The sequence below is a fragment of the Homo sapiens genome, chromosome 8 (genome assembly GCF_000001405.40).
Source record: "Homo sapiens chromosome 8, GRCh38.p14 Primary Assembly".
NCBI classification, from domain to species: Eukaryota; Metazoa; Chordata; class Mammalia; order Primates; family Hominidae; genus Homo; species Homo sapiens.
In genome coordinates this window covers 134,472,272-135,048,987 of record NC_000008.11, presented here as the reverse complement: position 1 = coordinate 135,048,987, position 576,716 = coordinate 134,472,272, and the positions used below count along the sequence as shown (strand labels likewise).

Below are 576,716 nucleotides of genomic sequence, written 5' to 3'. Positions count from 1 at the left end.
CATGGCAAAATGACTGTCAAGGATGGTTACTTGCCAGAATTGTTGTCTCCTGTGGGGGAAAGGTAGAGAAAGAACGGATATAATAATGATTATTGTAATATTTGCAAGCCTCTTTGGGTGTCAGGCAATATGCTGCAAGTTCCAACTTAGTATCACCCACCTGGTGATGGGCAGTGTGCCCCAGGGGAGATAGGAAAGATAATCTGTGCCATGAAGGGTGGCTGAGCTGTGTCAGAAGAAGAAGGAGGCACAGAAGGCATATCATGACAGGCCATGACCCCATGAGGGGTCAGTTCCACTGTGGTGGGAGGAAGCATGAGAAAAGGAAAAGGGTAGCCACTTGAGTAGCTGGGATTAGTAGAATCAGTAGGTAAGTAGAAAAGGGTAACTTGCCCTGAGTCTTGAAAGATAGGTAGGGGTTAGTCTGGCAAAACAGAGTAAGAAATTGAGAGGCCACTCCTGGCAGAGGGCACTGCCTAAGAAAAGGCTTGGAGGTAGGAATAACTTGATGTCTTGAACCACCAGAAGCTCGAGATGGGGTGAGGGTGGGAGTAGGAGACAGAGAGGGAGGCCAGGTGAGCCCTGCCATCAAGTATGTGCTTTCTCCCCTGGACTGGGAGAGCCACCAGATGGCATTAAGGTTAGATGTGAAAGGACTCCATGTATGTCTTAGAAAGATTGTGCAGGCAGAGCATGGAGGGCAGAATGAGGGTGTGGAAGTGGAGTGTGAGGAAGGCATTTGAAATCACGAAAACTTCAGAAAAGAAATTGGCACTGCGTGGCCTCCAGGCTTCATGTCATCTGGTTGCTTCTCTATAGATGTTCCTGGGTGGATTATAAATGCTTGAGGAGCAGGAAGTGGGCCTGCTTATTCATGGTTATATGCCTAACACTTATTAAGTGCTCCATAAATATTTTGTGTATTAATGAAGAGACAACCATCCCAGAAGATGTCTCATTCACTCATCAAACTTTTATTGAGTTCCTACTGCATGTTAGTCCCTATGCCTGGTGCCAGAGCACAGAGTTGGCCCTGAGCAAAGATTCTTAATCTTTTTGTTCCATCAACCTCTTTGGCAATCTATGGAATTCTACAGACCCTTTCTCAGAACAATATTTTTAAAAAATAAATTTAAGATTATAAAGGAAATCAATTACGTTAAAATGTAGCTATCAAAATATTAAAAATGGAAGTGGTAGTATAGTAATATATGTGCATCTTTATTTAACTCATTAAATAATAAATTGAGCAAGCTGTCTCATAACAACTATAATTTCAACATAATGAATGTAAATGATATTTTGAGCTATCTGTAACAACTATAATGTGATAAGAAAATATATACAATTTCTGCCCAGATGTAGTGGCTCATGCCTATAATCCCAGCACTTTGAAAGGCCCAGGTGAGCCAATCACTTGAGGCCAGGAGTTCGAGACCAGCCTGGGCAACATGGCGAAACCCTGTCTCTACTAAAAATATAAAAATTAACCAGGTGTGGTGGCATGCACCTGTAATCCCAGCTACTCAAGTGGCTGAGGCACAAGAATGGCTTGAACCAGGGAAGCAGAGGTTGCAACGTGCCAAGATCATGCCACTGCACTCCAGCCTGGGAGACAGAGCAAGACCCTGTCTCAAAAAAAAGAAAAGAAAAGAAAAGAAAATATATACAATTTTTGGTTGTGGTAAAGCCACAGGTACTACTAATAATATTGCAGTGTGGGCTGGGCACGGTGGCTCATGCCTGTAATCCCAACGCTTTGGGAGGCCGAGGGAGGTGGATCATTTGAGGTCAGGAGTTCAAGACCAGCCTGGCTGATGTGGCAAAACCCCATCACTACTAGAAATACAAAAATTAGCCAGGTGGTAGTGGCATGTGCCTGTAATCCCAGCAACTCGGGAGGCTGAGGCAGGAGAGTCCCTTGAGCCTGGGAAGTGGAGGTTGCAGTGAGCCGAGATTGTGCCACTGCACTCCAGCCTGGGCAACAGAGTGAGACGCTGTCTCAAAAAAAAGGAAAATATTGCAGTGTATTGATCCATTTATAATAGTAGTGTATAAAATTTGGGGCAGAGTCCTCAGACTGTGATCCCAACATCAGTATCATCTAGAAACCATTCCAAATCCATGTTCTCGAACCCCACCTCAGACTGAATCAGAGACTCTGGGATTAGAAGTAGGGTGACAAACTCATCCTGATTAGCCTGGGATGCTCCAAATTTTAGCACTGAAAATCCCACATCCTAGGAACACCTTAGACCCAGGCAAACCAGGATGGTTATTCACCCCAGTGGAGACCCACCAGTGTGTGTTTGAGGAAGCCTTTGACGTAATTCTGAGCATTTGAGAACCACTGACAGAGAAGTGGTTATGAAAATAAAGATGTAAGTTTCCCATCCAAGTTAATAAAAGCCCTGAATTCAAAAGATCCAGGATAAGAACCCCAATTTAGACAATATCTCCAGTCCTCAAGGAGCACACTTTTCAAAAGAGGAGGAAACAACTAGGCAGACAGCTGAAATTCAGTGTGAAAAGAGCCTAGAAACATTAAGCCCAGGGAGTCCTGGGAGCTTGGAATAAGTGTACCTTTCCAATAAGATGCCTCTGTCTAGGGAGTAGAGAGGTATGGGATAGGATGATGAAATGATGATGATCAGAAAGAGGAAGAGAGGGAGGAGGATGAGGAGGAGAAGAAAATAAGCTAATATATATTCTGTGTTTAACCCTATTCCAGGTTCTATTCTTAGTGCTTTATGCCTTTAATTAATTCTCACAACTCTAGAAGTCAAGAACTATATTATCCCCATTTAACAGATAACCAAACTGAGGCACAGAGCAGTTAAGAAACTTGCCCAAGGTCACACAGCTATTGAGAGGAGTAACAAGCATTTGAAGGCAGGAACGCTGACTCTAGATTTCATACTTTTAACTGTCATGTGATTGCAATGGTTATTTAAGTATTTGATCATTATAAGGTTATGAAATCCTTTTCCTCCTCTTCTCTGAAAATAAGCTTTAACTTGGTTGAGATTCAAAGGATGCAGCTGATTCGAAGGATGCAGAGGTCAAGAAGTCATTGCATAATTTCAGTTTGGGCATCTAGGGCCACTTGGGATCCATGGATGCAGCTGCAGTGCCAGCTTCCCAGGGCTGCTTTGTGTCTTTGTTTGCTGCTTGGGGTCAAGGTTGAGAAAAAGCAAGACAGGAAAGGAAACCTAAAAATGAGCACAGGGGTCTGATTGGTTGATTTAGAGACAGAATCTTGCTGTGTCACCCAGGCTGGAGTGCAGTGACATGATCTCAGCTCACTGCAATTTCTGCCTCCTGGGTTCAAGCAATTCTTGTGCCTCAGCCTCCCAAGTAGCTGGGATTGCAGGTGTGTGCCACCATGCCCAGCTAATTTTTATATTTTTAGTAGAGATGATGTTTCACCATGTTGGCCAGGCTGGTCTCGAAATCCTGGTCTTAAGTGATCCACCCGCCTGAGCCTCCCAAAGTGCTAGGATTACAGGCGTGAGCCACCGTGCCTGGCCCTGATTTATTTTTAAGACAGGATAGAAAAATGTCAAGTCTTGACTTAATTTGACCCTTCCAGAGAAGGGAGGAAGGTATATTGAGAAGGGGATTATCAGACCAGCTTGAACACAAATCTTGTCTTGGCAACTGGAAAATCACCAGATTTTCCAAAATCTGGTGAAAATCTAGTGATTTTCCAGTTTGTCTTTGGCCACTTTATTCAACATTTCACTTTGGCCCTCAATGTTCTTATCTGTTCAATGGGACTAACAATATTCACATCATCATTATTCTCATAGTAACAAAAGACCTTGGCCATGGTAGGTCATCAATAAATACATGCACCCCTTCCCTTTCCGGCCAGTTAATTGTAAATGACATCCCCACTCCAAGGCAGACACTGAGCCAGGATTACGGACCCAAAGGTGGCTCAAGGCAGGGTTCTTCAACTTTGTTTTTTCATTAGCCTCTTGGCAGTTTAGGGAAGCCAGTGGATCTCTTCTCAGTGCTATTATTCTTCCTGGCTCCAGCCTCAGAAGCGCATCACACATGTTAAGAAAGAAACTCCCCCTGGGAATTTTCTCATATGCCCAGGGCCTCACTCAAATATCCACACCCAAACATTGTTAGGACCCATCATGGCTGCTTGACAAAAGTTGTCCTATTATCCCCATAAAATGTCATCCACCTGTCGGGAGACAGACCTTCCTTTCCTCCACCAATCCCTACCTGCCTTTGAAGGAGCCAGGGACCAGCTGGCAGAATCTACAGACTCTCTCTTTGGGTGAGATGATTTTTTTGTGTGTGTGTACTAAGAACTTAGAAGCAGTTGGATATTCCCACAGAGCAGAAAAATTAGATTGAGAGTGAAGGCAAAATTGTAGGGGAGGATAAGGGACTATAGGCAAAGGGAACAGGGGAAAGGACCTCAAGGTGAATGAATGATAAATAAATTTTACATTATTAAGGCAATGTCTGTGCAGGCCCTGTGTTAGTCACCTAAAATTCACATATCTTTAACAGAGCTGGAATTCATAGTAATAACCCCTTCAGTAGTGTCCTATGGTGTTCAGGATGCAGTGGCCCAAAAAAAGCCATGTGTGAGAGCAACTGCCAGCCTCTACAGCAGTGTCCCCAAGCAGATCCACTTGTATCCTCTCACTGTAGAGTCCAAGCTCATGTAACTCTTTGCAAGTCCCCGTCAGTGCCACCCTGTCTCTTGGCTTCCCTGGAGTACCCTCTGCCCTCTGTCTGGATAGCCTTTATTCCTTCCACCCTTTGCTATCACCTTATACCTACACACATGCTCTTCACTTGGCCAGAATCTTCCCAATTTCCAGGTCTCAACTTAAACACCACTTCCTCCAGGAAGTCTTCCATAACACCCCAAGATAGGTCCAGGCACCTCTCCTTTACTTGCCCAAAGTCCTTTTTGCTTTGCCCATCACTGGCTGTGTATCACTGTGTTGGATTTACCACTACACTCATCTGACCCCACCACCATGCCATGAGCTCCTCAAAGGGCAATGTCTGGGTGTTGCCTGGGGCCATCTTAACATGGCTGAGACAAAAAGAGTCTAAGGCAAAGACACAAATGCAGGTAGTTTGCTTAGGAGGTGATTCTGGAAAGGAGGAGTGTGGGATCAGCTACAAATGAAAAGCCAACATCAGGATGCATTTCAAGGCTGTGGTTGTGGCAAACAGGAGCTCAGTTCGATGTGTCAGATGCTTTCCAGAGCTGTCCTCTGTAGGAGAGGGGTGGGGTGGGAGTTTTAACCCACCAGTATTTTTTGTACCTTGGTGGCAGAACCCTCACCCCTGGGGTGTTAATGTCCTGCACTTGCAGGCTGTCAAAACAAGGTAAGTCTGAAAGCCCAGAACTGTCCACCACCACTGAAGCTAAAGCAAGAGGTAGACAAGGAGCTGTGTGCAGGACACCCAGTTTGTCTGGATAGGACGGCAGCCCAAGCTCCCAGCACAGGGCCATGCAGTCAGCATTGAATCCGGCCCTCACAGCCACTCTGCAGAGTGGGGGTTATTAGCAACCCCACTGCAGAAAAGAAAAAACTGAAGGTTAAAGAAGTCAAGGGACTGACCAAAGTTATATAGTAAGTGAAAGGGCTGTAGCTCAGCCCAGATCTGGTAAACTCGCTGCTCATGTTTATTTCTCTATGTCCCAGCTATTCCATGACCAACTCACTTGTGCCAGAATGAAAATCTTTCCAAAGGGAAAAGGTTTAATAAACAGGGGCTGCCCAGGAGTGGTGCTCATGAAGGACCTGACCAGACAGCCCTCAGGAAGGTTCCCAAATATAAAAGTCACTGAAGCCTCTGCACAAGAAACTAGAGTTTTTTCATCTATTAAATGAGCTCAACGGCTTCCCTGCTGCCCTGGAGGTCCTCAGAGTACAGTGGATGACACCCTCTGGAAGACAGGGCCTGGAAAAAGAAAAGCTGCCTGACTTCTTCATGGATGCTCACAAAAGAAGCTCCCACTTGCTTGGAGTCAGAGGAAGTCATCTTTTTAGCATGTTTGGGTCCAGAGCCAAGTGAGTTGGGTGACTCTAGCCACAGGCTCAGATGCCTGCAGAGGATCAGATCCCTGGTTGGCAAGTACCCTTGAAAAGGGGAAAGTTTGGGGTATTGAAAAACATTTTTTCCACTTACCTTTTATCACTTCAGTTCTATCTCTATCTGCCCATAGCCACATCTATCTATTCATGCATCTCAATAACGGTTTCTCAAGAAACGGGGTTTGTGATGTAGGCTACATAACAGGAATCATCACTTGAGACAGGAGACAGAAGAAGCAGGATTAGGCAGAAGGAGGAGCCAAGCTGCGATGCCAGCTGGTCAAAGTCTTGCCAATCATGGGGGCAGTTCTAGAGTATGGCTCACCAGAAACACCCTGCATCTAGCCAAACTGGCCAGACCATTATATCCCTGCCTCACGCAGCCACAGATGCGGGCTCCCAAGGAAGGGCAAGACCTTGGGTGAGGCAGCTCTCTGCAGTTGAGACAGATCCTGGAGGGACTGATGGCTGGAGGCTGCCTGCTGGCCTCACTGCCCCAGCTGGGCATCGAATCCTCTCTTGAAGGAGTATCTGGGGTCATCTCCATGTCTGCCCCAGGCCCCTCCTTGCACCTCTCAGGTCCACTTCTCCATGTGGAGCATTCTTCTCAGGCACTACAGCCACTTTATTCATATCCCCATCCTCCCAGGCTGGGGTGACAATGACAGATACAGGCCACTGTCAAATGGGGGGATCATTGCGTCTCCTTGTTGTTTGATGATGTGTGCTCTCTGATGGGCATTAGACTGTAAGACAAAGATCTTCAACGATTGAGCCCACTCCCTCTACCCACCCGCCTGCCTGCCTCCCCCTGAGACTCTGTTGCTCTGGTTTTCTAATTGCTCTCCTTCCAGACCACCACCCAGGCCATTTGCCATTGCCCATAAATCTCTATACATCTAATCTGATATGGTTTGGCTCTGTCCCCACCCAAATCTTATCTGGAATTGTAGCTCCAGTAATTCCCATGTGTTGTGGGAGGGACCAGGTGGGAGATAATTGAATCATGGGGGCAGATGCCCCCATACTGTTCTCATGGTAGTGAATAAGTCTCATGAGATCTGACGGTTTTATAAGGGGTTTCCCCTTTTGCTTGGCTCTCATTCTTGTCTGCCACCGTGTAAGATGTGACTTTCACCTTCCGCCATGATTGTGAGGCCTCCCTAGCCATGTGGAACTGTGAGTTCATTAAACCTCTTTTTATAAATCACCAGTCCTGGGTATATTTTTATCAGCAGCATGAAAACGGACTAATACATAGCCTCAGGCCTCTTCTCCTCCCATGCAATGTAGATGACCAGAGGCTGTACCTGAACTTCAGCCCTTTGGGATAATTTTCTCTCACCACTGTCTTTCAAGGCCACCCCTGAGTGAGGCTATCAATTCCAGTTTGCAGTCACATCTAAGGAGGTGATCTAAGGAGTCACAACTGATACCAAAACCAATCTCAGGCTTTTTCCTCTTCCTTCAACTGGTTATAGGGCACTGTCCCAAACAGCCAGAGACATGGGCTGAGTGGGGGGTGCTGATGGCACAATGACAGGGCTGTGGGTTTCTGCATGACCCACTCATGTTCCTTACCTGTCCTTCTGCCTCTACTCAGGCTCGGTCCCAGATGGACCAATTCTAACTCACTGCAGAGTAAAACTGGGTGTGCCCAATGCTATAACTCAGTGAGTCGCCTAGGACCTGGCTCGTGATACCCAGTTCTGGTTATTTGGCAGCTTGATGTCTCATGGGGAGATGATTTATCTCTCACAGGGCCCAGAAGCATGACAGGCATTGTTTTCATAAAGTGAAGCATTCCCTGCTGGGGATGGCCTGGCCTTTCTCCCCATTTCCAGGCTGTGCTGATTCTCCCTTTGGAGCTTGCCATAAATGCTACATGGTGTCTCTGTTCCCATCACTGATACCCCCACCATCTGTAATTAAGGTTAGGACCTTGAGATGCAAAGACCGTCCTGGGTTATCCCAGTAACCAATTGAATCACATGAGTCCTTACATGTGGAAAAGGAAGGCAAGAGAGTCAGAGGCATGCAGAGGTGAAAGAAGAGGCTGGAGAGATTTTCTTGTGTGAGAAGGACTCCAACTGCTGCTGCTGGCTTTGAAGATGGGAGAAGAGGGTTACGGGCAAAATAAAAATTTGGGGGCTTCTATAAGCCAAGAACAGCCCTCAGTTTACAACCTATAGGAAAAGGGGAACCTTTGTCCGACAACTGCAAGGAACCGAATTTTGCCAACAACCTGTATGGAAAGGAAACAGATTCTCCCTAAAATCTCTAGAAAGGAAGGTAACCTGCTGATGCCTTGGTTTAGCCCAAGGTCCAGAGACCCACACTGCACTTCTGACCTACAGAAACAGTGAGATAGCAAGGCTGTGTTGTTTCAAGCTGCAGTTTGTGACAACAGTGATGGGAAGTGGATATACTGTCTGCGCTCTGCCACTGCCAGCAATGGGGTTGACACGGTCAGCTGGGAAGTGAATGACCCAGCTCCAAAACCCCATCTTAGCTTCTGTCACAGATTCAGTATTGCAGAAGCAAATGCTGAGATAGAGATTGGGGTGTGAGATATTTAGTGGGAATGTGCACTGTGAAAGGAAAGGGAGGAAGCAAGACTAGGCAAAAGGAGAAGGTGAACTGCAAGACAAGCTTGACAAAGCCTCAGCCAAGCCAGCACGGAACTCTGGAACAAGCTGCCCATTAGAGTTGTCCAGTGTCAGGCCCAAGTGACCAGGACTTAATATCATGCCTCAATTACTCACAAGATGTGGCTGCCCCTGCTGGAGGATGTGACTTAGAATGAAGCTGATCCTGAACGAGCTGACAGCTGGAGGCTGTCTTCTTACTGTAATCTGGCCAACTTCTGATCACGCTCCGGTCCTGAGCAGCTAGTCTTGCCTTGAAGGAGGATCTGCATGGCACGCCTCCATGTCTCTCATAGTCCCTTCATGCTAGAGGTCATAAAGATGAATCTGAGAGATTAAACTATTTGCTCAGTGTCACACAGAAAATGATGGGCAGAGTTGGGACTACAGCCCAAGTTTCCTGAAGCTTTTCCTAATATCACAGTTTTGACTAATAACACAGTTCTGCCTTTGGAGAACATTATGGGGCTTCTAGATAATGTGCCAGAAGCGAACATAATCAGTGAACTCCAATCAAGAGGGACTTTAAGGGGCCTTCAGTATAACCCCTGGCCTAAGACAGAGGTACCCTGTAAAGCATCCCTCATGCTGCCGGCCTGGGTCCCAAACTTGCCTACCTTCCATTGAAAAATGTTCTGATCCTTTCTGACTATAATTCCTGGTAACTTACTAATCAGTAAGGCCATATATGTGAAACACATTGAAATTTGCAAAGCATAGTACCTCAGTCTCTAGAGTGTTCAGTGCCATTCCTATTTAGGACAATGCCTCTATCTGCATCTGGGCAAGACTGGGCTTTGATTTTCATTTCAGGCCTGTGGCTCTGTACCACCCATTCCTTTACTGTTCGCCTAGTTCTTTCCTCCTCTCACTTTTGGTGGCACCGCCTGGGCCTCTTGTTCATCCTGCTCATTTCCTCCAGCATGTCTGCATTTCTCAGCAGCACCACACTGCTAGAAGTGGGACATGAATGTACATAATGGAATATAATTTCTGGGCGTATTGTTTTCATAACAAGAGGGGTAATGCCACACAGATGAGGTCACATCTGGATATTAGGTCCAGAAAGGTGTGAAGATGTAGGATCATATGACCAGAGGGTGCTCTGATATGATACTGATAAAATACATGAATACTATATGCAATGATATGATACTAATAAAATACATGATAAAATACTATATTCCATGCCATGAGAAACTATAACATGTGCATAGACCAACATAATTTACCAAATACTTATATAACAATCTCCTCACTTGGTTCTTCCTATAACCCTGTGGGATGTAAGAGACCTATTTTATTCTCCTGGAACTTCCATTTCCTCACCCAGAGCTCCAAGCTACCTTTGTGATAAGAAATGACTGAAGGGAACAAAGAAGCTAAGCGTGGATGGAACTATGTTTCCACATTTAAAGACCTATTGTCTGGAAGATATATTAGAACTCGGAGGACACTGAATCTTCGGCCCTAGTTTTCACCATCAGCATGACACACACAGCCTCATCTTGCATGGCCTCATTGTGGCAAAACTGTACTCCCCGCCTCTTGACTTTGGGCTTCACCATATAACTTGATTTGGTCAGTTGCAAACGTGACAAAACCACAGTCTTGAGCCTAAGCCCTAAGAGGCCTCACATGTTGCTGCTTGCCTTCTTGTAGTTTTACCATTTGCCATGAGAGGGGCATGCACCAGCTAGCCTGCTGGTCCTGGGGCAAGATGGGAGACCCATGAGGCAGAGCTTTCCGGCCACCGCAGGCTGAAGCAGAGCTGCCCTATGCAACATGGAGAGCTTCTGCTGTTCATAGTACCATGGATGCAAAGAGAAATTGTCTTAACCCTTGCGGGAGCTGAGTCCAGTAGAGAGGTATAGCATCATCAGCCACTGAGTTCACAAAGCTTGTGGTCCATATAGAGTCTTCCCTGTCTCTCCTGCACCTCCTAGTAGATTGTTTCTTTGTTCCAAATATTTGCTGCACCTCTCTGAGATAAAATTACACTTCCTGTCACATTAATGCCAGGCTTGGCCGTGTGACTTTTTTTTGGCCAATGGTGTATGAGTGGAGGTGACATGTGCCACTTCTAAACAGAAGCCATTCAAGGGCCATTACATAATACTATTATTTCTCTCTGCCACAAGCCTAAGACAGGGCTTCACCTTCAGCTCCAGTGACAGAAGGAAGACCACGTGGATCAGAGATGCAGTTGATGCATACAAGCAGCCAAAAAGCATATGGAAAACATGCTCATTACCACTGATCATTAGAGAAATGCAAATCAAAACCACAATGAGATACTATCTCATACCAGTCAGACTGGCTATTATTAAAGTCAAAAAGCAGCATGTTGGCAGGGCTGTGAAGAAAAGAGAACACTTATTACACTATTGATGGGAATGAAAATTAGTTCAGCCACTGTGGAGAGCAGTTTGGGGATTTCTTAAAGAACTAAGAATGGAATTACCATTTGACCCAGTAATTTCATTACTAGGTATCTACCAAAAGGAAAATAAATCATTCTTCCAAAAACACACATACACTCATATGTTCATCACAGCACTATTCACGATAGCAAAGACATGGAACAAACCTAGGTGCCCATCAACAGTGGATTGTATAAAGAAAATGTGGTACATATACACTGTGGAGTAGTATGCAACCATAAAAAGAATGAAATCACGTTCTTTGCAGCAACATGGATGCAGCTGGAGGCCATTATCCTAAGGAAACTAATGTAGAAAAAGAAAACCAAAATACCCCATATTTTAAGTGGGAACTTAACAATAAGTACATATGGGCATAAAGGTGGGAACTACAGACAATGCAGACTCCAAAAGCAGAAAGGGAGAGAAAGGGCAAGGGCTGAAAATCTACCTATTGAGTACTATGCTCACTTTCTGGATGACAGGTTCAACTGCACCCCAAACTTCAGCATCACACAATATACCCATGCAACAAACCTGCATATGTACCTCCGAATCCATAATAGAAGTTGAAAAAAATTATCACAAGCCTAATGATGTCATCCCTAGCTTAAAATGCAAGGCTGGGCACGGTGGCTTATGCCTGTAATCCTAGCACTTTGGGAGGCCGAGCGGACAGATCACTTGAGCCTGAGAATTCAAGGCCAGCCTGGGCAACATAGTGAAACCCTGTCTCTAAAAAAAAAAATTTTTTTTTAAATTTTAAAAATGGCCATGAGGGTATGTGCCTGTAGTCCCAGCTACTGAGGAGGCTAAGGTGGGAGGATGGCTTAAATCTGAGAGGTGTAGGTTGCAGTGAGCCAAGATGGTGCCACTGCACTCCAGCCTGGGCAACAGAGCAAGACTCCATCTCAAAAATGAAAAATAAAATGCATCTGAAACTCATAACTTTCAGAAAGCCTTCAACTCTGGCTGAACACAGAAGGCTGTTCCTGATGCAGTCTCCAGCCCCCACTTACCCCTTCCTCTGACCACGCCTCACGCCAGAGTCTGCCCTTGGTCACTCAGAGCTGCTGGCCTTTCCTCTGGCAGGTCCTGCACTCCTCTGACCCTTCCTCCAAGAAAGCCCTTCACATAGATAGCCTCATCTTCCTCCTCCTCTCTGCCAAAGACCAGCCAAAGCTCTGCCTTTTGTAAGAATCATTCCCACATCCCTCAGCCCAATATTGTCCTCTCAATCTTTGCTGCAAAAGAAAATCTTGTGGGGAGCTTAAAAAAAAAAAAAGCACTGACACTCAGGTCCCACCACCAGAGATACTGAATTAATTGTCTGGGACGGGACCTGGACAACAGTATCTTTTTAAATCTCCCCGGGTGATTTTAATATGCAGCCCGGGCTGAGGACTATTTGCATTCTTCTATTTTAATTGCACTTCCCCTGAGCACCCGCACTCCCTGTGTTCCCCTACTTATTACTCTGTATTGTAATGTTCTGTTCATTTTTCTGACTCCCTAACTCATCTAAGGGCTCTTCAAGGGCTACGCTCGCATCCTTTCCATCTCCTATCCTCCAGGGCTTAGCTCACAACACATGTGCGTTGACAGCTGCAGTTCCCCAAGTCAGGTAACTTCTCCCTGCACCCCACCCTGCCTGTGCCCCCTGAAGCCTCACTTTCCAGCCACCTCAAACTGCAGTGCTTGACTCAGTGGCTCTGAAATGACTGAATTGCTCAGCTGCATCTTTCTCCAGCAGTTTTTCTTCTGTCTCTGCTCTCTCGGGCTTTGACACTTGGGTTCTCCAATGCTTACAGTATCAGTGTGAACAGCTGCTGCTTTGCCTAAAAGCACTTCAGTGAAGTGCTAGAAAATCCCTGGAAATTGCTCTCCCCCATCCCCTGCCAAGCCAAGCTCACTGCGTTGAAGAGAAAAGGACTCCAGGGGAGGAGGTGCTGCTGTCTCTCCTCTGAGCAGAGACCCTGCAGACCTCAAGGCCAAGGGCCCCCACCCTCCTTCCAAACACATCCAAATCTCTGCATCCATCTCACTCCACCATTCTAAGGCATAGCTCACTTCTGCTTCCACATTTGATTTAATCTTAAGGGAGAGGGGGTTATCATTCTCACTTTACTGGTGAATAAAAGTCAGTCAGAGACCCTCCCATTGCAGCTTGGCCTCTTCATTGCCCTGTGACCTTAGGTTACTTAACCTCCCAGGTTAGAAGACAAAAGGAGGAGGGCAGAGCTCCCAGGAGTCAGGCTGGTCTACGGGGCCTGCCCATCTCTCTCCCATCTTCTGAGTCACTATTTTGCTGAAGCAACCCTGCTGTTAAAGTCACTGATAGTGGGGCAGTTTGAGCTAGCCACAAGGCCCTCTTTCCTCCCCCTGAATGGTGGGGCACCAGCTTTGGAGCCAGACAGACCAGAGTTCAAATCTGGGCTGTGTTTCTCAATACCTGTGTCACCTTGGGTGTGCTTTCCATCCTTCCTAAGGTCCCCTTTTCTCTTCTACCAAAATGGAATGGTACAATTTGACCTCCCAGAGGAATGGTAAATAAACAGGGAGCTGGACCTATGTGAGGGCCCCTCAAACCTCAAATGCTGGCTCCTCCCCCGTCCCAGCCCTGGAGATGGAAAAAGTCTCCAAGGCAATTGCTGCAGGATGGACCCTGCCCCCACCCACTGAGTTCTCCCCTGACAATTCTGTATTTGCTTCCCTGTGGCTTCTTTTCTCCATTTGCTCCAAGAGTTTAGGGACTAGTCTCTGGCTCAACACTTTGGAATCATTTTTTGTTCTGATGTCCTGTGTCAAAACTAAGTTATCTTTTGAGCCTGGGGGAAGGGGTGGCTTTTCCCTGGGTGCTCACTGCTCCTCTGCCTCCTCACTGTGTGTACAACAGAGCATGGGAGTCATTCCTGTCTTCAAGACTCAGCTTTACCACTTCCTTGCTGTGTCTCTTTGGGAAAGTTACTTAACCTTTCTGGGCTTTTGTCCTCCTCCATTATGTGAAGATTTGGATTGTTAGACTGTTCTTGCAAGGTTGTGTGAAGATCAAGTGAACTGCTGCAGATGAATGTCCAGCCCGGCGGGTGGCATCAGAGGTGCCCGCTAAGAGGGTGTAACTGTGGCCAAGAGAGCCAGCCGCAGCAGGGCACATGTAGAAGGCAGCTTTGTTCTTCCCACCTCTGCCTTTCGTCCCTGTGGGGTTGACTCACTCCTTGGTTTTGGGGGAGGAAAGGACTCTGACTCTCAGACAGTCCTTAGGTACTAACAAATCATTTCATGTTGTAGCTTTTAAAATGTCCAGTCCAGTCCAACATCAAAACCTGAAAGCCTCATCCTATTTAAAACATCTCTTCCCAAATATCCACCTGTCCTCGGCTGAGACACCAGTTCTGCAGAAAGAGCAGTGCCAGCTCTGTCACTATCTCTCCTCTCTTCCTCCTCTACCCTGGAGGCTGCTGGATCCTCCAGACCTGGATGGGAAGATGGAGGGAGACTACTGGGAGGAGAGATAAGGGGCGTAAAATGTCCTCTTTGACTCTAGTTGCCATCCAGCATGGACGTGCTATGGGTGGGACAGGTGTCTAAATGCTCACCCCTTCCCAAATGGAGCTCTTTTGTGAGCTGCCTGGAGATGTATACACTGGGGACCCATGACTGCAGTCCCATAGCTTGGGTGATGCTACTTCTCACTCATGGTTTCTGATGTCCTCATCCCCTGGCTTCCAGGGGACCATCCCAGGACATGCCTGGGCCCATAGCTGGCTCCCTGGCCCTGCATCCTCCACATGTCCCTTATTCTATTCCCAGGCACCACGCCTACCTCCAAGTACCAGAGGCAGGGCTCTCCACAGGGTGCTCAGGGAGCCCTTCCTCCCTTACCAGGCATAACGTGGGGGAAAGCCTGCGTGCCTGCCCCATGAGGAGGACACAGGAATTCCCAGCATGTGACATTCTCCCTAAAGAGAGCCCTCACCTTCCTACCGATCAACTTCCCAGTGACTCTGTCCTACCCTTCAGGGAAGTGACGAGTTAGGGTTTTTGAACTGATTTGGGGGCCACACCTTAGTAAGTTCATAAATTATCCATCATCATTTTTTAGGATCTGCAACCACTTAATACCACTTGTTCTCAACCCTGGAGGTTTGGCCAAATTTAGGTAACAAAAAGCCACCATTTACCTTATCATTAGGTTAGTTGTAACTGTCATTATTCCCAAGCAGAATGAGTCCCCGGCTCGAGCTCCCAGGGCCCTCACCATCCTGTCCCTTCCATGACCCCATCCCAGTGCATCCTATTTTGTGCTTCATGTTTATCTTCCCACCAGACTATGAGCTGCTGGAGGGCAAGCCTGTGCCTCCTTCCCCTCTGGGTCCTCAGAACCCAGGATATCACAGTCATCAACCAGTGCACTTTTCTTCTATTAATGGATGAGCATCTTAAATGACACTGGTATCATTTAACAGCCAGATACCAGGTCTCGCTTACATGGAAGGAGCAGCCTACGGGTGCTGCGAAGTGTAACAATAAATGGATGTGACGCTAATCAGAAAGCTCCATAGCAACAGCAGGAATAATTACTCCAGTAACTAATGCTTGCTGAGTCAGATGAGCTGCTACAGCTGGCACACCTATAGTCTGTCCTCACAGGTGGCAAGGGCATTATTAGTTTCCCATCTTACAGATGAGGAAACTAAGGTATGTAGGGCTTAAGTATGAGCTAAGAATTCTAGGATTATAAAGCCAAAAGCTGAGCGGATTTCAGAGAAGAGTTCAGAGCTGTGAGGGATCTCCCCTCTTGAAAATGTTCAGAAAAGTCTTCCTGGAGGAGAGGACAGTGTGGCAGTTCCTCCAAGAGCTAAAAACAGGACTACCATTCAATCTGGCAATCCCATTACTGGGTAAAAACCAAGAGGAATATAAATTCTATTATAAAGACACATGCACACATGTGTTCATGGCAGCACTATCCGCAATAGCAAAGACATGGAATCAACCTAAATGCCACTGGATAAAGGAAATGTGATACGTATACATCATGGAATACTATGCAGCCATAAAAAAGAATGAGATCATGTCTTCTGTGGGAACATGGATGGAGCTAGAGGCTATTACCCTTAGCAAACTGACACAGGAACAGAAAACCAAATACCACATGTTCTCACTCATAAATGGGAGCGAAATGATGAGAAGTAAGAACACATAGACACATAGAGGGGAACAACACATACGGGGGCCTATCAGAGGGTAGAGGGTGGGAAGGGGGAAGAGGATCAGGAAAAATAACTCATGGGTACGAGGCTTAATACCTGGGTGATAAAATAATCTGTACACCAAACCCCCATGACATGAGTTTACCTATATAATAATCCTGCTCATGTAGCCCTGAACCTAAAATTAAAGTTTAAAAAATGTGGGTCCGAGTTGCATGAGGGGACAGGGAAAGAAGCCTGCCAGGTGGATAAACTGTGGCCTGGAGAGGCAAAAGCTCATTGACCAACAAGAACCCATGGCATGGGGCATGCTCTGGGGCCAACCAAGAATTCCATGTTGTCCAGGATATGATGGATTTGAGATCCAAAGGGGTGCAGGAGTTTGTATTTTTTCACAGGCAATGGGAAACCACTGAGGATTTTGAGTGAATCAGAGCTCTTTTCTAGAAGATTAATCTGACAGCTCGTTTCCTGAAGTGAGAGACAGAGACAGACTGGAGAAGGCAACTAATTAGGAGATACTTTAATTATGCAGCAGACATTCACTGAATAGAAAGGGCCAGAAGAAAACTTAGAAATCATTGTTTGTAACTTTGCTTTGCACACTAGACTGAGTTCTCTCAGGGCAAATGAGTGTTATGTTCAACTACGTTTTTCAAAACTGAACACAATGCTCAGTAATAAGGCGGTAAGTATACTCATCCTGAATGAATGAAGGAATAGGTGAATGAACAAATGAATCAGTGGCACCTTCCTTGAGCGAGTCACACCTGAGGATCAGCACTGATTAAGGGGAGTGGGTGGGAGGAAGGGATGATTTGACAGAACTGAAGGGTGCTCAGTTGTATCCAGAAAGGAGAAGGAAGAAGGCACTCGACAGTGAGCTTTCGCCTCCCAGGGGCCTAGTTTCTCCACTTGTCCATCAATGAGTGGCAGAGAAGGGTGGGCAAGATGATACCCAAGTCCTCCTAGATCCTCTATTCTGGGATTTGATGAGAACCCAACCTCCTTGCTCTCCACCCCTGCTGCTTCCCTTCAATGCTAAAAAGACCCAGGAGGAATGGAGTCTCTGCTGGCAGAAAGAGCTGGGGGCACAGCCTTGCATGTCCAAAGCCGACTTCTTTACCTGCCTCCAAAGGCAGCTTTGCCTGGGTTATTCTGGGCCAGTGTCATGGCACCAAGCTCCCTTTCTTCTCTCCATACCAGGCTTTTATGAAAGTCCCTAACGAGCCTTGTACTATTATACATTTTAGAAATCTCATCTAATAGGGCTCATGAAGTATAAATTAACCCCAAGGAGCAGAACTGCATTAATCCCTGTGGTGATTATGCATTAGCCAAAGAATTTCTTTGCCTATTTTAAGCAGCTGAACCCAGACCGTCTGGGGTGCTTTTCTACTTTGTCTCTCTTGCCAGCCATTCATTTAGATCATCCCATGGTCCATATCCTCTCCACTCCCTCCCCCACCCATCCACGCATGCCAGCTGCAGAGGCTGTGTGATGCAATGGAAAGGGCACAGGCCTTGTGTCCAGCAGAACCTGGCTCTCAGGCCAGTCTCTCACTGTCCACATGATCTTAGTCAAGTCACCTAGCTGCCCTGAGTTCTGGCTACCCGATTTGAATCAGTGGTATTAAAAGCAACTTTCTGGGGTGTCTGAGAGTCTAAATAACATTAATAGAGCACCACATGCATAGTAGGCCCTCAACCCCAGCGAGTTCTTTTTCCTCCTATTGTCATTGCCTTACTGTGTTAATAGCACCCAAGCTGAGGATGGCTGATAAAAAAAAGTCGCTTGGGGTGGGAAACAGCCAGAAAAGTTTTAGCTTCAGGTTCATGCTCCACAGCTGAAAATAGAATTAATTAATATTCTGAATGCATTAATGATGTCTTCGAAATCAGGTAAAGAAAAAACTACTGTACATTCATCAAAGGTGTGTTGTACCTAGCTGAGGACTTTCTGGGAAAGAAACGAAGGTGTGCCAACCCACATCACCCGCCACTTTAAGCTTGCATTATTCTACTTTCTGAATCAAAAACTATAATTATAGACTTGTCTTGCAAGCAGCCAGAGATTTTCTCCTGAGAAGTTCGAAAACACTGCTATTCCAGGGACATCAGCTCATGAGGAACAGTATCACCCGGGTCCCCAGCCACTCAGTGAATGGACCCCCATCTACCATTGCAAACACAAAAAACAAGGCACAAAAGACACTGGGTGTGGCCTGACCCCCTCATCCAGCACCTGACATGAAGACAGCTTATTCCTCACCGTGCTTTACCCTACACAAAACCATCTTGTAGATTTTATCTCCTGTGAAAATCCCAGCAATTCTGAGGGCAAGGCTGAGGGAAGAAAGGAACATCATGCCCCCTTGACAATTAAGAAATCACAAAGCCAAAGACAGAACCAGAACCCAGTCCTGTGGTTTCTGCACCACCTTGGACAGCCGTGGGCAAATGTGGCCTTTTATCATCCTCAAATGTTGTCAGCTCTGAATAGTGAGTGCAGCTCCCTGATTAGCCTGGATGCTCCTTGAAGACCAGGATCTTCGGCTCCATGTTGAACAAAGAAGAGTCTTGAGTAGAGAACCCATGCTTAATCCTTGTTATTGCTAATTGCGTATCAATAAATAAGTTATTGTAAAATGATCTCATTCTGTACTTCCTCCTTGCAATGAACCTGTGAGGTAAGCACATTTTTATCCCCATTTTATAAAGGAGAAAACTGAGACTCAGAAGGGTAAGTGGCTTGAACCCAGGACTCGGGTATTAAGCAGCAAACCTGAGAGTCAATGCTAGGTGTGACTCCAGCTCTTTCAATTCAATGTGGTTTATTTATGCATTCGCTCTATAAACACTTGGGTGCCAAGCCCAAAGCACACCACAGTGTGTGGGTGCCACACCACAGTGGGCAGACATGCTGTTGTGGAACTGCTGTGCCCCATCTGGCCGTCACTCATCTAATCCAAACATCTTTGTGCAGATGCAGCCACATGAAACAAAACAAATGCATCTTACTAGTTGAGCAAGTACATTGATGCCCAAAAGGCCATATTGACTTGGTTTCGGTCTTTGTGAGTATTCCTTTTATTTGTCTTTGGTTCCTCTTTAGTGGAAAGGGTGTCCCAGCACCTTCCCAGGCAGCTTCTCTGGAGATCGGTCCCCACTCACTAAGGAGGATCCACATGGGACAAGGGGAAAAGCAGCAAGCTGGAATTCACGTAAGCAGGGTCCTGTTCTCATTATGGTCCCACCTAGCATGTATGTCCTTAGGCCAGTCATGTGGCTTCTTCATTTTTACACCCTAATTTTTAAAATGAAAAGTTGAATTAACAAGTCTATTTTATAAGACCAAATGCACAAATCCTTTTGAAAAAACAACTCAGTTTTTCAATTTAATTTTTATTGTAGTAATGTGTATATAACATAAATTTTAACTATTTTAACCATTTCTAAGTGTACAATTCGGTGGCATCAAGAACTTTTACAATGTTAAGCAACTATCATCACCACACATTTCCATAACAGTTTCATCTTCTCAAACTGAAGTTCTGTTCCCTTTAAGCACTCACTTCCCATTTTCCCTACCCCCAGCACCTGGTAACACAATTCTATTTTCTGTCGCTATGAATTTGACTATTGTATTCAGCTGTTCTTTCATTGCTATAAAGGAATACCTGAGACTCCGTAATTTATAAAGAAAAGAAGTTTCATTGGCTTACGGTTCTGCAGACTTTACAGGAAGCACGGTGCTGGCATTTGCTTGGCTTCTAGTGAAGCCTCAGGGAGATTTCAATCATGGCAAAAGGCAAAGGGGGAACAAGCATGTCATGTGGCAAAAGCAAGACCTAGAGAGGGTGGGGAGGGGGAGCTGCCAAACACTTTTAAATAATCAGATCTCGCAAGAACTCACTATCACAAAGACAGCACCGAGCCATGAGGGATCAGTCCCCATGGCCCAAACACCTCCCACCAGGCTCTACCTCCAGCATTAAAGATTACAATTCAACAGGAGATTTGGGTGGGAACAAATATCCAAACTAGATCAACTACTCTAGGAGCCTTATATAAGTGGAATCGTATGTATCCAATGTGTATTCTTTTACATCCTTTTTTTTTTTTTTTTTTTTTGAGACGGAGTATTGCTCTGTGGCCCAGGCTGGAGTGCAGTGGCATGATCTGGGCTCACTGTAACCTCTGCCTCTCGGGTTCAAACAATTCTCCTGCCTGAGCCTCTTGAGTAGCTGGGACTACATGTGTGTACCACCATGCCCGGCTAATTTGTGTATTTTTAGTAGAGACAGAGTTTCACCATGTTGGCCAGGCTGGTCTCGAACTCCTAGCCTCAAGTGATCTGCCTGCCTCAGCCTCCCAAAGTGCTGAGATTACAGGTGTGAGCCACTGTACCTGGCCTCAATGTGTATTCATTTATGTCTGGCTTATTTTACTCAGCATAACCAGGAATCACTATTGAATACGAAGATCAACCCATCATACCAACCCCACACCTGGGAATAGAGCTGTAGGGATTATAAGAGTTTCACATGCCTTATCTCCTGTATGCCTCACCACAACTTTGACATGATCTCCACTTAACCAATAAGGAAAATGACATGAAGTTCGAGTAATTTGGTCAAAGAGTGACAGACACAAATCTGTCCACAGATCTTCCAACCAAGTTCAGGGATCTTTCTAAATTTACTCCTGAGACTTCAAACAGTGAGAAAACCTGAGTGTGTTAAGCTGTTCTTGTGTTGCTATAAAGAAATACACGAGACTGGGTAATTTAGAAAGAAAAGAGGTTTAATTGGCTCAAGGTTCCACAGGCTGTACAAGAAGAATGAAGTGGGCATCAGCTCAGCTTCTGAGGAGGAGTCAGGAAATATACAATCATGGTGGAAGGTGAAGGGGGAGCTAGCACTTCACATGGCTGGAGCAGGAGGAAGAGAGAGAGAGGTGGGGAGACCTGCTACACATTTTTAAACAACCAGATCTCATGATAACTCACTCACTCACTATTACAAGAACAGCAGCAAGGAGACGGTGCTAAGTCTTTTTTGTAGGGGCAGTCCTGGGCATCCTAGGATGTTTACCAGCATCCCTGACCTCTACCCACTAGATGCCGGCGTCACCACCCAAGTTCTGGCACCAAAGATGTCTCCAGATACAGCTTAGTGTCTCCAGACACAGCTTAGTGTCTCCTGGGTGCACAATCGCCCCTAGTTGAAAACCACTGGTTTAACCCATGCCAGGTACTGGAAAACAGAGATGAATGGAACAAGGCTTTTCCTCTAGGAGATCCCAGTCTAGAGGCTCTGACATGAGGACCAGTACTTACCTTAGGCAAGCATGAGAGCAGGAAAACAGTTGGCATGTGGGAATCTGATGTTAGCGTGCTTTGACTGCAGTAAGATGTGTGGGCTGGAGGGGGCAGTGGGTGGGGAATGCAGTTAGGAGGCAACCATGATGAGGTGGAGAACAAACAGGAACAGGGGTGACAGGCTGGGGGGTCTGGACAGACCCAGGAGATTAGCCCAGTAGGATAGCAACACATGCATAGAGTGGAGGGTAAGGTTGTGGCTCTAATTAATGCAATGTGAATAGGTCTGAATAGGGCCAGATTTTCTCCTCTGTGAATCGGGGGCCATGTGATCTCCCAGGTCCCTTGCTGTTCTGACACTCTGCAACTTGAACATTCCAGAGACAGAAGCCCAGGGACTGACAGACAGCTCCTCTTCCTCCCACTCTCTCACTCCTTCCTCTCCCTTCCCTTGTTCCACACATCTCTACAAAGCAGAAAAGAGAAAGCCAATGTTCCTCCTGGATCCCAGGAGTCTTAGGCCTAGGGCTTTCCTGTTCCCAGTCCTCCCGCTGGGAAGGCTCACAGAGCCTCCTCCAGCTCCAGCGTGTGGGGGCCACTGAGCAGGACATGGGTGACTCACACTGAGCAGATAATGAGCTCTGGTGACAATGGACCCAGCATCAAAGGGAGAAATGGTACCTCTCCCAGGGCTAGGGCTTGGGCCCATGGGGCTCTGTGGGATGGAGGCTGAGTGAGTTTGACGGTTTCCCAAGCATCATCCTGTCCTTCCTCCCCCAGTCCTACCACCCCCACCAGGAACTGCCAGGAAGTCTTGCTCTTTTAAATGGTGCATTTTGCAGTTAAAACCGGAGGCCCCTTGAGGTTAGAAACCGGAGGCTCCATCCTTGACTTGAGCTGTCTAGCTTTTCCTTTCAGTACAAGCTTTAGCCCTGCCTCAATGCTTAAAATATCAAAATGTGTGTTTTCTATGCCCATCTGGTCACTGATCCTCTCAGCTCAGTCAACCCACTCATTCCACAGACCTTGGCTGACCATTAGAAGTCAGCCGTGAATAACTGCACATGTTCCAGCCATTATTGCAAGGTGACTAGCATATTCTCTACACGTGGTGGCCTTGTAGCTATGTCAAGTACCGTGTTGTTAAGACTGCAATGTTGTAGTCTACAGTGTTGTTAAGATCACAATGAAAGAATAATAGATTGATAAGAAAGCAAGACCCTGAGACAAAGAGAATGTAGGCAAAGGATGGCATATTTTTTAACCTGCCACAAAATAACCCTGACTATATCAGGAAGGCATCGGTCATGCCGAGAAACAATGGCACATGCACGCTGGATGTGTGACAGTGTGATCATGAAACTGTGTGTAGGAAGGAAACCAACAGGAAATAGTGCAGAAACCATGGGCTAGCAAAAGCAGGGAGCAGTTATCACCCCCACACCCAAAGAAGCAAAGGGGTGAAGGGAGAAGTTACCAGAATCCACAGATAGTAGCTGCATGGAGAATGCCTCCCAACAGGAGCTGGGGTCTTTGGTAAAGAAGTGCTGCTGACAGAGAGGGTGCCAGGAGAGAAAATTCCCTAACCCCGCTCCTGTCCTTCCCTTGTGTTTCCTCCCTGAACTCCCTACTGGTCAAAGGCAACTTTAAGTCAAAGCACAGATGAATCTGTTGATGCAGTTCCTACAGCCAGCATCCCCCAACTTCCCTTAAAGTTTATGGTCTGGGCCTCATTGGCAGTCCTTTACTTCAGACAGATGGGGAAGGAAAAAAAGGGATGGGCAATGGAGACAAAATGCAGTGAGTCCTCCCCTCCATACCCCAGCCAAGTACTTAGAGACGAGGAAATACTTTTAGTATCTTTAGTAGAGACTTCCTGTTGGTCTCTTCAGCATCTCTTCAGTAGTTTCCCCCTACTCTTTCATGACAGCTCCTATAAAGCTGACCCCAGCTCCAGGTATGGAAGACGCAGATTTCACTAAGCCAATCAGAACATTCCATTCCCCTGAATGATAAAATGAGCATTTGATATAATCCAGTCCAATTTGACTATACAACTTTTCCTTGGAATTCTGGAAAATGACAATCCAGGTTTTCTGCTGGATGTAAATAAGGAAGAATGGGAGAGCCCTAGGAGGTGGGGGCAGAGAGCTTGGGGCCATAAAAAAAAGTCAACATCAAGTTGAGGTAGAGACCATCAGAGGCAGAGTAGAGAGATAGATTGAGAGCAGGGACTTGGTGGCATCACTAGCTATTGAACAAGCCTCTCAGACAGAAGCCCTGCCTTCCTGCTTTTCAGCTAAATGTCAATAAATTCCCAGTGTGAGCTGGATCTTCTTGTACTTAAAAGCAAAAATGCTTCAGCTGAGACATCCTCCAAGAATTAAGAAAATAACCAAATACGTAATTGAAAGAGACAATGTATCTATCAGGCCCATGAGGAAACATGGATTGAAGGGAGTTTGGTCAGCAATGTTTAAGCATCTTACTTCCGCATGGAAAATGGGAAAGAAGGCTATCTTCAGCTGAGTATGACTAACACTGTCCAGACAGAGATACCATCTACAGGGGACAAGACCATTTTTGTCACCAGAGAGGCCTGAACTATATGAGCTTGGGCAAGTGAGCTTTAAAGCAATGGAATTCTAAGAATTAACAAGTACCAAGGACTCTTCATTCTCAGTTCCATTGCATCTGTGTACGGCTGATGGGGCCCATCTAGGGAAGAAACTGCAAGTGGTTTTAGATGATGAGAGCACTTCCCAGAATGTAAAAAGCCACAAGCTTATGGGACATTCATATTTCTCACTGAAAAGAAATGACCCTCTTTGTAAATGAGTGTTTGGGTATTTGGTTTGATATATAAAGTGGTGTGTGTGTGTGCATCTGTGTTTGGCTCATGTCAGTCCATCATTGCAAGTTTCTTATACTGTGCTCAGAAATTCCTGTTCAAGAACCTGTAGAAGCTCTTGGAGTCAAATCCATGACAGCAATGCCACTCATGAGGCTTTCTGACAAGTGACCACTCAGCCTCCTCCTGGCACTTTCACCCTACTGCCTTGCTGCCTTCTTCCCCCGGACTGAGCAACATGAGGAACCAACCTAACTAGGGGCAGGGGAATGGGTGAAAAGATACAGGCTTAGGTTTGAAAATCCATGATTATCAACCCATGTAGTCTGAAACTTTGAGAAGGGAGGCTCCATAAATCAACTGGGTGCCCCTGGCTTGATGTCATGGAGGTGTTACCTCCAGACATCAACACTTACTGTCCTTAGGGCAGGCTGCAACAGCTCAATGTCATGATAGCTAGTGGCTCTCTCAGCCCATCTCAGCACTTGAACTGCTGGGCCAGGCAGAAAGAAGTAAAATGGGATATCAGGGGGGCCTGAACCTTGGGCAGAAGCAGAAAGGACTATAAGGATTCTGAGCCTTTTCATTTATTTATTTAACAAACATTTATTTTTGTGCATCTTTTATATGCAAGAATTGTACCAGGTAAGGAATTAGTCATTGCTTCATTCAATAAACATTTATGGAGCATACACTTGCCAGGTACTATGTGAGATAAACATGAACGAGTCAGGATCTAGGCCATTCCATTGTGCCCATAGTAGAGTGTTCCTAATTCTGTGGGATTTGTCCTAACTGGACACAAGTGATTTCAGATTTTAAATGCTACATGAAGAATCTTTCTTTATGCACAGATAGGGCATTAAATATCTGAATTGCATAGTATGAAAGTCATTCATTTTTCCATGTTTTTCCAAACACTTTGATTACTTTGAGAATAAAGGCTCAGTCTCATGCCATGTAGCAGTACTCATCTTATTAAAACTTGCCAATTTTCCTTTCTGAGAGAGAGAGAGAGAGAAAATTTGTCTTAGGTACAGAGCTTTTAAAAACAAAATCCAAAAAAATGTATTTTTTTCCATACACACTTATGTTTTGTTAGAATTGGTTAGCTTTTACGTGACACTTGACTTTTTGTCATTTTTTTAATTGACATGAAATATTTGTTAGGTGAAATAAGCCAGGCACAGAAAGACAAATATCTCCTGTTCCCACTCATATGTGGAAGCTTAAAAAGTGGATTTCAGGGAGGTAGAGAGTAGAATGTTAGTTAACAGAGGCTGGGAAGGGCGTGAGGGTGATGGGGAGATGAAGACAGGTTGGCTAGTGGGCACAAAGGTAAAGTTAGGTAGAAGAAATCAGTTGTAATGTTCAATAGAGGAGTAGGGTGAGTATAGTTAAAGACAGTGTATTGTATATTTCAAAAGAGCCAAAAGAGAAGACTTGAAATGTTCCCAACAAATAGAAATAATAAATGCTCAGGGTGATGGGTACCCTAAACACCCTAACATGATCATTACACATTCTATGCATGTAACAAAATATCACATGTACTCCAGGGAGGATCTAATACTATTGTTTTGTTATTCCCAGTTTTAATTTTTATGGTGACTTCTTTAAGTAATAATACTTGTTTTTAAAGAAAAATTACAAATAATAAGTCAGCTGGCACATAAGTATGGTAAAAATTGTAAATGATTGAATTTTAGGAAAATAACAACATTGTATTGTGCTATTCTTTACCAAATTTTTAGTAAATTCTTCACACTATGGGAGAATTATACAGCTCTACCCTGATTAACTCAGGAGTGGTCTTGTGACTTATTGGCCAGCGAAATGTGGGTAGAAGTAGCATATGTCATTTTCAGGAAGAAACTTTAAGAGCCATTATGTAGTTTGCTGTGCCCCCTTTCTTTCTTCCATGAGACAAGCCATGTTATGAGAGAGCCTGCCCCATCAGTCTGGATGCTGCATTGAAGATGAAATTGAATGGAGACAATCAAGCCGTGATGAACATGAAGCATGAGTGTGAAATAAACTTGGTTGTTGTAAGCCACTGAGACTTAGTCCATCCTGACTGATACAAAGAGCCACAGCAAGATCTGATAAAAAGATGCAACAGCCCAGAACAGTCCAGCCCCACTCCTGGAAAAAAAACTTTAGTCACCTTTAGTTACCGGTTTCTAACTGTACTTCCCGCCAAACTACTCACCTGGTAACTCTGGCTTATACCCCTGCTCTCTTTAAAACAGTCAATCGGAATTAGCTTAGACTGTGTGGTCCAACCCTAGGCAATAGGGGAAAAACACAGCAATAGGGGCTACCTGCATCAGGAAAAAAACTCTTCCCCACCCTTGTTCAGGTGTGCTCTCACCATTACTCCATTCACGAGTCACACCCTTCTATAAAAGTAAAAATTGCCTTGCTGAGAAAATTAAATTTATGTTTGAGTGCTATTTCTTTGCGGCACCGAAAATTTATTTGTAACAGAAGCAAAGTGCCATGCACTTTGTACCTTTTCTCTCACTGGATCTTCTGAGGACTGATTTATCTCCCATTTTATAGATGAAAACACTAAGACTCATCCCACAAAGTCAGCCAGCCAGTAACTGATGAAGCCAGGACTCAAATCCAAAGCTCTTGAGCTAAATCTAGTAACTTCCTGTTGTGGTTTCTGTATAAGACACTGGAAACACAAGGCTGGAAAAATGCCACCAGCTACATGCATTTTCATCATACCTGCCTTGATATTTATTGGAAATGTGGAATATAAAGGCTTCAGCTAATGAAATTAGATTCACCCCCACATTCATCATCTTTTCTGCATTTGCAACATCCAAATTGAATCTGGGGTGGAGATGGAAGAATTCATCAGGACTGAGATAATTCAGTGAATGCTGCAGTGGGGTTTCTCAACAGCCCATGCAGGCTGAGTGTCACAGTGATTGGAGAATATACAATCATCTTTCTAAAGCCAGGGATTAGAATCTTTTTAACCATGACTAGATGGCCTAACACTTGGCTAAACCCAGTGACATAATACTCAAACAGTTGTTAATCATAAGCTATGATCCCAAAACCTCTCCTTCCTTTTCTTCTCTTTCTCCTTCCTTTCTTGCTTCCCTGTTTCACAGCCTCCATTCTTAACCTGGGAGTAAGTGTAGTAGTCAATCCATTCTCTGTTGAGTGGCTGAAATAAGCAAAGAGGAAGGATGAAGAAAAGATGGATGGAGAGGAAGAAATATGAAGAAAATGTGGAGAAGGAAATGGAGGTAAATTGACCACCTGCTATATGTTATGCACTCTTACAGACATGAGTTTATGTACATTCTGTGGTATCACTCTCAGGGCACTCTGGAGAGATGGCCCCAACACCATCACCAAATAGTGGTGCTTTTTCTGCAGCTGCTAGGGTAAGGAAGAGATAAAAGCACTTTAAGGGAGTTAACAGATTCAATCTCTTGGTCACATAGACAAAAATGGCCAAGAAAAAAAGTTGTGTTCGTGGCACAAACTGTCAAACAGAATATCTTTGAAGGCAAAGTAGGCTTTCCCAGTCCTACTCTGTAACCTTACTAACCACTGCACATGCTGTTTTAAAAGTGTAGTTCTCCTACCCATGCTTAAATGCCCTTAATATTCTTCAGGTTTAGTTGATTCATTTACTCAATATTATTTCAAGAAGTAGTTACTGAGTGCCTGCTATATGCCAGGCACTATTGCAGACGTTAGGAATACAGCAGTGTACAAAAAAAAAAAAAAAAAAAGACAAAAAAATCTTGTCCTGCTGGACCTAGCATTCTGGTAAATGGAGACAGACATTAAACAAAATATCAAGTAAAATATATAATATTTTAGAAAGTGTTAAGTGTATGGATAAAAGTTAAGTAATTCAGAGAAGTCAGGAGTGTTGGAGGGAAGTGGGATGTAATTTTAAATAGAACACTGAGGAAAGGACTCACTGGAAATACATTTGAACAATGACTTAAAGAAAGTGAAGCAGCCAGTTATGCAGATGCCTGAAGGTGCAGCACTTCAGGTAGAGGGAACAGGATGTGCAAAAGACCTGAGGCATGAGGATGTCAGTGTGTTCAAGAACAACATGGAGATTCAGTGGAACAAAGAGCAGTCAGCGGGAGAGGGGCAGCGATGGGAGATTGCATCAAAAGGAAAACAAGAGGATGCATCATGTTGGCCTCAAAGGACTCTCTCAGCTTCTACTCCAAAGACTGTCAGCAGTGGATGAGTTTTGTACACAAGAATGACATAATATGACTTGCATTTTAACCAAATATTTCTTACTGTTGTGTTAAAGATAAGACAGGTGGAAGCAAGGGCATAGGTCAGGGGCTATTCTATTAATCCAGGCAAGTTGCTCAAGAGATTAGGAAACTGGCTACGCTACTTCCACAAAGTTCCGGAAATTTGTTTCTTCTTTCTACTCTCCACTGTCTCCATCATAGTTCAAGTTCTTATTGGCACTAGTGTTTCTATTACATTGGCTTCTTAACTGGTCTCTCTGTCTCTAGTCTTGTCCCCTGAGATAGTCAGGATAGGAGAGGCTGTGTTGCAGCAACGGATAAATCCTGGAATCTCAGAGACTTGATACAAGAAAGGAGTATTCTTATTTATACCAGCATGTGATGTGAGTCAGGCTAGCTTCTTCCACCTTTTGTCTGTACGCTTTGAAGCATGTGGCCTCCAAGCTCTTCACAGAAGAAGAAGAAAGAAATGAAAGATCTTAGTAAGAAAGTCCTTAGAAATAGCTTACAATTCTCTGCCCACCCTCTGTTTGGCCAGAACTCCATAATATGGTTCCAACCTGCTTTCCTAGAAAGCTGGGAATGTAGAGTGGCTCCTAAATGTTGGATGTGCATTAGCATTCTCCACCACACATCCTTCCAGTCGTTGTGCTCTTTCTAAAGCAGAAATATCTCCATGTCCCTGTCATACTCCTAACTTGGTGATGTAGCTCTACCCCACCACAGTTTAACATATTATCAGTGGGTCTTTCCTTAGCTTTTCCTCCTCTTCCTGATGTCTTCCACTTTATAAATAGATACTCTTGCCTAACGCTTCCTGACTATCCTTTCTCCTGTTTTTAAGATGGAGTCTCACTCTGTCACCCAAGCTGGAGTACAGTGGCCCCAGGCTGGAGTACGGTGGCATGATCTCAGCTCACTGCAACCTCCGCTTCCCAGGTTCGAGTGATTCTCCTGCCTCAGCCTCCTGAGTAGCTGGGATTATAAGCACCCACCACCATGCCCAGCTAATTTTTGTATTTTTAGTAGACACAGGGTTTCACCATGTTGGCCAGGCTGGTCTCGAACTCCTGACCTCAGGTGATCCGCCTGACTCAGCCTCCCAAAGTGCTAGGATTACAGGCATGAGCCACCACACCCAGCCGTCTCCTTTAACTAATAAAACCATGACCACAACAAGATGTAGTTCTTAAGCTTCAATGTACTCTGAGGAACACTATTGTTTTTATAATTAGTTCTAGGATATTGCCCAGGAATCTGGATTTTTAAAACAAATAGGTAGTGGTTCATTGGCCACATGTTTAAAGAACTGATAAAAGACAACCAACAGTGCCTTCAGAGTCCAGAATGAAGGCTCAGAAAACTAAGATGGCAGGTGGGGACCAAAGTCAGGGTTCAAATTCAGACTTGTTCGTCTCAAAAACCAGTGCTTATTTAAATAAATTCAGGAATAATGTTATAACCCAGTACGAGAATGGGGATTTAAGAATAACAATGGTCTTTATGACTGCCTTCGAGTTCTTCCATTCTCCTTTTCATGGCTTTTCAGCCTGTGGAGGATTCTGTCAGGTTCAAAATCCCAGACCTCACTGATATCTCAGTGACAGAATGAGAGCAGCTACATATAGCAAAGAGTGAGGCTGAACAACTGTCCACTCACTTCTAGTTTCACTAAGAGAAAGAGTCTTACAAAGATTCAGGTGTAACACTTCTGTCAAGAGTCCCTTTTAATCATCCATTTATGCCTCTGTCTTCCCTGGTAGACACTCCTTTATGGCAAGAGTTAGGTCTTATGCATCTCTGCATTTATGGGATAACTGCATTTGGAATAAGCGTGCACCTGCCTTATAAAGGGCCTACAGCAGAAAGAATGGAAAGGAACTGCTGTTCCAAGGATTGCTAAGACTTGTCCAAGATTCTAACCCTGAGAGCTGGCCCTATAGCCTATGGCTTCATCCAACACTCTGAATGTCTACACTGTGCAAAGCACCATGCTAGGCTAGAAGATGTCATGAGAAATGAACTACTTTTCTTCTCTCAAAGGGCTCATGGTTGGGCCCAGCAGCGGTGTGAATGGTCAGTAGGATGCCAACAACTCCATATTCCTTCCCTCCATGCCTTCATACCCAGGGCTTTACATACATATCTGTATCACAAAGGCTATGTCCAAAGAAACTCGAATATAACCACTGTAAGTACTAGCCTTTGCAGGGAACCTAGGGTTCTCCACTCCAGTGTAACTTTCCACAGCCTACTGCTATAACTTTAGTTTCTCCATATGTTAAAAAATAGTGTTGGGCCAAAGAAAAATCTGAGGCTTCTTTGAGCTCCAAAATTCTATTCAGACCTCTAGAATTGGATGTCATGCAGAGGCCACCTTGTTAATTCAAACCTAGAGAAGAAATTCTCCTAAGTATAGAATCATTTACCACTTGCAGGAAGAACTGAACAGAACTCAAGCTGTTCAAGTTTCTTTCTCCTTGGCCAAGCACGATTTCATTGCAAAACTCTTTGGTGGGATTTTTTTAAGTTTCCAAAGAGGATCTAAAGACTTTTTGGACATTCATCTGTACTTGTATACCATATGGTTTGAATTTAGTAGGAAGAAGTCAAGAACAGACAGAACAAGCCTCTCGTGCCAAGCACCCAGTAATTTAGAAAGTTTCAAGAAAATGGATAGTTCAAAAATGTCATACAAAAAAAATTGGGGGCAGAATGGACATATACAATTAAACAGAGGAGAATGAATGTTCTGGAAGTCTGAGGTATCAGACTGTCTGCAAAATAAACGACCCCAAATCTTCATGGCTTAAGTCAACAACTACTTACTTAGCTGACTCTTCTGTAGGTCAGTGGTTTGGGTCGGGGACCTGGATAGTTTTTCTGGTCTTGGCTGGACCATCATGTCCAGGGGTTTGGCTGCAATAGCTCATCCTAGCTTCATGGGGCCTATTGTAAGCGCATGATTGTTCACATGTGTGTAGTAAGAGTGCTAAGAGAGTAGATGTTTCTCAAGTCTCAGGGTTGCTGCTGTCCCATTGGCCAAACAAATCCCACGGCTGCTCCAGATTCTAAGGGTAAAGAAAATTCCCAGTTCTTAAGGGGAAGAGCTTAAAAAGTTATGTAAATTTGAAGATACAGAGAGTGGAAGAGTTTGTGCTCAGTTTTACAATCTACCACACTTAGACACATGGGAATTGGATTAAATTTGCTGAGATTTTACCTTGAAAAGTGAAGACTCAAGGTGAGGGGATGTTGGAAGAAATAGGTTAGCAAAATGTAAGCATTATTTTCAAATTTCTAAAGAGATATCATGGGTAAGAAGAATGGCATATGTTCTGAAGACAGAAGTATTATAGTTTAATGGGTGCAAGCCACATGAGGCAAAAGGGAGAGCGCTTGAATCATCAGAGCTGCCCATAATACATAAGGAGAAGGGTGCAGACATTTATTGAGCACCTACCATGAATCAGATAATATGACATTTTCTCATTTAATGCACTCAATAATACATTATCTCCCATATTTTAGAGATGAGTCTCAAAGGGGTGAAGTGACTTTGATCAAGCTCACAGAACTAAGAAGTGACAGCTCTGGGATTTGAACCCAAATCTCTTCAATACCAAAATCCATGCTCTTTTGACCATATCATGCTGCTTTAGACCTCCTGAAAGGAAAAGAGGCACCCAGGTTCAATGTGGAAATAGATGTTTGTAGTGAGGGTATATGGGGCAGTGCAGCCGTGTGGGGAAATGTCTCAGCAGCTCCTCACATCCCTGTACCCATCTCCTGCCTCTATTTCCAGCCCCCTGTCTGGCTCCCTTTGCCCTTCCACCCCCAGAAATCAGAGACATCAATCTCCACTAAGAGATACTGCTTTACAGCTTGTAAATTGCATTCAAGTTCAGCTACAAGGCTGGGCCTTTCTCTGAATGGTTTGTAATTTAAAGAATCCACATTATGAATTTCCAAGATGTCATAATGAGCGCTACCATTTTCTTAGCACTTTGTATACCATCCCTTATCCTCACCAAAATCCACTAGGTCACTATAATTATCATTTTACAGACTTTTTTTTTTTTTTTTTTGCGACAGAGTCTCACTCTGTAACCTGGGTTGGAGCACAATAGCACGATCTTGGCTCACTGCAACATCCACCTTCCCAGTTCAGGCAATTCTCTTGCCTCAGCCTCCCAAGTAGCTGGGATTACAGGCACCCACAACCATGCCTGGCTAATTTATTTTTTGAATTTTTAGTAAAGACAGGATTTTGCCATGTTGGCCAGGCTGGTCTCAAACTCCTGACCTCAGGTGATCCGCCCGCCTCAGCCTCCCAAAGTGCTGGGATTACAGGCATAAGCCACCACACCTGGCCCATTTTACAGATTTTAAAAATTAAAAACAAAACAAAACAAAAAAACAACAAAAGAAACTAAAGCTCAGGATTCAAGTTTATCTAAAAATAAGAAATAAAAAAAAGAAAAATCAATACTTTTCCGACCATACTATACCCCTTCTTGAAAGACTACATGTTGGGAGCCTCCCAGGCTATATGAAAGTGGATGGTAGAGATAGTTTTTTATTGAGTAGATGTTCCTTGAATTATACCACATACTACCATAGCTGATGCATCAGAAATTCTGGTGCATAAATGAATTACATCCGATCATTCTTGTCATTAACTTTAAAAGGTTTTAGCAGATTCTTAAAACTTTCTTTATTATAGAAAATTTCAAACACATATAAAAGTAAAGAAAATAGCATGATTAACCCCCTTGTACCCATCACCTGGCTTCAGTCATGTTTAACATATGGTCAATTTAATTTTTTGGCAGATTTTTAAGAGATAATTCCCAAACCTATGATTGATAATGTGCTGCTTCTGCTTCTCCAAATTAATAGTCAAGGAGTGTTGGAGCAGGAAGGCCCTTCCCAGCATCATCTTGGATGAACTTTTCCTTTTCAAAGAAGAAGGCTGGGGCCCAGAGACAGAACTGGCTTTCCACATGAAGGTAGTGGAAAAGGAAGGCTTAGCACCAGGGCTTCTGGCTCCCTGGACCAGCCACCTCTGAGGAATCAGGGTGCCTGCTCGGTACCCACACCCTAAGCAACCACAGCCACCTCCAGAGGAGAAACCGGAGGTCAGAGTGGATTGGAATTGGCCTCCATCCAGCAGGCTCAATGGACTTTGTCAGCCAGGCCATCCTCTGACCTCCCTACTGTTTCAAGGGTAATTAACCAGACAAATGGGTTCCCTCTGCTGAGACTCAGTGCCCAAATAATTACACACCCCCCCAACTACTGGTGACCAGATCACCTCTGAGAGGTCCCACTCGGCCCTCCAATGTCACATTCTTCATTAACTCAGCTTTCCTGATTTGAAAATGTGATGCTTCTCAAAACTGGCAGCTCCTGAAAAGACTTTGCCAGTTGGTGCTGGTGGCATATTACCAGGTACAAAATGATCTTCTCCCCTGGGTGAATGGGAGACAATAACTCAGGGTTTAGATAGTGCTGAGACATGGCATGCAATGGTCCTTCTCAAATTGGAAACCTAAAGAGATACCTGGTCTTGCAGGGGGATCCTGGAAGCCATGAGATACACATCTTCTGGACAAGAAATCTATGTAAAGAATTACCTGCATTGATTTGTTTAATCTTAACAATAACCCAATGAGGTAGGTACTATGGTTATCCCCATGGTAAGGAAACTGAGGCACAGAGAGATTAAGTAACTTCTTGAAAGCCACAGAGCTGCTAAGTACAGGTAGTATTAATTAGAATAATAGGGCTTAAAATGCTACATACATTTTAGGAGAGAGTTATCACATGTGCAAGGTTATTATTAAAGCCAAAACTATGAAAGTTAAACAAAGATGGGTATGAGCCAGTGTGTATTTGAGTCCTTGACTCTGTGATCCAGATGTGTATTAGTCTGTTTTCACACTGCTGATAAAGACATACCCGAGACTGGGAAGAAAAAGAGGTTTAATGGACTTACAGTTCCACGTGGCTGGGGAGGCCTCACAGTCATGGCAGAAGGCAAGGAGGAGCATGTCACATCTTACATGGATGGCAGCAGGCAAAGAGAGCTTGTCCAGGGGAACTCCTCTTTATAAAAACATCAGATCTCATGAGACTTATTCACTATCATGAGAACAGCATGGAAAAGACCCGTCCTCATAATTCAATTACCTCCCACCAGGTTCCTCCCACGACATATGGGAATTGCTGGAGTTACCATTTAAGATGAGATTTGGGTGGGGACACAGCCAAACCATATCATTCTGCCCCTGGTCCCTCCCAAATCTCATGTCTTCAAATTTCAAAACCAATCATGCCTTCCCAACAGTCCCCAAAAGTCTTAACTCATTTCAGCATTAACTCAAAAGTCCACAGTACAAAGTCTCATCTAAGACAAGGCAAGTCCCTTCCACCTACGAGCCTGTAAAATCAAAAGCATGTTAGTTACTTTTTAGATACAGTGGGGGTACAGGTATTGAGTAAATACAGCCTTTCCAAATGGGAGAAATTGACTAAAGCAAAGGGCCTAGAGGGCCCATTCAAGTCTGAAATCTAGCCAGGCAGTCAAATCTTAAAGCTCCAAAATGAACTCCTTTGACTCCATGTCTCATTTCCAGGTCACACTGATGCAAGAGGTGGGTTCCCATGGTCTTGGGCAGTTCTGGCCCTGTGGCTTTGCAGGGTACAGCCTCCCTCCTGGCTGCTTTCACAGGATGGCATTGTGTGTCTATGGCTTTTCCAGGCACACAGTGCAAGCTGCTGGTGGATCTACTATTTGGGGGTTTGGAATATGGTGGCCCTCTTCTCATAGCTTCACTAGGCAGTGTCCCAGTAGGAATTATGTGCTGGGGCTCTGACCCCACATTTCCCTTGTGCACTGCCCTAGCAGAGGTTCTCCATGAGGGCCTCACCCTTACAACAAACTTCTGCCTGGTCATCCAGACGTTTCCATACATCCTCTGAAATCTAGGCAGAGGTTTCCAAACCTCAACTCTTGACTTCGTGGGCTCGCAGGCTTAACACCATATGGAAGCTGCCAGGGCTTGGGGCTTGCACCCTTTGAAGCCACAGCTTGAGCTCTACATTGGCCCTTTTCAGCCATGGCTGGAGTGGCTGGGACACAGGACGCCAAATCCCTTGACTGGACATAGCAGAGGGACCCTGGACCTGGCCCACAAGACCATTTTTTCCTCCTAAGCCTCCAGACCTCTGATGGAAGGGGTTGCAACAAAGGTCTCTGACATGCCTTAGAGACATTTTCCCTATTTTCTTGGTGATTAACAGTCAGCTCCTCCTCACTTATGCAAATTTCTGCAGCTGGCTTGAATTTCTTCTCAGAAAATGGGGTTTTCTTTTCTATTGCATTGGCAGGCTGCACATTTTCTGAACTTGTATGCTCCGTTTCCCTTATAAAACTGAATGCCTTTAACAGCACCCAAGTCACCTCTTGAATGCTTTGCTGCTTAGAAATTCCTTCCATCAGATAGCCTAAATCATCTCTCTCAAGTTCAAAGTTCCACAAATTGCTAGGGCAGGGGCAAAATGTTACCAGTCTCTTTGCTAAAACATAACAGGAGTCACCTTTGCTCCAATTCCCAACAAGTTTCTCATCTGCATCTGAGACTACCTCAGCCTGGATTTCATTGTCCATATCATTATCAGCATTTTGGTCAAAGCCATTCAACAAGTGTCTAGAAAGTTCCAAACTTTCCCACATTTCCCTGTCTTCTTCTGAGCCCTCCAAACTGTTCCAACCTCTGCCTGTTACCCACTTCCTAAGTAGCTTCCACATTTTTGTGTATCTTTCCATTAGCACCCCACTCCTGGTACCAATTTACTATATTAGTCCATTTTCACACTACTGATAAAGAAATACTCGAGACTGGGAAGAAAAAGAGGTTTGACGGAATTACAGTTCCACATGGCTGGGGAGGCCTCACAATCATGACAGAAGGCAAGAAGGAGCAAGTCACATCTTACATGGATGGTGACAGGCAAAGAGAGCTTGTGCAGGGGAACTCCTCTTTATAAAACCATCAGATCTCATGAGACTTATTCACTAGCATGAGAATAGCATGAGAAAGACCTGCCCCTATGATTTAATTACCTCCTATTGGGTCCTTCCCGTGGCATGTGGGAATTGTGAGAGTTATAATTCAAGACGAAACTTGGGTAGGGACATGGCCAACCATATCATTATGGAAAATGCCAAAGGAATTTAGAAAAGTAAAAAGAGCAATAAAACTTGTGGAAGAGGACTTCAGGATGGGACACAATATTTGGAGAGAAACTACATTTATGCAATCTTTTCTCAGCTCCTGTCACTTAATCTTGAGAATATATTTTGATGTGGGGATAAATATATATACCATTTTATAGATAAAGAAAGCAAGACTCACTGGTGATAAGTGACTTGCCAAGTACCTAAGTAGGCATTAGGTCTGACTCCATATCCAGAGTACTTTCCAACCCATCCCAGCAGAGCTGATTTTAAATCTGAGGTATGCCCTTGTTTCTCAAGAGGGTATCACAGTTATAGCCCCAGGGAAGCCCACAGTGAATAGGGTGATCCTAATTCCTGCCTTGTCCAGGACAGTCCTAGTTTATGCTTGTTGTCCTAACATAATTGGTATCAATACTCTTTTTCACTTTTAAAGGTATTCCTGTTTGAAGGAAAGATTATAAAGCCACCTGAAGCCTGAGCACTGCTTTCTCAGATACAGATTTTTGCAGTTACAGATAACTGCAAAGTGGAACAATGAGTCCCTGCAACCTTCTTCCCTCTCAGGAACATTGTTGGAGAGCCATTAATGAGGAATAAGAGCTACAGATGAGACTAAATTTAGAACAACATGTGTAGAGAAACTTTCTAGTTTATTCCACCCACTCTCACCTCCAGCCCCAACTAACTGTGGTAGAAGTGATTGTTTTCTGGTGGAAGGTTCAGGAAGAAGCAATCTAAGAAACAAGGGTAAGAGAGAAACAGAACTGGCTGTTTGCCCTTCCCTGGCTAGATAGTTGAATTCATTAAACATTTGAGAATTACAAGAACTTTGCAGCAAATCACCTAGCCCCTTCTCTATTACTAAGGTGACCCAGATTCCTTCAACTGTTAGATCATTTTACAAGTCATTGCCAACATCATTCTGCAAACCAATAGCAACTTTTCTGAAATGCCTTTCCCACCACCCATACACTTCTCAGGAAGACAGTGTTATGAAAGCAAACCAAGATAACTTTGATGCCCCAGGGCAGCCATTTCTCAGGGTGCAAGCTAACAAAAGTCCAGTGCAATAGAGTTAGAAGACCAAAGGCTTAGAGCCAGGCAGACCTAGGGGTAAATCCCAGCTCTGTGCCAAGCCAGCTGTGGGCTCCAATATTATTTTTTCTGACAAAGGGAAGAAAACCAAATTGCCCCCGATGAGATTGGAAACTGTGGCTCTAAGAAGTCTCACGTTGGAGTCTAGCATTTTATCTTATCAGAAGCTCAGATGGTCACTTAGTTCACCTTATTACTTCATTAAGAATGAGCAGTGATTAATAAAATAACATCTTCCTATACACTACTTGTAGAAATGTTAATTTCTACAAGTGTTAATTATTAATCTGTAGAAAGCATTACAGATTCAAAGTTCTCAGGTCCTATGAACAGAATTCAGATAACTGCTCCTTACCTGTTTATAGGAGAGAGACAGGAATATGTACTTTTCTCCCTTCTTTCTTTGAGATACACTGGGTGAGGCCCAAAGCCCAGCCAAGCTATGTTTAGAGAGGCATAACGATGCAAAACTTTGGAACAAGGCCAATTAATGTTCCAGCAGGTGGCTGTGGACCTTCAGCTAATTATTTTAAGCTCTCTTTGCCTCAGTATCCTTAGCTATAAAATGGAAACAATGCCATTATATACCTGCATTGTAAAACTTAGGTAATATGATTGTAACATGACTTAGGCAATAAAAGATGTGGGGAGAGCACACACAGGTGCCACCCATCAAAATGCTTCTCAGTCATCCATTCTTTGTCCCCTGCCATCTTCTTCCCTGAGTTCTCAGGGCAACATTGAAATCCTCCAGCTTCAGCTTCTGACTATCTACATGCTGTAGGGAGTTCTACCAATCAAATGTCACGTGAGAAAAACATAAGTGTTCACTGTGTTAAACCACTGAGATTTGGAAGTTTATTCATGATAGTATATATCAGTTAGCTATTTCTATGAAACAAACAACTTCTAGACTTAGTGGCCTCTACAAACTTCATACAAATTTATGTCCCTCCCTTCAATTTATATGTTAAAACCCTAATCCCCAACATGGTGCTATTTGGAAGTGAGGCCTTTGGGAGATAATTAGGTTATTAGAGTAGAGTCCTCATTATGAGATTAATGCCCTTATAGGAAGGGACACCAGAGAGTTTGCTCTCTGTTTCTGCTCTCCACCACCTGAGGATACAGCAAGAAGGAAGCAAACCAGGAAGAGAGCTGTCACCAGAACCTAACCCTGCTGACATCCTGATCTTGGACTTCTAAAACTTCTAGTTTCTGAAACTATAAGAAAATAATAATAATCCCTATTGTTTAAGCCACCCAGTCTATAGTTTCATGTTAAAGAAGCCTGGAATGACTAGGACAGTGGCTTAAAACCACCACCATTAATTATAGCTCACAAATCAATGGGTCATGAGGGCAGTTTTGCTTGTCTTGGCTTGGCATTATTTGACCTCAGCTGGGCTCAGTCATTCATCTGAAGTCAATTGCCAGGTTGACAGTGGGATAGCTGGTCTAGAATGGCTTGGCTGAGGGTTATTTCACTTCACTCCATGTGGTCTCTCATACTCCAGCAGGTTAACCCAGGTTGGTTCTCATGGCAGTGGCAAGAGCACACATGGCCTCTTGATGGCTAGGCTTGGAATTCACCAGTGTCACTCCTGCCACATTTTATTCACCAGACCAAGTCACAAGGCCAACCGAATTCATGGAGTGAGGAAATAGTAGTCCATTCTCTTCACTGGAGAAGCAGCCAGGTCACATTGAGAGAGGCTGGGAATTGGAATCATCTTTGCAATCAACCTGCGACATAGCAGCTAGTGTCACCTTAACTACTATTGTCACACACAGCTGGTGATGACAGAGACAGGATTCAGTTCCAGGCCTGACTCATGTCGAAATTGGAGCCCTTTTTTGGATTACTATTTTAGTACCTCAAGGAAAACAAAACAGATTTGATAAAATCAATAAAAACATTTTTATGCAAATGTCCTGAAGCTGCACATGGATGGAAAATTTTCCCTCTCTCCTCTCATTCTCCAGGGTATCTTCAAGGCTGCTGAAGAGGTGGAAGCAGCTTTATTTTGCTACTTTCCAGGTTTAGTTCTTCAAACATGCAGTCACCTCCCTAACTAGTTTTAATTAGATGCATGGTTCATATTAGGTCACAACAAACACAAAAGTTGAGTAATTTTAATAGGATCCACGAGTCACTTCCAATAAAGCTGGCTTTGTGGTTACCTGGGTGATGGCTGTTCCATCTCTACCTGAGTTGTCAGGTAGCTGACTGAATTCCAAATGTGGGATGATCTGAACAGAAAGGTAGAAAATCTCCTGCATTCTGTGGACCTTAGGCCTCTTCGTGGCAGGGGTTATAACTTCCTCCACTTTCTGGGAATAGGTGGCCCAGGTTGGCTTTAAAAGAACCAAGTTTTTCCACTTCTCTAACCAGAAAAGCCTTTTCTGAAGCTTCAGGCATCCCTTGGAGCTCCCAGCTTTGCCTATCTCAAAGATCCACCATCAGAGAACAGCTAACTTAGAAGCACCTGATAAATCATTGTCAAGTTCCACTATTTCATAGAAGGGATGATTGAAGTCCCAAGAAGAAAGGCTACTTACCCAACTCCAGCAGTGCTCAGACCAGTCTGGATGAAGGTACCATGGTATAACAGAGAAGGCATGGTCCTTAGATTCAGCCGGATCTATAAATTCCAGCCAAAGCTCTCCCAGTCACCACTGTGTGACCTGAGGCAAGTACCCAACCTCTCTGTGCCTTAGTTTGCCCTTTAAAAAGGCCAAGAAGGTTTACCTTTCTTGCAGGATCATTGTGGTATTTTAAGCGAGATAGTATGTAGAAAGTCCCTACTAGATTTCCTGAGACACAGTAGGTGATCAACAGGAGATAATTAATATTATTCCCACAGCCAGAGTGGGAATGGAGGTTGTGGTGCAAAGAAAACAAGAGCTATGGATATTTCCTAAGTAGCAATGGACAAGAATGTCTTTTCCTGAAATCCATAAGTGCCTTCAATATAATCCAGGTTTCTTAAAGAGCAGGAATTTGGTCTGTTTTATTTGTTGCTATATTCTCAGAAGCTGAATAAATAGGACAATAACCATCTGTAGTATGAACAGAGAGATTACTCTTAGGTCACTGGTAAAATGTATTATGCACAAGTGGTTCTTTTCTCTCTAGAGGGTAGGTTAGAAACTCAAAAGAGATGCTATCCATAAAACTCACTTTCCCACCTTCATCAAATTAACACATAAAGGAGGCAGACAGTGCAGCTGAAATGCTAAGTATAAGGTCCACAGACCAGAGAATCCTGGACGAGAAGTCCAACTCAGTGAAACCTTAATGTGTTATTTAAGCTCTTTGAGCCTCCATTTTCTACTTACATAATGAGAGTGATAAAATTGTCTCTTTCAAAGGGTTGGTGTAAGAAAGGTGAGCAAGGATGCTTGTTCAGCTTAGTGCCTGACACAGAGTGAGGGCTCTGTCAATGGGAACTGCAACATGTAAAAACAAATACAGCCCCACATCCTAATCTTCCTCTTTGTGGGAGGTGAGGCCAGCTTCTCTGTTGGGCATCCTCGTTGGCTCAGCTAAGAAAAGAGGCCAAAAACAGACCACGGGGACCCTCCCAAGGCCCCCTGCCTCATTGTGTGTCCTCTCTAGCTGTAAGCCACAAAAACCTAGTCTATTACAAATGAGCCAGTGGTCACAAGATATTTATCCGCCAGGTAGGGGAAAGGGAATAAAACGTATCAGCGGACACCAGTTCTGTACAGGGACCTTCTTGTGTGTTATGTGCCCCTCAGAATTAAGGATGAAAGGACCCAAGTCATGGATGATGCTTCCTCATTCACACTGAAAAACAGGCAGAGAACAACCCATGTCATGACCCAAATCTCACGACTCTTTGGAATCCCTAGGCTTGCGTGTTTATATCGTTTTTTCATTCAACCTTATCTCTCTACTTTATGTTTTCTCTGTTTTATTATATAAATTTTAATAGAATACCTCAAATACTTGGTGAAGATAAATATTAATCAATCAATAATCCCACTTATCCTTTCAACAACCCTAGGAAAAAGGCATCATTATCTCCTTTTTATATGTGTAGGAAATAGTCCCACGGAGGTGAAGTGACCTGCCCACTATCTCACAGTTATCATCAAGGGCAGAGTGAAAGTCAAAACCATGTCAGTCCGGCCCCTGGGCCCATTTTGTTTCTGCTGCACCAGGACCCTCTCACCCAGATCGCTGGGCCCTCTGCACTCCTCGACGCTGTGGGCCTCCTCCTCCTCTCTCTGCAGGAAACCACTTCTGTACTTAGAATTAGCTCTTTGGGGTGAATTATCAGAAAAAGAATTCTGGAGTCGAAGGCTATGAACATATTTATAGCTCTTGCCCAAATGCTGTATGAAGGTAGGGCTTCATGTTCCTGAGGCCCAAGGAAGGAACATGATTGCAAGACCACAGAGCCCATTAGAGCTGGAACCAGCTCTAACATTAGAGCAACCAGCTCCCCACACTCAGAACCTCTCACTTTTTCTAAAACCTAGTGCCGCCTCCCACACGTGGAATGTTTGAAGGACACTGCAGTAGCTCCCCACCCTTTCCCAAAAGTCTCCCTGCTATATTAGAGCATTCAAAACCCTCACAGCTGACCTGCAGAGTCCCAGCACGAGGTTTCCCAGGAAAGACAAGGAATGATCACCAGCACATCAGTGGGGGAAGGCTGATCATTTAATGTCTGTACCACTGACAGGTCAGGGATGTAGCACTCTATGAAACTGAGATCCAGGATGGGGTGAGGAGGCAGAACCACCATTTCTCTTCCAGGGATTCTGCTTAAGCATAATAGTCCCCTCTAATAAGGCAAGGTATGCAGACAACGTGCACTAGATGTTTGCACAGAAAACCATCTGTCTCAAACCGTGCTGTTCTCCCCTTTGTTCCACTTTAGCTTGGCTTGGCCCCAGTTTCTGTATCTGCCGAATTTAATAAAGTATGGACTCAGGGCTGTTGCAAAGATGAAATAACACAAGTAAAGTGCTGTCACCATGCCAAACAAATAACCAATTTTAATCAATGGGAATTTGCATGTGTTAACTCAATCTGTAGTGTTTTACAGTTTACGATGATCTTCACATTTATGTCAGTTACAATGGTTTCAGTAAGAGACAGGTCTTAAATGCCTGGCACTAATCCCAGATGGGGTATAAGAAGGAGGAATAAGATCACAAAGACTGACTCCAGCTTTTACTTGACTCCCTCTACCTAGGTTCTAGGGTGACCAGATGTCCCTGTTTGCCAGGGGCAGTTCTGGTTTACTCCTGTTACACTGGGGTAATAATAGCTTCCCCCTTTATTCCCAAGAGTGTACTGGTTTGGATGACAAGCTCTGTGATCACCCTACTGATCATCCTATGATCAGCAGTTCTATATTTAGAGTGTTGGTGATGAGAAAACGGTTAGAAGCTTGGATTCTGTATCCTGAGTTCTTCACTTTGTTGCTGGGTGAACCTGGGCACATTGTTTAACCTCTATGAATCTCAGGCTCCTCATCTATACAGTGAGGAGAAATCAGGGCCCACTTTTGTAGAGTTGTTGTGAAGGTGAAAGGAGAGATGCACATCAAAATGTGTGCCCGACACAGAGTGAATACAGAATAGTTATTAATCAATGATATTAGCTCTTCTGGAAAAAATAATTACTTGCTCAAAATGCTTCTGGAGTCATGTTTTGGCAGGTTTGACCCATCAGAAAGTTAAAAAGGTAAAGGACCCAGTAGTCTCATAAATAATAGTCTCATTCAAACATACAGTCAGCAGGGCTCCAGGCATTTCTGAGTCATTAAAGATGCTGGCTGAGAATGTTGACACCAGTGAAATTTTGCCCTCAGCTTTCTTCACAGAGTCACTGCTGATGATTGCTGGTGATTGGCAGCTGTTTCTTCCACCGCAGGATGTGTTAAATAGTTGCAGTTGGTCAGCGTTGTATGGAAGTCTTGGATGGCTATATTTAACTTGGACTGTAACAATGCTGGAAGGAGTGAAGTTGTCCATGACCTTGGCTATTCATTACCCTCTGTGACTCCCTCCTAGTGAGCCTGCCTCTCCTTTGGCCTGCTTTAATCCCTGTACATGCAGAACAAGGGACACAGGCAGGGGCTAAGGAAGGATGACTTTTCATCTGCATAAAGCCCTAGGGCTCCAGCACAGAAGAGCTGCAAAGGGCTCTGCCTGGACACAACTCTCATTTCACACATGGGAAATTGGGGCACAGAGAAGTTCAGAAATGTGCACAAGGTTACAAAGCAAGTTAATAGAAGAGTAGGACCCAGGATTTCTAGCTTGCAGCCATTCCTCCTGCTACACCAAGCTTTACTTTCTGTTCAAAGGAGTCCTTAAAGGCTTACCAGATCCTCTTCATGCCCCTTCCCCAATTGGCTCAGCCATGCTTTGCCTCGAGGAAGATCACCTGCCACCAGTCATATTCTTGGAGATCAAAAGAGAAGATTTCCATAGAGAGAGGCTGTGTGCTCCTTACTAGCCTTACAGAAGCAATCCTGTTGTCAACCCCTCCCCTGGCTTAACCAGCCAGACCTTCTGCCACCATGGCCCCCCATGTCATGTGGCTTGACCCAGTAGTGCCCTGCCTCATGCCTCGTACCACCAGCCTCTTGCCTCATATGCAGAGCTTTGTCAACACTAAGGTGCAAAACATTTGACAGCCCCTTTCATACTCTCCAGCTCACCCAGCTATGTCCATTAGGCTGCAGGCTGGCTGGGAATGTTTGGCTCACACCCAATCACCATTACCACTGCTATGGTGGGCCTTGCTTTCCAGAGAATCGGTTAACGAAACTCAGCAGTGCTGGAGAATTAACTCCTACTGGGTGACCTGTGACCATTTAGAGATGGGAGACAGGAAAAAGCAAGAATTTTATCCCCTTTCTTCTCTGAATGGACTCTTTCAAGATGCAATGTTTCTGTGTGGCCCTCTCAAAGATGTCCTACATGACCCAGCAAATGGCTGGATTTCTTGTGAAGCTGTGGGCAGCTCAGTGCCTCACCTTATATGTGTTTTCCCTCTATCCCTGCCTCAGTTTCCCTTTTACCTCCAGTCTTTCTTCTCTGAGATCTTATTCGCCAATAAAGCCTTAGCATATGTGTTTTGCCTCAGGCTCTGTTTTCTAAGAAACCCATATTAAGACAAAGGTAAATTCTGGTGAAAGTCACATTGAGAACTGAGGTCACAGCAGGACTGGGAAAGCCCAAATAATGATAGTGTGAGCACATAAGGCCAGGGGTGGCTGTCTACTTCATTCTCAGATGTACTCCAAGCTTCTAGGACAGTGCCTGGAGACAGCAGCACTCAGTAAATATTTGTAGAATGGACAATTAATACTGTGAATTTTTATAGGGCTTTCTAGTTAAAAAGTGCTTTCACATACATAATTATCACATGATTCCCAGGACACTCCTATGAGGGATTGATAAGAAGCTTGGACCCATTTCTGCATATGAGGAAACTGAGCCTTGGAGAGCTAGTCCAAGCTTCCACAACTGGCTAGTTGGAACTTGGAAACTTGAACAAAACTCTCTGGGCTGCCCTTTTGGAAGTGTTTTCATTCTACTAAGGAAATCAGTCCAACAAGGCAAATATTAAGGGTTGAGAAACTACTAGAGTCTGTGGTTGGCAGAAGGTCTGAAATTTCATTAGATGGAGAAGTTGAATCCAAGCATCAGAGGGAATAAGTGATGACGTCATTCTGCTTCTGTGGCCAGGTCTCCCTCTGTCTCCAGCATTAAGGAAGGAGGGGCTGATTCCACTGATGTAAGGAGGGGTCTTTGAGAGTGAGGCAAGACAGACAGTGAGGTTTACAAAGTTTACCAAGCGCTCGCACACATTATCTCACTTAATGCACACAATCATCTGAAGTGAGTGAATGTATTCGTTTGTTTTTGCTGCATAACAAACCATTCCAAAGCTTAATGGCTTAAAACCCTGATTTATTTAGCTCATGGTTCTGCAGGTTAGCAGTTTAGACTGGACTTAGCTGAGAGGCTTTCTGTTCTTATTGGATTCACTCATTAATATGTGGTCTGCAAAGTCAGCTGGGGGCTAGCTGGCCAAAGGCAGCTCCACTGGGGATAACTCGCCTCTGCTCCATGTGGGCTCTCATTCTCCAGCATGGAGGCATGGGCTTAATCTCATGCAGGAAGCAAGGGTCCAAGATGGCTAGAAGAAGCATGCAAGGCTTCTTGAGTTTCAGACTCCAAACTGGCACACTGTCATTTCCACTGCATTCCACTAACAAAAGCAAGTCAAAAAGCCTGATCCAACTATAGCGGTAGGGACACACACACCAACATTGAAGGAAAAAATTGCAAAGTCACATTTCAAAGAATACAAATGTAGAGAAGTAAGAAAAATAGTAACTACTTTTCATTTTACTACAGTGATGTTATCCTAGTTTTACAGCTGAGGAAATAAGAGTTCCCAGAGGTGAGTGATTTGCCCACAGCCACACAGCTCAAATGCGGAAGGGTTGGAACAGAAACCCAGGACTCTTCCTTCTAAACCCAGAGTAGGTAATAGGGCAGAACATCCTGTTCAGCCCCGAGGAGGATCCCCAAGACCAGCAAGGTGGGTCCCTACCTCAAGACACTTAAGGATGAGTAGAGGAGAAAAGTCAGGCAGAAAACTAAGGTCCAATGTGCTAAAGGCCAGGAGAGAGATGCCAAAACTCACTGGCGGATGCAAAGATGAAAGATTTTCTGCAATAAAACAAAGATTGATAACAGACAATGGAGTATTACTCACTTAAAAAAATCACATTCTCACAGAAGGCGGCTCTGTGCTTGGGTGTGGAAGTCTGAATTGAAGGACAGACTGTAAGTAGGAGGGAAGGAATTGTGGGAGAAGGAAGTCCCATCCCTAAAGCCATGTGTGTGTCCATCCAAAGGTGCCCGTGGGAACTGGACTGGAATTGCTGTCCAGTCATTATTGCAGTTATGTCTGTTGCTGCTTGGTTAGGTTTGGTTTTTCTTCTGGATTTTGTTTTGAAGCTATCAAAATGGCCACTTAAAATTTTTGAAGAGATTTCTGCCTTCTAGGTTGGGGAGCTGTCTATAGGACAAACTGCTCCCCTTGTTCTGAAAGGATCGTCATAGATTTGCAAGTTTAGGTAGGTGCCCACCCATTGTTCTTTTGAAAACAACCTTCAGGCCTCTCAGAGGCCCAGGAGTCACTGGGCTGGCCCAGAGACTCAGAGATCCCTGGAGGTCCTGAGAAGGGGTTGGTTGGAGGATTAGGGGATGCTTTCCGCCATCTTACAGGGCAAGCCAGAGCCAAGTGGGGACACAGCAACTGCATAAGAGACCATGAGATGGGGTTTAGGCCCCTAGACTCCAAGGACAGTTGCCTGCAACTGCAATGGAAATGTGTGTGCCACATTTGGAGGAGGTATACGAGGGAATAGAGATGTGGCCTCCTTTATCAAGGCCAAGATGGGACTCGGTACTGATTAGCTTCAGAGGAGCACTGTGCCCCAAAAACAGGCAATGTCCTGTGGATACTTGGCTTAGACATCAGCCAGATGAGGAAGGATGAGCTCATGCAGTAATTTGGTTATAAACAGAAAGTACTGTAATATTTTGTAGTCAGAGATTAGTGAGACCTGCAGCAGATTAGATATACATGGCTCTTACAGGGCACTCAAAATATAATTGGTGCTCCAGAGAAGATTATTTAATTAATTAATTAGGTGAAAGTAATACCTAAAAAAAATTAAAAAAAACAGGTCTTAAAGAGCAGAGGAGAGGAATTCCTTTACTTAAAGGGAGATGATGATCTCAGTGATTCAACCAGACTAGCTATCATCTCTTTCTTCCAGCTCCTACCAGCCTCCTCCTCAGCAGACCCTCCCTGGTGGTAAGATGAGCAAGAGCAGCCTCAATGCCCTCTTCCAACCTCCCAGCAACATCTCATGCACCTCTTGGCTCTAATGCATTCACATGTTTGTCCCTGAACCATTCACTGTGGCCACTGTTCTAGGTCATAGGATCTAGAACACACAAAAGCAGTACTGGCATTTCGTTCCACAAACAACAGCAAAGAGGGAAAGGAGACTGGATCTCCAAGCAAAAATCAGAGGTTCTTGCAAGAAGAAGAGTATATGAATGCTGGGCCGAGCATCCACGTCCATCATCCAAAACACACGACGCTGTGTTGCTTTATAACCCCATCTAAACTCGGTTTGCTTATGGACAGAAAGATGATGATAAATGAAACCTTGCAGAGTTTTTTGTGCAATTTAAAATAAATAATATAAAAGCCAAGAACAGTTTCCAGCAGAAAGCAGGAATCAAGAGCGTCACATGAAATATAATTTTCTTCAGTTTCATCAGACTTAGTTTTATTATTATTATACAGATATTTATTCCCCTTTCTTTAAATAAACTTGTCAGTAATCTCTTTATTAGGACACAAATGTGATTTCTTCTGAATAAAACAAATGTATTATCCCCTGTCAAGTTCAGAGACATCCAAGGTTAGCAACATTCTTTAGCATGAACCATGAAGGAGGGCCAACAGTAGAGGCTCAGGGAATTTTCCACAGGCCTTGAAGAGCAGTCCAAGTTATAAAAAGAATGTTCATGTTTAAAAATTAAATGTTTGGTTTAAATATTTAAATGTTCCATTTATCCCCCTGCCTGGTTGTTAATTCAGTATTAAAACAGAAGAGGAGTTGATTTACAACCCCTGACATTGGCCTCCAGGGCTTTCTGAGAAGGAGCTCTGAATTCTTTCTTCAGAGTAATAATCAGTTTCCTAGTTCACCACTTCCTGGGCATCGCCTCTATTCCAGCCATCAGAATAGATGCTTTGCATCTGTCAATTCATTTCCTCTTTACCTTAGATCTGCAAAGAAACCATCATCCCCATTGCACAGGTGAGGGGACTAAGGCTCAGAGAGGTTAAGTTAGTTTGTCTAAGATGACCCAGCTAGCCCCTGACAGAGACGGGATATGGAACACTGATCCAGGCCTGCCTGATATTAAAGTTGATATATTAAAGTCGAAATCACAGGTCAGAAAATCAGATGTCAAACCTGTCTGGATGTAAGGTGGCACCATCCCTGGGATACCTCTTTGGCCTCATTGCCAGTTGCTCTAGGGAATGTATAGAAATCTGATTAGGGTCCAAGAAAGTGCTTACAAAAAATGAAAGATTGCAAGATTAAAATGAGTCTGTGTTATAAATCAAGCACAGCAAAGACGGGCATTTTGAAGTAGCACTTAAAGACACATCATCAGCAAAGTAATGAGATATTTATTGTCTTCAAGATTTACCGGCATTCTAATAAATGCCAGAATTGACATCCATCGGCGTGGGCATACGATTCTGCCAGAATGAGAAGCTTGAGCATTCCTCTTAATACTTAGGAGGAAAACACTAGTGCAGGCTGTGGCTCACAGGATGTGTCCTTTCTGGTCATTCTGTGGGTCTTTGTAGGAGAGAAACTTGTGCCAACTTCAGAGTTTTCAATATCAGAACAGGAAGGGACCTGAGAACTCTTCTCAGCCATCCAGGGTAAAGTTAGGACCAGAGAGGGGAAGTAAGTTGCCCGAGGCCACTCAGCAAATTGATGGTGAACAGTGAGCTCTAACCCAAGATGCCTGACTCCTATGCAGGCCTCCGCCATCAGCTTCTGCAATGTGCACTTATAGGTGCCTATGCCTTCAACATCTCCTATGTTTGGTTGAAATTTTCCAATTTGTGGCTTTTTTCCTAAGCCTTTCAAAAACAGAAGAAAGTATTTTCTAGTAACCCCTGATTGACAAGAGACTGCAAGCTGGTGCTATGACACAGGCCAGAGGAGGTAAGAGTGAGGTCTCTTAACCAAGTAAGAAAGAAGAGTGGTAGACAGAGCTAGTCATTCGCCTTGGGAAAGAGCAGTCCACAGGCCACACCTGTATAATTATAGCAGTCACAGGGGGTGTCGACAGCTCTAGGAACTCAGAAAAGAGACAGATGACTATATACCTAGTGCTTCTAATGGCCACATAGGAATGAAAGAGAAGTAGAGACCAAAAGTCTTTCCAGACAGGGCCTAAAGAGAGCAGAAGGTTTCACAGTGACATAAATTCCCCCAAGACTGTCCTAGAGTCATAGATGGCATGACCAGCATCACACACACACACACACACACACACACACACACACACACACACTCATATGCCAAACTTAAAGGATGTCCTGTGCATTGTAGGATATGTAGTAGCATCCCTGATCTCTACCCTGCAGATACTTGTACCCCACCATGCCTGCCTAATTATAAATAACCAAAAAATATCTCAGGCACTGTCCAATACCACTTTACCTCATGTATCAATGACCTAAGATGATCATTGATAATATTTCATGAGTTCAGCTTAGCATTTATTTAAAAGTTGTTTTGATAGCATTCTCGATTTGAATGGAATAATGATACTCAAAGTACCTTAGTTCTCTTAATGAGGAACTCTATCTATGTTTTCAATTACATACATTTAAGGCAAAAGCAAACCACCTCCATGGTTAACAATGCTTCTGAGAAGTTCAGAAGTTTGAACCATCTGGTCATCACTGTATCACATCCTTCCACCTGGTACTAACGCACATTTTGTTTGAGAGCAAAGCAAATAAACAACAATTCAAAGGTGTTCAAGGGCTGCTTTGAGAAATTGCATTCTGTCTACACAGTGATTGAAATATTAGGCTGATTTTCAGAATCTCCAATAAAAACTCTGTAAAGGTACAATTTTGTAGGCCCTTTCTGGGCTTTCCAAGGGGTGCGGCCCTGTAATCTGTATTTAACAAAAGAAATCTCCCCAGGAGCCTGGGCACAGTGGCTCACACCTGTAATCCTAGCACTTTGGGAGGCCGAGGCAGGCGAATCATGAGGTCAGGAGATCGAGACCATCCTGGCTAACATGGTGAAACCCCATCTCTACTAAAAAAAATACAAAAAATTAGCTGGGTGTGGTGGTGGGCACCTGTAGTCCCAGCTACTCGGGAGGCTGAGGCAGGAGAATGGCATGAACCTGGGAGGCGGGGGTTGCAGTGAAAAAAAAAAAAAGGAAGAAATCTCCTCAGGAGAGACATGTCTAGATGGGTGAAGGAAATATTGCTACAGGATTGACATTCTTTGTTGTTACTAAAGATCAAAAGGACCCCGTTCCTACCATTGCATCATTGCAGCAGTGGGTGATTTGGTGATACATAAACACAGCATTTTGCAATAATTAATAGTATCCAGATCTATTCACCAAAGAGCCACTTTATAAACACAAGTTGAGAGCCAAGTTTTGTAAGTCCCTTTTTAAACAAATGAAACTGATCAATAACTCCTCCTAACACAGTGAATTAAGTCCTAAACAGTGGGGAGGGTGTCCAGCCCTGACCCCTTACTCAGGGAGTACTTGAGGCTCTCCCAGACACATCTATCGAGGGCAGGACCAAACAGGAAGTCAGGAGGTCTGCGTTCAAGACTTTGCCCCACCACTCACTAGCCATGTGACCCTGGGATGTTATTTTACCTCTCCAGCTCTCAATTTCCCTATCTGTAAAATCAAACTAAATAATATGGCCAATGAAACAAATTCAAGCCTAAAGTGCATTACATAATTGCCCAACAAGGCACAGCTAGATAGAAGCAGAAGTGGGACCGGAACTCCGACTACCTACCTTGTGCTCTTCTCCCCACATGGCCTGCAGGATGAGACTCTCTGCTTGTACTGAGCAACTTGACAGGATCATGAGCCTCTTTCGATTATTTCTTTAAAAGAATGAAGAGATCTTGAGGACTGATAGCCTAACTTCTATCTGCCCCTCAATCAAGATGAGCCCTTGAAAATTTCCTCATCCTTGGGCATTGCTCTCCTTCCCTAGTAACTGAGTGGGTTTGACTAAATGAATGAGGAAGACATAACGAGGCCTCATTCCCGCAGCAGGTGCTGCAGATGCTATTCATTGCCACCCAGAAACCGCTCTCCTGACTTTGTTCCTTGCCCATGGGCCTGCCCTTTGTCCCGGATGCCATATGTCAGGCCCAGGGGATGGCTCAGGAGGATTCCCAGGCCCTTTTCCAGCCACTTCCCGAGAATCCCTTGCAGCTAGGGGTGACCCCGGAATCCAGCTTTGCCTAAAGAAACCTACAGCAAAGTCTGAGGAGGAGTTTCTGGGAAAGCTTTTGATTTCCTGGTGAAAGCAACAGACAGAAGACGAGAGATTCCTGGCTCTGCTCCTTCACCCTGACAACGCACTCAGTCTTCCTGGAGCAGCTGCAGACATCATGGAAATACCAGGAGGCAACAGGCATGAGAGAAAGTGAAGATGGCAGCAGGGAAAGATAGAAGCTGCCAAAATCCTCAAAGATGTGGTGGAGCTTCCTAACCAACCCCGAAAATGCCTCCCTGGGGACCTCTAGTTACATAAACATTAAATGTCCTTTTGGTTGAAGCAACTGTTAGCTAAAGGCCCTGTAAAGCTGTACAAATGCAAACATCTGTTTGCTTTGCTTGGGGCTGGAATTATATTCATTGATGTGGCCATGGTGATTATCTCCTGCTGATCAGAAGCTCTTATCAGCAGCTACATGTGTCTTTGAGTAATAACGAACGGGTCAAATGTACTGCTTTATAATAAATGCAGTTTGTTTGGTAGACAGAAATATTTTCAAATATGGAGCCCCTGAGGGGAGAAGAGAAATATAAACAAAGCTGTGGTGGTGACAAGAGAAAAAGAAGGCTGCTGTCCCCATGCCAGCCACTCCATTTCTTGGTCATGAACCTTAATCTTTGAGCACTTACTTTGTGCCAGGTTGTGTACAAGGTTATGGGGGCCAATATGAACAAGACAGGCAAGGGCTCACCTTCTTACAGGTCAAAGAAGAGTGTTGTCACAGATTATACAAGAAGGGGTTATAGGTGAGATGAAGATTACAAAGGAGGCTTTAACAGCAGAGGGAACTAACTCACTGAAGGCCAGAAAGATGTTTCTCAGGAAGGGACTTTTTGTCTGATACCTAAAAAGTGAAGAAGAGCCTAGAGTGGTGAAGGAAATTGTTCCAGAACAAGGGAATAATTATTCAATTCTCAGAACAATCCTACGCTATATATATGATGAGATTATCATTTCCACTTGTATCAGTCAGGATAGGTTAGGTTATGCTGTGGTAACAAACAACCTAGAAATCTTTAAAGGTTTAAAGCGAAATAGTTTATTTCTCACTCATACTTACATGACCACCACAGGTCAGCAGGGAGTTCTGCACATCATAATTCCTCAGGGACCCAGGCTGATGGAGACTCTGCCTAGATCCATTCTTCCACAGTCACAGAGACTAGGAAAGAGAAACATGGCAAGCCGTGCACTGACTCTTTAAAGCTTTCCCCCAGAAGTATCACATGTCACTTTTGGACACGTTTCATTGGTCAAAGCAAATCATGGGTTCACAAGGGTAATCCCCCAGCAGAAATGGGGCATACAATATAGGTGATCAGCGATATATTCTACTACCCCATTGTAGAGATTAAAAAGCAGAGGTGTGCATGGAATACTATGCAAACATGAAAAAGGATGTCCTTTGCAGGGACATGGATGAAGCTGGAAACCATCATTCTCAGCAAACTAACACAAGAACAGAAAACAAAACACCACATGTTCTCATTCATAAGTGGGAGCTGAACAATGAGAACACATGGACACAAGGAGGGGAACATCACATACCAGGGCCTGTTGGGGCATGGGGGTCCAGGGGAGGGATAGCATAAGGAGAAATTTCTAATGTAGATGGTGGGTTGATAGATGCAGCAAACCACCATGGCACGTGTATACCTATGCAACAAAACTGCATGCTCTGCACATGTACCCCAGAACTTAAAGTATAATTTTTTAAAAAGCAGAGGTGTGAAGAGGTTATGTGATTTATCCGAGGTCACTCAGCTAGAAGGTGGCAGAACAGAAGTTCAAAATCAGGATTTTGAACTCTTAAGTCTAGAGCACATTCCCCAAATGACCCCAAATGAATCTAAGTGATTGTCCATCTCGGAAATGCTATTGCAGACGCTCAAGAAGAACCACACTTCCTGTGGATACTAATCTCTGTGTGCTGGCCAGACTAAGCAAATTACTGACCATAATACCCATTCAGAGAAGTTTCCTTCTCACCAGCTTGGTTACCAGAACAGACAGTCTGGGTTCCCCAGTCCTGCCCTTATGGTTCTGAGCCATACTCCCCTTCTTAAATCTGCTGCTGTGAAAATTAAAGACATCTGTGGGTCTGTGCTGCCAAGACCGCACCCCCGCCCCTTCCACAGGCATCTTCTCCTTGGAACAATGGGTTCCTGGTTTACCCAGCGCAGAAAGCTGCTGTCACCACCATGGCTTGTTCCCAATTGGTTTCTGGCTCCTCACCTCCTCCGAGATGAGCTGCTGCTTCCGATTCATAGATCCCCGGCAGAATTTTCTTGGTCTCTGTCCCTGACCCAAGCCCAGAATCAGGTAATAGTCACATACACTGTAGACATCTGTGAGGACTGCAAGCCAAGACCTTAGCTAGTCCCCACATTTGTGGTGGCAAATTGTTTCTCCAAATGCAGTAACATATCATCAAAATATTTAAGAGACCCGGTTAGACCTCCAGTGACCCTTTTGGGAAACCATGCAGGACATTTTAAAATCTATTTAAATAAATTCTGTCACTGAAATAAATTCAACATTGCACTCCACATCCAATCAGACAGGGAATTCTGCTGGCTTTGCCTTCAAAGTACATCCACTTGCCCAGGCCACCGTCAGCTCTCGCATGGATGCCTGCAAGAGCCTCCAACTTGGACTCCTCATTTCTTCCTGTCTTTCTCCCGCTTTCATCAATTTTCCACATGCCACAGTAATTATTTCCAAACACAGGTCACAGCAAGGCATTGTCTGCTGCAAACTTTCCAGTGACCTCCCACACCCTCCAAGTGGAGGCTGAGGTGAGTAGAATTAATTGGCCTACTGGCGCTCACGTGCTCTCCTTGTGGCCCTCTGAGTCTTTGCATATGTGTCACCCTCTCTATGGGGATCCCTGCATGTCCCCCTTATTTAAAACTGAGCCACCAACCCCAACCACCCCTGCCCTCCACTGTACCCCTTCCGTGCTATATTTTCCTCCCTAGCACCAGTCACCATCCAACACAGAATATGTCTATTGTTTACGTAGCTTATTGCCCACTCCACCCACTTGAATGAAAGCTCTGTGAGAATAGAGTTGTTTGTCCTTTTTTGTTCAGTGCTATAATAATACTGTCCATAGAACAGTGCCTGGCACGTGGTAGGTGCCCACTCAATATTGATTCAATATAGGAATTCTGACATCCTAATGGCAGTCACCTCAACCATGAACCTTCCTAAGCCTGAAAAGAAACAATGGTGAAGGCTCTGCCACTTAATGGCTGTGACACTATGGGAAAATTACCTAGCTCCTGCGAGCTTCCGTTTCTCTGCAAAAATGAGACACTTACCATTCTGCCAGGTGTTTGTGAGGAGTAAGTGAGACAATGCATGTGGAGCATAACACCGTGTCTGGCCCAGAATTCATGCTTGAGAATGGTAGCAGCTCTTCTTAATTATTACATGATAGCACATAGATGCCACACGGCTGCGGCGAGTGGCAATAGGGCCACTTGAGGCTCACTCACCAGCTGGGTGCTTGCTTTTAGTTGATCTTACAGCCCTTGAAATTCAAACTTACCCTCAATAAAGTTACAAATTATCATATCACATGAATGCTCAGGGACTCTGCCAAATAGTCGAAATTACAAGGTTAAGCTTCAAAAACCAAGGTTTCCTGAAATATTAGTTAACATTGGAAAAAGAAGCAACACCAAGGGAAATGAGAAAAACTTGGAGATAATTTGTAGAATTGTAGAATTGCAGAATTTCAAGTAGCAGAAACCTTACAGAATGCCCATTCTTAACCCTGCTGTACAGATGACTCTTATGGTTCTTTCCCAGATCATAGGGGACATCTGAATTTGCAGCAGCTGCTTTATTTCCAATTGGCTACATTTGCAAAACCTATCCTGGACAAGGGCAGATGGGGAGCAGAAATCCTCAGCCCGAACTGCAGTCCCATGCAGAAGCCAACACCACAGGCCTTGTCTCTTTCTCTCATCCCCTTGAGCAGCAGCCACACATTTAAATTGCAACATCCCTCTTGTCCTTCCAGGTGGCTCAGCACTGGTACGGCAAAGCTGTGTCTCTTCTGTCACTGCCACATTGAAAGGAGGGCAGTCTTCAGAGGCCATCAGATCAGCATTGGGTTCAGGTATGAGATCCACACGAAGGTGCATGGGCTTTGGGGCCAGATGTCTCTGAATTAATCACTGGCTCTACCTTCATTAGCTGTGTTTTTAGACAAATCTACCAGCCTTTCCCTCCTCAGAAAGAAACGGGGGTGTCAAACACAATGTTCAGGGCTACTATGAAGAACAAAAACAGCATATGCAACAGTCTGGCTCAGAGTAGGCCACTGATAAGTTGTAGCATTTTTATTAGATTATAAATTATCTCTTGCTTCTATCCACCCTTCTGCATCTCATGCCTGGACCACTGCAGAATCACCTGCCAAGTCTACCTGCCCATAGTCTTGGCCTTCCCATTCATCCTGCAATGCAGCCAAAGAAATGTTGTCCAAAGCCCAGACACAGTCATGCCACTTTTTTGCTTAAATCCCCATAATAGTTCCAAAGGGCCATAGGATTCACTGTGCAAGAGAATATGAAGAGATGGGCACCACCAGAGCTGAGAAAACCTAGTCTTTTAAATACTTTGCAAGGACATGCCCTATGGGCTACGCCAAACTTGCCACAATCATATCTTCTTACATAGATTCTTTGATTCAACAAACATCCATTGAGCACTTATTCCAGGGACATACTGCATTGAGTGCTGAGCATGCCGACATAGAAAAGGTAAATTCTTGCCCTCAAAGGTGGCAGTCTACTCAGAGAGGCCCAAGGGCTTTTGGGTGTTACATCTGCACGGTGCAGAATAGGACCTCAGAGAAGGTGTTTATCACCAGGAAGCAGTCAGGAAAGATTCTTAGAACAGGTTATATTTGTGATTATAGGATAAGATAAGTCCCTTCCTTGAGAGAACACAAGATTCATCAGAAATGTGAGTCTTCCTCTAAGAAGAGAATCAGCTTTCAATTAATGGGAATCTATGAGGCAAATCACCTGGATTAAAAGTGCTCTGTTATTCAGATGTGCTATAAAATATTTTAGGTTATGCTGATAAGAAAACAACCAAAGTTTCTGCTCTAAACACTGATTAATTGAGCTGAAATGAAGGTCTCAAGCAGGATTTAACCATGTTCTGATGTTGATCCTAAGCAGAAAATGTCCTCTATGGTTTTCCCTTTTTTTGTATTATAAAGAGATATCACTGTCAGAGCTCTTAGTTGCAAGCAACAGAAGCCAACTCTGACTGATAAAGCAGTAAATAAGTTGCTGAAAGAAGTTTGGATGCATAATAATTACAAAAGGAGAAATGGTAACTTTACAGTAGAGAAAGAGACCTGGCTGACACCACCTTAATCAAGTGATCAAAGAAACACCAGGAGTAATGAGGCTGATCAACATTGTGTGCCTCCCAATATGATACACTAAGAAGAAGATATCACTTCTGTGGTACTCTTGACAAAAATGTATGATATGACTTAAATCATGAGGAAATAACAGACAAACCCAAACTGAGGAAACTTTACAAAATAAAATGCCTGTTTGCACTCTGAACCAGTGTAAATATCGTTATAGAAAAATAAATACTGAGGAACTATTTGGATTGAAGGAGACTAAAGATTTATGACAATAGCCAGGCGCGGTGGCTCACGCTTGTAATCCCAGCACTCTGGGAGGCCGAGGCGGGCGGATCACAAGGTCAGGAGATCGAGACCACGGTGAAACCCCGTCTCTACTAAAAATACAAAAAATTAGCCGGGCGTGGTGGTGGGCGCCTGTAGTTCCAGCTGCTCGGGAGGCTGAGGCAGGAGAATGGCGTGAACCCGGAAGGCGGAGCTTGCAGTGAGCCGAGATCACGCCATTGCACTCCAGCCTGGGGGACAGAGCGAGACTCTGTCTCAAAAAAAAAAAAAAAGATTTATGACAATAAAATATCATATGTAATCCTAGATTGGATCCTGAAACAGAAAATAATGGTTGTTTGTTTTTTGGTTTTTATTTTTGTCTTTTGGGTTTTGGTTTTTTGTTTGTTTGGTTGTTTTTTTTTTTTTTTGTTTTGTTTTTTGTTTTTTTTTTGCTTTATAGGACAATTTTGATATTAATCAGAATTTGATAAATGTCTACAGATTTGGGTGATAGAATTATATCCATATGAATTTCCTGATTTTGATCATTGTACTAAAGGTGATACTAGAGAAAGTGGGGTGGAAGGAGGGGTAACTCAGAGACTTGCAAGGGGAGCTGGTGAGTCAACTTTGAGCTTAAGCTTTCAGGAACATCCTGAATGGCTGCTAGGGAAACCATGGTTCCAGCTCTCACTGCCTTTTAGCTGTAGCTCAGCTTCAACACTAGGAACCAAAGGCCCTCAGCAAAAGGAACTTCTGAACCAGGAACCTGATGGGCACCCAGGACCCTCCCAAAGCTGGTGCTTCTGCCATGACCTTTTGCAGCAAAATGGGCCAGTAGAGAGTCAGATTTTTATTTCTCACTTTCAAATCCCATCTTGTGCAGGGGCTAACGATCAGTGGAACTCGTTAAACGTGTAAATGGTCTGGGTTTGAGCTGCAAGGGAGGCTGCAAAATCAAATTTGCTCATTCTGTGTTGATGATGTGAAACTCATAAAACAATAATTTCCCCCCAAACATCGAGAGGTTGCCAATCAGACAACATGACTAATGTCCACTAAAAGGCAAGCATTCTTTTACAGTCAAATTATTTTATTACAGAGTCAGCCTTTACTCACCTAAGTTGTAAATCTTTATGTTTGTGTGGTTGTCAAAGTTTGTAAGATATGCTTTAGCTTACTTTGGAAAGTCATAAAATATGGCTAAGGAAAGATATAATGATAGCTCATAAATTCTACTTACTATTATTCATTTCAGGCACAACTGAAGTCAAAATTGCCCAGTTTAAAATAAACTTTTTTTTCTTTTCTCTCTAGATATTTGTTCTCCAACCATTATAAAATCTGTTCGTTTTCGAGGTGGACATTACAATTCATTGTCTTCTTTCTGCAGAAGTTTACAACAAGCTTGAATCAAATAAAAATGCTTTTGACCATTTCTAAGCCTAAAGCAACAGGGAGCCCTGTTTATTTCTACACGCTGAAGGAGTAAAGAGAAAGATGAATAGGTGTTCCCACACAGAAAGAACAGGGCAGCCAGCAGTTCTCACACCCTGGTATTACTACTAAGAATCACCCATCATATTTGCCAAGATCCAGATCCTTGAGATCCAGCCTCCAGAAAGTGATTCACCAGGAATGTGCTAAGGTCTGGGTTCTGCACTTTCAGCAAAATTCCTAAGTTTTTCTAAGGTAAATGGTACACAGTTGACACTTTGAGACACTCCAGAGGAAGGGGTAGGGAAGAGCCTCCCAGGCAGGTAGTGTAGCATGAATAAAATCAAGCAGGTATGGATCTCTCTGGCACCTTCAAAGGATTGCGAGCAGTTCAGAATGGGGTGGCCAGGGAGATGAATCAGGAGACCACAGCTGGGAGGAACTGGGCAAGTCCACGTGACTGACAAAAACGATCTTCCACAGAAAAACAACAGAAAAGACATTTCTAAACTCAACCTGACCAGTGCTGCTTAGTCAGCCCATGAAAATCACACCTGCTGGCTTCCTACAGGTCTCTTTTTAAAAATTTATGTATTTATCCATGTATTTTTGCCACCTTTGGTGCTGATTAGCCACCCCCCAATGTTCATCCCCCAGCAACAAAGACTAAGATTCTCGCTTCGACAGCCTCTCCTCTCATGGTGTGCCTTTTGTCCTGAGAAGAAAACAATGTGCTTTTATCTGGTGCTCCACCTCTGCGCCCGGTAGAGTAGGGTTGCCTTCCACCCCAGGCATGCTGAGCCTCTCCTCCCACAGAGTTCAGATCCCAGGTCCAGAGCTGTTTCTTTCTCAGTCCTCAACACCCACATTGTGACAGAAATGAATTTGCCTTATTCTGAATCAAAAGCCTCTTTCTCCACCCTCCACAACTCTCTTTCCCTAGATCGATGGGATTAGAAATGGCTGATTTAATTAGTCCAGTCGCAGCCTTGCTTTATTACTTTCTCATTTACAATGAAATAATGGGGAGCAAATGAAAGGGATTTGTCATTATCTAAGGACCCAATGAGGCTGGGGAGGATGCCAGTCTTTGGAATCAGCTGCAGTCCTTCCTGGAGGCAGACAAGGGAAATCGCTGCCTTTCGAAGAAAATCAGGATTTGTGACACTTTGTGGAGTCCAGCAGGCAGCTTCACTGCCCACAAAGGCAGCTGAGGCCAATAGCCCCTGGACCTCAGGATTCCTAATAATCACCCCCAGGGACCTGAGTGGGACATTCATTCCTGCCACTTTCTCTATGACCACGGACAGTGCGCTGAACTTTGCTAACCTTCAGGCTTGAGTCTGCATTAGAATCACCTCTGGAGAATTTCTACATAGTGATACTCAGTTGCCACCCCAGTGATTGTGAGTCCTCAGGCCCAAGTGGATCCAGAAGTCCTCTATTTTAGATGATGTCCAGATGATTCTGATGCATGCTGACCATGAGAACCCCTGAACTGGACATACACAGCCCTTGGTCCTCGTGGACCACACTGGCCTCATTCCTGATGCACACACTTGTATATGTCATGAGAGAACATTTCCCAGCTCCGTATTATACATGTGCTGTTTTCTCTGCCTAGGACTTCCTTTTTCTCCTTCACCCTCACTTTGTCTTCAACTAGCAAACTCTTCCACATTATAAAAGGTTCCAAACAAATATTACCACCTCTGTACTGTTTGCCCTGATTCTCACAGGCAGAAGTTGTCACTCTCTCTTCTTTGTGCACAGAGCACTTCCTACAACCCTTCCTCAGAGTGCACATTTCATTATGTTTCACATATCTTCCCCTCCACTAGATAATGAGATCCATGGACTCGTATTCCACTCATCTCCATATCCTCAGAACCCAAAAAAGCATCTGGCACATGAGCGGATGTATTAGTCCATTCTCACACTCCTATAAAGATCTACTCAAGACTGCATAATTTATAAAGAAAAGACGTTTAATTGACTCACAATTCCATATAGCTGGGGAGCCCTCAAGGAACTTACAATCCTGGCCGAAAGGGAAGCAGGCACATCTTCACAAGACAACAGGAAAGAGTGTGAGCGTGCAGGAAAAAATTACCATTTATAAAACAGATCTCATGAGAATTCACTCACTATCACAAGAACTGCATGGGGGGGAACGAACCACATAATCCAATCGCTTCCCTCCTTCGACACACGGGGATTACTATTTGAGATGAGATTTGGATAGGGATACAGAGCCAAACCATATAAGTGGGTATTCAAAATGTGCATGTTGGGTAAAATAATGAATAAAAAATAAATTTTCAGCCAATTCTATTGTCTATTAAGCCCCAGCTTAATATAGTACAAGATAAAATGTACTATTGTTTGAGTGATGTGATTTCAGAGAGATCAATAACTCTCTCTACACCCCAAAATAGCTTCCCTCAAATCCCATTATGGTGCATGAAATTCTCACCATTAGTTTATTCATTTAATTAAAAAATATTGATTGTGACAAGAACTCTATAAGATAAGCTTGAAATTGTGGTTGGATCCAGTCTAGCATTCCCATCTGAGCACAGCAGTGGGAGGAGCTCCTTTTAATATGGAAGGAAACACTATACCATGGAAGGTTTTAAGGAAGAGTTTCTGGCACTTGGAGAATTGGTGGCCTCATTCTCTGAGAAAAGGAAGAAACCCAGGAGGAGGAGCAGATGGAGTGGATGGAAAGAGATAATGAGTTCATTTGGGGGCATAATGAGTGTGCCTCAAGGGAGGTGGCCAGTAAGTGATGGATACAAGGATCTGGGGCTCAGAGGAGAAGTGCCCTGGGAGATTATAATTAGGAAGTTACCCAAGTGTGAGCAGATCCAGACCATGCAGTGGAGTAGATGACATCACACGTGGAAAGTTTGCAGCATAAGCCAAAGATAAATATAGGAGAAATCTTTTAGTAAAGAGAAGTTAAGGCACCTGACATTTAGCTAAGCACTTCAATGTAATCCTCCCCATATGCCTACCACTGTGCCTGTCATATCATCTTGCTCAAGTAACATTGTTGAATGACTGAATAAATGGACTTTGGGTTGTAAGTACTATTACTATGTTCATTTTCTTGGTAAGGCAACTACAGCACAGAAAGCAAAATGACTTAACCAGGATTATAATTAGTAAGAGGTAGAGCTGTACTTCAAACTTAATTTTGTCTGATTTAGGGGTCAAACTTTGCTATCCTTCTTATGACATCATTTGAGGTGACAGCTGCTGGCAGCCATGCTAGTTCCTGACAACTACATAAAGAGGCTGACAGTGACATGCTGGAGCTGGCTCAGACCAGCTCATGAAAGCTGATTGTGCACACCTCATCCCAATGCTGTAGTCAAGTGACTTCATGTTGGTAGCTTAAAATTGGCTACCATTGTTGGAAGTATTTACACCATGGAAATTTGCAAATGCTACAAATCAGGGGTTTTTGTTGTTGTTGTTTTGTTCTTGCTGTTGTAACTTATTTGTTTGCTTTTAGAAAGACAGTTTTTAAATCTTTGCCTGGACACCACTGAAGGGAAGCCAGAGCCTATTATTCCCATTTTGCAGAGGAAAGAGACCCAGATGTTTAAACTGTTGAAATCCTCAGGTGGTTACAATTCTCTTTTGTATTGCACGTGATAAAACTGAAGCCTCTAAAATTAAATGAGTCAGATGAAGTAACATAGCTAGTGAGTGCATATTGTTGTATACAGCTGGTATTCATTTATTTTGTTTGCTGTAAAGTGTTAAGGTGGGAGGTGGAGAGGAGGTAAGATCAGTCCTCCCCAGTTGCAGGGAATAAGGGGTGTATTACCTGTAGAGAATTTAAAATCTTCAGTAAAGTTGACAAAATGTGTGTCTGCTCTTTATTAACACCATATTCTAGCAATTCTAAACAATGTCAGTAAGAAAGTCTCCTCCCCCTGGGAGGAGACTTGCTCTCATCCTCCTTTTAGTACACCACCAGCTGATTTTTTTAAATACATGTATCTGTTTCATATAGGTTTTCACATACATTGGCATAAGTTGTTCATAATGTCCTTTTTATCTTTTTAATGTAAGCTACAAATTTTATCACTGAATATATTTTTAATATGTATTTTAAATGTTTTTTACTATCTCGATCACCCATTCCGCAGGTTTGTCCATTTTGTTAATATTTTCAAAGAACCAGCTTTTGGATTTGTTGATGTTTGCTATTTTTTATTTTCAATGTCATTAATTTCTGTTTATATCATTATTATTTTGCGCTTTTCCTTCTCCAGTTTACCCTGTTGTTCTTTTTCTAACTTCTTAAGTTGGAATCTTAGCTAATTGTTTAGCCCTTTACTCTTGTTCTTTTTCTAACTTCTTCAGTTGGAGTCTTAGCTAATGGTTTGGCCTTTATCTTTTCCTAATACAAACATTTCAGTCTATAGTTCACTTCCAAGTAACCATTTTGATGCATACCATGTTTTCAAAATGAATATTTTTATATCATTTTCTCCTAAATATTTCTTCTTGGACGCATGAGTTGCACAGAATCAAAGATTTGTTTTCCAAACATATGAGGGTTTTAGTTATATTTTTGTTAACAATTTCTTGGCTATTCTCATTGAAGTCAGAAAACATAGTTTTTATGATACCAAATATCTGAATGTTTTGCTTGGTTTTGTGGCCTAATGTATGTTAGTTTTCATATGCTCCTTGAACGAGTGAAAAACAGCTGTTTTCTGCAATTGTTGGGTAAAACACCCTAGATGTATCTTTTAGCTCAAGCTTCATAATTGTATTGTCCGAATCTTACTTATCCTTACTGATGATTTGGGTATTTACACTATCAATTATTGAGAGTAAAGTGTTAAAAATCTCCTGTGGTGCGGGAATTATCTATTTATTTTTCTAGTTCTGTCAATCTTTGCCTCATATAGATTGTGGCTATGTAATTTGATAGATACAAGCGTAATTAGTTATATCTTCCTAGGAATGGAAATTTATTTCATTATATAGTGAATCTCTTTATCTCTAGCAAAAGTATTTTCTTAAACTAATTTTTACCTAATATTGCAACAGTTTTGCCAAATTCTTCTGTGTAGTATTTGCCAAGAATATAATTATGGGCATTTTTGTCTTTTTCATGTCCTATGTTTGAGGTCATTATGAATATCACATTGATAGATTTTCATAAACAAGTATGATAATATTTGTCTTCACAGAACTTGTGGATATACTTGGGTTTATCTCTATCATTAAGTTCTGTGCTATGTGTATCTTACATGTTTCCTTTGCTCCTTTTCCTTATATTATTTTACTTTTTAATTGATATTTTTCTCATTCCATGTATTTCTATCTACTGGATGAGAAGTTATGGCCTATATTTCTAGCTTATCCTAGAAATTCTAAAATGTTTATTTAGCACACTTAGCATTTCAGAATCTAAGATCTTGGAACATTTTTATTCCCTTCACTCCCTTCTGATCTTATGTTCTATTATGCTTGTGTATTTTACTTATATTCTTTAAAACTCCACAACATATCATTTTTACTGTTCTATATTATTAAAGTTTGTTTTGATTTACCCATATATTTACTGCTTTCCTTACCATCATTTCTTCTTGCATCTCAAACCTTCCATCTGGAATTATTTTTGTTCTGCCTAAAATACAGTCTTCATGATTACTTCACTGAGTGTTAGTTGGTGGTCAATTTTCTCAGTTTTTGCCTATCTAAAAAAGTCCTTTCTTTTCTCCTCATTCTTGAGAGACATTTAAATTATCAGTTATTTTTTCATAGCACTTTGAATATATTATTCTACTGTTTTCTATGTTCCATTGTAGCTATTAAGAAATCAGCTGTTGGTGTATTTGCTGTTTCTTTGTAAATTACCTGTATGTTTTTTCTCTGTGCTCTTACGATCTTCTCTCTTTGGCATTCTGCAATTCTATCAGGCTGTGCCTAGGTGTGTTTTTTATTTTATTTTATCCTGCCTGAGATTCACCAGAACTTCCACATTTGCAGATGTGTGTCTTTCATCAACGTAGGTTAATTCACAACCATTATTTTTTCAAATATTACCTCTACCCTGTTCTCTCCCCTCTCCATCTGAAATTGTAAACTGATGTTCACAGCTTCTCATTTAAATCCCACACAAGTTAATCTTGCTTCCTTTTTTTTTTGCATCTCTTTATCTCTAATTGGTACACCCTGAGTAATTTCTGTAAGTCTATCTTCTAGTAAATTCTTTCTTCAGTTGTGTATAATATGCTGTTAAATTCTATCTATTGAGTTTTTAATTTCAATTATTTTTCATTCATAGAAATTGTTTTGGTTTTTTATTCAAATCTAATTATTTACATTTGTTGTTCTTATGCTTTCCTCATTTTCAATTTATTTATTTATTTCAATATAGAAACATCTTAACTGGGTAACCTGGCCCAGATAACTTCAATATCTGATCTCACAGTCTGTTATTTATTCTTACTGGTTCTCACTCAAGATGCCTTGTTGTGTGTGTGTGTGTGTGTGTTGGGGGATGACTTTGTGACTGTTAACATCAGCTCATATTTCTTGGAACTTTATCAGTGGGAATTCTTTGAGGCCGGAGTTAAAGGTGAGTTCTTTCAGAAATAATTTGTATTTCCCTATAATAGTCTTCTGAAAGTTCTATCAACTTAGAGCCATTTAAAATTAATTTATTGGCTTAAAATTTTGTTGAACGACCCAGAGAGGGTGAATTTGGGCTGCAAACCCCAGTGAGGACTGGTTTCTCAAATTTTCCTCTGTTGTTGATTTCTAATGTAATTCGTCTATGGTCAGAAAACATACTTTGTATTATTTCAATTTATTTAAATTTACTGAGACTTGTTTTATGGCCTAGCACATAAAGAATATTTAATATATACTTGAATGTGTATTTTGGGGCTGGGCAGACTGGCTTATGCCTATAATCCCAGCCCTTTGGGAGGCCTAGGCAGGAGGATCTTTTGAAAGTGAGGAGTCCAAGACCAGCAACACAACACAGCAAGACCATACTCCACAAAAAAAAAAAAAAAAAAATTAAAAATTAGCCAGGCATCATGACATATAGCTGTAGTCCTAGCTACTCAGGGAGACTGAAGCTGGAGGATCACTTGAGCCCAGGCATTCAAGGTTACAGTGATTTATCATTATGCCATTGCACTCTAACCTGGGTGACAGAGCAAAACCCTGTCTCTTAAAAAAACAAAAAAAGTGTACATTCTACTATTGTTGAGTGGAGTGTTCTACAGAAGTCATTTAAGTCATGTTAGTTGAGTTAGTTGGTAGTGTCATTTTAATTCTTCCATGTCCTTCCTGATTTTTTGCTTATTATATTTTCTATTAATTATTGCGAGTAAGTAGTGAAATCTTCAATTATTATTGTCAAATTTTCTATTGCACCTTTTAATCCTTTTGGTTTTAGAGCTCTGTTGTTAGTTGCATATATGTTTATCATTTTTATAGCTTCCTGATAAATTGAACCTTTATCTCTATTAAATATCTTTGTCTCTAGTAACATCCATTTTATTTTAAAGTCTATTTTGTCTAATGCTACTATAGCCACTCCAGCTTGTTAGTAGAGACACTCCAGCTTGGATACTGTTTGATAATATATCTTTTTACTTTTTTTTACTTTCAACCTACTTGTGTTTTGAGTCTAAAGTGGTTCTTTTGTAGACACCATATGGTCAGATCCTGGGATGTTTTCATCTAGTCTTACAATCTCTGCCTTCTAACTGGAGTATTTAATATAACAATCGATGTGATTGGATTTATGTTTGCCCTGTTGTTGTTTATTTTCTATATGTTTCTGTCATGTTTGTTGCTCTGCTTCTCCTTTACTGCCTTCTTTTGTGTTAAATAGATGTATACTAACCTATTATTCTCTATAACTCAGCTCAGAGTTACCTCTACCTGGAATCCTTTCCTGACACAGTCCCCAATCTAGCCCATGTCCTGGACTAGATTGGAAGTTTTTCTCTGGGTTCCCATTGCCAAAGCAGAAGCAACACTAGTCTCTAAGCTTCTCAAAGGAAAAAAAAATTATTTTTCCATCACTACATTCTCACATAGAGGCTGGCACATATAGGAGTTCAATAAATGCTTGTTTAGGGATAAAGAAAATAAATAAACAATTGCAATTTTTTGTGCTGAGATGAAAAAAAGCACAAAATGCTCAAAGACCCCAAGGAAGGAAGGATCTAACTTAAACTTAAGGTCAGGGCATCTTTCCTAGGACCCATGAGATGAATAGCAGTTAGTCTATCAGGAGAGAATGATATACCAGGAAGACAGAACTAATGTAGTGTTCTGCAATATAGAGATTGTGTGCCATCATGGAAGATAATTTTAGGTGGTATACAGAAACCTTTATATATATATATATAAGATAATATATTATACATATATAATATATATAAATAATATATTATATATATATAATATATATATATATTTTTTAAGATGGAGTCTCCCTCTGTCACCCAGCCTGGAGTGCAGTGACACAATCTCGGCTCACTACAACCTCTGCCTCCTGGGTTCAAGTGATTCTCCTGCTTCAGTCTCTTGAGTAGCTGGGACTACAGGGGCACACTACCATGCCTGGCTAATTTTTTGTATTTTAGTAGAGACGGGGTTTCACCTTGTTGCCCAGGCTGGTCTTGAACTCCTGAGCTCAGGCAATCTGCCTGCCTCAGCCTCCCAAAGTGCTGGGATTACAGGTGTGAGCCACCATGCCCAGCCAAAACCTTTATACTTTTATTTCTTTGGTTATACATTTATTTTCATATGAATTAGGAAAAAACTATGCACACAGCATATGCTCACATACACACATCTACTACGTCAAACCCATGCTCTCACACCTATTGTTGCTCAAAGTCTACTTTGTAAGTAACAATTAATCTTAAAATAAATATTAACTGAATAGTGGTTCCATTGGTATACGAAAGTGGCAGCATTGTGAAAGTGATATTTAAATGCCTGGAGTTTGGGAAGCACTGAGCTAAAACACAGAGATGTGAACAAGCATGGTGAGGTAGATGCTGCAGACAGTTAAAACCGGCAGAACTATCAATTATATGTGGGGACAGTGTGAGGAAGAGGCTGAGTGGCTGGAAAGGAGCCATATCATACCCTGCTTTAAACAGTTGCCAAATAATTTGGGGTTTCCTCCAAGGGCAGTGCGTGGGGGAGAGGACAGAATCAGCAAGATCATTAGGATTTGGGTTGAGCAAATGAAACATTCAGTCCAATACTTTAAAAGTCTTGAGCTAGAAGAGAATAATTTGAATGTCCTTACCCTAAAGATAAATATTTAAGGTGATGGATATCCCAGTTACCCTGATTTAATGTTTACACATTACACCAGTGTGTCAAATTATCACACATAACCCCAAAGTATGTATATCTATTACATATCAATAACAAATAAAAAGATTTAAAACAATAAAAGCCTTGAGAAATACTTACCAGCTGAAATAATCAGACATGTAAATCAAGATAAATGTAGAGCATATTCATGGTAACATCATCTATGTTGGTGAAAAACTATAAACTAAATAGGGAACAAAAGATCGAAGCCAGGCACAGTGGCTCACACCTGTAATCCCAGCACTTTGGGAGGCCAAGGCGGGCATATCACTTGAGGCCAAGAGTTCAAGATCAGCCTGGCTAACATAGTGAAAGTCTGTCTCTACTAAAAATACAAAAAATTAGCTGGGTGTGGCAGCACATGCCTTTGATCCCAGCTACTCAGGATGCTGAGGCACAAGAATCGCTTGAACCCAGGAAGCAGAGGTTGCAGTGAGCTGAGATCACTCCAATGCACTCCAGCCTGAGTGATAGAGAAGACCCTGTCTCAAAGAAAAAAATAAAAAGGAGTACACCGCAGTAGATCCATGCCTGAAGGATACAGTCATCAAAGTCATTTTTTAAAAATATGCTGACATGGGAGAAATGTTCACAACTAAAGTTAAGTTTAATACCTGAATATAAATCTGTATATTCAGCAAGGCATATGTTCATTACAGGAAAAATAAATGGTAGGAAAAAGTATCTATAAGTATATTTATATCATGGTTCTATCTGGGAATATGCTCACCATTTAAAAAAAAAAACTTTTTTAAAGTTTACTATTTTCTACAATTTCTACCACAAATAATACTATTTTTTTATTTACTTTTATAGATGGAGAAAAGTTATTTTAAAAAAGAAAAGGATATTTTCACAAAGATAGAACCAAACACAAAGAAGGAAGCTTTGACCTCTCCTAAAACCAAAGCCAAACAGAGGCTTTAAAGGCCAAGAAGGCAGTGCTAAAAAACATTCATGCCAAAAAACAAATGAAAATTGCATATCATCCACATTTCAGTGGAATAAGATACTGTGGCTCTCAAGGCAGCCCAAATTCTCTAAGAGCACCACCAGGGGAAACAAGCCTGACCACTACTCCATCATCAAATTTCCCCTGACAATGGAGTTGGCCATGGAGAAGATCAAAGGCAACAGCACACTTATGTTCACTGTAGACATCAAGGCCAATAAGCACCAGATCAAACAAGCTGTGATGAAGCTCTATGACCTTGACTGGCCAAGGTCGACACCCTGATCTGGTCTGATTGAGTGAAGAGGAGTGCATTTGATCTGCCCTAAGATGCTTTGGATATTACCAGCAAAATTGCGATCATGTAACAGAGTCCAGCTGACTAATCCTAAATATAACAATTTTTTTCGCCACCAAAATAAAGGAGAAAAAAAAAAAAAAGGAAAAGGAAATCACTGAGGACTATTCATTGCTACGCCTGTAATAATCTCCCCCGAAAAAAAGAAAAGGAACAGATCTTGAGACTAATTTTAAAAATCAGAGGGTGTGTTCAAATTTCCTTTTGTAGTCACTGCCCTTTTGTCCCCTGCTGTGGGAGTGCTAATACAAGGATCTGGGCTTTTGTTCCTGGAACCCTGGGCTAATCTTTGTCAATAATGGCTTCTTGGAACTATTTTCTGAACCAAAATGGAGGGCATGGAACAGAAGGAGAGATTTCTGACCAGTCCCCAATGTCTGTCCTGTACAAACGAACTTTTAAAGGGAGACGGAAAAGAGAAAATGAAAATTAAATGTAAGAAAAAAAATAACTCTTTCTTATATTCATGCTAATTATTTTAATTATCTGATCCTTTTTTAAGGAATGGAGTAAAATACAATTTAGATTGCCGGACGCGGTGGCTCATGCCTGTAATCCCAGCATTTTGGGAGGCCGAGATGGGCCGACCATGAGGTCAGGAGGTTGAGACCATACAGGCTAACACGGTGAAACCCCATCTCTACTGAAAATACAAAAAAAATTAGCGGGGCGTGGTAGCAGGCAACTGTAGTCCCAGCTACTCGGGAGGCTGAGGCTGGAGAATGGCGTGAACCCTGGAGGCAGAGCTTGCAGTGAGCCAAGATTGCGCCACTGCACTCCAGCCTGGCGACAGAGCGAGACTCTGTCTCACAAAATAAATAAATAAAATAAAATAAAATAAAATTTAGATTTATATTTTTTATAATTTAAGGATAAGCATTCTTTAATGTATCCTTTTCCTCTTTATTCATTAGTGAAATCACAGACTCTCAGGCTTGGGAAGGGCCTTCAAGTTCATCTGGTGCAATCCTTTCCTTTTGCAGAAGGAAAACTGAAACTCAATTCCGAGTTGATTCAGAATTTCATAAAGGAAACAACATAAGGATGAGAATGAGGAGGAACAACTGGGGTGTTATAAAAAATTACATGATTTGAAATTATGCAGAATGTTAATATTTCTTAGCCACATAACCTTAAATAAAATGTCTTATTGGCACTGAGACTCAACTCTATAATTGTAAATTGGGATAATATTAATCACTGAGTGAATGTCTGGAAAACAGTAAGCAAGTCCTGTGTATACAGTTAGGTCTTGAAATCAGCCAGATACTGTGCTATGCAGGTGACACAAGCTTCATACAACACTGCACATTGAGCGTTCATACCAACCACATAAGGTCAGGAGTTCATACTGCCATCCCTGTGTTACAAACCAAGAATCCAAGTTACAGAGCTAGAAAGCAGCAGAGTCAAAATTTACACACAATTCACCAATTCAAGAATCGGAGCTATTAAATGTCAAAAGTACTATAAAAATTGCTAAGTGCTCAACATGTAAAGATTTGGTATTTTTCTAACTATCCAAAGTGATTGGGGTTTTTCTCAGGTTCAAACTCGATCTGAACTGGCAGCTTTGCCTCCAGAATGCTTTGCTAAGTGATAACTCAGGCTCATTCCAAGTGGTCTGTAAAGATCATTTCATCTTAGATGTGCACATCTTGATCTTCTCTTGGTGTAGACAGACACAGGACCAAGGCAGTCCCAGGAAGGAAACTGAAGTACAACTCTTAGAGATGACCACTGACTGGGAGCCAAGAGTCCACAGTCCTATTACTGGCTCCACCACTGATAACCCTCATGACCGTGGATGTGGTCATTGTCCTTGCCAAACCTCAATTTCTGCATCCAAAAATGGGAACTGAGATAGCAGAGTTGTGCAGCGGAAGCATGCTGGGCCCATAAAATGGGAACTGATGTCAAATAAGGACCCATGTGTCTTAGCCAGATATTGACAAGTTTAGAAGGGAACTTCAAGATCCCTAAGCTCCAGGGGTCATAAACTGAATGCCTCTAGGGGCTAGGCAGGCCACATAAATGAGGGAAACAACTTCAGTGTAGTACAGTAGGGAGCAGTGGGGATTGTGGTAAACCAAGGAGATTCATGAAAAGAACTGTCAAGTTCCAGCTCTGTTGCAGAAATGTGGACCTACGACTTCTAGATCTCTCCGTTACCAAAAGAAGGCAGCAATTTGGTGTTTTATGAAACCTATTCTAAATTTTTAGTGTTGACAAGTAACTCAGTTTTTTTTGTGTGCGTACTCTCTACGCTAAACACACAAGTCTGAGGGTAGTTAAGGCCCTTAGGCCGATGGTTTGCACCCTCTGACTCAAACCCACATCCTCCTCATCCCAGGCTAAGACACTGAGGTTCAGTGTGGTGAATAGAGTGGCCTCTCATGTCCAGTGCTGTAACCCAAACGTCCTATCACCCAGTTCTAGCTTTTTTCATAGCACCTTGCCACTTCTCCTTTGAGTCCTTGGAGAAGACTAGAAAATGGAAGATTATAAATTAACCTAGCGAGCAGCAAACTTCAGCCTCCCCTCTCAGCCTGCCAGTGTCATGTGGCTAGAGTGCAAGGCACAAAAGAGATGATTCAATATCTCATTTTCTGACATGCCAGGAGTAACTGGTGGGAGGAAAGAGATGCTGGGCTCACGTCACAGTTGCAGGGAAATTTATTTCTGTTTCAGACATTGATGTAACTGCATATTCATAAAAGTCTCAATTATTAATCCAGCAATACCCACAATTTACTGTCTATTTTCTCAGGTGTTACCTCTTTCTTATCTGCTGAGTAAAGAATACCCCCAAATGGCTGTGTTCCTTTCTCCCACAGAAAGATACGCTGTTGCCAAGAGAACCAGATTCAGAAGTCAGAACCATGGAGAATAAAAGGCATCAGGTTATGCAGGAACAATTATGCCCAAGACCCTAATTGTATTATCAGCAGCCCAAAATTCAGCTTTAAGCAATTATCTATTCCATGCCCACTGGAAAAAAAAATGCACAAGTACAAGTCATTTCTTAGCTGTCCTTCCTGGCAAGGGGGAGAAAAAGGTTCTTCTTGCAATGTGTGGGAGATTTCTATTAATGAGGCAGAAAACAAATTCTTGGAGGAAAAAAAAAATTACATACATCCACACAACGTGTTACTGCATTTTCTTCCATTATAAAAAGATTTTTTAAAAGTCTAAGAAAGCGAATAATTTAAATCTCTATTCATAGCCCAGTACTGTACTGAGGCCTGCAAAAGATCAGATAATTCTTTTCAAATTTCATAAATTATTTCTGCGAATCATCAGACTTCAATTAAAGACAGCATGAATTACAGGCCTTCCATGTGCCAGCCCCTATGCTGGGTACAGAGCTGAGTGGGATTAATTGGTGAGCCCTCCCAAGAGCTTGGAGTCTCTGAGCTCAGAGCCTTGGGGTTAGAGAAACCAGCACTACCCAGACCATTATAGAACCACGAAACTTGTGTGAGTCTGGACATGTATATCAAGGGCTTTGTAAACAGCAGACAGAACAAGGAACAATGCCTGGGAAAGTCAAGGAAGGCCGCCTGGAGGAGATGACACAAATATTGAAGGATGAGTAAGAGTTTGCAGGACTGGCAAGGTAGTGGATTGTCATTATGATCAGAGAAGACAAGTAATACATGGTCACAAGGTTGAAAATTCTTGTTGGTTCAGGGGCCCCTGGGTAACTGACAACAGGGTCCCATGGTGCACAGGATGTCATGCAGCTCCTGTAATTTTGTGCAAAGTGTTTTTGTCATCATTATCTCATTTAACCTGGAATAGTCCAAAGCCCATGAGGCCAGTACTTGAACTGAGAACTTCCCATATGCCAGCCACATGGGTAAGTGTTTTTATATATAAAATTTCACTTCCTTTTCTGATCAGGCCTTTGCAGGAGATTTCCTTCCTAACCCTGTCTTGCAGACTGGGGAAGGCAGTGGGCCATTGGTAACCTTCCCCAGGTCATGAAGCAGTAGAGGGGGAGAGCTGGGATTCATACCTGGGCAGCTGGCTCCAAGACCACTCTCTGTCCCATGCATGTGCCACCATGTGACACCAAGCAAAGCCCATTAGTGAGTTGTTGCTAGGATGAGGACTGAAGCCCCAGGAGGTCAATGGAGAACACGAGGCCCACATTATAAGACAAACTGCCTCAATTGTTCACTCTCATGATGGCTTGTTAATGCATCCTCTGTGCCATCCTGGGAATGGTGGGGCAGATGGAAGCCAGGGTTACTTGAGGCTGGAGTTATTGAAATTGGCTCAAAGAATTAATGACTAGCTACAAAAAGGCACAGAGGATACAGGCAGGGTCTGAATTTGGGGCTCTATCCACATCTCCAATGCTCTGGCTCTTTCTACTTGACTGTGTGGTCCAAAGTGAGCAGCTTCCAAAATGCCCCATGCAGCCTAAAGTCTCTAGGGATAGCAGGAGCTTAGGAAAATAGGGATCAGATAGCACCAGCCCCTGTGACATTTCTAATCAGTGGCTGCCCTCCTCCTGGCACACAGGCCTTGGGATTGCCTCTTCCTCAACGCAGTAGCTCTACTGCTACAAGGAATTCTCCTTGTTGGCTTATCAGAGTGACCCTCAGAAGAGGGGCTGACACAAAAGTCTCCCCAGGACATTTCTGTTTAATTATGTATTCCTAACTTTGGCCTCTTCCTCCCTCTTCACAAACACCAACAACACCTCATCCCAAAACCTTTTAAAGAGTAGGAAGTAGGCCAACTCTGAGGCAGGGAGTAAATTTGAGTCTTGACTCCACATTTTATTAACTTCTTGGGAATGGAGGCCCCTCAGCTATAAAATGGGATTTATTCATTCAACACATATTTCTTGAGCACCTACAATGTACCAGAGACATAGAATTCATAGTTAGCAAAACAAACTGAGTCCCTGCCTCATAAAACCTACAGTCTAGCAGGAAAGAAAAGCAATGAAATCAGCCACTACAATCAATTTGATAAGTGTTTGGGCAGAGGAAGCCTAAGTCTTAAGCTAGGAGGGTGATATTTCCAACCTTTATCCATGCAGTTTGAAAGCAGATCTTCCACATCCAATGCCTGGAAGCATTTTGAAAGAAATGTGGTTAGGACCAAGAGGCTGTGGGACAAGGATAAACTTTAGATTCAGACAAGACCAGGTACCACCATTTACTAGACATGCTATTCCCTATCTGCAAAATGGGTATACTAGCAAGACCTACTTTCCAGGTTTATTTATTTATTTATTTATTTATTTTTTTGAGAGTGAAATGAGATCATGTCTGTTATTCTTTTCTTTTTTATTTTGTTTAAGACAGTGTCTCACACTCTGTCACCTAGGCTGTTTAGTGCAGTGCCACAGTCACATCTCACTGCAGCTTCAAATTCCTACAATTCTCCCACCTCAGCTTCCCAAGTAGCTGGGAAGACAGGCACATGCCACCATGCCAGGCTAATATTTTTATGTTTATTTTTATTTTGTAGATATGAAATCTTGCTTTGTTGCCCAGGCTGGTCTTGAACTCCTGGCCTTGAGCAATCCTCCTGCCTTGGCCTCCCAAAGTGTTGGGATTAGAGGCATGAGCCACTGCACCTGGCCCATGTCAGTTCTGAATCTGGCACATTGCAGGCATTCTGTCCACACTCATCCCTGTCCTCCGTGTCCATCAGTGCAGGTTGCAGCACATGGCAAGGCCTGAGCTTGGAGTAGTAACAGGAGACACACAGTCACTGAGACAAATCCTCTTCTTTTAATCAGTCCCTTGTAAATATAGTAAATCCTATAATGTGCAGGAAGCAGAATAAGCCCCCAAAAAAGCATATATTGAAATATAAAAAAAAAAATCTAGTTTTAATCACAACTGGGGGACCAATTTCCTGTGTTAATTAATCTTGTGAAGATCAGAATTTGATGAAATAAGTAAATTACAAGCGATGGAAAAACACTGAAGTGGAAGTGGTTCATGCTCTTATAAATGACGTTACTGTAATCCCGCCCTTATCCTCAGGGGATACGTAACAAGACAACCAGCAGACGCCTGCAACTGAGTATTGAACTGAACCCTTATATGTACTGGGTTTTTTTTCCTATGCATGTGTATCTATGATAAAGTTTAATTTGAAAATTAAGCACCATAAGAGATGAACAATAATAACTAATAATAAAATAGAACAATGATAACAATATGCCAACGTCACTACTCTTGCTCTTTGAGGTCATTATCAAGTAAAAGAAGGATTACTTGAACACAGGCACTGTGATACCATGACGGTCGATTTAATAACTGAGATGGCTGCTAGATGACTAATGGGCAGCTAGCGCGTACAGCATAGAAACACTGGACAAGGGGATGATTCATGTCGTGGGCCGGATGGAGCAAGATAGTGTGAGACTTCACCATGCTACTTAGAATAGCATGCAATTCAAAACTTATGAATTGCTTATTCCTGGAATTTTCCATTTAATATTTTTGGGCCATGATAACTGAAACCACAGAAAGCAAAACTGTAGATAAAGGGTAACTGCTGTATATTTGTTGTAGTTTCAAAGCTGGGCCATGTTGGGTTTTTTGTATTTTTTATCAATATATCATAGTTATGTATATTTTAGGGGGTACATGTGATATTTTGATACCTATGTATAATATATAATGATCAAATCAGGGTAATTGTAATGTCCATCACCTCAAACATTTTTTTTCTTATTTGGGAACATTACAATTCTTTTCTTCTAGCTTGGGTCATGTCGTTATTGGAGTTTATGATAAATTATGGTGATGATGTGCTGATGAAAAAAGTCACTCTTAGTTCCATTTATGTGGGCATCGTAGAAAGACAAGGACTGTTGCAGACAGAAAGATTAAGATAAAAATCTCATCTCAGGGGCCATGCGTGGTGGTTCACACCTGTAATCCCAGCACTGGGAGGCCGAGGCAGGTGGATCATGAGGTCAGGAGATAGAGACCATCCTGGCCAACATGGTGAAACCCTGTCTCTACCACAAATACAAAAAGTATCTGGGTGTGGTGGCACATGCCTGTAATCCCAGCTACTCAGGAGGATGAGGCAGGAGAATCGCTTGAACAGGGGAGGCGGAGATTGCAGTGAGCCAACATCACGCCACTGCACTCCAGCCTGGTGACAGAGTGAGACTCCATCTCAAAAAAAAAAAATCTCTTCTCAGTCACTTTCAGCCGTGTGATCTTGGTGAAGTTAATTTACGTCTCTAAGTTGCCATGTTCTCATCTGCAAAACAATACATTTTCTGTAGTATGGTGTTCTAAGGATTGAAAATGACAGCCCATGTCAAGTTCCTGAAATATCACAGGAGCTCAAAAATATGTGAATCCTGGTTAGTGACATTAGCTTCCCTGCCACACATCTGGATGCCTGAGTCCCAGCCTCTTAGCCATTTCACATGGCCAAGCATTTTCTGACCCAGGAATCATGCTCATCTCTGCAGAACTTGCTGTATTAGGCTGTTCTTGCATTGCTGTAAAGCAAAACTTGAGGCTTGGCAATTTACAAAGAGAAGAGATTCAATTGGCTCACAATTCTGCAGGCTATACAAGAAGCATGGTGCTTACATCTGCTTCTGGTGAGGCCTCAGGGAGCTTTTACTCATGGCGGAAGGCAAGGAGGGAGCAGATGTGCCAATTGACGAGAGCCAGAGCAAGGGTGGTGGGAGGTGTCACATACTTTTAAACAACCAGATCCCACAGAACTCACTCACTATCGCAACAACAGCACCAATCCATGAGGAATCCCACCACCATGACCCAAACACCTCCCACCAGGCCCCACCTCTAGCATTGGGGATTACATTTCAACACAAGATTTGGGCAGGACAGATATCCAGCACCCCTAAAACTGCCCTTCTACCCATGAACAGCAGCACCCTCAGCTCCTTCCTCTTCCCCTCAACATTCTCCTGTGTCTTCAGTCTTCCTTTCAGGTAAGGGTATCTCTTCTCCTATCTAAGACCAGCCCCTCAAGACTATACTTTCAGGGAACATTTCTATGGTTCATTACTAAGACAAGTCCCTCAACCCATGCCCGCAGGCCTGACCAGTCTAAATCCACCCTATGTTCACCCTCCTCACGTTCTAACAGGGCAGCAGGCACCCTCTACAGACCTCCCCCCACTGCTTAACATGCTTCTGTCAGGCCTCTGAGCCCAAGCCTGCACGAATACATCCAGATGGCCTGAAGCAAGTGAAGAATCTCAAAAGAAGTGAAAATGGCCGGTTCCTGCCTTAACTGATGACATTACCTTGTGAAATTCCTTCTCCTGGCTCATCCTGGCTCAAAAGCTCCCCCACTGAGCACCTTGTGACCCCCACCCCTGCCAGCCAGAGAACAACCCCCTTTGACTGTAATTTTCCACTACCTACCCAAATCCTATAAAATGGCCCCACCCCTATTTCCCTTCACTGACTCTGTTTTCGGACTCAGCCCACTGGCACCCAGGTGATTAAAAAGCTTTATTGCTCACACAAAGCCTGTTTGGTGGTCTCTTCACACTAACCAATGCACATGAAAGCCTCAGAGGGCCTCTCCTACTCCCCCCTCCTTTCCATGCTCCTCTATCACTCCTCACGAAAAACAGAACCCATTTCTTGCCTCTCAGCCTAAGTCCATTGAGCTTGCACCTCCAGGCTGTCCCTTAATGTCTCAATCCTTCATCCAGGCCATAATGCCCAAGTTCCTTTGGCTCTGAGAAGCAACAGGCCTGCCCTGGCCACTGCCCAGCACACTCATCCAATAGAGCCATGTCCCCAGCCCTTGGCAGGAAGGACCTGACAGAGCACCCACGCTTTATCTGCGACTATACTCCATCACCAGCTTTCTGTCACTTGCAACATGAGAGTGCTGATTATTGTACTCATAATTTTTTAACATCTAGCAGGTCAGGCTGGTCACAGTAGCTCATGCCTGTAATCCCAGAGCTTTTGGAGGCAAAGGCGGGAGGATCACTTAAGCCCAGGAGTTCAAGACCAGCCTAGGCAACATAGGGATACCTTGTCTCTATTAAAAATTTAAAAAATTAGCCCAGCATGGTAGCACACACCTATAATCCCAGCTGCTATGGAGGCTGAGGCAGGAGGATCACTTGAGTCTGTAAAGTTGGGGCTGCAGTGAGCTGTGTTCGCACCACAGAACTCCAGCCTGGGCAAGATCTTGTCTCATAAATAAATAATAAAATAAAATCTAGCAGGTGAACTAATAAGTCCCCTAAGCCTCCCTTTTGGAGGTGATCAGTGATGTCCATCTGAAACCTGAAACTAGGAGTCCTCCTGGCCTTGGAAGATTCCGAGGCAGGAGGATAGGGCCCGGAGGCAGGGAACATAATGCCGATCCACGCTGACTTCCTGGAACTAAATCAAATGACAGCACTTCAGCAATGACAGGAATGTGAATGGCTTTGTAACTTCATCCTCTCCATTCACGCCATTTACACTTTGTAACTTCACACTCATCCTCTCCATTTACATAGACCACGCGCACTAAGTAACATCCTCTCCATTTACAATAGGGCACATTCTGAGTAAATGACTCTGTTACTTCACTTCATCCTCTTCATTTGCACAGAAATACACCAAGTAACCAATGGGAAACATCTAGAGAATTGAAACCCAAAAAAATTCTGTAACTGAGGCTCTTGAGCCCCTATGTTCAGGCTACTCCTACACTGCGGAATGTACCTTCATTCTCAATAAATCTCTGCTTTTGCTTTCCTTGCTTTCTGTGTTTTGTCCAATTCTTTGTTTGAGATGCCAAGGACCTGGACACCTTCTGCCAATAACAATTCCATGGGGCTGGGAGACAAGCAGAGGAGCAGGGCCTCTTGTCCACAGCTGCAGGTTGCACTGAATCAAGAGTAAATTTAGAGTCAAGAAGGAGTGAGGTCCGGAGGTCTGTAAGCCCAAGAAAGGTTTGGACAGCTTGCCAAGCTGAGAGGAAGGCCTGGGAAAGGATTCAGAGCCAGCATGTGAGGCCAGGGAGTCCTGGAGCCCAGGAGCCAATTGCAGAAAGTGAGAAGCCAGGAAGCCAAGTATCAGGTGGACCTCAAATGGGCTGATGCTCATGGGCCTGCGGAGAAAGAAGGCTTTACTTAAGAAGCCAGAGATAAGCATGGACCACCTCCTCACTGCCAAACTCAGTGATTGCTTCCCTGAACTCTTCCTCCACAAATGCCTACTGTTTGATCTTCTTCACCACACTTCCTGCCTGAAACTCCCCTCTTTGGCATCCTCCTCACTCTTGGCTTCTTCTCTGGACCCAATTTTCCCTTGATTCTTTGCTCTTCATCCTCTCAGATTTTCCATGGCCAATACAGTCACCAGACTAGTAGGTGAAAGAATAGGACCTGGGTCTTCTGACTCCTGATGACTCTGCTAATGCCATTGCTATTGGACAGCAAGCAGCTAATAAAACAAAGACCATTCCATCAAAAATATTCATCAAACACCTTGTATGGGACTGGACTACACCAGGTGTGATAGAGAATTCCTATGAGTGGCCTCCAAGGAGCATTAGATTAGAAGGTGGCTGGAGGGTGGATATTTTCATACACAGAGACAAAGCTCCCCATCCCACAACAGATCCAGAGTCTGTTTTGGACCACAGGGAAGGAAGGCCCTTCTCCAGGATTCTGATGAGCATTTGGTACCCAACAATTGTTCCCACGTGCACTTGGATTGGAATTGGCTTTTCTGTGGCTGCTGCATGCTGTATCTGCAAAACTATCAGCTTCACCTCAATCCCCAAGCTTGTATGGTCTCTGAATTATTTAATGCCACATTCCAAGAGGCTGTGAATAATGGAATGGTGTGTAAATAATCTTATCTCTGTCTCTACATGCAGAGATTGTGAAAGGGGCATCTAGAGAGGCTCTATGCTGCCAGAATCTTACAACACCTGTGCATGATTAAAAACCAAGCCAAATGCCCCCTAGATAACTGCTGTTCCCCAGTGGGTGAAAGAATCAAGCAAGCGTCTCATCATATTTCTCATGTGGAGAGAAGCAATTATATATCAGGTTTCAGGTTCAAATGCCTCTAGGATAATTATAGCACTACTTTAGAGCTGTATAGAGCCTGACAGATTTACCCAGTTCTTTCCCCTGCCTGTGAGAGGGGCAGGCTGGTTTTCCTAATTGACAAACAAGGACTGAACCCCAGAGAGATTACCTGGCTTACGGAATGGGCAGACAACAAACCTGGGGCTCAGGCCTCCTGACAACTCCTCCAGCATGCTTTCTTCCCGTGACATGGCTATCTGGGCATCGTGCAATTGTGCATTTGCCTTCCAGTCATTGTGCAGTAGCACTGTGACCCGCCCACATATCAGGTGCCTCTTAGTTTTGGCCAGATTTTTGTGTGGGCATGGGAAAGGGAATTCTGTTTTCTTGAAGTCCCATACCACGTATCAGACACTTGACCTACTTAGGTAAAGCGAGCCATTGAGGTAAATGAAAGAGAATGAGAATACACAGGGAATATAGTGCTTTTTCAATGCACTATAGTGTGGCGGAAACAACCTTTGGCCCAAAAATCAAGAATTATAAGAAAAAGTTCTGATTCTGCCATTACCAGCTGTATCCTCTTAGAGAAGTCTCTTATCATTCTGAGCATCCATTTTTTATTCAATAAAATAGGATAAATAATAATTTACCCACAGTGTTGCCATGCAGCTAAAATGGGAACCATGTACATCAGTGGAAGTGTTATCTCCAATTATTAACTCATGTCTTCAGGATTGCCAGGGTGATGCAAAGATTACTCAACAGGCTGTAGTAATTGGGGAGAATTTTCAATCCTTTTAGAGGCAAGGGGCCCCAAAGAGGCAGAAACAGTGCCTCAACTATGAGGCACTGAAACAGTCCAGGTTAATCAAAAATCTCCCATTTTAACCCTTCCAAGTCCTCTCCCAATTTCAAAATCTCCCATCATAAAAACCCACTTCCCTTGGTGAGGATGAAGGAAAATATGGTCAGAAATGATGGAAGGAATAAAGTTCCCCCACTGTGATCTTCACCTTCATTTCTGAAGTATTTATCCTCAAAGGTCTTCCTTCTTTTCTTGGAGCTCTGGATCTCTTGTGATAACTCATCTACCTAAGACCTTAAAGGAGTCCAGTTGGAACTGTGTCTCAGTAGACATCATGGGTTCTCTCTCATGCCCACCTCCACAGGACATCTGATTACCAAAATCACTTAGATATCAACTAGGTGGTGGGTGAACAGCATTTTAAGTTAATTAAGGAAAGTGGGTTATTGTAGGGAGGCTCTATTCAAAAAAGAAGGAAATCCGGTATGACAGAGAGATGAAACATTGCCTAATTGGGAGAACAATTGGGAAGAACTATTAACCAGAATAGACTCAATTCCAGACACCCCACCGCTTAAGTGTCAAGACCAGAATAGCTCCTCAGGTCTGATCAATGATTCCACTTCCTCCTCAACACCTAAGGAGTTTTAAGGTACGATAATAAAGAATTATACAAAATGGGAGGCTCACTCCACCTGTTCTCACACTTTCTCCCCCTCTTCTCTACCCAGTTTTATTGCAGCATTGAATTGTGATTATATCTGATAGTTCTGTGAGCATTCCAAAGGGAGAAATTGTATTTCTTTTTCTTTTATTTACAAAAATGTGCTGAACATCTCCACATCACACAATTGGTCCACAGATAACTTTAAAACAGCATATAAAAATAAGTTTCTTACCTACCGCTTAGACTTGTTCTTCCTCCTAATACCCTATCTCAACTGGTGACACCACAGGCACCGTAATCACCAGGCAAGAAGGTGAGGAGTGACCCATGACCCATCTCACCCCTTCATGTCCTACATCTATCAACCCTAAATCTTAGTTTTCTCTTAGTCTTCACTTAACTCCTTGATATGTGTTGAGTTTCTTGTATGTGCCTGCCATGCATTCTGCAAGCTCTAGGAAAATCATGGTGGCCAAAATGGACATAATGCCCTCCCTCATGGTTCAAATTCAGCTCCACCCCTTACTAGCTTGGGCAGATTATGTATTATCTGTGCAACTCAGGGTTCTCATCTGAAAAATGGAGATAAAAATAGCACCTACCTCAGAGGATTGCTATGAAGATTCAATAGATGGTGTATCAGTCTGTTCTCATGCTGCTATAAAGATCTATCTGAGACTGAGTAATTTATAAATGAAAGAGGTTTAATTGACTCACAGTTCAGCATGGCTGGGGAGGCCTCAGGAAACTTACAATCATGGTGGAAGGGGAAGCAAACATGTCCTTCCTCACATGGCAGCAGCAAGGAGAAGTGCTGAGCAAAAGGGGCAAAAGCCCCATATAAAACCATCAGTTCTCATGAGAACTCACTCACTATCACGAGAACAGCATGAGGGTGACTGCCCCCATGATTCAATTACCTCCCACCAGGTCCCTCCCATGACAGATGGGGATTATGGGAACTACAATTCAAGATGAGATTTGGGTGGGAACACAGCCAAACCATATTAAATGGGTTAGTATGTGTAAAGCACATGGAACATAGTTAAGTGCTGTGTGTTTCCTATCATATTAATTCCAATTGCAGTAAGTGATACTAAAGAATTTAGGTTCCTCCAGGGTGTCCTGTTGACCTCACATGTATCTACTTAAAGCAGGTAGACAAAGCCCCAACTTAGTCTGAGTCTTGGCGGAACATTTATGGATCCTTCCAGAACAGGGGAGGATGGATAGCTTATAAGGGGCTACTCAAGTTCCTGTGACTCACCTCCCCATCTGCCCGAGAGGCTGTCTGGAGGCACTTTCTCATGACCTCTCGAGTTCTGATGAGTTATAAGGCCTCTTACCCCACCCCTCTAGGGTATGGCTGAGAATAGATAGAACCACGTTGCTGCACTCAGCCATGGGTATCCCACCACTTGTGTTGCATTGTCCTCTGGCCCCTATGGCTTAGGACTTCTTGGTATGTGGAACAAAGACCACAGGGAGAGGCATCTTTGGCTGCTTTTCCTTTCACTATATAAGTAATTAACTGCTCAAACCTAAGCATGGCCTGTTTTTCCTTTACTGGACAAATCCATCGGGACTTTGGCCTCATATTGGCCTTGTCCTTAAAAAAGAGAAGGAAATTGTTTTGTGCTATTAGAAGAACAACAGAGAAACCAGGGCGGCTCTTCACTGACCGGCCCCCACCTTTAGCCCATCAGTGAACACTGTCATTTCTGTATTTAATGTACCTCATCTGATCTCTCTGCCTCCACTCTTGCTCCTTCCTGCCAAGTTTCCTCAGAGGAATCAGAGCAACACAGAGAATAATATTTGTCCCCTGCTTCTTCAAGTATCTTTAAAGACTTCTGATTTTATCAAATAAATGCAATTTTTAATCAATGGCCTACAAGAGCCAACATGACCTCGTTCTGCCAATGTCTCCAGCATCAGCTGAGACTCAACTCACCCTGTCACCAACTGAGCTCTCGTCATGCAGGCCTTCTCCTGCCCGGTCATCAAACATGAGGAGATCTGCACCTCAGAGCCTCTGCATAGGCTGCCCTTCCCTACTTCTGAGATAAGGGGAAGAGAAGATGGCAGAGGACTGCAAAGAGTAGGGGAGGAAACACAACAAAAGAGCAATGACAGACAGTGAGCAACTGGAAATGTTGAACAGTAACCCAGAGAGAGTGGTACCAGGAACTCGGTGAGGGGAATGTGCTGGAAGGAAAGATTGCTGTACTCAACAGCACGAGAGCTCCTGTAAGGAGAGGGCTCCCAAGTATTCAACAATTCAGCACCATGTCTGGTCATGGGTGGGCTGATGAAGACCAGTCCTGGCACATTGCAGAGGGTGGGGTATGTGGGCAGTCAAAGCCAGCCCAGAGTGGGTTGAAAGGAATCAATGAAAACTGAGAGGGAGAGGTAGGCTGCAGATGCAGGAGAAAAAGGGAAAACCACCAGAGTGAAACTATGAGAAGGCGGGAGAGGATAGATTTCAGAGGACAAGTGGAGGGGGTGGCCTTGATGAGAGGAAGAGGCTCTAGAAACAAGAGGGAGAAAGAGAAAAGAGGGTGTCTTAGATGCTTTATCTGCCATTTGTCTCCAGTTTGACTCCAGACTTCTCAAAATTCACCAAATACATCATATTAGTATTCCTTTCTGCAGGCTTTTGCTCTGGCTCTTCTCTTCCGTGAATGTCCTTTGTTTTTGTTTTTGTTTTTTTCTTTTTATTTTTTTTAAGATAGGGTCTCACTCTATTGCCCAGGCTGAGTGCAGTGGCAGGATCATGACTCACTGCAGCCTCAACCTCCCAGGTTCAAGCAGTCCTCCCACCTTAGCCTCTCAAGGAGCTGTGACTACAGGAGTGCACCACCATGTCTGGCTAATTGTTTACTTTTTGTAGAGACAGGGTCTTGCTATGTTGCCTCGGCTGGTCTCGAACTCCTGGACTCAAGCAGTCTTCCTGCCTCAGCCTCCCAAACTGCTGGGAATACAGGAGGGAGCCACCACACCCAGCCTATGAATGCCCTTTCTGCTCTCCTTTGCCTACTAACTCTCAGTGACTTTATGTGCATACTTTAAGGACACCCCTTCCCCTCCTAGGTGCTATATTTCTCATCTTACTTCTCAAAACCTATTGTGCCTCACTCCATCACTACACTTGCCAATTTGTCTTATATTTACAATCTTAGCTATTTATTTTCATCTTGAGGGGGCATTAACTGTATGTGGGTAAGACAGTAATCCTATTTATATCTGCATCCCCAGTGATGCCTAACACAGAACTGGCACACTGTAAGCATTTGATGAATGACTGGAGTCAGAAGCCCTGGATTGAGTCACAGCTTTGTGTTTCTTTTCTCTGTGTACATTTAAGCAAATCATTTCATCTGTCTGTGCTTCTGTTACTTAAACTACAGATGAGGGGCTAAACCCAGTTGGACACTGAAGGAAATCTGTGGGATATTGAATATCACAGTGCTTTGAAAAATAACACAATTTAAATGTTATATATTATCACCCATTGCCATCATGTCTTATGGGGAGCTGGCCCTTTCAACCTAATTAGCTCCAACAGGGGTATCTATGATACTATACTTTGATTTGGATTTTTGAGAAATTGAAGAGGTGAAGGTGTAGTAAAGTAAGACCTGGAATTGAGACCAAGTCCCTAAATAGACTTGGGACTTGAAGCAAATCACTTAGTTGGTCAATTTCATCAATCACAAATACTTACTGAACAGTGACCATCATCAGCCACTGGAGATGCCAAAGTGAAAAGAAGGCTCAGTCCCCACCTAGAGGGTGAGAGACTTGCAAATCAACAGTAAGAGCTCAGTATCTCCTGGTAACTGCCACAGTGGGAATGGGACAGGGAAGGGCACCAGCACCACAAACGTAGCAAGAGGCATTTGGGAGGCTTCTAAAGCTGAAGCTGCAATTTGGAGAATGGGTGGGGCTGGCCACAGAGAGCCCAGGTGTATTAGTCAGTGTTCTCTAAAGGGACAGAACTAATAGGATATATGTATATAGGAAGGGGAGTTTATTAGGAGAATTGTCTCACACCATCGCAAGGTGAAGTCCCACAATAGGCTGTCTGCAAGCTGAGGAGCAAGGAAACCAGTTCAAGTCCCAAAACCTCAAATGTAGGGAAGCTGACAGTACAGCCTTCAGTCTGTGGCCAAAGGCCCAAGAGCCCCTGGCAAATCACTGGTATAAGTCCAAGAGTCCAAAAGTTGATGAACTTGGAGTCTGATGTTCGAGGGCAGGAAGCATCCAACACAGGAGAAAGATGAAGGCCAGAAGACTCAACAAGTCTCTCATTCCACTTTCTTCTGCCTGCTTTATTCTAGCCATGCTGACAGCTGATTAGATGGTGCCAATCCAGATAGAGGGTGGGTCTGCCTCTCCCAGTCCACCAACTCAAATGTTAATATCCTTTGGCAACACCCTCACAGATGCACCCAGGAACAATAATTTGCATCCTTCAATCCAATCAACTTGACACTCAATGTTAACCATCACACCTGGGAAGGTTCTTTTTTATTTTTTATTTTTATTTTTTTTTTATGAGATAGGGTCTCACTCTGTTGCCCAGGCTGCAGGCTGCAGTGGTGCAATCACAGCTCACAGCAGCCTCCACCTCCCCCACTTAAGTGATCTTCCCACTTTACCCTCCCAAGTAGCTTGGACTACAGATGCACACCACTGGCTAATTTTTTACTTTTAATAGAGATGGGGTCTCACTATGTTGCCCTGGCTGGTCCTGAATTCCTGCATAGAAAAAGGGGTAGAAGTGTGAGACAGGCAGACATTAAGGGGTCCCCTTAACTGCAGCCTGGTGAAATTCTGAAGCAGAGAAGCCAGCTAAGGTATGCTCAGACTCCGGTCTTGCAGAAACTGAGATAATAAATATGTGTAATTTAAACCTACTAAGTTTGTGTCAATTTGCTACACAGCAAAAGAAACCTATATAAAGTGTGGGGAAACAATGGAACATTGTTAATCTCAGAAGGGACATGACCATTTCCTAAACTTTGGTTTTCCCAGGTGTAAAGTTGGAACTGTAACAACATCAGACAGCCCTACTTCACAGAACCATTGCAAGCCCCACTGAGATGTTAGCCTCAGAAGGGTTTGTAAATTGCCACACACCATAAGGTTGCTGGTCGGTAGCATTCCATTTCCTTACACACACTTAACCACAAAGTTCCCAGAGTGGACCTCATACCTACTTAGAAAGAGTAACACATTGAGAACTAGCCAAGATCTTTTCATACTCCCAAAGCAATGCTCTTTCTTGCCTCTGAGCCTTTGGCTGGGCTGTTTCTTCTGCTGGAGCACTCTTTCCTCCCCACCTCCTATTCACCACTCCTGCACCGGGCTAGCTCCTACTTCCTATACACTTTTCAGTTTCTAGCTCTCCCAGCCTCCCTTCCAAGGCAAGGTGACCATCCACCATCTCACCCTCCCTCCATGCCCCCCGGCACCCTCCACAAACTTGTGTCATCCTTGACTACAGTCTCCTATTTGCCTGTTTGTCTCCCATCCCACATCCTTATGAGCCGTGACCTTCTTAAAATCAAGAATTATATCTGAAGTCACCTTCATGCCTTTAATATCTGGCACAATGCCCAGTGTGCAGTAGGTGGGATTATACTAGCATATACAATATTTTATTAATATATATATATATCAATATACATAGTGTGGGCCGGCTTCCTGGTCTAGCAGCACTGATATGCGCAGGGGAGCAAACTCCACCAACAGTCTTCCCCCAGGGAAAAAGATACATTTATAATGTATTCCCTGTAAGAAGAGGGTGTGTGGGGGCTTGTTTAAACTTTTTTCTTAAAAACAAAAACAACTGGAGAGTATTTGGCTTTCTTACAGGTACAGGCAGCCCTCCTGCTCTGGGCTCCCTCAGGCAGCTGCCAGAGAAAGTTTGCGGCTGCCTGAGTCGCTTTCTCTTCTGAGTTGTCAACAGCTTTGGAGCAGCCTTCCTGAGAGGTGGGAGAAAGGGGAGGTGGCTTTGCTAATATTTAGATTGAGAAAAGGAAGCCTTCATTACACAGAGACTGGGACCGTTCCCACTATCTCGAGAAGATATAAGAGAGATCCAGGTAGAGGGGTGAGGAAGGAGGGTGCGTGCCAACCCCACAGCAGAGGCACCAGCACTGCAGGCCCAAGGGTCCTGGTGGAGCTGAAGACAGGGAGGCAGTGTGATCCCACTTCTGCTTTATGCCTCCCCTGGGAGCCCTGGGACTCTTCTTGGATGAAGCCACAAAACAGAGCCAACACCATTCCCCTCTCACTCCCACTTGTAGGTGGGACTTTGCTGCCATTCCAGCCTGGATTTGAATCCAGACCCCACTATTGCCAGCTGCATGACCCAAAGCCAGTCAACCAATCCTGCAGAAACCCTGTTTCCCATCTAAGAATGGAAGTGGTAATCCCAGCCTCACAGTGTTGTTGAGACAATTCAAAGAGGTTAAATATGCATGAAGCCCAGAACATGAGATGATTTCTAAATGTCAGTTCCTGATCTCCCAGCTACTTCCCCCTGGCATGGCAGCCACCTGAGCCCAAAGGAAAATGTATTCTTGAAAGAAAACGAGATGCTACATGGGATGGTCCTCTGAGATGAGTAAAACTCCAGTGTGCAAAGTGTAGTCACCATGATTACTATTGAAGAAAACAAAATGAAAAACAAGTATCGTACAAAGGAAAAGTGCAGTGCCCGCAGAGCCTGCTGTGTTCGCTGCTTGCATGTGTATATAGCACTGCAGAGCACCCAAGCTGCTACACACATTTTGTTTCACCTGACCCTTGGACAATATCCATATTTCAATATTTTCTGCATCTTACAATAGTGAAACTGAGGCTCCACTATTGTAGGACTCAGGGGGACTGGAAATCAACTTCACGTTCCTAGAATTATATGTATTTCTTCCCCACCCACACTCTATCCATGAACACTTCTGATCGTCTCAGACAGGGAGGAATCCACCAGAGACTGTCGGATCCCTTGCCCTGTGTGTCTCCCACCGTGGAGCCAATACACACATTCCCCTGGTCTCTCCAGTCATCGCTAAATTAGAGCAATTTCAGTTGCACATGAAACAAACCCAACTCAAACAAGTTGAACACAAAGAATTGATTGACTCCCATGCCTGAGATATGCAGGGGTAGTCAGGCTTAAGTCACAACTGGGTTCAGGTGACCCATGGATAACGACAGTCGGGTTGAAAACACAAGGTGTCACAGACATCTGCTGTCACACTCCTTCTTTCCCAGTCTCAAGCCTTCTGCAGCAAAGCCAGCACCTTCCCATATCCTCCACTCCAAACAAAACAGTCTACACAGCACCCCCCAAACACACACGGAGCATTCACACTTCTGAGAATCACCTTAAAGAGGTTGTGCCTCTGAAAATCTCTGTCTCACCTCGTTTTCTTTCTTTCTAAAGTCTTTCTGTTACTGAAGACACATAGTGATTATCCCTCCTCTGTGAGGCCTTCTCTGATCTCTCTTTGCTGTGAGCTACAGTTTTCTAAGGTCTTAGAGGATTGATGTTGCATGGGGTCTGATGGGGCAGAGTTAGAGTCCTGGGGTCTGTTTTTAAGTGAGAGAAGCTGTTACTATTCGCAAGTTGCCTACTACTTTTTTCTATATTTATAAAGAACACAACAAAACTTTAGATAAACCACTTTTAGTGGCCCTTTTAATTATTTACTTGTAAAGCTAGTAGGAAGAGTGCAGTGTGGGAGGGGTACACTGGAGCTTTTTTTTGAGATGGAGTCTTGCTCTGTCGCCCAGGCTGGAGTGCAGTGGCGCAATCTTGGCTCACTGCAGCCTCTGCCTCCCGGGTTCCAGTGATTCTCCTGCCTCAGTCTCCTGGGTAGCTGGGATTACAGGCACATGCCACCACACCCAGCTAATTTTTGTATTTTTCGTAGAGACAGGGTTTCACCATGTTGGCCAGGCTTCTCGAACTCCTGACCTCGGGTGATCCGCCCGCCTCAGCCTCCTAAAGTGCTGGGATTACAGGCTTGAGCCACCACACCTGGCCCACTGGGGCTTTTTTAACTTGACTAAAGTGGTCTTTCTCCTCTAAGAAGGACACAGGAATATTGGCCTAAGGACCCAAGAGCCTCTTGAGAATAAAATTATTTAGACCCAAATCCTGAATCTTTTGATGTTCAATGTTGATGGAACTTGTCTGGATACCTAGGGGGCTGCAATGGGGGTAGCCAGCAAACGGAGCTGATGAATCTGGTCCACAGGCCAGACCGCCTCTTCTGCCACCTGGGCCCAGAGTGGGCTGGCCCTCTTGAGCTCTCTCCTATAGCCCTTGAGTGGGTGGGTAAGTCAGAGTGCACCGGCTCTGCAGGCCTGCTGTTCTTCATTTCTGGGAGGAGGGGAAGAAAGATCCATTTTCGTCTCAATTAGAAGCCATAGTCTCCAACTCAGTTTTACAGAGGCCCCATATTTTAGAAATCCTAATGTATTTGCCCAAAGTCATAAAGGTGTACTTTCTCATTTCACCTCTGTTTTTTGCATATATGCTTCCTCAGTTTGAACCCTAAACATGAGAGGACTGAAGATGTATGTTTTATGGTGCCTTTAGAACTTATCCCAGGTCTCTGTTTTGCTTTGTTTCTTTTTTCCTACTGGGTTGGGGGCAGCAAGGACAAAACCCAGAACTTCCCCAGGAGCCTCCCTGGCCTGTGGCTAGGAGAGGATCCCAGCACTGAGGACTCTGTAGCGTTGTGGGTCTGTGTCCTCCCTAAGCCTAATACACCTCCCACTTGGAGGTGCACACTCCCATTCATTCCTCAGCAACACTTTATTTATGGTGCCCAATGTCTGGGATAAAGAAAGTGGATTGAGAGGGACTAAGCAACCAGCCTGAGGCTGCACCCTATGTGAGTGGCAGCCCCAAGCTTCTGGCCAGATCTCCATGTCTAGGTCTAGTGCCCAGGGTGGCTTTTTATTCAGGAGATTAAGGTGACATGTGACACCTGCTTCTAACTTGTCAAGCATTGGTTCCATGTGCTTTATACAATAAAAGAACAAGATATATCTTTAAAAAATAATTGGCATACAACATTCAAGAAATTAAATAGACAAATCAACTTTTGTTTTGTTAGGAAGCTGATCTTGTCAATATTCTCCTTGGGTCTTCTAGACCCCTCTCTCCAAAATCAACTGAAAGGGGTTCTGAGGAGCAGTGAGTTGGCCCTGGGCTGAGCTTGCCTTCCTGAGGACACTCCTCCTTGCAGGATCTTCCCAACTCACCCCTGATGCCTGCTCGCCCTCACCCCACTGCCCCACACCCTCAGCTTTGCTGTCACTCTGTGTTCATTTCTTCCCTCTTTCTCTGTCTCAATGTCCCCACCTCCCTTCTGTTTGCCCTGTCTCTCTGCATCTCTTTCACAGCCATACACATAAATTCACTTTATGTTTTATGCATTGAAGCTAGTTGCCTTCAATGGGGTGGAGGGACAGCTGTCCTGAAAAAATAAAATTTGGCCAATATCATCAGGTGGTGGTAGTTTTCCTTAAGCCCTTAAATTCCCTTTTCTCTCTCTGTGTCAAGACAATCTTCTCTGAAGAACAAAAGCATATGGATCTTAATAACTGGGGAGGTTGCTGCACTGAGGCCCTGATTCTTCCTCCTGCGTCTTTACTAATCTGCCTCCACAGTGCCTCAGGCCAGTGCCCTGAGTGTCCTTGCTAGATATTAGCACAGCCTCTCCCAGTCCTTCCCTGGACTTCAAAACCACTCAGGCTCAGCTCCTTGGCCCAGGGCAGCAAAGGCTCTCCCTGTTGGACAGCCTCAGCTGCATCTGCCTATGGAAGAGCCTCCGTTGGGGAATGCTCACCTGGGGTAGAGATGGGGAGGCCAGGTGAGGGAGAGAGACTGTCCTGCACTGATTGAAGGGCTGTTGCTGCAAAGGTCAGCTCAGCTGTGCAGGGCTCTCCATCTGTTACAGCTGATGATGCCACAGCTGGCCAACAATGGCATGACCCTCCAGGGAATTCCTGTCTCAGCATCCATCAGACTTCTAAGGAAAGCTGCACTTACAGACGTGTCATATGCAGGTCTTGAGTGACAGGCCACCTGTCACACTCACTGCCTCCCATCGAGGTCTTCTCTGTCTTCCTCAGCATGGTGATTTTTTTTTTCCTTGCTTTGATTGGACCCATGGATGTGTTGACTGTAGCAGAAATGGGAACCGCAGCTAATCAGCCCACTGATGGCCATCCAGGCGCCGCCCCCACACCAGTTCCATGATGCCGCATGGAAAAGGCACAGGCCTAAAGTGAGACCTGGGCTCCAATCCCAGCTCCACTGCTCCAGCCATCTGACCGGGTCAATCACTTGGTTTCTGTTTCCTAGCAGGAAATAGGTGTCTCACTCAAGCTGAGTATGGTGAGGAGAGTTTAACCAAGGACTATTTACAAGGAAGAGCCGGACTTGAGGAAAGCTAAAGGATGAATGACAGGCAGGGATGCTTATCGACTCAAGGCTACAAGGGCCGAGAGGAGGGGCTACTGTTTGGGGACAGCTGGCTGACAAGAGCTGTGGCCTTCAGTAGAGGGACACAGCCAACCCACAGCATAAATCCATGGCATACTGTCCTCCCACTGACAAACCCGGCCAGAAGCCAGAGGACCAGGGGGCCCATGGAAGCAGTCCATAGGGGTCAGCTCTGCGAGCACATGGCTAAGGATTTGGAGAAAGGACAGGAGATATCCAGCTTACTCTATCTAAGCTGCAGTTTCCCCACCTGTAAAACAGAAAAATAACTATAGGATTATCAGACAAGTCAACAAAATAACACAAGCAAATGTCTTATTGTGGCATCCGGAACACAGGAGCTGGACAATACTTTCTTTCACCATGACCCAGAACCCTGCGCCTGTCTGGTTCTGCCTTAACCCAAATCAGGATACATCCCTTCACCCAGAATCTCCCCTGGGAATGGCCTGGTTTGCAGCAAAAGTCAATTCTCACTAGCCATTCAGGATGTAGCTTTGTTTAGAAAACACTGACAACTTTTTATTTTATTTTTTTGGGATGGAGTTTTGCTCTTGTTGCCCAGGCTGGAGTGCAATGGCACCATCTGATCTCAGCTCACTGCAACCTCCACCTCCCAGGTTCAAGCAATTCTCCTGCCTCAGCCTCCCAAGTATCTGGGATTACAGGCATGTGCCACCCTGCCCATGTTAGTAGAGACAGGGTTTCACCATATTGGTCAGGCTGGTCTCGAACTCCTGATCTCAGGTGATCCACCCACCTAGGCACCCCAAAATGCTGGGATTACAGGTGTGGGCCACCACGCCCAGCCGATAATTTATTGTATATTTCAAAATAGCTAGAAGAGAATTGTAATGCTCCCAATACAAAGAAAAGATAAATGTTTAAGGTGATAGATATCCCAGTTTCCCTCATTTGACCATTATACATTGTATACAGTTATCAAAATATCAGATGCACCTCCAAAATATATGCAACTATTATATATCAATAAAAAACAAAACATTGATACCTAATGTTTAAACAATGGGTTACACAGCACTTAGTCTGATTTAACACTCACAGCCACCCTGGGAAGTAAATGTGTGATCGACTCCATTTTACAGATGAGGAACTGAGGCTCAGATTAATTGCTTTGCCCAAGATATTTGCATCATGAATAAGAGAGCCAAGAATCAAACACTAATCTTCACCTTCCAGGTCTGTGTCTCTTTGCATTTATTCTACATTTCTCACCTATAAGGGGAGTGTGGTATATTCCCTTCTTAGTTTTCTGACCCACCTGAAGGAGATGGGCCCCCTCCTCTGTGGCAGACACTGGCGTATTCCACCCAAATCCCCTCGGAACTCTTTCCTGAGCATCCTTCCCCAGGCTTCAGTGTGCTTTGTGTTTGCAACCCTTAACCTGAAACTTTTCAAGAGAGGAGTCTCCTCAAGGTACTGGCACCACTTTGTCCTGTGCTCAAGGAAAGTGGGATGCGCCTGAGAGTTTGTATCTCCCTCATGGCAACCCTTAGCTGTTGACTGTGACCACAGCCATGAGTGCTGGAGACTGATCACCCTCTTCCCTTGCCTCAAGGCATGGCCACTTTGAGGCTGAGGGTATCCATAGCTTCTTTATGGGATCAGGCTGAAGGTGCCTATCTCAGGACTTTGCTGAAATCACACCCTTGCTTGGCCTCTTCCCTCCCTGACTCCTTCATTAGCTTCTCCTGAGAGCACTTTCTTAAGAAATCACCTGCATGCAAGTTCTCATATCGAGATCTGCAACTGCGGACCCCAACCCAAGACATCCCTTATTCTAAAGCCTCTTCATTGGAACTAGAAATATCCTCATAACAGAGTGATAGTCGAATGGGACCACCTCTCCCCAAGTCAGAGGCAGCTTCTTTTCTGCTCTAGATCTTCAGGCTTTCTGTGAAATCACACACTATTCTAAAATTGCAAAAGTCATTCTCCAGCAGAGCCCACAAGAATCCAGGAGAATCTCCATGATTCCTGGCCACAGGTTCACCCAGATAAGCATAGCACACAATTTCTTACATGACTTTTCTCAAGGACACACAAATAGTCCTAATTCCCCTCAAATTCTATCTCTCCTTTGCAGGCTCAGGCCTGAAATTTCACTATCAGGGTTTTGATTGCTGCTCCAACAAAACATCCTCACTGGAGTCACACTTGAAGCTGTTATCTCAAAGCTGTTACACTTTAATTTGAATGAAATATCAGTTTCTTCGTCTACAAAACAAAGATAACACGACAATCTTGGGAGCTTGGAGCAAAGATATAAGGGCTATGGAAAACTATCAAAATTTAAGTAAGTGTCCTTATCCCCATGACCATTTCACCAGGGGCCTTTTTAGGCTGAAAGGCATTGTTGCTTTCACCCCTTCCAGCCTGTGGAGATTGAGGCTGGGTAAACCAAGCAAATCAATGACAATGCTTTCTACTGTGAGGAGCAGAGTACCTGACTCAGAATGCTTAGGCAATAAGGAAGTTCACATAACCCAAATCTCAACAGGTTTTCTAGCACAGGTTAAGTCACAGCTCAATGACCTTAACAAGGACCCATGGTCTCCATGTTGTATTTTCAGCATACCATTGTCAGTCAGATGGCTTGTTCCTCAGGCTAGACACTCTCATGGTCAAAAGAAGGCTCAACATCAATTTCCAATTTGCATTAGCAACTTTTCAACTAGTATTAGAAAAATGCAAATTGACACCACAAGGAGATACTCTAACACACCTATTCAAATAGAGAAGATTTAAAAATTTGACCTTACCCAGAGTTGGTGAGGATGTGAAGGAACTGGAATCGGAAGGAAGGAATTGGAAATTTTACACATGCTGATGAGAATGTAAAATAGTACAACCACCTTGTAAAAGAGTTGGCAATGTCTCTAAAACTTAAATACAGGCTGGGTGCGGCAGCTCACGCCTGTAATCCCAGCACTTTGGGAGGCCGAGGCAGGCTGATCACTTGAGGCCAGGAATTTGAGACAAGGCTGGCCAACAAGGCAAAACCCTATCTCTACTAAAAATACAAAAAAAAAAAAGAAGTCACACGTGGTAGCACATGCCTGTAATCCCAACTATTAGGGAGACTGAATGAGGCACAATTGTTTGAACCCAGTGAGTGGAGGTTGCAGTGAGCCAAGATCACGCCACAGCACTCCAGCATGGGGGACAGAGCGAGACTCCATCTCAAAAAAAAAAGTTAAATACATACTCACTATATGATCCAATCATTCCACTACCCAAGAGAAATGAAAGCATGTGTTCATACAAAGGCCTGTATATGAATTTTCATAGCAGCGTCACCTGTAATAGCCAAAAACTGGAAACAGCCCAAAGTTCATGAAGTGAATAAACAAATTGTGGTACATCCTCACAATTGAATACCACTCAGCAATGAACAGGAATGATACACTTGCCAACACAGATGAATCTCAAAGGAATTACACTGTGTGAAAAGAGCCAGACAAGAAAGAGAACATATCACACATTTGTATAAAAATCTAGGAAGTGCACACTAACGTACAGTGACAGAGAGCAAGTCAGTGGTTGCCAGGGGACAGGATGGCAGAAGGAACAGGAGAGAAAAATCAAAGGGGCCTGGAGAAACACTTTTGGGGCCGATTCATGTGTTTGCTATCTTGATTGTGATGACAGTTTCACAGTATACATATCTCTTAGTTTGTGCTGCTATAACAACATACCTGAGACTAAGTACTTTACAAAGAACAGAAATGGATTTCTCACTGATCTAGAGGCTGGAAGTCCAAGATCAAGGCACCTGGAGGTTCTGCTGTCTGGTGTGGGCTGTTCTCTGTTTCCAAGATGGTACCCTGATGCTGCGCCTTCCAGAGGGAAGAAACACTGGGTCCTCACATCACAGAAAAGACAGAAGAGGAAAAGGGACCAAACTCCCTCAGTCAGCCCGTTTTACACTGGCATTAACTTATGATGAAGGTGGACCTCTTGTGACCTAAACACTTCCCAAAAGCCCCACCTCTCAACACTTGCATTGGGGATTAAGTTTCCACCACATGAATTTGGGGGGACACATTCAGACCATGTCACTACATATGCTAAAATGTGTTAAATTGTATGCTTTAAATATATGCAGTTTACTGTGTATCAATTATGCCTCACTAATGATCTTTTTTTTTAAAAAGTACTTCAGCAGCATGGAGCATGGAAAATAGCAACAACATAGAATGGTTTGGCAGAGGTCAAAAATAGTTCCCCTCCCCTTGGGAAAACCCAATGAAATATTTAGTCACAGACCAGAAAACATCCTTTAGCGAACAGAAGGATTGTGTTCATTTGTGCCCACCGATATATTTCTTTTTTTTTTTTTTTTTTTTTTTTTTGAGATGGAGTCTTGCTCTCTCTAGCCCAGGCTGGAGTGCAGTGGCGCAATCTCAGCTCACTGCAACTTCCGCCTCCCGGGTTCAAGCACCTCTTCCTTGGCCTCCCGAGTAGCTGGGATTACAGGTACCCGCCGCCACGCCCGGCTAATTTTTGTATTTTTAGTAGAGATGGGTTTCACCATCTTGGCCAGGCTGGTCTTGAACTCCTGACCTCGTGATCCACCTGCCTTGGACTCCCAAAGTGCTGGGATTACAGGCATGAGTCACCACGCCCAGCCTGTTCACAGACATATTTCTTGAATGTCTATTATGTGCCATTCACGTGCTAGATGTTGGGGACTCAACAATGAAGACCTCCCTCTCAATAGTCCAAACTCCAGCAGAGAAGGCTGGCAAAGAGCAGCAACAACAAAGCAGCATCTGCACTCATGCCCCAAAGCATCGCATCTCCTGGCCCTACACACTGATCAATTTTGCTGGACCGCACTCTTTCTTGTGCTGACCACCCAACCCCTTTGGGGAACACATCCTTTGTTTTAATTATCTTCTATCATTGGTTAAGCTACCATTGGTTAAGCTATAATCAAGTGACTGTCAGTGAAGATTATACAATTCTCTGTCTGTTCATGTCATACACTGACTTTGAAGACACTCAACCATCATACCCTGAACTCATCAACCACATCTACTATTCCCTCTTTGAATCCACCTTCCCTCCCATTAATAGAATGGGAACAAGCATGTTACAGCAATAGGAGCATAAATAGGTTATCAGACATAGCCAGATCCTAACCCATCTCACCACTACATTATCTATATAATTTTGGGAAGGTAATAAACCTCACTGGGCCTTCATTTTTCTATATATGCAATGGGGATAATATATAATTTCCAGGGTTAGTGGGAAGACAAAAGATAATGCATGTGAGAACCAAGCACAAGGCCTAGCACATAGTAGGTGCTCAGCAAACTGAAACTATCACCATGATCATAATGATTCCCATTCAATCTCCATGATTTATTAGCATCGTGTCCTTGGGTGATTATGTTACTGCTGTCATGCCATTTCTTCATTTGAAATGTGAAGGTTACGATGCTTATTTCACAGGCTGTATGTCAGGTTCATTATGAAAGTAGCATTAGAAAGTTACTATATTAGCATCGACTGAGTACTTGCTAATTGCCAAGCAATGTGCTTTGTGTTGATGCAAAAGAGATGAAAAAAGGCATAGTCCCTGGCCTCTAGGAGCTCAGAAAGTGTAGGCAGCAAGTTAAGCTATAGTGAGAGAGAAGGAAGTTCTTGGAGGATATGGAACATAGAGAGGTACTTCTCCCAGACTAGAATAGAAGAGAGATCAGAAAGGGCTTCCTGGAGGGTGTACTATCTGTAGAGTTTCTCCAAGGAGTAGGGGAGATGAAATGTCTTCCAAACAGATGGTCAATAAGAGCCGGTCATATCAGAGAACTGCACATGGTTTGGCCCAGCTGATGCTGAGAGGTGAAGTGCTGCACCCACCATCCTGACCACAGAAGGCACCCAGAAAAGGCTGGTCTCCCCTTACCTTCTCTTCCCCAGGCATTGCCTGCCCTGTCAGCAGCTGGCACGGAGGTGCACTTGCAGCAGAAGCCCGCCTGTCACTATTGCAGGATTGACCCGTGGGCAGGTGTCCCCCGCAGATATGACATCCCTCCTCCTGGCAGGCCCTCTGAAGTGACTCCCTGCCGTGGGCACTGACACAGCCTGGTGACAATTACAGAGTGAGAGAGACTCCTCGCCATGGGGCTTTCAGATCGGTGCCATTATCCTCATGTAACATTTATATTCCCCTTTGTTCTCCGTGGCCCTTATGAATTCTGCTCATGATTACTCACAGAGCATTATTTCTGCGGAAGAATTCAGGAAAGAAAAAAGTTCTAGATGCCTTTAATCTGCTCCCTCTTCAGGCCCCTTTATTAAGCTGTCCTCTGTTTCCCACCCCACACCCCTGGGATGGCTGATTACCCGTGACAGATTGGGAACCGGGGAGAGAAGCAGCCAGCATCATGGAACGCATGCTGGGCACCATATGACACCTCACACGTACCCATGGTCATATGGTGAAATAGATATCATTATCTGCATTTCCACTTTACAGATGGGGCCTTAGAGGGAGAAGCGATTTATCCAAATCACAGAGATCACGGATAACATAGCTAGGATTTTAACCTGAGTGTGTTTGGCTCCAAAGTGTTTGCTCTTTCTCCATACCAAAATAGCTTCTGAACCCCAAACATGAGGTAGAGATGGAAGGAATGTGCTTAGCTCTTGTGGAAGTTCTTCTAAAACCATTCAGTGGCTTGTGTGCCGCTCCTTCCAGGACTGACAAAGTGAGTGGTGGTGATGCTGTAAAGAGCAGCAAAGCAGGAGTCTTAAGAAGTTCTAAAGTAGGTGAGTGATGCTCAGATTTACATTTTTAAAAGAGCATTCAATCTTCTGCGTAGAGGACAGATTATAGAAAGCAACACAGGCAGCACAGAGACCAATTAGGAGGCTGCTGTCAAAGTCAGAGGGAGCACTGGCGGAGCTTGGCGCACTTGGAGCAGCAGGGAAGATGAAGAGAAGGAGGTAGATTCCGAATCTCTCTGAAGGATAGCACCCACAGGTCTCACTCACTTGTGGGCTGAATGTGGGGGTGAAGTGGTGACATGAATTACAAAGGATTCCTGGGACTTGGGCTTGAGTGATTTGGGGGATGGTGATGACATTTCAAGATGGTAAACACGAAGGGTAGAACATCCGTGGAGGTAAGGTGGGAAAATTAAGACTTTTTGATATATTAAGTTGAGGTGCCCATTAGTCATCTAAGTGGAGACGTCAAGTAGCAGGAGATGTGAGTCTGCAGCAGGGGTGTCAGTGCTGAAGAGAAATTTGGAAGTTATTATCATGAAGATGGTATTTAAAGCCGTGGAAATGGATGGAGTCACCTAAGGAGAGCGTGTATAGGTAAAGAAGAAAAAAGGACCCAGAAGTGAGCCCTGGCATGGTCGTCAGACTGGGGCTCAGACCCAGAGCAGAGGAGGGAGACCCAGCAAAGACAACAAGGGAACACAACCAGGGAGGGCAGAGCAGGGCCTGGACAGGGCTGTGAGTGAAGCCAACCTCATTATCCACGTGGAATATTGCAGGGAAATAAGGGAGATGACTGACAAGACCCTTAGAGTTGCTGGTCTAGAGGCTGACCATGACCCGACAAAGCACAAATGGAGGGTCCCATTCAGCCCAACTGGAGGAGGTGGAAGAGGAAATGAGAGATTGGAAGTAAAAATGCATGAAAGAAGTGATTCTCTGATGGAGAGAAAAGTAACAGAAGCAAGTGGGGAATATGAAAAGGCAGGAGATATTAGCACATGGTATTATTCTGAAAGAATAATTCTAAATAGAGGAGTAAAGTCCTATAATCCAGTCCACAGTGAAAGTTTGCCCTTTGATAGAAGCTGGGGCCATTCATCTGCTGAAAAGGGAGGAAAGGAAGGTGGGCCTGGTGGTGGGAAGAGGATTCCCAATGGGACTGCTTCTCGTGAATTACGTAAGCAATTCAACCAGCTGAGAATGAAGATGGGGAAAACCTAGTGGGGTATTGAGGAGAAAGTCCTTTTCTGAGCATGAGAAATAATATCTAAGTGTAGCAGGGTTGTCAACCACACTTGAGTGTCCATCTGCAGTTACACGCCATACTCTTCCTGCAGGACCAGTCTCAGTGCTGTCTCCATTCATTCGGCTGCATAGGAACAGATAGGAGGGACAATGCACATCTGAGCTTAATCAGGGCTGAGCTTTGGCTGGGTCAGTTAAGCAGAGGAGAGATGCATGGACATTAGAAGTATTTGCAAAGAGTGATTTTAATGATGGTCCTTAGAAGATAAAGTGTGCCTGAGAGGAAAAGAGGTCATGAGGGGGTGACTGATCATGAAAATAGGGTAGATGGATGAATGGCAATGAAATGGAGCCATTGGGAGCTGGGGCACTGAGTCTGTCACCTTCAGGGGTCAGGGGTGTGCCCAGAAAGCACTGTATTCTAAAGGGAGGTTTCAAAGATGCTGCAAACACCAAGGTGTAGCACTGGAGTGAGTGGCTGGGGGAAGAGGTGGAGGAACACAGAGGCCAGTGAGTTCCAGGGCACTGTTCTGTTCCAGGTGCTAGACTCTGCCTGGAGGCCTCTGCCCAGAATCCTCATCACCAGCTTTGAATTGCCTGCTTCTTACCCTCAGGTCTCAACCCAAGTGCCTCCTTCTCAGAGGAACCCCCTCCGCTACCACACCATGACCATCCTTTGATGCATCAGCCCCCTCCAGCCCTCCATTATTTTCCATCACAATGCACAGTTTCCTTCTTCCATTGCACCAGACGGCACTTGCAATTATTTTGTGTATGTGTTTACTCATCTATTTGTTTCCTTACCCTTCCCTCCCACAGACACACAAATGCTCTAACATCAGGACCTGCATCTTGTTTTGCCCTGAACCCCCAACACATTATATGCATCAGTAAACCTTTGTTAAATAAATGAGAGTAAGTCTGAAGTTCCTAACCTGTGCCTGGCACAAAAGAGATGCCCTCCCCTGCAGAGGATCAATCCCCCTCATTCTTCCTCACTTGTAATCTCTGAGGTCGACAGGGCAGGTGGGTGCTTGAGCATTAATCAAAGTATGAAACAGGCAGATGTGGGATGTGGAAAGTGAAAAACACAAAGGCAGAAACGTGCCTGTGCAATCGGGAGGTCTGTGCGCATGGCCCAGGTCTGAACTGGATTCTCTATGTGACCTTGTAGTACCTCCCCTCTCTCTACCTCCCACTCCCCAGGCTGTGTCTACTCACCTGTCAAAGGTGAGGACTGGACTAAATCTGCAGTTTTCAAATCTTTCTTTTTGAATTAGCAGAACTTCTTGGATAAACCCTTTAGCGCTGATTTAGATATAAAATAGATCAATGGGGCTAGTAATATTAAGAGGTCGGTAGAATCCAGCACCCCACAGATCAACCCCCCTACCCAGGGACCTCCACACCAGTTTCTCAGGCCTCTCCCAGGGCCCTGTGGCTCCATGGGACACAGTTTGGAAGCTGCTGGTCTAGACTCCTTGGATCTCCATGGTGGGCATGCCCTGCATGTGCAGCCCTTTATGGGTCCCTCATCCTCCTAAAGAGACCGTCTCCTGGTGACAGAGCTCAGCCCTAAGGCCCCTCTGGCTGGGACACTGCTTTCTCCGTGATCCTGATGGGTGCTAACAGCAATTAGCAGGGAGAGAAATTTCCCTGTAGAAAGATGGGAACATTTATCAGGCACTTCACGCCAGGAGCCAGAACACGGCACAGAATTCATTAGTGTTTAGGGCAAGTAAGCTGTCCCATTCTCACCCAAGTGTTAAAGGGAAATCCAAACTCTATAAATAAGGGCTATTAGGGCGTTTTAAATCTTGGTTTGCACCAAAGTGGAGTTTCTATCTCTTTAATTTGCCATCCTATTCCCTGGGCATATCAGGGCTGATGTGAGTTTAGGGTTTTTTATTAAATCAAGCACCTGTCAGGTGGAAGTTTGTTTCACTGGCAATGTGTGGCCAAACCAGACACCAGTGGATGTCCAGCAGGTCCCTCAGCTGCAGAGCTTCTGAACAGCCTGCCTCTGCTAGTATCCTAACGGCTCGACTGTAACAAATCACGTTAAGGGTTCTTAGCATATCCAAATACTGGCACCTTGCATCTGTCTTTCGTCGCTCCTTTCCCACTCACAGGGGTGGTTGTGAGTCATTTCATGAATGTGTGTTGAGCACCTTCTATGTAGCAGACACTGTGCCATACCCTGGAGATGCAGAGCTATTTTATTCATATCTAAAGTCTCTGCTTTCAAGGAAATCTGAGTATTGGAGGTGAGTCAAGAAGGAAACTGGCCCCTGCAGGAGAGTGTGATGGTTGGGGATGTGTCTGTTATGCAGAGTCAGAGGAGTGACACCCAATCCAGGCTCAGGATGTTCAAGAGAGCTTCTCAAAGCAAGAATACCCAAGGAAGAAGCAACCCACGGGGAAAAGCATTCCCAGGAGCAGGAACTGCATGTGCAAAGTCACAGAGGAGGATAGAGCAGGTTGGACTTGGGGTGCTGAAAGTGTGGAGAGGCTGGAGATTTGCAGACAAGTTGGTGCAGAGAAACGAGGCCAAAGAATGAGGCAGGGCAGGGCCTTGAAGGCTTGGAGGCTTCATGAAGGAATCTGAACTTTAGCCTGAAGAAACAAGGGATCAAAAGAAGTTCTAATGCTGTAATAGCAAGCAGCCTTATGTGGAAATATTCACTGCAATAGTTAATGCTCTAGGCCGGGCTCAGTGGCTCACGCCTGTAATCCCAGCACTTTGGGAGGCTGAGGAGAGCAGATCACGAGGTCAGGAGATCGAGAATACGGTGAAACCCCGTCTCTACTAAAAATACAAAAAAAAAAAATTAGCCGGGCATGGTGGCGGGCGCCTGTAGTCCCAGCTACTCGGGAGGCTGAGGCAGGAGAATGGCGTGAACCCGGGAGGCGGAGCTTGCAGTGAGCCTAGATTGTGCCACTGTACTCCAGCCTGGGTGACAGAGTGAGACTCCGTCTCAAAAAAACAAAAAACAAAAAAAAAGCAAAAAAAAAAAAAACAAAACAAAAAAAAAAAAGTTAATGCTCTTCTAGTCGCAAGTTACAAAAATTCAACTCTAACTGGCCTAAACAGGAAACTCTAGAGATTCAGTTGCATTCAAGCATAAATGGATCCAGGTGCTCCAGTGATACCACCAGGACCAGTCTTGCCGTGGCTGGGATCTGTGCTAGCTTCAATGCCAGAAAGACCCTTTTCCTTGTACCTGCAGGTGGTTCCAGGCCAACCTAACAGCTGGTATTAGCTAACATGCATGATTGCCTACCCCATCCTGACAATATTCTAAATATTTTCTAAACATTCAGTCATTTAGAACTCAGAATAACTCTGTAAGGTGGGTGCTTTTTAAATGCTTTTTCATAGATGACAAATTGAGGCATTGAGAGGTTAAGTAACTTACCCAAAATCATGCAGTTAATGCTGCAGTATAAATGTGTCCCCCAAAAAATCATGTATTGAAACATAATTATTGATGTGATTAAGAGATGGGGTGTTTAGGAGGTGATTAAGTCATAAAGGTGGAGCCCTCAGGAATGAGATTAATGACTTTATAAAAGAAATTTGAGAAAGCTGCTGTCCCCTTTTGCCCTTCCATCTCTTCTGCAACGAGGACACAGAGTTCCCGAAGAGGAATGGGCCTTTACTGGATGCCAAACCTGCCAGCACCTTGATCTTAGACTTCTCAACTTCCAGAACTGTGAAAAATTAATTTTTATTGTTTATATATTACCCAAACTAAGGTATCTTGTTCTGGCAGCAGGAATGAACAAAGGGCTAGTAAATGGCAGAGCTGAAATAAGAACCCGAGTTTGATTCTAGAGCCCATACAACTTACAGGCACCTTTAACCACCACTGTGGGATATTTCCAGCTTGTAATTGCAGCAGAAAGACTCTCTTCCTGATTGTTCCGGCATAGACTCAGTCGTCAGACTGATTTGGGATTCACGCCCATCCCCCTAAACCAATCACTAAATCCAGAGAAATCGAATTTGACAAATGGCCGGGCCTGGGTGCCTCCTGAATCCAGGAGAGTAGGGTAGCCTAACCCAAATCTCATGAATTCAGAAACCAGAGGAGGGGTCCCCCCAAAGAAAAATCAATGTGGTGTTACTGGAAAGAAAAGGGATAGCCAGAGAGAAGAAAACAAAAAATCAACAGCAACAACAATAACAATAATAATAACAATAACCTGATATGTGCACCTCTCATTCCATTTTACAAAGCCCTTTCTCATTCATTAGGCACTTTGATCTCCAGTACAACTCTTTAAGAAAATAACAAAGGATTATTAGATCCACCTTTCAAATAAGGAACCACATTTGGAGCAGTAAAACAAGTCTCCCAAGATCACAGTGAGGAATTGAGGGCCAGAACTTTCTCAGATGCCATTAGTCATGCATTCTCAGCCTTCCATGGCTCACTGTCACCTCCCCTTCCATCCTTGCTGCACTTGGAGCAAATGGGGGTGTTAGTGACAAAAACTGGGCTTGAGCTCTGGCTTTGTCAGGTTCTCTGAATTCTCCCACCAACCCCAGGCAACAGGTGCAATTGATCCATCTTCAGATCTGAGGCTCAGAGGTGGGCAAGGGTGCAGGCCACACCATTGGTGGAGGTGAAGTATCTCCCCGCAACTCCCATCCAGACCATGCCTTATAAGCAGGAGACATCCTCCCCAACCAAACTCCCTTGTTGCTTTCCCCACACGTTTCCCTGGATCCTTGGGCCTGGCTCCCACTGCTCCACATGGCACTGTAGTATAGTGTGGAAAACAGGGTCTGGGCAGAGGACACCCCACACTGAGCAGCAGGGGAGCATCTGTGGACAAAAGGTGGTCAGAGGCTGAGTGAGGAGGAGGCTGAGTGACACCAAGGTCAGGTCTCAGATATCAGAAGCAGCATTTGTAAAGTAAAATAAAAACAAATGTCCTCTAAGTCTCTATCACATGCTGAGCCCTGTGCAAAGCACTTAAAGCCCCTTGTATGCCCCATACCATGTCATCTCCATCACCACTGCACAAGGGAGAAATCAGTGTCTCAACTCAGCTGAAGTTACAGCTAACCCCCTAGGCGGGCTCAGCGCTAAGCCCCTTACATGTGTCTGCTCATTTAATCCTAGTAGCAGCACAAGGAGGCCAGGGCTACCCTCATCCCCTTTTGCAGATGAGCCTTAGTGTTGTGAAGTCACTTCCCTAAGGTTGCTCAACAAGTAAATGCAGAGGCAGTCCTGGAGCCATATCTAGAGACCCCAGAACCCATGACCTGGCCCCACATCCAATCTGTCCCTGAGTCAGAAGGGCGAGGTGAAGCTAGAAAAGAGAGAGGGGCCCTCGCCAGAAGCCGGGAGAATCAAGGCAGGACAGAGGGTATTCAAGGGCAGTGCGGGCAAGTGGTGCTGAATCAAAGCCACAACCAGAGACAGGAGGCTGCAGGACTCTGAGGTGTGGGCTCAGGGCCAGCACAGGGCAGGGTGGTGGCTTAAAAGGTCTATCCTGGACACCATGCTCTTCTTGCCTCTCTGTGGACACCCAGGATGTCCCCCTGTCACCTCTGGAAACCATGTCCTTCACTGCCTGGCCCAGCCCTCACCTCCATGGAAGGCTTCTGGCTTCTCCAGCTGGTTCAGAGTCCCATAATTGTCCGAAGCCCTCTATCACCCTTGGTCTGCTCCATTACAGGGCAGCACTCCATTTACTCTGTTATTCAGTGGTCATTGTTTCAGACGCCACAGAACTGGGAAAGCAGGAGCTGGAGGGAGAGTTCACTCATTCATCCAATACAAATGCATGGCACCTCCTGCATGGTGACACAGAGGTGGATGAAACAAAAATGTTCCCTGTCACAGATGCAGATGCTGTTGTTTTCCTGCCATGACCCTCTCAGCCCACCTGGAGTGAGCTCCTGATGACGATTCCCATACATGCCAACAGCTCACTGCATCTCTCTATCTGAGAATGCTCTCATCTCAGAGCCTGAGGCAGGCTGGACATGCCAGGAATCAATGTTTCAGGAGCAGTCATAGACCAATGAGGTTGGAAGTTGGTGGATAAAGACCCCAGCATCGTCATCCTGAAGTGGAAAAGTTGTCAGATGTGTCTAAAACAGTCTCCCAGAGGTCCCCAGTGAGACAAAGTCCCAGTCACCTGCTGACAGCAGTGACCACTCATCAATAAGACTTTCCTCCCTTCCTCACATTCCTTCCCTCACTTATTCCAGGGCTTCCTAATAAACTAACTGCCCCCAATACTTATCTCAAGGTCTGCCTTGTAGGGGAACTCTACCCTTGTATAGTCCAGTAAGAAGACAACATCTAGAAAATCCTAACTCCTTATTTTACACTTGAAGGAGCTGAACCCCGAAGAGAATAAGCTTCCTTGGTATGTCCATTTTAACTCCATGTCTGTAGTAGGATCTTCTCCAAAGCTGAGACAACTCCTGTCGTATATTTCTTTGGTGTTACTCAGTGCTGGGAACATGGTTGGAGCCCTATAAATACACATTGAGTTGAATTGAATAGTAAATGCTATAGACTTCCCCCAGTCCTGAGGGGAACAAAAGGGCTGGTTTCCAGAGGGCTGCAAATTAGCTCCATCCAGGTGCATGCACCTGGGCTTAGCTGATTCTATCTTGAACACCCGGAAATGAATACATGCAGCTGATTCTTTTCAGTGCAATTGTACAGACCTGTGTTTACATTATGGTCCCCGGCACTGGGCAAATTACTTCATGCATTCATTCCACAAGTATTTTCTGAGCAACTGCAAGGTGCCAGGCACTGTGTGAGCCACTGGGGACATATATAAAGATCATTAAGGTCATCACTGCATGGAGCTTATACTCCAATGGGGGAGATAAAAACAAGCCAGTAAATAAAAACCGTCATTTCAGATTCCTCATCTGTAAAATGGGAAGAGGGGACGTTCCTCTTGGCACTCCAGAGAGGCGTGAATGAGCCGAGCCAGGAGAAGCACCTGCACAGGGTTTAGGGTGCGTAAATTTAGGTTCTTTTCTTCCCCCACCCCAGGTTTGAAGCCAAGGTTTTCTAAGGGAGGAGGCAGAGGCCGGAACAGGGACTAGAAATAGTAACTCAGAGCTATATTTCAGGCACCTCTTTGCTCCTACCTTTCTCCATCTCTCCAAGGAGGGAAAAAAGCCATTCTGGTTGACAGATTCCAGGACAACAAGCCAATGTTGCCAGTAATGAAGATTTCAGAGAGTAGAGTTAAAAGGTCAGTAAGTGAATTAGCTCTTGTTTCTCCTCCTTCTGCAAATCCAAAGTGCTAAGAGCTAGGGTAAGTGATAAGAGCTAGGGTTAGGCCAGCTGTCCTGAGCTCGGGTCTCATTATCTCTCCCTCCCTCCCTCCCAAGGTTTCCGCCTTCTCCTATAGGCAACCTAAGCCGGCTCAGGGTTAGATATGAAAGAGGACAGCCCTCTCTCCTCTCTCCTCTCTATCTCCCCACCACCTTCCCCCCACCTGCCCCCTGCCCTGTGTTCCTTTCCCACTAGGTATCAGAGCTGCTCTCTATTCATTCTAAGGTTTGCCCACTGAGATAATAAAGAGGTTAGGAGGACAAACTCCACAGACGAACTGCCACCTTTAGTCACTTGTGACCTTAAGAAAATGACTTAGTCTCTTCACAGCCCAATTTTTTCATCTGTCAAATGGGTGCAATAGCAATGATTTTCATCTCAAAGGATAACGGAGAGGTAGCTCATGGATTGCTAGGTGTAACTCTAACTTCCAGCTGTTTTGAATAGAACAGGGGCAGGAAGCTTCTTAGGCTATTATCAAGCCAAAGCATCCCCTACAAATCGCTGGGCCCCGTAAGGCCCAGCTGGCAATCCTAGGCTGTTTGCCTTCCCGTTTCTATTAGTGCATATGTTCCTCCCTCCACTGCTGTTTACTTGGGCTCCATTTGGTTATTCATGGGATAATATCACCGAGAAACACCCCAGCCTCACCCCGATGTCTAACATAACCCCTTCCCTCTCTCTATGATCGCAAAGATTTGGTTGTGATTTTCCCTTCTGGTGGGAAGGCTCAATACATCAAGAAATGCCTCCCCTCTCCTACCTTTGCTCTGACAAGCATCAAGACAGAAAAATAACCACTTACCCTTTCCAGACAAGGCCCCCAAATCTGCTAGGAATTGCCTACCCCTCCGACTCCCCTGCTCCCACTCACACACGCTTTTCCCCAGTCTCAGGGGCCAGGCAGAGGTGGGGCTGGGGAACTCCAACTCCTAACCACCCCTGAGCTGTGGCACTGACTGAATTAATTCAAGAGGTGGATGGCAGCCATTCAGCCTGAAGGCCACCTGTGCTCCAAATTTGAAAATCCATTCACTGGGGAAAAGCTGAGAGTCCCAAAGAGAGTCAATGGATTTTCGTTCACCGAACATTGCTTTGGGCAAATAAGCAATTTTATTTCCCCTTCCCCACCTCCTTGAAAACATCAATGAAGTGTTTTGTGGTGTTGCTGACAGCACATGTCACTTCGGAACTGAAAATAAAATCTTCTTTGAGCTATTTATAACTGACTGGCAAATAGAAGATAGTGGGATGGGAGCTAAGAAGAAATCCGAGATTAGTGGAGTGAGCTGAGAGCCAGCCCCTTCAGCTCCCAGCTGTGCAGCTCTGCAGGAGCCACTTAGAGTCTCTGGCCCCAGGTCCTGATCTATAAAGGAGGACAGATGACCCCCGCCCACCTCCCTAAAGAGGGAGCAAGGATGGGGCATGGAGAGGATGAGGGAGGGAAATAAGAGAGAGACATGTACATGCTTTGCAAGGAAAGGTGGGGGGGTCTTTTATGAGCTGTTAAGTGCCCATGCAAGTGACATTTCAGAGACCTTGAGGGATCCTTCTTAAAGCAGGGGTTTTTAACTTGAGGTTGAAGATCTAAACAGCTTTAAGGGGCCCGGGAACCACCTGTAATTATATGCATTGTTTGTAGTGCAGGGTGCATCTCTCAAAAGAGAAGGTCTTTAAATTACATCAAAGTCTCAAAAGAAATGGGGACATGTTGTTCAAAGGGTACAAACTTTCAGTTATCAGGTGAATAAGTTCAGGGGAATCTAATGTATAGCATGGGTTATATATGTATATAATGTATAGCACGGACTACAGTTAATAATACCTTATTGTTTACTTGAACTTTGCTAAGGGAGCAGATCTTAAGTGTCCTTTCCACACACATAGACACAATGGTAACTAAGTGTAGTGAAGGGTGTGTCAATTAATTTGCTTGTGGTAACCATTACCCAATGTATACGTATATAAAATCAACATGTGTATATCTTGAATATATACCATTTTGATATTTCAATTATACCTAAATAAAGCTGGGGGAAAAAAATTATCAAAAAGCATTCAGAGGCTGGGCGCAATGGCTCACACCTGCAATCCCAGCACTTTGGGAGGCTGAGGCGGGCAGATCACAAGGTCAGGAGATCAAGACCATCCTGGCTAACATGGTGAAACCCCGTCTCTACTGAAAAATACAAAAAATTAGCCAGGCATGGTGGTAGGCGCCTGTAGTCCCAGCTACTCGGGAGGCTGAGGCAGGAGAATGGCATGAACCCGGGGGGTGGAGCTTGTAGTGAGCTGAGATTACGCAGCTGCACTCCAGCCTGGGTGACACAGCGAGACTCCGTCTCAAAAAAAAAAAGAATTCAGAGAGTTTAAATCCAACATCCTAGATGGGGAAGAAGGCTGCAAACTCAGATGCCCACCGAATCCAGGTAGGTGGTCTTGGGTGGAAGCTGGGCAAGGAACCAAACGAATGGACCCGTGTGGACAGCGGCAACCTGGCAGCTCCAGCCCCAACAAAGGCAGTAACCACTACTCAGAGATTATTGTCAATCAGGAATGTGGGCCCAAGGGCTCCTGATTCTTTATTTGTTTTTTCGGTTGTTTCTTTGTTTTTGAGGCAGGGTCTCATTCCATTGTCCAGGCTGGAGTGCAGTGGCACAATCGTAGCTCACCACAGCCTTAACCTCCTGGACTTAAGCGATCCTCCCACCTCAGCCTCCAAATCAGCCAGGACCACAGATGTGTGCCACCATGCCCAGCTAATTTTTGTATTTTTTGTATAGACGGGGTTTTGCCATTCTGCCCAGTCTGTCTTTATTTGATTTTAAGACAAAAATAGAAAATCCAGATTTTTATTTATAATCATCTACCTATTTTCTTTCCTTTAGCTAATTCACAGCTTTAAAATTGTTTGGGTTTGGCCAGGCGTGGTGGCTCATACCTGTAATCCTAGCACTTTGGGAGGTCAAGGCAGGTGGATCACCTGAGGTCAGGAGTTCAAGACTAGCCTGGCCAACATGGTGGAACCCCATCTCTACTCAAAATACAAAAAAAAAAAAAAAAAATTTAGCTCAGTGTGATGGCACACTCCTGTAATCCCAGCTACTTGGGAGGCTGAGGCAGGAGAATCACTTGAAACCGGGAGGTGGAGGTTGCAGTGAGCCAAGATCGCACCACTGCACTCCAGCCTGGGTGACACAGTGAGACTCCATCTCAAAAAAAAAAAAAAAAATTGTTGGGTTCAATACAACACATCAGCAGGCTGCATTCACCCTGAACACCCCACTGTGTAAATTCTATTCTAGAGTCACTTGGGGAGACGTCTCATAGCTGCTCAAGAGGAACCCAAGACCAGCATCGTGATTCCAAAATGATGCCATCATAAGCTCTCTTGAGGCCCCTGATGTCACCATCTTTCCACATGTTCACCTCTTCTGGGAACTGTACTCTCCATCAGCTCCTCCCTCTGACTCCCATTGGATCCATTTCCAAATACCTATCCACTGACCCTCAGAGCCTCCTCTGATTCAAGCTTCTGCTCATCTCCTGGACCTGCCTGGTGTGTACCTACCTATCACTCCATCATCAGCATGGCAGCCAGCTGGTTCCCGGCCACAAGCCTTTCCCTTCTTTGTGCATACAGGCAATCATGAGATGTGGCTGTCCGGCCTCTGCTACACACAACAATAAAGAAGTTACTTCACCTCCTTGAACCTCAGTTCCCAAACAGGTTCCAATTCATGTTGATGGTCCTATCACTCACCAGGAACTCAAGGCCCCACTCCATTCTTTCCCTTGAATTCATTAATTGGATCCCAATTGTTTTTTTATCTCTGGGGAGGAATCAGTGGGTTGTAGGTATGGAGAAAGATGCCAGAAGTGCTCCTCCAAAACCTTTCCCTCTTGAGAAGTAGGATTTCCATTCTCCCTGCAGAAACACTAAGAGTTGGAGATAAGAGTTCCCTAGCAATGCAGCCATTCACTATTTGCAACAAGACTGAAAACGAATTGCTTATCCTTTGGAGACAAGGTCCAAAATCTGTTTAAACAACACCCTTGCTGTTGTCTGCATGGTTTTGGCCAGGCATAAAGAAGGGAATGTAGTTGTTTGTTTAATGCCCTCATCTTCCTTGCTGGATCCTAAGTTTCACAAGGGCAGGGTCTGTATTTGTCCTGTGCACTTCTGAGACCTCAGTTCCTGGCAGAGGTCCTGGCATGTGGCTAGAGCTCAAGAGATGGTTGTTGAAATGAATTAAATCTGCTGACAGCGACACCTGGCAAGCTACCACTCCCGAGTTTTCTCATCCCCAGGCTAAATGTGCCTCAGAGTCTTGAGCCTCTCCTGACCCCACAATCACCCCAAGGAACGACTCCCCACTTTATAGTGACCCCACCCAAACATAATACTCCACAAAAGGTTGAGCGGCCCAAGGCCCTCAGCGCAAGACTTTCCTCTCCTCTGCAGACCACCTTCGTCTCTGCACGTGCCTGGGACAAGACTTATATTTCTGACAGCACCATCACTTCACTGCCTGTGGTCCAGGATAGAGCTGCAAGGAAGAGGCTCCGGAGCAGCCTGCTAAAGCTAACAAAATGGTTCCTGTGTATGGAGGAAGCTGCTGCCCCACAGACATGTGACAGAAAAATTAATCTTTTTACAGATGAGTAGACAAAGGCCTGCAGAGAGATGTGTCATCTCAAGAATGGGGTGTGGAATTGATTGTAGAGAGAAGGGGTCCCCCAGAGGGATAAATAGTGAGCTGTCGTTGTTCATGCTCTGTAGTTTGAAAACAGCTAAACCTCCAGAAACAGAAAGACAAGATTAGAGAAAAATGTGTCACTGGAGGTTTTCTTTTTTTCTTCTATTTTAGACAACTTTATTGGGGTATGATTGACATACAAAAGCTGTACATAATTAATGTATACAACCTGATAAGTTGTATTTTTGTTTTGTTTTTTTGAGACAGGGCCTTGCTATGTTGCCTAGGCTGGTCTTGAACTCCTGGATTCAAGCAATCCTCTTGCCCTGGCCTCCCAAAGTGCTGGGATTACAGTTGTGAGCCACCCTGATGACTTTAGATTAAGTATACACTCGCGAAATCATCACCACAGTCAATTCCATAAACATACGCATCATCTCCAAGAGTGTCCTCCTGCTCCCTTTATTTTTTTTACTTGTGTCTTTCTTTTGTAGTAACTGGTAATCCCATTTCTAGATCTATATACCCAGCAATTGAAATAAGGGTCTCAAAGAACTATCAGCACTCTCATGTTTATTGCAGCGTTATTCTCAATAGCCAATACATAGAAATAACCAAAGTGTCCACAGGAAGACGAATGAATAAAGAAAATGTGCTATATACATTCAGTGGAATGTTATTCAGTCATTAAAAATAAGAAAATCTTGCCAGTGGTGAGAACAGGGATGGAGCTGGAGGACATTATGCTAAGTGAAATAAGCCAGACATAGAAGGATAAATACTACTGGAGGTTTTCATGAGATCTGGTTTGGTGACAGGGCAGGGTAATGAATGGAGAAGTAGTTTTGACTCAAAAGACTTACCTTTAGGTCCTATAAAATCCACGGAAATAACCTTAATTTCTTCAAGCTGAAATTTCTTTCTCCATAGTGGCAGACTGAATTGGATCCAGTTCTTCAGACCCCAGTACAAGTACTCTGCATTCACCCTCCCTAGCCATGCCTTTGCTTTGACTCGGCCATGTGCCCTGCCTTAGGGAACGGAATGTTAGCTGTCATGACAGGAGGGGAGAATTGAGATGAGATTGGGCTGCCATTGAGCCTACTTCTGTGCTCTGGTGATCTGCCTTGACCTGAGCTTCCCTGAGGTGCAGTATCTATTCCTTCAGCCCAGGACCCAGAACTGAGTTCAACCTGCAGGCTGGAGCAAGGCTCAGCCAGTCCCACAGAGCCACCCTACGGAGCCTAGCCAAGATCAGCCTATCCACAGTCAATCAGAAAACCCATGAACAAAGGGAATAAATACTCATTGTTTTATACTAGTGGGAGTCTATGGCTGATTTCTACACAGCGAAAAAGACTGAATACTGGTGAAATGAGGGCAGCATCAATTCTGATGAACTCTTTGCATCATGCTCTGAATCAGAAGTCATGGTAGTAGACAGAGTCTCTTGCACATTATAACACATGACAAATGTAAGGTGTTTATTTATTGTTATTGGGTAAATAAACCAAATGTGTCTCAAATGGAGTGAAAAGAAGAATGTGATTAAATGTAAACAAAAAAGTAAAGTATATTATTTAATTTGTCACTTCAGTCTTTTTACAAAGATCTGCTCATACCCCTTCTCTACTTAAAACTCTCTGTTACTTACAAGCTGTCATAGACACCTTGTCAGGCACTGGTGGCTTTTAATGTGGCTTCATCATGCCTCTCCCACCTTCTATTTGGCCTCTCACTCACCCCACATATGGCTCACTGTATATTCCGAGAGCCAAAATTGGACTAAAACATGACCCCCTAAATACCTCAAAACCTTTTACCCTCTGTGAGTTTGGACAAGGCATTGCTATTTCCCAAGTGCCGCCTCCTCTATGAAGCTGCTTCTGCCTTCCTTAGGCAGAGTCAGCCACTCTCTCCTCTAGCTCTCACAGTTCATAATCCTTTGAGCATGTATCCCGTGCTGTGGTAGGCTGCTGCCTAGTAACCCTTCAAGGAACTATTTCTTCCAGAATCCATGCCCTCATAGAGTCCCTTCCCACTAATAGATTATAACAAAATTGTCATTGTAACCTTTCTAGGGCTAGCCCGTAATTTAGCCTGGCAACTTCTGCTTCCTCCCTCTCAGAAGTTTCTTCTAGAAACCCAGCCACCATGTCATGAGGCAGCCCAAGCAGCCACGTCAAGAAGGCTACATGAATGAGAACTGTGGCCCCTGCCTGACAACTCCAGCTAGGCTCTGGTCAAGCCTCTCAACGATTCCAGCCTTCTAGACACCCCCAAAGTTCCAGCCCCAACTGAGCTCCCAGTTGAGTTTCCACATGAGGGAAGCCTTCTCAGCACCCCAGCAAGGCAACGTGAAGAAGAAAAGTTGCCCAATAAACCCAGAAAATCATGAATAGTAATATGCCACTAATTGTTTTAAGCCACTAAATGTGAGGGTGGTTTGTGATGCAACCAAAGATGACTGAAACACCTCTATCTGTCAGGGCTCTCAGTTGCGAACAACAGAATTGATTCAGTCTTTTATTAAAGGAAACTTAGACAATGAAAGAATTTCTGAGAGGGCCCTAAAATCATGCCTGAAGGCTATATATCCAGTAACAAAATCTTATTTACTGCACTGATGGCTCTGATGGAGTCCCAGTGTTGCTGGCCTAACATGGTCACCTTGACTAACACCATGTTTACTACAGTCAAGAGGTCCACCCCTTAACCTGAATGTCTCTTCATCATCATCACTAGAATGGATTTCAAGTTTTGTCTGCTTCTTTATGTCCCACTTTTAAATCCAAGTTTGATGTCATTCCTTCTGAGGAATAGAAACTGGGCCATGTACTATATCCTACCTTTAAAGGAACCATGAAAAGTGAGTATATTAGTTTGCTATTGCTACCCTAATAATACACTTGGTGGCTTACATGGCAAAAATCTATTTTCTTTCAGTCTCAACGTCAGAAGTGTCAATGGGCTAAAAATCAAGATATTGAGCAGTCTGTGTTCCTTCTGGAAGCCCTAAGGGAGAACCCATTACTTGCCTTTTCCAGCTTCTAGAGGCTGCCTGCATTCCTTGGCTCATGGTCCCCTTCACATCATTCTGACCTCTGCTTCCATCCTTATGTCGTCTCCTCTGAATATGCTTCTCTTGCTTCCCTCTGCTTATAAGGACCCTTGTGATTGCTTTGGGCCCTCCAAGATAATCCAAGATAATCCTCCATCTTGATATCACTAACTTAATCAAATCTTTAAAGTCTTCTCTGCCATGCAAGTTGACATTTGATAGGTTCTGGGGATTAGGACCTGCACATCTTTGGGTGGCCATTATTTTACCCAACATAGTGAGTTTCTGAATTTAATCTTAGAAAGATAGAATTCAAAAAGTAGAAAATTCTTCAAAAATGGAAAACAAAATCAGCGACTTTACTAGTGCTGCTTACACATATGTTATGTTTCTGTTTCTTTCTGGTTACATAGGATATTGCACATTCTTGTCCCTATTGAAAAGAGTCATGCCCATGCAACTTGCTTTGGCCATTGAAAAACAAGCAGAAATGGATGACAGTCTTACTTTTAGCAGTGCAAAGCTCATCATGCTCTTTGTCTTTCCTGTCATAGTCACTGGCGAACAGCAGCCTCTCTACCAACCTGAGTCCCAGAGTAAGGCAGAACCCCTAGATGACCTATGATGGACATGCAACATTGATGAGAAATAAATTTTGTTGTGTTAAGCTACTAAGATTTGGGGGCCTAAATTAGCTCATCCCAGTGTTCAAAATATTCAGGACAGCCTAAAGCAGGTTTACTACACACTATTTTGTAATTGTATGCTTCCAAGTATGTCTCTAAGAATGTTTATCCACTGGTCACAATGGAGCTATCTTGGTCAAGATCCAGCAACAATTAATGAATTCAAAGGTCAAACTAAAATCCTCTCAATGCAACTTGGTATATCCTCCCATAACTCCTGAATGCATTCATGCATGCCCACACATATATATACACACACACACAGAGAACAAGGCTATCTGTCATCACAGAGAAGCTGCTCCTTCATTGCCTTCTTCTAGGTTCCCAGCTGTTACACGACCCCAGGCCAGGAAAGCCAGTGGACTGCAGGAGAGAAATGACAACACTGATTCTAACTTGCAAGGTTGCTCGGAAGCCTAAATGGGGATGAAGAGCTAAGTCAACTGACAGGAAAGAGAGATGCCCAGCTGAATAAATAGACTTAACAAGTTGGTTATAACTGTGTCTGCCACAACTCCGCAGCTCCAGGAAATATAAGAACACAGAAATCCAGACAGCCTGAGTCCTGGTGAGGCAAGCTAGTTAAGGGGCCAGGAAAATCCTCCCCCACATATGTACTCACTAGAAAGGTCTTTACTGAGGATGGGTGTTTGCCAGAGAGCCAGGCCTGGAAGACAGCTTGAAGGAAAAAGGAGAAAACTGTTGTGTGCGGGGGTGTGATGTGGGGGCCTGTGTATGTCAGCATGGGGGTCAGGATGGGTAGGGAATATAGAACACAATTTGTCCTAGAAATCAGTCCAGAACCTTTCCCTCCAATGGGGAAGTTAGCACAGGGGCAATTCTCAGTGAGCGTGGTAGAGACGGGCTTCTGTAATTTGGGGGTAGCTCGGTGGTTAACACGATTTTACGATCACATAGCCAGGCTTAAATCCTAACCACTGAAAATGTTCAGGGAGCTAAAAAGACCAAATTTAAGCTTCATGTATGTCACATATCTTACTGATTTTTGTTTATCTTGCGTTTAGTACTGTGCTGAAACATAAATGCCATTCCTCTATTCAGTCATGCATTCATTCATTCATTCCTTTTTTCTTTCTTTTGAGAAACATGAATGGAGCAGCTACCCTGAAATCTTGGAAGAAATAAATAAGGCACAATATTTTCCCTTAAAGAACATGCAGATGATACAATAATATAAAAGTTAACCATAGAGCAAGGGTCTCCAAAGTGGAAGAAGGGGCACATTTACCAGGATACTATAATATAAAAAGTTAACCATAGAGCAGGGGTCTCCAAAGTGGAAGAAGGGGCACATTTACCAGGATACTATAATATAAAAAGTTAACCATAGAGCAGGGGTCTCCAAAGTGGAAGAAGGGGCACATTTACCAGGATACTATAATATAAAAAGTTAACCATAGAGCAGGGGTCTCCAAAGTGGAAGAAGGTGCACATTTACCAGGATACTATAATATAAAAAGTTAACCATAGAGCAGGGGTCTCCAAAGTGGAAGAAGGGGCACATTTACCAGGATACTATAATATAAAAAGTTAACCATAGAGCAGGGGTCTCCAAAGTGGAAGAAGGGGCACATTTACCAGGATACTATAATACATAAAGTTAACCATAGAGCAGGGGTCTACAAAGTGGAAGAAAGAGCACATTTACCAGCTGTACCCAAGACAACCACTTGGATAGAAAAAGAAAATATTCAAACTTCTATTTCTATTTATTGTTCTCTAATATTTTCTAAGTTTGTATTTTATGTATGCCTTATAATTTGTACAATAAAACAACACAGTGGCACTTGTAAATAATAAATAAATGAAGGAATATGCAAGAAAATATATTTTGAAGATGTGTGCTCAAAATTTGATAGAATGCACAATCAAAATCCTGGAGATTTTAGATTTCCTGGTTAAGAGGACAGCAAGATAAGAGCATCGGATTCATCCTCATCTACCTTCCAATTGAAATACTTATGAAAATAGACCCAAGAGAGCTAAAGGTACAATAACTGTGAAAGCCAGAAATAATGTTCAGTTATCTACCACAGCCCAAGAGAAATTTCTACTAAGTGAACAATGAGTGAGGCTATGAAGCAGAACAATAACACCAGCAAGAAGACAGATTCCCAAACATCTCCATGGCATCCACCTACCTCAGAAACCATAGCTTCTTTATCACAAGGAAGGACAGCCGGGGGGCTGTACTAACTATCCAATGCTGTGTCACAGATAATCTAACATTTAGTGGCTTTAAAAAACAATCAATTCTTACCTCTCTTAGTTCAGCACATCAGGAACATAGAAGCAGCTCAGTTGGGCACTTCTGGCTCATGGTCTCTCCGGTGACTGCTGTCAGATATCAGCTGGCATGCCAGTCATCTATAATGATGGACTGAGGCCAGAAGCCCCACATCCTTCCAAGGATGCTCACCCACGTGGCCAGCAAGTTGGAAATGGCCAGTTGGTTTCTTTTCAGGCAGGCTCTCCACAGAGCTTCTTGAGTGTCCTTTCAACATGGCAGCTGGCTTCTTTCAGAGAGAATGATCTAAGAGGCCATGCTGGAAGCTGCAATGCATTTTATGACCTAACCTTGGGAATCACACACTATTACCTCCACCATATTCTGTTGGTCACACAGGCCAGCCCTGTTTCCATGTGGAAAAGAACTACACAGGGCATAAATATTAGAAGTAGGGATCACCAAGGCCACAGTAAAGGCTGACAGTAAAGGCTGACTGCCACAGAAGCAAATTCACTGAAGGTAAGTTTTGATGGGGCCAGGGCCCTTTTTCTGTCTCTATCACTTTCTCTCTCTCTCTCTCTCTCTCTCTCTCTCTCTCTCTCTCTCTCTGTCACATGTATCTCCTCCATTAGTTTTTATCTGTCCACATTTTCCCAAGGATTACAACATCCATTTGTAAAAGAGGGAAAATTTTTATGGAGTTCCCAACTAGCACCAACGAAGGATTTATATGTAGAATATCTATAGACATATCCCTAATAGGTTACTTGGGAAAAAAGAAAAACCCCTGTGAGTATGAGTTCAGCGAGAACCAAGGCAACAAAGGAGATGCCCAGACCACTGCTCGAGACTAGGGAGATAACTTTATTTTTGAAAAGATTTCTCTTACATTTCCCTTAATTCTGCAGCCTCCACTGGCAGAGGTCAGTGTTCCAAGGACCAACAAAGGATTAACTTGCAGGGGACACTGGCATGGATTTGCCAACACAGAAGACAAGACTTCCTTTCCCAGCCAGCAGTGGGTGGGTTCTTGCCTCCTGATGCCCGACTACCTCAATGAAGCCATTTCCATATAGAGTATAAGGTTCTGTAACTTTCAGAACCCACTTCAAGTGAATTCCTACACCAGGGAGGTGTACTCCCCGTATCAGGGAGGGTTCTTAGATGCAAACAACATAATTCATTCTGCCTAATATAAGCATGAAACAAACGTATTAAAGGCCGGTGGATAGCATGAAACAAACATATTAAAGGCTGGCGGATAGCACAAAACATCTCTGAGAAGGGCAAAGAACTGACCCTGAAGCTACAAAGTCCAAACACACTTAAGAGGATTATCTAACCAAATCATCACCACCATTGCTACAGTGTAGCTAGATGATCAGGACTGAATGACAACAATCCTATCACTGCTGCCCCGGAAGAACCCAATAGCCCCCCACTTTCAGAACAAGAATCTTCCCTTTCCAGACTAAAGTTTCATATTGCTCATTTTGGATTCCACATCTCAACCAGGTTGATCTGACTATAAGGACTGAGGTCTCCTGCCTTTATGCAGCTGGAAGCAGGCCTCAGGATAAAATATTCTGGATTCTACTTTGAGAAAGCAGGAGAAATAATTAAGATATAGTGATGTTATTTAAAAGATACTGGGCAGCTACAAATGACATATGTCAATTGCAGAGACAAAATGAACATAATTAATATAAATTAGTGAGAAGGAAAAGGGAAGGTGTTTTTCCCCACCTACCCCATCCAGATCAGAAGTAGGTATTGCTAACATTGCTGTTTATTGGACCTCATGAAATCCCAGTGAAGTAAACTGCTCAGGATTATGAGGCTCAGGGAGAGATCAGAGTAGACAAGACAGCCATCACAGGAGACCCTGCTAAACATCTAGACATAAAGAAAAGATGTCTCCCTCGGCACTTGTATCTGCATCTCTACAGGGGATTCCACGGGCATTTATCTTGGACCCAGAGATAGAAAACCTGAGCCTTGTAGGCTAAAAATGTGCCCATCTTCATCCACAAGCATCCTGTTATAATTTCTTTCACGTAGACTGTAGGAACGCACATTTGTTTTATTTGTTTGGTTTTTTTTTTTTGTTTTGTTTGTTTTTTTTGTTTTGAGATGGAGTCTTGCTCTGTCACCCAGGCTGGAGTGCAGTGGCACCATCTCAGCTCACTGCAAGTTCCTCCTCCCAGGTTCACACCATTCTCCTGCCTCAGTCTCCGAGTAGCTGGGACTAGAGGTGCCCGCCACCACACCCGGTTAATTTTTTGTATTTTTAGTAGAGACGGGGTTTCACTCTGTTAGCTAGGATGGTATCGATCTCCTGACCTCGTGATCCACCGGCCTCGGCCTCCCAAAGTGCTGGGATTACAGGCATGAGCCACTGCGCCTGGCCAGGAATGCACATGTTTTATATATCAAAATGCATGTGTAAATTTATTTTCCCATTCCTTTTCACCAAAGCCACTCCCAAGCAGAGCTCCAGATAAGCAGAACAGAAACAGAGGTACTAGGTGCAGTGGTTCTTTGTCATGTTTTGGCTACCCAAAATGTAAATTTCCTTCCTCTTTGGCAGTAATCCCCAAACTGTATTACAGTCTTGGTGATAAGCACAGTGTATAGAAACCTCAGGAGCCCTAGTAACCCCTCTCCTCGCTACGCAGCAGCTGGGCAGCCACACAACCTAGGCTTATCCAACGGGATTCTCCTATCTTGAACGCTGAAGCTCCCGTGTTCTCAGCTACCTTCCCTCCCGTGGTGTCTGTCATTTTTGTGAGCCTGGTTTCCAGCCTTTTCATCACTCCTGTATCTCACCAGCACACTTCCCAAAGGTCATCTTCTTGCTTAAGTTATGCAGACTCAGTTATGCAGTCAAAAAACCCATGAGCAGTACAGCCTTAATGTAATTCTAATCATTAAAGAATTCAAAGTTTTGTTAGCCTACCCAGCTTCATCAGGGTCAACGAACAGGTTTTGTTAGACTTTCCGAAAGGCCTTCATGTTTCAACAAACGTCATTGTTTGCACCCTCTGAGCCAAGCACTGTCCTAGATAATGGAGACTCAAAGATGAATCGGCAGCCATTCTCTCTCTCCAGGAGTTTGCAGTTGGAAGGAGTTCAAAGCTGTTTTAATGCCCCCCATGATCATCACTATCTTTCAGACACCTAGGAATCAGGTTAGAAACCACTGATCTAATCAAATCTCATTTTATATAAGAAAAAACTAAGAACCAGAGAGGTAAAGAGATTTCTCCAAAGTTAGGACCGGAACTCAACTTCCAAAATCCTACGCCAAAGCTCTTTCCACTTCATCATCCCACCTGCATGAGATTGAAGCAGCAGACATCACCTGCCCATTTGCTGATTTTTGCCAACTGGCCGACACTGAGATGCTGGCAAGCAGACTTGTGAATGCCCAGTTAAGCCCAGCTGGGGTCATCTGCAAAATGGAACACTACCTGCGGAGGAAAACAGTCTCACGGAGGCCCTGCAGAGACGCTATGGAGGACAGGCTTAGAGCAAGCGAGTCCAAAAGAGGAACGGGAACGGAAGCAGACATGGAAGCTGATCTGCCTGCCTTCCCAGCACACACCCAGGAACATATGGCCTGTAATTAGCCACCCGGGAGATGGTTATGGAGCCACAAATGGAGAATTACGGCTTCAGGGGCTTCAGGTGAGAAACCTCGGCAGGAAGCCCAGCCTTCAGAAGACAGAAAAGCCTGTTTTCATGCAAATGCCTTCAGTAATCATAAACAAAGGGAGACAGGCAGGGGCTTAGGGATGACAGAGCACGAGGAGCTGTGGCTCTACCAGATGTGTAACTGGAAGGTCTTCGAGGCCCCGCAGCCCTTCTGGCGTTCCTCACGGGCCCTGGGCACCCCACCTGATTTATCACAGGACTGCAATCTGGCAACCCTCAGGGACATGACTGAGCCTGTGGTTCCAATGACCCTGATTTTCGTGGTTGGGAAGATCCACTTTACACATAAGAATTAGCCACCATTCCTCTGAACCGAGTTCATTTTGCCTCTTTGCCTCCAGCCCCTTCTACCCCATGCTAAGTGGAGGAGGAGCAGAAGTAGCAGACACTCCCCAGGCCTGAATCCTGTGACCACCACTTCCTGGCTAAAGGCCGTCACTTCACTTCTATTTTCTCGTTTCCTATCTGTAAAATGGGGACCATGTTGTACGGAAAACAGGAGCTACTACTTTGAAAGCTGTTAGGCATGTGTCTTGCTTATCATACAGACTCAATAAGGGTGAGAGGTCTCTGTCGATATCCCCACCTCACAGATGCCTTTAGCTCACTCGTATCCAATTCGGTTGCACTGTCTTACTGCTCTAGTCCTTCTCGGCTTTCCTCTCACCTCACATACCCTCCCACAATTCAAACTCCCCTCCACCTGTGTGCCTTTGATAATCACACTTGGAGTTCCTTTCCCCCTCATTTCTGCACCTCTATAACCTACCCCACCACCTAGACTCAGAACCAATGGTAGTTCTTCAGAAAGCATCCCGCATAGCAAAGACAGAAATAACCAATCCCTTCTCAGCTGTCGTGATGAATCAGCTCCCTTATGGCTCTGGGCACTCTCTTCCCTGTATTGGAATCATTTATGCCTGTTACCTCTCCCAATCCCCAACTACCTACTGCGTGGAGCAGCAGGGGCTTGGTAAATATTCATAGAATGGGTGTACAAAAGAAGAAAGGGATAATGTTTGCTCTGTGTAGCTTCCAGTTTCCTCTGACCTGTCCCCGTCATCCTCCACTCTGCTCAAATCTTCTTGCTCAGCCAAGAAGCACCATTCACTCACTCTCCTGAAAGCAGCTGCAGATGTACGCTTTCAAACCCACCATATGCCAAGTCCTGAAAGGAAAGTCAAAGCTCCAGCTGGCCTTGCCTGAATGAGAAAGAAGGAGTAGGGCAGAAGTGAAGGGTGCCAATATGTACACTGATGGGTCAGGGAGCTGTCGACACAGGCACAGACTGCAGAAGTTGGAGTAATGGAAAATAAGCCAGAATTGGCTGGCTGAGCCCGGCGCGGTGGCTCATGCCTGTAATCCCAGCACTTTGGGAGGCTGAGGCAGGTGGATCAGTTGAAGTCAGGAGTTAGAGACAAGCCTAGGTAACATGGTGTAACCCTGTCTCTACTGAAAATACAAAAAATTAGCCGGGCATGGTGGTGTGCACCTGTGGTCCCAGCTACTCCGGAGGCTGAGGCTGGAGAATCTCTTGAACCCAGGAGGCAGAGGTTGCAGTGAGCTGAGATGGCACCACTGCACTCCAGCCTGGGTGACAGAGCAAGACTCTGTCTCAACAAAAAAAAAAAAAAAAAGGAGAAGAAGAAGAATTGGCTGACTGAGGTCAGACCATGAAGCTCTTGCTAAAGAAATTAGGTTATGTTCTATAAACAGTGGGGAGTCCATGAGGATTCATTGGAGATGATTTCTAATAAAGTTCTGAGCATGATGACTGACACAGAGTGAGTGTTCAATAAATGTTAACTATTATCATCATTATTAATTTAATGGACATCTTAGGTCTAGGGAGGTAGCCATTGGATGCTTTGAAATGAAAATATCCAGGTAATTATACTCAAGTTCTACTTCTTCCCCCAACTCACTGTATGACCTCATGCAAGTCTCTCGACCTGTCTGAACCTCTCTGGGCTCCAGTTTCCTTATCCGTAAAATGAAGGGGCTGTACTTGGTCATCTCTGTCTTTGTGAACACCAAAAATCTGAGACAGGTCTCAGTCAATTTAGGAAGTTTATTTTGCCAAAGTTAAGGATGCGCACTCATGACAGCCTCAGGAGGTCCTGAGGATATGTGCCTAAGGTGGTCAGGGCACAGCTTGGTTTCATACATTTTAGGGAGACATGAGACATCAATCAACATACATAAGATGAACATTGATTTGGTCCAGAAAAGTAGGACAACTCAAAGCAAAGGCAAGGCAACTGGCAGGGAGGGGGCTCCCGGGTCATAGGTAGATAAGAGACAAATGTTTGCCTTCTTTTGAGTTTCTGATTACCCTCTACAAAGAAGGCAATAAGATATGCATTTATCTCAGTGAGGGGTGACTTTGAATAGAATAGGAGGCAGGTTTGCCCTAAGCAGTTCCCAGTTTGACTTTTCCCATTAGCTTAGTGATCTGGGGGCCCCAAGATTTATTTTCCTTTCACATCTTCCTCCTTTAACGATCCCTTATCCTGAGACTCAGCTTCTCCTGCAGATCTCGATGACCTGTCCTTTCTGTGAACACCCCTTCCTGGGCTGTGCCACACACATCTATGTTCTCTTGCATCATTCATCATTGTTCCAGTTTCCAGAGTTTCTGATCCACCCAGAAACCACATCTCTATTCAGATCTTCCCATCAAGACCTACAAAACAACTGAGCACCCAGAACATTCCCAATAGCTATTGATTTAGGACGAGTCACAACATTAGGAAAACGAGGAGTCAAAATTCAGCTTTGTCTTAGCAATAATAATGATAAAAAGGAGGGGGACCAGGAGGAGGAGCTAATACTGAGTGTCCAGCCTGGGCCTGGCTATTCAAAGCATTTCACACCTGTAGCAGACATGGCTGTCAGTCCAAAGAGTCAGATGTGTAAGGTCCTTGGAGCAGGCTGCGCTATGGTCAAGCCATTATAACCCCTGTGACACACACATACACATCCAGAAGGTCTCCTGGAGTCAGAAAGTCTGGGACAACGGGAAAACCACAAAAGAAGAAAAACAGCCAGTTCCTGTCTTAGCTGATTAGCCAACCTTGCCACATTCTACCATTGTAACATGCTCTACCCTAACTGATCAATCAACCTCGTGACACTGTGCTCTGTGACCCCTCCCACCTTGTGATAATGTACCTTGGGACATTCTTCCCCTGCCCACAATAAAGGGCCCCTAACTGTAACTTTCCACTGCTTACCCCTAACCTGTAAAACTAGCTCCAATCCCACCACCCTCCACTGACTCCCTTTTTGGACTCAGCCCACTCACACCCAAGTGAATAAACAGCCTTGTTGCTCACACTTAGCCTGTTCAGGTTGTCTCTTCAATTAGACGCACGCGTAACAAGATGGTTAAGAAATATGTATCTTCTTTAAACTCAACATAATTTCAGCGTTGTACCCCTATCCCATGTGGGCTGACAGAAAATCCCTTTTTGATCATTTTTTAGGCCCCTTCACTTTTTAAGGTGGACCCAGTCCCAGGAATCCCATGTGGTTCCCACAGGGCAGGGAGCAGCTTCTCCTCCACACTCATTCCTAGTTGCCAATGCCACTCTCATCCTCCAAACACACGGTGGCCCCTCAGAGTCAGGTGACTGCAGCTGCACAGCTTGGGCACGGGGAAACCTTTGATGACATCAGCACCCCAAGACCCAGGGCCCCGTTTTTCAACATCCTTTCTTGTCATTCTGCTCCTCCTCCTCTCCAGGCTCTACTTGCACTGTGAGCACCCTGGCTGTGGTCCTTCCTTCCTCTCTTTGATATGCTGGAGTCATGGGCCACACCTGTTTTCCCTCACCCTCTAGGAGCCTAGACCCTTAGCCCTCCTCCTACCCAACCCAACCCTGCTCAGGGAAATCTCTGAGTCTGGCAGGCAGAGTCCTCACCTCTTCCTGCTCCCAGAAGTTTCTCCTCCCTCAAGTCCTGGCCTCCTTCTTACTTTTGCATTTTGATTACTCACTACTCCTAGAGCCTAAACATTTTGCAAAAAAATAAAAATATATCTTTCCTAGAAGAAAGCCTTCTTCAGATTTCCTAGAGGGTGAGGGGAAAATGGGTGTGGTCCATCATTCCAGTACATCAAAGAGAGGAAGGAAGTGCCCCAGACAGGGTGCTCTTGAGGGCCGTCCGAGAGCAGAGCCTGAAGCACAGCATCATGGACGATAAAGAAACAAATAGACATGGGTGTGTGCCAATAAAACTTTTTTATGGACACTGAAATTTTTCACATGCCACAAAATATTATTCTTCTTTTGACTTTTTAAAAGCCATTTAAAATGTAAAAACAAATCTTAAAAATGTTATTAAAAACAAACAAAAAAAGTGCTCACAGGCCTTACAAGAAGAGGCAGCTCAACAGACTTGGCCCAGGAGCCATAGTTTGCCAATCCCTGGTGTGGAGGAACGAGCACTGGATATGGAATCCGGCAGCTGTGTTCCATTCCTGCCTCTACCTCATCCTGGCCCTTGAGCAAGTCATTTCAGGTTTCTCGGTTTCTTTTATCCTCAAAAGGCTTGGGATATAATAGCGTACTTGTCATAGGACTGTTGTGAGCTTTAACTGATATACAGTGGAAAGGGCTATTAGGCACAAATACCCCAAGATTATAAAGGCTAAGTTAGGGCAGCAGTGACCCTTTCTTATTATGGAAGAAAAACCTGGCATCTGGAAAGTATGAAATAGTAGGGGAGAAATAGGTTCTGGAATCAGAAAAGTCCCAGGTTCCAGCCCTGACCCAGCCACACGGAAACATATAACCTTGACAGAGTTACTCGGACTCTCTGAACTTCAGTTTCTTCATCTATAAAATATTGTTAATATGCCCACCTTACAAGCTTTTTGGAAGATTATTTCAATGGCATAAAAAGTACTTGTCATATAGAGACAGAAAAAAATGGCAGCTATTATTTATTCCAATGCTGTCTTGATCTTTTTTTAATTTCAAATTTCTGTTTTTCAGAGATGAAGCCAAAGTTCTTTATCAAAAGCATGCCTGCTTGCTGTCTCCAAAACATCTCTTTTAATGGTTCCCCTGGGCTTCAACACAACATGCCCCCTTCCTCCCCAAGGTAAACCTTGTTGCTGGAAAGTGGGGCAGCCCTTTGAACTGGCATTCTTTTTCCATGCTGAGAAATAACACTGGGCAGCATGCTGGGGGTTTTTTGTTTCCTATCTCTCCTCCCTAGAGTTGCCCTTTCTGGGTCTGAGGCTGACAAGGGACTGGCAGGGGGAGAGGCTGCCCACTGGCATGGCCTGGGGAGGGGGAATTATCTGCTCAGGCCTCATTGCAGCTGCAGGGGCCTCAGGGCCCTGCCGGCTTTGGGGTCAGGCTGATTATGTGTTCCAGCCAGCTGTGTCTTTGATCTGACACAAACAGGCCTGGGATGGACCAGGCTTCTCTTCTTGCTGAGAAAGTTTCTGGATGTGTCATTTTGGTGGAGGCCTGTTTGGGGCTAGAAGCTTGATGTGACTAAAGGATCCATGATGCTTTAGTAGAGGACAGGCTGATGGAAGAAACTCCTGGTTGTCTGATTGTCTTGGTCTTCACAGGGAGATGGATGGGCCCAGGGCTGGGGTTTGCAGCCAAGAAACTGGAGTCAGGATAGAGGCCAGGATCAAGAATAGCCAGAGTGACGTGAGCCCCAAGAAAGCTGTGGCCAGAGAAAAACAGAAAGCTGGGCTTAGGCACTGACTCCAATGAATGAGGATAGAGCCCAAGGTCAAGGCAAAGTCCAAGAGTTGGGTGCCTTCAGTCCATGTGGGTCAAGCACCTTCCCTTCCCTAGAGGCTGGGACAGGTCCTGGGACTGTGTGACAAATATGACTCCAGTCACCTGAAGAACTTGCTTTCCAGGCAAAGAGGTGTTCACATGTAGGCACCGAGATGTGTTCCCTAGCCCATCTCACTGTATTCATGGGCACACAGCTAATCCTTATTCCCTAGCTTATTTGCAATGTGAGCCATGTGACCAAGCTCCAGCCAGCGGATGTGGGTGATGGGGATGTGGTCAGGCCTGGCCCACAAAATGCTCCCACAGCCTCTTCCTCCTTTGGTGGCCAAATGCAGGGTCTAACAGAGGGCCCCCAGGCCCAGGACGAGAGCAGAGCCACAACATGGGAGGAACCTGGGTCACTGAATGACCCCATAGAAGACCACCTGTGGCTAGGAGCATCTGCAACAGACTTGGTGAGAATAAGAAATAAACCTTTAACAGGTAAATCACTGGGATTCAGGAGTTGGCTTGTTACAGCGGTTAACCTGTCCTGACTAATAATCATGTTCTAAAAATATATAATAAGAGCCATGGTCACGGTGCTATAGAACAAGATGACTGAAGAGAATAAAATCCAACCTCCTTCCAGCTGCAAAGTTTTAAGATTTCAGCATTCTCCAGGCCCTAATCTGGGATGTTCTTGGTCAAACCTGAGCTGCTGCTGGAATTAGTCTCTGGGTCCTCCACAGATTCAGCCTGCTGTCCACTCCTGATTCATTCAGCCCCCCGCAGGTGCTGGCTACTCCTACAGCTCCTAGAGGTCCTCAGCCTGTTTCTCCAGGGTCTCTGACAGCTGCCCATGATGATCTTCCCTAGGCAGAGTTGTGCCTTCCTCACCAGGCTGTGGTCTCCTTAAGGACAAGGACTGTCTGCTTCTCCAGTATCCAACTGAGAACAGAGAAGAAAGCAAGGCTTGTCTCTCTGCTTGATTAACAAACAGATGGCATGCTTCCGTGTCCTCCAGAGCTCACCAGGTGGATGACTATCGTCTTGCACTGTTCTCCACATCTTACTGCCTGCCCTGGCCTATCTATCTGTGCTGTGGTAGCTTGCAAGTGGCCATGCATTCCCTCCACTTGGGCACATGCTCCTTTGCGATGGGTCTCAGCCACTCTTTCTATCAAATAGTGGGATTTATTGCTCCCACCTTGAATCTAGGCATGGCCATGTGACTTGCCTTAGCCTAGAGGACAACAGCAAACATAATACGAGCTGACACTTGAAAAGCATATGTACATTGGGATCTGCTCTTCTTTGCTCCTCAGGAATCTTCTGCCATCATGTGAACAAGCTTGGGCTAGCCTCTTGGAGAATGAGGCACCAGGTGGAGAGTCCCAGCTGTTGCATTAGAGACCCTGATAAGAGAGCAAAGCCATTCTAGAGCACTCAAACATAGCCACACCAGCTCAGAATAGAAGACCACCCAGCCAATCCACAGAATGATAGAAAAAAAAAGAAGAAGAAATGCTTGCTATCTTCCCCGACTACATTTGGCATGGTTTGTTATGCAGCAAAAGTTAACTGACACATGTGTGCAGTCACCCATGACAGACCTTTCTGAGAATTAGGAAACCGAAGCTGTCATGGATGAACTCCAGCCAGCCATCCCCTAAAGCCCTTCCTTCCTGTGAGGCTGGGAAAATGGGAAAGTAGATCATTTCCTCTTTTTTTCTACCTGCATGGAGTGCTGTAGGTGAGAACTGCCTTGAGAACTACGTGCCAGTAACCCTCGCACGGTCAGCTCTCACCAAAACCTTGAGCACTGGAAAAGAAGAAAAGGTAGCCAGTGGGCTTCCATTTGCCCTGCACACACCCATGCACACAGATGCACATATACACATACGCACATGCCCGTGTTGCATGCACACACACAGACACATGCACACAGTTTTTGCATCACTGGCAGCAGAGCGGAACAACTCCAATTCATTCACGAGCTGGGAGAACCTAAGATGGGAATCAGAGGTGTCAAATAAAAGCAGAAACAGATGAGTTAGTATTCAAAATTCACTTTCTGAAATCCTAATGCACTGTTCAAACTGGAAAAGCAAACTTTGGAAATGAACACTTTCTCCAAGTTTGTCTTTCCTAGGCAAGAGTCTCTGTGCACCAGCAAATGCATGCCTGGCACTTACATTACATTATACTATATTATGTCATATTATACTATATACATTAACGAATTTAAGTATAAAATATATTTAGCCTAATTACTTCATGTTTCAGGGCTGTGCTGGGGCCTGTACATAAACAAATAAAATAGAAATAGTCCCTACCTAAAAGAGGTGATTATCTGGTGGTTCTGTAAAGTAGTTCTTCAATGTCCCATTATTCCTATATGTGACCATTATTTATTTAACATATATTATGTGCTACTCCTTGTGATACAGAGAGAATAAGACACAATGCCTGCTCTCATTAAGTTTATATCTGGTGAATATCCTCCGGACCCATATGCCAGTGAGGAAACCTGAGCTCAGAGAAGTGTGATAACTTGTTGTAGGTCACACAGAACAGCTGAAATTCAAGCCCATGTCTCCTGCTTCCATCTGGGAGTGATCATTCCACACATCTCACTGTAGTGAATCCAGAGGGAAGGAGGTCATCCCTGTCTTTACTTTGGAGCAGGTGGCAGAGCCTCTCGCTCTTTTGCTTTAGCTATTGGTTGGTGGAATACAGCACTAATGGCAGTTAATTGCATTATAAGAGTGACAGTGTATTAGCATTTTAAATAGCAATGGTGCCAGTTAGACTTTGTTGGTTGCAAGCAACAGAAAGTCCATCTGGCTAACTTTAGGGAAAAAAAATAAACTCAGGGAAGGATATGGAGTAGCTCTAAGCATCTGCAGCAAAGCGGAACAGCCTGCTTCAGAAAGGTCAGCAAGGAGAGCAGCTTCCAGGTCCTGGTCACCACCAGGAGAAATAGCTCTAGCCATTTATTGTTTCTCAGTTTCTGCTTCCTGTAACTCCACTCAAGACTCAGATTCCTGGAGGAGAGAACCTGACTGGCTAAGCTTGAGGTTCATGCCCACATTTGACAGTCCCACTGAAACTTCACATCCTGGGGGAGCAACTCCCAAATGGGAATCAGGGTGCAGCTGCCAGAAGGAAGTAGAATGGCTGGTGAGCAGGCAACTACAACCCTTGTCCAAGAAAATAATCACTAGAGACCTTGTGGGTACAGGAGCCAAGAGTCATGCAAATGGTAGGATGTAGATTGTGCTTTCCAAAGATGGTTGCACCAATATAAATATCATCACATATACTTTTCTTAGAGTGTGACACCCCTTCATCAAGGAGGATCTCTGTTGTCTTCCCTTGAACCCAGGCAAACTTTTGTAACTCCCTCAACCAATAAAATGTGGCAGAAGTGATGCTGCATGGTAGGCGTCCCCCTGGCTCACCCACTCTGTGTCAGCATGCAAGCCTTTGGGAGCTGTGAGCCACCATGTTGAATAGGACATTCAGAAGGGTTGAGATCCTAGCTATATGACAGGCACTATGATATATGTTCTCATTCTCAAGTTTTAATGCTCATAACAACACTGAAGATAGGTGGCATTATTCTCTCCCTGCAGGAAAAATAAAAATTAAATTAAAAACCATGAGACTCAGACAAGAAGAGATTTGCTAGGATTGATACCCAGGTCACTCCTGACTCCAGAGATCCTAAGTCTTTTTTTTTTTTTTTAACCAGTAACTCGACCTGATTCTCTGATGATGTTTCTGTTTTCTAAAAGCACCCCAGTTATGCTGCCTAGTGAAACCAGCTGGAGGTAAGCTTGGAAGGCCAGGGATCAGGACCCAGATCTGCCTTGAAATCACTGTGTGACCTTGACCCCACTCTGAGACCATTTAATCATAAAGAGGGACAGCAAGCCTGGCTCTGAGACCTTGCAGGGGTGGAGTGGGGATCAGATGTGTTTCCAGATATAAAAATGCTTTAAAGAGGAAAACGGCCCAACCAATATAATACAGTACTTCTCCTGCGTGCATCAGATCTTGCTGAGAGCAGAATTCTAAAACCGTCTGAACTCTCTAAGTATTCAGAACTTGTGGAGAGGAAGAACAAGGTGTATAATTTTTTGTTGTCATTGCTTTAGAAGCTCAAAGTAGGATTGGAAAATCGTGACTTCTAAGGCTCACAGCTTTGAGTTTCTGCGGACAGCTGGGCCTGGAGATGATGTCATCTGGCATGAGTGAGAAAGCCTCCCTTTAGCAAAAAGTGATTTGCAGGAAGGGAATTTCTGCACTCTGCGTGTGAGCAAGAGATGACCAAATGTTCCCTGACATTCGTGCTTGATTACCTGTAAAATGAGGCCCCATCCTTAACCGTCCATGGGGAGAACAGAATATCAAACCACAGGAGACCATGTCCACTCTAACCCCAAAACTGAGATCCTGCATGTGAACATACTTTGGAAACAGAATATCGAGAAAGAATTTGAAATATATATGAAGATTTACAGGCATGCTTATCAGGTCACTGTTTACAATATAAAAAGTAGACAGAGCCTGACACTTCACATGAGTGAATTGATCAAATCAATTTTATGATATATCCATGTATTAGAATATTGAGATGCTACTAAAAGGATGTTTGCAAAGACTTTTTAATGGGTTGAGGAAATGTTAATAATGTTGAAGGTAATGCCAGGGGACAAAGCAGCCTGAGCATAATGGCTGAGCTCCAGACGTACACGAGTAACTGATTGGGATGAGAAAGAACACAGCCAGCAGACAGGGTTAGGGAGGAAACTGACTTTTCATCATCCATCTTTTAGTAACTTTTGAATCTTCAGATGGAGAAGAGCCATCGATTCCTAGTGCAGTAAAGTAAATAAGACCCACACTAAGACAAAGTATTCTAAGATCCTGCGAACTTCCACATCAAGAAACAAAGTCATGTACAAAGAAACTGGAATCAGAATACCATCAGACTATTTTCAATGGAAGGATTAAAATAAAGACATTTGCAAATATTTGCAGTCAAGAAGTTATCTTTTCTCTTTGTTTGTTTTTAGGAGACAGGGTATTGCTTTGTTACCCAAGAGTGCAGTGGCAGGATCATAGCTCACTGCAGCCTCAAACTCCTGGGCTCAAGCAATCCTTCCACCTCAGCCTCCCTAGTAGCTAGGACTATAGGCGTGAACTACCACAGCCAGCTAATTTTTTTCATTTTTTTATTTTTGTAGAGACGGGGTCTCACCATGTTGCCCAAACTGGTCTCAAACTCCTGTTCCCAAGCAATCCTTCCACCTTAGCCTCCCAAAGTGCTGGGATTACAGGTGAGCCTCCACACCCAGCCTAAGAAGTTACCTTGTTATCCTGTATGCAACTTTTCTTGGAAAGCTACTGGAGGTTACACTGGAGCAATACAAGAAAGTAAGTCAAGAGGAATATAGGAAATGTAATGCAGGCAAAGGGAGGATCTAAACAGCACAATATCCAGGCCTGGAGGAGCCCCACTCTACACTGGGGAAGGGGCCAAAACATACCTGGAGGAAGGTCTTCAGGCAAATAAAATGGGTTGAGGGCATTTGTGACATTAGTTCATGTAAAAATGGTAAATAGTAGATCCTTAGAAAACTAAATGAAATACATGACACAATTTTTAACTACAGGAAAGTATAGTACACTCCTTAACTCAGAGTTGGAAAACATCTACAAAGTATCATGAAGCATGTGTTAGCTGCGGTTCTCTGAGAAGTGTACACTACAAGAGGTATAAGAGATGTGTTGGAGAAAACACCAGTAAAGGAGAAAGGGGAGGAAATGTTAAGACCTGGCAGTTCTGATATTTTGGAAAAAAAGAAAGTTAACAAGAACATTTTGGATAGGCCAATGCGGAGTCTTCCAGCCAAAGTTCCTCATTAAGAATCTCACACCTAGAAGAAAGGTGCCAGAATTACTACCCACGCATTGGGTACTACTTGACTGGGGACAGCTGAAGGAAGCCTGATGCGGGGCAGTTCCAATAGGACAGCAGCTTGGAACCACAGCAAGAGACTGGAGTGGTGAATCTTCAGGACCACTGTCATGTAAATACTGAGTATTGATACAAACAACTAACACTGAAGGAAAGGAGAGGGGAAATTGGAGGCGGTGTTGCAGAGAGAGGGAGCAATCACAAGACTCCTCCAGGTGACTCCCTACATTTCTCAGCTTCACGAGAAGTAAGGGTAAGGCCATTGACAGGACCACAGGCGATGAGCAGAAGTGGAATGTGTCCTTTCAAGTGAAGGAGATAAGAACCTGAGGGCTTCATCCATCATGCTTTTTCCCTGGGCAGTGAATTTTGCAGCCACATGTTGCGATGGTGATGGCACATGATGGAGTTAAGCTTAGGTCATTCAGTCACTAGAGGGAGGGCAGCACCCACACCCAGATGCACATTCATCCCACCTACCTGCCTCCCCAGGACACAACTTGGCCACTTAAAGAAGACCCTGGCACTGCCCTCCTTGCCTCATCTCCTAATACCAGCAACTGTTCTCAGCATCCCCCATGACACCCTCTGCAGTGGGAGCCAAAGCACCTCGGACGTTCAGATTCAACCAGAACAAGCCCAGGTCTGGCCCCCCAGCCACTTCAAGATGCAGGATGAAGGATTGTGCTCTGAGTCATGGAGTCTGGTTTCTCCATCAGCCCCCAGAGCACCTGCATATCACATCCGGAAAGTGCAGAAGAGTTAACCCTCCTGGAGCAAATTTTGACCAATGAGAGGCAGGAGATGAGAAAGAGCTGGCAGCTATATTCTGTCCCTTCTTCCCCGTGACGGATTGTTCTGAGTTGTGGTTCACTAAGGACACCCTACATGACCAAGTAACCAAATGTGTATTGCTTTTTTTTTTTTTTTTTTTTTTTCTGAGATGGCTTTTGCTTTTGTCACCCAGGCTGGAGTGCAATGGTATGATCTCGGCTCACTGCAACCTCCTCTTCTTGGGTTCAAGCAATTTTCCTGCCTCAGCCTCCTGAGTAGCTGGGATTACAGGTGCCCACCACCATGCCCAGCTAATTTTTGCATTTTTAGTAGAGACGGGGTTTCACCCTGTTGGACAGGCTGGTCTCAAACTCCCGACCTCAGGTGATCCACCCACCTTGGCCTCCCAAAGTGCTGGGATTACAGGTGTAAGCCACTACGTCCAGCCCCCAAACGTGTTTTCTTGTGGAGTTCCAGTAGCTCCACGATGCATCCTTGCCTTCATTTTCTCCCCGTCTACTTTTCTTCTGTTCACGCTCTCTTGCTGTCCTGGGCTTGCACCTCACAACAAAGCCCTGGCATGTAAGCTTTGCCTTGAGCTCTGTGTTCTGTGGCTAAGACGCCTTTGGAGGATACTTCTTGGGTCTTTGGGAAACAGGGAAGATCAAGGGGAAGAAGTGACTGAAGATAGGAAGAGGCCAAGCCCTGTGTGTAGGAGTCAGAAAGCAGAGCCTAGAATGGACAGCATTTCTGAATAGCTCAGAAAGGGAATAAAGAACCACAAACCAAGAAAACAGCTGAGATAACAGCTGGGATGGGAGAGTGATGGGAGAACACTGAGCTGTAGGACACCTCATGAAAGCGTCTGAAGCAGGACAGCAGCTGAGGCCCTGGGCCTGCAGAACACCACACACCCCAGTGATGATGACAAGAGCTGCAGTGTCTATGAAGGGCTTCATTAACACTCTGGTGCCAGAAATGGCATATTTTCATGTATTTTTAAATAAAAATAAATTTATGTCAGCCTCATCAGCCAAGATTGGCAATGAACCCATTCTCAGATAATGAGTGGAGGGATCTGGGAGACCTCCCACCTCCCTGGAGACTCTAAAATGATGCAAATAGTTAGCACATTATTGAGCGCTTACTGTATACCACCTGCTGTTCTGCCCACTTCATGTGTATTAACTCATTTAATCCCCATGACAACATTTTGGGTTAGGCACTATTAGCATTTCCATGCAATTGATAAGGAAACTGATTAACTTGCCCAAGGTCAAGGTACTGACAGAGAAAGATCTCATCTCAAGTACTGTGCCTCTAAATCTCATGTTATTAACGGACACACCATAACACATGTGATGTGAGGTTTTTACAGTCAAAAACATGAGGAAGAGCCTCTGGTCTATCAAGGCTGCCGTGGCAGCTCCCAGTTCTCCTTGTCAAGTACTTTAGGGTCCATTTGAAGGGAAAGGCTTCGTTGGGGACCACACTTCCCCTGAACCTGGAGATCTTTACCAGGAGAAGTCAACCAGAGCCCACACCACAGCACAAGTAGGCTCAGTCCACCCAGAACCTTCCCACTGTATCCCATCTCAAGGTCTTACTGCCTCGGCATCTCCCTCATCCCACCCTCCCATATTCATCGTTGTGGCTCAGGAAGTTCAACGCTCCTTTTCCAGTGTTGAGCCTGTGTCCTTCTCTCCTCTGGAAAATCAGCTTCCACTCCCACCCCAACCAGGAAAGAGCTGAGCCTCCACCCATGGGTCAGTTCCACCCTGGGAAAAGGGAGAGCAATCCCCCAAAGACATGAAGTCTTCCTCTTACTTTCAGGAAAAGGAAAATGGTGCTTTGTGATTCGGGGTGGTGGAGAACTATTGTAGAGGTTTCACCCTGTATAACCCTAGAAAATGCTGTTCATATTCACAGTCATCATAGATGTAACTATTAAGAGCATCTCCAGAAGACAAAAACAGAGTATCTTGAGGGAGGGAAGGACTTTGCAAATTCATAGCAAGGTATCTTTAGGGCTAGAGGTGGGGTTGGGAGGAGTCTATTACAAAGCAAAAGGGGGAAATTCACTACACCATTAATTTCTCAATAAGACATCCAGTTATTGAGTGAACATTTACTGGGCACCTCCTATATCCAGGTACATGTCTAAGGACTTTCTATTCAGTATGTCAATCTTCAAAACAATCCTGTGAAGCAGGCAACATCATCACCACCATTTTACTGATCAGAAAATCAAGAGAGTTATTTGTTCAAAGCTATACAGCTAATAAGCAGAGAAGCTGGGATTTGACCCCGTGTCTGCCCACTTTGCCAGCCCTCACTCTTCTGTGGATGACAAAGGTGCACCAGGACTCAGCCTTGTGCAAGAAGCAATCAAAGGAGGCCTGCAACAACAGAGACACATAATTTTTGCATGAAGCCACAGTCTTACCAATGGCCCTTTTCATGGGGTTTCTTGATGGTGGGATCATTCATGTGGAGGCTACATGCACAGAAACCTAATCAGAGACCAGTACTGCCAATGACATGCATGACTTTGGTCACACTGGTTAACATATCAGAGCCTCAAGTTTCCTTTCCTGCAAAACTGGGGCTGATGCTGGTTGTCTTGCAATATGAGGGGGATTAGAAAATGTATCCTATATAAAGTGCCTGAAACGTTAACAAATGTAACTTTCTTTACCATTACCAACTCTCCTCATTCTTAAATTCCCTATCATTGAGTCTCTAAGGAATCTGCCTTTTCAGTTAAATTCCTTGAGTGAGCTTTTTAAAGAGAGACTTGAGCTGGGTTTTATTATCCGATGCTGGTAACACTTTTGATGTGTATCAATCATTTTCATTTGTAAGGTGGGTGGATTTTATATATCCATATCTATCTGCTGGGAGAAAAATCTTTAAAGCTTCAAGATGGGATTTTAAAAACATCTTTATAAAAGAAAAAAAGCAAAAGTTTAACCTTCAAGGAAAATAAAAGAGAACATGAAGTCTATACTTGAACACACACAACATCCAAAAAAAAAAAAAAAAAAACCTGAGCCTGAGATTGCAAATGTACAACCTCGACACCAATTGTTTGGACAGTATAAAAAGGATGGTTTTCATCTGCATTGGTAAAGGAGGCAGCTTAACACATTGCATGAGGCCATAAAATCTGTCCCTATCAGCAGCACTGACGTGGGGCCGGAAACCCCGTTATTAGAGATGTTCCATTCATTCATTTATTCTTTCTGTCATCTATTCTCCTCACTCATTCTTTCATCTAAAAATCTCTTCTCAAGTGATTACCATGTGCCAGGCACTGTGTTAGCTGCTGAGAGTATGGAAATGACTGACAGTCCCATTACAGATATCCACTTTACAGATAGAGAAACAGGCATGTTCAGATAATGACAATATAAAGTAAGTTTTATCTATGACAGGCTAAAAGAGCAATAAAAACGGAAAAAATAAGACTCAATTCAAAGACAAACACATGACAAATATAATTTTTGTGTTGTGAGGTGTAATGAACAAGCACAGAATTAAGAAGACTTCACATTGGCTGAGGGTATTAGAAAAAGCTGGGCACTGGGGTCAGAGGGGGTGGGGTGGTCTCAGGGCTACAATAGTAACTCTCTAGCAGACCAGGAAAAGAAAGTGTCCTGGCATTTTTGTCCCCTGGTAAAAGATGAATTATGCTGCAGGAGTAATCCAGGTCATCCTGATTGCCCATTTGTGTACTTGCTTCTGTATTCTTTAGTCTACCTGATTATTTTCCAGGTTAAGGCTGTAAAGATGTAGAACACAGGACAGGTTGAAGTGTAGCATGGAAAAGACCTGAAGTGGTGCTATGGTCTGAATATTTGTGTCCCTCCAAATTTCATGTGTTAAAACTTAATCACTAATATGATATCATTAAGAGGTGTTGCTCACATAAACAGTTATGAATACATGATCATCTCAATATACACAGGGAAAGCATTTGATAATATTCAGCATCCCTAGGTTAAAACCCTCAACAAAATTGTCATAGAAGGGACATAAGTCAAAGTAATAAAAACCATCTATGACAAACCCACAGCCAACATCATAGTGAATGGGGAAAAATTGAAAGCATTCCCCCTAAGAATTGGAACAAGACAAGGATGCCCACTTTTACCACTTCTAGTCAACACAGTACTGGAAGCCCTAGCCAGAGCAATCAGACAAGAGAAAAAAAATTAAGGGAATCCAAATTGGAAAAGAGGAAGTCAAACTGTTACTGTTCACCAATGATATGATTGTATACCTAGAGAAACCTAAAGACTCACCCAGAAAGCTCCTGAATCTGATAAATAAATTCAGTAAAGTCTCAGGATACAAAATCAGTGTACAAAATCAGTATCACTGCTATACACTAATAGCAACCAAGCTGAGAACCAAATCAAGAACTCAATCTCTTTACAACCACTGCAAAAAATAAAACCAAAATACTTAGGAATATACCTAACCAAAGAAGTAAAAGATCTCTACAGGGAAAACCACCAAACACTGCTGAAAGTAATCATAGATGACACAAACAAATGGAAACCCATGCCATGTTCATAGATGGTTAGAATCAATATTGTGAAAATGAACATACCACCAAAAGCATCTACAGATTCAATGTAATTCTCATCAAAATACCATCATCATTCTACACAGAACTAGAAAAAACAATGCTAAAAGTTATATGGAACCGAAAAAAAGAGCCTGCCAGCCAAAGCAATACGAAGCAAAAAGAACAAATCTGGAGGCATCACATTACCAGACTTCAAATTATATTACAAGGCTATAGTCACCAAAACAGCATGGTACTGGTATAAAAATAGGCATGTAGGCCCACAGAACAGATTAGAGAACCCAGAATAAAGCCAAATACAGCCAACTGATCTTTGCCAAAGCATACCAAAACATAAAGTGGGACAGGACACCCTATTGAATAAATGGTGCTGGGATAACTAGCAAGCCACAGTAGAAGAATGAAACTGGATCCTCTTCTCTCACCTTATACAAAAATCAACTCAAGATGGATCAAAGACTTAAATCTAAGACCTGAAACCATAAATATTCTAGAAGATAACACCAGAAAAACTTCCAGACATTGGCTTAAGCAAAGAATTTGTGACTAAGAATCCAAAAGCAAATGTGACACAAATAAAAATACATTGGACCTAATTAGACTAAAAAGCTTCTGCACAGCAAAATAAATAATAAGCAGAGTAAACATACAACCCAGAGAGTGGGAGAAAATATTCTCAAACTATGCATCTGACAAAGAACTAATACCCAGAATCTACAAGGAACTCAAACAAATCAGAAAGAAAAAAGCAAATAATCCCGTCAAAAAGTGGGCAAAGGACATGAATAGACAATAAAAAAGAATACAACCAGCCAACAAACATGAAAAAATGCTCAACATTACTGATTATCAGGGAAATGCAAATTAAAACCACAATGAGATACCACCTTACTCCTGCAAGAATGACCATAATTTTAAAAATTAAAAATAATAGATGTTGGCATGGATGTGGTGAAAAGGGGACACTTTTACAGTGCTGGTGGGAAGTATGGAGATTCCTTAAAGAACTAAAAGCAAAACTACCATTCAGTCCAGCAATCCCAGTAATGGGTATCTACCCAAAGGAAAATAAGTCATTATATGAAAAAGACAAATGCACATGTGTGTTTATAGCAGCACAATTCACAATTGCAAAAATATGGAACCAACATAAGTATCCACCAACCAATGACTGGATAAAGAAAATGTGGTTTATATGCCCCATGGAATACTACTCAGCCATAAACCAAAATGAAATAATGGCTTTTGCAGCAACTTGGGCAGAGTTGGAGGTCATTATTCTAAGTGAAGTAACTCAGGAATGGAAAACCAAATACCGTATGTTCTAACTTATAAATGGGAGCCAAGCTATCAGGAGGCAAAGGCATAAGAATGATATAATGGACTTTGTGGGCTCAAGAGGAAGGGTGGGAAGAGGGTGACAGGTAAAAGACTATACTTTGGGTACAGTGTGTACACTGCTTGGGTGACAAGTGCACCGAAATCTCAGAAATCATCACTAAATAATTTATTCATGTAACTGAAAGCCACCTATACAAAAACTATTGAAATATAAAAATAAAAATAAATTTAAAAATTTTTAAAAATGAGATGTTACCTTTAGGTGCTGATTAAGTCATGAGGGCAGAGTCCTCGTGAACAGGATTAGTGACCTTATAAAGAGGTGCAAGGCCATGGAATACTATGCAGCCATAAAAAGGAATGAGATCATGTCCTTTGCAGGGACATGGATGAAGCTGGAAGCCATTATCCTCAGCAAATTAACACAGGAACAGAAAACCAAACACCACATGTTCTCATTCATAAGTGGGAGCCGAACAATGAGAACACATGGACACAGGGAGGGGAACATCACACACCAAGGCCTGTTGCCGGGGGTCGGGGGTTGAATGGGGGGCGGTGGGAAGGGGAGGGAAAGCATCAGAACAAATAGCTAATGCATGTGTGCATGTGGAGCTTAATGCCTAGGTAACAGGTTAATAGGTGCAGCAAATCACCATAGCACACGTTTACCTTTGTAGCAAGCCGGCACATATCCCAGAACTTAAAGTAAAATAAAATTTAAAGAATAAAAATAAATAAATAAAAAATAAAGAAGTGAAAGGGAACTATTGGCCCCTGCCACCCTGAAAGGACTCAGCAAGAGGCCTCACCTGTAAAGTAGAAAAGAGCCCTCATTAGACACTAGATTTGCTGGTGCCTTAATCTTGGAGTTCCTCACTTCCAGAATTGTGAGAAAGAAGGTTCTATTATGTATAAATTACCCAGCCTAAGATATTTTGTTCTAGCAGCCCAATGGACTAAGATAAGCATCATCTGCTGTAACCTTGTCTTTTACAAATCAGTGATTTTAGGCCCAGAAAGGTTAAGAGATTTGCTGAACGCCACAAGGCAAATCAAGACCTAGAACATAGGTTTCCCAGTTCCTCGAAGGGCCTCCCACTTGAAAAGCATATCACAGTATAGGAAGAGCCTCACATACCCTGACAGAGTGGCTATTAGTGTCCCTATACTACAGGGGAGAATACAGAGGCCTGAGATGGGAAGTGAGTTGCCTAAAATCACACAGTGCAAGTTCCAGGCAGAACCAGCACTAGCTAGAACCGAAAGCTCCGGAGCGCTTTCCGTTATGTGACACTGCCGCCTAGGGGCAGTCTAGAGCAAGGGACCCAAGGAAGGCGGGCTTTGGGCAGGTGGCAGGGCCACAGTGGGGAAAGAGGGATGCTGGGAGCAGCCTCAGAGTCGACTTTCATCTACTTCCACCCTAGCCAGGGGTGGCCACAGTTCTGCCTCCCGCTGCTGCCCACAGACTTAAAACGTCCTGCACGCCCCTCCAGGGACACTCTTGTAAGTTATACACTCTAATGTTGCCAAACTAAAATTGAGACTGAAAGTAGGTGCAGCTTTCGCTAAAGGGATCATTTTTCATCCACCTAATGATGAAGCACATGGAGCGAGGAAGACATATTCCTTTGAAATAGTTGGCAGCAGCCTGTGGGTTTTCACAATGAATCTGTGACTCACGGCATAGGCAAGTGGTGGCGTTCAGTCCTGCAGGTACCATCACGCAAGAACAGGTACAAGGGAGGTGGAATGCAGCTAATCATCTGCCCTGTGCACAGATGCAAAATGCATTGATCATTTTTGTGTAACATTATACACAATAAATCTAACTGTTGGTAGCACCACCCTTTTGAATAATGGATCATCACAGAGCAGATAGAGGCAACAGAGGGACCCTACTGCAGATCAATAGCACAGCCTAGTGGCGATCTAAGAGATGGCAACTTCATCTCGCCATCATCACAGGCTCATAGGAAGCACAGGATATCCTCATTTTTGGTGGGATATCAAATTCTAAAAAAGGCTAAGCTACTCAAGCTTAACAGTTCTACCAACATTTTTGTCTTTTTAATTTTTTTATTTTTAATTACTGTGGTTACATAATAGTTGCACATATTTATGGGGTACATATATTTTGATACAAACATACAATGTGTAATGATCAAATCAGTGTAACTGGGGTATCCATCACACCAAGCATTTATCATTTCTTTGTATTAGGAACATTTGAATTCTACTCTTTTAGTTACTTTGAAATATACAATAGATTATGGTTAGCTACAGTCTCCCTATTGCACTACTGAAGCTAAATCTTATTTCTATTTAACTGTATTTGTATACCCATTAACCATCTCCTTTATATCCTCCACCTCTACTACCCTTCCCAGCCTCTGGTAATCATCATTCTACTCAATCTTCATGAGTTCCATTTTTTTTAGCTCCCGTAAATTGGTAAGAACATATGATATCTGTTTTTCCATGTCTGGCTTACTTCACTCAACATAATGTCCTCCAGTTCCATCTATGTTGTTGCAAATGACAGGATTTAATTTTGTATGGCTGAATAATATTCCATTGTGTATATATACCACATTTTCTTTATCCATTCATTCATTGATGGACACTTAGGTTGATTCTATGTCTTGGCTATTGTGAATAGTGCCACAATAAACATGGGAGTGCAGATATCTCTCCAGCATTTTAATTGTCCTGCTCTGTGCCAGACACTGACCCAGACTTCAGAGAATCAATAATGAACAGAACATAGTAAGAGATGAGACTCGAATTATTTGAGAAGGATCTGAGAGAAACTAGAAGAGCGAGGTCACAGCGCCTGACCCACTCAGCAGTTCATAATCAGGTCAACAAATCTTTAGCAATTCTGCCCTTTTTTTGGGGGGTCACACATGCAAAATTATTTCCTCTATGTAACAATTCTGAAGAGTAAATTATGTACGTAAGTGTAATCCTTGATGTAATTTTAATTACCTGAAGGAGTTGTCCTTAGCTCTTCTGAAGTCACATACCCACTGAAAGTCTGATGAAATCTATGGATTCAGTCCACCAGAAAATGCACCCACATAATATATAGAAAAATGCTGCATACAATTCAGAAGTTTTTCAGAAACTATGATGCTTCTCCAAGCACTCAAGTAACAGTTCCTATTTGAAAGGATTTTTCTGTCTTGATCACTTGGAAAGCTATGCTTTTTGCTTTTTTTTTTTTTTTTTTTTGAGGCAAGGTCTCACTCTGTTGCCCAAGCTGGAGTGCAGTGGTGCGACTGCGGTTCACTGCAGCCTCCACCTCCTGGGTTCAAGCAACTCTCCTGCTTCAGCCACCCAAGTAGCTGGGATTACAGGTGTGTGCCACCATGCCCGGCTAATTTTTGTATTTTTAGTGGAGACAAGGTTTTGCCATATTGCCCAGGCTGGTGTCATACTCCTGAGCTCAAGTGATCTGCCTACCTCTGCCTCCCAGAGTTCTGGGACTACAGGCATGAGCCACTGCACCTGGCCTGAAATCTATGCTTAGAGAAAAATGACAACATTTTCTACTTTAAAGCATTTTGACATTAACTTGAAGATAAGTGTAATTCATTAATTAAATAAGAGAAATTATCAAGCACCTGCAACATACTCAAAGCTACTTGTAGAGTTGGCAAGGGATGCAGAAGTACAACCTCTACGCCCTCCTATAGAGAGCCTGGATAAGACAGATGTTCAGGGCCCAGGCTGTGGGTTCACATTCTTGCTTCATCACCAGGACAACCACTCAACCTCTCTGAGCCTTGGTTTTCTCATCTGCCAATGAAAGTGATGATTACAAGTCCCTCACCAGGCTCTTGTGGGAATTGATGTAAATCACAGTGTCTGGAAGATATTAAAAGCTCAATGAATGGTTTTTTATTGTGAACATTACAATTAGGATGAATTAATGATTTAATCCACCCAATAACAATTTACCCATTGTCCACTGTTTACCAGGTGACTAATACTAAGTGTTGGGGATACAGATTTGGCCAGGTGTCTGATTGCGTAGCCAGACCCTAGTTTCTGAAGCTTAGTCCAAGGACAGGCACCAAGGTTGTCACCCAGAAGCTTGTTAAACATGTGGGATATCTCAGGCCCCTCCCCAGAACTACTGAATTTTAGCAAGATACCCAGGCAATTCATAAGTGCTTTAAACTTTGAGAAATCCTGCAGTAGATCTTGAAAAAAGAGACTCCCTCTGAAAAAGTGGCCTTGCTTCCTGGTCTAGATGGATTCAGAAAGAGCTTGAAGCTAATCCTCTTTGTTCTACAAATGGTGACTTTTGTGGCGCCTCTTTGTAATATACATGTGTCCCTGGAAGAAAAAATATAACAGGACTATTTGGTGACATCACAAAGGTTGTCTCTCCAAGTACCCCTCCTCTGTAGAGACAAGGCTTGGGAGAGATGCTCATTCGCCAAGAGACAAGGAGACCAGAAATTCCCACACATTCCTTTTGAAGAGTCAATGCTATTGGAACCTCTCTTGTAAACTAAGGTGGTCACAAAAGGTCCCCTGGCAGGAAAGAGAACCACAAGGGAGCCCAACACAAAGGAAGAACTGGGACAACCTGCTCAACTCCAAGGCCCAGGGGAGGTTCTGGATTGAAGAAGCAGGTGCTGGGATCATGTCTGAAGAGGCCAGAGGTCTACCCTCAGGCTAAGACAAGAACAATGAGAGAACATGCAAAGTCAGACGAAAGAGAGCATGGAACAGCATGCTTGGTGGAGCTGTAGCGGGTAGGTCATCTACCTTGTGACACCCTGTGCCCCCACAGAGACCTGGATTCACAAAGAGGTCATTGCAGAAGTGGGCAAGAATATGCCAGACTTGGGACCCACTGGCAGAGGTAGCAGGAGCAAGGTAGCCAAATGCCATGGCCCCGCCATAGGTTCATCAGTCTCCAGTTCCCTTTCTAGCTGGCATATGTGAGCAGGACAAGTTCTGTGGGAATAAATAAGCACCAGGAGTTTAATCAAATCCAGACTCTGCCTCAAGATCCCATGGTCTAGTGGTGCTGGGGGCATGTAAATACAAAAATGAATCCTTACAACAGGAGCCACTACCCCCATATCCCAACAAGGATTTGCAGCCTGGAAGAGGTTAAAGCCCTTGAAGAAGGCCACAGACAGTGTAGGTGGAAAAGCCAAGAGTGACATCCAAATCAATCCCAAACTCTGCTTTTTACAAACTATCCACCTGCTATACAGGGTCCCTCTGCTGAGGAGAAAGCCACAACATTTTTGTAAGCATAAATTCAGTAACCAACAAAAAGACCATCAACATTCTCCAGGAACACAAAAGAGGGACCAAGTTGGTGTTGGGACATCAGGAAAACAGCCCACTCTTTGCACCATGCCTTGAAGAATTGGGGCAGCCAGGGAAGGAACAGAGAACAGGACTTAGACCCGGGTTACATCGAGCTGAAGCTTGAGGATGAAGTGAGCATGAGGCTACAAAAGCAGGTGAAGGCCAGATCTCTGAGGAGCTGGAGGAGTGTCTTATGAACTTGAGCTTAGTTGGGCCACAGAAGGAAGCAACTGGGGCTTTGGGGAAGGAGCCCTACTTGGGCCTTTGTTTAAGAATGATCTCCCTGGGAGGCTGGGTGTTGTGGCTTACGCCTGTAATCCCAGCACTTTGGGAGGCCGAGGCAGGTGGATCACGAGGTCAGGAGATCAAGACCATCCTGGCTAACATGGTGAAAACCCATCTCTACTAAAAAAAAATACAAAAAATTAACCGGGCGTGGTGGTGGGCACCTGTAGTCCCAGCTACTCGGGAGGCTGAGGCAGGAGAATGGTGTGAACCCAGGAGGCGGAGCTTGCAGTGAGCCGAGATCACGCCACTGCACTCCAGCCTGGGCAACAAAGCGAGACTCCATCTCAAAAAAAAAAAAAAAAAAAAGAATGATCTCCCTGGGGACCACAGGAAAGATGGTTTGAGGTAAGAGATTGAAGGCAGGAGATTCCATGAGAAGATGTCCCCAGGACTGAACTAGACAGTTGAGAAGAGGAGAAACTCTTGGGAGGCATTTTAGAGGGAAAACAGATAAGTCTTAGTGACTCAGAGGAGAGGAAATGAGCAGGAGGGGAATGAATACGCCTCCAAGCTTCAAACCTCGTTAGGTTCGAAGCCAGTTGAAGAAGAGCAGCTGTTGGGAAAAAAGGGAAAAGTTCTGAGGGCTGGCCCCTGAAGCACTCTGCCTAGTGGCTTGTCACTTTCTTTCTTTTCTTATTTTGCATTCTCCTGGCAGTCCAGCAAGAAAATACCCTAAAACCTGAAGCACCCAGAAAGGTCAGAGAGAGCAGGCAGAGCCCCACGAGCAGGCATGTTCCATCAGCTTGAGACATGAGGTATCTTCTGCCAGGGTCCACAGGAGCAGAAGACCAGAGAGTAAATCCATCCTCTCTCTGATACCATCTTTATGTGGTTTCAGCACACCTCTGTTCGAAATCGAGTCAATTCAATTCAGCAAACATTTTGAGTACCAACTATATGCCCTGGCTAGGCACTGGCGGTATGCAGATGATAATAAAAAGCCCAGTACAGTAGAATGAACAATGTGTCCCCAAAATTCATGTCCACCTGGAATATCGGAATATGAGCTTATTTGGAAGTAGGGTCTTTGTAGATGTCATTAGTGAACCTAAGATAAAGTTTACTGTTGGATTAGAGTGGGACTGGTATTCCTTATAAGAGAAGAAGACACAGAGACTCACAGAGAAGAGACTATGTGAGGATGAAGGCAGAGACTGGAGTGATGCGTCTACAAGCCAAGGAATGCCAGGGATTGCTGGGAGTCACCAGAGCCAGGAAGAAGCAAAGAAGGATCCTCCCCTAGAGCCTTCCCAGGGAGTGTGGCTCTGTCCACACCTCGATTTAGGACTTCTAGCCTCCAGAACTGTGAGAGAAAGTCTCTGGTTTTAAGCCACCCCGTGTGTGATAATTTGTCTTGGCATCCCTAAGAAATTAATATACCCAGCATATGGAGAGAGGCCACCTGCAGAACAAAGCCAAGAAAAGACATGGAAAGAAAGAGAGCTCTGAGGGCTTCAACTGAACCCCTGGATCTAGCTGTGCCTGAAGCTAGACCGTCCTTGGACCTGGCAGCTACAGGAAATGCTCTGTTCCCTTCTACGTAGCTATTCTCACTTAGTTCTCCATCAGGGCAAGTCAAAGAGGCCTGATTATTCATTCTCTTGTTCCTACTACTAATGGTTCTGAGAAGCTGAGCTTACTACCAATTTGCCAAGAAAAGAGTCAGCTCACCAAGCACTGTGGCAAGCCACATAACATTCCCGCAGTGACAGCATTGAGGTCTTTTGAAAATGTTATGAGAGTCAATTTCTGCCATATACTTACTTCATGCAATTTATTAAACAAATTTTACCATCTCTGAAAAGGGTAGAAATGAATTTTCCTTAGCTCTTATGTTTAAAGTTTGATTAAAACTAAAGTTGTACAACCAGACACCACAAACGTTGTTCTTTATGAAGAATCTTAACGAGAAGCTGTTAACCCGAATCCTTTTGAAAACTTGAAGTGCTGGATTAACCTTTACCTTTTATTTGGGGAAAAAAAAAACAAAAGACAAAGACAAAGTTTGCAAATATTTATATAGCAATTATCAGAGTTAAGTTAAATTTACACTTTTTTGTACCTGAGTCATCAGGTTACATTTTTACCTATACCTATTTACCAAGGGATATTATTTCCAATAATATTAAAGATTCCAAGGGTCATCGACTTGTAACCTTGGGACTATAAATATCTGTTATATGAAGCTACATGTGCTAGAATGCTTAACTATAGAGAACCATGTTCATTCACTTAAAGCTGTCATCTGTGTTTGCCATAAGTAGGCAAGTCCTGTAAATTGCCATAAATAGGAAAGTCATCCTGACCAACTTTGTCATAGTTAACCCATTGCCTATGACCTCACTCTAGATTTTAATATCTCAGTAGTAGAAAGATGATGCAGATTTTATTAGAATTAGGAAAATATCTACAGGAGTTTCTTTTTCTAAAAGTTATCTGCAAGTAAAAAGTGTAATAAATGACCTAAAATATTAACATTCAAACAAGACAGAATCTATAGGCAAGACTCAATGAATGCTAAAACTAGTGGTAAAAGTTGAAGGTAACAAGATAATTACCTAAGTTTCTAATAATTTCCCCAGAATAGCAATTTTGGAGCAGACAAACTTGGCCGAAATTGCCTTAACCAAGTGATCAAAGTTAACATCCCCAATTATAGAAAAAAACATCATCATGTGCCTTCTGATATGAAGCACAGTGAAGAATAAAGCATCACTTCTGTGGTCTTTTTTGTCAAAAAGAAACCTTAATCTAATCACAAGGAAACATCAGACAAATTGAGGAAAAATCTACAAAATAATTGTCTTGCACTCTTCAAAAATGTCAGTGTCAGTCTGGTGCAGTGGCTCATGCCTGTAATCTCAACACTTTGGGAGGACAAGCGGGGAGGACAGCTTGAGGCGAGGAGTTCAAGACCCACCTGGGCAACATAGCAAGACCCCATCTCTACCAAAAAAATTAAAAATCAGCTGCCTGTGCGGGTACATGCCTGTAGTCTCAGCTACTCGGAAGACTGAGATGGGAAGATTGCTTGAACTTGGGCGTTCGAGACTGCAATGAGCTATGATCACACCACTGTACTCCTTCAGCCTGGGCAACAGAGAAACACCCTGTCTCAAAAAAATAATAATTTTATTAAAAAAGAAAAAAAAAGTCAGTGTCATAAAGACTTAGGAAGTGTCTCAGATTAAAGGAGGCTACAGCAATGTGACAACTGAATGCAATGAGAGATCTGGATTGTATTTTGCTACTAAGGGCATTATGGAGACAGTGGATAGAAGAGTACAATGATAGCATTGCATCAATGTTAGTCTTCTGATTTTAATGTTTACACTGTGGATTATGTAAAAGAATGCCCTGATTTCAGGAAATGCAAACTGACATATTCAGAGAGAGATAGGAATTGTATCTACAACTTACTCTCAAATGGGTCAGAGCAAAATATAATAGGAGAGAGGGAGAGAGCAAGAGAACTTCCTATATTCAAATTCTCCATCTCAAAGCTTGATTCCTAAATGACACACTCCTATTCATATAAGGGGTGATCTAAGAAAGGAGATTCTAAAAGGAAACTTTGAACTGTATCATCTGCTGGCCAAAAAAGAGGACCCATTGCTGGTAGCAAATGGAACACTCATGGTTTCCTGCAAAGTAGCCATGCAACTGTGAAAACATTCGCCAGGGGTGAAATGGGATTCTAGAGAGCTGCACCGTTCAATATGGCAGGCAGTAACCACATGCAGCTATTGAGTACTTGAAATGTGGAAGGTGGAAGGAGAAGAAATCAAAAGGCTCATAGAAATGGACACGCTAGAGTATATATATTATTTAAGACTAGAACCCCACCAGATGACTATGCATCGTGGGAGGGCCTGAAAGACTCTCCATTAGAGGAACAGCAGCATTATTACAAAGCTCAATGGTGGCTCTCCTCTGTAGTCCTGAAGGCATGGCAGAGGATAGGAAATGCTGTTATGTATCTGGGCTCCCTGGCAAAATGGAAACAATAGGATCTTGAAATAATAGGGGCTGGGTGGTGGTACTTTTCCACCAGAAGCAAGTTGAGTACAATTGTCATGATGAGTGGCAAAGTCAGATGACAGCCAAGGAGACAACAAAGAATATTCATTACAGAAGAAGCACTAAACAAGAAGACAGAATGACTCAGCCCATTGATGTCGTTCAGACTACATTACCAGCCATTCGTTAATGGAACAATGGATACCTAAGTGAAGCAGTCATGGTGGCAGGAATTATGGCCATGAATGGGCTCAATTGTATCTGATAGACTCACCAATCTGATAAAGACATGGACAACGGAGAACAACATGGAACCCCTGATACATCATCATTCCTCTAGGAAACCAACCAGCCTCTAAATGGCAAATTGACTATATTGGACCCCTTCCACTTGGAGGGAACACCAATTTATCTCTACTGGAATCAACACACATATTCCAAGTATGACTTTACCTGTCCTCGTAAGTCAATACCACTCAGCCAAAACCACTACATGAGGACTAACAAAGTATTTGATCTACTGGCATGTAGACCTGTATAACATCACCTTGGACCTAAACAGATACATTAGTAGGCACTAACCACAAGATGTGCCAGTCCTATTATATACCACATCACTTTGCAGCTGCTGGTCTGACTGAGCAGTGGAACAGCCCGTTTTAGATACCAACTTGGAAAGAATGTCCCGTTAGGACGAGGCACCATCTCCCAGAATGCAGCATGTACTCTAAATCAACAGTCTTATACAACTGGAGTCCCAAACCATAGGTCTGGAAACCAAGAGGTGGAAGAATGAGTGACCACACTTACCATCACTCTCAGTAACCTACTGGGGGATTATGCGCTTCCTGTTCCCACTGTTCTGGGGTCTGTGGATTGGAGGTCTTGGCTTTAGGAGAAAGTGCTCAGACTCACACTGGTGAGGGTCTGGGTCTTGTTACCAGGTAAGTCATTAGCATATAGACAGAGGGTGAATGATTCTGATTGTTGTGGTTTGGATTTGTGTCCTGCTCAAATCTCATGTCGAATTGTAATCCCCAATGTTGGAGGAGCGTGATTGGATCATGGGGACGGATTTCCCCCTTGCTGTTCTGGTGATAGTGAGTGAGTTCCCAAAGGATCTGGTTGTTTAAAAGTGGGTAGCACCTCCCCATTTGCTCTATTCCTCCTGCTCTGACCACATAAGACCTGCCTGCTTCCCCTTCTACCATGACTGAAAGTTTCCTGAGGCCTCCCCAGCCATGCTTCCTGTACAGCCTGTGGAAACATGAGCCAATTAAACCTCTTTTCTTTATAAATTACCCAGTCTCCAGGAGTTCTTTATAGGAGTACAAGAACAGACTAATACACTGATTGACATGAAGAAGTAGGTTTGTTCTACCATGGAGGCAGGAAGCTGTGCTTCAGGAATTCATTCGAAGAGGAGCAAGGCAGGTGGAACAATTGGAGGTCTTGGTGCCTCCAAGACCAAGAGTAGCTACAGAAATCCCACCAACCAAACCCTGATGAGGACAAAGCAACTGAGGACCTCAGTGCTATGGAGATGAAGGTCTGAATCGCCCCAGCAGGCTGACTCATATATGGTTTGCTTCACTAATCCTTGTGTATCTTTTTTAGACTTGTCTGGACACCAAGAGGAATGTGGGAGCCTTTGGAATGTTTCGAGCAGAGCAGTGACATGGCCTGACTTAAAATTTACAGGACATAGGTGCTAGTTTACAAATTCACAGAAACAGACTACGATGAAGAGAATAGACAAGGGAGGGCAAAGGCAGAGGCAAGAGTTGTCTGGGGGCTGTGGCAAGTATCTAACCAGAGACAGTGGCGGATAGGCAGGGAGCAGCAGCGGAAGCAGAGGCAGGAGACTTTCCTGTCTGATCAGGTGTGGAGCGTGAAGATAAAAGATACAGCAAGATGACCCCAATGTATGGAGCCTGAACAACCAGAAGGATGGTGGTGCTGGTAAGTAAAATGGAGGAACCTATGGGTGAGGTGAGGTGAGGAGGATCGGGAGTGCAGTGTTGGCCTTGTAAAGTCCATGTTACTGGCTCCTGGGGGGACTCCTCCTCTTTTCTGAGTGTTCCTGGTGGGCTCATCAGTCATGGTACGCAACAGCAAAGGCAAATGACTCAGTCTGACGAAGCCTCAGCTATTGGTTCAGAGATGGGTTGCAGCCCAAGTGGGGCCAGTTAGATTCCTCCATGGGATTGATATGCAGACAGAAAAGTTCTCTTCCTATGACGTGCCTAAGCTGAGAAGCCACGAGCCTAGAGCTGCCAAAAGCTGCCTAGCCCAACTCATGGGAAAGAACTTGCCTGTGAAATGAAATTCAGGAAAGACAAGTGGAACAAAGAGTTGAAAAGAAGTTTTATTTATTATGTCTTTAAACTACCCTGGATCCAGCCTTACCTGGAGGTCACAAATCCCCACTGATTACTGAGCCAATCATCTATCTATTGCCTTTCAGCATCAAATGTCTTCTCCATTACCTACTCTGCAAAGATAGACCTGGATCTTTTCAATACCCTTCTCTTTGCCAGTTGGTATAACATTAAGATTTATCAGTAGAGGGGGTTGGAGAGACACTACAGGAGAGAGTGAATTTTTTTTTTCCTCCTGGTCCCAGGATGCAAATTGGGCCAACTCCTAGGACACACACAGCTTCCCTCTGGGTCTAGCTCCGGCAGCACAGATGGCTCCCCGAGCGCCTGGCTCCTGCAGGGCGCAGCAGCATCCCTTGGCAGCCCTCAGGTGACTTTGCAGCACAGTGCCGCTGGTGAGACATCTCCCTGTGAGCACCTTTCCTTGAACCCCTGAGAGCAGAGATTTCTGGCAAGTTCTGGAGGGCTTGTTTCCAGTAACACTGGCATGGCAGCACAGCAACTTTCTGCTCTTCAGCAAGCTTCAGCCAAGCCACTTCCAACCCAGTTCTGATCTCAGCCTCAGGAGTGGTGGCTGCTCCTTATATCAGCTAGCGCTATATCCTTTCAGTTCTCTTGCTTTTTTCAAGCCAATGCCTCATTACTCTAATCCCTTGTTACAATCAACGCTTCTTTATATCAAACTGACCCTGTTCATGTGTATTTGTGGATTTCTGTCTCTTTATGGTAGCCTAATACAATACCATTTACATGATAAAGCCCCTCTTTGCTTAAGCTACTTTATTTCTATCCCTTGCAACTGACAGAGTCTGAAAACTGATGCACAAGTAGAGAAACAATTAAAATTACTTTAATATTGCCGAGGCCTGGCTGCCATGAGTAGTCAGGGAGGATTCTTAATTCATCTAGAGAAGATGATGCCTAAGCTGAATTTGAAGGCCACACCACCCACATTTATCCCCTTTCTACACCATAACGCCTGGGCCACTGAGGCCTAGCTGAGAGGATGGTTTGCTCCAGAAAATGTTCCCAGGGCTCTCAGTTAGAAGTTCCCCCTCCTCACTCAGAACCTCCCACCAACTTGCCCATGATCCGTCATAGGACACTTGGCCCCTCCAAGCTTGCATCACAGCCATGTACGTGCCTGACTTAGGTGGCAGAGACTGCTGGTATGCACCAGCATCCGTGCTCTCTTCTTCTCCCAGAGCACAAAAACTGCATTTCCAACCTCGCTTGCAATTCAGTGTGTTCACATGACTGAGTTCAGGCCATGGGAATATGAGCAAGTGAAGTACACATCTGAGTTGACCCACTGTGCCCTCCCATTCACAATTCTGACTTCCTTTCCCTCTCTATCAAACTGAATGCAGAGAATTCCAAGGACCCAGAGAAGAAGGGAGCCACAAGATTGGAGGAACCTGGGTCTCTGAATGTCTGTGAGGGACCCACCCTGACACACCCTGTATCTGAAAGTGATGTGTGTGAAAAATAAACATTTGTGGTGTTAAGTGACTGAATTTTCAGTGAGATTTCATCTGTCATAATCACATATCTTTATTTCTCCACTAAGCCAAGAGGTGTTCAAAAGAAAACCCTGTGTTGTACTCATCTCTGGACACCAAGTCCCTGGCTGCAGTGTGTACTCAGCAAATATTCTTTTGGTATATTCCAAGATATCTGCCTTATTCTCAGTCTTTTGAAATTTAAGTGAAATGTGTTTAAGCTTCACCTCCATTGCAATCTCTTTAGGGACTTAGGAGAAGAGTGAGGGAGAGAAGTAAAGAAGAGTTTTTGTTTTCCTTGTTGTCCCTGGCTCTAAGTTCTTACTTTCCTGCTTCTTGTCCCTGTTTTGTACCCTCTTGCCCTAGATGGGACTCTTGACTCTTCCTCTTGATTTGTACAAAGAAACTTACTTGTATGAGGTATGTGACTCTCTGGAGGAATTTACTGAATATTTGAGGAGAGAAGAAAGGGAGTATTGCACACAATGCAAATGCAAATAATGCAAGTTAATTGTTCCTAAAAATTATTTTGGAGGATGACATCAGTGGCAGTGGTGAGGTAAGGACGTCGAAAAATCCACTCTTCCATAAAAGCCACACGAACACTGGCAAGAATTGCCAAAATCTATTTTTTCAGGACTCTTAAACAAAGGCTTGTAGCAAGCTGGGAAGCATTTACTCAAGTAAAGCAGCTGAATCTTATTATTATTTTTTTTAACGCGAGCCATGTAGAATCTTAACCTGCCCTATTTCCATTCCCCCATTCCTCTGCTCCATACCACGCTTGAAAACCAACAGCACTAAATCACAGTGAAAAACAGCAGCCTGCAAGCCACTGGAAGGCAGTAGAATGGGACTGAAGCTCTTCCAAATGCTCATTTTGAAAAGACTGAGACTATTTGACCTCTCTGGTATTTCACTGGAAAACTTTATTTGCAGAACTTGTCTTTATTTGACTGACTCAGAGCTTTCCCAGTGGGCATTTGTGAAAAATATTTAGTAGCAATTGTTAGACATGGTAGCTGCCTGAGGCAGTAATCACAGTTGGGACAAACAATAGGCTGACCAACTTAAAAAAGGAAAATAGGGGAATGAGATGTCCAATGGGGGCTTTGCAAAGTTCCTGGGAATCTAGAAGGTCACATGCATGTGTGGGGCTGTACTCATGCCCAGGAAAGACCCAAGTGGGCCCTAAGCTCTCACTTCTGACTCACCTTGAGGTTTTATGCAAACAGGAAGTAAAGGCTAAGGCAGAATTGTAAGCTACTTAAACGAACATTGAATGCATGTCCCAAACACACAAAGAGCCCTTTGGTATAGTCTAGGAGACTCATTGGTCCCAGGCATTAAAGGAAATAACTCTCTGATTATTCACTGACCACTAAATTAATCAAGTGGAGATGGCAATGGCCCCAAACAATAAAGAATAGAGACTTTATATAATTAGTTTAGGGAAGTCACTCAGCAAACCAACAGCAACAACAATAACAATAAATAATAATGGCATGTACGGTGGCTCATGCCTGTATTCCCAGAACTTTGGGAGGCCAAGGTGGGCAGATCATGAAGTCAGGAGTTCAAGACATGCCTGGTTAACATAGTGAAACCCTGTCTGTACTAAAAATACAAAAAAAAAAAAAAATTAGCCGGGCATGGTGTTGGGTGCCTGTAATCCCAGCTACTTGAGAGGCTGAGGCAAGAGAATAGCTTGAACCCAGGAGGCAGAGGTTGCAGTGGGCGGAGATCATGCCACTGCACTCCAGCCTGGGTGACAGTGCAAGACTCCATCTCAAAATAATAATAATGATAATAATAACAACAACAAAAGTATTATTGTTTAGTGACTTTGTTTATTGTTGTTGTTATTATAAAAGTCTTTTAAATAATGATGGTGATGATGATGATGATGCCTGTGCTACTGTGCTATTCATGGAAATACCTTAGGTTTCACTTTTCACAGCTGTAGTTATCCAGGGTCAACTGTGGTCCAAAAATTTGTGAAAAATTCTAGGAATACACAATTTATAAGTTTTAAATTGTGCACCTTTCTGAGTAGCACAATAAAATCTCATGCCATCCCACTCCATCCCACGTGGGACATGAATCATCCCTTTGTCCAGGGTGTCCACACTGTATGGGCTACCTGCCCACTAGTCACTTAGGAACTGTCTCATATATCAAATCGATTCTGACAGCACCATCGTGCTTACGTTGAAGTAATCCTTATTTTACTTAATAGCAATTCATCTATGCTAAAGAGAAGGTGTAAACTGTTTTCCTTTAAGTAAAAAGGTGAAAGTTCTCTAATTAACAAGGAAAGGAAAAAGATGTATGCTTAGATTGGTAAGATCCACAATGCAAACAAATCTATCCAAGAAACTGTGGAGAAGGAGAAAGAAATTCATACTAGCTTTGCTGTCATACATCACACTGCAAAAGTTGCAGCTACAATGTGTGCTAAATGCTTAGTTGAGATGGAAAAAACATTAAATTTGTGAGTAGAAGACATGAACAGAAAATATGTTCCAACTGAAGACAATGTGTTCTTCCAGAAAGTATTGAGCCTTTACAAAGACTTCAGCAAGGAGGTCCCTGAAACAAGTGGCACCAAGACATTTACAGCAAGTAAGGGATGGCTACATAGATTAAGGAATATAGAAGGTCAATAGTAGGCTAATGTTACATCTCAATGCCTACATCATTCACTTCACTTTCTCTCATTACATAGGCATTGTATCATCTCATCACAAGAAGTGAGTGAGTACAGTACAATAAGATATTTTGAAAGAAAAAGAGAGAAACCACATTCACATAACTTTTGTTACAGTATATTGTTAGAAGTTTTCTATTTTATTGTTGTTGTTCATCTCTTACTGTGCCTAATTTATAAATTAAACATCACCATAGATATATATGTAGAGAAGAAACATAGTATATATAGTATTTGATGTTATGCACGTTTTTAGGCGTCCACTGTGGATCTTTAAATATATCCCCTGTGAACAAGGGGGGCGGGGATGTTATTCTGTCAGAAAAATGAGATACAAATTATTTTCTTAAAAGAACCAGATAGAAATTTTAGAGATGAAAATTATAATAACTGTCCCAAACTTAAGAGATGTAGTTTAAAAAAACAAAGCAAATGAAATGGGAAATTCACTAGAGGGATTCCACAGCAGATTTGAATAGCAGAAGAAAAAAATCAGCAAACTTGAGGATGGATCAGTTGAGATTATCCAGTCTGAGGAACAGAAAAAAAAAAAAAGGAATGGGCCGGGCGCCGTGGCTCACGCCTGTAATCCCAGCACTTTGGGAGGCCGAGACAGGTGGATCACTTGAGGTCAGGAGTTCTAGACCATCCTGGCTAACACGGTGAAACCCTGTCTCTCCTAAAAATACAAAAAATCAGCTGGGCGTGGTGGCAGGTGCCTGTAGTCCCAGCTACTTGGGAGGCTGAGGCAGGAGAATGGTGTGAACCCAGGAGGCGGAGCTTGCAGTGAGCCGAGATCGCGCCACTGCACTCCAGCCTGGGCGACAGAGCTAGACACCATCTCAAAAAAAAAAAGAAAAATGAACAGAGTCTCAGAGACCTGTGGGACACTATCAAGTGTATCAACATACACATAATAAGAATCCCAAAAGTTAAACAGATGAGTGCATAAAAATATTTGAAGAAATAATAACCAAAAGTTTCTCAAATTTGATTTAAATACATTAATCTGCACCTATAAGAAGCTCCACAAACTCCAAAGAGGATAAATTCAAAGATATCCACACTTACACACATCATAATCAAATTGTTCAAAGCCAAAGAGAAAATCTTAAAAGAAGTATAATTAATAATATAATAAATTAATTAATAATTTTACTTCTATTAAGATCTCTCACCAGAAACTATGAAGGCCCGAAGGAAGTAGGGTGACATATTCAATCTACTGAAAGAAAAAAACTCAAGAATTCTATCTCCAACAAAATCCTCTCATGATAAAAACAGTTAACTAGGCATAGAAGGGAACTTCTTCAACTTCTAAAGGCCATCTACAAAAAGCAACAGCTAACATCATACTTAATGATGAAAAAATGAAAGTTTTCCCTTTAAGATCTGGAATAAGAGAAGAATGTCCATTCTCCCCACTTATATGAGCATTGTACTGAGAATTCTAACCAGGACCACTATCAAGAAAAGGAAATAAAAGGCATCCAGATTGGACAGTAAGAAGTGAGTCTATCTTTATGCAGATGACATTGTCTTGTAAATAGAGCTAATAAATGAGTTCAGCAATGTTGTAGGATATAAGATCAATACAAAAATCAGTTGTATTTCTTTCTGTATGCTAACAATGAATTATCTGAAAATGAAACTAAGAAAACCAGTTCACTTAGGAGAGCATCAAAATAAATACTTACGAATAAATTTTTTAAAAGAAGTGCCAGATTTATAAACTTAAAAATGCAAAATATTGTTGAAAAGAATTAAAGACCTAAGTAAATGGACAGCAGTCCATGTTCTTAGATTGGAAGACTTAATATTGTGAGGATGGCCACACTCCCCAGTACGCGCATACTCTCCAGAGCCCCCTACAGATGGAATGCGGCCCAGTTAAATCCCAGCTACCTTTCATGTTGGCAGAAATTAACAAGCTGATCCTAAAATTCGTATTGAAATGCCCAGAACCCAGAGTTGCCAAAGCAATCTTGAAAAGGAAGAACAAACTTGGAGAACTCACACTTACCAATTTTAAATCATATTACAAAGCTATAGTAATTAAGAGAGTGTAGTATCGGCATATGGATAGACATGCAGAAGAATGGAACTCAGAGCCCAGAAACACACTCTTAAATTTATGATCAATTAATTTTCAGCATGTGCCATGATAATTCAATGGGGAAAATAAAAGCCTTTTCAACAAATGGTACTGGATATCCACATGCATGCAAAAGAATGAATGTGGACCTTCACCTTACACATATATAAAAACTAACTCAAAATAGATAAGAGACCAACACGTAAGAGCTAAAACTATAAAACACTTAGAAGAAAGAAAGAGACATACATCTTCTTTACCTTGGATTAGGCAATGACTTCTTAGATGTGATACCAAAATCACAAACAACACAAGTGTGAAAAAATTGGACTTCATCAAAACTAAAAACTTTTGTATTTCAAATGACACTATCAAGAAAGAAAAGCAACAACCCACAGAATGGAAGAATGTATTTGCAAATCATATATCTACTAAGGGACTTGTATCCAGAATATATTTTAAAAAAAACTCTTACAAGTCAACAATAGAAAGATAAATAATTCCATTATTAAAGGGTAAAAAATTTAAGTAGATATTTCCACAAAGAATATATGCAAATGGATAATATATACATGAAAAGATAATATTATTAGTTATTAGAGAAATGCAAATCAAAACCACAATGAGGTATTACTTCACACACACTAAGATGGCTATAATTTTTTAATTAAAAATAACAAGCATTGGCCAGGAGGTGGAGAAATTACAACCTTCATGCATAGCTAGTGATAATGTAAAATGGTGTGGCCACTTTAGAAAATGGTTTGCCACTTCCTCAAAAAATTAAACATAGAGTTGCCATATGACCCAGCAATTCCACTCCTAAGTATACACAAGAGAAGTGAAAACATATGTTCACACTAAACCTGGACAGGAATGTTCATAGTAGTGTTACTTGAATAGCAAAAAAGGAAGAAACAATCCAAATGCCCATCGACTGATGAGTGGGTAAACAAAATGTGGTCACTCCATGCAGGCAAATATTACTGAGCCATTAAAAAAATGAAGTACTGATCCATGCTACGACATGCATGAATTTTAGAAACATTATGCTGAGTGAAAAATGACAGACACAAAAGACCACATATTGGTGATTCCATTCATAATGTCTAGAATAGGCAAATGTGTAAAGACAGAGGGCAGATTCATGGTTGCCGGGGCCTGGAGGGCGAGGTGGGGGAATAGGGAGTATTGCTAATGGGTACAATGTTTCATTTTAGAGAGATAAAAATGTTCTGGAATTAGATAGAGCTGATAGTTGCACAACTTCGTGAATATACTAAAAACCATTTATTTGCACAATTCAAGAGGGTAAGTTTTTTGGTGTGTGAATTAGATCTTAATTTTTTAGAATGTAAGCATAAATTATTTAGTATTTATCTCCTCAAATACTAGCCTGTTGCTGCATTGCCTGCTTTCCCCCCTCTCTTCTTCTATCTCTCCTTTACCACCAGCAACAACATCAAATAACTCTTTTATTCATCTGAGTAATTCATCTCTCTCCAGCCCATACACCATGACTTAGCTCTGTCTGCATACTTGCACCTGAAGGGCTCACCAATATGTTTTAATATTATGACCCATGTTCTTCAGTCATATCAGCCAGAAAAGAGGGGTGCAGAGGGCAATTCTGTAATCAGGCTCTGTGTTCAAAGATTGGCTCATCCCTTGGGCAAGCTCTTGACCCCTCTGTGCTTGAGTTTCTTCATTACACGGTGGGCCTAATCACAGCAGTATTTCAGTGTTTTGTTGGGCAAAGTAAATGAGATGGTAAGATTAATATCTTACATTTACTTTTTCACGGCATGTACTGTTATAGTAATTTAATGCTTATTGGGCTATTCGTATGTGCCACGCATTATCATCATTACTCATCACAACAAGATAGGTATTTTTGTTATTAAAATCCCATAAGCCATAGTCACTTTCAAGGAAATGGCAGAGCAGGATTCAGACACAGGCCCCTCTTAACCACAAGACAGCATACTCAGCAACTCAGCTAACTCTTGCACCGTTCTCTGTGCACTAAGAACTGTTATCTCCATTTTACAGATGAATAAGTTGAGGCAGAGAAAGACTCAGCCCTCAGGCCTGTAAGCACTCAATAAATGTTAGCTAGCAGCAGGATCAACTCATAATGATTTCTTATTCCAATTCTGTGTGAATTATTCCACACACACACACACACACACACACACACATACATCCCTTTTGAAGGCACTAGTGGCCAGCCACCTTTGCTTTGGTTCTAATTAATGTTATTCCTCCTCTATTAAACACAGAGGGTAATATATCAGACTCGGTGCCTTCCAGAAGCTCATAGTGTACCCAGGGAAGACAGATGTGTCCTCCCAGATCGCGCTAATGTAAGGCAGGGGCTGAAACATAACTTCTGCAGGTCCTGCACATAACAGTTCTCAGTAGACAAGTGAAAGTTGGGTGGATGACCACTGATAACTGAGAAGGCAGAAGTTATTTCTAGATGGAGATACAGGAGAATATCATGGAAGATATGGTGTTTGCCAAGTGTGTGAATGGAAGGTACATGGAGTGAAGCACAGTAAATATGCTGATTGCTAAGTAAACAGTGTAGAGAACAACACAACATTCTGTTTGGGAACTATAGGCTTGTCATTTTGCATGTAACCACTAGAGGGAAGTCCAATACACGTTGGCATTTAGAAGAAAGTTGGTTTTGGTTTTAATCTTGTTTCTTTCTTTACCAGGCCAGATCTTCAACAAGGTCTTCTAAGTTTGTAGCATCCAGGGATTTGATTCATTCTGAGCATTCCTAATATCCCTGCACATTAAAGGGTCCTGGCTAAAATGTTCATTTGTGACATTCGTATGAAAGAACGACAAAGATTTTTTTTTTCTAAGCATGACCGGCTCCCTCTCCTCCCGACTCCAGTGCTCCAGTAAGAGGATCCTGAGCACCTTCTCTTCTTCCCCGAAGCTTTCCTCACCCTAAACAGCTTCTACTCATTTCACTTCCCTGTGAGTCTCCCCAAGCAGAGCAGACAAACTTAATTGTTCCATTAATATTTATTACATTGCATTGTAATTGTTTGTATTGTCTTCAGATTTCTTCATAGTTAGAAGATTGCTCTTATTTTTTAATGTATCTCATATGCATTTCACGAAAGGCTGGAGGGCTTGATCTGCCTGTGTCTTTTAGCCGTCGGGGAAACCAACTGTCACACCCCTGCTGGCCTGTGCTGGACCAGTCATTTCCCTGTCTCACCCACAGAAGGGGCACTCCTGGAGGCTGGGGGTGTACTATCCCAGACTGCTTGGTATCCTCAGTGCTAGCTAGCAAAGTACCTCAGTGCTAGCTAGCAAAATAAAGAACAAGAGAATGAATGGAATAGCCATTCTGATCCCTGACCAGGGCTCTGACTGTCAGGACTCACTATCTTGCCACAAGGTTTTTACCTGCTGGAATGCCTAGAACCAAGGTCAAGGGACTAGTGTCCATGGAATGGCAGCATCTCAGCATATCATGTCCCTACTCCATCTTCCAGCCTTCATGGCTTCCTAATACACCTGGAATAAAACTCTGACTCCTCCTCATGATCTACAGGGCCCTACATGATTATTCAGCCTCCTCTTTTATTTCGTTTCCTACTGCCCTCCCCATCCCCATGCTCCCAACTGCACAGCCTCTGTCTTCACACACACCCTGCCCGTCCTGCTCCTACCTGGGCCTCGGCACACACAGGTTCCTCTCCCTGGAACACCCTTCCTTCCTATGATCCCTGGGCTGGCTCTGTTTTATTATCCAGATCTCATTTTCAGTGTCACTTCTTTGTGAGGCCTCACCTGGTCATCCAACCCAAAATAGGCACTCATCATCCCTGCTCACAGCATCCAGTGTTAATGCTCTGCATAGCATCCACCTGGGTTTCCCTGTGTTGGTTTGCTTATTGTCTGGTGCCCCAGCAAGACAATAAGATCCAAGAGAGCAGGGATCCAGGAGAACAGGGACCCTTCACCAGCACATCCCTAGTGCCCAATACAGAGCTTGGTCCAGAGCGGACCCAGATTTCTCGAACAAATGCTCCCAGGATGAAACCTGCAGCTTCCTCTGGATCGATGTGTCTGCCCTCCTACCCCACACCCTGCTGCCTCCAGACCTTGCCCTTCGACCACAACAAGACAAGACACACAGAAGGAGGCAAAGTTTCCAAGAAGAAGTGAGGTTGGGGGAAAGGGTGCTGGGCTGATGGAACAGGGATCTGGGATTTAAGAGCCAGCAAATGCACCTCTGGAAGCTTTCAGATGGCTCTGCATTTTCAGAGGTCAGCAAGAGAGCGACACAGCAGCACAGAGCAGGGGCGAGGCAACTAGAGGGCCTGGATTTGAACCCCAGCTCCTCTACTTACTAGGGATGACCTGAGACAAATTATTTCACTTCCCCATGCCTCAGTTTCCTTGCCTTTAAAATGGAGATGATAATTATAATACTTACCTTGAAAAGTTTTGGTGGATGTCATTTACTTAATGCTTTTACAGATTATGAACAAATTTTAGCCGTTATTATTAGTACTTGCCCTATTATATCAAGAGGGTTATTTGTGCATGTGTGTGTCCCTAGAGGAACTGTCAACTCTAGTAGGAAAAGGAGGGTGACTGTGCCCTGTTCTTCCCGAGTGCCCAGAACCTTCCACCATGTGTGACACATCCTTTGATCAACTGGTTTCTTATCTCAGTTGAAAACCAAGAGTTCCGGGATACAGGGGCCTTTGAGTCCTCTTGCACCTGGCAGGAGCTCTGTTCTACTTGGACGTGTTTCTGTTTCCTCACCTTTTAATTTATCTACCTTTAACAAGCCATGGACAAGTTCCCTCATTTTCTAAAAGGAGCCACTTTGCAAGAGTGGGCTGGACCCATACGCCAGGAGATGCAGCTATGTCAAACATTGAAATAGAGGCCTTTCCTTTCAGGTGATTTCAACTTCCCCCAACCCCTCTTGAACAGCATTGCTCCATCTCAAGACCTCACAGAAAATCTCTCTCTGAGAGGAATGTAATGTATGTCCCATGGAATTGCCAATATTGCAGCCAATTTCCAAGGAAAATTGCCTCTATCCATCAAAGCAGCCCTGAGCCAATGTGCATTAGTGAGGAAGACCCAGGCCAGACTCTCCGGAGGGTTGTCTCAAAGGCAGTGGGAAGAAAGCCCATCGCTTGAATGAAATAAAATAAGACAAGAAAGGAAGGAAAAGAAGAACCATCCCAAATCAATAAAAGTCTCCCCAGGTAGTCCCTTCGCCACCCAGGACAAAACCAGGGCCAGACACTATCCTACAGTCCAGGCAAGTGGGTTTTTCAGCCACCTTCTCCCAGGTGGGAAACAGGAGTAGTAAGACAGGTCAGGAGTTTAGGAGGCTGCAGGACCATCACTGCATGGGTGGCTACCCCTAAGCAAGTAGACTCTGGGCCAGGCTCCTGCAGGGAGACCAACCAGGCTGCTCTTCCCTCCCCTCTCATCCATCAATTCCAAGCCTGCCCGAGAGGGGTGATGCAGACATCCCTCCAGAGAGATCAATAATGAAGAACACAACCAATAAACACATTCCTCCAGAATCCATTCGGGCATTTCCTCAGGGTTGATAGGATAACCCAGTGGTAGTCTCGAAACAATGAGACTCAGCTGAGAGGGGCACCTGAGCTTCTGTCACTCACAGGATCTTCTGAGCTGTGAGAGCAGTGACTCTGTCCAGCACCGAGCTAACCCCTTTAACACCTGTACCTACCCGTGGAACCTCACGACCACTTACTTACATTTACAAATGACTCAACAGAGGCTCAGAGAGGCTAAGAAAAGTGTCCAAAGTCTCAGGATTTGTGGCTAAGGTTTGAACCCAGATCCCCCAGAACCTTTCCACTCCAATGCTCTGGCTCCTCTCTCTGGGCCTCGGTTTCTTTGTCTGTACAATGGGAAGAACACTGCTTCTGTCACAGGGTTTGCCAAAGATAATTCAGGTCATGAAAGCATCTGGCAGCTGACACAAGGCTTCACACAGTATGAACTCAAAAAAGGAATTGTCTTTCATGCTCATGTCAGGCAACTCAGCCACAGCTTAACACAGACAACTCTGCTTTGGATTAACTCTTCCTCTGCTGGGCCAGATATTGTGCCCTCCCTGAGAGAAGATGGCCCCACACTGACTTCCACATCCCTACTCCTGACACAGTGCTTGGATACGATGGTGCATGATTACTGTTTCTGGGACTGAACTGCATTCACTGGCCTTAGCCTGAATGGGGAAGATGAAGAGATTGAAATATTTTCTGGTGAGGCTTATAACAAGCAATAAACTCTGAGCCTCCTTAAGCCCGGCAGCAAAATGAAAAGATGAAGCCAAAAAGGATCCTGCTCCTCAAAGCAATCAGTGCATTCCAGCACTTGATCTGTTCAGGTAGCTCAGCCACAGTGGAAGACACATTTTCTTTCTTTTCGTTGAGAAAGAGAGCGGCAACTTGGGCCTTGGCTGGAATCAGGAGCCTCTCCGTTTACATGGCTGTTTGGATGGAAAATTTGGATCAAAGCTGCAAGACCCTTGCAGGCTACCTCTTGAGTGAGTTGGGAGCTTAAGTGATCAAATGACTTCCAGGGGTGGATATCCCCAGTTGGCCAATGATGAAAGCCAAGTGCTTCCTGCAGTCACCCAGCAAAACTGCTGGAAAACAAAAAATCGTATTCACTATTCTCATGTGCACAACCTCAGCTTCATTCAGGAAGCACTTACAGAGCTGACTCTTAATACATTCAAGGAACTGAGCTAAGTACTGCAGGGAAACAAGAGGCTGTGATAGTACAGTAGAAAGGGTGTGCACTTGGAACCTAGAGTCTGGGTTTAAATTCTAGCCCTGCCACCTTGCCATAGAATGACCTTAGGTGAGTCACTCCAACCCTGAAGACCTAGTTCCCTCTTTGGCAAAGTGAGTCGGGAAGATTTGGGCAGTCATAGTCAGATATTACATGTCATATGATTCCACTGGAACAGACCATAGACAAATGATATCTGCTCTCAACTCTGCTCTGCAGATCAATCACAATCTTGGAGGCAGCAGGTGAAACCAAGCAGGTTTGCTGGTGCTGATTTTATGTATTCTCATTTCATCAAGAGTTGTGTGGATGACAAAGAAGAACCTCTACCATACAGGATGTTCTTTTCCTAATCAGCTTTCTCTGACCATTTGCCAGCTGCCTCCTCTTCGTTCAGGTTAACTATACCTGGTTCAGGTTAAATACACCTGTCTTAGGTTAACTAAGGAGGCCCTTTTATTCAGAAATATTTAAGAAAATAAAGAAATCATTGAGAATGACAGAAACCAAGCTAGAATGAAACATATACAATTTTAAATCTGGGCTCAAATACAACATACCACTACATTGGGGATTTCAAAATATCAATATACAGAAGAATATTGGCAACATTTTGGAAACAGTTGAGAATGTTCATGGGATTCACTTCAGTGCCTTCTCCCTAGGAGTAGGGAAAGCCTCAGCTATGCAGGAAGATGGGAGATTTTCCTGTCCCTCTCCTGCCCGGCTGCTTTTCTTCATGCATCATGCCATGAACAAGGCAGATTGTTCTCCGAGAGATGGAGTCTTCTCAGAGACAGCATGGCGGTGAGCCAGCTAGGGGTGTTAGAAAGAACATGAGTAGAGAACCCAGACCAGGGTTTAAATCCACATCACATCATCTGAGGTTGTGTGGCTCAACTTGAACCACAGTTATCACATTTATAAAATGAGAATAACCATACCTAATTCATAGGGTGATAGAGATAACTAGGCAACACACTGGTAAAGCACTCAACACATAGAAGCTCCCAATATATGATGACGATTCTTATGATCTCTTAGTGGAGAGTCGGCCAAGCATATGTTAGTCTATTCAGGATGCTATAACAAAAATGCCATAGACTGAGTGGCTTAAACAACAAACATTTACCTCACACTGTTGTGAAGACTGAGGAATCCAAGTTCGAGGTGCTGGCAGACTTGGGGTCTAGTGAGGGCTTCCTGGTTCATAGATGGCCATCTTCTCCCTGTATTCTCACATGGCAAAAAAATAAAAATAAAAATGAGAGTTCTCTCTGGGGTCCTTTTTCCAAGGGTAATAATCCCATTCATAAGGGCTTCATCCTTATGACCTAAGCACCTCCCAGAGGCCCTACCTCCTAATAACATCACATTTGAGGGCAGGATTTCAACATTTGAATTTTGGGGGGACACAAACATTCAGTTCATTGCAAGGGGCTAAGTCTGGTCAGCTTTGCAGAGTCAGAAATCAGATTGTATCATCCCATGGAGAGTTTAAACCACATACCCTGAGGCTGAAACAAATAAAAATGTTAATTTACTCATTTACACTGAGAAATCACTGCTCTGGTGTATTAGTTTCCAACAGCTGCTGTAACAAAACCACAAATTTAGTGGCTTACAACATCACCAGTGTATGATCTTACAGTTCAGCAGATCAGAAGTCTGGCATGGGTCTCATTGTTGGTAGGAAAATTACTTTTGGGGGCTCTAAGGCAGGATCCCTGTTCTTTCTCCTCCAGCTTCTAGGGGCCTCCTGCACTCCCTGGTTCATGGCCCCTTCCTCCGTCTTCAAAGCCAGTAACAGTGGGCTGAATCCTTCTCAGCTTACATCCTTCTAACCTCACTCTTCTTCTGCCTTCCTCTTCCACTTTTAAGGACCCTTGTGATTACCTTGAGCCCACCCAGATAATCTAGAATAACCTCCCTAATTTAAAGTCAGCTGATTAGAAACTATAATCCCATTTGCAACCTTAACTTGCCTTTGCTGTGTAACACAGCATAGTCACAGTTCCCGGGGATGAAGATGTGAACATCTTTGGTTCCACCTACCACACATGAGAACAAGAATACTTGAGTCCATTTCACCACTCCATGATTTCCCCGTAGGCAGGCTTACCCACAGGCTTGGTGAGCATGCAACTGGAGCCTAGGTGGTGTCAGGCTTACACAGTCAATGGTATCTACCTCCACCATGGGCATAACTTGACCAATGGACCCAGAAACCAGTATGACTCCCACCCTGATGAAAGCTGGATAGGGTCCTGGCGATATTTATCATCTGTGACTCCCTTTGCCATCCCTCCAAGTCCGACAAACCACCGCTGACACCACCAGCCAGTGCCAACTTCTGATGGTCCCATTTTCTCTCTTTTTTTTTTTTTTTTTTTTTTTGGAGATGGAGTCTTGCACTGTTGCCCGGGCTGGAGTGCAATGGTGCGATCCCCACTTTCTCTTTAAAGGTTAATCCTAAGTGTTAAGTGGCTGTGTAGTAAATGTGTCCCCTGCCCCCTGCCAAAAATTGATATTTTGAAACTATAATTCTCAGTGTGGTGGTATTTAGAGATGAGGTCTTTGGGCAGTAATTAGGTCATGATGGTGGAGCCCCAGAATGGAATTAGTGCCCTCATAGGAAGAGATAGGAGTTTGCTTCCTCTCTCTGTGCTGTCCACCATGTGAGGACACAGCAAGACGACAGCCGTCAGAAAACCACGAAAAGAGCCCCCAACAGAACTCAATCACACTGACACTCTGATCTAGAACTTCCTAGGCTCCAAAACTGTGAGAAATATTCTCTGTTGTTTAAGCCAGCCAGTCTATGATAATGTGTTATAGCTGCCCTGGCCAATCAAGACAGGTGGCCTGAGTGTCTTCATGCTAAAATCGCTACATTTTGCACCACTCTTTTCTGATCCATTAAGTGTGGAATTTAAAGTTCAACTCTCCATGTGTAGAAGTATGTTTCCCGATTCTTAGGAAACTTCTAACTATGACCCCTAAGTCCTCACAACATCATTGATTCAATCCTGTGCATACTCATGGGAGACTTCTTTGTGTCAAGCACAGTGATATAACAGGGGGTGAATCAGACATGGCCCATCCCTCAAAAACCTCACCCTGCTTTGAGCCACATAGGACTGCACAACACTGATCATATAAGACACACCATACCACAATCTTCAAGAGGGGAGAGACAACTGTAAGCGAGGGTGAGCAGGGAAGAGCCACTAATGCCGTGACGTGGCCATTTCAACACTAATTGAGTCATTTGACTGTGGAAGGCTTTGTACTGTGACCCATTTTTATAATGCCCAGATTTCAATTGTAAGCAATTTTCCCTTAATTTTGAATACTAACTAAAAGGAAAAGAACAAATGGTTTGTTCTTAGGATCATACAATAGGTATGAAACCGTATGCTATATTTTTTCAGTTGCCAAGTTCTTAATTATGTTCTTTATGTTGTGCATAATGATGAGTATCTATTGTGTTTTTTTTTAGGATCACTAGGCAGGTATTATCTTTTATCAGGTACCAACAACAGCTGACATTTACTGAGTGCTTACTTCTTGCTGGGCACTGTGCCTAGCATTTTACATGTCTCTCATCACTCAATCTTCACAACAATGCTATGAGGTTGTGCTGTTATCTTGACTTTGCATATGAGAAAAACGATGCTTACAGAGATTAAAAAAATTTCCCAAGACCACATAGCTGGTCAAGGTTAGAGTCCAAATTTGAACCCAGGGAGTCCAACATCAGAGGCTCTGAACTTACAGACTTTGCAAACTCCATGCATCACTTACCCTTAAATATAGGGTCTTACTAACAAAAGATAAACTGGAATATTAAAAAAAAAGAGAGAGAGGCATGTCAGCAAGGAGGGCTACTTGGAGAAAGCAGTTTAAAGAACAATAAGGCTGGGTGCGGTGGTTCACACCTGTAATCCCAGCACTTTGGGAGGCCTAGGCAGGTGAATCACCTGAGGTCAGAAGTTCAAGACCAGCCTAGCCAACATGGTGAAACCCCGTCTCTACTAAAAATACAAAAATCAGCCGGGGTGGTGGCATTTGCCTGTAATCCCAGCTACTCAGGAGGCTGAGACAGGAGAATCACTTGAACTTGGGAGGTGGAGGGCGCAGTGAGCTGAGATTGTGCCACTGCACTACAGCCTAGGCAACAAAGCAAGACTCCGTCTCAAAAAAAAAAAAAAAAAAGTAGGCTTTTTACAGGAGGATTTGCACTACAAGTAGAAGAGACAGTAATCATAGTCTGCATTTATTTATTTATTTATTTATTTATTTATTTATTTATTTATTTATTTGGAGACAGTCTCACTCTGTCACCCAGGCTAGAGTGCAGTGGTGCAATCTCGGCTCATTGCAACCTCTGCCTCCTGGGCTCAAGCAGTTCTCATGCCTCAGCCTCCCAAGTAGCTGGGACTATAGGTGTGCACCATGATGTTGGCTAATTTTTGTATTTTTAGTAGAGATGGGGTTTCACCATGTTGCCCAGACTGGTCTCAAACTCCTGAGCTCAGGAAATCCACCTTCTTTGGCATCCCAAAGTACTAGGATTACAGGTGTGAGCCACTGTGCCCAGCCGTAATCTGCTTTTTAAAGTCGTGGTTAAAGTATATATAACATAAAATTTACCATCTTAGCCATTTTTAAATGTACAGTAAATAAATTCACATGGTTGTGCAATCACCACCATCCTTTTCTGGAAGTTTTTTCATCTTACAAAACTGAAACTGTATCCATTAAACAATAACTCCCTACTCCTCTCCCCTCCAGCCCCTGGCAACCACCATACTACTTTCTGTTTCTATGAATTTCACTACACTAGATACCTCATAGGAGTGGAATCATAAAGTACATGTCTTTTAGTTGCTGGCTTATTTTACTTAGTATAATGTCCTCAAGGTTCATTCACATTGCAGCATGTGTCAGAACTGTCTTCCTTTTTAAGGCTGAATAATATTCAATTGTGTGTGTATGTCACATTTTGGTTATTTGCTCACCTGCTGATGGACACTTGGGTTGCTTCCACCTTTTAGCTGTTGTAAATAATGCTGCTATGAATATTCATGCACAGACTTTTTTTGAGATCCTGCTTTCAATTATTTAGGGTATATATCCGGAAGTGGAATTCCTTGATCATACAGTAATTCTATTTCTAATTTTTTCAGTAACCTCCATATTGTTTTCCACAGCAGTTGCACTATTTTACAGTCTTACCAACAGTGCCCAAGGGTTCCAATTTCTCCACATCCTTTCCAACATTTGTTATTTTCTGTTTTTTTTTAAATGGTTGCTTCTAATTGATTGCAAAGTGGTATCTCATTGTAGCTTTGATTTATATTTCCCTAATGATTAGTGATGTTGAGCATCTTTTCAGGAGCTTTTTGGCCATTAGCAATCATAATATTGATGTCCTCACCAATGTCTACAATGAAAATACTGATTAGATACAAACCCTCATTCAGGGCTCCTTTGAGGATTAAATGAGTAAGTAAGCATGGAAAAACTAACATGATACCTGGCAAGAAATGGGTATGCAATGAATGGTAACACTGTATCCATTATCTGTTGACAGCACAGTGCTGCATAAAAATCACCTAAACTCAGCAGCTTTAAAACAACAACCACCTATTACTCTTCACAAACTTATGAGGTAGCTGATGATTCTACTCTTGACTGGGCTTTCTCACACATCTACAGTCAGCTGCAGGTTGGATAGGCAGCTCTGATTTTGGTCAGACTCTTTCACACTTTTGGAGTTTGACTGGCTCTAAGCTGGTCTAAGTTTCAGCTGGAATGGCTCAGCTCTCCTTTACATGTCTCTCACTTTCTCTCCCAGTAGATTAGCCCAGGCATGGCCTCAGGGCAACGTTAGGGGCCCAGCAGAAACCTGCAAGCACATTTCTGCTAATGTTAAGTTTGCCACTTCCCACTGGCTAAAACAAGAGTGGTAGGAAGGATTCTAAGATGAGCCCCCAGTGAGTCACGCCCGTGTATAATCCCCTACTCATGGATACAGGTGGAACCTAGGACTTGCTTCTGGCCAATAGAATACAAGGGGTCCTTCAAAAAGTTTATGGACATGGCATATTTAAGAAAACTATGCATGGATTTCAAAATTTTTGCACCAAAATGAAACCATACTACCTTGTTATGTTAACAGGATTTAATTTGAGGCCCTAAGAAGGATAAAACATCCGTTTGAAAAGAGCCCCTATTAGAGCAACATGAATTCTGCTAAAAATGAAGCAGGAACAAACATCAAATTTACAGTGAAGCTTGAATGAAAGAATGGTGAAATCATTGATGTTTTGTGAAAAGTTTATGGGGACAATGCCCCTAAGAAATCAGCAAATTACAAATGGATAACTTGTTTTAAGAAGGGATGAGATGATGTTGAATATGAAAGACCACAGTGGCAGACCATCCACATCAATTTGTGAGGAATAAATTAATCTTGTTCATACCCTAATTGAAAAGAACCAACAATTAACACCAGAAACAATGGCCAACACCATAGATATCTCAGTTGGTTTGGCTTACACAATTTTGACTGAAAAATTAAAGTTGAACAAACTGTCCATTCAATAGGTGCTAAAACTGTTGCACTCAGATCAACTGCAGACAAGAGGAAAACTTTCAATGGAAATTTTAAACATCTGGGATCAAGATGCTAAAGCTGGCTGGATAAAGTGGCTCATGCCTGTAATCCCAGCACTCTGGGAGGCTGAGACATGAGTATCATTTGAGACCAGGAGTTTGAGACAAGCCTAGATAACATAGTAAGACCTTGTCTCTACAAAAAATAAACAAAATTAGCCAGATGTGGTGGTGTATAACTGTAGTACAGCTATTCAGGAGGCTGAGGTGGGAGTATGGTTTCAGCCTCAGAGGTTGTGGCTGCAGTGAGCCAAGATCATACCACTGCACTCCAGCCTGGGTGACAGAGCAAGACCCTGTTTCAGGAAAAAAAAAAAAGACCCTATAGCATTTCTTTAAAGAATTTTAACAGGAAATGAAACATGGCTTTACCAGTATAATCCTGAAGACAAAATACAATCAAAGCCATGGCTACCAAGAGATGAAAGTTTACAGTCAAAGCAAAAGTGGAGGGGTCAAGACCAAGGGTCATGGCAACGGTTCTGGGGGATGCTCAAGGAACTTTGCTTGACTTTCTGGAAGACCAAGGAGCAATAACATGTGCTTGTTTTGAGAGTGTTTTGAGAAAGTTAGCCAAAGCTTTAGCAGAAAAATGCCTGGGAATGCTTCACCAGAGAGTCTTTCAACAGTGCTGCTTCTCATTCTTCTCATCAACCAAGGAAAATTCTGCAAGAGTTTTGAAGGGAAATCACTAGGCATTCACCTTACATTCCTGACCTGACTTCTTCTGACTTATTTTTTGTATCCTAATCTTAAAAAAAATCTTTAAATGGCATCCATTTTTCTTCAGTTAATAATGTTAAAAGACTGCATTGACATGGTTAAATTCCCAGGACCCTCAGTTCTTTAGGGATGAACTAAATGACTTTTTTTTTTTTTTTTTTTTTTGAGACGGAGACTTGCTCTGTCACCCAGGCTGGAGTACATTGGTGTGATCTCGGCTCACTGTAACCTCTGCCTCCCAGGTTCACGCCATTCTCCTGTCTCAGCCTCCTGAGTAACTGGGACTACAGGTGCCCACCCACCACCACCCGGCTAATTTTTTGTATTTTTAGTAGAGACGGGGTTTCACCGTGTTAGCCGGGATGGTCTCTATCTCCTGACCTCGTGATCTGCCCGCCTCGGCATCCCAAAGTGCTGAGATTACAGGTGTGAGCCACCACGCCTGGCCATGACTTTTATAATCACTTACAAAGGTTTCTTGAACTTGATGGAACTTGTGTTGGGAAATAAAGTTTATATTTTTAAATTTGTATCTTTTAATTCCATTTTTCTGTGAACTTTTGGAAGTCCCCTCATATGGTACATAGGTGTTGGAATAGTCATTGTCATGATCTCATTACGTTCTATAAGACTCCATCATAGCGAACATAAATAAGAGATTCTCCTGCTGGCCTTGAAGAAGTGAGCTGTCACAGTGTAAGAGGGCCATGTGGCAAGGAACAGCCAGTGACATCTAGGAGCTGAGAGTCGTCCCCAGCTACCAGCCAACAAGAAAATGAGGACGTTAGTGCTATGACTGCAAGGAACTAACTTCTGTCAACAAACGATGTGACCTTGGAAGAGGAACCTGAGCTGCAGAAAGGAAGGTAGCACAGCTGATTCCTTGATTGCAGCCTTGTGAGACCCTAAATAAAGGGCCCCTTTAACCCTGCTCAGATTCCTGACCCACAGAAACTGTGGGAAATAAGAAAGATACTTTGTTTTAGGCTGGTAAGATCGTAGTAATGTGTTACACAACATAGACATCTAATACAGCAGTTGACATTGTTAATCCCAGAGTCAGCATGGGAGAGCATTACCAAAAAGTAGAATAAAAAGAGGCATGAATAATTGGGGCTATTAATGCAATCAATCCGTCATACTTTCTAAGCGCTGGGGGTGGGGGCAACCCTTTGTTAAAATAGCACTGCACCAACATGTTTATATGCTCTACAGACTTGGCATTGCTGTTCTGTTTCTTATTTTCCAGCACTCATAAACAACCTGACTATGACAACTGCAGACTCAAAAAAGGAGTGAGCTGAGAAACAGAGTCAGTATACTGCATAGGAGCAAGAACTCTTGAGCCAGATATCATGGGTTCAATTCCCAGCTCTCACACATGTCAGCTGTGTGACTCTGGACAAGTTCCTTATTCTCCCTGTGCCTTAATGGTATCAATGAAAAAAATATTATAATACTATCCACTCTCAGGGTTTTTGTGGAAATTACATAAGTTAATTTAATATATGTAAAACACTTAGAACAGTGCACGGCACACTGTAAATATTACATTTGCCACATTATTCTAATTATTTTCAAATGATTAGCCAATATAACAATTACAGTCACTCCAACAGAATATTCAAGTAAGGAGAAACCCTATTCCTTGATACTACAGAGGAACACACATATTCTTTATGCACTTTAAAATACAAGACATGGCTGGGCGTGGTGGCTCACGCCTGTAATCCCAGCACTTTGGGAGGCCAAGGCGAGTGGATCACAAGGTCAGGAGATTGAGACCATCGTGGCTAACTCAGTGAAACCCCATCTCTACTAAAAAACAAAAAATTAGCCGGGCGTGGTGGCGGGTGCCTGTAGTCCCAGCTACTAGGGAGGCTGAGGCAGAAGAATGGCGTGAACCTGGGAGGCGGAGCTTGCAGTGAGCCAAGATCGCACCACTGCACTCCAGCCTGGGCAACAGAGCAAGACTCCGTCACAAAAAAAAAAAAAAAAACCACAAGACATATAGAAAAATATACAACTAATTACTTGCCCCTAAAATATATAACCAATAAAATGTCTTATAGAGAAGAACAAAAAATAAACAAGAACCTACACCATTTTCACAGTAAAATTTTTTTAGTACTGAAAGCCTCATAGAATAATCCAATTTTATTGAGATTTTGGAACTTATCATGAAGACTTACTAACAAATTCTAGTTCTTGCCCTTTCACTTCCAAGGAATATATCATTTAAAGCATAGTCTTTATAATGCTTGTAATAGAGCACACAATTGCCTCATTTTCGTAAGTCAAGGTGGGAGTTCTGCATTTTTCCCTTGGAATTAGGACAAGCAGTCAGGCTTTGGAAGGACAGGCAGTGCTCTTGGTGTCAAAGAAACTGGAGTCCTTCAGGCTCTACCACTTGCAACTTGAGGGAACTTCGAAACATGGTCAAAGCTGCCTGAGCCTCAGTTTCCCTGATAACATTAACACACCCTGCTTCACAAGATAAGAATAAAGACCAGAGGAGGCAAAAGGATGCAAATGGGGCTTTTAAAACAGCATGTCTAGTTAGGGTCCTATCAGGAGACAGAAACTCTACCGGTTATTTTAACAGAGAGACCTTGATACAAAGAATCATTAACCAAGTACTGGGTAGAAAAAAAGGGGGAGCACTAAGAAGTACAACAGCAGCAACTGTCAAAGCAGCTCCCAACCCAAGGGCTAGGAAACAGAAGAAAAGATCGGGATTATTAGAATGTAGAATCTCTGAGGAGGGAGGCCCTCTGGAGCTTGAACACAGATGTCTAAAGAAGGGGCTCCAGTTGGTATGTACTGGGGGTGCAAGGAGGCTGATCCCAGGAGTGTGGAACGCCTGCAACCTGAAACCAAGGGGACTCTGGAGTCCACTACTGCTGCTGGGGTCATTCTTGGACAGAGGATGCAGAGATGCCCAAGGCTTTCTTCCTCTCTCACACCCCCATCCAAGAACCTAAATTCAGAGCCAGTGGACAGGCTAGAAATGTGGTTTGCAGAGTCCCAGCCCCAGCATCATAAATCAGAGTAGCAAAGAGTGGGTTTGGAGCTGAGAGTCAGTAACTCAATGTCCAACAGAAAAAGATAAAGTATTAAACCTGTAGCCAGAGCCAGGTGTGGTGGCGTGCTACTTGGGAGACTGAGGCAGAAGGATCGCTTAACACAATAACCTCATTTTCACAAGTCAAGGTGGGACTCCTGCATTTTTCGCTTGTAATTAGGACAAGCAGTCAGGCTTTGGAAGGACAGGCAGTGCCTTGGAGTCAAAGAACCTGAAGGCATTCAGGCTGCACCACCTGCAACTTGAGGAAACTTTGAAACATGGCCAAAGAGCCCAGGAGATCAGGGATATAATGCACTATGAGTGCACCTGTGAATAGCCACTGCACTCCAGCCTGGGCAACACGGTGAGACTCTATGCCTAAAAAAATTTAAACACATGGTCAGCAATCTCCTGGTTACAGTGGCAAGCCCCTGCTCTCTGGGCCACAATTTTATCTGTAAAATTGCAACACTGGACTTAGGCACTAGATGATTCATCGCTAACACTGGAGCTTCTGAGAGTGTGACCCTTATAAAAACTTCAACAGGCTTTCAGGTTCCCCTTCTGGAAGGGAGCCTTTCCCTGGTTTATTTTTCTTTAAAAGAGAAAGAGAATGAGAAAAAGAAAGACACACAAATGGGTTTCCTGGAGACTAAGCTCGGATTGGAAGAGTCCACAGGTTCCTGGAATCTCAGGAACCAAAGACAGATCCCATGATTTCCAGGTGTGGGGATCACAGGAAGGGGCCTGGCCAGCCTGGGGATAATCTCCGGGTCTTGTGTGGACGTGCCAGACTTTCTCAGGCCCCTCTGAGAGTGACCAGTGACCTCTGAAGTCCTCATCTGGACCACTGGTGCCCACCTATTGTGCTCTTCCACACTAGCTTCTGACTCTGCCTGCTACAAAATCCAGCCACATGGACCTCCTGCCTCTTTCTCACACTCACGGAGCTCCCACCCACCTCAGCACCTTTGCACAAACCTTCTTCTTTCTGTCTGGAATGCCCTGTGTCAGATCTTTTCAAGCCTCTCATAATTCAGGTCTCAGTTCAAATCACCCTTTTTCTGAGAGACACCCATCCCTGCCTTCCACCTCTGGAAGTCCTACGCTCTGACATTTGACCTTGCTTCCTCTCCTTCATAGTAAATATCACCATTTTACATTTATGTAGTTGCTCACTTGTTCATCTTCTATTTTTCCCACATAGGATTAAGACACTGAGAGTGAGCCAGGCGTGGTGGCTCATGCCTTTAATCCCAGCACTTTGGGAGGCTGAGTCAGGCAGATCACCTGAGGTCAGGAGTTTGAGACCAGCCTGACCAACATAGAGAAATCCTGCCTCTACTAAAAATACAAAATTAACCGGGTGTAGTGGCGGGCCCCTGTAATCCCAGCTACTCGGGAGGCTGAGGCAGGAGAATTGCTTGAACTCGAGAGGCAGAGGTTGTGGTGAGCCGAGATTGTGCCATTGCACTCCAGCCTGGGCAACAAGGGCGAACTCTGTCTCAAAAATAAATAAATAAATAAAAATAAAAATAAATTTTAAAAAAAGACACTGAGTGTGGCAACCTTATCTGTCTTGTTCACAGTTCACCATGTATCTTGTTCACCACATCCAGTACTATGCCTGACCCATGATAAGTCCTCAAGAAATATTTATGGAATGAATGGACGAATAAGTAACATACTTTCAACTGCTTGAAGGTGGGCTCTGAGCCCTGACTTTCAAATTCCTGAGAGCATATAGCAAGGCATTGAGTACACACATGGCACTTAATAAATTCCTGATTGAAGTATTCCATCCAGCAGCTCTCTCTGTGCCCCTGGAACAATGTCAATGCCTTCACAACTTCAGACCAGCCACTCGCTTTGGGAATGGGGGAGGAACAAGGAGACCTAATCTCCAGGTTAGGGAAGACACCTAACCTGCAGTCCAGTGGTTCTTACACACGAGTTCACATAGAGTCACCTGAAGGGTTGGTTCAAACAGAAATTGCTGGGTCCCACCCTCAGGGTTTCTGATTCAGTAGGTCTGGGGTGGGACTCAAGAATTTGCGTTGTAAACAAGTCCCCAGGGATGCTGATGCTGCTAGTCCGGGGACCACACTTGGAGAATCACTGTTTTACAGCTCACCAGGTAATTACAGGGGCAGCCAGAGTTGAGAAACACTGCTTCAATTTGCACCTCACAAAATTGTTGTAGAGATCAAATGTAATTATTAGGCAAAGTGTGTAGCGCCATGGCTGGTACCCAGTTAGTGCCAAATGGTGTTCCCTCGCACCCTTACCTCTTACCTGGAAAGCCAAACAGCCTCCCAGCCATCTGTTTGCCTCCACTTTCTTTTTTCTTTTCCTTTCTTTTTCTTTTCTTGAGACAGAGTCTCACTCTGCCCCCTAAGCTGGAGTGCAGTGGTGTGATCTCGGCTCACTGCAACCTCCACTTGCCAGATTCGAGCGATTCTCATGCCTCAGCCTCCCGAGTTGCTGGGATTACAGGCATGTGCCACCATGCCCAGCTAATTTTTGTATTTTTAGTAGAGACAGGATTTTTCCATGTTGGCCAGGCTGGTCTCAAACTCCTGGACTCAAGTGATCTGCCCATCTCGGCCTCCCAAAGTTCTGGGATTACAGGCATGAGCCACCTTGCCCACTGCCTCTACTTTCCTCTGTGCAGTCAATTTCCTCACAACACCTCCAGAAACATAATCCTTAAATGCAAATCTGATATAACTGCTCTCTTTAAAGCACTGCAATGCTTCCCTAATGCCTATAGATTGAATCCAAATGGAATCCATGAAATAGAAGGCTTTTCACAATTTACACCCACCCATTTATTCTTCTTCTCAATAACTCTAAGCAACCCTAATTGAATAGAACCAACCCTAATTTGTTGAGAGAAACCTGTTGTGGTATTATCTATCAAGTATTCAGACTGGTACAGGGGGAAGGAATGGAAGCTGTGTGGTTAGGTGGCTGTGATTCACATTCTAGCTCTGCCCCTTCTTGCTGTGTGACCTGGAACAGGTTAGTTCACCTTTCTGTCCTGTGTCTTCAGTCATGAAGGAAGGAGAAGAGCAATCCTTTCCTGGTGTGTTGTTAAGTGAAATAATCTATGAAAAGCACTTAGCACAGGGCCCAGCATGCGCTAAGTATTCAGTAAAATGTTACTATCAGAGAGTGCTAGAAACAGAAAAGATAAAAATGACCACTGATGTTATCAGCAAAGTACAGGAGAAGACTTAAGGTGGAGATAAGAGGGTGGAAAGATCCATGCCTCAGAGTGGATTAGGGGCCTTCGTCTTCCTTCTCTTGGTTGTTATATACACCCCATCCCAGGACAGAGTATCTTCATATACTTTTCCTCCTAGATCTCTCTTGTTCTCTATAGACTATGATCTCCTTGTGGCCAGGGACTATGCCTTACTCACCCAAAGGAAGGAAATTTCAAAGAGCTCTCCTGTATGAGAGAGACCACACTCATTCTTTAGCTCCATAGAATGAAAACAAACAAGATAGTTGTCATGGTCAGGGGGGAAGGGGGTCCTAGGAAGAGTCATCCCCAGCAAGCCTGCTCTCCTTTCCCACAAATTGAGTGGTCTTCTCCCTATTGGCCACGCCTCCATGAGACCCCTGAAGATGAGTGCCCAGTGTGGAACCTAAGAAAGTCTTGCCTCTACCCTCAGCCAGAATTTTCCCTACTCCCTTCCCCTCTCAAGCTCTCCATCACATTTCTTTTTTATTTCAGACAGGGTCTTGCTCTGCTGCTCAGACTGGAGTGCAGTGGTGCGATGATGGCTCACTGCAGCCTTGACCTCCTGGGCACAGACAATCCTCCTTCTTCAGCCTCCCAAGTAGCTGGGACCACAGATGCATGCCACCAGCCCTGGCTAATTTTTGTATTTTTTGTAGAGATGGGGACTCACTATGTTTCCCAGGCTGGTTTCAGAATGCATTTCTTATTTACACATCTCTGTTCCTAGAGTTTAGGCTCTCTCTATGAAGTGCTATTAAGATAATGTTATCCATCCTTATAACTAGACATAAACAGAAATAAAACAAAAAGCAGTACAAGAAAACACAAGGAGTATTGGTACATAATTCAATATAAGGACAAGCTTGCAAACTGCTGAAGCTGTCAACAGAAGCAAGGGTTGTGGTGGAGGGAGTGAGCCCCTGCATTTGGGGTCTGCAAGTAGAAGCTGCAACCACCTATTCAGAAAGCTCTGCAGTGTCTTCTGCAAAGCCAGATGTGAAGTTGGACTAAGCACTGGATGTCTTCTCTGGGCTCTTCCCAGTAAAATATCCTGTGTACCAGGGTGAAGAGTTCCCTCTCTGAATTTCTAGTTATTTTGTTCACACAGAAATGGGAGAGAAACCTGGGAAACAGCCATCCCAAGTCAGAGGATCCCCAGCCTGGTCTGCTCCACTGTCCCTGGACACTGCATGCTGGTTGGCTCTTTGGGCCTGGCTGACCCTCACTCAGGACACACTCCTAGGCCGGCTCCATAGAAATGCCAGGTATGTAATCTCTTAATTGGAAACTTGGCAGAGAATAAGGGCAATTCATTGGCTCCACTGCCTGTGCCTACAGGTAGGCAGGCAGGGGAGAAAAGAGTATCTGGCCAGAACAAGGAATGCAAATTTCCACTTGGCAAAGGGGGCAGATATTTCAGAGAGGACCACGGGGCAATTCTAACCAGCTATCACAAAAGCCAGGCATTGTTCTAACCCTTTGCCCCCATGTGAACCCTCTTGTCTAGCCAGGCCAGTCTGACCTGTCCCCTGAACATGCCGTGCTTACCTCTGCCTCCGCCCATGCACACGCTGTTCCCTCACCTGCAGTGCTAACAACCCACCCACATCCTACCCATCCTCCAAGCCCCAGCTAGAGCCCAGCTCCTTTCTGAAACCACCCAGACCCATCAGACCACAGGGGTCTCTGCAACTCCAAGACCACCTACTGGCTATGGTAATAAGAACAACCACAGCTGTCATGTGTTAAGCTCTTAGTATGTGACAGACAACAACGTGGTGGACACTTTACACACATCTTGCCCATTCTCAAAATAAACATGGAAGGAAGGGAGGATGAGTGCCTCACTTTAGAGACTTCACTATTTGCTAAGCTAGTACATGGCAAAGCCAGGGCTTCCTGGCCCCAAATCCCATATTCTTTCTATGCCAAAATCAAATGTAATTTTTTTTTTCTTATAGGCTCCCCTTGCCCATGGGAAAGAGCACAAGCTTCTTGAGACCTAGGATTATGTCTTCTTGTCATCCACTGTCCCACAAACTGCTTTAAGTCAGGTATGGGTAAAATTTCCCTATAAAATTTCCCTTGCATCTGATCTATTTCAAATTAGATTTCTTGACACCAAAGAGTCGTAGAAAATACAGATACAGTTTGGAGGTTTACTTCTTACTGTACAGCCATAGATTCTTGAGCAAGAGTGGGCGTCAAAAGGTCAACCAGAGTGAGTAATAAGGCTACAGCCTGGGCATTCTCATATGAAGGAACGGCTGTGTCTGTGCAAATGTCCAGCCCAGGCATTTGAAGGACTTAGGGAAATAAATGAAATCTTCTCAAACTCTTTTGGGAAAGGTATAGAGATATATATTTAGAAGGCATGTTATGCAAGAACTCTCAGGGCAGCTGGACCATGAGAAAACATCACTTTAGTGTTGTTCAGACTGTAAGTCATGCAATTAGCCAGACAATGTTGTTCCTCTCACTGCTCCGTCCCACTCTGTGCCAGCCCCACCCTGTGAATGCTCCATACCAAGCCTGTCCAGCATTTTAATTAAGAATCTTGGAATGTTTTGCCTCTGTGATACACATAAACTGCCTAGCATTATGCCTGACACGTGTTAGGGCCCAGTTGGAGGAACATATTGGCATTCATGTAAAGAGACCTTGAAGAGCATCTAGAACAAGGTCTAGAAACTCCAAGGTCTCCAGGGCCTGGCGGGGTTATACAGAAGAGTGAAAAACCACCATACAAGTTCAGTGACGACTGGCAGCTAACTGCAACCTCCGCCTCAGGGAGACCACACAGAGTAATGGGAGCCTCGCAGTGGACAGCACAAGGGCTTTCCCTAGCTAAGGACACAGTGGCTCCTCTGTCTGCCTGGTAGCTACCAGATAAAGCCAGGCCCAGATTTGTTGGCCTGACTTCAGGGAAATTTTCAGGGAAGCCATAAATCCTCATTTTTTGTGTGAAATCTGCCAATTGTTTTATATAATTTTTGTTTTGTTTTGTTTTGTTTTTTAGACAGGGTCTAGCTCTGTCACCCAGGCTGGAGTGCAGAAGCAAGATCTCAGCTCACTGCAAAATCTGCCTCCCAAGCTCTAATGATGCTTTCACCTCAGCCTCCCAAGTAGCTGGGACTGCAGGTGTATACCACCATGGCCGGCTAATTTGTATATTTTTTGTAGAGACCATGTTGCCCAGGCTGGTCCTGAACTTGTGAGTGCAACTGATTCGCCCACCTCAGCGTCCCAAAGTGCTGGGATTACAGGTGTGAGCCACCATGCCTGGCCAAAATCTGCCCGTGTTTTAATATTGGCAATTATTTAAACCATTTTGTAAATGTTGCCTGGGTCAAACATACCTGATTGTGGGTCAGATCCTGCCTGAAGATGGCCAGTTCGTGACCCTTCCATAGACGCAGGACCTGAGTCCGGAGAGGTAAGACAATCTGCCAGGACCACAGCACATGATCACCAGAGGCAGCACAGGGACCGGAGCTCCCGCTTCCAGGCCAGGCCACTTTCCACTCCAGCCCTTGCGCTGCAGTGTCTCAGCAGGTGCAGAGCCCCCACCAGGGTTGCTCCACTGAGACACACCTGCAAGGTCACTAGAAGCCCACACCTCTGCCAAAGTCCCTGAATGTCACCTCTCTAACCCACAACTCTTTGCTTCCCAATTGCTTCTTGGAATCACACCTAATCTTCTGGCCTGAGCATAGCCTTCTTTCCCTTCTACCATGCTTCCTCCAAGGTCATTCTGGGAGCTTTAGAATTTGACTCATTTATTTGCCAACATGTCATGAGCAGCCAGTCTATGCCAGGAACTGCACTCAGCCTCAGAGACACACAGTGAATCAGACCCAGGCTCTGTTTTGCAGAGCTGTGATAGTTAATTGTTACTTGTCAACTTGGCTAGAATATGGCACCCAGACGTTTGGTCAAATATTGGTTTAGATGTCACTGTGAGGGTATTCTTTAGATAAGATTAACATTCCAATCAGTAGACTTTGAGGAAAGCAGCTTATCCTTTATAATTTGGGTGGGCCTCATCTAATCAGTTGACAGGCTTAAGAGAAAGAGACTGAGGTCCCTGGGGGAGAAAATTCTGCCTTTACACTGTCTTTGGACTCTAACTACAATATCACCTCTTCCCTAAGTCTCCAACCTGCTGGCCTGTCCTGTAGATTTCAGACTTGCCAGCCCCAAGAATTGCATGAGCCAATTCCTGAATATAAATCTGCACACATACATTCTATTGGTTCTGTTCCTCTGGAGAATCCTGACTATTAATAATATAGAAGTTCATAGTCTAGTGAGCTGCTGTTTACCACTTCTTTTCATCATGTTAAATCATGTTGGATATGAAGGCAAATGAAGCAATGGGTGATTCTTCCCCCCAGACTTGTAAGCAAGATTTTGTGTATCTGTGCTGTGTGGATTTTTCTAAGAAAAGTGTCAAAGCATTTTGAAACTCCACAAAATTCAAGGAATATAAAATTTCCTAGTCTTGAACAGCCCTTCTAGCTCTGGTATTCTGTAATTCTGTGGGACGTAAAGTATTTCTGTGGTTTGTTTTGCTCTTCTTGGCCAAGGACCTAGAAAGTTTTGGTGTTCATTCCAAATAGAACCATTGAGGAAAAACATAATGAGCCCCAAATCCAGAATGTGATGTTTGTGGGTCTAAATTCTATCTTGGCCATTTGCTAGCTCAATGATCCAGGGCATGTCACCTCTCTGAGCCTCAATTTTCTCATCTGTAGAATGGAAATAATACTACTACTCCACAGTTGCTGTGAATCTTAAATGAGATGGCAAATGTGACTTTGGCCAGCAAAGGGTCTGACCAACAAAGGCATCAGTAAATGTTAATTTACTCATTTATGCATACAGATACCTGCAAGTCTTGGGGAACTACCAACCTCAGCTTGCAGCTCTTCAGCACAAGCCCTCCAGGGTCAAGCTGCTGTCCTCTCAGTCATAGACACCCTTGCACCCTGACTGGGTTTGATCCCAAAACCATAAAGAAAAAAACATAATCCATATGCTCTTTTAAATATAAAATAAATACTTTCTTCTTGTAGAGGCAGCCTCACTTTTCTTGTCTGTCAATTGGAGATAATCACACTTCCCCTAAAGAATTGTCACAATGCCAGGATGCAAGGTTCTTACAAATGCCTGTGTCTGTCCTTCCTCAAATCCAGAAGGCAGAGAGCAAGTGGCAGCTTGGAGCCTGATACCTACAGAGACTGGATTGTGCCTGACAGCTTTCTGGTTCCCAGGCCCTGTTTGTCCCTATATAAGACAAGGTTGATAAAACTAGGCACCTCAGTAGCTGAGCTCAATGGCTCATGACTGTAACCCCAGCAATCTGGGAGGCTGAAGCAGAAGGACTGCTTGAGCCCAGGAGTTCGAGATTAGCCTGGGCAACATAGAAAGACCCTGTCTCTAAAAAAATTTTTTCAATACAAAATAAATTAGCTGAATGTGGTGTTGCACATCTGAAGTCCCAGCTACTTGAGAGACTGAGGCAGGAGGATCCATTGAGCCCAGGAGTTACAGGCTCCCGTGAGCTATGGTCACACCACTGTACTCTACCCTGGGAAACAGAGACACTATCTCTAAAATACAAACAAACAAACAAATCTAGGCATCTCAGAGTTTGCAAGGATTTAATGAGACAAGTCATTCAAGGCTTAGGCCCCCATCTAATGCAGTTATAAGCAGGGATTATTATTATTATTATTATCCTATGTTTTGCAGGGAAATGTGGGCACTAAATTGCTCAAAGTTCTTGCTATGAATTTATCTTTTGCCTAATCTCTTATGAATTGACATTCTCTTACCTGCCACCAAGAAAGTCCTGGCAAATGCCTTTTGAAAACATACTTCTCACTCTACATCTTATTTTTTTTGTTTGTTTTTGTTTTTGTGGGGTTTTTTGTTTCTTTTTTTTGAAGATAAGGTCTCCCTATGTTACCCAGGCTGGTGTCAAATTCCTGGGCTCAAACAATCTTCCCATCTTGGCCTCTCAAAGTGCTGAAATTACAGGTGTGAGGCCCTATGCCGGGCCTTCACTTTACATCTTGGATTATGGAGCTGGGCAGGCAATTAGGTCTCATCTCCAGTTCCAGATGGAATATTTGTGATCCAAGAGGTGAAGCCACTGCTGGGTGAGGCATGGCTAGGAGGCAGTGGAAGAGTCAGCCCTGCCCAGTTGTTTCTGCTTCATCTTGCTGACAGCATGAGAGTCAGCAGCAGCAAAGAAACTTGGCAAGAGCTGCTTGGTCAGGGGGTCACAGAGCAGGAGAAGGCATGGGAATTCTATCCTTAATTGTATCCTGTTTGACTTGGCCCTCCCTATGGCGGGCAAAGCCAAACTGCCAGCAGAGCTCTTGCCCCTTGGTGGACATCAGGAATTTTGACTTCTAATTCTGGCTGATTACTTTGGAGAAGTTGCCTAGCCTCTCTCTTCCCATCTTCCCATTAATAAGTCTGGGATAATAATAGCTTCCTCTCTTTGGGGGACATTTCAATGGCTTTTTTTAAAAACAAGGTTACATCATTTGTTCTCCTTAATTTGTTGTGTTTGGATAGGCAAGGAATGGTTTGAAGCCAGCAGCCAGTAATCGCTAATAACACTGACAATTTGTAAAAAAAATGAACAGCTAAATGCATTTCAAGACTGGATCTCTATTTCTTACTGAAACAGTCCCCTGGAAGTGGGTTTAGCCTATGTTCAGTTATGATATGGCTGTGGTAGAAGTTGAACTTGAATAGAAAGAGCCCCTTGAATGGAGAGTTAGAAATCGCCCAGGTGAGGCTGGGAGACCTTGGTGAGGTCATTTTATCAATCTGAGTCTCCATTTCTTCCATTATAAATCAAGAAAGTTATACTGATAGACTTTAGGGTCTTCCTCAGTGATACTGCTCAGACTTTCCTGTAATAATCATTTAATGAAAGGAATTCTTAGTAGCTCTGGCCCCTCTGAACCCACACTCTTTCCAGTCATCCTCCAGGCAGCTACCAGCACAAATCTCATCATGTCACTCCCTGGTGGAACTTCTTCTGATGGCAGAGAAAGAAACATGAGAATCATTGTGTATCCATGCAAAGGTATAGCATGCAGCTATTTAAAATGATATAGAAAACAGAGCTTTCAACAATATGAAAATAAAGAGTTTATATTTGGTGACGAAGTCAGAATACAAAATCATGCACTAGTATCTCAATGGTTGAAAATGCTAAAGACAACGGCTAGAAGGAGATATCACAAGATGTTAATGGTGGTTCATTGACTCGACCTACTAAGCGCAAAAGCTAGGACTTGAACCTGGGTCCCGGTTTAGAGAGGATGTGGGTGAGTTGTTCGAGAATTTGCATGTGATAGTAAGTGCCCAAATGTCCTGAAAAGTTCAAAGGCAAAGGAGTATTAGAATTGCGACATGGGCCTAGAGAACCTATTTAGAGAAGTCACCTCTACTTTGTGTCCATGTACTTTGCCATGGACTTTAATAGTTAATGCCTTTTTTCTAGATCATTCATTTTATTCCTTTTCTTCAACAATATTTCTACACATAATAAGACAGCATGTTTTATTCTTCCTTTAGACTAATTCTCCAAATATCTGTGGAAGATGAGCAATACATTTTTGGTAACTTAAGCAGTGAATCTTTTTTCATTAGATAACTATTAGAGATACTAATTTGAGAGTTCAGACAAAAGTCATGTCCAGTATCTTTGGGCTAGACCACTGTTTTTAAAATTATACTGTCTTTAAAATGACAAGTTATGTGTTCTGGTCTTAGCATTTCAAAAAACCTGAGGTGCTCCAGGGCACCAAACCTAACAACCCCTCTTCCACTAATCACCTATGGTTTTCTGGACACAGGAATAATTGTCACACTCATTGGTTGCAGGCATGTCTCTTGGGCTGAGGTTCACATACTAGACAACAGGGGCTAATATGATCTAGATAAGTATAGTCATAAGAGGTAGGCAAAAATCACTGGGTGTATTATTTTCTTAAAATAAAAAGGTCAACTTAAACAGACAAAACTACTCCATTTCATCAGATGATGGGTTACAAGGCCTTGACGCAGGAAAGCACTTTCACCGAAATGATCAAGGAGGAACCATTCATTCAAGTTAAACAGTACTCTATAGGGTGAATCTCTCAAAACAGAAAAAAACAGGACAGGATACCAGGTAGTATTTTCTTGGAAGCAGTATTGTGTGTGGATTGGGAGGCCTGTGCTTGAATCCCAGCTCTTATACTTCCTCTCTGTGGGGTTTTTGCAAATTTCCAGCCCCTGCCAAGCTTCATTACTGCCATCAAAACAAATGGGGTTAACAGATCTAGCACATAACTGGCACTCCAGAAGTGAGTGGAATATAAAATTAAACATGGAAGGAAAATCAATAGCCCTTGTTACATATAAATTTTAAAATATTATGTATAATATTATATATATTGATATTATATATAATTATATATTATATATAAATGTCATATATATATCCAAAAGCTTTCAAAAATAAGAACACCATGCTTATCTGTCATTGTACATTACTAAGAGCAACTTCAGAGCTCGTGGGTTCAGATGTTTTCAACCTGGGGCCATGCACCTCTATGGGTTCCATAGATGTGCAGCCTTCCAAGGTAAGATGTTATCTGTATCCTTGCCTTCCCAGTATTTATTGCTCTGTCTTATGGTAACAATGGCCTAATTTTCTTTTGGGAAACCACCCCCATTCTGCTCTCCACCAAGATCAACTGGAGCCCACCCACTCCATGTAATAGTGACAAGCATGGGGCCAGCCGAGCATCCAACCCTCTACCCACAGGGGTTGTGTTGGGGCTGGGCCAGACATTTACCAGGACCATAAAAAAAGGTTGTGCTTTTTCTATTGGGGTTGCTAGGTGGGTAGAATACCAGCCTGTGCTGCTGATGGACATCTCTGCCATCACTGGGAGAGACCCTTCCTAAAAAGAAAGCCAAAAACTCAGAGAGCAGAGGCAAGATATAGACCTAAGTTCCTCCTGGCATCTTTGAGCTCCTGGTTCAGCATGTCTAGGCCACTTCTACTCCAGGATTTATGAGGACCATGAACTATTACATTGCTTTTTGGTAGGTGCCAATTTGAGCTGGGTCTCTGTTACTGGTGAAGAAAAGAATCCTAACCAATACAGGAAATTTCATCAATTCCTTGAAATATATGCAAATTTTGCATAAGTATGTTTATTTTCCTGGAGAGAAGGAAAACCCATTCTTAATGGGCTTCTGCACTAGAAAAATTAAAACTGCCTGTTCTAATCCAATGCCCTCATTTTACAGATGAAAAAGCCAAGACCCAGAGAAAGAGTCATTGCCCCAGGTCACATAACAAGTGGGTGACACGGACCGGAACCCAGTTCTACTGACTCTCGTCCTCACCAGTGGATCCCAACATCGGACCCCCCAGCGGCATCACCGGGGTGCTACTGACCATCACCTGCTCAGGTTCTCCCCTAGATCAGGTAAGTCAGAACATCTGCAGAGCAGATTTGAGCACTAGTATTCTCAAAAGCTCCCTGGAGGACTCACATGTGCAGCTAGGGTGAGAACCCTTTCTTAGGATATGAAAACAAAGATGAAGAAACACAATCCAACTGATCCAATACTCATAAATTAAAATTAAACAAATACCTAACATCAAATATCTTATACCACTTGAACACTGAGCTAGGTGTGGGGGTGCAAAATTGAAAAGGACACAATACCTGCCCTGAAAATAACTTCCTCTCTTGTGTAAAAGAAAGTAAGAACCATCCATCAAAGAAAGTGCTGCATTTCATCAGCCGCAGAATGGAATTCTTGGCAGCCCTGCCTTCAAATCTCAGCCACCTGCCTCTCTCTTCATCTCTCGAATTGAGTAAACAAGTCCTTTAGAAGACACAGTCAAGTATTTGCGTCTGTTTGAAATAGTCCCCTTTAGGGAACGTAAGGCATTTAAGTATATTTACAAAAATTCCTCTTGAGGAATGCAGTATATAGATAAGTTCATTCCTATATTTTTCAAAGGAGATGCTACTGTCATGAGGTCTTTTTACATCATCTCCCTGAACTGTCTCACCCTATTTCCACTCGATTTTCCACCTATTACAGGAATTGTCATGTGTTAAGACTTCAACCCAATAAGTATTTACGAATCCCCTCCATGTCCCAAGCTCTTTGCTGAGTGCTTGGGGATGGAAAGGATAAACAAGGATACCAAAAGGAAAAAAACAAAGTTACTGCTTTCAAAGAGCTAACAGTCAAATGAGGGACAACATGTTAGTATTCATTTCTAACAAAAGCAAGCTGTGATAAATGTTTAATTATGGTTATAACTCCACTTATTAAGTGTCTGCCATGTGCCAGGCACCTTACTAAGTACTGTACATACCTTATGACATTCCGTTCTTATGACCCCACTGTTGAGTAGCTGTCATCTATCTGCATTCCACAGGTAAGAAAACAGACTTGGAGCCACCTACTCATCTACCCAGTCTCAGCTAGTTAGCAGCAGAGCCATGATTGGCTGTTGGGTCTGCTTAATTCCAAACAGGTCCTGAGCACCCCCAGCTGAGTACGGACTACATCAGGATCCAGGAAAACCAGGTTCATGATGGAGCCTCACTGCACATTTCTCCATACTGGAATACAGACGTGAAGATAAGAAACAAGATTCCTGCCCTTAAGGAGCTCATGTCTAGGAGGGAAACTCAAACAACAATTTTAGGGAGTGTTAATCACTTTTTAAATCAAATAATTGGTATCATAGAAAATAACTGGTACTGGGGAAAGCATAAGAAATCGTATCTGGGGAAATTTTTGAAGTCAAGATCGGCAGAAATGGATGAAAGAAATAAGGTGAGGGATCTAGAAATTGGGAGGTAGTTGTAGCTAACAATGCTAACACCTCTCACCTGCAGTCTTCTCCAGAGGATGGCCCTTGGACAAATTGGAGTCATCTCACCTGGAGATCACTTTGGTGCAAAGACAAAAGACACCCCACCCCTCAACCTATAATAAATACATTACTGAGTCTTATCAAGGTAAAGTAACTTGTCCAACGTCATGCAATCAATAGGTGGTGCACCTGGAATTCAAACTCCCAAGCTGGGCCAGCACTCCTGGGACACGTTTGTTCCTCAGCCTGCCTTGTCCCATCGCATTTGATAAAGCCACACTTGAGAGGGAGTGACATCATCTAAGCCATGGTAGTATTTCTGGAGCCCATGGAAATGCCTGAACCCTGCCCCATCAATTACCCTTCCTGAGTAAAGAAGTCCTAAAAGATAGATCTACAAGAAACAGTGGTCATATAGGAAACAAAGGAACAAAAAACCTTTTCGTTATTAGGTAAGCCAGCAACTGGCACCTGAATTCAATCTTCCCTGGTACAGGTGAATTAAAACACACAGATTAGACCAGAGGCTAAGTGTAGCCTCTCTCGCCCCTACCCCCGCCCCGGCCAAAAAAATCCAATTTTGACTCTTCTCACTCTCTCCTCCATATTTAAGGTGCAAAAATGTGGGCTGGCACTATGTTAGAAGCGGCTTCATTAATACTGCTCCCCTAAATGGAAATGATAAAATTTGTGAATGAGGTTGCCTGCCAGCCTTTTCTATCTGGCACAGTTGTGCTGTCCAATACAGGAGCTATTAGCTACATGAAGTTATTTAGATTTGGGCTTAAATTAATTAGAATTAGATACAATTGAAAATTCAAGTCTTCAGTCACATTAGCCACATTTCAAGTACTCAAAAGCCGCACACAACTAGTGGCTTCCATAGCAGACAGTGCAGATGTAGGCAATTTCCACCACTGCAGCAAGAGGACACAAGAGAGAGAAACAGAGTGGGGAGAAGAGTCTCAGACCCTCTGTCTCAGAGGGTCAGGCAAAGCTCAGTTTACCCAACCAGCTCTAGTTGCAAAAGGGAAGTGTGAAGAGGGACATGAGAACCAGTCTCTACCCTTCAACACAAAATGAACCCACCCAGTGGCACTCGTGAGTATAGCCTAATCTGTACTTCAGGCTCCAACCAATAAATTCACATTTCCCCTCAAGGAGGAACAGAGGTAGGGCAGGCAGCAAAGGATCTGGTACCACTTTCAAGGTGTATATGATACTCCTATTAACCAAAAAATCAAATTTAAGATAAAGGAATGATCTGCAGCCTGGAGTAAGTTCATTTGCCATCCAGAATAAATACAAAATTCTGGAGAAGACTGAACTGATTGACCCCATTAGGGTTAGGTGCCCAGCTTTGGATTAGTCACGATGGTGAGGTTTTAAGAACCTGGCATCCAAGCATGTGGCTGTGTGATTGAATCATGACTACTACTTACGTACTTCCCTCTACAACAGACAGACAAAAAAGCAGGGACTGCTACACTGAGGCCTTATCCCTCACTTCCCTTCTTATGTTTGTAAGTCAGCCCTGGCTGGTTTGTCTCTGGCCTTTGAGATTTTTGAGAACAAATATTCTGTTTCCTTCCTTCACTGTGCCCAGCATGATACCTAACTCATAACCCTTCATGCTTCTCAATAAATGTTTAACTGCATGGCAGGAGATGGCATTTACTGAGCCTACCTTAGGCCAGGGACAATGCTATGTGCTCCTGATATGGTTTTGATGTGTTCCCACCTGAATCTCATCTTGAATTAAGGCTCCCATAATTCTCATGTGTTGTGTGAGGGACCCGGTGGATGATAATCGAATCATGGGTGTGGTTTCCCTCATACTGTTTTTGTGGTAGTAAATAAGTCTCATGAAATCAGATGTTTTTATAACGGGTTTCCCCTTTAGCTTGGCTGTCATCCTCTCTTGTGTGCTACCATATAAGATGTGCCTTTCACCTCCCACAATTGTGAGGCCTCCCCAGCCACGAGGAACTGTGAGTCCATTAAACCTCTTTTTCTTTATAAGTTACCCAGCCTGGGGTATATCTTTATCAGCATCATGAAAAAGGACTAATACAGCTCAATACACACTGATTAATTTAATCATTACAGCAATCTTATGGGGTGGATTTTATTCACCCTCTTTTCCAGATGAAGAAACAATCTTATCCAGGTAAAATAACTTGCTCAAGGGCACATAACGAGTAAGTGATGAACTTGGAATTCAGACTCGCATCTATATGACTTCTCATGATGCTAAATATTTTAAAATGGACGAATGAATATTACCACAATTGATTTGATTAAATATCAAAAACTACCCACAAAATAATTGTTTAAAATTTTATTCAACTGGGCAAAATGACTCACACCTGTAACCCATAATTTTGGGAGTCTGAGGTGGGATGATTGCTTGAGCCCAGGAGTTCAACACCAGCCTGGGCAACATGTGAGACCCCATCTCTACAAAAACAAATTTTTTTAATTAGTCAGGCCTGGTGGCACACACCTGTAGTCCCAGCTACTTGTGAGGCTGAGGTGGGAGGATCGCTTGAGCCTGGGAAGTGGAGGCTGCAGTGAGCCATGACTGTACCACTACACTCCAACCTGGGTGACAGAGAAAGACCCTGTCTAAAAAAAAAAAAAATGTGCTATCAAAAAGTGGATAAATATGAGGCTATGTTCAGAATAACTTTTGAGTACTGCAATTGATGTCTGTTTTCTGTGAAGACAAAGCCATAGTCATACAATATTTAAGAAGCAAAAGTGTGGGCAGGTACTACATTAAATACAGCTTAATTAATAATGATGTTCTAAATGGAAACGATACAAGTACGAATAAAGCTGCCCACCAGCCTGTTCTATTTGGCACAGCCAGACTATTCTTAGGCTCTTACCTGTTTTCATTATGTAGTTGACCTTGGAATGTCAATGATTTATGGTATAATTGATACATAATTGGCATCCAGGGTTCCCTTGCAGTTTATATTTCTTTGCTGGAACCAGTAGCTAAAGAATAAAAGCTATCTCTAACTTCTTCAAATTCTTTGTTTCCTAACTCAAACCTTAGCTCCTACAATACTCTTTGACATGTAGCCTGTATTTTAGTCTGCTCACTAGTCCTAAGAGAGGCCTTGCACAGTCCTTCTTCTACACCTTTCCTCCTGCTATGAGTCCTCACCTAGGACTCATTTAGCCCTATACTTTCTTCAAGACTCAATTAAACTCACACAAAGATGAATGTCAATAGGTTCAAATATTCCTCTCCTACCACTGCCCTAGGAAATATTTAATATTTAACATAGAAAGTGCCAAGTGCTGCAAAATGTGAGCTCTAGTTTCATTTTGGACTTTGTGTCAGTCAGCTTTTGCTGTGTAACAAATAAGAACAAAAATCTTGGTGTCATCTACATGACAGCTGGAGTTCATCTGATCCAGCTGATTTAGATAAATAAGGCATGTTATTCTCATGGCAACAAAAAAAAAAAAAAAAAACAAGGGCATGAGAGCAAGCCTAACAATACTAGCATATTTGAATCTTCCGCTCATATCACCTCTGTGAACATCCTACTGGCCAAAACTAATCACGAGGCCAAGGCCAAAGTTAGGGAGTATAGAAAGTACTTTCCTGCCACAGGGTAGGGGGAGGAGAATGCATATTTACTGAACAATAATCTAATCTTTACAGACACTACCATATATTTTAAATGTCCCTTCTTTTGCCACAGCAGTCTAGAGAATGCAAATTAAATGAGAGGAGAATACCATCCAAAGCACTTAGATCTCAGAGAAACACAGCAGAGCTGCTGCACACACAGCCTTTCACTGGGTAATGAGTAAAGTAGATGAAACACTTGGAGAGCAAGTTGAAAGGCAGCAAAGGCTTCTCAGCAATAATGTGTTATTAGCGGGGACTTAGAGGGAACCCCAAGCTGGTGGTGCCATACACAGATGATGGGAGCATAAATTGATGAAAATATTTTATAGGGGAAGTTGACAATATGTATCACAATTTGTAAATGTACATGCCCTTTGATCCAGCAATCCCACTGCTAAGAATATGCTCTATGGATAAAATCAAGTAAGTATACACAGATTATACTCATTTTTTTGCTGTAGCAAAATAATTTGAAAATAAAAATAAATAAAAGCAGAAAAGAAAAATTGAATATCCATCTCTAAAGCTCTGGTTAAATGAATGATGGTATATTCATGCAACATATTATAGTCATTAAAAATAAGTCTATACATGCTAATTTGTTCATTCAAAAAAATATGTACTGTATGCTCACAATATACCAAGTCCTGTTCTTGGCACTGACAATGTAACAGAAAATTAGATATTCAGGATCTTTCTTCTCAAGGAGAAAGAGTAGTGGGAGATGATTAATAAGTCAATACATAAATGTGATAATCTCAGGAAGTGATAGAGCAAAAATATAACAGGATGGTATGCAAAAGGGAGCCTAGGAGAGAGATCACCTTGAATGGGGGTCTGTGGAAGACCTCTATGAGGAAGAGATGTTTGTACTGATTCCTGCATATCAAGAAAGGAAGGCCAATCCTTCCTCAAAGGGCATGAAGACATAGGGGAAGAACATTCTAGAAAGAGGAAACAGCAAAGGCCCTGAGGTGAAAATGAGCTTGTTTTATTCAAGGGAAGGACAAAAAGTTAGTGTGGTTGGAGCAGTGAGTGGGAAAAACAGTGGTAAAAGATGAAGTAGGAGAAGAACTACGAGATCTAGGTCTCTGTTCCACCGCCTACATTTTTGTCTTCGGTTTCTTCATCTGTAAAATGGAGTTACTAATCATTGACAGCTTTTATCTCCGGGATGTCCACAAGAAGTTCTGTGCAATAGGCAGGGCAGGCATTATCATTCCCACTTTACAGATGAGGAAACCAAGATTCCAAAAGTTTTGTAACTTTGCCCCCAGTCACATATTTTGTAGTCAGCAGAATCAAGACTCAAATCCAGATTCCTGATGGCTATCACAGCACTCCTTTTGCTGCAGCACAATCTATCCCACCTTGTTTGTGTATTTCAACTCACAAAAGCCCTAAATTTGGCTGTGAATCTTTACCATCTCCAATTCTTTTTTTTTTTTTTCTTTGAGACAGTATCTCACTCTGTTGCCCAGGCCAGAGTGCAATGGCCCCATCAGAGCTCCCTGTAGCCTCGACCTCCCAGGCTCAAGCAATACTCCCACCTCAGTCCCCAAGTAGCTGGGACTATAGGCACATGCCACCATGCCTGGCTAACTGTGTGTGTGTGTGTGTGTGTGTGTGTGTGTGTGTGTGTGTGTGTAGAGATGAGGTTTCACTGTTACCCAGGCTGGTCTCTAACTCCTGAGCTCAAGTGATCCACCTGCCTCAGCCTCCCAAAGGGGTGGGATTACAGGCATGAGCCACCATGCCTGGCCTCCAATTCTTAGTAAGAAGGATTTAACCCCAGTGTTGTGGATAAACTGAGTTTTCCCATCTGCAGCTTAGAGTCGCCCATGGGTTTTATTTCCAATATAACTTGTTGCTTATATATTTATCTCTCCTACCAAAATATGAAAAGGCAACATGCTGAAACTGTCCATGGTGTAGGACACAGATGGACAGAGAAGACACAGGGTTGAATGTACACAGAGGGACACCAACAGTACCTGCACTATACATCCAAGATCAAACAGCTTCTAAATTGTGGGACTAGGATTTGAACTGCTATCCATCCAAGTCAAAAGTGTGTGCTTTTTTCAATCCTTGGGATAAAGGACCATGTGAAGTGCCTGATGCACGGAACTAGCTTGATTAACTTTAGCTGCAATTGTGGTATTGCACACTGTGTTCATAGAAGGGTCTCTCCCTGGCCAGCAGTCATCCAGTATGATGGCAACAAATCCAACTAAAGGATCCATGGGATTAAAAAGGTCAGATTGTGTGGATTTCAGATGATTCTCATGCTATCAATCCTCCCGCCATAATTTGCACAAAAGCCTGGCAGTCTTGCTCCATTTCTCAGAGCAGAATCTGCTGGGGATCGGGAGATTAATCAGACTTCATTAATTCTGCAAAATAAACCATGACATGTTTACCCGTGCACTTAGAGGCATTATCATAAATCACCAAAATTAAATCTCACCTGTCTAAGTAGAGGAGCAGCCTGCAACAGAAGGTCACAGCATCAATGGCTTCTTGATGGCTTCATTTCTTTCTGGGGCCTTCCTGTGACCAGCAGGACCAGCTGCACTGTGCTCCAGTTTGGTCATTAACAGAATCATGAACATTATTAGCCCAGTGGTTTTGAAGACACTCTAGTGTGTGTGTTTATTTTTGCATAAAGACTAAGCTACATTCAGAGGAGATTAGAATTTTGAGAGGCAACTATTTGTTTTTTCATGCCATAGCTTCTTAAGTTAAAGCCTGCGTATGCCTTAGAGATCTCTAGAACAAACATGAGGCCCAGAAGGGGCTAGTATTTGTCCAAGGCCACACAAGTCATTCATGGCAGGTCTGGGACTAGAACTAGGGACTTCTGATTCTCAGTCTGGGGCTCTTCCCATTCCAATGCATCTGCATAGGGACTTGGGGTAAATAAGAACATATTCAGAAATATTTACTCCCTCCTGGAGGACTGTACTGCCTAGCTTTTGTCTTGGCCATGTGACTTCCTTCAGTCAAGGGAATGGAAGCAGACCCACGACAAGCAGCAGTGAGATGTGCTTCTCTGCTTTTGGCATGAGAAGGCTCTACCCTGGTAGGCCCACAAGTCTGAGGAAGATGGAGAACCATGGAGCAGACTCAGACCCAGCTGTGGCTTGGGGGAGTCCAGTCCAGCCCAGCCTAGAGCAGCTGGTCTCCAGTTGACTTGTAGACATGGTAGTAAAATAAGTGTCTAGGTCTCAGAGTTTTGTGGTTGCATAGTATGCAACAGTAGTTGGTTGATTCAAGGCTCATCCTGCAAACACATGTGGGATTCCTGTGATGTAGAATGACGCATTAGAAGCCTGGGCTTTGGCAGGGTTGAGTTTAAATCTTGGTTGGGGCATTTAGTTACCGAGAGATCTCAGGAAAGTCACTGAAGCTCTCTGAGACTCAATTTCTTGAACACAGAAATGAAAGAAATAATACTTACCTGTAGAGGGGTGATCAGAATTTGAAATTCAGAATTTTATTGTAATTTCCTAGCCCATTGCAGGTTTTAGATTGCAAACCTCTGGCTGGAGAGTTGGGAAAGGTTTGCTGTAACATTAAAAATCAGTAATGTCAGAAGTGCATTCTCTTCTGCCTTGATCATAAAACCTTGATTTTTAGCTGGGCATATGACACCCCAAATAAAAACTATATTTTCCAGATTTCTTTGCAGCTAGTGTGATTTGTGAGGAAGTTTTGGCTAAGAAGATGTAAGTAGAGTGTCACATACAACTTCTGAGATATGTCCTTAAAAAGAGAGAAGACATCCTTTCCCCCTTCCTCTTTCTTACTGGTTTGAATGTGGACATGATGGCTGTAGCTCAAGCAAACATTCTGAAACATGAGTAGGAAACCAAATGCCATTTAAGGCAGGAAGGAGAGGGGGAAAAGCCTAGGTTCTGAAACCTTGGTACTAGGCTGGACTACCTGCCTATGGACTTCAACATAAGAGGAAAAAAAATCCTATTATACTAACTTGACTGAGCCCCTACTATTTGTGGCAGCCCTATGCAGCATCACTTGGGAGCTTATTAGAAATGCAAAGTCCCCCCTCCAGACCCACTGAATCAGAATCTCAGGTGAGGGGACCACAAATCTGTGCTTTAACAAGCTCTCCAGGTGATTCTTATGGTCACCGGAGTTTGAGGAGCATTGATTTAGAGTTTTCCAGCACATACACCTCACCTGCTAACTGATAGAGCCGTCCTTAATTGCAGGTTTTGTCAAGAACTTGGTGAAGGTTTAAAAGGCAGATGAAATAAAGCCAGGAAGGATGGCAAAGCCAATAACTGACAGTGTCAAGATGGAAAATGATTCTGACAAGGTGGAACACTGGACCAAAGCCAAGCAGATGAAATTTAATGGGGATATATATAAAAATCAAATAAAAAGGTTCTTTTTTATTGAAGGAAATATAAAATGTTCCATTCTTTGACTTCTTAAATTAAAAAGAGAAAATGTAAAATTACATATTTTAAAATACAACAAATAAAGCTATAAATCAATCCCAATTATGGCTAGTTAAAGGAATGAGAGGAGGAAGATCAGGAAAGGAAAAGTGAGAAAAACCCAAAGTAATAAAGAGACACAGAGTCAATGACAGAAAGGAAGAGGACTGGGAATCCACTTTCAAATCAATCTGTGGATCCTGAGATGATCTTCACACCTAGAGGGAACCATAATTACAAGTCAGATTTTATTGAGACTTACCATGGGCCAGGCACTACATTATGTGTGTTACGCACATTTATCCTGTGAGGAACTCTATTATTATCATTGTTTTTCAGATGCAGAAACTGAAGCCGCCAGAGGTTGAGTATGTTCCCCAAGGCCACACAGCTAGCACAAGTGGAAGCAGGATATGAACCCCATGGCCAGATTTCAGGGCTGTGACCTGCAGCTGCCCTGGTATTTTCTACTGTCTGATGCTGCTTCATGAAGCATGCTTCATGCTTGATACTGATCAGTTTCACAGAAACTGGTTTTCATAAGAATAAGGAAATCGATTGCCTCACATAACATTAAGTCCAGAGGTAAGAGGCATCCAGGTGCAGTATAATTATCAGTTCAAAGATGTTATCATAGACGTGAGTTCTTTCCATTCCTGTGCTCTGCTGTCCTCAGCACCTGGCTTCATCCTAAGGCTGGGTCCCCTCATAGTGCCAAGACAGCAGCTAAAAAATCCGTGGTCTTAAAAGCTTTGTGCTCCATGTTCATGTCAGCAAGGGTGAGAAATCTTTACCTGAAGCATGTAAATTACTGAAGTATATATCCTTTAATTTAGTCTTATTGTATCGATTTAGGCAAATGACCATGCTTAAACAATAGGAGACATTAAGAAGACTGCTACGAGCTGATTGGGATAGATGACTCAGGACTTAATGCTGCAGTCAGGGATGGGGTCACCAACCGGGGATCTCTGGTACCCAGAACAGATAGGCTCTGTTATTAGTCATAGTGATTCTCTCTCTTTTTTTCTCCAAAACAAATCAAGTTTCCTCACTTGTTTGAATCCTACAAAATTATCAAACAGTGAGAAAAATCATAAAATATTCATTAGAAAGCACTTTGGATATAAAACAATAAACCCCTCTTTACAACTCTTCAACAGCCTTACCACACCTTCAGAAGCATCATAAGGGAAGATACTTTGGGGCAGTAAACCTTGTGCTTTGCTTTGACAAATAAAATTCTAACCTGTAAAAGGGGCCAGCCTGTAGAGGTGGCAGATACTGGAGGAGGGAGGCAGCCAGCATTTGCTGAAAGTCTATTTGCCAGGAATAATGCTACATTCTTGATTATTTTAATTATTACAAGGAGGTACTATTGATGCAGGATTTTTTGGGTGTCGCTTCACCAGTTGGTGACCTCTGCAGCCAGCGATGCCCCTGCCCAGTGCCATGCTTGGCTCTGGGCTCACCACAAGAGGTACTCCACCACTTGGCCCAGCAGCTGTGTTTGGCCTGCACTCCAGCCTGTGGATGGGCCAGGCATGTCTTGACCTGCTCCCACCTTTGGCACCAGCATATGGACGAAGGGAACATGGTGGCAACCGAAAAACTCGGATGCCAGCTACCCCAAAGCCCCTAAGGGGGTATTACAGCATGTTAACAGTTCTTTCAGTCCTGTCCCAACAAACTGGGGCATGTGGCACCCAGCAGCTCCCTCTCCCATTGCTTGGTGAGCAGGAGGGGAGTGCTACAGGGTTACAGCTCTGTTCACATTCAACATTTGGTGGGTCCTGAGTTCTTGTCCCACACCCAGGAAGAATGAGGTTATGCTAACAGCTGTTGGGTGAGCAAGATGAAGAGTTTTATTGAGTGATGAAACAGCTCTCAGCGGAGAGGGGAACCTGAGTTGGCCTCCCCCTACCCAAAGTTGGGGAGTCTCACCCACCTGAAGGCAGGAGGTCCTCCAAGTGTGGTTGAGTCTGGGGTTTTTATGAGCTCAGAATGTGGGAGTGCATGCTGATTGGTTTGTGAGTATGCAAAAAAAGGCTGAAAAAAGGCACCACTCAAGGATGGGCATGACAGTGCAAATAACAAATTAGGGAAGGGTAGGTATATGTAAAATAGGTGAAGGGTGGGGATCAACCAGAGGAAAGCACACCAAATAGGAAGAGAGGATCTCAATCCAGTCCGTGGATTTATCTGAGACTTGTAGCTTGGCTTTCAGGCTTTAAATTCTCTTTGGTTTGAAGGTCCAGTTTCACCAGGGACCTGCCCTATTTTCCTAGGCATTTGACTGCCTCCTGCCACTATCACTATTATCCCCATTTTATAAGATGAGGGAACAAAGCCTCAGAATTGCTTGCAATTTTCTCATTGTCATTCAGATGGCAAAGTGGCAGAGCTGGACTTCAAACTCGAGTCTATCTGACTCTATGACCCAAGTTCTATCCACCACATCATATTGGCTCCACCCCAGATCCTTTCTGTTTGCTGAAATTATAAGTATTGAACTTTTAAACTGTGAAATCTTGGCTACTTCTTACTTGCTGTCTGACCTATGTTAGTTACAAGAGCTACTCTCAGATTATAATAGATTTTATTTTTTAAAGTCTATTTATTGAACACTTACTATGCTCAAAGAAATGCTTTATGTATATAAACTCAATTTATCCTGCCAATAAACTCGTGATGCAGTTTATTACAGAGAATGTTTTTAGTTACAGGTGATTAAATCGGAAATCAAACTAGTTAAAGTCAGAACCAAGAGAGGAAAGGGGAATTTATTTCTCAGAAAACTGGGAAAATGGGAAAAGCAGGGATGCGATAACTTCAAGCATGGCTGGATTTGGACTTCCAGTGGAATTATCAGGGATGTCTCCCTCTGATCTCTCTGCTCTGCTTGTCTTAATTTGGCTCCATTTACATTGGGTCTGGGGACTCCTAGACATCTATCAGGATTGTGTCTTTCTTGGTTTTCCTTGGCTTCATTCTCCATATAAGGTCTAACTATGTAGTAGACAAGATGGCTGCCAGAAATCTCAGCATCTCCTCTGCATAGCTGAGCATCCCCAGAACAAGAGTCTAAGCCAGTTTTCAGTATTCTTTGAAGTTTGAAAATGCTGAAATCCTAGGGTGTCGTTGTTGTTGTTGTTGTAATATAGTCTACTGGTTTTTAAAATAATTTATGTCTTTAAATCAACCACTCAATTTACATTAAAATGTGCAGATTACAAATCTGGACAGGTCAGTGAGTCATCATAGGCAACCACATTGTATATTATCAAGCTTCCATGGCTTACTCTAGTTCGAAGACTCTCCAAAGAAGGACAATATGGCTGTGACAGCATTGAAATTGAGATGTGTCTCTTTACATCAGCATTTTCAAATATCCATGATGAAAAACCTCTGAGAAATGTTCCTAAAAACAAAACCTAGAGATTGAAATTTTTACAAAATTGATGTCTGCCCCTTCTATTACAAAAAAATTTCCAGCTTCATCCATGTCCCTACAAAGGACATGAACTCATCATTTTTTATGGCTGCATAGTATTCCATGGTGTATATGTGCCACATTTTCTTAATCTAGTCTATCATTGTTGGACATTTGGCTTGGTTCCAAGTCTTTGCTATTGTAACCATCATTCTCAGCAAACTATAGCAAGGACAAAAAACCACACACCTCATGTTCTCACTCATAGGTGGGAATTGAACAATGAGAACACTTGGACACAGGAAGGGGAACATCACACATCAGGGCCTGTTGTGGGGTGGGGGGAGGGGGGAGGGATAGCATTAGGAGATATACCTAATGTTAAATGACGAGTTAATGGGTGCAGCACACCAACGTGGCACATGTATACATATGTAACTAACCTGCACGTTGTGCACATGTACCCTAAAACTTCAAGTATAATAAAAAAAAGTTGTTCAGAAAAAGACCCTCAAAGTTTTCAAACAGGAAATGAAACTGTTTTAAAGTTGAAAATGTCAGGGTTAACTATCTGTAGTCAGCTTATGCCTCTCATTGCCCTTGCCCCAGTCCCTCAGTGGGTACCGCAAGAAGTAGCTGTCTTTGCTATGTGAATTTTTCCCCCAACAAGTATACTCATGATTCACAGTTGTCTGAAACCCACCCTGATTTGTAGAATTCACCTGAAATATTTTTTATCTGGAATATATCTGCCACCCCATTTTTCTAGTTTTTTTTTCCTTCATATTCCCAAATCTCTAAAGATTCTAGAGAACATTTGCTGAGTAGGTTGCATATACCAGGTGCTGTCCCAGGTCCTGGGAATACAGATGTCTTCATCTGTTTTGTGTTGCTACCTAAGCAATTCAATTCTGTTGAATACCTAAGACCGGGTAATTTACAAGGAATAAAAAGAGGTTTATGGAGCTTACAGTCATGCAGGCTGGGAAGTACAAGATCCAGCAGCCCATCTGGTGAGGACTTGGTGCTGCTTTGACTCCCGGTGGAAAGCAGAAGGAAGGGGAAGCAGAAGCGTACAAAGACACCAAACACGAGAGGCAGCCTCACTTTATAACAACCAGCTTTCACGAGAACTAATTCATTCCCAAGAGACCTAATCCAGTCTCTCCAGAGAAGGACACTAATCATCTTAATGACCTAATTAAAGTTTGGATAAAGGCCCCACCTCCCAACACCCATTACATTGGCAGTTAAATTCCAACATGTGTTCTGCATGGAAACTCATGCAAAGGAAAAAAAAATAACACATCCAAACTACAGCAACAGATGAGGACAAAATACAGGCATGTCCTGCAGTGGAGGGGAAGACAGGCAGCCTAGTGAGTAGCTCTAACTACCTGTATCATAGAACCTGCAGGATATTGTGGGAGCAAATAGGAGGGCAGTTCCCAGATCGCTCCCCCAACGCTGGGGCTCATTCTACTTTTCCTCAGTGGTAAATGCACCATCCTGGAGCTGCTATCACTCACAGGACACCACCTCAAGCTGGAGATGTTGTACCTCTGTGTGACAGGGTATTAGGTACCAAGTGGATCTTGTTGTTTCCTCTTTGGGCCCACAGCAGAGAACCCAGGTCCTTAGTACCCCATGCTCTGAGTTCAGAGAACAGGCAGAGAAAGGCCTGGTTGCTTCCCTTTCTGCCTTTGCCCCCTGCCCTCCCACTCTCAAAAGCCTGACTGAGCAGAGTCATTTCAGCAAAACCAGCACCCCCACCCTCAAAGACAAAATAAGAGGAGTGTAGGGAGGGAGTAAATCGTTACTTCTAGCTGGAGCTGTGTGAGGGGGTGGTGGGCACTACCCAGTGGATTTCTTCTCCAAAATCAAGGAAATAACTTGTAAGGTTTGGGGATGCTTTGTCACCCCTCCTGCACTTCTCCACACACGTTCTCCACTGACCTGGAGACTGGTCATCAGTGGTCATCTTTTGGGGGTTAGAGAATGAGGTGAGGAGATGGCACAGTGAGGTGGTGAGGAGGATGATGACCAGGTCAGGACTGCCCCCAAGTTGCAATTCTCAAGACCTACAGGAAGGGGATCCCCAGGGGATTTTGAGCCCTGGAGTTGAAGAGCTTGGGAAAGCAAGTATTTTTGGAGCAATGGCATCCCTAGGGACCCACGCAGCAGAAGGGGAAGGAGGACCATACAAGGCCCACAGAGGAATACACACGGTACCTCCTGCTGGGGGACCCCAGAGTCTGATCCTGGTGAGGGAGGCACCCCAACCCTCATGAAGCTCAGTGGACAGGAATAGCAGTCATGGCCACCCAAGGGGAGGACAGCAACTATACCATGGACATCCACGTGAGGGAGCATCTGTCTTGCTTTCTTTCCTCCTCTGGGGGAGTAGAGACAAGTACAGACTGGGCCCCCTCTGCCACTTGAACTTCCTATGCCACGAGTTCCACCTGTCCTGACAGGAATGGAGAGGGTCAAAATATTAAAATAGACAGAGGAACTAGAGGCAACTGTTCCTTTGACCAGAAACAACAGGAAAGTTATGGAATTGAAACCAAAGTTGCTATGGAGAACAAGAGTAGTAGCAACTATTGAAAAAACGAAACCATGTTATGTTTATACCCCCAATTAGTTAATACTCCTCACTAAACCAGGGAAAGTATTTTGTTGCCTTTGCTGAATTAAAAATAGGCTCTTACAAGAGTTACTGATGAAAAGCACTTAGAACCATACTTGGAACATAATAAGACCTCCAAAAATATGAGCAAATACAGGAAGTACTAGCAGTAGTAATAGTAGTAGGGTATTTTCATCATATAACTAGTGTCCTAGTCAGTTCAGTCTATCATAATAAAATACCATTAATTGGGCAGCTAGTGAATAGTAATTTATTTGTCACTAGTTTGGAGGCTGGTAAGTCCGAGATCAAGGTGCTGACATATTCCATGCCTGGTGAGGACCTGTTTCCTGATTCTTACATGGCTTCTTCTCACCATGTCCTCACATGGTGAAACAGGCAAGCTAGCTCTCTTTGGGGCTTCTCTTATGAGGGGTTTGTGCCAATCACCTTCTAACAGCCTTACCTTCAAACACCATCACATCAGTGATTAGGTTTCAACATATAAATTTTGAAGAACACAAACATTCAGGCCACAGCAACTGGATAGAATTTTCAAAACATATATAAAGGATTTCCATAACCTCTCTTTCATGTGATCTACAAAAGAACCCAGCAGAATAGGTAAAGAGGGTGTTATTATCCCCACTTGAAGATGAGGAAACTGAGACTCCTTGAGAGTATGAGTTTTTTCCAAAAAATCTCATACATATGAACCTAGAATCGAAGCCTTCTGACTCCTATGTTTTTTTTTCCATGACCAGCTTTGTAAATCACAGAGAGAAGGAGAATGAGATGAAGGAGAATGAAAAGAAAAGATTGGAGAGGGAAGGATGAAGAAAGAGAGCTAATCATTTCATTGACTACGCACCATGAGCCCCGAGTATCCTGGGATTTTCAGATACTCTTTTTTTCTTTTTTTTTTTTTTGAGGCTAAGATTACATACATTTCCATGTATACATAGAAACTTGTTGTATTAGTCAGCTTGGGCTGAGTTGTGTTGCAATAATATCCCCCAAATCTTCAGGGCTTACAACAATAACGGCTTCTCTCTGGCTTGTGTTCATGCCCTTTGAAGATCAGCTGCAGCCCTGCTCCATGTTCTCTTTATGCTAGAATCAAGACCAAAGGAACAACCTTGAGCTGTGGCACACCAGAATCATGGTAGAGGCACACGAGAAATGTCAGAATCAGAGGATGGCACTTAAAGTTTTTATCTGGAAGCGGCAATTATCATTTTCACTCACATGAAATGGACCAAATCCAGAAACATGGCTAATAAGCCTGATGTCAATGGAGCAGGAAGAATACCTTCTCACAGGGAGGGCCACCAGGCAGGCCCTAAAAAAAGAAAAGAAACAAAGTTTTGGATAAATAGTGCAATCTACCAGAATTCTGCATCATGAGTCTCCACTTTCCTCTATTTGTAAGCAAAATACATCTATTCTTTCCCATAGGGATGCCAGATTAAATACAGGATGCCCAGCTAAATTTAAATTCCAGATCAACAATGGGTAATTTTTTAGGTTAAGTATGCCCAAAATATTTTTTTTTCTTTTTTTTATTATTATTATATTTTAAGTTTTAGGGTACATGTGCACAATGTGCAGGTTAGTTACATATGTATACATGTGCCATGCTGGTGTGCTGCACCCATTAACTCGTCATTTAGCATTAGGTATATCTCCTAATGCTATCCCTCCCCCCTCCCCCCACCCCACAACAGTCCCCAGAGTGTGATGTTCCCCTTCCTGTGTCCACGTGTCCTCATTGTTCAATTCCCATCTATGAGTGGAAAATATTGCACAGTGAGATATACTAAAAATTTTTTCATTGTTTATCTGAAATTCCATTGTAACTAGGAATCCTATATTTTAATTTACAAAATCTGGCAACCCTACTCAAGAAAAATAACCTAAAGATTCCATTCGGTTACAGCATCAGGCTTGAATTCCATGAGCTCATGGAGTTCTCTACACCAGGCCCAGATGTTCATTCTCTTGAGAGCAAAACCTATGGATCAAAAAGACAAGTTATCTGCCCCTCATATGCCCAGTGTATCATGGTGAAACAGGATACCTAAAACAAACACTCCCATTCAGAAAGTGAGAGGAGAAGAGGAACGCAGAAGTCACCTGTCCATGGCAATTCTGAAAGTCCCTTGGGCAGAAGTTGCAGACTACCTTCCACCGAGACTGGAAACGTTCTTTGATTAGGACTTGATTCTGGACCTAGAACAATAACACTCAATCTATTGTTCTGCACGGTGCTTGGCACTGTCCTCCGGGAGGTTTTTCCTTTTCAATTGTTCTCCTAAAGCATTTTTTGTAAAGGACAATATGTCCTCTTTGGAAGCTGGCCAGGCTTCTCTGTCTTCTTCCCACAGAAAGTTGGAAATCCAAAGGTCATTTCAAGTCTCAAACAGTTATAATCTATTTTAGTATGAGCCGGTGACTCTTTTGGCAACATAACTTTCTCACATTCTTATCTATTTGATTCCAAACAGCCTCATGTGCCAATGGCCACATCCGTAATTCTTTCCTAGTTGCGACTTTCCCTCTAGACTTAATTGCAGGTAACTTAAATTTATCTGGCTCCAATGAAAGAACTACACTTAGAATCTCTTTTCCCTAAGTCATTTTGTCCAACTGGAAGGATTTAATTGGTGCCACTGTAATCAGTTGAGAGGTTTTAATAGAGGAACAATACCTTTGATTGGTCCTTGCCACAAGGCTCAATTTTAGTCAGTCTTTGTCACTTAAAGACATTTCCAGTTTTATCTTTTGTTGTTTGGAAATCAAAATCAATTACACCCTCTAGTCCTCTGAGTTCTGAAATTTCTGGACCCTTTCTACTCCCTTTGATCTCCCCGAAATGGACAATTCCTACCTAAGCTCAACTTTCATATCATTTCACTACGTGCAGCCCACAGCAACTTAGGCATGAGAGTAACATTCCATTTCACAACTTTGCCTAAAGCCATAAACTCATTTAGTGCATTATCTGTCTTCCTAGGGATTAAAGGTGACAGTTTTACCTAATACCTTGCCACTAGATAACACAGGTTGCCATTTTTCCATCCAACAATGTTATTTTTTGCTTTCCACTCCCAAGCCTCAGAATTCATGTGACATAATTTAGGTTTCCTGCTATGGCAGCAACTCAGTGATAAGTCTTAATTGCAGTATTAATTAGCTTAGCCTAAGTCGTGATGGAGTAACAAAAAACACATCCAAAAATCTTACAATAAGAAAGATTTATTCCTTGCATATGTCCATGTCCTTTACAGGTTGGCTGTCATTTTGTAACACGTCATCTTTTTCTAGGACTTAGACTGAAGAAGCAGACATTATCTGGGTCATGTTGGCTTGGGGCAAAGTAAAAAGTAAAAAAAAAAAAAAAAAGGCACATATTCCTCTACTTGGAAATGGCATATGTACTTCTGGCTACATTCCATTGACCAAAGCAAGTCACGTGGTCAGGATGAACTTTTTTTTCTTTTTTCCTTCTATGCACTTTATTATTTTTTTAATTTTCCCATAGGTTATTGGGGTACAGGTGGTGCTTGGTTACATGAGTCAGTTCTTTAGTGGTGATTTGTGAGATTTTGGTGCACCCATCACCCAAGCAGTATACACTGCACCATATTTGTAGTCTTTTATCCCTCGAAGATGGACTTCTGATGGGTGAAAAACATACTAGTCTCACAGGGAAGAGTAGTGGGGAGTAGACCCACAGTGAAGGACAGCAGATACTTTTGAGCAAATAATAGAATCTACCCAGTAATGTGCTGATAAATATTTAACAACTGCCTCTCTGGAGGAACAGAAGCCCTGATTTGTACATTTGTCAATTTCCATGGTATAAATACTCTCACCGTGGCCAATTTCAAGTCACCAGTGTCATGTCATCAAATGTAAAATTAGAAAGAGACATGTACAATTAGCTCTTGTGAGCCACTATGAGCATGCTACAGCATACCACTGAATCAACCTCAGTTTAAATCAATTATTTGCTAAACATAAGTTGACTTAGGCCTGTTCCACAATATGAAGAACCCCTGCAGTCTTGCTGTGGATTATAACAAGGGAGGAGACTATTATGTGACTCAGCATAAACCTGCCTTAAACCTAAACTGAGGATTTGCAGTAGGGATGAGGAGGACTAGACGACTCAAAATTAAGTCTTCATATTATTTGCTATTTCAGCATTAATTGGAAAATTCAAGGGGACAGTAAGAATGTGAGATTGAAATAAAAATAGTATTTTGCCTCTATAAATAAGATTCAGCCCCAGGCTCCTCTTCTGCAGAAATTCTTATTAAGGACTTGGCTCTCCTCCAAGAAAAATAAGGTAGAAATCATTCAAAACCCTTTACTTCCAAATTATTCCTGATAGGAGCTGCTTGATGAGTATAGCTCTCTAGTTTTGTATGTTTACAATTTTCTAATAAAAGGCTTGTTTAAAATATCCCTGAGCTAGGAAGTAGCTCTTACATACTTAAGTCTTAAGCCATTTTTTTTCAAAGACTATTCCTTTTTTTTTTTTGACTGAATCTCTCTGTAGCACAGGCTGGAGGGCAGTGGTGCAAACACAGCTCACTGCGCCTCCACCTCCCAGGCCCAAGTGATCGTCCTACCTCAGCTTCCCTTGTAGTGGGAACTACAGGCACCCACCACCATGCCCACTAGTTTTTGTATTTTTTTGTAGAGACAGGGTTTTGCATTTTGCCCAGGCTGGTCTCAAATTCCTGGGCTTAAGCAATCCTCCTGCCTGGGCCTCCCAAAGTGCTGGGATTACAGGCGTGAGCTACCGTGCCTAGCCCATGTATTCTTTAAGTACACTGACGTCATCTCTGTGGGTGGTAACACTGGGCAAGTTGCTTACGTGTCCTGAATTTGTTTCTCCAGCGATAGGACAGGATAATAACATCCACCTTACAAAGCGATTACGAAGCTTAAATATCTGGCATACATAAAGTATCTAGCAAAGCACTTGCACATGGTGGCCACTCAATAAACAGTTATTAGCATTCACTAATGAGGATACTGATTAGAATTATCATGATTATTACTGAGCCATGAAACTAGAGGTTTTAAGTTACTATTTAAAATAGTGCAAGACTCTATTCAATAGCCTCAGAGCATTTGGCAGGAATAATTTGGCTGTTGATTTTGAGTGCATCTGACAGGAACAGGAATGACTTTTGCAGCTCCCCTGGATGCATGGATGTTATTGTAATTTAACAAAACTCACCTCTCCAGTTGCTAGTGCATTTTGTCTGTTGGCCTCAAAGCTTGGCTCAAATTGTCAGGCCAATGGAAAGACTGAATGCTTTGCCTCCAGGCAAAATTGTGGCCTGCAGAGGGTGGACCCTGCATTGCATCTCAGCGAGAACGGAAAGCTCACTCAGCATGCTGCAGTCTTTCATACTGATTTTGACATAAAACATCAGGCGGAAATTCCACTTCTGACTCTGCAGTAATTGTGGAGGAGCCAGAGGGCCATCCAAACACAGATGTCTGGCATGACGCTGCACACCTCACGAGGTCACAGGACAGACATTGCAGAGAGATCGTGATGATCATGCATAAAGGAGAGCCCACCATCTTCAGGGCGCAACTCATTCATTCTTCCTCCTTCATTGTTCCGGAGTTACTGTGAATAGTCAAGATTATTGTTTCAGACTTTTTCCAATGTCTTGACTTACAATGGCGAGAAAGATGTTGATGCTGGTAATAATAGTAAAAATGGTGAAAGTTTTTCCAGAGTTTCAAATGATGGAACTCTGCATCCTACTATTGTGTAGCATGTGTGAGTACGTGTGTGTGTGTGTGTGTGTATGTGAGTACGTGAGTGTCTGTGTGATTCAACATATGTATGTGTGTATTGATTCCTCCTGAGTAGCCCCCCCCAACCCTTTTTTTTTTTAACTAAGTATGTCAGCTTCTGGAACTGCACATAACAGTTTTCCAGCAGTGACACTCATGCATAGCACAGCCATCAAAGACCTGGAAGCCATGTAATACAGCTGACCTTTGAACTAGGGGAACAACCCCTGTATGCGCAGTCAAAACTCCCAAGCATAACTTTTGAATCCCCAAAAACATAACCATTAGTAGCCTACTGTTAACCAGAAGCCTTACTGATAACATAAACAGTCGATTAACCCATATTTTGTTATATGTATTATATACTGTGTTCTTATAATAAAGTAAGCCAGAGAAAATAACATTAATGAAAAAATCGTAAGGAAGAGAAAATATATTTCCTCTTCATTAAGTGGAAGTGGATCATCATAAAGCTCTCCATCCTCATCATCTTCATGTTGAGTAGGATGAGGAAGAGGAGAAAGAGGAGAGGTTGGTTGTACTGTCAGCAATGGCAGAGGCAGAAGAAAATCCAAGTATAGCAGCTCAACGAAGTTCAAACCGGGTGGTTCAAGGGTCAACTGTAAAGACTACTAGAGGCAGAGGCTCACTTAATTGCATGTTCAGAAATTAAGAGTTTAACATTATTAGAATATGCAAAGGCATACAGAGTGACATAATGGACTTTATATCACTTTATATCATTTATATATAATGGACTCAGAAGCAAGAGGGTGGGAGTGGGGAGCCAGGGATAAAAACACTACACATTAGGTACAATGTACACTACTTGGGTGATGGGAGCACTGAAATCTCAGAATTCATCACTATATAACTCATCCATGTAGCCAAAAATGACTTGTATCCTAAAAGCTATTGAAAAAAAAGAATTTAAAATTGTTAGTATGAGCAGCTCCACAAATTTGGGGTGCAAATATGGTCATATTATTTACTTTTCCAATTAATTCATTGAGTAAAGCTTGCTGCTATAACAACAACAAACAAACAAATTTTCAGTTATTTCTCGCTCATATAACCATCTAAATTAGATGTTTCTGGTTGGAGGGCAGCTTTCCTCTACAGAATGATCCAGGGCTCAAAGCATAATTATACTCTTTTCTGGCCAGTGGGGTCTTGCACCCACTCTACTAAGGTAGCTTTCCCTAGGGCTCCCAGGAGACTCCTAACAAAGCCAACTTAACTTTCTGTTACCTCTTCTGATAACGCCAGGAGGAAAAAAATTATGTAAAAGCTTTATATTCACTGAGGCATCCTACTATATTGAATTGTCTGAAATGAAAGAACATTTCATCTCCAGATTTTAATAGATGATTGTCTATGAAATAAAGAGGATTTAGAGGCCAGGCACGGTGGGTCATGCCTGTAATACCAGCACTTTGGGAGGCTGAGGCAGGCAAATCACTTGAGGTCAAGAGTTCGAGACCAGCATGGCCAACATGGTGAAACCCCATCTCTACTAAAAATACAAAATTAACCAGACATGGTGGCAGGCACCTGTAATCCCAGCTACTCAGGAGGCTGAGGTAGGAGAAGTGCTTGAACCCTGGAGGTGGAGGTGGCAGTGAGCCGAGATCGTGCCACTACACTCCAGCCTGGGCAACAGAGCCAGATTCCATCTCTAAAAAAGAGGATATAGAGGACATCTTCATATTATAAAATGGCATAAACTGAAAAAAACATAAACATAAGCTGATATTTTAAAGAAATCAGTTAATGGTGTTTCTAAGATTTGTAGTTGGTGCTCAATACATTTATAGAACCAGGCTTTTGAATCATGCCTGAAACTTAGCAGCTCAATTGTCATTTTTTAGAATAAATGAATGGTAATGACATCAGTCTAATAAGCATTTTGAAACATGCGCAAATCTTTAGATATAAAATTTGTACATTAAAATAAGTTTTTGAGATGACAATTGGTAGATATCCCACAAATGTTTATTTCTATTATCGAAGATATCATCAGGATAATTTAGATTGCCAAAGTAGACAGAGACATGCCATGTACATGTCACTCAGGACTGCTACATATGTTCATAGAGGTTGAGCACTGCACAGTCCCAGAGGATGCCATTCACAGACTCCCATGCAAATAGCTTCCCTGGGTTTGTGCAGTGCATACTGTGCATGCAGCTGCCTAATTTGAATACATCAGTCCTAACAGGCCGTAAGGGTAGTGCAGCTGATTCACCTTGTTCATCACCAGGACTGATTGAGCTGGTCTGGCTGAGTACTGCGTTCTCACTTCATGTCCCCACTGCTTCCTCGTTTACCACCTCCTCCCACAAGCTTACGTTCTCGGAAAGATATTGGCCTTCCCTGATAGAAGCACCCTCCTGTCAAGGATGTGCTTATAACCTCACCTGAGCCCATGCACACTCCAGAGGACCCTCAGTAATCCTGGAGCAGGAGAGCCCCTAAAATGGGAACTGAATGTTCTTTCTCTCTTAGTAATAAGGTACTTAAACACACACACACAGTGGCATTTTTTTTAATCCAACTTTTTGAGGATTGCCTATTAAATACCAAGAGACATCTTAGCTCTCTGTTAATTCACAATGTCACTAATTCAAAGATGTTCTCATTGTTTAGCCTCCAAAAAAAGCCTTAGATGGGTCCTTCAGATCCCAATGGCCAATTTTAAACATCTTATCCTTATATGTTCAATATTTATATTTTAAAACATAAAATGTAAGTTCTAAGTCTGTCTATAGAGTCTGGGGTGTGTTGGAAGTTGGGATAGATGGGCCTAAGATGAAGCAAAAAGACCAGTTAGGAAGCAGGTTTTGGTAAGAGTCCAGGTGAGAGATACAAGGGGTTACCCTAAGGTAGTGACCAAGGGCGTGGAAGACAGTTAATCGCTCTCACTACCATTTAAGAGGAAGACTTTATGGGACTTGAAGACTGACAAATAAAGATAAGGATAAACTGCAAATAACTTCAAGATCATGCTACTGGGCATTTGCTCGTGCCATAGTATGACGAGGGATGAAAGGACTAGGTATGGTGAGGACTTGCACATGGAGAGAGTTAAACAGCATATCAAGAGGGGAACAATACTGGATGCAAGCATACCACCAGGCTTTCCATTTTTGTGCCAAATTAGACAAAGGGACAAATAGTACAAGTTCAAAGTAAGCAAACGCTGTTTGATTTCAAAATTCCTCTTTGAGCAACATCACTTACCTACCTTGGAGTAATCTGTCTCTCATTCTTAACAACATGTGGAAAGCTCTCATCCTAGATCCATAGTGGCAGCTGTTGAAAACATTACAACTTCTTCCTCACTGCATTTCCTACTTCTGCTTAATGTCTTATGCTACTGCCAAAGCCTTCTTTCACTGCACGAGTGTGACCACGTAATTTCTGGTGCATTTTAGAGTAGTCCAAGATTTATTGGAAATTCTTAACTTCCCAGAAAATTCCTGGTATTGAGATATAAATATAAAAATAAAGTATGCCCCTAATAATTTTATAAGATAGGCAGGGAGCTCACTCAGCCATTCAATAGCTAGTTGTTGAGTGGTGCTGTTACTGAGGAACAGGCTGGAAATTCGATGTGGAACTAGACAGGGTTCCTGCCATTCAAGAGTTTTACAATCTGAAGGGAAAGGAAAATAAATCAAGCCTTAAAGGATTGGGTAATAAGTGATATATTGATCCATATGAACAGCCAACTCATACATGAATGTTAGAGAAACTTTTTGTAGGTGATAATATGCATAAATAGTAGAACACAAAACTAGAGAACAGTGTTTAAAGCAAGGTAGCTGCCAAATGCTGTAGAAAAGATACTAATGTATTCCAAAGAAGTAGACCACCAAGATTTTTTGGAAGACACTGCATTTAACTTGGGAGGGTCAAGTGAATAATTCCTGGGACATGGGAAACTTCAGGGCTTATTTAAGATACTGGGTGACATCCTTTACCAAGATCAAGTATACGTTTGGGGCTACAAGACAGGGAGACAGACACATCCTTTTTTAAAAAGTTAACAGCATAGCTAAAATTACATAGTACTACAACATTCAAGAAATACTGCCTGGCAGTAAGTGATTAAGAGCTAAATTAGAGGAATGGGCTGGAAGTCTAAGTGTGTCTGAATCCCAAGGTGCCTGCCTGCACAGCCCTGAGGTCACAGGCTCCTTGCCTGCTGGGAAAACCTTACTACTTGATGGATGCTGGGTAAATGCTGGTTAATTGAGTTAATCTTTCTTCAGCTAGTTAGAGACGTGGAGGACCTGGAGCTCCTTGCTGTTTACACCTTAACCAAAATGTAGGGGCCCCAAGGGAATTGAGGAAAGCACCCCACCTTATTGCTCGTTCAGATGCAAATTCAGAAGCTGAACAACTGCCCTCCAAAAGTTGCACCAAGGCCCTTATGTCCAGCTCTAAACCTTTGCGGGGATGGGAGGGAGGTGGGGACTACCAAGTGATCCACAGATCACAAGCGATGCTCTTTAAGGTGGTTTTTCTGAAATGTTTTATTACCCCTGCTTAAGGGAAGGCTTTGTAGGACAAAGAGTATTGAACTTGAAGCCTGGGTCTCCACCACTACCTGACCTTGAGTGAGTCATTTAGTTTTTTAATCTCTTTGAGTCCCGTGTTCCCAGTTGTAAAATATGGAGGTTGTGGGCTCCATAATAATAGCTAGGCATTTAGGATCTATAACGTGCCAGGTGAGGCGTTTTCCGCGTTATCTCTTTTGATCCTCACAACTACCTTGGTAGACTTCACTAATCCCATTTTACCCGAGACGTTCGGTTGAGAGCGCTTTGATGGCATGCCCAATATCACGCAGCGAGAGTGGCGGATCCGGATTCCACTTCAAAGCTGCCTGACCCTAACACTACGCAGCCCCAGTTTGATCGCAGGTAACCTCCTCCGAGATTTCCCTCAACTGCCCGCTCGGTTCCTTCTCCGCCTCTCCTCGCTTCACTGGCGTCCAAAGCGCCCCTTCGGGCACCGGACATGCTCAGTAACGCATGAAGACTTTTCGCTCTGCCTCGGGAAATTTTTCACGCCACTCCGGGAGCCGAGCCCGCCCCGCCCACGGCTCCTCCTCACGGGATTGGTCAAATTCCGGGAGGCAGCGAGGGAAGGGAGGCAGGCGGAGGTCCAAATTACCTCCCAAACCCCAGCGCTCTGGGCGCGCGCGCCCCGAGAGTGCGTGCCTGCGTGCGTGCGTGTGAGTGAGCACGTGAGGGCCCCAGAACGTGCACAGTGGGCGGGGACAGGAAATGGGAAGCGAGGGGCGGGGGTTGCCGTTGCCATGGCAGTGACGTCAGGCGTCGGGGAGCGAACCCGGCCCCTTCCCCACGCGCGCGCGCACACACACACAGAGACATGTACACGCGCGCGCACAGCCGCTCTCCCTCAGACACACTGGAGGGAAAGGTCAAACTAAAGGCGAGGGAGCAGAGAGACCGGAGGGAGCCGCTGCCGCCGCCGCGCGCCATGACGGACGCGGCGGAGGCTGCTTTCTCAGTGCGGACGCCGCCGATCCCCAGCTCTCGCCGCGCCCCCTGCCCCCCGCCCCTCGCGCGCCCCTCACCCTGGCGCTGGCGCGTCCCCGCGCCCTCTCCCCCGGCCGCTCCAGGCGCGCCTCGGGCTCGGGGCGCGGGGCGCTGGGAGCGGGAGGGTGGGGGCCGCGGCGGGCCGGCGGCCTCCTCGCCCGACCCCCGACCCCGGGCCAGGTGAGTGCCTTGGGGCGGGAGAGGGCGTCCGGAGCGGAGAGGACACCGGGCGCTCAGCCCCCCGCCTGACCCCCTTCCGGGGCGCTGACAGGCTCTCGGGACACGGCCTCTGGGGGGCGTCGTGGGGTCACTTGTGTCGGGGGGTGCTTTTTTGGCGCCCCCGTCCCTCAGGGTCGGGCGTCCGAGTCGTGGGGGGCTCGGGGCCGGGAAGTGGGCGCTGCGGTGCGGCCCTGGAGTGCAGCCGCGGCGACAGGGTATGGGGCGGGCGGCGGGAGGCAGGTGGGCCCCTCCCCGGGGCTCGTGAAGTGGGGGGACCGGGCGTGGGGGCCGCGGGAAGCTTTCGGGAAATGTTTATCCGGCAGTTGCAAGAAACTCTGCCCTCGGGACGAGGCGCCTTGCTTTTTGCCGGGGCCAGCGAAAGTGGCGGATTTCACAGCAAAACTCGGGTGAAGCCAGGCTGGACCGGCCGGGAGTGAGAGAGGCCGGGAGCACCCGTCTGGATGGGGACCAGAGATGAACGAATCCGCCTGTGTGTAGCACCAGGGCATGATGTGTGCACGTTGCTATGCCAGTGTTTAATGTTTGTTGCTTATGGTTATTTTAGGACTAAATGATAAAAAAGTTACTTGGGAGAGAGGGAACTGCTTGATTTGACATGAGTTCTTCACTTGTGCATGCAGGAAATACATTAATCCTGTACACACACAACTGAATTTATGTCCAGTGGACTTTACAAATAATATACACAAAATTCTAAAGCCCCGAAGCAAGGTGATGTGTGTCTGAAGAGTTTCAGGTGTCAGGCTCCGTGTTCCGTGGGAACAAAATAGGAGGACACCGAAGTACTTGATATGCCCAAGCAGTCATCTTTTTGTAATAAGCTTTGGATACCATCAAAGTGGAGTTTAGTTGTAACTGCCAGGGTTAAGTAATCGCATTGACCCGGTGCCACCCACCAGTTTGGAGCTTCTCTGAAAGTAATTTACGAGACAGTCCTGTGCTGATTGTGAATAACCAGTGCTTTTGCTGATTTTTTTCCTGTTTAATTTTACACTGTCATCATGTATGTGTATGCTACCTGTTTACCAAACGTTAGAATGAATTATCCATAGTTAAACTCTCCACTAAATCACTAAATCAGGTACTAGCTGTGGCATGTCTTTAAAAATATATATATTTGAATGTTACCTGGAAATTACCGATATAATGGTTTCAAGCTGATAGGGATTTTTTGAACTTAAGTCTAGCATAAACATTATCCCAAGTGGATGTGTTTTAAAATTTAAATCTCATCTAAGAAAACTTCCTGGTTTGTGAAAGGTGCAGGATTGTGATGATAGCTGAGGAAATGCCAGAGAGAATTTTTGGTAGAGAATAAGAGAACAACCTGTGAATTTGGTGTTAACCAGCAGTCTCGGCATATACTCACTTGCTCCTTACCTAAGCATTTCTGATATGTGGGTGCTTTTTCTGTTGATTATGTATCTTTGGTTATTTGTCATTTTCAAAAAGTTTCCTCAACAGAGGACCCTCACTTTGAAATTGAGTCCTTGTGGCATGTAGCCGGGATACCAAAAGTTTTCAGTACCAGATGCAGAGAGAGATCAGTCCGTTTGGGATCTTGTTAATTCTTTCTGTGCAGCTACTTTTGTGCTGTGAGGTCTCTTTTACATCTTGCTCCTATTGGCCATAGCTGACATATGTCTGTATACAGTCCTGTAGTGGGGTACTTAATTGTTACAACCTGAAAAGATTATTTCTTGTAATATATAAATAAATTTTTATGTTTTTCTCTCTTCTCTCTTTTTCAAGGGAACTGTAGAATTGGACAAATCAACACTTAGCATGTCCCCCTCCTGTAGGTCTTGTTGACCTTGGTGGCATCGTGGAGGTCATATGTTCATGGAGATAAACAGTTCTTGAACGGTTTACTCCAGGTGGTAAAAACACATGGGAAAGTGATTTGGGCTGTGCGTATCTTGGTTTTTTAAAAAATCATTTTTATCGAGCGTTTATTGTGATCATGGCCAAAAATAAAATAATTCTTTGACTTTTTTTGAAATACTATACACACATTTCTATATTACATTTTTAAGAATTGCTTATTTTTCAATTTTTCTAGTATTTCTTGTATATTCTACCACAGGTGAACAACTCATTTTTTGGGTGACATTTTTAGAGCTTGCTTGAGGGGCACTAGAAAGAAGGGCAGTAATGTGATGTGAATGTTTCAGCTTATGAAAACAGCTGTGCTCTACTTTAAGAAATTTGACATTTAAAAGTGTAAGATTGCAAAACAAATTAATTACTAGTTGGTTATATTATGTGAGAATTTTAAAAAAGGGATTCACTAAAAGTTGTTTTCAAATACTTAATCCCTTTAAATGGTATTTATCTAATGTGATTTGATTTGTGAATAATCAGTTGGCATACAACAATTTAGGAACAGATTTTTGGCATATGTAAGGGTTATCAGTGTGTTCTTTGAGTTCTCTCTTTACCAAAAGTATTTGGGGACAAAGTTAAATTCAGTGTTGTTCCACTTATATGCCACCTATAATGGTTTAACTGAGTGGGAAAATTGTCATCTGATTTATCCCATATCATTTAAGGCAGCGGTGTCCAATCTTTTGGCCTCCCCGGGCCACGTTGGAAGAAGAAGAATTGTCTTGGGCCACACATCAAATGCATTAACAATAACTAATGAGCTTAAAAAATTGCAACAAAAATTTCATATTTTTAGAAAGTTTACACATTTGTGTTGGGCCTCATTCAAAGCTGTCCTGGGCCATGGGTTGGACAAGCCTGATTTAAGGAGTACATTGAAGCCTAATTAAAATGCTTTTCACCATTGAGTAAAACTTTATGATCAGGTTTGTCAGGAACCTCATCCAAGGTAGTTTAGTTAGTGGAGTATCAAAAGCACCTTGTTGTCAGACACTCTCACTAGGACAGTGGTCCCCCAGCAGAGGCCAACAAGCAGTTATACCCAAACTTCAGCAAAATCAAAATAAGTAGATTTGGTCTAAAGTCCACAAGCAGTAAAAACCGTTACCTTGAAATTTTCTGTAGGTGCAAATTATTCTTCAGAATTAAAGGCTTGATTTTCCTAAGCTGTAATTCTGTTTGAGTCACTTGTGAAAAATGCTATTTTGGTAAAAGAACAACTATGTATTCTTTCAAAGGAGTTTTTTCCCTTTGTGTTAATGCATTTGCGTTTATTTGGAATTGCAGGAGATGATGAATGAAGTACTTGGGAAGTTTAATTCAGAAATCATTTTGCTTTGCTTATGTAGAAAAAAAAGGAATGTGAGTTAATAGGAGAACTTATTTGTGGGTTAGTTCGTACTTCATGTGGGGATAAGGAGGAAAGGGAGGAAGTAGCTGCAAACTTTATTAAGGATAACTAATCAAGTTTCATTTGATTTATACTGTTCATGCCTGGCTTGGGTAACAGTGACGCCTTCACCTTTTCCTAGTTTTCGAGAAATTTTATTCTTAGAGAAGGGGTTTGAAGGATAAGAGCTAAGCATCAGGGCATACAAGAAGTAAAAAATATCTTCAGAATGCTTAATAGTATTTTGTTTTGTTTTTATACATTAGAAAGCAAGAAATTATTTTAATACTGAATATGGGTCAAAAGCCCAACTTCGGGATACTGGGCACGGTTTCATACCTCTTAGCATAATTGAATATTATAAAAATGGAAGGAACAGCTTGAATGGTGCCATTGATTTTTTTAGTACAGGCTCTTAGTTCCTCAATTGAACAAATGAGTAAAAATGAAGATTAAAGAAGAGATGATATTAAAAGAAGTGTTTTCCATTTTTTAAAAAATCCCAAGGGACTGTCTCAAATGACTGTTAATTTCAGAACATAGATTAAAAAGTACATTACATTGGATTTATGATTAATGAGGACACAATTACAATTTTTAAAAAATACATGTAAAAAAGGTGAGTATACTACTGCAGTTTACAAATATTTGTGCCAAGATACGTGAGGCTAGTGGTAATGATTAGAAATTATAATTGGAAGTGAAGACTGATTTATGTTCTCAATTTCATTATTTAAGCCAATGTCACTTTTAAAATGTCACTTAATTTTTCTATTCCCAATGTTCTTTTCAATAAAATGCAGTCATTAGTGCACCATACTTTATGTAAACTGGGGTTTCAAAATAATATTAACTAGAATTTTTTTTTTTTTTTTTTTAGACAGAGTCTCACTCTGTCACCCAGGCTGGAGTGCAGTGGCGCGATTTTGGCTCAATGCAACCTCCGCCTCCCGGGTTCAAGCAATTCTCCTGCCTCAGCCTCCCAAGTAGCTGAGATTACAGGCACCCACCACCACGCCTGTCTAATTTTTGTATTTTCAGTAGAGACGGGATTTCACCATGTTGGCCAGGCTGGTCTCAAACTCCTGACCTCAGGTGATCCGCCCTCCTGGGCCCCCCAAAGTGCTGGGATTACAGGTGTTAGCCCGTGCCCAGCCAATTTACTAGATTTCTTAAGCATAAAATATTATCTAATAATATGTATATGTATGTCCACTACATGGGATTTTTAAAAAGTTTAGATTTTGTGATCTGCAGAACTGTAGGCAACAGTTCTTAAAAATAAGAAAGGCTGAGTTCAGGCCAGGCGTGGTGGCTCATGCTTGTAATCCCAGCACTTTGGGAGGCCGAGATGGGCAGATTGCCTGAGCTCAGGAATTCAAGACCAGCCTGGTGAAACCCTGTCTCTACAAAAATAACAAAACAGTTAGCTGGATGTGGTGGCACACGCCTGTAGTCCCAGCTACTTGTGGGGCTAAGGTGGGAGGATCGCTTGAGCCCAGGAGGTTGAGGCTGCAGTGAGCCGAGATCACGCCACTACACTCCAGTCTGGGATGACAAAGCAAGACCCTGTCTCCCTCTCCGGACACCCCTAAAAAAGAAAGGCTGAGTTCAGAGTTTTAGTCATGGGTGACCCTATAAATTGCAATTTCTTTTTCTCCCTAAAGGGTTTTCTTTCACTATTACATGTTTGTGTTTTCCTGATTCCACTCATGCTACTGTTAGGTGTTGGATCATCTTACCTATAGCGTCAATACAAAGTTCATTTGTAAAAACTGTTCCGTTTATTTTCTCCCAGCTGTTTCATCTGAGAATTTTGTTTGAATTTCAGTTGCCAAATGTAGTTTAATCGGTTACTCTAAATAGAAAGGTTATTGCAATTTTCACAAACTAGGGGAAATATAAATTTATCTTAAGTTTATGAACATTTTTATATTCCTGTGGGGACAACTAAGCACAGTATGTATAATTTAATATCTCTGTTGGCATTTGTTCTAAGTTAAATTTATTTGCTGTATTGTTAAAATCAATGTAGTAAGGTGTACAGTCTTTTAAAAACAAATCTGTTTCTCTGTGGAATATTTTTCAAAAGGACCTGAAAAACATGCTCTTAAATAGATGGAGTGGAAATTTTACTATTAAAGTGAATGTATAGTTAAATGTGTGATACTGGTATTGTTTTGATTGTTTTTATTTTACATGTGAGGATTTTTTACATGTTTCTGTGGAACTACTTTTAAGTAGGTTTTAATTTTGATTTATAAACAAGCTTCTCTAAAAGAAAAAAGTTGTTTTGTTCTTCGTGATTATATGGTAGTCCTCAGACTTTTGTAGTTGAAAGAAGTAGAAATGAGTGATTTATTAAGCTGTTTATGTAAAATGACTAGTTGGAGCAGGTGATGTAATTTATTTTTACTATAATGTGCAGAGATGTCTTTATCCCAAACAAATTTATAGCTGAATCGTTTGCTATTTTTTGCAAATTTAGGGAATCTGGAATGTGCCCAGAAATGAACTGATTGCCAAGTGTTCGATTGAGTAAATATCATATGGAAATGGTTTTTTGCTTGTAATGACATATTGTTACTGATTAAGGACCATTTCTTTTCTTTTTTTTTTTTTTTGAGACAGAGTCTCGCTCTGTCGCCCAGGCTGGAGTGCAGTGGCGCAATCTCGGCTCACTGCAAGCTCCGCCTCTCGGGTTCACGCCATTCTCCTGCCTCAGCCTCCTGAGTAGCTGGGACTACAGGCGCCCGCCACCACGCCCGGCTAATTTTTTTGTATTTTTAGTAGAGAAGGGGTTTCGCCATGTTAGCCAGGATAGTCTTGATCTCCTGACCTCGTGATCCGCCCGCCTCGTCCTCCCAAAGTGCTGGGATTACAGGCATGAGCCACCGCGCCCAGCCTGAGGACCATTTCTTAAGTATGCCTGTAAGTAAATATACTACACATATTGGTCAAATGATGTATTGACAGCTTTAATTTGTAGCGTATGCTTCTCTCACTCCTTTTTCCTTTTAGTAATTGTCAATAGTTTGTCTTCAGCCGTATTCTGTGAGTGAACTTCTAATGCGCTGATAGAGTGCTCCAGGGTTGTTGTTTTCTAATGTTTTATCTGATGGAGTAAAGAAATAACTATCTGAGATCCTTGTGTAACTCTTATTGTGTGTTAAACATTGTTTTGAACATTTCTTTTCAATCTGTTAATTATAAAGCAGATGATTCTTTAAAAATTCTTAAGACTGAGTGATTGTGTTCCCCACAAATGTTAGTACTGGGAGGGAAGGGGGTAAAGGTAAAGAGAAAGATCATAGGGATTAGTTTAGATTGTATAAAGTAAGTGTAATTGTTTCGTTCTAAAACATGTTGAGCTAATCATTGTATGCCTTTTCCCTGGGATTATAACCTTGATTTTTAATTCACGCTTCTCACTGTGAAGAGTCAGGAGTAGTGAATTGTAAGAGAGGCATATGTACCTCTTTAACCAGTTTTACATGTTATTGCTGGGAATATTAGATGGCAATAAGGAAGACAAACAGTTTCACAATGATGATCATTTTTAGTAATCACATTTAGATTTCCAAATTTTATAAGGTGGAAGAATAGACACCATAGTTATAGATGGAGAAGGGCTTTTAGACAGAAGGTCATTGTTAGGAAAATTCAAGTTTACCAATCTTGGAAAAAAAATTACACTTATGCCAGTTACATTCTATGCCTTACAGCACTGCACTGTACCAGTTTTGAATATTCTGTGTCCATAAATACACTAGTATTTGTCCAACCATGAATTCTGACTTTTAGGTTAGAAAATGTGTTCATTTAAATGATAGTTTTAACTTGAGTGAAAAAGCTGGTAATTTTTATCTTCTTTTTTCTGTATTATAATTTTTTGTCATTAATTTTGAAGATCTCATGCTATATGATTAGTTCTGTATATGACTACTTCTGTAATTGATGAACAACTACTAGAATGAATTATTGTACTTGAGCACTTAGAATCATGTCAGGAGAGGCATGAAGTAAGTAGAACATATTTGTGTAGAGATAATAATTTTACTTTCTAAAGCAGTGATTTTGAAACTCTTGCTGAGAGTGTGCTGGAGGAAGTCAAGCATTTCATCCCGGTTTCAACCAGTGCTGTTTTATTTTGATTAATTTTAAGCGTGGAAGTTTGCATAGTATTTCAGTTGAGCAAGGTTCTGTTGTTTAAAAATACGATAGCCTCTATTGTTACCATATTTGCTCTTATCACTTGCCTGCTTAAATCCTTGCTATTTTTTTATTGTTATTACGACTGATAAGACTTTTCTTTCCCTAGCTCCAACTTTATTCTTTATCTCTGATCACTTTTTCCTTTCCATGTAAACCCTGCATTCTAATTCTACTTAAATTGTTTGATGTTCCCTGAGAGGAAAATGTTATTTTTACATCTGCATGCCTTCGCACATGGAACTGCCACCATTCTCACTTGAGCTAGGCAGCACTCAATTCCCTTGGAACCTTGGTCATCTTTCCATAAAAGCAGTTATTACATTGTTTTGTAACCGTGGCCTCCCTTGAGAGCAGAGACCATCTAATTTATCTTGTATTCATACTACTTGGTGTTTATTCAGTATTCAAATGTCTGTTGAATTATTGCATTTAGAATTTGAGAAGTAGTAAAATTACTTTAATAAACACTAATGTGAATAAAATATCCCAGATCTAGTTCTGTGCAAAAGAGTTTTAGTGACAGTGTCCGACATTATGCTAAATATATAAAAGGCACCCATTTGCACTTATCATGAAGTATAATAAATCCAAAATATTTTTTTAAATTATATTAGATTCTAATGGCTTAAGTGATATCTTAGATTCAGTGATCTGATCTTAAAAGTTGATTGTGAAAGCATTTTAATAATTCTATACAGCCTTGGCTGCCTGTGATAATATTTCATATGCGATTAAAGCTGATAGACTTAAAGGGGCCTTCAAGTGTCAAGATATGTAATACAGCAATACCAACTCTAAAGGTAGAATGAAACCTGGAGCTATCCTGCCTGAATTCCTATCACTCTCCTGTCTCTCAGTAGCTGTGTTGTCTTAGGCAAGTTACTTAACCATTCTATACCTCCTTTTTCTCATCAGTAAAATGAACACAATGATAATATTACTTTATATGGCTGTGGGGAAGAGTAGCCAGGAATTAATGTATATAAGCACTTAAAAGAATGCCTGACATACAGAAAATACTCAATACATGTTAACTGTAATTAATTTGAAGTGGCTTCTTAAATCAATATTTATTGTGCATCATTTTCATCTTTTAAAGATAATTGCTTTAATACTTGAGTATCTAATTTTTTTTAAACTTAAGATTTTTAGTTAGTTACTGTGTTTTAGACTGGCAACTGTTTCAGTACTTTCCAAAACTGCTATCTCTACTGAGGTATTGTCCTGTCTCCCAGTGAAATGTAGGCTGTTCCCGTTGGATGGATTGACATGGGAGATTTGAAACTAGTTCTCCTGATTTCTGAGCTTATCATTGAGTTCCCATGACCAGGTGTTGGTAGTGTCCACAACAGAGCAGGAAGAGAAATAGTACAGAATTCCAGTGGCAAGTTCTTAAGCCTTAACCTGTACTTTAAGTCAGTCCTAAACTTTCATATTCCTTAGTAGAGAACAGATGTTCCCCTTTTTTTCCCCCACATTTTCCTTTTTTGGCTTGGGGGAATAGATTTTTTAAAAATCTGAATTTATATTCCAAAAAGGCATGTGCAAGTTAATTTTCCTAAGTCAATGAAGCCGCTTTTTAATCTTACTTTGTAAGATGCATACCTGCAGTGAGAGAAGTAGGTAGGGCTTTAGTAATTTGTGTCAGGGACCATGTCCTATTAAATCCTGTGAAAATATGCACATGTAGTACACAAAGAAAAATTTAAGGGAAGAAGAGTTTTTTCCAAGTTATTTTATAAAGTATTCTTTATAAAAGTATATTTCTTGTAATAATCCCCCATCTGTCCTTCTAGCCCACCTTTACTTTCTCACACTTATGCTCTCATAACAATTAAAATATAATCAAAGTTACTTGGGTAACTTAAAAAATTTTCATTATAGGAAGGAAATGTGTTTTGAAAATCAGAAATTTTTCAAATTTTAATAAATTTTAGTGTTTTTTATGCAAGCTGTGAGTTGAAGATGAGGGGCTGGGATATAAAGCTAAATCGGGTACTTATCTTTATTACTTATGACCTACTAGGGTGTCCAGAGTATGCAGAGAACATATGGGAATTTGGAAGCTGGGAATGGAGACTGGAAAAGTGCTGGATTTTGAATAGTGCCAGGAAATAAAGGAAGACTTAGCAAGGGATCATTTTTCAATGCCAGTGACATGCTGTGTAATAGTCTACCATGGGAAATTTGAATGCTTATACGATTGGTCAGTATACTAATATTGTCTTGTAATTTGAACACTAACTCTTAATATTAACAAATTTTTTTCTCAACAGCCATCGTAGGAACTTTTAAAATAGGTTTTGCATTTCCCCTGAAAATGGTGAGTTAGGTCATATTAGGAAAAATAAATTCTAGAATAAATACAATTTTGATTAAACCGGTTTTCTCTATAAAAACCCAAGACGCTGTATCTATCTTTAATGTTATCTATTGTTAAAATTTCATTTCCCTCAACAGCATGCATTTCCATGTTTATTAGACCAAACAACTTCTTGTTTTACTTCTTACCTTTGTTTTTCCTTGTTGTTGTTATTTAATTAGAAAAGAAATGCTGTTTGGGCCTTTTCATATGCCTCAAAAATGTTTGGTTACACAGAGGAGTGAGTTAGATTTATAGGACTCACACCCAATTTGATCTCCTCAAGTGCATTTCTAACCATGTTTTCATCCACTTTTCCTTGTTTTAGGTTTCTCATAGAAACAGCTTTTCATTGAGCTAAATGTATTTCCTCTCTTACTCGTTCTTGGAAATCTAGGACTATGTATGTGAAACTTCTTATTCTTGTACACAATAACTCTTAAGTATTTGAAAATGACTGTTCTACTTCAGTCTTCTTTTTTGCCAAACTGAGGGAAAAAATTCTTTTTTTTTTTTTTAAACCGCATGCATGTGACATGGTTTACAGACCTTTCCCCATCTATATCGCTCTACTCATGACAAAGTTTTTGTCAGTTTACCTCTGAAAATACAGTGGCCAGAACTGAACTGACTACTTCCGATGTGGTCTGACCATTGCTGAATACAGTGAAGCTATTATCTAGGATACTGTGTTTCTATTAATGTAGTCTGAAATTTGCATTGCATTTTTTTGGCAGCCACATTACCCTTTGATCACATTCAGCTTATAATCAACTAAAACCTTGTCTTTTTTTCATGTGAATTACTTTAAGTCTAATCTTTGTCACTCTTTACTTGCCAGTTGATGCTTTGAAAGTAAATGTAGGATATTATGTATTGCATTACTATAAAACTTTAAATGAATTTATATATCTGAAGATATCACCATTTGTATAAAATAGCACAGTTTTCATGGTGTTTTCACATCTATTTAATCTTCACAACAACCATCTGAGAATCAGAAAAACTGACTTTCCACTAAGTCTAGAATTGGCACATGTAGAACTTCATTGCAAGCTTTTTGATTCCAGATCTCATGCTCATCTCATCATTATTCATTCACTTAATATGCATTTAGTGTGTCCATTCATATATGGTAGGCACCATGTGGTGCTGGTGTGTCAGGGGCGAGACACATTACAGTCTCTATCCTTGTGTTTATGATCTGGTGTATAAATACTACCAATTACTAGGCACTTTTCATAAGGAAGGCACTGTGGTAGACTATTATTTCAAAAATATTTATTGCTTCTCTCTATCAGGGTTCTTTCTGTAGTCGGATTATACTTCTTATTCTGTTGACATCAGGTTTGACCATTTGGCTTTCCTTGACCAATAAAATGTTAAAGTGACATGTCCCATGTTTGAGCAGATATTTTTCATCCTGTGGTTCTGCCAGTGGCCCTTGACCCTCTGTCATGGAACCAGCATGACTTAGCTATGGCTGGTCCCAGAATAATGGAGCAGAGCTGAAGCCAATCTGTGATAAGCATATAAGTGTGAGATAAATACTGTGCTGTAAGGCACCATGATTTTGGACATTTGTTACCATAGCAGAATATAGTTCAAGCGATGATACTGGCATCACTCAAGGTGCTGTATGATGATGATAAGACTTGGGCATTGTCCTAAAGGAGCTTACAGTCTTGGTAGATGTATTACATTTCCACAGGTTATTGGGAGTTGAGGAAAAGGAGAGTAATATTACATAAGGATCTTTGAAGTTGAGGATCTTTCCTGACCTCCATCTCATCCCTAGGCTGAATCAGTCAATATGTTTTAAACCCTGGGTTTGTGATCCACTACTCACTGTCACAACCTCTTATTGTCCAAAATTTGATAGGCATATTTTCTATGCCCTCATTCAAATCACCTTTTTTAAAACAAACATTTAAGAGGATGAACTTCTACAGAATTGTGATTATAAGCTTCCTTCATAAATCTATTAATCAGCATTTAATAGCAAGCTAAGAATATACCCAGTTAAACTGTTTCTCTATTATCCAGAAAGATATCATGATGTCCTAGATTCTATGTGAATTTTATTTGTGAGCATTTAAATTTCCCATTGTCATGTCTATGTGTGCTTCTCACTCTGCATGGGATTTTAAAGAAACAAAACCTTGGCTGGGATTCCAAAAGGAATCTTTTTTTTTTTCTTCCCCCCGTGAGAAGCTAAGGAATACATACATGGCCAAGGTTCAGAAGAGTTTTGAAACCTTTGAAATAATTACATGTAAAATTTTATGTAAATATACATTGTTCTGGTCCCTAGCTTTCATCATATTATCAAAGGAAATCAAAAACTCCCCTGGAAGGTTGTAAACCCTGTTGAAGAGTGAGACTAGAAGTAGAACAAGGATCTGAAGAGCACCAATATTTAAGGGACAAGTGGAATAGGAGCCCAGAAAGAAGTCAGAGAAGGTGTAGTTAATTAGAATATTGGAGGAGCGGGAGCAAATGTAATGTCAGAGAAACCAGTTCCTTATTAATCAGAGCTTTTGTGGTGTGTTGGGGGGCGGGGGGGGGGGGTGGTAAATCCGGCAGTTCTCATGGCGTTTCATTGTGATTCCTTGGAAATTACCAAATCTGCAGATACATTTAATGTCTTGGGATAATATTTTTCTTGACCTATAAACATGAATTAAAAGTGATTACTTTTCTTTTGCTGTCTCCTTCCTATCTTGGACTTTGATTTTTCTTTTAATCCGTATCCTTCACAGATTAAAAGATCATTCTTTTTTTTCCTTTTTTTTTTCCTTCACCCCCTTCCTCTTCCCCTTCCCACTCCCAGACCGATTCAAGGCAGGAGTAAAACAATTATGTAGGTTATCTGTTAGCAGTTTTATTGCAAGTAAGTAACCTGGCTTTTGTTTGTTGTTGTTGAGAATGTATTTAAGTCTTTTTATTGTCCTTAACACTTTCGGCAAGTCTCTATTTTTATTGAAACAATTTTATTGACATATAGTTGTTATACAATAAATGGCATATATTACAATGTGCAGTTTGTTAAGTTTTGACGTGTTTATCCATGAGACCATCACCACAGTCAAGACACTAAACATATACCCCCAAAAGTTTTCTGATGTCCCTTGATAACCCTCCCCTGCATTCTCTAGGCAACCATTATCTGTTTTCTTTTACTTTACATTGGCATGCATGTCTTAGAATACAATATGCACTCCTTTTGTCTGGCTACTTTCACCCAGCATTATTTGGAGATTCATCCGTGTTGTACCATGCACCAATAGTTACTCTTTCTTATTGGTAAGTAGTATTCCATTGTATGGATATACCACATTTTGTGTATCCATTCACCTTTTGATAATCTATTTGGGTTGATTCCAGTGTTTGACTTTTAAAGTAAAGCTTCTATGAATATGTATGTACATGTCTTTGTATGGACATAAACTTTTCATTTCTCTGGGCATACACCTAGGAGTAGAATGACTGAATCATATGGTAGCTATATGTTCTATACCTACCTAGTTTCTTCTTAAACTGCCAGTGGTTTTCCAAAGTGGCAGTACCATTTTACATTCCCACCAGCATTATGCTATCATTTGGTGCAGTCAGTCTTTTTAATTATTGCCATTCTAATTAGTGAGTAGTGGTGGTTTTAATTTGCATTTCTCTAATGACTGCTGATGGTTAGCATCCTTGCATATGTTTATTTGCCATCCCTTTCTCTTTTGGGAAGCATCTGTTCAAATCTTTTACCCGTTAAAAAAATCTGGTTGGTTGTTTTCTTACTGCATTCTGAGGGTTCTTATGTATAAATCCTTTATCAGATTTATGATTTGCAAATATTTTTCCAGTCTATGGTTTGTCTCTTCATTCTCTTAACAATGTCTTTTGAAGGGCAAAGGTTTTAATTTTGATATCTAATTTATCAGTTCTTTTATGGATTGTACTTTTGGTACTGTATCTAAAAATGTTTTTTTTGCGTAATTCAAGGTCAACAAAGGTTTTCTCCTGTGCTTTCTCCCTGTAGTTTTAGGTTTTCTATCTAAATATAGTGATCCATTTTGAGTTAAGTTTTGAGTATAGAAAACTTTTCTATCTGGATGTTCTTAAGACACCATTTGTTGAAAATTTATCCTTTTTCTATTGAATTCCCTTTTCCCCCTGTGAATAATCAGTTGACTTTATATATGTAGTAGTTCTATTTTGGACTCGATTTTGTTCCATTGAGGTATTTGTTGATCTTGACACCAGTGCTGCACTGCGTTGATTATTCAGTGTTGAAATCATGTAGTCTTCCAATTTTCTTTTTTTCAAAGTTATTTTTGCTAGTCTAGGTATTTTACATTTCCTTATGAATTTTAGAATAAGTGTCAGTTTTTTTAAAAAGCTTGCTTGACGTTTTGATTGGAATTGCAGTGAATCTGTAGGTCAATTTGGAAAGAATTGACATTTTAAAATTATTGAGTCTTCTGACCCATGAACATGGTATAGCACTTGGTTTAGGGCTTCATTAATTTCTCTCAGTAATGTTTGGTAGTTTATAGGATGCAAGTCTTTTATATTTTGGTCTCGTATATGCCTCTGTAAGTTGGGTTCTGCAGAGAAACAATCAATAAGGGTGCGTTGTGTGTGTGTGTGTGTGTGTGTGTGTGTGTGTGTGTGTGTGTAGAGAGAGAGAGACAGAGAGATTGATTTTAAGAAATTGGCTCGTGATTGTGGTGGGTGGCAAGTCCAAAATTCATAGAATTGGCAGGCAGGATGGAACCTTAGGCAGGATTTCTCTTACAGTCTTGAGATAGAATTCCTTCTTCCTTAGGTTATCTGGTTTTGCTCTGAAGGCCTCATTTGATTGGATGAGGCCCACCCATGTTATGGAGGAGAGCTCTTTTTCTTAATGTCAACTGATTGTTATCGTTAATCACATCTACAGAATAGCAATAGCTAGACTAGTGTTTGATCAACTGGGCAGCATAGCCTAGCCAAGTTGACACATTAAATTAACTATTAATATCATTGCAATCCCTGAATATTTCATATTTTAAAATACTTTTGTAAATGGTATACTTTTTTTTTTTTTTTTTGAGATGGAGTCTTACTCTGTCACCCAGGCAGGAGTGCGGTGGCATGATCTCTGCTCACTGCAACCTCCGCCTCCCGGGTTCAAGCCATTCTCCTGCCTCGGCCTTCTGAGTAGCTGGGATTATAGGCATGCACCACCATGCCCAGTTAATTTTTGTATTTTTGGTAGAGACTGGGTTCCACCATATTGGCCAGGCTGGTCTCGAACTCCTGACCTCCTGATCCACCCACTTTGGCCTCTCAGTGTTGGGATTACAGGCGTGAGCCACCGTGCCTGGCCAGTGGTATGCATTTTTAAGCTCAGTTTCTGATTGATGCTAGTTCACTATTGCTTTTTAAAAAATACTTTAGCCTTCTTTTCATTATTAAACTCATATGACTAGCAGCCTTTTCATTTGAAATTAGGATTACCCTCTATTTTTAGACGTATCCTTTAAAAATACGAATTTTTTAAAGAAAAGTCCTAATGTTGTTACTTAATCTCTCACTTTTTTTTTTTTCTTTTTACTGGAATCATCTGACAGAAATGGCAATTTCATTTCAAGAGTCTTGTCTTATTTTTCTGGGCCATGTTCTGGTTGTTTTTTTCATCACAGGATTGTAACAGTCCTTAAATATTTTAGAGATTAAAATTCTAGGTCAATTTAGAGCATAATTGGCAAAATAGACATGTTACCAAAAACAGAGATATAGGAAGTTTGGGAGAGAAGTTAAGGTTCATATTTTAGGTATGACCTTTATGCTAGTCTCTTTCTTTGATAAAGTCATTTAATTTCTTTGAGTCCTAGTTCCTCATCTGTAAAGTAGAGTAATATCCACCTCCTGTGGAATTGTCATGAAGTTAAATGAGATGCTTTGTGTAAAGAGCCTGGACTAGTGCTGCTAAATAGATGCAGCTCCCTTTACTATATTTTTATTTATTCAGTAAATATTTGACACTCACTATATGCCAGACACTGTTCCAGACTCTGGAATTAGAGGAGTGAAAAGATAGGCAACATTCCTATTCTTACAGAGCCTCTATGTTGGCTGTTCTGACAGAAGAGGAAGATAAACAAGGAAAGGAATAAACTAAACAATTTCAGATTGTAGTAAGAAGTGTAAAGAAAATCAAAGAGTGCGTGGTAATAAAGAATTGCTGTGGTGAAAGCCCACTTCAGACTAAGTAGTCAGGGAAGACCTCTTTAAAAAGGTGACATTTGAGTAGAAATGCCCTTAGGATTTTGGAGAAACTAGGCATGTGAAGATCTGAGTGAAAAAGTTTCCTGGCAGAGAGAAGAGATAGTGCAAAGCCTCTAAAGTGAGAAAAATGTGACAAATTGAGAGAATTGAATGAAGCCTAGAGGTGCTGATTGCAAGTAGTGGAGAAGTCAGAGAGGACCAGCTAGTGTAGGGTCTTACAAGCCACAATAAGAAGAATGGATTTTATTCTAGGTGCAGAGAGAAGCCACTGGAGGGTTTTAAAACAGAGGTGTTGTGATCATTAGATGGAAATGTTGCTGTGGACTTTCAGAAATGTGAACTTAGCTGTGAAACGTTAGCAAACTAAATACTAGCAACTTGGATTTCTAGTTGGCCAAGAAACATGAGGGTAAACAATTTATTTTCCCTGATTAAAAAAAATCCCAGCAAGTCTCTAGCAAAAGCAAGTCTAGGTTATCTAGAGCAAATACCATTTTATATCTTTTTAATTTTACTAAGACTTGTTATGCAATTATAGATGTTACAGATGTTTTCAAAAATAGTGCTTTGTGGATTGTTTTCCTTTTATGAGTCCATGTGGCAATTGACTAGCATAGCAGTAAAAAGTACAACTCTGGTTTCAGATACGAGCATGATGATTGATCACATAGAAGCATTAAGTTAATATTAACAAGGATCTATTGCCAGAATATATTTCATTATAGGATTTTGAAATTATTTAGCTGAATGGACCTTAAGAGTTGGTCTTTTTTCCTTTATAGAAGAGGGAACTTAGATTCAAAGGGGTTAAGTGATTCACATTATTTAAACATTTAAAAAATAAACCTGGATTTTACTATTCTTCTAGTTGTAGGATGACAGGTTCTTGAGGCAAAATGTGGAATGAGAGAAGATAGTGACATCTGTTTGCTTTGTATCTGCTGCCTTCTCTGTTGCTCATTTATTTTACATCTATGCTGTTTCACACTTATCTTTGGACTTAGGGTATTGGGATGTGTCAAACAGTTGCTCCCTTAGTGTGGAAACAGACAAGTAAACACAGTTGCTACACAAGTTGCAGGCATCATATGATAAAGGCAAGCTTAGTGTGTTGTGGAGGGCATGATGGGTGTGTCTGTTAAGTGTCCCTGTTTAGAGTCTGTTTACATACAGAGTTGAATGTCCTTGGCTTCTCATTTCAATTTAATATATATTATATTGCCTTGGCTGTTAGGCCTTTCTTGCACTTGTTTGCCTCCCAGCCATAAGCCAGTTTGAAGGCCATGATCCATCAGGTCTAGTGGGTTAATCCATGTCTGACCAGTAAGACCTACCTATCTTGACAGTCACCATGATGACAGCATGTCTTATTTTAAATAGAAACCTGGTTAGAGACTAATATAAGAATAGTTGGTCTTGAATAGATGTATTCCTTCTCTTAAGCGAGGTAGGTTTTATTAAGCGTTGTATTTTGAAAAATCCTGAAAGGAAATTGAGAAACAGCTATCATTTTGTTAATTTTGGCTCCTTTTACTGTATTTTATTTTGAAGTATAGCCATTCCTAAGAACGCTAGCACATGAGTTCATTGTTGATGTTATAACATATTCTGAATCTTAAAACAAGGTACCAAAAATACATTCATAGAACAAGTAGATAAAGTAGCACTACTATAATTAGGGAAAAATGGTAGTTTTCTTGTAAGCCCTTTCTCTTTCAAGAGCTTATAATTTTCTGTAAAAACCAAACATTATCCTTTGGGCACGTGTGTTTTATTCTTTCTCTTGATTCTGTGTTATAAAGTTTGATTAAAAAGGAAAGATATTAACTTTTTGTCTCCCACACAAAGAATGTTCATAATTGTAATTTTTGGGTATGACTTGTTGCCATACCCTTGAGCCTCCCTTTGTTTAAAGAGTAATAATATATATATTTTTTAATCTATAAAGAAGTATCTTTGACGTGTGTGTGTGTGTGTGTGTGTGTGTGTGTGTGTGTGTATAAAATCAAAACGGCATACCTTTTTGAGAATATTTAGTGATTCCTGAAGACTATATTATAGTTGTATAAAGAATTAGATGGCAGGCCAGGCACGGTGGCTCACGCCTCTAATCCCAGCACTTTGGGAGGCGGCTGAGGCAGGTGGATCAACTGAGGTCAGGAGTTGGAGACCAGCCTGGCCAACATGGTGAAACCCCGTCTCTACTAAAAATACAAAAACATTAGCTGGGCGTGGTGGCCCACACCTGTAATCCTAGCTACCTGGGAGGCTGAGGCAGGAGAATCACTTGAACGGGGAAGCGGAGGTTGCAGTGAACTGAGATTGCGCCATTGCACTGCAGCCTAGGCAACAACAGTGAAACTCTGTTTCAAAAAAAAGAATTAGATGGCAATAGCTTTAGCAATCTAATGTGGTAGGTGATCTGGTATTATCTGTCTCTTTGGTCACATGAGGATAAGGCTGCCCATCTCGGTTATCCATGTCCTGGGCCTTAGGAAGAAGGCAGCCAGAATCTTAGAAATTTGAACTGAGAAAATTGAACACAAGTTAGCAGCCTAAAATATAAAACTGATATAAAAATACAACCAGATTGTGTATGAATTATTGTTTTCTCATCTTTATTTTGTGCAGATCAAGAAACTGAACTTTGCAAGTATTTTCTGTGAAAGGGTGAATAAGCTATCCAAAGTGAGTGATTTTAGCCTGTGTAGAAAACATCTCCAGCTGTGTTAAATATAAAGCTGTCAGTTCTTTGAATATCTCCTTGCAATAATTAATCATCCTTCTCAGTTAACAGCACAGACAGTACAGCACAGGTAAGAGAGTAGGCTCTGAAGCCAGTCTACCAATGCTCTTGTGACTCTGGGTACATTGCTTTCTGTCTCTCATTTCTCATTTACAAAAAGAGGATAGATAACACTAGTACCTACCTAATAGTGTTGTTATGGGGATTAAATTAGTTAATATATATAAAACACTTAGAACATTGCCTCAGAGATAGTAAGCACCATGTATTTACTGTTTGTTGCTGCATATCTATAATACGATTGATTGACTGATTGATTGAGACAGAGTCTTGCTCTGTTGCCCAGGCTGGAGTACAGTGGCATAATCTTGGCTCACTGCAACCTCTGCCTCTAGGGGTTCAAATGATTCTCCTGCCTCAGTCACCTGAGTATCTGGGATTACAGGTATGTGCCACCATGCCCAATTAATTTTTGTATTTTTAGTAGAGACAGGGTTTCACCATGTTGGCCAGGCAGGCTGGTCTCGAACTCCTGGACTCAAGTGATTTGCCCGCCTTGGCCTCCCAAAGTGCTGGGATTACAGGCATGAGCCACTGCGCCTGGCTGTATAATACATTTTAAGTGGCTGGTTTTATTAGTTAAGTTCTCTCAGAGAGTTTGGCATTTGAACTGGTCCTTGAAGGATAAATAGGATTTGTAAAAGTGAAACATAAAGAATTAAAAATGGTAAAAGCTATGTGAATTAAGTTGTTAAGAGGAAGTAAAGAATCTTTGTTTCCATTTATTGCATACTAGCTATGTGCCTGCCTCTGAGCTTAGCATTTGATGATCATTACATTATCTTATTCAATCCTCATAATAACCCTCCAAGATAGGTATTTTATTTTATTTATTTTATTTTATTTTATTGATACAGAGTCTTGCTCTTGTCGCCCAGGCTGCAGTGCAGTGGTGCGATCTCGGCTCACTGCAACCTCTGCCTCCCAGGTTCAGGCTATTCTCCTGTGTCAGCTTCTCGAGTAGCTGGGATTACAGGCGCCTGCCATGATGCCCAGCTAATTTTTGTATTTTTAGTAGAGACAGAGTTTCACCATGTTGGCCAGCCTGGTCTCGAACTCCTGACCTCAGGTGATCCACCCGCCTCAGCCTCCCGAAGTGCTAGGATCACAGGCAAGATAGGTATTTTAAATTGTCATTTAACAGATGGCAAATAGCCACAGAAAAGTAAAGCCACTTTTTCAAACTCACAAAGTCAAATGTTTGGCCTAGTTCTGTCAGACTGTAAAGCCCATGCTTTTAATTGGTATCTAATACTGCTTTCCTATCAGTAGACTATCAGATTATCATTCCTAAAGATATTTAAAAGAATGGGTGCTCTAGGGTTGGAGTTCAAAACATTAATAGAATTATACTATTAAGGTTGCATGTGATCACTTTGCTGCTGTGAGAGACTCTGGATGCTGTGTTTGCTGGTCATTTCAAAGGCTGAAGAGAAACAGACATGCCTGTCCTTGCCAAATACATTGTTTCCCCTATCATTCTGTCACTATGGAAGTACTTGTTTTTTCTGACCTGGGAATAATGGTATTGTGGTTATTGGCGTTTTTGTTACCTTTCTTACTAGAAATTATGCAGATATCCCCAATTATATCCAGATGCACACCTTATATTCCAAATTTTGTTGCCTGGGATTGACTGAGTACCCTTTTGAGTTCCCTGCATCAGAGACGTGTTTACAGTTGTGCTTCCCAGTCTTCAGCATTTATGGTTTCATGTTTGTCAAATTTGTTTGAAGTATAAAAACGATAATCTTAATTCTGTTACTGATCATTCCTTCATTCTCTAGCTATTTGTCACATCATCTTTCTTTTGAAACGTTTAGGGAATTAAGAAATTAATAATTTTATACTCATTCTTTTTCCACTCACATATCTCACTGGCTTTGTTCAGAATTAAATTGTTTTTGGTCCCTGTGTACTATTTCCTTCTATTAATTAACTGACGGTTGTTTCTCTCTTCTGTGTTTTTGATGCTTTTTTTTTTCTTTTACTGTTTAAAACTTTTTCAGAAGATGTAGCGAGTGACTCAGGTGCTAGCTAGTGTTACTGATTTCCCCCCCATGTTAGTTAATACCATGTCAAATATAACTGAAGAACTCTGTTGTACTCACAGATTATGCCCCTCATGGTCAGCAGACTATTCAGATACAGACTTTCAGGGGGAAGGTTTTCAAAAAAGTGTGGCTGCAATCTGTAAATGCTTTTAACATCTGCACATTGCATTACTGTTTTCAAATGTTTTTGTACCACATAATTTTATTTAATATTCACAACTATTCTGTGAGAGCTTTATTCTTTTATGTTGTAGGGTTTTCTTATTTTACAGATTGGGAAACTGGTGTGGAGCGGTTAAATGACTTACTCAAGATTACATAGCTAGTTATAAGTGGAAGGACAAGGATTTGAAGGAACAGGTGTGGCCTCTTCCAGGAAACAGTATAAATAGTCAGACTTTATGAAGGATAAATTGGTAGGAGAGTCATTTATCTCACTTGTCTGTAAAGAGGATTCTTTTTCTCAAGTAGAGCGTGAAGTAGATTATTTACTAGAAAAGCTTGAAAATGCATTTCAGAAAATTAAAACTGCTTTGAAATTAGGTGCATAATAAGAATTGCTTCAGAGCCTGGCATCCGTTGGACATTATACACATATTCTCTGTCAATGAGGTTTACAGTTAAGGTCTCTTCAATCCTTATTTTCTGAAATCTCTTTTTGCTTATATATTGAGACTGAAGTTAGCAATTTTCCTCCAGGTGTGGACTTTGAAAATTAAATATACTTATTGAAACGTAGGTTGCGTTTATATAGTGCTACCCTCCAGGATTCTTGGAAATTTAAATGTATTATTGTATGTATGAATCATGGAACGCACTATAGAATCTATAGTGGTTATCAGTTTTGTTTTGGGTGTAGTTCATGGTGTTTAGTTAAGTCTCTAAAGCAGAGTTTAGGATCTCTGCCTTTCAGTTATCTGAGTGCTGTGGGGCTACATACCCACTCAGATTCTCTTGTTCTAAGTGGTCTTAACACTCAGTTAGCTCTATGTGTTGGTGGTGACAAATTTTACTATATTTATGACCTAGGTCTTTGAGTGGGCACTGTTTCAAGAATCTAGGAAGGTACTGGCTACTATTCAACTCACTGTCGGTTTCAATTATGGTCAGAGAATTTTGAAAACAAAAATTCTGAATGCCCTATAGTTTAATAAAAAGTAGTTGATCCTTTTGTTCAAAGCACTGTCCCACTTCACCTCCCCTCTAGGTTTGAAGCATTCCTATGCAGACAGTTTACCGACATGATAAACAAAATTATCCATTCATGCATCCTAGGATTTTAATGTTACCATCGCCCTCCACTCAAAATGCAATATGCATTTAGTCTGTAATAGCATCACTCCATTTTAAGTGAATAGTTGTTTCAGCTTTGATTTGTAATCACAATTAAGGTAAATTATCCTTGTTTGCCTAGGACTGTCCTGGTTTTAAAACTCAAAATCTCTTGTCCAAGGAACCCTCACAGTCCCGGACAAACCAGAACAATTTCTTAAAATACTATTTAGGAAAACTGGTCACCCGAACGGCAAGGCTGTGTTGTTGATTAGGCTTTAGGCATGTTATTGAGACTATAGACTAAGCTCAGATCAATGGTTTTGAAGATTCTGTATGGGTCAGGATTACCTGGAGTACTTGTTAAACAGACTGCTGGCTCCCATCCCCCTAGTTTGGATGGAGTAGGTCTGTGGTGGGGGTCTGAGAATTACTTTAGTAACAGTTGCCTAAGCCATGCTGACGCTGCTGGTTAGGAGAGTGCATTGAGAACCACTGGCCTAGATCAGGCTGTGTGCTGTGTGAGTATATGATGATGCTTGGTTCAGAATTGTGGAGAAAGGGGAGCTGTGTTTCTCTGCCTCACAGGTCTAAGCACCAATAACACCAAAGGGTATTTGTATCTGAACTGTGCTCATACAGCACAAGAAGAGACGTGCTCCTGTTAGAGGTGACAGAAGTAGGGGAAGGATTAAAAACAGTCTAGCTGTCAAATCCTTCACAGTATGGATATATTTTGATTGTTTATAGTATCTTAGGCAAACTTTGATTTGATAATTAATTTGAGTCTTATAGTCACAACATCTGAAATGGATACTTCAGAAAGCAGATATTCATTATTATAGCAGAACTGATTATAGCTGGGTTTAGCAGGGATAATGGTACCCATCTTGCCTACTTCTCAGTTATCACTGTAAAAATCTAGTTACATAAAAGGTGTGAGCATGCGGTACAAATAAGATGTCATGGTGATGATTAAAGTGTACTTTGTTGTTGGACAGTATGTTTCACAGTGCTTTCATCTTCATGTTCCATTTGGTTGTTTTCAGGTGTCTTCAGAATTCGGCAAAGTAGATGGGACTGCAGACGTTACCATTCCCTGTGACTCTTGCTACGATCTTACAGACTTCATTGTGCTGGGCTTAGATGTCTTCAGAGTCACCAGGTACTTGGTTGTTCCTAGATAGTGGGCCTGCCTGATCAGGATTTGGTATTTTTCCCACTGAATTAAAATTGTTTTGCCTAAGCCTCATTTTGTGTGTCAAGAAAATAAAGGCAAAAGAGTAAGTGCTGTGCTCCTAATCCACAGCTAGCTGGTAGTCAGCAGCCTGGGAGGCTGAGTCTCTGGTCTCCTAGTCTCAACCTTCTAGGCAGTGAGCATTGTTAATCACAGAACAGGCCCTCCTTGGACTCCTTGGCTTGCTCGTCTTTGTTTCTCCCAGGGCCTAGCGTTCACATCCACACACATACTACATACGTTTCTGCATGTGTGCATGTGCATGTCAGGGAAACCACAATTTGTTCTCAGCTCCTTACTCATGTGAGCTTAGCGAAATCGTTTCTCCAATCTGTACCTTCTTCTTCATCTGTAAAATAGAATTATCATCTGCTCTGCTACTACCCTTAAAAGTAGTTACTGCATAAGGATGAGAAAATGTATAAAAACACTTTGAAGCTTTTGTTACAAAGGGCAGTTAGTAATAATGAGTAAATGATAAATAAGCCTTATAGAACAGGAAGCCTTTTCATCTTTCTGTCCTAAACACCCTTCTATTTTATAAATTTTTCAAGTAGATTAAGTTTATTAATTTAGATAATGTTTTCTTTTTCTTTTTGTCTCTGCTCTATTTATTTAACATTGGATATATAGAGAATGGTAATTATTATTGAATGGATTGAAAACAAGAATAGAGTCTCTTTGGGAGTATCTGTGTTTTTTGTTTTTTTTTTTTTCCATGTAATTGGGGGCATTTTCTGCTCCATGGTCGGTTTCTGGTGGTTTGTGAATTCTTGCCTTCTGCCAAGTGTTTTCTCCCTGTCACCACCCTGCTACTACTCTTTGTGTTTACCTTCCCAGCTGCCCTGCCTTATTTCAGAGTTCAGAGTCAAATTGTAGCCAACCATTTCTGACAGCCTTCCTAGACATCACTGAATTTCAGCTAATTAATAGATTTAAGGGATGCGAAATCTAGGCCAATTCAGAATTTTACTTCATTTGAGGGTTTTTTTTCCAGAATATTTATCTTAAGTTACAAAATGTTGTTTCCTGTTAATTGTTTTCTTATGTATTCTGGTAAAATTTTATAAACCCAGTAAAACTCTCTTACAACAATACTCTTGGGAGATAATGGCTTGTATTCGTTCTGGATTGTCACATAGGAAGAGATGTGTTTAGGTATCTAACTTGGTTTCAGCATTGTACTTGAGACATCTGTGGTAGGACAGAATCTGTGGCAAATGTGGCATGGCATACATTATATATGGATATTCATAAACTGCTTTTGATAGATTGACAAACATTTCCAGTTACTGAACCAGTAGCACTGTTCCAGTCAGTAGCTCAGTAATATCCATTTTTTTGTCTGTACAGCAGATTGTATGTATGCATGTGTGTTTTGCCCATTTTTATAAAAATGTGTTAAAAGTAAAATGCTAATGCTGATAGAAAATTGACCCGCAAATATGTAATGTTTTTGACAAAGATGGAAATCATAAAGCATGCCAAAAATGGTAAACCTTTAGCTTCAGCTATCCCCTCATTAGACTTTACCTTCTTACTGTGTATTATTACAAAGATTGTGTCTAGAAGATACTTTATAATGATAGAAGGTATTTTATAATAGGGTTTCTTATCACATATACTTAATATTCAACTTCTGTACATTTAATTTTCATGTTTCCTCAAGAATATATTATACAAAGTCATAGCATTTGACAAAATTCCTTCATAACTCTGAAGAAAATATTCTATGTATTGTTTGTGTGAGTTAAATACAGTGGCTCTGATAAAAATGTCTTTTGATCAGTCTTTAAAAAAATTAAACTGAGGACAGGAAGGTAAATTAAAGGGGAGATTTGGAGACTTGTGGTAACTGGTTTATTGCAACTTAATGTGCAGCATCCTCATTAGTCAAGTATCATGTGCCTACCTAGGCATGAAATAGCTATTTTTTTCCTGATTTAAATCTGGAAAGTTTCAGTTGTAGTACAGTTTGAATAGTTGTTGTTGTAAATAGCCACTGGACTTTTTAAAAAAGTATTTTTCTTCAAAAACAGTGAAGGTCATCTTGTATCCATAGAGACCACATGTACTTTCCTCATTATTTCCAGCATTATTTATATAATGGGTAGAGTTATTTACAACATTAAACAAAAAGTATTTCAGAGAGCAACCGTTAAATATTATCACAGGGTAAATATCAGCAACTGAAATCCTTTTCTCATAGTTTCTCAAAAAATTTGGTATTAGGAAATTAATAGTCTCTCAGAATTTGTATATTGGTTTTCTTCAGTAGTTATTCTGTAGAGTGTGTGTGTACATATGCATGCTCATGTATGTATGTATGTTCATTTCTTAAATCATTTCATAAATCACTGTGACTTAATTGTGGACTTTAATTGTTTTCATAGTTTTTTTCCCCAAAAGAAGGTTACTTTACATATTTTATTTTATTTTTATTTTTATTTTTTTTGAGACAGGGTCTCACTCTGTCGCCCAGGCTGCAGTGCAGTGGCATGAGCTCAGCTCACTGCAGCCTCCACCTCCCAAGCTCAGGGATCCTCTTACCTCAGCCTCCCGAATAGCTGGGACCGCATGCACCACCACACCCAGCTAATATGTTGTATGTTTTTAGAGGTAGGGTTTTGCCACTTAGCCCAAGGCTGGTCTTGAACTCCGGGACTCAAGCGATCTACCCATCCACCTGCCTCGGCCTCCCAAAGTGCTGTGATTATAGACATGAGCCACTGTGCCTGGCAATTTTACATATTTTAAATTAAAGCAAATCTTGGTTTTTGATGGAATGCAGATTTACTTATATTTCACTTAGTCTTTTTCCTTTCTTTCAGAAAAGTGGTGTGGAAACAAAATGGTTTTAGTATATTGCCTTATAAACAAATTTAAGATCATGAGTTTCTTTTATTATCCTCTTTGTTTTGCTCATTTCCTTGAACTGTACATCCCTAACCTAAATCAGCTGGAGACAGGGGAAGAAAGTGTTAGATTCTTACTCAGTTTAGATCCTCTGCCAGGAAAACCCACTCTATTCATTGTCAACTAAATTAACGCTTTTTTAAATAAAAGGAGTCATTTTTAACAATAACGTCAGGGCAGCAGGCATCCATGAAATGTATGGTCACTGATCATTAGGGTTATCATTCTAATGTGTTTACTATTTTGAAACTCTAGGGAGAAGAAAACTTATTTTTGCATATGTTGGAAAAATGTATCCTCATGTAGGATATCAGGGTAATATCTTTAATGTTTCATACTTACCAAGATAAATTTGTAATGCGTATTTTCTTTTAAAATTAGATTTATTTAGGAGAAATTGCACTTGGTGAACCACTTTCTCTTTAATTATTAGCATTAACTTTATCATTTTTGTTTCAAGATGTCACAGCTATTGTTCAGCACTAGAAATTATATAAATTATTAGCTGAAGATGATGACTGGCAACATTTATGTCTGTTCCTCCTCTTAAATTTCTTGTTCAGAAAGTCTGTTGTTGTAAACATCCCCGACTGGAAGCTGTAAGACACAGCTAAGCTTTCAGTCAGATGTTTGCTGCTACCGGCTATTCACAGACATCCTCTTGATATAATTCTGTCCCGGAGTGGAGTTGAGGAGGCTATAAAATGTGTGGGAAAACCTCAGAAATCTTTAGCTGCATTCTTTTACTGCACTGACAGTGCACGTATTATGATAGTTGAATGTAGGGTGCTCTCCTAATAACAGGATATGCCGTCTCGAGCTTCCCAGACTTAGCGTGCTGCTGCTGGGCCTTAGAGAATTTAGTTAAATAAAAAGTGTCACCGCCTATTCCTGTTTCTGCCCTGTCAATGAAATTTTAGTCTTTATAACCTTTCCAAGTAGGCTGGAGTTTAACATCCCAACAATTCAGGAGACTGATTTTCTCCATTGTAAATTCTGTGGAAGTTCTGGAGAATAATTTCATCACTACCACCCAGCAGTATGCAATCTAGAAATTTCAGCTTTCCCTATACTTAAAAGAGATGTGTGTGCAACATTTTTCTCCGTCCTCTTAGCCCCCCACTTCCTGTTCCCCTCACCCTGAGTGATATTACAGCTCCTAATCAGAACTCTCCTCTAAGAAAAACTGCAAGACGTCAAGCCACTAAGCCTGTTTACATTTGCTAATGGGTATGCATGTCTTTTTATATTAATATTTTTCCTAAGTATTTTCAGATTGTTGCTTTCAGATTTATTGCTTCCTCCTTAAAATATAGCTGCCCTGAAAGCAGCTGTATTGTATCTATTTTTTGTGTTTCCCCACAGATCTGAATAATCCAGGGCTTTTCTCACAGATGACACTCAGTGTGGACTAATTGATAATGTATAATTTTATAGCAACTATTTTCTGAGTTTTAAAAAATTGTTATTTTATTTCTGTTAGTCTTTCAGACACTGGAAAACATTTCTATTTTATTGGCATTTTTCTTTTCAATAAAGCATTGGTTTTTTTAAATCATTTATTTTTATTAAACTGCTAAACATACTATGTTAGGTTCCATACATGATTAAACCACCAAAAGATAAAGGTCTTGCCAATCTAATGTATTTACATGCTTATTTTCTTTGATTAGATTATAAGCTTTCTGAGGTCAGAGACATTAAATCTTGATAATTCTATTTTTTCCTGTTATAAACAGCAAGTAAAGCACCTTGCATGTATAGTACTTTAGTAATGATTTTATATTATCTTATTGCAGCAGTGTCTACTGTTGCCTCTTATCTTTTATCCAGATGAGCAAATGACAGTTTTGGTCATAATGTAGTTACCCCAGATGTATTTGTGCTACAGCTTTTATTTTTTAAATGCTCTTTTGTTAGAGTAGTAGTTTATAAGACTTATTTGGGGATGGGGGTCAGTTGCTTCAGACTCAGGTGGCTTTCCAACTTGTAAATACAATTTTCAGGCTGGATGATTAGCATGCATCAAGCATCCCTTCCTATGAACTCTAAATAAAGCAGATTTATTGCATATTCTGTGGCCCTCTGTTTTAGCACATTGGAAACCTTAGACTCAAATAGCAGTGAAAGGATAGTTATTGCTGAGCTCAGAAGTCTTCCCTGCCAAAGGTAGAATGTAATGTGTTCTGTGGTAATAGGATTATTTTGTTTGACCAGGTGACACTGTTTATTTCTTATGAAAAATTTTGATATACTGCTTTAAAATTTAGTAAGATGGATGCATAATTTATGCAGTGAAATTTGAAAGGTTTTTCAAAATGATAAGGCCAAACCTAAGCTAAATGAGGGGGTAGGCATTCTTTATAATAAAGCTGTTATACTCTGCCCAGCTAGGCCAGTTATCCCTAGATGCTACAGATTAATGGGGCAATCTGTGTTATGTAACATTTGTTCTATATTATTCTGCCTCTAATGAGGTGAATCAAAGACGATGTCAGTTTTAATTCTGGATGCCCTTGCTTCAGTATAGTATAATACATAGGTACAGCCTTTTTTAGTAGTTTTCAGATGGCTTCTTTATGTTTTTATATTGAAGAACCACTAACTTCCCATTGGCCTATAAGGTTAGCAATTGATTATTTATAGCAAATGGCTTGAAATGTTAGATCATCAGTATTTGTCAATAAGCCTGTAATAACTTGTTTCCCTAGCCCTTAACTTAGTGTTGAAGAAAAAAATTGTGGTATTCATTGATAGGACTTAGAAAGCACAGAAATTACTTATTATTTAAGATTTGTTCTACCAATTGATATTTAAAGTAAAACATTTTTAGTTACTGAACACCATTCTGTAAATGACAGTATTTTATCCTGAGTATATGGTCTGAAATGACTTAGGGACAACTTTTTAAAGCAAATAACTAATTACAAAATTGGGTCTTCCAATTTATTTCAAATTAGATGCTTTTGTACAAATATTCTTGGTTAGAAATAGTCATATAAATACACTGTTGGACTTGTTCTCATTGATCTCCACACCTCAGTTCCTTCTACATGAGTCATGGGCTTGAGGTTACCCAGAAATGGACTGTGAACCTATAAACCCCAGCATGCATGTGGTATTGCGTCGAGCATGTTCTGTGATTCCCTTCTACTCTTGTTACAGCTTTATTCATTGGATCAATGTGCATTATTTGCTGTGTGTGCTCAGGTAATATTTTTGTTTCTTTTTTTTAGTTTGAATATCAGTTTGGGCTTAGTTACTTTTTAAAATAAGGCTGTTTCAGATAGTCTCTGCCACACTTTGCCTAGCCTGGTTAATTGTGGGTGGACCCATGCTACATGTTTTGGCATTGCCTTTTTCTTATCTGTACCATATTACAAACTTCCTAGTAATTTGACATTCACTGCTGTCTTTGCTTTAGCTTTCCAACAGGTTTGGTGAAACAGTCCATTGCTGTTCAATATCAGCTTGCATCAGAATTACTTGGAGGGCTTATTGATTAAAACACAGATTGCTGGGCCCTGCAAAAAAAGTTTCTGATTCAGTAGGTCTGGGGTGGAACATAAGAATGTGCTTTTCCCCCCACAGTTCCCAAGTACTGCTGATGCTGCTCCTCTAGGCCCATGCTTTCAGAATCACAGAGCTCATCTTACATTCTTTTCCTGCTAGATATTATGCCCAATTAATACATGAAGTAAAACAGAAAAATCCTTAACTTAAAAACATGTATTAATCCAGAAGTTTGATTATAAAAAGGTTTGTTGAAAATGTGAGACCATTTTTTCTCCCAGAGAAAAAGTATATTAATTGTCTAGCTGGGAGGGGCCTATTTGAATGTGTTTTCAGAGAAAAGCAGAAGAAAAAAATACGGTTGTAATAGAAGTAGTTAAAACAGAAAAGCAGTATGGTTGTAGAGTGGGGTGGCGGGGAGGTATATGTGTATTTAATCTTGAGAACCAATGCTTTTGGAAAACAGCCCGAAGGGACAAGAGACTAGGTAGAGACTGGCGAGGTTCCTGAAAGTCCTGGGTTACCTGTGAAATGCCAAAGATTTTTAAAGTTTGCTGGCAGTGGTTATTATATGTAGTTTTACTTCCAAATTTGAAGATTTCCTCTTCTTTGATGCAAGTGTGTTGGTAGGACCACTGATAATAGTTAGTGGAGATATTTGTGGGAATATATTTTTAATCAGAAAGAATGCAAAAAGAGGGGGAGACATTTCTTTGAGACACCTTAATGACACTGGGAACAGTAGAAGGTGGAAAGAGATCAGAGTGTGGGAAAGATGTGCCTGAGATGAAATTATCTGAATTCTGAATGTGGGGGAGAAGATGAGGAGAGGGTTGAGGGGGAGGAGAGATGACTAAGCTCCTCACAGTGTTTCATTAACTGTCTTTTACCTAAAGGAGGAATCTTCTTAATGAAGATTGGTTGATGCATCATACTGGTCATCAAGTAAGTTCTTATAAATGCAAGTTTGATTGTTTTGAAGGGAAGGATATAGGAAGGCTGGATAATCAGCTACATTTAGATATGGAACACTACAGGATGTCGGCATTTATTGTTGTAAATTCCTTTGGTGAAAAACGTTATCACTTGTTTGTGACTAGCCTGGGCAATATAGTGAGACCTTGTCTCTAAAAAAAATTTTATTAATAAGAAAAATTAGCCGGGCATAGTAGCGTGCCTGTAGTGCCCCCCACTGCCCTGGACACGCCCCCACTTCCAAAAAAACAAACACCCAACTCACTTCTGCCTTTTCCTTGGATTCTACACTTTCTCTCAGGATATCTTTCCGATTGAGTCTTGCCTCATTTATGTGAATGCTGTGCCTGTTCTTTTTTTCAACAGAGTCTTACGTAAAGAACCGTACAAACTTAGTAAAGAGTTTAAGTCCTGCTTTAAACCAAGTTTCAGTTCATGTAAACATCCTACACTCAGCTGTAATACATGGATTGGCTGGGAGGTGGATGTTTACTTCAGCTGACTTGGAATGTCAACCAATTAACATTGATAAAAGATTTGGCAAGAATAGTATACAGAGGCTTGAATTTTTAATGTAATTAATGTAATTAAAGGTTTGTTGGAAATGTGAGACCATTTTGTTCTCCCAGAGAAAAAGTGTGTTAATTGTCTAGCTGGCAGGGATCTACTTGAATATGTTTGCAGAGAAAAGCAGAAGAAAGCATGGTTGCAGTAGGAGTAGTTAAAACAGAAAAACAGTATGCTTATAGAGGAAAAATTACTCTAAATTTATTAAAATTCCTTTAAATTTGTTACTCAATTTAAATTTTTATTGTATCTTTTCAATTTTGCTATAGCACTAACATGACATAAGGCTCTGGGTATTGGGACAAAAGAATGCCCTTGTTTGGTAGTTGGGGTCGGGTTTGTAGTATTGCAGTGTGCTTTAACAAGCATGGGCTTTGACATCAGACATTTGTTGCCATCTGGACTCCACAAGTGAATTTGCTACGGGATTTGGAGGAGGGAAAGGCACTGTTTCCATACCTCAGTGGTTTTCTCATCTGTAAAATAAGTATGTGATTGCATGGATTGACTTACATGATGAATATAAAGTTGTTCATTAGTACAGTACCTGTCATATTAAGTACTCAATAAATGCTAGTTATTATTAATGCTGTGTTGTAGGTGTTCAGTAAATAGTTGCCATAATGCTTAAAGCAGACATAACTTGTTTTTATTTTTGCAATAAAGATGATGCCAACTTTTTGGTTTAATGGAAATGCTTTGAATCTTTGATATTGTTGTAATATAGTGGCAAAGAATTTTGAATCCCAGCTTCTGGAGCTCATATCTTGATTCTGCGAGTTACTTCGCTATGTTACTTTGGGGGAAGTTATTAATCTCTCTGTGCCTCAGTTTCCTCAGTCGACTAAATTGAAATTATAATAGCACCTACCTGATAGGATTGTTGAGACTAAATGAGGTAACAATTTAAAAATAAGCTAATACCTGATAATTAGTTCTATATATGTACTGATTGGTCTAAACGTTATTTCCATTTTCATGTCTTTACTTAAAATACTGAAAATTAATTTTTTATAGCTTTGTTTTTCAGTTCCATGAAATCAGCCTGCCTTTTCTTTTTTTGGTGATACATCCACATTCTGTATAGGTGAAAAGCAAAACAAACAAGTATAAAACGAAAATTATGTAAGAAGTACACACATCCTAGCAGCTTGGCAAGTGTCTGTATGCTCTTGCCTGTGCCTAAATCCAGAATTAGAATTCATGCTTGGTGCTCCTGTGGAAGATGTCTAAATGTTATGAGAAATACATGATTAAATAAAAATGTGAAATGAAAGCATGGAGACTTGTTGAAGGTGAGTGCTGTTTTTCTAATTATATATTTTATTTGTTTAATGAATAATTTGTTAATTTTCTTTGTCATTACGAGAGAGCTGTTTTATTCTGTACTTAGGTGCATAGCATACTATGTTTTAGTGAGCTCCACATGTTAATTTGAAACTTGCCAAATTTTTACATTATTTTATAATTTATAGTACTTTGAGAAACATATTGCAATGCATTACAAAGCATATAATGTAAAGGTAGTTTTATGAAGTGTTTTTCTCCCAAATTAAGCATATTTGGGAATTGCCCATCAATTTGTTTTTGAACCTCAGTGCATAAAATATAGAATTTTTCTTTCATATGCTAGATGTGAAAAATACTCAGCATATGCATGTGGTTTAGGCTACAAAATAGCCTGTAGGTTAAATTCCTAATTCTAGTGTTTAATTCATTGCCTTTTTTCTTCTTGTTTAATGGCCATATGTTTATATCTTTATATTACATACATTCCTGATTATGTAATAAGGTCTTTGATCATGTGGGCTATCAGATTTGCCTCACTTTGTCTCTTAGAAGAAGCTATACATGAAACTATGTTGTACTTAAGTGAAAATTTGAGTATTTTTCTTGTTTGAATTAATGCAGTGAAACATTCTACTTACAGTTAGCTGTCTCCCACCCTTACAGGAAGGTACATGCCTTCATTTTTTAAAACACTGTATATTTATTAGAATTGTTACAGAATTTTAGTAAATATATTCTAATCACATATTTTCTGATTAATGTGTGCTTATCAGTTTTAAATGTTATGAAATCTGGATATATGTTAAAATGTCTCAGTTTTCCCCTCTTGTTTACCATATTGCCATTTGGTATTAATAGATAACATAATGTAAAATTGGATGTCTTTGATAATTTTGGGATATGTTCTGAAATTAAACTTGAACTTTTTTCTGTGAATTTTGAAGATTTGGTATCTTATAATTATTTGGTGAGCATTTGGCATGAATTATTTAGCTTCTCCCCTGTTTATGATTTATTTCTCTTGTCATCGATTTCCAATAGGAAAATGTTATGGTTCTAAATGTCTCCTGTAGACTTCAGTAATTGAAAAATGTCAGTCAAGATGGGGGGAATCTGTAATATATAATAGAGTTTATCTTTTAGTTATGTTCATTTCCACTTTTTTTAATGTGTTTTTTTTTTAGTAAATGTCAAAAGTGTTACTCAGTGCAACATATTATGCAATATTATAATCAACTAACCTCTTCATTGATAATGACTTCATATTGAGAGGTTTTTTAAATCTAGAAATATTCTTGTTTTAAATTCCAGGTTAAAATGTAAAGGTATTTTTATTTTTTTAATTTTAATTCTTCTCAAAGCTACTAGTACATTATAAAACAACAATTTCACATTTAGAATTTTTATATGTATATAAATTAGGATTATTTTTTAATATTAGCCTTAACTTTCTTTAACTTTTATGAAAAACAACTAGTCCCAAGGGTATTTTTACTATTTAATATACATTATTCCTGTGATTCAAAATCTTAGCAGTAGAACCTGTTGAGCTACTTAACTTTCTGTCTTGGGACTATCCAGGTGCAGTTATAACTGGTTTCAAAGTTGTGACCTTTTCCTTGCTTGTTTCAAAATCATTCCTTAAAAAATGTTCAGTATTTTTCTTTTGTCAAAAAATAAAAACAGGATTTGTGGGTTGTTCTGTTTTTTAAAATTAGTTTGAGAAACTTCCTTTGCCACTTGTTTTCTGTGCAAATGTTGTAAGAGCTCAAATTCCCTGGGGGTAGGGAGGACTTTTATAAGGTTTTTTTGGTTGAAGGGTATAAAAGGCACTTAAAAGGTATACAGTTACTTTTATTTCGATATCCCAGTCATTTTGACATTATGATAAGCTTTCCCCACTTTATAGGTTATCTGAAAATTTGGTGGGGGGCGGGTATTTTATTTATACTTAATATAACAAAATTATTTTCCTATGTGTAGTCAATAGCACATACAAAAAATTATCTCCTGTTTGTAGTCAGTAGCACAGTCAGTATTCACCAAAATACTGAGTTATTTTTCAAGTAAAGGTATAAGTATGAATGAGAAACAGTTTGTGGGTTGGGTATTGTCAGTCCTTCTTTTTCAGATAACTTTCTAAATGGTCATTCAATCTGTAATCTTAAACTTTTTTAATGTTATAAATTCTTCAAATCAGTATTTGTATTAAATGCAGTGACCAGACTATGTCACTGATACAATGTCATGATTAGATGTGCAGAAGACTATGTTACATGGATGATAAATGAACTTTTAACATATAGAAATTAATATCAGATTAAACTAAAACATTAAGCAAAGTTAATACATGCTTGCATACATATATATATTTATTTATTAATGATATGTGGAGAATCTTTGTGCTTCATAGTCACTAGACCTAAAGTAGAAGCAGTTGTCAAGAATGTCCAACTGCTATTCATCTTTGTGGCCAAAGTAAATTTCAGATTTTTTTTTTGTAATGGTTTTCTTTAGTCTCTTTATTAACCCATCATCATGACAAGTCTGTCAAGTGACACATGTGAAAAGCAGATGTCCTTTCTTATTCCTGGTGCTTCCTAAGGAGGCAGTGCAATGCAGGAGAAGGAACATTATTAGAGATAAAGGAAAAAACCAGAAGTGCTTTCTCCTCTCACATTCCACTCAACACTTCTCTCACCAAATGTGTGTGGGGATTTCTCTCCACCAACAACCAGCAGTTCTTTACTGCAGATTCTCCAGTGGATACCAGCCAGGTGTCCTCTAATTCAGTTCAATTCTGACATTATCTACTGGGAGATAGTGTCAGATCCCGCAAGTGGAGGGCTCAGTCCTACAAGACTACCCCTTACTTCAGATGTCAGTCACAAGCAGTTAGCGGTTTGTGATTCTGACCAACTGGCTAGAGGTCCCCCTCCTCAAGTGTGATTAATTTGCTAGAGCAGCTCACAGAATTCAGGGAAACACTTTATTTACATTTACCCATTTATTATAAAGGATATTATGAAGGATACACATGAACTGCCAGAAAGACAAGGAGCATAGGCAAGATACTGAGAAGGGTCACGGAGCTTCTGTGCCTTCTCCAGGTGCACCACCCTCTGGGAATAGTCAGTTCATGTGTTCAGCTGTCTCGAAGCTCATTCGAACCCTGTCCTTCTGAGTTTCTGTGGAGGCTTCATTACGTTAAGGTTCAGAAATCAATACCCCAAAATATGGGGCTTTGACATGCTGAATTAAAGAAGCAGCCTCAAGGCCTCTTGGCCTTCTCCAGCTCTCCTCACCCAAATCCTGTCTCTCCCAAAGCACAAGATGAGGCTGTTCACCAAAGTTCCCTTATTTACCTAGAAACTGGACCTTAAAGAGGAACACAGTTGCCTGCGATTCCATCCCTGTAATTTTATTAACCAGAGATTAAAACTTATATCACAGAGGAAGAGACTAAAAATTAAACACCACACCTGGAGCCCAGATGACCTGTCCCAATCTATTATCTGTTCTCCAGTCCCATTTAGTTCCCAAAGGGAATCATTTACAAACCATTGTCTGATCTTCCGGCCCATTTATTTACAGCTCCCCCTCTTTCCCCAATGAAAATGATACTTAAGTGTCAGCCATCTATCGGCTCTTTGAGTTTTCACATTTTGTATGACTCCTGTGCACACACATGCATGTAATAACTGTTATACTTGTTAACTTTTTTTCATTATAGGGGTATCCACCATGATTATATATGATGGGGAGGAAAGGGATTACTCCATTTCTGCCCCTGCAGTCTGTAGGCATGATTGATTACATCATTGGTCGCCGGTGATTAACTCAGTCTCCAAGCCCTGTCGTGTCCCTGGAGGTTGGAGGGTGGCACTGAAAGCTCCAACCATCTCATCATGCTTTGATCTTTCCGATGACCAGACCCCACCCTGAAGCTATCTACGGGTCCCCAGCAACATTCATTTCGTTATCATACAAATGACATTCTTACAATTTCAGAGATTCCAAGGGCTTTAGGAAATGGAGATGAAGAGCAAATATATATTTCACAATATCACAAACATACCCTTGGGAATTAGACCTCTGATCTAATCTAGGCTCCCTCACTTGCCATTTTTGTGACCTTGAACAAGTTGTTCATCTTTTCTGGATAGTTCTCTGTTAAAAAAATTAAAATAAAAAAATGGTGGCTATCAGGTTGTTAGGAGGACTAGATAAGAGAACTATGTGAAGGACCCTGCACAGTGCTAGCAACAAAGTTGTTTAGTAAGTGCTATTTCAATTTATTTTGCTTCCAAGCTCATGTGAGCTCCCTCAGTGTGTACCACCAAATCACATGATGTGTATCCCAGTCAAATCTTAAAGGTCATCCACCTTGAATCTTTAAGTTAATTAACGTGTGTTTTTAAAACTGCATTATAAGAACGTTAGGGTTTTTGTTTTGATCCTATGGAAGTTAAATTTTTTACACAAGCATTCAACTGTTTAGCTTCAAACTGAACAGATAAATAGTCTGTATTATTTCATTATGTATTAAAAAATGATTAAGCCTGCCTCAGGCAGTTCAGGCAAAGCAGGTAAAAGATTATCAAGGAGTAACATTAGAAAACACTAATCAGAGTGCCTAAAAAGCTTTATGCGGTCCAGGTTGTACAGGGATGTTGGAACAGTAAAACAAACAAAACATTACAAGGTATGAAGCGTTCGAGATAGGTAGAATAGAGCAGGTTATATTAGAGAAGTCTCTTCTAAAATTGTGTTGGCTAGCCTGGGATTTGAACTTATACCGTGTATGTATGTCCATGTGTAACAGGTTGAACATGCAAGAAGCAGTGTTCATAAAAGGTGGCAAACTTGTTTTACTTGTTTCTCAGTCTTTTCAGATCAGTACTTATAAAACACTGATATTTACAGTAAATATCTTATATTAAATATTAGCTAACCCTATTAAATTGTGTGTCCTTGTGCTGCAGTCATTTAATGACCTCATTCTTTGGTAAGTTGGCATGTGATTTGAGATAGCTCTAAGTGCTAATGGATTGTTTGAAGGAGTTAAAGGCAAAACCAGGAAGAGAAAACTATTTTTAGGAAAAAGCGATCATACAACAGGCCTTAAATAGAAGAAATGAGATATCTCTATCTTTACTATGTAACCTTTAATTCCTTACACATTTTGACTTCATATTTTTTGTATGTAAATGAGAATGTTATAGTCTTGTAAATTCCTTTTCCTCTGTGACTACATTCAGTTATTTATTTTATTGTGTGTTTGTGCATGTCGGTAGAGCACAGTATTTAGTAGAATGAGTTATTGGTTAAACCACCTGGATTCATTTGTAAAATGGGGCCACCTGTCTCTTAAATTGTAATGAGGATTTGATTAGATAATCTAGATAAATCACTTAGCACAAGAGTCTCCAGCCCCCGGACTCTTGACTGGTACTGGTCTGTGGCCTGTTAGGCACTGGGCTGCACAGCAGGAGGTGAGCAGGGAGCAAGCTAGCACTAGGGCCCAAGCTCCGCCTCCTGTCGGATCAGTGGCAGCATTAGATACTCATAGGAGCACAGACCCTGTTGTGAACTGTGCGTGTGAGGGATCTAGGTTTCGTGCTCCTTACAAGAATCTAATTAATGCCCGATGAGTTGAGGTGGAACAGTTTCTTCCCAAAACCGTCTCAGGAAACCTGTCCCTGGTGCCAAAATTTGGGGGACCTCTGACGTAGCACACTATCTGGCACATACCAAGCACTCAGAAAATATCCCATTTCTCAAAACTCAGTTCCAGTGTCAAGTCTTAATAGTATATTGATCTTGGAACTCCAAGGTAGTTGGTCCTCTCTTTGTGCCATAAATGTGCCTTGTACTCAGTAGTGCTAAATTGCTATCAACTAGTGCTAAATGTACTACTAATTCATCTGTGTGTCCACTTCCCTTCTTAGATTGTGAGCCCCTTGAGGACAGAGATGGGTTTACTCATATTTATAAATTCATTGGCATGATAAATATTTGCTGAAAGAATAAAATTGTATTCTTATGTTTTAAGCAGGGTCCCCTCCACCTCTGAGTGGAAGATGGTCTGGGAGCAAAGGTGACAGGTCTTCTAAAAAATCTGGCCACATTCTCAACCCACCACACCCCCGCTTTTTTAAACAGCTATTTAATTGCCATTGTAATCCTAAGGATTGGATCAATTTTTCACTTCCCTTTTTCACACTTTTTTCCTTTTACTAAGAAAATAAAGTAATAAAGTGACTGCCAAATGGAGAAAACTGTCCACTAAATATGAATTAATAAGTGCTATTATCAGAAATTGTGTAAAAGCAACATAATGGCACTATAAAAAGGTATTATCTTAGAATCAAAAACCTTGGGTTTATATTATAGCCCTGCTACTTTCTAGTCATATGACAGTGATCAAGCTATATTACCTCTTTGGCTTGACAAAATAGGGGTCATCTCTATTTCTGGCTTGTTATGATTGATGTGAAATATTCATACAAACTACCACTGTGCCTGGTAAGTAGAAGACACTCAAATATGTCTTGGAGTTACAGTTAATACTGTATCGTTTAAATTTGAGAAAAACCAACTTTAAAAAATCACATAGATACAGTTGTTTACTGCTAGAAATTTTATTTAAATTAGTTGATACTCTTGGTTAGGTAATGAAAAACAATGGTTTTATCTCCATTATGCTGTGATAGGGAAGAGTAACACAGTTCAAATGGCAAAGGCATACCTGACAATTAAAATGCATAGTTAAAGGCTAATACTTCCTGAACACAAGAAGACAAGTCTCTACTTGATACTACTCTCCACAGTTAAATCATTGATACTTTGTGCCATACAGTGAAAACAGAACCATCTAGGTGTTCACGGATTGTATTTTTCCTTATGAAAGGTAGAAGGTTAGAGAAAATTATTCCCAATACAATTAATACAAATAAAATTGGTTATTAGGTGCCTTTTAATTAGGCAGTAAGGGCATATGAAGCTTCATTACCTATGAGAATTTTGTCAAAATTATTTCCCAGTTACCATGTTTTAAAACAGCCTCTCAGAATTCCCCACTTCTAATTTCTCCTTTCTATTCTACCAATTTTACTCCATACCTTTTTGCTAAATAAACATTTTCTTCCAACTCTGAGTTTGGTGTTTTTTTCATTTGATCTGCTCTTCAAAGTGTATCAGCTAGTGATTGAATTAGGCTATGGTGTAACAGAGAACTCTAAGACAGTAGCTTAAACAAGATTTTTTTTTTAACCCCTGAGTCTTGCTGCCTTTTTCACAAAGACAAAGCTTTTTCAGAAACTCCCAGCTTATGTCTCATTTGCCACAACTGCGTAACATGGCTATCTTTTAGCTGTAAGAGATGCTGAGAAACATAGTTTTTTTGCTGGGCATATTGTCACTGAGCAAAATCAAAGTTTTATTTGGATTATTGTACTTACAATTCACCTTTTATGGCAATTTAAGTAGTCATTTGTCATAGATTGGAGGATTTCCTGGAAGGGTGAAGAACTTCTATATAGGTTACTTATTCTGACTAACATAAATTATCCTACCACCACAATCCCATAACTCTAAACTTACAGAGATGTCATAGAAAACAACAAATATACACACAGCTAACCACAAAAGAAAAAGGAAATCCCAGCTGCCAGAAGTGAAGAAAAAACAGCCAGAATAGTGAACTCAGCAGCTGAAGGTACACTGACCTAGGTGGATGATAGTGTTGGCTGTGGGTCTCACCAATGGACCCTGAGACTTTAACAGCAAGAGATATGGCCTGACTATACAGGGAAGCTGGGACTGAGACCTACACAAAGCCAAGACCTTAGAAGGTGCTCCAGCCTCAGGAAGGAGGATGAGCAAACTTCTACACAATAACCCAGGGAAGCTACAAAGTTGTCTGAACCCAAGACTTTAGGGTGGAGAAAGAGGAAGGTGTCTGTGAGAAAGAGTTGAAGTTTACATTTCAGTTTTGCTTTCAGAATATCCATGCTTAGCTTAAAAATGTGAGGCACATTAAGTTACTGGCTTTAATAAAGGAATGAATGAAATGTACAGAAGTATGTGTTCTCGGGGCCTCTTTTAAAGTCATTAGGGGAAAGAATTGGCATATATTCAGACGCATTTGAAGAAATTATATATTTTTGGAGATGGAGTCTTGCTCTATCGCATGGCATGATCATGGCTTACTGCAGCCTCAATTTCCTGGGCTCAAGTGATCCTCCCATGTAAGCCTCCCGAGTAGGTGGGACCACAGGCATGTACCACCTTGCCTGGCTAGTTTTTAAAATTTTTGTAGAGATGGAGTCTCACTGTGTTGCCCGAGCTGGTCTCGAACTCCTGGGCTCAAGTGATCCTCCCACCTTGGCCTCCCAAAGTGTTACGATTACAGTCATGAGCCACCATGCCTGGCCTGAAGGAAAATTTTAAAACAGAAGGAATAAGCTAGAATGCAGCACAGAAGAGGTAGAAAATTGAAAGTAATTCATGGAAGATCCAATATACATATATATTTTAGGAGTTTAAGGAGAAAACAGAAGGTGTGAGGCAGTTGTGAACTAACAGAATGTGTAGTATACAACTCTTGGTAGAGAAATGGTACGCACTGAAGTTTTTGAGGCGTGGGGGACAGGTAGCTTCCTTCTCTCATGCATACTCCTGCTGCCAAATTACCCCCTAACGGCTACGTTATAATGAAAACAGTTTCATGCCAGCTTCTGTTATATTAACCGAGCAAGAAAACTGATCTTAGCATGTTCTGCAGGCTAAAGGAAATTGCTCTTGGCCCATTTAGGTGCTCTAACCACCATCTTGCCTGAAAGGTTCCTTTAAGAAGCAGAATTCTATTACTTTAACAAAAGGTGTGTTCATGGCTGGACAAGAGCCTTTTAGGGGGTTAGACTAGGACATCATCCCAAAATATAAGGGCTACAGGCCATGCTGGATTCTTATGGCCTCTTCTTGCAATGGTGGTATGTGTTACTCTGCTATTAGTCAGTCTGAAAACCTTTAATCTCACCATCGGAGGCCCATTTAAAAAATTACTTTAGCAGGTCACTAATAAAAATTTCTACCATTTAGTATGAAAATTAAGACATTGTATGTTGATCAAGATGCAGTCAACAATACCTAGAATAGCTTCCACTAGAGTATGCATTCTCTGATTAGAACACTAGTTCATCTTCCTAGTGAACTGTTCTATCAGGATGGTAGCAAGACTTAAGCGATGACTTTACATAAGTTATGTGTACCACACTGTGTATACTGGAGTATTTCCATGTAAATTACAGACAACAGCTATACTGGAAGCAATAAATGGCCAAGAAATTTCCAGAGTTGACCAAAGACATCAGGAATGATACTTGCTTCCAGAAAAAGAACCAATGTAACATTGGCTTAAACTGTTGTGCTTTTGCTTTTCTTTCAGATGTAGGCTGTCCAGGTGTCCGGTACTATAACTCCACAAGATCAGTAGGGCCCCAGGCTTTTTCTGTTCTTTATGATCCACTCTCTACCATGTAGCATTTGTCTTCAAGATCAAAAAATGGTGGCTGTAGTGCTCACATTCCAGATAAGGAAGAATGGGCAAGAAACAAAAGATCCACTCCAAATGTGATGGCAAAATTAAGACTTTTGAGTGAAAAATGGAAATTTGTCTTCAGTACATACACACTGAAAGAAATGTTGAAGAGAGTTCTTCAGGCAGAAGCAAAATCATTCCAAGGGAAATCCTGGAATGCAGGAATAAATGAAGAGCAATGGAAATGGTAAATATGTGGGTAAATTTGAAGGAATATTGGCTGTATTCTGTGGTTTAAAATATCTGTGGAATTAAAATGCACCTACAATAACGAGACAGGAGAAGTTTGTACTGGAGTTTGTCCTCAGGTTCTAGCATTAGGTAGGTAAATGGTAAGATTACTTTTTTTAGACTATGAAGACAAGGGTGCATGTTGTAATCTCTTAAGCACTAAAAGGCTAATAGAATGTATACCTAACAATTTAATGGAGACAAAAGCATTTAAAAGAAGGCAAGAATAGAAAAGGGACATAAAACAAATGGGTCAAATTTAAAGTTGCAAAATAGAAACCCAAATACTTTAAATGAGTCATTAGTTGAATTAAGTTTAAAAATTTATCAGGCTGAAAATTCCCTACTACATGTTGCTTACAAGAGGCATACTTTAAATACAAGGCCACACAAAAAGGTTGAATGTAAATGGCATAGGGAAAAAAAAACACAGCAAACCAAATAAAAACAGTTTGAATGTGGTATTGTCAGGCAATGAGATTTAAGGCAAAAAGCATTACCAGAGATAAAGAGGGACATTTTATAATGATGAAGGAATTAATTCACCCAAAACACATAAAGATCCTAAATCTGTATGTGTTGAAAACAGATTTGAAATACATAAAGCACGAATGACATATAAGAAGAGAAATAGGTAAGTGTCTAACCATAGCTGGAGGCTTATGCAGCTTTTTCCATAGCTGATAGACTATCCGGACCCTACCCCCAAAAAATCAGATGCAGAGGATCTGAACTTTACATATATGAATACTTGATTTAAAAAACATAATTCACATTTTCTTCAAGTAAATTTATCAAAATTTACCCTATTTTGAGTCATAAAGCAAACCAATAATCTCAAAAGATCAAAAGCATTCATCTTACATTCTCTAACACAGTGGAATTAAACTAGAAAACAGTAAAAAAGATGATTAGAGAAACCCGCAACTACTCTGAAATTATGTAATAGATTTCTTGATAGTCCCTGGGTCAAAGAATAAAACAAATTTAAAAATATTTTCAAGTGAATAATATGACATACCAAAAAGTGTGTTGCAGCTGAAGCAGTGCGTGGAGGAAAATTTATAGATTTACATGCATACATTAGAAAAGAAGCAAGGCTGAAAGTCAATTACCTAAACTATTTTCAAGTAGCTGGAAAAAGAAGAGCAACGAAATAATAAAAGACAAAAAGTCAGTGAAATAACACACAATAGAGAAAGCCAAAATGTTGGTTCTTTGAAGTCTAAAAACAATAATAACCTCTACTGTTTAACATATTTGAGATATTAGCCAATAACGTAAGGCCTGAAGTAAAAAGATAGAACGTTTAGAAAGAAGAAAATAATACCATTTATAGACAACTGGTTGTGTGCATAGAAATTTGAAAAGACTCAACAAACAAAATAACTTATCAAGGTCACTGAATACAAACTATACAGAAATTGTATTTCTATATATCAGAAACAAATAGAAATTGATAAAATGATACCATTTACACTAGTGTAAAATAAATACAAGAAATTTTCCAATCATTTAAGCATTTTTTTTTTAATTCTAAATATATGGATATACCATGTTCATGACTTGGAAGTCAATTTTGTAAATTAATCTGTAACTTCAATATATGATATTATCAAAATCCCAACAGTATGTTGGAGAAATTAACAAACTGAAGAAATGCAAAGGACCGAGAATATCCAAGATAAACTTGAGCAATAAAACTGAAAAATGTTCACCAACAGACATAAGACCTGTGATTATAAAAGTGTAGTTGTAATTAACACTGTTGTTGGCTGGCATAAGGATAGACAAATAGACCAAAGTAACAGACTAGAGCAAAGTAGACTAGAACAAAATAGAACAAAGTAACAGAATTCTGTATACGTGGTGATCCACACATTTAGGTCATCTGTGATTTATGAGAAAGAGAAACTATTGTAATGGTACAGTCAATTAGATAGCTGTATTGGGGAAAAAAGTAGACCCCTTCCTTGATACCATATATATAGAAAAATCAATTCCATGTGGAATATGGTTTAAATGCGAAAGGAAATAATGAAACAGGAGAGTGTCTTCATGTTTTGGGGTAGGCAACTATTTAAAGGACATAAAGCATAAAGGAACATTTTAAACTAATTTGTGGTGATAGAATCAGGGTAGAGGTTATCACTCGCCTGGCAAAATTAATCAATAAGAAAAGATAACTTAGCCAGACACAGTGGCTCATGCCTGTAATCCTAGCACTGGGAGGCTGAGGCATGAGGATAGCTTAAGACCAGGAGTTCAAGACTAGCCTGGGCAACATAGTGAGACCTTGTCTCTACAAAAATTTTAAAAATTAACTGGGTGCAGTGGCATGCACTTGTAGTCCCAGTTACTTGGCAGGCTGGGGCAGGAGGATCATCTGAGCCCAGGAGTTTGAGCCTGCAGTGAACTATAATTGTGTCACTACACTCCAGCCTGGGCAACAGAGCAAGACCCTGCCTGTCTAAAATTAAAAAAAAAAAAAAAAAGCTTGATATCAGGAAAGAAATAAGGCATGAAAACGGATAAAATTAAAATTATTTGATTTAGAAAGTGATTGTGAATTTATGTGAATAAATTTGAAATTTTAGATATTTTTTGATTAGTGTTGCCAAATATGTATTAGTAAATAAGTCTCAATCTGTTTTTTAAAATCTACTCTGAATAATGCACAAGCTCTGGATGATTTATTAAAATACATTCATTGTGACCAAGTAAGGATTATTTCCATATGGGAGAATGATTTAACACTGTAAAATCTTTTCACATAGTATATACCATGTTAATAGGTTAAAGAGAAAAGGCATGTTACTATCTCAGTGAATGCAGGGAGTTGGAGGGGGAGAACCAGCAAAATGCAAGTTATATTCACTTAGGATTTTAAAAATAAAACATCCTCTTAATAGATGAATAAACGTATTAGTACGATAAATGATAGCTTACCAAAACCCATAGTTATTGTTACAAGTTAATGGTACAACTTTAGAGATGTTCCTTAATGTCAGCAATAGTACAGGAATGGGATATTGTATTAATACATCTGTTCCATGTTGCACTGGAGATCTTGGCCAGTGCAGTGAGACTAGAAGAATAAATAATAGGCATAAAGACTGGAAAGAGAGAATCAATTATTGTTAATGGGCAAGATCATTGTTTATTTGAAAGTCCAAGGAAAACTACAAAGTAGCAAAACTAATGTGAGTGTTGAGAGATTTTGGATATAAGAGCAATCTGCAAGAATTAGTAGTGTTCTTTTCCACTTCAGTGTGTTTGAAAGTGTATTATTTGAAAGAATTTCATTCACAATTAAAACTCTAAGGGGACCTAATAATACATCCAATAAAAATATGCAAGATTTTGTAGAAGTAGACTAAAATGAATGGAGCAGTATTCTATGTTAGAGAATGGGAAAAATCAGTGCATTAAAGTACCAGTTCTCTCCAAATCTATAAATTCACTGAAGTTCCAATCAAATTCTCAACAAAACTTTTTATGGAATTTAATCAACCTAACCTGAATGTGGAAAGACAAAGCTGAGATTTTTTTTTTTTAAACAGGAAAAATAGGGGAGTACCTATCATAAAAGACAGTAGGGCTTATAAAACTATAGTGATAACACAGCCCTTGTGATGCCAGGATAGACATGTAAATCTATGGTACAGAAACAGATACATGAGAACTTGATACGTGACACAGTGGAGAAATTAGTAACTTTTCAATAAATGGCACTAGGACAATTGCATGTCTGTATGTGAAAAAATTATATACCCTTCTCACACCATATTTTTAAAAACTGGTAGATTAAAGACCTAAATGTGGCGGAGGGGGGAGGGGGCGGGAATACCATTTTAAATATTTTAGAAGGTAATACAGGAAAATTTGAACCAATGTAAGGAAGGAGTTGTTGGATGTGACTCAAAGTGGGAACCATGAAGAAAAAGAGTCACACATCTGACTATATTAAAACTAGAAACTTAAGTATGACAAAAGACACTGAATATTAGAGGGCCAGCCACAGACGTGGAAGGTACTTACCTTGCAATTATCTACCAGGAACTGACAAAGGAAGTGTCCAAATTACATAAAGGACTACTTAAGGGGGGAATAAATGAGTGATATATGAGAGAGAACCAAAAGGTCAATTAACAGAAAAATGTTTTAGCTCACTAGGAGTCAAGGAAATGCCAGTCAGCACAGTTAGATACCATTTCACATCCAGTCAGATAATATCAGGGATTGGCAAACATGTTGAGAAAATAATTCATACTTTAGTAAAGTTGAAATTACATATTGCTTATAACAGCAGTTCAACATCTGTCTTTTTATAAGACTAAAGTTTTGCATCATATTTAGGTACAGAAATTGTCAGAACACTTAAAGCTTGTAGGCATTTGTTGCTGGGAGAAGACTGAATTGCTTTTTTCAAAAACTGGAAATCACATTGATGTGTTGTAAAAGAGAACCTTAGATTTAGAGAGGGAAAAAAAACTACAGTATTTTGTTAAATTTATCTACATTTAAAGATACTAATAAATGCAGTTTATGAACTACCAGTCTCCTATATTGGTCATATTTTGACAAGTAAAGCTTTTTTTTTCATAACGTCAATATTCACACAGAGGTTACAGTTCAGATTAGGAGAACATATGTATGATAAAACAATTAGACTAAAAAGGTCCTTTCTTTTTATATGAAATGGCAGAAAAGCAACAGCAGTTTATTGCTTATGACAGAATACATATGATACTCGAATATTTCTTGAGATCTTTGCTTAAATCTAGTATCTATACAAAATTTTTATGTTCGCTAGATTGTAAATTCAGTTTTCTTACTAAGAAAGACTGAAATTTATTAATAATTTTGGGGTTCTAGTGATTAGCATTAGAGACTGATTTGCTTTTAAAGAGAATCGCATATTTTATATATTTCCAATTTTACATACTTCTGAAAGAACATAACTTTGTCATTAATATATGGCATATGTATACAATGAAAAATGTACAAGGATGTTTCTTACAGCAGTTATTGAAATAGCAGGAAGAAAAAGGTAACTTAAAAGACACTTAGCACTAGAGTCTCCAGTCACATCTACTCCCTGGCCCATGAACTAAGAACGTTTTTAACGTGTGTATGAAAGGAGTGACTTAATAGATCTGGCGTGTTGAAACCTGCACCTTTCAAAGAAAGGTCTAGCCCTCAACTTGCTCCTGGGAGATCACAGCGCTAAGCCCCTGGAATATCCTGCCTGATGCAAGGCCTTTGTTTACCTGGGGCCTTGGATCACACCAGATAGTTTATGCTACAGATTTATGGTGAGGGCATTGCACCTTGCAGTATCAATTTAATCGCCGGGGGAGGTGGAAACTGAATAACATCTGCCATTTCTGTTCTCCATGCCTATGTGACTAACACCCAATAAAAACCTTGGACACCAAGTCTCAGCTTCCCTGGTTGATAATATTTCATAAATGACCCACACTCATTCAGAGAGGATTAAGTGCTGTGCATGCATCTCCTGTCAGATGGGACAACTGGAAGCCTGTCCTGCTCTCTTCTGAACTCTTTCCTATCTGCCTTTTAAAACTGTACTGATTTTAAACTGTACTTTTGCTCTAATAAACTAATTGTCAACGTAACTTTTCTGAGTTCTGTGAGTCATTGAACTGGACAGTGGTCTTGGGGACCCTGCCATAACTGTTTAAAGAACTGTTTTTTAAAAATAATATTTGATAGAGACTGTATGTTCTGCAAATCCTAAAATATTTGCTATTTGGTCACTTACAGCAACAGTCCCCAACCTTTTTGGCACCAGGAACCGGTTTTGTGGAAGACAGTTTTTCCATGGACAGGGGTAAGGGGGGAGGTGTCGGGATGAAACTGTTCCACCTCAGATCATCAGGCGTTAGATTCTCATAAGGAGTGTGCAACCTAGATCCCTTGCATGTGCAGTTCACAGAGACCACTGCTGATCTGACAGGAGATGGAGCTCAGGCGGTAATGCTCACTTGGCCATCAGTCACCTGCTGTGCTGCTTGATTCCTAACGGGCATGGACCGATACTGGTCCTCGGCCCAGGGGATGGGGACCCTTGACTTACGGAATACTTTTGCCAACCCCAGCAGAAATATAATGAAAAAATAAGTTTGTTTCATACATTGAAAACAGCTAAAATGGATGAAATCTCAAACTTTTAACTGGAGAAAAAAGTAACAGAAGGTTGATATAGTGTATTATTTATGTGACTTAAAAACAAAACAATTACTAAAGATGTATATGCATTAAGAAAATCACAAAGGTTTTTATTTTCAACATATGTTGAAAATAAATGTGTGTGTGTGTATATATATATATATTTACATATTTGCTCATAACAATAGTTTGAGGATGTCCGCAAACTTAAAGCTTGGGGTAGGGGGTGGAAATGGAATGGATGATAAAACTTACTTGTCTCATTTTTGTTTCTTAAAAAGAGATGCAGGGTGTATTAGTCCATTTTCATGCTACTGATAAAGACATACCCGAGACTGGGTAATTTATAAAGAAAAAGAGGTTTAATGGACTCATAGTTCCACGTGGCTGGGGAGGCCTCATAATCATGGCAGAAGGCAAAAGGCACATCTTGCATGGCAGCAGACAAGAGAATGAAAATCAAGCAAAGGGGGTTTCCCTTATAAAACTATCAGATCTTGTGATACTTATTCACTACCATGAGAACAGTATGAGGGAAATCACCCCCATGATTCCGTTATCTGCCACCGGGTTCATATCTCAGGGAAAAAACAGACCTTGTAAAACAAATAAGGTAGTTATTTTAATTAATATTTTCATGTATTTCCTTAAATCAACTTAGCTTAGAACTATGGAAAGTCAGAAACAGGCCTTGGTAGGTAAATTGCCCAAGTCGTGGTGAATTCTTAAAGACAGCATTCTATAGGAAATATTTTAGTGCTGGCAGATTTAGTTATTTTGAATGGTGGAAACTTGAAATTTGATCTTTGAAATATAAAGGAATAAAGATATAAGGACTGTACTGTACATTTTAGAGACATCAAGTTCTCTTAATTTTGTGACTCTACGTTGAGAAGAACATTGAGAGATTACATGAGTAACAAGAAAGAGAAACTTTCTGAGAATGCACAGCTACCTCTTTTACAAATAACAAAGCATTGCCTTTGCAGGGGTTAGTTTTCTTTAGGCTTGGGGCAAGACATTAAATCCACCCCTGGTTTATAATGGAGGCAATATACAGTTGACCTTTGAACACCATTGGAGTTGGAGTACCAATCCTAACCCCACCCTGCCACCCCCTGAAAATCTGAGTGTAACTTTTGACTGCTCTCAAACTTAACTACTGCTATTGACTGGAAGCCTTACTGATAACAAATAGTCTATTAACACATACTTGGTATGCTATATGTATTATATACTCTATTCTTTAAGCTAGGGAAAAGAATGTTAATAAGAAAATTGCAAGGTAGAGAAAATATATTTACACTTCATTAAGTGAAAGTGGATCATCATAAAGGTCTTCATCCTCCTCACGTTCACGTTGAGTAGGCTGAGGAGGGGGAGGAAGAGGGGGGTTGATCTAGCTGTCTCAGATGTAGTAGAGGCAGAAGAGGTAGAAAAGGAGGCAGGAGAAGCAAGGCACGGTTGGTGTAACTTTTATTTTCCAAAATCCACATATAAGTAGACCTGTGCATTTCAAACCCGTGGTGTTCAAGCATGCACTGTAACCAATTGGTATTTTCTTAAAAATAAAAAAATCTTGGTTATTTGTAGCTGCCACAAAACACAGATCACACCAAGTTTAGTGTCCACTGATATCTGGAAGACTTTAAGGGTATTACATTTTAAGTGCTATTAGGATCTTGAGTAATCATCAAATAAGAAAATGGGTATTAAAATGCTTTGTAAACTGTAAGTTAAGATAAAAGTGGTATTCCTGATGTTAACCACTCTCAACTGAGCTTAGATTTCTAGTATATACCAGCTTGGGTGACATAGTGAGACCTGGTCTCTACAAAAAAAAATTAAAAAATTAAGCATGGTGGCACATCTCAGTAGTCCGAGTTACTCTGGAGGCTGAGGTGGGAAGATTGCTTGAGCACAGGAGATTGAGACTGCAGTGAGCCACAGTCATGCGACTGCACTCTAGCCTGGGCAACAGAGCAAGACCCTGTCTCAAAAATAAGTAAATAATAAGAAGATTTCTAGTATATAAAGTTTAATGATACCTTCCCTACCTGCATTCCAAGAGTTACTAGAAAAATAAAATGAAACAACATCCAAAAAAAACCCCACAAAACCTTATCTTTAAAAATGATAAAATACTATGCCAATTAGTCATATGAAAAGTATTACTAGTACCCTGACTGTGATGACACTCATGCGGGTAATTATAATTGCAAAGGGAAAAAAGCATTACTCACTTTGGTTTCCTGAGACAAGAGGTGAGCTATATAAGGAAAAATAACTAATAATCATGTAGGTCTTTCCTTGTAGCTCATGCCAGGTTTATTAAGGGATGAGAGAAGAATAAGACCTGGGTCCTGCATTTTTTTCAATTCAGCATTTATTGAGCATCTACTATCTGTCAGGTGGAGGAAAGCTAAGTACTTAAATATATTAACTATTGTCCTTGTTTGCCTGAAAAAGGATTATCCTTGTTTCTCATGTGAAAGTTGAGATTCAGAGAAGTTAAGTAGCTTAAAACATAATAGGTCCTGAACTAGCATTTGAACCCCGATTTCTGGCTTCTAAACATGTGTTTCACATAACAATAAGAAAACTAGGATCCAAGTGTTAAATAGTAAAGAGACACAATTATTGTAGGAGACAAGGAAAGAATACATTCATGTGGACAAGGAGCAGGTAGGGGAGGCTTCCTGCAGCAGGTGGAACTTGAAAGAAGCCCCAAGGATAGGAATTTGGTAGGTATAGGAAAATAGGCATTGCTAGCAAGGGAGAGTGATAGCTAGAGTTACCATTTACTGAGTTACCTGCCTAGGTGAGCCAGTGTGTGTGTCTTGGAAGATTAGAACATTCACACTGGTTGCCTCTAGCAACCATTTGGTCCCAGGACAAGAAATAGGGGCGGGTGAATGGGAGAGTCATTAAGAAAGCATGTAGAATTGAAGAAACCTGAAAATAATGGAAGATTCTAGTCATTTTCAGAACTCAAGAACAGTCCCAAGGTCTGGGTAAAGCCTGTAATGTAACATACATAATTTTGTAAACACACCACATCAGATAACTACTTAAAGATGTTTTGGACAGCAGCTGATTGTTTAAAACTCATTTCAGAGTACCAGGTATTGGAGGGAGGGAGATGGGGGTTGGAGAAACAGTGGAGGTAGAATTCAGTGGACCAGGATTCTATACCTTTTCCCTGAAGGCAATTCCTGATTATATGTATTTATAAGAATGTATTGAGCCTCAGTCACCACATTTATCCTACCTTCAGGGTTGCGGGTATAAAACGATCAATATAAAAATACTTGGAAGATATAAAGATTGATGTAGATGACAGGTTTTATGTTCAAGCAGCATTGACATTGCTACTGTAAAAGTATAATAGGGAGTTTATCATAACATGCTGTAATATGGTTTTAAAGGCTTTTTTTCTAACTTTGAAAGGTTTTTAAGATAGATACTTATACATTTTTTGTCTTTTGGCAATGATTTTTAGGGAGAACTAAATCATTCTTGTAGCCAGACTTTGCAAATGAAAGAAAACAAGCCAAGGGAACCTCACTTAGGATATAAGACACTCACAAGCATGAGTGTTGCAACTGCCCAGTTGTCGTGTTTTTAATAACACATTTAAAAAGTATAGACGGTGAATTCCCACTAAGTGTGTATTCTTTGCTGTTTACCAGGGTCAGGAGGGTACATGAGCTGCGAAATAAGTACGTTTCTGCATCTTCAGCGTGTCTGTCCCACATTGTGGTTACCTGTTTGGCAGTTTTGCAACATTTTAACCCATAATCCACCAACCAGTTTTATAGGGTTTTGTTTTGTGTAGTCTGTATTGTTAAAACAGTATGCAGTTTTTTCATGATCTAAATTGTTAATTTTATTATTTTTCAAACTCATTCTCCTCCTCCTGTTGAGACTCACTGTCCTGCGGGGAATGAGGAAAAAAACAAGACACTTTCTCTGTCACTCAATCTGTTGAACATCTATTTGAGAATTAGGTTCAGATTCCCTGGCTTAAGCACAGACACTTAATTATCTAAGCCAGGAGTTTTCAAATATTTCTTATAGTGGAACCTGCTCTTTAAAAAGAAATCATTCACCAAAGCCCACCATGTAAAGCACATGAACGTGAACCCACCTGCTAAGCTGATTCCCTGGTTACCCCTTTTAGCACCTGAGGCACACAATTCCAAGACCACTGAGTTAAGCCCACCTTCGTTGTTATCCTCATCTCTGGCCACTAGCCTGAACAGACTCTCCAATATAGCCATTGTAAACCACGTTTACTTCCCCACCATGTCCTGTTTTGTAATCCTGTGCCTTCGTATATCCAGTTCTTCCATTGTGAATGCTTCATCATCCTCCTGCCACTTTGATATTTAGTTGTCCTTGATATAATCTTTTCCTAGAAATCTGCCCTGATACCCTTGTCTGTGCTTCCTTTGCATTCTTTTCATTCCTCTATCATAGACTTTGCTACACTGTAATAGGTAATTTATTAGTCAGACTCTCCCACACTGCAATAGTGTTCTTTTTGGAACATGTGCTTATTCGATATTCTGCCTCCAGGGCCAGGCCATGGTTGGTAATCAGGTATGTTTGATGAACGGATAGACTGACGAGCAGATGGATGGATGAAGGAATATTCCAGCAGACCAAGTGAGTGAAGTGTCCCAGTGCCTTAAACTGAGAAAGGAAATAGAAGGAACTGAAAAAAGAGAATTCTCTTCATATAGCCGGCTGGATTGGGATTTGTCTGTGGGCTAAGAGTAGACCTGACATACTTCCCAGAATGCAGTCATCGCTGAGTTAGCCCTAGGGAACAGTCCAGCATGAGTCATATGCCTTCTCTCCATATCTGGTGCCATATATTTATAGCTAATGCTGGTGGGTTTTCTCTTGTTAAACAGCAAAAGAAAAATGATTGCATGAAGGCCAAACAAAAGACTAATGGAAGTGGTTTTAATTAATTTTTAAAAGGCTTACAAATGACAATTCAGCTGGGAAGTTATAGAAACATTTTAGCTGAAATTTCACCTACAGGATGCAGCTCTTTGGATTGTTCTTCTGAGGTTAAATGGGGGTAATTTGAAAGCTGGCAGGAAGAAGGCCAGTGATACTTGTTTGTCTACATTTTTTTCTTTTAAACAGTGAAATAGCTCCTTGGAAAGAAGAGTGTTTTGCATTTGAGTGATACGAGATGGTCAGAGTCACTGAAATGTGGAATGGAATGAACTGGAAGCTGCACTAAATATATATTGATTGTATAACACAGGTTTCAAAATCATTTAGATAATATTAAAGCTTCCTTTTCCTTATAGCCTAATTGTCATATTAGTGCACTCAGACAATGTCATAGAAGCAGAAAGTTCTATGGAGGTTTTCTACCTAAATTTTCCTTTCTACATATAATTTTATTGAAGGGTCTAAATGAATTCTCAATACACAGTTGACAAAATTAAATTTATAAGGGCAGCAATTCCCCTATATGAGGCAGAGAACAGAACTTGCATTTAAATAGCATCTACTATGTCCAGAACACCATTAGGCATTTTTTTTCATGAGGTATCTCAGGAAACCTTCACCATTACCCTAAAAGGCTACCTCCATTTTAAGACAGAGAAAGAGTCTTAAAGAGGTTAGGCAATGTTCCCATCCACACAGTTTGGCCAAGGTACGTGTGACTTAGTTATCTATTCTTTCCCCTTCATTACCATGTTGTGTTCCAATGGCCATGCAGTAAGAAACCTTATTAACAGAGTCAAGTATGTTACAGGAAGCAAGAAGAAGTGCACTGAGTTGTTCATTTCCTCCCCTCTAATTCTCTCTTTCCTCTTTGGAGAAGATGAGCAAATCTGCACCCCCTGTTCCCTCTTCACTAATCTCTATTCAGTGTCCAGATTGATGTTAGTTTATAAAAGATTATAATTTTCATTTCAGTAGCAATTTAAGAGTTCACAAAAAATTTGCAAAATCTTCTTTCATCCTCATTTTACAAAGGAGAAACTAAAAATCAAGATAAGTTTCTGATTTACCCAAGGTTACAGAACTAATTATTAGCAAAGGGCTTTTCCCCTCCCAGAATTTCTGATTTCACATACTCTTTCTACCGCATCCTTAAATGAGAATATGTGGGGTTTCTCTGTAAGGATGGAAGAGAATTTCACTCTCCAGAGTTCTGTTTGTTTCTTCTCATATCTTGAGAAAAGTTTATCTTTCTAAGGCATGAAATGTATTAAGTACACAAAAGCCTCTCCATATCCCACTGTAATTATCTGAACGTGCAGATACCACTCTGCATCTTGGAAGATTGCACAAATGGGTGTGGGAAAACACATGCAAATAGTTAAGCACCGTTATTCATTCCAAATGATATGAAGGTGGTCCTCAGCGCAGTAGAGAAAGAAGGCTTAGAAATCTTCCCACTAAAAGGAAGCTTCTAGCACAATTTTCTTCCTGTGGCTTCGTACGTAACTGCTACAAAAGCCCATCAGCTATGCAGGCCTAGCTGTTTTCCAGATGTCAGAGCAGGAGGGGGGAACTGTAGAAGTTTTGTTGTCTCATCTCGTTTTACTTTAAAAAATAACAACAACAACAACAACAAAAAACGAAGCCTCGGCAACATGGTGAGACCCTGTCTCTACAAAAAAATAAAATAACTAGCCGGATGTGGTGGTGCGTGCCTGTGGTCCCAGCTACTGGGGAGCTGAGGTGGGAGAATCGCTTGAGCCTGGGCGGTCAAGGCAGCAGTGAGCCATGACTGTGCTGCAGCACTGCAGCCTGGGTGACAGAGCAAGACCCTGTCTCAAAGAAGGAAAAGCTTAGGGTGGAGGGGTGACTTTGAAAATGAGCAAGTAAAATAATAGAATAGGAAGAACATTGGCCTTGGATCACAGAAGCTGGAATTAGAGCAGTCTACTTCTTTAAGCCTCATTTTCCCTGTCTACAAAATGAGTATTATAATACCACACAGTGTTCATCATGTGAATCAGATAATATGTGGACAGAGGATCTTCTGTTTCTATTTAAGAGGACTTACAGGTTGGAAATTGAAAGAGCTGAAAACAGCATTTACCATAATGCTTTATTCAAGTGGTATAGCTTTGGCTATCATAAAGATGAAGATGGCAGTAACAAGATGAGTGTAAAATCCAGTATTTCCTTTCTTCCAGGCTATGGATCCTTTCACTTCCTTTTGTTTCCCTGAATATTGAACATGCATACTTTGATGTACAGTTTTTATGTCTTTATTCTATAGAGAACAGTTCTTTATCAAATAATTTCAACTATTATGGGGTCTGGGAGGAAATAATAGTGGGGTTTTCTCTCCCTGGTGGTGGAAGTCTCAATAATTTGGACCAATCTTCCTACATAAGACAACCAAAAAACCTGGACCAAATACAAAAATTTTTAAAGCAAAAAATAAAATAGTGAGAAATTACCAACTGAGATCTGAGAAAAGGTGCAAACTAAGAATGATGAACCCAGTACTTGCAACCACTTTTGTCTTGGGAGTATTTGCCAAGCTAAAGAGAAACACGAAAGATCAGAGCTGCATATTCATGGCTCTCGGGACAAGGTACAAAAGTCGAAAGTTCAGGGCTTACGAAGGTGGGTACTCTCCTTGTTAATTCCCCCATTTTTGCCTGGGACCCAAAAGGTAGAAACATGAAGGAACCAGAAATAAACCAGCCATCAATCTGTTTAACCAGGCTTTATGTCATATGAGTGGCCAAGACAGAAAATCTTGAAACTTGTTAGCACTCTCAGGTGTCTAGCAGAAGCAAACAAAAATCCTTATGCTTCAAATTATTTCTACAAATAAATTTTCAATTGTAATATACAGCACACAATCAGAGATAATCAGGCCCTAAGGGGACAAGACAGTATAAGAGAATATAACAAAAATAGATCCACGGGGACTTCATATATTGGTATTATCAAACACTGAAAACAAGTGGACTGTGTTTTTTTTGTTTTTCTGTTGTTTTTGTTTGTTTGTTTTTGTTTTGAGATGGAGTCTCTCTCTGTCACCCAGGCTGGAGTGCGGTGGCACGATCTCAGCTCACTGCAAACTCTGCTTCCTGGGTTCAAGCGATTCTCCTGTCTCAGCCTCCCGAGTAGCTGGGACTACAGGCATACGCCACCACGGCTGGCTAATTATTGTATTTTTTAGTAGAGATGGGGTTTCACCATCTTGGTCAGGCTGGTCTTGAACTTCTGACCTCAAATGATCCACCCGCCTTGGCTTCCCAAAGTGCTGGGATTACAGGCATGAGCCACCATGCCTGGCTGACTGTGTTCTAAAGAAAGTTCATTGGAAGGGTTTAGCAGCAGATTAGATACAGAGTTGGCGAATGAGAAGATAGGCTAGGAAGAAATTATAGGCATTCTTTGGAAATATTGTGGGTTCTGTTCTAGACCACTGTAATAAAGTAAATATTACAATAAAGAAGGTCAAGTTTTTTGATTTCCCAGTGCATATAAAAGTTAAATTTACAATATACTGTAGTCTGTTAGGTGTGCAGTAACATTATACCTAAAAAGTGTACATATCTTAATTTAAAAAGTATTGCTAAAAATGCTAACAACCATCTGAGCCTTCAGAAGTCATAATCATTTTCCTGGTGTGGTGTCTTGCCTTGATGTTGATGGCTGTTGATTGATCATTGTGGTGGTTGCTGAATGTTATGGTTGCTGTGGCAATGTCAAAAGAAGACAGCAGCGAAGTTTGCTGCATTAATTGATGCTTTCACAAAAGATATCTGTAGCTTAGGATGCCACTCGATACCATTTTACCTACAATAGAAATTCTTTCAAAACTGGAGTTAAGCCCAGGCGTAGTGTCTCACGCCTGTAATCCCAGCATTTTGGGAGGCCGATGCAGGTGGATCACCTGAAGTCAGGAGTTCGAGACCAGCCTTACCAACATGGTGAAACCCCGTCTCTACTAAAAATACAAAAAATTAGCCGAGCGTGGTGGTGTGTGCCTAAAATCCCAGCTACTCAGGAGGCTGAGGCAGGAGAATAGCTTCAACCCGGGAAGCAGAGGTTGCAGTGAGCTGAGATCGTGCCGCTGCACTCCAGCCTGGGCCACAAGAGTGAAATGCCGTCTCAAAAAAAAAAAAAAAAAAAAAAAAAAAATTAATCCTCAAGCTCTACTGCTACTTTATTAACCAAGTTGATGTAATATTATAAATCTTTTGCTGTCATTTCAACAATGTTCATACCATGTTCCCAGGAGTAGTTTCCAACTCGGGAAATCACTTTCTTTGTTTATCCATAAAAAGCAACTCCTCATCTGTTCAAGTTTTATCATGACATTGCAGCAATTCAGTCACATCTTCAGGCTCCACTTCTAGTTCTCTTGCTCTTCCCACCACATCTGCAGTTAATTCCTCCACTGAAGGCTTGAACCTTTCAAAGTCATCCATAAGGTTTGGAACTCACATCTTCCACATTCCTGTTAATGTTTTGACCGCCTCCCATGAATTATGAATGTGCTTAATGGCATCTAGAATGGTCACTCCTTTCCAGAAAGTTTTCAACTTACTTTCCCCAGACCCATCAGAGGATCACTATTTATGGCAGCTATAGACTTACAAAATATATTTCCTAAATAGTAAGACTTGAAAGTCTAACTTATTCCTTGATCCATGGGCTGCACAGTGGATGTGTGTTAGCAAGCATGAAAACACTCATCTTGTACATCACCATCAGAGCTCCTCAACAACTAGGTGCATTGTCAACAAGCAGCAGTGGTTTGAAAAGAATCTTTCGTCTGAGCAGTAGGTCTCAACACTGGGCTTAAAATATTTAATAAACCAGGCTGTAAACAAATGTGTTGTCATCAAGGTTTCATTGTTCCATTTATAGAGCATAGACAGAGTAGATTTAGCCCTAGGATTTTCAGAGTGGTAAATGAGCATTGGCTTTAACTTAAAGTCACCAGCTGCATTAGTCCCTAATGAGAGACTCAGACTGTCCCTTGAAGCTTTTTTCTTTTTCTTTTTCTATTTTTTTTTTTTTTTTTTTGAATTGGGATTTTGCTCTGTTACCCAGGCTGGAATGCTGTGGTACAATCATAGCTCACTGCAGCCTCAAACTCCTGGGCTCAAGCAATCCTCCCACACCTCGGCCCTCCCAGTAGCTGGGACTACAGGTGTATGCTGCTATGCCAGGCTAGTTTTTTTTGTTGTTGTTGTTTTGTTCTTTTTGTTTGTTTGTTTTTAATTTTTAGTAGAGGTGAGGTCTCACACAGGCTGGTCTTGAACTCCTGACCTCAAGTGATCCTCCCATCTCAGTCTCCCAAAACACTGAGATTACAGGTGTGGGCCACCACATCCACCCCTTTGAAGCTTTGAAGCCAGGCATTGACTTCTCTCTCATTATTAAAGTTCCAGATAGCATCCTGTTCCAAGAGAAGGCTGTTTTGTTGTTTAATGTAGCCACCTTTTCATCAGTGATCTTAGCTAGACTTTCTGGATCACTTGCTGCAGCTTCTTAATCAGCACTTGCTATTTCATCTTGCACTTTTATGGTATGGGGATGGCTTCTTTTTTTAAGCCCTCATTAACAAACCTCTGCTAGCTTCCAACTTTACTTCTGCAGCTTTCTCATCCTCTGCCTTTATAGAATTGAAAATAATTAGGGCCTTGCTCTGGATTAGACTTTGGCTTAAGCGGATATTGTGGTTGGTTTGATCTTCTACCCAGACCACTAAAATTTTCTCCATGTCAACAAAAGGTTGTTTCCCTTTCTTATTTGTGTGTTCACTGGAGTAGCACTTTGAATTTCCTTCGTGAACTTTTCCTTTGCATTCACAAGTTGGCTAACCAGAATGAGAGGCCTAGCCTTAGGCCTGTCTTAGCTTTCAATATGTCTTTCTCGTTGAGCTTAATCATTTATAGCTTTTAGCTTTAAGTGAGAGACATGTGACTCTTCCATTCATTTGAACCCTTAGAGGCCATTGTAGTTATTAATTGGCTTAATTTCAATATTGTTGTGTCTCATATAATAGGGAGTGATATGGTTTGCCTGTGTCCCTACCCAAATCTCATCTTGAATTCCCACGTGTTGTGGGAGGGACCTGATGGGAGGTAATTGAATCATGGCAGGTTCTCCCCATGCTATTCTCTTGGTAATGAATAAGCCTCATGAGGTCTGATGGGTTTAAAAAGGGGAGTTTCACTGAACAAACTCTCTCTTTGCCTGCCTCCATCCACATAAGATGTGACTTGCTCCTCCTTGCCTTCTGCCATGATTGTGAGGCCTCCCCAGCCATGTGGAACTGTAAATCCATTAAACCTCTTTCTTTTGTAAATTGGCCAGTCTCTGGTATGTCTTTATCAACAGTGTTAAAACAAACTTAATACAGTAAATTGGTACAGTAGAGTGGGGAGCTGCTGTAGATACCTGAAAATGTGGAAGCAACTTTGGAACTGGGTAATAGGCAGGGATTGGAACAGTTTGGAGGGCTCAGAAGACAGGAAAATGTGGGAAAGTTTGGAACTTCTTAGAGACTTGTTGAATGGCTTTGCCCAAAATGCTGATGGTGATATGGACAATAAAATTCAGGCTGAGGTGGTCTCAGATAGAAATGAAGAACTTGTTGGGAATTGGAGCAGAAATGACTCTTGTTATGTTTTAGCAAAGACACTGGCAGCATTTTGCCCCTGCCCTAGAGATCTGTGGAACTTTGAACTTGAGAGAGATGATTTAGGGTATCTGATAGAAGAAATTTCTAAGTGGCAAAGCATTCAAGAGGTGACTTGGGTGCTGTTAAAGGCATTCAGTATCAGGGAATCTGCCCTGATATTCACATAGGTTCTTTTCTGTTTTCTTTAAGCATCAGCCAGATTGAGAAATAAAGGGACAGAGTACAAAAGAGAGAAATTTTAAAGCTGGGCATCCGGGGGAGACATCACATGTCGGTAGGTTCCGTGATGCCTCACAAGCCACAAAAACTAGCATGTTTTTATTAGAGATTTTCAAAAGGGGAGGGAGTGTGCGAATAGGTGTGGGTGACAGACATCAAGTACTTAACAGGGTATTAGAATATCACAAGGCAAGTGGAGGGAGGGCGAGATCACAGGACCACAGGACTGAGGCAAAATTAAAATTGCTAATGAAGTTTCGGGCACCATTGTCATTGATAACACATCTTATCAGGAGACAGGGTTTTGAGATCAATCGGTCTGACCAAAATTTATTCGGTGGGAATTTCCTCTTCCTAATAAGCCTGGGAGTGCTATGGGAGACTGAAGTCTATTTCATCACTGCAGCCTCGACCATAAGAGACAGCTACGCCCAGGGGGCCCAGTTTAGAGACCTACCCGCAGGTGCACATTCTCTTTCTCAGGGATGTTCCACGCTGAGAAAAAGAATTCAGTGATACTTCTGCCATTTGCTTTTGAAAGAAGAGAAATATGGCTCTGTTCCACCTGGCTCACCGGCGGTCAGAGTTTAAGGTTATCTCTCTTGTTTCCTAAACATTGCTGTTATCTTGTTCTTTTTTCAAGGTGCCCAGATTTCATATTGTTTAAACACACATGTTCTACAATTTGGGCAGTTAATACAATTATCACATGGTCCTGAGGCAACGTACATCCTCCTTGGCTGACAGGATTAAGAGATTAAAGTAAAGACAGGCATAGGAAATCACAAAGGTATTGATTAAGGAAGTGATAAGTGTCCATGAAACATTCACAACTTATGTTTAGAGACTGCAGTAAAGACAGGCATAAGAAATTATAAAAGTATTAATTTAAGGAACTAATAAATGTCCATAAAATCTTCACAATCCACGTTCTTCTGCCATGGCTTCAGCCGGTCCCTCCATTTAAGGTCCCTGACTTCCCGCAACAATTCAGTTTTATGAGGGAAGTAGAATATAAAAGTTTGGAAAATTTGCAGCCTGACAATGCGATAGAAAAAGAAAATCCCATTTTCTGAGGAGAAATTCAAGCTGTCTGCAGAAATTTGCATAGGTAAGGAGGAGCTGAATGTTAATCCCCAAGACAATGGGGAAAATGTCTCCAGGGCATGTCAGAGACCTTTGTGGCAGCTCCTCCCATCACAGGCCTGAAGGCCTAGGAAGAAAAAGTGGTTTCGTGGGCCAGACCCAGGGTACCTGTCCTGTGTGCCACCCAGGGGCTTGGTGCCCTGTGTCCCAGCTGCTCCAACCGTGGCTGAAAGGGGTCAACATAGAGCTCAGGCTGTGGCTTCAGAGGGTGCAAGCCCCAAGGTTTGGCAGCTTCCACATGGCGTTGAGCCTGTGAGTGCACAGAAGTCAAGAATTGAAGTTTGGGAACCTCTGCCTAGATTTCAGAATATGTATGGAAATGCCTGGATGCCTAGGCAGAAGTTTGATGGGTGGGGGATGGGGGGAGGCGTGGCTCATGGAGAACTTCTGCTAGGGCAGTGCAGAAGAGAAGTGTGGGGTCAGAGCCCCCACACAGAGTCCCTACTGGGGCACCACTTAGTGAAGCTGTGAGAAGAGGGCCACCATCCTCCAGACCCTAGAATGGTAGATCCACCAACAGCTTGCACCATGCACCTGGAAAAGCTGCAGACACTCAACACCATCCAATGAAAGTAGCTGGGAGGGAAGCTGTACCCTGCAAAGCCACAGGGGTGGAGCTGCCCAAGACCATGGAAACCCACCTCTTGCATCAGTGAGACCTGCATGTGAAACATAGAGTCAAAGGAGATAATTTTGGAACTTTAAGATTTGACTGCCCCACTGGATTTCAGACTTGCATGGGGCCTGTAGCCCTTCTGTTTTGGCCAATTTCCCCCACTTGGAATGGGTATATTTACCCAATGGCTATACCCCCATTGAATCTAGGAAGTAACTAACTTGATTTTCATTTTACAGGCTCATAGGTGAAAGGGACTTGCCTTATCTTGGATGAGACTTTGGACTGTGGCCTTTTTTGGGGGGTGGAGGTGCTTGAGACAGAGTCTTGCTCTGTTGCCCAGGCTGGAGTGCAGTGGCATGATTTCAGCTCACTGCAACCTCCACCTCCTGGGTTCAAGCGATTCTCCTGCCTCAGCCTCCTAAGTAGCTGGGTCTACATTGCACACCCCACCACACCTGGCTAATTTTTGTATTTTTGTAGAGATGGGGTTTCATCATGTCAGCCAGGCTGATCTTGAACTCCTGGCCTCAAGCAATCTGCCCACCTCAGCCTCCCAAAGTGCTGGGATTACAGGCCTGAGCCACTATGCCCGACCTTTGGACTGTGGACTTTTGAGTTAATGCTGGAGTAAATTAAGACTTTGGGAGACTGTTGGGAAGGGATGATTGGTTTTGAAAAGTGACAACATGAGATTTGGGAAGGGCCAAGGCAGAATAATATGGTTTGACTGTGTCCCCACCCAAATCTCATCTTGAATTCCCACATGTTGTGGAAGGAACCTGGTGGGAGGTAATTAAATCATGGAGGCAGGTCTTTCCTGTGCTATTTTCATAATAGTGAATATGTCTCATGAGGCCTGATGGTTTTAAAAAGGGAGTTTCCCTGCACAAGCTCTCTCTTTCCCTGCTGCCACTCATGTAAGATATGACTTGCCCCTCTTTGCCTTCCACCATGATTGCGAGGCTTCCCCAGCTATGTGGAACTGTAAGTCCATTAAACCTCTTTCTTTTGTAAATTGGCTAGTCTTAGATATGTTTTTATCAGCAGCATGAAAATGGACTAATACAGAGAGGCCTGAGAAGAGGGCAAGAGGTTGGGGAACAACTGGTCAGGGGAGCAGTCAGAACACACACGACATTTATTAATTACGTAAATTGTCTTATAAGAGTCTGTTTTGCGATGCCTCAAAACAACTGTAGTAACATCAAAGATCATTGATCACAAGTTACCATCACAGATTTAATAGTAATTAAAAAATGAAAATGATGTGAGAATTTTCAAAATGCAACACAGAGGCATGAAGCGAGCACGTGCTGTTGGAAAAAATGGAGCTTACAGACTTGTTCAACAGAGGGTTGCCACAAACCTTCAATTTGTAAAAACAAAAAACAGTATCTCCAAAGTGCAGTTGAACAAGGTATGCCTATATACAGAATGAAGAATGAAAAGACAAAAAGATGTGGGATAGAGAATAAACAGAAGAGAGAGTAAGATCTTAAATAATACAGTGGAGAAGATCTGTTATATGTTTAACTGGAGTCCCAGAGGAAGGAGAGAAGAATAAGATGGGGTCAATTTTGTAGAAGATGATGCCTAAGAGTTTTCCAGAACAGATGAAAGGCATTACTCCACAGATTCAAAGACCATAGAAATGTCAAGCAAGATAAACGGAAATTTACAACATAGTAAAAATTGTAGATAACTAAAGACAATGAGAACATTTTAAAGGCACAAAATAGAGAGTGCTTACCTTTAAAAAAAAGTGAGAAATACACTTCTTAACAGTAAAATCGAAGCCAAAACATAATTTTTGTAGAGACAGCATCTCATTATGTTGCCCAGGTTGGTTTCAAATTCTTGGGCTCAAGCAGTCCTCCCACCTCAGCCTCCCAAAGTGTTGATATTACAGGTGTGAGCCACTGAGCCTGGCCAGTTATGTGCTACTTAATAGGTACACCTAAAGCCTGTGTACTAGGTTGAAAGTAAAATGATGGAATTAAGTTATACCATGGTATTATCATGTAAAATAGTTTAAGGCAAATGGCATTACTAAGAATAAAGAAGCTCACTTTGTAATGATTAAAAAGTCCAGATCACCAGCAAAGTATACTGATTCTAGATTTGCATCTGCAAAAAAAGACTCCAAAACCCATGAAGCAAAAATTGACACATCTACAAGGCGAAATATGTAAATCCACAGTCATGATGAGAAATTTTAACATTTTATATGCATATAAAGCTGAACACATGACTAACAATCTAGTGGATGTGTATAGAACCCAACAATTGCAGAATATATATTCTTTTCAAGCACACATTGAATATTTATAAAAACTGATCATATACTGTGCCGTAAGTTTCATCTCAGCAAATTTCAAAGTTTTGATGCCATGAATGAAATGAAACCTGACATTTCAAAATTATAAACAGAATATGCCCTGGAGTAACTTGTGGTATTGTTTGGGGATGAGGAGAGCCATCCGAATAGTGTTTTAAGGAAAGTCTCTATTCATTGATCTGGGGTAACAAGGCAGGAACCATTCCAATGCAGAAGCTTTGGCTAAGCAGTTGAGCGTTCAGTAGTGCATGTAAATTCCTGTGTGAAGGCTGTGGTGTCATGGCTAAAGGCATAGCCTCTGGAACCAGACTGTTTGGGTTCAAATCTCAGTTCTGCTGCTTAACTCACTGTGTGATGGTGGGCAAGTTGCCTAACCTCTGTGTTTCAGTTCCTTCATCTGTAAAGTGGTAGTATTCTACCTCAAAGCATTGTTGGTACATTATATGGTTATAATTTATAAATGTATGGTGGCAAGTTCTATAAAAGTAGTTGTACAGCACCACACATGTCTGCTTGCTTTTGTGGAACCCAGTGTGTAGAGTACAGTAGATGAATGTATCCACTTAGGATATATATGTAAATAATAAATTGAAAAGTGAAATGCCCTGGCATTGCTGGGATTGGAAAGGCAGACAGGTTTGGAAGCAGACACGCATCAAACAAGATGGGCATGACAGATGATTGACCATGAGTTAATGATGGTTGAACCTCGACAATAGGTACAGGGAGATTTGTTGTACTGTTTTCTCTACTTTTGTAAACACTTGAAATTTTCCTTATTAAAAATACTTTTTAAAAAAATGTTGGCCTACAAAATCCAATTAGGAGCTCATGTCAGTTCACCTTTGCATCTGACCATTTAGTCGTCCAGGAGGTTGTTTGCCTCATATTCACATTTTAGAGAGCATTTGATTCATGAAATATTTTCATTCAGTCATGTTAGAAAGGATTTTTCCCAACTCTTTTGGTCTCAAGTTGCATTCATCATTTTCAATGTTTATTGATGACTGAATGAATGAGAGAGAAAGTAGATAATTGACAATGAGAAGAAAATGTGACTAAATTTCAAGTCAAATGTAGGAAATAGTGTAACTTCTATACAAACACAAAGGTTTGTGACTCAGGTAGAGACAGGGTCAAGGCCTCCAGTGTGCAATAGCATTATTTATTAACAAATCTTTTAAAGTTAAACAGTAGCTAAAATATCTTAGCTGTCATGTTTAATGATTAGTTTATGTAACCTCACAGCACTAACCTGGAAGCTGAACTCATTTATTTTTCTTACGCACTGTAAGCAACAGCACCTGTGGTTCAGGACTGGGATCTCACATGAGGAGTTAATGAAGCTCAATCAGTAAGCAGATGTTTCTAAAAACTGTGCCGTTTCTTGATTTCACACTGTACTCAGGTGCAGGCAGCCATAGACTTTTTTTTTTTTAAACAAAAACATAAGTGCAATGTTGGTGGTAAAGTATTGGGAATTTTATAGTCTAAACGTTATAACTCACTTCCAATTTTCATCAAAGTAAAGTACAAGGTCTGAGACAGGCTTGGGTCTGAATCCAATTTGCACCAGTCACAAGTTGTGTGGTTCTTGGCAAGTTTCATACGCTGTCTGAGCCACATTTTTCTCATTTGTAAAGGGGAGTAATACTAGTCTCCAGTGAACTGGTAAATGTTTAACAATTAGCTGTCAGGGTTAGCCAAAATAGGGTTTGCTAATTTCCATAGTGTAATTATTCCCACCATGGCCTCTTTCAAGCTACCAACAGGACATCCCTGAACACAGAACCAGCAGAGAATGGCAGCAGCAGCACACCATGAGGTGGGATGTCCACCAGGGAGATACAGTAGGCCTCAGTGACCCCAGAAGCCAAGATGATGGTTCAGTCTAGTGAAAGCACTAGGAAGCAGTGTGTTTTAAGTATTTATTACTTTTAAAAATATATGTTATTTAGTGGTAAGTTTATATAATTTGATTTTAAATAATAACGGGGTATAAAAACTAGCTCACCAAATTCCTGAAAATTTAACAGTTGGCCCATTTGAGCTGTATACATCCTACCTAGTTCAAGCACATTGCTTTCCATCTCCAGCTCCTGGATTTCCTAAATAACACTACAATGAACATTTATCCATGATGCATACCCAAATCACAGGCTGTGCGACTGGAATGTGACTGAGTATACTGCCATGTTCTTCTCCAGAATGGCCAGGCCAGCTTGCCTTCCTACTAGCAGTGCCTGCGGGTTCCCGTGCTTCCCTGATGAGGTGCATAGATATATAATAAAGTGTAGATGGACACAGCAGATGGGTGCTGCCATACCACACTTGAAGCAACAGTGAGGCCTCCAACTTGGAAAGTCCACTGATAAGCATAGTGCCTGGTGATAAAAAGTAAAAGCAGAATTAGATGTATAGTACAATACTGTACATTTAAATGCATACAAAACAATAGACTTATTCAAGAATATTCAAATTAAAAGATGCACATCAGATGGATTTGAATGGTGGCTCATGGAGGGAAGTGATTTATTATATCAGTGAGCCACATTCAAGCTTGTATTCCTATTGTCTCTAATAAATCTGTGAAAGTTTACACGTTTATCTAATTTATTTTCCAGGAAAACCACATGGAACCTATATTTACTGTATTTGCATAGTTAAGCAATATTTCCAGTATAGGAGCTACATACAGCAATCATTAAACTTAAAACCATTCAAGCCAATTTATCTGTTTATTGGTAGGATTTATTATAACACTTGCAGAACTACAAGCAATTTAACTTCTGTCTTATGTATATTATCCCACTTAACCTTCAAAACAAAGATTTGAAGCCTAGAGGAGCTACATGTTTTACCCAGGATGAGAGAACTAGCAAGGACAAGGGCAGCAGCTACTTAGCAAATACAGAAATTACCTGGCAAGAAAAAGAAAGATTGACCTGGACTTTGCTGGGTAAATGTGAGACCAGTGGGGTCTTCATCTTCATTATTTTCTCAGCCATTCTTTGCCCCAAGGCAGACAACAAATATTATAACAATGATTATCTTGTAAGTGTGAATTATTTTATATTTATTTAAATAATGGAGCTGGCAAGGGCCTTGGGGATTTTAGAAAACCCCTTGCTGTTACATACATGATCAGTATAACAAGGCTTAGAAAATGCAGGTTTTCTAATTTGTCCAAGGTTACACGGAAAATTTTCTAAATATCCAGGAAAGGAAACCTGATTTTCTAACTCTTGGGCCAAGTGTGGTTTAATAGAATCAGACAGACTTTTTAGATTCTGGAAAGACAGGACCATCATCTAACTATAGAGCTTAGACAAGCTGCTGGACATTCCCAAGCCACTGTTTTCTGTCACCCAATAGGAATAATACCTGACTCGGATAGTTGCGGCAAAGACCATTCATTCGTGTATTTATGCATTTATTGAACAAATCTTTAGGGAGGCAACTTCTATGGGCCAGGCACTGTTCTAGGCACGAGGATATAATAATGAGTATATAAAAATTCCTGTACTTGAGGAGCCTACATTCTAGCAAACTTATATTCAAATGGCTGAATAAATAAATGTGTAAATCAATCAATGAATGAGTGCTATAAAAAATAAGGCACGGTAAGGAAGTAGAGATGAAGAAGGCTGAATTTTTAGTTAGGGAGGTCAAGTGTATGTCTTTAAGAAGGTAAGATTTGAGCTGAGACCTAAAAGAAATGAGGGAGCAACCATTCTAAAGTCTGGAGGAAGAAAGATTATGAGAGGAAACAAGAAAAAAGCTCGAAGGTAGTAATAAACTTGTCTTGTTCCAAGAAGAACATTGTAGGGGAACCGAGTGAAAGGGATTAAGTGTAACAGGAGGTGAATTCAGTGAGATAAGCAGATTATGTTAAGGCCTTATAGTTGATGGTAAATAGAAAACCATTAGGAATTTTGAAAGAGAATTGACATCGTTATATCTGATATACATTTTTTATTTGTTTACTTTATGATGATATTATTTTTATTTCTATCACAAGCCCCTTCACATTTCTTCTTTCTAATGCAGAAGACTTTTCAGTCTGATTTACATTTTTTAAAGATTACTCTGATGAGATTGTAGGGACCAAAGGTGCTAATAGGGAGACTGGTTAAGAGACTGTTGTGGTAGTCCATATAAAGAGATGGGGTGGCTTAGACAGGGGAGGAAGTGCTGAGCAGCAGTTGCATTCAGGATCTATGTTGACCTGAGCAATGGGTAATTCATTATCTATTTATCCACTTGGCTAAATGATGCTGCCATTTACCAGAGGAGGACTGGGAAAAAGCAGGTTTTTCAAGGGTAGAGAGGTATGGGTAGGGGAGCAAGTATTCTGTTTTAGACATGTTAGGTTCAAAAAGGTTATTAGACATCCAAGAATAAAGATGCCAGGTAAGCAATTGGATATATTTCTAAGTTGCATGGAAAAGGATGAATCTGAAGATATAAATTTGAACATAATCCATGTTTACAGGTTGTAAGTGAAGATACAGATGGCAAGACACACAAAGACCAAATCCCAAAGCACTTCAACATTTAGAAGTCAGAAAAAGAAAGAGAAACTAGCAAACAATACTGAGAAGAGGCCAATGAAATCAGGAAAATCAGGAGATGATGGTGTCTGAAAGCCAAACAAGGAAAGGCTACCAAAAAGGATGAAGAGATCAACAGTGTCAAATTCTCCTGAAAGGTAGGCTAAGGTGAGATTTGACCATTGGCAACCTTGACAAGAGTAGTTTCAGCTGGAGGTTGGGAAAGAAAGATGGCTTAGAGTGTGCTGAATGAATGACACTGTGGATACAAACAATTCTGTCACAGAGATTTTGTTTTAAAGAGGTGCAAAGAAATGAGTGACAATTAAGAGGGGTTTGTAGAGACCAGGAATGATGTGGTAGATTGGATATTGTTCCTAGTTATTTACTGCCCCTCTGATTTGGGTCCTTGCTGTACATGAGAGAGGGTGGAGCATATGTCTCAACCTACTTGATGTTGGACTTAGCTCATGACTTACTTTGGCCAATGGAGTGTTGTAAGATGGGCCACAAACAAAGGCCTTAAACGTATTTGAGAAGTTTGGCTTGGCCTCTTGTGGTCCTGTGGAAAGCACACATTTGCACACACACACACACACACACACACACACATACAGAGAGAAAGAGAGAGAGAACTGAATAGCTGCTGGTCCAGAAAAAATGTGAAGACATGAGGAGGGGATCTGGCCCTAATATGAACCTTGAATCAAGTTTAGCCAACCTGCGACCTGAAGTGGAGCTCCCCAAAAGATCATGGGCTGATAAATGAGAAAAATAAGTGCATATTGTTGTGACTTATTGTTGAAAAATAAGTGGTTATTGTTGTGACTTATTGTTGAAAAATAAGTGCTTATTGTTGTGATTAATTAATTTATTTTATTTTACTTTTTTTTTTTGAAACGGAGTCTCGCTTTGTCGCCAGGCTGGAGTGCAGTGGCACGATCTCGGCTCACTGCAACCTACACCTCCCAGGTTCAAGCGATTCTCCTGCCTCAGCCTCCCAAGTAGCTGGGACTACAGGCATTTGCCACCATGCCTAGTTAATTTTTGTATTTTTAGTAGAGACGGGGTTTCACCATGTTGGCCAGGATGATCTCGATCTCTTGATCTCGTGATTTGCCGGCTTCAGCATCCCAAAGTGCTGGAATTACAGGTGTGAGCCACCATGCCTGGCCTGTTGTGATTTATTGCACAGAAAATCCAGATTGGGCTAAGCTCCCCTACTATGTGTTTCCATAGCCCTCATTCTTCCACTGTCATAACTCTAGATGCATGTATCACAAATGCTTGCTCTGTCTTCCCTCCCATCATACCCTCAGTCCTTTGAAGGTCTTGGTTGTGCCTGTATCATTCATAGTTGTATCCTCAGTGCCTCATGCAGTGCTCAGCCCACAGTAGGGGCTCAATAGATATTTGTGGAGTGGAAAGGATAAAGTACAATGATTTGAGCTTGAGAAACACCAATCAGCAGGGCTTTCTGTACATACCAGGCTCTTTGTCTCACTATGGAGAGTTGTGTGCATTGTTGACATCTGCTATAGGCAGTTTGTCTCCTCTAAGATAAAAGACCAGGAAAGACTATAACATGTGATCCCTTCCGGTGTCTGCTCATCCATACTATCAAAATCCTAACCATCCTTTAAGACCAAGCTCAATTCCCAGCTTACTTAGGAAAGAAGCCTCTCCTGGATCCCAGATCCAGCTGGAATTTTTCCCCTTAGTATTTACAGCAGTTAGCACCTGTCTTGTAACTTTGAGCAGATGTTTATTTAAAATTCTCGTATGTTCTCATTGTAATCCCATCCCCCTCCTTCCTTCACCAATTAGACTGCTTTTTGAAAAGTATCCCTGGAACCTAGCCCAATGCTGCACACATAAAACATCTCAATAAATGTTTGTTAATGAATAGTTACTGAATAAATCAATGAATGGATACTTTCATTCACACCTTTATTCCTCCCAGCATTTAGTACTGCTTTGCACATTGTGGGTACTTGAGAAATCTGCACACTCACACCCCCACTCACCCGCCACTCCTGCAACTTCTCCAATATATGGGAGAGGACTGACAATTTTATCTAGTCTTCTGGGTGATTCCTGAGTGATTCTCCAACAGAGAACAGATAGAAATGAGGTAAGTGTGGTCCTCTCTCATTCTAATCCCTTGTAATCTGGGCCTGCCAATAGAATTGTTGTGTTTACCAAATCAATGGTCTGGTTCTGACTTTCTTCCCTATGGATGTTCTTTAGCATTTTGCATTGCTTATAATCCATGGGAAGATGTTTGTTTGTTTGTTTTTTGTTTGTTTTTTTTTTTTTTTCTTTTTGAGACGGAGTCTCCCTCTGTTGCCCAGGCTGGAGTGCAGTGGCATGATCTCGGTTCACTGCAAGCTCCGCCTCCTGGGTTCATGCCATTCTTCTGCCTCAGCCTCCCGGGTAGCTGGGACTGCAGGTGCCCGTCACTGCGCCCAGCTAATTTTTTGTATTTTTAGTAGAGACGGGGTTTCACCGTGGTCTCAATCTCCTGACCTTGTGATCCGCCCGCCTTGGCCTCCCAAAGTGCTGGGATTACAGGCATGAGCCACCGCACCCGGCCTCTGTTTGTTTTTTTTTTTTTTTTTTTTGAGACGGAGTCCTGCTCTGTTGCCCAGTCTGGAGTGCAGTGGCATGATCTTGGCTCACTGCAACCTCCATCTCCCAGGTTCAAGCAATTCTCCTACCTCAGTCTCCCGAGTAGCTGGAATTACAGGTGCCTGCCATCACATCCAGCTAATTTTTGTATTTTTAGTAGAAGTTTCACCATGTTGGCCAGGCTAGTCTCAAACCCCTGACCTCAGGTGATCTACTTGCCTCAGCCGCCCAAATTTCAGGGATTATAGGCATAAGCCATCGCGCCCAGCTGGGAAGTTATTTTAAAAATTCAATTCTAAGTATGAATTCAGTTGTAGAGTTTCCTGAAACTCTTCAGTTTGTTTCTTGATTTTTTTTTTCCTAAATGAATAATTATGTTCTTTGCCTATGGTCATATACTAAACCACAACTCTCTTTCAATACCACCATCCTCCCTCCACCAAAGGTTTGATTTGCTATAAACTATCAATATTGAATTGGCAATTTACTACTGTTCAGAATTTTGATGTCCCAGATAATAGGAATCTTGGGGTTCCAGGCCTTTCAGTGGTGGAAGAAGAGGTAACCTGGGATTTACATCAAGGTAGCTGCCTATTCATGGGGGTCCCAAATCTACCTGGCTCAGTAGGAAGAATGTTGGCCCAGAATGAGGCCTGACCCTTCTCTCACTTAATGATTTCTGAGTCCCTCTTGCTGGATCTGCAAAATGAAAATTCGACTTACCTCCCAGGTCCGTTGTGAGGGTCAAATAAGAACCTGTGTAAGTTTTCATAAACTTTATAGTGCTATACAAATATATAGCATTGGTAAAGCCATCTCCTCTATTGATGAGTCCTGCCTCGTGTCTGAATTCTAGCATTCAAAATTTATACCTTTCCCTAAAGAAAGACTTTCATGAGTTTTGATAGACAATGCTGTTTGTCACTCCAATAGTCAGTCCCTTCTCCCTTGCTAACATGACTGCTTTTATTTGGGGCAGTGATGGGCTGTGGATCATGGATCCTGGATCCATCATGATTCATGGCACATCATTGCCCCAAAGGTGGAGCACCACATCACTGGTTCCCTGAGGTGGAGCACCCACCTTGAGGTGGACCACCACATCATGCTTTTATTTGGGGCAGTGATGTGCCACGGATCAGGATGGATCATGATCAGTATCAGTCAAAGGAATCCTTGATGGAACATTTGCTCTCCCAGCACTCCCATGCAACAAAGGGTGGTCTTGTAACCCAACCCTGGCCAATGAGATATAAGAACACATTCGCTGATAAGTTGCCAGAGACAAGTTGTCTCCTAGTAGGAGGAAAACCAGCTTTTCCATTCCATGTCTTTCTTTTCTTTCTGTCTTGAACATGGTTATATGTAGACACAATGGCCAGGGCCATGAAAAGCCATTTTGCAAACATGAGGCAACAAGCCTAGGGACAACAAGCTTAGGCAATAAGCCTCCTCTACCTTCCCCAAAACAGAACCAAAGATTGGAGCCAGTAAAGCAAGATGCTTAGTGCTGACTCTTAAACTAAGCACAGAGAGGTTAAGTAATTTGCCCAACATCACACAGCTAGTAGGAGGTAAAGTGGAGAGTTGAACCCAAGTGTTTTATTCCCAAATGACTGTTTTGTTTTGTTTTGTTTTTTTCCACTGTATCTTTTTTCTTACCTGTAGTCCTGGTCTCTTCCTGCACTCACCCTGGGTGATCATACCCAGGATCATGCTTTCTAGCAAAGAACTCCAAATCTACATTCCTAGCCCCAGGCTAATAAGAGCCAATCCCCCTCACATTTCTGCTGGATGGTCTCAGGCTGTCTTACTAGTACATCAAGCTCCTATGTCTAAAACTGAACTCATTTATCCTTGCAACTTCAATACTTTTTCCTTCTCTTGATTTAGTTCATTTGAGTTCGTGGAATCTCAAGTCTGCTAGTCATCACATGGTGTTGAGGACAGAATATAGGTTTTGAAATCAGAAGATTTGACTTCAGATTGATCAGCAGTCAGTTGCAGAATCATTGAAAGGGTTGAAGAAATCGATCTCTGTTGAGCTTGCAGGCACAATAACCAAAGCCACAATGCCGATCTGAATTGCCAAGAGAGCTGTTCCCCTCTCTGGTCCCCTCGGGACCATGACTGTACTAGGGAGAGAAACCAGCATCACCAGGAGGCAGCCACTGCCACTGGCAGCTCCAGCCCCAGGACATATCTGCTACAATTCACCCCAGCAAAACAGGATGGGATGTCTGCCACTTATCCTGAGTCTGTTTTTATCTCTTTCCATCAAATCATTGGTACCCTGCAAAAGCCCTCAATTCCATTGTCTTTTTAGGTACCATTCTTCTCTAGTGCCGGAAGTATACCAGGAGACAGGAGCATGTCCCCTGTCACCAGTGTCCCATCCCAATTCACTGCCAGTGACAGCGGGACATTGCCAATACCCCACCCACCACAAGTGGTGGAATCTTCCATGCCAGCTGGCCAGCAAGTAGTTCATCCCTAAAATCCCATTTTAGAGTGTGCTTCCTAGGATCACTTCTCTTACCAACTGCCTTAGACAGGAATCCCTGCAAACAGACTCTTAGCTGGAGAGTGGAATGCAGAAGGTTTACTTAAGTGCTTCAGGAAATATGCCTCTAAAGAAGGAAGGAAGGGCTGGGTGCGGTGGCTCACGGCTGTAATCCCAGCACTCTGAGAGGCTGAGGTGGGTGGATCTCCTGAGGTCAGGAGTTTGAGACCAGCCTGGCCAACATGGTGAAAACCCACCTCTACTAAAAATACAAAAATTAGCCAGGTGTGGTGGCAGGTGCCTGTAGTCCCAGCTACTTGGGAGGCTGAGGCAGGAGAAGTGCTTGAACCCGGGAGGCAGAGGTTGCAGTGAGCCCAGATTGTGCCACTGCACTCCAGCCTGGGCGACAGGAGTGAGACTTTGTCTCAAAAAAAAAAAAAAAAAAAAAAAAGGAAAGAAGGTGGGAATGGGCAGAGGGAGAAGCTGACTTGTGATTTGGTTGTAATTGAGGCCGTACTCAACCCAAAGCCTCCACTCACAGCATTCCTATCTGCCATAGAGGCTTTACATACCTTCACATCTGCTGGATTCTGTGGCCACAGTGGAAGAGCAGCTTGCACAGCAACTGCGCTTGTGGAGCTGCCTCTCACTCCAGGCGTCCCAAACCTGGCAGCTTTCCGGATCCTGCAGGGAGCTCTGGAGCAGGGTTGGCCCTTCACTTGTCCTAAATTGAAGCAAGAAGGTCAGTCACTGGCCGTGAGCTGCCCCTTAGGAGGAAGCAGAACTGTAGGTGGGGCAGCCCCTGCCACTGACCACAGTTCCCAGAGAGGGGTGCAGCTGTGAAAATCGGCAGGCAGTGTGCCCAGCATCTGGAGGACAGGGCACCGGACCTGAAGAGGGATTGGAGGTGGAGCACCACAGCATCCACTGCACATGAGCGTTTCACTCTAAATGAAGGAAACAGCACCGTGCTGGAGAACGGGGAGGGCAGTGAGTTTGGCCCTGGGACCTGTGTTTGTGTCCCAGTTCCCAGACTTACTCACTCCGTGACTGTGTTCAAGTAATGTCCCGTTCCTGAACGTTTCATTCCTCATCTCAGTCATGGTCACGATCACAAGAACACCTTGCCCTGCCTCTGCACGTGGCTAAAGTCAAACCAAATGAGAATCTGGAGGTGAGGGCCCATGGTAAAATATTGTATAAGTGTGAGGAGTTCTGATTAATGGGGTCTGATTTCAAAGAAATGTGCAGGGGGGATGTTGAGGTCTAGAGCAGAGCTCACTGAGGCTTATGCCAGAGTCTTAGCTGGCAGAGTTTTACAAGGAGGCAGAGAAAGCTGCTTATCTCTGTGCTTCCAGGAAAAGAGGACTGGTAGGGAAAGAGCCCTACAGGAAGGAGGAAACTTGGTGATGAAAGAAGAAGTGAAGAAAAAAGAGATGGAATCCCAGTAAGGAAGACAGAGAAGAAAGTGAAGTCAACATTTGTTGAACAATTACCATGTGCCAGGTGCTAGGCTTGGCACTTGTACCTGCATTCTCTCTGCATAAGGGAGGTGATTCTCAGAAACTTTCGGTTGCAAGTGAAAGGAAATCCAACTATCTTTTATCTTTTTTTTTTCTTTTTCTTTTTTTTTTTTTTTTTTTGAGATGGAGTCTTGCTTTTGCTCTGTCGCCCAGGCTGGAGTGCAGTGGCGTGATCTCGGCTAACTGCAACCTCTGCCTCCCGGGTTCAAGTGATTCTCCTGCCTCAGCCTCCCAAGTAGCTAGGATTACAGGCATGTGCCACCACACCCAGACAATTTTTGTATTTTTTGTAGAGACATGGTTTCACCATGTTGGACAGGCTGGTCTTGAACTCCTGACCTCAGGTGATCTGCTTGCCTCAGCCTCCCACAGTGCGGGGATTACAGGCATGAGCCACCGCACCAGGCAGGAAATCCAACTATCTTAAGCCAAAAAGAACTCAGTAAAATCCCAGAATTCACCACTATGTAATTCATCCATGTAACCAAAAACCACTTACACCCTAAAAGCTTTTTTTTTTTTTTTTTTGAGACAGAGTCTCACTGTCGCCAGGCTGGAGTGCAGAGACACGATCTTGGCTCACTGCAACCTCCACCTCCCAGGTTCAAGCATTTCTCCTGCCTCAGCCTCCCAAGTAGCTGGGACTATAGGCACATGCCGCCACGCCCGGCATTTTTTTTTTTTTTTTTGTATTTTAGTAGAGACGGGGTTTCACCATGTTGCCCAGGCTGGTCTTGAACTCCTGAGCTCAGGCAATCCGCCTGCCTCGGCCTCCCAAAGTGTTAGGATTACAGGCGTGAGCCACCACGCCCAGCCCCCAAAAGCTATTGAAATAAAAAATGAAAGCAAAAATCCCTCACACTTGCTTAGGTAAAACAAACACCAACAGAAAAAAAGGAATATATTGGCTCAACAACCAAAAAGGTAAGGCTGGCTTCAGGAATAACTTGGTTCTGCGATTTTTGCCCTATCTCCGAGACCCGCTTTCTCCATCTCCCATCTCTTGGCTCTGTTCTTTGACTGCGTGTGTTGGCCAAGATGGAGGTCATGGCAGCTGAAGCCATTGGCGAAGAGGACTTGCTGCATCCTTTGTCATTGCCGAGATCTCACCCCTCAGCACCTCTCATTGGGTCCCACATCCTTCCTGACCCAGCACCCAAGTCCCTGAGAATATGATGTGCTCTTGGGCTCAGGGCCTATTCAGAGCCCATGGGCTAAGGGTTGGTGACAGGTGGCTCTTCTGGGTGTTTTGAAGAAGGGTGAGGTGGGTGGACAGCCACAGAGGACCACAGCAGAGGCCTCCTACTATTTTACAGGTGAGAAAATTGACGGCAGGCAAGACTGAGTGACTTGTTTGAGACACACGTTGTCTTAATATCTGTTTGAGGGAATGCTTGATTAAGACATAGCTGGGAAGGGGCAGTCCTGGAGTTGGACATGCAGTCTGTGTGACCGGCAGCCCATGTTTATATTCCCATGCTGTATACTGACTGGACGACCTTGGCCTAATCACCTACCCCTTTTGACCTTGGTCCCCTTATCCAGCTCTGAAATTTGACAACTCTCCTTTGAGGAAACTTATTACTAGATGAGCTATAAATCCAGTAATGTCATAACTGTTGCCAAATATCTGCTTCTCTTTCTCCTCAGTATTTGTTCTAAGTGAGGGTAAACATAGTTCTGCTCGGGCATCATCTGATGGTTTAGGTTCCCTTTGGTTTATTTATTCACAAGGACTCTGTTTCTCATCCTGCCTGTAGGCGATAATGGATGCTTTGGCCTGGAGCGTGTAGTTCATTTAGCAGTTTAAATCCTCTTCCTTTTTCACCCTGCTTCCCCAGTCACCATTGTTCTGGGCTTCATTATAAAACAAATACTTCTTTCCACTATATTGACCCCAAATATTTCATCAATTCACTTGTGTTACTGAAAGCCAAGTGTTGATTCAGGCTGGGACAAACAAAGGCTACTTTGTGAGGCTGTGCTGCAGACAGGCCAGCCAGATTACCTTGTGCGGGACTGGTTGTTTTTTCATTTTCAAAAAGGCAGTGTCTTTTTAAGCATAATATCTTAGTGGCACATAATTACGCCACCGTAACAAATAGTCTGTTGTCATTTTAATCTATATTTACTTCTAGTGTTGTCTGTTTTTTCACTGTATTTATATAGTTGCAGTGTTATATAGCTATAATTTAATATTTTGTTTATTTTACTTCATAGATTTTTCCATTCTGTGAACCTGGACTTCACTGTTCTCATTTTTACTTTATACTCAACAAGCATTTATTGGTTCATTCAGAAACTCTTTAGCTAATAACTACTTAACTATTCCACTATGAGTTACTTCCAGTTTTTATCATCATAAATAATGTAATAAATATCTTTGGACACATACCTCTCCTGATCTTTTGGATTATTTTCTTAGGATAAATTCCCAAAAGTAAGATCATTAGGGGGAGAATTTAAATACCTCTTAAAGCTAACAGCCAGTCATGTGCGAGTGTGTCAGTGAACCTGTTTCCTCATGATCCTAGTCATTCATAAGTTATAATTCACCTTTTTTTGGTAAATACAGGACCCCTCCATGAATTGGCTTTTGCCTGTCTCTCCCTCCTAATTTCCCAACAATCCTCAACTTTCTCTTCTATTCCTACCACCCTCCCTCTGCCCCCCCAAAATAGATAGGTTTGTTGTTGTTGTTGTTGGTTGGTTCGTTGGTTTTGTGTTGTTTTTTTTAGAGACAGGGACTCACTCTGTAGCCCAGGTTGGAGTGCAGTGGTGCGATCACACCTCATTGTAACCTCGAACATCTGGACTCAGGCGATCCTCCCACCTCAGCCTCCTGAAAAAATAGGTAGTTTTTTACACAGAGAATACCTTGTTTTGAACATGAACTTCCTGATACCATAGGTGCTCTACTGGAGCAGGACACTGGATACCAAAAGTCACTATCAACCATAATCCCTTTGCTCAGTGTTATGGGCTGAATTATATCTTCCCCCACCCCCAAATTCATCTGTTAAAGCCCTAACCTCCTGTGTGATGGTATTTGGAGATGGGGCCTTGTGGAGGTACTTGGGCTTAGATGAAGTCCTGAGGGCGGGGCCCTTATAATCGGATTATAAGAAGAAACACCGGAAGACATGCATGCTGGCTCACATGCATGCCCTCCCTCTCTGCTATGTGAGCGTGCTGCATAAAGATGGCTGTGCACAAGCTTGGAAGTGAGTTCTCACCAGACATCAAACCTGCCAGTACCTTGATCTTGGACTTTCCAGCATCCAGAACTGTGGGAAATAAATGTCTTTTGTTCAGGCCACCCAGTCTGTGGGATTTTGTTTTAGCAGCCCAAGCTGACTTAACACACTCAGGATCCATCAGTCTTAACATTTGAGATGTTATTAGGTAATTAGTTATCTAAATAGATCATTTAGAATTTGTTTCCACATTTCTTATTTGCTTTTCATGACAGCCTTGTAAATATCCCCATTTTATAGAACAATAACAGTCAATAGAGACATCTGAAGAACTCTAAGTTGTTCAAGATGGCTCAAGGGCGGGGGTGCCATGTGAGGTAAGTCACTGGACAGAAGAGAGGACTGCAGAGGCTGGCACATGTAGGGCCTTTTGTGGCAGGTTCAGAAGTTTGACTTTTGGCCACAGAGGCTGGTGTTTGAATGGTTTTAGGAAAGGAGTAACATAGATTAAGATGTTAGAGAGAGCTCAGACAGCAGTGTGGGGTGGGCAAGGCAGAAAGCAGGGGTCCCAGCTAGGAGATCTGCAAAGGTGAGCAGTGATGAAGGCCTGAAAGAATGCAAAGCACTAGGAATGAAGGAGGACAAAGTTAACGGAGATCTTAGAGTTGATCTAGCCTAACCCCCTCATTTGGTAGAGGAAGAAATTGAGGAGTGAAGAGAAAAAAAGAAATGTGTCCAGGGCACTCCAGCTAGTTCAAGAATTCAACAAACATGTACTAAGTCTACCATGAGCCAGGTGGATTCCCTGGTGTGCAAGGGACATGTTCTCATTTCATAGTGTATCGAGGGAAATGGTCTTCTGTAGCACTGGGCTTTGAATGAATCAGCTTCCTCTGGAAAGAGTTGGGTTAGGCTAATGTGACCAAACTCATGCTACTTCTCTCTCTCTTATATTTTCCAGGTCTGAGCTTCAAACCATGTCCAGGCCTCCTTTTCTAGGGATTTTAAGTTTTTCAGGCAGCCCAGTCTATCTCAATCCCCAACTGCCTTCACATTCCCCCACCTGGTGCTACTTGATCTGTCTTTGCAGGTACAGCCCTACTTCCAGCTCCTAAAATCAATCCTCATGTGAGATAAAAGATTTAAGTAGTTCCAATTACATCTCTCTGGGTCACTTTTACTATTTTTCAGATTCTGATGTAGTGTTCTCTTCTAATAGCTCACATTTTACTGTGGTTCCAGTGTTGGTCACAAGTTCATGCTGCTGTCCCAGTTTTGGACTGGGTCTCTGCCTTGTTCCTGTCAATTCTCTTCCTCCTGCCCCAACCCACGTATCCCGACTGGTGTCCTGATCCAGCACTTTTAAGGGTTCTGAACCTGCTGAGGACCTTCGTCCTTGATGTTATCTGTCCATTAGGATTCCCCAGCACTTGGTCTTGGAGCCCCCTGACCCCAGTGAAAAGTGCTTCCAGGATGGCAACCTGTTTTCAGACCACTTGAATCCCAACTCAACTACAGCCTCCTTTCAGCACTTAGAGTGGGAGAGAAGTTTCAAAACCCTGCTTGTCATTTTGAGTAGGTATATTTCAGGTCCCATCCACCCATGTTCTGCTCTTTCCTGCTGCAGTTAATTGTTTAAGTCTGGAACCTGAAAAAAAAATGTATTTAGCAAGTGTTAAATAAAAATACATTTATTGAAAATAAATTAATGTGATTTGCTACATTTACCTGCTAAAGAAGAAATTAAATGATCATCTTGGTTGATGCAGAAAAAGCATTAGGTGACATTCATTATATATCTCCTTTGTAGCTAGAAATAGAAAGAAACTCCTTTAATTTGATAAAACATCAACATAAAATTATCAGCAAATCTTATAGTACGTGATAGAACGTTAAAAGATTTTCCTTTGGTGCATATGTTAATTAGCTTGAGTTAGCCATTCCACAATGTATATATACATTTTTGTTTGTTTTTGAGACAGGGTCTCGCTCTGTCATCCAGGCTGGAGTGCAGTGGTGCAATCACGGCTCACTGCAACTTCAACATCCCAGGCTCAAGCAATCCTCTCACCTCAGCCTCCTGAGTAGTTTGGACTACAGGCATGCACCAACATGCCCAGCTTTACATATTTCAAAACAACATATTTTAGATCATAAATATATACAGTTTTTTATTTGCCATTTAAAACATATAAATAATTATTTTTAAAAAAAATATTTCAATTTGAGATTAGGAGCAAGTCTGTACTTCTAGTCAATGTTGTACTGGAGGGCCTATCCAGTGAAATAAGGAAGACACATAAATATAAGGCACAAGAGTTGTAAGGAAAAAACTATCATTTTTCTTAGATGCTATTATATATACATTAACAAATCCAAAAAACTACAGCTAAACTATTACTGATAACAAAAATACCAGTATACAAAAAACATTGTATTTCTCTATTCCAGTAAAAACACAGTTAAAAGTAGAATTTAAAAAGAGATACCAATCGTAATATAATTTAAAAAGCATTAATTACTTAGGAATAGATCTATGAAAAGATGCAGAAGGCCTCTAAAGGTGAAAAATTAAAACTTACTGAGAGATATTTTAAAATATCCAAATAAAGGAGTTATACCATGTTCATGGAATAGAAAAATGAATATTTTTAAAATGTTTGTTCCTCCGAAACTGATCTGTAGATTTGACACAACCCCAATCAAAATTCCAATTGATTTTATTTTGTAGAATTTGAGAAGCTACTTTTTGAAGAAAAAGAAAAATGTAGAAGGATTTGTTTTATCAGATATCAAGATACATTACAGTATTTTAGTTATCAAGATGATGTGGTATTTATGCAAAGATTTTAAAAACAGGCTGCAAGTAGTTCCTCTAGAGTATAGAAAATGAGGGGAAAAATACAATAAAATAAAAATTGAGCAATGAAACAGAATAGAGAACTTAGATTTCACATACATGGGCTTGATCTATGACAGAAGTGGCTATAGGTAAAGGATAACATTTTTAATAAATAATAATGGAACAACCGGAAATTGTTCATATTGGAAACATTGAGATTTTATTCCTTCCTCATACTGTATGTAAAATCAGTTCCAAGTGGATTGAAGACTGCTTTGGTCTGAATGTTAGTGTCCCCCCAAAATTCATATGTTGGAGCCTGATACCCAATCTGATGGTGTTGGAAGATGGGGCCTTTGGGAGGTGATTGATGAGGGCTCTACCCTCAAGAGTGGTATTAATGCCCTTATAAATGAGGCTTGAGCTCCCTTGCCCCTTCTACCATGTGAATACATAGAAGGCACTGTCCATGAGGAACAGGCCCTCACCATACACCAAACTTGTTGGCAACTTGATCTTGGACTTCCCAGCCTTCAGAACCATGAGCAATAAATTTCTGTTGTTTATAAATTACCCAGTCTAAGATGTATTGTTGCAGTAGCTGAATGGATCAAGACAAAGATCTACTGTGAAAGGCTAAATACTAAGCTTTTGAAGGTAGTATAAGAGAATATCTTAATAATTTTGGAGTAGATATCTTATGTAGAGAGAAAAAACACTAAACACAAAGGAAAAGTTGTAAATTGGTTATAGTAAAAATTAAAATTTCCATTCTTCAAAAGATGCCACAAAAAGAGTTAAAATACAAGCCACAGAGTGGGAGGACACATTTGTAACATATATAATTTTTTAACCCATTTCCCATTTGCCCCGAGAAATGAGCACTGGCAGTAGGCTGCACTTTTTTTTCTTTTTCTAAACAAGAAATAGGTTAAAAGGGCTAGCATACAGAATATATGAGAAATATTAAAAATAAATAAGGCAGAAAACCTGATAGGAAAAAAAATAGGCAAAGACTTGAACATGTACCTCACAAGAAGAGATATTAAAATGGCCAAAGAACATATGAAAAGTGCTCAACCTCAATGTTAATCAGGAGAATACAAATTAAAATTATAACATAATACAACTACACACCTGCGATTGGTAAAAATTAAAAAGACTAACAATACTGCGTGTTGGCTAGGATGTGGAGATTTAGAAACTCATAATCCTGATGATAAGAATGTGAATCAGTAAACCTGCTGTGGAGAACAGTGTCGCGTTGTATAGTGAAGTTGAATATTCCATGTTTTTTAGAGATACTCATACGTACATTCACTAAGATAAGTGTAAAAGGATGTCTAAAGCAACATTTGTCTTTTTGTAATTACCGAAAACCAGAAACAAACAAAATGCCCATGATATGGTATATTCATACCATAGATTACAGCAGGAAAATAAGCAAATCAAATCAGTTTTAATGCAACAATGTGATGAATATGAAATGTTGAGGAAAAAAATTAAGTTTCAAAGAATAATACAATACAGTTCCATTTTTAAATAGTCTAGAACCATGTAAAACAAATACACACAGTTTAGGGATGCATCCTCAGGCAATAAACCTACAAGGAAAAGTGAGGAAATTATTACTATAAAAGGCAAGTGGTTACTTCTGGAGGGTGGAAGAGGGGGTTGTTATTAAAGCAAGGAATAGAGAGAGGACCTCTGTGTTGCTCTTAATGTTCTGTTTCTTGGCCTGGGGGATGATTGCTTGGGTCTTCACTTAACTACCATATGTTAAACTGTACATATAAATTTTATGCACTTGTCTAAGTAATATATGTTAAATTAAAAAATACTTTAAAAACTACCACAACCCCAGATATTTCTGAAACCCCAGATATTTCTGATATTATGGACAGATCCAACTAGCTGAACAAACTGTGCACATTTATTATCAGAAATAAGCTTTGATTCTTGTTATCCACATTTCATTAATTCTGGACTTCATCAAGACCAAAGCCCAGGTGGCTATCCACCAGCCCAGAGACCAGAGATGCTTCAGATTAATTTACGTCTTTGGTCTCCTCGGTAATATGATGATGATGCCTTCATTATAATAAAAAAGGAATTAGATACACAAAATTACAGGGCTGTAAAAAAAGGGAGGAAACGATTATCTCAAAATAAGAACAAAGAAAAACAAGTGGCCTAGATTCCATCACAGCTGACCTGAAGGCCATGATTTACCTAAATTTGTTCTTCACAGTTACAAGTTCTATAAATGTATTTCACAAGCTTGTTATGTGTATTTGGCTATATTTTGGAGGGATGTGAGTAATAAATAATAGTAGTTAGAGACATTGTTAGGACCTTGCTGATTCGGTATTTCAAATTAAAAGAATAGTGTTAAATGCTTTTTAAAAATCTATTAGGAAAAATATTCATATAAGCCAATTAATAATCTATATAAGATTTCAGAAAGGATGCTTAAACAAGGTTTTCAAACACTCTAAAGATCTTTAGAGGCTGAGTGCAGTGGCTCATGCCTGTAATCCCAGCACTTTGGGAGGCTGAGGTGGGAGGATCATTTGAGTCCAGGAGTTTGAGACCAGCCTGGGCAACACAGTGAGACCTCATCTGTATAAAAATTTTTAAAAATTAGCTGGGTGTGGTGGCATGTGCCTGTGGTTCTAGCTACTTGGGAGGCTGAGGTGGGAGGATCACTTGAACCTGGGAGGTCGAGGCTGCAGTGAGCCATGATCATGCCACTGCACTCCAACCTGGGCAACAGAGCAAGACCCTATCTCAAAAAGAAAAAAAAAGATCTTTAGAAAAAAGGCATATTCCAGGAACAAATTATAATAGTATCAATCCCTGATAAAACATTAGGCTCTGATTTTTAACAGGTAGTTTATAATCAGTAGTAGTGACTAAGAATCAGCACAGCTTTTCTAGGGAAAATTATTTATCATTAATCTCATCTCCATTTTAAGGAAATCACTAAGTTCATGAATAAAGGGAATGTCGCAGACATATTATAGCTCAATTTTCACAAAGCGTGGATTCTAGTTCAATTAAGGGATTAACAATTTTTAATTGTTCAGTTATTTAACTTGTCATAACAACCTTAAATAACTCTACTCTTCAACTCGTCCATTGTAACACTTGATTGATATCTGGCTGAAGAGCTAAAAAACTTACTTATGAACTGTACAGATGACTCAGCACTGGGGGAAGAACTAAGACACTGCATTGGAGATTCAGACTTACAAGGATTTGAACATGTTCCAAAAGAGGGCAGAAAGGAAATGAAAACTAGGTTAAAAAAAAGTTCAGCAACACAAGGTCAGTATTGAGAGGCTGTGGCTTGACATTAGTTTAGTGGAGAAAGACCCAAAGTGTTAGCCAAGTGCAATTTAAATATGGGCCAACAATGTGATTTGGCTGTTTAAAAAGCTAATGCGATTTTAGGGTACATTAACACAGCCATAGTATCCATATCAGGTGGGTGATGGTCTTGCGGTGTTCTACGTTTTAGACATAGCACAAACAGTCTTCAATTTGGGGCATCTTGTTTTCAGCAGAAAATGATAAATCAAAGATTAACCAGAGGGCAAATAGAATTACAGATGATCAGGAAATCAAGTCATGTGAGGAATGGTGAGAAAACCTAGCAAGATTTAGTCCTAGAGAGAACATGAGAGCTGCTGTTAAACATTTGAATGTCTTGCAAAAGGAGGAGGTTCTTTTCATTGATTGGTTGGTTGGTTGCTTTTTCAATGTACTGCAAAGAGCGGAATTGAGAGGAAATCAATATAATGGTAGATTCCAAATTAAAGAAGTTTTACACTCAGGGCCAATGAAACCTGGAAGGGGCTTTCTTGTAAAGTATTAGGCAGAGTCCCAGAGAGCAGGAAGAGCACAGGCAAAGGGGCTGATGTGAAAAACTAAGAAACTGCCTCATAAATGGTAACCAGCAAAGGCTTTGGAGCCAGACAGACTGCAACCAACCCCATCTTTCTATACTAAATAGCTGCGTGACTAAGCAGGTTACTTAACCTCTCTGAGCTTCAGTTTCCATACTTATAAAATGGGAATAATAATAATAATATACTCATCTCACAGGATGTTTTGGATGAGTAAATAAAGTAATGCTATTATTGGTAACCCTTGAGGAAATCCCTTCAGTGAGACCTTAGATTGCAAACCTGCAAGGCAGCAAGCAAAATCCTGAACCTTGGCTTTTTATGATCTGATAAAAGCTCCTCTGCCTAGAAATCACATTAGCCCATGTTGAACATCACTGTGAAACTGGGGAGTCCACGGCACTTTTTGCTAACCAAAATAGGTCAAAGAACATTGTGATCTCATGTCCTCACTAACTCCTCTTTTCCCTTTCTCTGTCATAGAGAAAGTAATAAAGTCTTAACCCAGCTTTGACCATTACCTCTCCCACCTCCTTACTGGAACATTCACTCAGCTGTAGACTCAGGGCAGAACCTTTCTGCATTCGAAACCAAGCAAGCTAGGCCAGCTTTAGGGTCCAGGACTGTCTTAACCATTGCAGAATCCCACCCAGCAGATGGCAAGAGCAGTGCAAGGATACCTGGATCCTGCTTGGCATTGCACGTCTTAAGGAGTTAGACCAGGGAACCGTGGTAGACAGAATTCCAGGCTCCACCCCTGGTGAACATGCCATATGATTCCCTTCCCTCAAGTGTGAGCAGGGCTGTAAATGTGGTAGATTTCATTCCCACAATTAGGTAAAGGGGTGAAGGGATTTTGCAGATATAATTGATGTACCAAATCAGGTGACATAGGGTTAATCAAAAGGAGATTATCCTGAGCAAATTAGACGAGCCCTTACAAGAGAGTAGGCCCTTCCTGGCCGGGCGCGGTGGCTACGCCTGTAATTCCAGCACTTTGGGAGGCCGAGGTGGGCGGATCACGAGGTCAGGCGATCGAGACCATCCTGGCTAACATGGTGAAACCCCATCTCCACTAAAAATACGAAAAAGTAGCCGGGCCTGGTGGCGGGCGCCTGTAGTCCCAGCTACTTGGGAGGCTGAGGCAGGAGAATGGCATGAACCCAGGAGGTGGAAGTTGCAGTGAGCCGAGATCAGGCCACTGCACTCCAGCCTAGGTGACAGAGCAAGCCTCCGTCTCAAAAAAAAAAAAAAAAAAAAGGAGAGTAGGCCCTTCCTGAAGGAAGAGATTTGAAGTACAAAAGATTTTCCTGCTGACTTTGAAGAAGTAAACTGCTTTGTTGTGAGGGGGCCTGTGTAGAAAGCAATGTGACAAAGAACTCTTAGCCTTCAGGCTGCGCGCAGTGGTTCACGTCTGTAATCCCAGCACTTTGGGAGGCTGGGGCAGGTGGATCACTTGAGGTCAGGAGTTTGAGACCAGCCTGGCCAATGTGATGAAACCCCATCTCTACTAAAAATACAAAAATTAGCCGGGCATGGTGGCGGGTGCCTGTAATTCCATCTACTCAGGAGGCTGAGGCAGGAGAATTGCTTGAACCTGCAAGGCAGAGGTTGCCGTGAGCCAAGATTATGCCACTGCACTCCAGCCTAGGCAACAGAGCAAGACTCCATCTCAAAAAAAAAAAAAAAAAACTCTTAGCCTCTAGGAGTTGCTTCCAGCCAACAGCCAGCAAGAACAACAGCCTGCAAAAAGATGGGGGCCTCAGTCATACGGTCATAAGGAAATGAATTCTGCCAACCACCAGTGAGCTTGGAAGAAGACCTTGAGCCTCAGAGGGGAATGCAGAGCAACTACCCATTAAAATGGTGAGACCCTGACTAGAAAATTCAGTTAACTCATGCCCGGACTTCTGACCCATGGAAAGTGTGAGATAATAAATTTGTGTAGCTTGCAGTCACTAAGTTTGCAGTGATGTGTTATGTAGCAATAGAAAACAAACGGAGGAGCAAGAAACCTGTTTGGCCTGTCCTTGTCACCCTCTCGTGATAGCCACATGTTCTATGCCATTGCAATAAGAAACCAGTGTGCCCTTTTGGCCAGAAAAGAAAGGCAGTCTTAATTCTGGCAGCCCTGGGTGGAGATTTGCCTCCCCAGGAGCCTGGCAAGTAGGAAAAGGTGGATAAGTGGGTTCTCTTCTCGCTGTGACTGGGCAGGCTGGTGCCCAGGCTGAGGAGAGACAGACGCTTCTGGGGCAAAGCAATCTCCAAACCCCCTCTTCCCCTCCCCAGGTGAGACTCTGTGAGACTGTGAAAAGCACTATTTTACAAATAACCAGCAGGCTGATTACAAAGACTTCTTAGCTGTTCCCTAAAGTGATTCTTCCAAGAAACACTTTGCTGCAATTAGGTATGTCACTGATAACAATAAGTTGTATATATTTTTAAAGTATAATGACATTTTCCTTCATTTATTTTTTATTTTTTTAAATTTTTTTCTTTGAGATGGAGTCTCACTCTGTCGCCCAGGCTGGAGTGCAATGGTGTGATCTCAGCTCACTGCAAACTCCACCTCCCAGGTTCAAGCTATTCTCCTGCCTCAGCCTCCCGAGTAGCTGGTATTACAGGCGCCCATCACCAGACCCAGCTAATTTTTGTATTTTTAGTAGAGACGGGGTTTCACCATGTTGGCCAGGCTGGTCTTGAACTCCTGACCTTAAGTGATCCACCCACCTCTGCCTCCCGAAGTGTTGAGATTACAGGCATGAGCCACCACACCTGGCACATTTTCCTTAATTTAGATTGGCCTTTGCCACAATTAACCCAAACCAGTGAGGCTTTGCAGTCAATCGTGATGAGACCTGCAAGGGCATAGAGATGGTTTCACCACGTGTTTCAGTCATGGATCGGCCACTTTTTGTGTAGTCTTGATTATGTGTCACTCTTTCACACCTGTCAACTGGGGTGAAGCAGTTGTGACAGTCCAATGGACTTTGTGAATGGGCAAGTCTAACGTGGACCTGAGACAGAGGCACACTTGGGGCGTGCACTGAATGGGTGTCAGGCTCCCAGACCTCTGGGTGAGGCGCTGGCAGGAGGGCCCTCCCCTTAGAGCTTGCTGGAGGGGAGCTCAGCTCCTTAACTGCAACCGCCACTCAGGGCCAGAGTGGAGAGCCTGATGTGCTATGTGATACCCTAGCCCAGCTCCAGAAGGTCTGGGATATGGCATCAGAGCTGAGACCAGAAGGACTAGAGCAGGAGTTAGCTCCAGGAAGAGAGGGAAGGGAGCACAGGGGGCCAGAGCTCACAGACTTGCAGTGCGAGAACGATGAGCTCAGGAATGAAATAATTGCGTGGTAGCAGAGAGCCGAGGGGCTGGGCGGATGCGAGTCTGGAGAGAGGTGGGAGCCAGGTCCTGGGAAGTCTTGCCACTGTGCTCAGGAATCTGATCAGAGGATAATGGGTGACTTGGAGCATTTTAAAAAGGAGATCAATGTGGCCAGATTGAACCCCGAGGACTGTGATTTTCACACAGTTCTGTACAGCCCAAAGTTTCCTCTGAGATGGGAGAGAGGAGGGGATGAGGGCTTCATGATGGCACCTGCGCTGTGTCTCCAAAGCATTGCTGCTCTCACCTGGTTGACCCAGCGGTTCTGGGAAGGCTTAATTTAGTAAGACAGGTCTCCTTTAAAAATAAAGCTTGATATAACCTAGATGACGGGTTGATAGGTGCAGCAAGCCACCATGGCACATATATACTTAAGTAACAAACCTGCATGTTCTGCACATGTATCCCAGAACTTAAAGTAAAATTAAAAAAAAAAAAAGAAATGATCTGACACAGCAATAAATAAATGAAGCTTCAAAGACCCTTTTGAGAAAAATTTATCAGGTTGCAGAGAGGAGACTGGATTGGAAATAGCAAGACAGAGGGGAGCAGAGAGAGCTTGGTTAGGGCTGTTCCCATGGTCCTAGAGGAAACTGATGAGGCACAGTTCTCAGGAGTGGGGCTGGGGAGAAGTACGCAGGTGAAGAGGTGTTGAGGAGGGGAACTCTGAAGGACTTGCTGATCAGGGAGAGGGGACTGGGGAGGCAGAGAAGTGAAGATGTATCCTTGGTTTGTTTTTTTTTTTTCAAGTGACTGGTGGAAAGGTATTGCCATTCTACTGGCATCAGGGCTGGAGCATGAGAGGTAAATTTGGTGCAGATGCTGAGTGAGATTTGGGTGTGTTCCTTTTTGGGTGTCAGTGACACAACCAAGTAGGCAGAGTGTATGAGTCTGGAGCTAAGAAGGAAGGTCTGGACTGGGTGTGGCTTTAGGAGGCCTCAGCGTATAGATGGTAATTGAATCCACAGTCCATGTCTCTGTTACCCAGGAAGACTGTGTATGGTGAGAACAGAGACATGGGAAAAAGTCCTGGGAAGCATCCACATTTAAGAAACAGCCAGAAAAGAAGAGGCTGGCAAAGCCAACTGAGGTGGACAGTCCAGGGCGTGGAAAGGAAATGTGAAAACGGTGATGTCATGAGAGCCAAGAAAAAGAGTAAAGAATAGAAGAGTATTCGTACCCAGTAAGAACCCAACGCTGCTGAGAAGGCAAGTACAATCCCAACTCCGAGAAGTGTTCATTTAAGGACCAGAAGGTTGTTGGAGAGCCTGGCTGGAGCAGTTTCAGAGAAGTACTGGAGCAGAAGCCAGAGGAGAGGATTTGAGAGGTCAACGTGAGCCAATATGAAGTTAAAAGATCATTCTTTCAAGAACTTTGTCTATGAGGGGTGGGGGCGAGATGGGGAGTAGGAGCTGGATAAGTGGGGTTATGTTTTTTGAGAGGTGAGAACTTGGGTATGTTTGAATTCTGATGGGAAGGAGTCAATATAGGTGGAGGGGCTCTGAATTTAAAACACAAATCATAGTATGATTTTTATTGATTCACTTCAGAACTTTCTTGAGCACTTACCCTTTGTAGGGCTTGGGTTCTGTTGGTTATGGTAGAGGGAAAAGGGAGGGAGAAAGGGCGCACATCAAGTTTAATGACTTTCCTACCTGCTCTCAAAAACATATTCAAAGTGGTGTTGACAAGCTGGATCTGGTAGATGAAATGCCACAGCCCCTTTCATCTTATGTTATGGGGCTCAGTCTTCTAGACATTGTCTTACTGATTAGCTTCTTGAGCTTGTTGGTTGGCTGTACCAGAGTAATGAATAGGCTGTGCCTAGCCCTGCTGAGGGAGAAGCACATGAGCTCTGAGTCTTTGGCAAGCTGGAGGCCAGAGGTCCTTCCAAAGGCCAGAACATTCCATGGTTCTGGAAGCCTAAGGCTAAATTCCATGTGAGCGGCCCTTGTGCTTTGTTTTTTCTCTAGGTTGACCTATCCTGGAAAAGACTTGGGACAAAGCACCACTTATTTTGCTTGTGGACATGACAACAGAAAAAAAAACATGCGTAAGAAGGGAACTAGGTGTTCTAAACTGTGGTCAAACTATCTGTAATAAAGCTTTGCTTGTTTTGTTTAATTTCTAATCTGTTGCAGGCCAATGCTTACTCAAACAGAAAGTTTGAGTAATTAAACCAGTAATTCATTGTTTAGGGACCAGCATTTGTTCCAGGACCACGCTGTGGGTAGCACAAGTTCACTTTCACCTTCCATTGACAATGCTAATTCTGGCTCCTTACCCATGTCTAGCACTTAGGATGGTTAAGTGTGTTTGCCTTCAGGCTCTCAGGAGCTCAGTTCAGATGCCACTCTTCCTGCGAATTCTACCTCACTCACTCTTCCTAGAAGGGAATGGGTGCCTCCCGTCTGAGAGTGGATTTCCCCGAGACAAGGGTTTGAGTGTTAGGAGTTTATTGGGACAGAACCCCACAGAGTATTGGAAAGGGAGTGGGGAGATGAAATGAGAAGGGGAAAAGTCAGTAAAGGGATCAACTGAGCAAGTCATCTGGTAGACAACTGACACTTGGTTCTGCTGGGGGGATTCTGAGAAATAGGGTGGAGACACTCACCTTGGAGTTATCTCCCCCAAGGCATGAGGAAGCTGGGTATTGACACACCATGGTCATCCATAGGCAGACAGCTGCTCAGGAGGACATTAATTCCTTCTCACTACCAGCCTGCAGGGCAAAGTGGTCTCCAGTGGCCAGAGAAAGCCCCCAGGCAAGAAACTGCTGGTACCTTCCGTTGAAATGGTGGGGAGTCCTCAGCCTCTGCTACACTCTGCCTCCATCTGTAGTCCCATCAGACCCTATGGTTTCTTTCTGTTCCATGCCCATCACATTTCTTTGTAATTATCTATTTCCTTGTTCATTGTTTATCTCTCTTCCTAGAGTCTAGGACCTAGACTGGGAGCTCCTTAAGGGCAAAGGCTATATCCTGTATCTCTGCATCTCATTGTAGAGTGTGGTATTTTTCATCCCAGAAGATGAAAGAATGCATGAATCTGGGCCTTCCAACACTTCAGCATGGGCTTGCTTTTATCCTCATTTTAAAAGTTAACAAAATAAGACAGAGAGAGGCTATGACCTGCCCTAGGTTATGAAGCTAACTAGTAGCAGAATCAGATCTCCTAATTCCAAATCCTGGTTCTTCTCATTGATTACAGCTGCCTGCAATTTTCTCTTCCATTTCTTACTCCCATATCCCGGTTCAAGAGCATGCATAAAGACATGCATGTGTACACACACACACACACACACACACACACACATCTCTACACACACCACTGAGTGCTTCTCTGTAGATACTTGCTGCTTTGTTTTTTCTTTTGGGCTGGTGGCAAGGTGGAATGAAAAAGTGAGAGTGGTCTTCTAATAGATATTTACAAGTTGCAAACCCAGCTGGGGTCTATGGCATTATCCATTCTGAGGTGATATAGAACGGCCCCAGATGGATTCACAAGATAAATGGAAGGGAAGGAGGGTGGCCTCAGCTCTGTCCTCTCAAGCTGATCTTAAACTCTGTCACCTGGAGTCCTATGCCATCCTGTATCTCCTGAAGGTGTTGCTGATTTGGGGTGACTCTCAGCAGCCTCAGCTGTTTTTCCCCTTGACTGGTTTCCTAAAAGGACTAGGGAAGCTTGCTTCTGAGCACAGGTTCTGTGCCTTGTCTTACCTTCTCCCCACTGTTCTCTGCTCCACAGCCAAATTGGGCTTCTGTTATTTATTATTTCCTTAACCATGCTTGGCTCTCCCCCTGGGCCTTTGCACATGCTGTCCTGTCTACCTGGAATTCAGCCCCTCTGCTTCCTGCTAGTTACCTCCCCCTCCTCGTTCATTAGCTCTGGTGTCCTTTCCTGAGTGTGCCTCCCCTCTCTGCACCCCTACATTCCTCCACCCCCTACACCTCACACCCTCTTACCTGGAGCCATCCCACCTCCTTCATGGCATTGATTCCAGTTTGCAAGTGTACACATTTACCGAAGTCATATCTTTTCAGGACAACCTCCCCTTTTAGAGTCTACATTTCTGGGAAGAAAGAGCTGTGTCTGGTTTTGTCTAGTACTTCACTCTCGTACGTAGTTGGTACTCAAATATTTTGAATGCATGAATGGATTAATAATCAAATGAAAAGCTAAGCCTCACAAGCTCCTCCCAAGATAACCCTTACTCATCTTCTTTTATAGATAATGAGATGGAAGCTCAGAAGATTTGGGCTTGCCAGAAGTCCAAGAGCTCATGAGTTGGGACAGCCGCAGAATTCTACCCAGGGCTGCCTGATTTCAACCCCCAAGCTTGGTGATATTGAGAGAGGAGGCTAGGTGGGGCCATTCAAGGAAACTTGAGTCCTGTGATGTTTGTTTTCTTTGTTGATGCACACAAAATGATTTAGGTCTCTAAATCATTTTATGTGCATCAACACAAAAAGTAACACTAGACTACAGGAACTGAGCTAAAAGCAGCACTAGACTACAGGAACTGAGATAATGACAAGGTGATTTCAGCCTTGGTATGTCAGTCCTCAAAGGGTCATGAGAGGAAGTGAGATGCCCCACGTTTACCATGAAGAGACCTTAATGGTAGCACAATGCAGAGCAATCTCCAGACACAAAAAAGATCTCCTGGTCTTTTTGTCTCTCTCTTAAGGAAACTTAACTTCATTTCTCAAATAATTGATGGGGTATAAATTAAGCAGGATTGAAAAACCCACCAATCTCATAGACAATGACTTGGATAGGAGCCGAGAGATAGAGGTTCTGGTTGTAGATGTATCAGACCTGCCTTATGTCACCACCCATGATGCTAGGTTCATCAACTGATGGATTCCCAGGTCCATCCTGATTTGAGGTTAAAATTAATTCATTAGCCTTAGCTCCTCACTATCCGAGTCAGGGTACTCCCCACTGCAACCCCTGACCTAGCTGGGCAGTCCTAAGTTTTACCTGCAATAAGGTCCTAAAGATGTGTCCTGAGAATCAAATGTTAGAAAGGTGCTGTATCACCTAATTACTCTTTGCTTTGACCTTCCCCACTTTTTGTATCCCTTGAACTTTGTCCTCCCAGCCCCCATGACTGAACACACAGAGCCCTGGCTTAAGTTTGAAGAGCAACAGCATTTGGGCTTAGGAAGCTGCTGCTTTTGACCAGCCAGCATCTTACTATTCATGCCAGTATTTTCATTCCCTCACTCCATTTATTTTCATAAGGTAATAATTGTGGAGAGTACAACAGAACTACATTTTTATTTTTTTATTTTTATTTTTATTTTCATTTTTTTTGAGATGGAGTTTTGCTCTTGTTGCCCAGGCTGGAGTGCAGTGGCGTGATCTCGGCTCACCACAACATCTGTCTCCCAGGTTCAAGCGATTCTCCTGCCTCAGCCTCCTGGGTAGCTGGGATTACAATCATGCGCCACCACGTCCAGCTAATTTTGTATTTTTAGTAGAGACGGGGTTTCTCCATGTTAGTCAGACTGGTCTCGAACACCTGACCTCAGGTGATCTGCCCGCCTTGGCCTCCCAAAGTGCTGGGATTATAGGCGTGAGCCACCACGCCTGGCCAGAACTATGTTTTTACATTTTAAACAAAAGTTGGTCTAACAGCAGAACCTTTTCTTTAAATGAAAGCCTACGCAGAACCTCTATATACAATCCAATAAGAGAAGAATGGCTCAGGCCTGGCATGGTGCCTCATGCCTGTAATCCCAGCACTTTGGGAGGCTGACGTGGGAGAATTGGTTGAGCCCAGGAGTTTGAGACCAGCCTGGGAAACATAGCGAGACTTTGTATCTAGAAATAAAAAAAATTAGCTGGGTGTGGTGGTACGCACCCCACTACTCAGGAGGCTGCGGTGGGAGGATCACTTGAGCCTGAGAGGTTGAGGCTGCAGTGAGTTGTGATTGCACCACTGCACTCCATACTCCAACCTGTGTGAAAGAGCAAGACCCAGTAGAGAGAGAGGGAGAGAGAGAGAGAGAATGGCACATGTTAAAAGGCTTTGGGGGACCTGGAGCCCAGTCTATGCAAACCTTGCTCTGTGCGGCTGTGTGGAAGCCATCACTATCAAATAATACTTAATTTTGCATTCCATAATGTTTGTATAACAAAGATGACAACTTTGTTGAAATGGAGCTGTCAGATGGCAGGCAGGGCCACCATGTCACACCCTGATGTGTTTGGTTGCATCCCCGAAACCTCTGATATGTGAACATATCTACTTTGCACATGAAAGGTCGTCATGAGGGTCACTTATAACTCACGAAGAAAGGGCCAGTCAGCAGAGGGAAGAATAAACAAGGCCACCTGCAGTAGGTTGCTGGGGTGTGGTCGTTTTTATTTATTCTCTATCCCATCCCTTCTTCATTCCCTACATATGTACTTCCATTTTAGTAACTGGGGCCCATGGCTGGCTCCCCTCTCCCTGAATCTCGCTGTTGATGGACTTCAGTTCTAACATTTGGGACCCACTGAGCCTTGATCCCTACTCCTCGGCCATCTTTTAGGGCTGCTGAGACTCCAGTTTCCCTCCAGGACAGGTGGCTGGGCCTTAACCTTGCCTGCTTGACTCTTTGGAGCTGATGTCCTGCCACTTGAAATGATTCTAAAGTGTATATATCCATGATGGATTTACAGGTAATATTCAATAATGTTAGACCTTTTTTTTAAATTCTAAAAAATCCCAACTTGTGCTTTATTTTGCGTAACACTAGCATTAGTGAAAAATATATTTTAACCTACTGGGCTCATAGGGTCAGCTTTGCTTGGGTGGAAATGGTATAATACTGTCATAGTGAAGTATAAGCTTATATGCATTTAAATCTCTATTAGAGGCCTCATGAGTGATTTAATTTCATTTTATAACAAAAACAAAAAATGAAACACAATCCCACTCACTCAGGTTGCACTGGTTTCTCAGCATTTCACTTCTAGATTCAGGTATCAGAGGAGTCCCAATGGGAAGTCAAAAAAGGGAATAAAATTGAAAACACACACACCTACTTAAGAAAAAGCCAGTTGGAACTGCTGTTTTAATGGAAATACCAAATAGTCAAGTACTGTCAAAGATGGCCATTTTTTTCCTTCATTTTGAATTTTTGTAAATAAAGTGTTTTGTAAAAGGAAATCTTCATTTGATTGGACATAGGATCAGCTATAGCCTGCCCTCCAATCCCAGTGCTAGCCTCAATGCTGCTACTTCCCATGTGTAAGCTTTTGGGGAAAAGACTTCAGTGACTCTTGGGAGGATTTGGCCATGGCACCAGTGTCAAGGGTCACACAACCCTTTCAGGCTTAGAGGAAAGCTTGGGAGCTCTTGCTAGGAAAAATGCCCAGATCAACAAAATTTTCTATATAATTTTGGAGTGTTTTTATATCCCCCAAATCCATGGACCCAGATTTTTAAAACCCTCCTGTAAAATCTTTCCAACATTGACACAAAAATTATTAAGGCCCAACTCACAGTGACATTGGCCTGTGAAGGCACACAAACTGGACAGCCTACCCTAATAAATCATAGAGTAGGAACAGGTGACAAGCAGACACTTGCACCCACACTGAGCACAGAACAAATGGCAGGTGTGGTTCATGGCCCTGGAGACTGAGCTGTTGACAGACTTGAGAGGAACGGAGCAGCAAGTGTGGAGGCAGGACAGGGCTATGCAGATCTGATAAGAGGATTAGGTTACACTGCCCTTCCACTATTCCTAATGCCCTCAGACTGAGCAGCTGCACCAGCTCGCTCTTTCTCAGTTAGAAAAGTCTCTGTCGGAGCAGTAGCTGTGGGCCAGCACTCCCTGCTCCCGAGCACCTGCCTTTCCCGGAACACATGGTGTTAGGAATGCCGCCCCTCTGGTCCAGTTCCTGCATGCTCTGCAAGACAGCTCTCCTCTCAACTCACAGGAGCCACCAGCCTAATTCTGGGGGTGGTAGTTTAGCTGCTTCTCCAGTGCTCCCCTGGCATCCTGCCCACCCCTCTTTTACTGCACCCACCACACTGTGCCACGAGGGTTTGTTCATGCAGCTTCACCAAGATAACAAAGCCTTGCTCTGTGCACAGTGTCAGGCACACTATGACTACTTTTTAAATGTTTGTGAAATGCTCACAACTGTGTGATATATGTGAGCTGAAAGAATGTGACCTATATGATGCATGCAGGATGCAGACACTCTGGGGAGCCCCAACATTCATGAAAGCATCTTTCCTAAAAATAAAGACTGGTCACAAGGGTATAGGAACAGCCTGAAGTGGAGGGAGCAGCCCGAAGCGACAGGAGCCGCCGGAAGTGGCAGAAGTGGCAGGAGTATCCTGAGGTTGTGAAAGCAGCCTAAAGTTGCCAGAGTATCCTGAAGTGGTGGTGGGAGTCCCCTGAAGTGGGGGAGAGCAGCCTGAAGTGGCAGAAGCAGCCCACAGCAGAGGACAGACGGTGCCCCGACTAAGCATGAGGCAGAACACTAACAGCAGCGTCATGGCAAAAACCCCTTAATAACGGCGTCCTGAAGCAGGAGGGTAACCACACTCTCTAACCAGGATGAGCTCTTGGAAAGTTTAAGGGTTTCATCCAGGGATCTCATTTTCAAAATGCATCCCACAGACCTCATGTTTGTTAGGCCTCTGTGCTTTTATTTTCTTCGAATTAAACCTTTTGGCCTTCACCCTGAATGAGAGGGCCTTTGAGGAGCTGGGGTGGCCGCAGGACAAAGCTTGTCCAGTAAACAGGGCAGTCTTGGATGATGGGAAAGGAATGTTCCATGCACAAAACATCCCTCAAGCCATCAAGTCATGTCAGGACAGGTGATGGCACGGTGACCTACCAAGGACGAGACAAAGATGGAAAACTGGGTTTCTCATAGAGGGAACTTCAGAGGGACAATCAAGAGACACAGCACTGCCTCCACCTGCAAGCAACCACCTTTAGCTAGTCATCGTCCTTCTCAGCCTCAGTTTCCCTATCTGTTAAAGGAAGGCATTAGAAGTTGCATGTGTATTTTACCCACAGGCCAGTTTGTTGGGGTGAATCTTATATGATAAGGACAATAGGTCCAGCAGATAAAGAAGAAGGATCATAAGTGGGGCCCAGGGCCTCGCCCATTCATCCCCATTCCATCTCTGGCCTCAACACCCCAGGGGCAGGAAACTTTCTCAGGAACCCAGAAAACCATTGCATAAACTGCTCGTTTTACCCCAGGGAGTCTCAAACTCCAATGACCCCAAAAGCCGGATGGTCACCTAAAGCGTGATATTGGCTCATTTTGGCCGTGGAGGACTTGGGGACTTGAGAAGCTGTGCTTCTTCCCCAGGAGCGGTTGTTGCTGGACTCTGGCAGCTCTAGGAATATTGGCCCTATGTTCCCAGACCAGATATTTGCATGAAGACAGAAATCCAGATTTTTTCATTGAATTCACCTAATTTTTATAGCATTAGGAGATGATTTTTTGGAGCAGTTTTAGGATTACAGAAAAATTGAGTGTAAAGTATAGAGAATTTCCATGTATGCCCTCTTCTTGGCCTCAGTTTCCCCTCTAATGAACACCTTATATTAGTGTGGCACATTTGTTACAATTGATGAACCAATATTGATACATTACTACTGACTAAAGCCCATAGTTCACATTTGGGTTCACTCTTTGTGAGGAATCTCCTGTAGATTGTGACGGGGTATACTGACATGTACCCACCATTATAGGATCCTACGGAATAGTCTCACTGCCCTAACAAGCCTGTGCTCTGTGTGCCCATTCCTCTCCACTCCTCACACCAGCCCCTGGCAGCCCCTGATCTTTTTACTGTCTCTATAGTTGTGCTTTACCCGGAATGTGATGTTGCTGGAAACGTAAAGTATGTAGCCTTTTCAGACTGGCATCTTTCACTGGGTATATGCATTCCTTTCTGAAACGCTCCTAATTTTTAACTATTGAGAACTAATGGAAATTGTCACAAGACATTCAAAAGTAGAACTTCACCCTACCCCATTTTCTGAGTTGGATGAGTAGGTACCTTTCTCTTTCTTTCTACAGCTGGTACTGGGAGCAGGGGTTGTTGAGGGTGAGGGAGAGAATCTCAGAAGTAGAGTCGGACAGGAGGGGCAAGTGGCTCCTGATAGGAGAATGGTCTTAGTTTCCCTTTTGGACTGGCCCCTTGTGACAAGCCCCTTCCTCATCAGTCTGCCTGCCTTCTGGTCTCCCCTGGCTGCAGAACCTGCATCATCCAGCATCTTGTCTGCCCTTGCTTCTCCCTCTCCCCTCATCCCACTATGCTTGCTTCAGTGAGGAAAGCCACAGTAAAAAACCTGCAGAGCGGGCCTATGTCCCAGCTGTGCCCATGGTCAGGGCTTACCCAGAAGCAGCGGGCACAGCCTCATAAGATTTAGCAGCCCTGGCTGTCAGCAGCAGAAGCCAGTGATAACCGGATAATATTTCATAGTGTGGGGCTCACAGTTTATTTTTATACACATGCAATGCTCATGTAGGAAATGCCATGTTTGCATTTAAAGCCTGTGGAGGAAACCTAAGAGCCTGGGGTCAGGATCAGACAGAGCTGGGCTCAGGTGGCATTGCTGCTCCAGATAAGATGTATGATCCTGGCTAAGTTTGTACCCACTCTGGGCCCCTGTTTTCTCATCTACAAAAATAAGCATAATAATGCCTTCTCTGAGAGTTATTATGAGGAATGACTGTGACAAGTGCATTGCACACTGGAAACACTCATAGGTATGAATTCCCTTTCCTTTCTGGGAGCCAGAGGCCTGAATTTCAGTTCCAGTTTTGCTATTATCTAACTGTTTTATCTGGGACTAGCCGCTGAATCATAGACACACAGGCCAATAACTGCCCTGCCCCTATTTCTTTTTAAACTTGTTATTGAAAACCCTTTTTAAAAAATTGAAAACCTTTTTATATACATTCAGAAAGTACACATACCATAGCTGTGCACCTTAATGAATTTTCAAAAACTGAGCACACTGTGTATTCCATCTGCTTTTGTAAATTAAGGTTTTTTTGAAACACAGCCATGCCCATTTATTTCTGTATATGTCTATGTCTATGGCTGCTTTTGCACTACAATGACAGAACTGAGTGGTTGAGATGTAGGCCATATGGCCTGCAAAGCTGAAAATACTATCTGGCCCTTTACAGAAAAAGTCTCCTGATTTCTGTATAATATTCCATTGTGTGAATATACTAACATTTATTTATACATTTTACTGTCAATGAGCAGTAGATTGGGTAGTTTCTCACTTGGGGCTATTATGAGTAACCTGCTATGAAGTTCTCATATATGTGTTTGGCGAAAAATACATATGTGTTTCTGTTGAGTCCATTCCTAGGAGTGGAATTGTTGGAACACAGGGAAGATGTAAGTTTAACCTTATTAAAAACTGCTAGTTTTCCAAAGTGGTTGCACCATTACCTCTCCCACATGCAGTGTCTGAGGGTTCCCCTTGCTCCATATCCTTCTGACACTTGCTATTGTCTGTGTTTATCATTTCAGACATTTTTTCTGCCCCCGACTTTGATGCTTCTCCTCTCTCTAAGCTATTTCTGTTTGTGCTTGGACACCTCCGGCAATAGAGCATTCATGGCCTCAAGGGGCAACCGTTTCATCTTTGGATACTTCTGATCTCTTAGGAGCTTTTCTTCATATAGTAGCCCTTCAGATGTTCAAAAAATCAGTGCTCATATTCCCACGGAATGCTATCTTCCCCAGGAAAAGAAACCAGAATATTTCTAGCTTCTTTAAAGTTGCTCAAAAGACATGAATTTGCATGCCTTCGTCATCCTGGCTGCTTGATGAATATGTTTAGTTTCTCTGGGCTTCAGGTCCCCCATCTGTAAACTGAGGGAGTTCAATGAAAGGATCTTTAGTCATTTGAACTCCAATAATTTGTGTGAAATGTTGTCATGGGGACCCTTGAAGAGATGTCCGCACACATCTTTAAACAGGGGATCACACCAAAATGCTACTGTTAATGTCTACTGGCCACCTGCTGACAGTAGAGAATGGAGACGTTTATTTATTCATCTTCTCCTCTAACAAATTGTTCCTGAACACGGAGGATGTTCCACGTGCTGCCCTAGGAATCCAGGATGATGGGACTGATAAAGGTCTCTCTTGTGACAAATTCATCTCTGGCAGGAAGGGGGAGTGGGGAAGTGGACTGTGTGCCTGGGCAACTCTGTAGCATCCAAGGGAGGCTGTAACTGTGCCACGTGCACCTTTAAAAGGCGAGAGTCATGGGAGATGTCGAGGTTGATGCAGATAACTGCAAGCTGCAGGGTAGCTGGCTAGCTAGGCAAGGGAGGAGTACGTTGGGCCTTTGCCTTGTCACTGGGGGCATTGGGCCCGGGGCATTGCTCCCTCTGGAGATGAGGAGAGTGCAGGCTTCACCCTCAGTATTCCCAGAACTTCCTTTGTAGCAAGAAATTCCCGGGCCAGACTTCTCTTCTGCTTTCTCCCTGACACAAGTGGGAGCAGCGCGTAACAACCAAAGGCCAGGTCACCAAATCCAGATGGCAGGCAGACAACAGCCTAATCTAACTGACCCAAACACTGTCAAAATGCAAAGACAGGGAGGAGAAAATGAAAATATTGGTCAGGTTTGCAAGAAGCCAGATTCCACTGAATCTAATAGGAGCACAGCTTTGAATATTGCAAAAGAAAAATCCAGTTATTGTGTATTAATTCATGTAAGCGTCAGGACAAGCCCATGGAGTGGATACTCTTAAGTTTTGTTTTACAAACGGGGAAACCAAGACATACAAAGTTTTAGAATATGCCCAGGACCCAAGCTTGTGAGGGTAACCAGCCCATCAGGATTACAAACTCAAGCAGTCAAGCTTCAGAGGCATTGCTTATAAGGACGATGCTATTCAGGTGTAGTAACAGGGAGCTGCATTTGGGAAGAAAGTCCTCAGTGGCAGTCAGAAGCGGGGCCTGACAGCTTGGCCAACTCTGGTGGTAGAATGGTGAGGTGAGGCCGAGGTGGGTGGATCACAAGGTCAGGAGATCGAGACCATCCTGGCTAACACGGTGAAACCCCATCTCTACTAAAAATACAAAAAAAATTAGCTGGGCGTGGTGGCAGGCGCCTGTAGTCCCAGCTACTTGGGAGGCTGAGGCAGGAGAATGGCATGAACCTGGGAGGCAGAGCTTGCAGTGAGCTGAGATCACGCCACTGCACTCCAGCCTGGGTGATAGAGCGAGACTCCGTCTCAAAAACAAAACAAAACAAAAAAAGAATGGCGAGGTGGATGAAATCCCAGGGGCAGCCCAAATCCAGCCATCTCCCAATTTTACAGAGGAGCCTGGGAATGAGGGTCCCAGGGTCACAGAGTTTACTAAAGTAAATTGTAGTGTTAAGAGTGATGTAAAAAATCATCCTGGTCGGGCATGGTGACTCTGCCATTCAGGGGTCATGTCTATAAATTACAGGCCAGCGTTCTTTACAAAGGTATTAGTTAGAGATGAAGCTATTAGTTGGAAAAGATATGCATTCTTTCCTGATAGTATAATTCTCCTAAGAATATTTAAGGATTATTTTAAACTTTTGAATGTGACAATTAGTGTATAGTATATTGCCACAATTTCAAAATTGAAAATAAAAAGTCATATATTTTCTTTCACTTTCCATTAAAAAAAATCCAGAATGAGTAACTGGAAAAAAAGGAATGAACTCTCCAAAGCATCAAAAATTTACTATAAGAGGAGAGAGATATGTTATGTAATGCATAATTTACTTTAAAATGTTTTAGCATAAACATTCTTATATACGTGTGTGCAAACTGATTTTAATATAGACTCTGCAATTTTAACATTTAGAAGCCTTGCTCAGAAATGCAAACTTCAGGAGTGCTGCTATAAGTTATCAAAACTTTTGATTAGATCCTTGGCTAATTTTTCACCAGTAGTAAACATGGTTTAGGATCTGGGGTTGGATGTGCATCTTTGCAGGCACACCTGTCCTGGTGTGGATGGATGCAGGAGCCCGCTGAGCCCAGCATGCTCACACCCTCCAGAGTGGTGCCCTGGACTTGCAGCTGGGGATTTTCCAGCCAGTCCCTCTAAGATTGCTAAGAAGATTAGCTAAACCCTACTGCTGAATTATTGGTGTATCTGCTTCACATGAACCTTTCATGATTTACTAGATAGTCTGAAGGGCACAAAGCAGGGCCTCACAGACTTTTAGGAAAAGCTTGCATGCCTGTTTCTATATCTGCTTGCGTAGAAATATTTTGCACAATTCCATTTGAAGTCTGCCTTCCCTGTACATGCTACCTAGCAGAGATTGCCAGCGGGGTCTTTCAGGCCCTCACCTTCCTCCCTGTGATCATGGAAGGCTGCCAATAGCCACCGAGACCAGTCAGTTGTGAAGAGTCAACTGGCTTAAGCTTGGCCTTAGGAAAAATATTCCATAAAGTTAAAAAATTTAATATTGGAATCTCAAGTTTTTAAAAATAGAATTGCACCACTGGTAGTATATCCAGGTGAGGTATTATAGATTTCAGGTACTCCTCTGCTCATTACTCACATTGTACCTGGTACAGCATGTCTGCTCAGTACCAGGAGACAGGAGCACCCAAAAGTGGCCTGTTTGCTTGGCCCATAGCTAATGCTAAAAGAACAAGAAATGTATTTTTGATAATGATATTTATCATTATGATAAGTAGATTAGGGATTGGCAAACTATAACCTAGGGGGCAAATCTCACTTCCTACTTGGTTCTGTAAATAAACTTTTATTGGCACACAGCCACAGGGTTTTATTTACATTCCCTTTGGCTGCTTTCATGGGGCAGAGTGGAGTAGCTTCAGTAGACACCCTGCGACCTGCAAAACTGAAAATATTTACTATCTGGCCCTTTACAGAAAAAGATTCCCCGCCCCTAACATAGATGGATAGCCTTAGTTTCTCATCTCGTGACTTCTCAAAAAAAAGCCCTATTCATTTTGAAGTCACAAAACTGGCTTGACGTGTAAAATAGGTGGTACTTTAAAAAGCATTATAATTTGCAGTATGTTTTAAAATTTGGTTTTATACTTCAGAGTTTGTAGAAATCCCAAAAGGGCAGTTCCATGAGAGGAGGAGAGACAGGGTCTTCAATGATCAGAGAGAGAGAAAGGCAGATAGAGGAGACAGCGCAGTGACAGGACCCTTTCCTCTGCCTACGAATGAACTTGCCCCACAGCCGTTCTTCTCCTCAAACACAGCAGTGTCCTGACCTCAGGACCTTTGCACCAGCCACTTCCTCCATCTAGATCACTTTTCTCTCAGGTGTCCACCAGCCTGGCTCCTTCTTATCACTCAGGTTTCAGCTCAAATGTCGCCTACTTGCAGAGACCTTTCCTGCTCACCCACTCCAAAGATTCATTCACTTCACTTCCTGCAGACACATTCTAGAAAACATTACTCCTTGTTTTGTTTTTTTTTTTCTCCACTTCGTGTCACTCCTTAGATGAAATTATCTTGTGCTTGTTTAGCGTCAGTCATCCAGTTAGAGTGGGTAGCAAGGCAGACATGAGCAGGGCAGGAAAGGGTCTCTGCAAGGAAGGTTAGGCGAGCATCAGGTAATGGTCAGATGGTTGCTAAACTGTCTCTCTAAAATAATGATTGATCACAGCCAGTGCCAGGGAAAGGCAGTCTCTCAATAGATAGAAAATACCCAGCCCTGTGCGGTGGCTTCTACCTATAAATTCCAGCATTTTGGGAGGCGGTGGATTGCTTGAGCTCAGGAGTTCAAGAACAGCCTGGGCAAAATGGCAAAATCCCATCTCTACCAAAATACAAAAAAAAAAAATTTAGCCAGGCATGGTGGCGTTCACCTGCGGTCCCAGCTACTCAGGAGGCTGAGGTGGGAGGACTGCTTGCTGCTTGAGCCTGGGAGGTGGAGGTTGCAGTGAGCTGAGATCGCAGCACTGCACTCCAACTGGGGTGACAGAGTGAGACCCCATCTCAAAGAAAACCCTCCAAACCCTGAAGCTGGTGATCAGCAACTTCCCAATAAGACCTCAGGAGTTGGACTCAGGACTTGGGTGAGTGGGCTCAAGCATGTGCACTAAGAGGCAAATTGGTGGCGTTCAACTGGTATATATGACCTTCTTCTAGGAACACTCGACTGGTAAGGGGAAAATGCCTCAAGTGAGCATGTGCACAATTTCAGTAAACACACTGCACATGCAGCCCCTCCCAGAGGCTAGCAGGCCACTGCTCATGCAGTCAGCTTGCCCGACGGAAAAATCAAGGGAGGAGAGATGCAAAGCCCTGGAAGCATGCCAATGCATAAAACCCCAACTCAAAGGTCAAACAGGGCACTTGAATCTCTCAAGTTGCCCGCTTGGCCCTCTTCCAAGTTTACTTTACTTCGTTTCCTTTCCTGCTTGTCCTGAGGAAGGATCCTTCCTCAGATGAATTCTTTCCTTTGAGAAGCAAGAATCACGTTGCTGCGGACCCATATGAATTCCCCACTGTTAACAATTCCAGACCCCATGAAAGGAGGACTCTTGTCTGTTTCACTCACATTGTACCCACAGAGCCTAGGCAGTGCCTGGCACAACATGGGTCTTAAAGGAGAAGAATGAATTAATGGAATAAGTTAATGGAATAAGTCCACTAATTAATTCATTGATAGAATGAATGAATGAATTGAACGGATTAATGAACAGTTGACCGCCACACGGTAATTACTGAGTCCTGGCTCTCTGCTTCTTTCCCAACCCAGCCTGGCTTCACAGTGGTGAGCTGAAGGCAGAGCTTTTCCTGTTTATATGTGCATAGGACCAATGACTTAATTAACTTACCAAAAAGGGCTCTGGTTTGCCCATGCCACTTTCTTTAACTCCTATCTAGTTGCTTCGTTCATTCAATATGTATGGGAGGCCCACTTGATACAGTTTGGCTCTGTGTCCCCATCCAAATCTCACGTTGAATTGTAATCGCCAGTGTTGAGGGTGGGACCTGATGGGAGGTGATTAGATCGTGGCGGTGGATCCTTTGTGAATGGTTTGGCACCATACCTTTGCTGCTGTTCTTGTGATAGAGTTCTCATGAGATCTGGCTGTAGAAAAGCGTGTAGCACCTCTCCCCGTCCCTCTCTTGCTCCTACGCTGGCCATGTAATATGTGCCCATTCCCCCTTCATCTCCTGCCATGATTGTAAGTTTCCTGAGGCTTCCCCAGAAGCTGAGCAGATGCCAGTGCTATGCTTCCTGAACAGCCTGTGGAACCATGAGCCAATTCATCCTCTTTATAAATGGCCGAGTCTCAGATATTTCTTGAAAGCCGTCTGAGATCAGACTAATACACCACTCTTTGCCAGGCGCTTGAACTTGTGCCCTGAGGCAGCTTACAGTTCTGAGGGAGAAAGTAGTTAAACGAGCCATAACGATATGTGGGATGGGGCGGTACAGTGTGCCCAGGAAACGGGCAGGAAGGATGGTAGCCTTAATCTGCAGGGTTGGGGAAGCCTTCTCTGTGGAGGTTACCTCCAGCCCAGAGAGCTGGAGGGAGATCTGCAAAGAGGAGCAGGGGTAGGAGCAGATGGGGGGCTGTTTTCTCAAGCAAGGCCCCAGGGAGGGGCTTTAAAGAACCTGCAGAGGTGCAACTGCAACTGAGCTTGCGGTGGAGAGCACAGGTGGAGAGGTGAGCTTGGTTGCCAAGGACTTCCATGGGTGAGAACTGCTTGGACTTCAGTTCGCAAAGGGAGAAGCGCTTTAACTGGGGAGTGTGGGGTGAATTCCCCCACAGCCCATGGTAATCTTGACTCTGTAAGGGGAAGGGAGGCGAGTTTCTCCCCCTTGCTATAGACAGCTCCCCTTTGAGAGCTTCTAGCCTGCACTGTGTAACTTGACTGGCAGGTAACGTAACTGATAGAATGATACCCAGGGCAGGCTAAAGAGGTTCTGGGACTTTAAGTGACGAAACCAGGAAAGGCCCAGACCACCCGAGACCAGTTGGCCACCTACCAGCAGGGCTGCTGTTCAACCCATATACATGAGTTATGGCCATGGTGGTTATTATACTAACGAAATCTTTCCCTATTTAGTGATTTAGTAAATAGCACCTCTTTAAGCCCTGGCCCTGTGTCCCCATACTCTTGGCAGTATAGCCCACTGGCCCCAAACTCCTAGGACCTTCTTTCTCAGCTTCTAAAATTAAAGGAGTAACCCCTGGCACATCAGGGGCATGCGTTCTTTCTGATTAGCCAGTGTCCATGCTGTATCTATTGACAAATGTCACCCTGGGTCACCTGTGTTCCATTGTCCTTCCTTCTGCTATGCCTTGACTGGGCTTGGAGCTCACTGCATCTCCCTGCCTCTCAAGATGCCTACCCAATAATTTACAGGGCAGCTGCCATCACCCTCCAAGATGGTGACCAATGCACAGTCCCAAAGTTTCTTTACATGTCCACCCTCTGGAGTTCCTATGCAGATGGCACCTGAGCCTGCTTATAGAAACTGGCATAAGATTCTGCATCAAGAGATGCCCACCAAATGCCACCCCTGACTCCTAAGAATGGAAGTGAATCAAGTCTAGCTCTAAAGTGTAAAAGCAGCTGCGTAGGTTTTTGTCCACGTAGATAGCTTGAGGCAGCATAATGAAAGAAACTAATCCATCACCTCTTTTATGTGAGACATTGTTTTTAAACAATAGGCAATATATGAGATTTCCATGGACACTTTATTTTCAGGGTTATCAGTTTTCTCTCAGCTGTTACAGCAGCATTTCTCTCTGAGCCAGTTACTGCGGGAACTTCATAAATGTGCTTCTGAAGAAGGGTTCTGCTTGTCCACCCTGTTACAGGTTGAAATGTGTGTTCGTCAAGTTGTTCCTCATGCAGGAGGTTAGGGAGGTGACTGATCCCAGAGGCTCAGCCCCCCATGGTCCCAGTACAGTGAAGGGGTCCTCAAGGGGTGTCTTCAGGTTGGCTTCAGACAAGGGGAGACTCTGGCAGGAAACCAGGAGGGCAGGAGCGGAGTACGGTCTGGGCATTTATTCCTCAGTCTCCTTCTCTAAGTCGCAGAGTATTGGTGGTCCGTCTTGCTGAAGGTGGACTCCTCTGCACAGGCCCTGTCCTGGCCCTGGGTTCCAGCGGGCACTCCCTCCGCATGCCTGCAGGCCTGGGGTGAGGCGAGGTTGCAGAAGGGCTGCATCATTCCTCTCTGACCTCCCAAAACCCTGCCCACACCTTTGTAAAGAGCCCCTTCATTAAATGCTCCTCCAATTGCCCAGCTTGAGGATGCCCTCTGCCTCCCGCTGGAGGCCTGGCTGCCAAGGAGCTGAGGTGGAGCGATGTGATAAGAGGGAGGTCCCAGGCGATCCTGGGGGATGGGGATGCTGACAGTGCTGCCTGCAGTCAGGCAGCTCACAGGAATCCCTGTTACTCCAGGGATTGGAGCAGTGTTCACGTCTGTTTCTCAAGGCCTGTGTACTATTTTTCTGTGACTGCTGTAACGAATACCACAGACTGGGTGGCTTAAGCAACAGGAATTTATGTCCTCACCATTCTGGTGGCTAGAAGTCCAAGATCAAGGTGTCAGCAGGGTTGGGTTCATTCTGAGGCCTCTCTTGTAGAAGGTGGCTCGTAGATGGCCACCTTTTCTCTGTGTCTTCTGTGTGTCTCTGTCCTAATTTCCACTTTTGGAATATGACCCTGGCCATGTTGGATTAGAGTCCACTCATGACCTCCCTTTACCTTAATAACCTCTTTAAAGGCCCTTTCTCCAAATGCAGTCACATTTGGAAGTATTGGGGGTCAGGATTTCAACATACGAGTTAAGGGGGGCACAGTTCAGTCAATAACACGTTGTAAGCCCCTCAAGGTCGAGGACAGTGTCCTTTGCAGCTCCATCTCCAGGTGCCTGATTCCTGCCCTGTCACTCAATGCTTATCCTGTGGTGTGACCTTAGACAACTCCCTCCCCTCCTCTGCTTCCTCATCTGCAAAGTGAGAGGTGGGCTCTCAGCATGTGCTTCAATGATTTTGAGACACTTGAGGTGACACCACGGATCGTTTCTTATTTGCCTTTTGGACCAGCTGTGCTACATCTCATGATCCAAGCAGCTGTCTTGGCAATGTAAGCTGCCAGTCACGAGGGCCTGGCCAGGTGAGAGCTTGTACACAGTCCTCTTTTGTCTTTGGTGGAGGCTGCCGGGAACAACTCAAAACAGCCACCTGAATGATGCTGGCCAAGAGAGCCACCCTTGAATGCGATAGGGCAAACCCGGTTTTCTTATACTCTTGCCTCCCCTTATGATAAAATTCCCCTGTGCCTGGCATGCTATTTCTCGCCTAGGCTGTCCCTTCTGCCTGAAGCACAGTTCCCAGGGACTCTCCACCCCTCTGAGGTGTGCCTCCCACATCTTCCCATCTCCTCGGGTGGGCTCTGTCCCGTTGCCATTGCTCCAGAGCTTTTTTTCTCCCGTGAGTGGTGTGCTGTATGACACTCACCTTGTTAGACATCACTTCCTCCACTGGGCTGTGAAATCCGGATCTGAGGACAGATCCTGTGGCCTCACCTGTGCCTCTTTGGAGCACACTTTGGGCACCTGGTGGGCACGCCATAAATGCTTAAGGAATGAATGAATGGCCTGATCCCTTTTTCATAATGAAGTCCTCCAAATGTTATTCAGTGAACTTGCTGACAGTTTTTTAAATTTTCCTACACCAAATTGTCAGTTTCTTACCAACTTCTTCAACTGTGAGGGCTGAGGTCATCTGCTGGGAGAGGGCACAGGGAGGTGAGTCCGTCCCTGCTGCTGGCCTGCAGGAGTCCCCTGTTCAAGAGAGAAGTCAAGTATGTTACAAGATATGGTACAATATGTAAGAATCACGGAAAGGGGCGATGGGAGCCATTAACTTGCCTGGGAAGAAGGAGGGTTTCACAGAGCAAGGACATTTGGTCTGAGTTTTGAAGGATGGAAAGGAGTCCAGCAGGTAGAGAAATATGGGTAAAATGTTCTAGACACATGCAGAGGCTCAGAGTTGTAAGAAGGCTTGGCATCTCTGAGAAATGGCGAGCCGTCGGGTGCAGCATGGCTTGTCTGGTTTGAGATGAATCATGTATGTGCACTATAAACACCCGAGTGCAGCTGCCTCCACTCCCTGTCATCCTCTTCCGTCAGCCTGTGAGCTCCTCGGTTTGAAAGGCATGCATGAGAATTCTGTTAAGACAGGAATCTTCTTCCTCTTACAGCAGCATCAGTGGTGGAGGCTAGGCAGAGGCTGGCAGGTGCAGCAGTTGGCACTGGTAGAAGGAAAGGAGCTGACCATTTCACATCGGGCCCGGGTGCTCAGCAGCACGCTGACTGGTTGCTCAGCAGAAACCCTGGGACATGCGGCCCGTCCTGGGTAGAACACAGGCCAGTGGAATGAGTGGGCCAGGCAGCTCAGGGCACAACGTTGTCACAACGGGGCTTTCTTTCCTGTGGTTGCTCTCACCCCACACTTCTCACTAAACACACGTAGGGCTGGCACCCTCCCTGGACAAGTGGATGATAGAGCCACAGCAGAAAGGCCGGGATGGATGAGCTCATGTTTCCAGGCCCCAGCTTGCCGCGTGGTCTCACAAAAGTCCCTCAGCCCCTTTTGTTCTCTGTTCTTTCATCTTTGGGAGGAGGGTTCTTATTCATGCCCTCCCGACCCTACAGGATGGTGTGAAGGCTATGTGAAATGAAGGGCATGGAAAACTCTAGAAGACTGGGCCCATACCACCATTATTATTTTATTCCGTTTGATTTTTACTCACTTTGGCAGCAGCAAGAAGATTCACTCCCATAGCAGCTACCTCTGAACTCTACAGTGTATGTGGTCTGACAGTAGCACAGGTTAACTGAGAGCAGAACAGAGTATTTGCCTTCGGGATTCTTCTGGAAAATGCCTGCTTACTGCCAACTGCGGTGCTTTCTGCAAGGTGCCCTCTTGCGGCCAGGCCCGCCCTGGATCGTCCTCCTTGGCACCGTTTGCTTCTGTGGCTTCCTACTTTCAGAAGGGCCTCCTGGCTTGTCTTCCGTGTTCCAAATTCTCATCACACTTCAGATCTCGGCCAAGTTTCTCTTTTTTTCTTCAGTAAACTTTCTTTGGTTGAAAGACTCTTGGAGTCCAGCCAAAGGTCTGTTTATCTCATTCCCCTTTTGCTTCTGGGGAAGTAAGCTTAAGACTACATCCTTCCCCCAAATGGACTCATCAACTCTCAAAACCCTCCCTGAAACTGAAATTTTAGCTTCCCACAATACTAAGTTATCTTTTGCTGCCCAAAAAACTACTCCCACACTTAGTGGCTTAAATCAACAACTGGTTATCATGTTTTGCAATCCTATGGGTTGACTGGTTCAGCTGGGTAGTTCTTTTGCACAGTGCAGGGTTGCCGAGGTCACCCATGTGGCTGCATTGGCTGGGGAACAGCTAAGATTGAATGTCCATGAGGACTCCTGTCCTCTGGGTTTTCTCTCCATGTCCTCTCATCATCTGGTAGTTTAGCTTGAGCTTCCTTACAGCATGGATGCTGGCTTCCAGAGGCGGCGTTCCAAAGACCCAGTGTCCAAGTGCTTATCAAGTTTGTGCTTGTGCTGTTTGTGTTCCATGGCGAAAGCAAGTCACATGGTCAATCCCAAAGTCAGTGTCAGAGGGGATTACACTAGGACATGATTACAAGGAGGCATAGTTCATTGGGGGCCACCATTGTACAGACTGTCTAGGTACCTCTCCTTTCTGTTGGCCTTTCCAAAAACGGCTGAAAGAGTGAACATTTGCCTGGCACCAGGGTCTGGGTGATTTAGGTAAAGAGACCACCAGTTTCTCCTTTCTGCAACGTCCTCTTCCCCTCTGCACATTCACAGCTGGAAGCGATGGTTCTGTGCTGCAAACTCCCTTGGGGGCTTTTTTTCTGCCTCTGTTACTGCACTGAGTCATTTCCAACCAATATTAAAATCATGTTTTATGTCTGTTTTTAGCTGAAGTGAACCATCTAGTGTCATTGCCACTCCCCACCAGTGCCCTTTTACAGATGAAAGAACTGAAATCCAGAGACTTTAAGGTCACTTTTTCGAGTTCTGCAGCGAGCTGGCGGCAGCCCTTAAATCAAACAGCACCCTGTATGTTGGCTCTCACCCTCGCTGCTGCTGCTGCTGGGCTTCTTTGGTCCCCAAAGGGGCTGAAACCACTTGATTCGCCCCCACCCGTGGCACTCAACTGCATTTTCTTGTCTCATTTCCCTTCCACCAACCCCTGATGTGGGGCTCAACACCTTCATTGCCCAGAGAAGGGAAGCACATTGCAGATAAGTAAGTTGTCCAAAGTCAAAGCTACTGAGTAATAAAAGGAGGACCAGACCTGGAGATTGGGCTTCCAAATCCTCCCCCTTCTTCTCTGAAAAGGCAGTATATGCATATGGTTAAACATCCCAATATTTCAAAAGGATGTTCAGTGAAGTCAGTCTCCCTGTGAGCCAGATCTCCAGGCCCAGACATTGTCTCCAAAGCTGTCTGCTCTAGCCGGTTTCTTTCCACATTTTCAGCTTTTCTGTGCAGGTACAACCGTGTTCACAAGCGACAGTGTGCTCCCGATGCTGTCCTGCACCTGGCTCTTTTCACTCAAGGATGCACTGCAGAGCACACCCCGGGTCTCTGCACGTGGCACTCTCATTCTTTCAAACTGCCACGTCATATTTCCCTGTATGGCTGAACTATCCGTTTAACCAGCCCTCTAGTCGTGGACACCAGATGCCATCCTTTATTTGAAATAGTTATTTTCTCTTCTGAACATCCAAAGCAGTGCTGTTTATGTGACAGCTACAAATAAATGCTTAATTACGTATTATTCCTTTTCCTCAATCCCTTACTGCATCTTTCCCTCCCTCTACCCCTTATCCTTTTCTTCAACAACGGTTTATTGGGTCCCAGCTGTGCACCCAACAGTGCTAGGCTCTGGTAGCTCTCCTGGTTTTCCGTTTCTTTGCTGGGATCCAAATCCCACTCCCTGCCCCTTTTTTCATGGCCCTGTTACTCTTATTCATAGTTGATTTAAAGAAAATTGGTTATAAATATAGTCACCCTTTTCCTAAACTATTTTTTTTCTTTGAGACAGGTCTTAATCTGTCGCCCAGGCTGGAGTGAATGGCGTGATCTCGGCTCACTGCAACCTCCACCTCCTGGGTTCAAGCAATTCTCCTGCCTCAGCCTCCCAAGTAGCTGGGATTACAGGTGCATGCTACCACACCCAGCTAATGTTTTATATTTTTGGTAGAGTTGGGGCTTCATCATTTTGGCCATGCTGCTCTTGAACTCCTGACCTTGTGATCCTCCTGCCTCGGCCTCCCAAAGTGCTGGAATTACAGGTGTGAACCACTGCACCCGGCCTTTCCTAAACGATTTAAATACAACTGATAAATCAAAACTTAAAACTTTCAAAATAAAATTTTCCTAAACATTTACACAGTCAAATTATCTTGTTTCAATGTAACTGTCGAATGTAACTTCGAAATGCTTCAAATACCTTAAAATTTAACACAAAAGTTTTTACTGCACCATACCTAAACCTACTGCACCCATACCTTAACTTTGTAAAAACAGTTGTTATTACACTGGACATGGAGGCTCATGCCTGTAATCCCAACACTTTGGGAGGCTGAGGTGGGCAGATCACTTGAGGTCAGGAGTTCAAGACCAGCCTGGCCAACATGGTAAAACTCCTTCTCTACTAAAAATACAAAAATTGGCTGGGCATGGTGGCAAGCGCTTGTAATCCCAATTACTTGAGAGTCTGAGGCAGGAGGCCTGAATCCTGGAGGCGGAGGTTGCGGTGGGTTGAGATCTCACCACTGCACTCTGGCCTGGGTGACAGAGGCGGATCACGAGGTCAGGAGATGGAGACCATCCTGGCTAACATGGTGAAACCCCGTCTCTACTAAAAATACAAAAAAAAAATTAGCCGGGTGTGGTGGTGGGCGCCTGTAGTCCCAGCTACTCGGAAGGCTGAGCAGGAGAATGGCATGAACCCAGGAGGCAGAGCTTGCAGTGAGCCGAGATGGCACAACTGCACTCCAGCCTGGGCGACAGAGTGAGACTCCGTCTCAAAAAAAAAAAAAAAAAAAAAAAAAAAAAAAAAAAGAGTTGTTATTGACTTGACCAATTTCTTTGTCATCTCTACAAAACATATTTTTATACTTTTTCAGGACTGCCCTTATTGGACCACAGAGAGAAAGATGATCTCCTTCCCAGGTGCACTGAGTGGCAGCCTTGGGCCTGGACTGGTGGGTTCTTGGTGGCAGCAGGCATTTGCTGGTGGGGGCTCCCTCAGACCATTTTCAACTATTAAGTCAAGAGGACTTACAGCAAGTTCTTGCAATCTTCACTCCCATGTGCATGAAGTCTTGGGTCCATGATGTTCTGCCACAGTTTACAATGACCTTCATTATGCATCATTAGCATTTCATTAACATTAGCAGGGCCATATAGCAGTTTAATCTATCAGCTACTCCCTTAGGACATCTGGCTAATCCATTAACTTCCAACATAAATTATTGAACCCCCCTTTTAGCTGGTTATTTATGAGACCACTGGTCCTGACCTGCCCTTCCTGGTTTTGGCATGGTTCCTAGTCTTCTGGAAGTCTTTGACTTACTCTTAGTAAACTTATCTGCCCCTCGAAACTTACACAAATATACCATTTCATAAACAGACATACAGAACTTCAAGTAAGAAATAGGACCCCATATCTACCAAACCTGTCTCTTTACTAAAATATCCTATTTTGACCCTTTCTTTGAATTGTAACTAGTTTTGTAATTACACAGTTATATGTCTATTTTTGCATATACAATGTTAACTTTTTATCAGTAAAGCCTCATGGCTCAACTTGTAGATCAACAACCATAGATCTACAGTTGTTGTGATATGCAAATTGTCACTGCCTCTTCCTTTGTCCTTTCAGCACTAACCCAGCATTTTTGGAAGGAACCTGGTTTTCTGAGAATAGCAATATGTTTCAGGCCATTCTGATGTTCCCTTACTCCCACACATGGAATTAGCTTCTTTGAAGGGGCCCTGGCTACTGCTAATGAAAACCACTCCGGAGATTAATACTTGGGTACTGAGAGTACACACAGGTGTGCACAGGCAGACCGGGGATGTGATGGCACTCCATGGCCACTGGAAAGACAGGTGGAAAAGATGCTGTTTCCTAATCTTGTAATTATGTTCATAGTGAGATTGCTCATATAGTTCTAGCATTACTACATCCTTCTCTTTTATATGATTTTTAAGTGGATTATTTTCTACAATGTGCCTATTTAGATTTTTAACTGTTAACCCAAACTGATTATTCCCACCTCTGATTTTATCATTTTATAGATATATATGTGTGTGTGCATACATATGCATATATATATATATGTGTGTGTGTGTGCATATATACATATATATATATATATAAATAAATTTTAGGGACAGGGTCTTGCTTTGTTGCTGCCCAGGTTGGAGGAGTGCAGTGGCATGATCACAGCTTATTGCAGCCTTGAGCTCCTGGGCTCAAGCAATCCTCCAGCCTTGGCCTCCCATAGTGTTAGGATTACAGGCATGAGCCACCATGCCCAGCCAAGATCCATTATTTTGAGGTCGCCTGTATGTATCCTTTATCAAAACCTTCTTTCAAGAAAGCATCCTGTGAAATTATGTTCCTAAATTATTGTTTTCATGTAAATGTCTATTTCTCATAAAGATATTGGATATAATGATAAAATTATTGACACGAATATATTCAGTTGTGCAAATTATATTTCTTATATAACTAAATACCATTTCATGTCGATAAATTTATTGACACAAATTAATTCACATACTAGCTTCAAGAGGCCAACTGCCACCAGTGGTCAGCTGGGAAGCCGCTCTCTTCTAGGAACCATCACCGAGGCAGCTTGCCATTAATTATATACTTTCGAGTGATTTACATCCAATTCCACAAATGTGTCTTCATTAATTGAAGGCATTCTGAAATATTACTGGCAAATAGAAAGAATAGAGATGTTTGCTGATTGAAAATGTGCAAATCACATAGTAAGGCCGTGGAAGAGCCAGCTGTGGACTCATCTCTCCATTTACGAACCTGGATTCCCCCACAGAAAGGGGCCATCTCTTAGTCATTTCCATCTGCCTATGGCCAGGACAGTTTCCAGTAATAATAGGTGCTCAGTAACTCTTCTCTGAATGATGAATGGGTAGGAGGAAGAAAATGCCATGGGAATAGTGGAGAAAATCATAGCTTTCCAAATAATTAACCCAGAACCATCATCCACAGTCCACAATTTCTTCTTTTAATTTGTCTTCAGCAGTCTGAGGTAATTGGGTTTTGAGACAAATTTTAAATTGTTTCATTTCCAAAATTCGTTTGGTCACAACATCTAGGAGCAATCCATCTGCTAATCAATAAACAACATTTAAACGCTGCTGTGAGAAAGGCAAACCGGCACAAAACCAATACTGTCAGCAACCCAGAACAACTCTAATTTCCTGACAGAAATCGATTCACAGCAAAATAATGATTATTGTAAATATTTATAGTTCTAAAAGGAAACGCTCATCAATGCAGCTTTTTGAGCAGTTCATTTCCAAATAAAGATTCTGATGGGCCCCACCTAGCCATGTATCTTGTGGTGGAGGACGTGGTGGCTGTGAAGCGACTCTGTGGCTGTCTTGGAACTGGCTCTCTTGGAGGCTCTCCTGGAGGCCTGGGGGGCAGTTTGGGTACATTTTAGATGTGGTGGGGAGAGGAACACTGGGCATGGAGAGGCGAGATCCACACCTGGCTCTTCACTATTTTGCTGTGTAATCTCAGAAAGCCATTTGACCACTCTGAACATTCCATTTTCTCATCTGGAAAAGGACAATAATCATATTGCCCAACTTAACCTTCCAGATTGCGAGGATGAAATGAAGAAGGGGGAGGCTATATCTGTGAGCATATATTTAACAGACTGGACAACTTTAGGGTCTTTTCATGGTTCCGTATTTCCCAAGAACAGGGTTAAGGAGCAGGCGGGCAGTCTCCTGAGAAATCAGATGAGTCATCCTGAAGCTCAATGCCCAAGGGAGTTTTCCTCCTAAAAAATAAGTGACCCCAGAACGAAGTGTTCATTCAGTAATATGACTATGCAACAGGCGCTGAGAAAACAAGATGAAAAGGACCTATAAGGGCTGCTCAGGAAGCTCAGTCTAGTGAGGATGAACGCTGTGCAAACAGAGAAGTGGGGGATGGAGCTAGGCCAGTGAGACCAGAGCTGTGGGAACATGAAGTGTGAACTTCAGGGCTGTCCGAGAATTTCATGTTGAGCAGCAACCAAAGAGGGTTATTCCAGGAAAAGAAGAACAGGCAAAGACTAGCATTTCAGGGGAACCATGAACACAAATCAGTTTCCCAAACTTCAGTCTCCTGAAGTCTGCTTTTACACTTTTTTTTTTTGGGGGGGGGGGGGCATGTCTTTGCAGCATGTACACCATTTTAAGTTGACTGATTTTTGAAAATGTAAACGAACAATTTAAAAACTTTATATGACTACTGTAAGTGAAAAACGTTATTTGTCATGAACAGAAAATGACCTTAGAACATGGACCACATCAACTCATTACTCATGAAATAAATAACTGTCAGGCTCAGTTTGTTTCTGAGGCTAACGGGGTGACCATTGACAGAGGTAAGGGAGGGAGATAATGACAGATAGGAATGGATGCTACGTAGAAAATATGAAGTGTCTTGGAGGGTTACTTTAGATGGGTTTCGGGGGGTGAGGGTTAGGGGCTGGAAGATATCATTTGAGCCGAGGACTACAGTGTTGGAGCTAAACACCTTAACATCAAAACCAAAAACAAAGTCATTAAATTTCCACCAGACTCAGCTGCCTGCCGAAGGCTGTGCCACAAGCAGAGAAATGAATGAGCGGGTGTTGGAGGCGCGCACATCCAGTGCAGACTTGTTGTGGGACAAAAAGAGACGAGAGAGGAGGAAGTCGCCTTGTCACGTGTGATCGTAGGCCGCTCAGTGCTCTGTAGCCCCTAAAACCCAGCCGGGTGGCCCAAAGGAAAGCACCCCACGCTTCGGGAAACGCCGCAGCTTTGAGCGGGATGCAGGTTGGGAGCACCCCGATGGACACATCAGTAAACTGAGAGCAAGAAAAGTTAATTCGCTGCCCCAAGTTAGGTAGTGAGAGGTAGAGCTGGGACACGAAGCGCACCCAGAACTCTCCTTGCACGCCCAGCTCGGCGGCCCCACATGCCGCGGGTCTAGGGTCGCGCTAGCAGAGGCCTGGCACAACCGCCAGACTCCTGACCCCGAGATCCGCGCTCCGGACCTCCCGAGGGCCCCTCCCTGGGCGTGGCTCAAAACGCGGCGCAGCGGAATCCGTGAAGTGGGATAAAAAGCACGGCCTCCGACTGCGAGCATGCGCGTTAGCTCGGCCCTGCCGGGCCGCGCTCGGCGCCGGGGGAGGGTCACCCGAAGCGGACGTCCGCTACGCAGGCGTCTGCGCCCCGTGGGGAGGAGGGCGAAGACTCCATCCGCCATGTTGGATGCCGCAGATTCGCCATAACCTCGCCGGCTCTTTTCTTAAAAAAATAAAAATAAAAAGCGAAGCGTCAGCAGGGCGCCCCGCCCCCTCGGTCGGCACGGGAGGGGGCCCGGAAGAGCCCGAGGCTTTTTTTTCCTCCGCGGTGGGGCGTTGCCATGGAGACGCGGGCGGCAGGTGAGCCGGGCTGGGGGTTGGGGTGAGACGGGGTGGGGGTGGGGCGCGGCGCGGCGCGCGGAAAGCCGTTTCGAGCGTCGAGTCGGGAAGCAGTGCGCCGGCCGCCGGCCGCCGGCCGCCGGCCGCGGAGGGATCCGGGTCTGGGGAGGAGAGCGAACGTAGTTGCGTTCTGCGGCTCACGTTCAGTCGCTGGGGTATCCCGCCGCAAAAAAAAAAAAAAAGCAAGGCGGGAGCGAGTGGGAGAGCATGCGCCCGGCCGTTTCCACGGCAATGGGTGGCGTTGGGGCGCGGGCCAGCGACGGAACGCAGTGGGCGCGAGGTTCGAATCCCGGCGATGCCAGCTCTTTGACTGGACCTTGGCGGGGCTTCCTTCTTGCCTGGCCTCGGATTCCTCCTTGGCGAAATGAGTACCTCCTGCAGGCTTCCCGGCCGCCGGCTGGACCTAATAGAGTGACAGATCTTCCACTTGACACCCGGTGCAAGTCATTTAACCTTGAGCTTGGGGTCCTTCACCTGTAATTACCACAAGCTTCCACATTTGGGCACTGACTTAACACGTTTTGCTGCTCAGCTCTCTTGAGAACTCTAATTTGTAGGTCATTTATTATGAGGAACAGAAGTTCAGAGAGGTCAACTTTACACAGTTTAAAAACGACAGAGCTGGGGCTTTAAAAATTAACTTCCTCCAACTTGGGCTAAAATCCAAACTCCTGCGTGCTCGCCTGACTTGTACCTCCATCTTCTTAGAATAGGGCTTGGCTCATGTAAGTGTTCACTATATACTTAGTGAATGAAAGAACGAACGCGCTAACTGATCACGCCTGCCCATCAGTCTGGCTTTTTTTGCTGGAGTCCAAGTGACCTTTTGGAGATGCCCCGCACAGCTGCCTCTCACCAGCTTTATCTTCCGAGCCTACCAGTTCATCTACTGAAACATCTGTAGTGTGTGTCCCCATGCTGAAGGAAGTAGCGTGTCCTACCTCTAACCCCCAGGGACACCTTTCCTGACTTTAGTTCAAATAACAGCTTTGCAAGGATCCCCTCTGCACGCCAGGCAGGGGTAAAGAGCAGTCCCAGTCGTAGTCCTGCCTCCACCTGCTGCGGTGCTAGATGTGGGAGAATGTGTCCTGGAGTGACAGAGTGGGCCCAGAGCCGAATATTGGGTCAGGAGACCCGAACTATATCAGGCGTGCTTTTTTTTAATTTAATTTTTTTAATTTTTTGGGACAGAGTCCCGCACTATCACTCAGGCCGGGGTGCAATGGTGCAATCTCGGGTCACTGCAACCTCTGCCTCCCGCCCTCAGGTAAACCTCCCGCCTCAGCCTGCCAAGTAGCTGTGACCACAGGTGCGCTGATTAGCTGTGGTGCCCAGCTGATTCAGGTGTGCTGTCTTAGGTTAGCCTAAAATGAGCACCGGAGAGACTTGCTCTCCAAATACAGGTTGAGCATCCCTAATCCAAAAATCCGAAATCGGAAATGCTCCAAAGTCTGAAACTTTGAGCACTGACATGAGGCCACAGTGGAAAATTTTCTATCTGACCTCGTGAAGGTTCTCAGCAGAAATGCAGTTCCATAGCCGGGCGCAGTAGCTCACGCCTGTAATCCCAGCACTCTGGGAGTCTGAGGCGGGAGGGTCCCTTGAGTCCAGGAGTTCAAGACCAGCCTGGGCAGTGTAGTGAAACCCCATCTCTATTTTTCTCAAAAAACAAAACAAAACAACAGTTGCACAACTGTAAAGACGATGCTGTTAACACTCAGAAAGAAATGCAGGCTGAACAGCAGACTTAAAGCCAGCCGTTGTTTATTGTTCTGTTGTTTAGCAGCTGATGCATGTGTTCTGGTGATGCTGCTGTGCCGCTTAGGTACCTTGAACACCTTGTTTTTCACTGTATTAATGGTGTGTCATATTTTTTACTGGTAAGGACTTATGTGTAAATAAATGTAAGAAAGTGATTGTCTTATTGGTAGCATAGAAATTCAGAGTCGGGAATGATGGCGATGCCAGACAACCACAGATTGCCCATATGTGTGGCTGAGATAGTGACACCTTTGCTTTCTGATGGTTCATTGTACACTTTGTTTCATGATCAAAATTAAAAATATTGTAAAATTACCTTCAGACTGTGTGTATAAGGTGCACATCAAACATAAATAAATTTCATGTTTAGACTTGGGTCCCATCCTCAGGTTATCTCACTATGTATATGCAAATATTCCAAAATCCAAAAACATCTGGAATTCTAAAACTTCTGGTCCCAAGCATTTTGGATATGGGATCCTGAAACTGTAGTTTATTTGGGAATAATAGGGGATTGCAATTTAGATACATGCGCTATGCTGGATCATAGGTACGTCCAAAGAAGTTGGGGCAAATGGAAACTTTTAAAGACCCAAAAGGGAAGTCCACCTAAGCGGTTTTGAAACAAAGACCATTGGTTTCAGAGGTTTATTGCAGGAGCTGGCATTAGTCCATTGGAGACAGGTGCACCAGGCAAGTGTCCTGTGCAAGTAACAGGCTCTAAGGAATTCCTGGCATAGTTCCTGTCATAGGCATACTTGCATGAGGGCCCTTCCTTCCTATCCTCTGGCTCCATTTTGTTAGAGTTTGACATGAGTGACTCCATTTTGATAAACGTGAAATATCTTTTCGATTGGTGCCTTCCTCCTCCCACGTTGTTGCTTATATAGAGAGAATGAGTTGCCCACTTCTCCACTTCTGGAATTTACCCAAGAGTTTTAAAAAAGAACCCTGGACATATGTTGAAGTTTCCTTCAATTTCCAGCTGTACCAAATGAGAAAAGATCATATTTTAAAATGTGTTACTGTCAACTCATGGTCAGCTAATTTCTGAAAAGAGTTTCCTGTTTTGGTTAATTTAGGAAAGGGAGTACAATGAATGATAAGGAGGTGGAGTTGCATGTGGTCTACAGGGCACAGCTGTAGGTGGCAAATGAGCTGAGATGGTCATTGTGTGAATTGGAGCCGTCTTACCGCAGTGCTCCCTTCTCAGTGGGCTTCTCATTTGCCTCCGGTGAAAGGATTCCTGTTTCTTTTCTCCCCATACCTTGCAATTTACATAACTTTTGCAAGATAGCTATTGTTAAGTAGAATTAAGCTCTTGCCTAGAGCAAGGGCAGTCAAGAATCAGATATATTAAAAAGTCTCCTTAATTGCATTTCCCTTTGTAGATAGTTTCAAGCATACAGCCTCTGAAAAACTCTGCACCAAGATGGGCTGATTTAATTACGTAAAAGAGATTTAGCCTAGAGTTAAGTTTTCCCTCTCTTCTCAGCTGTTTACCCTGTTAAAGTTTCACTGATTTGCAATTTCTCAAGGGCAGGCATCAACTTTAAGGGCTGGAACATTTAGGAGGGTAGAAAGAGCACGTGCTCTGGCTCCAGAGATCTGCCTCTCACCAGATTCCTGACCTAAGGGAAGTCACAGAACCCTTGGGACCCCAGTCCCTTCACCGGCAAAGGAGACACAGTCCTGCCACAGGTGGCTGCTGATGGCATTCAGGAAATGGGGTTTGTCTCTTCCCTTCCCAGAACCAGACTTCCCAGTGTACAGCTCAGTACATTGTCATCCACTCTCTTCTTGAAAGCATTTGTGGATGGAAAGGCAGAGACTCCCAGGCTCAGGCCACCCTCCCACATCAGCCTCCTGAATAGCTGGGACTACAGGGGTGCACCACCACACCTGGCTAATTTTTGTATTTTTTGTAGAGATGGGGTGTCACCAGGTTGACCAGGCTGGTATTGAACTCAGCCTAAGAGATCCACTGGCCTCGGCCTCCTGAAATGCTAGGATTATAGGCTTGAGTCACTGTGCCCAGCCGAGTAATTTTTTTTAAATAAGTCATTTTTAAAAATTAAATTAAATTAATTTATTGGCACGGAGTTTTGCTCTTTGCCCAGTCTGGAGCACAATGGTGTGATCTTGGCTCACTGCAACCTCTGCCTTCTGGGCTCAAGCGATTCTCCTGCCTCAGCCTCCCAAGTAGCTGGGATTATAAGCATGCGCCACCACGCCTCGCTAATTTTGTACTTTTAGTAGAGGTGGGGTTTCACCATGTTGGTCAGGCTGGTTTCCAACTCCTGACCTCAGGTGATCCGCCTGCCTCAGCCTCCCAAAGTGCCAGTATTACAGACGTGAGCCGCTGTGCCTGGCCGAGTAATTTTTTTTTAAAAGAGAAAAGAAAAAGCAGAGCAAAACAAAATAGACATTTTAAACATCTTACAGATTTAAAGTTGCCTCCTTTTTTTTCAAGGAACACAAAATATATAGATGATTGAGTTTACTTATAAAGATAATGCTTGGCATATTTATAGAAAAACACGGACTTAAAATTGGGTAACATAATCTTTTTTTAAATTAAAAAAACTGTAACGACATATTTGTTTCTTTACGGGGTATAATGTGATGTTATGATTTATGAGTATAATGTGGAATAATTAAATCAAGCTAATTAACATATCCATCAGCTCAAATAGTTATCATTTTGTGGTAAGTAAACATTTAAAATTTACTCTTAGCAAATTTGAAATGTACGTTATTACTGTATTCACCATGCTGTGCAATATGTCTCAAAGAAAAAAACGATTCCTCTTGTCTAATTGAGGCTTTGTAGCCTTTGATCATCATTTCTTCCTACACCTTCAGGCTCTGGTACCCACCATTCTACTCTCTGCTTCTTTGAGCTCCATTGTTTTAGAGTTCACATGTAAGAGAAAACATGCAGTGTTTGTCCTTCTGTGCTGGCATATTTTACTTAGGACAGTGTTCTCCAGTTTCATCCATGTTGTCACAAACGACAACATTTCTTTTTTACAGCTGAATAATATTCCGTTGTGTATATGTCCCACATTAAAAAAATCATTCATGTGTTGTTGGCCACTGAGGCCGATTCCATACTTGACTATTGTGAATAGCACAACAGTGAACATGGTTCAGTCATTCCTTTCAATATACTGGTTTCAAATCTTTTGAGTTATTTTAAATCATGTAATACATGGAGCTGCAAAAGGTGGAACTCTGGAATCGGATGCCTTTGTGTTCAACACAGTCTGATCAAGGCAGGATGGGTGGGGTAGGGACCTGGCCTTAGAGGATGCCAGTGGAAGCTGCGGGTTGTCTGAATAAGAAAGGGGCAGCATCCCATAGTGGGCAGTGGGGGAAAAGAGGACCAGCTCAGCCATGGGACCTGGAGCCAAGGACCAGGAGAGCTTGGGGTGTCCTGGCATTGCTGGAGGGCATTTTAATTCAGCCCCAAGACTTCTTGTAGGGCTCTAACTGGCTTCTTTCTTAGTGTTAGATATTCTCCTTGTGTCCCTGCTGGTGGGCCTCTTCTTCAGGAGTGGCTACCATTTCTCTGCCCCTTAGGGTTATTATTATTGCTTATTAATTTTTTTTTTACTATTAGGCTGGTCATCAGTTTACCTAGATGTTTATGCCAAACTTTGTGCTGTTTGCTAGGCATGCAAAGTCCAATATGACATGTTCTTTCCTCTTGAGGATTTCATGCAGTCCTGGCAGTGGAAAACGGATTCCTGTAGGAATGGGTCTAGGTGCTGTGATGGAAGTAAGCCTTGAGTATTGAGGGTTTCAGAGGGGGTGCATCTACCCCAGCCCCAGGGATTGTGGGAAGGCTTCCTGAAGGAGGAGATGTTTTGAGCTGGGTCTTGTAGGGTGAGCAGAGGTGCCCTGTAGAAAGGACAGCTGGTACAGTGACACAGGTGTGACCCACCCTTTGTGACCAGGTGAGCACTGAGTTTGGGGAGGGGCATGGGGTGCTGGAGGTCTGTGATGAAGGGCCTTTGAGTAGTGGGAAGCTGTCAGGACTTTATCTTGGAAATGTTGAGGGACAGGAAGATAACAAGGCTGGCTAATTAGCCTTTCAGAAAGAAAGATCTCTGGCAGCTGCCAGGAGACAGGTTTTTTCTTTCTTTCTTTTTTTTTTTTTTGGCGTACTATATACATGCTGAAATGCATAGACCTTAAGTGTAGAGTTTGACCACTCACATAACCCACACTCCTAACAATATACAGAACTTTTTCATCAGCCCAGAAAGTTTTCTCTTGCCCCTTACTATCCCATCCCTGCTCCTCACCCCAAGCAACCACTAGTCTTTTTTTGTTTGTTTGTTTTTGAGATGGAGTCTTGCTCTTGTTGCCCAGGATGGAGGGCAATGGCACGATCTCGGCTCACTGCAACCTCCTCCTCCCAGGTTCCAGCAATTCTCCTGCCTCAGCCTCCCGAGTAGCTGGGATTACAGGGGGATACCACCACACCTGGTTAATTTCTGTATTTTTAGTGGAGACGGGGTTTCACCATGTTGGCCAGGCTGGTCTGGAACTCCTGACCTCAAGTGATTTGCCCACCTCGGTCTCCCAAAGGGCTGGGGGTTACAGGCGTGAGCCACCACTCCCGGCCGCAACCACTAGTCTTGATGTCACCATAGATGAGTTTCTTCTTCTATAGAACATCATATAATTCTTTTGTGTCTGGTTTCCTTTATTCAACATAAAGCTTCTGAGATTCAGTAGTTTGTTTCTTTCTGTTGCGTGGATACAGCCATAGTCTATTTCCAGTTTTTCGTTATTGGGAATAAAGCTGCAGTGAATGTTCCCGTACAAGCCTTTTTGTGGATATTTATTTTCATTTCTTCTGGGTTAATAAGTACATAGGAGTGGAATTTCTGGGTTATAGAGTAGTTATGTTTATCTTTTTAAGAAACTTCCAAATAGCTTTCCAGAGTAGTTTGTATCATTTTACATTCCCATCAGCAACGTCAGAGAATTCTGCTTGCTCTCTGTCCTCACCAGCATTTGGTGTTGTCAGTCTTTCATTTTGCCTTCCCTAGAGGATATGCAGTGGTATCTCCCTTAATTTGCATTTCCCTGATGACCAATGATGTTGGGCATTTTTTCTTGTGCTTATTGGCCATTTGTGTCATCTTTAGAGATGTGTCTATTCAAGTCTTTGGGCTATTTTAATAAATTGGGGGCTGGGTGGTAGCTCACGACAGTAATCTCAGCACTTTGGGAGGCCAAGGCGGGTGGATCACCTGAGGTCAGGAGTTCAAGACCAGCTTGGCCAACATGGTGAAACCCTGTCTCTACTGAAACTTAGAAAAAAAAAAAAAATTAGCCAGGCTTGGTGGCTCATGCCTGTAGTCCCAGCTATTCAGGAGGCTGAGGCATGAGAATCGCTTGAACCTGGGAGTAGAGGTTGCAGTGAGCTGAAATTGCACCACTGAACTCTAGCCTGGGCAACAGAGTGAGACTTGGTCTCAAAAAAAATTAAAAATAAAAAATAAATTGGGGGCTGAGTGTGGTGGCTCATGCCTTCAATCTCAGCATTTTGGGAGTCTGAGGTGGGAGGACTGCTTGAGGACAGGAGTTCAAGATTATCCTTGGCAACATACAACATAGTGAGATCCCAGCTCTACAAAAAAAAAAAAACAAAAAAAAACCAGCTGGGCATGGTGGTGGATGCCTTTGGTCCCAGCTAATCAGGAGGCTGAGGTGGGAGGATCACTTGAGCCCAGGAATTCAAGGCTGCAGTGAGCTGTGAACATGCCATTGCACTCCAGCCTGGGCATCAGTGAAACAGTTTCTCTAAAAATAAATAAATAGGTAAGTAAATACATAAATAGGGTTTATTGTCTTTTTGTTGCTGGAATGTAAGAGTTCTTTATATATTCTGGATATTTGTCTTTTGTTGTATATATGTGTGTGTGTGTATGTTGTGAATATTTTCTCCCAATTTCTGCTTACCTATTTGTCTTTTATCTTTTGATGAACAGAAGTTTGTGATTTTATTGGAGTTTTATTTGCCATTATTTTTACATTTATCGGAAGTGCTTTTTGTATCTTCTCTTAAGAAATGTTTTCCTACTTTAAGGTCCAAAGAAAATCTCCTAAGTTTTTTTGTTTTTTTTTTTAAAGGTTTATATTTCTTGCTTTTGTTAGGTCTACTGTCTATCTCTAATAAGTTTGTGTATGGTATGAAGTAGGGATGGAGAATGTTTTTTTCTTGCACGTGGATATCCAGTTTTTCTAGCCTCATTTGTTAGAAGAACCTTTTCTTCCTCCATTGAGTTACTTTGGCTCTTTTCTTGAAAATTATGCATCAGTTCACTCCTGAACTGTCTGGTCTGTTCCATTGCTCTATTTGTTTATTCTTTATCAGTACCACACTGCCTTGATTACTACAGCTTTATAGTAATTTTTGAAGTATAAAGAATAAGCAAGAGAACACTTTTTGGAGGGACAAAAGTGCAGGCAGGAGAGTTTCATTAGGTGCTGTCCTAGTGCAGTCCAGGCTGTAGGGATGAGAAGGGACAGATTTAGAGAAATAGTTCAGAGAGGAAGCCCCTGGGACTGGTGAGGGCTTGGCTTTTACCTTAGGGACCTGCAGGCATTCCATCCATGTTTGTTTCTAGGGGAAGAGGAATGGTGAACATAACAGGCTCAGGGACATGAAAACTCTGCAGGTTTCCTACGTGCAGCCCTGGGTCTGTAATCTTCAATTTCCTCCTGTGGTGGTAGAGAGAAGCATCTTTTGAATTCTGCCTGTTTTTGTTTCTGAGTTGGTGCAAGGGGCTTGTTCAGGGCTAGCCAGGTTCCTGGAAGCATCTTGGGAAGACCCTTCCTCGGGGAGAGAGCCCCACAGGGAACCAGGCTCAGGTAATGCAGGGAAAAGGGGCCCTGGGGGGAAGCAGAACTGGGTGAAGTCCTGGTCCTGCTGTCTAACAGCCCTGGGACCTTGGCAAGTATCTTGAGTCACCATTGCCTCCTATATTATATATTACATGAAAATGGTCCCCACAGACCTATTTGGTAGCATGCTCGTAGAGTTTTCATAGAGGAGGATTGGGAACATACCTGGCATATGGCAGGGGACTTTACTCTTTTCCACCATCTGTTTTTTCCTTCTTTCCCTCTCCTCTCTTCCCCTTCCATTCTCCCTCTGTCAGTCTTCACCTTCTTTCCCTGAACATTTTATCACTTTTAATAGTATCTGGGAGAATTAAATGCATGAGGAGGGATTGGATCTAATCCCTCATGCAGTTGCAGGGGAATAAGATAGGGTCTGGTCATAACTATCATTTCTGTAGACCTGCTCAGTCAGGTGCTTCACACCCATTCTTTAGTTTATTCTTCACAAAAGCTCTGCAAGGTGGGCTTATTATCTCTGCTTTCCAAGTGAGGATACAGAAGCTCAGGCTGGTCCCTGTGGCTGTCCAGCCCCACTCAATCTCTCCCTAGTGCTACTGGCCATCTGTGCTTGCTGATGTGGCCATGAACATCTCTGAAGTGCCTGCTGTGTGTGAGGCCCTATCTGGGCTGCGTGCAATGGCCAAGGCATGAGCCGTTAGGTGGCCACACAGCACTACTCACATATCCTCTATGGGAATGGTACTCCCAGGAATTAGGCATTGAGGGGTCCTTGAGACCTGTTCTGAAGGAACTCGTAGTCTGTAAGGCAGACAAAACTAATTAAAATGAGCAAAAGGTTTGAAAGATACTTTAACAGAAGAATGTATAAAAATGGTCAATAAATGTATGAAAAGATGCTTAATATCACTAGTTCCTAGGAAAATGCAAATTAAAATCACAATGAGACACTACTACGTACCCACTAGAATGGTAAAAATTAAAAAGACAATCCCAAGTGCTGATAAGGATGTGAAGCAGCTGGAACTTTGATACATCATTAGTAGGAATGCAAAATGGTACAGCTACTTTGGAAAATAGTTTGCTGGCTTCTTACAATGTTGAAGGTACACTTATATATTAGTCTGCTTTCATGCTGCTGAGAAAGACATACCCGAGACTGGGTAATTTATAAAGAAAAAGAGGTTTAGGCTGGGTGCGGTGGCTCACGCCTATAATCCCAGCACTTTGGGAGGCCGAGGCCGGCAGATCACGAGGTCAGGAGATTGAGACCATCCTGGCTAACATGGTGAAACCCCGTCTCTACTAAAAATACAAGAAATTAGCTGGACGTGGTGGTGGGTGCCTGTAGTCCCAGCTACTCGGGAGGCTGAGGCAGGAGAATGGTGTGAACCCGGAAGGCGGAGCTTGCAGTGAGCCGAGATCGCGCCACTGTACTCCAGCCTGGGCGACAGCGTGAGACTCTGTCTCAAAAAAAAAAGAAAAAAAAAAAAAGAAATAGAGATTTGGTGGACTCACAGTTCCACATGGCTGTGGAGGCCTTACAATCATGGCAGAAGGCAAAAGGCACTTTTTACTTGGGGGTAGGCAACAGAGAATGAGAACCAAGTGAAAGGGGAAACCTCTTATGAAACTGTCAGGTCTCATGAGACTTATTAACTATCATCAGAACAGTATGGGGGAAACAGTCCCCAAGATTCAATTTATCTCCCATTGGGTTCCTCCTACAACGTGTGGGAATTATGGGGGCTACAATTTAAGATGAAATTTGGGTGGAAATGCAGCCAGACCATATCAACTTACCATAAAAGGTAGCAATCCTATTCCAAGAAAAATGAAACCTATGTCTATCTGAAGACAGGTATGCACATGTTCATAGCAGCTTTATTTGTAATAGCCCTGTCTTAGTCTGATTTCTGTTGCTTATAACAGAATACCTGAAGTTGGGTAATTTATAAGGAAAGGAATTTATTTCTTATAGTTCTGGAGGCTGAGAAGGCCAAGGTCAAGGGGCTGCATCTGGTGAGGGCCTTCTTGCTGGGTGGGTACTTTTTGAAGAGTCCCAAGGTGGCACAGGGTATCAATGGCAAGGGGCCGAGTTTGCTAATGTACTATGATCAGGACTCTTTTCCTCTTCTTATAAAGCCACCAGTTCTACTCCCATCATAACCCATTAATCCATTAACTCTTTAATTCATTCATGAGAGCAGAGCCATCATGGTCCAATCACATCTTAAAGGCCCCACCTCTCAGCAGTGCCACATTGGGGATTAAGTTTCAACATGTATTTCTGGAGGGAACATTGAAAGCATAGCAAGCCCCAAACTGGAACCAGCCCAAATGCTCATTAGCTGGTGAATAGCTAAACAAATTGTGGTATATCCATACAAAGGAATACTACTTGGCAATGAAAAAGGATGAAAAAGTGATGCAGGCAACAACCTGGACTAATCTCAAGGTCGTATTAAAGAAGCCAGACACAAAAGACAACATACTTTGAGGATGGGAGAAATTAGAACCTTTGTTCACTGTTTGTTGGAATGTAAAAACAGTGCAGCTGCTGTGGAAAACAGTATGGAAATCTCTCAAAAAATTACAGATAGAATTACCATGTGATTTAGCAACTTCGCTTCTTGGAATATATTTCCCAAAATTGAAAGCAGAGTCTCAAAGAGATATTTGTATACCCATGTTCATAACAGCATTATTCATAATAGCTAAAACTTGGGAACAAACTAAGGGATGAAAGGCTAAGCAAAATGTAATGTATACATAGAATAAAGTATTATTCAGCCTTAAAAAGGGTGGAAACCTGACACGGGCTACCACATGATGAACCTTGAGGCCATTGTGCACAGTGAAATAAGATAGTCACAAAAAGACAATTACCAAATGATTACCCTTACATGAGATTCCTAGAGTAGTTAAATTCAAAGAGACAGAATGTAGGATGGTGGTTGCCAGGAGCTGGGGGAGGAGGCATCCGGAGTTAGTGTTTAATGGACATAGAGTTTCGGTTTTGTAAGATGAAAAATTTCTGGTGATGGATGGTCGAGATGGTTGCACAACAATGTGAATGTATCTAATGCCACTGAACTGTATACCTACAAATAGTTAAGATGGTACATTTTATGTGTATTTACCATAAACACACATTTACATGGGGGTGGGGGGTGAGGGCACTGACTGAAGAGGCACCGGAAGCTTGGTGTGGGCACTTGGGACTGGTCTGTGTCTTGACTGTGGTGATGGCGACACAACCCTGTCTCTCGATTTGAACTTACTCACTTGTACAAGGGTCGCTTGGGCAGTGCCAGAAGCTTGTACAAGGTAGAGTAGGGGGATCAGTGACATGGTCACTGCCAGTCACTTCTGCCTGGGCTGGGCGAGGGGCTCAGGAAAGCCACAGGATGATGTTTGAGCAGAGTGACCAGGCCAAGGGGATACAGCAGGGGGCAAGGCAGGGAAGCATGAGGGAGCCCGACAAGGTACGCAGCCTCTGCCTCCCCCCGGACTGGCCAGAGCTCCTCTGAGGTGGGGTAATCACAGCCCGGAGTCCGACAGTGAACTTCCAGGTCCGTGTGCATTCTTTGTACAGGGGTCAGGCCTGAGCTGCCGAGCACTGGGGTGGAGGGAGGGGAGTGTGCTCAGCCGGCTGCTCTCCTGCTGGAGGTGCCAGCACTCTGGCTGAGCCATCCAGTAGCCTCTGGCTTGTGAGGCCCTGCCCATGTCCTGAGTCTCTACCTCCATTGGCAGGGTCAACTCCCCATCCATCTAGCCTGCCTTTCTCTCCTCTCCTTGGCCTTGCTTCTTGCTGAGTTGGGTGTTTGTGGGGTCCCCCACCTCAGAAATGTGGGCTCTGGGAAATAGCACTGGCTTTGGAGTCCCGGAGACCTAGCTTTGCATTTTAGACCAACAATGTGATAGTTCTTGTGACTTCTTTGAGCCTCAGTTTCCATTTCTACAAAACTGTAGCTAAACATGTCATCTGAGGATTTTATTCTCTGAAGAACCAAATCAGGTGAGGTACACACTGGACTGGCTGGTGCTCAGGAAGTGTTTTTGAGGTGATCTTGAGAGTTCTTGCTGAGCAAGCCCACGTTGAACTCAGTGCCTAAGACTCCATCAGAGGCAGCTTGCAGCTTTTCAAAGTCTGTCGGGGAGTATCACTGCCTGACAATGCACAGGACTTGCAGCTGTCCTTGGCCCCACTGCCTGTATGCCACTTAGCTCCCCACGGGTGCGTGCCAGCCTTCTGCCTGAGCCGAGGCTCCTGCCCCGGTGCCTTGTCCATCCCGACAGCATGAAGCTCTAGCACTCACGTTCTTAACCACCAGAGAGGTTATCTGCAATCATAGCTTCCACCGTGTCCCAGTGCTGTGTGAGGTGCTCTCCAGCCATCGTTCTCTGCCAGCGTAACTGCAGTTCTCTCATGTTGGGATATTATCTTTGATTTACAGACAAATAAACGGAGGGACAGAGAGGTTTGGTCACATGCTGGTAGGTGGTCCAGCCAGGATTTGAGCTTTGGGCTGTCCAATCCCAAACCAAACTGTGCTCTTTTCAGGCTACTGAGTGGACTCCATCACATTTCTTGAGCACCTGGGCCGTCAGCTCTTCCCACCCTACCTCATTTAATTTAATGAGGACCCAGGGAGGCAGATGCTGTTATTGCCATTATACAGATTAGGAAACGGGCTCAGCAGGGCAGAGTCATGGCACAGAGTCCACTCCTCACTAGGAGTGCAGCCAGACTCACCCAGGTCAGTGTGGTCCCAAAGCACAGGTCTTTATACCTGCAGGCTGTGGGTTAGCTCCTTTTATTTCCTCTATTGTCATTGCTTTCATGTCTCTGTTCCTTTCCCTCTTTGAGCCTTATTGTTCCTTAGAGATTGATAGAAGCATTTCATACTTTGGGGTTATTAACCCTTTCCTGCCAGAGTTTGCTGTTTGCCCTTGTGGTGGGTTTGACCTGCTCTCAGGTGTGGACCCTGGCTTTATCCTCAGTTCCCTACGCAATGCGGGGAGGGGGTGAGGGGCAATGATTAAGATCATTGGACTTTAGGGAAATGTGGGAATATAGAGATACAGTTGCAGAAATACAAGGTGCCCTGGAACACCAGGCTTTGATTCTGCCTTTTTAATGTTGATCTCACTCTCCTCTTCTTCTCTTTCTCCTGCTCTAAATTTTTAGAAGACAAAGTAATCAAGAAAAACATTCTGTACTTTTCCTTTTTAATCTCCTTTGGTCTTTGCTCTCTAATGGGAAGACTATGTAAGAAATGCCCACAGAAGGGCTTGAATTGGGAAAAGAGTTTTGGTGATGGGAACTGATGGCTAGACATCAGGTAGGCAGGAACATTGATGGGATTTGGTGACTGCTTCTTGGTGCCCTTCCAGGGGAGGAGTCAAAGGTGAGAGGGTGGCCAGGAGGGTGCTGTGCCCTGGATCCCTGGGGGTGTCCGGGAGGCTGGTTCTGTTGAGTGGGAGGAGAGTTCCTCTTTGGGACACAGTGGCTTTGACGATTCACCTGACCGTCTGACGCTTCTACCAGAATGTCCCAGGGAAGAGGGGGCATGAGCGATTTGTGTGGGGCATGGTGTTTGGAATTCTTGGATGCAAGGAACATAGATTTGATCAGGGCATTCTTTATTATTGGTCATATTATTTTAGTTCAGAATTCTTTAGCAAGACTACTGGAGTGTCTGAATAGTTGGCTGTCCGGCGCTGTCAGGTTCCCCCGCTGCCTCTTCTGGGCATGCTCTCTATCTCTTCTGCCTTCCCTTGCCTCCTTCTCCTTCTGCTATTATTTAGGTCATTCTTTTTTTTTTTTTTTGAGATGGAGTCTCGCTCCTTCACCCAGGCTGGAGTGAAGTGGCGTGATCTCAGCTCACTCAGCTCCACCTCCTGGGTTCAAGCAATTCTTCTGCCTCAGCCTCCAGAGTAGCTGGGACTACAGGCATCTGCCACCACGCACAGCTAATTTTTTTTGTATGTTTAATAGAGACGGGGTTTTGCCATGTTGGCCAGGCTGGTCTCGAACTCCTGACCTCAGGTAATCCACCCACCTCGGCCTCCCAAAGTGCTGGGATTACAGGCGTGAGCCACCGCACCTGGCCCCAGTTGGGTCCTCCTTCTGCGTGTTCCTGACCGGCCCTGGTGGCTCCCTTATCCCAGGGCTTTTGGAGTTTGCTGTGTGTGCAGTCTGAGCAGGTAGGAGGGACTATGTGACATAGGGGTCTGTTGCTCAGCACTGAGCATGTTAAATATTGTTGTACTGGCTGGGTGCGGTGGCTCACGCCTGTAATCCCAGCGCTTTGGGAGGCCGAGGCAGGCGGATCACTTGAGCCCAGGGATTTAAGATCAGCCTGGCCAACATGGTGAAACCCCTTCTTTTTCTTTTTTTTTTTTAGTTTTTAGTTTTTAGTTTTTTGAGATGGAGTCTCGCTCTGTCGCCCAGGCTGGAGTGCAGTGGCGCGATCTCGGCTCACTGCAAGCTCCGCCTTCCGGGTTCACGCCATTCTCCTGCCTCAGCCTCCTGAGTAGCTGGGACTACAGGCGCCCGCTACCACGCCCGGCTAATTTTTTGTATTTTTAGTAGAGACGGGGTTTCGCCGTGTTAGCCAGGATGGTCTGGATCTCCTGATTTCGTGATCCGCCCACCTCGGCCTCCCAAAGTGCTGGGATTATAGGCGTGAGCCACCGCGCCAGGCTGGTGAAACCCCTTCTCTACTAAAAATACAAAAAAAGGTGGGCGCGGTGGCTCACACCTGTAATCCCAGCACTTTGGGAGGCTGAGGCGGGCGGATCACAAGGTCAGGAGTTCAATACCAGCCTGGCCAAGATAGTGAAACCCTGTCTCTACTAAAAATACAAAAATTAGCTGGGCATGGTGGCGGGTGCCCGTAATCCCAGGTACTCAGGAGGCTGAGGCGGATAATTGCTTGAACCAGGGAGGCGGAGGTTGCAGTAAGCCGAGATCGTGCCACTGCACTCCAGCCTGGGTGACAGAGCGAGACCAACGGAGTGAGACTCCATCTCAAAACCAAACCAAACCAAAAACAAACCAAAACAATTAGCCAGATGTGGCGGTGGGCACCTGTAATCCCAGCTACTCTGGAGGCTAAGGTGGGAGGATCGCTTGAACCTGGTGGGCGGAGGTTGCAGTGAGCCGAAATGGCGCCACTGCACTCCAGCCTGGGCGACACAGCGAGACTCGTCTCCAAAAAAAAAAAAAAATTGTTGGATTAGTTTCCTGACTGATGGCAGCTCAGAACCTTTAATATGCCTGAGAGAGATACGTAGAGTCCAAGTTTTTCTAGACGCTGGGCGCTTCTCGCCTGCAGCCTCCTGGGACTGGAGCGGGCTCCCAGAGACCTAGGAGGGACCCCTGCTGGGTGGGGGCGGCTACCAGCCTCAGGCCACACCCCCTCGGAGTGCTGGTTGGTCTGTGGATGGTGTCATGTGCTCATTCTGGGCCAATCAGAGCCTCTGTGGCGGCAGGATGCCCTGTCCCACCTGGGCAGGGCTGTGGCTGTATTGGAGAGAAGCGCGGGTGGGTGGTGCCAGCCAGGGATAACTAGGATGGTAGGGCTTCCTGGGAGAGTGCAGGAGTCTGAGAAGAAAGGGTGTAGATGGAGAGGCGGTGGCCTCACCTCTGCATGCTCCGTGGGAAGCGGCGGAGGCGCCCAGCATCCCTCCTACTCTGCCCTTGGTGGAGGTTTACGAGGTAATTCTCCCGATGCGAGTTTCCACTCTGAACTTTCCTGTTGATTCCTGGGTGGTTTCAGAGGTGTCTCGGCTGTTCTCCACTCCTGGTCGCCTATAGCAACTCCTGGCAGGAACGCTGTACTGCTTTGCAGGGTGGCCTGGGACTCAGGGGCTGCCTTGGTTGGCTAGAGATGCGGCCTGGGTCTGGGGAGCCTCCTTGCTTAGAGATGGTCCGCGCCTGGCGGTGGCACCTCCTTGGTTAGAGATGGGGCCAGGGCCTGGGGGTGGCACCTCCTTGGTTAGAGATGGGGCCAGGGCCTTAGGGTGGTGCCTGTTTGGTTAGAAATGCGGGCAGGGCTTGGGGGCAGCTCCTCCTTAGTTAGAGACGCAGGCAGGGCCTGGGGATGGTGCCTCCTTGGTTAAAGACCTGGGTGTCTAGAGGGTGGCACCTTATTCGTTAGAGATGGGACTTGGGCCTGCGGATGGGCTCCTCCTTGGTTAGAGATGCGGGTAGGGCCTGGGGGCAGCGCCTCCTTGGTTAGAGATGCCGCCTGGGCCTGGGGGTGGTGGTACCTCCTTGTTTAGAGAGGCAGGCAGGGCCTGGGGGTGGCGCCTCCTTGATTAGAGACGCAGTCAGGGCCTGGGGGGCGGTGCTGCCTTTGTTAGAGATGGCCGAGGCCTAGGGGGTGGTGCCACCTTGGTTAGAGATGCGGGCAAGGCCTGGGGGCAGCGCCTCCTTGGTTAGAGATGCTGCCTGGGCCTGGGGGGGCGGTGCCACCTTTGTTAGAGATGACCCAGGCTTGGGGAGTGGCGCCACCTTGGTTAGAGATGCGGGCAGGGCCTGAGGGCAGCGCCTTCCTGGTTAGAGATGCCGCCTGGGCCTGGGGGTGGTGGTGCTTCCTTGGTTAGAGATGCAGGCAGGGCCTGGGGGTGGGGGCGGTGCCGCCTTTGTTAGAGATGGCCCAGGCCTGGGGGCTGGCGCCATCTTGGTTAAGATGGCCGGGCCTGGAGGGTGTCGCCTCCTTGGTTGGAGATGGCCGGGCCTGGGGGCGGCGCATCCTTAGTTACGGACGGAGGGCCTGGGCCTGGCAGCCGGGGAGTGGCTCTTGCCTTTCAGAGACAAAGATGGAGAGAGCAAGGGGTGTGGGATTTGCTCAAGAGCATGGCCAGGGGCCCTACTGGGAGCAGAGCCGAGGCTTCTCACTTCTCAGAGCGTCTGCGAGGGCCTTCCTGGCCGGGGTGCCTCCCGGGGAGGATGTGGACGCAACCCCCTTGCCCTGGGTCTGGAGTGAGCTCCTCCACTGCAGCCTGGGCCATGGTTAGTTCGTCCTCCTCTGGCCGCTGCCTTCTTCTGGGTTCTCCCTGCCTGGCTCCCTCCCCTGAAGCCCTGAGGCCCATCAGTTTGCGGTGCGACCATCCTGCTGTGGGCATGAGAATCCTCCCTTTCCCAGGTGACTTCATTTTCGTGTTTTTTTTCCAATGTGGAGATGTCTTTTGAGAACTAATTTTCCAACTTTAAAAAATGAAGACCTTAGATATATAATGAGGCAACATTTAGGGAGTTGTAGTTATAGTGATAACTACGGTAATGGATTTGATTGCTTTTTCTATTTAATACTCCGAATGTCTTCTAGGGAGAAAGGCTTTGGTTACATGGACACCTTTTATTCTTTGAGCCAACTTGATTTGAGGATTCCAATGGGGAGGGGGCACAGGAACACACGAGAGCTGAAGTTTCTGCAAGTAAAAGACCATGGATCTGGAGCTTCTGGAGCCTTTAGAGAGGCAGGGAAGATCCAGCGATGGGGAGGAGAGGCAAATGAACTAGGAGGATGGCTAAATGGAGCCTGTTGTGTGTTGACCTCTCCTTGAGATGCTCAAATACCGAAGGCATGTTGGATGTAGGGTTTGTTCTCATTTAACCTGTTATTATGACATAATTTATACTTACAGAAAAATGGAGAGAGTAGTACAAAAACTTTTCATATGCCCTTCACTCAGTCTCCTGAGTGTTAGTATTTTACTACATTGCTTTGTCCTCTGTCTCAGCCATTTGGGATAAAGTTGCAGAGCTGATGCCCCTTTGCCTATTCCTAAGTATCTTCGGTGTTTATTTCCTAAACACAAGGACATTCTCCCACATAACCACATTTCAGTTATCAAAGTGAGAAACAGCATCAGTGTAGCGCTCCTCTTGAGATGTCACTGATTGTCCCAGCGACACCCTTTATGGCGGAAGGACACCTCAGCCACGTGCCTCATTCCAGCGTCTTTTTTATGGCGGAAGGACACCTCAGCTGCGCCCCGCGTTCCAGCGTCATGTCTCTTCACTCTGAATGTGGAGCGCTGCCTCTGGCCTTGTGTTCCAGGACATTGATATTTTTGTGGAGTATGGGCCAGTTATTTTGTAGACTCTACCTCCCTTTGGCTGTGTGTAATGCTTCCTGGTGAGTGGATTTAAATTCTGCATTTCTGGGCAGGAATTGCGCAGAAATAATGCTGCGTTCTCAGCACACCATAGCAGGAGACACGTGATCATGATTTGTCCCATTGCTGGTGATGCTACATATTTGAGAAGGTCAGGTTTCTTCACTGTAAAGTTACTGTATTTCCCCTTTGTAATGAAATGCCTTGTGGTGAGCTATTTGAGACAGTGTGTTTATCCTGCTACTCCTCACTCCAAGGACTTTCTTCATTCAGTAGTTTCAGCACCCATTGATGATTCTTGCCAGACTTGGTTAGCATCAGGATGGCTGCTACGTGATGGGTGTCTAATTCCGTCATTTCTTCCGCATTTACTAGTTGTCTTCTCCCACCCCCCGCGCCCCGTTTTATTGAGGTATAATTAACAAAAATTGTATGTAAGTAAGGTATACAATGTGATGCTTTGATACAGGCATGCATTGTGAAATGATTATTACAGTCAGCTAATTCACATAGCCGCACCTCACATTGTTACTATTTTGTTTTACTAGTTGTCTGTGTAAGGAAGAACGTTCTCTTTTCCTTTATTTATATTTGTGTAGACTCAGGAATGCTTATTTTAGTCAGTGGTCTGTAATCTTTTCTCATTGTTTAATTTGGTGCTCAGATTGCCCCATATTTGGCCAGTTGTGTTAAAGTGGGCCTTTGTATTCCTTCAGCGTGCCCCCGCTTTTGTGAGGACTTCCTTACTTCTGGTACAAGAGATTCTGGGCTCATTTTCTGCTTTCCCTGTTCCAGCTCTGGAATCAACTATTTCTACAAGGAGACCTGGTTTCTTTTAGTGGAGAGTGGCATTTAGAAACGGAGATCTGGGAACTAGGTGAGCTGGGTGTCATTGCCTCTCCACCCTCTCAGAAACACAGCTAGGAAACAGAAGTATGTATGTACATATACGAGACATACATGTATCTAAATTCAAGACACACCTACACAATCTGTATTTCCCTCTTAAAAATCATTGAGTTCACATGGATTTTTCCAGTTGCAATTCAACAGCACAGTGTATTCTATCCTCTCTCCTTTCCATATTGATAACTCCCTTCTCTGACAAAGAAAAATCTGGATCTCACTATCCATAATATAGTTACTTATTTGCTCAGTCCTGGACTATACTAAAAATAGTTTCAGAATCAGGAAACCATGTCTTTGTGAAAAAGAAGCCTGCTACCTAGAGTTCAGTATTTAATTAGAGCTCTTCTTCTCTTTAGCCCGAGGCATCTGGTGTAAACAGCAGCTTCCAAAGTTACTTGGGTTGATCGTCTCCTATTTCAGTGCAATTATGGTTATTCATTTAAAGTATGGTTTTGTTCATTTGTTTGTTTGTATTTTGTTTTAAGATTTCCTCCCATACTTGTTTATTGTATTTACTTTCATCCTTTGACTAGGTGAATTTTGGAGGTGAGCGTATTTCAGTGAAAGGACTGAGTTTCGCTTCTTTTTGTTTGTGGGGCATGAACAGAGAATGGCAGAGGCCTGAGGGTGTAAGTTTCCAGGAAGGAGTAGAAGTCCTGGGCGGCCATGGCCCTGAAGGGACTTGCCCCATTGAGGTAGGGCTGGGGCGCACCTGCTGACACCTGGATTCTGAAACCCTTCAGCGAGAGTCTTTCTTCCAGTGCTTTGTCTTGGTTCTGGTTTCTCTTCCTTCAAATCACCATTCTGATTTGCATTTATTCCCATTTTATAGATGAAGAGTCAGAGAGTCAGAGAAGTTGTGTTTTCTCCTCTGCTGGGGATTGGACTGGGGGCTTTCCCACCCTGAGCCTGATCTTTCTTCCTTGGCACACCATCTTCCTTTTCTAGAAAATGAGCGTTAAGAATGACTTAGTTCAGGCCGGGCACGGTGGCTTACGTCTGTAATCTCAGCACTTTGGGAGGCTGAGGTGGGAGTTCGAGACCAGCCTGACCAACATGGAGAAACCCTGTCTCTACTAAAATACAAAATTAGCCAGGTGTGGTGGTGCATGCCTGTAATCCCAGCTACTTGGGAGGCTGAGGCAGGAGAATTGCTTGAACCCAGGAGGGTTCAGTTAGTTCAGATTATTCTCAGGGTTTCTTAAGTGAACACTCTGGAAATGTTCTGGTCTTCATGATAAAGGAAATGCAGGTAAATATCTTTTATAGCTTTAACATGGATCTTTTAAAGCACTTTACTATATTTTGAATTAAATGATATTGATGATTTTGGAGCTTACAATCTATTGAGGGAGACAGGTTAAACCAATAAGCACAGCATTAAATACATGATTACAAATCGTGGTCATATTACAAGGCAAATAAGCAGGAGGGAGTACCAGAGACCTCATTAATATTGAAGGGGATTTACGAAAAGTCTCTCTGAGAAAGCTAGGATGGAGCTGAGACTTGAAGAATGAAGTTCCTGAATTAATAAAGTCTGAAAACCAGCGAGCAGGTGCTTGCTTACCCGTCCTCCTCACCTTGCAAAATTGCAAGCCTGCAGGCCAGAACAAGCTGCCCTGTGGCCAGAGTTCTCGTTTGTCTTTTATCGCCCCCTAGGGGACATGTGTGTGAATGGACCTGCTACAGGTGGCTTGGGAGACACTGTGTCCGTGGAGGCGCCCGCTGCAGCGGAGACTGGCCTCCTGGCCACCACCTGAGCCCCGCCTGAGCATGGGGCTGAAGGGCCAGGATGCCAGGCCTGCAGGAGAGAAGACCCAGGGCCACTGGATAGCTTGTTCAGATGCTTACAGCACTTGGCTATGGGAGGGACTGGCCTTGCCAGGGTCACCCTGAGGCTGTACTAGCCTAGCATGGTGAGGGAAAAGGGGGGCAGCCTTTCTGTGGCTCCCAGTGATGTAAACACAGGTGGCAGCTGACCACAGTGATGCCTCTGCATCGAGGGGAGGGCCAGGTAGGACTTTCTGACCTTGTTTGGATACAGGCTGGGAAGCTGGACTTGGACACTCTGTCCTTTCCAACAGCAAGAGTCTACAAAACTAGATTATAAATAACACCACAGTCATGTAAAATTATTCTCATGAACAAAATGGAATTGCTTATTTATGTTCCTGGTGGGGAGAGTCTGTGTCTTCCTCATTTCTGATTGCACCTAGCATGGTGAGTGACAGATGTCAGGCATTCATTTAGTGTTGAATTATGAGGCCAATGCACATAAATTCAAAGAATTCTGCTTTTTTCTCCTAATAAAAACTGAACAGCCCAGATATTTGGAGAATACATTAAATATTTATTTTGTATTTTGGTTACCAGGAAAAATGGGCCAGATCATTTTGGTAGGCTGGGGATGGGTTGAGGGGATGGTTTGGAGAATTCTTCTTTTCCCAGTGTCTCTCCTTCCTTAAATTTAAAGCTCTACTCTGGAATTTGGAAAGACCCTAGACACATGTAAATACTAGGGGGAAGTTCATTCTTCAGGATTTAATTTGAAAATCAGAACATTTTATATAACTGAGCCCAATATAACTGAGGCCAATCTCAGACTTTCATAAAGCGGACATTTGGAATTGAAGTTGTATGTTTTCCACATCTGCCTCCAGTTCCTGCCCAGCCTGTTATTTTATCTCCTTGATCAAGACCTCAGGATCCCTGAGCACACAGTCAGCTTTTAAACCTGTGACAATAATAAATGAAAATATTCGTCCGTCATCTGCCTCTCCTGTAACAGTGCGGACAGGGACTTGGTCTGCAGGTTCTAAGTCTGCTAATTCTTTGTCTCGATTTTCCTAACTCTTGAATCTCAAAGAGTTTGGGGGTGGTGGAAGCCTTCTCCTACCCCGCTGGAGGTCAGGGAGTAGAACCTGTGTATTACATTTCTCTCGTCTGCAGGGAAAAGTTGCCTGGTATTCTGGAAATAATGTGAATACTGGGTTCATGCCTAGTCCAAACTTTGATGTGCTGTAGGTGAAAAATAACACACTGGCTGTTGAAGACTTAGTACACAAAATTTAAAATTTCTCATTGATCTTTGAAAATAGATTGTAAGTGAAATGATTCTATTTTGGATATACTGGGTTAAAGAAAACATCATTAAAATTATTTTTTCTTGATTATTTTATTTTAATATGGCTACTGGAAAATTTTAAATGACATCAGTGGCCATGCTGTGTATCTGTTGGACAGCAGTGGCCTGGACAAAGCATCCAGCCTCTTGCCCCGTGCTTTCACAGGCCTGGGCTGGAGTGTGTGTCCTTGTGCAGAGTCACGCATCTGTCCGTGTCCTCCAGTCTAGGAGGCGTCCCTGGTGGGGGCCATCTCCAGGAATAGTGCCTAGTACCTTTTAAGAAAAAAGTAGCTGTTGACTGAATTCGGCCTTCTATATTGTTTTCAAGCCTGTTTCACCTGGTAGATTGAATACCTTGACTGCTGGAAATGCTACTTGTTTTTCTCTTTCATGGCTCCCTCTGCTCTCTATCGTAGTATGCGAATCACATCTTTGTTGAATTAAAACATCCCTGAATTAGGGGAAGGAGGCTGGGTAGAGTCAGCATTTCTAAGGACTTGGGTTTTGTCTGGCAGGAATTCTCACCCACCATGGTGTTGATGCAGGGCAGGTTCTTGGCTTCGCTCAGGAGGGAATTCAAGAATGAGCTGCCGGTGGTAGTAGAAAACAGCTTTATTGAGGCAGTGACAGTGTTACCGCTCCTGTGGAGCAGGGCTACCCCGTAGGCAGAGCGCCAAGAGTAGCAGTGCTTTGCGGCCAAATTTATACCCACTTTCAATGACGTGCTAATTAAGGGGCAGATTATTCAGAAATAGCTAGAAAGTGGGTGGTAACTTCCGGCATTGCCATGGCAAGGCAGTAACTTTTGGGTGTTGCCATTGCAGTGGTAAACTGTTACGCTCTGGTGGGCGTGTATTATGGTGATGGGCAGTGAGGGGTGCTTTAGGCCCCTCTTCCCAGTTCTGGCCAGTCTTCAGTCAGGTCTGGAGTTGAATCCTGCCTGCCTTCTACCTCAGTGTGATGTTAGTAAACTGCAGAAACAGGGAAAAGGGCAGGCAGCACCTTCATCTGCTGTGTGCCAGGCACTGTGCTTGGTGCTTCACTGGAATAAACTCCTGCATTTTGAAAACCCCAGGAAGCAGAGTGGGGAAACCATGGCTGGACACGTCTCATGAACAAATGGGTTGAATCCCACCTCCTGCAGCTCTCGGTTCCCTGAGGCTGCAGCAAGCTCTTATTTGGTCTCTTCCTTCTCTTGATGGGTTGAGGATGCGATGGGATAGAAAATGCGGGTAGAATTTGAGGCCCCTGAGGGAGAGGGTGGAAGTCGAAGGTGGCATGTGTGGGACCCTGAACGAGTGTTGTCTTTCCAGAGCTGGAACTGGGTGACAATTCCCTGCTCCCTCCCAGGGCTCCTGACAGCTCCTCCAAGCACCTGCTGTGGCTCAAACTCTGGAAACCCAAGTCCTGGCTCCTTTTCTTCCTTTTGTTTCCTCCACCTTCCTTCTCCCCTTTCTCGTGGCTCTTTCTTTTCTCAGTTCTTGGGATTTGGATCCCTGATTTCCACTTTCTGTCATTATTGTTGCTGTGTTGTTTATATTGTCTCTCAAAAAGCTTCTGAATTGCCTGTGTCTTTGGTTTCCCTGAAGAAAGTGTATGTTTGTGTGCGCATGTGTGCTGTATGTGCATTTGTGTATGTACACACGTTTTGCGGGTGCATGTGTGCGCATGTATATGTTTTATGTGTGTGTATGTGTATTTGTATAGATGTGTGTTAAAGGACAGCAGAAGCAACTAGGGACCCAGTAGGTAGCTTTAGCTGTCTGGCTGAACGTTTCTGGATTTAAAAAATTCTCTGTTCTCTTCAGCATCGACACCATCTTTAGCAGTCTACAAAGCCCTTTTTTCCCAGTATTCCCCTACATAACACCCCCACCACAAGATCCCCCCCACCGCCCATCAATCTTACCAGGGCAGCTGTGGTTATCTCCATTTTTGAGCTGAGTCCCTACAGATTCAGGAAGGGAAAGGTGGCTCCAGTCACACTGAAGTGGCTGATGCCATGGGGTTTGAACCAGGGCTTCTGAGCCGAGCTCAGCGCTGAGGCTGGCTTTCAGGCAGCCCTTTACTTCAGAAACAAGACGAGAGGCAGGCCTGCCCCACGGAGGAACAGAAATACACTAAAGCAACGCAGACCAACAGCTGTCAACCCGGATGTGCGGTGGTGATGGGCATTGCTATTTCTCCCCAGTACTCTAGAAAATGGGAGAGGATTTTGCTCCTTTTACTTTTGATGTGGAAATGACCACAGAGACTTGGTTACTTAGAGGCATCACTTGAGAGCTGTGGGTAGGCGGCTCTTCAGGGCCACCTCGTCAGTTTGCAAATGGGGAGCTGTCGTGTCCAGGGTCTGCAGCGGGACAGGGGGTGTTCCTGTACCCTCAGCGCTTCCCACACATCTGCTCTCGGGGTGGGGGGCTGTTCCTGTTTATGTAAAATGATTTGTGGTGCTTTCCTGAGGGCCACATTTTAAAGCTATGATTATTGTGTTAAATGTGAATGTATTCCATTGCCCAGGGGCTCTCATTTTGAGAGTGCTTAAAAATAACTTAAAAGAATTTATGCCAAGTTTCAACATGGAAGAGATGTGTATGCATAAAATTATAATGCAACTGTTGGCCCAGCCCTAATTATAGCTGATGCTGAGTATTTCTCATTTTATTTTGTTAATCCAGCTTCAGCAAAGAAACACCCACGGGATTTCTCTCTTGCCTTTAATAAACACGTTAACTGTGTGAGCTATGGGAGTTGGCATGTTCATCAGCATTTTATGAGATGCATGATAATCATTTCACAAATTAGTGGTGTGCATTTATTGGAGCTTCAGCCCACTGAGCATCAGAGCTGGAAGGGAGGCACCTTGGAGATGATTTATGGGCAGGGGAGCAGCAGGAGGCAGGAGGGTTGGTTCATATTGTGTCCCTGCAGGGTGGAGGGGAGGTGGGTGCTGGTGGGTCTGCCCCACACCCTTGCTTTGGTTGAAGATGCTGTCTCTGTCTCTCTGCACGTTAGCCTCTGCATAGGGCTTGAAGACTAGGTTCCACTTTCAAACACTCCAAGGCCACTATTAATTTGGGCTGCTCTTCTTTCAGAAGAGACAATGAGGGATAAAGAAATTCAGAGACGTATGCAGAATCCATCCATTGGAAGTGTGAGAGCCACTTAGGAGCTGGGAGGCCTGGGCTTCTGACAAGGTGGGTACCCCTCATGATGCTTCATGTAGAATGGTGCCTCTGAGGGGCCAGGCACTAAGCTAGGCACATCGTCTTCGTGATGTCCTGCCGTCCTCTCTGCAGCCCTGTGCAGAAGGAAACTGAAGCTCAGAGAGGCCAAGTGTGTGTGCGCAGGGTCACACAGCTACGAGGGCCAAAATAGTGTTCCGATCTATGTTGTTTTAAATGAGAGGTTCACTTGTGAATCAGAATATCGTTTTTTTTCCCTATATCTTTTCCTTTAAAATTTGCTGTTCACATTTTCTTAGATTAACGTGTAACATACATGTAGAGAAATATGCATAGGATAAACAGCTTAGTGAATGTTCGCAAACTGAACTCACTGCATAACCAGTGAGTAACCAGTATCACATCTGGAAGCAGAACTCCCCTGCACCCCAGAAGTCTCTGGTCCCAGCCCCCAACCCAGGATAACCAGGACTCAGGGCAGGGTGGTTGTGCCTTCCTTGTAGCCATGTCAGTGGAAGCATGCCACCTGGACCCTGGGTTAGGCTTATTCCTCTCCGTGTCATTTCTGTCACATAGAAATGTGGGCATACACGGGAAAGCCCCATAAGAGTTGAAAATAACTTACTCAGGTTGAGAATTGGCCAGGTGGCGGCCAATCTGTGGTCAGAGTTGGTCTGAGTTACCTGCTGGGGCTGGCCAGGGCACCTGAGCTGTCAGGGCAGCTGCACCCCCTCTGGGGACCAGCAGCAGCAGTGACTCCACCTAGGAAGGGCAGCGGGGTCTGGTCCTGGGCCAAGGATGTGTGTTTGGGTTGTAGCCCTGCTGTGTGCCCACCTGCTGTATCACCTTGTAATCCCCTACCTGGCCCACTTAACTCGTCTTAAGATGGGAACAGCAGCCCCTCACTTACTGGGTTAATGTGAAGGTTAAGTGGGGTGACGGGGAAGGCACCAGCCAAGAGTTAGGCAATCAGTAAATACTAGCCATGTTTTTTAAAATTATGGCCTAGTCAGATGTAGTGCCCTGGTGGGCCACTGGAGGGTGATGTTAGCACGTATATGTCGCCCTCCCGTTGATGAAGGTCTGTGCTTTCTGCTTGACAGTAACTCCCGGTGTTGTTTTGCTAAAAGACTGTCTGCCTCTTACCTGGTGGTCTGCTGTTCCCTGGTTCTGGACCTGCTGCCAACCTGTGCAGTGGGCATGCTCATTAAGTATGTGGTTTGGGGTGGGTTGGTATCACTTATATCTGGCATACTGTTATTTTCCAGCTGTTGCTCCCCGAAATGAATTGCTGTAGTAAATTATAACAAACACAGCAGAGTCCCCTTCTCCACGTAGCTACTTTTCTTAGTTGTAATTAATCATTTGAAATGTCCCTCTAACCATGACGCTGGCTGTGGGCTGGGGAGACCAAGACTTGCATTCCTCACAGTATTGCTCACTGTGAGCATTACAGGAAATAACAAGCGATTTCCTGTAGCAGGGCTAGGTACCAGGTGGGTGGGCAGATGTGGTGGTCGACTTGGTGGGTCTTGGTTAAGTTCTGGCTTTTTAATTTATCTGACTGGGGGCTCTTTGGCAGCTCACTAACCTGAGCCCCAGGTTTCTCCTCTGTAAAAAGGGGATGGTGACGGTGGTGGTGGTGATGGGGATGACACCATGTACTGGGCTGTTTCACAGGACAGCAGGGAGGGTCCAGTGTGGTCACTAATAGGAACGTCTGTGTGACCAACAGGAGGCAGCGTAAACACCTCCTTGCAGCTAGTGGCTGGGGCAGGGGAGGGTGGGGGTGCCACTTTGTGCCATGAAGTCTTGATGTCTTCCTCTCCTTCCCATGGCTGACACGTGGAAACTCCTAGAACACCAGCTCTGGGAGCTCCTGTGCCTTTTCCTGGCTGGCCTCCTCTAATCCTGGTGGGCTGTCTGCTCACCTGGGCACTCCTCGCACCCAGCCCCCACATTTGCAGTTCTGGAATCTGGCACTTTGAGGTTAGGCTGCCCACACCTGCCACACTTACCAAGTTTCTCGTTGCAATGAATGAAACTTTTGTGCCAAGAATGCCTTTTCCCCACGTAATCTAAATCTATCTTGCTACTGGTTAAACTAGTTTCCTGTCTTCTTTTATTTTTTGGGTCATTTTATCAATCAAACATACCTTTATTACATAAAGGAAGGGAGAAGTGTAAGACATATCCCTACCCTGTCCAGTCAAACATCTAATCAACGTCAAGGAGAAATACCAGGAACCCAGCAGCTGTGTCTAGAGCTGGCGTGTCCCTATGGTGTGGGCAGCCCTGGCCTTGATCTCGGTCTTGAATGAGTGTTTGGTCCTGACCAAGACAAGTTGACGTGTCTGAGGCCCAAGCTGTCTGGGGATCAGTAAGTCTTCCTCCTGTAAGATGGAGATCTTATTATTTTGTCACTTGCTATCGCTTTATTTCTAACACCCATGTAAGTGTTTTTTTAAATTTAATTTTTCTTGGATTACACATGTAATTCCTGTTGTGTAAGATGTGAAAAACTCAGAGAAAATCTCCAAACTGGAAAAATCACACTAATTGTCATCCACTTACCCAAGCCAGGCACTGGTATGGGGTGTTAGGGAGCTGGGTGGATGGGCAGAAGGTGCTGGGTCGTCTCCTCTGTCCCTTTCAATGTCCCTGTACTCTCTCTTTCTCGTGGTCTGTGTGTCTCTGTTTTTTTCAGACCAGTTTCCTTGGCTTTTCCCCTGTAAGTTAACAGCTTTCCCCTAGTCACCCAAGTGGAAAGCTTTTTATCAGAAGTTGCAAATTGGCAACCCGTAGGCCAGACCTAACCTGCAGATTTGCTTAGTTTGGTCTGCAGGGGCTGCAGAGGTTTTTTTCTTTTCTTTTTTTTCTTTCCCAGAAAAATCTTATTTGATGGCCAGTGCTTAAAAATCAGGGGATTCCAACTACAAATTCAATATTTGGGCCTCCATTGACTAGACCTGGGAGGCAGCTACCCCATCAGACAGAGCAGGCTTTCTAAGTGCCCCACCCCCTGTCTCCAGACCTCCAGGATGGGCCTCCTGCTTGCGGGGCAGGAGCTTCTTGCATCCATTTCCTGTCCAGGTACCGGTCTGTGGCGGGGGGCTCTTGGTGGAGCCGCCACAGCTCTCAGTGTGCCTGCCCTGCCTTTAACCTGTCCTCTTTCCACACTCAAGGCTCTTCCAACAGGCAAGGCTCTTGGTTCTGCCCCCACTGGCTGTGTGGCTTCCACTCCCTTCTCCTTTCCTTCCTCCAGCTGTCTGGCCACCTCCTGGAGCAGTTCAACTTCCCCTTTTCTGACAAACCTCTTCCAGGTGCTCCAGCCACAGGGATCTCTGCCTTCTCCACACGTGCTTCTGTGGCCTGTGGTTAGTATGTTCATATGTAGATGCGCACACATACAACCTGCTTTCCTACCTAATTTTTAAGCTCCTTGCGATTCATCAAGTAGCTGTGGAACCATACAGGCCTGTATTTGATTCTTAGGCAAGTTATAGCTTTCTCATCTGTAACGTGGGATAATCATATCTTTGTGTCTGACACATTAGCAGAGCTACTGTGTACAGCTGTGCAGGTTACACACTGCACAAAGGAGCCACTTCTTCTTTTGTTTTTGTATCCTCCATGCCCCCAAGGGAGCCACTTCTAAGGGGGCTCATTTCACATAGTGAATTTGTATGTTTATTATGAGTTTTCTACAAATGGCTGCAAAGCGTATTATTCCAACAAACTCAATATGTTATGACCATTTTCTGACAGGGGGTGCTAGTGTCTTAAGGAAGGGTGCGTTTGTCCATTTCTCACAGAGGTGCCTTAAGGGCTAGCAGCAACCCAGCTTGTCCAGATCAAATGTGAGAGGGAGTACGAAAGCCTCTGGTACTCAGGAAATGTTTATCTCCTCTCCCTTGAAAGTAGGGTTGTTGTGCTGCCATAGAAGTGAGCTCAGAAGCCAGGCTTACAGCCTGAGTGTGTACGGTGTGCAGAGTGGGGAAAAAGGGCCTTACAGGGGAGGGAGCCGAGGTTGGGAGCCAGGCTCTCTCCCCAGCTAACATCCAGCCTGCCCAGTTATATGGAAATGTTTCTGAACTTCATTGATTCAAAGACTTTTTAATTTAATTTAATTTAATTTTATTTTATTTTTGAGATGGAGTTTCACTCTGTCACCCACAATGGAGTGCAATGGCACAATCTCTGCTCACTGCAACCTCCGCCTTCCAGGCTCAAGCGATCCTCTCACCTCAGCCTCCCCAGTAGCTGTGACCACAGGCAGGCGCCACCACACCCGGCTAATTTTTTGTATTTTTGATAGAGACAGGTTTCGCCATGTCCCTTAGGTGGTCTCGAACTCCTGAGCTCAAGCGATCTGCCTGCCTCAGCCTCCCAAAGTGCTGGGATTATAGGCATGAGCCACCGTGCCCGGCCAGACTTAGATTTTAGCATCTCTAAGATCAGGAGGCAGCTTACAGTTGGTGTGGTGAGAAGCTAGTGTCTCTGAGTTTATTTGGCAGCGTTTTTATCTTTTTTAGTGGTATGTAAAATATCCGTGCTCCCTAAAGTAGATGCTGTCTTAGATTTGAGGAAATACAATAATAAAACCTATTTCACAGGATTGTTGTGAGAATTAAATAAGCCTCGTATGAGCCTCTGCTGGTGCCAGCTCATGGTGAGGGTTTAATTTAACCTCCCTTCTCATCGGCTTCTTCCTCTTTCAATGCCATTGTTTTGGTTACAGCAAGTTTTCCCTAAGTATAATGACGGTAATGAAGTTGATGACATAGTTTATTCACAGCTGATTAAAAGTTCTGCAAGATGAGCTAAATGGAAGGAAAATGTTTGTTCTAACCTGAGTCTCTTCCTGAATATATAAAAAAGATATTTTAAACTGTACTCAGCTGCACATATGAGACTTTATTGATTCCGCTGGATGTGACAGCAATCTGGCTTTATGTTGTTAAAATATTTCCATTCCTATTGGGAAGCTACTGGCCCTTATTAAATTAATAACTTAAGGGCAAATGAAAAACAAGAAAACAAAAGTATAACTCAGAAAGAATTTGCCACCCTACTCCTCTCCTCATAAGATAGATAATTTAATAGGATCTTAGTTTTGGTGGTTGTACTCTCTCTAAAGTTAATAAATACAAGTAAAAGATAGTTACAAAGCAGGGAGGATGATTTATACTAATCAAGGAGAAGAAGTAAGAGATGTTTAATCTAGAGCTTTTAAACAGAGTAATGTACTAGTCTCATAATGTAGCATTTTGTCTTCTTGAGGGCATTGATAAATGGTTAATCATTTTGTAATAATCAGATCATCTAGCACTTATGGAGTGCCTACTGTGTCAGCAGCATCATCGCTAAGGGGAAGCTGGCATTGGGCTGGTGAGGCTGTCACTGCAGGTAATGAGTACAGGTGGTATGAAAGGCAGTGGGCAAAGGTGTGGCAGAAGCCAGCCCTTCAGACCCTGCCTCTCCCCACCAGCTGGTGTAGAGGGTACTGGGCAGAGGTGTGGGGTCCACAGCCAGCCCTTCAGACCCCAAACCTCCCCACCAGCTGGTATAGAAGGTACTGGGCAAAGGTGTGGGGTCCATAGCCAGCCTTTCAGATCCCAAACTTCCCTCCCAGCAGAGATGGGCACATTCACTGGGCTGCATTCTGTGTGTGCCTCTGGGAGCTGCCTCCTTCTACCTTTCTGAGCCTTACATATCTTCCAGGGTAGTTGGGACTGACTGGGCTCATGGATAAGCCACCTAGCAGTGTACATGATCTTCTCAAAATTATTGTTTGTTCCAGAAGATCCAGAGTCTTTTTGTTTGCCACAGTTATTTTTTTAAATGTGTATTTTGAAATAATTATAGATTCACAGGAAGTTGTAAAGATAATACAGAAGTCTCACATACCTTTTACCCAGTTTACCCAAAAGTGGTTTACATTTTTAAAATAAATATAAAATATACACAACACAACACAAAATTTACCATTTTAATCATTTTTCGGTAGATAGTTTAGTGGCATCAGGTACGTTAGTATTATGTAACCATCACCATCCTTGATCTCTAGAACTTTTTTTTTATTATCCCAACCTAATAGTTACATCTTATGTAACTAACTATCATACAATATTAAACCAAGAAATTGGTGCCGGTGCAGTGTGTTGTGTATAGTTTGAATCCATTTTTATTGGTGTACGTTTGTGTCATTACTCCTGCAGTCAAGATGCAGCACTGTTTGTTGCCATTTGATCTGTGTGAGTGAAGTGTAGAAAGCTTCCCACCATTTACATCCTTTTACCATCCCTCATTTTTTTTAAAAAAGGTACTCAAATATGTTAATTTTATTGTTTCTCAATACACACATTTATTTGTACTGAAAATTGTAAAAGTAGCACAAAGTTTCTTTTTATTACAATCCAAATTTTTGAAAGCCAGAAAATCCAATTATTATGCTCTAGCCAAACTATCATCCAGTGCTTTCTTTACATTCTTTCCCCACAAGTGACTTTGCTTCAAATTCTTTTTTTTTTTTTTTTTTTTGAGGGGGAGTCTGGCTCTGTCACCCAGGCTGGAGTACAGTGGTGCGATCATGGCTCACTGCAATCTCTGCCTCCAGGGTTCAAGCGATTCTCCTGCCTCAGCCTCCCAAGTAGCTGGGACTGTAGGCATGCAACACCTTGCCTGGCTAATTTTTTCTGTTTTTTTTTTTAATTATACTTTAAGTTCAGGGGTACATGTACAGAACATGCAGGTTTGTTACATAGGTATACATGTACCATGGTGGTTTGCTGCACCCATCAACCTGTCATCTGCATTAGGTATTTCTCCTAATGCTATCCCTCCCCCTCCCCAACCCCCAACCCCCCACAGGCCCCAGTGTGTAATGTTCCCTTCCCTGTGTCCATGTGTTCTCATTGTTCAACTCCCGTTTATGAGTGAGAACATGCAGTGTTTGGTTTTCTGTTCTTGTGTTAGTTTGCTGAGAATGATGGTTTCCAGCTTCATCCGTGTCCCTGCAAAGGACATGAACTCATCCTTTTTTTATGGCTGCATAGTATTCCATGGTGTATATGTGCCACATTTTCTTTATCCAGTCTATCACTGATGGGCATTTGGGTTGGTTCCAAGTCTTTGCTATTGTGAACAGTGCTGTAATAAACATATGTGTGAATGTGTCTTTATAGTAGAATGTTTTATAATCCTTTGGATATATACCCAGTAATGGGATTGCTGGGTCAAATGGTATTTCTAGTTCTAGATCCCTGAGGAATCGCCACACCGTCTTCCGCAATGGTTGAACTAATTTACTCCCACCAACAGTGTAAAAGCGTTAGTATTTCTCCACATCCTCTCCACTATCTGTTGTTTCCTGAGTTTTTAATGATCGCCATTCTAACTGGTGCGAGATGGTATCTCATTGTGGTTTTGATTTGCATTTCTCTAACAACCAGTGATGATGAGCATTTTTTCATATGTTTGTTGGCTGCATGAATGTCTTCTTTTGAGAAGTGTCTATTCATATCCTTCACTCACTTTCTGATGGGGTTGTTTGTTTTTTTCTTGTAAACTTGTTTAAGTTCTTTGTAGATTCTGGATATTAGCGCTTTTTCGGATGGATAGATTGAAAAAATTTTCTCCTATTCGGTAGGTTGCCTGTTGACTCTGATGATAGTTTCTTTTGCTGTGCAGAAGGTCTTTAGTTTAATTAGATCCTATTTGTCAGTTTCAGCTTTTGTTGCCATTGCTTTTGGTGTTTTAGTCATGAAGTCTTTGCTATGCCTATGTCCTGAATGGTATTGCCTAGGTTTTCTTCTAGGGTTTTTATGGTTTTAGGTCTTATATTTAAGTCTTTAATTTATCTTGAGTTAATTTTTGTATAAGGTGTAAGGAAGGGATCCAGTTTCAGCTTTCTGCATATGGCTAGCCAGTTTTCCCAGCACCATTTATTAAATAGGGAATCCTTTCCTCATTGCTTGTTTTTGTCAGGTTTGTCAAAGATCAGATATCTGTAGATGTGTGGTGTTATTTCTGAGGCCTCTGTTCTGTTCCATTGGTCTATATATCTGTTTTGGTACCAGTAACATGCTGTTTTGGTTGCTGTAGCCTTGTAGTATAGTTTGAAATCAGGTAGTGATTTCAAAGCCTCCAGCTTTGTTCTTTTTGCTTAGGATTGTCTTGGCTATGTGGTTTCTTTATTTGGTTCCATATGAAATTTAAAGTAGTTTTTTACAATTCTGTGAAGAGTCAATGGTAGTTTGATGGGGATAGCATTAAATCTATAAATTACTTTGGGCAGTATGGCCATTTTCACAATATTGATTCTTCCTATCCATGAGCATTTTTCCATTTGTTTGTGTCCTCTCTTATTTCCTTGAGCAGTGGCTTATAATTCTCCTTGAAGAGGTCCTTCACATCCCTTGTAAGTTGTATTCCTAGGTATTTTATTCTCTTTGTAGCAATTGTGAATGGGAGTTCACTCATGATTTGGCTCTCTGTTTGTTACTGGTGTATAGGAATGCTTGTGATTTTTGCACGTTGATTTTATATCCTGAGACTTTGCTGAAGTTGCTTATCAGCTTAAGGAGATTTTGGGCTGAGACAATGGGGTTATAAATATACAATCATGTCTTCTGCAAACAGAGACAATTTGACTTCCTCTTTTCCTAATCGAATACCCTTTATTTCTTTCTCTTGCCTGATTGCCCTGGCCAGAGCTTCCAGTACTGTGTTGAATAGGAGTGGTGAGAGAGGGCATCCTTGTCTTGTGCCAGTTTTCAAAGGGAATGCTTCCAGTTTTTGCCCATTCAATACGATATTGGCTGTGGGTTTGTCATAAATAGCTGTTATTATTTTGAGATACGTTCCATCAATACCTAGTTTATTGAGAGTTTTTAGCATGAAGGGCTGTTGAATTTTGTCGAAGGCCTTTTCAGCGTCTATTGAGATAATCGTGGTTTTTGTCATTGGTTCTGTTTACGTGATAGATGATGTTTATTTATTTACGTATGTTGAACTAGCCTTGCATCCCAGGGATGAGGCCAACTTAATCGTGGTGGACAAGCTTTTTGATGTGCTGCTGGATTCGGTTTGCCAGTATTTTATTGAGAATTTTCGTATTGATGTTCATCAGGATATTGGCCTAAATTTTTATTTTTTTATTTTTTATTTTGTCTCTGCTAGGTTTTGGTATCAGGATGATGCTGGCCTCATAAAATGAGTTAGGGAGGATTCCCTCTTTTTCTGTTGTTTGGAATAGTTTCAGAAGGAATGGTACCAGCTCCTTTTCATACCTCTGGTAGAATTTGGCTGTAAATCCATCTGGTCCTGGACTTTTTTTGGTTGGTAGGCTATTCATTACTGCCTCAATTTCAGAACTTGTTATTGGTGTATTCAGGGATTCAACTTCTTCCTGATTTAGTCTTGGGAGATGTATGTGTCCAGGAATTAGTCCATTTCTTCTAGATTTTCTAGTTTATTTGCATAGAGGTGTTTATAGTATTCTCTGATGGTAGTTTGTATTTCTGTGGGATTGGTAGTGATGGCCCCTTTATCATTTTTTATTGCGTCTATTTGTTTCTTCTCTCTTTTCTTCTTTATTAGTCTGGCTAGAAGTCTATCTATTTTGTTGATCTTTTCAAAAAACCAGCTACTGGATTCATTGATTTTTTTGAAGGGTTTTTCGTATCTCTATCTCCTTTAGTTCTGCTCTGATCTTAGTTATTTCTTGTCTTCTGCTAGCTTTCGAATTTGTTTGCTCTTCTCTAGTTCTTTTAATTGTGATGTTAGGGTGTCAATTTTAGATCTCTCCTACTTTTTCTTGTGGTCATTTAGTGCTATAAATTTCCCTCTACACACTGCTTTAAATGTGTCCCAGAGATTCTGGTATGTTGTGTCTTTGTTCTCATTGGTTTCAAAGAACATCTTTATTTCTGCCTTCATTTTGTGATGTACCCAGTAGTCATTCAGGAGCAGGTTGTTCAGTTCCCATGTAATTGAGCGGTTTTGAGTGAGTTTCTTAATCCTGAGTTCTAATTTGATTGCACTGTGGTCTGAGAGACTGTTTGTTATGATTTCCGTTCTTTTGCATTTGCTGAGGAGTGTTTTACTTCCAATTATGTGGTCAATTTTAGAATAAGTGTAATGTGGTGCTGAGAAGAATGTTTATTCTGTTGATTTGGGGTGGAGAGTTCTGTAGATATCTATTAGGTCAGCTTGGCCCAGAGCTGAGTTCAAGTCCTGGATATCCTTGTTAATTTTCCATCTCATTGATCTGTCTAATATTGACAGTGAGGTGTTAAAGTTTCCCACTATTACTGTGTGGGAGTCTAAGTCTCTTTGTAGGTCTTTAAGAAGTTGTTTTATGAATCTGGGTGCACCTGTATCGGGTGCGTATATATTTAGGATAGTTAGCTCTTCTTGTTGCATGGATCCCTTTACCATTATGTAATGCACTTCTTTGTATCTTTTGATCTTTGTTGGTTTAAAGTCTGTTTTATCAGAGACTAGGATTGCAACCCCTGGGATTTTTTTTTTTTTTTTTTTTTTTGCTTTCCATTTGCTTGGTAGATCTTCCTCCATCCCTTTATTTTGTGCCTTTGTGTGTTTGCACATGAAATGGGTCTCCTGAATACAGCACACTCTTTATCTAATTTGCCAGTCTGTATCTTTTAATTGGGGCATTTAGACCATTTATATTTAAGGTTGATATTGTTATGTGTGAATTTGATCCTGTCATTATGATGCTGGCTGGTTATTTTGCCCATTAGTTGATGCAGTTTCTTCATAGCATTGATGGTCTTTACAACTTGGTATGTTTTTGCAGTGGCTGGTGCTGGTTGTTCCTTTCTATGTTTAGTGCTTCCTTCAGGAGGTCTTGTAGGGCAGGCCTGGTGGTGACAAAAATCTCTCAGTGTTTGCTTGTCTGTAAAGGATTTTATTTCTCCTTCACTTATGAAGCTTAGTTTGGCCGGATATGAAATTCTGGGTTGAAATTTCTTTTCTTCAAGAATGTTGAATATTGGCTCCTACTCTCTTCTGGCTTGTAGGGTTTCTGCCGAGAGATCCGCTGTTAGTCAGATGGGCTTCCCTTTGTGGCTAACCCGACCTTTCTCTCTGGCTGTTGCCTTCATTTCAACCTTGGTGAATTTGATGATTATGTGTCTTGGGGTTGCTCTTCTCGAGGAATATTCTTAGGGTGTTCTCTGCATTTCTTGAATTTGAATGTTGGCCGGCCTTGCTAGGTTGGGGAAGTTCTCCTGGATAATATCCTGCAGAGTGTTTTCCAACTTGGTTCCATTCTCTCTATCACTTTCAGGTATACCAATCAAACGTAGATTTGATCTTTTCACGTAGTCCCATATTTCTTGGAGGCTTTGTTTGCTTCTTTTCACCCTTTTTTCTCTAATCTTGTCTTCTCACTTTATTTCATTGAGTTGATCTTCAATTTCTGATATCCTTTCTTCTACTTGATCGATTTGGCTATTGATACTTGTATATGCTTCATGAAATTTTCGTGCTGTGTTTTTCAGCTCCATCAGGTCATTTATTTTCTTCTCTAAGCTGGTTGTTCTAGTTAGGAATGTGTCTAACCTTTTTTCCAGGTTTTTAGCTTCCTTGCATTGGGTTAGAACATGCTCCTTTAGCTTGGAGGAATTTATTACCCACCTTCTGAAGCCTACTTCTGTCAATTTGTCAAACTCATTCTCCGTCCAGCTTTGTCCCCTCGCTGGCGAGGAGTTGTGATCCTTTGGAGGAGAAGAGGCTTTCTGGTTTTTGGAATTTTCAGCCTTTTTGCGCTGGTTTCTCCACATCTTCGTTGATTTACCTACCTTTGGTCTTTGATGTTGGTGATGCTGATACTATTCCATTCTGTTTGTCAGTTTTCCTTCTAACAGTCAGGCCCCTCTGCTGCAGGTCTGCTGGAGTTTGCTGGAGGTCCGCTCCATACCCTGTTTGCCTGGGTATCACCAGTGGAGGCTGCAGAACAACAAAGATTGCTGCCTGTTCCTGCCTCTGGAAGCTTCGTCCCAGAGGGGCACCTGCCAGATGCCAGCCAGAGCTCTCCTGTATGAGGTGTCTGTTGGCCCCTACTGGGAGGTGTCTCCCAGTCTGGATACACGGGGTGGGGAGGTCAGGGACCCATTTGAGGAGGCAGTCTGTCCCTTATCAGAGTTCAAACGCCATTCTGGGAGAACCGCTGCTCTCTTCAGAGCTGTCAGGCAGGGATGTTTAAGACTGCTGAGGCTCCACCCACAGCTGCCCCTTCCCACAGGTGCTCCGTCCCAGGGAGCTGTGGTGGGCTCCATGCAGTTCGAACTTCCTGGCAGCTTTTGTTACACTGTGAGGGTAAAACCGCCTACTCAGGCCTCAGCAATGATGGATGCCCCTTCCCCCACCAAGCTCCAGCATCCCAGGTTGGCCTCAGACTGCTGTGCTAGCAGTGAGAATTTCGAGCCAGTGGATCTTAGCTTGCTAGGCTCTAGGGGTGGGACCTGCCGAGCCAGGCACCAGAGAAAATCTCCTGGTCTACCGATTGTGAAGACCATAGGAAAAGCGCAGTACCTGGGCTGGAATGCACCATTCCTCCCGGTACAGCCTCTCACGGCTTCCCTTGGCTAGGAAAGGGAAAATCTCCCGACCCCTTGTGCTTCCCAGGTGAGGCAATGCCCCACCTTGCTTTGGCTTGCCCTCTGGGGTACACCCACTGTCCAACCAGACTGAATATGATGAACTGGCTACCTCAGCTGGAAATGCAGGAATTACCCACCTTCTGCTTCGCTCTCACTGGGAGCTGCAGACCAAAGCTGTTCCTATTCGGCCATCTTGCCAGCTACCTCAGTTTTTTCTATTTTTAGTAGAGACGGGATTTCACCATTAGGCCAGGCTGGTCTCGAACTCTTGACCTCAGGTGATCTGCCCACCTCGGCCTCTCAAAGTGCTGGGATTATAGGCGTGAGCCACTGTGCCTGGCCTGCTTCAAATTCTTGATGTTGGGTTTCCTGTCACTGACTTTAGGCTTCTAAAATACATGGGAATACTTATGTCCTTTTGGTGCTTTTTTAGATCAAATCAGTAAGTAGAGCTAAAATATACTGAGGTTATTCAAATACATTCAAACTACACAGATCACTTATAAATAACTGGTATCATGGTAGGAAGGAAAAGATACAAGCAGACAGAACACATCATAGAATTCATTATCAAAATTATTCGTATATAGTTTATTCTAGCTATATATCCTGCTATGTAAAATTACCAGCAAGAAAGAAAAGTACAAGAATAAGGTTTATGGCTGAAGTGACTTGGTGTCATAATCCCCAATTCTAGCATTCTCAGAAGGATCCTATCTGTTAAATATGCAGAAACTGCAGCAACATTGGAATGGTTTACTTCTTCATTCATTCTGAAGTCCTTTAAGTTGAGTGTTTGTTAGTTCTCTTTCAAGCCTAGGAACTGTGCTGAGTAATGGGTATCTCAATTTTGCCATTCTTTCTTTCTGCACAGATAGCAGTGTTTTTACTCCTCTACTCTTGTAAAGCAAGTCATCTCTGATTTACTTGAGGATCATTGCTCTTGTATGCTATTGTTGGAGTGACTATTGTTGGGGTGAACCTGTGGTAGAAGGGAAGGGAATTCAGTACAAGGGTTGAGAGTCAAGTTATGAAGGTTATCAACATCTCAGAGCAGAAGTTTGAGAGGACTCCCTCCCTCATTCATGGTATAATTGTTGTATTTCTTCTACATACATTGAGAACCACTTCCCACAGAGATAGGCTTTTTGTTTCAACCGTCAAACGTAATTTAGAAGACTTAAGAGGAAAATCTGGTGTATTTACCCATATTTTTATACTTTCCCTTCTTCTTTCTTTTTGATGTTCTAAGATTTATTGTTTTTATATTTTCTTCCTGTTTAGGGAACTTCCTTTATCCATTCTATTAGGTTATATCTACTGGTGACAAATTATGCCAGTTTTTCTTCCTTTGAAAATATCTTGATTTCCCCTCCATTCCTGAAGGATATTTTCACTGGACATGGAATTTTAGGTGGACAGTTCTTTTCTTTCAACATTTGAAAAATGTTGTGCCATTTCCGTCTGAGTTCCATTGTATATGATGATAAATCTGCTGTCATTCACATAATTTTCCTCTACAGACTTTTTTTCATTACTTTTACATTTTTTCTTTGTCTTTAGTTTTCAGAGATTTGATTATGATGTGTCTTGGCATGGATTTCTTTTTTTTTATTATTATACTTTAAGTTCTAGGGTACATGTGCACAACGTGCAGGTTTGTTACATATGTATACATGTGCCATGTTGGTATGCTGCACCCATTAACTTGTCATTTACATTAGGTATATCTCCTAATGCTATCCTTCCACCCTGCCCCCACCCTACAACAGGCCCCGGTGTGTGATGTTCCCTTTCCTGTGTCCAAGTGTTCTCATTGTTCAGTTCCACCTCCAGCTTTATGCCTCCAGCTTTGTTCTTTTGGCTTAGGATTGTCTTGGCAATGTGGGCTCTTTTTTGGTTCCATATGAACTTTAAAGTAGTTTTTTCCAATTCTGTGAAGAAAGTCATTGGTAGCTTGATGGGGATGGCATTGAATCTATAAATTACCTTGGGCAGTATGGCCATTTTCACAATATTGATTCTTCCTATCCATGAACATGGAATGTTCTTCCATTTGTTTGTATCCTCTTTTATTTCCTTGAGCAGTGGTTTGTAGTTCTCCTTGAAGAGGTCCTTCACATCCCTTGTAAGTTGTATTCCTAGGTATTTTATTCTCTTTGAAGCAATTGTGAATGGGAGTTCACTCATGATTTGGCTCTCTGTTTGTCCGTTATTGGTGTATAAGAATGCTTGTGATCTTTGCACATTGATTTTGTATCCTGAGACTTTGCTGAAGTTGCTTATCAGCTTAAGGAGATTTTGGGCTGAGACAATGGGGTTTTCTAAATATACAATCATGTCATCTGCAAACAGGGACAATTTGACTTCCTCTTTTCCTAATTGAATACACTTTATTTCTTTGTCCTGCCTGATTGCCCTGGCCAGAACTTCCAACACTGGGTTGAATAGCAGTGGTGAGAGAGGGCATCCCTGTCTTGTGCCAGTTTTTAAAGGGAATGCTTCCAGTTTTTGCCCATTCAGTATGATATTGGCTGTGGGTTAGTCATAAATAGCTCTTATTATTTTGAGATACGTCCCATCAATACCTAATTTATTGAGAGTTTTTAACATGAAGGGCTGTTGAATTTTGTTGAAGGCCTTTTCTGCATCTATTGAGATAATCATGTGGTTTTTGTCTTTGTTTCTGTTTATATGCTGGATTACATTTATTGATTTGTGTATGTTGAACCAGCCTTGCATCCCAGGGATGAAGCCCACTTGATCATGGTGGATAAGCTTTTTGATGTGCTGCCGGATTCGGTTTGCCAGTATTTTATTGAGGATTTTTGCATCGATGTTCATCAGGGATATTGGTCTAAAATTCTCTTTTTTTGTTGTGTCTCTGCCAGGCTTTGGTATCAGGACGATGCTGGCCTCATAAAATGAGTTAGGGAGGATTCCCTCTTTTTCTATTGATTGGAACAGTTTCAGAATGAATGGTACCAGCTCCTCCTTGTACCTCTGGTAGAATCTGGCTGTGAATCCATCTGGTCCTGGACTTTTTTTGGTTGGTATGCTATTAATTATTGCCTCAATTTCAGAGCCTGTTATTGGTCTATTCAGAGATTGAACTTCTTCCTGGTTTACTCTTGGGAGGGTGTATGTGTCCAGGAATTTATCCATTTCTTCTAGATTTTCTAGTTTATTTACATAGAGGTGTTTATAGTATTCTCTGATGGTAGTTTGTATTTCTGTGGGATCGGTGGTGATATCCCCTTTATCATTTTTTATTGTGTCTATTTGATTCTTCTCTGTTTTCTTCTTTATTAGTGTGGCTAGTAGTCTATCAATTTTGTTGATCTTTTCAAAAAACCAGCTCCTGGATTCATTGAGTTTTTGAAGGTTTTTTTGTGTTTCTATCTCCTTCAGTTCTTCTCTGATCTTAGTTATTTCTTGCCTTCTGCTGGCTTTTGAATGTGTTTGCTCTTGCTTCTTTAGTTCTTTTAATTGTGACGTTAGGGTGTCAATTTTAGTTCTTCCCTGCTTTCTCTTGTGGGCATTTAGTGCTATAAATTTCCCTGTACACACTGCTTTAAATGTGTCCCAGAGATTCTGGTATGTTGTGTCTTTGTTCTCATTGGTTTCAAAGAACATCTTTATTTCTGCTTTCATTTAGTTATGTACTCAGTAGTCATTCAGGAGCAGGTTGTTCAGTTTCCATGTAGTTGAGCGATTTTGATTGAGTTTCTTAATCCTGAGTTCTAGTTTGATTGCACTGTGGTCTGAGAGACAGTTTGTTATAATTTCTGTTCTTTTACATTTGCTGAGGAGTGCTTTACTTCCAACTATGTGGTCAATTTTGGATTAAGTGTGATGTGGTGCTGAGAAGAATGTATATTCTGTTGATTTGGGGTGGAGAGTTCTGTAGATGTCTACTAGGTCCACTTGGTGCAGAGCTGAGTTCAATTCCCGGATATCCTTGTTAACTTTCTGTCTCGTTGATCTGTCTAATGTTGACAGTGGGGTGTTACAGTCTCCCATTATTATTGTGTGGGAGTCTAAGTCTCTTTGTAGATCTCTAAGGACTTGCTTTATGAATCTGGGTACTCCTGTATTGGGTGCATATATATTTAGGATAGTTAGCTCTTCTTGTTGAATTGGTCCCTTTACCATTATGTACTGGCCTTCTTTGTCTCTTTTGATCTTTGTTGGTTTAAAGTCTGTTTTATCAGAGACTAGGATTGCAACCTCTGCCTTTTTTGTTGTCCATTTGCTTGGTAGATCTTTCTCCATCCCTTTATTTTGAGCCTATGTGTGTCTCTGCACGTGAGATGGGTCTCCTGAATACAGCACACTGATGGGTCTTGACTCTTTATCCAGTTTGCCAGTTTGTGTCTTTTAATTGGAGCATTTAGCCCATTTATATTTAAGGTTAATATTGTTATGTGTGAATTTGATCCTGTCATAATGATGTTAGCTGGTTATTTTGCTCGTTAGTTGATGCAGTTTCTTCCTAGCAGCGATGGTCTTTACAATTTGTCATGTTTTTGCAGTGGCTGGTACCGGTTGTTCCTTTCTATGTTTAGTGCTTCCTTCAGGAGGTCTTGTAGGGCAGGCCTAGTGGTGACAAAATCTCTCAGCATTTGCTTGTCTGTAAAGGATTTTATTTCTCCTTCACTTATGAAGCTTAGTTTGGCAGGATTTGAAATTCTGGGTTGAAATTTCTTTTCTTCAAGAATGTTGAATATTGGCTTCCACTCTCTTCTGGCTTGTGGAGTTTCCGCCGAGAGATCCGTTGTTAGTCAGATGGGCTTCCCTTTGTGGGTAACCCGACTTTTCTGTCTGGGTGCCCTTAACATTTTTTCCTTCATTTCAACTTTGGTGAATCTGACAATTGTTTGTCTTGGAGCTGCTCTTCTTGAGGAGTATCTTTGTGGCATTCTCTGTATTTCCTGAATTTGAATGTTGGCCTACCTTGTTAGGCTGGGGAAGTTCTCCTGGATAATATCCTGCAGAGTGTTTTCCACCTTGGTTCCATTCTCCCCGTCACTTTCAGGTACAGCGATCAGACGTAGATTTGGTCTTTTCACATAGTCCCATATTTCTTGGAGGCTTTGTTCATTTCTTTTTCCTCTTTTTTCTCTAAATTTCTCTTCTCACTTCATTTCATTCATTTGATCTTCAATCACTGATACTCTTTCTTCCAGTTGATCGAATCGGCTACTGAAACTTGTGCATTTGTCATGTAGTTCTCCTGCCATGGTTTTCACCTCCATCAGGTATTTAAGGACTTCTCTACACTCATTATTCTAGTTAGGCATTCGTCTAATCTTTTTTCAAGGTTTTTAGCTTCTTTGTGATGGGTTTGAACTTCCTCCTTTAGCTTGGAGAAGTTCAATCGTCTGAAGCCTCCTTCTCTCAACTCGTCAAAGTCATTCTCCGTCCAGCTTTGTTCCCTTGCTAGTGAGGAGCTGTGTTCCTTTGAAGGGGGAGAAGTGCTCTGATTTTTAGAATTTTCAGCTTTTCTGCTCTGTTTTTTCCCCATCTTTGTGGTTTTATCTACCTTTGGTCTTTGATGATGGTGACGTACAGATGGGGTTTTGGTGTGGATGTCCTTTCTGTTTGTTAGTTTTCCTTCTAGCAGTCAGGACCCTCAGCTGCAGGTCTGTTGGAGTTTGCTGGAGGTCCACTCCAGACCCTGTTTGCCTGGGTATTAGCAGCGGAAGCTGCAGAACAGCGGATATTGGTGAATGGCAAATGTTGCTGCCTGATCATTCCTCTGGAAGTTTTGTCTCAGAGGAGTACCCAGCTATGTGAGGTGTCAGTCTGCCCCTACTTGGGGGTGCCTCCCAGTTAGGCTACTCAGGGGTCAGGGACCCACTTGAGGGTCTGTCCGTTCTCAGATCTCAAACTCCATGCTGAGAGAACCACTACTGTCTTCAAAGCTGTCAGACAGGGACATTTTTAAGTCTGCAGAGGTTTCTGCTGCTTTTGTTCGGCTATGTCCTGCCCCCAGAGGTGGAGTCTGCAGAGGCAGGCAGGCCTCCTTGAGCTGTGGTGGGCTCCACCCAGTTCGAGTTTCCTGGCTGCTATGTTTACCTACTCAAGCCTCAGCAATGGCGGGCACCCCTTCCCCAGCCTCAGTGCCGCCTTGCAGTTCGATCTCAGACTGCCGTGCTAGCAATGAGTGAGGCTCTGTGGGCATGGGACCCACGGAGCCATGCGCGGGATATAATCTCCTGGTGTGCTGTTTGCTAAGACTGTTGGAAAAGTGCAGTATTAGGGTGGGAGTGACCCGATTTTCCAGGTGCTGTCTGTCACCCCTTCCCTTGGCTAGGAAAGTGAATTCCCTGACCCCTTACTTCCCGGGTGAGGTGATGCCTCGCCCTGCTTCGGCTCACACTCAGTGGGCTGCACCTACTGTCCTGTCTCCACTATCCGACGAGCCCCAGTGACATGAACCCGGTACCTCAGTTGGAAATCCATAAATCAGTCGTCTTCTGTGTCGCTCATGCTGGGAGCTGTAGACTGGAGCTGTTCCTATTCAGCTATCTTGGAGCTGCCCCCCTCTTTTTTTTTTTATTTTACTTTTAAGTTCTTGGATACATGTGTAGAACATGAAGGTTTGTTACATATGTGCCCTGGTGGTTTGCTGCACCTATCAACCTGTCATCTATGTTTTTTTTTTTTTTTTTTTTGAGACTTAGTCTCACTCTGTCGCCCAGGCTGGAGTGCAGTGGTGCGATCCCAGCTCACTGCAACCTCCACCTCCCGGGTTCATGCCATTCTCCTGCCTCAGCCTCCCAAGTAGCTGGGACTACAGGTGCCTGCCACCACGCCCGGCTAATTTTTCTGCATTTTTAGTAGAGACAGAGTTTCACTGTGTTAGCCAGGGTGGTCTGGATCTCCTGACCTCTGATCCGCCCATCTCGGCCTCCCAAAGTGCTGGGATTACAGGTGTGAGCCACTGCACCCAGCCACCTGTCATCTATGTTTTAAACCCTGCGTGCATTACCTTTTTGTCCTAATGCTCTCCTTTCCCTTTCCTCCCAGCCCCTGACAGGCCCCAGTGTGTGATGTTCCCCTCCCTATGTCCATGAGTTCTCATTGTTCAACTCCCACTTATGAGTGAGAACGTGGTATTTGGTTTTCTGTTCCTGTGTTAGTTTGCTGAGAATGATGGTTTCCACCTTCATCCATGTCCCTTCAAAGGACATGAACTCACTCTTTTTTATGGCCGCACTTGGCGTGGATTTCTTTGGGTTTATCCTGTCGGGTTTGCTCAGCTTCTTGAATTAGTGGATTTATATCTTTTGTCAAATTTTGAAAGTTTTCAGCTATAATTTCTTTGAATACTTTCCCACTTCTACTCTCTTTTTCTTTTTTTGGGACTCATATCACAAATGTTAATCTTTTGTTACAGTCCCACAGGTCCTTGGGGGCACTGTTCTTTTCTTTTTCAATCTCTTTTTCATGTTATTTTTCTCTCCTTTTCATTCTGCTTTGAGCCCATCCTTTGAAGGTTTTGTTCTTGCTGTATTTTTCTGTTGTAAAATTTTTATTTGGGTTTTCTCTTATATCTCTGATTTCTTTGCTGAGACACAATGTTTTTTCGCTTGTTGTAGACAGGCTTATCCTTAATCATGAAGTCATTTTTGTGATGGTTACTTTAAGCCCTTGCCATCTAATTCTGACATCTGTGCCACCTAGTATTGGTGTCTGTTAATTGTCTTTTCTCATTACAGTTGATATTTTCCTGGTTCTTGGAAAATCACGAGGAATGATTTTTAATTGAATCTTGGGCATTTTCAGTATTATGTTATGAGAGTCTGGATCTCATTTAAATCTTCGGTTTTAGCAGGCTCCATCTGACACTGTTGTGGTGTGGACAAGGGGGTACTGCCTTGTTACTGCCAATGGGGGGTAGAAGTTTAGGTTCCCCACTCAGTCTCTTTGATGCCTGGAGAAAAGTGCACCTCATTACTGGTGGATGGGGGTGGGAGTTCAGGCTCCCAACTGGGCCTCTGCTGCTGATACCAGTCCTAGCTAGGAGGGGCAAGGGTGCCTTAGTACTACCCTCCATGGGGCCTCCAGTGACACTTCAGTGGACAGTGATAGCTTCATTACTGCTGGATGCTGGTGAAAGTCTTGGCTCTGTACTAGGCCTTCTCTGACACTAGCCCAGCTGGGAATGGGAAGGGGTGCTCTGTCACCTGTTAGGTAGTGTATTTTGAGTTTTTACTTGAGGCCTCTGAGACCCTCCATGTCAACAATACCAGCTCCCTCCTCTGCCGTCCTTCTGTGTCAAGCCCAGCCTGCAGGACCTCAGGGGAGGCAGAGGGGTATGGAGGGGCACAGGGCTCTGGAGACCCCAGTGGGGAAGGGTTTTTACAAGGTTTTGCTGCTGTGAAGGTGATATTCATCCCCCTTCTCCTGTCCATCTCTCTCTCTCTGTGATGCACAGCAAAAGGTCTGGAAGGATACAGACACCACACTGTGCTCAGTGATGCTGACTCTCAGAGGGAATGCTCGGGGGCTGTCTGTATTCTATAGACTGCTGTTTTGTTTACTGTTACCATGAGCATGTACTTCTATGTACGTTTTGTAATAAACAATAATGGAAATATTAAAAGCCAGTGTAAGGGCTGGGGGACCCCATAAAGCCTGAACCCTGTCTTGTTCCACTCATCCTGCCCTTGAGACTCCCACCAGGTGGGCGTACAGAGGACAGCAGCAGCAGGAGGAGGACACTCTGCCTCATGTGCGGGGTAACAGAGCATTCTGTGAGCTGGCTGGATGTGAGCTGGCTGTGAGCATCTGTGACTCCAGCTCAAGGCCCAACTGACCCTCATCACCCCTTCCCTTGAGGGCCTGAAAGTTGGGGAGGGGTCCCTCAGAGTAGGCCAACTCCATCTGATCATGTCTGCAGCCCATGGCCAGAGAAGTGGCCACCTTCTGCTGCATCCTGGAACCCTCCCTAAGTGCAAGGGACTCAGTCTCCCCCTCAGGGCCTATGAATTCATATTCCAGTTCATAGCTGCCTTCTGGAAGGAGTTGGGTCAAAACACCTTGCTTGTCCCAAGGTCCCAGAGCAGGCAGGGAGGTCAGAGGTTGCAGACAGGACCTGGCTGTTCTTGGCTGGGAATGTTTACAAATCAGAGATCAGAAATGAGGACTTATTAGTACAGTTATTTTAGGATTTTCCATTTTAATACTACAGAGTAGCTGGCTAAAGCCTGGCAAACAGTTACTAGGAATTGAATGCTCAAACCCCAAACTTTCGTGATTTTCTTTGTGCTGAATATGTCATTTTCCCTTTGAATTCTTTTGATAAGGATGAGTGCACAGTAATTGGACCTAAAAATGCATCCAAATTATAGCATCTTCATCAGGATTAGCTGACAACATAATTATGAGAATATTTCAGGGTGCAAGATATATTTTTTTCATATTAGTCCACTATAGAAAACAAAAGTGGCTCCTTTGTTGTTATTTTGGCGGATTAACAATTCTTAATATTTGGGGGATGCAGCCTGACCCGGCGCCCTCTCTGTGTGCTTTGGCATTTTGCCGTTTATACGCTGCTTTATGAACGTACCCAGTGATTGCAGCTGCCCTCCCCGTGGGAGGCCTGGGAGGCACTCATAGGTTCTGTTGAAAAGGGAGCACCATGCTCTCTGCTCTGGGCTTTTGGAACAGGCTGCTTTTAAATATGAGATTGCAATGGTAGGAGCAGCATAGAGCGCCCCTGGGGAGTCTGACTGTCAGGGCCAGCCCTGTGTCCAAGACCCCTGCTCCCTTGGGGAGTTTTGTGGTCTCGTGGGCTCTGTGTGGCTGTATGTTCTTTACTGGCGCTGACCCTGGACAGGCCATGTGGCACTGTGGAGCCCTGGGCCTGGGTCAGGGAGATCCGGGTTCTGCTTGCCCCTGCACTTCCCTGGCTGAGGGGAGGTCAGCCTCTCTGACCCTCCGTCCTGTACTGTAGAGTGGGGATCATGGGCTGGCCAGCAGAGAGGTGGGGGATTGAATGAGGGAGTGTTCATAGGGGTGGAGTGGGGGGTAGAGCCCATGCCTGATGCATTCTGGAGTCTGGGAGCCCCTTCCATGACCTCCTGTGCAGGTCTGGCTGCCTTTCAAGATCCTTTCAAGTGCCTCCTCCCGTAACTTCCCAGGCACTTCAGCCAAGGCTTTCCCCTTTCCTCTGCTCACGGTCTTCATGATTTGCAGCGTGCGACTCAGCTTCCTCATTAGTTGAACACCTATCATGTGCCAGGCTGGGGACATGGACTTGAATAAGACACCATTCTTGCCTGAGCAGCTTAGAGTGGATCCTGCTGAACCATGTTGGGTCTGCTGTGTTATCCTTTACCGTGCCTAGCAGTGTTTCCGATTTTTAAATGTTATTTAGACTCATTGTAGAAAATACAGATGTTATGATTTTTATCACTATTTTAAGACAGAGTCTTGCTCTGTCACCGAGGCTAGAGTACAGTGGCACGATCTCAGCTCACTGTATCCTCCACCTCCCAGGTTCAAGCAATTCTCCTTCCTCAGCCTCTCGAGTAGCTGGGATTGTAGGTGTATGCCCCCACCCCCGGCTAATTTTTTGTATTTTTAGTGGAGACGGGGTTTCACCATGTTGGCCAGGCTGGTTTCACACTCCTGACCTCGTGATCCACCCACCTTGCCCTCCCGAAGTGCTGGGATTACAGGCAGAAGTTATTTTTTAAAAAAGTTTCACAGTGAAAATTTTGGTATATTTTCTTTAATCCTGGCCAGCTCTCCTTCCTTCCATCTATTCATAAATAATATCTATCCATTAATAACAAAATTGTATTCATACCAAATAGCTGAGTATTCCATTCTTTAAAACTTAGTGTTCATTAGGAGCGTTTCCCTGTGCCATTCAGTGTTCTTTGAAATATGATTTTCAGTGGCTGTATCATAATTTGTTTTGTAAGTGTCAGGATTTGTCCACTGCTGAGCACTTCGGTTGCTTCTGGGAACTTGCTTGTGTGTTGAATATCTTAGTGCACAATCCCAGTTCTAGTTTTGGACGATCACGAAGGCAGGATCTCAAGGAGGAAAACCACTGGTCAGAAGTTATGAGCGAGTGTCTTTGGCGCTCTTGGCCCCTTTGCCATGGCAGTATTCGTTCATGAGAGCAGCAGACTCCACCACCCTTGTGCGTGTCTGTGCGTGCATGTCTGCGCTGCAGAGCAACTTTGTAGGGAGAAGTGGTCTTGGGCATAGGGCTGGTCCCGAAAACCAGACTCCCTGGAAACCTCTGAGCCGTCCTCTGTGGGCGGATGACCCAGAAGAGGCTGCCTTGCAGGCTAGAGAGATGTGGAGGCTCAGGACACACTGGGCTGCCTCCCCTCTGGCCTTTTTACATGCTGTCTGCACAGTCTTTCTGTACGCTTGCCTCCCTGCTGACCAGACCTCTTATTATTTTGTAATTTTAATATAGATGCTGGCCTTTTACTCAAAGGCTTGAAAGTCTTGGAAAGCTGGTAAAAGTCATTTGTCCAGTGTAGCCAGTGCTTGGCGGTGGCCATTGTCACCCAGCCGGCCAAAGGATGCTTCCTTTTATTAGAGCAAACCTTCCCCAGGCCTGATGAGGGTGCCTGCTTTCTGAATATCCCTGCCTTGATCTCAGCCACCTTGTGCGACTCTGTGGCCATGTTAGGGAAATCTCACTTTTTGAGGTTACCAGTGTCTTCCTCATGGCTGGATCCAGTGCCTGCCCTCCCCATTCTTGCTGCATTTTTCAGGAGCAACCCCTCTTCTCTTCCACCTTCTCCCTAAGGGCCTTCTCTGTCACTAAGGACTGGGTCTTCTGTTTCTTGCTTGCTATGAGCTGAATGTTTGTTTCCTCCTAAAATTCATAGATCAAAACCTACCCCCTAATGTGATGGCCTAGCAGGTGGGACCTTTGGGAGGTGGTCAGGTCGTGAGGGTGGGGCCTTCATGAATGGAATTATTGCTGTTATAAAAGAAACCCCAAAGAGCTACCTTGCCCCTTCCACCATGTGAGGACACAGCAAGAAGGCACCAGCTATGAACCAGGAAGCAGCCCTCACCAAGCATTGATTCTGCCAATGCCTCTATCTCAGACTTCCCAGCCTCCAGAACTGTCAGAAATAAAGTTCTGTTAATAAGCCACCCAGTTGTGGCATTTTGTGATAGCTACTCAGATGGACTGGGACAGGGCCTTTGGAAGGATTTGGCTTCTTGACACTTTCCATCTTTAGGCTTGATGTTCCTCCTTGCGTGCTGACCCCATTTCTCTGCCCTACTGTAGCTGAACCCCACCCCGTCTTGCGCTGCCTGCTCCTAGTAGGCATCTGCATCCTGATGTCCTGCCCACAACCACCTGATCCTGCCCATCAGACCTGTCCTTGCTCCCTTGGGGGCACATCTGCCTCCCCTGTCTCTGTTGTTGGCCATGTCTAGTCAGTGATGGTGTCATGCCTGCTTGGCCTGACTCCTCTGCAGATCTGTGTCTCAGGCCATCATCTCTGCTCTCATCCCTGGACAGGCTCTTTGGTGTCAGTCCCACCCGTCTTGGGCCAATGTACTCCTTCCTTCTCCCTCCCTCATTCCGCCATGGCCACTTGCTGTCCTCCAGGTGCACTGAGGTGTCCAAGGCTAGCCAGATGCTGTTTCCAATGACCTCACATTCTAGGGGGAGCCATGTGATGGGGCCATTGCAGAATCCAGGGTGTGGACACGCAGGGGAGCTGGCACAGCTCAGGCACGTGGGGCCTCTCCTTCAGGGCCAGCCCCTTCAGACAGTTTCTCCTTGCCTTTGCTCTGCTGGTGGACTGCTGGCTCTCTCAGGAGCTGCCAGTGCCTGCCCAGTGACTGTGCTGGGGATCTCTGTCCCTGTGGGCGCAGGTCCCTGTGTTGTCAGCAGATCCACTCATTTCCCTCCCTCCTGCCTCCACGACACTCTGTGTGTTTCCTCCCTGAGCCTGCATGTCTCCTGCCCACGCGCCCTTCCTGGAGTTTCACTGCCCTGCAGCACTGAGCTCTGGTTGTCTCTCGGCTGAGAAGCCTCTCCTGTCCATGGCAGCCTGTCCAGATCGGTATCCACCCCACTCTCATGGCCCACGTCACGTGGCGGAGCCTTCTGTGATGTGAGAATCGTTCCAGGTTCCTGTGTTTGTCTCTGCCTCCACCTCGGGAGCTCCAGGTCCAGTTTCCCTGCCTGAGAGAGCTGAGTACACAGACACATGTGTTAATGCAAATTCATAACAGATGGCCAAGGCCAGGTGCCACCCAGGGTCCTCAGGCCTTCAGGTGGTGTGGAATAGCTGAGCAGTAGTTTATTTCCAGTAGTCTCCAACACTTTGTCATATACAAATGCAAAATAGTTTTATTTATGTAATCTCTGGGCAGTGCTTTGTGTACCTTTGAACTAGGAGACCCATTGTAATAGCCCTGTGGTCCCCAGAAGTTCAGCTCTGTTACATGTCACAGAATTCCCATTTTCCTGAGAGCATCCTAGGAACCAAGAATACTTACAGGTATTGGGAAATAATTTCAGTAAAAACATTACATGAGATTGTTCTGTGACATGTCTATAAAATAATTTCAGTAAAAACCATTACATGGGATTGTTCTGTGACATGTCTATCTGTTCAGTGATGTGGTGGCCTCCTCTTGTGGCAGGGCCTGGACCTCATGCCTGATTCATCTCTGTCTCCAGTGTCTGGGGTGGGGCCCACCTGTGGTTACTGCTCAATGGACACTGAAATGAACACAGTTGAAGTTGATATGTGCTTTGGGGATTACGCTCTTTGCTGTAATGAGTTTTATTTCAGATGCTGCTGGGTGTAGAGTCTTAAGTATTTTAGCTATAACTTGGAGGAACTCAGCTCATGGGCTGTAGCCAAACATAACTCCTGTCAAATGCAGGTAGGAGAGAATCTGGTCCCTGCCTCTTGCCCATAATGACTTGAGCAAGTTGCTTTTCCTCTCTCGGCCTCAGTTTCCTACCTTTGGACTGGGGATTACAAACCCTTTCTGCCTAAATCATTGGATTATTGTAGGATTAGCAAGAAGCACATTGGAAACAACTTGGCCTCCTATAAAGAAAAATGTATTACTCTAATCTCTTCTTGTTCGGGAAGCATTTTGGGTTCCTTAGGAATAGAACGTTTCCTGGAAAAAAATAATATCGATTGGCAGTATCTGTGAGAGATTTTCATTGGCGAAGCAATGTTCTGCTTTGTTAAATTTTGATTTCATGTGTTGTTGGTAGGAAAGAATTCTCTCAGGTCGTTACCTCCCTGCTAATTCACGGAGAAAGTCTTTCTGTGAACCCAGGGAGGGGCTTGCTCCTGGGACTCCAGTGCCTTCCAAGAGCTCCACCTTCATGCCAGCAAGGCTGGGTTGGCCTATTGCCTTTCCTCATTTCCTCTTTCTGGTAGGAGAGTTTTACTGTAAAGAGGAGAGAAATGGGTTGGGGGAGTGGGGATCAGGAGTTGTTTTCATTTTAAGATGGGAGAATAAGAGTATGCTTATAGGCCAATGGAAAGATCTAGTACAGAGGGAAGAATTGATGACCTGGAGAACAATCATCAGAGAGGGTGAGTTCTGCACGCACAAGCCATCATGCACCCTTTGTCTAGTAGCCTTCTCACACAGGGATGTGGGAGCATCTTCCTGGGTGCAGGCAATCAGGCATGCGCTATCTTTAGAGAATTTGAAAGTAATGATCACACAAGTGAAGTGTTGGTCTGCTTTTAGTATCTCCATGAACCAGCAATTCCAGACAATATCAGAGATATGATAGCCCTGCTCTGGGGTGGGCCACTGCTCTCACCCGCACACCTTGTGTCCCCCTCACTATGCCCACCTTCAAACCAGCAGGAGCGAGGTGGGGAGACAGCTGAAGACGCAGGCGGGCTGGAAGGGGTGGCAGAGGCAGTTGTTTTCTGGCTGCTTGCAGTGAGATATGAAGCAAGGTCAGCTGTTGAGAGTGAGGAGCGAGGAGGATGAGATACTTGCTCACCATCACCAGAGAGCGCAGAGCTTGTATGATTGCCATGTATTTGTCCAGCATCACCAGGCAGTAAATGGCGTAGAAGTTGCATGTGACTTCCAGGCAGCGTTGAGCCTCCCCAGGAGGCTGGTGAGGGGGATGCCGAAGGGAGCCAGGTGTGGATTGCCAGCCGTCCAGCTGCTGGGCGAGGGCACACCATGGGTGCAGAGTTGCGCCGAGTCAGTGTTGTGCTTTCTGAGTGTCTGCTGGGTTCTTGCTGCTGAATAGGCAAGTTCCATCCCCAAAGTTCCTATGGATTCCAGCAACTGACAGATGACTGCTTCTCTGAGGTCCTCAGCTTTCCAGCATTTAGGGACGAGTTGGGAATTTAACCTGGGCCTTTTGGCTCCAAAGCCATTGTCCTTTTCAGTGGACAAAGCCACTTCCTTTCAGTCTGAATGTAAAAATAATAATACAAAGATCTGGCTTTTAATTGTTATTGAATCCTGAATTTAATATTTTGTATATACCTATAATTATTTTATCAGTCTAAAAAGTGAGTGTTTTATTTCCCTTATTATGTCTTCCTGCCTAGTATAATGAGATGAACATAATGAACTATTGGTAAATTTTTTGAACAATGAGAGTGCTTTAAATAGGAATTCAGTGGCTTTAAAAAGGCAACAAATTCCTGCCGTTTCATTGAAAGGTGCTGGGCTGTTGAGAAATGCTATTGTGGTCAACTTTTCCTTGTGCGTAATTTGAGAGAATCTAGCAAGACTGCTTAATTGCCATCAGTGTGCAGTTCAGTCATTTGAGGGGTAGGATTTAGTTTTTTAAGTTGCAAATTTTTTTTTTTTTGGAGACAGAATCTCGCTCTGTCGCCCAGGCTGGAGTGCAGTGGCGTGATCTCGGCTCACTGCAAGCTTCACCTCCCGGGTTCACGCCATCCTCCTGCCTCAGCCTCCCGAGTAGCTGGGCCTACAGGTGCACGCTGCCATGCCTGGCTAATTTTTTGTATTTTTAGTAGAGACGAGATTTCACCATGTTAGCCAGGATGGTCTCGATCTCCTGACCTTGTGCTCCGCCCGCCTCGGCCTCCCAAAGTGCTGGGATTACAGGCGTGCGCCACCGCGCCCGGCCGCATATTTATTTTTTACTTGGCTGTACTTATCCCAGAATCTGGGCTGATGAGTAGATTTGGGTAACAAGAAGGTTTGTATTAGACACTATCCAGAAGGACTGAGGGTTGAGATACTGAATAAAGAACTTTCTGGCCCCTGGATCTCCCTGAAGATGAAAGTGAGTGGCCTGCCATGGAGGTGACTGCCAGAGAGACACAATCTGGTAGAGGCTGGTGATGGCTCAGAAGGGCAGCTTTCGGTATTGTCTTTGGCAATTGGAAGTAATAATTGTTTATGTGGAGATGAAATAACATATTTTCCTTTTTTTTCCTTACAGAAAACACGGCCATCTTTATGTGTAAATGTTGTAACCTCTTCTCACCAAATCAGTCGGAACTCCTCTCCCACGTTTCAGAGAAGCACATGGAAGAAGGGGTTAATGTTGATGAGATTATTATTCCCCTTAGGCCTCTGAGTACACCTGAACCCCCCAACTCAAGCAAAACCGGAGATGGTAAGGGGGCTGGGGGGTGGGGCAGGATACCTTCTGACACACCTGTTGATGTTGATTTGCTCCGTGGGCATAGCAGAAGCCTAGAAAATCCACATTTCCAAATCAGAAGTCACAATAAGTCTCCAATTGTAGATATGCTCAAATAAGATTGTGCCTTTGAAATCCCATACCTAGCCCCCTGTAGGTTGGCAAATGAATGAATGAAAGAATGAATGGAAGTGGCAGTATTCAATAGTGTGAAAAACATGAGCTTGTTGTCAGACAAGTGTGGGTTTAACCCAGCCCTAGTACCTACTGGCTGCATTACCTGAAGCCAATGATGTTACTTCTCCAAGCCTCACTTTGCTTATCTGGACAAATGATGAGAAATATGCTGGTTACAAGGGGGTCTGTGAGGATGAAGTTAAAGAATATGCCTACAGGACCTAAGATGATGCCTGGCACACAGAACATGATAAAAGGAAGCTGTTGTTCTAACGTACATGATTAATAAATAAGTCTATATAATCTTACAGCATTTTCCAACTGTTCCTATAAACCTGGAACAAGGATTCACATTGCAAAGCTTTGATTTGCACAGAATCCTTTGGGTTCACAGTCAGCGTGCAAAGTGAGATGCATCTTGTCTGTAGTGTCTGGACATCTGTCACTGTGTGGTTATCCGATGCAGCAGGTGCACGGATCAGAGAAACCATCCAGGCACTGTAATTAGGTCCCCACAGACAGAGAAAACATATAGCACATGAGGAACCGCTGCAAAGATCCTCACAAAACACTAAGATAAAGGACAGCAGCTGGGCACCTGTGCAGAAGCCCAATGCATAGCAGTCAGTGTCCCATTGCAGAGTTCATCAGCCACACTAATAATCCACTGGCTCTTTCCTGGGAATATTCAGGCTGGCATTTCTAAATAGGCTGGCTATTCATCATCTGTCGGACACCATTAACAAGGAGAGATTCCAGACAAAAAATGTTTTGGTTAATAAGTCCCTCTGGTCATTCCCAGGGTTCTCAGAGAAACATGCCTGACAGAAGATTAAGTTTTTGGGAAGTTAGGAAGTTCTGAGAGTTACTGTTAGTGGCATAAAGTGAAAAATGAAAAAGATGCAGCACCCGAAGCTAGTGGTGGGTGAATAAGGAGCAGCAGTTAGTATTTCTTACTTCTGTCATCACCGTCAGCTAATAGGGTGTGTGTCCATGGCGTGCTCAGCCCCTCACAGGCCTTGTGAGCAGACCTGTCCTCTCCCCATTTAGAGGAAGCAGGAGTGAGGAGGAAAGTTATGTGTAATTGCGTCTCAACCAGTAGCGCACACTTGAGACCCTTTGCTTTGGGGTAGAGGAGGAAAGTTTGCATGGGACAGTGAGAGTCAGAACCTCCTTGGTGCCAGGGGCCTTGCAGTTCAGCGCCCTCCCTCTGCCCACCCAGCCTGTGTGAGTCCTGACCCCTGGCCAGAAGCTTTGTGACACCCACACTCTCCATGGCCCACTTCCCTGCTGAGCAGTCAGTGACTTGCTTTCTGAAGAGTATAGCTTCACAGAGAGGGCTTTAGTCAAGAACTGTGTTTAGTCACCTCCGCCTTTTGGGCTCAAGCATTCCTCTCACCTCAGCCACCTGAGCAGCTGTGACTACAGGTGCCCGCCACCACACCCAGCTAAGTTTTGTATTTTTTGTAGAGACAGGGTTTCATCTGGGTACCTGCCTCTGGGGTTGAATGTATATGGACTCAGAAAAATGGATAATGTCTCTTGTCCAATTCATATGGCAGATCGAAGCCATGTGGATCAAGGTGGAAAGAACTTCTAGACTGGCTCTTGCAAAGCTTTTAGTTCTTTGCTTATTAAGATTCTCTTCTTTCTAAATGAGTTGTAGATAAGAGAGAAATTTTAATTTTTATTTTTTTCATTTTCTTTTTGAGACTGAGTCTCACTCTGTTGCCCAGGCTCGAATGCAGTGGCGTGATCTTGGCTCACTGCCACCTCCACCTTTTGGGCTCAAGCGTTCCTCTCACCTCAGCCACCTGAGTAGCTGTGACTACAGGCACCCGCCACCACACCCACCTAATTTTTGTATTTTTTGTATAGACAGGGTTTCACTATGTTGCTCAGGCTGGTCTCAAACTCCTAGACTCAAGCAATCCACCCACCTAGGCCTCCCAGAATGCTGGGATTACAGGTGTGAGCCACCGTACCCCGCCTTTCATTTCTTTTATAAATAGGAAATGAATAAATGCTAAAAAAGCAGAATTCACATAGAATTATGAGTGTCAGTGTTGTAAGGTGCATTTTCCGACTTCCACCCTTCCACGCCTAACCAGCATTAGTGAGAGACAGTGCCATTCATGTAGGAGCTGGCCCTGAGCTCCTGCCCCTTCCCGGAGATTCACCTCCCTCTCAACCGTCCCCCATGCCCCTCTCCTCCCTCTCATCACTGATCTACAGCCACGGTTCCCCGACTGCTGGCGGAGGAGCAACTGAATGCAAAGGCCACCCCTGCCTGGGAAGCCCCTTGCAGGTGTTCTTGCTGGTTCACTCCTGTATGTGGCTGGGACTCACTCAGCTTGGGGTCACCCTGAGGAACACTTTTTGGTCCCAAGTGGGGCTGCAGGACCTTTCTCTGGGCTCCCAGAACCCCACAACTAGACTTGTTTCAGTTCTGTCTCACCTGGGTGTGCTTTCATTTGTCTCTATGTTTCTCTTGCTTGTCAGGAAATGTCCCAAAGAAGGGATTTGGGCTGTTCAGCTCTTAGCCTCAGGTCCTGGCATGGGGCCTGACACAGGGTACAGCCCCTTCCGTGTGTGTCCAGTGAATGAATTACATTTTGTTGTCCTTGCTTTCTTGCCTTGGGCCTTGCTGCCCTCCCTCCGTCCCAGCTGTCACCCTTTGCTCAAGAAACTTCAGTGGCTTTTGCCACCCAAAGCAGGGCTCCTCAAACTCATCTGACCTGGGGATCCTTCTGACGAGTATAAGACCCCTGACTTCTGTGGAGTGCCCTTGGCAGCATGGATTCACTGGTGGGGCCCTTCTCTTGGTACTGTAGGCTCCTTCTATAGCCGAACAGCTGGAGGTCCTCTAGGCCCCTGGCTCCTTTTTCCCTCCGTGGTGTTGCAGGTGAACCCACACTTGTAAAACTTCCCTTATCTCCTCCAGACTGACTTTGGTGCTTCTACTGGGCGAATATACTATGTGGGTAAACCCATCAAAGCAATTACACTTTTACTTTGTACTTTTTTTTCCAATTATAAGAGTAATTTTTTTTTTTGACTTTGACAAGTTTGCTCTTGTCACCTAGCTAGCTGGAGTGCAATGGCGTGATCTTGGCTCACTGCAACGTCCGTCTCCCGGGTTCAAGTGATTCTCCTGCCTCAGCCTCCCAAGTAGCTGGGATTACAGGTGTCCATCACCACACCCAGCTAATTTTTGTATTTTTAGTAGAGATGGATTTGCCATGTTGGCCAGGCTGGTCTTGAACTTCTGACTTCAGGTGATCCACTTGCCTCAGCCTCCCAAAGTACTGAGATTACAGGCATGAGCCCCCGTGCCTGGCCCTGAAATCTTGCTGTAAAAGAAAATTAAAGCAATATAATATGGGGAAAGCACGTTTTTCTAACTGCTCTCCAAGTTCTAGAAATAATGGTGCTAACAAGTGTTCTTCCAGACTTTTTGTCTGCATATGTAAACATAAATACACTGTTAGTTGCTTTGTTATTTAATAAGAAACAAAAATGGGATCATAATATGTGTTCTGCAGCCTTAAAAAAATGTCAGCAGTATGTACTGGATATTTCTTCATTTCAGTACCGACATGTCTCCTAATTTCTTTTTTTAGTTTTATTGAGGTATAATTGACAAAAATTGTATGTATTTACGGTGTATATGTGATATTTTGATATACATATACATTGTGAAGTCACAGCCAAGCTAACTCATTTATCTATCACCCCATGTAGTTAACTTTTATGTGTGTGTGTGTATTGTGAGAAGATCTGTTCTTTTTCGGCTGTGTGTGATGGCTTATGCCTGTAATCCTAGCATTTTGAGAAGTTGAGGGAGGAGGATCACTTGAGCCCAGGAGTTTGAGACCAGCCTGTGCAACATAATGGGACTCTGTCTCTAAAAAAAAAAAAAAAAAAAAAAAAAAAACAGATAAAACGGCTTGTGCCTGTAGTCCCAGGTACTCAGGAGGCTGAGCCAGGATGTTGAGGCTACAGTGAGCTGTGATTGCACCACTGCACTCCAGCCTGGGTGATAGAGTGAGACCCTGTTTTTTGTTTTTTTTTTTTTTTTTTTTTAAAAAAGACATTTGGGTTGGTTCCAAGTCTTTGCTATTTGTAGCAAACCTGCACGTTGTGCACATGTACCCTAAAACTTAAAGTATTATAATAATAATAATAATGAAAAAAAAAACCCCACCAAAAACCCGACCTTCTCTTTTAGCAAATGTTAAGTACACAATACTGTATTATTTGTATGTCCTAATTTTTTTTAGTGTCTGTATGGTATTTACTTCTATGGATAATGCATAATTTACTCAACCTTTTTTTGATGACATATGTTTTCTCTCTAATTTTGTGCTATTATAAATAATGTTACAATAAATGTTGTCATGAATATCATTGTACATTGTGCATTCACGTTGGCTATATTCCTAGGAGAATTGCTGTGTAGAGGGTATGCTTATTGAAAAGTTTGCTAGGTTTTATCAGAATGCTCTCTGGAAAGGTTTTATCCATTTATATTCTCACTAGGATCTAAGATCTTCTGTTTTTCCATATCCACATCAACCCAAGGATATTATCTTATTTTAAAGAGTTTTTGCCAATTTGATAGACAAAAAATGGTGTATCATTTTAATTTGCATTTTGCTGGTCACTAGTGAGGTTGACCATGTTTACTGTTTAATGGCTATTTACACATCTGTGAATTACTGTTCATATCAGTTGTCTATGTTTTTGTTTGCTCTTTATTGATTTGTAGGAGCTCTTTGTATAGAAAATATTAACACTTGTCTTTAGAGAATCTGTGTGTACTCATTTTAAACCTCACAATGCATGATAATGATTATTTTATACAGTAAGTGTTCATTTAGATTTAGCTACATATTTATGACTTTCCGGCTCTTCAGTCCTTGGATCTGCATCCATTCCATCTCCATCCATGGATGAGTTTTTTTCTGCTATAGAATACACTTTAGATTTCTTTGTAAAGAAATCTGAATGGAGCTGCTCATCATGAACTCTCCTGGTTATTGTTTATCTGATGTGGTCCTAATTATTGCCTTTATTATTATTATTTTGAGACAGAGTCTCGCTCATTTGCCCAGGCTGGAGTGCAGTGGCACGATCTGGGCTCACTGCTACCTCCACCTCCTGGGTTCAAGCCATTTCTGGCTAATTTTTATATTTTTACTAGGGATGGGGTTTTGCCATTTTGGCCAGGCTGGTCTTGAACTCCTGACATCACGTGATCTGCCTGCCTCAGGCTCCCGAAGTGCTGGGATTAGAGGCGTGAGCCACCATGCCCAGCCTATTGTCTTTATTTTTAATATATATTTTTCTTGGGGATAGGATTGTAGGTTGGCTTTTTTTTTTCATTTCAGCACATTGAAAATATTATTTCATTGAATCCTGGCTTTTATTGTTGTTAGGATGCCAGCTGTCAATCTGACTTTAAGTGCTTTAATTCCCTAGTCTCTTTGTTTTTGGTTTTCTAAAGTTTTACTGTGATGCATCCAGGTAGGATTAAGTACATTTTTACATCGATGTTAGTTGGTCTTCTTAAACCTATAGATTTATGATTTTTATAAATTTTAGAAGAATATAAACTGTTCTGCCTTTTGGTATTGCCTCTGCTTCATTATCTTTCTGTGACTTAAATATTTGCTAGTCCTTCTCTATACCTTTACCCTAACTTTTATGTTTTCTTTGCTTTTATCTTGTGCTGCATTCTGCGTATTTACTTCTGATCCATTTTCCAGTTCACTATTTTTTACCTGTTATTTTTAGATAAAATTCATATGAGATAAAATTAGCCATTTTAAGAATTTTAAAATACAAAATTCAATGGTGTTAGTGTGTTTACAAGATTGTACAACTTCTACAACTACCTAATTCCAGAACATTTTCATTACTCCAAAAATAGCTCTGTACCCATTAAGCAGTCATTCAAGATTCATCCATATTGTAGCATGTATCAGTGCTTCATTCCTTTTTTATGGCTGAGTGATATTTCATTGTATGCATATGCTACATATTGTGTATCCATTCCTCTTTTGATAGACATTTGAGTTGTTTTCACTTTTAGGCTACTGAATAATGCTTCTATCAGCATTTGTTTACAAGTTTTCACATGAATATTTGTTTTCATTTCTCTTGGATATATACCAAGGAGTGGGATTGCTGGGTCATATGTCAATTCTATATTTAAGTTTTTCAAGGACTGTCAAACTTTTTTCAATGGGAGGTGCACCATTTAAAAACATTTCAGTCAACAGCATATAAAGGATCCAATTTCTCCACATCGTTGCCAACACTTGTTAATTTTCACATTTTGGTTTGTACCCATCCCAGTGAATGTGAACTGGTATTTCATTGTGGTTTTGGTTTGCATTTTTGATGATTAATGATGTTAAGCATTTAAGTCTTTGATCCATTTTAAGTTAATTTTTGCATATGATGTGAGGTAGGGTTCCAAATTTGTTCTTTTACATGTGGTTATTCAGTTGTCCCAACATCATTTGTTGACAAGACTGTTCTTTTCCCATTGAGAGGTTTTGGCACCCTTGTCAAAAATCAATTGAGTACAAATGTATGAGTTTAATTCTGGACTCTTAATTCTATTTCATTGATCAATACGTCTCTTCTAATGTCAGTAGTATGCTGTTTAGATGGCTGTAACTGTAGTAAGTTTTGAAATGGGGAAGTTTGAATCTTCCAACTTTGTTCTTCTTTATCAAGATTGTTTTGACTTTTCAGGGTCCTTTGCAGTTCCATATGAATTTTAGGATCAGCTTGTCTATTTCTTCAAAAAAGACAGTTGGATTTTTGATAAAGATTGCATTAGATCTGTATTAGTCCATTCTCAAACTGCTGTGAAGAAATACCTGAGACTGGGTAATTTATAAAGAAAAGAGGTTTAGGCCGGGCGCAGTGGCTCACGACTGTAATCCCAGCACTTTGGGAAGCTGAGGTGGGCGGATCATGAGGTCAGGAGTTCGAGACCAGCCTGGCCATTATGGTGACACCCCGTCTCTACTAAAAATACAAAAATTAGCTGGGTGTGGTGGCACGTGGGCCTGTAGTCCCAGCTTCTCGGGAGGCTGAGGCAGCAGAAGAATCACTTGAACCCAGGAGGCAGAGGTTGCAGTGAGCCAAGATGGCACCACTACACTCCAGCCTGGGTGACAGAGCGAGACTCTGTCTCAAAAAAAAAAAAAGAAAAAAAATAAAAAAGAAAAGAGGTTTAATTGACTCATAGTTCCTCATTGCTGAGGAGGCCTCAGGAAACTTACAGTCATGGTAGAAGGCAAAGGAGAAGCAGGAACCTTCTTCACAGGGCAGCAGGACAGAGTGAGTGCAAACAAGGGGAAATGCCAGACGATTATAAACCCATCAGATCTTATGAGAACTCACTTATCACGAGAACGGCATGGGGGAAACTGCCCCAGTGATCCATTACATCCACCTGGTCCCACCCTTGACATGTTGAGATTATGGGGGTTATAATTCGAGGTGAGATTTGGGTGGGGACACAGAGCCAAGCTGTATCAAGATCCATTTAGAGACTACTGCCATCTTAACAATTTTAAACCTTCCAATCCATGAACATGGAATATCTTTCCATTTAAATTTAGGTCTTGTTTAATGTCTTTCAACAATGTGTTGTATTTTTCAATGTTCAAGTCTTACTCCTCCTTGATTACTTTAATTCCTAAGTATTCTATTCTTTTCGATGCTACTGTAAATGGAACTATTTTCATAATTTATTTTCAGATTGCTCATTGCTAGTTTATAAATACAACTGTTATTTGTATATAGATATTTTATCCTGCAATTTTGCTGGACTTGTTTATTAGATCTTGTGAACTTGTTTATTAGTTTTTTAAAAAAACTTCTAAAAACTTGTTTATTAGTTTTCTAGTGTATTCCTCAGGAGTCTTTACATATAATCTTGTCATCTGTGACTAGAGATAATTTTACTTTTTCCTTTCTAATCTGGATTCTTTGTATTTTATTTTCTTGCCCAATTTCCCTGGCAAGAAACTCCAGTACAGGGTTGAGTGGAAATGATGAGTGGACATTCTTGTTCTGATACTATCTTAGGAAGAAAGTATCCAGTCTTTTACCATTAAGTATGATGGGGTGTGTGTGTGTGTGTGTGTGTGTGTGTGTGTGTGTGAGAGATAGATGTTCTTCATTAGGTTAAGGAAGCTCTTTTTATTCTTGGTTTGTTGAGTGTTGTTTATTTTTTAAATCATAAAATGGTGTTGGATTTTGTCAGATGTTTTTTCTGAGTTTGTTGAGATGACCATGTGGTTTTTTTTCTTATTTGTTGTATTAATATGGTATATTACACTGATGTTTTTACATGCCAGGATGCATCACCCTTGTAACTTTTGGATAGATCTCATTTGGTCATGTTGCATAATCCTTTTGCTGTGCTGCTGGATTCAGTTTCCTAGTATTTTGTTAAACATATTTGCATTTATATTCATAAGAGATATTGGTCTAGAGTCTTTGATGTCTTTGGTTTTGGTTTCAGGGTAATAGTGGCCTCATAGCATGACTTGAGAAGTGTTCCCTCCTCTTCTATTTTTTGGAAAAATTTTTAAGTATTGGTGTTAATTCTTCTTTAAACATTTGGTAGAATTCACCAGTGAGACTATTTGGTCCTGGGCTTTTTATTTTTTCACTGATTCAATCTCTTGTTATAGGTGTATGCATCTTTGCTATTTTTGAATTAGGTTCAGTAGTTTGTCTTTCTAGGGAATTTTCCATTTTGTCTAGATTGTCTAATTTGTTGACATATAATTGTTCTTAATATTCTCTAATAATTATTTTGATTTTTGTAAGATTAAATGGTAATGTTCTCCCTTTCATTATTGATTTTAACAAATTAGGTCTTGCTATTTTTTCTTGGTAAGTTTAGCTGAAGGTTTGGCATTTTCTTAATCTTTGAAAAACATTGGTTTTGTTGATTTTCTCTTTTCTTTTTCTATATTTTATATAATCTCTTTCCATTCTAGGCATTATTATTTCTGTCCTTCTGCTTGTATTGGATTTAGCTTGCTTCTGTTTTTTTTTCTTAGGTTGGAAAGGGTAGGCTATTGATTTGAGATAGTTCTTTTATCTTTCAGATCCTTCTCTCTCTTTCTTTCTCCAGCTTTATTAAGGTATACTTGACAAAATTGTGTAAGTTTACAGTGATGATTTGTTATACATATATATTGTGAAATGATACCACAATCAGGTTAGTTAACACATCTATTACCTCACATAGCTACCATTATTTTTGTATGTACGTGGTGAAAACATTTAAGATATGTCTTAGCAAATTTTAAGTATATAATACAGTGTTGTTAGTTATAGTCATCATGCTTTACCTTAGATTCCCAGGATGCATTGAATCTATAGGTTGCTTTTGTTAGTATGAACATTTTAACAATATTAATTCTTCTGATCCATAAATGTGGGATATCTTTCCATTTATTTGTGTCGTCTTCAATGTCTTTCATTGATATGGTTTTTAGTATACGGATCTTTCACCTTGATTATATTTATGCCTAAGTATTTTTTTCGACGCTATTATAAATGGGATCGTTTTCTTTTTCAGTTGTTTTTGTGTAGAAACACAACAGATCTTTGTATGTTGATTTTGTATCTTGTAACATTTGTAACTTTATACATTATCCAAAAGCTATTAGAAGTATAATCTTTAGGGCTTTCTATATCTAAGATTATGTCATCTACAAACAGAGACAGTTCTACTCCTTCCATTTTACTTTGCATGCTTTGTATTTTTGCTTACCTAACTACTCTGGCTAGGACTTCCAATGCCAGGAAGCATATAAGTGGTGAGAGTAGGCACCCTTGTCCTATTCCTGATCTTAGAGGAGAGCTTTCAGCTTTTCACGTTGATTATTATGTTAGCTCTGGGTCTGTCGTTTGTTGAAGCACATTCCTTTATTATGTTGTGGTACATTCCTTGTTATCTAGTTTTTTGAGAGTTTTTATCATGAAGGGTTGTTGAATTTTGTCAAACTTTTCCCCATACTTATTGAGATGATCATGTATGATTTTTGTCCTTAATTCTATAAATGTTATATATCACATTTATTTATACACATATGTTGAACCAGCCTTGCATCTTAGAGATAACACCCTCGTTATCATGGCGTGTAATTTTTTTAATGTGCTGTTGAATTTGGTTTGTTAGTATTTTTTGAGTATTTTTGTTTATCAGGAATATTGGCCTGTAATTTTCTTTTTTTGTAGTGTCTGTCTAGCTTTGGCCTTACAAAATGAGTTGGGAGGTATTCCCTCCTCTTTAATTTTTTTGAAGAGCTTGAGTAAAACTGGAATTAATTCCTTTTTAAATGTTTGGTAGAGTTCACCAGTGAAACCACCTGGTCCTGGGCTTTTCTTTGTTGGGAGATTTTGATTACTGATTCAGTCTCCTAACTTGTTATTGATCTATTCAGATTTTCTATTTCCTTATGATCCAGTCTTGGTAGATTGTGTGATTCTAGGAATTTATCAGTTTCTTCTAGGTTATCTAGTTGGTTGGCATATAATTGTTGATAGTAGTCTTTTATGATCACTTGTCTTTCTGTGGTGCCAGTTATAATGTGTCCTTTTTTATTCAAAATTTAATTCATTTGTGGCCTCTCTTTTTTTCTCGGTTAGTCTAGCTAAGGGTTTCTCAACTGTGTTTATCTTTTCAAACAACAAGCTCTTAGTTTGTTGATCTTTTTTATTCTTTTTCTATTTTGTTTATTTCTGCTCTATTCTATTATTTCCTTCCATCTGCTCACTTTGGGCTTATTTATTCTTCTTTGTCTAATTCCTTGAGTTGTAAAATTATGTTGTTTATTTGAGATTTTTCTTTTTTTCTAATGTAGGCAATAAACTTTCTTTTTAGAACTGCCTTTGCTACATCCTATAAGTTTTGGTATGTTGTGTTTTTGTTTTGTTCATCTCAAAGTATTTCTAATTTCCCTTATGATTTCCTTTTTGGCCCAATGGCTATTTAAGAGTACCATTTAATTTTCATAAATTTTTGAATTTCCCAAATTTCTTCCTTTTTATTTCTAATTTAATTCCACATACTTGAATGATTTCCATTCTTTTTTCTTTGAGATGGGGTTTCGCTCTTTCGCCCAGGCTGGAGTGCAGTGGCGTGATCTCGGCTCACTGCAACCTCCGCCTTCCAGTTTCAAGCGATTCTCCTGCCTCAGCCTCCTGAGTAGCTAGGACTACAGGCGCCCGCCACCACGCCCGGCTAATTTTTCTATTTTTTTTTTTAAGTAGAGACGGTGTTTCACTGTGTTGGCCAGGATGGTTCTCAAACTCCTGACCTTGTGATCCACCCGCCTCGGCCTCCCAAAGTGCTGGGATTACAGGCGTGAGCCACTGCGCCTGGCTCAGTTCTTTTAAATTTATAGAGACTTAACTTATGGCCTAAAATGTTGTCTGTTTTGGAGAATTTTTCATGTGGACTTGAGAATACTTTGTATTCTGCTGTTGCTGGGTGGCATGTTCGGTATATGTATTAGAATTTGTTGGTTTATAGGGTTATTCACATCTATTTCCTGGCTGATGCCCAGATTTTATAATTGAGGAATATGTGGCTTAGAGACTCAGAGGAGTTAAAACAGCATGTTCAAGATTACCTATATAGTAAGTGAGAGGGAGGGATTTAGGCCCAGCTGATTTGATGTTATTTGCATGTTATGGTGGTAGTCCAGGAATAATCAAATTCTTATCATTGAGCCTACTTTTATAAATTATTTTCTTTTATTAAATAATTTACTTTTGACAAATTCTTCTTCCGTATGTTTTCTTTTTTGTGTGTGTGTGTATACTAAACTACTTTTGTCTGTGTAGTTTAATTTTAAAAAGCATGAATTCCTTAGTTAAACTCAGCCTCTTAACATGACAAAAAATTTTAAAAAGTCTTTCATTATGAACTTCAAGTCTTTCTTTTTCTCTTTGTGAAAGTTCATAAAATTTGAGGCTTGTAGAGGCTTAGTTTCTCTCTAATGATTTTCATTCAGGTTTAACCTTCACAATTCATTTTAAATTGAGAGCTACTTGAAATGGTTTAATTAAACCTTTAACTGAGTAGTAATTGATTTATTATTTTGGTCTCTCGTTATAACGTGAAGCCACTGAAATCCTCTGGTTTATTTTATAGCCTTTTAATCTTTTTTGCTCATGTAGGAAGTGGTCTGCAGAAAGACCTTTCATTTTCCTTCTCTTTTCCTCATCAAACCTCTGGCTGTGATCCAAGAAGAAATTTCCTAATGGACCAAGCTCATTCTCGTGTGTGTGATCCCATGTGCGTGTGTGTGATCATATCTCTGTGTGTATGTGTATGGGTGTGTTTGTGAGTACACAGGTATGTGTGTATATGGGTGTGTTTGTGTGTGTGCATGTGATTGTGTATATAGGCACGTTTGAGTGTGCACGTTGTGTGATTGTGTATATAGATGGTGTGTGAGTGTGCACGTGTGTGATACTGTATATGTGCGCATGCGAGTGTGCATGTGTGTGATTGCATATCTGGGCACATTGTGAGTATACATGTGTGTGTGATTGTGAATATGGGCACGTTTGTGAGTGTGCTGTGTGTCGTGGGCATATGTGTAAGTGCACGTGTGTGTGGTTGTGGGCACATGTGTAAGTGCACGTTTGTGTGTGAGATTGTGTATACGGTACATTTGGGAGTGTGCACATGTGTATGTGGTTGTGTACATGGGTTGTGTATGTGGTTGTGTACGTGTGTGAGTGTGCATGTGTGTGTGGTTGTATAGGTGCTTGTGTATGTGTGTATGATTGTGTATATGGATATGTGTGTGCACGTGTATGATTTTGTATATGGGTGTGTATGAGCATGTGTGTGTGAGAGTGTGTGTGCACACGCATGCATTCATTTATCCTGATGGAGGCTGGGGCAATTGAGGAAGAATGTACATGGGTCTCCCGAGAGCCTCGTTTTGGCTCTCCCATTTTCTCTCTGATTTCAGACCCTCTGCAGGAATTCTTCCTTTCTTATCTTTCCTCTCCTCTCCCCTCCCCCTTTCCATCTCTTTAGTCATTAACTGTTTGTTGGGTGCCTGCTGTATGTCTGGGTGCTGTGCTAGGTGCTGGGGCTGCAGGAGGGGCCCACAGGCTGTTGACTCTGGCCCCCTAGCTGGTGAATGGCAAATAGGCAAAAAGGCAGTTTCAGTGCAGCAGGGCGAGTGCCTCTGCGCGGTTAAGTTCAGGCTGCTAAAGACGTCCTCTAATGTGAGGGTAAAAGGAGGCTTCCCAGGGGAAGTTGATGTCTATGTTTAAATCTGTATGTTGTCTCTTCTGGGCATTTACCACAAATCCAGTCATTCTGAGTGCATGTACGAATGTTGAGCACTCTGATCTGCCCTGGTCAGCAGCGCAGTGTAGTGGAAAGGGCACACGTCTTGGAATCAGACTTAGGCTCCATTCCTGGAGCTTTCATGTGATTGCTGGAGCCTTGGCTGGCACATAGGGACCTTTGTGCAGATTACAAAAGGCGCCCCCATTCTGAGGGGATGAGCTAGTAACAGGAGCTGTTTCTGGGTGAACAAACATAAAACGTGCTCAGGGCTGATGCAGCCAGTGCCGGAGCACACAGCTTGGCTAGTGGAATTTGGCCCTGGTAAGTCTTCAATCACCGCCTCACACAGGGTACAGCCTGCACCACAGCCTTGAGGCTCTGCTGGGGACTTAGACAAGTGGCATGGCTGTGACTTTTGTCACCTGTCAAAGAGAGATAAGATACTGACCTTTTTCATAGGTTCTGAGACAAGTGCATGTTCATACATGATGCCTTAGTCCATAGTGACTGCCTGTTAGACATTGTACCCTCCTGTACCTTACATCCGTGTACTTTCCAGCCCAGGGAGTGGGATCACACTGAAGCTTGTCACTGCATGAGACTATCGTCATTTTCCTGCAGAACTTAGTGAAGAGGTCAAAGTATATTATTTCTGTGCTTAGATATTAATTGAACTGTCCAAAGGACTTGCTATGACATGGGTATGAAGTTCACTGACTTTGAGGCAAACAGGTCTGTATTCAATTCCTGATTCTGCCATTTATTAATTCCCTGACCTTGGAGCAAATAAGTTAATCTTCTTAAGCCTCAGTGACCTCTACTATATGATGGGGATCATACTAATGCCTCCCTTGGGGATTAAATGAGGACGTGCATGTGAAGTGCTTAGCATGGTGCCTGAGATATATGTGCTTAATAATGATTAGTTATCACCATTATTTACGTGGCATTTCCACGATATGGCTGGTAAAAGTACAAGGAGCAAGCTTGGGATGCCTTCAGCCTCCCTGGTGCCTGGCATTGTGGAACAGGATGCAGTCTGTCCCTGCAAAGGGGATGTTGCATTCCTCATAAACCTAAGAGGCTTGTGTTCCCCTATTTATGATAAATAATTCATTGTCTCCCCTATTGCTTCCTGAGCTTTGGAAATAAACGTCAGGGAGATTGACTGTCAGGGCCTTAAAATGTTAGTCTTTCAGGATTTTCCAAAATTCTTGAGTTGGTGTGATTAGAGATTGAGCTGCCCTGTGCGAGTGCTGGGAAGCTGGCCGTATCCAGGGTTTTAGGCATAATAAAATTTGTGTGCCTTTAATTCTACATTGGATTTCCTGGTGTGAGAGCTATTTTAAAATGAAGAACTCAAGGAAAAAATGCGTATTGAGTCAGAATGAATGAGAATGCATGTACATCAAGAAATCACATTATCTAACTGTGGACCAGGTGGGAGGATAATAGTTTCTTAAAAGAGATATTCTAAGTCAGAATCTTAATGACTATGGCCATAATATTAAACAGTTGCCATTTATCAATCATCTCCTGAGTTCTGTGCCCAGCATTGTAATGGATTGCTTTTATCAGTAGTGACTCTATAAAATAGAGGCAGTTTTGTGTTTATTTTTCGCATTGGAAACGGAGGCTCAGGGGAGATTTGAACCCAGGTCGGTCCAGCTCCAAGCCAGCATTCTCTGCACAGCACAGATTGTCTCTATTAAAGTGTGTAGTGCTGACCTTTTCTTACCCATGCTTCAGGGGTATGTGATTCTGCAGATACATTTTTGACTGGGAATAAGGAAACCCAAATTCCAGTTCTGCGTGCTCAGCAGCTGGTTCTGGAAGATGCGCCAAGCCACTTGAACCGTTGTGTCCCTTGTTTCTTCTCCCATTGAGGACGTTGTGTTTGCTGCATCCATCTCTTAAGATTTTTATAAGGCTAAAATGAGATAATAGCTGGGAAAGTGCCTTGCAAACTTGAGTGATGCACAAATAAAGGGCTTACGTTATTAAATTGTTGATAATGTTGGGCTATTTTTTCATAGTGTTCACGTTGTGTTTTGATTGAGTTAGAAGTAATCCTTTGGCCGATTCTCTGCCCCTTGCCAGTTTTTGGCCTTGGATCTGCAAGGATGATTTTCTGACTAAGAGGAAGTTGTCCCCAAACTGTGGATTTAGAGCAGAGTTAAGAGGCACTGTGGCTCAGCCCTTTCTTCCTTTTGGAAACTGGGGACACAGGAAATGGCTTCTTTTCCAGATATTTCTTTTTCTATCATCAAACAGTGGATCAGTGTGTACTTATTAATTGTATCTACTCCACATCCAGCTCCGTTCGAGACCCTGTGGGACCCAGGAATTAAAAGGCCAGCTCAGACCTCAGGGTTTGTCATAAAAGGTGGGGAAAAATCGAAACAATCAGGGAGTGGTGTGGGCGCATACACACCCTACGTGTGTGTGGCTCACACTGTAATTCACATCAAGCTGTGGGGGTAGTCATCCTGCTCACTTAGCTGGGGACACCTCATGGAGGAGGCACTGAGGTCTTAACTGGACCGGACATGTTAGGATTTGAACTGGGGCTTGGTCTCTGATTGGTAGTGAAGGAGGTGGTCACAGCTTGGGAGAATAGTACAAGTAAGTGAAAAGAGACGGGGATTCTCTGTGTATATTTGGGGAGGTCTAGAAAATTGCCCTGAGCAGTTAAGGGGGAGGAAGAAGGAAGTGGGGTCACTGAATGTGTGTGTGTGTGCAGGTGTGTGTGTCTGTGTGTGCATATGTGCAGGGTTGGATCACGTGCTAAAGGACCTTGAAGGCCAGGCCTGAGAGTTGTGGGCAAAATCATCCAGAACAATGGAAGGTTCTAGAGTGAGGGAATGACAGATGAGGGATGGAGGCAGAGAAAGCCCAGAGCAGGAGGCTGGAATCTGGACACCGTGTGCAGGCATCTGGGTGGTGAGGTTGCTGTGTGAACAGAGAGGGGATTTACTGGAGAGACATCTTTAGGGCAAAGTCCATAGAGTTTAGTGACAGATTAAATAAAGGAATTCAGAGGGAGGAAGAGGAATTAAAGCTAACTCCATTGAAATGTTTTGATTTAGAGGTTACATGATTTTCCTTGCCCAGTCCCAAGATTCTCAGCTCTGCCATAAAATGCGAGTAGTTGACAGCAGCAACTCATTTTCAGAGCTTAAATTATTCAAGTTCATTCATGAATATTTCATTTTTAGCTAGCTAATTGGTCTTGAGGATCTGAATTATGGATGCAGCAAGCTGGAAGATTAGTTTTGTCACCATCGTGTTTGAGGTTTTCCAAAGCTTTCAGGCCGATTTTATTTTTTCCTTGCCTTGGAATTAATTGTGCATTGCTCATCAGTTTAATTCACCCAGATTTGCTGGCTGCCTGCTGCTCAGGGCACCAGGTTAGGTGCGAGGGGGATAAAAAGTAATCAGGACAGGGACTCTGCCTTCGAGGAGTCTCCAGTCTGGGGGAGTGGAGACTCACGATGTCTGCTGTACCACACGCTGTGCTGTGCTCCAGCAAGTGCAAACACTGTGGCTGTCTGTGCTCCATTGAGTCTGTGTGGAGAAAACACTGGCTACCCCGCAATAGTAAGTTTGCCAAACTCAAGCTTAAGGGCACAGTTCTCCGCAAGACGACCAAGTCTGCCCAAGACTCCTGATACCAGCCACAAGTTTGGAGGGTCTCCTGGACCACCTTTACTTCTTTCTTACTACTACAGATTTGGAAGGTCCCTGCGGCCTCTCTCAGCTTTGATAATTTGCTAGAATAACTCACACAACTCAGGAAAGCCCTGTCCTCATGATTATAATTTGATTATACTCAAAGGATGCAAATCAGAGAGCCAGTTAAAGGGAGAGAGGTGTGTGGGTAAAGTTGCAGACTGGGAAGGTTCTAGACGTGGAGCTTTTGGTCCACCCATGGAGTCCTGAGCAAAGTTACCTCTCTCCCAACTACAACATAGGACATCAGGAGGGACATCCGGGGGCCTAGAAATCACCTCCCTGTAGCCAAGGGCAAAGGCCAGACTTCTCTTTGGGTAAAGTTAATTCTTCACTCACAATCACATCCTCATAGAGTGTTTCAGGGGAGTGGCTTGTGTCTGCGGGATGGCAGAGTCTGTCACTGGGTTTAGACCTGGGCCGCAGGCTTCAGTAAACTCTTAGGCACCCTGTTTCTGGAACTCAGCTGACATGACACGAGGTGGGTGTTTTGTAGCCTCTCTGCTAATTCTGCTTCTCTGATATGAATTGCTGCTTCAGTAGATTGTGCAAGTACACGTTGTTGTGAAGAAGAATAAGGAGAAAAGTTTTAAAGACTCCAAGGGAAATGGTTTCTTACTCTGTACCTTGTATTTCTTTCCTCCCATCTCCCTTGCACACAGGCTGGTTCTCCTGTAAACACAGGCTTTTTTCTCCTTGTTTAAATCTAGGGAGGGCTCCCAGGGCCTTCTGTCCCTTGTTTTATCTGGTTTGCCTTCCTATCATTAAGTACCTTCTTCTTCTTTGTGCTCCCCTGCCCACCATGCCCCAGGGAGATAGAGTGAAGGCAGGAATCTCGCTGGTTGCCTTAGTGCAGGACTCTGGTTTGGATCTTTCAGCCAAGGCTGACCCACTCACCAGTGGCGTTGCAGTTTGGTTGAAGCTCTGTTCCAGCAAGGGCCCTCCTTTCCCAGGAAATCTCTTGCTTCATTCTGGTGCCAGGTTTCCCTGAGGTCTTGGGTACCCCGTACCAAGGCAGGCTTCTTTGTTCAGATTCCCTGTGGTCAGGCTGTTGTGTCCCTGCAGACTCTGCCCCAGACTGTTCTGCCCATCTCTGCTCCCCTTTGCCCCTGTGGCCTCCCTCTCTGATTTGTGAGCACAAGTGACTTACTTAACGGGTCCTCATGGTAATAGCAGTAGATAAAGTGGCTGGTGTCCTACTGTGCAGAGCAACAGCTTTAGAGAGAGCAGGAAGGGACCTGAGAGACATTCTACAGATGCACGTGTACCCAAGATGGTGCCAGAATCTAGTACTCCTTCCTCTACCCCAATGTTCAGGTTCAAAGAGGGTTGCTGAAGTGCCACTCCTCTGCCAGACAGATGACTGGCATTGGGGATGTCAGCCAGGCTGCTGGCGGCTCTCTGCTTGGTCTCGCTCAGGGACATCTCCTAAGTCTCATCGTTGAAGACCACACCCCTCCACCTTCACACAACTGGATGAGATGCTCTGCTCCCTGCCCTGCTCACCCATCTTTTTTTTTTTTTATTTGAGATGGAGTCTCGCTCTGTTGCCCAGGCTGGAGTGCAGTAGTGTGATCTCAGCTTACTACAAGCTCTGCCTCCCAGTTCACGCCATTCTCCTGCCTCAGCCTCCTGAGTAGCTGGGACTACAGGTGCCCGCCACCACGCCTGGTTAATGTTTTTTTTTTTTGTTTTGTTTTTTTTTTGTATTTTTAGTAGAGACAGAGTTTCACCATGTTAGCCAGGATAGTCTCGATCTCCTGACCTCGTGATCCGCCCACCTCGGCCTCCCAAAGTGCTGGGATTACAGGCGTGAGCCACCGCGCCTGGCCCCCGCTCACCCCTCTTAATTCCCACCTTCATTCCGGAGATGAATGCCTTAAAAATTAACACTAATTGAGAAGAAACACAAGTTGTAAAATGATTTTAAACTTGCTCTAAAGCAGCTGTGATCATGCCATTGAAAATCACTAGGTCGCTAGGAAACTGGAAAAATATTGTTATTGTCTTTAGTGCTATAATTTGTGGCTTTAGATTGTAATTATTTTTTCTTTTTCTTGCCAGGACAATTTGACTCTAATAATTATGACTCCTTGAAATAATCTGAATAGTTTTGTAACTCATTAAGGGCATGACAAGCTCAGCAGCCTTTGAGAACGCTTTGCAAAGGAGTCCCTAAGCAGTTTCTGAGAACTGGATTTCAGTGGAAATGGTGCTTAACAAGGGGCAGGATTTGTGAACGGGGGGTTGACAGCCGCAACTTAAAATCCTGTCAGCATTGCTGGAGAAAGATGTACAGCGATGCTGATAAACTGATGGTCTTGAATCAGAACATTAGAAAATTGATTACCCATTAGTACACAGATGCAATGATATTAGCACCAACGATAATTGTTTGCAGCTGTTAATGTCTGGAATCACTTTAGACTTTTCATTTTTAATGAAACGTGAAACCTGAACATATCCTCACACTTGGAGGGTGATTGTGAACCCTGCACTGCCGTCTCACGTGATTCCATTGTGCCCTCTTGTTTCCTCTGTAGAGTTTTTGGTCATGAAGAGGAAGAGAGGCAGGCCTAAGGGGTCCACGAAGAAGTCCAGCACAGAAGAGGAGCTGGCAGAAAACATCGTGAGTCCGACTGAGGACAGCCCGCTGGCTCCGGAGGAAGGGAACAGCCTGCCTCCAAGCAGCTTGGAGTGTAGCAAGTGCTGTCGGAAGTTCTCCAACACGCGCCAGCTGCGGAAGCACATCTGCATTATCGTGCTGAATTTGGGTGAGGAGGAAGGAGAAGCAGGTAAATGCTGCCAAAGGGCTGAACATGTCAATTTCTTATGAAGAGGTGTATCTGCTAATATCAGGTTTCACTGGGTCAGTTTTTACTTGGAAATAGCACATATTTATTCAGCTCTCACCCATCTGGAAAAGTGCTTATTTTCCTAATGATGACTATTACCGTAAGTAGTCTTTGAAGTGAATGTGTCATCTGGGAGTTGATGCCCATGGCATGCAGGTCAGGGGACTGCTTTGCTAGATGCTTTGAGAGTTGCAGGGATGGTAAAACACAGCCTCTCTCTTTGCTGAGCTTATGTTCTGGGAAAGAAGACAAGGTTTTAAATGCATCATGTTAATCGATAACAAATTGTCAGCAGGAGAAAGCATTCTGATGGAAAGTCAGGAGTGAATCTGGTGTCACAGTTTGGGTGGCATTGAATTGAAGGAAGGACGTCTTAGTGGATGGATGGGGCCATGTGGGCCAAAGTGCAGAGATTAGGATCCTCAAGGCTCCTATGAGGGACCTCGATGGGCCAGCATTGGCTGAGGACTAGATTTCAGTGGGCATTCTTGAAGAAAATAAAGACTATCGGGTGCCTCCTTCAGATACATTCTTGACTAGGCTTCAGCTCTGAAGCAGCTTCTAAAAGAGGCTGAAAGGCGGATAGATGTGGTCAGGGAATGAAGTTGCTGTGGGGTAGTGTGTCTGCAGATGGCCTTCGTCGGAGGAATGAAATAGCAAGGCTACGCTGGAGCAGTTAGGGCCTCTGCTGTGGGTTCTGTTGTTGTTGAGTCCTTGCACCATTTTTGAAGCCTTCAAACTGTACCCCATGTTTAAGTTCTTTCTGTTTTGTATTGTGCTAACCATGTTATGTGGGAAGCAGTTCTCATTAAGAACATAGGCTCTGGGTTACGGCTGTCTGGGTTTGCATTCCAGCTTCAGCACTTATTAACTTAATTTTGCCTCAGTTTCCTCATCCGTAAAATTGGAATAAAAGCAGTCCTGTCTCCTATGGTTGCTTTGACAATTAAGTAAGATAGGACTTAGAAAGTGCTTCCAGTAGTACCTGCTATATCAAAAGCACCAAGTGAATGCCAGCTATTACAGTGAGCCGTTCATAACCACATGGATACAGTATTGTTGTCATCCTTCCTGCTTCCTGGATAAGGGCGTTTAGACTCTGAGAGATGAAGTAATTTGTTTAGGGTCCTTTAGTTAGTAAGGGGACCTGGCCTTTGAACCCAGGCCATCCTACTCTGACCCCTGTTCTTAAATTCCTCACCATAAATGCCTCCCTACAATAAGCAAGACTCTTGGTTTGCAAAACCCTATCATAGTTTGGGTGAATTATTGAGTAACTCATCAACTAATATTTATGGAGCATCTAGGTTGGTGGCCAAGGCTCATTGCCAACATCTGTACAAGTTGTAGAAAATACCAGACACTGTTCCCTCTCATAAAGAACTCTCAAGGCAATGATGTAAAACCTTGTGGGGCTGCACGGGCTCATGAAAATAACCCATGAGGATCAAAGGAGGTGGAGCTGTCCCTAAATGGAGCCTGAGTAATTGCCGTGTGAGAGCTGTAGGCCCGGAGTGCTGTCATTTCAGAAGAATCTGCATCGTGTTTCAGAACCTAAAGTCCTTTTGGGAAATAAAGATAATTTTAGAAATGAGATGGTTGAAAGAGGAAGGATTAGGATAGACCTCCCCTGAACCCGAAGCTCTGATTTCCAGTGATTTGTTAATCACTGGATTTGGGTTACAGAGTCTTTCCCCCACCCTCTTGTGCGTGCATGCACACTCTCTCTCTCCCTGTCTCTCTCTCTCTCTCCCTCTCTCCCTGACTCTCTCTCTCTCTCCCTGTCTCTCTTTCTGTCTCACATGCATACATATGCATGCCCCCTGCTCCGGCACAGCTAGGTAACGACGTTGCATTTTAATCAGTGCTAGCCATCGAGGCAGCTCTGCTGTCTGTAGTTTCTGCACTGCCTGAGCCCTTCAGAGAATCTAGTTCTCTCCGATCATTTTCTGCTGTCTTCTCGAGAATCCCTTTTGTTTGTACCTTCACAGGGTTTTTCCTGTCAGGTTCCTTCTGAGACACTCCTGGACTTTCTGCACAATTGTGGCTAGAAATCAGAGACTTTGCTCTTTGGCAACACTAAATTTTTCTGCTTTCCATTCTTCCAGACCTCAGGTCAAGCTCTGGGTTTGAGGCTCAAAGTCAACAGCACAGACCCTGGAGGCCCAGAAGTTCAGCTGGGTCTGTGGCCGTTCCCCAGTCTGCACTGCCCTTAGGGTCAACTCTCTAAAACAGGGGTCCCCAATCCCTGGGCCGCAGGTTTGTACGGGTCTGTGGCCTGTTAGGAACCAGGCTGCACAGCAGGTGAGTGGTTGGTGAGCGAGCATTACCACCTGAGCTCTGCCTCCTGACAGATCAGCTGCGACACTCGCTTCTCATAGGAACATGAGCCCTATTGTAAACTGCACATGCCAGGGATCTACGTTGCGTGCTCCTTATTGAGAATCTAATGCTTGAGATCTGAGGTGGAACAGTTTCATCCCCAAACCACCCCACCCCGCCATCTGTGGAAAAATTATCTTCCATGAAACCAGTCCCTGGTGCCAAAAAAGTTGGGGACTGCTGCTCTAAAACAGAGTGCCTTAGTGTCTCCCCATCACAGCAGAGTACAGAGTCTTTCTCCCTGCATGTTCAAGACCCTCACCAAAACCATCTTTCCGTGTGGCTCTGTGGCATCATTTGTCAGTGACATAAAGTATTCTGTTTTTTGTACCAACCAGGGTACACTTGATGAAAACTTAGGTTTTTATCAATTTTTCACTGTTGTAAATACTGCTTTAATAACTATTCCTAAATGTGTGTGTGTGTGTGTCAATATGTATACATATTTGTAGACTTGTGTTATGATTTTTGTAGGATAAATTCCTAGAACCAGATTGCTGGGTTGGAAAGTGTGTTAATATTGCGCCCAGAAAGCTCACATCAACTTATATTCCAGAAGTGTCTGAGAATGCCTATTGGATATTATTACTTTTGTTTGTTTTAGTTTTTAATACCTGTAATGAAACAGAAAATACTAAGAAAGTGAAAATATTCCAAAATTTCACTGCCTGGGGTCAATGACTGTTACACTGAAAAAGAGAAGGCCCTCCTCCATTCTTTGTACACCCATATGTATTTTTCAGAACTGAGATTATTCATAATATTCTGTGATCTTTTTTCACTCACTAATGTGGCAGATAAATTTTTCATGACAATATTTTTTATTTAACAAGCTGTTTTCTAGCGCTTTTTTATGCTACAGTTGCTGTTCTCAGTGTTTTACAACTAATAGTCATTTTAATTCTCATGGTAGCTTAAGAGATAGGCACTATTTTTGTTGTTGTTGTTTGTTTTGTTTTGTTTTGTTTTTTTGAGATGGAGTTTTGCTCTTGTTGCCTAGGCTGGAGTGCAGTGGCGCAATCTCAGCTCACTGCAACCTCTGCCTCCCAGGTTCAAGTGATTCTCCTGCCTCAGCCTCCCAAGTAGCTGCAATTACAGGCATCTGCCACCACGCCCGGCTAATTTTTTGTATTTTTAGTAGAGATGGAGTTTCACCATGTTGACCAGGCTGGTCTTGAACTCTTGACCTCAGGTGATCCACCTCACTTGGCCTCCCAAAGTGTTGGGATTATAGGTATGAGCCACTGTGCCTGGCCAAGGTATGCACTATTGTTATTCCCATTTTATAGAAGAGCAAACTAAGGCACAGATGTTTCAGCCGTTGGCTTTGGTCACACAGCCCATATGTGGTGGAGCTGGTTGTGAGCGAGGTGGGCTGGCTCCAGGGTCTGTGCTTTTGACTGCTTTGCTGTGTGTCCTTACCCAAAACAGTGTTACTTGTTGTCATTTTTAAAGGCTGTACAGCATTTCTTCATATGCATGGGCATACCTCATTTTGCTTCATTGGTCTCTAGTTGATGGGCATTTAGAATTGTTTTAAAATTTTCTCTCTGATCAAAAAGCACTACTCAGGTGAACAGTCCTGAGCATGCATTTCAGATTTATTATTATTATTTTTTGCACTTATGCCATTATCTTAAATGACTAATAATGAAATGCTTGTTAAGTTGTTATTTAACGAGCTGTTTTTTAGTGCTTTTTATTTTGCAGTTGCTGTTTCTCAGTGTTTTACAGCTAATAGCTCTTTTAATTCTCATAGCAGCTAAGAGGTAGGCACTATTGTTATTCCCATTTTATAGAAGAGGAAACAGAGACACAGATAGTTTCAGCAGTTCGCTTGGATAGATCACACAGTCTGTAAGTGTATCTTTTAGTTTCCTTTGTAGCATTGCTTTTTTTTTTCTTTTGCATTAGGAAAATGCAAATAGGGCATATTTTACATTTTGACGCGCATACGTATTGTCAAACTGCCCTGTAGAATGTGCGTATCAATTATTTTTCCGTCATGGGCCATGTCCTCAGATAGCCTTTATCCTTTTCATCCTGGGTTGTGTCAGCCTCTGTCCTTGCCAGTCTCTTTTGTGAACAGTTTGCTTTAATTGTTTTAATTTGTTGCCCCTTGGTCACTAGTGAGCTATCTCTGTTACAGTTTTTAGTTATTTGTGTTTTTTTGTGTGATTGGGGGCATTCTGTGTTCATGCACTTTACTTATACCTTTGAATGATCATATATGCTGAAAATATTTTCTGCAATTTGTCATTTGTCTTTTAATTTTCTTTGTAGCATTGCTTTTTTTCCTTTTGCATTTTGCTGGAGTTTTAAATTTCTGTATTGTCACCACTGTTTGTATCGTATTGTCAAATGTATCTTTTACATTTTTTGCCCTTTTATCATAGTTTACAAAATTTACCTCATATCCCCTCCAATTTAAAAAAAATGCTTCTGTTTCTCTGTTATCTGTATGGTTTTATGTATATCTTTGATTCATTTGGACATTGCATTTTTGTTTTCTGTAAGTTGTGAAGTAAGGCAGTTATATAGTTGACTTTTTAACAAGGTGGGGATTAAGGGCACCATCCCACTGTCAACAGTTATTTTCAAGTATAACTTTTGACTCTCCTCAAACTTAACTAGTAATAATCTACTGTTGGCCAGAAGCCTTACCAATAGTCAATTAACACATATTTGGTATGTTATATGTATTATATACTATTTCCTTATAATAAAGTAAGCTAGAGAAACAAAAATGTTACTAAGAAAGTCATAAGGAAGAGAGAATATGTTTACTGTTCATTAAGTGGAAGTGGATCATCATAAAGATCTTCATCTTCATTCTCCTCATGTTGAGTAGGCTGAGGAGAAAGAGGAGGGGTTGGTCTTTCTGGAGAGGTCAGAGAGATGGAAGAAATTTCAGTATAAGTTTCCCCTTGCAGTTCAAACCCATGTTGTTCAAGGGTCAACTGTATATATTTGACCAATAAATCTAGGGAAAGGAATTATCTTAATAAATATAATTCAGTAGATAAAATATTTGAAGTCATAGATAGGGTCCACGGAGAAAATACAGATCTGGCAGTTCAAAGTCTCAAAAACCCCTTAAAAAATAAAACTTTGTGTTTTGAAATAATTATGAATTCACAGGAAGCTACAAAGATAATACAGAAGAGTCCCATGTGTTCCTCATCTGGTCTCCCCCAGTGGCTACACCCTACACAACTCTAGCGCAGTATCAGAATCAGGACTTTGGCCTTTGAGTGCGCGTGGCTTGCTGCCAATTTGCCACTCACAAGTATGGCCTGTGCTCACCACCAGGAGGCAGAACTGCTCTGTTGTCACAGGGCCAGGCACCCTGTCCCTCAATTGTCACCCTCGCCTAGCAGCTGCCAGCCTGTTCTCCAACTGTGTGATTTTGTCATTTTGGGAACACTGTGTAAATGGACTCACACAGTATGTGACCTTTTGTGGTTGGCTTAAAGAACTCCCCTTTTAGACCTAAGTTCTAATTTTATGACTGAAGAATTTGAGATGCAGAAGCGATGATGATCAGGTCACATGACTCATTTGGGGCTGGTTGGGGCCCGTGTCTCCCGACTCCTGCCCCGTTACCAGTTTGCTCTATCACGTCTGTGCCTTAAGACCACTCTCATTTCTACCTCATGGATGGAGATTTTCTCCAGTTCAGCATGTCTCTGTCATATTTTTGTCTAACCTTATAAGCGATGGAAGTGGCACCCTGTGTGGATTCCTGATGCTTATTTTCTACTCTGTAATAATTAGGCAGTCTCTTCAGCAATGGCAGACAGACAGGGTCCTTTCTAATCAGATTATCGGCTTCCTCCAGGAATAGCAGTAGAGAAAATGGCCTCCTATTCCATTGATTTGAATGACCTAAATTGACTTTAATTTAACAAATACCAAATGGAAAGATAGACGCTCTGGGTGTTTTTTCCTTTCCAGCCACGGTTGAAGCTCTAAAATATGCAGAAATGACCTTATGCCCAGCTGCCTTGTGGCTGGCATCCATGTGATTGCACCGTGTTCTCTAGTTTGCCAAGCACAATATCACAATTTGGAAAATTCTCGAGTAATTGTTTTAATATGTGCTCTGTCAAGAGCAGTCTAGTGACATTTCAAACAACTGACCTTGGCTCTATAGCTTGTTAAAACAATTAGAAGAAAACAAAATAAACTTTTTCTTACCCTGAACCATGGCAAGTTAAAATAACTCTTTTGATATGTTTTCAACATTTATTTATTTTATTCTGCATTTGAATGGTAGCAGAAACCAGGAAAAGAGATTTTTTTTTCCTGTAGTTATGTAGAACAGCTGGTGTTTTGAAAATGTTTTGCAGCCTACAGAAATCAATATGTCAAATTTATAAAAGTGACTTCTGAACTTTTCTAAGCTTGTTATTTCTGGGGTCATCTTAGGCAAGGAGAGTTGTGAAAATTTCCTCTTATTCTCATTAAATTCTTCCTGTCAAAGACAAGGCATTCATTTTATGGTCTTAAGATCCACCTGTAATCTTCATGATGATTTTTTATTACAGTGTTTCAAGTCTCTGCCTTCTACTGTATTTGTGTTAGCAAAACAGATGGCTTGATAAATACCTGCCATGACTGAAAATGTTTTTGAGTGAGTCATGTTTGAAAATTTGCAGGTGAAAATGTGTTTCTGAACATCCCACATTTGTCTGTGGAAAGATGGATAGTGGTAATGTCTGTTTCTTTTTGCTGCCTGTAAACCCTCATTTTTTCCTCTGTACTAACTAGGTGAGTGGAAACCCAGTGGTCTCCAGCCGTGCTTGGTCTTGGGCGTACTTGTGAGTGTGGCTTCTGCATGGCCCAGTTCATGCCACTGCTCCTGCCTGCCTGCTCTGTGAGTGGCCCCTCTTCTGCCTATCATGTCACTGTCCCTGATTAAGGGGAGACCTGGTTACACCTGATAGCAGAGCTACCCTGAGTGACAGTGGCTCTATATTCCTGTGTTTGCTTTCTTGTCGGTGTTGCAGGTCCTCAGGGACTCTGCTTACTCAGGGACCCAGCTGGAGTGAGCAGCCACCATCTTGAAGGTAGCTGGTCATGGTACAGGAGGGAAGAGAGCCTGGGTGGTTTCACCTTGGCTCAGAAGAGCATCTGTCATTTCTTCTCTCCACAGTTCACTTGCCAGTGTATTAGTCCGTTTTCACACTGCTATAAAGAACTACCTGAGACTGGATAAGTTATGAAGAAAGGTTTAATTGATTCACAGTTCCACAGGCTTAACAGGAAGCATGACTGGGAGGCCTCAGGAAACTTACAATCATTGCAGAAGTTGAAGGGGAAGCAAGGACCGTCTTTATATGGTGGCAGGAGAGAGAGTGAATGAAGGGGGAAGTGCCTCACACTTTTAAACCATCATATCTCATGAGAACATCAGATCTCACTATTATGAGAACAGTAAGGAGGAAATCCACCCCCATGATCCAATCACCTTCCACCAGGCCTCTCCTCCAATTCAACATGAGATTTGGGTGGAGACACAAATCCAAACTATATCAGCCAGCAGGGAATCACATGGCCCCACCTGAGTTCAAGGGCCCAAGAAGTGCAGTTCTGCCCTATTCTCGGGGTAGGGGAGCCCTGGAAATGCTTGGTGACCGTCACTAGTGACGGCCGCATGGTTCTTATCCATTTGCCTGATTTCACCACCAGCTGTGTTCTCATGTCTTGCAAATATCTTCCTTGCCCATGTTTCAGTTTGGGTGTCCCCCAGGCAGTTTAAGTTATGCAGTGTGTTCAATCCGAAACTCATCCAGCTCCCAACTGATGATCCTCCTCTATTTCATCCTGCTGACTGGCCCCCACCATTCAGCCAGAAACATCCCCGTCACATCCCGACACTTACCGTGGTCGATTGACTACCTGCTGAATATCACTTCAATCCTTCCCCTATCCCTGCTGTTGTCCTCGTGGGTCCATCATCTTTTCTGTGGACTCTGTGACAGCTCCAGTCTGCCTATTTACCCCAATTCATGCTCTGTGTACACCAGTGGTTTGCAGATATTTTGGGGGATTTATCCCCATTAAATATTTATTTAGTAATAAGCTGCATTTTTAAAATTCAATAAGCATCTGTAGAGTTCTTACTATGGGCCTGCCTCTCTTCTGAGTGTCTTACAAATATTAATTCATTTCCTCTTCATAAAAGCCCTATGAGGTAGTTACTGTTTTTATTCCCATTTCATGGATGAGGAAACTGGGGCAAGCATCCTATCCAGTGTCACCCTGTAGTAAGCAATGGACCAGGGATGTAGACTCAGGCCTTTTGGCTCAGATACATAGACTGCTGTATTAATATGCTATAGGTGTTATAATACACACATGGTATTATAATGGTAAGTTTCAAAAGGATGAGTTAAGAAAGGTAAAGAAGAATTCTTTTTTATTCCCGAATTTCAGTGGATTTTCCTAGGCATCCCCTGGCTGTATGCCTTTCACCTTCCACCTTGTCTCCCTAGCGTTAAGCATCTTTATGACATATGAACCCATCTTATCCTTACTCTGAACGCACCCCTTTGTGACACCCACTGCTGTTCAGGGACAGCCTAAGCGCCTTAAGAACCTGCTATGTTACTTAGGACCTAGCCGCTGCCTGCTCTGCACCCTGACTTCTTACCCTCTCCCACTTTGCCCACCTCTAGATCTGCAGTGAACCTCTGAAAGCCTCCAGTGTCCTGTGCCCTCACCATCTCTTGTACATGTCATTCTTTTTGCTTGTGATGTCCGTTTGCCCTTTTACCTCTGAATATGCTTGACCTTCAATGATCCTGGCATATGCAGAAGCCCCCTGAGCCAGCGGGGCCCCATCCTGTCATCTGTCCCTTCTCTATGGAATGCCACAACCCTCTCCTGTGCCAGTGATTCCTGCTGGTCTTCAAGTCACAGCTTTATTTCCCCTTTCCAGGCCCAGCTCCAGAGTCCCCCTCCCTTGTGCTCAGCTTCCCAGCAGATCTGGGCTTCTCATTGTGCCGCGCACGTGCCTCGGTGTGTTGGAATTGCTGGTGTGTGTATTTGTCTCCAAACTGAGAAGGCAGGAATCCACACTTGCACCACGGCCTGGTTCCCTGTGGACAGAATAGGGACACATCTCTCTTTTCTTTACCAAAGTCCAGGGCCAGACTCTAGTCCTTGGTGGATTCGGCACAAACAGACCAAGTAACTTTTTCTGTGTGGGTGTATCACTTCCTGGCTCTGTCTGTAGCATTCAGAACAGTGCCGGGCACACAGCAAGTGCTCAGTGAATATCTTTTGAGTGAAAATATGGATTCTCATACAGCAGACACAAGAACTGTACAATATCTAATGGGTGGGAAACCCAAAGTTAATTATTTTATACCTTGCATTTGTATTTCTCTGTGGTGTGGCCCAGTGACTCAGATGAGGCCCTGGGTAGGTACATGTTGTGGCTGACTGGCTGCCATCTATACTTGCTCCCATGCATTTCTGAATCTGCAGATGCTTTAGTTCTTTTTCCTCCTGCTCTCCTGCTTTTCACATTTCGGCTTCAGCTATCAGTTTTTTCACTGGTACTTAAGGGTTATGTATGGAAGTTACCTCTTGTTTGCCGTCTAATGCAGCCATTTGAATTGGAAACCTTGGAGCCATCTCGAATTCCTCCTTTTGTCTCATCTGCAAATCTCTCAGTCCCCAGTCCTGCCAACATTTCTTCCTTCCTCTCATTGCCCCAGGTCCACTGTCATCACCTCTAATGCAGACAGTTTTGCAACAGTCTTCAGACTGGCCGCTCTCCTTCTGAGTCTGCTCCCTATAAGCCCGCACTCCCAGAATGGTGTAAAATACATGGGGTCAGGCTGCTTCCTGCCGGTGGGCCTCCCGTGGCTTTCCCTCCCCTGCTCTTGCTGGACATGGATGGATCTCACCCTGTCCTGAGACTGCTTTGTCTTAGGCCACTGTCTCTGTATGCCATTGGCCCCCACTGGTCTTATGGATTCTTTTGTGCAGGCAGAGCTTTCTTCCTGGGAAGCCCCCTGTACCCTCAAAGCTAGCTAATGAATTCTGTCTCATTCTTTATGGCATGCACAATCCCTCAATGTAGGCAGTCCCGGCAAACATCTGCCTGGTGAAAGTACCTGTGTATGACCTTTATTACTCCAGCAGCTTCTTATACTTTACATAGTTCAGATAAAAAGCTCAGATAAATGACAGTAAGCTACATTATCAGAGTTGTTTAGAGAAGGAAGAAAGTGTGGGCCCCAGAGCCTTGAGCCCATGGGGAGCTCCAGCATGCCCAGAGGTGGGCCTGGATGAGCAAACTGCAGTGTTAACCAGGCTGCTGAGTTTTACATACTTGTGTTTACACACTTCCAAACTTCCCTGAGCCATCCCCTCCAGAACTTCCCAGAGATCCGTGGAATCCCAGTTCTTGGCTCAGCAGGGATTGTGAAGCTCACCTGCCCCAGCTGGGCTCCCCAGTGACGCTGCCTCTTCTTCTGTGTGACCATCTGCCTCTGCTGCTGTGTGGGGCACTGTGTCTCTGCTCTGATTCGACCACTGGGGCAGGGCACCATTCTCTTTTTTAGATGAAGAAGCTGAGGCTCTGCTAGGTGAAGGAAGTTGCCTAAGCCCAGCTAGAGAGTACCTGTTGGAACAGGGATTCTGGTCTAGGACCCTTGGACTTTCCAGCTCAAGCTCTTGCCACGTGGATCCATCAGTCTTCAGGGATGCTGCTGCTGATTGGGTGGTCCTCCGATTCTCCACGCTCCCCTGCTTCAGAGTCGTGTGAATTCAAACCTCCAGTCCTGTTGGCAGTGATGTCTTCCTGAGAGACATGTCAGATAGAAACAGGGCTGACACTGCAGCCCCCCTCTCCCACTGCTGCTTATTGTGACTCTTAATGACCAAAGGGTACTCAGGGCCTTTTGCAGGGGCAGAATCCCACCCCAGCAGAACTGTGAAAGGAAGACTTTCTTCCTCAGCATCTTGGAGGTCACCCTGCGGCTGCTGGCTCTCAGGGACTATGTGGTAGGCTGGTGTCTGGAGGCAAAGGGAGTGGCCTCATCCTACAGTTGCTCTCTGAAGTGCAGCGATTTTCAGTGTGGAGGGTCCACGATTGATCCAGTGTGATGTAGCCCATGGCACAGGGGGCCTTTGCTCTAATTAACGGTCTCACGGTGACCATGCCTGAGACCGGAGAAGTACTGAACACGTGGCTCACGGCTCGTGCCCAGCAGCCTGTACATCTGGACATACTGCTGGGGCTGAGGCTTCCCATCACAGGGAGATTGGCTAAAGTCAAGGGCTGAGTGAGACTCCTGCAGCAGGCAGAATCTCTTCTCTTTTTTTCTCCCACTTCCTGAACTTGTGCTATTGTTGGGCACCAAGTCAGACTTTGGGGATCAAAGTTGAGTAAGACAAGTCTATTCCCTTGAGCAGCTGAGTGCCTGGGGAGGAGGACAGTGATGTAAATAGACAACCAAATGTGGTGAGGTGAACCACCTGCAGAGGGAGCAGGGCAGGACCACTTGCTGGAGCGTTTCCTGGAAGGCTTCTTGAAGGAGGAGGTAGCCCTGAACTCCATCTCTGAGGATGACTTGGGACTGGGGGAGAAGGTGGAGAAGGAGATGGAATAGGCATTTCTCTCGTGATGGTTCATACAAAAGCCTGCAGATAGGGGAATGCAGGCACATTTGAGGTCTGGGACAATCACTGCAGTTAGTATGTAAGGCCGCCATGGGTGACCTGTGAGACAATGGCCTCGTGCCCTTCACAGGTTTATTTTCCTGGCAGTTTCTCTTTATTGGGAAGAGCACATGCTGGAAGCAGGTGCCTGCCTGTTCTTCCCCTGTAGTAAGAGATATAGGAGGATGCGAGAAAGCCTAAGGGAAGAGGGCGAGGAAGAGCACATTCAGCAGGTTCGAATCAGTGTGGGTGTAATCAATAATTAAAACTGCTTTATTAGCAGTGTGGAGTGAATTGGTGGCAGAGTCCCAGAATATAATCCCTTATCAGTCTGCTGTTCTGACAACTGTTGTGGGCTTTTTATTAATGTGGCTGATAACACTTTACTCTCTGGGGCATTCTGAGATTTAATTAGTTCTTGGGCAATTTAGAATAGGTACTTTAGAATATTAGTGCAGTGTTAATTATAAATGAATGCATATGAACTAATTTCTACAAATGTGTGATTGCATTTACATTAAACTCTTTAGTTGCCTGCTTCCAATTCAACATACTTTGAATTACGAGTTACATGTGAGATACTCTGTTCTGTGGGGAATTCAAGGGTAAGAAATTCGGACGCAAATCCTGCACTAAGAGTGTAGGGCTGGAAAACAAAGCAGGACCCCTCCTATTTTTTTGAGACAGAGTTTTGCTCTTGTTGCCCAAACTGGAATGCAATGGTGCGACCTCGGCTCATTGCAACCTCCACCTCCTGGGTTCAAGCGATTCTCCTGCCTCAGCTTCCCGAGTAGCTGGGAATATAGGTGTGCGCCCCCATGCCCGGCTAATTTTTTGTATTTTTGGTAGAAGCAGGGTTTCACCATGTTAGCCACGCTGGTCTCAAACTCCTGACCTCAGGTGATCTGCTCGCCTTGGCCTCCCAAAGTGCTGGGATTACAGGTGTGAACCACCATGCCCGGCCACAGGACCCCTCCTAAAGAAGCACTTCTAGAAGAGGTGGGATGGTAAACAAAGAACAGGAAGATTTTGAGGTAAAAGGAACTTACTTGAGAGATTTTGTATCAAATGGGCTTTGTTTTTCTTAGTAAGGTGTGGGAAGCTCATCAGAGTTAAGGGTGTGTGTGTGTGTGTGTGTGTGTGTGTGTGTGTGTGTGCATGTGCACATGTGCCTGCACGTTAGGGGCTGAGAAGAATGGGAACTTTTTGAGCCCTCCTGTGGGTCATTCATGAGTGCATCAGAGGCACCGAGCGCCTACTCTTTGTGTACCAGGCATGGAGTGGTTGCTGACTACAGGATGTCGCATGAATGGAGGTCTGTATAGTAGTTTCTTAGAGTGTAGTGGGCTGGGCAGAAATGACTCTGACACTCTGAGATAAGTGTGGGGAACAGCTGGTGGGTGCTCCACAAGGTATTGGGAGAGCTTGTGGAAGGGGCTTCTCTAGCAGCCTGGAGAGCAGGTGAGGTGGGTGCTCTCTGGTGGCTCGCTGGGGCAGAGAGTTGAAGGCTACAGAGACGTCGAGCACTGAAGAGTGGGGCTGGGGGTAGAGGAGGGCAGGGAGAAGAGGGGAGGAGAGGAGGGGAGTACTACCCTTGCAAGAGGAAATAGCATTTGCTCAGACACAGAGGAGGCTGATGCAGTGATCCTGGGAAGTGTTCTGTGGCATCTGAATCCAGCAGTGGGAGTTGAAATAAGGGGACATATTGTGGAGATGTCAAGGAAGTGCAGTTCACAGGACCTGGCAGAGTTCGCAGAGGGGAGCTGCCTTGGTTTTGGCTGGGGACCAGGGTGAATGGTGGCATCCCTGCCAACCTTGAGAGCCCAGAGGAGATGCAGATTTGGAGGAAAAAGGGTGAGTTAGTTGTGGCCACACATTGATCTGGGGACTGCAGGATATCCAAGAGGGCATGCCGCCCCACGTGGAGTCTAGCATGAGGTCCTCAGTGGAGGAGGGGCATGAGTAGAGACTGGGTGGAAGCAGAAGGATAAACCACCAAGGGCAGCCTCCTGAGGCCCCCACAGGGGAGTGTCCAGGGATGGAGAGCAGGGAAGGCTACCTTGAAGGAGGAAGCGGATGGGTTGAGGATGATGAGTGATGCAGGGAGTTCAGTGAGAGGAAGCTGGGGTGAAGACTCCATTGATTGGGGGTGTGCCTCGTTGCTGACTTGAGCCGGAGCAGTATCAGTGGAAGGAGGTCAGTGGGAGATGCTTGTAGTGGGAGGGAATGAAAATGGGAATGGAGCGAGGAGTCATCCAGAGATGACTAAGAGGATGGCCTGGGGGAGCCATCAGGGTACCAACAGGAGGCAGGTGGCATGCTCAAATGTGTGACTAGAGAAGCTAAGGAAGAGACCCTTTGTAAAAGTATGTTCTGGTCTAGGTACAGCATCAAGTCATGGTGTACCTGTGGGACCGAGGGCAGCTGGGAAAAGCAGGGTAAACACACAAGAGGGGAGAGAAGTCACCAGAACACCGAGGGAGAGAGCTGTGGCCTTTGGTAGAGGATGAGGTCAGCCTGTGATAACCTGGCAGGGAGGGAGCCTGGAGAATAAATACTGCTCCCCATCCCCGACTTTCCCCATTTCCTTTCATCTCCTGCTGGTGCCTCCACTGGTCAAACCCAGTTGGAAGCCAGAGAGCAGTAGGGCCCATTGTGTGGTCCTTACTGGTCAGCCTTGGGAGCTGGGTGGAGAGGGGGGAGGGGCGACGTGGAAGGGCAAGCAGGACCTCACCAGAACTTCAGGGGACTCTGGATGCTTGCTTATTATCTGCCCTTAAAAGGGACACGCTCGGGTCTCTGTTCCTTAAGTAATGGTCCCCTCCAGTTTGCATCAGAACATCTCACTCCCTGCAGGGGCACTAGACCCTGTCGTCATAGAAAGGGCTTCAGCCCCGCGGGGCATGCACACCATTTGCCAACATCTGCTTCCCTCTTTAAGGTTTGCATTCCACGTTGTGCGATGTCATCACTTTTTCAAATGCTGTCTTTTCCAAAGGAAATGAAATATAAAGAAGTATGCTAATGTGCTAGGGTTGAAGAGCAGTGCTGCACAGTGAAAGTTACAGTTCTTGGAGCATCAGCACCTGGGGAAAACGCACAAAGCTAGGTGGTAGGGGGAGAAAGGGGCTCTGTCGCAGCTCATGATTAATACAAACCGAAAGAAACCAGAAAGAAGTCATCATCCCAACCTCAGGCCTGAGTAGGACTTTCATGTATATAATTGGGCGTGAAGTCGACAGACTGGCATGCAGCCAGTGTTTCCTGAAAGCCTACTGTGTGTGCTCACCATGTGAGAAGGTTCTGCATCTGTTCCCTCATGTGAACCTTACAGTGACTCATTCTGCAGATGCAGATAAGTTTAGAGTGTTCCAAATTCATCCAGCTGAAAGGCAGAGCCTGGATCTTAGCTGAGATGCCTTTAACTCCAAATCTTGTGTTTTTCATCATGCGTTCTCAAAACAGTGACTTTTTGTTAAAGCCGTATTTCACGTAGTACACTGTACCTCTTAATTCAGTAGTTTTAATGCTGTTTCCAGGGCTCTTCAGAGTTGCTTAGTGGCTGGGACTAGAAGAATACTGAGGACAGGTGTGGGAGGCTGGCAGGGAGCTCATTCACTTTAATCTGAGAGATTGTACTTTTTTTAGATTATTTATATTGAGATTGCCTAAAAAGCAGGAAAAAGCTCCTGCCAGTTAAAAAAATTTGAAAATTACCATCCCAGTATGCTGACAATGACAGCTGAATTCAGACAGTGGTGCTGCATGATGTAAAACTTGATGGACAAGGGGACTTCAGCTAAGGGCCTTGTTTTCTGGAAGAGCACATTTATAAGAGCCTTGGAAAAAAAGTGAACCCTTAAAAGACTGGTTAAAAACACATGCCATGTACATAATAGTAGAGATACAGGTGCTAGTTAATGCTCAAGACAGTGCTTTGTAAACTGTCATGTGCCACTCAGAAGATAAGGTATTGTTATTATAATAGTATTAATAGTATAGTTGATCTCCCTTCTGTGATATTGACTAAAGGGAAAATACTAGACAGGCATAGACTACTGTTAGAAATTTCCATTTACACCCACTGTTGCTGATGGAATTAATGCTGGCCTCCCTTCCTGTGATCTGGCTTACCCAGGGTAGGGCCATAAAGAGCTCACTGGGGTTTGATGTCATCTAGTGTGCTCTTCCTCTTAAGCATCTCAGACAGATTTCAGCTATTGATCTCACTAAAATTACATTCTGTTTTCTCTTGGCTAAAGAGTCTTTTCTAGAGCTCAGTGAAGATATTTTTAAACATTCAATACAATGAAAACAAAATACTACCTTAGAATTAACTGTGTAATTAGCACATGTACATGAAGAAGCAGGATATTTGAAGAGGGTTCATTTTGAAAATGGCATCTAGAGGACTTGGAGTTTGACCTGGGTCACCCCAGCAAGCCCAGAAACCCCTGGGGCTCCCTTCGGTGTCCTTATTTTCCACATTAGGATGTGTTTGTTAAAAGACATCTGCTTGTCAGCTGTTCTTTGTCAAGCACCCTGCCTAGGCCCAGGGACTCAACCGGGTTTTCTCTGAAACAAGTGTTAGTAAATTATCCAAAATTCCCCGTCAGCATCAGCTAGGGGGCTTGGATTTCAGCTGGGGGTCTTTGGCCCTGCGCTGTATCCTACCATCTCGGAAGAGTGACTTTTAGCAGCCGTGCTTATTACCAGAAGGTTCATTGTATCTCAGTGCAAGGGAGATAGGCATTTATTTGTTGAACAGAACTCTGGCTTTCTTCAATCCCCAAGAATTGCCTCTTCATAGCACAGAGAATCACTGCAGAGCTGGAAGAGCTGGGCACACCATTGACAAGCCAATAGGGGACTTTAAATGCCTGGGCCTGGATGCCAGGCCAGAGCAGCAGCCTGTTGCACCCGGGAGCCAACTGTGCAGTTGACTGTGCAGCGTGCCTTCTCGGGCTGGAGTGGGGCCGTTCATCTGCATGGAGTGATTAGGAGCAAATGGCCTCTTGCTGTGTATGGGCGCTTGGCTGAGGATGCACAGAGCAAATGCCAGCCTTACTTCGTCTACCTCAGCCTTTAGCACAGCTGGGCCCAAGCCCCTGCTCAGAGAGAGGTGGGTGAGAAGGAAAGGAGCAGTGTTTGCATGCTGTGGTGCCTGAGCTTCCTGTAAGCCTTTCACACCTCTGCCTGTGGTGAAAGCAAAAATGCCTTTTATTGAAACCACTTATAGTCCACTAGCCAGGCCCCTCTGTTCTCTCCAGCACCTTAACACAGTATTACACTTTGCCATTTGACTATCACCTCATCTCATTGTGGAGCCAGCTGTTCGGCTGGTTCCTCTCTGCACTCTTTCTAAACTTCTGCTCCTGCAGAGCATCAGAGGCAGGAGGGGTTGTGGGAAGCGCTCACCTTGCAGGCTGCTGGACTTCAATGTGATGCTGGGTGTACCACTCATGGAGACAGTGTCCAGGCTCAGTCACCTCTTCTCCTCACCGAGCTTCGGACTCCTTATCTTTATAAGGGGCTTGGGAGCAGTCCTGCCTCACCAGGATGGTGGAGACTGAGGGAGACCGTGGCATGTGCAGCGTCCTGAGTGGCTGCAAGAGGCCTTCCCTTGCTATTTGTTTAATGACTGGATGACTTTCCCACTGTGTGAGGTTGGAGGCCCTTCCTGTCTTTCCCCACTTTACTATCTATGATGTTTTGGGCACGGTGGAAGACTTCCAGTGAAATAGGCTAAATCCTGCCAGGCCTTACTGAACTTACATCCATCTAGGGGAGACAAACAAGAAATAAGTAAACAAATAGACAGGCAAGCCACTCACAATAACTGTCCTTATCAGTAGGGACTGTTTGTGTGAGATGTGTTTGTGAGATGTGTTTGTTAGATCAGACAGAGCTTAGGGCACTAGACCACAGTTGCTGGTGGTCCGCAACTGCAATGGGTGGACTTACGGTTTTTCAACTTTACTATGGTGTGAAAGTGACATGCATTTAGTAGAAACTGTACTTCGAATTAGAAATTTTGATCTTTTATTTTTGTTTCTATTTTTTATTACTATAAAATTTATATTATTATTATTATAAAATAGGCTTTGTGTGAAATGGTTTTGCCCAACTCTAGGCTAATGTAAGTGTTCTGAGCACATTTAAGATAGGATAGGCTAAGCTATGATATTTGGCAGGTTAGGTGTTTTAAGTGCATTTTTGACAATGATATTTTTGACTTAGGATGGGTTTATTGGAATGTAACTCATCATAAGTTGAGGAGCATCTGTATTTAACAACACAAACTTTTCCTACTTCCCAAAGGCCTGCACTCTACCAGACTCAGGTAAAATGATTACCTTCTAACGTGCTGTGTGGTTTAGTTATTTATTATGTTTTAAACTGATTGTCTCTTTCCTCACTAGCATGTAAACTCCAGAGGGCAGGGCTCTCTCTCTGTTTTGTACACTAAGGTATTACAAATGCTAGAACAGTGCTGACTACTCCATAAGTATCTGCTGAACAGACTGTGGCTAGTAAAGAGAAAATAAATGCTATAGTGTGTACATAATTTCCAAGTAATTATTTATTTCTTTTGTGCAGAAATGATATTTTGTTTGAATATGGACACTTAAGAAAATTTGAAAATAGGAAAGTGAGAAAGGAAAATCATCTCATAAAGAGAATATTTTATTTAGTAGTAGGGGATAATTGTTAAACTTTGTATTGGAGACAGAAATTCTGTTTTCAGAGGAGACACGCTTGGTATGAATATTTAACCAAATTGAGGAGGGGGTAACCAGCAAGCAGGCACAGAAACTGAAGAGGCAGACTTGAAATCAGACCCAACGTTGACCTGGCCCTCCCTAGTCACAAGCAGCCACTCTTTTTCAAATAAAAATGCACAGAGACTGGAAACCAGGGGTGTGACTCCCCGCCTCATTCTGCAGCAAACACCACACATACCAGGACAGCCTGGGGTAGGAAGCTGGCAGACACTCAGACAACCCCAGTGCTGCACCTCTCTTCTGTTGCCACGATTGCACAAGATGACGAATGGCTCTGGAGCAGGAGTATGGGTGTCGCAAAGTGTCCTTCTCTGTTCGTGTTTCCTGAAAACTCATAGCAATGAATTTGCTCATAGTAACTGTATTAGTCTGTTTTCACACTGCTGATAAAGACATTTTTCTTCCCGAGACTGGGAAGAAAAAGAGGTTCAATTGGACTTATAGTTCCACTTGGCTGGGGAGGCCTCAGAATCATGGCGGGAGGTGAAAGGCACTTCTTACATGGTGGTGGCAAGAGAAAAATGAGGAAGAAGCAAAAGCGGAAACCCCTGATGAACCCATCAGATCTCATGAGACTTATTCACTATCATGAGAATAGCACAAGAAAGGCCAGGCCCCATGATTCAGTTACCTCCCCCTGGGCCCCTCCCACAATTCGTGGGAATTCTGGGAGATACAATTCAAGTTGAGATTTGGATGGGGACACAGCCAAACTATGTCAGTAATCACGGTCGAGACTATCTGCAATTTAGTGAATCAAGCCTGTGGTTTACGGCAGCTCAGAGGGCTTTTGTGCATGTGCAAGGTGGGTTGGGCAGCGCAGCTTATTTCTAAGCAGGTCACCATACAAACTGTCTGTTTTGTAGTGGTGAAGTCTCTGTTCCCAGAGTGGTTCACAGGTAGTGTAGACAGCATTCCTTTGAGATGGTCGCGTGATAACTGCCTGATGATTGGAAATTGTGCAGAATGACCTTCTACCATCCCATCTGCCCCTAAAGGCTTGGGGTCCCTGAGTCTACATTAGAACCCAGACTTTCTGTCGTGGTTCTTAGTGTGTTGTCATATCATTGTCCAAGAAATATCTAATCTTAATTGTTGTTATTAATACTAGCTGGGACATTATGTTGTATATTTATTTAATTTGCATGGTAGAGGTGATAAAAGTCTTAAAAACAAAGCTGAATCTAAAACAAGATATTTTGGATTGAACAAACTGAAGCATTTCCAACATAGGAGGAGGGCTTTGTTCATTGGGAGAATGTGGAGGTAGGGGTTTTCTTGAGTGACTGTGCAGAGCCATAGTCCCTGCTCCAGGTGTGTGGGTGCATGGGACGCTCTCATGGCTGTCTAGAACCACCAGATGCTGAGAGCAGAGGTGGGAAGCTCTCCTCAAGATTGCCTCTGACGACTAACTTAATTTCATCTGGTTCTTAGGATTTCTAAATTTGGTGCCCATCAGGGTGGCTGCCAAGACAGGGGAATGAGAGTAGCTGTGGTGTGTGGTTGAGAGAGTCTTTGGGGTGGTGTCCCAGATATGTTTTCAAAAGGCAGAGAAGGCGAACATTGATGAGATATTTAATATGTGTCTGGGGTTTTCCCCGTAATTGTGTTCTTCCACCTTACAGCCATCTTTTGAGGTCCTTATTTATATTTTATTTTTTATGAGTGATTTTAGGGAGATTCATCAATTGTCCAGAGTTCCTTTGCAAGTGGTTAAGTTGTGTCCTAACCCAGCCTCTCTGACTCCGGAGTGCTGCATGCCCACTACCTCTCTGCAGTGGTTCCATTAACCAGCCCCTGTGCTGCTCAGGCCAGCTGGTTTGTAGCAAGCTCACGGCATGACTGAATGCAGCAGCCATGCGCAAGAGGGAGAAGCAAAACCCATCGACAGCTATGGAATTTTTAAAAGGAAGAAAGGAAGCTGGAGGGGAGCATAGACAGGAAAGAGTAGAAAAGTTGAAAAAGTCAGCAATTCAGAGGAAGCAGGAGACTATTGAAAAACACCTATTGAAAGGCCATGATACATGTGAACTGAAGATGGGACATGCCAAGCCCTCAGAAAAGCATCATCAGCATGACTTCTAGGTCGGGTCCTCGAGGCATTTCAGGGGACAAAACGCAACTTTGAAAAGTACAAAGGTGGGTCAAGTGAGGATATAGGGAAATTGGTGAGCAACCAGGTCAAATGGGAACGAGGACTTTGGTGTCCAAAAGGGAGTGGGCAGAAAATTACTAACAAGGCTGTTGTTAAAGTGTCTTTCTCTTTTACCCTGTACCCTCCTTGCTTTCCACGAAGAAGTATTGAGCATCTACGACACACCAGACCTAATGCTGGGGATGAGAAACACACAGTCATGTGGCTGTTGAGAGAGCTGGGTTCAGGGCTGTGAGGAGCATGGCTTGTACAGGAGTGCGGTGGAGAACCTGATATTTCTCTCCATGAAACACCTGCTTTTGTAGGCCAGAGTCTCTGGGTGGCGTCTGGGTCTCCATGCCAGTTCTTCTCCTGCCTCACCTCCCACCCCCCACATACTGGGTGTTTTACCTGGAGTTATTTGATACTCCCTAAATGCACCTGGCATTTGCCTCTGAGCGAGCATGCGTGTTCTTTTTTGTGGGAGCCTTGTTCTTTTCACAGTGCTCCAGGGCTCAAGGGATCAGTTAAGATCATCTCCAAGAACCATTTTCAAGGCTGTTCAGTGCGGTGCCTGGCACCATGGTGCCTGAATCGGTTGGAAAGTTTAGTGTTGAAGCTTCTGAAGCTTTCAAGAATAGAATGTAATGTCCGTGGACTGTGGATCCACGTTGCATGAGGCCACAGAGAATTGATGAAGGATGTGGGGGCTTGGAGGTGTGTATTTGGGGCAGTCTTGAGTGGGCAGAGTCTTAGCTTAGGTTCCCCACTGGAAGCAGCTTTGGCTGCAGGTAGTTTACCTGAGTGGTATTCCCAGGAAGCAGGAGTGGGGAGTGAGAAGAGTGAGACAGGGAAGGAGCAATGCCAAGGGCTTGTTAGTGGGGTCCCTGCTCTAGGTAGTGGGGATTTGACTCTCAAGATGTTGCCATGGGCCAGGCACAGTAGCTCACGCATGTAATCTTAGCACTTTGGGAGGCCGAGGTGCATGGATCACTTGCGGTCAGGAGTTTGAGACCAGTCTGGCTAACATGGCGAAACCCCGTCTCTACTAAAAAAATACAAAAATCAGCTGGATGGGATGGTGCGCACCTGTAATCCTAGCTACTTGGGAGGCTGAGGCACGAGAATCACTTGAACTCCGGAGGTGGAGGTTGCAGTCAGCCAAGATCGCACCACTCCAGCCATGGTGACTCCCAGAATTGTCTGCCTGGACAGTGTCCAGAGCACTGGTTCCACCTTAGCCGCTGCCAGAGTCACGTTTGGGCCATGGGATACAAGGAGAACCCCACTGTCCCTGGCTGAGGGGAGGACCAGAGCCTGCACTCAGCGCAGATTTGAGGCTGGTGTGGTCCAGTGGGTTGAAGGTGCGTGGTGTTCTGTCCCCTGCTCTTTTGTCTCTTCCAGGTTTTTCTTTTACTATCTCTCATATTTTTCACTCTTTCTCCTTCTTTTCTCCCTGCAACTTCCTTTCTCCTACCTTCTTCCTTATGTAATAGTTCCACCTATTTGTATGTGAGGGCCTTAGAATTTAGAGATTTAGACGTTGTTTGGTCTGACTTCCCATGTGGTTCAGAGTCTTTTCCATAGCATTTCCAATGGTATCTGTGACTTCCTGGAAAACCCTCCTCATAAACGTGTCTGAAAAACACCCTTTCCTTGGACAGCTCTAACTGTTGCAAGTTCCTTTCTCTGCTCTGAGATCTATTGCAGGAGACTCTACCCATTGGTCCTAGCTTCATCTTTTTGAACACAACAGAGCAGGTCTTCTTCATTGTCTGGCTCTAGCCCTCTGGAGGCCTACGTTAGGCTTCATAAAATCCCAAGAAGTCATGGACCCAACCTCCAAGAGGTCACAATATGGATAAGGCATGTCAACAGATAATTGTAAGCAGTGTGGGAAAGTCCAACCGTTGGTTCGGTGCTCTGTGTGTGTGTAAGGAGAATGGAGGAGGTAAGAAGGTGAAGGGTACAGAGTATCACAGAGGAGGGGAAATCTGAGCTGCCTTTTGGCTTGTCACTCAGACAAGCAGAGGTGTGTGGATCAGGACGTTGTGCAATGCATGTCTGTGTGCCAAGGTCCAGGGGCTGTAAACAGGACCGGGTGTCAGTCAACTTGTGGTTCAGCATTGTTGGAGCCCAAAGGGGTAGGAGATAAGTACATGAGGGTGTGTGCTTGCAAGTCATGGCCTTGATGGTACAGGGATAGTGGGAGAGGATTTATGGCAATTCTTGGAGGACTTTACCTAGCACTTTCTCCTAATGGAGATGGGAAGGAAGCCTGATGAAGGGTTTTAAGCAGGCAAGTGACAGGATTAGATTTGGATTTTTAAAACAGTTCCTCTAGGGTCTAGGTGGAGGAGGATGGTTCGGAGAGTGTGTTAGTCAAGATACTGTTAGCAGAGACACTGGTTAAAAACGAGTTTAACAATGAGAATGTTCTCTCGTGTAACAAGAAGTCCAGGCACAATGGTTCAAGGGCTGGTTCAGAGGCATATCTATGCCGTGGAAACCCCAGGATCCACCTCTCTCTTTGTGATGCCCAAGGCATTATCATGGTCTTTCACTTGGCCTCTCCTAGCTGCTGGGTGGATGCCTCAGTTCTGGCAGTGGACATAGCAATACCCAGCTGAGGAAGAGAGGCGGTACTTTTCTCATGAGGAAGGAAAACCACTTCTGGAAGTCCCTGGACCCTTCTCCTCAGAGCCCATTGGCCAGGCTTGGGTCCTGTAGCCCTAGCTGTTCAGACGGAGCAGCTTTCCAAGTTCCTGGAGTGGGAGGTGGCATCACACTCCAGGAGGGACGGGTATTGGGAACGGGTAGGGTGGATACCAACAATGCACACCCCAAAGCAGCCGTGGGGAAGGAAACTCAAATTGGAGCTGTAGGAATGGTGAGGGGAGAGATGAGATTCTTGTGCAGTCTTCTCTTCTCCACCAACGCCAGCTCAGGTCTCCATTGGCTTTTAAAACGGCATGGCGCCAGACCTTCACCCACGTCCAGCCCCCCGGTTCTGCAGTGTGTTCCTAACATACAATGCCTAAAGCAGAGTCCGGACGCGGTTTATCCAGACACAGTTTATCCGTTGCAGAGCGTGGTGATCTCTTCAGCTGCTTCTTATTAGTGTAGGTGAATGTCGTTTGGTTTTTGTTGATTCATGCTGTTAACCTGGGTTGAGCTTCTGGCAAGTTCTAATTCTCAGGTCTTTTTTTTAAATGTGAACAAATCTGTTCCTGGCATATCACCCACATATTGAATTGTATCCCATGGTGAATTCCGGTATAAAGCAAGGCATCATTTTAAAAGCAAAAAATTCTGTAAAATGTTGTTTCTACCTTTTTATAGCATCCAATATATTCTGCTATAGTTATTTATGCGTGTGTATCACCCAGTATGTAGGCCACAAAAAGAACTTCTGTGACTCAGACAATTTGTAGACCTTTTGAAATGTTTTTATTATAGGCACTAAAAAGTAAAATAAAATGAAAACTGCTGTTAGGCATGATGCAAATCAAGCCTACAAAATGTAGGCACTGCCAGTGACTTTGAGATCACTTGTTTTCCTCATTCTCCGGCTTTATAGGAGTCATCATGCTCTTCAAAGGAGGGACACGTCTGATGGTCTTGACTTTTTCCGTTTAGCCTTGGAGAGTGATGCAGTTCTGTCTGATTCATGATCTCATCTATTCGTTCTTTTTAGCTCAATGTTACCATATTTAGTGCTGATACTAGTTATATGATTAAGGACCTTTTCCAGTGAATGAAAGAACTTCTATAAAACTGTTTCACTAGGTCTAAAAATGGTCCAAGCACCTGGATTGTGGGACGAACACCAAAAAAACTTTATAGAACATAGAAAATTAGAATGTTTGTTTTGATCAATCTGCCATTAGCCGAGTTTTTTTCTTGCCTCTTGAGTGAGCTTTCCTCGAACCAGCCTGCCTCCCTAAGAAAGAATACTCCTCCATTTTATCTTTTCCCTTCAGGCATTCCTTGGTACAATTACTTGGGGTACTGGCTTTAGGCAGAGTTGAATCACTGGAAACAGACGGACCAAATGGACTCTGGCTATCTCCCTTTGGTTTCTCCTGTTCCTGCCATATTACTGCATGGTTCCGATCTCACCTCCCTATGACCCGACCTTGCAGCACTTTCTGGACCCCCACCTTGCGCTTGCGCACCCTGCTTCCCTTCATCCGTTTCCACACTCATGGCTGAGAAAGGCTTATGTGGAATTGTTCCCTGTGCATTTGTCATATGTTCTGAGGAAGTGAATTTTGGGCAGGTTATTTGAGGTTTTGTGGCTCTATTTCTAAGAAAGAGAAAACTCCTTTTCCTCCCTTCCCTATATTTCCTCCTCACTTAGGGATCTCAAATACTGTACATTCAAGAGATGGCTCTCAAATAGTGTGCATTCAAGAGGTGGCTCCTTTGTTCTTCACTTGGATATCGAAGCTTTTCTTACCCCTCAGGCTAATGCCAAGGGTAGCCATGTGGAATTAGCTGTTCTTTCTGTGGCTGACACGTTCCCTCTTCAGTGTATTTCAACATTTTTTGAACCCGTTGACTTTGCTGTCTGCAGCAGCGGCACAAATATAATCCAGCCCTTCCCGGCTTAGACACCTGTGGCTCTCCATGGCCTTCCAGAGGCAGCAGGCAGGCCCCAGGCATTGTTTCCCTTTGCTCTTCCATTGTTTTAAGAAATTTTAGACTAGAGTCAGCCTTGAAAAATCAGAAGATTTCATGTAAATCTCGATTTCCAGTCTCTCTGTGAGCCATCAGAAGACCCAGCAGGCTGGTCCTCTGTGGGAACTTGAGCCTCCTTTCCTTCCAGCTTCTCCCCCTCCCCAGGCCTGACTGGTCTCCATGTACATTGATGTTTCACCCCCGATTCCCCAAAGGAAGGTTCCAGTCTTCTCATGGCCATTCAGGGCCCTCTAGGGCCCAGCTCTGACGCCCTCCCCTGGTTTTATTTCTGTCTCCCTGCTTCCTATGGAGTTGTCACCACACGGGATACTTGGGCACTGGTTTATACTTAGGCTCTGCCATCTGTCCCTAGATTGGAACACCATTGTTTCCACCACACCCACTCCTCCTTTGCCCTATACCCCTTGCCTGTATTTCCTGACCATTGCTTCGCACATGCTTGCTTTTTATGTGAACCAAGGGTTTACCTCCCCACGAAGTGGAGAATCTACCATCCTTTCCTGTAACCATCTCAGACCCTTGCTCATTTCATTCGGTGTGCAGCAGACTGCCCTGGACTGCCTGTGCTGTTTGCATGTCTGCCTCTCCCCCTGCACGGTGGGGCCCTCAAGAGCAGGGTCTGTACCTTATCACTCCTTTTGTCCACCATGCCTGGCACCAGACAGTAGCTGATAAGTGTAAGTTGAATAAGTGAATGATTTATTTCTTAGAATATAAATCTTGGAGACCTTATCTTCTGTGCAGTGTTGTTTATTAATGATTCTGAAGTCTGCTAGGCCTCATGAAGACAAGACAAGACAAGAAACTATGTCTGCTTCACCCAACAGTGTACGCCCAGGGCCTAGGTGATGGCCTGTGGCGGGGAGCAGTGAACATGTACTGAATCGAGTGAAGCAGTGAAGAGCCACCGTGGTACCTACAGTGATTCCGTGGTCTGCGTGGCACTGCAGACCAAAGAGCTGTGTTTCCTTTACTGTCCCGTGAAAGAGTAGTGTTTACCCTCCAACTCTGCCACTGATATAAAAGGATACCTTATGCATCTTGGTATTTGCTCCTTAGGTAACGAGTCTGACCTTGAACTAGAAAAGAAGTGTAAGGAAGATGATCGGGAAAAAGCCTCGAAAAGACCACGGTCACAGAAAACAGAGAAAGTCCAGAAGATCTCAGGAAAGGAGGCCAGACAGCTTTCTGGGGCGAAGAAACCCATCATAAGTGTGGTTTTAACTGCACACGAAGCAATTCCAGGTGACTGCACCAAGCGGGAAAGGAAAAGGCAAGACCCTTGGCAAGTCTGTGCCAAGGGCAGCCTGATGTCACAGTCTGAGTCAGAACACAGAGCTGGTGCATTGGTGGGGCTCTCCATTTAATCACCCACTAATTTGAGAGGATGAGACTTACTTACTGCCCAGGTGTTGTGGTTAATGGATGGAGGAGAAGCTGTGAGGGCTGCTGTGAGGGCCGCTGCTCTTGCTGTAGTCCCACAGCTCCGCCGTGCTGCTCCTGCTGGAGTAGTGGTTCCGGGAGCAGTTAGTTTTCTTCGTCCCCTCACCCAGCTCTTCTCCTGGGTGTGTGCCTTCCCCTCCTGCTCTCAGCCATGCTGTCCTGCATGTGAGGCCAGCCCATTCAGCCAGACGCATGCAGGCTGCTGCTCCAAAACCCATGCTAACTCTGCCCACCATCTGTTTTGTATTTTTTTCCTCTCTGCACATAGAAAAGATGTAAACTGACATAGATACCCACTGTTTCCATCTCTCAAAGGTTAGAGTTCTATTCTCATTTTTCTTTTCTTTTAAGATCAAGACAGTGGGAAATGTCCTAAGGTGGTATCCTGGGGTGCCTCTGATCTTTTTTTGTATTTTTAGAAGGGTTCACCAAATATAATACTAGAAATTTCCATCTCTGTATTCTTTTACATGAAATAGCTGGTGGATATGTGACACTATATTTTTAAAAAAGATCTCTAGGATAGGACCCTTAATTTAAAAAGCAGTTTATAATAGTGTTTCAAAGTATAATATTTTTTCTCTATGCGCTTGAGGTGATTGCTGTCAAATAAAATTTAAAAATTAAGTTTAGGATTTTAAGGACAGCTACAGCCTTTTAAGTACCTATTTTCAATGCTAAGAGTAACTCATTATTTAAAATGAAAAATCTGAATAAATTCTCCTTCTGTACGTCACTGCAGACCAAGGTGATCGGTAGAGAACAGACCATATAAAATTGTGTGGCTAGAAGAACTTTCTGGAAAGTCACTTTGTCTGCCCTACTCACTTCAGAATAGTATTATTCTGGAAAATAAGAAGCCCAGAAGAGAATTTCCTATTTTCAATTGTTGCTAGAGAAAGTTTCTATGATTTTTCTAAAAATTAGTGGTAGTATTTTGATATTTCTTTAAGCAAGGGTGAAAAGTATAAATAATTCCTTTGCAATTCCAGAAACAAGGGGTAAATTGGATCTTTTTCTTTAATGCAGTTTGACACGGGTGATCCTATATAAAACCTTGCAAGTAACATATATATGTATATGTATATACATATATATGTATATGTGTGTGTGTGTATATGTGTACTTTTTAATATAAGTAGATCAAGTGAAAATATATCTCAAGAGGACATTTAGACAGATTATTGAAAAACTTGTCCTTTCTCAAACACATGCACACACTCACACACACTCACCCAAAAAATGTAAATGTGCGAGCTGAGTGAAAACTATCTTGCGTGGGTATCAGACAGTATAGAAATAGACTTCCCAGCACCATCCCCTCTGCTGCGATGGGGTCAGTGCCCACTTTCGATGCCTCTCAATAAGCAATGCCTTTTGCATCAATCTCAGGTGCTACCAAGATTGTGCCAGTGGAGGCTGGGCCCCCTGAAACAGGAGCTACAAATTCTGAGACCACTTCAGCAGACCTGGTGCCTCGGAGAGGCTACCAGGAATACGCCATTCAGCAGACACCTTATGAGCAACCAATGAAGTCAAGCAGGTAAAGTGTTTTGTTCTGTGTAACTTCAGCCAGAGGTTGCATGTGAGTGAACTCCACAGAGTGCAGGAAGGATCAGCATGCTTGTTCGTTTGGATTCTGCTTATAAACTTGTTTATAAGAGATACTGACTCCTTGATTCAGCAGTAGAATTACCCCTCCATGGCAGCCCTCGGTGTGCTCGCTGAGCCTCCAGTGTGTTGCAGAGTAGCATGTTTTTAGAACTGAGCACCAACTGGCTTAATGAAGCCAGAGCATTTTATTTAAAGAAAAACTATTTTTTACCTTAATAAAAAGAAATAGAAACATAGCTTAAGTAAAGTTTTAGACATTTATAGCTTCACTTACTACCGTTTAGAAAAATATTTATTTCCTTCCCACTTTCAAAAGTAACACAAGTGTGTTGCAGAAGGCTCACATGTCCCATATGATGTGGCATTAAAGTAACCTAGAGTTACTGTTTCTGGAGGTAGTTTAGTTCATGTGCTTCTACAAGTTTTTTGAAATATACTAACATATATTGGTTTAATTTTGTTGTTTTTTGCAAATACTAAATACCAAAAGTACTGTTTTCAACTTTTTTTTAAAAGCTTACTACACCTTGAAAGTCTTTCATTTTTAGTACACAGTTTAAAAAGCTGTGTTTGCTATTATGTGGATGTATTTTAGTTTATATAGCCAGTTTTTACTATTACGGACAATGCAGTGATTAATGTTTTGGTGTATACATCTTTCCATACTTCAAGACCTCCTGTGGAATCCATTGCTAGAGTTGAAATTGCTACAGCAAAGGATATGAGTGCCTAGTGCTTAACTGACATTAAAAACTGTCCTCCAGATACACTGGATCAGTTGACCACCCATAGCAAACCAGTGTGTTTCTCTACAGTCTCCCCAAATTGTCTGTCTTTAGCCTGTACCTGCTGAAGTCAGTTAACAAACTCTGATCCCCAGAGGTCTGAAAACATTTCTCCCAGCTAGAAGGAAAGACAAAGAAAATGCCAGTTGCCAGTGGTTTTCCTCTGTTTCTGGAAGAAGAGAAATGGGGTGTTTTTGAGTAGAACATAAGCTTCAGAATGAAATAGACCTAGGTTGGCTCTAGACTACTCTGTATGAGTTCAGCTCAACAAATTGAACACCTCTTATGTGCTGGGCACTGGTGATATGACAAAGAATCAGACAGTTGCAGCCCCTGCCCTGATGAAGCTTACACTCCATTGTAACTTGACACACGTTACTTTGCATCTAACATTTGTTGCACAATTTTAAGACTGTCTAATAGAATTTTAGTTTAGTAGTGAGAATAAGAGATAAAATATGCAAAGTGCCTGGCACATGTAGTGCTCTCATTAAATTATATTATTATATCATGTGGTATGCTTCATTAATTTGTAGCTTCAATCCTCTATTCTTGTAAATGTGAACAATTGAATTTATTGATGAAGTTGTAAAAATACTCATTCCTTTGGTGAATTCATAATAGAATTAAGTCTCTAAAATCATTCTGTGTTTCAAGTCAGGTTGATTTGTAGACCTTAATTAATTATCTTCACAATATTTCAAGGTCTGTTGGCGGGGAGGTTCAGCTAAATGTTAATCTAGTTACAGGTAAATACACTGAATATTTAATCAACAGATCTAGGCTATATTTTTGTTGTCATGCATTCTATTAATATTTTATTGTGCAAATTATAAGATAACTATAAAAGAGATGTTTTTGCGTAAGGATTTTACTTTGTAAAATACAGATAAAAACTTTTAGGTTATATAATTCTTCTCTCATAACAAATGATACAGAGTTATTATATAAAAAATTTTGGAAGTCCAGAAAACTGAGGGAAAAAAAGTCATTTATGATCTTATTGCCCAAAGATAACCACTTATTATTTTAAATGTGTTTTCTCCCAGCCTTTTTTTCAGCATGTGTATTTTATAAAATTGAGTTTATATTTTATAGCGATTTTGTATCTCACTTTTTAAAACTTTTTTTTTTTTTTTTTTTCTGAGACAGAGTCTCACTCTGTTACCCAGGCTGGAGTGCAGTGGCACAATCTTGGCTCACTGCAGCCTCTGCCTCCCAGGTTCAAGCTATTCTCTTGCCTATTCTCTTGCCTCAGCCTCCTGAGTAGCTGGGAATACAGGTGTGCACCACCACGGCCAGCTTTTTTTTTGGATTTTCAGTAGAGTTGGGGTTTCACTATGTTGGCCAGGCTGTTCTTGAACTCTTGACCTCAAGTTATCCACCAGCCTTGGCCTCCCAAAATGCTGGAATTACAGGCGTGAGCCACTGTGCCCGGCTGTCACTTTTTAAAACTTAATCACATTACATTTATATGCCTTTGTACTCAAATGAATCACAAACATTTTGCTTTATAGCAACAAGGCATAACTTCATGAGGATATAGTGTTATCAACTCAACTCTTGACATTGGAGCCAACAAGATCTTTTAAAAATGCTCATCTGATTGTTACCCTTTTAGGCTTTGTCTTGCTCTTAGGGGTGCAGGGGGCTTCCAAGACTAGCCCTGCCACCTCTGAGGCTTGTCCACCTGCTGTGGTTCCCCAGTACTCTTGCTGCTGCCATCTGTTCCAGCCATCTGGGCCTCTTTTCACTTCCTTAGTCTCTTATTGCAGGCACCGCTTCCTTTTCCTGGATGCCTTTCCTCCCTCTTGCTTAGTTAATGCTTATCTGTCCTTCAGCTTTCTGCTCAAATGTCTTGTCCTCAGGGAGGCCTTCCCTGTCCCTAGACCAAGTCAATCTACCCTGACTGGACTCTCAGAGTGTCCGGCCGTTATCCTTCTCACAGGGAGCCTGATGGTCCTTGTCTGCTTACTTTTATATTTAGTACGTAGGCTGGCCTATGGCACTTTCTGGAAGGTGAGCTCCAGAGGGCAGGGCTGTGCTTGTTTTCATTCCCTTTTGTATCCTGAGTACCTGGAACACTTTTTTAAGGGAATGAATAAGTGAAGAAAGATAAACGTGCAAACAAACTAGTTCCCTATGTTGGTACCTTCGAACAGCTTCCCATTCTTAACTATTGTGGAAAATGAGCCATGAGCACCATCATCTGAATTTTGTATTCTTTCTTTTGGATAAATTCCCATAAGTGGAATAACTGGATTAAGGAGTAGGACCTCTTAAAGTTCTGCTGGATTTCTTTCTTTTTTTTTTTTTTTTGAGATGGGGTCTGGCTCTGTGGCTCTGTCTCCCGGGCTGGAGTGCAGTGGCGCGATCTGGGCTCACTGCAAGCTCCACCCCCTGGGTTCACGCCATTCTCCCGCCTCAGCCTCCCGAGTAGCTGGGACTGCAGGCGCCCACCACCACACCCAGCTAATTTTTTGTATTTTTAGTAGAGACGGGGTTTCACCGTGTTAGCCAGGATGGTCTCGATCTCCTGACCTTGTGATCCGCCCTCCTCAGCCTCCCAAAGTGCTGGGATTACAGGCGTGAGCCACTGCGCCTGGCCGGATTCCTTTGTAAAAGCAGTGGTGAGAGTACCTCTCTGAGGAGGCAGCATTTGGAATAAAGTGACTTCATAGAACTCGCATGGACATCGAAGCTCTGGCATCAGTTCACTGTCACAGTCAATGACTTGGACTTAAGGGTCAGATGGAGGCTGTGTAGCATCCTCATCAGACTCACTATCCTCGAGGGGAACCTGGGCACTAAGGGCTTTACCAGGTATTTGCCTAATAATACAAAAAGTCAGAGCAAAAGATTCTCCTAAGACCATTTAGATCTTGCAGTAGAGGAGAAAATATGCAAAGTCTTGATTTATTTATTTAATTAATGTTATGAATCCAGGGTTTCTTTCTTTGGCATTCTTTGTGCCAATAATATGTATCACCTTCTGGATATCTTTGTCATTTGAGAAAGATCCAAATTACTTTCCTTAAATTAGCCTTGGGCTTAGCATGCAGGCATACTAGTAACTTCCAAATTTAAATATTGTAATTACATCATGTGGATTGTACCCTCTGGTATTTATGGACTGCAATCCATTTAAATATTTTAAATTTAAAGACAAGGCCACCTGTGTTGTGGATAGTTTTATAACTATAGACTTTACAGTGAGAGTGGGTACAGTTGAATGGTATCTGGTTAATAGCACAACCTGATTATTAGTATGTTTGAGGTCCTTTTTGGATAACCTGGACACATTGTCCAGAGAAAGCAGTTACGGCTGGAGAAGAAGCCTCATTTGCCTCCTTAGACTCATCTGTCAGTGCCTGTCCCTGGTGCCTATTGTGGTACTTTGGTGACTGTCATTTGCTGGTTTCAGAAACAAGGCTTGGCCATTCCAACAGCAATGGAAACCCCACACAGGGAGACTTCTTTGCAGTACAGTCACTCTGGGGCAGGGTCGCTGCGTGTCAGTGATTTCAGGTGGTAGAGAGGATAAGCATGCACGTGTAGGCTCTAGAGTCAGAGAGTCTTCCTAGATTCAAGTCCTGACTTCACCACTTACTAACTGTACAACATGGGGCAAATACTCAGTTTTCTCATCTGTAAAATGAGTATAACAATACAGTTGGGATTAAATACTTAGCATAGAGCTTATCATACTACACATACTCAATAATTATTAGCTGTTATTATTACCATCTCATTCAGCACACACATTAGTGAAAGAGACAGAATTCATGAGGCAGGCAGACCATGCTTTTGTTCTTCACCACATACGTAAAATCTAACGTGGTGTCTGAAACACATTGGCAGGTGTTAACAAATGGTGGCCATTTATGAATAAATGGAATACAAAGTTAATAAACAGCAACCCTATTTTCCCCATCTGTGTTCTAAACCAACCATGATAGAGGAGGAGGAAGATGGAGAGCCACATGCCAGCTCTATTACTGACAGAGCTGTGGAGGAGAACAGTGTGGTACAAGTCAGCAGTAGCCTCCTGTTACTGCCTGCAGAGTGAGACAGACTTTCTCTCCCACCCGCAGTCCTGGATTGCTCCAGCCAGGCTCACAGAGGCCCAGTTGGCTAAGTGCCCGCTGTATCCCATGCTCACCCCAGGCAGGCACATCCTCAACAGAAATAGGCAGAGCTCAGCTCGTGACTTAGGTCCTGCTCTGAAGTCACCAATCAAACACATTGGTTCTCTTTTCTTGGGAAGAAGTAAGGATGTGAAGAAAGGCCAGGGGTCATTCCCTAGTGGTTGGCCCTCACATGGAAACTTGCAGAAAGGAAAAGAGTCACCCCCAACAGTTGGTTGAATGAATAGGAAGTCTGGCTTAACCAAGCTATTGAAAAGATGGTTGCATCCAGTCTTATGCAGCAGACTGAATTCATTCCATTAAGACTAGTCCTGTTAAAATATCACAGAATCCACCTAGATCAGCTTGGAACACAGCTCATTATTATTGTGCGAGTTGTGGATGGCACACCTGTCCTTCCTCTTCCTTCTTCCTTCTCTTGCCTCCCTCTTTCCTTTTCTTGAAGCCCAGTCCAGACAGACATCTCTTCCTCAAGTTTTCTCAGCTATCCTAATCCAGGTTAGAGGTCTCTTTCCTTTTTTGTGGTGTGCATATTCCTATCAATACATACCACGCTGTCATGCAAATATTTGCCAACCTGTCCTCCCTCCCCCAAGACTGTGAGCTCCTGAAGGACCATGGCACACACGAGCCCTCTGATCCTGTTTGTTGAGTGAGTGACTGCACCCATCCAGCGTCTGTCCAGTTTTGTTCACTTTTCAGCCTTTAGTGTTTGGTTCATGAAAAGGATGTAGAGTTCATGAGGAACATTCAAGGTCTCCAGATGTAACCATGCTGTCATCTGTTTCTAGGCTAGGTCCCACTCAGCTCAAAATCTTCACTTGTGAATACTGCAACAAGGTCTTCAAGTTCAAGCACTCGCTGCAGGCCCACCTGAGGATCCACACCAATGAAAAGCCATACAAGTGCCCCCAGTGCAGCTATGCCAGTGCCATCAAGGCCAACCTCAATGTGCACCTGCGCAAGCACACTGGAGAGAAGTTCGCCTGCGACTATTGCTCGTTCACCTGCCTGAGCAAGGGCCACCTCAAGGTGCACATCGAGCGAGTGCACAAGAAGATCAAGCAGCACTGCCGCTTCTGCAAGAAGAAGTACTCTGACGTCAAGAACCTCATCAAGCACATCCGAGACGCGCATGACCCACAGGACAAGAAGGTCAAAGAGGCCTTGGACGAGCTCTGCCTGATGACGAGGGAGGGCAAGCGGCAGCTGCTCTATGACTGCCACATCTGTGAGCGCAAGTTCAAGAACGAGCTGGACCGTGACCGCCATATGCTGGTCCACGGAGACAAGTGGCCTTTTGCCTGTGAGCTCTGTGGCCATGGGGCCACCAAGTACCAGGCGCTGGAACTGCATGTCAGGAAGCACCCCTTCGTGTACGTCTGTGCCGTCTGCCGCAAGAAGTTCGTCAGCTCCATCAGGCTGCGCACCCACATCAAAGAGGTGCACGGGGCTGCCCAGGAGGCCTTGGTCTTCACCAGTTCCATCAACCAGAGCTTCTGCCTCCTGGAACCTGGTGGGGACATCCAGCAAGAAGCTCTGGGGGACCAGCTACAGCTGGTGGAAGAGGAGTTTGCCCTCCAGGGCGTGAATGCACTCAAGGAAGAGGCCTGTCCTGGGGACACTCAGCTGGAGGAGGGCCGGAAGGAGCCGGAGGCCCCTGGGGAAATGCCTGCCCCAGCTGTGCACCTGGCCTCCCCGCAGGCCGAAAGCACAGCCCTGCCACCCTGTGAGCTGGAAACCACCGTGGTCTCCTCCTCAGACCTGCATTCTCAAGAGGTGGTTTCAGATGATTTTTTGTTGAAAAATGATACCTCCTCCGCAGAGGCTCATGCTGCTCCTGAGAAGCCCCCAGACATGCAGCACAGAAGCTCAGTCCAGACGCAAGGTGAAGTGATCACACTACTGCTGTCCAAGGCCCAGAGTGCTGGGTCAGATCAGGAAAGCCATGGCGCCCAGAGCCCCCTAGGGGAAGGGCAGAACATGGCTGTGCTTTCAGCTGGTGACCCAGATCCCAGCAGGTGTCTCAGGTCAAACCCAGCTGAGGCCTCAGACCTCCTCCCTCCAGTAGCTGGTGGTGGGGACACCATCACACATCAGCCTGACTCTTGCAAAGCTGCCCCTGAGCACCGGTCAGGCATCACCGCTTTCATGAAGGTCCTGAACAGTTTACAGAAGAAGCAAATGAACACCAGCTTGTGTGAGCGGATCCGGAAGGTTTATGGAGACCTGGAGTGTGAATACTGTGGTAAGGAAAGGCAGCGCCGGTGCGTGGCCCTGTCCACAACCATCATGCTGTGGTCACCTCGCATTTGATTTGAGCTCATGTCTGTTTGCAAAGAATACCTTCTAAGTGAGCCATCCTCCTCCATTGTAGATAGGAACGGTGACCCTGTGTGGCCGTTAGCGCTTGGAGTCTTGTGGAGGTGGCCGGGATGGCTGCACAGTTGACTGTGTTGGCCTGGTCAGGTGTGTGTGCTGAGGGTTACCCATGACCTCTACCAGAACTCTAACCAAGAAGAATCTTTCTTCTGGCACATGACAAGTTTAAAGTTGAGCTTTAAATTGTGGCCAACTACTATATCAGCCAAGAGAGGTTATGAAAGTGGCTGCAGCTCTCTGTAGGGAGGTCCCAAATAGCACCCTGCAACTCACAATGAAAGCATGGCTCCTGGAACTCCTGGGGAGCTGGTGGTCAGGATATAGAAAATCCAGCTCCAGACCTGCTGTCCCAGGAGGGCCGGTAGAACTTAGAGATTTGTAGATTTATGCATGTGCATCATGGTATTTGGAGCCATAACTGGTTCTCAGTAAACACTGGCTTCCTCCTCTCTGGGCCCTAACATCATGCAAAAAATAGTAGCACCCTTAATATTTGCAACCTCCCACCTTTGAAGAGTAATTTTCAGACAGAAATGTGGTGAAAAGTATGAAGGGTGACCCGGACAAGCGCAAGAGGGAGATAGATATTGTAGATAAAAAATAATAATAATTTAAAAAATTCAAAATCAGTCAAAATGAAACTTCCTTGTTCTCATGTGAAAATATTTTTTTAGGCAAACTTTTTTGGTACCAAGTGCATTTTGATATGCATGTCCGCACCCACACCCGGGAACATCTGTATTATTGCTCTCAGTGTCATTATTCTTCCATCACCAAAAACTGCCTTAAACGCCACGTAATTCAGAAACACAGTAACATCTTGCTGAAGTGTCCCACCGATGGCTGTGACTACTCAACTCCAGATAAATATAAGCTACAGGCACATCTTAAAGTTCACACAGCACTGGTAAGTAGCAAGCCCAAGCGGCAGCCCCGTCTCCCCTGGGTGCTCATTGCTTTCTCAAGTTTATGCTTATATGTAGGTGTCTCTGCTGCAGGTCAGCCCTGAAAACATAGAGAGATCCTTCTCCTTACACAGCTGTGCACGTGGCAGAGGCTTCCCAGGTTCCTTTCACAGCAAGAGTCTCTAATACGTTGAAAAAAGAGATTAGATGGAATAAATTGTTTCCTGTGCAAATTTTTTTAGCATCAGATAAAGTCTACAGAAGAGATATCTATAGAGTAGAAGTAAAGTCAGAATTTCTCAAATGACATTTTAAAGAATAATTAATAGCAGAGATAACAGTAATAGCTCCTACTGAACGTGGTTGAGAGGTTGAATTAGATAATGCTGTACAGTGATGAGAACAGTATTTGGTTCAGAGTAAGAGCATAGTAGATGTTGATGACCACTGTTGTCACAGTTTTGTGTTATTTATTTTAGTCTCTGGGAGAGAATGTCTTTGAAGCACGTTTATTTTAAAAAAGTGAAATGTTAATTCAATATGCTGTTAATATTCACAAAGGTAAATTTCTTTAGGTCTTTGGTGGAGGATCTTGTAACACAATGAATGAATGCTTATTTTTGCAAATTCTAATCTAACTCAAGAGGCTGACACCTGAGAGTGATTTGAGACTTCTTCAAGTTATAAAGGAAGCACATCTGGCCCCAGGTGTGGTTCTGTTTTAATTGAATGCCTTTTTATGCTACAGACAGCAAAAAGTGAAGCTTCAGACATTTGATGTGCTACCATGGTTTCCTGGCATAAAAATCATAACAGTTTGTCACTAAGGGTAAAGTCAGGTGTTTGGGTGTGGTGAGTAGGTCAGAGCATGGGCTTTGGGGTTGGATACCTGGATTCAAACACTGTCTCCAACACTCTCACAGGCCCTGTGGCCTTGGGCAAGTCACTTGTCTTCCCTGAGACCTGTATGAAATAGCCTTCTGTATAAGATACATATTTTTAAAAAATCTATTTTATATACATCCACACACATATGCATATACACACATATACAGATGTGTATATACATGTATTTATACACGTGCTTATACACACCTACACACATACACTTATATGCATGCGCGCGCACACACACACACATATGTACAGTACTCTAAAGAACTTGGCACAGTCCTTGTCATGTAATTGACTGTGTACCGGCTATCGCATGTCATTTGGCACTTCTCATTACACATTCTCTGTCCTTCCTTTTCTTTCTGTCTCTCTCTCTTTGAGTAGCATGTGAAGGCATGTTGTTTGTAATTCTTCATGGAACCGCTGTTACATAGATACTGATTCCAGTACGCTATTATGGCCGGGAAAAGTGAGGTGGCAGAATTCATTAAAGTGATTTTGCTGGAAACTCATATGAAGTCGGGAGGGAGTGAAGCCAATATGAGAACAAGTTCTTGGGAGAAGCCTTTGAATATGGCAATAAAAACTAGGAAGCAGACTGCTGGGTTTTCACCCTGGCTCCCTATTTACCACGTGTTTAGCCTTGGGAAAAGTCATGTGACCTATTTGCCTCAGTTTACCCATCCTTGGATGAGGATGAAGTGAGAGAATAGATGTAAATGTCTTAGAACAGTGCCTGGCATGGAGCAAGCACTGTGTGTCATGGACTATTATCATTATTGATTCTACTTCTCCTTTTGGAACTTGCTGCTCTGGATTTAGAGATTTTGAAACATAGGCTGAAAAAATGACAAGAAAAGGGAAGTTGTAATTGAGCTTTACCACCTGGGACTGTATGTATTTTTCCATGCCCAAATCTTGCCTGCCTGTTGTGAGGGACCCATGGTTCAGCCCAGTGATTTTCTTACCCCAGCTGCTGATGCTCGGCCTCCTGGCCACATCCTTGGGCCTCATGATCAGTGGGGGAGTGTCAGGAATGTGCACTGAGATCTTTGGCCCCAGTCACATCTGCCTTCATTCTTCTTAATAAACCAGCATCTAAAGAGGTTTCTCTTTTCAACTTTCTATGGTTATCTTCCTTCTGAGAGGCTTATCTCTTCAATGTGAACATGTAGGATGGCATCTGGGGAAATACATGTTGGGGGAAAGGGAAGGAACAGCTGCTGTCTTTATCCTGTGGGTCAGCTCCTTGTGCAGTCTTAATTCTCATATTACTTCTAGGAGTTGGAGTATTTCCTCCACTGGGCAGATTAGGGGCCTGGCATTACAGAGTCGTTTGGTAACTTGCTCATGGTTGTGCCATTGGTAAGGGACAGAGACAGAATTCAAGCCCACATTCTCACCACTGCCTGGGGTTGCCCATTTTGTTGTAGTTGGTCATTAACAGCAACCACATGGTTCTTGGTAGGTCTCTTGGACACTTGTCCGTCATCTGAAGGAATGTGGTTGAGGCAGATGTTGTGCCGTGAGGGCAGGGATTGTGCTGATTCTTTCTGTGCTGTTAAGTGGCAGTTGTGCTTTATGCTACGATAATAAAATTTCTGTGCAACTAACTGCAGGAGAAGAGCAGTGTGCTGAATAAGGGGGTGTGACTCAGTTGACCTTACAAAAGAGATATGCTAGCCTGCTTCTCATTAGCTCTCACGTTTTCTTAGAAGTTGTAAGTTTAACTTCAATCTTTTCCCTTACTGATATTTGCAGTTCTTCCAGCAGAAACGCTTTTAAAGGTGAATGTGTTGCCGCTGCTTCCAAAGCCAGCCAGCGCTGGCTGGAGGCCCCCTCCTCTACGTGTCGGGCATTGAGATTTTCAAGTAGGATCTGGTCCCTGCCTTCAGGGTGCTCTTGGTTTTGTGAAGGGGGAGCTAAACAATAAACAGTAATGGCAAAATGGCAACGTGAGAGGGACAGTGACGTCAATACAACAATGTACTCTCCGCCCAAAAAAAATTTTCCTGGAAAGGGCCTGGGAGGAAGGGTTCTGAGGGCTGTCTGGAGGAAGGGGTTCTGAGGTTATGAGTAGATTTGGGCCAGGAAAGAGAGTGAGGAGGAAATTCCCAGCAGAGTCAACAGCACAAACCAAGGGGAAGCTATTTGTATTTACTCCAGGTTATTGAATTACTGAACATTTTCCATGAAGCAGGTGGACCATATTGCCAACATAGTAAGATAGCATGATTTATGAAAACAGGCTCCAGGATTTTTAGTTTAGACATTTGTCTTTTGAGCCTGCAAATTATTTTTGTAATGAAGCCAAGGGTACCAAGAAAATGTTGACGCAGTACAAAAAAAAAAAAGATCTGCTTTCCCTTAATGAAGACTCTTTTGATCTGATAATAAAGTTGCTATTGCAAAGTGTTTTAAATAGAATTCCGTATTTTCAAGGACAGTTAACGTGGATTTTTTTTGGTAACAGCTTTACTTTATCAAGATATATTTTACATAGCATACAATTTGCTCATTAAAGTGTGAAATCAAATTTTTTTTTTTTTTTAGTATATCCACGGAGTTGTGCAATTATCATCACCACAGCTAATTTCAGAGCTTTTTCATCATCCCATAAAGGAACCTGGTACCCATCAGCTGCCATCCCTCGTTCCCCTCCCTGAGCCCTAGGCAGCCACTAATCTACTCTCTATATCTGTGGATTTGCCTGTTCTTTCTTTCATATGAAATTTCTTTCATTTCATATGAAAGAAATCATAAAATGTGTATATTCAATACAGTCTTTTGTGACTCATTTCTGTCACTTAATTCATCCATGGTTTCCTTTTTACAGCTGAATAATATTCCATTGCATGGATACACTGCATTTCATCAGTTGATGGCATTTTTTTAGTGGTAATTTCACCAAGACAGTACCTCCCAACTACAGAGTGTTTTAAATCCACAGGATTCAATCTAATTCTTTGTGAAATCACCTAAGAAAGCATGGAGGTTAATTCTAGGAGGTTAAGTATTAACCTTTCCTTAAAGGGTTTTCAAAAATTATGAAGCATCTAAGAAAAATTCTGAAGCATCTAAGAAAAATTATTTTATTCACCACCCACCAGTATTTAGCTGTGTCATTGTCACTGTTTTGACACTTGTACCATTATTGCTGCCATGAAATGGATAAAACTGGGAATTTGAAGTTACAGGACAGGGTTCTGGCTCTACGTCTGTGGACTGTGCAGACTGCTTGGTCTTTATTTCCCTTTACCTGAAAGTGGAGTGAAAAATACTTCCCTGCTTTCTCTGGATGGTGGCAATGCTCCAGTGGGATAGCGTGATTGTGCTTTGTGATGTGAAAGTGCCTTATGGATGTCCATGTGGTTGATCTTAGGACTGTGATCATGGCAGGGTCTAGCTAGGTCAGGAGAATGGTGCTGTTCTGATCAGGAAAGGCATGGGACCTGGGGCGAGACCTTGCACCAGCGTGGGGCTTGGTTTCCTTACCTGTGACCCTGGAGATGGAAGCAGGTATTATAATTCTGGCTGCCTGGCCTTCTGCATTAGTTTCAGTGTTTACTGCTTTCAGCACAGATTCCCATGAAGAGCAGAAACAAAGGAGATTAAAAGTAGCCATCTCTCCCACCTGCCCTTCAAATGGGCCCATATCCAAGTTCTTTCCAGTTGCATCAGGACTGTAGGATAATCTGGCTGAGTGCCTGTTTCTGTGACTCTTAGAGCCATTTATTAGCCAAGGATAAACCTAATGATTGGAAAGAATGTGTACCTTTAACAAAGTTTCTTCCCACTACCTCCTTCTTCCAATTAGTAACTAAATAATGTCAACTTACAGTCAGAGATGTCTTGGCATTGAGGAAATATGGGGACCTAGTCAAGAGAGTTAGTCAGTGACATTTCTGGAGCAAATCCACTTTTAACAGCATTGTGCAAACTTTATAAAGGGGGCACTTGAGACGATTTTAGTAGGATGAGAGGAGGCTTTAGGTTCTGATGTGCCTGAGTTCAGCCCCGTATCTGTCTCTGTGATCTGGGGCAAATCCTTAGCCTCCTTGAGCCTCAGTTTTCTCATCTATAAAAACGGAGATAAAAAGTACTTTCCTCTGCCTCTTTGGGCTGTGAGGACTGCATTAGAAAATATGTACTGTACAGAACACCCAAGTCAGCATTCTCTCTCTGTCTCTCAAAAAAAAAAGATCCATTAGAAGGTCGTGAAATCAGTTTAGTGATTCACAGCTAGGATATCTTATTAATGAAACAGAATAAAATAAAATAGAACTTGTCAGCATTATTCACCTCTACCAAGGGTAAGTATTATTTTCAGAGACCTTTGTTTCAGCGTTTAAATGTTTATCTGTCAGTGTGTGTGCATGAATGTGCTGGGTGTTGCTGTCAGATGGGTGACCCCTGTGGGTCTCCTTAAATACATATTTAGTGGCCTAAATCACATAATTCATGACCTCCTCAGTCAGAGTCTCATGGGGATAATTGTTATGAATGACATTCCTGGGCTCCTGCCTCCACCATAATTTGAGGTGGGATCTGAGAATCTGTTATTTAAAGTTCCTTCTGACACAAAAGTGTGAGGCAGCAGGAAGTGCAGCATCTGGCAGATGTTTATGATATGCCAGTTTATTCCGTTTATTTCTGGCCTTTGTTGCTTCTCAGAAAACCTCAAAGATACCTGATGCTAAGGGTCTTGTAGCAGTTACAGTCTGAGCTTGGGAGTTGGTAAGTTTGATGTTACTTTCTGACTCTGGGACTTAGAAGTGGTGTGGCTCCGTAACCTAACAAATCCCCTGGAAATGAAGACAACAGGACCCACCTCCATGGGAATTTAGCGAGATGATGTTCGTAAGGGACACGGCATATAGGGAGGGGCCTGTCCAGAGTAATTCATCCTTCTAATCCTCCTTTTTAGTAGGAGGAGGAGAATGAAGAAGAGGAATAGTAATAGTGATTGGCGGTGGTGCATCTATTGAGTCTGATGGTCTCTCAACAAATGTTTAGAATACTTAACCTTTGTCATTGAGAAGTGCATAGTCTTTCTTTGGCTATCAAGGTACACATATTCAAAAGAAATCTTACATGTACTTTCTGGAGATAAGCTAAAATAATATATTGCCAACAAAGCACTGAGAAGGTAGACGAAGCTACTTTCAATCCTCTTCTGGAAATAAATGGGTACACCCGGTCAGTATGTGTACTTTTAAAGTAGAGGAAATGTTATTTAATTAAAATGATTGCACATAATGTTTTCCCTTCCCAAGAGCTATAAGAAAATGGTCTTTTCTTACTTGATCACAAAACAAGTTTGTTTCTGTGTTGCTCCATTTAGGTGTTTTATCCACTGTCCAGGAAACCTCAGGCTACCAGAGCAAGTTGTGTATAGAACAGCTTCATTTCAGCAAAAACTGAGATTCTAAATTGAAAGGGCATCACATGGCAAAACAGAACTATTTCCAGTGGAAAGGAAAACCCTTGAGTTGAAATCCCAAATCGAGCACGTTTCTGGCTCTCTTCTAACTTGTTCAAATCAGTTGCAATTTCAGCATCACTTTTCCTGTGCTTTGCTGCACTTTCTGCAGACATCCTCACTGATGGTTGGGTTCCACGTGTTGACACATCTCTTTCTTGATGAGCATTCGAGCGCCTGAGAGTCTCACACCTCTTCCTCATTGCAGCGCCTGACACATAACAGGGGCCCTGTAGCAGTTGAGGAATGAATGAGTGAGTCCATGGAGGAAAGCACATGCCATAACTGTGGCCTTTATTCCTGAGAAATGGTTGAGTAGAAACCCCCACCTTTGTTTTTTAAAGCACTTGCCGCTAAGGCATAGACCAGATGAGGTTTGCCCGGAGCAGAGAGCTGGGCTGTGAGCCTCAGGCTTGGGGCTGACCCTGCACCCCAGGCCATGCTGCAGCTTCGTGCAGCATCTCCCTTCTTTCAAAGGGTCCTGATTGCTTTGAAGGCCATTTCCGTCAGAGCAAACAGACTCCAAAAGCTGGGCTCTCCTACCGTCATTAAGGCATGGGTCTCTCAGACTCTCCATCTCTGCTGGGAGCTCTTTTAACCACCACTCTTTTTAAGTTTGCTGTGTCAGTCTGAATTTTCATCTCTGGTATGGAACTGAGGTTTTGAAAAAGAAGTAAATGAGTCCTAAGAGTTCCCCCCACCACCCCCGCCCAGTACCCTTTACCACCATCTGTGTCCTTCTGACAGTCTTCAAAGGCATCAAAAAATAAGGGCCCCTGATAAGCTCTGAGATAAATTGCTTTCTGACTATCAGAGATTAAAAGAAAAAAAATCAAATAGCAGAGGCTCAGGGGAGATCACCGTAAACTCCTGCAAAGCCCTTCTGAATGCCTCCATCAACTCTGATGATGCGGGCACCGAGAGGCAGCCAGGGGTGGTGGAGGTCTCCTCCAGGATGCCCGCCTGACCCGGGGCATCTCGCCCAAGGCCAAGGGCAGAGGAGGACAGTGACAGGAGTGCTCTGAGGAGCCCTGAGCCTGTGGTGTAGCCTGTGTGGGGATCTGTGGCATTGCCTGGCCAGAAAACTCAGGACAGTTTCTTAAGTGGTGCCTGGATCCCTTGGACATGTGTGGTTGGCTGTCGTTGCTTGGTATTCAGATGTTTGGTGGGAAATGCATCGAAACCATTTGGTTGTTCAGAAGGACTTTTGGTTGGTTTGGTTTGGTTTTGGTTTTTAATGTAAAGTACACTTTTTCTAAGTGTACGCTGGGGAACACCAAAGGAGGTGGAGGGTGCTCCTTCAGATCCCGCTCTCGGAGACTCCCAGGGAATATTAGCCCATGAGAAGGGCTGCTGTCTCAGGCTGAGTTGCATGATAGCAATGTGGAAACCACAGCAGCAAAGTCTTTCAGATTTATTGAGCACTCACTATAGGAGAGGCTCAATTCTAAACACTCTATGTCTTTTTCATCTCCCTTATCCTTCCTGTGACCCTGTGAAGGAGGCATTGTTTTTTATTTCCATTTTACAGATGATGAAACGGAGGCACTGAGAGGTTAAATCATTTGCGCAAAGTTCCACAGCTAACAAGGGGCAAAACCAAGATTTGAACCCAGGGGCTCTGAGCCCTGAACCTGTTCTGCTAGTCAGGGTCTCATAAGAGCAAGAGCTCTGGAGTCCAGCTCTGCCCTCGGTGTAGTGTGAACCTTGGGCAAGTTTCTAAAGGCCTCATAGGATATGGTAATGTAAAGCACTTTGCATCCAGTGAGTTCTTAAGAAGTGATAGCTCTTGTGCTTTTTATTATTTAGAGTAGGAGTAGACTGCCCGGTGGGGAGCACAGTGAGGAGAGCATTCATCACACAAGGCGTGGAACACACTTGGTGCCTTGGGGAGCTCACAGTAGGGGCTCCACAAGTAGAGGGAATTAGTCCTTCTGTAAATCCAAGTGAGCGTGGAGTGGATTAACTTCCCCCAAAACACACACAGCCCAAAACATTTCCTTGCAGTGGTAGTTCTGAATTTTTTGTTTTTACTTTTTATTCACCTATCTGCGCAGAGTCCTCCCTACCAGGGTTTGGCTCTCTGTAAGCTGTGGGCTTGGTAAGCTTGGCAATCAAAGTGCCACATGCTGGTGGTATAAACAGCAGATATTTACTGTCACACTGTCCTGGAGAGCAGAAGGCAGAGGTCAAGGTGTTGGCAGGGCCGCTTCCTCCTGAGGGCTGTGGGGGAGGATGTGGTCCATGCCTCTCTGAGCTTCAGGTGATTTGCTCTCTGTCTTTGGCATTTCTTGGCTGGCAGTTGCATTGCTCTGGTCTCTGCCTCCATCTGCACATGGTGTTCTCCCTGCATGCAGCTCTGTGTTCAAATTTCCTCTTTTTATAAGGACACCAGTCACATTGGATGAGGGCCCACCCTAGTGACCTCATTTTAACTGGATTACCTCTGTAAAGACCCTATCTCCAAATAAGGTCACATTCTGAGGTATTGGAGGTTAGGACTCCAACATATGATTTTTTAGGGGATAGAATTCAACCAATAACACCCACTCTAGGGGAAAAGAGTGATATGAAATCGCCCTCAAGTGAGCGCTGAGAGCAAAGGGAGGTGAGCAAAAGCCATAGCTTGGTAATTCACAAAAGCTTCTTCCTAATTGAGAATGTTACACCATGGTGGCCCTGGCTGTGAAGCTGCAGCAATGCAGGATGAACAACCTATCTGCGCCCCAGTGGGACACCGAGGGGCAGGAGGCATCCTGGGTGGGCGTCCGCACACTCTACTTCCAACACTGGCTCCTCTTCTCAGACTTTGGGCTTATCTCCTGGGCCTTGTTTTCTTAATCTGTAACATGAGCATGAACTGTGCCTATCTTTTGTGAGTGGTTGTGAGTCTCAATAAAATCACTTGCCATGCAATCCCTGCGTTGAGTGCTGGCGGATGTAATATGCTCTTGGGTTGTAGAGTAGCACTGGTGTGTGTGGTAGACCCGCAGCCTTGAGGTTGAGTACCACCTGCCTCCACAGAACTCTCCCCTCTAAGCCCCATCCCTTCCTTCTGAAATGGAGCTGATGCCATTCCCCCATTCCCCTACTCTCGAGCTCCCCAGGCTGTGCAGCGCCAGGTAGAGGGTGTATGTATGTGCTTGGAAGGATGTACTTTGTCTGGTTTTGATGAAGCTGATGATAATGATGGTGCTGATGAGAATGCTAGTGTTGATGATGGTGAGGGGGGTCGTGGTGATGTTGATGGTGGTGGTGGTGGTGGTGATGGTGGCAGTGCTGGTTGTGGTGGTGGTGATGACTGTTGATAGTGCTGGTGGTGGTGGTGTTGGTGGTGGTGGTAATGGTGATGGTGGTCGTGGTGTTGTTGTTGGTGGTGGTGGTGTTGGTTGTGGTGGTGTTGGTGGTGGTGGTGGTGATGACTATTGATAGTGCTGGTGGTGATGACTATTGATAGTGCTGGTGGTGGTGATGATGATGGTGATGATGGTGGTAGTAGTGATGGTGGTGATGACTGTTGATAGTGCTAGTGGTGGTGATGATGGTATTGATGATGGTGATGTGATGGTGGTGGTGGTGATGACTGTTGATAGCGTGAGTGGTAGTGGTGGTGGTGGTGGGTGATGATGGTGATGATGATGGTTATTTTTTACAGACCACAGATTTAAATGAGAAAGTCAACTGATTATGTTCTCTTTCTATTAAGGACAAAAGGAGTTATTCTTGTCCTGTTTGTGAAAAGTCTTTTTCAGAGGATCGATTGATAAAGTCACATATCAAGACCAACCATCCTGGTAAGGTTGTGCATTTTGGAGTGGAAGATTAATGTTAAAAATGCTTATGTTTATTTTAAAACAATGTTTTACATTAACTGCACTATATAGAAATAAAAAGGGATGAAGCTGTGAATATATTCATGGGAAACAAACATCTTTATTCGACGCTGGGAAGTTGATGTAATTATTTATTTCCTTTTGTTCTTTTATCTGGTCTTCAGATGCATCAACCCTCACCCCTGCAATTTCAGTGATACCCTCTGCCCCTTTTAATGGGAACTTTGCATGCCTTTCGATGGGTCGCATATGAGGCAGGGCTGTTGTCATAAGCTTGTGTTACCCAGAGTGGTGGTTTGTAAGGGGTGTTGGCTCCTGCCCAGGCTGAAGAGCATCCTTGAGTTGGAGAGACCATTACCACGGGTATTCTCATATTCCACACTGCTCAGGTGCATGAGGCACCAGCTACCTGGGTGTTCATACCTTGTCATTTCTGTTCGTGCCACCTGGAACATTTTCCCTTCTGCCCTACCTGGTTAATTCCTGTTCATTCTTTGCATTCTTCCTCAGAGCCCTGCCTCTGGGGAGGCTTTTGTAGCTTCCAGCCTGGCCGAGGGTCCACCCCGCACCCCTGCTAACGTCACACAGGGCGCACTGACCGCTGTGCTCAAGTCACTGTGACTCTCCAGCAACTCCCATGGGCTCCCTGAGTCGGGGCTTATCCCGCCTCATCTCCAGTGCCTCTACAGGCAGGCCCAGGAAAGCAGACAAGTGTATTGTGTGTTTTATGAGGGAGTAACAGGTACTTCTTCTAAATGTGCCTCTCCCTTCGTACATGTCTCTTTTTTCCTGTTCTTTATTTTGTATTTGCTCTTGGTATAAGGGAACTGACTCACTGATTATAAATGGAGGAAGATAAAGAAATAATAGAAGGGCACTAACACTCATGTTTCAGCTGGGAATGGACAGAGTTGTGAGGCCTTCGTCTGTGTGGGCTATGTGCTTCTCTGAAGGCCCAGCTCTGTCCTTCTCATGTTAACTCATGTCCTAAGTGACATGGGATCCAATGTGAGCCAAAGTTATTCTTAAAACAGCTAACCTTTGCTGATGAACAGATGTAAGACATTATTTTGTTATTATTTTAAGCTTTTTATTCCAGAAAATCCCAAAATACAAGAGCACACAGAACAATGCCAGGAACCTCCTGTATCTGTCACTTAGCTTCCACAGTTATCCACATTTTGTCAAACTCTTTTTCATGTATCTACCACACACACTTTTCTTCTTCTAGGATATTTTAAAGTATATTCCAGACAGCATGTAATTCCTCCATAAAAACGTTTAAAATGCATCTCCAAATAATAAGGATTGCTTTCAACATAACCACCATGTTACCGGTAAAGCAAATAGGATCAACTGTCATTCATTATTGCCACCTATTATCAGTCTGTTTAAAATTTCCCCAATTTCCCCAAGATTTTTCTTTTTAACTGTTGGTTCGCTTGAACCAGCATCCATGCATTTGCATCTAGTGGTTTAGTTCATTATGTTTCTGTTTCTTGTTTTCTCTAGTGTCCTGCTGTGCTTTTTTCCATGACATTGACTTATGGGGGAAACTGAGTCACTTTTCCTTTAGACAGTTTCACTTTCTGCATTTGTGTGGTAATTGCCTTGTGATGTTGCTTCTCCATTCCTCATACATGATGTTAACAGATACTGAGATCTGAGACTCGATTTGGTTCTGGTTTTACTTTTTAGGTGAAAATCCTGTCTCTGGACACCATGAGGCACACCTTGATTCCTCCTGTGGGTGCTGCTTAGCAATGAGGTTTATTTATGTCTAACTTCCCCTGAGGTGCTCTGACTCCTTTTGACATCCTGCTTTTCTTCTAGAGGTCTCCATGAGCACCATTTCTGAGGTTCTCGGGAGGAGGGTTCAGCTGAAAGGGCTAATTGGAAAGAGAGCCATGAAATGCCCATATTGTGACTTTTATTTCATGAAGAATGGCTCAGACCTTCAGCGTCATATTTGGGCTCATGAAGGTGAGTATTCATCTTTCCAAATTGGGCACCTTTCTAATTTTGTGCTTCCATCCTTCATTTTGGGAGTACATTAAGAGGAAGCCGTATCTTCACATCCCTGCTGTTAGAATTTCCTTAGCACACTGAGAGATGTGTCCATCAACCAGCTACAAACAGTAATTTAAACCATTACTTAATTAGTTGCAATTGCAATGAATAGAGGTGTGCACTCCTTCATAGGTCTCATTGCAATTGTAGTGAAATAAATCACCATGACTCCTCTGCTGGAAAGTAGGTACCTTGAGAACAGGAACACCGGAGACTTATTCATGGCAGGAACTCCAGTGCCCACCCTGTGCCCTGTGCATAGCAGGTTTTCCAGAAATGTTGGTATTATGAATGAAGGAAGGAGGGCAGCAAGTAGTTCTCCCATTCCAGCAGTTTGGAGTGTTACCATTCAGGCTATGGAGAAGGAATTCAGAAGGTGGAAGGGCAGAATGGAGATGAGGGAATGGAGAGAAGAAGGTAGGCTGTGCTTTTGGGTTGCTTGCCTGTGAAGGGAAGTGTGGGGCCACTCTCAGGGCTTTGGGAAGTTGGAAGTGAAGATTCTACTAGGGCAACAGACCGTCAACTTTGTTTTCTCCCCCTGGATAAGGACATGGCCCTCCTGGGGATTAGGGTAGGAGACAAGGGGCCAGGGAAAGCCCTTCCAGACACCTGCATCAGGTCCCTGCCTGTTAGTTAGGAACCTGGAATGCTGCAGATAGGAAAACAAGAGTAGAGGGGGATGAAGGATGAAGTATTTTCTATAATATGGGATAAAATGACCTATTTATAGGTCCCAGGGAAGGAACTATTAGGGAGAGAGAGACCAGTGGTTCAGTAATGAGAATCGTAACTGACAGATTGGGAACCCGGAGAAGGCAGAAGGAGTTGAGATAAATTCCAAGGTTGGAAGCTACTTTTTTGTTTACCAGCATATAATGAACACTCTATCTCCAGAGGGCCATTCCGAGAAGGCAGAATCCTTTGTAGAAGGCAGTCACAGTGTTGGGGTGCCTATGGACTGGGTGCTTTGTGTCAAATGTTCACTCCTGGTACAAACAACCCAGGTGTGGAGAGGAGAGTGATGGTCACATTGTAGGTACTATTGCCCCTTCTGAAAGCCAAGTGATGGGAACAGGTTTATGATGCATGTGGACACCAAAGTGCAAATGCTAATGGCAGTCCTATGCCCTGAGCACTCTAAGAGTGACCTAAACAGATGCCAGTGCTCAGTGTTTGACTCACGTTATTGGAGTCAGTATTCTCAACAACCTTAAAGGCAGATGCTGTTACCATCCCCATTTTACCAATGAGGAAAATGAGGCTTAGAGAGGTGAAGTAATTTGCCCCAGGTCACACAGCTAACAAGTGGTGGAACTGGGATTTGAACCAATGCCATCTGATTCCAAAACCCTTGCTCTTCTCTTCTGAACTGACTTGTTTCAGAAGGAGGAGGCACCTCCTACACTGAGACAGGAGTGAAGGGGGTGAGGGTGGTAGCAGGTATGTGTATATACACGTGTTGTTTCTTTGTTATGAAGTTGAAGGCATTCGTAGCCGATGGTCACAGTTGGCTCAGCAAAGAATGCCAAGAAGGCAGGCTTGGAATGGCATTCATGGGAATCAGCAGGGAGCTGACCCTGATGGAAGCACAGAGGGCCCAGCAGAGGCTGGAGACCATGGGCTTATAAAGGCATCAAACTGTAATTGTACTCACATGAGAAGAAGTGAGAGAACTGGGTTCAAATCCCACCCTCACCATGTATGATGGACAAATAATTCCATCTCTCGAAACTCAGTTTGTTTATCTGTAATGTGTCTGCTTTGGGATTTGTTAGAAGGATCAACGAGATAATTTATGTAAAGCCCTCAGTAGAAGGCTTAGCACATATTGGGTACTTAATACATGGCTGATGCTGTTGTGTTAAGTAAAGACTTGTGATGATGCAGTAATGTTGCATATTTGCCATTTGAAAGTAATCTAATATTTTTAGCGACTTCAGAATTGATAAAGATTCAGAAAGCGAAAGGCTGCTGTATCCTGGCATCTTTTTTTTCCTCTCTAATTTATAACTTTCTCTGTAATGAAGGAATCACAAAGGAAACAGGATATCAGTACACACACCATACATTGGGGTTCTTTGGAATTGATCCCCTGTACCATAAAATATCCCTTGTCTCCGTTTACTCTCAAAACATAGGACAAGAAAAACAAATTTAAAAACCCAAAAAATTAAATTGAAAAAAGAAAGAAAAACAGAAAACACAGGTATTGATTGTAGTCACAGAAATTAACCATTTGTGTAGAATTTTGTGCATACCTGTGACATTAGTTGCTTAGAGGACCTGCAACTTTGTTCAAGGTTTCCTAATAGTCAAGCAATGGACCTGGGACCCATCCACTACAGCAGTTCTAAACACTGGCTCTTAGGGGAGAATTTAGAGTAGACAGTGTCTTGGTATATCGCCTTGGGGTGAATGCCATGTTGTGGATGATCTGGAGATCCACAGCTAGTTAACCTGCACCATCTCATTTTCCACGACCGTATGTCACAGAGTCCACGGAAGTGCAGAGCTGTTTAGGTGACTCCCCAGGGTTCCACAGCCGGCCCGTGGGTGGGCAAAGATGTTAATGGAAATATGTATACTTCAGTCTCTGTGTTGCTTTGCTTGGTTCTTCTCCTTCCAGTCATAATGAGGAACAGATATTAGGAATTTGGCTTCTCCAGGACTGGGAGACAGTGCATGTCTTCATTTTTGAGTTCTTTGAATGTTTTAGAAAAACACCAGGTCAAATAGTGCCTGAGTATATTCAACTGTTCACACATTTATAAAGGATCTAAAGACAGCAGGGATGCACCATGTTCCCTCTTTGTATGGTTTGTGTGGGCTTCTCCTCTGTGGTTGTGGTAGTTCTGAGCCATCTGTAGCTTTGACTCGGGGTTGAAATGCCTGCTGAGGGTAATGCGAGATACAGAAAGATGCTGCTTGACCCAGGCTATCACCACAGCTGTGGCCCTGCTCTTGTGAGAGTGTGTTGTAAATGACCAACCCAGAACGAGGGATCTGGTGCTCTGAAGACTTCGTGGGAAGTGATTCCTGGTCCTGTCATTTTACAGAGATGAGAACTATGACCCAAACATAAGTTCAAGGGCACACAGCCTGTTGACACTTATGGTTAGATTATTACTTCATCTCTAGAAACCCAGACCAGAGCTGGGCTTTGCGTGGGCCCTAAGGCACATCAGACCCCAATGTGCAACTCAGCTCTGCGCCCCTGGACATTGCCCTCAGCCTCTTTAAGCGTTGGTTTCCTCAACTGCAAAGTCATAGGTAGTGTAGATAATGGGTGAAAACGTTTGGCTTACTACTAAAAATTGTCTGCTTCATTACTATGTGCAGGTTTGTTCCCCGCCCTCTTTCCCCTTCCCCCGGCCCCAGCCCCTGTCCCTATAGCACATCACACAATATTGTAACGGCCTGTTTACCTGTCTGCATCTCCCACCGGACAGTGAAGGCTGGGATTCACTCTTCTCTATGAAATTTCCTACTATGAAAATAGGTCCTCAGTAGACACTTAGTGAATGAAGGAGTGGTGAATGCCAAGATGCCCCTACAGTCAGAGTCAACAGCCCATCAACCACCAGTTGGTAAAGTTCGATTTGTTTTACAAAGTAAATGTGCTTCCACATTTGGTCCTGGTGCCTGATCCCATTGAGTTTTTGCAAAGGGCCTTGGTGCCTTTGTGTTTAGTCTAACTCAGTTCAATTGAATTTAGTGACTGTCTGCTCTGCAGGTTGCTCAGGATCTCTGTCCTCAAGGAGTTCCCAGACTGTGGGGAGAGGGCAGATATGAAGGACTCACTGTAATGTGCAGTGAACGTTTCAGCTAGTAGAGAGTTACAGGAGTTGGGAACATTGATAGGGAGGCAGGGAAATCTACCAGGGAAGGTCAGAGAAAGCTGCAGGGTGGAGGCACCTGGTATACCAGGAGGCAAGGGCATCCCAGGACGAAGGCATAGCCTGGGGAAGAACCTGGCGTGGAAAGTGTGTGGTGTGTTAGGGCCAAGCAAGTATACTGCTGTGTTCAAAACGGATGTTTTATATATACATATCTATAAGTGTATTTAGATATGGATATATATATTCCTTCAGATTCACACATATGCATAAACGTATGTAAATATATAGAGATATATACATTTTTCCCTTGGCAGGTGTGAAGCCCTTCAAGTGTTCTTTGTGTGAGTATGCAACTCGTAGCAAGAGTAACCTCAAGGCTCATATGAATCGTCACAGCACTGAGAAAACCCACCTATGTGACATGTGTGGCAAGAAATTCAAATCAAAAGGGACACTGAAAAGTCACAAACTCCTTCACACTGCAGATGGTGAGTAAATGGCCCAAGGTGAACTTTCCCCTCTAAATGTGTGGTTTGAAGCTGATGTTCCAGTTTGTCAGAAACTTGCTGTACCAGAGGCAGGAAAGAGCACTTGCCCGTTAGAAGGAGCTTCTGGAAGAGCGGTGAAGACCAGGCCTGACTTCCTCCCATTCCTGTGCTCAGTGCCTCACTTCCAGCAGGTGCAGGATAAACACTTACTGGGTGTGTCGGTGCCAGTGGTGGAGGTATGCAGGGAGGGAAGCTGCTTCAGGAAAGGAGGTGTCTTCAGAAAGCCTTGATCCATGGTTCCGAAGTTTCCATCCTTTTTAGCCCTCCATCACCACCTGGAGCTCAAGGATCTTGAGGGGCAACCTTGATCACACCTGGCCTGATTTTTCAAGTGAGTCTCTTATCATCCAAGCTACCTCAGTGGTGGAACCAAGTCTAAAGTAAAACCAACATTTGGGCAGATTTGACCTAGATAAAGTATACTTAAGTGGATTTCTAATTTCATTCATTCATTAAGAACCATTGATTGAGTTCTTATATGTGCTAGACAGGGAGGTAGGTTCTAGGGATACCAGGTCAAGTAGAGACAAGTTCCTGCGTTCAAGGAGTTCGTAATCTAGAAGGCAGGGCAGAAGAGCAGGCAGGCCACGGTAAAGGTAAGTGCAGTGATGGAGGGGAGCTCGGGAGCCCTGGGAGCAGGGCATGGGTCGAGGTGGGTGGTGAGCTCGGTGGGCAGTGGGCACAGTCTCCCTGGCACAGGCTGGATAGAGGGAAAGAAGATTTGTTCTAGGAAGACAGGCAGCTAAACTGTAAGAGACTTTTAACATTTTTGATTTTACTTAGACAGGTTGTGTGAGGGACTTGTAAATACTTCATGTAACAAGATTAATAAACTTTATAAATGTATTGTTATTTACCAAAATTATATATAAAAATTGGAGTTTACTATAGAAATCAAAATTATTTCAACAGTGATTTTTAATTTCAAAATTTAGTGGATGATATAGCTCTTAAGTTCTATCTTTATTTTAAGATTGTTCTGAAAATCAATCCTGTTGTGTGTGTGGGGGTTGGGCCCTTGGCAAGTATTCAGGTGAGCTCGAGGGACTCAGTGCAAAGGCTGAATACTTGGCTGGGATTCATCAGAATTAAAGATCAAGGGCTTGCCTAAGGCTGAAAAAGAGCCAGAGCCATAAGTATTAAAACTTAAGCAGTACTCTCTCTAAAAAAAATCCATAATCAAAATTAAAAATACAATGACAGTAAAGCAGTCATACTTGAATAATGAAAGCATTAAAGTCATGTAGTTTTTTATGATTCTACGCCTCCACAAACAATAAGCCTTACTGACCGCTCAGCTGCCTGAACGTTTAGGCAAGAATTACATTTCTTAAGATGATGATAGCACATAACTACTGCAGTCCTTCAGTAATGAAGAGCAGCTGTCCCCAGAGGCAGGGAAGCCTGGAGTATCCAGTAGGCCACGGTGACAGGGTCAAGAAGGCATTCACAGGCACTGAACAGGGTTCTGTCGTCTCATGCCTGGTTCTGCAGTCTGGGCTTAGCCTTTGAGCAGATAGAAGCCATTTAATTTGTCAGGCCCTGGACCAACTGATATAGAGGGATGGGGTCGGTGTGAGTAGTTGGTGGTATCACGGGTCCACAGCAGCACACTCTGCCTATCCTCTCTGTCATGATTCTCTGAGTTCTTCGGCAGGAAAGGGAGTTCAGATGGACAAAGATGTCTTGTTGTCAAAGCAGGAATGCAACTCCTGAAAAGGAATGGTATTCAAACATTATGAAGTATTTTCTAACAAAACATTGGGAATTTGTATTGTTTCTCTTTCTTTCTTTCTGCTGACATTTTTGGGAGGGTGAGGTATTTGTAAAGTCATGTCTTTGTTTTCAGCACTTTTCAGTTCTCTGGTAAGAAGGGCATCCAGGTCGGGCACAGTGGCTCATGCCTATAATCCCAGCACTTTGGGAGGCCAAGGGAGGTGAGTGGGTTGCCTGAGCGAAGGAGTTTGAGACCAGCCTGGGAAACATGGTGAAACCCTGCCTCTACCAAAAATACAAAAAATTAACGGGGCATGGTGGCTCACACCTGTGGTCCCAGCTACTTGGTAGGCTGAGGTGGGAGGATTGCTTGAGACTGGAGGCGGAAGTTGCAGTGAGCCAAGATCGCACCACTGCACTCCAGGCAGGGTGACAGAGTGAGACCCATTCCCTACACCCCCCCTGCCAAAAAAAAGAAAGGCATCAGTCATCAGGTGCAATGAGAGGACCACTGGAACAGGTAGCTTGCCTCAGTGCCAACTTTTTCCACTACTTGGGTCTCAGTTTTGTCACGTCGCAAAATAAAGAAATGATACCTTCACGTTTCTTGGGTTTCTTTCAGCCTCAATTCTCTGATTCTAGGAAGAAAGGGGTAAAGTAGAGCAAAAGGGATGGAAATAGGAGGGGCCGGTACAGCTTTATTTCTAAATTCCAGATGATTGCTTTCCCACAGGGCTGCTGTACTTCATTATTTGTGTTTCTCTTTTGACGCTTACCAGTCTCATGTTTTGCCTGGGACTGGCTTGGTAAACAGGGTGCTGAGTCATAGACCCCTTGTTCTAGCTCCATTGCTGATCTAGGATGTAGCTTTAATTAAGCTATAGGTGAGTCATTTCCTTTTTAATTTTCTCCCATAACATGTCTATTATAGAAACTTTGAAAAAAGTTTATTTACATCTCTTGCTTATTTCTGTAGTGCTCATATTTTATCTTGTTGATGTCTTACAGCTCTTTGTATCTTAATACTTTGTCATCATTTGCCTCTATGTTTTGTTTATGGTATCTTTTTATATACAAAGTTAAATAACTTTGTTCATTTATTTTCCTTTATGTTTTCATCTTCCATGATTCTTTCTGTCAAAAGAAACCTTCCTCAGTTTGGGGCAAAATTCTTTTACTTTTTCTTTGAGTTTTATTTTATGATTACATAACATTTATGAAATTTAATATTCTTGCAATTTATTTTAGCGTATGGTATGTGGTTGGAATCTTTGTTTCCAAACAGTTATCATTGACTCAGTATATTTATAGAGAAATCAGTCCTTTCAATTTTATTTTGCAGTGCCAGAATTTCCCAAGATATTGGGTCTAATTCTGAGATTTTGGTCTGTGTCAGTGATTTTTGTACTAGTACCTTATTTTTCAAGCTGTTCTAGTAATTAACTTTATTTTTATCCAATAAAGTTAATTTTTTTATGAAGCTTACATAGTTTTTCTCATTTAGTTATTATTCCTTTGGATAAACTTCAGAATTGTTCATCAAGTTAGGACTATCCCTGGGGATGACCTTGTGAGCTCTTTGAGGATGTCTGTAACATGCTTTGAATCCATTGGTCACCTGTGCTTGTGCAGGTGCCTTGGTTGTCTTGATGAGGCTCTCAGCCTTTAACCATAGAATTAGCTTTTTACTTAGAAGCCAAGATTGCCTTACAGCCTGCCTGGAATTATTTGGTTTTAGTTGTATTTGTGGTATGAGTAATAACTGAATAGGTTGCTCTGTAGAGAAGCTGTGTAGAGTAGGTAGAGCTAGAGAGGCTTGGGTGTGGATCTGTTTGCCCCTTCCTAGTAGGGTGATTTTGGTCAGATTACTTCTCTGAACCTCACTTTCCTCATCAGTAAACTGGGATAGGTATACCCTCTTGTTGAGTGGGTCTGAGGATCAAAAGACAGGAAGTGCACCCCATGTTTGCCTGGCGGCCTCCTGCTCTCCTGGCTGCCCTGCCTCGGCATCCTGTCCTGGTTCTGCCTTAGCTTTCTGATTACCTCTCGGAGGCCACAGGGTTCAGCCTGTGGGCATTGTTCTTTTTTTTTTTTTTTTTGTTCCCTGTGTCAGAGTCTCACTTTGTCAGCTAGGCTGGAGTGCAGTGGTGCAATCCCAGCTCACTGAACCCCACCTCCTGGGTTCAAGTGATTCTTGTGCCTCAGCCTCCCACCATAGCTGGGATTACAGGCATGTGCCACCATACCCAGCTAATTTTTGTGTTTTTGGTAGAGATGGGGTTTCGCCATGTTGGCCAGGCTGGTCTTGAACTCCTGACCTCAAGCGATCTGTCTGCCGTGGCCTCCCAAAGTGCTGGGGTTACAGGCATGAGCCACCATGTGTTCTTTTTTTCTTGACACCTTAGGTGATCCCCGCAGTCTTATGGCTTTAAACACCATTTAGATAGAAGATGTATGGTTTGGCTGTGTCTCCGCCCAAATCTCATCTTGAATTGTAGCTCCCATAATTCTCATGTGATGTGGGAGGGACCCAGTGGGAGATAATTGAATCATGGGGGCAGTTTCCCCCATACTGTTCTCGTGCTAGGGGTAAGTCTCACGAGATCTGATGGTTTTATAAGGGGTTTCCCCTTTCTCTTGGCTCTCCATTTTCTCTTGCCTGCCACCATATAAGATGTGCCTTTCACCACGATTGTGAGGCCTCCCCAGCTACATGGAACTGTGAATCGTTAAACTTCTTTTTCTTTATAAATTACCTAGACTCAGGTATGTCTTTATCAGCAGTTTGAAAACGGACTAATACAGAAGGCTTCCAAACTTGTATTTCCAGCCCTCTTGTTCCTCCCAGCCTTGGCACTGCCATGTCTGAAACTGCCCACTCAACATCTGCATTTGGATGCCCACCTGGCCCCCCAAGCTTAGCGTGCTCAACATTAAGCTCCCAATCTTCGTCCCTAGACCCGGTCTCTTATGGCCCAGGGGTTGCCAAAGTTTGTAAAGAGATTGTAAGTATTTTTGGCTTTGAGTGCCACATCCAGTTTTCTCTTTTTTGTAGTTTTTATTTTTACGAACTTTGAAAAGTGTAAAAGCCAGACTTCGGTACAAAAGCAGGAAGTAGGCTAAATTTGGTGCTTGGGCATAGGCTGCCAACCCCTGCTGTACCCCATCTTGGGAAATGGCTACTCCTTTTCCTTTGCTCAAGTCAAAAGCATTGGGTCAGTCTTGACTGTCTCATTCATACCCCACACATGATCCATTAGCAAATCCTGTGCGTTCTGTCTTTAACATGATCTGGAGTTCTCCCGCTTCTCAACACCCTCATGCCATCCTTTTTGTACTGGCCACTGTCATCTCCTGCCTCCATTCTTGCAGTAGCCTCCTAACTGCTTTCCCTAGAACCTCTCCTGGTCCCCACAAGTCCATTCTCAACAGAACAGCCAGTGATCCTGTGGAAACAAAGGCCAGGTCGTGCCATTCCTCTGTTCAGAACCCTCCTGTCTATCTGCTGTCACTCTGAGTGGAAGCCCAATTCCTCACCATGACCTGCTTGATCCCCCCATCTCTCTGATGTCTTCTCCTACTCTCCCCCAGCTAGCATCTCTCCACACATATTGTATTCATTCCTTTTTTTTTTTTTTTTTTTTGAGACAGAGTTTCGCTCTTGTCGCCCAGGCTGGAGTGCAGTGGTGCCATCTCGGCTCACTGCAACCTCTGCCTCCCAGGTTCAAGCGATTCTCCTGCCTCAGCCTCCCGAGTAGCTGGGATTACAGGCACCCACCACCACACCCAACTAATTTGTATCTTTAGTAGAGATGGGGTTTCACCATGCTGGGCAGTCTGGTCTCGAACTGCTGACCTCAGGTGATCTGCCCGCCTCAGCCTCCCAGAGTGCTGTGATTACATGTGAGCCGCCATGCCCAGCCTATCTTCATTCTTGTTCCTCACACCTGCCAGGTATGTGCTCATCTCAAGGGTTTTGCTTTGGCCCTTCCCTCCTCCTGGAGTGTTCTTTCCCCCTGTCTGAATGGATACCTCCTTCATGTCCTGGAGGTCTTTATTGACGAGTCACTCTGAATGAGTCTTCCCTAGGTGCTCACGTATGGAAGGTCTCCATACCCCACCAAGTAATCCAGACGCCCGTGGCTTCCTGTGCTGCTCTCCTTGGCTTATCTTTCTCTAGTGCATTATATAGTTTCCTTATTTACTACTTTTTTGTCTCTGTTACTGGAACTGTCCCACTAATTACTTCATACTCTCTTTCATGTTTTTTACTTTCTCTTTAAACCAACCCTTCTCCAGTGTACTGTATAATTTCCTTATTTATGATGTTTTGTGTCTTCCACTAGATTGTAAGCTTCACAAGCAGAGATTTTCGACTTACTACATTTATTTTGTATCCTCAGCACTTAGAACAGGGCTTGGCTTATCATAGGCACTCAATAAATTTGTGTTTATTGAATGAGTGGAAAATGTAAAGTGCCTTGCATGAAGTGGTTGCGATATAGTAGTACTCACAAAGTGTCAGTGATTTTCTCCATTTCATCTTAGATCATTCTGTTAAATCAAATGCTTGTGAATTAGGTATTTTAAAATATGGTCAAGGAACTCACCATTAAATGAATCTTCTTGGGCATTTTTTAATGAAGTAAAAAGGAATTGAATAATTACAATTACCCTTTCTTCTAACTACTTGTGAATCCAATTTTTCACATTTGCTGGCTTAAAGTGATAGATCCCTATCTGTGGCATTCCTGTTTCCCAAAGGAACTCATTACTGTACCTTAGAAAAGATAGCTCATTCTGGGTGAAGGTTTCAGTTAAAAAAGTTTGCCAGTCAATATGTACAAAGAGAGAAATTGATCTATAAAGGGCTCGATTAAACCCTTTGTGTGTATGCCAACAGGATGTAAGAATTTAATGCAAAGATCATGCTGTAATGTAGTTTCCCACTTTTGACTTTAAAAAGCCCTAGACATGATGTGCTGTCTGGAGGTTTATACACGATTCTGCCCACCCATAGCAGATGGGGAAGGTTAAGCTGTACAGTGCCTTTATGTTATGTAATCAAACAGGAATCCTTAAATCATGAAATAATAAAAGTCTTTGGAGTTTATTTCTAATTCCTTTGGGTCTCTCCCCTCCCCCTGATCCAAACTGCCCCTGTACATTTTAATTAAGAAGTTTTTGGGTAAAATTTGAAAAGAATTATCCAGGCTTCAAGCACTCTTGTAATAGACAAGTGGAGAGTTGAGTATGGAAATTAGGTTTGAGTGGAGTAAGTACCCTTTTTTTCTGTCCCTTCTTCAATTTATGATAAGAGATCTCATGGCTGCAAATTAAAATATTCTAGGAGATCTAAGTATGGAGTTTTGTTTTGTTTTCCTCCACTGTCCTCTAAAAAGCAAAGCCACTCTAGGATAAAGTAGCTCCATGGCCTTTTGCTTCTAAAAACAGAACCAGGAAGTAAATAGAAAATGGTCCCTGAGCACCTAGCTGGATTGATCTTACAAGGTTAACTTGCGAGACTTCAGTGAGACTGGTCTTTCCACTGCATCCTTTTCCCTTTTGTTCCTCCTCCTACTTGCCCTTGGAGAAAAGGTGAAGAGGCAGGTGTGGAAGTGTGGCTACTGGATGAACATGGTAGATTTCTGTTGCTTATCACTGGGCTGGAGTCTGGGTGGTGGGCAGGAGAAGGCAGGGCTAATTTCAGGGCCCACAAATACTGTTTAATAGGTTCACCCTGTTGGTGTTCATATGTAGCTCTTTTTCTCAGGTTTTTATAAACCACAAGATCCACTGGGAATAAGTGGGCCCATACTATAAAATGAACTACGCAGCTTACTGAGCAATTAGCTTAGATTGATATACAGATTTAACTTTTTAATGAGGCTTGGCCACCTAAAACCTCACCAGGTAGAGGGTCTCAGCTGCAAATGTCTGGCACAGTGTCTGTAACTTTCATCTAGCCCTGGTGCTGTGCTCTGTCCTTTATGTGGCTTTGTGCTGCCTTCGGTTTCTTTCCACCTCTGTCTTATGCTGATCCATCCCTCCTTATATCAAAACTGATGTACTAATTACAGAGAATCATCAGGCCCTAAGTCTGCAGTTGCTTGAAGTTCAGCCTTTAAAGTACAGAGACTTCTTTAACTGTATTTTTATTGCTGTAGCTATTTCTGTTCGATTTGCCACTGCATAAATCACCACAGATGCTAGAACTGTGAAGATGTGTGCTTTGCAAAACACTTGCTGCAAAATGCCTGTTATGCTTCCTGCAGGACGCTTTTCTTACATGAAGCAGCAAACCTCTGTGTGCTGGGCTACATGGAGAAGCGAGGAGGTAGAGTAGGGAAAACCTTGTGCTCCAGAGGCAGGCCCAGGCTGGAATCACTTCTTGCCTGAACAGTCTTGAACAGTGATCCCCATTTGTAACATGGAAGTTACATGTTTCCCCGTGACTCCTGTAACAAATTACCACAAAGTTAGCGACCTAGATCAACACAGATGTATTATGTTGCAGCTCTGGAGGTCAGCGATCTAAAATCAAGGTGTCAGCCTGGCTGCATTCCTTCTGGGAACTCTGGAGGGGAACCTGTCTCTGCATCCTGTGGCTTATGGACCTTTTCCTTCACATTCAAAGCCAGCAGTCCAGCATCTTCCCATCTCTTCTGTCCCTGCTTCCATCACCACACTCCTTCTCTGACTTTAAGCCTCCTGCCTTCCTTTTATAAGGACCCTTGTGATTTCACTAGGACTACCTGGATAGGCCAGGCTAGTCCCCAGCTCAAGATCTTTAGCTTAATCACATCTGCAAACTCCTTTTTATTTTTTTTCCATATATGATAGCATGTATAGGTTCTGGGGATTAGAACCTGGATATCTTTGGGAGGGCCATTATCAACCCACAGCATGGGGTTGCAGGAAGATTAATTGGGTTCATACTATGGATGTCAGCTCATGTACCCATTCCTCTGGTGCATGAACCAGTAGCTCTTAATGACACAGTATAAGAATGGATATCTGTAGCAGTTAATTTACATCATTAGGAAAGATTAAGTCACTTTTTTTTTTCAAATATTCTCCTATTAGGAAGGCACAGTGCAATAGTTAATATTTAAAGAGTATCACTGTTGGAAAGGGTAAAAGTCAGTTTTCTGAAAAAAAGGTAAAGTCAATTTTCTAAAAACTCTTGAAAATTTACTTATGTAAAATACCACCTTTTTCAGTAAGACTGGATAAACAGTCATAAGGAGGCATTTTTACTTTTATGCCTCTAGAATAGTATTACTAATAACAGTTGAGATTTATAGAAATTCTTTCCTCTAAGTACTTTAGAGCTCTTTCAGGTTTGAGGTGCACATAAAATTTGATTTGGCAAGGATGATTTAATTTAGCAGATACTTCAAACAAGTTGCCTTAAATCCCAAGGAATTTTTCATTGCCGTCTCTCTCTGTGTTCTGATGGAATCCAAATGCCAAAAGCTGAAGGTGACGTTTTAAGTTTTTTTCTTTCCTACCATTCCATTCCTTCTTAGTTTTACATAGAACTCTATCTAAAGTAAGCAAGCAGCTGGAGTCATCCTCAGGGAAAGTCACCAAGCAGATGAGGCTGTAGTAAGAAACAAAGGGAACAACAGGTGCCGCACATACTGTTAGTGCCAAGTCGCCAGGCTGGGGCTTCATAGATCCCACGGTGGCCTGCCCACAGCTGCCGGGAGGCCAGGAGCGATTGCCTTTCTTTTCAGGAGCAGAGAATGGGAGCTCAGAGTGTGGCTCCCTTGCAGCTGAGCTTCAGAGGTCTAGGGCGACATGGGTGCCTTTGTGCTTCCATATCCAGCTGGGAATAACTTCCTGCTTGAGCCCAGGGGCTTCAGCAAGGCAGGTACCCTGCTGGCTCCCCCACCTACCACATTGACATCCCCCTCTCCTTCCTTCAACGTGGAGAGTCAACGGGAAGCGAAGTTCGAACTCTCGTAGGTTTGGTCGGTCACATCTCTCTAACCTGAGCTAGGATAACAAGTATTCCTGTTTCTTCTTTCCTTCTCCTATTTTCAAGTCCCCTCTTCCCTTTCTAACAGGACAACGTGGGTAATGTTTTACCTGGGTAAGGCTGGAGTAAAGAGCAGAGCTCAGATTCTCTGACTCCAGACCCTGTGCTGGTTTTCACTGTCTGGTGATCTTTGAATTCAGCCAGCATCCAGTTGCCAGGCCCAGGCAGCGCTGCAAAGGACAGAGGTCAGCTTTGCTTCATCAGTCATGGACATGCAGTCCCAGCACTCATGCTTAGGCAAAGAAAGAGGCTCCTTCCAAAAGAACACTTGAAAGTGGAGAGAGATTTTGCAAAGATATGCCTCACCTTTGGAGAGATGAACAGAAACAATGGAAATGACATTTTCGTGCCTGCATCCCCATCTTTGAAGGAGAGTTCAACCAGATCACACATTTTTTAAGGGAAATGGAGCTGCTAGTGAAACACTGTATTTCCAGAAAGAGCTGCGGTGTCTGCAGTGGAAACCTCCAGCAAGCCTGGCACTCAGAAAGATGTCTAACTGAAAACTACAGGGCCAGGAACACTGATGGGATCCCTTTCCCTCCACCAGCAACATCAGCCTGCATAAGTCTACAAACTGCCATACAGTCTTCAAAGTTTATCTTTGAACTACACGACACATCTTTCCTTTCTTAAACGAATTTGTTGCCGATTCTCAAGAACCTTCCAAGGAAGGTTCTTGTTTTGTTGTGTTATTTTTATTTTTACGTTTTTTAAATTAAAGTAACACGTACACACACACACGGCACACACACACATGCACACATACACGCACACATGCACAGTTCAGGAGTGTACAGCTCAATGGATTGTTACAAAGGAGGCACACCTGTGTAACTGCAGCTTAGGAGAAGAAACAGCACACTGCCAGCCTCTTGGCAATTTCTTCCTCCTGCAACATTATTGCCTGTCTCTCCTCCCCAGAGGTAACTACTTACTGCCCTGACTTCTAGCAGCATAACTTGCTTTTCTCTGTCTTTGAACTTCATAGAGTTGATTCATACAATATGTGTTCTTTTATGTCTGGCTTCTTCCTTTTCACATTGTGCTTGTGAGATTCATCTAGGTTGTTATGATTTTGAGTTTTACCATTTTACCATCTGGGCCTGTGGGTCAAATAAAGAATTTCATAAGGAAATGAGATTCTAAATTCTGCAATTTCTGACCAGGAAGTCTTTGTTCCCACAGTCAGCTTTTTTTTTTTTCCCCACCGTGGCAATATTCTTGCAGTCAGCTTGGAGCATGTGTTCTGCAAGAGTGTTTCTCCAAAAAGTGGTATGACTCAGCTTTGCTTTGTCCTTATTTACAAGGTGTGGCTCAGAATGACATTTGACTGCTTACAGAAATTAAATCCTGCCCAAGAGGAAAAGAAGCGACTACTCCTGAGATTATTCGCACAATTAGGCCACTGGCTCTTTTTTGTGAAGAAGAGGGAGAAAGATGCTTGGTCAGAAAGAGCACCCGTAAGTCAGTGCGTAGCCAGTCAAGGCTGGGGGGCTGTTTTTTAAAAGACAGTGAACTTTCAGGTTCAGAAGCCATTGGTATCATTTTATGGCTCTGCGTTGAAAGATCTGTCTTCTGGTTTGTGTGCAGTAGCGGATGAAACATCTCAGCCTTTCAGAGATGGGTGCTAATTATCTGAAATGCTTTTCTGTTAGAGCACAGACAGCACGAAAACAATGTTCATAAAAATCCAACTGCTTCCTACAAGTATGCCCACAATTCTATCACCTAACAAATAAATGATTCTTTAAAAATCTTTATTCATGCTCATATGGAATGGCTGTATAGTTGTAATGAAAGGATATCATTCTTACAGCCTTGAAATTAATATTATAATAATTCTTCGTTGCTGTACAGTTCATTAATAACAAGTTTAAGAGTTGTATGATGCACTAAGGTGATCCATGAGTTGTGTAACCATTCCCTTATTTTCGGACAATGTGTTATTTTCATTTTTCCTCCCATTATTTTAACTTATGTGGCAGGGGCTTCTTTCTTGCATGTAAACTTTGTCTTCTTTTGAATTAACTCCTTAGGACACATTTCCAGGAGCGGGATGGCTATTTTGTTTTGGTGGTTTTAATTGTGCATTGCACTGCCAACTTCCTTTCCAAAAAATTGTACCAGAAATAAGAAAGTGTCCCAGCTTAACTCTTCCATTTTTAACACTGTGTTACTAAAAATGTCTAGTTTCTTAGTTTAATGGGTATCAAATCTTACCATGTTATACTTTTTATTTATATGATAGCTCATAAAGTCAAACAGGTATTGTGACAGTTAAATGAGTTAATGGTCATAAAGCATTTGTAGCTTTGGTTCATAGTGCTGTGTAGGAGAGTGTGCTGTAATTGGACTTTTTTCAGTTAATTAAGTCTCATTCTGTCCTCTCTAGAGAACGCTGTTTGGTCAAGACCTATTTTTGCCTGGTTTCTGGGGTCTTGGTGTTTCATAGTCATACATTCACTGGTTCATTCAACAGCTATACTTCTTGGACTCTTGGTTGCAGCTGACAGAAACTCATATTGGTTGCAGTTGACAGAAACTCATTTGAGGTCACAGAAGTCGCCACGGGGCATTTATGGTAAAGTTACCTGGGATCTTACAGAGACTCAGAGCCTTTGTGTTTGAGTTCCTTCTTCCCAGTGCTGTGTTCACCTCTTCCTCATGCGGCTGGTCCTCCTCATCCTTCCATCTTAGTATAACGTCACTTCCTCACAGAGGCCTTCCCTGACAGCCTGGCCACATGGCCACACCTCTTCCACACTCCCTCATGCTCCACCATGGCTCCTTGCCTTTGTCCTTCGTGGCGTGTTGCAGTTGGTAATTATTTGTTGGACTACTTGCTGGTTGTCCATTTAGGTGATGAGTGCCAGAGGCAGGGCCTTTGCTGTCTTGTCCACTCTCATCTCCTGGGATCAGGCATGGTCCTGGCACCCAGCAGCCCCTCCGTGAATGCTCGCTGAGTGAATGGACACAGCCAGCCAGGAGATTGTCTTCATCCTCCACCTTTGGTCCTCTCTGCTTCCTTACTTCATTCTGATGTCCTGTCTCTGTCTGTCTTCGCTGTGCTCTCCTCTCACCCCCAGCAGATTGGCTTGCTTACTTGTTTCACCCACAGAGTGAAAACACAACTCCCATCCACTGCTGAGTTGCAAGCTTCATATCTGGACAGTTCTGATTCCTGGCTCAGCTAGAGTCTCTTGTCCACTGTAGTCCAATCTCCTATGACTTTGGGTGGGGAGATGGTGGGTATGACGACATATCACTGGCCCTTGTGATGCCCTGTGTGACCATGTTGATTATGAGGAGGGGAGAAAGGGTGGCTGAACAGACTTCTGAATGGGGTGCTCCTGTAAATTAACTGCTAGCCTTACCTCCAGGATGCTCTCACCTCCAAGCACTGAGGACATGGCATGAAAATTGCAGTCTTGTCTCAAAGTACCCACAACCTGCAAGGGTGCCAGATGGACCAACCAAAGGTGAATCAGTGCACTGCTTCGGTGATTGCAACCAAAGCCCAAACCCAAAATCTCCACTGTCATGAGGCGAAAATTCTCGTGAGTGAGATGGATAACAAACACTATAAATCAGCAAAGTGTGTGGTATATTACAATGGAAATATGAGTACATCTAAAATATTAAGAAAATTGAGAGATGAAAATAAAAATACAAATATGAAATGATTCCATTTCAGTATGAAAATATAGGCTGAGAAATGCTAAAAATGAATCAGTAAAGGGGCACAGGGACTGATTTTAAACAGAATGGTCTGAAAGGACTCAGTGTGAAGGTGACATTTGAACAGAGACTTGAGGGAGATGAGGCAGCAGAGCACAGCATATCTGGGATGGACACCCCGGGCTCTGGGAACAGCAGGTGCAGAGGCCCGGAGGTAGGTGCGTGGACTGTGTCTATGGAGTGGAGAGAGGTGAAGGCAGTACATGAGCTCTGAGAGGTGACAGGGAGTCATACACCCCTGTGCCCTGCAGCCACTGTGAAGCTCTTGGCTTTTGCTCTGGGTGGAGGTGAGGCCAGATAGGGTGCTGGGAAGAGGAGCAGGAGGTTTTCTGTAAACTCTGCTGTTATAACTGCTTACTTACACTTTGATATAGTTGTACAAACCTTTTCCTTTGCTCTGCTTTTATGCTTTTTGTTTTAGGTATACTGATTTAGGCTGGCTTAATTAGAACTGAATATTTGGATTGTCTCAGGGAGTGTCAGGGAGGTACAGGTCTGGAGGGCACTGCACTCAGCTGAAAGGTCCACTGTGGGGTCACCTGTATGCACCCGCAGCCTCATCCTTCAGGGGGCTGCTTTTCAGATGCTTGCAGGCCCAGTCCCTGAGCCCATCCTCACAGCAGATGGGGATTACCTCCCCATTTTTCTAATGGGGCCTCTGAGTAGCATAGAAGAAAGAACCCAGGGTCACTCAGGGTGAGCAGGACAGGGCCAGAAAGAGAACATAGTTCCCCTGCAACTGGCTCTTCTTGGGCAGTCTTTTCTGATGGGTAGTCACCTTCTGATGGGCAGTCACCTTATGTGTTAGTGGCACAGATATGCCATTGCTGGTATAAATTCCTCCTTCCATTTCGGAAATTGTATCACACCCTTATTAGCTGAAAAGATTCTTATGTGGCTGTGAATGGGGGTGTTGGGGTCAACAGACTGAGGGCCAAATCTGGGCTCTGCCACTTATTTGAAAATATAAGCTGTATTTTCAAATAAGCTTATATTTGAAGCTTATTTGAAGCTTCGTGATCTGGCAAGTACTCAGAGTCTTGATACCAGGTCCTCATCCATGAAAGGGTGACACTGCCCACCTCCTGGGTTTTTGGTGCATGGTAAGATTTTACACGTCATGCCCCAGTGCAACTCATGATGCCTAGTAGTCCAGTGAGTAGACCTAGCCAGGTATATTTTAGGGAAAAGGCATTACTTTTTATCAGTCAACCTCTTTTCTTTGTAATCATTCTTTTCTTCCCCTGGGATTCTGGGAGATTCGCATCCACGTACAGCCATTCGATGTGCATCTCCCAGCACTCTGAGGTCAATCTCACCTCGAGTAAATACTAGGTTTTGCAGTTGACTCTGCTTGTAAGTCTCAGAAGTCTCTTGATAGAAAGCCATCTGATGGTCTCAAAGTATTGCTCTTTTATGATTAGTCATGAATCTGCATCCCATTATTTTAATTAGGCAGCAAATAATTATGTCAGATGCCCTCCCAGGCCTGTTTGATAGGTGCTGGCAGTGGTTGCTGAAAACATTAGTAATATTTATTGCCAGGGCTCTGATGCTTCAGTAAGGGATGGCTTTTAGCTTCTGCCTTCTTTTCTTGTCTCTTGCAGAGCCTTGGAAGTACATCCATAAAAGGCTGACTCTTGATTTCAAATGAGGCAGTTCCATTTATTCATTTTAGGACTCTTTTTTAGCTCTTAATCTGTTACTCTTTGACCCAAGTGTTTGACAATGAATGACAGAATATTTATCAACTTAGAGAATGGTTCCATCAGCTCTGCTTCCCCCACTCTAGTGGTGAAGAACACAGCACAGTTTTGCCCAGGCTGCCCAGAATAATGATGCTGTATGCACATGAGCCATGTGTCAGTGGAGAAGTGTGTTTAACTGAGATTCAACTGGAACTGTGTAGAAATGTGTGGCCCTGTGTTTGAAAGAAGATGTTACTGTATTTTTTTTAAGTTCTAATTGCTCTCTAATTGTAACTTGTGTGACTTACAAGTGAAAAAGTTTCCTTACACTTTGGGCTTGCAGAATTAATAAAATTTAGAATTTTGGGTTCATTCACCTGGAATAATAGATACAACTGTGGTATTAATATTTGTTTCCTTTTGCTGCTGTTATTGAGGCTGATGTTCATATAAGATGTACAAAATTTTCACTCAGTTCAGTTTAATGAAATGCATGGAATATATTCAGTCTGTGTGTGCACTCATGTGCTGGGGTACCAAGATGAGTAAGATGTAGTCCCTGCCCATGGGCAGCTGAAGGCAGCCCTGCCTTGTACAAGGCGGTAGAGGTGGGGCATAGACTGAAGCAAGTGGACAGTGTGTAGGGGGCCTATGGAGGGCTGCCTCTTGGCCCAATTACCAGAGTGTTCAATTTGAGTTCTGAATTAACAGGAAGAATGACCAGATGCTGCGAGACAGTGCATTCCAGGCATGGAAAATGTTAGCAAAGGCTCAGGGGTCTGAGATTGCAAAGGCAAAGCAGAAAGTTTGGAGAACTCAAGGAGTTCAGTGTTATGAGCCTAAATACAGAAGGGGCAGGCACAAGAGAAAGTCAGAGAGAGGGGTGGGGTGGGTTGGGGAGAGTTGGTTCTGATTCTGGAGGGCCTTCTCTGCTGTGCTCTGGAACGTCAACTTTGCTCTGAAGTTGGGGCCATTGGTTGGTTCTGATGGCTAGACTGTGGGATGGTTTATGCTGTACATCATCTGGATAGAAGATGAGGCATCAGGATGCATGTGTGGATAGATGGGTGGATTATGGTTGATGGATGGATGGATGGATGGATGGATGGATGGATGGATGGATGGATGGTTGGTAGGGTTTTATGAAGGCAAGGAAACCAGCTTAGGGGCTTTTGCTGTTGTCTAAGAAAGAAATGAGGAGGACCTAAACCAGTGTGGAGGTATTAGAAATAGAAATAGACAGACATGAGAAATATTTAGGAGATGAAATCAGGTGCTGAAAAAATGAGGTGAGTGTAAGTTAGGGCCATAAAGATTTTGAGGAAGGCTACTGGGTATCTGATGTAGGTGATCAGATGGATGATAAACTGGGAAGGCTGGAGGTGGAAGCCATTTGGTGAAGAAGATGTGTCCAGCTTAGGACATTTGGGACAGCTAAGTGGCTGGTCTAGCAGGCAGTTGGATACTCAAGTCTCAGATTCAGAGAAGAGATCAGAGTAGAAGATGCTGATTTTGGCATCAAAGGTTTACAAAAGTCTGAAGGGGTCAGTTAGGGTCAGTTATATGCAAGGATGCTTGTAGACTTAGAGTAGGAGTGTGGGCTGGAACACTGTGGAACATCAGGGCCTAATGATAGCTGCCCTGGTGAGAGGGAATGCCTCAGGGGTACTCAGAATGAATAGAGAGGCCCAGAGAGGTGGTATTGTTGCAGAGTCAAAGGAACAGAAGATTTCCAAAGTGTGGACTATTAATGGAGTCACATGCAGTACAGTCATCCAGTAACATACAGACCAAAATCTGCCATTGGCTTGGCATCATAGTGGGAACAGGTTTCCAGGTGAGCTGGCAGTGAATAGAGGGGAGGGGGAATATCTAAGAGGGAAAGGTGCAAGAGTGCTCTGGGAGGAGCCAGCACTTCTGGGAACTCAGCCACAGTGGCTGTGGGTGTAATGCCCTGAGGAGGTTTACACCATTAGAAGCTACTTGTTGAATTCTTTACTGCTATACGAAGTAGGCCACATTTACATTTGGTTACACATGTTTGTGTTATTGCTTGTTGAGGTTTTATTTATGCTAATCAGAGGCAAAATGTAGGGTACCTCATATATCTATTAATTTGTTTTAACATATCCCATTATTGAATGTTTAAATATTGCTAAAACCTTAATCTTTTTTTTTTTTTTTTTGAGTTGGAGTCTTGCTCTGTCGCCCAGGCTGGGGTGCAGTAGCGCTATCTCGGCTCACTGCAAGCTCCACCTCCCGGGTTCACGCCATTCTCCTGCCTCAGCCTCCCGAGTAGCTGGGACTACAGGCACCCGCGACTGCGCCTGGCTAATTTTTTGTGTTTTTAGTAGAGACAGGGTTTCACTGTGTTGGCCTGGATGGTCTCGATCTCCTGACCTCGTGATCTGCCCATCTCGGCCTCCCAAAGTGCTGGGATTACAGGCATGAGCCACCGCGCCCGGCCTAAAACCTTAATCTTTTTAAGACCAGTGGTTTACTTTTCCCTAGTTTTCTTTCTAGCATTCTCCCCAAAATGCCTTTGGCACTCCAAACAGAGTTAGGAGTTCTGCAACGCAGATCCTGCACTTTGCTGGCCATCATCCTGCAGACTCACCTGACTTTCAGGGTTATGTCTGAGGTCCTTGTGAGATGGTCCAGACCCTTGATATTCTGGGCCAGCAACCTCTCTGGCTCAGCTCTTGAATTTCTGCAGACCTCACACTCCAGGAAGGAAGATGCAGCTGCTCCTCTCCAGGAAGGAAGATGCAGCTGCTCCGCTTTCCTGAGCACCCTGTGGTCCATTCCCCTGCAGTCTCATCTGTGTGTGCCCCTCTCCCTTGATGCCCTTCTCTCTGGGCAGCTGGACACACCCTTACTCTTTCTTTAGGAGCCTGATCGAATGTCATTGCTCATGGGGCCTCCCCAGGTGGAGCTGGCTGTGCCTCTCCCTCCCTGGGGAGTGCCTCTCCACTCCCACCTGTTGAAGACTGAGCATGCTGCATTGTGCCTGTGCACCTCGTCGCTGTTCCCTTCTGAGATTCTGATCCTCACATGGCAAGGAACACCTTTGTGTACCTGGCTCCATGCCTGGCACTTCATTCACAGTGGGAGCTGTTGGCCTGGCGACGCTCATCTTGTCCTCCGCTTCTTTCCAGGGAAGCAGTTTAAGTGCACGGTGTGTGACTACACAGCGGCCCAGAAGCCACAGCTGCTGCGGCACATGGAACAGCATGTCTCCTTCAAGGTAAGAGGGCTCTGGAGAAGAAGGCAGATGTTCAGACAAAAAAGGCGTTGCTTTTCAAAGTGAAGATGGAGAGAGCATTCTTTCATTGTTTGTTGGTTTTACCTTCGCTTTGGGGCCCCCTTAGCTGGTACACGTGGAGTCTGAGGCATAGTGCAGCTTATTTGTGCTCTCTCGTTCCAGAAGCGTAGCATTGCTCTGTAATTTGGAAACCAAGTCAAAGATGTGTAAGAGGATGCAGACAGAAGAAAAGGCACGATCTTTGCATAAAAGCACTGGAGTGATTTAGAGGAAGGCTTGCAGGCTTTAGGGACACGTATTTTTGCTTTCAGATCCTGGATTGCTGCAGGTGAGTCACCCGATAAAGCAGGTGTGATGAAGCCCACCCGGCAAGCAGTTGTAAAAACTGGAGATTGTGTTCGGGAGTGTCCACCACAGTGCCCAGCATGTTGCAGGGGCTCAGGAGATGGTGGCATTTCATATTCTTTTAATGCCTCTAATTTGTGTTTCTTCAGTGTAGGTGGTAATGCTTGCTTAGCCACTGCTTATGATGCAATTATTGACAACAATCACTAGGGTCCAGTAATGTGTTCAGTAAAAAGTTCTGCTCAGCACTTGGGGAAACTTGACCCTGAGAATTACTGCTGTTGCTGGCACAGCAACATGGCACACATGGCACACATGGAAAGGAATCATCAAGATTTGTAAACTTGTTGCTCTAAAATGGTTTTTGAAATTATGTCTACCATTACATCCCAGAGAATCATAGAACATGGGAGGGACTGCAGGGCATCTGTTTTGTCCCTCTGGACTTGCAGCTGGTATCACCCCAAAAGTGGTGGCAGTGGAGTTCCTACCAGGCAGTGCCCCAAACTGTCCTGATATAGGGCCTGTTGGGATTCCAAAGAAAGAAGCACTAAACACTGGGGTGATTTGTTTAAAGCAATTACTAAGTCCTTGCCACAGACAGCAAGGGGACAGGGCGTGGGGTGTTCTACTGGGATATGTCCACAGCAAGGTGGTCAGGGTATGGAGTTGTATGAGCCTTAATGGAATTTGGCTTAGGCAGGGCCAAGGCTAGTTTCTTTCAGTGGTGTCTTGGGCAACAATCTAGATACTCTTTTTTTTTTTTTTTTTTTTTTTGAGAAGGAGTCTCACTCCTCTTTTTTTGAGAAGGAGTCTCACTCCTCTGCTCCTCTGTTGCCCAGGCAGGAGTGCAGTGGCACGATCTTGGCTCACTGCAACCTCTGTCTCCTGGTTTCAAGCGATTCCCCTGCTTCAGCCTCCCAAGTGGCTGGGACTACAGGGTGTCTCAGGTAGCCCGCTGCCACGCTCAGCTAATTTTTGTATTTTTAGTAGAGACGGGGTTTCACTATGAGCAACCTAAATATTTTTATTGGTGCCTGAGAATGTTCGAGGCTTCAGTTCTGGTTCAAGCCTGCTGGGAAATCCTGCAGCTGGCTGGCTCACAGAACAGTCAAGGCACCCTGATTTTTGGTCAGGACACAGAAAGAAAGCACTGGGGAGCTGGGCGACCCTACACCAGCACACTGCTAGCTTGTGTTTATTGAACATCCATTGCGTGCAGGCACTGTACCAGGAACTGCATGTTCATCATCTAGAATCTCCTTCATGGTACATATTATCTTCCGTCTTTGAAATACGAAGATTCTAAACCTCAGAGAAGCTAACTGATCACCTGTCAGTCTTTTCTGCCATGGCTATATCCACTGACTTCAGTCACCATGATGATATTGACTCACCTGCATTCAGCACTTCTGAGGTGACGAGGACCTTCCCCACTGGCAAGTTTATTTTATGCTCAGAACAGCCTTGTGGGAGGTGAATTTTCATGGTTCCCCCTCTTGTAGTTGAAGACATTGAGTGTCAGAGGGAGGCTCGGAGGGATCTGCTGGTACGCCTTCAATATCCAGGAAGTGAAGAAGCTAAAACATGGACTTCATCCTTTCACTCCTAGTCTTGTGCTTTTCTCACTACATGTTCTCAGTTACTTGTTGGGGGCAGAAAGGGAGAAATTGGAGAAACTAAGGATGTTGAAAGGTGTTGCTTGTATAGCTGCTTTTTAAAACCACCCGTACTGACTGTGAGTTTCTTAGGTAGGACTCATATGTCACCTAGTGGGATTGTGGCAGTGTCTGAATCAAGAAGCGTCTTTAGCGTTATGCATATTTGTGTACGTATTTAAAATTAAGAGCTTTATTTCACATTTCACAGCATATAGGTGTACTTCTTTGGGGGACTAGTGCAATTATTGTGCTAGAGAATAGAGAGCTAAGGCAAATTTCACTTTAGAGGTGAGAAAATTAGACCCAGTGAGGTTAATTATTTTCCTGGCTTTTGCAGCATTGCTACTAGACTTTTCAATCATTCCTTGGTTTACACTGTGAAGCATTTTCCTTCCCTAAACAGACCTAGCTGAAACAGCCTTTTTGCCCTGAAATCCTTACTGGTTTTTATTGTTGTTGTTTTGTTTTGTTTTTAAGATTGTGGACTATCTGGTTTATGTGCAGAAGAAATGGATTTGGGGGTGGTTTCAGTTAAGGAATCACTCACATATGTATTATTAACTTCTGCCATTACATAGTTGGTGTCCGGTGCTGGGCCTCAGGACCTGCTGCACTGAGCTGGACCTGGGGTCATGGCTGGTTTCCCTTGGACTCCCTGTGGATTTTAGCTTCCTCCCTATTGAGTGGTACTATAGATGGGAATGAGATTCAGACCTGAGTGAGAAACAGTAAATCCAGCCTTAGTTTCTCTCATCCCACAACTTAGGGTATTCATCAAATGCATATCAATTTAGGTAGTGTTTCTCAATTAATTGGGACTGACAAACAAAATGAAATTGCTTCATGCCAACCCCTCATCCAAATAGTGATAATCACTCTCTCCCTGTCGTCTTCCCTTCCCACTCTCTGTGTTAATTTCCTATTGCTCCTGTAACAGATTACCACCAATTTAGTGGCTTAAAATAGTTCAGATTGATTATCTTACATTTCTGTAGTTTGGAAGTCTATCACACATCTCACTAAGATAAAATCAAGGTGTTGGCAGGGCTGCATTTTTTCTAGAGGTTCTGGGAAAAAAAATTCACTTCCTTGCATTTCTGGCTTCTACACGCGACCTGTATTCCTTGGCTCATGGCCACTCCCTTCATCTTCATGGCCAGAAATATGGCATCTCTCACCATGTCTCCTTCTCTGACTCTCCTCTTCTGCCTCCTCTTCTACCTTTAAGGACCCTGGTGGTTATACTGAACCCACTGAGATAACCCACAACAATGAATGTCCTTATCTTAATCTCAGATGATTAGTAACCTTAATACCGCCTGCAGTCTTAATTTATTTTTGCCATGCAAGGTAACATATTTACGGGTTCCGGGGATTAGGACATGGACTTTTTTAAGGGCCATTATTCTGCCAACCATACCCCCCCACTTTTCTTCCTTTTACGTCTACTCTGTGGTAGATCATTTTCAGCAAGATCAGAAAATATATGATATTCATACATATACCAATGGCAAACATTACTAAGAAATCAAGTCTCGCTTTTTTTACTAATCTTAGATTAGAGCTCAACATCCTCACACAGATGCTACTAATCAATTGTGATTGGCTTACAAGATGAAATCAATTTGCTTTTCTAGATGTAGATGTACAATTTACAATATATGATTTGTGTTAGGGAATATTATAATAAGGGCAAATTCCTGTATTGCCTTTTAAAAGTACATATTTCTTATTTGTATACTTATTTTAAAAATAAAATTAATGTGTTCACTAAGTAAGATTTGGAAAGTACTTGTTGATTCCTTTCCATATGGAATTTTTTTGATATTATTTAGACATGGTTGAGGTCATATTATAAATGCAGATTTTTTTTTCTTTTTGATGGAAATCGGTGCCTAGGTTTACCACTGATAAAGCTCTATTGGAGAATGTGGCTTAGATGACTGGCCTGATGGTTTGCTGCTAGGGTACTTTACCAGTGAAAGGCAGGGCCGGAGAGCTTATATGCAATTTTTAATATTGCCTTTTAAATCAGCATTTTGTAGGTGTTTTCCATTTTATGAAAATGTATTTATAAACTAGTTTTAATGGCTGCTTAAGGATGATTATCATAGTGTAACCATTCCTTTCACAATTGGATAGTTTGGTCATTCCCAGTTTCTGTTGTTATAAGTAACCCTGCAGTGGATATCTTTATGCCAAAAGCATTTCCATGTCATCCTGAAATCTAAATAGCTATAAAACGTTGGGTGAAGCCCATCAAACATCTGAGAATTCACAAATAGTAAAGATGTTATTTTCTCTTCTTGCAGATGCAATTAAAATGCATTCCCTAGGATGGAACTGATATTTTCAACCTTAAAAGAGGTGCCAGAGAAGATACTTAGACAAGATGAATGTTGCTGAACTAGGATTCTCTAAACAAAAATAGGCTTATTCCTTCCATCTAGCTATTCGACTCTTTGCTTTCTTCCAAATCCTTCCATCTAGCTATTCAACTCTTTGCTTTCTTCCAAACCCTTCCATCTAGCTATTCAACTCTTTGCTTTCTTCCAAATCCTTCCATCTAGCTATTCAACTCTTTGCTTTCTTCCAAATCCTTCCATCTAGCTATTCAACTCTTTGCTTTCTTCCAAATCCTTCCATCTAGCTATTCAACTCTTTGCTTTCTTCCAAATAGATAAGTCCACGTATCATTATGTAAGGCAGTGTAGTTAGGCAGGAATCACCTTGTGGAGTTCTTTCTCATTTGGCTCCTTTGGACCCCTAACTCTGTTGATAGAAATGTTCTCAATGACAGAGCCGATTCAGTGGCATTCTCCTTGCACATGAATCAAAAGTGAGTTTATTTTAAAATAAAATTTTATCTTTTCATTTAAAAGGGACACTCATTTTCATCTAAAGAGGATACCTCTTTGTGCTAACCTTATATATATATCATTCTATACTAAGTTTGAAAGTTGTTATATGTTGAGTTCATGGGATTCATACAACCTGTGAAAATGCTGTCGTGAGAGACATTGAGTTTGGGATGGGTGGTGTCAGTGATAGAGAGGGAGGGAAAGAGAGAGAGAGTGAGAGGAGAAAAACAGATGAACATGAGAGGAAAGTCTTGCTAGGGCTTACATCACAACCCCATACCAAAATGGTTTGTGAGATCTGCCATTTTAGCTGATCTTGAATCTCTCTGCCTCCCTCCCCAGATAGTTTGGTAGATTGATTGAATGGCCCATTCATTCTAGGAAACTATGCTAGATTTCTCTCAGCATATTTGTTAGATGTCAAAGCCTGAGAATGGATTTTAAGATAATACTTTCAAAATCCAAGAAAAAAATATTGACTGGACAGCTGGAATTATTTTTATTTTCATATGATATTAGCTCTTTAATATTTGTCTTATTTTTATGAATATCTCATATTAAAAATAAACTGCTACCAGTAACCCAGTTGAAAAATAGGCAAAGGATATATAAAAAGAACAGATCACAGAGAAGGGAATAACTTTGAGTGTATGATAAGTTGTCCAACCTCACTGATAATTAAAAAAAAATAGTAAAACTACATTAAGATACCATTTTTCACTTATCAGATTGGTAAACATTCAGAAGTTTGCAAGCATGCTCCATTGATGAGGCCATGAGGAACAGCCATTCTCACACATTGCTGGTGGGAGTGTTAGTGCCTTTGACCCTGTGGAGGTCAGTTTGGCAGAATCTGTCAAAATTGCAAATGCATGTGTTCTTCGACTCACCACTTGTAAGATTTTATCCTACAGATATACTTGCAGATGCATGAAATGCTTACTGTGCAGGGTTATCCATTAGCAACAACTGAAATGTCTGTGAATTAGGGTAAGGGTTAAATAGGCAATGGGGCACACAAACAACAGAATGATGCTTTGTGGCTACAGGAAAGAATATGGGATCTCTCTACTTCTATAGAAAGATATTTAAGATATATGAGGAAGGGCAAAAAGTAAGATTAAAAAAGGGCAAAACCATATTTGTATTTACTTATGTTTGCTTTCAAGCCTCTGCAAGAATACATGCAAAATAAACAAAGAAACATAACCTGTTGCAGGTGGGTGAGGGTTGGAACTGGGTAGACTGAGGGACAGGGCTGAGAGTGAGACTTTTCCCTATATATATATTTTAACCATGTCAATTAATTGCTTTACCTATTCAATAATTTAAGTAAAAAACAGCAACGTAGTAAATAAGAATATTATCCTAGAAACTATCTAAAGTCAAAGCAGAATGTAAACATGTTTCTTATCCATGATACCATCCTATGAAGATAGTGCAAATTGCCTTTGGAATTTCATTGAGATTCTGTTTGGCATTTGAAAATCTCTGAGAGTGATGAGGTCTCATAGCAAAGCACAGGATTTAGAACCAGGCAGATGAAGTTTCAATTTCTGGCTGCACCACTTATAGGCTGTGTTATTTAACAAATTTTATGATCTGTAAAATGCTGATAGTGATGTTTGTCTTCTGGTGTTGGAGATATTAAAAGCAATACCATTTTTTATGAGTAGTAAGTATGGTACATGGTACCAGGCAGGTGATCAAAAATTGTTGGCTCTTGTTTCCTCCCCTATCTCTTGAAAATGACTCTAGTTCTCGAAAGAACTACAGCAAGGAATATAACCCAGCCTGATCGTGGTTTATATACTTTTCGATGAGATTACATTATGTTTAAAAATAGCTCACTCTAAATATTTTTCTAGGTGTTATATTGTATTTTTTATAAATTTTTAGATATTGATGTTGTTTTACTTTTTTCTTGTTGTTCGGAATTGTTGGGTTAGGCAGATTGGGGCCAAAATGTTGATGCTGCTGCTTACTAATTAGTTAACCTTTGGGAATTCCTTTACCTTTTTGAGCCTCTGTCTTCTTATTTGAAAAATATGAACACTGATATAATTATTTCAGAGGCTTTGAAAGAGGAGTTGCTTTGAGGGAACAGACCAGAAGGAATGTCTCCACACAGCTTTGGGAAGGCTTGGCCCATCAGCCCTGCCAAGCCATTCCTGGGGAGGAAGTGCTGGGGTGCTGGGGAGGACCTCAGGTTTGCTCTTTCATGAAGAGAGTTAGGGGGCTTTCTTCTTACAAGGAGAAACTCTGGCCTCTTGCCACCCTTCCTGCAAGATTGACTTTTCTGTAACTTTAGTCAACATCAGAATTACCTTGGGATCTTGATAAATGTTCACATAATGCATTTCTAAACCCAGAAGATGCTTTCAGTAAGCCTAGAGCCCAACCGAGGATCCTTGACTTGAACACTTCCCTGTGAGGTTCTGATGCAGGGGCCCCACAGCCCATAATCTGCTAGACAGTGTACTGGGTTTTGAATTCTGCAAAGAAAGGCCCTATTCAAATATTTTTACTTAAAATGTTCTCCTGTAAACAGCACACAGCTAGTTCTTTTTTGTGTCTGTGTGTGTGCCTACATGTGTGTATGTGAATTATGTACCTGTGTGTAACAGGGTGACAATCACTGCCCTTTAATTGGAGTGCATAGTCCATTTACATATAGTGTAATTATCAACATCTTTTAACTTAAGAGTATGATCTTGGTGTCTGTTTTCTATGTGTTGTATAAGTTATTTGCTTCTCTTTCCTTCTTTTCTGTCTTCTTTTGAGTGAATCAAGTATTTTTTAGTATTCCATTTTATCTCTTGTATTGACTTTTTATTTTAGAACAGTTGTAGATTTATAGAAAAAAATGTGACTATAGTACAGAGAGTTTCTATATACCCCACACCCAGTTTCCCCTGTTGTTACCATCTAATATCAATACGGAACATTTGTTACAACTAGTGAATCAATATTAATACATTATCATTAGCTAAAGTCCATATTTTATTCAGATTTTCTTAGTTTGTACCTAATGGCATTTGCCTATTTCAGGATCCCATTAGGATACCACAGTACCTTAGTCCTCATGTCCTTTTTAGGATCTGTTTGGATTTAACAGCTTCTCAGACTTTCCCTGTTTTTGATGACCTTGGAAGTTTTGAGGGATACTGGTCAGTCATTTTATAGAATATCCCTCAGTTTGGATTTGCTGACCTTTTAACCATACTTTTTTGTGTTCGTCTTGTTTTAGTGGTTGCTGTAGACCTTAACTTATCTTTGTTACAACATATTCTAGTTTCAAATATTATATTATTTTATGAACAATGTAAGAAGCATAAAACACTGTAATTCATTTACTCTCCTCCTACACTTTGTGCTTTTGTTGTCACACATGTTCATGTTATGAACTCCTCAATATAGTGTTGTTATTTTTTGCTGTAATCAGTAAATATTTATAAAATATTTTAAAAATACATAATGAAACTAAAATTTTAAAAATATTTAAAATTAAAAAAGCATTTAATTAAAATATTAAAATATTTTTAAAAGGGTAAATATACATTTACCTGCATAATTCACCTTTCTGGTATTCTTCATTTTCTCCCCGCAGATCTGGGCTTCTATTTGATACATTTGTCTTTAGCTTGGAGAACTTCTTTTAGCATTTCTTGTGTGCTGGTATGCTAGAATTAAATTCTCTCGATTTTTGTCTGTTTGAGAATGTCTGTATGTGGTCTTCATTTCTGAAAAATATTTTGATAGCCATAGACTTCTAGGGGGACATCACTCTAAAAATGTTCCATCCCTTTTCATCCTTTCTTGTTTCTAACCCTTATCATTGTTTCTCTATGTGTAATGAGTCTTTTTCTTCTAGCCGGCTTTAAGATTTTCCTCTTTTTTTTTGGTTTTCATCATATTAACATCAGCAAGTCTAGGTGTGGTTTCCTTTATATTTACCTTACTTGGGGTTTGTTGAGCTTCTGTGGGTTGATATCCTTCATCAGTTTTGGACTGTTCTCAACCATTATCTCTTTCTTCCTTCTGCTTCATTTGTTCTCTCCTTTCCTTCTAGGACTACAATACCACATATATTAACACATATGTATTAATACATATATGTGAGGCACTAATAGCACCTCACATTCTGGTGATCTCTCTCTCTCTCCCTTTAATTCTTCTTTTTATGTTTCAGTTTGTATAGTTTGTATGATTTCTATTTGCCTTTCTTCAAGTGCACTTATCCTTTCTTAGGATATATTAAATCTGCTATTAAGACCACCAAATGTGATGTTTTAATAAAACTTCTAGGATCTTCATTTGGTTCTTTTCTTTTTCTTTTTCTTTTCCTTTTCTTTTTCCCTCCCTTCCTTCCCTTCCTTCCTTCCTTCCTTCCTTCCTTCCTTCCTTCCTTCCTTCTCTCCCTCCCTCCTTCCCTCCCACCTTCCCTCCCTCCCGCCTTCCCTCCTTCCCTCCCTCCCTCCTTCCCTCCTTCCTTCTTTTTGTATCTTGCTTGAGCTCCTGGGCTCAAATGATCCTCCTGCCTCAGCCTCCCATGTAGCACTTTCTTTTTGTAGTTTTTGTTTCTCTATTACATTTTATCATCTGTTCACACATGTTTTTTATTTTTTTTTTCCTAGAGCTTTTAACGTATTTGTTCTAGTTACTTCAGTGTTTTTGTTTAATAATTTTAACATCTGGGGCACCTGCACATCAGTTTCTATTGACTTTTTTTCTTTTCTTTTTTCTTTTTCTTTTTTTCCCTGCAGGGCTGCAGAGATGTTTTTCTTCTTGGTTTGAGGTCATCTTTTCTTGCTTCTTTGCATGCCTCATAATGTTTTAATTGAATGCCAGACATTATATGTGAAAAAACAGTAGACTGAGGTAAACAATAGTTGGCCTTGGGAAAGTATATGTTATTAGTGTGGTGGATTGTGTAGAAAAGAGTTAATATAGCAGGCTTGGCTGCTCTCCTTTGAAAGACCTGCTTACAAGCTTGGGCTGGCATCTGAGAACATGGACTTCCAAGACAGTTCATAGCACCTCACTGTTAAGAGGAGCTTACACTTTCTAAAGCATTTATACAAACAATGCGATTTATGCTGAATACCTGCCTTTATTTCTGGGAGTATGGAATTTTGGTACATGCTAGGCAGAGGGTACTTACATGATCAGCCATCACTAAAGTTTCTAGTCACTAAGTCTCTAACGAGCATCTCTGGTTGACAGCAGCATTTCATAAGTATTGTCACAGTTCCTTGCTGGGGAGATAAGCATGTGCTGTGTGGCTCCACTTGGAGAAGACCCTTGGCAGCTCGCACCTGGTTTCCCCTAGCCTTCACCCCGTGTGCCTCTTCCCTTTGCTGATTTTGCTTTGTATTCTTTTACTATAATAAATTGTAGCCATGAGTATGACTATATACTGAGTCTTGCAAGTCTTCTCAGTGAGTCATTGAACCTGAGGGTGGTCTTGGTAACCCCCAACTCAAGAATGAATAAATCTCATTTGTAGTTGAGCTGGGTCTGGGTCTGGGCTCTGAACAACTCTAGGGTTGGTTTTCACTATCTTCAAATATTCTGAGAAGAGGATCAAGGACTTTGCTTTCAGCAAGGTTGAGCATCTGAGCACCAGTGAGATTCCAGAAATCATGTTGTGTTTTACAGCCCAGCACTGGCCTTCTCAATCATACAGGCGCTCTACCAGCTTTGCAGGTCAGCTGCCAGCGTTTCAGGATGCTGCAGAGTTTCTGTCTCTCTCCAGCTCCACCCCGGGCTTTCTGTTTATTAGGCATCTCTCTCCTGCCTTGCTCTGCCTGGGGAACTCTTTGGAGAGTTGGCAGTGCACTTGGTGAAGGCCTTGTGTACTTTGTAAGGAGTGGCTTTCCTCTCCTCTTTCATCTCTGGCGCCAGCTTCAGCCCCCAACCCTCTTGCCCTTGGTGAAGTTCTCCATTTCACAGGGAAGAGGTTGATGGGTCACTATGCTGGAGATAAAAGTAGGACAAAAGGAACTGGTGGATACCTTGGTCTCTAGCATAGCGACCTATCCACCTCTTGTCTTTTTCTAGAATTAGTTCACTTAGGTTTCTTTGTATCCTTGGCAATCTGATAGATCCGTCAAGTTGTTAGTGTGAGATCAGTGGTCTCTTGTGGTTTTCTGCATCCTAGCTGGGAGCAGGAATACTCCACCCCTGTGATTCTGACAGTGCCTGTCAGTGTCTGCACAATGTGGGTGCCTGTCAGATGTACCTATTGCCCCTGCTCCAACATACACAGAACTTGAAGCTGGGAGTCAGGAGCAAGGAGGGTGACTGAGACAGCAGACTGTGGCTTATGTGAGTAATCTGGGTGGGTGCAGAGTCACGAGGAGAGAGTCCTCTGCCAGCTGTCATGCAAGGGTATTATCAATGCAGCATTCCCCGTGGGTAGTTCAGGAAAGACTTGGAGATTCATGGACCCTTGGGACTGTCCCCATGAGAGAAACAACAGTGTGCAGGTTTGATGGAAGGCCTGTATCCTACAGCACAAGACCTTCCTTTTTTGACATTAGAGATTGTGGCTCTACAGTCAGACTATCATAGAATCCTGGCTTCCCACTTACTGCCTGGGTGGCCTTGGGCAAGCACTCTCCCCTCTGCAGCTTACCTGTAGCACAGAGATAAAAGAAGTACCTCTTCTTGCCACTATACACATTGTGATTAGTCAGGAAGTAAATAAAGAGGGCTTGTCACGTTGTTCTCAAATGTTAGTTCTGTAGAGACTCCATCCTGGTTTCTTCCTTTTTTCATCACAGGACTGTCCTGACTCTACAATCTTCCTTTCTTTCATGACTTTGTTTAAGATTCTTGGTGCCTGTGGCATGTTCTGTTTGTTCACACAGTCATATTCACTTAATTCCACTAATGTGGCACATTCTTTCATGATGTACCTGACCACATAAATATGTCACTGAGACAGAGTCTCACTCTGTTGCCCAGGCTGTAGTGCAGTGGCGCGATCTCGGCTCGCTGAAACTTCTGCCACCCATGTTCAAGCGATTCTTCTGCCTCAGCCTCCTGAGTAGCTGGGATTACAGGTGCCTGCCACCGCGCCCGGCTAATTTTTGTGTTTTTAGTAGAGATGGGGTTTCACCATCTTGGCCAGGCTGGTCGTGAACTCCTAACTCTTGATCCACCTGCCTCGGCCTCCCAAAGTGTTGGGATTACAGGCATGAGTCACTGCACCGGCTGAGAAGCTTTTACCAGGTATGTCTCCCACCCAGAGTTCTTAATAAACAGCCTCCTTCTAACAGTGAATGTCTCTCTCCTCAGTGGCCCTGCCCTTCACTGCTGGACCTGCTGCGTATGCTTTCAAAAAGTGTGATTCTCCTGCAGAAGGGCCTTGCCCTGCCCTTGCCCCACCATTCTTTCCTCATCACTACCTCTCACCCATTTTTTGCATCGCACAGGACATGCCACAAGGCCCCAGCACTGGAGGAAGTTTGCCCTTTGGCTCATTCCTCTGTGAAGCTCCAAGTGCACCAAGAGCTTTTCCTGGTTTATGGAAAGCATGTCAAAATTTGGTGTGTGAATGTGCAAGTCCACAAAAAGGGAATTCAGGTCTGAAATCCACAGTTTTTGAAATCTGTGCATTTTGGAGATTCTTCAGTGTGACTTCATGCTGACCCTTCCTTCTTACTTTAGACGCTTTTGCTTCTGAAACAGAATAACCCTCTCTGCTGTTTGACAAATAGCTCAGATCACTCCTCTGTCCCTGACCTCCAGAAGGTGAGACTGGCCTTCTCTTCTGTAGCCATCAGCCTTTTGGTATAGATGAGTATGCTCTTTCACAAGGGAAACCATCCACGCCATCATCTTGAAAAGACACTATTTAAAGTTTATGTTTGATGTATCTCTAAATGCAATTGAATCTTCAAAAATGTGCACCATGAAGCTGGAGAAATCTATTGCCTGTTGTCAGCCTAAAATTTGCATAACTAAAAGTATTTTCATAAAACTAGTGAGAGGCAAGGGAGATCTCAATCACCGATTTCATTATCATTGAGAAACTTTTCCTGAGAATGCCATATAGAATACATGATACCACAATTTGACATTCAGAATTTTAAGAAAAAACATAAGTACAAATAAAGTGCTAACTATTCATTTGGTTTTTTGATGCAAAGCATATGAAATGTTTACTTATTTTTCAACACATTTTTTTTTTCTGAATACCAGGCACTTCTGTGTCAGGCACCATGACAGGGGCAGAGGATTTCAGGATGAAGGCAGGCCTCTGGTCTGCCAGGGTTACAAGTCTGGGGAGAACCAAATAGACATCAAAAGTAACAGCAAATATGTTAAGTGCTACAAAAAGTTATGTACAAGGTGCTGTGGGAACCCAGAAAACCAGCAAACTAATTATTCCAACTTTATCAGTTTTTAAAAATTATGTTTTAATTGGATTAATATATTATCCTGTTGTGTAAAACCTGTAACTTAAAAAACCCGTTGCAACCAGAAAGCTCTCTGATTGACTGATACCCACAAGTCAAAGGGAATTAGTGTAACCTCTTTTTGCATTCCTGATGATGAAATAAGTCCTGAAGGCCTTTATAATGTGTCGGTGTGAAAGGGAAATGGTTGTATGTACAAAATACACGAGGCATCTGAGCACCTAGAATGTATAAGGGGCTTGGGTACTCAGTTGAACAAAGGTGATGTTTGGATGAGGTCAGCCGAGGATGTGGCTGTGTAATTTGCTCCTAGTTTCCAATCTAAACTTTGTCAGCAAGGAAGTGAAAGCAATAAAATGATCTCAAATAAGCAGATTGTTTGGAAGCCACACATTTATAAATAGTTCAAAGTAATCGTCTCAGAGTCTCAGCACCCCCTCAGAATGCTGAGTCATCTGGCATTGCTTATGGCATTGCAGTTTTATTTATACTACAACTCCTCCTGTTACCTAGAAGACGTTTTCATCTTTCCACAAGAAAGTTCCACCACAAGGTTGAATGTTTAAATATCTAGCATTAGAATGAATAAGACGGGTGGACTGGTTTCTTTGTAATAGCCATGTGCTTGGCATTACGCAGGTGTTTTCTGTGTATTACCTTATTTTGCCCTGAAAAACTCTACCAGGTAGGTAATTAACATCCCCGTTTTACGGATTAGGACACTGAGGCCCACAGTCTATTTTAGTAATGTGCTCAGGAGTAACACAATTTCTATGAGCTAGAGTTGGGATTTTGATCCATGTCTCTGTAGTGAAAACTACTCTCTGCGCGTTAGTCCACGCTTTCTCATTTTCAAGTGAAGCAGAGGAACTTATTTACCCCTTTGTCCTTTTTCCCCTCACTGCTATGCCTATTTAAGCCTGCAGCTGTATGTTTAGCTATCAAGACTCGAGCAAAATCTTCAATCAAAATGCTGATGGAGTGTAAAGTTAGCAGCCAGAACATTTTCCAGGTTCAGTGGAAACTACTGAACCAAGGGGCAGAGGGAAAGAAGTAAAGCATAGAGTTTCTGTTGGTGGTGTTTGTCTTGCTTTTCAGTTCCAAATTTGCAAGAAAATGAGGAATCTGAGATTACACATGGTTTTCTTGTTAATTTTGAACGTGGCGGGTGGGGTTGGGAGCGGGATGCATGGCAGGGCCATGTGGTGGTGGTAACAGGGGCCATTTGTTAAATTGGTTTGAAATGCAAAGTCTCTGCTAAAAACCTCTTAGTGCCATCTTCAGCTTCATTCTATTTTAGATGTTTAAAGCACCTCTGGAAAAAAAAGGAAATTGGATTGTTTTATGTTAAATTAAAATCCTGTCTAAGAGTGTGCAATATATTCTCTGGAAATACTGCATTTTTGACACAAGCGATAACAAATCAATAATCAGAGAACGCTAAAGAGTCTTCTAAGCTTGCACAAAAGGCAATTAGTGTGGATTGATTTACTGTTATTTATTGTGATGAGATAATTGCCTCAACACAAGCCATTTTTGAACTTGTGGTATGCCACGGTTTTAAAACATTTATTCTCTTAAATTGTTTAATTTGTCTCTGGCCTTATTTTAAAACCAAGATAGGTTTGTGCTTCGTAAATGATATGAAGGCCTGGCATTTTCTCTCTGGATCTTTACCCTGTGCTGTTTTTTTTTTTTTTTTTTTTTTCCGTTGTGACCAACCCTGGATGGAATGTAAGTCCCAGCTTCATGTTCTCAGGTTTATAAATCCTGAAGCGATAAAGCAAAAAATATATTAAAAGATTTTTATCTCCCAGCATGGGTGGTGCCCGGTGGACTCGGCCTTGAGCCTCTCCACTTTCAGGAAGACTTGGATTATAGACCAGAGTGTGACCTACCAAATCTGCCTGAATTATACTTGGCCACTGGGAAAAGGAGAAGGGAATGATGTTCTCATTCACCTGATATCCCGTAAACATCAACATTACTTTGAAATCTTTAGTACAAACTTCTTTACATGCTAACACGAGCCCATGAAAATCTGCTTCCCCCTCACTCCCTGAGGTCCTTGAAGAGGTCCGAGGGCCTCTTCCTTTCGGGCGTTTGTCTCTTGATATCTCTTGGCTTCTGCCTCTGTGTTTCTTTCCCCTTGTTTGTCTCCTGTGACTGTCAGTGGGTCACGGGGGTCTGGTGTGTTTGTTTGGGTCAGGTGGAGTGCACCAGTTTCCCACATTGTCCTGTGTACATGTGGTTCACAATCCCACTGAGCTCAGGCTGGAGAAGAAGGTGAGCATTCTAGGTGCAAATGTTCTTTAGGAATTTTCCTTACGAGAACCACCATGTATCTTGTAATTTACAGTCTTGGTCCTTTGTTATGAATATGCATTTTTTTTTGAGTTGCCCACTGCCCAGTATAGGGGTGCAGATCTTTGGCCATGGGCCTAGTGATCAGTATTCTTCTTGCTGCGGGGTGGGGAGCATTCATGCAGCTCTGCTGCAGTGACTCTCAGGCACTGAGCAGCCTCTGGGGATGAACTCGTATTTCTTCTTCTTCTTCTTTTTTTTTTTTTTTTTTTCTGAGACGGAGTCTCGCTCTGTCGCCCAGGCTGGAATACAGTGGCGTGATCTCGGCTCACTGCAAGCTCCGCCTCCTAGGTTCACGCCATTCTCCTGCCTCAGCCTCCTGAATAGCTGGGAGTACAGGTGCCTGCCCCCACGCCTGGCTAATTTTTTGTATTTTTAGTAGAAACGGGGTTTCACCATGTTAGCCAGGATGGTCTCGATCTCTTGACCTCGTGATCCGCCTGCCTCGGCCTCCCAAAGTGCTGGGATTACAGATATGAGCCACTGCACCCGGTCTGAACTCGTATTTCTATGAAACATTTCCGTCTGTCAGCCTGTGTCATCATCCAGAACATTCTGGAAGAGTCACAAGCTTTACTGGGTGACCCTGGGTAGATAATGGGCCTTGGAGTTCAGAGATTCAATGTGATGGAATTCTTCCGAGTGGAAAAGAAGTTTCTCGTGGGCACAGTTAACGTGGAGTAGTGACGTGAGTCGGGCAGTCAGCCAATCAGGCTTTTGTTTTCGCGTGTTCCGTTCTGAGTCTCTAGTGCCCAGTGCTCCACTGGCTGTGGTGCAACCCAGCAGTAGCAGAAGACATGGCTTCTGTCCTCAGGAAGCTCAGCTTACCTAGGAGACAAGATAGACCCTCCCTGGAAGAGGCCATAAGTCAATGTTTTCCATGGTGTGCCCTCTAGAACATTAGTTCCCTGGGATGTCAGTAGGTGTTAGGTGGTAGGGACACAGTATGCAGTGATTTTCAATCTCATTTGGCTGGAGAAGTCCCTCTCCTCCTATTTTTCCCAAAGTGCCTGCCAGCACTTACATTTTGTGAAACAGACTTTGGGAAACACTGGTTATCAGAGAACCCAGAAGTAGAGAAAATAGTATAATGAACCCCATGTATATTTGTCACTTCAGTGGCTTCTGGTCACACTCAGAGTTAAAGCTGAAATCCTACAGGTGGCCACAAGCACCTGCTCTGCCTGGCCTCTGGTTCCCGTGCCGCCTCACCCTCCACCCTCCATTGCAGACGTGGCGTGTCCCACTCCATCTCCGTGCTTGGTTGCACCTGCTCTTCCCACTTCTCACTCTGCTTTTCTCCCAGGTAGCCACACGGGGCTTCTCTCACCTCCTTCAGGTCTTGGCTCAAATGCCTTATTTTTATGTGTTTAACAGCATCAATGGGTTATATATTTACTTGTTCATAATGCTAGAATGTAAATTCTTGAGGCTCTTTGTTTAGTTTTTGTCTTACTCCCAGCACCTATGCAGTGCTTAATAAATATTTGCTGAATGAACAAATGAGTAAATGAATAGGTTCTGTAGAAATTTACTGTGATAGATTTATCATGGCCAACTTCCAGGTGGAAGTAGGACTCTGAGCTCCTTCAAGGGCTTGGAGCCACAAGGGAACAGCGTTCAACAGATCCTCTGTTTCTGGGCCATGCCTGGTCCTTCACTCCATTCTGTGGCTTTGAGCTCTCAGTTCTTCCCTCCTCTCACAGTTGCCAGAGGCCTCTTTAGGTTAATACAAGATAAAACATGTGTAAGTGCTTTAGAAAGGAGGTGCTCAGCCCAGGATAACCAAGCATGGTCCCAAGGCTCATGGGATTCTTCACACTCACCAGATGCAGTGAGCCAGGCCCTGGAGGATGCTGAAGGATCACAGCAGAGGTTCACTGCAGCCCACCAGGAGCCCTCCTCTTAGCAAAGAGCAGGTTTACTATCTGTAAGTGTATTGTTTTCTTATGTTGAGCACAGCAAACCTAACTTCATTATTGTTATGTTCAAGAAGCCTCAGTGGAGATTCCTGTAAGAGGGAGTTCATGTAATCTGTTTCTGGTGTGTTCTTTGGAAATCTATGCAAATGCAGTTATAATAAATCTTCACTACTGCAGTGGTGTTAACTCTGACCTGCAGTGTTTGGTAGTTCTGTGGACAGTTCTGTGGGCAGTTCTGTACAGAGCCAGGTCCTGAGGAGGGAATAGAGAGGGAAGGGGAATAAATGGTGAGAAGGTTATGCTACTAGAACTTTGGGAGCTGGAATTGCTGCTGTGAAAACAGCACCATCTTGTTGATGCTGTGATTTGAAATGCAAAGTCATCTGCAAAACTGAAAATACAGTATAAAAGCAAAAGTTGCAGAAATCATCCATCTGATCCGTTAGCAGGAGAGATTATTGCTGAAGTGAAGCTTGTTTGTGGTGAGCTTTGGTGATCAGTGCTCCAGCGGCCAAGGAGACCGGGCCGTGAACATTAGGATCCAACAGACCTTAGCTAGAACACTAGTTTGGCTGGTGACTAACTGCATGAACTTCAGCAAGCCGCTTAACTTCGCAGGGCCTTGTCTGCAAGATGAGAATGTTAATATCTCCATCTTTACCCTGGGTGACTGAGGCATGTAGTAGAAACTCAGTGACAGCTCTCATTATCTGTTGTGAATTTGGGGTCCCCTCCTTGAGCTCATCTTCCTCTATTGCTGCAAATTTAAACAGGAAGTGCTCAAACTCCAAATGCACGTTAAAAGAAATACCGTTGGTTCTGTTCCTTTAACTGAGGCGTTTCCACTGTTCTTTGTGTAAACTGTCAATGATAATAATTTGATGAACATCTCCATGCAGACTGCTCTGTTTACATTAGCTCCAGTCCTTGCAATAAAAGGAGCAAACATTCTCAAAGTTGCAAAGCTGTTAGACAGTAGAGCTAGATTGAGGTCTGACTCCAGAAACCCCTGCCAATTAGGGGTTGTGAGAAGTGTCACAGGCCACAGACCTCTCCACTGTACATGGTGGGAAATATTTCTCAGAAGCATCTGTTCTGGTTGTCTTTTTCCCCCAGAAATAAAAGAGAGGTAAGACTGAAGAAGCTATCACTTCATCCTTTACGGGCTCTGATTAGATGAAATTGCTTTCTAAGTCTCAGAAGTAACTGAATTAAGTCTGAATTCAAAGTTCTCAAGAACTTGGGATCCCGCCCTCCCCCAGCCCAGCTACACACTTCTCAGGGTGACTTGGTGCTAGCTTGCATTTTAGGGGATTGATGGCCACTCCAGACATTAATGAAAAAAACTTCATCTTCCTGTCGCATTTCCTCAGCTGCAGAAGTGCTGTTGTAAATCTTATAGGTGTCCTACCACCAAAACCCCTCGGGAAGCACTTGCATGATCAAGACCATCTCTCCACCTGGGTAACTTGATTTAAGCTTGGCAATGCCAGATTTATAGTTAATATTTCCTCTAGGCCTGTCACTGGGTCTTTAGAGAGAAATTCCTACTATAGCCTCATTTTTGGAATATGTTATAGTATCAATGCAGTTTTTATCACACAGATGAAAGAAAATAAACCTAAAAATTACTTTGCATGTGCTGCAATAAGTGTTGTCGTCGTCAGTGTTATTAATGTTAGTAATAACTACCAGTTGCATGCTATGTATCATTCTAGGCATTTAATGTAAGTTCTCTATAGTCGTCATAAAAACCTTGTGAAGGGGGCCTCTGTTGCCTATTTACCCATTTGGTCATACATTTCTTTTTACTGTCTTTCTTTCTTTACTTTTCTTATTGTGAAATAGAATGTATGTCCAGAATAGTACATATGACATGAAGATGTGGTGTGATGAATAATTATGAAGTGAACACTTGCATAGCTGCTGCCCAGAAATAGACCATTGCCAGACACTGTCCTGTGGGGTCTTCCTGAGCCCACCCTTTCTCTGTCCCAAAAGTCACCACTGTCCCGACTTCAATGACAATTATTAGGTTGGTGCAAAAGTAATTGTGGTTTTTGCCAGTAAAACACACGCTAAAGCACCTTGTTTAGAGATGCATACATGGGTGGCCTTACTTTTAATGGCAAAAACTGTAATTACTTTTGATCAGCCTAATACTTTTTTATTTCATTATAGTTTTGCCAACCACGTATGCATCTCTAAACCATGTCTCATTTTTTTAATTTATTACTTTTTGTAGAGACAGAGTCGTGCTATGTTGCCCAGGCTGTTCTTGAACTCCTGGGCTCCAGGGATCCTCTCACCTTGGCTCCTGGACTAGCTGGGACTACCAGGAGGACGTGTGCCATCACATCTAGCTAATTAAAAAAAATTTTTTGGTAGAGACAGAGTCTCAGTATGTTGCCCAGGCTGGTCTCGGACTCCTGGGCTTAACCATTTCTCCACCTCAGCCTCCCAAAGTGCTGGGATTACAGGTGTGAGCCACTGCACCTGGCCTTGTGTATTTGTTTTGAAGTTTACTTCTTTACTCAGAGTTATATTGGTCAGACTGACCAGTTCTCACATGTAGCCCTAGTTCACCCGTTTCTTTGCAGTACATATACCATTGTGTGAAACATGAGTCCACCATGTGAACCTAGCATGATGTAATTATTCATTCAATTGCAGTGGATAATTGGGTTCCTTCTGTTTTGTTGCTTTTATGAGCTCAGTTGCTGTGGACTCATGACGTGTGTGTCCCCTGGTATGCTTGTGCACCAGTTTCTCCAAGATACATACACCCACAGAGGACTTGCAGGCTATGGGATGCACAGCTTCAGCTTTGCTAGGTGATGCTCAGCTGTTTTCCAAAGTGGTTGCACCAGTTTGCAGCCGCATGCATTAGCCTCTCTTGGTCCATATCTTGGTGTGAACATTCCGTGTTGCCAGTCTGGTGGCTGTGCAGTGACCTTCTATGTGGTTTTACTTTTATCTTCATGATTGTTAATGAGGTTGAGCCCCTTTTCATATGTTTTTTAGCTGTTTGGATTTCTTTACTTTCTTTTACTATCCTTCCCTCCCTCCTCCACCTTTTCTTCTAGTAAAGTATCTGTTCAACTATTTTTTCATTTTTCTGTTGGGTGATTTTGTTGTTATCTTGTCTTCAGGAATTCTTTATCTCTTTTAAGTGTGGGTCATTTTTGGTTATATGTTAGGAATACAGTTTCTCCTTATTTGGCTTTTCTTCACTTTCTTTATGATGTCTCTTAAAGTTCTTAAATTTAATTTTTTTAAAAAAAAATTTCAACCAGATTTTTAGTTTTTTTCTTTTGTTGTTGTTGTTAGGAGGGTTTGCTGGACTAACTACACGTGAATCATTAACAGAAAGAGGCAAGCAATCTTCCCTTTTTCTTTAAGCCACATAACTATATTTGAGCATCTGCCTGTGCTGGGCACTGCACTGGCTGCTGGGGGAGCATAGGTGAGCGGGTTCTGATGTGGACTCTACTCTCAAAGGATTTGCAGCCTGTGGAGGGCGGACCTGGAGAGGCAGGTGGCAGTTACACCATAGCGGGGTTAATGCTTTACCAGGTGTTGGGGGACAGATGAGAAGAAGAACTTACAACTTCCTGGGAGAGTTAGGGAAAATTTCAGGGTGAAGGTAGGGGGAGTAAAGAGCAAGATGAGGCTCGTGAAGAATGGATGGGAGCCTAGCTCATCAACATTCCCACTCTTAGTACCACAAGTCAATGGGTAGACATTTTTAATAACTTGAGGTTAAAGAAAACGTTGAACTCATCAAGTTTGGCTCAAATCTGTGAAGCATAATAATATTGTCTTCTTTCAAAGCATAAGAGGGGGCATTGTTTTAAGTGGGGAGGGTGGGTATTTATACAGTGTCATCCCACGATTTATGCTTTGGGGATCTAAGGCTTGATGCATTGCTTGGAATGAATGGGTCAGCATTGAATCCAACGTGATCAACTTGTTCCTTCAGACAAGTTTTGCTGACTTTCACAGTCAGTGGCATGTTTCACTAGATGACCATAGCCCCTTCTCACTTTGGTGTCATCTAGTATTAGAATCAATAGATTCTTTCTCAAGGATATTGAGGGGAAGATACACAGAGCCTGACCCAAGGAACTCAGTAGAATAGAGCAATATCAGAAGGACAGAAGTGGATGCCTGCATACAACAGTTGCAAGATCCGCTAAGGGGCAGGAACAGCCTCCTGTGTGCTGAAGTTGTCCTGAAAGTTAGTGAAGTAGAGAGAGCAGGTGGGGAGTGTTCTCAGTCAAAAAGGAATGGCTTGAAAACATGAGTGGCAGCTGCGGGAGTGAGATGGTTTGGAGCAAGCTCCTGCACATCTCCTGCATGTGCCTGGCTGACTATCACAGAGAGGTGTGGGCAGGTCATCTGGGTATTTGTACATGACCCCATCTCTTCTTCTGTGCAGTAACTGCATGTGCCCGGCTGACTATCACAGAGAGGTGTGGGCAGGTCATCTGGGGATTTGTACATGACCCCATGTCTTCTGTGCAGAAATTGCATGTGCCTGGCTGACTGTCACAGAGAGGTGTGGGCAGGTCATCTGGGGATTTGTATGTTACCCTATCTCTTCTGTGCAGTAACTGCATGTGTCTGGCTGACTATCACAGAGAGGTGTGGGCAGGTCATCTGGGGATTTGTACATGATCCCATCTCTTCTTCTGTGCAGTAACTGCATGTGCCTGACTCACTGTCACGAGAGGTGTGGGCAGGTCATCTGGGGATTTGTACATTACACCATCTCTTCTTCTGTGCAGTAACTGCATGTGCCTGGCTGACTATCACAGAGAGGTGTGAGCAGGTCATCTGGGGATTTGCACATTACCCCATCTCTTCTTCTGTGCAGTAACTGCATGTATCTGGCTGAGTGTCACAGAGAGGTGTGAGGAGGTTATTTGGGGCTTGGTACATGCTCTCCTTCCCCTGCCCCCCTGCCCTCACTTCTGTACAATACCTGCATGTACCTTGCTCACTATTACAAAGAGGTGTGGACAGGTCATCTGGGGCTCTCCACAGGCTCTGGCAGACTTTGAAGGCTCTGAGCAGGGGGCTGATAAAGACACTTGTGTGAGATCATATCCTATGCAGCAACATGGATCAAGCTGGAGGCCATTATCCTAAGTGAATTAGTGCAATAACACAAAACTGTGATACCACATATTGTCACTTATAAGTGGGTACTTACTGACTACACATGGACACAAAGAAGGGAACAGTACACACTGGGGCCTGCTTGAGGGTGGTGGGAGGAGGATGAGGATTGAAAAACTACCTGTTTGGTATTATGCTAATTACCCGGTAACAAAATTATCTGTACACCAAACCTCTGTGACATGCAATTTACCCATGTAACAAATCTGCACACATACCCTTTGAGCCTAAAATAAAAGTTGGAAAGAAAAGAAAGACACTTGTTGTAGAGAGAATGGCAGGATCAAGACTAGGGTAAGAAGGGCAGTTTGGAGACTTGACTTTGGTCCAGGACACAGCTGCCTGAGGGAAATCTGCTGATGGGGTGATGGGGTGTTCCGGATAGAGGGAGAGTTAGAATGCAAATGAGAAAGGAGCCAGTATGGTTCGAGTCCAGTGAACGAGGGTGACCATGGAGAGGAATGTGGTCAGAGAAGTGGGCAAGTCTGGATCAGGCAGGCCTTGTAGGGAAGAAAGTTACCAGCTGGCCTGGCCTTCAAGGTCCTGGCATCTGGGAGGGAGGAGGTAAGATGTAAACACTCAGGACCTCCAGTAGAAGGTGGTGAATGAGGTAAAAGGATTTAGTGGAATGCCTGTGAATGTGGCGCCAGCCACCTCCAGTTCCTGACATATTGCTTGGCATGTAGTAGATACTCAGCCGATACTTTATTTATGAGTAAAGATAAGAGATCTTTTTGGAAAGAAATGGCAGCATGATTTGGCATTTAATTTTTATGTGAGTTGATGACATATTTTGCCTATTTTTCTTATCTTTCAGTGGATCATGGTTGATTGATCCTGCGATTGTCATTCCTCAAACTCAGACACTGGTATTCTCCATTCTCTTCCCTTCCCCCTCTCTCCCTTTTCTTTCCTTTTTTCTTTCTTCCTTTCCTCCTTTCCTCGTCTCTTTACTTGTGGTAAATGACGATTAACTGATGATTGGCTTGTATTAGTCCATTTTCTGTTGCTTATAACGTAATACTTGAAACTGGGTAATTTATAAAGAAAAGGAACTTATTTCTCACAGTTCTGGAGGCTGTGAAGTTCAGGGTGAAGGGGCTGCATCTGTTTGAGAGCCTTCTTGCTGGTGGGGACTCTGCAGAGTCCCAAGGCAGTGCAGGATATCTCATGGTGAGGGGGCTGAGCGTGTTCGTGTACTAGTGCATGTCCCCTTCCTCGTCTTAATAAAGCTACCAATTCCTCTCCCATGACAACCCATTAATCCTTCAATCCTTGAATATGTAAATCCATTCATGAGGGCAGAGACCTCATAATTCAGTCACGTCTTAAATGCCCAAACTCTCAATACCCCTCAATACTCAGTAATACTACATTTCAGTATGAGTTCTGGAGGGAAAAATATTCAAACTATATGCATGGCTATCTCCAAATCTGAAGTCCAAGATTTCCCTTAAGGTCAAGTGAGGAAGCGCTGACAGAGCCTGCTGTCCTGGCCAGCACGTGGAACCCAGGGCCCGGAGTCCTGCTGGGCCTACGAGAACTGGCCCCTCTCCCCTCTGGTGCCAGTGGGCAGGGCCACTTGATCCACGGAACCCTGAGCACATTTTCATGAGCCTAAAAAATGACCCCAAACTACAGGAAAACTACAAAATCAAGATGAACAAATACCTACAGGCCAAAGTTTAACTAAATTGATGGTTAGATATAGTTCATAAAAATTTCATGACACTTGAAATCTATTTTTTAGGTTAGAGTTTTTTCACTTTTTCAGAATTTCCCAGTCCGCTAGATGGCGATTGAGGAATAAAGGCATATGAGAGTGATGGTTAGTGTTTCTAAGTGGCTTAACATGCAACATTTTAAAAGTCTTTTTACTTACATTTAGAGGAGTGAGTCCGGGGCAGTTGATGTATAAGTAGGTACAGTTTAATAGGGTCATGGTGGTGTAGGTGGGACTTTTCGTAGCCTTTGAAGGTGATGGAGGGACTCTGTGCCTGCATGCTGCAGGCAGGCAGCCTCCTACACAAGGTCCCGGGCTACATGAAGAGAAGAGCTTCTCTAGAAGGGAAGAGAATGTTCTTGTCATGGGAGAAATTGGGAGGACACCCACCAGGAGGTTTCTTGGAGCCTCAGATGACCACATTAGACAGGGGAATAAAAATATGTGAACATGTTAAAAGAGAACATTTAAGAGAGATAGAGAGGGTAAAACCAGCCAGTCCTGAGGGCTGAGATGATGTGTGAGAGGAAGGAGATCGAGTTCCAGACTCCACACTCCCCTGATCCTCCCACCTACTGTCTGTCCTCTCTTGTCCTTCTTCCGAGCCCATCTCCTTTTGGCTGCCTGCCCCTGCATTCCAGTGTGCTGTTCCAATCCTGCTTCTCTTTTCACTTTATACACTCTCTTTCTATGGCTGTGTTCAGTCTTAGGGCATCTACTAGTTGCCTGTGCTAATATGCTAATGAACTGATTAAAGACCACAGTAGTGAGACCTATGGGGTTTTATGATTCTCAAAGCACAGTCATACTCTTGTGTTTTTGGTGCCCCATCTAATCTCCGTCAGGTAGGCAGGGAAGGTTTGCTCTCCCATTTCACAGATATGGATTCAAAAGCAGTGGAGTTGTAATGACTTGGCCAGGGTAACTCCACTGTTAGTGGTGGGCCTAACACCTGACCCTCTTCTCCTGCGCCTGGTTCATTCATGCTCCCACACTCCGCTCTTCTACCCTTGCTTGACATAGAATGCAATCATGTCCTTGAGAAGGTCCTTCTGTGTTGTAAAGTTGTCCGCATTCTAAAAACACCACTTCTATCAGCAGTGTATAACTGGTCTTGTACCAACTAGTCCACTTCATGTAGGTCATAACCATTACATGGCCTTTTTCTGCATTTGAATCCAAATTTTCTGATACCAGACGGGTGGTTAGTCTCCTTCTGTATGTCTATCTCTGTCTGTATCTCTATTACTACATCAGCCAGGTTGTTAAACTGAGGTTGAAATAGTGATGTATGACCCCAGATTTCACACACTAGTGTCATCTGGCACTTTCTGTTTTGCCTTTATTCTTCTTCACCCTCTCCAAGGTAGGCTTATCAACAAAGGGGTGGATTCACATCTGATCTTTGAGCCTTTTGATGTATGTGCCACCTTAATACCATACTTGGTTGCACAAATTAGACTGCAAAAACATTACCTGATGACAGCCTTCTTGCTTGCTGCGAATAGGAGCCAACAGAGCAACTCCTCTTTTTGCCAAAAAGCCATCCTGTACATTGCAGTCAGTTGCCAATGTCATGACCTTGAACATTACCTCATCACCAGCTTCCCATCTGCTTTCAAACATTCCTCTAGGTCCCTTCCTTGGTGCTGATGGGAAATGTGATCACTTTAATGTAGTTAGAGGTTTTTAGATGTCTTCTAATCAGGTTTTTCGGAACCCAGTTTCACGGGTGAGATATATTCCCTGTCCTCTTCTACTCTCTTTCTTTCTGTTTAAAGAACCAAAACAGCAAAGTCTCAAACTATGAAAATGTGTATTTTACCTGCTTTTTATTTTTAAGAGACAGGGTCTCACTCTGTCACCCATACTCATACTATGGTGGTGACAACTTAACTGCTTTCTTGACATAAAAATAAGGACTTAAAGAATTTCAGCCTTAACACATTCAATCTCATTTTCTCTCAACTCAATTTGTAAATCTTCAATGTACGTCTTTTTAATCTTTATCTTTTTTTTTTTTTTTTTTGTGACAGGGTCTCACTTTGTCACCCAGGCTGGAATGCAGTGGCGCAATCTTGGCTCACTGTGACCTCTGTCTCCCAGGTTCAAGCAATTCTCGTGCCTCAACCCCACAAGTAGCTGGGACTACAGGCATGTACCACCATGCCCGGCTAATTTTTGTATTTTTAGTAGAGAAGGGGTTTCGCCATGTTACCCAGGCTGGTCTCGAACTCCTGACCTAAGTGATCTGCCCGCCTCAGCCTCCCAAAATACTGGGATTACAGGCGTGAGCCACTGCGCCTGGCCCAATATACCTTTTGAGAAAGATTTTTTTGATGCCACATTTTGGAAAAAGGAACATGACCCAAAGCCCAGCTTGTGCTCCTCGTCTTTTCTCCTCAACTTGCTGAAGCCTGGTTTTTGTGTTTCTCATGCTGCTGAACCTCTTCTTGGTAGGTCACCGGCGCCACCCCCTGGTTGCCAGGTCCAGTGGACACTGGGGAGGCCCCTTCCTGTTGGATTTAGAGCGCTCAGCTTCATTATCCTCTCCTACCTGGAGGACCTTATTCCTCAGATCCCGTGATTCCAGACTCCCCTGATCCCCACACCTGTTATCCTCTGTCATCCTTCTTCCAAGTCCACCTCCTTTTGCCTGCCTGCTCCTGTGTTCCAGGGAGCTGATCCAATCCTGCTTCTCTTCTCACTTGATATACTCTTTCCATGGCCACATTCAGTCTTAGGACCTCTGCTAGTTGCTTGTGCCCTGATCTGTGTTTGCAGCCTGGAGCTGTCCTCTGAGTTCTAGACCCACCCTGTGGGATGTTCAGAATTCTAGGAATACACCCTCTCCCTCCCATTATCCATATGACTTCCTTCTTGCTGGTGGCCTTCCTTGCCTTCTGCCATCCATACTGGAAGCTTGGGATTCATCCTAGAGGCTCCATCTCCTCCCTCTCACACATCATCCCAGCCATCAGGTCTGACTGGTTTTACCTTCTTCACCTCTCTTAAATGTTCTCTTCTTTTCCCATATTTTTATTCCCCTGCCTCATTTTAGACCTTTAGCATCTCTCGTCCATACCACTGCAGTTAACTGGATAATTGGTTCCCTGCCTCCAGTCTTGTTCCTTTCAAGTCCATTTTTCCATTTAACTTCCAGGTATCCAGAGTGATATTTCAAAATGGGAAGTTGGCCATTGTCCCACCTGACACCTACCAGGGGCTCCCATTTTCTGTCATTACTTTCCTGACCCAGCACACAGCACACTGGCTGGTATCGACCCTCGTCTTCTCCCCTGCCAAGTCCCTGCCTCCTAATGATAGCCCAGTAACTGCCCACATCTCTCCCGGTCCACTGTGCGATTCCTCGGTCTAGAGGTTGATACTTAGATCTGGGCCACCTTATGTCCAGGAGACCCAAGAATACCAACCTGTGCCCCTCTCAGTTGGGGTTTTAGGGAGATATATGCTAGGGAAAAAAATGGCCAGTGGAAAACCAAATCATCTCTTTACTGTTGGCTGGGCCTGGGGCCCCAAATCTGATGCAAACCAAGTAACCAGGCTGGGAGACTGTGAAACTATGGCAAGTCTCTAAACCATTCTGTGTCTCAGTTTCCTTACCTGTAAAAATGAGGATAATAATTGCACGTACCATATGAGCTTGATGTGAGACTTATAGGAATTAATCCATGCAAAACATTTAGAGCTATCTGGCATATAGTAGCTATCAGTAAAAATTAGAGAAATCAGTAATATTTATCATGTTAGATCTCATTACTTTGGTTAAGAACTTCTGTGCAACACTGAATAATAGCTATGCTAATGGGCTCCCTGTCTTGTTTTTTGGACCATGATAAGAACTTTGATGTTGCATTCCAAATGAGCTGTGGAGCCAGTTTATATCTTCCTCCCAACTCTAGGCTGGATTCTGTCCTGAAAGCTCTGATTAAATAACTTCCCTTTTGAGATCTAGTGTCATTTGTTGTTTGCGAGTTTCTGTCTATGATTTAGTTTGCCTAGATAACATTTAATCTTTGGAGTTGATATTTAAGTCCCAAAACCTGTATATATTTAGGGAATCACAAATCTGCCTCATTTGCCATGTATTCCTGGGGGTCAGAGGACAGTCAGAGGTCAGTAAATATATGCTTCATAAATGAAATCTTGAGACTTGCAGTTAGGGATGCTATTCCCTACCTCTGCCTGTGTCCTTCCCTGCATCAGCCCCAGGAGAATTCCCTGCTGGCCTGTGGCAGTGCCTCACAGGTCAGAACTTGTTTTGCTTGAAGAGCCTAGATGAGGCTCAGTTCCCACACTTTGGGAGAGAAGATCCCCAGCAGAAAATGGGTGGTAATTGACTTCATATAGAGGTTCTAATGGATGTGAAGGGTAGAAGCAAGACCAATGAAGGAAAGAGTCTGGGAGATTTATCTTCCTAACTCCCCCTGCACTGGTCAGCAGTGAAAAGGCTGCTGGGGGATGTTTTGAACCCCCTGCATCAAAGCAGAGGCTAAGTAGATAGCAGACTGCTAGAGAGGCTACAGAAGAAAGTCTTTCATGGAGGGAAGATTTCGCCAAGTCAAGTGTTTCTTTCAACTCTCAGAATTGAAAATTTTGATAGAAATTGCTAGCTCAAGAGACTGAATCCTCATTTGGGCTCACACACACATTTTTTGCCAATATGCTTACATTTTGGCAACTTTTCTTCTCGTTAGCAATTCTGCCAATGGATGGGCATGGGGAAGAAAGCGAGCTGAACTCACAGGAAGCTGTTTATCTGCTTTGCTGCAAGAAGGGTGAAATTGGCTCTCAAGTCTGAAGCTGGGTTTGCAGGACCATTTCTTATTTTCATCGCCCTTTTTCTTCCTGCCTTTTATGCCCACTGACTGCCCGATGCTGGCAATATAGCATTTTCACTTTTTCTTTTTGATTTGTATGTAAATGCTAACATTCCAAAAATAATATCTTCATGTTATTTGCTTATTTAGAGATGAAAGCATTTGAAAATGGTTTAGCTTTTATTTTAACTTTGCAGTAATCATATATTAGAATTCTAGACCTTTTGTTCTCTGCGCACTAGATAGATGAGAAAGCCCGACAAATTTTGCCTTTGTTCCAGGTCCTTTTGTTTAGTAAATGCTGTGGGCCAAACTCCAAGGATTCCTTACCCAGGGACTTAATGTAGAAACACAGCACATGCGGTGCGGCACAAAGCATCCGGTAACCAGAGTGTGGCCTTGGTGTAGGGCGAAGTCCCTGGGGAATGTTTTAGAGCAGGTTGACTGACCAGATTGAGAGAGGGAGGGAGAGGGAGGGAGAGGGAGGGGGAGGGGGAGGGGGAGGGGGAGAGGGAGCTCTGGAAAGGCTTCCCAGGAAGGCTGGACAAGACTCTGTGATCAGTTGAATAGTAAGAAAGAAGGAAAAATGAAAGATGGCTGTGGGTTTCTGTCTTTGATGACTAACTGATTTTGCAGAAAGATGTGAGTCCAAAGTTTAAGGTGCCTATAGAACATCCCTGTGGAGATACCTGGAAGGCAGTTGAAAATTCCTGTGTATGGTTCAGGAGAGAGGACCCAACAAAACATATAGATCCACCAATCAACAATGCAAAAATGATAATTGGGACCAGAACAGAAGAACAAATCCAGCCCAAGACCAGCACCTTAGAGAGATCCAGCATTTCACATTAAACCTGGATTGCAGATCTTGTAAATAAATCTAGGAGGTTGAGCCCTGGCAGAACCTGGTGACAGTGGCATGACAATGTCACAGCTGTCACAGTGGGATGGGGCAGCCAGCCTAAGGAGATAGGATGGAGGAGCATGAGGTCTGAGCAGGGGGCATCCCCAGGAGTTGTTTGCTAGGAGATGGCAGAAGCCTGAGAAAGAGAGGTGACAGCATGAAGGGAGAAGGGGGAACTGCTCTTGCAGCAGGCGGTGGGCAAGGGGCCTACGAGGAAGGAGTGTGACTTAGGCAGGGGGTGAGGTGGAAGATTTTCCTCTTCATTTTCTTCCTTTCCTCCCTCCTCTCTCTCTCTCTCTCTCTCTTTCTCCCTCTCTCCCTCTCCCCCTCTTCCTTTCCCTCTCTTTCTCTCTCTCCCTTCTGTCCCTCTCCCCGTCTCTTTCCTTGTCTCCCCTCTCTCTCCTCCTCTCTCTTCTTGTCTCCCTTTCTCCCTCTCTCCCTCTCTCCCCCTGTCCTCTCTCTCCCTCTCTTCCCTCTCTCCCTCTCTCCCTTCTCTCTCTCCCTCTTCCTCCTCCTCTCCTTCTCCCTCTCTCCCATCTGCCTCTATGGGGCTACTTCATCACAGTTTTATACTTGAAGGGAAGAAACCTTGAAAGAGGAGCTGATCTAAGCTTCAAAGATGAGAGGACATTTTCTCTCTGTTGGTGCACTTCACATTCAGACATTGCAGTTGCTGGTTTAGCTCTTCTGGGCAACAGTGGTGAAAAGATTGATGAATTGGACAGTGGAGGAGTAAAGGTAGTGTTTGAGGTCTTAATAGATGCAGTGGTACGTTAGCTTCCAGATGCACAGTAAGAATTGTGATAGAATTGTTGATAAAATCAATAAGAAACACTTTGCATGGCATTTTAGGTATCAGTTTATATGATACCATTTAATTCTCACAACAACCTTATGACATGGGCATGAGCCTCATTTCCCTGATGAAAAGATCCATGCTAAGAGAAGTTTCAGGACTTGCCTGAGGTTCCATCATAGGTCAAGGCCAGAGGTGTGGCTGGACTTGCTCCATCTGAGTCCCCTGCACCAGGCAGAGTGCTGCTTCCATTGTGGCTGCTCCATGCTCTTCTGCTCCTCCTGGGCTAGAAGGCTGCTGGGTCATCAAACAGGCCCTGAATGACCCTGGAGCACTGTCGGAATCATACAGCATGTGGATTACAGGGGCATGCTGGCAGCTCCTGACCAGGGGCTGTGGCATGGAATTTGACAGTGATGGAGATGCCCATCCGTCGACCAGCCAAAGGCCAGGTCTCACTGAGCTTCCCCAGGGGCCCAGCAGGTGCTTCTTTCCCCAGCCCCACTATTTATGCAGCCTCCGAAGCATTGTGCAAGAGGAAAGGCAGGACTGCATGACTCGTTTGTGGCCTCATCCCGAAAGTGTCTTGTCTTGACCAGGTGGGCATGAGAAATAGATTTTACCTGCTGGACTTCCCTGATGGTTGACACTTGTGTATGCCAGTGCTTGCAGGCAAATACTGCGGAGGAATTCATTTAGCTAAAGAAGCAAATACAGTGACGCATCACTGAATGGCAGGGATACGTTCTGAGAAATGTGTCCTTAAGCAAATTCTTAGTTGTAGAACATCATAGAATGTACTTACACAGCTGTAGAAGGTATAGCGTACTTGCACTTGCAGGCTGTGTGGTAGAACCTACTGCTGTGACCACTGTTGTGTTTGCAGTCTGTAGTTGAGTGAAATGTCATTATGTGACACCTGACTGTATATCAGGGAACCAATTGTAATGAGAGCTACTTTTAATGTCATTCACTTAAAAAAATGATAGATTAGTGTATTGCTTTTTTTGTCTTCTTCTTGAACAAAAACTAAATTCTGAGGTGGATGAAAAAAGAAAAGAAGTAACAAAAGCAAATTCACTTAGTAGAGACAGCTCCTCCTCTGGGGCACCTTGTCCCGGTCCCTTGGTTGGTCACTGCAGAGGCAGGTCTCAGCATTCCTGCCCTAGTGGTTTTCCCTAGAACATATCACAGGTGATGGGGCCTGCTCATCTCAGGCTTTCAGGGTGTCAGATGCTCACCAGGTGGGAGCAGCAGCGAAGGCAGACATCTGGGGCTCACCTTTCCTAACCCCTCCTCATTGTCCCCGCAGCCTTTCCGCTGTGCCCATTGCCATTACTCCTGCAACATATCTGGCTCTCTGAAGCGGCACTACAACAGGAAGCACCCTAATGAGGAGTATGCCAACGTGGGCACCGGGGAGCTGGCAGCGGAGGTGCTCATCCAGCAAGGTAGGCGAGGGGCCAGCGAGCTGGGGCCCTGCCCGCTTCCTTTTAGGCCAAGTCCCCCATTGGGAAGAGCTGCTGACATCCTGCAGTTCAGTTCTGCTACATAAATGTGCCAGTGATGTTCATTCTTCATCGTCCTAATTGTTGTCATCATCGTCCTTATCATTGTTTGTCAGCATTACTTCTTGCCTGGTTAATATGACAACAACCTTAGTGGAAGTCTAAAATAGCAGAAGTAAAAATTCACACACAAATTCTACTACCCTCCACAATGCTGATTTGTCAGCATTGCCTTCCATTCTTTGTCCGTGCGTAAAGTTCGCAGAGATGAAAGTTCGGTTGTCTTTCTTTACTTCACATTAGCAGGAACATGTTGTTTTTCTTTGATATACTGTCTTCCTAATTATGATTTCCAAGGGCTTTTTGTAATTCAATGTTAAATGGAAACACTAACAATTCTGTTATCGAACATTGTGGGATTTTTAGATTTTTCTTTTTTGCAGTTATAACTAATGCTATTGTAGGCATATTTATAGGTGAACTTTTTTGGAATATCTAAAAATATTTATTAAGTAAGCTTGTTACTTATTCATCCTGAAAAGAAAAAAAAGACATTCTAGAACATTTAAACTAATGAGAATTGATGAAAACCTCTCTTCATTTTAAATTATTAAAACTTTGTGGGGTTTTTTGTTGTTTTATTTCAATAAATAATCACATTCCCACTGGAGAGGGCTTAGCTTATGTGCTGTTACCATACAGTGAATTCTGTTGTATTTATATCTACACTTCAATACTTCAGCTAAAAAATGATTGCAGCACACAGTTAGCTGCTCTTCTTTCCTAAGTCCTGTGACTATTTGAAGCTGAAGACAGATTTAGAAATCTGCCCCCAGTAAACAGAGATGTGGAATTGTAGACTGCTGCAGCTGGGGATGCTTGGAGTTTTGTTTCAGCGTGAAGCTCCGCTCGCTGTAATAGCCATGAAATGCATCTTAATGTAAAACAAATGAATTGACTATACCCTTCAGCACTTTCAGTGACAGGGCTGATGCACGGAAATAGATGAGCAGCACAGAAAACTCAGGATAATTTTAAAGCCATCCATCTGGGGTAACGGCGAGCATGTGCCTTCGTTTTCTTAATGGCAGTTTTATGGAGCTGGGGAGCAGGATATGCAGTGGGAAGGTCTCTGGCTCCAATCTGCATTCTTCTTTCTTAGCTGTGCCATCTTGGGCATGTTACCCAAGCTCTCCCTCTTAGGCTCTTCACCTGTAGAATGGAGTTCACAGCAGCCATCTTCCACGATGGTGGAGAGGATTAAATGGAAAAACACGTGCATGCAGTACATGTTCAGTCCTTGCTTTTGTATATTTTTTTCGGAACATCTAGGAATTGTGGAGCCATCGCATTATTTTTTATGACCCACGCCAATGCCCCATGTCCAGGAATCACAGAGGGGAGAATAGATTGGCTTACAGCCCCAGTAAATAACTAGAGTTGCAGGTTAGGGATTCTTTTTCGCATCCTTCACACTCTTGGGTTGGATTGCCAGGAAATAGATGTTTACTGTGGCTGTTGGGACAGGTGTGAGGATCTGAGTGATGATACCATCATTGCCCTATGCTTCCAAACTTTCATCATTGCCTTGGAAAAAATGTGCTGAGGTTGAACTGTTTCATGCCCTAAGTTTCCAGTTAACTTCCTAAGACTCTCTGTAATCAGTCGGCATTCCCTGACAGGAGCGGGGTTTTATATTTTATCTTTGCAGGGTTGCTTTTGGTTCCTCTTTCAGAGATACACACACAGACACACACAGATATATATTCACAGTTGTTCCTAGGCATCCATGGGGGATTGGTTCCAGGACCCTCCGCAGATAACCACAATCCACAGATGGCTCAAGTCCATTATATAAAATGGCGTGGTGTTTGGATAAAGGCTACACACATCCTCCTATGTACTTTAAATCATCTCCAGATTACTTATAATAACTAATACAATGTAAATGCCATGTGAATAGTTATTATACTTTGGTTTTAATTTGTATTATTTTTTTATTTTTATATTGTTATTTTTTATTTATTTTTCCTGAATATTTTCAATCTGCAGTTGGTTGAACCCATGGATATGGAGGGCCATCTGTACATATATATATAGATGTAGCATTTGCATATGCATATGTACGTGTATGCATATGTATGTATATATGTTTATCCCCCCATTCCCTTCAAGGGACATGTTGAAGAAGGAGACAACCCAGCATCTCTTGACTCTTAAGAGGCCATGCGCCGTTGTGCTCTGGCAGGAGAACAGTCTCTGAAATCAGATGGATGGTGGAGTATGAACACAGTTTTGAAATCTCAGAAGCACAAAGTTCACATTGTTCTTATGTCTAGGAGAGAGGAGCAGAATGAAAGGAGAACATGAAACCAGATTAAATTACTGTTTGGAAATGTTGAATTGTTTGGAACCACTGGAATTTTTCATTTTCTTTTGATTAATTTCAAGTAACTCTCTCCATCCCTATTTGGTTTTATTTTCCTCTTCTACTCCCCCAAAAATATCTTCATGAGACTTTATAATTTCATGTTTTGATATAGAGGAAGATGTCTTAAAATAACATCATAAAAAACACAAATAACATGTATTTTTCTCAAAAGGATTTTACAGTCTCCTTTAAACCATGTGCAGGGATTCCTTGTGTATCAGCTGTGTTAAACAGTGTCACACTGTGACATGTGCAAAGCTATTGATTCCTAGGAAAGACCCTCCTGCCTGCTATGCCACAGGGATCCTGGGATTCCAGGGAGGGGTTCAGTGCACAGTGCTGCAGAGGAGGTCAGGAAAATGGCCTAAAAGGAGCTGAGGGTTCCCACATCAGATACTTCTGTTCTGTGTGGGTTTCTAAGGGAAGGTACTATGGCATTCTCCATGGAGTTTGGGTGGTTTACAGTGTGTTCCCAAAGCTTGCTGGGAAGAGTGGCTGCTAAGGCTCTTCCCAAGTAGGAGGGAGGGGAAACATGACTTGTAGAATTTGCCAATTTCTGTAGTGTAAATACTTCTACCATGGCCAAGTTTAAGCTGCTCACATGATGTCCCTCAACGTGGAGCGGGGACATGTGCACATTTGGCTTATGAGCTTGCGTATCTTGGTTCCCACGTACCTTTCACCCTGAGGGCACTGGGTGACATTGCCAGGTGTCTGCCACCAGGGCCTGTCTGGATGTACTGATCCCTCAGTACTCTGATACTTTGTAGTAATTAAGGTAGTACTGAGCACTATGTAAATATTATACTCCTGGCTTATATTTTATGTGCATCTGATGCTTTGAAGACAGATTCCTCTTAGCCATCACTTCTTCATTAATATGGATTTGAAGCATTCTCCCACACAAATGCACGTTTCATGCTGTTTAAGGAAGAAATACTTGTATTGCTTCAGTGGGCCTGCCCCTTTCCTCCCCTTAAAATACACCTGATTAAGCTAGCTCAAGAACTGGTTCAGTAAATCACAGGCTGTGAGAGGCATCAGATACTTTGGTGCTAAGCTTTATGAATCTTTTGCTCACTCCTAGAGCATGTAGCAGGGTGAGGATGGGGTTTAGTGGGCTTTCCAGTGGCTTCCAAGCCCTCCCTCAAGTCTCTCTAGGTTATTGGAATGACCACACGCTTGGGAGTCAGATGGACCTGGGCCGGGATTTTTGATCACTGTGGACCTTGGACCAGGTACTTAACCTCTCTGAATCTTGGTTTATATACCACCAAAGAGGAAGGCTCATAACCTACCTCCACAGCAGTTGCAAAGATTAGATATCATTCTCTAAGATTCCCAGAGAGTGCCGACAGTAAGTTCTTGATGAATGGCTCAAATCCACTATTACATTTATCTGCATATTTCTACTTTGAGCATGTATCTCTCAAGCGCCTACAGTGTGCCTGGAACCATGCTAGGCACTGGGACTTGGTGTCAAACAAGGCAGTCGTTGGTGGTATTATTGTTATTCCTGCCCAGGTTGCGGACCAGGGCTAGGCAGCTCCCGCCAAAGCTCTGTATTCTAATTACAGCAGAAGGAATACATCCCCTTCAGCTGTGCCCTGGAGCGGAGTTAGCTGCTTCTCCCAGAGGGCTGTGTCCCCCAGTTTTAGAGTCATTGAAGTGTAAGGGTGGGTAACTGGAGGAAGAGGAAGCAATAAGAGGAGAAGTGTCAAGGAGACGTCTTAGTATTTGGCGTCTGCTAGAATCTTTATGTTACTTTGAAGTGCTATATTAGAAAAATGTAAATATGTATGCATGTGTACCTTGGATGTATATTTGTGTATTAGTTTTTTACACCAGATTCAGGGAAAATAGCATAGCAGGAAATCCAGAAACTGTGAGGTAACCCACAGGTGATGTATTTGATTTTTAGACATCTTAATTTTAAAATTGTTTTTATTAGGGCCCAGATTCAATAAGTTCTTGGCACATGCTTCTAGTGATGTGATATAATGCTGTGTTATTGATTGTTATTTTATGTGTTAATTTATCTCTCACAATGGCCCTGTGAGCTTGGCATAATCGTTCCTATTGTGAAATAAAGAAATGAAGGGAGTGCTAATGACTGACCTCAGGTCACACCAAGCAAGCAAGTGGCCAAGCCAAACTCAGTCTCCTGATTCAACGTCTGTGCCTTTGCCACTCCCATGTTTGATGTCCCCTAAAGTTTGTAGATGTTTGCACTTATTAGAGAGGAGGAGGAGAAAGAGGAGGAGAAGGAAGAGGCGTGGTCATCTCTTAAGCAATTGGGCCACATTTGCTGGTAGTTGGTGGAAAAGTCACACACATGGATACTGTTTATTTTCTCTTATTTCTTCATCCCCGAGGCTAATTGCTAATCTGACCCAAGACTGACTCTGAAACCTATTTCTTTGCAAGTCCTTCCCTATGGTAATCCAGAGTGTCTCAGATCCCAAGATTTGGGGGCGTATGTGAGGGGAGGGGGCGGATGGGAAGACCTTGCTTATGCTCCTCTGCCAAGTGTTTCTTATTGGGTTTGGGATATCAGCTTGGCTGATAATAAAATGCACTTTGTTTCCTCTGCTGCATTTTCCCTTTTGCTCTTTTTCTTGAGGATCCTGTGGGAAGAGGGGCTGGGATTTAAATAGGATTCAGATAGTCCCAGGTAGGATCTAATATTGCATGCCATGTCACCAGGAACCCTCCACCTCAGTGCTTGCATGTGACTTCCGGTTAATTTCTACCCTTAAGCACTTCCTAGCTCTGAACTGGGGCCCTGGCTGGGCCTAGGACAGACACTGAGTTAAGAGACAGTAGGAAGTGCAAATGTCAGCAAAATTCTATTCCATATTCACTTGTTAATCTAATACAATTTTTCCATATCCACTTTCCTTGGATAATTTACCTGCTTTTGTTCCTTGTCCTTATCCGTATTCGTATCTGTCAGTGCCTGTGTTAGTTGCCTGTAGCTACTGTAACAAGTCACCACACACTTCGTGGTGGATTAAAACAACACAGTTTTATTATCTTAGTTCTGAAGGCCAGAAGTCCAAAATGAGTCTCACCAAGTTAACATCAAAGTGCTAACAAATATTCCTTCTGGAGACTCTAGGGGAGAATCCCTTTCCTGGCCTTTTCTAGCCTCTAGAGGCTACCTACATTCCTTGCCCTGTGACCCCCTTCTCCACCTTCAAAGCCAGAAATGGCCAGTGGAGCTTCTCTCAGATTGCATCTCTGTGCCCTCTCCTGCCTTCTTCTTATAATGACCCCTGTGATAGCATTAGGCCCACTCGGAGAAACCAGAATGACCTCCCCCTCTCAAGATCCTGAACTGAATCACATCGTTTTTGCCATGTAAGGTAACATGTTCACATGTTCTGGGGATTAGGATGTGGCTGTCTTCAGGGACTCATTATTCTGCCTACTGTACTCAGTGCCTTTTTTAAGAATAGGAACTTTATTGCAGTGGCTCATCTCAAAAAAAAATAAAAAATAAAAAAAAAGAATATGAACTTTAGCATCTTCACCTTCATAGAAGAGAAAACCAAGACCCAAGAGTTTCAGGAAGCTTTGGCTTACCTGAGCAAGTGCCAGATTCAGGTCTTGTGACTGCCCAACCCAGTGTTGTATGCCATTCTGGGAGTTATATTATTGAAAATGAAATTGAATTTTCAATAACGTCAAGCACCACAAAGGAGCAGAGATATTTTAATGCCTGAAACTGCTCCAGAATATATTGCATTCCAAAAAGAGCAAAGCGTACCATCATCAGTTTTTTTAAATTTCTCTTGAAATTCTATATTTTCACCTGATTAATCAGTCCGTGGGAGGAAATTGTGATTTGAGGACTCCTGGTTTTTATGGTGTGCACTTAATATCAGTGCCATGAGTAAATTCACCAAGTCTTCCGTTGACCTTTACTGTGCATTGCCTAAGAATTTAATGAATCCAAATAGAAATTAATTTCTCTCAGCTTTGATGTCAATTAACTGGCATAGTTATACATTCAGTCTAGATTACATATTTTCATTTGTTGTTCTTTAATTAAAGTCACTGTGGCAAAGGCTGAAGTTTTAATTAATGTGGGGGCATTATCATATTAAGTTTAATTTAAATATAATATAAGAATGTTTTCCTCTCTGAATTAGTTTCCACTAAAGAATATCCCAGAAGGAACCTTTAATTTCATTTTAAAGCCTAAGTTTAACCTTTAAAAGTTTGCCTTTGTTCATCATCACATATTAAGTCTTTATAGGAGAAGCAACATCAGCTTAACAACAACAACAACAACAAAAAGTGGAGGTCTTCATAACTTGGAGGTTTTTAAAAGGTGATTGAAGGAAAAGACATGATTTTATCTGATTTAAAAAAGCAATAACAAAGGAAGTTAAAAATGAAGTTTATCCTCTGGGCAAGAAAGAAGCTCATTTGTTTTTGCCTAAAAAACAGCACAGTATGTTTGACTTTCAGAAAATAAACATCCATCTGAGCTGTCTTTTCAGCAGAATATTCTAGAATTTAAGAATTTAGTGTTTGTTGCCAGTCTTTCTGCTGACAGCGGGCGCCTTCTGCCTCGGTGCCCTCCTCTGCCTCCACCAGGGTTGGGGCCAGGAAGCAGTGGGCGGAGGTGCTGGGGCTGCATGTGGCTGGCAGGTTGGCCTCTGTACTAGTGACTCTTTGGAAAATTACCCACAACCTCAGCTGATAGAACAGAAACCCCAATAATAGAACACTGCTCTGTCTTGATTCCACTGACACGGAATTGATTTGGAGATTGAGCGCATCAAAACTGCATCTGGGAGATGACTAAATGTGGGCCACATCCCCGTGAGGTTTATCTGGTATAATTTGTCCAGACAACCTTGATATCAGGACAGAATTCCTCCATTTCTTCCCGAGTACCCTAATGAGCAATACATAAACATAGCAGCCTGAGATACACTCAGTGGTCAGCTCAGCTCTTTCGTTGCCTAAGTATAAGCATCTTAGTGGTTTGTTCAGCTCACATGTATATTGGGGAGGTGGGATACTTTGGGACATCACTGGACCTGCATATCAGAGATATAGAGGGGACTGTTTGTGAGGCTTTAGGACTCCACACAGAGGATGAGAAGGCTGTACAGGGATTTGAGTTGGAGAGGTGCTTGGTAGAAGAACCAGGAGTGAGTGGTGTCACAGAAGCCCTGAAAAACTAGATCTTGACTGGAGAATGTGGTCAGCATCGCCATATAATGCAGAGAAGTCACAGTGGACAATAGCAAAGGCTGGGGTTAAGGATGTGTGTTAGACTTAGATTCAGTTCTTAACTTTGCCAGTGTGACCTCAGTAGGGTTACTTCACCATCCCAAGCCTCTGTATAAAACAAGCTAAGCATGCCTGTGTCATTGCGCTGTTGTGAAGAAACCATGACTTGATGTATGAGGTGCCTGATGCATGGTAACTGCCCAGTTAGTGGAAGACATATGTTGTTATTGCTATTAGTAGTGTTGGTGGTGGTACTAGTGGTAAGATAAAGAGTGAAGAGTATTCATTGGATTAACCAATGAGGATGTTAGCTGATCCTGACATGTGCAATACCAGGAGAGGACTGAGTGCAGGAAGCAGCATGCTATGGTGTGAGGCAGGGCTTCTCAACCTCAGTACTGCTTACAATCGGGGCCAGGCCAGTGTTTGTTTTGGGGGCTGTCCTGTGTGTTGTAGGGTATGTAGCAGCATCCCTGGCCTCTACCCACTGGATGCCCTGGGCACCCCCCAGTTGTGCCAACCAAAAGTTCCTCCATACATTGCCTGTCTGGGAGGAAAATTGTCCATAGTTTAGAACCACTGGCCTAAGTAATGAAGAGAGACAGGGAAGTGAAGAATTCATATTATTTTTCTAGTTTAAATTTATAATCTTAATTTCAGTAATTATTTTGAATAGGGCAGTTACTCTCCCATGGAATAAAATTTGAAAGATGGAGGAGATGTGAATGCTGGCCTCCTCCACTTGCATCCCAGCCTGTTGTCCACCCCAGAGCATCACTAACAGCACCTCTTTCTAGTGAGTTCTTGGAAGTGGAGACTCCACAGAATCCTGGCTGTGAAGGAAAGGGGAAGATAGACCGGCACCAAGGCAGGCCCTCGGATAACACTGAACACACTTATTTGGTGAGGGGACAGATGTGTACAGAGGGGAGGTGCAGAAGTCCAAGGAGAGCAGGGGGATGGTTGGAGAAGGAGCTCAAGAAAGAAGAGGACTTGCCAAGACCCAGAGTCAGTGACGCAAGACAGAGTGATTGAGGAGAAGCTAGATGCCGGGTGCTGGGACTTGAACAGAGAATAAGTGGATGATGCCCCTGAAGTTCCCGCTCTAGGAAGGTGCCACTTTAGAAGGGAGAAAGGACAATGAAGATGTGTAGGAAAGATAATAATACAATGTCAGACTGAAAGTAGGGAAATCCATTAGAGAGTTTTGATGGCTCTATGTGTTTGGTGGGGCTGCTTTCTCTAGGAGTCCCAGGAAGGCCTTTCTGAAGAGGTGGTGCTTAAAGATGAGGAGAAGGTCAAATGGAGATCTTGGGGAAGAGTTTGTGAACCAGGAGGCACAGCAGTTATCCCAGGAAGGGAATGAACTTGGTCAGTGCAAAAGACAGAGAAGGGAGAGAATGAAGGCGAGAGGGAGGGAGGCGGGACTTGCCAGCCACAGGGAGGAGTCAGGATTTTATTGTAGGTGAGACAGAAGACCATTGGAAGGGTTTATACCTCTGAGACTGTGATCTAGTCTGTGTTTTCGAAAGACCATGTTGTGTGCTGGGTGGGAAGTGGACCAACAGTGGAGGATAGACAATAGCTGCTGAGAGAGCACTTAGGAGCTGGTTGCTCCCATCTATGCAGAAGACTGCAGTGGCCTGGCCAGGAGGCGTGGGAGACACTGGGATGCACAGTCCTGTCTACCTGTGGGGAGGCATCCCAGGCTGGAGTTTGGGGCAGGAGTCTGGGCTGGAGCTACAAATAGGAAAGTCATTAGTTTGTGGATAATATATGTCCTGGGCAGGAGGAAGAGCCTGAAGAATGTCTGGATACCGAGCCTAGGCGACACGGGACAGAGTAGGAGGGCCCAGCCACCCAGCCGTGGGACAGGGAAAGCATAAAGGTGTGGAGGCTGGAGGAACAGAGTGTTCAGTGGAGTGGTACTTGCACCCATGCAGGGTTTCAAAACTTGAGGGGCTTTTAAAAAACTTCAGGATGATGGAGGAATCTTAAACTGCTTGTTGTAGAAAGGGGCATTGAGTCTAACAGGGCTGAGGATCAGTGCTCTAGAAAGAGGAGAAAGGGGTCTTGGAAGGCGGAGGGGAACTCTCACCCACAACTGGTGTCAGGCCAGGCATAGGCAGGAGCAGAGGGACAGAATTGTATAGTACAGGAAGGTCTGGAAAGTTCTTACCTGATATTCTCATTGTGAAGCAGGAGACAAGAACTGAGGCTGAGATTGAAAGAGGAAGTCGACAATAGTATAGGGGACTTAATGAGATGGATGGAGAATTGCAGTTCTTCTTCTGGATAATTGGACAGAGTTGACTAGGGAAATACTTGAGGTTGGAAGTGTGGCCATAAGAATAAATAATGGCTTTGTGATTTGTCTCAGCATCCCAGGGTCAGAGCAAGGAGGGCTGGGGCTTGGATTGATGCTGGGCTGTGGATTTGCCAGGCAGGTTTGAGAGAAAGAGAAGTAGCTGAGGACGTGGAGGGCTTTGCCAATAAAAGTTGTAAGTTTTGGGCTCTGGAGTGTGCTCTTTGGAGAGGGGAGCATAGTTAGGGGTAGGCTGAGAGAAAATGGGAGGGGATGCAAACTGAAGATTCTCCAGAAATTGAAGAATAATGATAGTGAAAGTAAGAGATGGCCCGAGGGCCGATAGTCGTCAGAGTGGGATGCTTGGATTTAGCCCCATGGGTGGTGCTGAATAATCATATGGGTGACTGAATGAAACTCCACAGATTGTGAAATGGTGGGGAAGGTTATTGGCCTTAAAGTCAATGGATGTTACAGTATTTAAGTGGAGAGGGCCAGGTGCCAAATTGTCTGATGGATCTGGCACTGTGGGTAGCAGGGACAGGATGGGGAAATGCTCCTGCTCTACCGTGGAGGTGGCATTGCTGCCCTGCCCGGGCCTGGCATCCTCCTTACCTGGGGCTCAAGAGCATGAGCAGCCTCCACTTGGGAGGACTTAGCGGAGAGTGTGGTCAAAGAAAGACAGGGAAAGAACACGCTCTCTGGCAAGGTGAATGTTGGGGATTTTGTTGGCCAGAAGGTCTGAGATTCCAGGATGCTGCGGAAGCACTGGCATAGAGGAGAGACCATGTGGACCACAGAGAAGACATGGCAGAGAAGGATGGGAAGCCAGAGTTTGCGACTAGGGAATGACCTGCTGGAATCGGGTAGCTCACAGTTCCAGACAGCTGTGGTGTTGGGGATGTTGGTGAGAGGGCTCATTCCCCTGGCCCAGCTCAGGGTGGCGGCCCGGTGGTGCCAGCATCAGCCTGGCTCAGGCCAGTAGACTAGAGGCCTGGCACCAGCACTACCCTTAGTCTCCTGAGACTGGAGTTTGCTTCTGAAGGCACAATCTGTTCAAAGAGACTTTTGTACAGGCTGCAGTTTAGTTGCTGCTTCTGTATAATTGTAGAAAGATATTCTTTTGTGTGACTCTCCAGTTTTTGTTTTTTTTTTTAAACCTAGAGTTGTACATTCTCTTAATTAAAGCATCTAAACACTTCCTGGAACGTGTGCAAAATTTAATCAGTTCAATAAATAATGACGTTTCAGGATGTGACCAGCTTTTAAATTTGTTCTTTACTGGGTAATTTGCATGGGAATTTATGCTAATGACTTAGCTTCTGACGTGAAGGAGACTGAGAATCAGGCTCCTGGTCTTAGTGTTTTGGGACAAAGGAGATTAAGAAAAGCAGACACTCCCTTTCCATTGTTCTCGTTTTCTAAATTATTTGTTACTTACAAGTGAAAAATGAAAGAATGATTTAAGCCACTTACCCACTGGCCAAGGGAATTATGTTACTTATCTTAGTTCTCTCTGCCATTTAAACTGTTGGGCACATATTGGGCTGTCTACAAAAGCTTATTCAACAAATAAAAAAAGTACATGAAGTTTTAAAATCTCTGCCTTGAAAAAACATATACTGTTGCTATTGTGTTCCAATACTAAGGTAAGCTTGAATTGAATACAAGTGCTGGAGACAAAATAATACTTACTAGATTTGAAGCATTTGAACAGGAGGAGGAACTGTTGCATTTTTCTGTATTACGAACACATTTTTTTTTTAACCTCTGTCTGTGCTTTCAGGTGGTTTGAAGTGTCCTGTTTGCAGCTTTGTATATGGCACCAAATGGGAGTTCAATAGGCACTTGAAGAACAAACATGGCTTGAAGGTGGTGGAAATTGATGGAGACCCCAAGTGGGAGGTAATTTTTTTAAGTATGGTATTAATCTTGACATTTCAAAACACAGATGACAAACCAGGCAAACCCAAATACTGGGCACGGACAATCATTCCTCAGAACATTAGATTTTCTGTTTGGGGAACTTCTGAAACGTTTTCAAATGATGTCTCGCGTCTGAGGGGTATAACTGGGTTAAGATCTGGGCCAAGCCTGTGAATTCTTATTCTGGGTTGAATTTAGACTCTCTTGTGAAAGTTTGTGTTGACCTCCTTGACACTTTTACTTATGTTATTCACAAATCCAGAGTTTCAGATGTTGCATCTGAAAGAATGGAAGGCAAGGATTCTATTGTATTGCCATCCTCACCGAGAGAATTGGAAAAGGCTCTGTTTCCTGAATCTAGGCCCTGCTCTCTTTCTGTGGAGAGCTCATGCTCCTAGCTGCTTTTTTGTTTTTTTTCCCTTAGGAGTTGGAACCAGTCACCTGCTGAAAACACGCCTTTATTATAAGAGCCAGTAACCATCTCTCTTTTCAGATACTAGGTATTGCCACCACGGACTAATTGCAGTTATCTAAGGCAGGGTTTCTCAGACTCAGCACTGTCGACATTTTGATCTGGACAATCCTTTGTTGTGGAGGGCTGTCCTGTGCCCTACAGGCTGTTTAGCTGCATTTCTGGCCTCTTCCCACTAAGTTACTAGTAGCATCATCCCCCCAACCCCATCCCCTGTTGAGATACCCAAAAATGTCTCCAGACATTACCAATGTTCAGTGTTTCCTGGGGGTAAAAATCACCCTCACTTTATCTAAGGACTTTACAGAGCATCCAGTGGTTGGGAGAAGGCTTTTTAAACAGAATCCACAACATATGAAAAAAATAATACATCATGACATTGTGGGGATTATTCTGGAATGCAAGGCACAAGTGGTCTCTTGGAAAGGTAACATGTTAACATCCATTATAATATGAAACAGTCACCTTCATAGATGCAGAAAAGACATTTGACAAAATTCAGTGTTCACTGATGAAAAAGAGTAAATAGAATTTGATGGATACATCCTTAAGATAAAAAAAAAAATGTGTGTCATCCAAACACCAGCATCTTACTTCACTGGGAAACACTAGAGTGTTTCCACAGAAGTCAGAAGCAGACAAGAGTGCCCGGTGGCTCTGCTGTTCTTTAACAGCATGTGGAGGCATCAGTGAGTGTGGCTAGACCAGACAAAGCAGATGGAGACCTAGAACTGGAAGGAAAGAAATAAAAAGTATCTCTCTATACATATAATAGGATGATATTTTCAGAAAATCCAAAAGAATGAATGAAAAGCTAATACAAACAAAAAGCAGCAGATTAAAATATCAACATACAACAGTTAGTTGTAGATACATGTACACCTGCACATATGAATGTGTATACACATATGTGTAAATATAAGAATATGTATATGCTAATATATGCACACATATATACATACATAAAATCAGTTACAATGGAAACAAAACCCCCATTTGATACAGGAAACAAAACCAAGATAAATCTAGGCATAAACCTTATAAAAAATGCCCAAAATGTAAATATGGGAGACTATAAAACACTTCTGAAAGAGACATAAACCTAGAGTTGAGGAAATTAATGGGAATACTCAATATCATAAAGATGTTAATTCCCCTGAAAGTAATTTATACAATAATTTATCAAGGTAATATGATCTATTACATATTACATGTAATCTAAATACCATTAGATTTTTTCTGGAGCTAATCAAGTTGATTTCTAAAGTTCATTTGGAAGAGTAAGTACAATTAACTAGGAAACCCTTGGGAATAACAACCATAAGAGGAGAATCCTACCAGATATTAAAACATATTATGAAATCTCTCTAAGTGTGCATGAACAGATGGTTTAATGGAATCGAACAGAAAATTTAGAATAGACCCAATGACATATGGAAATTTAGTATATGATAAAGATGGTGTCTCAAGTTGGTAGGAGAAAGGTGGGCTTTTTGATAAGTGACACAGGATAGCTAAATAGCTATCTGAAAAAAGATAAAATTGAATCTGTTTACTATAACATATAAAGTTATATGAGAAAAATTTCAAAAGGATCAGATATTTAAATATAGAAACAGTAATATTTTACAAATACTAGAAGAAAGCATAATTGAATTCATCTATAAACTGAGAGCTCATAAATAAGTAAAAAGATAAATGATAAAAATATTTTTTTATATAGAAAAAATTAATATCTTTATAAAAGGCCTATAAAAATAGTGATGAGAAAGATCAACCCTTTAGAAAAATGGACAAGAGATAAGAAAGGTTCAGGGAAAAGAAAATGTAAATAACATCGAATATCTGAAAACATGATCAGCCTCACATGTAAGGAAAGAAATTTTCATTAAAATTAGCCCTGGATGGAATTTCTCACCTACTAGCTTGACAGAGATCCAAAAGTTTGACATTATCTCTGCTGGAAAAGCTGTGGGGAAATCTGCTCTCATACGTTGCTGGTGGGAATGTAAAATGGCCCAGCCTTATGAAGAGAATAGCAATATGTAACAAAATTACATTTGCATTTCTTTATCCATTAATTCAATAATCCAACTGTTAGGAAACCATCCCAAAGTTTCACTGGGACACTGTGTCCATACTGACATAAATAAATGATTGAATAAATAAATGTGGGAGAAGGAACTATGCATTTCCTCCAAAAAATAATGATTAATAAATGTAGAAGGAATGAGGGAAATAGAAAGTTACTATTAGAATACCACAGGAACAATCATAGCAGATGAGATCCGTTAATGAGTGCTAAAGTTAGTAGGCAAAAGTTTAAGGAGAAATGAGATATTCACATAAACTCTGAATATCTCCTTCCAAATATTTGTTAATTACAGAAGGCAAAAATAGGAACTTTATGGTGGAGGTACCACCTTCACCAAGCAGTAGAGGTTGGCATCATCAGTAATGAAGCATGCTGACATCATGTGTGACCTGATACCATGTGATCAGATGAGAAGACACTTCATCTCATGGTATTCTTAACTGAAATCTTCAACCTCAGCCTAATTATCAGAAACCATTGGACAAATCCAAATGATGGGTGTGGTCAAATACCTCATCTGTACTCCTCAAAAGCGTCAAGGTCATGAAAGATATGGAAAGTCTGAGGAACTTTCACAGCCAGGAGGAGACAACGGAGGCATGATGGCTAAATGTGCTGTGGGATGCAGAATTGGATCCTGAAACAGAGAAAGAACATTAATGAGAAAACCGGAGGAATCTGGAGAAAGCCTATTGTTTAATTAGTAATAGTATCCAAATGTTAATTTCTTGTTTTGATCATTGCGCCATGATTACGAAAGATGTTAAGATTAGGGGAGGCTGGGTAAAGGGTCTCCAGGAACTCTCTGTTGCAGCACTTTACATCTTTGGAAGTCTTGTGTAAGTCTAAAATTATTTTCAAAGTAAAGCAGTTACAAAAGATAAGAAATGGGGTCATTATATGTAGGGAAAGGAGACAGAGAGCAAGATGGAAGGGATGGGGAGAAGCTAAATTTCTCAAAATACCCTGCTGTGTAGATTTGACTCTGATTATATATAAAATATTGTAAAAGTATTTTATATAATAATAACAAAATTAAACTTAAAAAGCAAGTCTTAAACATTGTGAGTAAAATGAAATAAATTATTCTAACTGTATATCAAATTGGTGACTACGTGGAGAGGAACAATTTCAAGAGACTTCAAAACAGTTATTTGATTGGGATGTAACCTAAGGGCAAAACAAACTGCAAAAACTGCAGTTATCAAGTATTGTTGGTAGTAAGGACAATATTGTGATTCTGAGGCTGTTACTAGTGTTTAATAATGACAGCGAAACACATAAAATATGTTTAATTCTGTAAGTTTATAATGATATTTGGAAAAAACAATTCAGTCACCTTTGTAGAATGTTAGAGAATCAACTCTTTATTTTGAAAATTGGTAAATTAAGACCAAGAATCAAGCCATTGTTCTACCTTTATTTTTTAGTTTTTTTTGAGAGATAGGGTCTGGCTACCCAGGCCGGCATGCCATGGAGCCTCCCTTCATAGCTCACTGCAACCTGGAACTCCTGGGCTCAAGCAATTCTCTTACCTCAGGAGACAGTAGATAGTCCTATCTACTATCTTCCAAGTAGATAGGATTATAGGCAAGCACTATAATTTTTTGAAATTTTTTAAAAATAGAGACAGGATTTCTCTTTGTTGCCTAGGCTGGTCTCAAACTCCTGGCCTCAAGCAATCTTCCCACCCTGGCTTCCCGAAGTGCTGGGAATACAAGTGTGAGCCACCATACCCAGCCCTATTCTACCTTTAAAAACAAAACAAAACAGAACAAAACAAAACCCTATGTAAACATAACCAAACATTCGATGAGGGGAAGTTTTTTCTTTTGAAATATTTCAACTAACACATGAAAAATTAGAATATTACCATGTTGCAACCTTCTAATGATGTCATGGGTTTAGCAATGATCATCAGTTACTGCTAACATTACATAAAAGAGACCACCATCCAAAGCGTGTCTCCTGAAAGAACTGCCCAATATAACCCATGAAGCATTCTTTGCAAAAAGGAATCTGAATCTAATTAAGCTTTTGTATTTGTATCCAGTGACCAATTTACAGAAAACACCATGGATGGAGGAACATTGGTCAATTCCATGGTGATGCAATCAGCGAAACTTAGATTGCTGACAGCTCTCTAAGGCAAACACCCTGCTGTCTTCAACAAATAAACTACAAGGGGAGAAAAGCCAGAAATGGAGGGAGAGCATATGGATTTTAAGTCTTATGAGACATATTAATCAGTTCTAATGTGTGAACCTCATTTAGATTTGATTTGAACAAACCTAAAAAGTGAGGTAATTGGGGAAATTTAAACATTGTCTAGACCATTGATGATGTTAAGGATTTATTGTAAAGTTTTTGAGTGTGACAGGAGCATTGTAGTTCTTTTTTGGATGAGTTTTATTTTTTAGAGAGACAGTATGAAATATTTATGGGGCAAATAATGATTTCAGGATTTGCTTCAGAATAATCCTGGGGCAGGGCATGGAGTACATGGAAACATAGTCCAAGAAAGTCTGGCCATGATTCAACCTACAGAATGGGAGAAAATTTTTGCAATCTATCCATCTGACAAAGGGCTAATATCCAGAATCTACAAGGAACTTAAACAAATTTACAAGAAAAAAACAACCCCATCAAAAAGTGGGCAAAGAATATGAACAGATACTTCTCAAAAGAAGACATTTATGCAGCCAACAAACATATGAAAAAAAGCTCATCATCACTGGCCATCAGAGAAATGCAAATCAAAACCACAATGAGATACCATCTCACGCCAGTTAGAATGGTGATCATTAAAAAGTCAGGAAACAACAGATGGTGGAGAGGATGTGGAGAAATAGGAATGCTTTTACACTGTTGGTGGGAATGTAAATTAGTTTGCCCGTCGTGGAAGACGGTGTGGTGATTCCTCAAGGATCTAGAACCAGAAATACCATTTGACCCAGCAATCCCATTACTGGGCATATACCCAAAGGATTATAAATCATTCTACTATAAGGACACATGCACACACGTATGTTTATTGCAGCACTATTCACAATAGCAAAGACTTGGAACCAACCCAAATGCCCATCAATGATAGACTGCATAAAGAAAATTCAGTACACATACACCATGGAATACTATGCAGCCATAAAAAAGATGAGTTCATGTCCTTTGCAGGCACATGGATGAAGCTGAAAACCATCATTCTCAGCAAACTAACACAGGAACAGAAAACCAAACACTACATGTTCTCACTCATAAATGGGAGTTGAACAATGAGAACACATGGACACAGGGAGGGGAACGTCACACACCAGGGCCTGTTGGGGGTGGAGGGCTAGGGGAGGGATAGCATTAGGAGAAATACCTAATGTAGATGACGAGTTGATGGGTGCAGCAAACCACCATGGCACGTGTATACTTATGTAACAAACCTGCATGTTCTGCACATGTACCCCAGAACTTAGAGTATAATTAAAAAAGGAAAGACTTGCCATGATTGATAATTGCTGAAGTTGGTTAATGGACACATGGAGGTTTATTAGACCCGTCTCTCTGCTCTTGTGTATTGAAAATTTTTTTATAAACATTCTTTTAAAAAGTAAGAGTTTTGGAGTCTGACAGACTTAACTTTGAATCCTCTGTCACCTATAAACTGCTTGCCCTTGAGCCATTTTTTAACCCTCATGGCTCAGTGTTCTGCTCTGTACAGTAGGCTGATAATCCCTGAGAGCTCAGAAGCACTGAGAGAAACCATTTGTAAAATGCTGAGGCCTGAATGAGCCCCTGGAGGCCCTCAAAAATGGCAGCTGCTATGATTATTGCGGATGTTGATGATGATCACTTTTACATCTTCATCTATGCAAAAACAATTAGTCACCTAGTGTTTCAAGTATTAGTACATACTGGAAGAATTTACTCTTCATTAACAAAATAGACACTCGAGTGTCAATTACTGATGTAAAACTCAATCTATCTTGTCAGTCGGTGCTTTTATAAAAGCATGCAGTAAAGCCTCGCTTCCAGCTGATGCTAGCACTTTATGCAGAGCCGTGAACCCAACAGAAATAGTTGACATAAGACTGGGTAGTTGACTCCATACTCATCTCCATGAGATGGTGAACAGCCAGGAAGCTGCCATGAAGTGGTCACCAGTGGAGTAACAAGCCACCTCTTCCAGCAATGTGTGTGTCACCTGGCTCCCAGGAATGCCTTGCAACGAGTACCAGCCTTCCTGACAGCAACTATGACATGCTTTCCCCAGAATGAGGAGGAACCTTTCAGGTTGCATCCTGTCCTTTCACGGGCTCAGGCATTGCCTGGATCTACTGTCGGCTAATCTGTTGCCTCATGGTACTGAGAACAAAATGTTCTTCTTTTTGTTCATTTATGCATTCATTGAATATTTTTTGGGTGACTACTATATGTCAGGATGGAAACACCTAAATGGACTTGGCCAGTTGGCTGTGAAGGAATATTATATGCTATTCTGAACCTCTATGTCATTTACTGATATATGCTTATAGAGCATAACTTGGCACCTGTAGATTTTGTCTGAAGTCCTTCTTTTTGTTCTTCTTGATTGGTGACATTCATGCATCCAGCCTTACAGTTTTGCTTGCACTCTCTGCCCCTTCCAGAAAGAGATAATTATTAACATCTAGTTCTGTAAAAATTCTGTTCCACCTCTTCTCTCTTTGAGGCACGAGGTACCTGTGAATGCCACTTTAACTCCTCCTACCCTCGCAAGTCCTGATTTTGTGCAAATATATTTCTTGTAGTCAGTTTTATTTCTTACACTTTCATGTTCGAATAAGAATGGCACAGCCGAGCGTGGTGGCTCACACCTGTAATCCCAACACTTTGGGAGGCTCAGGAGATCGAGACCATCCTGGCCAACATGGTGAAACTAAAAATACTAAAAATACAAAAATTAGCTAGGTGTGGTGGTGCGTGCCTGTAATCCCAGGCACTCGGGAGGCTGAGGCAGGAGAATCGCTTGAACCTGGCGGGCAGAGATTGCAGTGAGCTGAGATCGCGCCACCGCGCTCCAGCCTGGGTGACAGAGCGAGACTCTGTCTCAAAAAAAAAAAAAAAAAAGCACAAATAGCTAAGATTTTCTGAACTCTTACTCTGCTGGGACCTGGGACCTGTGCTCTCCACGTGCTGTGTAATCACAGGTCCTCTCCCTTCCACCATCAGCTGCCCTGTGGCTGTGCCCCTTCCTCTGTGTAATCACCCACCCTACCCCTTCCACCGTCAGCTGCCCCATGGCTGTGCCCCTTCCTCTGTTGGCCACATGGCACCCAGTCCCCAGGGTAAGGCACAGATTAGAAGTGATGTTGGTAGCAGTGGGAGGAAACAGAGGAGCCGTTAGAATCTAAGTGTATGCAAGAATATCTGAACTGGTCAAATCTCTAATTGTGAACAGCATACATACTCTGTTTCCCACCACAAAAATGTACAGCAGGGGCTTTTTACCAAAGCTAGTTTTTAAAGGTCTTGATCCTCACAGAGAAATTTTCTCTTTGAGAAGTGTATGGGAGCAACTGGTTTCTCAGGGGTGCCAGGTAAATGAGATGTTGCAATGTATTGCTTTCTTATATGCGTTTGTTCTATCTTAGTATGTTATCTTGGAACTTCTGGGCAACAGTCAATCTTTTAGGAGATGACTTAGGTACTATGTTTTTATTTAGACAGCAACAGAAGCTCCTGAGGAGCCCTCCACCCAGTATCTCCACATCACAGAGGCCGAAGAAGACGTTCAAGGGACACAGGCAGCGGTGGCCGCGCTCCAGGACCTGAGATACACCTCTGAGAGTGGTGAGGACGCCTGGTCTTCCTTTGCCATCTCAGAACTGTCTTTCCTAGACATGCTGAATGAATGCGTTTGCAGATGAATGATGTCCATCAGGTGATCTACTTCCGAATCCCTGACCCAGCGTTCAGACTGCAGAAGCAGCCCCATTGCCAGCCCCCAGAGATCTCTGCCTCCAGAAATGCTCTAGAACAGAGCCAAAGCAGAGGGAAAGCCTTCGAACAGGGCCGCAAGAGTCCCTCACATCTCTTACCACATTTAATTCTCTGAACCGCCTTGTGAGGGGAGGAGATCTGACTATTCTCACTTCACAGATGCAGAAGGTTGCTTTTCATTGTTAATGGTTGGCTAATGGTTAATGGTTGTTAGTGGTTGACTGAGGGTCACCCACTTTAGGGTGTTGGAGCTCATCCTGGAATCTGGGTCTCCTAACTTCTTGTCACGGCATCATCCCATTCCATGCTTCCTCAGGGACATCTCCTCCAGGGCCTACAGGGGCCAGGCAGGCAGTGACAGGAGGTGGTGTGGGCTCAGTGGGTGGTAGAGAGTAGCAGAGACTCTGGCGTGCAGGGGGTCACTTTGCAGACCTGAAAGACCAGGATCGCTCATTCTCCAAGTCCTTCCCAAAAGGCCCAGTCAGGATTTTTACATCAAATGTCATGATTTTCAAATGTTAAATCAGTTCTAAAAAAAACAAGCCACTGTACCAGCCTAGTGGCAGTTGGGGCATTATGCTTAGAAAACAGTTTTTCTTGATGCTCTTTTTAAAAGATGAACAGAACACAAGTTAATGTTTCATACCACAGCCCTGTACATATCTGGAGGGCAGAGGTCAAGCAGGTTGGGTTAAAAGGGAAGCATTAGGTGAAATGAAACGGTGATAGGAAATAGGAGTTAGAAAGACACCATTTTTACCCAGTTCCTAAAACCCCAAACTCCAGATTGTAAGAAAGCTGCACAGAAAACTCCTGTGGGCCAGTTGGTTTAGGGAAGATTAATGGACAGGGCTGTGTTCACTGCCTGCTGAGCTGCAGGGAATTCAGGAGGCAGTGCCTCCACTTCTGCAGACGGGAGAGTCGAGGCCCAGCTGTTAAATGTGGCTCTCAGCACTGAGGTTCTGTCAGAACTTGAGTTTCCTTCCATGATGTCCAGTGACATCAGTGATTGCTCATGGCCTACAAGATGCAGCCTGTCTGTCTTCATCCCCTATGAGCACACACACACCCCCCACACACACTCTCACTCTCAGACTCACTCACTCTCTCACTCCTTCTAAGGCCCTCCGATGTCTCTTCCTAGCTCTTAACTTTGCAGCTGAAAAGGCCAGGCTCAGCTTCTCTGGCTCCTGCCTGGCCTTGTCACTGTCTCTTGCCACCCCATTCCTGGGCTGTGCTTCCCTCTGCCAGATTTGCAGCTCTCAGAAGGGACACACGCTCCAGTGCTCCCTGGGGTATGGCCTGGTTTCTTCTCCCTCACAGCCTTTTTCTGCCAAACTCATCCTCATCTTCAGTACTCAGACTGCAGGTCACCTCCTGAGAACCCCGTCCCTTTTCTGCACTGTTTCCTAATTGCACTCCTGACATGGGAGCTGCCAGGTGCTGTAAGGATTTGCTTACAGTCTGGCTTAGGAGGTTGTGAGCCCTGGGAGGAGTCGGGGGGTGAGGGGGAAGGGGTAGGGCTTTGTCTTTATTCTTAGCAGGAGCAATAATGCTAGGGCTTGATAAAGGGTCATTAAGGGAGTCCATGGATGCGGAATTAGAACCTCGCCTCAGTAAGTTGCACAGGTAAATGTTTTCGTCCTTGCATGTTCGGAGTGGTTGGCTGCAAGGTACATTTGCACCATTTCCCTTAAGGGGCATGTGTTTGGGGGTGCCGGCGATGCATTGTGAATATAAGTCCGCCACTGCCTCAGCCACTGGCTTGTCCTACCTTCTGCATGAGACACGTTGAGTTCCCCTTCTCTGATCTCTTATTGATTGACTCGCATTGGAACACGGCCCACAGAAAGCTGCCCATGAGGATGAAAATGTTGGCAGAGACTGCATAATATCATGCTGAGGTGGAGATCAAGCAGTCATTTCTCTTTTAGTAAATTAGTGATCAGGGTCAGGGTGTGCTCAGGACGGTTGCAGATGGCCTGGCAGATGGTGGGAGCAGGCGGGGATACTAAATAGCTGCCTGATGATGCAGAATCCCGTCTTTAGAGATGGTTAAAATAGAACCCCCAGCTTCAATTGGTTTGGAGTTCCAAAGCCTACTCGTTGAATAATTGATACATCTTTGGATGTTTTGCCCATAACTTGTGGAATTTCTTGGCACACACTTTCATTGAGTCTGCGGCTGAACGGGCTTGCTGGGTGCTCCCAGGAGTTCAGCTTCGAGGGCAGCCACATGTCCGCATGTTAGGACTCAGAGCACGTGGGTTCAAGTTCTGGCTTTGTGGTGTAACTGACTCAGTGGCCCAAATGAGGCTTCTACAAAATGCAAATAACGTCTCAATGTCCCATCCTCACAGGGTTGCTTGGGGTTTTGAGATGTTCTTATAGAAAATGCTTTGTAAGCTATAAAGCACTATACAGATTATTTCTGTTGTCAAACTGAGCGATTACGGAGAGCCCATGCATCCTCTGGAGAAGGCGTCACCCGAGAGAACAGACAGGCTGGTTTTGCATTCCATGTCCTTCAGCACCAGTGGCCTGAATGGTGTCCTCTTTGCTTCTTCCTCTTAAGGCGACCGACTGGACCCCACGGCCGTGAACATCCTGCAGCAGATCATTGAGCTGGGCGCCGAGACCCATGACGCCACTGCCCTTGCCTCGGTGGTTGCCATGGCACCAGGGACGGTGACTGTGGTTAAGCAGGTAGGGACCCTCCTTCTGTAACTATTCATCTCTGTGTGTCTCACAGTCAGGTTCTCTCCTTCTCCCTGTGTTTCTAAGTCTTTAACTTACCTGAGGTAGAACTTGGAATGAAATTGGTCTAGTCTCATACCTTTTCTTATTCTACCTCTGATCTCATGGGAGTGCTTCTTCAATAGCTCTATATGTGGGAGGTGTTTGGGGGAGAGATATAGTATATTAAAAAAAAAAATTCTGGAAACTCTCCATTCATTTTCTTTCAAAGAGTCCCAGAGTGAAAATGAGCATGATGTGGACCATTGAGACACATCTCTGATGAAAACAGCTCTCAGTGCCTAAGGCGCCATTAGTAAATTGAGCTAGTAGGATGCATGGGGGTAGCCGGAGAAGCCAGGAGGATTTCCCAGTGGACTGGCCTTCCTAAATAGTAACCACCCGATCAGATCAACACAGGATACTGCTCTGGTAGGAAGAGATGATCAGTTTTGGAATAAAGGTTACTCCACTTAATTAATCCTTTATCTGCTTGGCTCATTTCCTTTTCTGCCCTCAGTGGAGACTTCACCATCTGTTAAAATGCAATGTGTTTGATAATTAGGTCATCCTTTTTATCTGTTTATACCTGTGTCTCTATCTGCTACCTCCTGTTTCATTTTACAAAAGATTTTAGCTGGCTTACACAAATACTTTAAAAAACAGAAAACCAAAATAGGAAATGCATCAAAACCAGGGAAATATATAATCTGAAATCAAAGTTCAAGTTCACAGAGAAAGAAGAAATGCAAACCATGGAGTTTCTGACATTTAGCCAGTCCTGTATTGATTCATTTGGTATTTATTGAGTGCTTACTGTTGTCAGGCAGAGTTCCAGTTGCTGGGATCTAGGAGAGAACCAGTGTCTGCCATCATGGTGGTTATTTTCCAGTGGGGAAAAGGATAAAGCTCGAATAAACCAGTATGACATAAAGGATGTCAGATGGTGAACAAGTGCCAGGAGAAAAGTAAAGCAAGGGAAGTGGGAGAGGAGTGGGGTCCAGGAGTGTGGGTTGGGGTGATTTTGTAAAGGGTTGTTGGGGAAGATCTCTGACATCCGAGGAGAGACCTGGAAGAGGTGTGTATTACTAGAGTTGTCTGAAATTGACTAAATTTGTTACTGAATTGTGTAACAGAAAACAAAAAGGAGACGTTAAACAGTTAACTCAGGAAGGGGGTTAGCTTTTCTTGGCACTAACAAATAAGATATTTCTTAATGAGGCACTCACATAAGGACGCCTGAGTGATGTGTGCCTGGTGACCTCATGAGCCAGGAGGGGACATCCCAGCGCTGTCTCCACAACTGTCCCCTGAGTGTGCCCAGGGCACAATGCAAAGCATGAAATTCAGGCCAAGTAGTTCTCTGGGGGAATTAGTAAGTACATTCAGGTTCACCTCTTGGGTTTCTTGACCTACGGACAAGACTTAGCATATCTAGATGAATGTTTGGATCACATGTCCTAAAATCCCTCCTCCACAGTGTGATTTCTCTCAGGAGTCGAGCTGGAGAGTAGGCAGGGGGATGCTTCAGTCTGTAGCAACCTGGTATCTGCGTTGGCTGAGAAAAGATTCATACACTTCCAGGCTAAGTACCTTTTTAGCTTTTCTTGGTGTTTACTAGATTGCAGTCTTCAGATTGTCTTATAAATATCTTCTGAAACTCCTCATTTGCATCTTGACATGTGGAGTCCCCAGCTGGACCTGGTACTTTAGGAAGGGTCTCTCTGGGATGGTATCAGGAGGACTTTGAATGTTTCATACACGCAAAATCCTTTTGAGAGTGCAGGAAGGTGCTTCTGGTTGTGACTTGTGTCTTGTTTCTGAGAACTAGATTGATTTGCTGCTGCTGGGAGACATGATTTATTGAGCCTCGCAGGCAATGCAGTGATACACGAGGTCACAGGGGTTGGGTTATAGCTTAGATATGCTTTGAGGCATCAGACTGACAGCACCACAAGGGATGAGGCAGATAAGCATCCAGAACGACCAGTGTCGACAAGCTAAATGTGTTTGCGGGAGGAGAAAACAGTGCCGCCCTTCTGAGGATCTTCTTTCTTATTGCAAACACAGCAAAGAGTGGTGCTGTTGAACACAGTCGTGGGGAACTGCATTTGGAAATGTTCCCCAAGAAGGTGTATGTCCTGGCCATTATCTTGTCTGCCTGGCCCCGCACCTCGCTCACGGTGGCTGTTGATAAATGACAGAGAGGAGAGTGGGTGGACAGACTGATGGGCGGGTAGACGCTGAGCACCACTCCTATAGCAAAGGAAATGAAGTGTTTCAGGCTCTCCCAGGTGAAAGGATGCCCTCTGAATTCCATTGTCGTATAGTTTAAATTGAAATATAGCAGTATTTATTAGAAAAATTGGTTTCAACCTTTTTCTTTTAATTAAACTCTGGTTTAGGATTTTTTCAGTCAAGAAATTATATCTGCTTAATAACTGTGCTGAAGCAATGAAATGTGAACTCTGTTGCACCAGTTGGAAAGAGGAAAGCTTTTCCTCCTGTGGGAGGGACCTTGATGTCAGGGGCTTTCTCTTGCTCAAACCCAAGACATCACACATAGTAGTTGCTTAAAAAATGTTATGAAATAGAATTGACTATGTTGGAGGTTTTGATTCTTCAATTGTATCCTACAAATCAGTATTGCCGGAGAGAAAAAAGCAAGAATTCCTCATCATAAAGTATGTGATGTATATCGCAGAACAATGTTTCAGATTACTATGGGATAGCATCTTTTGAGATCTTTTTGGATCTCTTTTATATACATCTTCCACAAGACCAAAAACAAAACAAATTCTACATTGTACATAAGTTGCTTCTGGATGGTTAAACATTTCAAAATTTATTTCTCATAAACAAATAGATATATACTCTATTTACAATTTTTCATGACTTGTTAATGTTAATTGAAAAGAATCTTATATATCAAAATTCATCAATAATCACTGAAAGGGATTAATCCCAAGTCTTCTGGGGTTTTCAGCTTCTGGGATGAAAGTAATGGCAGGCCTGGTACGGGGCTGGCAGTGTTGGAGAGAAGAGAGCTGGGAAAAAACTGTTTGCTTCTTGGTCTTTAAAGAGACAAGGAAAAGATTTTGCCCATAATTGAGACCATTTAAATTCTTTGTTGGACACAGAAATCTGTCCTCAACGACTTCTTGTCACTTTCCCTCTTTTCTTGAGTGTTGGCATTAAAAATAGATTCATGGGGCCCGAGCATCTCCCAACGCTCAGAAAGAATCATGCTTGCGTGCCCCACTCCAGCCTGGCAGAAGGGCCCAGATGAGAACCTGAGTGCAACTAAATGTGTGTTTGTTAAACCTGACAGTTTTCATTAAATAAGGTGATTACTTTTGTTAGTGTTGTTAAATCTTGCGTTAAGGTTTTATGAGGAGGAAATTTGTATTTGATAAATAGAACTGCCTAAGAAGGTAAATGGAAGACAGCTAGCCGCACAGGAAATGCTATCATGAGCATCTCTGAGTCAAAATTAGTTATTTAAAGGAAAAGAAAAACCAAAGAAAATAACAGCAATAGTCATCACCAGTGGCTCATGGCTTAAATCACTGATGGATGTTCTTATGATTAAATTTTATTTTAGACTCAAAGTAACATTGTATGTATGGTTGACGGGCACTCATTTAGCAGGCATTTACTGAGCAACCACTCTGTGTTCAGTCTCTGGTTGTGTTAATTTCCTATTGCCACTGCCACAAATTACCACAAATTTATGGTTTAAAACAACACAAACTGATACTGTCTTACAATTCTGGAGGTCAGAAGTCTGCAGTGCTTCCTGTGCTAAACTCAAGGTGTCGAGAGAGCTACAGTGTTTCTGGGAAAGATTCCTTTCTTGCCTTTTTGGGCATCTAGAGGCCACCTGCACTCCTTGACCCGAGGCTCCCTTCCTCCATCCCCAGAGCCAGCAACGGCAGGCTAAGGTCTGACATCCACTCACTCTGACCTCTGTTTCCAGGGGCAAATTGCGATTGCCAGCCTTCCTACTCCCTTTTTAAAGGGCCCTTCTGATGACATTGGACCCACCCAGATAATCCAGGACTGTCCACCTGGGATGGCTTCTCTGTCACCAGCTCCTTAATGTGATCACATTTACACATTCTTCTTTGCTATATAAGGCAACATATTCACAGGCCTCAAAGATGAGGACATGGACAGCTTTGGTTGAGGGGTGCGGGCATTACTGTGCCCACCACACTGGGCTACAGAATTAAGATTGTTCCTGCTCTCAAGAGGCAAATAGTCTAACAAGGGAAATGACTTATTTTTTCATGCAACAAATATACCTTGAGCTGCTTTTACCAGCCAGTCACTGTTCTCAGCACTTGGGATATTTCAGTGAACATATCAGGTGAATGATATGGTCGAGAAGCTTACGTTTTAATTGGGGTAGATAGCCAATCCATATACATGTAATAAGTAAATTATAATAGTACGTTAGAGGCAAAAAGTACACTGGAAAAAAGAACAATCAGAACTGGTCAAGAGGTATGGAAAATGCAGCCTTAAACAGGCAGTTCCGATCGAGAGTGATGAATGCTTCAGGGAGGTGGCCCAGGGACCCAGGAGTGCTGTGGGGAGCACCAGGGGCCCGTGTACCTGGGTCTGGGGTGGGGGCAGGTGCTGAGCAGGGAGGCCTTGTGAGTGTAGGGTGGGAGCAGGGCTCCAGGCAGGAGTGGGTACAGGAGCTGGTGGCTGGCGCCAGCTGGGTGACTGGAGGCAGAGGTAGGGGTGGTGGAAGAGGGCCTGCATAGAGTAATGACTTGCCTGGTTGTAACATGGGCCAAGGATTCCAAGTCTCGGAAGTATCTCAGCCTGGTCTCTCCCTTCCGCCCTTCTGCCCACTTGGAGTCCAAGCAGTTTATAGCCTTATGGCATGTCCTAGGGCATAATGTCCTTTGGCCATGGGCTTCCTGACCTATGTTACCCTCTTGAAGTCATGTTGGCGTTTTTAACAAATGACAATTTCTTGGTTCTTGCAAATAGTGAACCTGCACTGAGCATTCCTGCCCCTTGATATTTAGCAGAACAATCAGTGCCTGTCTAAGACTGTCACTGACATTTGTCTTGGCCTCTTGTTCCTGGGTTCACCGAGCCAGCTACTGCACCGTGCCCTTTCTTCTTTCCCTGGGGGTGTTTTAAGTAATAAGTACACCTTATGATGACACAGCATCTTCTTTTTAAGAAGGTCAGGATGATTGAACAGTTTGCCTTTATGATAATCTTCGGTCTTTCTGAGTTTTGTGTTAATTTTGTATTGTTTTTACTGCTGAGGGTTTGCCCTAAACAGCAGACTGGGGGTGCTAGGGCATTGTGGGGTGTCAGCCTCTGAGGTGGGGGAGGGAGTTGGGCTCCCAGTGAAGTGGTGTGGGTCATTCGTTCATTGTACAAGTTACTTTTCAGTCCATGTGCACATACGAATGGCCAGGACACTCCCCTGTGTACAAGAGCTTACCTGATGCAGTCTTGTCCAAGTGAGGCTGTCCAGCAGCATGCACTTTACCAAGCCTGCTTCTCTGTGACTCGGCCACCATTCCTGCTTTACTGAGACCTGATAAGAAATACGTTGTGTTTGTCAGAGTTTCTTAGAGAAACAGAACTCATAGGGGTGTGTGTGTGTTCGTGTGCGTGTGCGTGTGTGTGTGTGTGTGTTTGTGTTCAAAAGAAGGAATTGGCTGATGTGACTGTGGAGGTTGACAAATCCCAATGTCTGCTGTCAGCAAGCTGGGGTCCCAGGAGAGCCAATGGTGTGACTCCAATTTGAAGGCTGGCAGGCTTAGGACACAGGAAGGGCCAGTGTTTCAGCTTGAGATCAAAGGCAGGAAAAACCAGTGTCCTGGCTTGAAGGCTGTTGGGAGGAAGAATTCCCTCCTTTTCAAAAGGGGAGGGTCACCTTTTTAATTCTATTTAGGCCATCAGCTGATTGGATGGGCCCCACCCACACTAGGGAGGGCCATTTGCTTTATTCAGTCTGCCAGTTTAAATGTTAATCTCATCCAAAAACACCATCACAGCCATACCTAGAATAATGTATGACCGAATATCTGGGCACCCATGGCCCAGTCAAGTTGACATATAAAATGAACTATTACACATGTACAAATATGTTTCAGGGTATGAGTGTCTGTTTTGTCAGTGAAAAACTGTTATTTGCTTCAAGGGTGAAATTCTCAGTTTCACAGAGACAATTTTGGTGGACAGATTTCATGGTGATTTAGTAGCTTCCAGAAAACACATCCATTGGCAGATCCGTATTTCTATCACAGCTGAGATTTTGGTTCAAGATTCAGGAATCAGCTCTATCCTGTGTATCCTTGAGAGAGTGACAGCTGAGGACTGTGCCAGCATGGCACACTAACCCCCAGGAGTCCTCCATGGAGCACCAGCACTCCACTCAATCCTCCTGGCCATGAGTAAGCAAACCATTGTTGCCACTGCCCCCATGGGAGTAGATGTCTAGTAGGAACTAGTGTTAGCAGCACTCTACGTGGCAGGCCTTTGTCTCTGTCCACATCAGGCATTTCCCCTGCAGCCCAGGAGTTGGCTGCCCTGGCTTATGAGCCTGGGGTGGGGATGGGGTGTCACACACACTGCCTGCCAGTTTTAGTGCCTCCTGGGGTTGCCCCTCTCTTTTGTTGGTTGTTTTCCTGCAATGTGCTAGATGCTTCCACACTGTGTGCTGGGGCCTCAGTGGGAAGGAGCAATTTGGACTGCCTCAGACCCATGGGCACCCACCTCTTCCCCATGAAGGCCCTTAGCCGGGCACAGCACAGAATTATTCTGCCTTAATCTTGTTCAAAATCCCAAGTGCTCCTCTGACATGCTTTAACCACTGATCAAAACGAAACAAACAGAAAACCAAGCAGGAACTCCAGCTTTGCCCAAATCACCCCACCTTCTTCTCCCAACTGCTTCTACACAACCTTTGCCACCTTCAGCCTTCAAGTGGGTCCCCGTGATGGTTGGCAGTGTTGGGAGAAGAGCAGGCAGAGCCCCCACCCTGGGCTCAGCATACAGCGTGAAGCCTGAGAGGGAGCTTAAGTAGCAGTTCTTGCTGGAAGACATATGTTGGTTGCCAGCCAGGGTTGGAATTGCTGTTTGTTATTTGCAGTTCATTGTTTTTTGCAAGAAAAGGCACTCTACTTCAGTGGAGACCATATACACCAGTTGCCTGTTTGCAAGGAAGTGCATGTCCAATCTGTCGTGTTTTAATTTAAGGCACTGAGTAATGTGGTCCCCTGACCCCTTTCTCACTGCCCATCTGGACAAGGGCTCCTGGTAGGGAGAAGCCGCTCTGCAGAAGGGACTTCTCAAGTGCAGCCTCTGGCTTGAGAGAAGCCTGGTGCCCTGTGGGCCACCTGAAGGGATGCTCAGACTGGCCTCCTCCCATCGGGGGGCAGATGTTGAACATTTTATAAGACTTGTGGTGAAATAATGAGGAGGGGGGATCTAGAAAGTGACTCTATGAGGCTTCAAAATCTATTTTTATTTTTACTTTTAAAAACAAGCGCTCTATTCTACAACTGTGATTGTAGCTACACAGCAAAAGATCTGAAAGAAGAACCACATTGGTGCAAGATACTCTTCTAACTCTTTACAGATTGTGGTGTAAGAGAGCCTGGCCATCTGAATTGTCTTAAAGTGGGACCGAGATGAGATCTCTTCTCTAATCCTAGCCACAAAAAGGATTGAGTGAAGTCCATCCCATTTTTCTGTTACCCTCTAAGCTCGAATAACTGGTGAGTTAATGGAATTTTCCTTTTCTTGTTCCCACAGAGGCACTTTTTTGACTTCTACTATAAACAAGTCTCTCCCTAACTTCAACACAATTCTCACAGTGCAGATAAAAGGAGAGTCACTGGCTGGCTTTTCTCTTTTCTTTCCACTCACCTTTCCCCTTCAAAGCCTCCTTTGACTTCATTTCATCTTGCCTGTGCGTGTGTGGTACATTACAATAGCAGACCTGTATTCTCTCGCACCGTAATGGAACCCTAGCATCTTCAGTTGTATCATTTACTCCACTTTCCCGTAACGGTTTTTTTCTGTCATTATTGTGGCTCATCTAAGGAATCAAATCCTTCCAAGAAGATTAAGAGTATGTATAATTGTAAAAGAATTGATGGTAACAGCAGTTTCCATCTGCCATAACTGCTTGTATTTTCTGTTACTCTTCATTGTATTTGGATGTCACACCCACTCCATCCTTGCAGCCTCTGTAGTGTAATGAGTCACGATGGATTCAAAGGCCTGTGGAAGACCCAGGCAAGAGAATTGCATGTGTCCTCTGTAGGCGGGCAAATTGGTTGCGTATCTCCAGGACCGAGAGCATAGGCACCCAGTGTGCTTCTTAGGCCTCAGATGATCTAATACTAGATTCTTAGGCATATGCTCAGGATTTCTAATAGATACCTATAATCCAGGTTTCACTTTTATCTTTTAATGCCAAGTCCTTTTGATCTTTGTAAAATACTGAAGTCTCACTGATGACTTTGTTTTTTTCCCTATATCCTAGCCCTTACTGTAATGACAACCACTTTTCAGCTGCACGCTTTTGTTGGTTGGTGAGGTTAGGCTCCTGCCTAATGAACTCTGCAGTGCAATTTATTTGATCCCGGGCCTCTGCCAACTTTAATTGTATGAAACTCCTAATTATACATGCAGGTAGCCTCTTAAAAGTGTTCTCATACTTGGCATTCCTTATATAATGTTCTTTCTGTTGTTGCGGAATGGTGATCTTTAGCATGTAGATTCAGAAACAAAAAGTTCATTCAGAGTCTTGGCAATAGGTTACTCTCCCTTGTCACTTAATGCCAGCTCTTGTCCTTTGTAGGCCTTTCCTAGTTCTCCTGTGGTTGTTTGAACCTTTTCTTTTTCTTTGTCTTAACTAAAACTTTTTTCAGAGACTTCTGCTTCTGGTATGACTTTGGATGGCTGCTACTCCACATTGCATCCTTTCCCAAAGCTCTTTTGTTACTTGCTGAGCTCTCTTACACCATAGTAGTTACAGAAAATTCCATTTCTTTGTGAAATTTTTAAAGTAAAAATAGGCCCCATGATATATCTGTGGCCATATGAGAAATGGTCTGAAAACATAGAGAACAAAGGTTATTCTCTGTTTCATTATGGTGCCTTTTTCCCATGCAAGCCATCCTTAGCTAACCTGAGTATGCTCATCTATCCAACTTCACTTTTCTTCCTTTTCCTAAGTCCCCATCTTTCTGTTATTATGCCCCAAGAAGCTACAGCCTTGGTTGGTGCTATTTGCAGAATCCCACTTTATTTGAGTTTTAATACTGCTGAGTTTATTACTGTTTGCTTGGTGCCTGTTTCCTGACCCATGTCCTTAGCCAAGGCAGGTCGGTTTTAATTGACATCTCCCCTCCAGGCAGCTTCACCCTGGGAAGTTGTCCTTGCTGGCTGAGATCACTTGGTCTATTTCAAGTTTGGGGTCAAGGCCAGGCTGTAATAGCCCTGACGGGAGTGAGGCAGAGCTGTCCCGCATATGGAGGAGAGCGCTGCGGGCCCTCTGTAGACTTGTCCTGCCTCAGGCTGGCCCTTGTTTTTCATTCCCACCAGAACAGTAGTCTCCATCCTGGCCGGAGGGATTCCCGGAAACAAGAACTCTTAGTGTCCCCCTCCTTCCTACTCCTCCTATCCATCTGGTGTCCCCAGCTGGTGGAGGGCCTCTTGCCTCCTTGCCTCTCCCACCGGACGTCTGCCCTGTCAGCACATGTGGTGGCCTCCTGCTTCACAAGGGGCCTCAAATGTCCCTCTGGCCCCCGGCCTTACCGCCTTCAGTTAAGCCCTTGCTACTCAAAACGTAGTCCCCCGGCCAGCAGTGTCAGCATCAGGGGGCTTGTGAGAAATGCAGAGTCGCTGGCTCCACCGCACCCCTCCCAAATCAGGCTCTGTGTGTAACCAGCAACGGGGGCATCACGGCTCCACCCCGACCCTCCCAAATCAGGCTCTGTGTGTAACCAGCAGCGGGGGCATCCCAGCTCCACCCCGACCCTACCAAATCAGGCTCTGTGTGTAACCAGCAACGGGGGCATCCCAGCTCCATGCCAACCCTACCAAATCAGGCTCTGTGTGTAACCAGCAACGGGGGCATCCCAGCTCCGTGCCAACCCTACCAAATCACGCTCTGTGTGTAACCAGCAACGGGGGCATCCCAGCTCCACCACAACCCTCCCAAATCAGGCTCTGTGTGTAACCAGCAGCTGGGGCATCCCAGCTCCACCCCGACCCTACCAAATCAGGCTCTGTGTGTAACCAGCAACGGGGGCATCCCAGCTCCACCCCGACCCTACCAAATCAGGCTCTGTGTGTAACCAGCAACGGGGGCATCCCAGCTCCACCCCAACCCTCCCAAATCAGGCTCTGTGTGTAACCAGCAGCAGGGGCATCCCAGCTCCACGCCAACCCTACCAAATCAGGCTCTGTGTGTAACCAGCAACGGGGGCATCCCAGCTCCACCCCGACCCTACCAAATCAGGCTCTGTGTGTAACCAGCAACGGGGGCATCCCAGCTCCACCCCGACCCTACCAAATCAGGCTCTGTGTGTAACCAGCAACGGGGGCATCCCAGCTCCACCCCGACCCTACCAAATCAGGCTCTGTGTGTAACCAGCAACGGGGGCATCCCAGTTCCACCCCAACCCTACCAAATCAGGCTGTGTGTGTAACCAGCAACGGGGGCATCCCAGCTCCACCCCGACCCTACCAAATCAGGCTCTGTGTGTAACCAGCAACGGGGGGCATCCCAGCTCCACCCCGACCCTACCAAATCAGGCTCTGTGTGTAACCAGCAACGGGGGCATCCCAGCTCCACCCCAACCCTACCAAATCAGGCTGTGTGTGTAACCAGCAACGGGGGCATCCCAGCTCCACCCCAACCCTACCAAATCAGGCTCTGTGTGTAACCAGCAACGGGGGCATCCCAGCTCCACCCCGACCCTACCAAATCAGGCTCTGTGTGTAACCAGCAACGGGGGCATCCCAGCTCCACCCCGACCCTACCAAATCAGGCTCTGTGTGTAACCAGCAACGGGGGCATCCCAGTTCCACCCCAACCCTACCAAATCAGGCTCTGTGTGTAACCAGCAACGGGGGCATCCCAGCTCCACCCCGACCCTACCAAATCAGGCTCTGTGTGTAACCAGCAACGGGGGCATCCCAGTTCCACCCCAACCCTACCAAATCAGGCTGTGTGTGTAACCAGCAACGGGGGCATCCCAGCTCCACCCCAACCCTACAAAATCAGGCTCTGTGTGTAACCAGCAGCAGGGGCATCACGGCTCCACCCCAACCCTACCAAATCAGGCTCTGTGTGTAACCAGCAACGGGGGCATCCCAGCTCCACCCCAACCCTACCAAATCAGGCTCTGTGTGTAACCAGCAACGGGGGCATCCCAGCTCCACCCCAGCCCTACCAAATCAGGCTCTGTGTGTAACCAGCAACGGGGGCATCCCAGCTCCACCACAACCCTCCCAAATCAGGCTCTGTGTGTAACCAGCAGCAGGGGCATCACGGCTCCACCCCAACCCTACCAAATCAGGCCCTGTGTGTAACCAGCAGCGGGGGCATCCTGGCTCCACCCCAACCCTACCAAATCAGGCTCTGTGTGTAACCAGCAGCAGGGGCATCACGGCTCCACCCCAACCCTACCAAATCAGGCTCTGTGTGTAACCAGCAGCTGGGGCATCCCGGCTCCACCCCAACCCTACCAAATCAGGCTCTGTGTGTAACCAGCTGCTGGGGCATCCCGGCTCCACCCCAACCCTACCAAATCAGGCTCTGTGTGTAACCAGCAGCAGGGGCATCACGGCTCCACCCCAACCCTACCAAATCAGGCTGTGTGTGTAACCAGCAGCGGGGGCATCCTGGCTCCACCCCAACCCTACCAAATCAGGCTCTGTGTGTAACCAGCAGCAGGGGCATCACGGCTCCACCCCAACCCTACGAAATCAGGCTCTGTGTGTAACCAGCAGCTGGGGCATCCCGGCTCCACCCCAACCCTACCAAATCGGCTCTGTGTGTAACCAGCAGCTGGGGCATCCCGGCTCCACCCCAACCCTACCAAATCAGGCTCTGTGTGTAACCAGCAGCAGGGGCATCACGGCTCCACCCCAACCCTACCAAATCAGGCTCTGTGTGTAACCAGCAGCAGGGGCATCCTGCACATTAGAATTTTAGAAGCCTGTTCTCAGCTGTCAGTCCCCCTCCTCTGGCTCACAGAGGATGCTGTTCTCTTTCCATCCTGCTGCTCTGAGATGCAGTTTTCACATAGAAGCCAGGGCGATCTTTTAGAAGTATCATTACATCACAGCAACCCTTACTTTAAAATCCTCCAATAACTCAGAACGTCTCCAGTAAACTTAGAATAGAAGCTCTCCATCGCCCACCAGGCCTGACAGCAAGGTGCCCACCTCTTTCCCTCCACTTTCCTTCTTGCTTCATGGTGGGATGTTTCAAGAAGACCTACCCCGCCCGTGCTGACTGTGGGAGGCGCAAGATCCGGGAGCAGCTGCCTCTGCATAAAAGCAAACACTCCAAGAAGGAGCACGACCTATGGGGGCGGGGGTCCCTGCATGTCAGGATAACCCCTGCCCGTTAGGACACATCAGGTTAGACCCGGTGGTCAGCTTCAGCTGTTGGATTGTCAGGTCCTTCCTGCCCTGAGGGGGCAATTAGGAAGGGAATATTTTCAGAGGGGCAGAAGCTCTCCTCCCTCTCCAGGCAGTGGTGAAGATGGGGCCACGGGGAGGAGTACCCTCCCTCACCCCGTCACAGTTCTTAGGAACTGTGTCACAAACCATATCTAGTGTGGTTGGTTATACACATGGCTTTTCCCCCCAGCAAACTGGAAGCTCCATGAGAGCAGGTGACAATTTGGTCTCACCCATCTCTGGGATCTCTAGCACTTGGCTCAGGGCCTGGTACATTTTAGAGGCTTCATACGCATTCAAAACCGTGAATTCCAGATCAGATGTTGGGAAGCTGAGCTAGTGGGGCCCAGTTGCCCTGGGTGTGACTTGTGCTGAGCAGCCTCATGCTCTCCAGGCTGGCAGTGCATACCCTACCACAGGAGCTGCAGGCCTCTGGGACAGAGCTCCCCTGCCCCGGATGGACAGCACAACGGGTTATCTCTGGAGAAGCCCGTTTCATGGGAGTCACCCCAGCTCATGTCACAGTGGATGGAGGAGTCCTTGGCACAGCCAGTGGTGTAGCAAGGGGCTAAAAGACAGCCAGACTGTTTGGGTTGGATCTGTCACATAATAGTGTGTGACCTTGGACAAAACACTTCTCTTCTTTGAACTTGTGTTTCCCCATCTGTATAATGGGAAGATCATGGAACTTACTCCAAGGGGCTGTTGTATGCATTATACCTAATTATGCAAAATGAAGCCACTGGCCCTGTGCCTGGCACGTGGCTGAGTCAATAAATCTTAGCTCCTGTGATCATGGAAACAGCATAGCTCCTTTCCTCTTACTGTGCATGTAGAATTCAGCCACAGCTGTTTCTGCTTCTGGTCGCTTCCATTTAGCAGGTGAGTGCTGATGCTGGTGTTGTCTAGGCTCTATGCTTGGCATCAGGAGTCCAGGGTGGATAAGACACCAACTTTTTTTTTTTCTTTGAGACAGGGTCTCACTCTGTCACCAAGGCTGGAGTACAGTGGCGTGATTATGGCTCACTGCAGCCTCAACCTCCCCTACTCAAGCGATCCTCCCACTCCAGCCTCCAGAGTAGCTGGGACCAAAGGCATGAACCACTGTGCCTGGCTAATTTTTGTATCTTTTCTAGAGACAGGATTTTGCCATGTTGCACAGGCTGGTCTCGAGCTACTGGGCTCAAGTGATCTGCCCACCTTGGCCTCCTGAAGTGTTGGGATTACAGGCGTGAGCCACCACACTGTGCCAGGTACCACCTCTCATGGCAGAGCTTATTGCTTGGTCCAGGGAGGTAAACACATAGTTACACAAATTAACATGATTGTGGCTCAAAATCATTTGACCCCTTACAAACTCCAGTTGTTGAGTCATTGTGAGTAATTCCCTTAGAGGAGGCCCTGGGGGAGGCATGATGATGAACCGAATGCTCACGTTCCCCCCTTAATTCATATGATTGAAATCTAATCCCCAAAATGATGGTATTTGGAGATGGGTTCTTTGGGAGATGATTAGGTCGTGTGAGTGGAGCCCCATGAATGCGATGAGTGCCTTAATAAGAGAGGAGAGAGCTTGATCTCTCTCTTTCCACCATGTCAGAACACAATTACAGGTCAATAATCTGCCCTTGGAAGAGGGGCCCGCACTGTAACCTAACCATGCTGGCTCCCTGATCTCAGACTTCTAGCCGCCAGAACTATGGGAGATAGATTTCTGTTGTTTATAAGTCACTCAACCTGTGCTGCTTTGTGACAGCAGCCTGAGCTGAGACCAGGCTGCTTTGGAATTGCAGATGCTGAGGGACATTGCCCAAAGTCAGGGGAGCTGGGCAGGTGGTGGTTCTGTGTGAGAGAGACTTAAGACCAGGCCAAAAGAGAGTCGAATTAAGTAGAATTAAGTAGATCTTCCTACTCTGAGAGAGAAGTACGTGGGTCATGTGGATTTGAAGAGCAGGAGCTGGTGTCTTTCTGGGGTTTCAGCATAAGATCGGAGACTGTCATGTCAACACCAGTAGGGTGAATGTCAAAGCTTCACTGGTGCTCAAAACAAGAAGAGATAGTTTCTTTTTCTGTTCTTAGATGTACTTGCTACTAATGAACTTACCTCGATAAGTTTGATGAGTGATTTAAATGGTTTATGTTTTGTTATGATAAACATATTTTAAACAAAAAATAAAAACACTTTATTCCTGGGAGTTTGGTTTTTCTACCTTGGGCAAGGGCTGTTGCTCTGTGGTTATCCAGGGAGGAATACGACCTGGGTCCTGCCAGCTCCGTTTTCCTTCACTGCTCGGTTACCAGCAAGGCCCTGGTGGGGTTCCGTGGAGGCTTCAGGTCACTCATGTTCAAGTACTGGGAAAGAAACTGCTAGTGGAAGCAGATTGCTTAATTAGGGGGAGAAGAGTGTGCGTCAGCTGAGGAAAGGAGCCAGGCGCTTCCCCAGCAGGCACCGAGACAGTGTCCTCGAGATGGCCCACTAAAGGGCAGCGGATCGATCCTGTCCCCGCAGCTTTATCGAGCACCTGCTGCCCTTCAGGCTGACAAAGCCACCAGCAAAGAGAAAGGCCGGGGCCTGCAAGGATGGTCACGGGGGTGATTTTGTGAAAGTCAGGCAGGTGGAAATGTACAAAGGAAACTACTCCTAAAGTACAGTGGAGGGGACTTGGGTGAGAAAAAGCTGAAAGGTTTGCCCAACCCCAACAGCCGCACAGCTGTGCAGGGATCACCAGGCAGGGGTGTGGAGGGAGGAGAATGTGTAGGGAAGAGAGTGCTCCCTGTGTGAGGACCGGGCAATGCTGTAGAGCTGCCACGCCAGGCCTGGCACTAAATCAAATAGAGATTCAGTGTATGTGCACTTAAAGGGGAAGAAAGTCAAGTATTATGCACAATAAATGTGTCTAAATATCAAAAGATATTTGTGAGGAGGGGGGAACTCTGCCTGCCTCCTTCCCTTTCTTAGTGAATCTGCTCTGAACTGTTTTAGCACAGCTTTGAAATATCTCCTGGGGTCCACATTTGAATAATTCAATTCAGTGTTTATTGAGTGCCTACTATAAGCTGGGTGCCATATGGCCATGGCATGATGGTGTGGAGGGGATATGTGAAGCACACGGGCAGCAGCTTAAGTGCATGGGAGCTTGGCTCAGCCGGGGAGGGAAGGGGGCAGCAGACCGTTCCTCCAAGGAGGGCCGGCATCCAGAAGCAGTCATGAGTGCCGTGCCTCACGCACCTGCCCTGTGCCAGGCACTGCCCCCTGCCCCGCCGTCTCTTCATTCCCATGCACTCTCTCTACCATGTGGAGCTCTCTAGTTTCCCACAATTTACGAGAGAAGGTTTCCTTTTCTAGTCAAATGATTATTCAGATCAAACTAAGCAATGCCTAGACTGCCGAGACATGCAAGAGGTACAAGATGTTCTAGTCATGGGCATCCTCTTTCTGTTGCCCAGTGAGTTGGTTTGGCCAGTATGGAAACCTTTTCATCCTCTTCTTACAGCACTGAGGCCAGGAAGCCTGCATTGCTCCTCTCAGCCTGTTTCGAAGGCCCTTCTCTCTCAATGAAGAGAGCTGGCCCTTCCCGTTCCCCTCAGGCCCAGGGACCTGGTGGACAAGTCCGTGTTGCAGGTGGCAGCAGAGCTCTCCAGTGCCTGGGGCTTAGGAAACAGGGTTGCAGCTGTGTTGGCCGGTAGTGGAGTCTCAGTGTTGCAGAGACCCAGGTGACACAGGAAATGGGTGGTGACTGCCATTAGCAGGTGGCCTTTACAGCTTAGGCTTTGCACTGTGCATGGGATTGATACCTTCGGGAAAGAAAATATGTCTGCTGTCTACTTACAACCAAGACAAAAAATAGGGTGGAGAGGCAGCATTATACTGTCTTCCTCCATGAAAGGTGTCTAGCCTGACAGTGGGATGAATCATGGCCTTCCTCACTTCCTGTGCATTCTTTCCTCCCTAAAAGGCTTTAAATCTCCGTTGATGTATGGAATGGCTTCTTCCTGCCTGTGAATATCTCCTGATATTTCCACAAGTTTCTTGCACATATTGCCCCCTCAGAACACCCTTCTTTTTGTCCTGTGCAGGTATATATTTCTGGAGTTAGGAATTTATGATGTTTTTTACAAACCACATTCATTTATGCATTTTCTTTCCTCTATAAATTCAGGATTGTGTTTGCTGTTTCCCTTTGTTTCTGACTTATACAACTCCACTCTTCACCTAGGGTTGTGAAAGCAAATGTCCTTACTTGTTAACCTTGTAAAATGGTCCTGCCAGTCCCCCTTTTGAGAATGAAAAGGAAGCTATTGCTTGGTTATAATTTAAGCAGTGAGTGAAGCCCTAATCCCTGGAAAAAATAAGGCTTCTTCCCCAGAGCTTAAACACACACAGGGGAATATTCTACCTGTAAGAATCGACTGCAGGTAGATTCTTTTTTCATTCTTGTTGTTAGGTTGTATTTGGACTTTTGTCTGCAGTCCTCTAATTCTTACCATAACATGGAGTCTACGAATTTCTGAGTGGAAGGGACCATAGAAGATGTTGGCCATTTGGGAGGAAATAATGAATTGCACGCTTTCCTTTGATCTCGAGGTATGGAAGCATCTGAGAAACAAGACATGAGTGAATCAGATGGTAATGAGAACAACAGGAGAGGAAGAGGAATTGGAGACCAGTTGAGCCATCTAGTCACATGCAGGGCTGGGCAACAGCAGGGCAGCTCTTCCTAGGAGGGCAGTTGCTTGCCGTAGCACGTGGAGTCTCAGCCCGATGGACCCAGGACTCCCCTTGAATAATGACTACCTTATAACACTCCTTTTACTCACCTGAAATGAAATTCATAGATTCCTACACATGCATGACTGAAAAAAAAAACAAAAAACAAAAACAAAAACAAAAAAACTCTAGTGTCCTAACTGAAATAACAAGAAGTAAATGGAAAGTTATTAATTATAAAATAAAAAATTGAGTATTTTAATATTCAGACATGACTATACCAAGATACAGTGGTTGGCAGGACAGTGGTGCCCCAGAGATGTCCACGTCCTCATCCACAGAACCTACAAATATGTTAAGTTTTACATGGCAAGCGGGAATTAAGGTTGCTAATTAGCTGAATCCAAGATGGGGAGATTATCCTGGATTATGCACATGGGCTCAGTGTGATCACACGTGTCCTTAAATGGGGAAGAGGAAGGCAGTAGGGTCAGAACCAGAGAGATGACATCGTAAGAAAGACTCCACCAAATGTCGTTGGCTTTGAAGATGGAAGCAGGCCACAAGCCAAGGAATGCAGGGGTCTCTAGAAGCTGGAAAAGCCAAGAAAGTGGATTCTCTCTTAAAGTCTCCAGCCGGGATCACAGCCCTGCTGAAATGTTGATTTTAGCTCAGTGAGACCCATTTCAAACTTCTGAACTCTAGAACTGAAAAATGATACATTTGTGTTGTTTTAAGCTGCTAAATTTCTAGTAATTGGTTAAAGCAACAATAAGAAAATGAAATAAAAACCTAACAATGTGGTCAGGTGCCTTCTCCTAAGCGTAGTGTCCACTCTGGGTGCACCAGCCACAAGCACAGGCCAAGAGCACATTGTGACTTGAGGGTGAGACTACTAGTGTGAGCAGCATCGCTGATGCCGGAGGGCTTTCGTAGAGCAAATGAAGTACAGTCTTCCCTTGCTGGAAACAGAAGTTGTATTTCTAGAAGAATGCAGCACACAGACTCAGTACTCTGTGTTTACATGTGAAACAGTTAGGTTCTAGGTTCAGATCATCATAAATAAGGTTGTTGTTATTGTTTATTTTTATCCTTGTGACTGTTTGGGAGAAAAATTTAGAAGTCATGGTGAGAACAGAACAATTCTTGGTTGTGAGGGACATTCTGATGCATTGTTGCCCACACCTGCAGCTTTCTAAAAGATCTCTACAAGGGATGGAGGGTTCTGCCGCTGAGGTGCACTGGCTTCAGGCGTGGTGGAGGAGAGCTCTAGGCAGGGGGAGGACAGCAAGGCAGACAGGAGGCCAAGACACCGGCTTGGGTTTCTTCTCCAGACCCTCTGAGGGAGGGATGTGAGAGGGTAGTTGGGAGGCAGGACTTGCCTCTCAGACTTCTGAAAGGGTGAGAATTCCTGCTTTATGGACTTAGGAATGCAGGGAGGGGTAAAGGGCAGACTCTCCTGTTAATTTCAGTGTCCATCCTGAGGAAGAATCCAGCCTGATGGTCTTGGAGCAGCTATTTGCATAACTTCAGTAATGGGGAGCTGGTTATATCAATTCCAGACAGCAGCCCGCTGTATTCCGTAGCCCCTCTGTCAGCTCTGGCCCCTGCCAGAACCAGCAGTACATCTGATGGCCCCTCATGTGACAGCTCCTTGTGTATTTGAAGGCACAGGCATCTTTTGGGCCCTGCAACTTCTATTCTGTAGACCAGACATCGCCAAGTACCCCAGCCATTTTTTTCTAGAACTGGTCAGCCTTCTTGGAATGTTGACTGATGAGTCTTTAGTCCTCTTCGTGGTTGAACCCAGGCATGGACTCCAGGGGAGGTTTGAAGCTGACGACAGTTGGAAGAGATTGGGATGGGACTTTGTCCCTCTTTTCAGTGAACTCTAAGCTGCCTTTACAGTGACCACGCTCACCATTCACTCACCTTGATCTTGGTGTCACCTCAAACCCCTGGATCTCTTTAACATGTTCTACTCTCAGATTCTGTGTCTCCCATCTATGTTTGTGGCATTAGGTGGTAAACTGAGGCACAGACTTCTATGCTGTTCCACATAACTAAGAAGTCGCTTAAGGGCTCTTGTGGTCACACCTAGAGTGAGAAATAGCGTGGCCTGGCCGGGGTAGCCCTCTGGGGAGGGGAGGACTGGGGCGCTCTGGTCTGCATTTCACAGTGGAGCTGACAGATCCCGCAATGCTTTGGACGTGGAGTGTGTGTAAGAGCAGAATCTGGGCTGATGCCTAAGCCTTTTGCTTTGAGAAGAGGGTGGATGGTGGTGCCTTCTACCGAGAAGAGGACAGGAGGGAGGAGCAGGTTGGGTGGGCAGGAAGTGACTAGTTCCATTTTGGCTTTGTTAACTTGGAAATGACTATTTGACACCCACATGGATATGTCTAGTAGGAAATATGCTACACACATTTAAATTTCAGGGGAAGGGTTTGGTCTAGACATACATTTGGGAGTTGTCAGCCTGAAGACAATATTTGAAGCCATGAGCCTGGCGGAGATGATGGAAGGAGGGGATGTGGAGAGAGAAGAGCCCTCCTGGGGCTGAACGCTGGGGCCCTATGCCACTTAGAGGTCCAGAAGCGGAGACAGATGCGGCAGAGATGGAGAGAGAACAGCCAGAGAGGACGGAGGACGCTGAGGAGGGAGCTGTGCTGTGGGGCAAGTGAAGAAAATGGCCCAGGAGAGGAGCAAGGGAGGGCTGGAGGCTGCAGAGGCCGAGCAAGGTGCAGACTGAGCTGTGAGGGTCGGACTGGCCAGGGTGGCAGTCACTGCACTCTGGAAGAGAGCAGGCCTGGGGAGCACTGGGCCTAAGAGCCTCCTAGAATGGGTTGAGGGGGAATGGGCAGGGCTCAGATAGACCATAGAGGCTCCTCTGCTGGCCCCCATCACTGCACCCTCTTGCTGTGTTCAGGCCCATCCTCTTCACGGGATACCAGACTGTCCCTGGCCTCCCTACCTGGAGGCTTTCTGCCTCCTCTTCCCCATAGTCCCCTCCTACACCTCAGGGGAGTGAGCTTGGGGGTCTGATCAGGTCTCTGCTGTCTAATAGAGAGGCACCCATTAATTTTAGAGTAAAACTAAAATTCCTATAAGATCCTTCATGATCTGGTTCCTGATGGTCTCTCTAGTCTTTTTTTTTTTTTCCTCTTTGTTTCATCTCTTCCCCACCCCCACCCCCCACTTGTTCTGTGCTCTGGCTCTACTGAATCTCATTGCATCTTGTTCTGTGCTCTGGATATACTGAATCTCATTGCATCTGTCCAGCCCTTGGGCTGTTGCTACACCCTTTGCTCTGCCCGGTGCTTTTCCCCATCTCTTTACACCTCCTCCCATTCTTCAGACTCGTAGGAATCCCACAGTGTTACAGACCAGTGTCATCATCTTCAGGAAAGCATCCCTGGCCACCAGCTGCTTCCCACCCCACCTTCCCCCGACCCTGACAACCCAGGACAAGCCCCCTGTCCTTTTCTTCCCTGAACTGCAGCCTGTTGGTGGCAGGGACTGCATCTGGCCTCATGGTTCTGTTTCTAGCCTCCACCAGAGCATCTGACACATGCTAAATTCTCAGTGGACAGAAGAGAGGGCCTAGAAGTTGTCTGAAGTATATGTGGGAATTGAACACATGAGAGATGTGACACTCCAAAGCAGAGAGTGGGTGGCTTTCAGAGATGGCTTATTCAACAAATGGCCCATCTCTTAGCGGTGTCTAAACACAGAGGCCACCTCGATTTGTCTTGCAAATCAGGTGCTGATGTTATGTAACTTCACGTTCCTAACTCCACCCAAGGAGAGTGACAGCTTTCCAGTCTAGCAGCTCAGCACAAGCACTGGCCTTTCACACCTGTTCCCCATGTTAGCCTTGTTTTCTATCCATCTTCTGCTTTCTCAGTCACTTCCAGCCCCAGCAAACTTGCACCAACCTGCCTATCTGCCAACTTCATTAGCAAAGGGCCGCCGAATGCCCAGCATGGGGGTGCCGTTTACCTGTATGAAGGCCCCACTGAGTAGCATCTGGGCCGTGAGGTGCCTCCTGAAGTCAGACCTCCACTCTTCCCTAGACGTCCCCCTGGAACCGCAGTGCCTGAGCTACCCTACTTGGGGCTTGCTGCATTCATTCGCTCTCTAACTCTCTCTTATTCCTGTGGTTGCTCAGTACGGAGGTCAAGTCCTGGTGGGGCGTCTTCCCTCCTCTTCAGCTGTGCCTCATCTGGTGGTGATTTGAGCAAGACTTCCACTCTGCACTCTTTATCCCAGTGATTCATTCGAGAAGCAGCATTCACTGTTCACCTTTGTGCCAGGAAGGCGAGGGAGAGCATGACACAGGTTGCACCTCCTCAGAGCGGCATGAAGTGCTAGCTGGGATCCAGTGCTGCTGGTGTTTAACAGGAGTCAGCACAGCGTTGTAGGGGGCACTGACGGAGCTTCCTGGAGGAGAGGGCATGGACGTGAGTTCTCAAGGGCAAGAAGGGATCTTTGGGAAAAGATGGTGGACCAGCACAGCTGGAAGTTCAGAGGCGAGAGGGCATGTGTGTTCAGGAACCAAAATTGAGTGTGGGGGAAGGAGTGAGGCAGGGAGGGCCTTGCCTGTCCAACAGGGGAGCTTGGCTTTTCTTTTGAAGGTTACAGGAAGCCGTGAATATTATAGAGAAGGCTGTGGGCTTTGGAGGTTTTTCACTTGGCTTCAAATTCCAGAATCACCTGTTACTAGCTGAGGGCTCACATCGACTCTCTGAGCCACCCCTTCTCAAAGGGATGCGATGGGAATCCCCTCACCCTGCCTTCCTCACAGGGCCCCATGAGAATTACAGGAGGTATAGCATCCACAAACACTCTGTAAACTGGGAGGGGCCTACCTTTTCAGGTCATTATGAGAAGTGACTGTAAACCAGGGGGCAAGTAGTGTCACAGGCTACAGAAGAGAAAGAAGGAAAGGAAGCATGAGCCAGGAGAGATGTCTTTTACCTGCAGGCCTTTGTTGAGATTTAAAGATGGAGATACACAAGTGTAGCAATGGACACAAAGCCATGCCCATACCTGCGTACATGTATACACACATATCACATCCATGTATGTGCACAATATTCATGTACACACACACCCATAAACCTCCACATAAGCATGGATATCCACGTAGACATATGCAAATATATGGACACATACAGACCCATATACATGCATATGTACATATACACACATGGACACACACCTGTACATACAGATATACACATGAACACACATATACACACATGCACACCCATGTTCCTGCACACAGGCATGCACGTGTACATAGCAAACCCTCACACACGCCCCTCACCCCTATGCACACTGCCTGCATCTAGCCTTCGATTGGCTCCTGTCTTTGCATCATTGCCTCTCCCATGCCTGATCTCATCAAGTCCTGCTCATCGTGGTGCTCACTACATTCTCTGTGGTGATGATCTTGACAGTGGCTCTGTTCTCCTGGTGGCTTTCTGCATTCCGTCCTCCTCCCCTGAAACACGGAAGGCTGGATCTGGATCTGGGGCTGCCTCCCAGCAGGTTCTGAGAACTGATCCTGAGAACAACAGGAGTGCCAACAAGAGGAGAAGAAAGAGTGGCTTCTCTGTTCATTTCCTGAGCCACAACCCCGGGTGCCTTCCCTTTCAAGGACATTAATGACATCTACGAGAGGGCTGTTCTCCAAGACATGGTTTAATAAATAGGAACCTGATTCAATTTATTTAAAAATGGATTTGAAACATGAAGGATGCCTGAAGCGAAATGACCTCTTGGTGGTGGTGGCGACGGTGACAGAGGTGTCGGTGGAGTTTCTTTCCCCTGAAAAACATAAAGGATGATTCCTGTCCTAAAGAGACCACCCAGCTGGAATTCCCGAAGTGAAGGCAGTTCATCTTCCTCCCAGTGCCTGACGGAGGGCACAGGCTTGCGGGAGGGCACTGGGAATGTGGGCAGCATCTAAAGGCAGCTGCGTTGGCGGCAGCTTTGTTTCAAAGGGATGCAAACCCAGTAAGGGGTTAACTGATGCCATCCCACTGTCATTCTGGTTTTTCATTTTAGGGCCAACGGGTTTTATTTTAAATTCCTTTATTCATCACTTATTTATGTGTTGAGAGCTAAGTTCAAATAATTTGGTAGGTTCTGCGTGGTCTGATGAAACCCTGGAAATTCCAATCCCCTGTCAGGACTGAACAGGAAGGCGGCCCCAGCCCTCTGCACAGGCATGTGGGGAACTCGGGCACCAGGAGGTTCTTCGCACCCTGTTTTGAAAGCTGTGATGCGAATTTGTGGTGTTTATCGTATTCCAGCAGCAGTTTAAACAATTGTTACTTTAAATACCCAGCTAGTAAGAACATTTTCCCTTTCTTGTTGCTACCTCTGTGGGATTCAGCCATAAGATTCAGCTCTCTCCTCTTAATGAGTCTTTGTCATATTTTGATGTCCTTGAATGTGTCCTGGGGCTGTTTCAATGTCCTGGGGAGGGGTGTTGGTGCAGCCTCTGACACAGAAAGACCTATGTTAGGGAGTTGGGTTTCAGAGGCTGTGGGCCAGGTTATACACTAAGGTCAAGTGTCCCCACGGGCCACTGCCTTCCCCACAGTCTTCCTGTTTGGCAAGACACCTCCCCATCAGTGTCAAGGATTCCAGAAAACGTGTGTCAGATGAGGAGGGGTTGTCTTTCCTGCTTCAGCCAGCCTCCGGGCATTTTTGAGAACATGTTTCCCAGGCAGAGGGTACTTTGACAGAGGAGTCCATCAGTGTCTTCTCATTAGAGAGGAAAGAGAGGAATGAAAAAAGACTGTGCTGGGGTCAAATGCAGGAGGCCAATGGGAAAATCAAGAAGATTGTGTGGACCCTGACACTGCAGCCTCCTGCTTGGCCAAGCCCACAGCTGTGCACAGTGGCCTGGCTGCTGGGACCATCAGGCTCAGAGGCCAGGCGGAGCAGGGGGAAAGCAACTACATAACTCCCCAGGACCCAGTGGGTGGGCAGAGCCCCCCAGGGCAGCTTGTCATCCTCCCCTGAGTCTGCCTCTTCTCTAAAGCTAGGACACTAAGACTTCTTAGGGTGCCGTGAAGACTAAGTACCTAATACACGTAGACTCTTCACACAGCACCTGACCCACAACAAGCACTTCTTATCATTCCAGATTGTAATCTCAGAGCCCTAGATCTGTCCTGATGATGATGTCTCCATCATCATCATCATTGTGTGTTTACTGCTTTCTTTGTTCATCCAAGGATGGTCCCAGCTACTCTGGAAGCTGAGGCGGGAGGAACTCTTGAGTCCAGGAGTTTGAGGCTGCAGTGAGCTGTGATTGCATCACTGTACTCCAGCCTGGGTGACAGGGTGAGACCTTGTCTCAAAATAATAATAATCACTACAACTATTATAAATAATATTGTTATTCCGGGGAAAATCTACTTGGCGTTCGCCCCTGCCCAGGTGCCATGCTAGACATTCTGGCTCTGTTCTCCCAGTAACCAAAGTGCTGTGTGGCTTGGTGTGAAGTTGCCTCATGCAGACTGGGGAATTTTGCAGACTAGAAGTCAAAAAATCTGTGCTCTATTTCCAGCAGTGTGGCCCTGGGTAGTTTATTTTCTCTGAGCCTTGACTTCCCTTCCATAGAATAAGGTGATTGGACCTTTGGGACTTTTGGAGCCAAAAGGGACTCTCCTCCATAGACAATGCACCGTCTTCCCTACTTTCAGATCATCTGGGGGGCTCCTGCCAGACAGAGTTTGAACCAAGGGCAGGCAGCAGCTGGCCCTGGAGTCCATGGCTGCTCCAGATGGTTCTCTTTATCATCACTTACAGGTTCTACATGTGGGCAGTTCTACAGCTATAGGTTGGTACAAAAACTGCAGTTACTTTTGCACCAGCCTAAATCACCATCACCTACTATGTGCCTACCAAGAGCGTGGCACTGGACTGGGCACAGAGGAGCCGGTGCTGTGCTTGCTTCTGGGGAGATCTGTGCAGAGGTGGATTGTAATAGCCTTTGTGCACTGGCTCCTCGGGGCACCCTTGGAGCCCTGTGGGAGCAATGCAGGACCCACCTTCCTTAAGGAGGGTGTCCTGAGCTAGAGGAACTTCTGGGATTTTCTTAAATGTTGGGGGAAGAAAGCTTAACCTGAGAGGAATGGGTTTTACGAAGGAAGTGAGGAGAGGAGCTAGAGGAGAAGGAGAAGGCAGAACAGGCAGGGGAGTAGGAAGAAAGTGAGACAATGAGGCAGCCAGAGCCGTAGCCACTGCCTGGCGCACCGCAGAGGATCCATCAGCGTTTGCTGGATGAATGGATGACGATGGGTTAAAGCCAAGGAAGACATGGGGTCTCAAGGGGAAGCTGCCTTTTAGCACGAAGAGAGCCCAGCAAAGTGCCGGTCCTGACAGTGATCTTGTCCAGACTCCAGAACACTGGAGACAGCGGAACAGCAGAACACGGTGCCTGATTCAGTGAATGATTTCTGCGTCCCAGGGGTTAAGGGTTTCTATCGAGCTATCTATGCTGCTGCTAATTTCTCTGATAGATGTGTTAGATACGGCATTTGGGGAAAATGGAGTACTCATCTCAGGGGATAATGACACTGTGAGCGCCATATTATTTCTGTGGTGAAGAACAATTTTAAGCCTGTGCTAATAGATTAAGCGACTAGAGTGATTATTTTGAACAAAGAGAGTGGTTGAGAGTTCTACAGCCAGCCTGAGACTAATCAGGAGGAGTAAAGAGTGATAATTTAATCATATCAACCCATAACATGGGATCCTGATAGTGGCTGTCACACTACACCAGCTGAAGGAGGTCTCTGAACCACCCAGACTAAGTTCCAGCTTTTGCTACTTTCTGGCTTTTTGACCTTACATAAGTCACGAGGCCAGGAGGAGCTTCAGTGTCCCCATTTGTAAAATGGGAACACAAATGCCCAAGGCATAAGACATTGTGTGTAAAGAATCAGGACAAGGCATGGGAGAATGTTCAGTAAACTGCAAATGGCTGGGTGGATATTGGGTGCCGTGGGAGCAAGGAAGGAGGTGCATGGTTTGTAAAAACTGCATAAAAGCAAACAGAGTGTGATCATATACCATGAAATGCACAAAGGGGGTGCACTCTGCAGAAAGCCCTATGAACCCCTTCTGTAAAGCAACCCACTCTCCCTCCTTCGTCCTCTCTACACGTTAGCTTTTTGTGACGTGGACATCTGTGTGGGCAGCGTCTGCAGGGCCAGCAGAGCCACTTGTGAACACTGGGGAGAGTGTAAAGGAGGCCCAACAGGAGGCTGCAGGGGACCTTCAGGAACCCTGCGTGTCTTGGACGCTCAGTAACACGACAGGGCAACAGCGTGCCTCCCTGTCACATTTGTGCACACCAGGAAGCCTGCTCTTCGCAGGACTTGGGAAATACACATCACCATTGCCTCCATCGCTTTTTCTGGTGAATTAAGCCCAAAGAATGACATTGGAAAACTTTTTTGTACTCTGATAATTAGCAGTGGATGAATTTCATGGGGATTCTGTTGGACAAACCCTGGAGGCTAAAAATTGAAAAAGCAAAACAAAATAAATGGAGAAAGGTTATCTTTAAATAGATTTAATACTTAGAAAAGATACTGTGGGCAAATAAATAAATATTTAGAGGACTAATGAGAGAGGCATACTTCTCAGGAGGGCTTCTCATGTTGGGCAAGTTTTGATTCATAAATGTCACAGATTGGATGACGCAGGGCCTTTCTTTGAAAACCTTTTGTGCCTTCCTTTGTAAAATAAAGGCTCAATCTGTCAGCTGATGACCAAGGCTTTTCAAGATCCGCCTGCGAACTTCGTTTCAGGCCTCATCTGCTGCTTCTGCCCCAAATGCCTTCTCTCCTGTGACTTTTGCACAGCCCTGTTCATGCACTGTTTGACAGACATCCCTAAACGCCTCCCACTTGCAGACGGAGGTATGATCTGGAGCTCAGGAGTGGTGGCTGGAGTCTGGCTCAGCCGGGAGTAAAAGTGCCCGGGGGGTCAGAGAAGAAGTCAAGGTGGGAGACCCAGGAATCCTCCAGGCTTAGTGATGGGCAGAAGGAGAAGAGCAGTGAGCCACCCTGCAGTCTGGGAGAGGGCGCGGAACAGAGCCCAGTGCTGGGGAGGAGAGTGGTGAAAGCAGTGAAGAGCGTCTCATGCCGGATGGTAGAGAACGCTCTGGAAGAGTGAAAATGGGACTCTGCCCAGTGGGTTTGGTGACTGGGAGGTGGCCGGTGGCCTTGGTCGGGCTGTAGGGCACACGCCTGTTCTTTGCTCACTCTCTTCTCTCGCCTGTGATGTCCTTTCCCACCACAGACCCTCTGTGGCCAATGCCACCTTCCAAGAAGTGGTCCCAGGCGCTGCTGCTGCAGAGTTACTAACACATCGTTTACCTTCAGGTCAGGCACGCTGGCCTCCTCTGCGGCGTCTATGGGCAGCAGCCATTTCCAGGCCAGCGAGGGACTCCTGCTTCCTCCTGGCTGGTTCTGAGAACTTGGAGTCTGTCCCCTGTGCTGCCAGGGGACAGGAGGCTGCAGCCGCTGCCCCTAAAAGGCCTGGTCCTGGCGTGGTTCTCCTTGTCCTTGGCAGTGATTTCAGCCACTGTCCATACTTGGGCATTGTGGTGTTAGTGTTTTTAAAGGGTGGGAGTTTTTAGCCAGTGGAAAATTTCCATCAGTGAAGGAGTCACTGTCCTCTTTAGGGTTCGCTTCGGTGGCAGTCACTATGTCCACAGAATGGTGCCATGACCCAGAGCCTGTGTTAAAGCTCATGGATGGGTTTGTCTCCCTGTATTGTGTGTGGTCTGTTTACCTGAAGTGTGGAGGGCTTGTTTGCACATGTGAAGCCCTGGGGACCTGGGAGTAAACCATCCCCATCCCCTCACCCTTTCCTTTGTGTGGCATTTACTGACAGGTAAGAGGAGAAAAGATTAGCTGCATGTTGCCTTCCCTTTCCCAGTCTTCTGTCAGGTTCTCTCTTGCAAAGTGAAATAAATTAATATTTACTTCTAAAATCCTGGTTCATGGTACATTTTCCCAGTTAAATGAAATTGAAACAAATAGGAAAAGATGAAAAAACAGATCTCAGTTCACTCTAAAAAAACAAATCAGTCTAAATGTATTGATAGTTTCCACTCAGAATAGCTCTCCAGCTCCGGGTGAATTCTATCAGTCCAAATCAAAAGTTCCTTCCAATCCATAATTTTGGAACCTCCGGAGCTCACCCCAGAGGAACCTTTTCCATTTTTCTCTCTGAATTAAACATGACCCACCTTTTGACACAGCCCTTCTCACTCATGGAGACTGGAATAATCACAGGGTCAGGATGAGACCCTCCAAGCCAGTTGGGCCGTCCCCAGAGAGAGTGCAGAGTCAGAAGAGGTGGGGAGTAGAAGGCCACCCAATGCCAATTTGCAGGCCAGGAAAGGACCCGGACATGTCGTGAGTGGGACCTCATGGAGGCTGCCCGAACACACTTGCTGCTCCCTACACCTCCTGGGAGTCATGGCTCCCCAGTCCCTATGCCCATCTCTATGCCTCTCCTGGGACCCCAACTGGCATAGGCTGCCCCTGCAAGAGCCCAGCTACTCCACAGCACAGTCATTCACTGTGCCCTGTGCCTGCAACATGAGACTCGGCTTCCTCAGAGGACTGTGGTTTTCTAGTGCACAGCGTGGCATCTGACACCTAGTGGATCATCAGTCAGTAAATATTGAGCACATGCTGTGTGCCAGGCATTCAGCTTGGCTCTGGGGAAACAGTTGTGACCAGGCAGACATGGTCCTGCCCTTGTGGAGCTTGCAGTCTACTGGTAGCTGGTAAGATGACAAAAGTTCTGTAGAGTGAAAGAATGAGTGATTGACATGCTAGAATACTTTCCAGGCAGCAGCAGGTATTTAAGAAAGTGTGGTTGAGGCCGGGTGTAGTGGCTTATGCCTGTAATCCCGGCACTTTGGGAGGCCAAGGTGGGTGGATCACTTGAGCTCAGGAGTTCGAGACCAGCTTGTGCAATGTGGAGAAACCCTGTCTCTACCAAAAATACAAAAATTCATTGGGTGTGGTGGCACATACCTATAGTACCAGCTACTTGGGAGGCTGAGGCAGGAGGATGGCTTGAGCCCAGGAGTCAGAGGTTGCAGGGTTGCAGTGAGCTGAGATGGCACCACTGCACTCCAGCTTGGGCAACAGAGTCAGACCTTGTCTCCAAAAAAAAAAAAAAAAAAAAGTGTGGTTGAATGAAGGGATTAAAAGGTCAGTACTGTTATTGAGCACCCACTTTGCATATAGAATCTCCTTCCATTCTCCCACGAATCCTCTGAAGAACACATTTTAGTCCCTGTTTTACAGATGAATAGACTGAAGGTTGTGGGCAAAAGTGTCTTGCCCAGGCCTCGTAGCTTATAAATGGTGGAATTGATGCTCAAAGCCCGGTCAGTGCAGGACAAAGCACGTGCTCTCCCCACCTTGCCATTCAGACTCACCTGGAAATGAATGGGTGTCCCTGACACCCCTCTGTAAGTCTGAAGACTCTCTTATCCTCCAGCTAGATAATTCCAGGCCCCTTTGCTTTCCTCTTGTGCCTGTTTTCTAATCCTTCACTCATTTTTGCAGCTCTAAGGTCTCAACTCCATGTCTTTTGTTTCTCATCTCAAGATCAAAGACAGTTGTTATTTAAAAACAGCCCAGAGCTGGCAGCATGAGGGATGTGGGATATTAGCACCAGCTGGCATTTGGTCTTGCCTGGAATCTGGCAGCTTGGAGCTTCAGAGAAAGGCCTGGCCATAGAATCCATGAGGTCCCATCCCCTGACGGATACCCAGAAGGCTCTCCTGTCCAGCCCTGTGGCAGTGAGTTTCCACCAGCAGGCCTTCCCCCAAATAGTTAAGGCATTAGTGTTGCTGGACGGACGACACCTGGGGAAAATCAGGCCTGCCAGGCGTCTGCTCCTTCCTAGTGTGATACAGATCTTCACACAGAGGCAAGCTCCCTGAGTGTGGAAACACAGAGAGCCCAGGATAGACGTAGTGCCTTTATCACTGCCAGATGGACCAGCTATAAATTTCCAGGAGCACCGCCAACCCCTACCACTGACACCTGCAGTAACTAACCCCCACCATGCCTTCCAGCCCTCATTCTCTAGGTAACCCCACACCTCCTGGAAGCCCCGGGAAGCAGCTCGGCATCAGAAACAACCTCGGACTCTGGGTTTGAACTTAGGTTCCACCATTTGCCACGGCTGGGGACCCTGACCACGTTGCCCTACATTGCTGAACCTCATTCTGTTCAGCTGTAAAATGGGCATGAGAGCAAGCACAGCCTGGTAGAGAGGATCCGTGGAGAATGGACGTGCTCCCGCAGCGCACTGGTGCCTCCTAAACTGTAGTTGTGACTTTGTTGTTACGCTGGACCGGGAAGTAGGCGCTGGGTGACCTTTCTCTTGCCCTCCTCCCGCAGGTCACCGAGGAGGAGCCCAGCTCCAACCACACGGTCATGATCCAGGAGACGGTCCAGCAAGCGTCCGTGGAGCTTGCCGAGCAGCACCACCTGGTGGTGTCCTCCGACGACGTGGAGGGCATTGAGACGGTGACTGTCTACACGCAGGGCGGGGAGGCCTCGGAGTTCATCGTCTACGTGCAGGAGGCCATGCAGCCTGTGGAGGAGCAGGCTGTGGAGCAGCCGGCCCAGGAACTCTAGAGGACATGTGGCATCGGATGGCCACAGGGCGGGGCTGCCAGGCTCTGCAGGCACCCAGGGTGGGGAGGCCACCCTTCCTGCCCTACCCGCAGAATGGTGCTCTCCTTTGCCCTCCCTGCCCAGCAGCCTGATAGGACTCTCCTAGTCCAACTTGGGGTGGGCAAGGCAGTCAGCATCACCAGCAATACCACAGGACCCTCACCCCAGCATAGACACACACCCCCTGACCCTTACCATCTGCTTCCTGAAAGACTTCAGTGTCAGCTCCCCTACACACACCCCACACCTTCACCCCTTGCTTCAAGATTCAAACAGAGACTCCCAGTCCCCCTCAGCATCTTCCCTGAATCACAGCCCCAGCTCCTTGACCCCCATCTAGGTGCCAAATGTTCATCTGCAACCGCTATGCAGTCTGGTGAGAGGGAGACAGCCATCACATAGAAAGTGACCGTACGGGTTTTTAATCACTGCTGGGTGGGGTGGGGGTAGGGGGATTGTCCTGGCTTTGTCGACAAAGTCCCACTTCCCCGAGTATTAAGGGCCCTTGGTATCAAGTGAGGTAAATTCACCCATCACAGGGTCTCGCCCTACCATCCTGGAATTATTTCACTTTTAAGATAAATGCACTATTTCACTGTTCGCCTCCCATTCTAAGGAGGTGAGGTGGTTGGAATAAAAACAGTTCCTGTCTGAATGCTTTGGTTCTTCAGGCGGGATGGCTTACATTTCCCCTTCCCAAGTTGAAATCTTGGATTTGGGGCCCACCCAGAAGGACCCCATCCAAACCCAGGCCCTTAAAATGCAGATGGTGCTCTTTCCTCTGCATTTAGGTTTGCTTTGGAAACCTTTTGACGTTAATGATCTCACCTTCCATTTCCTGGCACCCAGCATTTGATTTGCTGCCAGCCAAGAAGTGGCAGTGCCCTCTTGTCCACTGTGTATTTGGGAGGAACAATGCAATGACCATCAGAGGTGTCATAACACAGGACTATGTGACCAAGGTTTCTAGTCTGGGTGCTCAACATAGATGCCATATGTTTGGAACTCCTGCTCTGTGCACAGCATTGTGGGGGCATTGACTTGAGTCCTGATACACCCAGCCTGGCCCTGGGGTGTCTTGACATCTTCACATCTGACACCCTGAGGTCAAGGTTTGTTTCCTCCGAGAACCCTTTCTTGCAATGAAATCTGATGCAGGTTTAGAAGCAAATAAAAGAGTAGCCACCCTGTTGAAGAGGGCAGAGTTCACTTGGCCCTCCCTGTTACCAGCCCTCTCACCTCACCCCAGCAGGGCCTGAGGGCACCTCCTGGGAGAAGCTTAAAAGCTGCTTCTCTGATTCAAGTAGAAAAGTGACTCCTTGCCTTAAGCAAGGAAGAGGGAGAACACTGCTGACTTGGGATGAGTTAGGGAAAGCTTCACGGTGGAGGTGACCTGTGATAGGGCCTGGGAACCTAGATGGGCTTTGCACCTCCAGGGATTGGGGTGGGAGGGAGTGGGAAAGGAATTCCAAAGAAGAGTCACAGCGCCCCCTGGGGTGGGCAGTGTGGGAGATGGACTTGAGCCATGAGAATTTGTGTTTGGCTGGGAGCAACTCTAAAGGGAAGGGCAGAAAAATCAGCAGAAGCCAGATCCTAGAAGAGCAGGGATGTGAAATGATGGATGTGGATTTTACTCTGTAAGCTGTGGGGCAGGCAGTGGCATTTGATAGAGGAGGGGAAGGGTGAGGAGGTCAGGGTGGTTCTCCAGAATGAGACATCTTGCCCATGCATCGGTGTGGTCTGTGTTGAGATAGGTGAGTGCCCAGCTCACAGGCAGAGGACCTGGGCTCAAACCCTGCTCTGTCACTTATCCACGTGACCTTGCCATGCCACCAGACCTCTTAGCCTTAGTTTACCCATGTCTGAAATGGGTCCGAGGATAATCGCTGACTCCTGATGATTAAAAGGATTAAATGAGTGAAGCCCCTGAAGCTGTTAGCAGTGTCCTGGCCCACACTCTGGAAATATCACAGATTGCTTGTATTCCTGGCATGGGGGTCTTAAACATGAGTATCCCTCACACTCCTCCCTCAAGGGCATAAGGTAGTGGGGGGGGGAGGCCGTGAAGGTGGCCTGGGAGGACTCCTGGGGTGTGCTCTGTGCTCTGCGCAGCCTGAATGCGGAGCCTGCCCTGCCTGGACACACAGACCCTGTGTACTTCCCTTCCCTTCCTGTCCTCTTGGATTACGAGGAAATGCAGGAAGCTGAGGTGAAGCATTGCCTGTGGTCCTGGCTGACCAGGCCTGGTAGGTGTGTGGGTGGGGCAGGCAGGAGGCCTGGTTCTCCGTGGTTCTTTCCTGGGGAGCTGATGCTGGGCTCAGAGGGGAAGCTTTCAAAGCCAGTGGTCCGTTCATGTGACTGTGAGATGGAGCTTCTCACTGCTCCCGACCCCCTTGGCTGTTGTTTTCGGGTGCTTTTTGACTCCAGGTGTTTTTTGTGTCAGGCAAGGTAAAAGCTTGTGCTAAAAGGCTGAATTCTCTACCTCCCTGTTTTAGAATGTGTGTAAAGTACCTGCTGTGTGCCAGATACCATACGAGGCCCTTTCATGGGCATCTTCCTATTCAGACTTCCTGTCCACCTGTGTCTTCCTAAGACTGAAGACTGGCACTTCTATAGAGCTTACTCTATGTCGGGAGTATGGGTGTTCTCATCACAGCAACCCAGTGAGTTTGGTGCTCTTGTTAGAATTTTATTGATGGGAACTGTTAGCATGGGGAGGTTAAGTAACTTGCTTGAGGTCACACAGGAAGTGGCAGAACCAGGAATTGAGCCCAAGCAATATCTGCACTCATAACCAACGTGCCTTCTGCTAACTCTTTTCTTGCTTTTACAGCTGAGAAGATGGTGGCTCAGTAAGTAACCTGTTTTGGGGGACACTTGAGGCTAGAAAGGGATGTGTCTGGGACTTGAACGCAGGTATGAAGTTCTTGTTCCCCCAGGTACTTTTTGCCCTCCCTGTGCCATCCTGTCTCCCTGTCAGCCCTGACACCAGGTAGACAGTGCAGGCCCAGGACATGGAGGACAGAGGCGAGGTGCCAGGGTGGCTACAGGGAGCTGAAGTCCAGGGCCACGTGGCCAAGTGTGAGCAGAAGTCATTGCAAGGACAAGAGACCCAGGGCTGGTCCAAGGTCAGAGACAGGGTGGAGGCAGGAGCTGGGGCCCAGCCTGGAGTGCTCTGTAATGCTTGGGCTGGGGAGGAGGCCGAGGCAGCATACAGCTGGCCTAGCCCTGGGAAGAGCCCTGGCACTTCCCACAGATGCATCTTCACAGATGACACCCACCTCGCACGTGGATGGGCTTTGCCTCTGTCGTGTGAGCTGCCCCCCATACTCTCATCTACTGAGGAAGGGGAGAAGGGCAGTCTTTGAATTAAAGAGCTGAAGCGCAGGCAAGACAAACCTGGCCCAGCCTCATTCTTAGCAGGTGTGTCAGTTTGGGCAGGCTGGGCCACCTCTCCCCCATCAGCAATGGGGGTGATAAGGTAACAATTGCTGAGAGGCACGAACGCTCCTTGTGCATCAGGGACTTGCAAAAAACTTTCTGTTCCTTGAGTATTTGCTTCTCAGGACAGCATTGGGAGGGGTGGGTGTTATCATCCAGTGCATAGATGTACAAGTTTATCAAACAACCGTAGTGTTAGAATTACTGGGATAATGTTTGTGATGTGCTCAGCACAGTCTCTGGGGTGGAGGAGAGGCTCCTGCCCCACCTAATAGCGCTCAGACATGAACGTGACCTTGCGACCTGGCTGTGCAACAGCAAGTTTGAGATGCGTTAGTTGCTCTGAGTTTTGCATTTTTGAGGAGAGAGTGACTCATTGTATAACCTGTATCTATGGGGCTAATTTGACAAATTAATTTTTCTTGTAATAAGTATTTAAAATTCATTAACTGTGGTCACTGATGATTTTCCCCTTGTTCTTCAGTTCCATCTTTCAAGGCTGGAGAAAAAAGACCATTTGATTCCAAATCCATCTCCCCTCTCCACCCCTTTTAAAATTCAAAATGAACTGTCCATCCTGCCCTTGGATGAAATCCAGGATTCCATCAGTCTACCCACAGTGGGAATACTTTTAGGTCATAGTGGGAAATCTTTGGGAATCAATTAACTAGACTAATACTCTGCTGGAGGAAAGGGAAAAAGTGCTGAGGGGGAGACTTAATTTACCATGCATCACAACATTTTCTAAGTACATCATTTTCAAGTCAGCTCAGCCCTTCTGTTAGCCATGATGGAGACATGTTTGGGTTTGATTTTTAAAATTCTAATCTATCACTGTCACCATTCCTGCTGCAATTTAAGGCTTCGGTGGTTTGTGGTAGATAACAGTTGTTATACTTCCTGCAGGCTAAGAAGGCAGTGATGGTTTGGTTTATTAACTATCACAAAGCAGACAAAAGGGAGAAGAAAGGTCTGTGTAGACAGAAGAAGGTTGTGTCAGGCCAGAGGCGGCGGGGGAACCAAGCTGGAGAGAGGGTCCCCAGCTGCCTCCCCTCCTCCATTCTGCATCTCTTTCCTGAGCATCCAGAATCAGACCTATGGGTCATAGAGAGATGCCCCAGACATCAGCCCTGGCCCCAGGGGATTGTCATGGGCCAGGTGAAACTGATAAAGGAGCTGCAAGGGACAGAACTGCCTGCAGTGAACACTTAGGTCACATGCAGATACCTAGAGGGCAGTTGGCCTCAAGAGACAGATTCTGCAGGGCCTGGGGGAAGGGTGCTCACCCAGCTTCTGTCCTGCGTAGGTCATAGTTATAGCATTATTGACTGTAATAACTAATAGAGTCCACCCAGTCCAGGCATATCTAGAAGCCTATCAGCTGGCACTCTGTAAAGAAGAAGTGTGGATAATCCCAGCACTTTGGGAGGCCGAGGCGGCCCTCAGAGGATAGGATGGAAAGTTCATTTTGAATTTTAAAAGGGGTGGAGTGGGGAGATGGATTTGGAATCAAATGCTCTTTTTTCTTCAGCCTTGAAAGATGGAACTGAAGAACAAGGGGAAAATCATCAGTGACAACAGTTAATGAAGTTAATTCTTACAGTCCTTGTGAGTATTATCATCATTTGTATTCTATAGTAACCAAGGTCAAGAGTTCGAGACCAGCCTGACCAACATGATGAAACCTTGTCTCTATTAAAAATACAAAAATTAGCCAGGTATGGTGGCACGCACCTGTAATCCCAGCTACTCAGGAGGCTGAGGCAGGAGAATCACTTGAACCAGGGAGGCGGAGGTTGCAGTGATCCGAGATATTGCGCCACTGCACTCCAGCCTGGGCAACACAGCGAGACTCTGTCTCAAAAAAAAAAAAAAAAAAAAAAAAAAAAAAGAAGTGTAGCTATGTCGTGAGCGACTGAATCGTGGCCGTGTCTGAGGTCAGAATCCCAGGTTGGAGTCATCGGTTCACCCCGTAAGAGCTGGGAACATCGCATGTTCTCTCTGAGCCTCAGTTTTTCCATTTCTAAAATGGGGATCACAGTAGCGCTTTCCTCATCAAATTGCTGTGAGGCTTCGATAAGATGATGCATGTCAATTTTCCAGCATGTGCAGGCATCCAAGGAGGGTTAACTTACAGTCCTTGTGAGTATTGTCATCATTTGTTTTCTATAATAACCATGTTGGATGCATGAGTGGCAGAACAACCTGGAGGGTGAGTTCCCTTGCAGGAGCCCCAGAGGCTGGGGGAGCCTGGAAGGGACTTCTCCATTTGCAGTGATCAGGAGCGATGGTCAAAGAGCGATGTGAATGCAGAACGGAGACTACGAAGCAAGACCAGAAGGCCAGGGCCGGAGGGACTGAGGGAGACAGTCATGCTGCTTCATTTCACAGATGAGCAAACTGAGACTCCAAGAGGGAAAGGGGATCCCCTGATGGCACAGAGCAAGTGACTCTCTGAGACACTCCTGCTTGGGCCCATTAGTGAGGCGTGTGTCTTCAAGGGTCTGAGATTCCTGCCGCAGTCCCGGGAAGGCTTGTCCCTTGTGCTTCACCCTCTGAGAGTAGCCTCCTTCCTGGCTATTGCTGACTCACTGCCCTCATGACACCTGGATTCCAGAGGCTCAAAAGATAAAGCTTGTGCCAGTCACAGACCTTCCACCAAATCCTAGATGTCAGAGAGGGAGGACTGGAGGAGGCTGTGGTTGGGAGAATGTTCTGGGCTAAGGGGAG

General features: G+C 43.5%; 2 protein-coding genes, 3 long non-coding RNA genes, 3 other non-coding genes and 1 pseudogene across 22 annotated transcripts, besides 25 other annotated features; 4 read left to right on the top strand and 5 right to left on the bottom strand.

Annotated features, from left to right (window-relative positions):
- On the top strand, positions 69,706-70,161 carry RPL23AP56 (ribosomal protein L23a pseudogene 56; annotated as a pseudogene).
- Positions 83,350-84,549: an enhancer, noted in NCBI's record as "CDK7 strongly-dependent group 2 enhancer chr8:135976682-135977881 (GRCh37/hg19 assembly coordinates)". NCBI's record gives its function as "activates an origin of replication core promoter dependent on BRD2, BRD4, P300/CBP, MED14 and CDK7 cofactors, with strong dependence on CDK7, by STARR-seq in HCT116 cells {active_cell/tissue: HCT116}" and the evidence as "EXISTENCE:reporter gene assay evidence [ECO:0000049][PMID:35650434]".
- Positions 122,757-123,275: an enhancer, noted in NCBI's record as "NANOG hESC enhancer chr8:135937956-135938474 (GRCh37/hg19 assembly coordinates)". NCBI's record gives its function as "activates a minimal SCP1, AML or CMV promoter by ChIP-STARR-seq in primed H9 embryonic stem cells {active_cell/tissue: H9 hESC(primed)}" and the evidence as "EXISTENCE:reporter gene assay evidence [ECO:0000049][PMID:30033119]".
- On the bottom strand, positions 167,089-199,053 carry LOC101927845 (uncharacterized). Its single transcript, NR_125427.1, has 3 exons — positions 197,358-199,053; positions 167,708-167,804; positions 167,089-167,391 (listed from the first exon to the last, which is right to left on the bottom strand). It is a non-coding gene; the product is annotated as an uncharacterized LOC101927845 (long non-coding RNA).
- A 7,297-nt stretch (positions 199,054-206,350) lies between these two features.
- NCRNA00250 (non-protein coding RNA 250) lies at positions 206,351-210,919 on the bottom strand. The gene is made up of 3 exons (NR_126028.1): positions 210,679-210,919; positions 206,670-206,763; positions 206,351-206,534 (listed from the first exon to the last, which is right to left on the bottom strand). It is a non-coding gene; the product is annotated as a non-protein coding RNA 250 (long non-coding RNA).
- ZFAT (zinc finger and AT-hook domain containing) lies at positions 216,649-571,200 on the top strand. 14 transcript variants are annotated; one of them, XM_047422062.1, is made up of 19 exons: positions 216,649-217,006; positions 240,369-249,822; positions 286,336-286,551; positions 331,587-336,143; positions 391,251-391,427; positions 411,276-411,527; positions 438,333-438,518; positions 440,109-440,259; positions 446,055-447,511; positions 448,320-448,552; positions 458,633-458,720; positions 460,593-460,742; positions 464,983-465,156; positions 483,567-483,655; positions 516,016-516,154; positions 527,987-528,105; positions 536,387-536,513; positions 539,239-539,369; positions 570,267-571,200. In XM_047422062.1, exons 4-19 carry the CDS (start codon positions 336,125-336,127, stop codon positions 570,504-570,506), a joined length of 3,732 nt encoding a protein of 1,243 aa, XP_047278018.1. In that variant the 5' UTR covers positions 216,649-217,006; positions 240,369-249,822; positions 286,336-286,551; positions 331,587-336,124; the 3' UTR covers positions 570,507-571,200. The 14 variants fall into 14 exon arrangements, 11 of the variants coding, with proteins under 11 accessions (XP_047278018.1, NP_001276323.1, NP_065914.2 ...); NR_110323.2 differs by lacking the exons at positions 216,649-217,006; positions 240,369-249,822; positions 286,336-286,551 and adding an exon at positions 483,836-484,001 and having other exon boundaries at positions 335,957-336,143; NM_001289394.2 differs by lacking the exons at positions 216,649-217,006; positions 240,369-249,822; positions 286,336-286,551 and adding an exon at positions 374,100-374,258 and having other exon boundaries at positions 335,957-336,143.
- Positions 216,820-217,309: a silencer, noted in NCBI's record as "silent region_19568". NCBI's record gives its function as "represses an Ori minimal core promoter by ATAC-STARR-seq in GM12878 lymphoblastoid cells {active_cell/tissue: GM12878}" and the evidence as "EXISTENCE:reporter gene assay evidence [ECO:0000049][PMID:35858748]".
- On the top strand, positions 244,043-244,112 carry MIR30D (microRNA 30d). Its single transcript, NR_029599.1, has one exon. It is a non-coding gene; the product is annotated as a microRNA 30d (primary transcript).
- MIR30B (microRNA 30b) lies at positions 248,381-248,468 on the top strand. The gene has a single exon (NR_029666.1). It is a non-coding gene; the product is annotated as a microRNA 30b (primary transcript).
- Positions 282,990-292,480, bottom strand: LOC124902071 (uncharacterized). 2 transcript variants are annotated; one of them, XM_047422540.1, is made up of 3 exons: positions 292,341-292,480; positions 292,100-292,251; positions 282,990-284,224 (listed from the first exon to the last, which is right to left on the bottom strand). In XM_047422540.1, the coding sequence occupies exons 1-3, from the start codon at positions 292,460-292,462 to the stop codon at positions 283,959-283,961; spliced, it is 540 nt and encodes a 179-aa protein (XP_047278496.1). In that variant the 5' UTR covers positions 292,463-292,480; the 3' UTR covers positions 282,990-283,958. The 2 variants fall into 2 exon arrangements, with proteins under 2 accessions (XP_047278496.1, XP_047278497.1); XM_047422541.1 differs by having other exon boundaries at positions 283,755-284,224; positions 292,418-292,480.
- Positions 310,792-310,841: an enhancer, noted in NCBI's record as "active region_28022". NCBI's record gives its function as "activates an Ori minimal core promoter by ATAC-STARR-seq in GM12878 lymphoblastoid cells {active_cell/tissue: GM12878}" and the evidence as "EXISTENCE:reporter gene assay evidence [ECO:0000049][PMID:35858748]".
- LOC124902072 (uncharacterized) lies at positions 325,078-327,186 on the bottom strand. Its single transcript, XR_007061187.1, has 2 exons — positions 326,867-327,186; positions 325,078-325,536 (listed from the first exon to the last, which is right to left on the bottom strand). It is a non-coding gene; the product is annotated as an uncharacterized LOC124902072 (long non-coding RNA).
- Positions 328,169-328,588: an enhancer, noted in NCBI's record as "active region_28021". NCBI's record gives its function as "activates an Ori minimal core promoter by ATAC-STARR-seq in GM12878 lymphoblastoid cells {active_cell/tissue: GM12878}" and the evidence as "EXISTENCE:reporter gene assay evidence [ECO:0000049][PMID:35858748]".
- Positions 335,946-336,125: an enhancer, noted in NCBI's record as "active region_28020". NCBI's record gives its function as "activates an Ori minimal core promoter by ATAC-STARR-seq in GM12878 lymphoblastoid cells {active_cell/tissue: GM12878}" and the evidence as "EXISTENCE:reporter gene assay evidence [ECO:0000049][PMID:35858748]".
- Positions 338,877-339,560: an enhancer, noted in NCBI's record as "NANOG hESC enhancer chr8:135721671-135722354 (GRCh37/hg19 assembly coordinates)". NCBI's record gives its function as "activates a minimal SCP1, AML or CMV promoter by ChIP-STARR-seq in primed H9 embryonic stem cells {active_cell/tissue: H9 hESC(primed)}" and the evidence as "EXISTENCE:reporter gene assay evidence [ECO:0000049][PMID:30033119]".
- Positions 357,268-357,387: an enhancer, noted in NCBI's record as "active region_28019". NCBI's record gives its function as "activates an Ori minimal core promoter by ATAC-STARR-seq in GM12878 lymphoblastoid cells {active_cell/tissue: GM12878}" and the evidence as "EXISTENCE:reporter gene assay evidence [ECO:0000049][PMID:35858748]".
- Positions 362,177-362,343: a silencer, noted in NCBI's record as "fragment chr8:135698888-135699054 (GRCh37/hg19 assembly coordinates)". NCBI's record gives its function as "represses an EF-1alpha promoter that drives an FKBP-Casp9 reporter gene in an ReSE screen in HepG2 liver carcinoma cells {active_cell/tissue: HepG2}" and the evidence as "EXISTENCE:reporter gene assay evidence [ECO:0000049][PMID:32094911]".
- Positions 362,423-362,922: an enhancer, noted in NCBI's record as "H3K4me1 hESC enhancer chr8:135698309-135698808 (GRCh37/hg19 assembly coordinates)". NCBI's record gives its function as "activates a minimal SCP1, AML or CMV promoter by ChIP-STARR-seq in primed H9 embryonic stem cells {active_cell/tissue: H9 hESC(primed)}" and the evidence as "EXISTENCE:reporter gene assay evidence [ECO:0000049][PMID:30033119]".
- Positions 362,923-363,424: an enhancer, noted in NCBI's record as "H3K4me1 hESC enhancer chr8:135697807-135698308 (GRCh37/hg19 assembly coordinates)". NCBI's record gives its function as "activates a minimal SCP1, AML or CMV promoter by ChIP-STARR-seq in primed H9 embryonic stem cells {active_cell/tissue: H9 hESC(primed)}" and the evidence as "EXISTENCE:reporter gene assay evidence [ECO:0000049][PMID:30033119]".
- Positions 365,184-365,273: an enhancer, noted in NCBI's record as "active region_28018". NCBI's record gives its function as "activates an Ori minimal core promoter by ATAC-STARR-seq in GM12878 lymphoblastoid cells {active_cell/tissue: GM12878}" and the evidence as "EXISTENCE:reporter gene assay evidence [ECO:0000049][PMID:35858748]".
- Positions 365,904-366,053: an enhancer, noted in NCBI's record as "active region_28017". NCBI's record gives its function as "activates an Ori minimal core promoter by ATAC-STARR-seq in GM12878 lymphoblastoid cells {active_cell/tissue: GM12878}" and the evidence as "EXISTENCE:reporter gene assay evidence [ECO:0000049][PMID:35858748]".
- Positions 417,461-417,530: an enhancer, noted in NCBI's record as "active region_28016". NCBI's record gives its function as "activates an Ori minimal core promoter by ATAC-STARR-seq in GM12878 lymphoblastoid cells {active_cell/tissue: GM12878}" and the evidence as "EXISTENCE:reporter gene assay evidence [ECO:0000049][PMID:35858748]".
- Positions 446,637-446,786: an enhancer, noted in NCBI's record as "active region_28015". NCBI's record gives its function as "activates an Ori minimal core promoter by ATAC-STARR-seq in GM12878 lymphoblastoid cells {active_cell/tissue: GM12878}" and the evidence as "EXISTENCE:reporter gene assay evidence [ECO:0000049][PMID:35858748]".
- Positions 446,967-447,226: an enhancer, noted in NCBI's record as "active region_28014". NCBI's record gives its function as "activates an Ori minimal core promoter by ATAC-STARR-seq in GM12878 lymphoblastoid cells {active_cell/tissue: GM12878}" and the evidence as "EXISTENCE:reporter gene assay evidence [ECO:0000049][PMID:35858748]".
- Positions 448,299-450,917, bottom strand: ZFAT-AS1 (ZFAT antisense RNA 1). The gene is made up of 2 exons (NR_002438.1): positions 450,413-450,917; positions 448,299-448,732 (listed from the first exon to the last, which is right to left on the bottom strand).
- Positions 466,697-467,896: an enhancer, noted in NCBI's record as "CDK7 strongly-dependent group 2 enhancer chr8:135593335-135594534 (GRCh37/hg19 assembly coordinates)". NCBI's record gives its function as "activates an origin of replication core promoter dependent on BRD2, BRD4, P300/CBP, MED14 and CDK7 cofactors, with strong dependence on CDK7, by STARR-seq in HCT116 cells {active_cell/tissue: HCT116}" and the evidence as "EXISTENCE:reporter gene assay evidence [ECO:0000049][PMID:35650434]".
- Positions 477,486-477,565: an enhancer, noted in NCBI's record as "active region_28013". NCBI's record gives its function as "activates an Ori minimal core promoter by ATAC-STARR-seq in GM12878 lymphoblastoid cells {active_cell/tissue: GM12878}" and the evidence as "EXISTENCE:reporter gene assay evidence [ECO:0000049][PMID:35858748]".
- Positions 477,606-477,655: an enhancer, noted in NCBI's record as "active region_28012". NCBI's record gives its function as "activates an Ori minimal core promoter by ATAC-STARR-seq in GM12878 lymphoblastoid cells {active_cell/tissue: GM12878}" and the evidence as "EXISTENCE:reporter gene assay evidence [ECO:0000049][PMID:35858748]".
- Positions 483,544-483,603: an enhancer, noted in NCBI's record as "active region_28011". NCBI's record gives its function as "activates an Ori minimal core promoter by ATAC-STARR-seq in GM12878 lymphoblastoid cells {active_cell/tissue: GM12878}" and the evidence as "EXISTENCE:reporter gene assay evidence [ECO:0000049][PMID:35858748]".
- Positions 483,664-483,713: an enhancer, noted in NCBI's record as "active region_28010". NCBI's record gives its function as "activates an Ori minimal core promoter by ATAC-STARR-seq in GM12878 lymphoblastoid cells {active_cell/tissue: GM12878}" and the evidence as "EXISTENCE:reporter gene assay evidence [ECO:0000049][PMID:35858748]".
- Positions 494,935-495,054: an enhancer, noted in NCBI's record as "active region_28009". NCBI's record gives its function as "activates an Ori minimal core promoter by ATAC-STARR-seq in GM12878 lymphoblastoid cells {active_cell/tissue: GM12878}" and the evidence as "EXISTENCE:reporter gene assay evidence [ECO:0000049][PMID:35858748]".
- Positions 501,764-501,853: an enhancer, noted in NCBI's record as "active region_28008". NCBI's record gives its function as "activates an Ori minimal core promoter by ATAC-STARR-seq in GM12878 lymphoblastoid cells {active_cell/tissue: GM12878}" and the evidence as "EXISTENCE:reporter gene assay evidence [ECO:0000049][PMID:35858748]".
- Positions 526,457-527,024: an enhancer, noted in NCBI's record as "H3K27ac-H3K4me1 hESC enhancer chr8:135534207-135534774 (GRCh37/hg19 assembly coordinates)". NCBI's record gives its function as "activates a minimal SCP1, AML or CMV promoter by ChIP-STARR-seq in naive H9 embryonic stem cells {active_cell/tissue: H9 hESC(naive)}" and the evidence as "EXISTENCE:reporter gene assay evidence [ECO:0000049][PMID:30033119]".
- Positions 547,969-548,480: an enhancer, noted in NCBI's record as "NANOG hESC enhancer chr8:135512751-135513262 (GRCh37/hg19 assembly coordinates)". NCBI's record gives its function as "activates a minimal SCP1, AML or CMV promoter by ChIP-STARR-seq in naive H9 embryonic stem cells {active_cell/tissue: H9 hESC(naive)}" and the evidence as "EXISTENCE:reporter gene assay evidence [ECO:0000049][PMID:30033119]".

Coding starts and splice junctions, on each gene's coding strand:
- LOC124902071 (XM_047422540.1), bottom strand. CDS start 292,462: ATGTGCAGTGGATGCTGTGGTGCTCCACCTCCAATCCCTCTTCAGGTC. Junction 292,252..292,340: donor ACCCCTCTCTGGGAACTGTG/GTCAGTGGCAGG, acceptor GCTTCAATTTAG/GACAAGTGAAGGGCCAACCC. Junction 284,225..292,099: donor AGAATCCAGCAGATGTGAAG/GTATGTAAAGCC, acceptor TTTTATCACCAG/GCACTATGCTTATCAGTGGA.
- ZFAT (XM_047422062.1), top strand. Junction 458,721..460,592: donor TATCAAGACCAACCATCCTG/GTAAGGTTGTGC, acceptor CTTTTCTTCTAG/AGGTCTCCATGAGCACCATT. Junction 483,656..516,015: donor AACAGCATGTCTCCTTCAAG/GTAAGAGGGCTC, acceptor TTGTCCCCGCAG/CCTTTCCGCTGTGCCCATTG.